The sequence below is a fragment of the Staurois parvus genome, unplaced genomic scaffold (assembly GCF_062004578.1).
Source record: "Staurois parvus isolate SC_StPar_1 unplaced genomic scaffold, SC_StPar_1.0 ptg000090l, whole genome shotgun sequence".
Lineage (NCBI taxonomy): Eukaryota > Metazoa > Chordata > Amphibia > Anura > Ranidae > Staurois > Staurois parvus.
The window spans coordinates 9,021,634-9,598,349 of NW_028317886.1; the positions used below are offsets into that span (position 1 = coordinate 9,021,634).

The window sequence follows — 576,716 nt, forward strand, 5'->3', positions numbered from 1 at the left end:
GCTTTTTTATCCATTTGTGATGCGTTTTGCATATAAAATCTGCCTAGCAACAAGAAAAATTAAAAAATAAAATGGCAAAAACGCAACGCAGAAACACATCAACCGCAACCTGCATCGGTGTGAACCTAGAGTTAAGCTTTTTGCAATCACAAATCTTTTACTGCTTCTAACCCTTTCAAGGATTTGTGCTTTTGAAGTGTACATATCTTTTACTGCTCTTCCCCAGTGGTTTAACCATTGTCTCCATTTCCCTATTGTCATGTTTCACATGACTGTCATATGCCTTTAAGAGTTTCTATATTTTGTTCCTGCTCCTCCCTTTCCTTTGGTTTAGTTAATGCTGTATACAGTCAGGTCCATAAATACTGGGACATTGACACAATTCTAACATTTTTGGCTGTATATACCACCACAATGGTTGTTGTCCGTGGTCTTCTGGGTCTTTTGGTGTTGTTGAGCTCGCCGGGGCGTTCCTTCTTTTTAAGGATGTTCCAAACAGTTGTTTTGGCCACGCCTAATGTTTTTGCTATCTCTCTGATGGGTTTGTTTTGTTTTTTCAGCCTAATGATGGCTTGCTTCACTGGTAGTGACAGCTCTTTGGATCTCACCTTGAGAGTTGACAGCAACAGATTCCAAATGCAAATAGCACACTTGAAATGAACTCTGGACCTTTTATCTGCTCATTGTAATTGGGATAATGAAGGAATAACACACACCTGGCCATGAAAGAGCTGAGAAGCCAATTGTCCCATTACTTTTGGTCCCTTAACAAGTGGGAGGCACATATGCAAACTGTTGTAATTCCTACACCGTTCACCTGATTTTGATGTAAATACCCTCAAATTAAAGCTGACAGTCTGCAGTTAAAGCACATCTTGTTCGTTTCATTTCAAATCCATTGTGGTGGTGTATAGAGCCAAAAATGTTAGAATTGTGTCGATGTCCCAATATTTATGGACCTGACTGTAGATAGCCCACTCCCTTCCCAGAAATGCATTGCAGCTCTAGCCTCATGTCCTGGAGCAGGAAACATGATCTTTTGAAACATGATCTGATGTTCATTGTTGTAAGATTCTCTCAGTTTATGGAATAAACTTCACAAGATGTCTTATCGATTTGAGTCACTGACTGTGGTATCCAACTGAGGTTGAAGTTATCGCTATCTCATCACAACTGTAAGTTACAGAGATCACACTATCAATGTTTAGATTGGAGAGACAGAACACCTATAGTTGTGTATCTGTGTTTAGATATTTACTATGGGTGTGGATCAGCACTACACAGACTTTCTATTTTCCTTAGTGCTATCCGTGCAGAGAATTTACTCAAAAGATTGAAAGACTGTGAATGGACATTTCTTTACAGGGGTGGAGTACATCATGTGGACGTGCAGGTGCAGAATTTTGAATAGTTTGAGGAAAAGCTATTGTTACCTCCTAGGCCCCATAGTGAAGATCTCACAGGAGTGAAGTTACAGGCTTGTACTATGACCAGCTGCTGGGAGAGGCACTTACCGATTTAGTCTGAATTCACATCTTTACACAGTATTAACGTGTTTTAAAGGCATTGTAATGGGATGTGCATTTCTTTCATTCTGAAGGGCCCCTCAGCACAAATATATAAAATAAGCACATATCTAAATATGGTGTGCTGAGCTGTCAACTAATAATTCAGCTGTGTTGATTCAAAATTAATGGGTTGCATGCAACAGTGTAAACGGGTCCATAATCTTCTGTAGTCTGAGACCTGGATGATGTGAATATCAAGGGTGCAGTCATGTCCACCAACATGAAATAAGTAGTCAGCTGAACACCCCTGTAATGTATGGGAATTTTGCAGATATACTGTAGTTTGCCAGAAAATGAGGAGAAACATCCTAAAATCCCTTGTCTTTACCTTTCAGTGCTATTTCCATGTAAAATATATGCAGGACCCCATGCCCTCTTCAAAAATTAAGCTGTTCCATGTGTTCCTTTACCTCACTGGATGCAGACTCCTAGTTACTATCTTACTACGTGTAACCAACTTAGGTGCTAGTAGTAAAAGATTCAAATGTAATGTTCAGTCCTCTCTATACTTTGTAACTAGCCTTCTTACTAACCAAATATTTCAGACATAAACAGACATGTTTGTACAGCTTGACAACACATTCACTTCAGAAGGAAACTGGCAATTAACCACATTATTGGTTTACCTGCAAGAGGTCTCTGCTCTTTCCAGAAAAACTATCAAACCTCTCACTGCAATACTTTGTAAAACCAAAAGAGATCTGTCTATCTGTTATTGGAGGATAAACACCGAGTACTGGGTTACAGGCTGGCCCAGCATACCGTTTGCAATGAATCATACCCAGTCTACCAACTGAAGTAATTATTCAGAAAGCAAGTTCCACAATGATCTTGGAAAGCATTTTAGTGATCCAGGTGGATTTTATAGAAACCTTCCTGATGACTTGGCAACTTTGGTTTGACCACCATGGTAATGTGAGTTTAGGAGCCTCCACCTTCTATATGATCATAAAGAACATCTGTGATAATTCCGTAGTTAATACAGCTTACACCACTGGTTATATTGGGGGACACTAAAAATGGATCACACAGAATCTGGTGCAGCTCTGCATAGTGACCAATCAGCTTCTAGGTTTTATTGTCAACGCTCAAGTTAGAAGCTGTTTTATTATTATGTAAAGGTGCACCAACTTCTTTGTGCCTCAGTTTTAGTAAATCTGACCCATTGTCTCCATCTTAGCCATACTGATGTCTTTCTGAAAAACCTTTGGAAAATTTGGAACTTATTACTTACCATCAGTGTTGCTTGCCCTGTTAATATATCTAGTAGTACACATAAGCCTGCCCATCAAAAATTGATTATTAAAGCAAGCAAAAACGTGATGTGCACAGTAACCTTTAGAAACACTATATTTTCCTGTTCATTAGTACAAGGATAAAGTATGTGTATTGTTTCTGCATATTGCACATTGTTGTTTGCCTTATTAAAGCATAACTCTAGCTGTAAAAATAAGAGACAGCTTTCACTGCAATACCCACCGTGTCCTGTCCTCTACCAGATGGATCTTCTCTGATGGCTGAATGACGGCTAGCATCATTCAACCTATTTCCTTTCCAATGATGCACCCTCAGGATCTGTTATGTTGACCTGGGCTCACAGTACTGAATCACAAAATGTTACTTGCATATCATAATGTGAACACAATTCAGTGCAAAAGTAAGGGATCTCCCACTGCTGCCACCAGCGACAGACCCATGGTGGTACCAGAGTGGCCAGAGGACCTGTGGAAAAGAGGTATGTACAGTCAGGTCCATAAATATTGGGACATCGACACAATTCTAACATTTTTGGCTCTATACACCACTGCAATGGATTTGAAAAGAAACGAACAAGATGTGCTTTAACTGCAGACTGTCAGCTTTAGTTTGAGGGTATTTACATCCAAATCAGGTGAATGGTGTAGGAATTACAACAGTTTGCATATGTGCCTCCCACTTAGTAAGGGACCAAAAGTAATGGGACAGAATAATAATCATAAATCAAACTTTCACTTTTTAATACTTGGTTGCAAATTCTTTGCAGTCAATTACAGCCTGAAGTCTGGAACGCATAGACATCACCAGACGCTGGGTTTCATCCCTGGTGATGCTCTGCCAGGCCTCTACTGCAACTGTCTTCAGTTCCTGCTTGTTCTTGGGGCATTTTCCCTTCAGTTTTGTCTTCAGCAAGTGAAATGCATGCTCAATCGGATTCAGGTCAGGTGATTGACTTGGCCATTGCATAACATTCCACTTCTTTCCCTTAAAAAAACTCTTTGGTTGCTTTTGCAGTATGTTTTGGGTCATTGTCCATCTGCACTGTGAGGCGGCGTCCAATGAGTTCTGAAGCATTTGGCTGAATATGAGCAGATAATATTGACCAAAACACTTTAGAATTCATCCTGCTGCTTTTGTCAGCAGTCACATCATCAATAAATACAAGAGAACCAGTTCCATTGGCAGCCATACATGCCCATGCCATGACGCTACCACCACCATACTTCACTGATGAGGTGGTATGATTAGGATCATGAGCAGTTCCTTTCCTTCTCCATACTCTTCTCTTCCCATCACTCTGGTACAAGTTGATCTTGGTCTCATCTGTCCATAGGATGTTGTTCCAGAACTGTGAAGGCTTTTTTAGATGTCGTTTGGCAACCTCTAATCTGGCCTTCCTGTTTTTGAGGCTCACCAATGGTTTACATCTTGTGGTGAACCCTCTGTGTTCACTCTGGTGAAGTCTTCTCTTGATTGTTGACTTTGACACACATACACCTACCTCCTGGAGAGTGTTCTTGATCTGGCCAACTGTTGTGAAGGGTGTTTTCTTCACCAGGGAAATAATTCTTCGGTCATCCACCACAGTTGTTTTCCGTGGTCTTCCGGGCCTTTTGGTGTTGCTGAGCTCACCGGTGCGTTCCTTCTTTTTAAGAATGTTCCAAACAGTTGTTTTGGCCACGCCTAATGTTTTTGCTATCTCTCTGATGGGTTTGTTTTGTTTTTTCAGCCTAATGATGGCTTGCTTCACTGATAGTGACAGCTCTTTGGATCTCATCTTGAGAGTTGACGGCAACAGATTCCAAATGCAAATAGCACACTTGAAATTAACTCTGGACCTTTTATCTGCTCATAGTAATTGGGATAATGAGGGAATAACACACACCTGGCCATGGAACAGCTGAGAAGGCAATTGTCCCATTACTTTTGGTCCCTTAACAAGTGGTAGGCACATATGCAAACTGTTGTAATTCCTACACCGTTCACCTGATTTGGATGTAAATACCCTCAAATTAAAGCTGACAGTCTGCAGTTAAAGCACATCTTGTTTGTTTCATTTCAAATCCATTGTGGTGGTGTCTAGAGCCAAAAATGTTAGAATTGTGTCGATGTCCCAATATTTATGGACCTGACTGTATATTCTATTAGGTGTATCTTGGGTAGAAAATCCCACATGATTTGCAATGTTCCCCAACTTGGAAAGCTTTCAAAATTCTACAATAATATTGGCAAATTGCACTTTTCAACAAGATGAAGATACCTTCAGCTATGTTATTGTTCATTAAATGGAACCCCTGTATCTCATAAACATATCTTTATGCAGTGTTTTCATGCATCTACACTATATTGCCAAATGTATTGGGACACCCCTCCAAATCATTAGATTTAGGTGTTCCAATCAACTCCATGGCCACAGGTGTATAAATTCAAGTACCTAGGCATGCAGACGGCTTCTACAAGCATTTGTTAAAGAATGGGTCACTCTCAGGAGCTCAGTGAATTCAAGCGTGGTACCATGATAGGTTGCCACCTGTGCACTAAGTTTATCCGTGAAATTTCTTTACTACTAAATATTCCACGGTCAGTAACTGGCAACAACAGCAACTCAGCCATGAAGTGGTAGGCCATGTAAAATGGCAGAGCCGGGTAAGCGCATGCTGAAGCGCACAGTGCGCAGAAGTCGACAACATTCTGCAGAGGCAATAGCTAAGGATCATCAAACTTCATGTGGCCTTCAGATTAGCTCAAAAACAGTGCATAGAGAGCTTCATGGAATGAGTTTCCATGGCCTAGCAGCTGCATCCAAACCTTACATCACCAAGTGCAATGTAAGGCATCAGATGCAGTGGTGTAAAGCACGCCGCCATCACATTTCTCTGGTAATCTGATGGTCGTGTCTGGGTTTGGCGGTTGCCAGGAGAATGGTACTTGCCTGAGTGCATTGTGCCAAGTGTAGTTTGGTGGAGGGGGCATTATGGTGTGGGGTTGTTTTTCAGGGGTTGGGCTTGGCCTCTTTGTTCCAGTGAAGGGAACTCTTAAGGCGTCAGCATACCAAGACTTTTTGGACAATTTCGAACTCCAAACTGTGGGACCAGATTGGGGATGGCCCCTTCCTGTTCCAACATGACTGTGCACAAAGCAAGGTCCATAAAGACATGGATGAGCGAGCTTGGGTTGGAGGAACTTGACTGGCCTGAGCTCAACCAGATAGAACACGCTGAGATGAATTAGAGCGGAGACTGCGAGCCAGGACTTCTTGTCTGACATCAGTGCCTGACCTCACAAATGCACTTCTGGAAGCATGGTCAAACATTTCCATAGACCTACTCCTAAACCTTGTGGACAGCCTTCCCTGAAGAGTTGAAGCTGTTATAGCTGTAAAGGGTGGGCCAACTCAATACTGAACCTTACGGACTAAGACTGAGATGCTATTAAAGTTCAGGTGCGTTTTACAGTCAGGTGTCCCAATACTTTTGGCAATTATAGTGTATGCTTTGATCTGTTATGTACAACCTTAATTTATAAAATAGTGTTTCCACAAAATAATGCCATTAACTAGATGCACACCGTTAACCAAGCAAAATGCATCTTTGATAGCTCTACTATTTAGTGGTGTGTGGGTTTTGTTTTTTGCCAGTGTGATGAAGGTCAAGTTGCTATTAGCAAGAAGGATAAATATTTTATAGTGACAAAAACAACATACACTGGTTTGAAGGAAACATTTTTGGTTCTTTTACTAGCTTTGTTCCTCTGTTGGGGAATTGAGTGCCTCCATTGTGGAAATACACACATTTCCTCGTACCTTTGCTGCAGCAATGAATTTTGAACTGAGTTTAACTCAGACAGAATAAACTCAAAAAGCAAGTATAATGGTTTTAAAACAAGTTTATTGTATTTTTGAATAAGTTACTGATTTTTTTTTTTGTTATTTTTTTACAATATGACATCTTTGGTTTACAAATATACATTTGTGACTAGAGTACATATTATGCACCCATGACACAGAATTTAGACTGTTACAGGTTTTCTAAAGATGGAGGATACAGAGGCGGATCATCCACAAGGTAGATTAGGTAGGAGGTGTGCATCTGGTTGATGCCTAGGGGGATAAGCTCCAAACTTCATTTGACTGCAGTAAACGAGGAGAACAGCACAAGAGTTGCAGCTATTGGTTTAAACTAAGGATACAAATACTCCAAATTAAAAATTCCATATTTATCTCATTGAAGAAAATGAAAACTTTTTTTTTTTCCACTTTTTATTTATTTTTGTCTTGACCTCAAATAAATAAAATATATGTAAACATCATTTTACATTCCCTTTTATACTGTATTTCTATGAAACATCCGGGGTGAATGGCACAAATGGCATAGATACAAGTTCTGTTTTATCTGTGCTGTTGATTAATAATGGAGCTGAAATAATTTTATAGTGTCACCAAGCTTTCCCTGCCATGACAAAATGTAGTATGAAAAATCAGAAAAGTTATGATATAATATATACAATATTAGAGAAGTGTGATCTAAAATACCATGGCCATTTTGCCCAACTTATTGTCAAGGATCTATAATGCCTGTTCATACAGTACCTCTTTATCCAGCTAATACTTTTAAATCAAACATCTTAAAGCAGACTGAGATATTCTAGACCTGCTGCTCATACTTATTGCTGTTTAAAAAGAGACCCTTCAAATAGCTGCCACATAGAGCATGGTCCCTGTGAATTAGACTGTTCACTGACTCACTGATACTTCTGCTGTGGCCAAGAGTGGATTTTGTATGAGGTACAGGCACTGGTTGGCTGCTGCAAGAGAAAGGTAAGCCTTTTTAGGGATATCAAGTTTTTTGGGGGTTTTTTTTATGGCAAGCAGTAGAAGTAAAGTCAATGTTTTTTAAATGGCGTAATTAGTGTCACAGAAACGCCTAGAATGCACTTGGGTCAGTTGGCTGTATTTTAAAGAAATGGGCTGAGGGGGGAGCTCCTACACCTTCCTTTACAGTTACACTTTCCTTACAATCAATTATGTAAAGCTGCCACTTTGATGAAAAGCAGGCACCCTAAGGTTTCTGCAATACCTTTCAAAGTCTTTTCAAGTGATTTAGGGCCCCCAAAAGCTTTGGCTTTGTAATATGCAAATCCTGACTGTGAAGCTGGCCTACCTCTTCCCATGCCTGACTACTGGATACTGAGTTCACCAATCACATTTATGGACTATTAGTACTGTAGATTGGGTAGGCTGGACCTTAACGCTACTTCCCAAAGTTGCTATTTGCATATCAGACAGGCTTTGAGGGTCCCACGGCACTTGAGAATACTTTTAAAAAGAATGCACAAAAGCACGATTTATGTGGTAGCTTCTGAAAGTTTTGTTCTTGTTCTTGTGTTAGACCGGGGTCAGACTGACCATTCGGGCACTGCCCGAGGGCCCGGGGTCAGTAGAGGGAAAATTGTCACCAGCACACCAAGGATCACCAATATGGGTCTAAAGGTTTTAATGAACGATCACATAGTTACAGCAAGGCAACGTTTCGGAGTCTCACAGGACCCCTTCATCAGGCATGTGACGATCACATTTTTCCTTGCTGATATTGTTCGGTTCCAGCCGACGGTCGCTGCAGCACCGATTTATACACACAGCCATTTTTAACGCAGGAACCTGTGCGTTTGGACTATACACTTGCATTGGGGTCAGTAGAGGGCCCCATGAGAGGCTCGGTCCATCCCCTGGATTTGCCGACAGCTTTTATGCAAAAAGAAGATTTAGGCAAGCCCCGAGGAGGCAGTAAGCTGTGGGCTGCATGTGCTGGTGCCTGCTGCTTCTCCCTCTGTCCGGAGTGTCAGGGCCTGAGCGGCTCTCTGTGTTCCCCAGCCTGTCACGCTTGAGTAGCACACAGCCAAGGGAAGTGTTCTAGTGTGCTTCAAGTCCGATAGGCGGATCCTGCACTGTGCTTGGATCGGTGCCTGCTGCACTGCTGTGGAGCTTCTGTAAACAGGTGAGAGAAGGTGGGGTGGGGGGTCATTTGTGCAGAGAGTTAGCTGTAGTGAGGTTGGGGGCTAGTGCAGAGGTGCGGGGGGGTTGGGTTGTTGGCTGTGAAGAGGAGGGGAGGGGGCGCTGAAGGGAAGGAGGGTGAATTTGTGAAGAGGTGAGAGCACTGGGGAGGGTGATTTGTGAAAAGGAGGGGGAGCACTGAAGGGGATGGTGGGGGGGCACTGAGCAGCGTGAAGAAGAGGGGGGGTTTGCAAAGAGGTGGGTGCACTGAATGGGAGGGGGATTTGTGAAGAGGTGAGAGCACTGATTTTATTCTGTGCCTTGTGTGATACAAACACCTCAGCACTGCACAGTGCGTACTCCTGAGTACAATGTGTTATGCAATACTGCGTGTGGTACTCTGTATCTCTTGTGCAATGTGTAGATTTTTTTTGGTGCTGCTCTAGATCTCTCCGTAAGTATCGCCAAGGTTGGGGGTAAGGAGTTGGCCAGGGAGGGTGAGTTTCTACACCTGAGAAAAAATGCCCTGGCTACAAGTAATAAACCTAGCTCCCCCTCACCTCCTGGCTGCAGAAAGGACCAATTAGAGAAACCAGTGGTAATGATGCACAGTAGCCTAGAGCAACCAATTAGTAAGCGGTAATGATGCACAGTCACTTATAGCAACCAATCAGTGAGCACAATGATATGCAGTAACCCCTAGCAACCAATCAGTGAGCCTTAACCAATCAGAGTATGGACAAGTTTTTTATGTTTACGGTATTAAAGTTTTTTTTTTTTTTAGATAAGTCTATGGGCATGTTTGTTTTTTTGGGATGTTGTAGTGGAGAACGGCAGAGGGGGGCCCAAGAAAATTTTTGCCCAGGGTCCAATCAATATTAAAGATGGCCCTGGATATGACGCAAGAGTGCACTCAGTGTTTAGATATTATTATTATATATAGGGAATAGCACGCAGTGTACGGACATCAGTGTTATACATAGGAACTAGCAGTCACATAAAATATATATATATATATATATATATATATATATATATATATATATATTTATCACTGAGTGCTTCTCAGTGTTCAGATAGCAGTGTTTTATATAGGGCGTAACATCGGGGCATTTCTTGCTATTTGGCACCGTGCTTTCTGTGGGTGTGGCTTGAGTGTGGGTGAGGACACGGGGCCCCATAATCTTCTATTGCCCGGGGGCCCCATGAGTTGTCAGTCCGCCCCTGTGTTAGACTGAACCATTCCTTGATTACAAGTTTAGGCTATTCCAATACCCATTTGCAAGCACTCAGGTAGTTTGAGCTAGTTCAGAGGACCTGAACCACTGCTACTAAGTCCTATGAAGACTGAGATTGAGGTCTGCAGTCACTTTTGTAGCAGTTGTTTTCTTATTCCGGGTCACAATCCTGTGCAATGTTCTTCTGTCTCTTTCAGTCAGTTGACCATGTCGACTACACTTATGCCTATCAGACAATGTTTTCCCAGAAACTGTATATACTGTACCTCACGACCCAGCAAATAAATTGACAACTTCAGTCAGAGGCACTAGCAAAGCGGGCACCAACATTATGCCCTCTTTGAAGCACAGTAAGCTCTCACGACTCCATATTTCTAGTAGCACATACAGCGAATTACAAAAGTGAGGCTTCCCGCCTGTTATCTAGGTGTCACACAGCGGAAGCAAAAGAATGTTGCATCACTTCAACGTGAAACATGTCATCACTTTCACACCAGCAAATCATGTAGTGTTTCCATTTTTTATCTAACTCCTGTAGAAATGCCACACCACAGCTAAAAGGTTCAGCTACAACCTTATTAAAAAAAAAAAAGTTGGGGTCAATCCAAAATGCATCTGTCGCAAACGTGCGCAATACACAATGAAGGATGCAAACTCCATTTTGTTAAGAGTATCCATTTTCTCCCCTCACTCCCTCCCCCTCCCTCTCTGAGAGGAGACATTTGGCCAGCGTGTGTGTGTGTGTGTGTGCGCTGGTTGTGAGTCACTGGCATCTCTGAGCTAGGTGCCTAGCTGTCTCGGAAAGCTGTACCATTTCACACCTCGGAAGAGATGAGGCAAGCTTTCTCAGGAATTGAGAGAGATTCCACCCTAATAAAACCTAACTCAGCGTAGGTTACAGAATCAGATAACCTCTGTTAAAACCATGTTTTCCCCTATGTCTCATATCTTGGAATATGAGAGACTTACATAAAAGCCGGACATATCATCAGATGGACGATGAGCAGGCGAACAGTTTGATGGGTCATTCGGACGCACAGGAAAGCAGAAAAATAGATCTCGCGAACCGTTTAGCATACACTTTCATAATTCACATCTAATCAATCCTCAGACTTGTCTGCATAATAATCTACCCGCGGGTGGGATGTCACTTGTGCATAGGAAAAGTTATAGGCCAAATATGAGTTATGGGAGATTTTTGCTCTAGTTGAGGTATCCACCATCTCTCCACACCCTAAGCGGAGACTGGTCCTTGACTGCAGAGCCACCCCCTGCTGGGGACTACAAAACCGGCTGTCAGGCCTAAGATTAGGAAGTTGAAGATGTCTCCCATTTTAACATCAATACCACCTGGGAAGACCCCTGCCTTTTTGCTCTGAAACTTGGATCTGCTAACCCAGGACTTTGGCAAGTACTGTAACCCTTTCACCTCTCTCTGATATCTCTTTGCTGTGCTATGGTTCTTTGTATTTTTATATATATATATATATATATATATCTCTTAGTTATATCTTTTTCTGTAAATATTTTTATTGCACCCATTTGACCTTTTTAGTAATAAATCTTTCTTTCTGAAAGTGTTGAACTGTTTCTATAGCTCTGTATTGCAATTATGAATCCCTGCCTCTAAAGAGAACGCTACTGTTTGTTTAACCCTCTGTATAACAGGCCTGTGTTATGACCGTGTTATGCAGTCGATTATTTCAATCATTATAGCTGATATTGCCGAGTTTCCTCTTTATCTGTAGAAAAAGGAGGTGGTGGCAGTGTGAAGGGTTAATTGCGTAATTAACCTGACCCAGTAACAATCGCCCAGGCTGCCGGTACATTGATTGTGGTCCGTTAGCTGGAAAATCGTTGTGCTGGGTGTGCCATTGTTACACACATCACATCGCGGTTTTAGATTGGCTAGTCCTTCGGTCACGAGTTTGGGTGAGAAGCTCTGGGGTCTGACACCACGATCGTGACAGCATCCACCATGTTTCCATTGTTCATAAATGCCCCCTTTGTCATGCTTGATTGAGAATAATTAAAACGACAAGAAGTGAATTGGACCTTTATTTCTGCCAGTGTGATTACAAACACAAGTCTTGTCAGCAGCTGGTTTGGCAGCCCGATGGCTGTTGAGTGTCCCTGGCAGACAAAAAGCAAGAAATAAAATAGTTCTAAGTTATGAACATTTATGTCTCCCTGGCCGCCCACTAGGTGGTTTATTGCCATTGGTGCATGCTGGGGAGGGCTATAAAATATTTGGGGAGACCTTGAAAAGTTATCTTTGCCTCCCAGGCCTGTGGTACTGCTCTCTTACCTCTCCAAGTTGGCTGCCTAGGAAAGAATGGTAGTGTGCTAAAGAGAAGCCTGAAGCTTCGGCCATCAAATGTTCTACTGTTGTGCTGTTAGTTGTAGTCAGGGGATGAGGTATAGAAAGGTACTTGTCAAGGAATGCGCATATCTATGCGCAGGCACAGAACCCGTAAGCCCTTCTCATGGCTAATTAGCGAATGCGCGATAGTGCACATAGGTGTGCGCAAGTGCGACGGCACATATGCGCCAGGCGGGCTATTTAAGCTGGGCTAGTGCCTTGCATTAGTGCCGTTTGGTCTAATATTTTGAGCACCTGTTACATGTGATTCTATTGCTGATCTGATCTGTTATTGACCCTGCTTGAACGCTGCCTGTACCTACCCCTGGCCTGCCCGTTGACTATTATTCTGCCTGCCATTTATGCTTACTTTGCCTGCTAGTTTCCGACCCGGACCGCCTGACCTTGTCTTACTCTGCTCCTGCACCTGAACCGGCTTATCCTTACCAGTATCCTGTTCCTGTACTTCTGCCTGTGTGCCACCTGCCAGTCTGCTCCTGCACCTCTGCCAGAGTGTCATCTGCCAAGCCGTTCCTACACTTCAGCCAACTGCTCCTGCATTCCTGATGCACATGAACATCCATCCACAGAAGTCCTACCAGGCATTCGTCCACCTCTGTGCTCCGGCGCTCCCTGTTACTCTACCAGGGCTCCTGAGTCAGAGCTGCAAGAGAGGCCTCCCTCCGCACTTCAGGTTCTACTAGCAAGGTACGTTATAATATTTCTGGTCTGGAGCACCAGGATAAGGACTGCTGATGTGCACCCTGGGAAGCTACTGTCATTGGGCCTTACAGGAATTTCAGGTGGCTCATCCAAGGGCTAAGTGTGTTACACTGAGGTTATTCTAAAACCTTTTTTCCATTCTGACTGCAAGTAGACTTGGAAGTCTACATTTTTATTATAGGTATATAAAGGCCCTAAATCCTTCCCCCTGAGTTTATTCTGCCTAATAAATACTGTGTAAATTGTTCACCAGTTGAGGACACAGTACATGCTACACACACCCAAAAAACATAAGGTACACAGTACATTTGTCATCCAGGCCATGCATCCAATGCGTTTCGCCCCACCCAGAGGTCTTAGTCATGGAGCCAAAGGCATTGAGTGGTGTGGCCTGGATGGAGCCAGACTGAATCTGCTTTTCATTCATTCGTTTGACACCTGGGCTCTTTTGGAGTATGGCAATTTGGATTACTTCTGCCTAAAAGCAGGTTGGTTGGTTGGTCTGATGTTATTTACATTTATAACATTCGTCATAGCTGGCAATAATTATTTTGAGTATGGCCATGTAAACAGCTTTTTTCATGCCTCATCATACCCCTTGAAAAATATAACATGCTATGCTAACACTTTTCAAGATTCAAATGACACACTGACTGAACTAGTTGCAGTCAGACTTTTTTCCCACATAATTTGCATGTGGACATTCAAGGTGACAAAGCTATAAATAGTGGGAGAGTAGATCATTACCAGTGAGACTTAAGGTATTAGTTTCATTGACAGTAAAATCAGTTGTGGCTCAACAATAAAAAAGAAAGTTGCCTGGGGTCAATGAAATATAAAGACTTTGCGTTTCATTTGCTAATATATTAGTTCTTAGAAAATACATTTCTCCCTGGATTCCTATATTCACAACTTAAATTATTTATTATAGCATATACTGAGATCTGAAGAAAAACTGAATTTTCCATAAAGTTGAATTTTGCAGTCTGCTAGATTCAGTCCGTCTCCCAGTTGACAATACTTGAAGATTGCAATTCGCTCTGGTGGGGAAAGTTTTAGTGTTACCACTGTTGCTAACTTGGGTGATTGTTGGTGGGCTCTATATATTTTTCAACTCTACTAGTGAAATATTTCAACTAAATAATTCACAGTTCTACCCAACAGCATTGATTTTCACAAACCAAATTGATGATATCACACTTACCCTATGGTCTCTCCCTACATGCTGTTTACATGTTTTCTCTGTGTTTGCATGGGTTTCCTCTGGGTACTCCAGTTTCCTCCCACACTCCGAAGACATGCGGTTAGGTTATTTGGCCCTAGTATGTGTATATATGAATGTGAGGTAGGGACCTTTATATTGTAAACTCCTTGAAGGCAGGAACTGATATGAATGTACAATATATATTTATACTGCTGCATAAATTAACAGTGCTATATAAATACCTGTAATAATATACAAAGTAATCAAATATTTGGGGCATCCAACTTTTGAAGGAGAAAAATAGCAATAATAATATAGCGTATACAATTGCAACAGAAGCCATATTGTAAATGAATGTTATTACTTTTCCTTTTCAAACTGCTGAGCTAAATTTTTTTCAGAAAAATGTAATGCAATATGGCAACCTGGAGGCCTTTTGTAAGCAGTTGCTGTATGGAACACCCCCAGAAATGTCATTTCCTGCTTGTGTGATTGGCTTACTGATTTTTCAAGAAGTCTGCACAGTCAGATTTTAGGCATCCCTGCAACAAAAATTTTCCTTTTTTGGTGAGATACTCCCAAACGATTCATCACTGCTAAAGGGATGCAGACTCAGCATCTTCCTCATTAGAACACTGAAGGTGCAACAGCTGATTAATAATGAAAAAGAAACTCCCATTCAAATTCATTTTGCAGACAACAAACCGTTTTTTCTTCATTGCAGAAACAGGTAGGACTCTGCAACAAAGTTGTTAAATCTATACACAATTTGCACAGATCATTACAGTAGCCCAGTCAGCAGCAGTCTGTTGCTGCATTAGCAGTCTTAAAAAAAAAATATGGCTTGCAATCCTGACGGCAGTTGTTTATATGGGTGAAGAGTGTTCCTGCACTGATGGGTCATAATCATCCATCTTACTGGAAGCCCCCTTGAAAAACACATTTGCCTGGATTGACTACAGTGTAAAAGTTGTTGCTTCAAAATGTATATTAATAAAGCGGTCCTTGCCAAATGTCACTTTGTTTCAAGTCTGTGTAACTGGCAAACATATGTACCATGCTATCATTGCTTAGTTTTTGCAAAATTTCATTTGATAAATGTACATGACCTAGATAACCTGCTCCTGGTATTCAGAGATAAGATACAGAGAATGGTCATGCTGTATTGGAACATGTAAGCCCTTGTATGCAGGTATTATGGTAATAAAAGTAGTGATTTAGATTACATTGGAAGCCTTGATGCTGTGTAATCATTCCTGTGATTCAACTTGATAGGGCTTTAACCATGGAGCAATGGTAACCATTTTTCATACCTAAAATCTCTTAGACATTTCTCTTAGCAACATGTTTTCTCCCAGTATAGTACAGAGAGATGCCTGCCCCAGCCATTGGACAGTGATCTTTATCAGATTATTGGTCTGACCAGCTACTACCCCTGACCTGAACAATCGGTCTTCTTTACCTTTGGATGGTTACAAATAATCAAGTGTTTGCTGTTATGCATAACTCAGTCTTGAAGCATGTGTAGCGACTGACACCTCTGAGTCCGTGTACAATCCTGGGCTCATTACCTCTGGGGAAATGTCTTGCAGTGGCAGCATTTCCACCCAGAAAAATGACGGCGTGTAAGCCTTTTGTCTGCTTTTGCTGCCAATAGAATGTTGTTGTTTGTAGTTGCTCCAGATCTGACAGATCATTTCTTTAAATGGCCTGGTTGTGATAGTGTACAGAATAGGGTTGAGAGCACTGTTAATTGGTAGTATGAAGATCACCACCCAAGAACTAATGGAACCTGAAAAAAAGACACAAAATATTAGAGCAAAGAGTCAAAGTCTGCAACGCAAAACTTTTTTTTTAAACACCTAATCACTGTGTTAATACTGGTAGAACTAATCCAGTAGGAGTCGCAGGAATACTGTCCAGGTCTTCCCCAATTACTTTGCCCCCCAGTCAGGCACATAGGCTCATTCACATGTTTCTCCAATACCCAGTCTAGGGGTGTTGTTTTTATTTTTGGAGAACATGGATAGGGATGAGGGAGATGAGTGTGAAATTCCAAAAATAGGAACTGGGTACACTTGAAGACTTTATCTAATATTCAGGGCAAGTCAGAGTCCATGTTTGAATAAAATAGTGGATGACAGCTTTAAGGCAGTAGTAAAAGTGGTACTAGTAGCAGTCACTTCTTTAGAGACCCAGAACAGTGTCCCTTTAAAGTGTTACTAAACCCACAATAGTAAAATCAGTCTGTATATACAGTAAAGCATGCTTGTTATACTCACTGTGGAACCTAAGGGGTTAATCCTCTGCATTGTGTAAAAATGCTGTTTGATCCTGACCTCTCTGATCCTCCCCTACTTCCAGTGCCCCCCCCCCCCCACACTCCTGATAAGACATATTGTGTGTAGTCACTCTGCACATGCTTTAGGTGTGTATTGCAAAAAGGTTTTTTTTTTCTCTTGGGAGACTGCATGTGATTAGCACAGGACCAATCAGCACTGTCCAGATAGAGGTCAGGGGTCCTGCATCCTCCAAGAGCAGAATTAAAACTCCTCCTGCAAGCTTTAACATGTGCTCGGCTGGACACTGATAGAAGTCACAAGACTGCTCTAACTGCTGATGAGAAAAAGTATTTAGCAGTTTTATATTTACTAAAATAATTGCACTTCCATGTTCTGCGTACTGTTGGAGATCAGATAGTGAATGCAGGGTCCTGGGTTTACTAACACTTTAAAGTAGGCAGGGCAGACAAATCTCTTTGGAACACCAGCCGGTGCAAGACCCCCAGTTGACTTTCTAGCACCAGAGGGGGCTAAACAGCACACAGTCTCTAAGATCCTTTAGGGATGTCTGTACTCATAAGAGTAGGAACTGGCTGCCTACTCTTGCTACATGAGGCCGGGCATTTGCGTGCACCAGGAGGACCCCAGGACCCACTGCACCAGTGTACGGTCTGACAAAGGGTCCAAGGATTTCATCTCGATGCCTAATGGCAGTCAGGGTGCCATTGTGTGGCCCAGCCTTTCTCAACCGGGGTGTCTTGGCACTCTGTGGTGCCATGTGGGGTCGTCAGGGATGCCGCGGCATCTTGCTTGAGAATGGCATTCAGGTCCAACTCAGCTCTCACAGAACTGCCAAAGTGTAGATCGACAAAACAAGCTCTTGATCAAGGCAGGCAGAAGGGGCAGCATCACCAATGGAATGGGTCCTGCATCAACCAGGAAGAGACTGAAGCCCACTGGCAGGGGGAAGTCCAGGAGACATCTGGCAGGGGGAAGTCCGTGTAGATGGGGATGCTGGACACAATGTGGGGGGGGGGGGGGAGTTCCTGGATGCCTGTACTGCGGGAAATCTGCTGAAGGCAGGGGAGATGCAGAGAGTGACGTTGAAAAGGTGATCAATGATAGCACCAGTACCAACACAGATGGCATCAGTGGTCTGCACCAGGTGAAGCTGATAAGACTGCACATCCCAGAGGTGACAGGCAGAGACAGTGCCCAAGACAGAATGCTCTGTACTTTGTTAGGTGGAGGCTGCTATTGCTGTGATAATGAAGTATAGGTGTCTCCAGGTCAGACAGGCAAGGTACTAGTATCCAAGTGTTGCTGGTGACATGGGGATGCCCAGGCTTGCATGACAACGGTGAAAGTCGCAGAGAAGGCATGTATTTGCTTACTGAAAGGGACAGATTTATACTTTTGCCCTCCTTCCTAAAACAACTGTTTTATGTCACTCTTCTAATTTCCTGCTCAGCAGTATACAGAATGTATTTATGTGAATGTACAGTATGTTTATATGCATGTATGTACATTACATTTCATTTTGACCCCTAATCATGTACAATCAGAATTGCTTTTCTAGCATTCATTCAAAATGACGGCAAGGACTGATGCTTCTCTAAAATGCGATCTTGATGGATCGCTTTTCAGAGGAATTTGACATTGCACATGGTTGCAGGGAAGTTGCAGTGTGATCCCCTTTACCTGGGGGTATAGTTCTTGCCACAGCCACAGCATGTATACGAACATAGCTGCTAAGGGGCAGCAGATGGGGGTAGTAAAAATGCTTTCCCGACACGCAGTAATGTGAACCAAGCGTTCGACTACGGTGTCTTGAGACCGAAAATACTTTTCAAGGGCACCCTGACTGGAAAAAGGTTGAGAAACACTGGTGTAGCCTGTAAAGTTCTGTGCGGCCCTCCGTGGATATGCCTCCCCAGACCATCACTGACCCACCACCAAATTGGTCATACTGAACAATGTTACAGGCAGCATAACATTCTCCACGGCTTCTCCAGACCCTTTCATGTCTGTCACATGTGCTCAGGGTCAACCTGCTCATCTGTGAAAACCACAGGGTGCCAGTTGCGAGCCTGCTAATTCTGGTATTCAATGGCAAATGCCAATCAAACTCTATGGTGCTGGGCAGTGAGCACAGGGCCCACTAGAGGACATTGGGCCCTCAGGCCACCCTCATGAAGTCTGTTTCTGATTGTTTGGTCAGAGACATTCACACCAGTGGCCTGCTGGAGGTCATTTTGTAGGACTCTGGCAGGGCTCACCCTGTTCCTCCTTGCACAAAGCAGAAACCGTATTTCAGGATTCACTCATACTATAGCTATAATTTATATGTGATTCATGATGGGCCTGTGGATTTAAGATTACACACAGCTGCTTACATTTAGGCTAAAAGGCACACAGATATTTAAGGAAATGACTTAAGCTGAAAATTTGAATTGGAAATTAGTACCTGATAACTTTAATTTCCACAGGGTACAAGGTGGCAATTCTAAAATTAATTCACTGGAATTGTAAATGAAATGCGTGCAGTCAGGAAGGCCCAAGCAAAATGGTACAATTAATTTTTTTCCTTAACATTCATGCCGTATGAACCCAGGCAGATTACCAGGAACTGTATGGTATACTGCATCTTAAAGCGCCCACTCCTTACATGACAAATGTAATGTGATGGGTGATAATTGGAGTTCTCTTATGTTGCTCCCCCTCTGTTTTACATTTTTTTGCACTTCTTCATTCTGTATTTATTTGCTGGACAATATTTTAAAAATCCATAGATTTCTTAATACTTAAGATCGGACAAATTTAATTCTAAACAGGCACAGAATGAAGAAGTGGTCAGGTATTGTCTCGCTTTCTATAGAAAATGAAAAATGTGTAGTCTTTGCTGACAATTTTGGGCTTAATTCACAAAACTTCAACATCAAGCAGTCAGCTCTTTTCACGTGACTGCAGTTTGAAAATTTAAATCTGTAAGCCCCGGTCACTTTTGCCTTCAAGAAGGAGCATACACTATACACACGCATACAGTTGTGTTCAAAATAATAGCAGTCAGACATCACTAACCTGATCAATCACTGTTTTTGGTAAAAATGATATTTCTACATGGAAAATAATTTACTAGCAGGTGTAGTAGAGTAATAGAAATTCAACAGACCCAACAGTCATGACATGCATGCTGCTGATTCTGTGTAATTGAATCACTAATTGAAAGGGGCATGTTCAAAATAATAGCAGTGTGGAGTTCTATTAGTGAGGTCATTCATTCTTTGAAAAACAGGTGGCAATTATTGCCCTTATTTAAGGAAGGAAGGCAGCAAATGTTGTACATGCTGGTTACAGTGCATTTCTCTCTGAAATTCTGAGGAAAATGGGTCGTTACAGACATTGTTCAGAAGAACAGCGTACCTTAATTAAAAAGTTGTTTGGAGAGGGGAAAACATATAAAGAAGTGCAGAAAATGATAGGCTGCTCAGCTAACATGATCGCAAATGCTTTAAAATGGCAACCAAAACCTGAAAGACGTGGAAGAAAGCGAAAAAACTACCATTCGAATGGATACAAGAATAGCCACAATGGCAAGGACTCAGCCAACAATCAGCTCCAGGAAGATCAAAGAAGGTGTAAAGTTACCTGTGAGTACTGTTACAATTAGAAGACGCCTATGTGAAGCCAAGCTATCTGCAAGAAGCCCCCGCAAAGTCCCACTGTTGAAAAAAAGACGTGCTGAAGAGGTTACAATTTGCCAAAGAGCACATAGACTGGCCTAAAGAGAAATGGCGCAACATTTTGTGGACTGATGAAAGTAAAATTGTTCTTTTTGGGTCTAGTGGCCGGAGACAGTTTGTCAGACAACCCCCAAACACTGAATTCAAGGCACAGTACACTGTGAAGACAGTGAAGCATGGTTGCGCAAGCATCATGATATGGGGATGTTTCTCATACTACGGTGTTGGGCCTATTTATTTTTTTTAGAGGAACAACACAAATTTGATATATTTTTCTTCATGTTTTGATTTGGAATAGAATGTGTAGTGTTCCCAATGCATTTGTGTGTATGGAAATAAAAGCTATTAGAAGGATTTTGAGCTTTATTCACTTTTTTCAACACACTGCTATTATTTTGAACACAACTGCCATGATTACCATCTATACCACATATTTACTGCCTGTACTCCCTTCCTCTTCTCTTTTTTTGTTTATAATACCCAGACCTGAAACAAAAATAAAATGGAAAAAAAAGAGAAAGGGAAAAAAAATTGCCCCAGGACATACCTGCTTGCACGGAAATATGCACTCTCCCCTTTACCCTGTGTCGCTCCATTGATATAATCACATCGTCCAATTCCTATTTAACACAGCTCTCTGAATACAGGGGTTAAACAGAAGGATCTCCACCCTAGACCATACAAATATTGCATTTCCTCAATCCATTCCTTTAAAGAGGGAGAATCTGATGACTTCCAATGTCTTGGAATAATCACTCTAAATGCCATCAGAAAAAAACCTAACAAGCCAGCCTTGACGTCTTTCAAAGAACCAGGAAGAATAGACAGAAACCCTACTTGGGGGGTTCTGGCCATTTTTAGCCCTGATAGATGATAATATATGCCAAATATTCTGTCCACAATGATGAAATCAAGACCACCACAAATGTAGTAGCATGCCCACATTGGACTGACATCACCAACATTTATCAGACTTCTGGGGAAATATTGTTTGCAGCCCAACAGTATATTGATACCATCTAGATAGCATCTTAAAATGCCTGTACTCCCTATATACTCTATATACCCCAATCCCATACTACCTATATACTGAATATACACCCATTTATCATCTACTGTATACGCATCTAATATCCCATATATACCCTATTTACTGCCTTTGCCCGTATACTGCATGTATCCCCCTATACACTTGTATACTGCCTATATCCTCCTATACCCCTTACATACTGCCTATACCCCTCTATACCAACTGAATATTGCCTATATGCCGCTATACCTTTTTATTCTGCCTATATCCCTCTTTACCACCTTTTATAATGCCTTTATTCTTCTATACCTAAACTATACCCCCTATATACTGCCTATATTCTTTTTGAATGGATTATACCACCAATATACTGCCAACCAACAACACTGAGATCCCTCCACACAGAAATCTCTAAACACAGAAACATAGAGATCCAACAACACATGATTAATTATTCCCAGAACAAGGAAATCTAATTGCCCACAGCCTCTGTCTATCCTCACCCTTACTCAACAGATGGATCAGATACCTCCTATAGTACACTCCGTGGTGCAGCAGAGCTCCCACTCCTGAGTCTATTTCTGGCTATCCTTAAAGATAAGCCTCTAGTATCCTTTCCTGGTTTGAGTTTTTCACTCAATTCTGCTGCAGCCTCATGCCTCCCCACTTGCCATTGAGGCTATTAATGGGAGACCTCTACAGCCTGCCCATGTGACCCATGAAACTGCTCCATTGATCATGGCTGTAGGGGCTCTTCACCATGAGATAATCCAATTCCAAGTCATTTCCTCCCCTCATTACCCAGTTGTCATTGGTTGTCCTTGGTTACAGAACCACAATCCTTAATTTGATTGGCATAGAGCCGAGGTTCTGCCACGGTCACCAGGATGCACTAATACTTGTTTTAAGAAAGTGAGTAAGGCCTTAAACACGCCTTCAGTCTCTTCTTTGCCAGAGGTGTACCAGGAATTATCTGATATCCTTAACAAAGGTCAGGCTGGTATTTTCCGCCACATCAGCCTTATGACTACACAATTGTTCTTCAACCTGGTGCCATTCCTTCTTGTGGCCGGGTTTACCCCCTGTCTGTCTCGGAGGATAAGGCTATGGAGGAGTATGTTGTGAATTTACTATCTCAGGGGTTCATCCACAAATCCTCTTCTCCTGCTGGTGTTGTTGGTTTTTTTTGTAAAAAAGAAGAGTGGTGAACTTAGACCGTGTAGCGATTATAGGGGTCTAAATCGCATTATTATTAAAAATGCTTATTTGATCCTATTGATAGCGGAATTATTTGACCACCTCAAGGGAGCAACGGTCTTCACTATACCCGATTTAAGAGGGGCATACAATCTTATGAGGATTAAAGAGGGCGACGAATGGAAACTGCATTTAATACTAGGTGTGGACACTATAATTACCCCATAATGCCTTTTGGTCTCTGCAACGCTCCTGCAGTTTTCAAAGAATTTATTAATGATATCCTTCAAGGTATGCTGCAGCAATGTGTGGTGGTTTACCTCGATGATATTCTCATATATTCAAAATCCCTAGAAAACCACCACACAAACATCTCTTGTGTGCTACAGAGGTTGAGAGATAACCTGTATTGCATGTTTGAAAAGTGTGAGTTTAATCGTGAACAGATTACATTTTTGGGTTAAGTCATATCTGCTGCCGGGTTTTCGATGGACCCAGAGAAACTGTCTGCATTCTTACAGTGACCTCGACCCATAGGTCTACGTCCTTTCTTGGCTTCACCAATTATTATTGGAAATGTATTCGTATTTCTCTTCTCTGGTCAAACCCATGACTGATATGACCAGAAATGAGGGTGAGGGGTGTGTCTGGCAGACTCAGCGGATAGCACTCAGCGCTAACAGCGGCTTCAGCATGACTTCAGTTCACACAAAATACCTGATCTCCAGCCTGTGACCTTCCCGCAAGAGTCCTACACCATGTCCAAATGAATGAAGCTGGCAAAACAACTGCAGAAGCTGACAGTTGTCTACTGCACAGCGGGTCCGACCCATAGACAAGATGGTGCCGGCAGCTCCTGAAGTAGCACCACAAGGTCCTCCTCCTCTGCAGACAGCCCTGGAAGTGAGCTCTGATCTGCAGTCTCCTTCCCTGCAGCTCCAAATGGTGACTCTCCCATTAGAGTTTGTACAATAGGACTCTGCCCCACGCCTGATCTGATCCTTAAATACAATTATGACTGCCCACTCTCTGCTGGATATGGCCTTCAAAATCTTGTCCATCAATGCTAGAGGCTTAAACAGCCCATACAAGAAGATAGTGCTTCAGAAAGCAAACATTACATAGAGATATAATTTGTGTACAAGAAACACACTTTGCTGCCCTCAAAACTCCACAACTGAAGTTTAAGCACTTTGATCAACTTTTCCTTGCAGCTGGAGATAAAAAAAAAATGGAGTCTCGATTGCAAATCAAGATGCCCTCCAATTCAACCTGCACAAGGAAGTGGTGGATCCCCAAGGGCGGTAACTTATCCTAGTTTGCGATATCAGTAAAACTACCTATACCTTGGTAAACCTTTATACAACTAATTGTAGGCAACTGCATTTTTGTAAACATTTGCTCCGTCAAGTATGAACCCTCCTTAAAGAACACCTGATCATAGGGGTAAATTTCAACATGGTTGAAGACCCCATCATAGATAATTCTACGGGTAAGTGTCCACCATACCAAGCCTTGAACTAGTTCCTGCACTGAAATGATTTTTGGCGATGAGTCCGAAAAGGACTACGCATACTACTCACCATCTGGAGCCAGTTGCTCCCACATAGATCTCTTCCTTTCTGACAAATGGACTCTCCATAATAACTCCTCGTCTGCCACAGGAGACAAACGTAGCTGCTGACTTTTAAAAAACGGCCACTTACCTGTCCCTCGGTCCCGCGGTGTGTCCCCCACAGCCCGTTTCACCGGCCGTCCTGTATTCCAGGAGGCCGGCGTCTTCAGTGTGGGCACCTGGCTGTGATAGCTTGCGGCTTCACAGCCGGGTACCCACTGCGCATGCGCAAGTAGTGCTGTGCTTCATGAATGGTCTTGCAGTCTTCTGGGACCTGTCACGTGTCCTAAAAGACTACAGGGAGGGAGGACACCTTCCGCTTAGCGATCGGACCGGAAGTGGGAGCGGATACCTGTCAAATTCGGGTATCCGCTCCCCCGCCCCCCAAAGGTGCCAATCCTTAATGGGGAGCGGGGTAGCAGTCCTTAAAGAAGAACTTCCCCTTTTGGGTGGAGCTCCGCTTTAAAATGGTTAGTTTATTTTAACTAGACAAGTTGTTAATTTTGCATGAACAGAAGTCACAAGTTTTTCTAGTTTTTCCTCAGTTGTTGTAAGGCCCTTTTTATATTTACGGTACCTACCCATTGGTTGCAAATGTTTGTACTGCTAGAAAGTCCCATTTGAACCAGGTATTATAATACTTATCTTTCCAGTGAATGGTGAGTAAAATCTTTGCTGCCTAGAAGAGCAACATGAGTTGCTGATGGAGTTGCTTCCAGGAGTGTCAGATATCTGGTTTCACACTGTGCATTGTGATTCCTCCCATCAGTATATCACTACTGTGTTCTCTGATCAGGGGCGGACTGACCATTTGGAAACTGCCTGAGGGCCCGAGGTCAGTAGAGGGCCCCATGAGATGCCCCTGGTATCTTTTTCATAGGCTTTTTTGAGTTTGGGCAAGGACAAAGGGGCCCCATGATCCCCTATTGCCCGGGGGCCCCATGAGTTGTCAGTCCGCCCCTGTCTGTGATTTACTTTCAGTGGGGGGAACTACACTACCCAGAGAGGGACAAAGCTTGTAGCTGTTTCGCTTACCACCTACCAGAAAACTGAGTGTTAAATTACACCTTTACAGGTTTCTACTGGTTTATTTTGTTTATTGTAAGAACAGAGCTACTTTAAAAGGTATTTTGCACTGAAAATGTAAAAAAGGCATCCTTCTATTAATATCTATACAGCTCTCAAATGCAGAAGATTCCGTTACTCTGCCTGGCTTGGCAGTGCCAGCCAAAGTTTTGATTAGAAATTGAGCAGGGCACCTCTGCGTTGGTGAACATGTACTATTTCTAGCTAATAGAAATGATTGAAGGACCATCTACCTACCCTAATACAGGTAGACATCCCTTATGGTAATTTCTAAGGAACAGATGCCACTAGAACAAAAGCGTCTGGCTCAATTCCCGAAACATTGGCAGAAGCTGCAGAGACCTGGCACAGTAAAATAATGGAATGCTTCAGAAATGTGTTATGGCTATTATTTTTTGATGGTGGGAGAGGCCTTTTCTGCATTTTTAGTGAAAAACCTAAAAAAAATAATTTATTACCTGTACTTTTATGCAGATTTTATAACAATGCCAATATGGGGTTACAGCAGGAAGTGATGTCAGTAAAGACAGACTGTATATTTGTCTATGTTCAAACAGGGCTGTATTTAAGATAATGTTCATTTTGCCAGTACCCACATTGGCAAGGTTAGAAGGGGCTGCAACCAGTCTAAAAAATTAGCAAATTGCAATGATTTTTCATATTTTATTTCCGTATTTTGGCCACCTCTGGACATTTCTAAATTCAACAAGAGAACTTTATAAGGAAATGGTAGCATTGGATGATGAAAGAGTGGATTGTAATGTGCTTGGGGTCCTTCAGTGCATGGGGAGGTTTGTGGAAAGGTCCCTAATGTTAACAAACTATTTATTAATATTTATTAAACATTTCTAACTTGAGTTTTCTTTTCAGTAACCATTAAATTGATGGGTTTATTTTGGATTCAAATAAAATTAAACTTTTAAGCCAAATTGCTTGTTGTGTGGTCTCCCAATCTGATAGCATGGATATTTGGGCTGTCCCAAAAATTGAGCTTTGAGGTTAATTGAAAGCAGGACATGTTCCATAGGGACAATGTTTTGTTAAAATAGGAAAATAATAATTTTTAATCTAGCTGTGAGCTCTTCTAACCCATTTCCACGATGACATTAACCAGATTAGTCTGAGATTGAGGGTACTTTGAAATCCAGTTTAGTCTAATCTAGTATATGTGGCAACAGTTTTCTAATAATTGTGTTATTATTAGAATGTAGTTTAGCTGAAGGACCATTAATAATTTATTTCACTGTCTGATAAAGTATTAACTGAGGATTTAACGTGTTACTAAACCCATGACCCTGCACTCACTATATCCGGTCTCCCATAGTACACAGCACATGGAAATGCAATTATTTTAGTAAATATAAACCGCTAAATACCTTTTCTCAACAGCAGTATATAGAAGTCTTATGACTTCTATCAGTCTCCAGATGACCACTGGTTAAAACTTGTAGGAGGAGTTTTAATTCTCCTCTTACAGTCCTATGAGGCTGCATGACTCCTGACCCTCTGTATGGACAGTGCTGATTGGCCCTGTGCTGATCAAATGCACCCTCCCACAAAAAAGAACAAAAAACTATCTAGCAATACACACCAAACAGAGCATGTGCAGTGTGCCTCCTAAGTCTCTGTACTATCAGCAGATGGATTGAGGACAGTAAGAGAAGGGGAAAATAACAGAAGACAGGATCAAACAGCCTTTTTACACAATGTGGAGGATTAACCCCTTAGGCTCCACAGTGAGTATAAAAGCATGCTTTACCACATATATAGACTGATGTTACTGTTGTGAGTCTAGTAACACTTTAAAGGAGTTGTCAGGAATTTTGCTTCAAAAAGCTATTGCTAGTTCCTCTATGATAAAGCCCCTTCAATTGAAATGTGCGGGGACAGGTGGATGACAGGAGGCATATCATGCTCTGAATGGTTAGTGTAAAAACTGTTTTTAAGCTCTGTGACATCATCTTTGTGCAACCTTTTCCTTCCTTTTTGACATGTTATTGATAGGTCATCATGTAATATTTTTGCCATATTGGGGGGGGGGGGACTACACAAGGGCCCCTCTTCTATCTGTGGTTGCTACTGTTGTCACTCATATATAGTAGAAAAGACTCAATAAGAGTTAAAGTGGCTGTAAAGGCTGAAGATTATTCATCTTCATGCATTCTATATATGAAGGTAAAAAACCTTCTGTGTGCAACACCCCTTCCCCAGACCCCTCTAATAATTACTTGACCCCAATCTTAATCCAGCAATGTGCATGGGAGAAGCAGCTCTCCTGGCTCGCTTCCTCCTCATTGGCTCAAAGACAATAGCAGGAACGATTGGCTTCTGCTGCTGTCAATCACAGCCGGTGAGGAGGGGGCGGGGCCAAGCCACTCTCTGTGTGACTTATGGACATACAGAGTAAGGCTTGGGAGCGAGCATACACAAGTAAGCCATTTTGCTATGGGGCACTCAGTAGGGGGAAAGAGCAAGGTGCTACGGGGGAGACCTCAGAAGAGGATGATCGGGGCTTCTCTGTGCAAGACCATTGCACAGAGCAGGTAAGTATGATGTGTTTGTTAATTTAAATTTTAAAAATGTGGCTATGGGCAGAATCTAAAATCACATATTACATTTCAAATTGTATTTCAATTATGTATACCCTACTAATAATCTGAACAATATCAAAGTTTGAACATGTATTTTGTGAAGATCCCACACATTTTCTTCATTGAATTCTGTGACATGTATTTTGTATGCCTTGTGAATTTGCCTGATGTGATACACATTTCACAGAGCCTGCCCTCTGAACTACAGAGGTCCTGAGTGGAGGAGTTTCAGGAGGTGGAGTCAGTATAGGAATCACTGCTTCAAGTCAGCAAGGTATCATGGGGCATGTAGTCCTCAGAAATTGAAAGTAAACGGCAGAGGGGAAGCTGCAAAGCATGCAGGAAATCCAGGAAATTGTGGAAAGAGATGCCCAGGAGAGTTCTAAAGTAAGCTTCTATTGGATTGTCAAAAATAATGATGATTTGTACTGTTATCACAATGCTGATGTTATAAAATGACAGTGTATCCTGTGGTTATAGATCCCTTTTAATAAGATGCAAAACTTACCTGGTATTTCAACCTGAAGCAGAGATAAAAGTTTAAGTATGAAAATGGGTATCCAGCAGAGGGCATCTGTGAAAACGATAAAAAAGAACCTCTTGGCCAATGTCATTTCTTTCTTAATGTGGTTGTGGATTTCAGTTGCCATTATTGCAGTTTGATGGATACTATAAAACATACTACTGTATGAAAACACAATGATGATGAAGGCTGCCAAATTCACACCTGTTGAAACAATATAAAACAGTACACAATTAGCAATTTCTAAGTATGATTTTAGTAAATTAACTTTTGATTTTAATCAGTCCAAAAGAGTACCAGAATTAATATGTAAATAAATTATTATTATAGAATATAGAATTGATACACTCAAACTGTATACATACTGTTAAATGATGCTATTTATAAATGTAAGATGATTTACACACCAGGGACCTATTTAATTACAGACATGGAAATGTGCTTGCCTGCACCTGTCCATGACTGTAAAATGTGATCTACATAAGCTGGCAGCACTAGCTGTTCTCTAGAAAAGTCACTTGCATTCACAGATTGCTGGTCTACGGGAATCAAAAGTGTATCAAAACCCAGTTACCAAAAATCAATATACAGTATGTTACCTTACCTAACAATGAATACAATTTTTAATTGCTTTTTCTGAAAAGACTTTTAACCACTTGCCCTCCAGAAGATTACCCCCTTTCATGAACAGGTAATTTTTTGCTATGTGGCACTGCGCTACTTTACCCGACAATTTAGCGGTCATGCAACATTGTACGCACTGTCACACAAGTAGAGCTTTCATTTGGTGGTATATGATCACTGTTTTTTAAAATATTTTATTATATAAACAAAAAAATGCCAATTTTTTTTTTAAAGATATGTTTTACTGTTTGGTATAAAGCATCCAATAAAAAACTTTTTAAAAAATCAAATTTCTCCATAAATTTAGGCCAAAATGTATTCTGTTACATGTCTTAGGTAAAAAATCCCAATAAGTGTATATTAATTGGTGTGCATGAAAGTTATAGCATCAACAAATGACAGTATATACTGTATACCGGGATTTTTTATATTTGTTTTTTTAATACTAGCAGTCAGAGCCTTACAGTGGGAATATGAAAGTGCGGCAGGCACTGACACTGAGCGGTTAGTAACTGACTAACTGCCACAGACATCACCAATGACAATAATACAGTCGTCAGTGCTTATAATATGCATGGACACTGTACTAATGACACTGGGCAGGAAGTTGTTAAGATCTGGGGAAATCAAAGGGATAACTGTGTGCCTACAAAGTGTTTATGTGTGTACTGACTGCTGATTTCACTAAGGGATCTTGTTTTTTCCCTGCTTAGCAGGGAATGTGAAAACAACAAGATTGCCTGTCACTATACTGTACAGAGCTGTTTACCATCACAGTGCTCTGTTTGTGAATCATTGAGCTGATTGTCTGATTGGCTTGTGCTGTGATGAATCACAGCACAGCTGGGTCGGTGCGCGGGTGTGCATGCGCCCTACCTGGACACACTGGGTACAAGGTACGTGATCCAGCACAGAAGAGCAGCTCTGCCGACGTATTAGGCCCCTTTCACACGGACATTCTGATCGGGTCCGCCTGATCAGAACCTCTATTCTCCTCTATGGAGCTGCAGGTGTAAACAGATATGTGTCCATTTACACGCACCGATATCCAATCCGATCCGATTCACCAAAAAGAGACAAATGGGGATCCATTCCCCTTCCATCCGTTGGATCGGATGAGATGGTAGTCAGATGGAAACGGACAGTGGTCCGTTTCCATCCTATCGTCCATAGAGCACAAGCTGTGTCTGTGTCTGCTCTGCAGCAGCAGAGTGGACACGGACCTGTCTTCCGCTTGCTCAGCGGGGATCAGCGGAGAGATCCCCTGTTGAGCAAGCGGATCCACTGACGGGTCCGCCCCGTGTGAAAGGGGCCTAAGTAATTTTGTGGTCGGCAAGTGGTTAATTCCACTTGTTGATCCTTATAGTGAGGCTTCTCCAGCCACTTCTTTTCTGGCAGTGACAACGCTGCTCCTGCTAGCAGACTCTGAAAAGCGGGGCTGTCAGCTGCATACTCTTGCTTTAGATGCAGGATGATGTGGTCACATAGAATGCTCTGGTACATCTTCCCATATGCTTCTGTCAATAACATGCAGGAGCGCCTTCAGCATTGGCCACCATCCTTTTCCAGCCTGCACTCCACATTTAGGGCCCATTCACCTTGGCTTGTTGCAGTAATGCATTGCTTGTGCTATGGTGCCATTTATTTTAAATGGTACTGTGATCTACCCACAATGTATGTTGTGGTGAGCTGCAAAAAAAATGCAGTTTTTTTTGTGCGTTGAGTTAATTACAACACATTTATTCTAATGCCCTAAAAGACTTGCGGTGCGGCATAGTGCAATAAGGTGTGAAATAGCCAATAGAACACAAAGAACAATAAGGACAGTAAGTTTCCAGACCAAGTACCAAGAAAACAAAAGGCAAAGCTGGACTACTAATAAAGGTTAAGGCAGTGAAACATTTTTCATTGGAGGGTTTAGTAATACTATAAAGGCCAAAAACTATACAACAATCAATGATATGTTTGTGCCAGTTACCAGTAATGCCATGATTTTGTGGAAATGGTAGTGCCAGCCTTTAGCTACTGTTTACATTTGTGCAGATAACGGCATGTACAGTGAATATGAAGACCAGTTTTAAAATGCGTTCTTTGCTATGATAGCCAATGCAGTTCCAGTAGTTATAATGGGACACATCTCTTATTTTAGGTACCATTTCACATGCATCTAACTGAACAAAAATATGAAGTATTAACAGAACCAGGTTCTGCTTAGTACTGCAATCATAAAGGGCAACGATTAAAAACTTGTACAACAAATCAGGCCAGTTGAATAACTAATTCATGCACATAAAAGACTAGTCTTACAATATAAATGTTCAAAGCAAATAAAAAAAAAATATCAAGTGATATTAACAATGTTGTGGTTCGTGAAATAGGCATCACCAGTGGAACTGCTGCTGTAGCAGCCCATGTGGCCGCTATGTATCCTTGTGTAGAGGGATAAACAGTTCTGGCCTGGTCCTTGCCTCCCCTGTTACTGCTGTGGTTGCCAGTACACCAGACAGTGATCCCAATGTAGCACCCTCCTAGGTAGCTAAGGGGAGCTAGACACCAATGGTTAGAGAGGGGCTGATTAGCAGCCCAGGTGTAATAGCCAGACTGGGGTCAAATTATGGTCAGGGCTTAGAGGCACTGCAAGCCAGCCCCTCTGGAATTCCTGCCTGCTCTAGAGCTTTGGAGGAAGGCTCTAGAGACTGTGGGTGGATCTGAGGAGTGGCTGGCTGCACTCCTGAGGGACCCCAGCCAATCCTCAATGGAAGGCTAGCCAAGGGGCTGAGACATCCTTAAAAGTGTTGGAGCCTGCACAGTAACCAGGGTGGGGAGGGCGGTGGCGGAGAGTTGGAGAAGTGCAGGTAGAAGATGGAGAAAGTGAGGCTGAGATGCAGGAGCCTGGGAGGGAGCACAGGCTGGAAGGGGCTTATCTCCAGGCAGAGGGACCCAGAAAGGAAGAACACTGTGGACTTCACTGGCCTCCTGAGAGAGGACCACCTGATGGCAGGGAAGGAGCGGTCCAGCTGATAGGCCTGGAAGCAGCCACCTACCCAACAACAGCACAGGATTAGGACTCAGTGAGTACTCCTACACCCCCTGGGCCAGAAAGGGGAAAGAGCAATTTGGTTGGGGAACCTGACTAGCTCTACACCCGGTACTGTTACATAAGTGGGGCAGTTTTGGAATCCCTTGCTCAAGGATTCCTCCAGACAGCTGGATAAAGAAGAGGATTTATCTGGGGTCTGGGGTGGTAAACCAGGAGAGGCTGGAGAGCTCTCCTAGAAGAGAAGTTCTGACTATGAGGCTTGTAATATAATGCAGGAGGTTTGTCCTCAGTTGCCATTCCCTTTGGCATCCCATACACCTCTTACGCCATCCAAGTTCTACATCCCTAAAAAAACTTCGAAACAAAGCTCAAGCACTGGTTTTCTGTCTCCTGATGCAAGTCTGAAAGGAAAATGTGTCATGCCTGGCTGTGCAGGACTATAGGGGGACCCAATTCTCTTGCAACTCCTGAGGGGGTAGTGCTACACCTATATGTACAGTACATTTACTGGACCCTGGCATTGGCAGATTGTCTACTACTGACGGCTGCCGTAGTGTTCCAGCACTGTCAAAGCTAATAGGCAATATGGACTGTTGGTACTGGCTTTCTCTTAGTCCAGTTTTCCTTCTGTTTCTGTACATTGGCAGCCCATCCTTAAAGAAATATTTCTTCTTTACATCACTTTTCAAAAAAAAAAAAAAAGATTAATTTTTTTTACATAGAATTATATTCCAGTTTCTCCAGTATATTAAAGATCATCCCTCGGATTTTAAAAAAGATGCTTAATATCCAAGGCATACCTATAGGCCATGCTAGACCTCTCCTCAGCCTGTCCACAAAACACCTAGAGGGGGTGACCCTCTCGGCTCTGCCATTTAGGACATACAGCCCCATCAGCACATAAATGAGAGCTCTGGTTTCTGCAAAACCTGTGCATTCTCAGTGGGCCCTCTCCCTCTGTGTCACACCAGCGGCTGAGCTCAGCTTTGTGCACCAAAGGAGGAGAGAGTGCACTATGCACGTGCAGGTTTTCAACAAGCACTTGTTCCTGCACTGATGGGGACATTCATCTAGTGGCTGGTGGGGGACAGGCTTCGGAAGGCACGCGCATAGCCCACGGGTATGTCTTGCAAATTAATCATCTTTTTTAAAACCTGAGGTCTGCGTTTTAAAATACTAGCGAAGCTGGCACACAAAAGTAATTTTTTTTGGAAAGGTGATGTAAATTTAAATTTAATAACTTGGTTGCCTTAAAGAGGTATTAAAGTGACAAGCACATTTTTTAATGAATTGTTCTAGTTTGTTAGGTTTTCCTCTTTTTTTTTTTTAATTATTTATACAGTATGCTGTATGTATGTTTATTTTGCAATACAAAACCAGATACAAGTTACATTGTGCCTACATTAACCTTGTTCACCACCCGTAAAGTATGACACTTTACCAATAAGGACATATTGAAATGTGAATTAGATGAGTCTGGATCCTTTGTATTGCTTTGTTTGTAAGGAAATAAATATCAATAAAAATTGTTTGGAAAGAGAAAATGGTATTCACTTAACCTGTCAGTGGTCATAAAGTTATGGCTGATCGGTATTTGAAAAGTTGTATTTAGAGAGAGCTGCAGTGAATACAATACGTGTTGGCTGTAATGGTATGCTTTGTTAGCTAGTCTGCATATCGCTGATAAAATAGCAGCTAATTTTCTTTTTTAAGCATGGTCTTTGTATAACATAAACTCATTTTGGTTATCTTGCATCCCCATATACACCCAGCTAAGACCTGGCAGTCAATGGGGAACATGTCTTGCACACAGTTAAGATAACCTTTCAAGATTCCAATCAATAAACTCCCTTTCAAGATACCCAAAAGATTATGGTTTTACCTTAGCTACAGAAGTGAGACTATTGAGCTTTTAAGCAGTCAGCAAGTCCATTGATGAAACACAGATCTGACCCCCTTACCGTTTTGGCATAGGCAGAGAGCTTTAGCTACAAATGTACAAACAGGATTGCAAAAGATCTACAGCAAAGTTCTTTCCAGCATCCATACAGCTGGCATTTCAAAGTGAATGTGTATTGAAATTCAGATTACAATGCTAATGAGTTGTTAGGTTGCATAGCAACTATTTATTAAGCTGAAGAAGATGTAACTCTTACGCATGAAATGTGTCACTAAGGTGTTTTTTATTTTGCACAGACCAACTACTTGTGTGCATGAAACAGTGGTATGTGTGATACATTGTTCATTTCCTAGGATGCCTTTGCTATTTCCTGCTCTAATTATAATCCTTTTCATATCCATCCTCCTCCACATATTCCTAAGTGGTCCCCCATGTATTGTTCGCTCCCTCAACTTCCTAGGAGCCAAGTAAGAATTATAACTGATTGAGCCCGTGGAGATCCATTCTAATAAATGTAGATATTTTCAATGAAATAACTAGGCATGATTTAACTATAGCCATGTACCAAGAGAATGTCATTCAATATTTCCTTCTGATTCGTGAGGTTGCTTTTTACTGTAGTAGTGCAATAATTGCTATACATTAGCTGTATTGTATAAAATACTACATAAAACTAGCAAATAGCATTTGATCATTCCTTTATGATAAAAACATGAAAGTGAATAAATTTAAAGTGAACCAAAGCTGAAAATTTTCAGATATTGTTAGCAAACTGTAAACATGATGTACTGTAAGTAAATAAAGGTGTTGGACTGCCTTTTGAAGTATTGGTCATGTAGTCTCTGTTGAAGGGCCCCAGGTGAACTGATAATCAGACAGACCTGGCCAGTTATTGGGCAAGAACAATGCTTTATCATTGGTCATGTGACCAGCCAATAAACTCATGTGGCTAGAGATGCTAGTATGGTTTTTTTTTTCCTGCATGACTGTGCCCCGTTTATAAAACCGGGTACATAAATGTATGGTTTCATGAGTTTGGTGTGGAGGCACTTAAGTTGGCCTATACAGAGTCCTGACTTCAACCCTACTGAATACCTTAGGGATGGGATGTACCCAGCTTCCAGTGGTTGAACAGCAATCTGCTCCTACTGCACTATCCTGCAGCCATCCTACAGGACCATTTGCATATTTCAATATTCTTAAACCCTTTTGCCTAACCCCCGAACTTAATTTTCTTCTGTGGAAATGGTCAAATAGGCCAAATATCACCCAAATCGCCCAGAGAATGTCTGGAAAATTTGCTGGTGGGGGAGAATAAGATGGCACCAAGGCCTCGACACATCATGATCCAGACCAACAAGGCCTTATACTGTACATACAGAGGTAAGTAGGGACTCTCCACCTAAGGCTCCAAGGTCCAAACAAGGCAAAAGCCACTCTAAACCTAAACAACATGCATTTATCCAGGCATAGGACCTTCAGGATGATCCTGAGCCTATGTTTGCACAATTGTTTTATGTAAATTGCAAATTTGATAATCAAATGCAAATTGATATCAGATCTATTTGACTAACCAAATGGACACTATTAGAATGGACCTCTCAACACCCAAACAGGATGTTCACAAAATTCACCAGTGTGTTCAAGGGCCTGAACAAAAGTTTCAGGAAGTGTATCTATGGTCAAAATATAAAATTACTGTATATACTTATTTCCATGTTGTATTTCAATTATTTATAGCCTTCTCCTATTACTCTGAATAACATTGAAGTTTGTAAATTCACTTTGTGAAGATTCCTGCACATTTACTTCTTTGTATTCTGTGACACATATTCTGTGTCACAGAATTCACAGAGCCTGTCTTCTGAACTACAGAGGTGCTGAAGAGAGGAACTTCAGGAGGCGGATGTAAAGAGTATTTGTTTTATTAAAATAATAAACATGTTATACTTACCTGTTTTGTGCAATTGCAGTGCACAGAGCAGCCAGGAACCATCTATTATGGAGACCTGGAACACCTGCTGGGGGCACTGTGGTTCCCTGGACAGAGGGCTGTAATTCCAGTGTCCACCAGCAGGTGTCTTCCAGCAGCCAGAAGACCCCAGTTTCCACCTGAAGGTGGCTGCTGGGAGGGTATTTAGTTCCTTACCTAAGGGCTTATGTACACGGGACGTTTGGAAAATTCTTCTGAACGATGGAAACTGACTGCTGGAAAACGTAGGTTAAAAAATGTCAGTTTAGCCGTGTTTGTATACTATGTTTATGCGCGTTTATGCACGTTTGCGTTCAGAAGCGTTTTTAAAAGATAGCCTCAGGAGACCCTCCCAAATTCCCAGAATGCACTGAAAAATAGTAAATAATTAACTATTTTAGACAATTTGAGAGAAATAGAGAGAGCAGAAGCAGAGAGAACAGTATATGTTGAGATTACCTGTCTTTTCTGGTCATATTCACTATGGATCCCATCATGAGCATATGCAGCACGTTCTACCATTTTTTCCTTCACGCAAAACCTGAAACTGACTGCGCTGGTGTACCAGGTCCATTTGAATACATGGAAAATGCTTTGCATGCATTTCTGATGATGAAAAAGTGCTCTGGACAGCATCTGGATATGGAACAGTTAAAAAATGCTTATAAACGCAAACGCTTATAAATGTGGTTAACCGCATTTACAAGTGTTTACACGCGTTTACAAACACAAGTTTGAAACACTGGTAAAATCTCCTGAATACAAGTTTGGTGCATTAAAAAAAACAACTGTAAACCCAACTATCTCTAAACGACTGTAAATGACTATGTGTACATGGACACATAGGAAAACATTAGGGAGAGTTCAGGGGCTGCTGAAAAAAGCGCTGAAAAGCTCCTGAACGTCAGTTTAGCAGCTGCAGTGTACATAAGCCCTAATAGTGTCATTTCCTCCAGTGTTTTACTTGCTACCAGATACTGCTAACCATTATTCTGTTCCTGCTCCTGCCCTGTTTGCTGCACCTTGTATCCTGCTGCATTGTACCTGCTCTCCCTTGTTCCTGATCATAATTTTTGTTCCCCCTTCCCATCTGCACCTCTAGTTTTCCTTGATTTTCTGTGTTCTCCATTTTCTATATATTGTATATGGTTGTTAGGTAGGCTTTCTGTTTGTTAGTTATTAGTCAGGTATCCTGTCACTGGGTTTTTGGTTCACTTATATTTTTATGTTTGCTGTTTGCTGATGTTCGGAAGGACTTTGTTTCACTGTATATAAATCTCACTTAAAGCATACACAGTCTGATCCCAGTTTCTTAATTGTAGCCACACAAATATGGTCATCCCTGGGGCGAATTCCTGACATCTATCCTCTATGTGTCTAGACAATAAAAAGAGATTACCTTTGTAGCACCCTCCTAGTCAGGTAGGGGGATCTAGACTCCAATTGTTAGCAAGGAGGGCTGAGTAGCAGCCTGGGTGTAATAGCTAGCAGTGGTCAAATTACAATCAGAGCTGTGAGGCTCTGCAGACCATCCCTCTGGAATTTCCCTCTGCTCTAGAACTTTGGAGAAAGGTCTAGAAGCAATGGGTGGCTCTATGGAGTGGCTAGTCTGTATTCTTGGAAGATCCTGGCCAATCTCCAACAGAAGGCTTGGCAAGGGACAAGAATAGCCTTTAAGAGTAAAGGAGCCTGCTCAGCTGCTGGAGAGTTTGGGTGGAAGATAGAGAGTATGTGAGGCTGAAGGCAGGAGCCTGTGAGGGGGCCCAGATGGAGAGGGGCTAACCTACAGGTAGTGGAGCTTGGAAGGAGGAAAACTCAGACCTTCACTGGCCCCCAGAGCGAGGACCACCTGTGTAGCAGGGAAGGAGCAGCCCAGCTAGAAGGCCTGGTAGCAGCTACCAACCCACACAGGAGAAGGACTGAGTGAGTAAACCTGCTCCCAGAAAGGGGAAAGAGGCACTCTAGTGGAAAGCTGGATTAGCTTGCCACCCAGGACTGTTTAACTAAATTTGTGGCAGACACTGGATCTCCTGGTCTGGGATTCCTCCAGACAGCTGGGTAAAGAAGAGAATTTATCTGGGTGGTACTACAGGAGATGCTGGCAGCACCATGGTGAGACTGCCCAGCCCCTGGAAATACTACTCAAAGGTTGACTCAGGATTCCAACCCAGTAGACTCCTAATATGTGTTGTTCTTCTTTGCGGACTAGGCCGGACTCTTACCCTTTTTGATTTTCCAGACATGCTGGCTGGGGAAAGATGCAAGTGTGGGCTGTTAAACAGGGCTATGTGTTTTTTTTTTTTTTCCTCTGCCTTTTTTTCTCTACTGTTCTGCAGGTACCCGAAGACATCTGTCTTTCCTGCTCCAGTACAAAGAAGACCCATTGGTCCTATAATGCCTGCCATTACTCGCACATGAACTTTAATGGCATCCCAGTCTTAGTCCGTAGGGTTCAATAGTGAGTTGGCCCACCTTTTGCAGCTATAACAGCTTCAACTCTTCTGAGAAGGCTGTCCACAAGGTTTAGGAGTGTGTCTATGGGAATGTTTGACTATTCTTTCAGAAGTGCATTTGTGAGGTCAGGCATTGATGACGGACGAGAATGCCTCTGCTCTAATTCATCCCAAAGGTGTTCTGTCGGGTTGAGGTCAGGACTCTCTGCAGGCCAATCATTTTTCTTCACCCCAAACTCACTCATCCATGTCTTTATGGACCTCACTTTGTGCACTGGTGTGCAGTCATGTTGGAACAGCAAGGGGCCATCCCCAAACTGTTCCCACAAAGTTAGGAGCATGAAATTGTCCAAAATGTCTTGGTATGCTGATGACTTAAGAATTCCCTGCACTTGAACTAAGGGGCAAAGCCCAACCCCTGAAAAACAACCCCACACCGTAATTCCCCCTCCACCAAACTTTACACTTGGCACAATGCAGTCAGGCAAGTACCGCTCTCCTGGCAACCACCAAACCCAGACACATTCATCAGATTGCCAGACAGAGAAGTGTGATTCATCACTCCAGAGAGGATGTCTCCACTGCTCTAGAGTCCAGTGACGGCATGCTTTACACAATTGCATCCGACACTTTGCATTGCACTTGGTGATGTAAGGCTTGGATGCAGCTGCTCAGCCATGGAAACCCATTCCATGAAGCTCTGTACACACTGCTGTTGTGCTAATCTGAAGGCCACATGAAGTTTGAAAGTCTTTAGCTATTGACTCTGCAGACAGTTGGCGACTTCTGTGCACTGTGCGCTTCAGCATGCGCTGACCCTGATCTGTCATTTTACATGGCCTACCACTATGTCGCTGAGTTGCTGTTGTTTTCAGTTGCTTCCACTTTATATTTATGGTTATAATACTACTAACAGTTGACCATGGAATATTTAGTAGCAATGACATTTCACGGATGGACTTATTACACAGGTGGCAACCTATCACAGTACCACGCTTGAATTCACTGAGCTCCTGAGAGTGACCCATTCTTTCACAAATGTTTGCAGAAGCATTCTGCATGCCTAGGTGCTTGATTGTATATGCCTGTGGCCATGGAGGTGATTGGAACACTGATTTGGAAGGGTGTCCCAATACTTTTGGCAATATAGTGTATGTTGATGGAAATTGTTTGTTTTCCTGCTATTTGACAGACAGCTATAGACAGGATTTAAATATGCTGCTACTGTAAATATTTACATTATGCATATTCTCTATTTTTTCTACAATATTTATTTGTACATATCCCCTTTCCAAGTTTGTACCTTTTTTCCCCCTTCCTTTTTTTACATGGGATGCTCCGCCAAAAGATTTGCGTTCTTGTTCCCCAAGTCAATGAGGAAATGGCTGTTTTTCAGCAAGGGGTGAATATAGCACCCTCCTAGTCAGCTAGGGGGATCTAGACTTCAATTCTTAACAAGGGGGGCTGGATAGCAGCCTGGGTGTGATAGCTAGTAGAGGTCAAATTATAGTCAGGGCTGAGAGGCTCTGCAGACCAGCCCTCTGGAATTTCCTCCTGCTCTAGAACTTTGGGGAAAGGTCTAGAAGCAGTGGGTGGATCTAAGGAGTGGCTAGTCTGTACTCTTGGGAGGATCCTGGCCAATCCACAACAGAAGGCTTGGCAAGGGGCCAGGATAGCCTTTAAGAGTAAGGGGGCCTGCTCAGCTGCAGGAGAGTTTGGGTGGAAGATAGAGAGTATGTGAGGCTGAAGGCAGGAGCCTGTGAGGGGGCCCAAATGGAGAGGGGCTCACCAAAAAGCAGTGGAGCTTGGAAGGAGGAAAGCTCAGGCCTTCACTGGCCCCCAGAGTGAGGATCACCTGTAATAGCAGGGAAGGAGCGGCCCAGCTAAAAAGCCTAGTAGCCACCAGCCGCACAGGAGAAGGACTGAGTAAGTAAACCCCCGGGCCAGCAAGAGGAAGGAGGCAGTCTAGTGGAAAGCTGGATTAGCCTGCCACCCAGGACTGTTTCACTAAATTTGTGGCAGACACCAGATCCTCTGCTCAGGTATTCCTCCACACAGCTGGGTAAAGAACAGGATTTATCTGGGGTCTGGGGTGGTACTACAAGAGATGCTGACTAGCTCTCTAAAAGAGACTGTTTTGCTGTAAAGACTTGTAAGTAGTTCCAGGAAGTTGTTCTTGGGTTCTCGATTCCATTGGGCATCCCATACACCTCCTACCCCACCCTGCAAGCACTCCGAAGAAGCAAGTGCACTGCTTTACATTCTGAAACACTGTTTAGAATATGTAAATACTTTAGTGTGCATTTCTGAACACAGGTTTACTTTAAGAGAAATACTGAAGAACTGAGTGTTGTCATGTTTTCAGAAAGCTATGTACAGCACCCTATTGGCCTCTCCACTAGCAATGATCGACCTGCACTGCAAAGAGAAGCACAGTGGAAGATGAGGATGTCAATGGTCTAAAATAAGGTATGTAACAAAAACAAAAAGGTTTTATTTAAAAATGTAATTAGCATGTTAATGGAGAGAAATTGACTTGAGTGAAGCTGCTTCCATGTTGTTTGCTTCCATGATTTGTGGTGGTGGCATTTTTTTTTTGGGGGGGGGGGCTTTTAACTTGCAGTGGGAATTTGGCCTTGGGGGCGAAAATGCAGATTTGTGCTGAATATGTTTTTGGGGGAGGGGTGATTTTTGCTGAGAGGTAAAGTGGGAGGGAAATATTGCTTGTAATCTCCCGACCCACTTATATTTTTTGGGTCTCTAAGGGAGAGTTCATAGGTCCACCCACCTGCTAACATCAATATGAGGGGTCTCACTCTCAAGCTGGCCATACATAGTCATTCAAATGTTGGTATGGAAAATCTTAAACATTCGTTTGTCAGAATGTTCTGACATACTGTACCATCAACCAATTTTGTTCTAAAGCCCTTACATTTTTGTCAAGACCTGCTATTTGAATTTAATTGAAACTGTTTTCATAACATTATTTATGACTTTTTATGAATGAAAATTACATTCACAATAAGAATTCTGTTGGTCAGTTTTAATTACTCCTGGATTATTCTGAGTAGCCATATATTTTGCCTTATGAATGCAGCAGGAAACGTGAGAGAATATAATGAAGGGGTCCTGGGAGAAGACACAGTGTAACCCATCACAACCCACTAATGCTGATATGTGGTAAGTACTGGTTTTGAGTCAGGCTTTTAAAGGAAAATATAAAGTATTCTTAATTCAAGCATAAGCTATAATAATGTCATGGTAGACATTAAATTGTGTAATAGGTACTACTCACCAAGAAATATAATGACAGAATATATCTGTGCTGCAGTACTCTCCGGTTGCTCCGAATGCAGTGGGAAGCAGACCCCATTTGTGCCATAGTAATTGTGGAAAATATGTTCATTGCTGAGAGGTATGAATGCAATAATGAACCCAACAATCCAAATGAGTATCAGGGTTATGATTGTACGACATTTTCCAGGCTTAAGACATCTGAACGGATACACTATACAGATGTATTTCTCCAAAGTCAAATAGGTAAGAAGTAAGACTGACACCTCTGTAGACAGAATGGCTAATGATCCAACCAATCGGCACTGAGTACTGTCCATCCAGGCTTGAGCATTCTTGTTGTATTCACCTCTATATTTCAGGTCAAAATATCCAATGACAAATAAATATATTCCCATTAGGCAATCAGCACCTGATGGACATAAAGCAGGTTTATTTTAAAATAGCAATTGCAATAGAGACATAGATAGATAGATAATTTACCTATATTTGGTAAGTAGAATACTTGTGTTTTCTTTAGTTATATACAGTATGTTACAGATTGGTTTAGAGTTGCATTTTGTTTAACATTCTAGGAAATGATCATAGCTGAACATATCGAAGATGTGTTTTTTCCTAAACCAATGTAATTTTTGTAGACACATATTCTTGCTTCCTTCCACTTCCCTGCAAGTAATTCGGCCTTACATGATTAACAAGAAATAAAAAAATAGATTTCACATTTATAGCGCAAACCTTCTGTGGTATGGTCTCATTGTGCGGGGTATTTTCAGCCAGTTTGCATTAAATCTCATTTAGTCCTTAGACAGTGATCAGGCAAATAGTGTCTTGTTTTTGTTTATTTGTTTGTTTTGAAGAACTGGGATAGGGATTGGGAAAAACTTTGGGATGCCCAGAACTAAACAACTTGGATGAGGACACTATCTTGAAACGGTTGACTGCAGTAAAACAAAGGTCTCTGTACAATAAGTAGTAATGACTCAGTGCAGAGGACTTCCACTATGGGCACAGCCTTGGCAGCAGGTCTGGAAGAGTCCCTCTAACAGAAAGGGGTGTACAGGCAACAGTCTCTCTCCTGAGAATTCTCTAAGGCCTACTCACTTTTATCCAGGAAATCTGAAAGGCCTTCTTCCAGCTCCATCTGACACTGGCACAAAAGTATCCCAGGAAGATCCTCTTTGGATGTTGGCCTGGTGTTGGGGTGGTCCTTCAGCTCCTTGGTGAGCTAGAATCATCCAGGACTTCCTAAAGCATCTTCTAAGCCTTAGAAGGTTTAACAGTACTTCCAGGCTGGGTCAATCTCCAGCAGGCAAAGGACCCTGCTACTCTCTGCTCCAGTCCCTATATACCTCTCTCACCCCCCTGCTGGTCACTTTCCTGACCAGGGATTTGCTGAGGCTGTATACAGGGCCAGCTCAGGCTCTACCTTCTCCACCCACTATGTTCCAGAGCTTTCTGGAAAGACAGGGGCAGACAAGCAAGCCTGCAGCTGCAGAATCCAGAGTAGAAAAAAACAATCCAAGCACTCACTTGGCTACGGTGGAACCCAAAATAACTAAATTTGCCTTTCTACTAGCACCCAACTAGTGCTACATATACAATCCATCACATAAAAAATGTCTGAAAGAAATGTGTTTTGCACTGCTGATCATGCTAACTTCCATTTTCTTTTCTAAAAGCAACTAGAATATTATTGGTTGCAGTGGCCAATCCTGACATACAGTACTTTATTCACATACTTCTGTGTCTGCATAGATATTTTCAGCTGCTTGATTCAACTGATATTGTTTCCTGCAATGCATGCAATTATCAGGGGAGTCATGGAGCATTTTAAAGCTGGCATTACATGGATTGTAAACCAACTTCAGAGTATCAAACTAAATATAAAGAGAAATAACTTACTACATCACTTAGGTTGGATTCACATTTACAAACGCATTAGTGTGCATGTTAACATGCACACCACAATATGCAATATAGATTGACATTTATTCTGAATGGTATCTCAATGTACATTGTATATACAGTATAAATAAACACACCTGCCCTTCAGTACACAACATAGGTATGAATGCTTTGTGCAGTGGCCAATAGAAGTGCAAATATTTTTTTTTGTGTTAAGCCATGATTAGGGCTGCTCTAAAGTAATGCATGCCACCATGCACAAAGTGCATGATAGGCGTAAATGGGCCCTGTGTTTAGTCAGTAGTGAAAAGACTATTAGCGATTAGTGATAATTAGAGATGAGCGAAGAAATGAAAAATTCGATTCGGCTGATTCGGCGAATTCCAGTGTGAAATTCGATTCGATGCGAATTTCTCCGCTACGAAGATGACTTATTTAAAGGGTTTCTAGGCTTCAGAGAGCCTTTAAATTAGTGCAGAACACTGTACCTTTAATTTAAATGCCCTTGGAGATGAGGAAGGAGAAGGAGAAGGAGAAGGATGAGAAGAAGGAGAAGGAGAAGGATGAGAAGAAGGAGAAGGAGAAGGGTGAGAAGAAGGAGAAGGATGAGAAGAAGGAGAAGGATGAGAAGAAGGAGAAGGAGAAGGATGAGAAGAAGGAGAAGGAGAAGGATGAGAAGAAGGAGAAGGATGAGAAGAAGGAGAAGGATGAGAAGAAGGAGAAGGATGAGAAGAAGGAGAATGATGAGAAGAAGGAGAAGGATGATAAGAAGAAGGCTGAGAATAAGGAGAAGGATGAGAAGAAGGAGAAGGAGAAGGATGAGAAGAAGGAGAAGGATGAGAAGAAGGAGAAGGAGAAGGATGAGAAGAAAGAGAAGGATGAGAAGGAGAAGGATGAGAAGAAGAAGGATGAGAAGAAGAAGGATGAGAAGAAGGAAAAGGATGAGAAGAAGAAGGATGAGAAGAAGGAGAAGGATGAGAAGAAGGAGAATGATGAGAAGAAGGAGAAGGATGATAAGAAGGACAAGGAAGAGAAGAAGGAGAAGGAGAAGGATGAGAAGAAGGAGAAGGATGAGAAGAAGGAGAAGGATGAGAAGAAGGAGAAGGATGAGAAGAAGGAGAAGGATGAGAAGAAGGAGAAGGAGAAGGATGAGAAGAAGGAGAAGGATGAGAAGAAGAAGGATGAGAAGAAGGATGAGAAGAAGGAGGAGAAGGATGAGAAGAAGAAGGATGAGAAGAAGGAGAAGGATGAGAAGAAGGAGAAGGAAGAGAAGAAGGAGAAGGAGAAGGATGAGAAGGAGAAGGATGAGAAGAAGGAGAAGGATGAGAAGAAGGAGAAGGAGAAGGATGAGAAGAAGGAGAAGGATGAGAAGAAGAAGGATGAGAAGAAGGATGAGAAGGATGAGAAGAAGGAGAAGGATGAGAAGAAGGAGAATGATGAGAAGAAGGAGAAGAAGGAGAAGGATGAGAAGAAGGAGAAGGATGAGAAGAAGGAGAAGGATGAGAAGAAGGAGAAGGATGAGAAGAAGGAGAAGGAGAAGGATGAGAAGAAAAAGGATGAGGAGAAGGAGAAGGATGAGAAGAAGGAGAAGGAGAAGGATGAGAAGAAGGAGAAGGATGAGAAGAAGGAGAAGGATGAGAAGAAGGAGAAGGAGAAGGATGAGAAGAAGGAGAAGGAGAAGGATGAGAAGAAGGAGAAGGAGAAGGATGAGAAGAAGGAGAAGGATGAGAAGAAGGAGAAGGATGAGAAGGAGAAGGATGAGAAGGAGAAGGATGAGAAGAAGAAGGCTGAGAATAAGGAGAAGGATGAGAAGAAGGAGAAGGATGAGAAGAAGGAGAAGGATGAGAAGAAGGAGAAGGAGAAGGATGAGAAGAAAGAGAAGGATGAGAAGGAGAAGGATGAGAAGAAGAAGGATGAGAAGAAGAAGGATGAGAAGAAGGAAAAGGATGAGAAGAAGGAGAAGGATGAGAAGAAGGAGAAGGATGAGAAGAAGGAGAAGGAGAAGGATGAGAAGAAGGAGAAGGATGAGAAGAAGGAGAAGGATGAGAAGAAGGAGAAGGATGAGAAGAAGGAGAAGGATGAGAAGAAGGAGAAGGAGAAGGATGAGAAGAAAAAGGATGAGGAGAAGGAGAAGGATGAGAAGAAGGAGAAGGAGAAGGATGAGAAGAAGGAGAAGGATGAGAAGAAGGAGAAGGATGAGAAGAAGGAGAAGGATGAGAAGAAGGAGAAGGAGAAGGATGAGAAGAAGGAGAAGGAGAAGGATGAGAAGAAGGAGAAGGAGAAGGATGAGAAGAAGGAGAAGGATGAGAAGAAGGAGAAGGATGAGAAGGAGAAGGATGAGAAGGAGAAGGATGAGAAGAAGAAGGCTGAGAATAAGGAGAAGGATGAGAAGAAGGAGAAGGAGAAGGATGAGAAGAAGGAGAAGGATGAGAAGAAGGAGAAGGAGAAGGATGAGAAGAAGGAGAAGGATGAGAAGAAGGAGAAGGAGAAGGATGAGAAGAAAGAGAAGGATGAGAAGGAGAAGGATGAGAAGAAGAAGGATGAGAAGAAGAAGGATGAGAAGAAGGAAAAGGATGAGAAGAAGAAGGATGAGAAGAAGGAGAAGGATGAGAAGAAGGAGAATGATGAGAAGAAGGAGAAGGATGATAAGAAGGAGAAGGAAGAGAAGAAGGAGAAGGAGAAGGATGAGAAGAAGGAGAAGGATGAGAAGAAGGAGAAGGATGAGAAGAAGGAGAAGGATGAGAAGAAGGAGAAGGATGAGAAGAAGGAGAAGGAGAAGGATGAGAAGAAGGAGAAGGATGAGAAGAAGAAGGATGAGAAGAAGGATGAGAAGAAGGAGGAGAAGGATGAGAAGAAGAAGGATGAGAAGAAGGAGAAGGATGAGAAGAAGGAGAAGGAAGAGAAGAAGGAGAAGGAGAAGGATGAGAAGGAGAAGGATGAGAAGAAGGAGAAGGATGAGAAGAAGGAGAAGGATGAGAAGAAGGAGAAGGAGAAGGATGAGAAGAAGGAGAAGGATGAGAAGAAGAAGGATGAGAAGAAGGATGAGAAGGATGAGAAGAAGAAGGATGAGAAGAAGGAGAAGGATGAGAAGAAGGAGAAGGAAGAGAAGAAGGAGAAGGAGAAGGATGAGAAGGAGAAGGATGAGAAGAAGGAGAAGGATGAGAAGAAGGAGAAGGATGAGAAGAAGGAGAAGGAGAAGGATGAGAAGAAGGAGAAGGATGAGAAGAAGAAGGATGAGAAGAAGGATGAGAAGGATGAGAAGAAGGAGAAGGATGAGAAGAAGGAGAATGATGAGAAGAAGGAGAAGAAGGAGAAGGATGAGAAGAAGGAGAAGGATGAGAAGAAGGAGAAGGATGAGAAGAAGGAGAAGGATGAGAAGAAGGAGAAGGAGAAGGATGAGAAGAAAAAGGATGAGGAGAAGGAGAAGGATGAGAAGAAGGAGAAGGATGAGAAGGAGAAGGAGAAGGATGAGAAGAAGGAGAAGGAGAAGGATGAGAAGAAGGAGAAGGATGAGAAGAAGGAGAAGGATGAGAAGGAGAAGGAGAAGGAGAAGGATGAGAAGGAGAAGGATGAGAAGAAGGAGAAGGAGAAGGATGAGAAGAAGGAGAAGGAGAAGGATGAGAAGAAGGAGAAGGATGAGAAGAAGGATGAGCAGAAGGAGAAGGATGAGAAGAAGGAGAAGGATGAGAAGAAGGAGAAGGATGAGAAGAAGGATGAGAAGAAGGATGAGAAGAAGGAGAAGGATGAGAAGAAGGACAGTTCTGTGACAGTTTCTGTCTATTTCTGACAGTTCTGGGACATTCACTCCATACAGCGGTTTCAACCGCTGTATGGAGGGAATGTCATAGAACTGTCAGAAATAGACTATTAATGACAGTTCTGGGACTGTCCTTCCATGCAGCGGTTGAAACATTGTATGTATTTGTTTCCATAAATGGATCCATTTATGGAAACAAATACATACAATGTTTCAACCGCTGCATGGAAGGACAGTCCCAGAACTGTCATTAATAGTCTATTTCTGACAGTTCCATGACATTCCCTCCATACAGCGGTTAAAACAGCTGTATGCAGTGAATGTCCCAGAACTGTCATAAATAGTCTATTTCTGATAGATCTGGGACATTCACTCCATACAGCTGTTTTAACCGCTGTATGGAGGGAATGTCATGGAACTGTCAGAAATAGACTATTAATGACAGTTCTGGGACTGTCCTTCCATGCAGCGGTTGAAACATTGTATGTATTTGTTTCCATAAATGGATCCATTTATGGAAACAAATACATACAATGTTTCAACCGCTGCATGGAAGGACAGTCCCAGAACTGTCATTAATAGTCTATTTCTGACAGTTCCATGACATTCCCTCCATACAGCGGTTAAAACAGCTGTATGCAGTGAATGTCCCAGAACTGTCATAAATAGTCTATTTCTGATAGATCTGGGACATTCACTCCATACAGCTGTTTTAACCGCTGTATGGAGGGAATGTCATGGAACTGTCAGAAATAGACTATTAATGACAGTTCTGGGACTGTCCTTCCATGCAGCGGTTGAAACATTGTATGTATTTGTTTCCATAAATGGATCCATTTATGGAAACAAATACATACAATGTTTCAACCGCTGCATTGAAGGACAGTCCCAGAACTGTCATTAATAGTCTATTTCTGACAGTTCCATGACATTCCCTCCATACAGCGGTTAAAACAGCTGTATGCAGTGAATGTCCCAGAACTGTCATAAATAGTCTATTTCTGATAGATCTGGGACATTCACTGCATACAGCTGTTTTAACCGCTGTATGGAGGGAATGTCATGGAACTGTCAGAAATAGACTATTAATGACAGTTCTGGGACTGTCCTTCCATGCAGCGGTTGAAACATTGTATGTATTTGTTTCCATAAATGGATCCATTTATGGAAACAAATACATACAATGTTTCAACCGCTGCATGGAAGGACAGTCCCAGAACTGTCATTAATAGTCTATTTCTGACAGTTCCATGACATTCCCTCCATACAGCGGTTAAAACAGCTGTATGCAGTGAATGTCCCAGAACTGTCATAAATAGTCTATTTCTGATAGATCTGGGACATTCACTCCATACAGCTGTTTTAACCGCTGTATGGAGGGAATGTCATGGAACTGTCAGAAATAGACTATTAATGACAGTTCTGGGACTGTCCTTCCATGCAGCGGTTGAAACATTGTATGTATTTGTTTCCATAAATGGATCCATTTATGGAAACAAATACATACAATGTTTCAACCGCTGCATTGAAGGACAGTCCCAGAACTGTCATTAATAGTCTATTTCTGACAGTTCCATGACATTCCCTCCATACAGCGGTTAAAACAGCTGTATGCAGTGAATGTCCCAGAACTGTCATAAATAGTCTATTTCTGATAGATCTGGGACATTCACTCCATACAGCTGTTTTAACCGCTGTATGGAGGGAATGTCATGGAACTGTCAGAAATAGACTATTAATGACAGTTGTGGGACTGTCCTTCCATACAGCGGTTGAAACATTGTATGTATTTGTTTCCATAAATGGATCCATTTATGGAAACAAATACATACAATGTTTCAACCGCTGCATGGAAGGACAGTCCCAGAACTGTCATTAATAGTCTATTTCTGACAGTTCCATGACATTCCCTCCATACAGCGGTTAAAACAGCTGTATGCAGTGAATGTCCCAGAACTGTCATAAATAGTCTATTTCTGATAGATCTGGGACATTCACTCCATACAGCTGTTTTAACCGCTGTATGGAGGGAATGTCATGGAACTGTCAGAAATAGACTATTAATGACAGTTCTGGGACTGTCCTTCCATGCAGCGGTTGAAACATTGTATGTATTTGTTTCCATAAATGGATCCATTTATGGAAACAAATACATACAATGTTTCAACCGCTGCATGGAAGGACAGTCCCAGAACTGTCATTAATAGTCTATTTCTGACAGTTCCATGACATTCCCTCCATACAGCGGTTAAAACAGCTGTATGCAGTGAATGTCCCAGAACTGTCATAAATAGTCTATTTCTGATAGATCTGGGACATTCACTCCATACAGCTGTTTTAACCGCTGTATGGAGGGAATGTCATGGAACTGTCAGAAATAGACTATTAATGACAGTTCTGGGACTGTCCTTCCATGCAGCGGTTGAAACATTGTATGTATTTGTTTCCATAAATGGATCCATTTATGGAAACAAATACATACAATGTTTCAACCGCTGCATTGAAGGACAGTCCCAGAACTGTCATTAATAGTCTATTTCTGACAGTTCCATGACATTCCCTCCATACAGCGGTTAAAACAGCTGTATGCAGTGAATGTCCCAGAACTGTCATAAATAGTCTATTTCTGACAGTTCTGGGACATTCACTCCATACAGCGGTTTCCGGCAAAAAGTGTATGTGCAGAGTTCCTCTATTCTGCAGATACACTTAGAGGAGCTCTGCAGATACACTTAGAGGAGCTCTGCACATACACTTTTTTCCGGTTTGGAATTATTCTTATTTTCATCCTACTTCTTCTTCTTCTTCTTCATCCTCATCCTCATCCTCTTCTTCTTCTGAGGATGAGGATGAAGAAGAAGAAGAAGAAGAAGAAGAAGTAGGATGAAAATAAGATTAATTCCAAGCCGGCAAAAAGTGTATGTGCAGAGCTCCTCTAAGTGTATCTGCAGAGCTCCTCTAAGTGTATCTGCAGAATAGAGGAACTCTGCACATACACTTTTTGCCGGCTTGGAATTATTCTTCTTTTCATCCTACTTCTTCTTCTTCTTCTTCTTCATCCTCATCCTCAGAAGAAGAGGATGAGGATGAGGATGAGGATGAGGAAGAAGAAGAAGAATGAAAAGAAGAATAATTCCAAGCCGGCAAAAAGTGTATGTGCAGAGTTCCTCTATTTCTGACAGTTCTCTCACAGCTTCTTCACATGTACAGCGGTTGAAATATCTGTATCCTAAATGGAAACTAATAGATACAAATTGTATCTATTAGTTTCCATTTAGGATACAGATGTTTCAACCGCTGTACATGTGAAGAAGCTGTGAGAGAACTGTCAGAAATAGAGGAACTCTGCACATACACTTTTTGCCGGCTTGGAATTATTCTTCTTTTCATCCTACTTCTTCTTCTTCTTCTTCTTCTTCTTCTTCTTCTTCTTCATCCTCATCCTCATCCTCTTCTTCTGAGGATGAAGAAGAAGAAGAAGTAGGATGAAAAGAAGAATAATTCCAAGCCGGCAAAAAGTGTATGTGCAGAGTTCCTCTATTTCTGACAGTTCTCTCACAACTTCTTCACATGTACAGTGGTTGAAACATCTGTATCCTAAATGTAAACTAATAGATACAATGTTTCAACCGCTAAACATGTGTTCCTTCTGTCAGAGAACTGTCAGAAATAGCGGAGCTCACTGCAGGGACACTTTTGCCGGCTGATCGGGAAATGTTCGATTCGCGCACCCGAAGTAGGCAAAATTTCGGTTTCGACACGAATCGAATATTTCCTGAAATTCGACTCGAATTCCGGTTCGCCTAGTTCGATTCGCTCATCTCTAGTGATAATGTTGTTGGCTGCATGTTACTGCATTTTACACATTGCTTTTTTATACTGTAATATATAATACTGTAATAAGCCTATGATTAATAGTATTAATAGTATAGTATTAATTAATTAATTAATTAATTAATAGTATTAATGATTGAAACCAAAGTGTCATAATAAGTATTACTTTATTACTTACAACAAAGGGAAATGATGCACATTGCATGTAGCTTGTTCTCAGACCTAATATACGGTCGTGTACAGATCACAAAGATGTTCCCAAAGCAGGTTGCCAGTGAAACCACCCACACAAACACTCGCTGAACGATACTTGCAAGCAGATTTTCCAGGGATGAAATACCATCTGTATTTGGCTTGCAGTTGCGCACATGGGGTGCAAATCCACAGTATTGGAACTTCTTAAAGTAACTGTGTGTGATAGAAAGGTAAATTAATAAAATACAGGTACATTGTACAAATCAAAACTTTTTAGCAATTTGTCCTACTCATCAGAGGGAAGTACGAATATTTCAGGAATAAAGTATGTGTGTTGGGGTATTACAATTGTAGTGATGGTTGACACATCTACAGCAGTAAATTGGGTCATACAGGTGGAAAACAATGAAGATACAAAATCCTCATTTACATGTGCAGAGGCAAAACAGGAAGTTGAGTTGTAGTTTTACTACACACCAAAAGGTAACCTGCTGATGCTATGGGCTGTAGACATGCCACAGCCAGCAATGCTTTGCTTCATGTTGATGGAAAATTATACCTGCTGTCCTATTTGGCAGTCAGTACCGCTGTCAGACATAACCTATTCAAGTTAATGGGGCTGCGCCACAACTGCAAACCAAATGCATGGCTCCTGGCTGCGGCATTGTATTTGCTTATAAAATGTCCATTCCCCTGTGAAAAAAAAAGTATCCCCTCCGAAACGCTTCCCAGCCACTGCTTTAAGGCCAGTTTTCAGAGGGGTCAAAAGGGCTGCAGCAGGTATGAATGAGCTATAACTGTGATCTTTGCTTGGTTATTTTGAATTTAATCCAACTCAAAGATATACTGCAGAGACAGACTTGGGTACTTGTATACCTGATGAAAAAGCTGTGGGCTAATCAACAGGCTCTGGAACTTTATCTGTTTGAGGATTTAAATATATATTTCATATCCAGACAACCCATACATGTGTTGTGTATTTTATAACAGTTGCTATATAGAAGTAAGTCATCTTAGAAAAGATTGCATACATGTGAGTAAGATTTTTGAGCGGCATGAACATTCTTCTTTGAATATTTGGGATCTCAATTCCCTCAAGACTCCTGTAGGAAACAAAGAAAAATCTATTAGTGACCATAGCTTTTCTAAACCTATGCATATACAGTTGGCTAAGATGCCATGTACTTTGCTTGTAAATTTATCACTGGTGTCCCTCTGTTACTCTTTCCAACATCTATTACTTCTGTTAATAAAAGTGCACTTGGAAGCCACCACTGTATATTTGAGGTCTGGAGATTAGAAAGCTAACTCATCTACCCCAGAATGAGAAACTAGATATTATTTTATTATTATTGTACAGGGTTTATATATAGCCCCAACAGTTTGTGCAGTGCTTTACCATGTAATGGGAGACAGTACAGTTACAATACCATTCAAAACAAGAAGGTTAGGAGGGCCCTGCTCATGAGAACTTACATCAATCTATGCACATAATTCTAAGTTATTTAACATCTGCAGTTATCAATTCTAGATCTGTTTTCTATAGTGCCAATTCTCTAGAATGGGGTTGGCCTTTAATTATTCCCAATAGGTCATGTTTTAGAGATTAATTCCAGGTATGGATATTTTCACATATTTACATTGGTTCAGCTTGGGGCAATGTAATTATGCTTATGCCATACCTGGCTGATGCCCCCAGAAGCTATAAATTGCTATAGTAGGAGCCGCTACTATTTGGATCTCCACTAGCTTCTGGGTCCTGTGGTTTATCAGACCCAGAAACTAGTGGATATCACTGCAGTATTGGCGCCTACTATAGTGATTTCATGCTTCCAAAAGGATCCCACTTGTATGGTATATGCATAGTTACATTGGACCAAGCTGTAAATGTACCTACTGTATGTAAAAATAGATAGAATGTACCTAAGTATTTTTCAGAGGCAACAGCTGATGTAATTATTAGTCAAGTGATACATAGTTAACCTTGGGAGGAAGGGAGCTATTGAATGAAACATACCTGTAGTTACATAAGTTGAAAAAAGACATATATCCAGTGAGATCACCATCAAAACAATGGAAAGCTAAATCAAAAACTTGAATGCACAACAACTTAAACTCGCAGTTTATCCAAAGGAAGGCAAAAATCCCTTATAAAGTGTGGTCCAATCTGCTCTAATAGGGAAAGGAGCAACTTTTTCTATTAGAAACACAGGACCTGATTTTCTAAAATAGTAGGCAAACAGATAAATACAGTACAACAGTACATGGGTGAAATTACATATGGGACCTTGTATATGCCTCCAAAAGTACATAGATTCAAATTAAAAGATATATCCAATATTTTCTACAAAATCACATTAAAAAATGATTTTACAAACACCTACGCTTTAAAAACAATGCATTAGTTACATAAGAGGTCATAAATCATATTTCATCATATCCATCACTAATATTAACAAAGGAAAAGTGGAGGAAAAAAACACATCATTTAAATTTTAAATGATTACCTTGCAGCACAATTCTTAAACAGAATGGCCTCCCCACACATCATCTAATTATTTTTTCTCTACTTCTGTCTTTCTACGTGTCAATAGCCTTTTCAAGTTATGTATTCATTTTGACATTTTGCTTACTTTCAGCTGTTGTTGTATTGGTATCATATGCAGATATATATGATGTCTATAAGGTCCTGAAGAAGAAGGGGCTCCCACGAAACACATTGACCCTACCACATTGACCATATTGATATTACAACTGCCATAGATGACTCATAAGTTGATGATGAAGTTATGACCTCTTATGTAAGTACTGCATTGTTTTTAAACACACAGTTGTATGTGAATCATGTTTTTAATGTGATTTTGAAGTTAAAAATTGGATATATCTTTTAATTTGAGTTTATGCACTTTTGGAGGCATATACAAAGTCTCATATGTAAATTCTTTTGTTGTGCATTACATCATGAGGGATAATGCCTCCTTTAGTAATGTATTACTGTATATGAAATTCCCACTTATTTATTGATCACACAAATATGGGAGCTGCAATTCTGTTAGTCCCGTCCTAAAATGAACTCGGCCCAGCCAGACAGCAAAACTATGTGTAATTAGGAATTGAAAGGCCACATTGTAATATTCCAATCCAAACACAAGTATAATTCAACTGTAAAATGTTTGCAACATCAACGCATTTCAGAGGCTGTATCTCTACTCCCTTAATCAGGACTAACGTGGAATATGAAAAGGTAAAAATAAAATTTATAACATATAGTTTATAGAGATAAAGAACAAAGAAATCAGAAATCAATAAGAATACAATGATTTCAAATATTTAAATCGGTTATGATAATGATATTAAAAATCAGTGGTACTACAAATAGGAATGTTTGTGAATCAATAATGGTCCACATTAGTCTTAATACAGAGATTAACCTCTTCACGCCAGCCGCACACAAATGTGTGGCCTCCCGGCGTCTAGGCCTAGATGCCGAGCGGCCGCACATTTGCGTGCAATTAACAAAAAACATATGTGCTGAGAGCACGCACCCTGCACGCTCCCAGTACACATGTCCAGTACTCACGGAAAGGTACCGGTCTGCTCTATCGATCGGGACCTTTCCTGATCATGTGACTGCCGTGATGACGTGTCATGTCACGGTGGTCACATGATCCCTAAACCCAGCCCGTCCCGACTCCTGGCTACTGAAACTCTTAAAGGGTCTGGAGGCTCCGGCGGGAAGGGGTTAATGTGGAATATCACATAATAACCATTAATACTATTAATAGCAGCACCAGTTTTAGTGCCATATAATATATGTAGTTATTAAGTGGACTATCATCACCACTGTATTATTTTAAAATTATATTCCTCCAGATTTCTGAAGTCATTGTTCTTCAGTTCTTTAAACTATGTGTTATAATTTTTATTTTTTATTTTTCTCGTAAGACCTGATGATAGTGGCAGAGACAAGCCCCTGAAACACAATGGGTTTGTGAGTATTTTACAATTGGAATACATTTGTGTTTGGACTTGAATATAAGGTGAGAAGCTGTTCTATCAGCAGATGGATTGGAGACAGTAGAAGAAGGGAAGCATCAGAGAAGACCGGATCAAACACCCTTTTTACACAGTGCAAAGGATTAACCCGTCAGTGAGTATAACAAGCATGCTTTAGTCTGTACACAGACTGATTTTGCTGTTGTGGGTTTAGTAACATTTATCCGCTTCCCAACCACCCTATAGCAGGTATACTGCTACAGGGTGTCACTGGTGTGCAATATCACATATATTACTGGGTAGGGGGCATGCGCCGGTGCCCAGTGATTGCCGAGCATTTCTGACAGGGAGGAGAACTGTATGTAAACAATACAGTTTTCCTCCCTGTCAGCTCGTTGCACAGCCATCCAAAGCAGTGTGATTACAGTGAAGCACAGACACACAGTTAACATTTTGATCGCCCTTCATGTTGACCCCTTCCTGCCCAGTGCCCTTAGTACAGTGTCAGTGCTTTTTTTTAGCACTGATCACTGTATTGGTGTCACTGGGGATGTCAGGGACACCAAGTCAGTTCCCACCCAGTGTCAGAATGCCTACCACAGTCCCGCAGTCCCACTATAAGTCACTGATCACCGCCACTATTAGTAAGAATAAAATAAAAAACAATTTTGAGTATCTATAGCGCCATTTGTAAATGCTAAAACTTTCCTGTAACCCATTTAAATTACAAGTGTTGGTTTTTTTTTATTTAGCAAAGACATGTAGCAGAATACATTTTGGCCTAAATTTATGATGAAATTTGATTTTTTTTAATTTTTTTTACTGGACATGTTTAATAGCAAAAAGTCAAAAATAGTTTTTATCTCAAAATTGTCTGGTTATTTTTTTCATAGCACAAAAAATAAAAAACGCACAGGCGATCAAATACCATTGAAAGAAAGCTCAATTCGTGGGAAAAAAGGATGTAAATTTCATTTTGGTGCAGCGTTGCATGACCGCGCAATTGTCAGATAAGGTAATACAGTGCCGTAACACAAAAAATGGCCTGGTCAGGAAGGGGGGGAAATTCTCAGGAGAGCAAGTGGTTAAAATAATCATCAGATCAGTTTTCTAAAGCACTATTTGAGGAAAAGTATCAAAGTTTAAAACACCTCACCCTAAATTATACTTACAGGGACTTTAATGTAAGAACATAATCAAATTGGTCTGCCTGTATCTTCTGCAAAGGGTTGTAGGAAATATTCCTGTACATATTAAAAAAATAAAAAAAACATTAAGTGATATTATTATACAGTTAAATAGTGCACAATGGTGACAAAGAACTATCATGATATACTTTAAATTTTCTTTCTTAAAGTGACACAAAATAAACATACAATTAGTCTACTTTGTTATTTTTTTGAGTAACTGTTGGGGTAACTATGTTATGCATAGAAGAAGCGATAGACTGAGGCTCGGTTCACATTAATGCAATTATGTAGTGTGACTTTGATACAACGTGATTGTGTTTTTGTTTATTCTATGGGAACAAGTTGCACTGTCAGTTGCACCAAGTAGCAGAGGAAACGTTTCTTAAATCATACCGTGTTGAGTCGCACTGATGTGAATGGGCACAGGGTGTCTTGGACAGCTGGAATTGCAGATTCCGGTAGCTCATTAAAAAGAAAGGATGGGTGAAATCCATAATTAGCAAAAAACGAAGATTGCTTAGCTGCTGAGTGAATAGCATTATTGCAAACTTGGCCAAGGACAATAAGGATAACCAATCCTCCTGAGAGAAATATGTGAAACAGCGGATATACTGTTCCAGGGTTTAATTTGTTCTCTATGTCTGCCCATTGGTTTGTGGGTGATATGCAGATGAGAATGAAAGTTCAATCTTTAGGGTTTCGCAGAGCGCCCTCCAGAATCTGGATGTGAACTGGACCCCTTGATCTGATACGATATTGGTAGGAGTACCATGTAGTCGCACTATCAAAAACCCTTGCTGTTTCCAATGCAGAGGGTGTACCCTTCATGAGCAGAAAATGGGCCATCTTGGAGAATCGGTCGACCACCACAAAAATAGTAGCATATCCTTTGTGAAAGTTCCACGATAATATCCATATCAATCATCTTCCATGGTCTATCAGGGATTGGAAGGGGCCTGAGCAAACCCCATGCCTTGTTTCTGCTGCTCTTGCTACAGGTACACTTGACACAGGAATTCACATATGACTTACAATCCTTGGCCAGGTCAGGCCACCAGAACAGGCATTGAATCAAATCAGTGGTCTTGTGGATTCAAAGTGCCCTACTAGGGGGTTGTCATGGCACAATTCTAGCACCGCTAAACGGAGTTCTTCAGGCACAAAGATTTTGTCCTCCCACCATAGCAATCCTTCCTTGGCTGACAGGGGAACTCCCGGGGGTGAGGAGGCTCCTACAGATGCCTGCTTAATCTGATTGAAGACGTCTGCCTGCAAAAATAATTTCCCAGCTGACAGGATGGTATCTGAGTAAGGTGACTGCTTAGGGTCGTCAAACATGCTTGACAACGCATCTGGTTTAGTGTTTTTAGCTACAGGTCTGTAGGTAATATGGAACACAAATCTGGAGAAAAACAGTGCCCACCTGGCCTGACAAGGTCTCAGTCTTTTGGCTGTCTTCAGGTATTCCAGGTTCTTATGATCAGTGTAGATCAGAAGGTACCGCCATTCTTCTAGAACAGACTTGATTGCCAGCAATTCACGGTCACCAACATCATAATTCTTCTCGGCAGTTGAGAGTTTATGTGAGAAGCATGCAATGGGATGTAGTAAAGTTTTTAACCCCTTGTGCTGTGACAGAACTGCCCAAAGTGATTTTTCAGAGGCATCGACCTCCAAGATATATGGTAGTGCTGGATCAGGGTGACTCAAAATGGGTGCGGGAGTAAATAGACCTTTCCACTTTTCAAAAGCAGCCTGTGCCTCTGGGGACCAGCAGAAACATGCACCTTGCTTGGTTAGCCATGTAATTGGGGCGATAATAGCGGAAATCCCCTTGATGAATTTCCGATAAAAGTTTGCAAAGCCGATGAAGCGCTGGATTCCTTTCTTATCTGTAGGAGCAGGCCAGTCCAGGATGGCAGACACTTTCTGGGGGTCCATTTTAATTCGTTGTGTGGAGATGATCAATCCCAGGAACTGGATGCTATGTTTCTCAAACTTGCATTTCTCTGGTTTGGCATATAATCCATGCTGTCAAAGCTGACTTAAAACCTTTTTTAACAGGAACACGGTGTAGTTCCAGAGAAACAGAAATGACCAGTAAATCATCAAGATAGACAATGACAAAATGTCCAAGAAGTCTTTAAAAATGTAATTGACAAAGTACTGACACGTTGCTGGTGCATCACTAGGTATTCAAAATGGCCGAACCGGGTGCAGAAACCGTTTTCCATTCATCCCCTTCCCTAATTAGTACAAGGTTATAAGCCCCTTGCAAGTCTAATTTGGTAAAGACTGCAGCAGCTCTGAGTCTCTGGAATAGCTCAGGGATTAGGGGAAGGGGGTATCAATTTTTTACCGTGATTTTATTTAATTTTTTATAATCCACACAGGGTCGAAGAGACTGATCTTTTTTCTCCACAAAGAAAATCCCTGCTCCAGCAGGTGAAGTAGATGGCTGGATAAATCTTTTGCTGAGGCTGTCATCCAGGTATTCTTTCAGGGCCTCTATTTCACTTTCAGACAGGGGAAAAATTGGACCAAAAGGAATTTCTGCCCCAGGTAACAGTTTGATGGGACATTCATAGGATCTGTGAGGTGGCAGAGTGTCAGCTCCTTTCTTGTTAAATACATCCAAGAATTCCTGGCATACTTCAGGAGCTATCAGGTGAAGTTCATTATCAGAGTCCATACATAGTAGTGTGGAAGTCTGAACTGTATCCCTTGTCAGGCAATGCTCCTGACAATAGGCAGATTGGAAGTCCACTTCCCGTTGCCCAGTTGAAATGAGGATTATGTGCCTGAAGCCATGGCATTCCCAAGATTACAGGTCGGGTCTGGCCAGTGGATCTCACAAGGTGTTGCTCTCTGAGCCTATGGTTGGTCTGAATTGACAGGTCAATTAGTCCTTCTAAAGAACTTGACACCCCCACCCTGGCTAGTTCATCTTTCAGGGGTTCCAAGAGTCCCAGGCAAAATTGGTAGCACAAGGCAGCATCATTCCAGCTTGTATCAGAGCTCCAGCATCTAAATTCAGTCACATAGTCCTCTACTGCCCTGCAACCTTGCTGAAGAGCATGAAGAGCCGCCTCTGCTGAAGCTGAACATTGAGGGTCATCATATAGTTGTGCAATTGTATCATTTCATTGAAGAAACTCTTTAAAGGTAGTCAGCTCGGCATCTTCCTTTTCCAAGAGATGATGAGCCCAGGTTTGAGGTTCCCCTTGTAATAGATAGATTACAAATCCCACTTTGCTAGCTTCTAGTGAAAAGGTGCTGGGCTGAAACGCAAAATATAACTGACATGCGTAGAAATGGCGGAAGCTGTAGTGGTCAAGGTTGCAGGTGCAAGCAGGGCTTGGAGGCGGCTCTTGAGCTGGGTATAACCTTCCTGAAGATTCTTGACAGCCTGAATCAGTGCAGTGATATGCTGGCAGATTTCATTAAGCAGGGAGACCCCTCTTTCAGGTTCTGACATGGCTGTTTGGTACTGTAACGTGCCTGGTGGTAGAACCTGAAGTGCAGAGGAAGGCCTCCCTTACAGCTCTGGCTCAGAGGCCATGGTAGAGTAAAAGGGAGTGCCGGAGCACAGAGGTGCACGTGTGCCTGGTAGGACTTCTACAGATGGATGTTGATGTGCGTCCGGAATGCAGGAGCAGCTGGTGGATGGCACACTGGTAATAATGCAGGAGCAGCTGGTAGATGGCACACTGGCAGAAGTGCAGGAGCAGCTGGCAGATGGCACACTGGCAGAAGTGCAGGAACGGCTTGACAAATGACACTCTGGCAAAGGTGCAGGAGCAGACTGGCAGATGGCACACAGGCAGAAGTGCAGGAGCCAGATACTGGTAAAGATAAGCCAGTTCAGGTGCAGGAGCGGATTAAGACAAGGTCAGGCAGTCCAGGTCAGCAACTAGCAGGCAGAGTAAGCATAAACCGCAGGTAGAAGAATAGTCAAAGGGCAGGCATGGGGTCGGTACAGGCAGCGTTCAAGCAGGGTCAAGAACAGATCAGATCAGCAACGGAATCACAGGTAACAGGATGCACGGGTGCTCAAAAGTAATAGACCAAACGGCACTACTGCAAGGCACTAGCCCAGCTTAAACAGCCCGCCTGGCACCCATTCACCGTTGCGCACTGGTGCACCCCTGTGTGCGCAATTGCGCACGCGCATTCGCTAATTGGCCATGAGCAGGGCTAACAGGGGTTCTGCGCCTGCGCATAGATATGCGCATTCCTTGACAGTGTGACTCAAGTTGCATCAGAAATTGCATTAGTGTGAAAGGAACTTAAGGGATACTGGAGCTTTAGGCAAGGTATCAGCTTTGGGGTTGATTTACTAAAACTGGAGAGTGCAAAATCTGGTGCAGCTGTGTATAGAAACCAATCAGCTTCCAGGTTTTAGTTGTCAAAGCTTAATTGAACAAGCGGAAGTTAGAAGCTGATTGGCTAGCATGCACAGCTGCACCAGATTTTGCACTCTCCAGTTTTAGTAAATCAACCCTCAACTGTCTTCAAGTGCATCTTCCTTTGTGAAGTGACAGGTAGGTGCACAGCTTTGACTAATTACACCACCACCCTGGTTTAATAAACAAGCATAATTGTTGTAGCTTAGCCCCCTTGGCCTCCACTGAGACCTAGGCTACTACATAGCCACAATTGTTTTTACTGGACAGGTATTATAAGATGTATTTTAATTTATAAATACAGTATATTATTTATTTTTTAATGATTATTTACCATAGTTATTATTTTATAAAAAAAACAATGGCAGCATGGAATCTGGAGATAAGACAGTTGGGGAAATTTGTTTCATCATCTATCCGTATGGTTCAATCCAGTTGTGCAGTAAGCATGTCTGTGATACAAAGTTAAAGTTTGATTGGAAACAGTGGCCATCTCCAATTGCTGCTCAACTACAGTTATCTGTTGATGCTCATGCTCCATCCCTCTGTATTGTTATGCGTCATCCATTTGTGGTAGATTCACAATATCAATGGTTCAGTATCCTCTGTATGAAAGAAACATGATCTAAGAATGAAGGATGGGCAGATGATTTAAAGGTCCCCCCTTCTCTATTTCTAGATCGTGTTTCATTTATAGAAGCTGTAGTAAGGCTTCTATTAATGAAGAAGCTGGGCAGAAATGGCAGGCATAGTCGGGCACTCTTGATGAGAGCCTGTGACAGCCCCTTAATTGTACTAACCCTCACCACACGAAAAGATTAAGCTGGGGGGAGAGGGGGGTCTTGACAGAATAGGATTTCTACTAACAAAAGAGTTGTCAGTACAAGGGACACTTCCTACTGAGTGAAACTTATGTCCCTTGTGCTGATTTTCTGGTTTATTATTTTAGCTATACTAAGGCTTTAAAGGAGCTTTCTTGAATGTACAATAGTTGTTAGAAACTTACAAAACAGAGTTTTTAATTTTGTCTGGAGAGATAGTTAATTGTGCAATTCCCATAGTAGTTACCAATTATTATGAATTGAAATTACCTACTTGAACAATCCATTAAATTTATATCCAATCAGAAGGTCCCTTACAAAACATAGTTGGTAAATGCAGTACATAGAGGGTCAAAGAAACAGATTGTAATGTGTGTGGCTATTTTAACAATATGGGAATCCTCAACTCTCATGGCATCTGTTGTTTGATTAATGAACCACCCTCCTCGCAAGGCAGAACAAACAGGCCAAAAACACAACACATAAAAAAAAACAGAACAAAAAACAAGGAAGAGCATAACTATCATAAGAGCATGATAATCAACAAATAATCCCTATCAAAAATTAGGATACATATACTGTGTCCACTGGGACCATATTGCTTCAAACTCGAACTGTAGCATTCCTAAGATAATAAGTATATTTTTCATAGGAAATGTATTTATTAAGCTCTGTTATCCATTATCCAAAGAGAAGGCGGCCAAGGGGAAGTCCACCTAAAGACAAATAATCTATGGGCTATAATTAATGCCCACAAGACAGTGAGCTGTACATTTTGATCATTTAAGGATATATCAACATGCCCAAATAAACAGGTAAGAGGGTAAACCAGCAAATTCACCCCTAAGAGTCCATTGAGAGTCCTTACCACCTTGGCCCAATACTGTCCTAATTTGGGGCAGCCTACATTTTCTGGGAGTATAATGTGAGTTGCAGAAGTTGCATACAACATTGGAAGGTTCCCTGCAAAATTCTGCAGGGAATGGGAGCTTCAATTAGCACAGTTAAAAGCAAAAACTGTGAATTTTCCAGCCCATATGATATAGTGTCTGAGAGTGCATTGCCATCAGGTACATGCTATGGCCAAAGGTTTGTGAACACCTGACCATCACACCTATAGGAGCTTTCTGGACATTCTTTTCTAAACCCATGGGCATAGAGACTCCTCTGTTGGCTACAGCAGCCTGAAATCTTCTGGGAATATTTTCCATAGTGTTTTGAAGTGTGTCTTTGGGGGTGTGTTCCCATTTTAGCTAAAAAAGCATTTATGAGGTTTGGTACTGAAGTTAGATGAGAATGCCTGGATCACAATTGGTATTCCAATTCGTCCAAAAGGTGTTTTGAAAGGGTTGAGATCAGGGCTCTGTATAGGTCACCCAAGTTCCGTTACACCAAACTCATCAAACCATATCCATATAGACATGGATTGGTGCATAGGAGTACAGTCATGCCGGCACAGAAAAGGACATTCCCCAAACCACTGGCACAAGGTTGAATGCACACAATTTTCTTAAATTTCTGTAGCATTAGCAGTACTATTCACTGGAAAGGTCAGAATATATAATAAAACAACAATAAATCACATTTTCTCAATACTGCATAGGGGTGATGGTAACTTTTGACAATATGATGTGCAACCATTAGTTAAGGGTTTAAAAAGAAAATTGCAAAAAAAAGCATAGCAAGAACCTATGTGCATTATATCCACATACACATTTCTGAGAGTTGCTCTTTAATATCATAGCTTTCAAATCAACCCAGTAAGAAAATTCAGTATCCTGTAATTAAATCAACAATATGATCCAACCGAGATGCCAAAGGATTTTCATTTTAGCTTTTACATAGCACTTAGCTTTTACATAGCACAGTAAGTATAAATACATATTTTGTTGTATCATGTAAACTGTTTGACTGCAGGTTACATAAGAGAAAATGATTACATAAAAACTCACAATTGTGACAGGTCTTTCAAGTCCTTCAGTAAAGATGGATCAAATGCTTCTATTTTGTTATGTGCCAAGTCACTGTAAAAAAAATACTCTCTCATTATGAACTAAGCCATGGCGCCCCATGTACTGTATATATAATATCATAAAATCACACTGCTGGTAAGACCAGAAAATCACAGTCTTCCTTTCATTAACTTATTAGAAAAATATCAGCTAGAAAGTCGATGCTTAGTTTATTATCCCAGATGCCTAGGGGTTTATTTACTAAAACTGGAGACTGCAAAATCTGGTACAGCTCTGCATAGAAACCAATCAGCTTCCAGGTTAAGGCCCCTTTCTCATGGACATTCTGATCAGGGCCACCTGTCCGTTTTTCAGGTGGACCTGATCAGAACCTCTATTTTCTTCTATGGAGTGGCGGGTATAAATGGACATGTTTCCTTTTACAACCCTCCAACATCCAATCTGATCCACCTAAAAGAGATGGGGATCCATTCCCCTTCTGTCCATCAAATCGGATCGGATGGCAGTCAGATGGAAACGGAGAGGCAGTCTGTTTCCATCCGACTACCCATAGAGGACAGCGGGCTGTTTCTGTGTCCGCTCTGCAGCAGTGGAGTGGACACAGACCTGTCATCCATTTGCTCGGTATGGATCAGGGGAGAGATTCCCCGCTGAGCAAGCGGATCCACTGACGGGTCCGCCCGTGTGAAAGGGGCCTTATTGTCAAAGCTTATTTGAACAAGCTGAAGTTAGAAGCTGATTGGTTACCATTTACAGCTTGCACTCTCCAGTTTTAGTAAATCAACCCCTTAGTGAAGAATATAGAAACAGACAATGTATTTTGAAAATGACACTGGGCAATTTTATCAAAAACCCTGTCAGAAAGCATTTTTGGTATAATGGTAGCTCCTGCGATTTAGCCTTGAATTAATAAAACAGGTGCAAACAGATAAAGCAGAACTCAAGGCATAAAACTTTTTCTTTAAATATACTCCTCAGTAGCCACAAAGTATATAAATCTGCTTTATGTGCACCAAATGTTTATTCAAACCCAGATATTACCTTGGAAAAGTACTGATAACATCATCACCATGCTGTGGTTAGCCTGTACTGAAAGCAGAGCTGAGGTGGGACCCGGCAGGTCCTCCCCCTGTAGGCTGTCTGCAGAGAACTATAGCAGGGTGGACAAGACCAGTCACCCTGCACAATCAGAAGTGCAGGAGTTGTTTCATGTTGTATTATTACATACAATTTGAAGAAATGCACAAAGGAGTCTAAGATTAAAGTAAGAATACATATGAATCTTGATTTAGACAATATTTATTTAGCTCAGTTCTGATCTTTAAGGAATGAGCCACATTAGATTGTATACGCTCTAAGGGGTTAAAGGCAATATTTCTGGAGACAGGTAAATATTAAAGACATCCTGTCACTAACCTAAGAGAGGCTTTAACAGGTAAGTAAAATGAATAAAACACAATAAATGCTTGGCATCTCAAAACAGCAGTTTAAACTTTTGATGACCATGAATGATACTATAGTGAGATCTTGGCCAACTCACTTTTGTTAAATAAAGTTAAAACGTGGCTCTTTTTTGCACTTTATTGGCACTTTATGCATTTTTATATACAGTGCTCAGCATAAATGAGTACACCCCAGCAGATCTGTCAGAAAACCTTTACTTCCCTTTCAGAATCAACATATTCTATGGAACACTATACAACAAAATACTCCCACAAATGCGGACCATTGATTGCAAACAAGATTTGTTAATTTGCACACACAAACAAGTATTTTTTCTAAAAAATTCATTCAAGACCATGTTTCAAAAATGAATACACCCCAATGAAAGTCTTAGAAGCAGGGCTACATTTTAGACAACAAAATCCTTATGCTGGCCATAGACGGGACGTTTATCGGCTGAATTGTCGTCCGATAAACGAAAAATTGGTCATTGCTGCCACCAATGCTTACGAAAAATGTCCGTTTTTCATAGATTTTCCAGCATGACCGATAAAAAGAAATGAAAAGAACCGCAAAAATCGCCCGACAACATTGCCCCACTAACGGTGTGCATATCGGCCGACAATTCGGCCGATAAACATCCCGTCTATGGCCTGCATAAGTAACAAGAATTCAACTAGAGGTGAGTTTAATTATTCATCAAACAGGTGTCCAGCAGACAGGTGATTATAAAAGAGCATTACCTAACTAAGAAAACCCCTTCCCATTTCATGCTTCAGCAATGACAGCACATGGAAGAGAAATGTCACAAGGCCTGAGAAGGAAAATAATTTCTTTACACAAGAAAGGTGAAGGCTACAAGAAAATCAGCAAAGCTTTACTTATCAGTCAGAATACTGTAGCAAAAGTGATACAAAAATAAAACAAAGATGGAACTGCAACCATCTCACAGAGACATTTGCTATGCACGTTTACTGCAGTTAGCTAAAGAAGTAAAAAGCCAAACTGTAGTGATTGTTTCCTGTGACACAATATGGTGCACACTGCAGAGGAATGGCATGCATGGGTGTCATCCATGAAGGAAGCCTCTTCTAAAGCCCATGCACAAAAATGCCTGCCTAGAATTTACCAGGGCCCATGCTGGAAAAAAAGAAGAACACTACCAGGACTCTGTACTCTGGAGTGATGAGACAAAGATAAATGTTTTTGGAACTGATGGCTTCAAAACTGTATGGCATTGCAAAGGTGAGGAGTACAAAGAAAAATGCATGGTGCCTACAGTGAAACATGGTGGTGGCAGTGTCCTTCTGTGGGGCTGCATGAGTGCTGCTGGTGTCAGGGAGCTGCATTTCATTGATGGTATAAATTCACAGATGTACTGCTATATATTGAAAGAGAAGATGCTACCATCACTCTGTGCCCTTGGTTGTTGTGCACCTTTCCAACATGACAATGATCCAAAACACACATCTAAGGCAACTCTTGCATTTCTAAAGAACAACATGGTGAAAGTGATTCAGTGGCCAAGTATGTCTCCTGATCTGACCCAATCAAACACCTTTGGGGAATTTTGAAGAGACAAGTTGAGCATCACTCTCCATCCAGCATCCAGGCTCTAAGGGCTCGTTCACACTAGGCTGTTTTGCCAACGCTTGCCAAACGCCCCTATAGCGTTTGGCAGGCGTTGGTCCGGCGTTTGCGGAGCATTTTTTAACGCTCGGCAAACGCTTCGCAAACGCCGCATGCGCGGTTTAGCGATGGTTGCTAGGTGGTTGCCGAGCGTTAATAACGCCCCACAAACGCCTATAATGCAGTTTGAGTGGTGTTATTGCCCCGCAACCGCGTCACAACCGCACCGCAAACGCCGGCCGGGCGTTTGCAGAGCGGCACCATAGACGAGAATAGGAGGCTTCAAAGCCTCCTGACTCGACCAGAGGTGTCCCTTTTGCCGCGACGCGACGCAAATGCTCCCGTTAGAACAGCACCATGTGCTGTAATGTGCAGAATTGGCAGAGGCGTTTGGGAAGCGGTAAAAACGCTTCCCAAACGCCTCTCTGCCACCTGCACACAAGGCTAGTGTGAACGTAGCCTAAAAGAGGTCGTTCTTGAAATATGGAAAAAAGATAGATGTTGCAATATGTCCATAACTTGTTCATTCCATGCCTAGAAGACTTGATGCTGTCCTTACAAATCATGGAGGTCATACAAAATTCTACATGTAGTAGTTTTTGTTGTGGGATGTAATAATTTTTGCATCAATTAATTTGAGTAGAACTGAAGATTTTATAATCTAAGTCATCCAAGAACACTTACTGTTATCTCACATATATATTCTTATTATTATAGCCAAATTTACCACCCTAACTCCTCCCACAGTTTTTACACTACATAGACAGTAATATACCGAACCGTGCGGATTGTTCCTGATTGGTGGGCTATTACTTTGTGGAACGTTTCGCCGAATGGTTCACGAAATATCGCCGTTTTTGTGGTGAAATTGGTCCCATAGGAATGAATGAAGGAATCCTGATAGTTTTCACAATATGACCATTTGTTTGCAACTCACGCCGCCCATTGACATTCATTGAAACTGCACTCTAGCCACCTCAAATTTAAAGGGCAATTTCTAAACTCCGACTGTGCCTTCATTTTTAATATTTACTCAAGACACTCCACCCAGTTACTCCGCCCACTCCAGTTGTAGACTACTGGTGGAGGCAACAACACTTCACACAATTTCCCCAGAAATTGTAGCTTTTCTAGTATTAAGTGTTCTTGCATGGCAAGACCACTTACTGTTATCTCACATACAGTATATATTCTTATTATTATAGCCAAATTTACCACCCTAACTCCTCCCACAGTTTTTACAGTACATAGACAGTAATATACCGAAACGTGCGGATTGTTCCCGATTGGTGTGCTATTACTTTGTGGAACATTTCGCCGAATGGTTCACGAAATATCGGCATTTTTTGTGGTGACATTGGTCCCATAGGAATGAATGGCGGAATGTTCAAAACTAGAGTGGGAGCTGTTACACAACAGTTACTCAAGCTACTCCACCCAGTTACTCTGCCCACTCCAGTTGTAGACTACTGGTGGAGGCAAGAACACTTCACACAATTTCCCCAGAAATTGTAGCTTTTCTAGTTAACCTTACTCTCATATAATGAGCTAGACACATGTTCTATAAAACTCGGTTTTGTAAAAATTTTTGTGTTCATTGAGATATTGAGTAAAATCTTACTTTTCAAAATGGGTGTACTCATTTATGCTGAGCACTGTGTGTGTATATGTGTGTATATATATATATATATATATCGTATTTTTCGCTCCATAAGACGCACTTTTTTCCCCATAAAAGGGGGGAAAATGTCAGTGCATCTTATGGAGCGAATATGGAGCGGCCGGTCTGGTATTTCCGCCCTCCACCATGTCAGAATACCGGGCCAGCCACTCAGCTCTTCTCTGCAGCAGGACCTTACCTGTTCCTCGGTCCAGCGCTTTACAGTCGCCGGCATCTTTAGTGTGGGCATCCGGCTGTGGCAGGCACCTGCTCCCCCTCCCTCCCCAAAGGTCCGCAGTCTCTTGGTCATCCCCTGTACTGTCTGCAGTCTCTGGTCATCCCCAGTACTGTCTGCAGTCTCTGGTCATCCCCAGTACTGTCTGCAGTCTATGGTCATCCCCAGTACTGTCTGCAGTCTCTGGTCATCCCCTGTACTGTCTGCAGTCTCTGGTCATCCCCAGTACTGTCTGCAGTCTCTGGTCATCCACTGTACTGTCTGCAGTCTCTGGTCATCCTCTGTACTGTCTGCAGTCTCTGGTCATCTGTACTATGTCCGCAGTCTCTGGTCATCTGTACTGTGTCTGCAGTCTCTGGTCATGCCCTGTACTATGTCCGCAGTCTCTGGTCATCCCCTGTACTATGTCCGCAGTCTCTGGTCATCCCCTGTACTATGTCTGCAGTCTCTGGTCATCTCCTGTACTATGTCCACAGTATCTGGTCATTTCCTGTACTATGTCCGCAGTCTCTAGTCAAGCCCTGTACTGTCTGCAGTCTCTGGCCATCTTATGGAGTGAATATGGAGCGGCCGGTCTGGTATTTCCACCGCCACCATGTCAGAATACCGGGCCGGCCACTCAGCTCTTCTCTGAAGCAGGACCTTACCTGTTCCTCGGTCCAGCGCTTTACAGTCGCCGGCATCTTTAGTGTGGGCATCCGGCTGTGGCAGGCACCCGCTCCCCCTCCCTCCACAAAGGTCCGCAGTCTCTTGGTCATCCCCTGTACTGTCTGCAGTCTCTGGTCATCCCCAGTACTGTCTGCAGTCTCTGGTCATCCCATGTACTGTCTGCAGTTTTTGGTCAGCCCCAGTACTGTCTGCAGTCTCTGGTCAGGTCATCTCCTGTACTGTCTGCAGTCTCTGGTCATCCTCTGTACTGTCTGCAGTCTCTGGTCATCCCCTGTACTGTCTGCAGTCTCTGCTCATCTGTACTATGTCCGCAGTCTCTGGTCATCTGTACTGTGTCTGCAGTCTCTGGTCATCCCCTGTACTTTGTGCGCAGTCTCTGGTCATCCCCTGTACTATGTCCGCAGTCTCTAGTCATGCCCTGTACTGTCTGCAGTCTCTGGCCATCTCCTGTACTGTGTCCGCAGTCTCTTGTCATCTCCTGTACTATGTCCGCAGTCTCTGGTCATCTTCTGTACTATGTCCGCAGTCTCTGGTCATCTTCTGTACCATGTTCGCAGTCTCTGGTCATCTCCTGTACTATTTCTGCAGTCTCTGGCCATCTCCTGTACTGTGTCTGCAGTCTCCGGTCATTTCCATTGGTTCAGAATATTTTTTTTCTGAACAGTCCATTGGTTCAGAATATTTTTTTTCTTGTTTTTCTCCTCTAAAACCTAGGCACGTCTTATGGTCAGGTGCATCTTATGGAGCGAAAAATATGGTATATATATATATACATATATATATATATATACATACATATATACTTTATTTTTATGATTTTTTTTTTACTTTAGGATTGATGTATTTATATTTATGTTTGTTTTTTGCACTTTATATACTGTAGCTATGTAACTAATAACTGCACTCTGTGAATAATTGTTGCATTCTGACTGCATGGCGCTGCAGGTGATTATCTTTATGGTTCCATAGGGTTTTTGTATTTCAACATTTCTGCTAGCAGCCTCCTTTATAACAGGGCGGGCCTTATACTAGATACAGTATTTGGATGAAATCCTGGCTTCACTGGACATTTTCTAATGAGAAACTAACAGTGAATCTTTTGGATACTATAGCTAAGTTCAAGAAAACCTTGGACTCGTGAGTCCCACACAACCTACCAACAGACGTCAACAGCCACCTGATAAATCTGTGACCTTTGACTATTCTAGTCTAAGGGACTGGAGCAGACCCACCTAGGATTCAAAGCTCTCACTTCACACCACACTCCTATGATTGCCCTCTGTTTTTCTTACCAACAAATAACTGCACCCAGTCGTGTGTATTTGGTCAGGATTTAAGCGCTAATACTGCTAGATCTTTTTGACCAAACATTGTAACCTCATTATCATAGTTTTTTTCGTCAAAGAAGTTCCATGCTATGTTATGCTCTTCCATTTTGTAGATTCAGAAATGTGACTGTTCACTTGTACATATTCTTTAACCTTCAGCAAAAATTATTGATCAAAAATGGGAAGATTTTTGTTGCAGGCGACATGGTCACTTTATTTGTCCAGGTCACAGATGTACAGTGGTGTTCAAAATAATAGCAGTGTGTTGAAAAAAGTGAATAAAGTTCAAAATCCTTTTAATAGCTTTTATTTCCATACACACAAATGCATTGGGAACACTACACATTCTATTCCAAATCAAAACATGAAGAAAAATATATCAAATTTGTGTTATTCCTCTAAATAAATTGAAGAAAAGTGAATATTAGACTGTTCAAAAAAATAGCAGTGTTTGTATTCTTCTTTACAAACTCAAACATTCACTATATAAACTGAAAAATGTTTGAAGATTTTGCTTTCCTTTGAATCACTTAATTAATATTTAGTTGTATAAACACTGTTTCTGAGAACTGCTGTACATCTGTGTTGCATGGAGTCAACCAAATTCTGGCACCTGTGAACAGGTATTCCAGCCCAGGATGATTGGACTACATTCCACAGTTCTTCTCTATTTCTTGGTTTTGCCTCAGAAACTGCATTTTTGATGTCACCCCACAAGTTTTCTATTGGATTAAGATCCGGGGATTGGGCTGGCCACTCCATAATGTCAATCTTGTTGGTCTGGAATCAAGATGTTGCATGTTTACTGGTGTGTTTGGGGTCGTTGTCTTGTTGGAACACCCATTTCAAGGGTATTTCCTCTTCAGCATAAGGCAGCATGACCTCTTCAAGTATTCTGATGTATTCAAACTGATTCATGATCTCTGGTATGTGATAAATAGGCCCAACACTGTAGTATGAGAAACATCCCCATATCATGATGCTTGCGCAACCATGCTTCACTGTCTTCACAGTGTACTGTGGCTTGAATTCAGTGTTTGGGGGTCGTCTGACAAACTGTCTCCGGCCACTAGACCCAAGAGAACAATCTTACTTTCATCAGTACAGAAAATGTTGCGCCATTTCTCTTTAGGCCAGTCAATGTGCTCTTTGGCAAATTGTAATCTCTTCAGCACATGTCTGTTTTTCAACAGTAGGACTTTGCAGGGGCTTCTTGCAGATAGCTTGGCTTCACATAGGAATCTTCTAATTGTAACAGTACTCACAGGTAACTTTAGACCTTCTTTGATCTTCCTGGAGCTGATTGTTGGCTGAGTCCTTGCCATTGTGGCTATTCTTCTATCCATTTGAATGGTAGTTTTTTCGCTTTATTCCACGTCTTTCAGGTTTTGGTTGCCATTTTAAAGCATTTGCGATAATTTTACCTGAGCAGCTTATCATTTTCTGCACTTCTTTATATGTTTTCCCCTCTCCAATCAACTTTTTAATCAAGGTACGCTGTTCTTCTGAACAATTTCTGGAACGACCCATTTTCCTCAGAATTTCAGAGAGAAATGCACTGTAACCAGCATGTTCAACATTTGCTGCCTTCCTTCCTTAAATAAGGGCAATAATTGCCACCTGTTTTTCAAAGAACGAATGACCTCACTAATAGAACTCCACACTGCTATTATTTTGAACATGCCCCTTTCAATTAGTGATTCAATTACACAGAATCAACAGCATGCATGTCATGACTGTTGGGTCTGTTGGATTTCTATTACTCTATTACACCTGCTAGTAAATGATTTGCCATGTAGAAATATCATTTCTACCAAAAACAGTGATTGATCAGGTTAGTGATGTCTGACTGCTATTATTTTGAACACAACTGTATGTGGCTGTCTCGTGCAACAGAAGTTGATCGCTTGGTTTACTTCTGTCAAAGGGACATGCTGGAAATTTTATCTCAATCAGCAGTTTCAGCCACTGATCTGTGCTGTGGGTGCAGCTATCATAATACGCTGTCAGGGGGTATCCTACATCTACTTTGTTTGAGTGGATGGGGGAATCTGTTAGTCTTTTGTCATTCAGCCAGCTTTAGGGTATGCTTTAGATGAGTGTTTTTTTTTAAAATAGGTCATAGGAAAAGATGTCTCTTCTCTCGCCTAGACAAAACAAGTTTTTAACCATTGCATTGCAAAGGATAATTTTAAAATCCCCCAGAGTTAGGCTTCAAGATTTCCTGTACTAAAGATTTTAGACTTTTGTAAAGTAGAGAGTAATTATTTTTGCTAAATACTATGGACTATTTTAGTAGTCATGGTAACAAAAAATTTTCAATGCTGTATTATACAAACACTGCCATGTAAAATGTAAAGTTGACACATACTGTACTTACAGCTCATCCAGCCTGGAGAGATATGAAAAGGTGTTGTCACTTATTGTACCGATTCTGTTCTTTCGTAGAACTCTGTAAAACAAATGTTATGGAGTCAGGAATGCTGGATCCCGTTCTATGCTTGAACAATAGAGACATTCATTTAAAATGAATATACTTTCCCTGAATTAAAGTGTTAAGTTCACATTTTCTTTTAGTTGTAGAGTACAGGAAGCTCAGCAACTGTTATGTTTTTATGTTTTCCTGTGTTCCTGTGACAAAGTTTTCCCATCCAGTTTTGGTGAGTTTATAACGGATTCCCACGCTATCCAAAATTAAAAAAGAATTTAGCTGTGTCCTCATAAACAATACATTATAAGTATTGGATGATGTCAAGTAAAATTGGATGCTCATAGAATAACTTAGCATATCACTTTTCATTTTATTGGAAATCTCTAGCTCTGACTCCAGGGACATCTCAGACCTCTGCAGATAAACCACTATTTTACACAAAAAAGCAAGTGTAGTGCTACCGCTGTGGGGGCTGCTAGTTGATGCTTGTCCCTGGTTGTTGCTCTGTGCTTGCAAGCTTCTCAATCCCTCTGACACTCTAGGTTCAGATATTTTAGTGCAGACAACACTCTAACAGACAGCGCTCAATAATGCAAATCCTCCTACTTAAGTTGGACTGGGACTGGCTAGGCTGCACTGGTGTGATGTCCGTTAGGTGCAGAACAGCAGCTCTGTTTGGAATCCCCGGACAAAGAGAGTGGGCCCATTGTTTTCAGTCAAATATATAGTCTCTGCCATCAGCCCATTCTGCGGTTCAGCCACATGGGAGGTGTAGTTCAAGAAGTGGTGTGGTAACCTATTGTCCAATGAAACTGGGACTACATGTCCCAAGATTCTCTGCTTTATCCAGGACAGTCATTCTTCACTTTGCTGACAGGAAATGAGGTAGACTTTGGTAAGACAGGCAATAGAGGGAAATGCTAGGTCAACTGTCCCCAAATGATATCTTACTCCATGATGGCATAGTCACCACCTGGCTACATCCTACCCCCACTTGAAAATTTTTGGTCCTCTCAAGATATACCTGGATGCCTAATCTAAGTCTCTGCTTAGATTAGGCATCCATTGAACATCTAAACAAAGTTGATTTTGACAGTACACATTTAGATAACTTTTTTTTCAACCGCAACACAATTTTGCAAACAACTTGCAAACATCGGAATCTATTTGTAAAAGCTTGTTTAGATCATCAAATGAGACAGAGCTTACTAAGGAATGTGCACCGAAGACATAAGTAACCCTCCTAGTAGTATCAGGGGATTAGTTAAGGCCAACCTCTACCTGATGAAGTGAGGTATAAAGTATGACTGCTACACTGAGTAGTGAGTATAAGCTCTTCTGAGCTCTTACCTAGAGTATCATACATGGATATCCTCTCTCAATCTTGAACTTATAGTGTCTCTGACTTCAGGTTCACAGTCTGATTCACAAGGATTCGGCTCAAACTCATGAGTTGCATTGGCAGTACTTGAGCCTGACTCAGCCTCCAAGGCCTTGGATTTAGTGCTGGAATTGAGGGCTCCCAGAGTTTGGATTCTAGGGTATCTGAGGTTTCCTGGCTGACAGGCCTTCATCATCAGGACCATCACGAACCTCAATGACTTTCCTTGTAGGGGAACTGACAGCTTTGGCAACTTTCCCAACAGAGTTATCTGATGGTAGTGGAATCACCTCTGCTGGCTTTGAGGTCATGTCTCTGATCTCCCCACTGGAAGGAGATATACTGCTATTGTCTGAAGAGGATGGCCACAGCCAATCAATAGCTAGCTCTTCATCATTACTTTCTTCCTTCTCCCTAGAAGGGTCATTGTTTAGATGCTGCCATTGAGACCCCAGCCTAAGGCTGGAGCTCACCACCATCCACAACCTCTTTGTTTCCCGCTCCCTCAACCTCCTAGCGATCATGGAAACCTGGATCCAAGCCACTGACTCTACCTCCCCTGCAGCACTCTCCTATGGAGGTCTCATCTGGACCCACTCACCCAGACCCAACGGTCGTAAAGGTGTTGGGGTTGGTCTGCTCATGTCACCACACAGCACCTTCCCCCCCTCTCTGTCCTTCTCCTCCTTCGAGGCCCACTGCATCCGACTATTCTCCCCAACCCCCTGAGGATTGCTGTAATCTACCGGCCTCCTGGACCCATATCCCGCTTCCTTGATGACTTTTCCGCCTGGCTACCCTTCTTTCTCTCCTCCGAGCTACCCGCCATCATCCTTGGGGATTTCAACATCCCTGTCAACATCGACAACGCGGCCACATCCCAACTCCTCCACTTAACTTCCTCTTTTGCACTCGCACAGTGCATACAATCCACCACCCACTCCGATGGGAATATCCTGGACCTTGTCTTCTCCCATCTCTGCGCTCCCCACAACCTCACAAACACCCCCTTCCCTCTCTCTGACCACAACCTTATTACCTTCTCTGTCTCCTTGTCCTCTAACGCCTACCCCTCCAAATGACATACTACTACCGGCCGTAACCTCCGCAACCTGAACCCTGCCCCCCTCCACTCTACAGCTGATCAACTTTACGACAGCATCCTTCCCCTGTCCAGCCCCGACCTGGCCATGACCGCCTATAACAACTCGCTGTCAACCGCCCTTGACTCACTAGCGCCTTTAACCACACGAAACATCAGACCCTGACTGCTCCAGCCCTGGCAGACTGATCACACCAAAACTCTCAAACGACGCAGTCATGCGCTGGAGCAACTATGGCACAAAACCAGATCCCAACTAGCATTCACCTGCTATAAATCTGCCTTCCACACCTACACATCCTCTCTCCACACTGCCAAACAAGCCTACTTCCTGACCCTCATTAAGACCCTCTCTTCCAATCCTCGCCGCCTCTTCTCCACCTTCAACTCTCTACTCTCTCTGCCCCCATCTCCACCCAGCACCTCACTCACCGCCCTTGAGATTGCCAATCACTTCAAAAACAAAATTGACGCAATTCGCAAGGACATCGCCGCTGCTCAAACTTTCTCCCCACCCATCCCCTCATCACCACTCTCCCTCGGCCTCACCACTATTCAGACCTCCACCTCACCTAACATTCCTCACACTGAAGCCCCCTCAACACTCCACTCCTTCGACCTTACTACCATTGAGGAGGTCACCAATGTCTTCTCTGAAGCCCATCCCACCACCTGCCCCCTCGACCCTGTCCCCTCAACTCCTACGCCCTCCCTCTTCCTCCATCCTACACTCCCTCACCACATCTTTAATCTCTCCCTCTCTTCCGGCACATTCCCCTCCCCTCAGAAGCATGTGCACATCACCCCCATACTTAAAAAGCCCTCCCTGGACCCAACTGACCCGAACAACCTTAGACCCATCTCCCTGCTGCCATTCACATCCAAACTCCTCGAGCGCTTAGTCTACAATCGCCTAAGCTCCCACCTCAACGACAACAACCTCCTCGATCCCCTACAGTCCGGCTTCCGTTCCCTTCACTCCATCGAAACCGCCTTACTCAAACTCTCCAACGACCTGCTAACCGCGAAAGCTAATGGCCACTATTCAGTGCTCCTACTCCTCGACCTCTCCGCGGCTTTTGACACAGTCGACCACCCCCTCCTACTCAAAAAACTACACTCCCTTGGCCTCAGAAATTCCGCTCTCTCCTGCCTCTCATCCTACCTATCACAATGCTCCTTCAGCGTTACCTATAACTCTACCACCTCCCCCTCACTCCCCCTCTCTGTTGGGGTCCCTCAAGGCTCTGTCCTCGGGCCCCTTCCCTTCTTCATCTACACATCCTCCCTTGGCCAACTCATACACTCTCATGGCTTCAAGTACCACCTCTATGCCGACGACACCCAAATCTCTCGACCCCTTTCCTCACCCCCTCAGTCTCCACCCGAATCACAAGCCTACTGAATGACATATCAGATTGGATGTCGCTCCACTTCTTTAAACTGAACCTCTCCAAAACTGAGCTCCTAGTCTTCCCCCCAGCCCGCACACCACCACCCAGTGACTTCTCCATCACGTCCAACAATGCCACCATCAGGCCCGCCCCGCAGGCCAGAGTACTTGGTGTCATTCTTGACTCCAATCTATCCTTCCAGCCCCAAGTCCTATCACTAACACTCATGCAGACTCCACCTCCGCAACATCGCCAAAATACACACGTTCCTAACCCCAGAAACCACTAAGCAGCTCATCCACTCCCTCATCATATCATGACTCGACTACTGCAACTCCCTCCTCACTGGCCTGCCTCGCCACAGGCTAACCCCACTTCAGTCGATCCTGAATACGGCAGCCAGATTCATCCACCTTACCAATCGCTCCATTTCCGCCACCCCCCTCTGCCAATCCCTCCACTGGCTTCCGATTGCCCAACGGATCAAATTCAAAATCCTAACACTGATGTACAAAGCTGTCTATCATACTGCCCCAATCTATATCACCGACCTAAAATCCAAGTACCACCCTACACGCACTCTCCGCTCCTCACAAGACCTCCTTCTCTCTAGTTCCCTAGTCTCCTCCTCCCATGCCCACCTCCAGGACTTCTCCAGGGCGTCACCCATACTCTGGAACTCCCTACCCCAATCCATCAGACTATCACCTACTCTCCTCTCCTTTAGGCGCACCCTGAAAAACCACCTCTTCAGGGAAGCCTACCCCACCCCCTGCTAATTCCCGACATCCTCCACTCTTCCTACCACTCCATCCCCCACAGCTATTTCCTTCTGTACCACTATCCCCTCCCTCCTAGATTGTAAGCTCCAAGGAGCAGGGCCCTCGAACCCCTCGTGTATCGCATTGTATTGTTATTGTACTGTCGCATGTTCTGTCTCCCATTTTAATGTACAGCGCTGAGCAAACTGTTGGCGCTTTATAAATACTGTATAATAATAATAATACAGTGGACTTTGAATTGGGTAACTGGGGCACTCGGATTGCTTTAGAGATGGGAAGCAGGTGGTTTCTTTACCACATTTTCAATGTGATAGACCTCCTGCACTCCTAACTAAAGCCTTATCAGCGTATCACAGAGGTAAAGCTGCCAACATTCAGTCATATACCTATAGACAAGTATGAAAAATAAAACAAAACAAAAAGTAATGTGGCCCTACTACCATATAAATCCTTCACATATTGACACACTGAATTTGCATAAATATAAGTGAAATAGTGCAAATGAGTGAACAAAGACCAAATCAACAATTAATAAACCGTGATGGACAACAGTGTAAAGTTATCTCACACAATAACACGTGTAACAAGTGCCAACCAACAGGTCCAATTAGGGACCAAGCTTAGGCTGATAGTGCCCCAAATGATCCAAATGGATCTAATAGTGATCAACAGACAACAAAAGTCCAAAAAGGGACTCGGCATAAATGCGTGCTGCAAAACCTCCCACCAGAACAAATAAATTGTTCCAACCACACAAAAAAAAATCATAAGTGCATTCCAAAAAACATATAATGAAGTCTAATCATGCAAAAAATTTACATATATAAATGCATAATACAACAGATAATATAGTAAAATATAGTAAAAAAGTCCTGTGAAGTGAAAAAACACTTATCAGCAATCAACAAAATAAAGTCCACATAAATTCTTTAAACACAAAGTGATGACAGGTGTGCAAAGATATCCAAAGTGGCTGAATTGCCCGCTCATGTCCCTCTTGCGACCCACACAGGGTCAAAGAGCCTTTAGGATCACTAATACTTGGATCCTTAATACTTGGGACTCCTCCACAGCTCTCCACAATGGTCTCCCCTCAAGTACAGGCTCAAATACAGGCTCACAGCACATCAGATCTCCTCTCCAGGCAATAAGATGGTAAATAGCCACTCAATCCCTCAGAAAATATAAGTAAATACTTGCATAGTGTAAAACCATTTATTCACTGATACAGCAGTAATACAATCTAATGTGCTCTCACATTTATATATCATCTTTCCCATCACATTTAATTCAAACCTAAGATCAGATGTAGTTGCATGGATGTCCAAGGTGTCTCAAGATGGTGTCTGACCGGAAGTGCATCACCGCCGACGCGTATCGTCACGCTTGTCACGTGACTTCATCAGGGCTCTATTTCACTTATATTTATGCAAATTCAGTGTGTCAATATGTGAAGGATTTATATGGTGGTAGTAATACATTTTCAGCAGCCCAGCATGCCCTTCTGGACTAATTGGAAATCCCTAGCTCTGACTCCAGGGACATGTCAGACCTCTGCAGATAAACCACTATTTTATACACAAAAAGCAAGTGTAGCACTACCGCTGTGGGAACTGCTAATTGATGCTTGTCCCTGGTTGTTGCTCTGTGCTTGCAAACTTCTCAACCCTTCTGACACTCTAGGTTCAGACATTTTAGTGTAGAAAACACTCTAACAGACAGCGCTCAGCAATGCGAATCCTCCTAGTTAAGTTGGACTGGGACTGGCTAGGCTGCACTGGAGTGGTCGTTCGATCGCTAGCTGCCACGTACTTCACTGGAGACTGAAATGACAAGGTTGGCCTCACTTGTGTCACTAGCCCTGACCCCACTGGAAGTGGAACAGATGGTGTCTAGGGACCAGGGGGACAAGAGTGCCAGCAGATTTTGTTTGCAGCACTTGCAGCTGGAGTCCTTAAAAGACTGATGGACCACCGATTCAGGAACAGTAGCGATATGCAGAGCTGGTATGGTAGATCACCAGGCGTGCACCAGAGCAAAGCAGGAAGCTGGGATGGAAGACAGGAGCAATGTCATAGGAATAGTCGGGGTCATCAACGGTCGGACAGCGAGGTACCAAATCACAAGCATGCCAAATTCGGGAGCAGAGCCGTGGTCAGGAACAAGTATCAAGCAGGAGAGTAATCAAAAGTCAGGTCAGGAACAAGCCTGATCAGCAACAAGGAAATCACACAGGAACGAGCAGGAAATGGGGAACAGCTGAAGACCAGTCAGCACTCAGCACAGGCAGAGGCAACTTTTAAATAGTCCGTCTGGCGCCAATCTTTGCTGTGTGCGTGAGTGTGCGCGATCGCGCATTTCTGTGCACATGCGCACGTCTATTCACCAGCCATCTCACGGGAATTCCCTTATACTAGCTCTTCATCATCACTTTCTTCCTTCTCCCCAAGAGGGTAATTGGCTAGATGCTGCCGTTGAGACCACAGCCTAAGGCTGGAGCTTACAGTGGACTTTGAATTGGGTAACTGGGGCACTCAGATTGCTTTAGAGATGGGAAGCAGGTGGTTTCTATACCACATTTTCAGCAGTCCAGTGTGCCCTTCTGGAAAATTTGGTAATCTGGATCTGTGTAGATGTGCCCCTGAGAAATGCCGCTTACTGGTTTTCCTCTCCTCACACGCTGTCAGCGTGAGGAGAGGACTACATGCTAGGGACAATTTAGACAGGATCCAATTAACCTACCAGCATATCTTTGTATTGTAGGAGGAAACCCACGCAGGCACAGGGAGAACATACAAACTCCAGGCAGGTGGTGCTGTGGCTAGGATTTGAACCAATGACCTTAGTACTTCCAAGCAGAATTGCTAACCATTTAGCCACTGTGCTGCCCGTATACAGAATTTCTAACATTAGGAGAAACTGAGATTATTTTCTTCTTCATGGATTTAAGAAAATATGTAATAATATTTAAGGGTCCTTTCACACAAAACGGGGTAATGCTCAAAATTTCCATTGTCATACATTTTGACTGGCACTCCAATGGGCTAAGGTAACACAATGCAAATATGTAGATGAGCCCTATACTATTGGTATTCGGGCTTTTGCAGATGCTCTCTGCTCTTGGTTTCTCATTCTCGGTTTTCTAGAGTACCTCTCATGAGGCAAGATTTTAATAACATTTACATAATGCTGATATGTTAATCTTATCTAGCAAAGCTTTGCATTAAGCATTGCAATTTCATGCATACAGTGGATATTTGCCTTCATTTAAGACAAAATAACATTTAGTGTTCATTTAATTTTGCTCTGTGCAGGAAAAATATTTCTTGAGATTTGAAAAATAGCTGGTGAAATAATCTGTATAATAGGATAGGATGATAAATAGATTTACTTTAGCTGCCAATGCCATGTTTAGTAATGAATACACTTATTCCCTAAATATGAAGCATAAGGGAAATGTTAATTTATGTTAATCCTTTACATCGTGTCAGATTACTTCACCCTAGTTCTTTGCAAATCCAAGGCTAAAAAATTTGCTCAGTGATCATTATGTAAAATAATACTTTTTCCAAAACACTGTGTGTTGGTCACATATTTTGTCTGGAAGAAGGGCTAAACCCTGCAATTGTTTTTGCAGAACAGTTAATTTTATGCTTATAGTTTTCGGTAAAGAGCAACTCTACCCAAACTGTATTTTTGCATTTTGGATGACATTGGGCACAATTTGATCCCCCTTTGCTGCTTCACTGTTGTCCAGGACCTCAGTTGAACCTTTTGCCAGTATCAACTTTTCAGATTAGCAATCATCCCTGGCCTGTGAATTCTCCATATACTATATCCTGTGGAAAATTCACTAGTAGACACTGCATTCTGCCCCGCTTTTAGATTCCTCATAGGCATATATGGAAACTACCTTGACAACAGTAGTCAAGGATGGGCAAGTCATATCAGGGGTGAGAAAAGATCTTTTTGCTGGACAGCAATGAAAACCAGATAGGGGTGGAATCTTGCATAGCTATACCCAACATGGAGAAGTACGCTTGGGTGGAATTGTTCCGTAGATGTAATTACATTTTTTAAGATCTTATTTCTTATGTTTAGGACTATGGGTTTAAAAGTATTAACAAGCATTCCTTGAATTAGGTAGTGGGATAGAGGACAAGCTGCTGAACCAGGTTAATTCGTTTCTCAGTCAGTTAAAATGATTGAGCACCGTCCATTTCCAAGTCTAAGATTTATTTTTTTAATTTTTGGCTAATTTTGTAAATACAGTTTTCTTACTGAATTACCTATATACAACATGACAACATGACAGAATATATTATGAGTACGTAGTGAGGTGTTAGCTAAGGTAATACTTACAAAACAGCCTTCATACTAAACTATGTACAATATGACAACTCATAATATTTTATAGGGGCTTACTGAAGAATTAGCAAAGGGAATACTTACAAAACAGTTAAAGTAACACAGGAGTTGAAAGTTGTGTTTCTTAAGGCTGGAATATTATTTCCTTCAAAGTCCCTGGAAAAAAGAACACTTTATAGAAATAAAATAAAAACTGTCTTTTTTCTTTGTAGTTCAAAGAAAACCTTTAGTAAAGTTGTTTGTAGTTATGAATGTCTATGTGATCAGCTTAAAGTAGTATTAAACCCCAAACAAGAATGTAATATATTGCAGCTTACCAATCATTAGAGGTGGTGGCTGCATTTGTTTTCTCTTTTTACCCTCTGTTTTCACCTGGTGATCTGGCCAGTAATACACCTCCTACACTCTGGATGAAGGAGCACAAGAGACATATTTTGACAGCAGCATTGATAATCTGGTGGAGGGGGGGGAGTGTTAGATGTATGTCAGATTTCTATACACTAGGTGAAACTAAACTCCAGCTTACCCTTTATAAGCAGTCACCGCAATTAGTTTTTTTCTTTTGAGATATGATTAATTTATTACAGGTATTTATATAACACCAATAGTTTACATACATACACAGTGTATATATTGTACATTCACATCAGTCCCTGTCCTAAGGTCCATAACATTCCTACATACTAGGGCTAATTTAGACAGGATCCCCTTAACCTACCTGTATATCTTTGGAGTGTGGGAAGAAACCAGAATACGTAGAGGAAACCCACACGTGCACAGGGAGAACATATGGGTAGTGCTGTGGTTGGGATTCAAACAGGCAACCCTAGTGCTGTGAGGCAGAAGTGCTAACCAGAAGCTGCTAAAGCTGACAGTTGTAAGCACCCCACTCCATGGTAAATTGTTTGTCTCATCCCTCTAATTACTACTGTTACAGAGTGCCCGTGCCTCCCCCACCCCCCTTGTGCCTGATGTCCCCTCCGTGTCACTTCACCCCCCCCTTCTCAGGTCCTCGCATCCTGCCACAGCCTTTGAAGACAGGCTACGCAGGATGGGAGGAAAGTGATCCCTATGGCAGCCATTTAGCCGGAAGAGGGGTGACTCCCCCACCAGGGGACTCCTGCGCAGTGCCGCTGACTTGTCTCCGGGTGCCCCTCCTGGTGCGTAGCATGGGCACAAGGCTTCCCGCGCTCTGCGCCCGCTGGAGACAAAGGCCGTGCTCCCTGAGTGCGGCCCGAGTGAGGGGGCGTGCCTCGTTGCCCCTGGGCAGGCATCCTGAGCCAGCTTAAGAAGGCTGGCGCGGGACCCAGTTTGTGTGTTCGTCCCCTGTTCGGGACAGGGTGCTGTGCGGGGTCTGAGCTGAGGCCAGACCCCACAGCCAAGACTCTGCCGAGTCCCTGCAAGCCTGCTGTGTCCCTGACAAGCTGACCGTTGTGTTGATCCCCTGCACGAGAGAGAGAGAGAACAGCTGTTGGGAGGTCTGAGCTGAGGTCAGACCCCACAGCCAAGACCCCACTGAGTCCCCGTGAGCCTGCTGTTGTCCCTGGAAAGCTGAACCCTGGCTGCTGACCGCTTTGTCCCTGGAAAGCTATGTGAGGTCTGAGCTGAGGTCAGACCCCACAGCCAAGACCACGCTGAGTCCCCGTAAGCCTGCTGTTGTCCCTGGAAAGCTGAGTCCCCGTGAGCCTGCTGTTGTCCCTGGAAAGCTGTGTGAGGTTTGACCTGAGGTCAGACCCTACAGCCAAGACCCCGCTGAGTTCCCATGAGCCTGCTGTTGTCCCTGGAAAGCTGTGTGAGGTCTGAGCTGAGGTCAGACCCCACAGCCAAGAACCTGCTGACTCCCCGTGAGCCTGCTGTTGTCCTTGGAAAGCTGCCCCCTGTCTGCTGATCGAGTATCCCTGGAAGCCACCTGCTGCTGAGTGTCTGCAAGCTGCCTACTGTGAGTGTCTGCAAGCCGCCTACCGTGAGTGTCCCTACAAGCTGCCTGCTGCTGAGCGTCTGCAAGCCGCCTACTGTGAGTGTCCCTACAAGCCGCCTGCTGCTGAGTGTCCGCAAGCCGCCTACCGTGAGTGCCCAGATTACCCTTGCCTGAACTGCCCCTATTGTGTGCACAGATTACCCTTGCCTGAACTGCCCCTATTGTGTGACGGGATTAATACTTGCTCGGACTGCCTATTGCGTGTCTGGAGTACCGTAGCTACCTGGACTGCCCCCACCCCCGAGTGCTCGGGCCATCGCTACCTAGATTGCCCTATCGTGAGCCGGATTACAATTATTTTGGGCTCCTTCCCTCTCTTCCCCTTTTTGGGTACCTGGACGCTACCTTCCTACCCTGATTGAGTGCCTTCCATAGTTCAATAAAGCTCTGTGTGTTTACCATCTTCTTTGTGTGTTCTGTCCTGCCTACACTTCCGTCACAACATTTGCAGAAGAGTTTGTTCTTTAGAAAAACAACAGACTTACTGGCAAAATCACCACATGCAAATAAAAGAGAGAAATCCTAAAAAGAATCTAAGAATTGGTAAGCTGCAATATAATAAATGTAATTTTGGGTTTATTTGTTTCTCACTACATATGCTGGCTGTACTTCCCGCTTAGTAGTGCTGCATATTGATTGTACAATACTGTTCTTCTCTCTTGGTGCAATTCTATCAGTCTAGATATAAGCCAGCAGATTTGCATTAGTCAGAACTTGTGTTGATTCAGAGTGGTCACTTCAAACATTAGCTTAGGTAAACCAACCAATCCACACTATGCTTAAGCTAGTTTTCTCAGTCAGATGGCAAAGTACTCCAAAAGACAACACATCAGTTCACTTTCCTAAGCAGAGTGGTAGCAGCACCTTCCTAAGCAGGGAACCCAAGCTCCAAGGGAGGCCACCTGCAACGTGACGTTTAATAAGAAATACTGTATAATAAAGTATAGCACTACCCCCACCACGGTCGCTGTGTAATTTTCGGGTTCCCTTTCTTTCTTGATCCCACTCTGGAAGCCCAACCCCAGCTGACACCACCTTAAACCTCTGGCCAGAAAAATGTTGTGGCTGCAACCATAAAAATAGAATCACACACAGTTTAGAATGAACTAATATTTAGAGTGTATTGAGATCAAATGTAGGCAAAGTAAAGCAACAGAACATATGTGCATGAGATAACGGCTGTCACTCTAGTAACTTCAAGTAAAGGTCACAACATAGCATAATCTTAAATTAATCTCAGTTCTAGAGGTCCTGCAATTCAGAATTCAACCAATAGCCTGAGTCCTGAGATGTTTCTTCCCTCAATGAGCAGAGAAACTACCAAACAGTGCGGCTAACTCACTTTGGGCTCTCAAAGGCTGATGTCAGGGTTCTCTCACCCAGTCCTTGGTCTCGATCAGGTGACAGAAAGTCTCTCTGTAGACAGGGGCTCCCATTTCCTTGTAGTTCCTCCTTCAGAGGTCACTCAGGATAGCAGCACTCCAGCTCGCCTGCTCTCAGGGCTTTTCGCCCGACTTGTCAGCGATGTCAGTGGTAAGCAATTCTCCCTCTCTCCTCCACTCTCCGTGGTTTGGCCCAGCTGGGACCTCTGGTGACCCGCACGATCCTCTCCTCACACCTCTCCCTCCACTTCCTGTACTCTTTTTCCCGGGTTCCTGTACTTATCTGCCCCCCACCCATTAGCTAGCTCTTCCAGGAAATGTAGTTTATTAGCTCCCTGTCAAACAGTGAAATTCTGCAATTCAGGCTACTAATCCCGCAAAGCTTTTCAAAAGGGTCTGTTGAACAACAATTCAAAATGTTCAAGTCACATTAATAATTACTTTCAAAATATATTCATGTGAAATATACAATATTCCTGTTTAATATAAACATATTACATGTGCTATGAAATACAGGGATCAAAGACGTACAGTAATCAAGCAAAAATATAAATCAGTCATTGAGGCAAATCTGTCCTAAATAATATTCAGTGAAAACTGTATGTTAAATCCAACAGTAAATCAAAAGATATAAATGTTAATCAAATGCCAACCTATCAAGGTCCTACCTTTCCTCAGGGCTTGTGCTGCTCCATGTGCTGGCATCCATCTTGGGTCTGCAAAGCATTGTGGGATCCTTTATGCTTTCAGCCCTCTGCGGCTCCTCCCAGGAGGTGGCGGCTTATCACATTTAAGTCTGCTGTTTGCAGCTGTCCATTGCATTTGTGTCCTGTCTGTTGCACAGCAGCAAGCTCCTGTTTAGTTAACTCTTTGCTCTCCTGGATACCGACTCGGCTTTGGCTAAGACTCCTCCTGGCTTCTGACCCCAGCTCTGGCGACCATTCTTCCTGGTTTCTGACCCCGGCTCTGGCGACCATTCTTCCTGGCTTCTGACCCCGGCTCTGGCGACCATTCTTCCTGGCTTCTGACCCCGGCTTTGGCTACGATTCCCGCTGGTTCTCGACTTGATTATCCTGGAAGACGACCTCGGCAGGAGAACTTCTGTCCTACCAAGTCATCCACTGTTGCTGTCGGACTTGCATAGACTGTTGCCTTGTTTCTGTGTAAATAAACCTATCTTTAATTGCACCTCCTTGTGTGTCTGGCTCCTCGCTCCCTGACACTACACGAATGCCAAGAATCCTGACAGTGCAGGTACGCCCTCGCTCCCTATGTTGGTTGCCAGACTTGATCAGCAGGATCTCTTGTTGGATCAGTTCGCTCAGGCGTTGCAGACGCTGCTTGCATGCACAGCGCACCTTGCTCCTGGTGCAATTAGGCCGGTTGTCTCTCCAGTGGTAGCTCCCGCTGCTGCTCCGGTTGTTGTGCCTACCTCTGCATCTGCTGCTGCACCTGCGGTGCCCAGAGGTATGACTGGTTCTGCCCCCCCTTCCACAGCGCTTTGGGGGTGAGCCGAGTCAGTGTCGGGGTTTCCTTAACCAAGTGGGCATATATTTTGAGTTGATACCCCACGCTTTTCCTACTGAGAGGTCAAAGGTGGGCTTCCTAATCTCGCTGCTCTCGGACAATGCCTTGGCCTGGGCAAATCCCTTATGGAAGAACAATAACCCTGTGATTCACGAGTTTGCCGGTTTTGTTGCCTCCTTTCGTAGGGTATTTGATGTGCCTGCTCGCTCCGCCTCTGCTGCCAAGCTGCTCATGTCCATGCATCAGGGTTCACGGACTGTTGCCGAGTACGCCATAGAATTTCGTACCCTGGTGGCAGAGGTGGGTTGGAACAATGAGGCTCTGGTGGCTGCTTTCTCTCATGGTCTCTCAGATGCGTTGAAGGACGAGATTGCAGCCAAAGAACTGCCTGTGGAGCTCGAAGCACTCATTTCCTTCCTAATCCTGATTGACACCAGGCTCAGGGAGAGGCCTTCACTTAAGGAGCGTCTGCGGAGACCTCCTAACCGATTGGTGCCTACGTTTTCTGTCCCACCCATTCCTCCCTCTCCTCCCACGCCTCCTGGGGATGGCTTGTCGGGCGGTGAGCCCATGCAGCTGGGGTTTGCTCGTCTTTCCGAGGGGGAGCGGGCCTCTCGGCGTCGGGAGGGTCGCTGCCTGTACTGTGGTCTCGGTGGGCATTTTTGGCAGTCCTGTCTGGTCCGTCCAGGAAACGCTCGCACCTGAGATCCTGTCGGGGGCAGATCTTGGGTAGAGTTTCCTCGTCCCCGGTGTCCCGCAAAGATAAACCGCTAATCACCGTTATCCTCTCTTGGGCGGAAGGCTCGGTGATGGCCCAGGTATTGGTAGACTCTGGTGCTGGCGGGTTGTTTATGGACAGTTCGTTTGCTGCTCAGTACTCCATTCCTCTGCAGGCTCGAGTTACTCCATTGGTTCTCGAGGCGATAGATGGCAGGCCCCTGCAACCGCCGCAGGTTACCCACGAGACCCTGCCGGTTGAAGTAGCTATTGGGGCTGTTCACAGGGAGTTGGCCTGTTTCCAGGTAATTTCTTCTCTGCACTACTCCGTGGTTTTGGGATATCCCTGGCTTAAGAAGCACAATCCGACCTTTAATTGGAGGTCGGCCGAGATTCTCTCGTGGTCTCCACAGTGTGGGGCCGGTTGCATCCATGGACCTGTTAAGGTGTTGTGTGCCTCCTCAGACTCTGTGTTGCCCACTGACTACGGGGAGTACTTGGACGTGTTTGACAAGGTGCGCGCCGGTGCTCTGCCTCCTCATCGTCCATACGATTGTGCCATAGTATGCAACCCGGTGCCACTCCTCCTCGTGGCAGGGTGTATCCTCTTTCGGTTGCGGAGAATCAGGCCATGGAGGAGTACGTTGTGGATGCGCTTTCCCGGGGGCACATTCGTAAGTCTACTTCCCCAGCAGTAGCTGGCTTTTTCTTTGTGAAAAAGAAGGGCGGTGAATTGAGGCCTTGCATTGATTATAGGGGTCTCAATCGATTCACAATTAAGAATGCTTACCCAATTCCGTTGTTTACCGAGTTGTTCGACCGCCTCAAGGGAGCAACGGTCTTTACTAAACTTGACCTTAGGGCTGCGTACAACCTCATACAGATCAGGAAGGGCGACCAGTGGAAGACCGTGTTCAACACCAGAACCAGCCACTATGAATCCCTGGTTATGCCCTTCGGGTTGTGTAACGCGCCCGCGGTCTTTCAGGAGTTCATTAATGATGTCTTTCGTGACTTGTTGCAGCAGTGCGTGGTGGTTTACTTGGACGACATCCTGGTTTACTCTGCATCTATGGAGTCTCATATCCAGGATGTCAAGCGGGTGCTGCAATGGTTACGTGAGAACGAGCTTTTCTGTAAGCTCGAGAAGTGTGAATTTCACCGATCCCAGGTTGCCTTTTTGGGCTACATCATTTCCGCTGTGGGATTCTCCATGGACCCTCAGAAGGTTTTGGTGGTTCTGCAGTGGTCTCTTCCCAGTGGTCTTCGGTCCATTCAGAGCTTTTTGGGATTCGCCAACTATTATCGGAAGTTTATCAGGAACTTCTCCACGCTGGCCAAGCCTCTCTCAGATCTGACCAAGAAGGGCAGTAATCCCCACGAGTGGTCATCCGAGGCCATCTTAGCTTTCGAAGCTCTGAAATCCGCCTTCGTTTCGGCTCCGATACTGTCTCATCCCAATCCTGGGTTGCCCTTTGTCCTCGAGGTTGATGCATCTGAAACGGGAGTAGGCGCCCTCCAGTCTCAGCGTCGGTCGCCCGCTGGACCCCTACTTCCCTGTGGGTTCTACCCCAGGAAGCTTTCCTCTACAGAATGCAACTACCAGATTGGAGACAGGGAGTTGTTGGCCATTATTCAGGCTCTCAAGGAATGGAGGCACTGCTCGAGGGTTCTGCGGTTCCGGTTCTCATTCTCACAGACCACAAGAACCTGACGTTTCTCTCAGAGGCTAAGAGGTTGACACCCCGTCAGGCCAGATGGGCTCTGTTCTTGTCGCATTTTAACTATGTGGGATCCAAGAATGTCAGGGCTGATGCCTTGTCGCGGCAATACTCTGAGCTGTCCAGGGAGGACTCTGAGCCGACCTCGGTCATACCTCCGGATTAGATCCTGGCTGCCATTCGTACCAGCCTGACTTCTCCCCTTGGGGAGCAGATTTTGGCGGCTCAAACTGATGCTCCCTCTGAGAGACCGGCTGGTAGATGTTTCGTACCTGAGAGATTCCACACGCGCCTGCTGTGTACCTACCATAATTCCAAGACTGCCGGTCATCCGGGGAGGAACCAGTTGTCCTGGGTCGTTTCTCGTCTATTCTGGTGGCCATCTCTCTGTTCCGACATCGCCTCATATGTAGTGGCATGTTCTGTCTGTGCCCAGAATAAATCTCCTCGGCATCTTCCATTTGGCCTTCTGCAACCCATTCCCAATGGGGAGCATCCCTGGTCACAGCTGGGCATGGATTTCATTGTGGACCTCCCTGCGTCTCAAGGCCATACGGTCATTCTTATGGTCATTGATCGTTTCTCCAAGATGTGCCATTGTGTTCCGTTTAAGAAATTGCCAACTGCGCAAGAACTGGCTACGGTTTTCGCCAGGGAGATCTTTCGCTTGCATGGGTTGCCTAAGGTGATTGTCTCAGACTGTGGGAGCTAGTTTGTGTCCAGGTTCTGGCGCGCCTTCTGCTCCCAGTTGGGTATCAAGCTCTCCTTCTCTTTGGCCTACCATCCGCAGTCCAATGGGGCTGTGGAGCGTTCCAACCGGGCCCTGGAACAATTCCTTCGCTGCTCTATCTCAGACCATCATGACAATTGGGTCGATCTCCTGCCATGGGCAGAGTTTGCGAGGAACTCGGCTGTCAACTCCTCCTCCGGGATGTCTCCCTTCATGGCCAACTATGGGTTCCAACCCGCTGTATTGCCTGAGTTGTTCTCGCCACAGGACATTCTGGCTGTGGAGAACCATCTTGCTGCCCTGCGTTCTTCATGGGGGCAGATCCAGAGGTCCTTGAAGGACTCAGCACAGCGCCAGAATCTCCAGGCTGATCGTAGACAGTTGCCCGCTCCTTCATACCAGGTCGGAGATCGGGTGTGGTTGTCCACTTGTAACCTCAATCTTCGGGTGCCCGCACCGAAACTGGCTCCCCGTTTTGTTGGTCCTTTCCGCATCCTCCGCAGGGTGAACTTGGTTGCCTATGCCCTTGCTCTTCCTCCTGGGATGCGTATCTCCAATGTCTTCCATGTATCCCTGTTGAAGCCTCTGGTCTGCAATCGCTTTACTGCCTCACTGCCTTGGCCTCATCCCATCCGGGTTGACAGTCATGAGGAGTATGAGGTGAGCCGCATCCTGGACTCTCGGTTGGTCCGCGGTCGGGTGCAGTTCCTGGTCCATTGGCGTGGTTATGGTCCCGAGGAACGTTCCTGGGTTCCTTCCGCGGATGTTCATGCTCCTGCCCTCCTCCGTGCTTTTCACGGTCGCTTTCCCCATGAGCCTTATGTTGAGCCGCGGAGGGGCCCTTGAGGAGGAGGTACTATCAAGGTCCTACCTTTCCTCAGGGCTTGTGCTGCTCCATGTGCTGGCATCCATCTTGGGTCTGCAAAGCATTGTGGGATCCTTTATGCTTTCAGCCCTCTGCTGCTCCTCCCAGGAGGTGGCGGCTTATCACATTTAAGTCTGCTGTTTGCAGCTGTCCATTGCAGTCGTGTTCTGTCTGTTGCACAGCAGCAAGCTCCTGTTTAGTTAACTCTTTGCTCTCCTGGATACCGACTCGGCTTTGACTAAGACTCCTCCTGGCTTCTGACCCCAGCTCTGGCGACCATTCTTCCTGGCTTCTGACCCCGGCTCTGGCGACCATTCTTCCTGGCTTCTGACCCCGGCTTTAGCTGCGATTCCCGCTGGTTCTCGACTTGATTATCCTGGAAGGCGACCTCGGCAGAAGAACTTCAGTCCTACCAAGTCATCCGCTGTTGCTGCCGGACTTGCATAGGCTCTTGCCTTGTTTCTGTGTAAATAAACCTACCTTTAATTGCACCTCCTTGTGTGTCTGGCTCCTCGCTCCCTGACACAACCTTTCTTGTAAATATTGAGTATGGCAACACCCCCAATAAATCCTGTGCCCCGCTATTGGTGATTTAACCTAATTCATGTGGTCATTGATCAGCAGGAAGAAATTGGTGGGTCTTACATGAATAGTTGAGATTTGTATATGAATTTCATCTGTCCGTATCTGTGGATCTGCTGATCATTTCGACATAAGGTTTTTTTACTGAAGGTAATCTCTATTTATGTATGTTTTTGTCCTATGCTCAGTTTGACATGCCAAGGTTTGTGATATGCTTATTTAAATCCCAAGGTAAAGCATTTTTTTTATTTTAGATGGCACAGAGAAGATTTAGGAATTCTGCCTGATTTTATTCTTTTCTGTGACCCCACTAGAGGGATTTCTCTTCTTATTTCTTACACCATAATAAGAAATTAGGATAATCGGCAAGCTGTGTTTGGAAGATTCACACATCAACAAAATGTTTGTTCTACAATCTGCGTAAATGTCAAAATTTAGTGCACCACTAATAAAAATATCACCAAGACATGCAAGCAACTTCCCATGTGCTCCTCACAGTGGAACTCCCACTATATTTTGGACATTTTATGTTATTGGAGGACATTGTCAATTTTTGTTTCCTTTTGGTGGGGGGCATAGTATATTATTTAGATGTCAGGGATATTTTTATTAGCGCACAATATTTACACCTGTATCATTTGTTAGAGGTGTGAATCATTTATCAATGCTAATTTTCTGTTTTTGGGTATAGGCATAATTGTGCATGTAGTAATTTTGGTAAATCTGCCATCTGTGTACAAAGCAGTTTTTGTCACCATGTCACAGGAACAGGAAATTAATTGAACCCTTCAAAACGAGAACGCAAACACCAAAACAAACCTTACAAAGGTTCCAGCCCTTTACCATTCTGTCCCTAGCTAAAAAATCATTTGGCTGGATTTGAAGTGAATATGTGCTTACTTATGCAGCCTATACTATCATTTCCTTTACTCACCCACTAGTCTATTGTTGGAAGCAAGGAGAAAAAGCCCTGTTTAAGCTCTGTGTACAAGGGTCAAATGCACCCTTGTAACATGGCAATAATTGGAACTACTGAAGAAAAACCAAAAGGTGCGTCTAAATCACTGCAGAGGCTAGGACTGTATTAGGTTCAAAACGCAGGCTCACTTTGAGCTGACCTTTTAATATGAGTTGTTAAATAAAATTCAAGGCTAAACCTAATTAGTCTTAAAAATACTGCCCCCCAACACTTATGCTGACTAATCTGTGTAAGAAAGAGGTATATATTTTTACCTATTTTTAGCCTGCTCCGGTCCAGTCACTTGATTCCCTATGTCACCCATCGGCGGCTGCAGAGGAGAGGTAGTGCGCTCCACTATGGCTAGGAATGCCTGGGAGTGGTGACATCACCCATAGACTCCAATGGTCCATCTGTCATTTCTCCTCTCCTCTGACAGTCCGGGTTCCCTGATGAAGTCATGTGATTAATGATGATACACATAGGGTGGAGCCGAGTGAAGTCAAATCCAGGAAGTAACTTTGACAATGCTGGATTGGTGTCCCACAATAAAGTAAATGCTGTTAGTTCCCTGTAATGCACCGGCAATATACACCAACAATGTGAGTGTATTTTGGTTGTTTTTAATTAATATTTTATTTAAGAGGATAACTCTACAATGGGAGCTGTTTTATTCTTTTGAGTACCTCGCCACCAGTTCCATTGAAGAAGGAAGCCCTGCCCCCTTTAATGGGGTATACACCTTGGTATCTGCATTAAAGATGCCATGTTGGAAAGGGAGAAAGCACATACCTATATCTCTCATAGCGCTCATAGGTCCATAACAGAAGTTGAAAGGCTGGATACACTGAGCTGGAGCACGTCAATTTATTATTTTCGGTGGAGCACTGGAGCAGTGTTGGGATACTTCATTGTAAAGCACAATAATTAGAGACTTTTATGCACATATACTGTATGTACATATTGTGGTATATTAGATGTTGTGATGTATAGTCATTAACTCACATATGGAGTTTTAATTTTGCGTTATATATGTAACTTAATTTGGGATTTGAGAGCAGTGCGGTACTATTTTATATTCATATGTCTTGAATGTGGGAACACATTAAGTGATCGCATGCAGCTCATAAGCAATATAAGCAATTTCAACACAGTAGGGCCGTGGGTAGGGGAATTTTTTCTATTCTTCACATATTAGTCAGTATAGGTGTTAGGAGGGGGGAGGGAGCATTTTTAAGACTAGTTAGGTTTAGCCTGGAATTCTACTTTAATGAATAATACTTTTTTATTATATACAGCATCTATACTCTTTCAAATGTGAAACAAATTCCGTTTTAACATTTTTGTGATCTGTTCAGTGTATATTACTGGTTTGCTCCAGAAACATACTTTGTACTTACAGCCAGTTTAGCTTAGGCATATATTGACAAAGCGGTTTGTCAGGCAGTCGGCCCAGGAAATTGTTCAACATTACTCTGTAAGAACAATAACACAATACATAAAGTGATTTAGGACTTTAGTACTATCACAGTATATGTTTGCTTTAACATATGTAGCCACACAAAAGAGAATTAAGAAAGTCCCTCAAAAATGCATTCAGAAAAAAACAACATGAAAAAGCACTAAAAATCAACAAAATGTACAAAGTAAAGTACAAACAGCAAAATAAATATTAAAAACAAATGGGTTTGATCTCTTCTTGAAAAACTATTTCTAGTCCCTTATTCCTCTATACAATAGTAAAAAAAAGTTTTAGGCTACGCTCTACTTAGCAAATATTTATATAACTATGCTGTGGTACAGTTTTTGTTCCTATTCACCTTTATAACTGTAATATATGAGATGGTATGGCCTTTTTTTTTTAATCAAAGGCAGCTTCAAACCTATCCAAATAGAAAAGAAAATAAGCTTCCTAGATCAGAGTACTTATGTGTAGATTCTAAATTCACAAAGGACACAGATGCATAAAAGAGTCATTGTGATTGTAGCTTCCTCTGTGATGTAGATTAAAGTAGGAGCGCTATTGGATCATTGCATAAAACTTCAAAGTATAAAAATTGGGTGCTTTTCTGTTCTTAATGAAGAACTTTGCTTTAATTAAAAAAAACTGTATATTGTTTTAAAAAGAGGAGCTGTTGACATGACTGAAAACAACTCATTAATAGTGGAGGGTGAATTTACCCAGGTTAGTTTCATGGAAGTTTCGGCAAATACTGTTTGAAGTTCAACGTACCTAAACTTAGCAGCAAATCCTATTGAAGTCTGAGGGGTGAATCATGTTATGAAATCTATCTAAACCCTAAAACAAAATTTTAATATATTGCAACTTATCAATCCATAGATGCTTTGGCTGCTTTGGTTTTCTGTTTTTAGGCCCCCCCCCCCCTTTATTTACTGCCTTAGGGTGTCTCCATTCTGGTTGGAGGACCAACTGAGACACCCTTAGACACCTCCACTCTCAGCTCACAACACTGGAAAAAAAGCCCTCACTTCCTTCTTCTAATATATGAAGAGCAACAAATATACTGTATACAGTCTATGACAGTTGCCCCGGTACCCAAGACTAAGACGCCAGAGTGTGAAATCCTTCACCACCCTTCCCTCCCAATGCTTTGATGAATAAAGTTTGCACATCTGCATATACTTTTTCCAGGTTAGTACAAGATGCACAAATAACAGCCACTGTCCACTGGCACTAGGGTTCCCATTATTTGGTCTGTGAAACACTGCAAGGAAAGGGTGATGTTGTGAGGTGGTTAAACCACTGTGATTTAGTCATAATGAGCATGGTAAAGTAGACCATGTTTACCTTAACATTATTGTTACTTTTTTTTTGTTTTTATATACAGAAACATAAGTAGTTTACAACATCAAATGTGCAGATTTTGTATTCTAAAATTTTTCTGTTTGCTTGTTTCTGGTACAAAGTATTTTAGTGCAGGGCAAATAAAGCAAACACATTGAAAAATTGGAAAATGTTGCGTACTAATGAAAACAATTATCAAATTAGTTGAGGGAAGAAGAGGATGATTATTATTTATTATTATTTGAGAAAAGAAAAAATAACATTGCATTGATGAAGAGTGAATTAATATAAAAAACTGCAAACCCAAACTGCAAAAAACAAACCTTACAGAGATTGTTTTAATTAATTTGTGAGCAGGGCAGAAATACTGCCTGTATAGACCATAAAGTATATCTAAAGTGGTTTGGCCCACTATAGATCAGCAGTGTTAAAGTTTTAAATTAAAAAAATCCTTTTCCATTATATATATATATATATATACACACACACAAACATTTTGCCTTGAATCTCTATTTTACCCTAGGCTACGGGATTGTGTGTTTTTACTGATGAAAATATTGTACTGAATCACAAGTCTAGTCCCTGCATGCAAAGATGACTTCATAGAGCACTGTAAGAGAACGGAGCCACCATGAAACAGGAATTGTAGGGCAGGGGCAGTGGTCATGCTACTAGCTTAAACAGGAGCATAGGCAAGGATTAAAAAATAAATATGCTGCATACTCAGCAAGTGATTACATCGACTGCTGAAAGTGCTTAAAAAACTAAGGGTTCAATATCACTTGAACTCCAGAATTTTAGTATTTCAGAGCTAAGTAGTTCTTCACAGCCACCAGTATGACTCAAACTGTTTTTGGCAGTTTAATCCTGGCTCAAGTGAACCTTCAGCTTCACTAAACACTCACACCTTATCCCAACCATTTAGCCATCCACAGAGTGCTTCATTATGAGTCCTATTGTCTTTTCCACATCCTGTCCAGCAGCATAGGCTAAGCATGCAGGCTTTATTTCCACCATATATTTAGTTGTTTAAATTGTATATTGAGATGTGTTTTACTTTGATAAAACTTACAGAAGTATAAGTGAATTCAGGCCTTGGAACACTTGAGGGGAGATCCGGTTTATTTTGTTGTTCTCAATGACTCTGTTGAAAAGGAGATAAATATTTATTAGAGGCAAATTTGTAAAATAAATTTAGCAACACCAAGTATATTTATTATTAAAGTCACCCATGTGTTCTTTTGTGCATTTGTGCAAGTTACATCTCAGAACAAGCACAAATCTTATCCAGAAACATATTAGGTTTGTAACAGGAGATGTGTGTTGTGAAGGATGTTTACTTTGCATTACATAGCATTGTGTAAAATGTTGGATAGTTTTATCATGTACAGTATAGGAAGTCAAATTTAATCCAAAGATTTGGGTGTACAGCTAAGTCTTCACAACACTGATAGATTTAGGTGAATGATTAAAATGTAGTTCAGTTGGCTTGTTTGGAATCTTTTTAGTGGGTTAAAATCCACAACTGAAATTAATTAATTCACTAATCCATTTTTAAAACTTCCATTTATTAATAAAACAGAACCCACCCAACCTCCAGGATACCATGCTGGCCCACCAGGCATACCAGCAGCTGGTCACTTGATGATGACTGGATAAGCCTTGAGAGCTTTTTTTTTTACTATGCTGATACTAGCCTGCATGCCCATCAACGCTGGGCTGATAAGATGGAGCCTCAAAACTATATGGTTCCACCACCCTCAAAATCCCATACAGATAAGATTTACAAGTAATCCAGCCAACCTACTGCCACTGAATTGTCATTTTCAAATTAACTTAGCTTTTATAAAGATCTATTAAATATCTCAAGTCTATACAGGTACTGTGGCCTTAGAAAATGTGTTGCTTTCTCTGCTTATTAAATGTCATACTTGTGCCTTGGATTGAAAATAACTAAATCAGGCCAATAACTAGAGAAAGTCTGCCAATTTTGCATTATCATTTCTATCTGGGTTTTAATTTTAAATATGATAAATAAGCAAAACAAATAAAAAGTCATCTGGAAAGAAGATTCCAATTTCACCAAGCAAATGTAAATGCTCAATCAATTCAGAAGTTTAAGTTTATTTGCATGCATACTGGGAATACAAGACTCGTTTTTCAATGCAAAGTAATCTCTCCAAAACAAATAAAGCCTGAGAGAATGAATTGACATTATTAAGTTTCTAAAACATTTTGTATGCCATGTTATCTCAAGGGGAACTGGGTTACAATTTGAGTTTTAACCTGACTTACTGCTGAGAAACTATAATACACTACTGAGCGGCACTACAATCATACAACAATATGGATAAAACAGATGGTAATGAGCCTGAAAACATTGACCCTCCATTTCATCTCAATGGCTGGACTTTAATGGTAATAATATTAATGGAGTAAGTAGATTAGCTAGGAGCAATGGTGGCAGTCATATCAGTCTACTATAAAAGCAGCATTTCTGAATGATCGTGATAAGTACTATCATATTGATCTGATATATATATATATTACAGGATATGTTTATTTTCTATTTCTATTTTGAAATTTCTTATATTCAAAAATAGGTTAGAGTTTATGTACAGTATGTTCAGTAGAAAATATTTTTTATTAGATGGAGTGGAAAAGCGGTTGAAACTCCTGTAAGGTTTTTAACTACTATCTGGAGCTCAGGAAGTAGTCCCAAAAAATGGAAGTGAAAAAAAACCTCTAACAGCAGCACAGACAGCATAACAAAAATTGTGGCTGGATATCCTTTTAACCTCTAAAATTATAACTAAAGGCAAAACTTTTTTTTTACATTTTGGATAGAGTAGAGATGGATTAGAATACTTGTCAGTGTCCCCGTTAGGGAGATTCCACCTCTCTATTTGTCCTGTTTACCAGTATCATTGAAAGTGAAAGTAAAAGAAAATTGTGGGATGTCCCCATAAAAGTAATAGAGGGGAAATCTTCCAACGGGGACACTTGTTCTGGTGACCTGAGAGTCCCCAAGTAATTCCCTTAATTTGCAGGGATTTTCTCTCACTTCCTGTTTGGCTATAGGACAGGAAGTGAAGGTAAATCTTCACAATGGGACAGAGATGGCGATAAAAAATCTGACAGCGGTTATAACCCTCCATTACTCTATCCAAAATGGGAAAAAAAAGTTTTGCCTACAGTTCTACTTTAACGTTGGCACCTCACAGCCTTTTAAAGGGTTTCAGATGCCGGGAGGTAGGTAGGGTTTTATGATCATGTGACCACTGTGAGTGGCTGTCACAGTGGTCACATGATCGGAAAGCTTTCCATTAGGCACCAGTAACTATTTCAGGAGTGCACAGGGTGCTTGCTCTCGGCATAGGTTTGTTTACATTTTGGTACGCATATATGCGGCCTCTCGCACCGCGAGGACGCATATATGCATACTTTTGCCGCAAGAAGTTAAGCTACTGATAGTATTTAATGATTGTCTCCTGAACCTGATGATTAAAGGATGAGATGACGATCCTGATGTCTATGTGTGATAACCTGAAGGATGAAAATCCTGACATTCTTTATGCTTGATGTGACAGGCTAAGCACACAACTGATTATATTCAATCATAACGCCTTACTTAAATACTGTTGTACTGTTACATGCAAAGTGCTTTAATAAAAAAATCATGGCCAGTTTCTGAGCATTGATTGATTTATGCATAATTCACTAAAATCATTGGAGCTCCTTATTAAGACACATAAAAACCGGCTCAAAATCTATGTTTATAATACTGGTTTGTTAAATACAAACACGAAAGTACTGAATAGGCAATCCACAGTATAGGTGTCCTGTGATTTGCTATTTAAATATTTAACTTTAAATATTTTAATGAAAGTCTGAATTTTCTAGATACACCGGCTATAAAGTTGTATCTTTATTAAATCCAAAATTTTTTGGCTTAGCACAAAAGGATCTGCTTTGTAAATAGTCGTTCACAGAAGTACTTCTAATGGCTTGTAAAAACGATGTTTCTGGACTTTATTCATTACTTATTGTATAATATCAACAAAATAATTTGTGCTTCTAAGTGTTGCCTTGACTTTATTGCCTATATTCATCACACAACGCCTAAAACCAAACTCCAGGATGGAAAAAAACATTGCAATGGGGCACTCAAGGGGCTTACAATCTAAAGTTCTTATCTCACATGCATACATAAATACACTAAGGGCCAATTAACCCATAAGCATGTCTTTTAGAGTATGGGAAGAATCTGGAGGAAACCCACACTAGCACAGGGATATTAAGGAAATTACATGCAGGTAATGTCCTGACCAATATTCAGACTGAGGACCCCAGTGCTGCAAGGTAACTGTTGAGTTTATTAGCCATATAATGGCTAACTGGTACGTCTCTGTTGAGTTTATTAGCCATACAATGGCAGTGGCTGTAACCTCAACATGAAATTCTAAAAGACATACAGTATATGATTGTTAAATCCTCTTTTTTATACTTGAATAATCATAATATAAAATGCAACTGAACATTTTGGTCTTTCATGTATACAGGCAAGTCTCATTCTTTCAAACTTTTAAGAAGAAAAAGATCTTTTAGTTCTCCTAGGCCTAATAAACAGAGAACAATCAAAAGCATCTTTACAGAGAGCTGGAAATTAGTCCCTTTCTTCTATTTTTTTCCAGACCTGATGGAACTTAGACATTTCTTTATGACTTTGGTATTCCAGTAATTACTAATTTCAAGATATAAACCTTACCAATCACATATTTTAATTGCCTTGTCTTCTTGTTTCTAAAATTGCAATTCTCATTTATCCAGATGCATTTGTTCAACCTCATTCATCTTCTAGAACTCTGCTTGTACCTTTCAACTAGGAATTCTGACCAATGATAATTCCTATTTCCAATATTCTTGTATGACAGGATTATCACCCTCCTCTCCCAATGGTAATCTCCATATAAAATATTTATCTTCTCATACATGGTGTAACTCTTTCGTTGGCTTAATAATATTATACCTTGATGGTACCCATTTACCAAAAAGTAATTGAACTAAAATCACTACTTAACAATCACAAAAAAACATGCAAAACACCTTAGACCTACAATAATAGAGATTACAGTGTATCTGAACCTTTGATTGACAACTATTGCAATAAATCTTTGTGATGGAACAGACATATGATTTATAACCAGGGAGATAGGTTGGGTAAACTTTTGGCTCAGAACTAGGCCTAATATTGCAGAAGTTACTAAATTAAAGCATAGTAAACCCAAAACAAGGAAATGAAAATGTAATATATTATTGCTTACCCATCATTAGATGTGGTGCCTGCCTTAGGTTTCTTTTTTTTAGCTTATTTCTCTCTGTTTTCACCTGGTGATCTGGCCAGTAACACACCTACTGTATTAGAGTGCACCCACTCTGGGTGAAGGAGCACAGGGGAAAATTTGGACAGCAGCTTTGTCAGTCTGGGGGGAGGGGAGTTTTAAATGTACTAGCAAATTGAAATACACTAACAAATTGAAGCCAAACTTCAGCTCACAATTTATAATCAGTTACAGCAAACTGTTTTTTTTTTCCTTTAGGATAAAGGTTTTACATGAATAAATAAAAGTTCTGGCAAGTGGTTAATGGTTTGTCTCAGTCCCTATATACTGATACATCTGGAAGAGAGCTTGTTCTTTTGAAACACAACAGACTTACTGGTCACCACATGAAAATAAAACAAAGAAAGCAAAAAAAAAAAAAAGAAAACTAACACAGCCATCACATCTAAGACTTGGTGAGCTGCAATATAATACAGTATATGTTTGATTTTGGGTTTCAACAATACTTTAAGTCTTTTCAGAACTTTAACATAAAATCCACCAACTATTACTGGAGAATTACAGACATTTTACTCATCAGCTCAAAACTAGACAATTTTTCACTAAATTATCAAAATGTTATCTTAATCTTATCTCATGAATCCATGGTTGATAGTCCATTTATGGTTGAAGAAATCAAATGAGCTATTAAACAGTTAAAACTTTCCAACCCCCCCCCCCCCAGACCCAATGAATTCTGTGGCACATAATATAAACATTTTGTGGATGTACTGTACTAGCTCCATGTTTTTGTGAGTATTTAAATAGCATTAGAAGAGGAAATTCTATTCATCCAACAGAAAATCTGGCTAATATACACATTCTCCCAAAGAAAAAAATGGATTTATTAAACTCCTCAAATTTCCATCCAATTTCCCTAGTCAAAAATATTATATTAGCTAATAGGATTAATATTTTTCTATACAATATATATTTCTAGGTAAGGTTAAATTTGTTCCTGGCTGGCAAGCACTAAATCAAACCAGGATGGCACTCAACCTGTTCAGTACAAGTGGAATAATTAAACCATTAGATGAGTAAGCTTTTATCCCTTGACCTCAAAAAGTATTTAATTCTAAATCATTGGACTACCATTTTTTCACTTAAGAACAATTTGGGTTTGGACCCAAATTTATCACAATTTTAAAATTCTTTTAAAATAATCCCGAGACCATTGAACCATTGGCTACAACCATATGTAAAAATATTAGCATAAAAGTATTTTCCCAGGAGGTTGAGAACATGAACGTGCATTTGCAGACGACATTTTGATGCTTCTCATTTCCTCTAGGATTTGAACCCAAATTTATTAAAATGATTACAAAAAAGATCTACTATTTCAGGATTCACACTAAATGAATAAATCACAAGCTATGAACCTGAACTTGGACATACAGATTGTGAAAACATTAATGTCCTCTTTTCCATTCAAATGGTCATCCTCTTCTCCTTTATGGGTATCCAATTGACACCAAGCTATAAAGTGTTACTAAACCCAGCACCCTGCATTCACTATATCTGGTCTCCCACAGTACACAGAACATCGAAGTGTAATTATTTTAGTAAATATAAACTGCTAATTATCTTTTCTCATCAGCAGTTACAGCAGTCTTGTGACTTCTATCAGTAACCAGCAGAACACATGTTACAGCTTGTAGGAGGAGTTTTCATTCTGCTGTAGGAGGATGCAGGACCCCTGACCTCTGTCTGGAGAGTGCTGATTGGCCCTATGCTGATCACATGCACTCTCCCAAGAAAAAAAAATCATCATAATCAGGAGATAAAAAGGGGGCACTGGAAAAAAAGAGGATCAGAGAAGTCAGTATCAAACAGCATTTTTACACAATGCAGAGGATTAACTCCTTAGGTTCCACAGTGAGTATAACAAGCATGCTTTGCTGCATATACAGACTGATTTTATTGTTGTGGGTTTAGTAACACTTTCATACACTTTTTCACCTAAACAACCCTTCCTTGTTCAAAAAATATCAGCGGACCTAGATAGGTTGTCATTTTCACTCCCTTCATGGTTTGGATGCCTTTATACCATAAAATTATTATTCTACCTCAAATTTATTTTTTACACTTCAAATAAACATAGTTAAAAAAGATTTAGAATCCTTTGAATCCAAACTATTTATGTTTTCTAAATTTTCTACCATCAAACTATCCTATATGATTAAAGTAGAACTAGAGTCAAAACTTATTTTCCATTTTTTTTGCGTTCTTTTATTTAAGAATTACGAAGTATTACGATGCAAGGGGCATTTACAGCAGTGCAACAGTATAATAATAATAATATTAAGAATAATTGGTCCAAATCTAGTATATAAAGTTAGAGGTAGTTAGGACATGGATGTATTCTTCAGAACAGAAGTCCTTCCAGTGGGACCATATATCATGAAATGTATTGGTTGTACTTTTGAGAAAACTGTAAAGTGTTTGCATATATTCTATATCGTGAGCTTGACAAAACCATTGCCGCATAGTGGGAAGTGAAGAGAATTTCCACAGAGCTGGAATGCAGGATCAGGCCACATTAACCAAATGAATAATGATTAAATTTTTGTATTTTTTTGAGAGGAATGTCATTATAATGTAGGAGGAAGAAACTTAGTTCTTTAGGAACTGACTGATCAGTGAACTTTTGAGTCCAAAAATCGTGAAGCTAGGGACAAGTCCAGAAAATATGTAGTAAGTCCACCTGTGGGGTGTTGCATCACCAACAGGAATCTAAAATAAGTGGATAAATTGAGTGTAACAATTTAGTGGTACGATACCAGTGAGAGAGCAATTTATATCAGATTCCTGGTATTGATTACTTTTAGAAGAGTGAGTTGATAGTGTTAACACTTTAGATCTAGCTTGAGGTGTAAATGTAATATTTAGATTTTGTTCCCAATTATTTACAAATCCTAGAACTGGTCATATTGTATCTGAAAGCAAGAGTTTACAGCAGAATGAAAGGGCTTGTGAGTCGGCAGAAGGAAAGGTGCGCAGAAATTTGGAGATATGATCGATTTGTAATGGCCCAATTGATGAGAAAGAAGGGTCAGATGTCAATTGATGGGTAGTCAACCATTCTGAAATTTTGTATAAATTGAAACACAAGATATTTATCTCTAGTGCATGAAAAGTTTTGAATACATTTTAGATGGTCTAGAATTGGTAGGACTTGAGAGGGGAAAGGGGAAATTCTACATTTATTAAAAGTGTGTTTACAGTGTTTCTACGTAGTCACTATTGTAAGATGGAGTCGTAGGGCCAAATTTGGAAGCATTGGGCTCCAGAGAAGAGCAGGGAGAGGTATGGGAGAAAGAGATTATTCTGTGGTGACCCATTGCTTAATATCTGAATGTCGACACCAATCTATAGCTCTTGAGAGATGAATGGCCAAATAATAAAGTTTATCAGACCCAGTCCACCTAGATTTTGTTGTGTCTGTAGAATAGTATGTTTAATCCTGACTGATTTGGAAGCCCAAACAAATTTGTTGAATATTAATTGCAGAACTGAACATAAATTGCAATGATCTTCAAAACATTACACCAGGATGACAATTCGGAACAAAATTTGGATAGCATAGAAGAGTAAATAGGTGTATATAATGTAGATAGGTCAGCAGGTAGTAAAATACCTAGATATTTAATACGGAATGAAGCCCATTTAAAATACAAATTTGACTGTATATTACCAAATGCATGTTTTGGGATAGTAAGATTCAATGCTTCAGATTTTTGGTAATCAACGTGGAAATTCGATAGGGTTCTATAAAGATTAAATTATCTGAGAAGAATTGGCAAAGTAATAATAGGTTTACTAAGAAAAAAAAAGAAGGTCATCTGCATATGCTGAAATCTTATGTTCTTGATTTCCACAAAACAATATCAGGATTTGCATGAATGGTTCTCAGAAAGGGTTCCAATGATAATATAAGGATGAGTGGAGATAGTGGACAACCCTGACAAGTCCCATTTGTTATTGGAAAAAAAGGAGGAGAGTACACCATTCACTCGTGCAGTTCCTAGATCTTGCTGTAAACCAATTTGTTGCAGCCAGTTTACAATTGCTAGGTCATGGTAGTCAACATCACTTATCTTTGAATCGCTCGTTTCAAAATTGAAAAGGATAGTGATTAATAATAATTTCTCAGGTATTTTAAATGATAAAATAGATGATTTCCTGAAAGGTTTGTATCCTTGCGTGAATTATATGTCTGCTCAAGTATTACATGGCTTATTTTTTAAACTTTTTATTTCATTGGATGGTACTCTGAAATGTGGTGGTAGTCCATACCGCCACCTCTGGCACTGCCCCTGGGCTCACCACTCATTGACTTGTCACTTGTAAACACAGAAGCTAGTAGGGGAAGTTCTCTGCACTGCTCACTTCCACTTCCAGCTTCAGTGTGCCTGTTCGAACAGCTCAGGTACAGAACCTTCCCCTACACCATCCACGTGACACAAAAGAGTAGAACAGCTGTACCAGCCTAACAGCAGTGGCTCCTCCTGCAGTCCTTGCCCCCATCCAGCACCGAGGGCTTCTCTGTTGTCAGAGTACTAGCTGCTTTCCCAGAGTGTGATACTATATACTGAGATGGGGTATTTGTGGGTGAGGCAGTTCTCTGTACTGAGGGAGAGGATATGCTCTGTACTGGAGGGAAGGTAAGTTTTCTTTTACTCTGGCTTGTGTGTTATCCACTACTGAGCCCTGCAATGTATATGCACTCCTGACCCTGCATGTTGTGCAATACACACCCCTGTCTACTGCGCAATATGCAATCCTGAGTCCTTTGCCCTGTGCTATATGCAGTTCTGAGCACTGGACAATATGCACTCCTGACCCCTACACTCTATGTGATACAACCTCCTGAGCCCTGTGCAATATGCACCTCTTAGCTCTGCGCCCTGTGCAAATGCACTTCTGACTTTGTGCCCTACATGATATGCACTCCTGAGTCTTTTACAGTATATAAATAGATAGCTCAGTTCACCTATCCCTCTTTATTCCACAACTGTTCCTCTTTTACAGTATGTCTATTGCACTGAGCTATATAAATACATGTACTATTTAAATAAAAGTTAAAGTAGTTACATAAAAGTTAAACCTGACTTCTTGACTGAACTCTACATGCTTAAATTGCCTATTTTTAAATTGCCAGTATGAAGGAAAAATTAGTGTGAAGGAAGTATCAGTGTGATTAAGTGAATTATAATTTTCCATATTCTTTCTTTGCTAATGTGGGCCATTGTAGACCATTGTTAAATGTGTCTTTGGCTCAAGATTTCTCCAGGGTTTGCATGACTGGAGAATGGCCTTTAATCAAATAAATTTGGCCTAAAGTTTGTCCCTTTTTCCCATCTGGGAATGCTGGGTGTTAGGCAGATATCCACAAAAGTAGCTGTAGTGCCTGTTATCATAGCCCAAAACGCTAGCAGAAATAGGTTTCACAAAATTCTGATGCTATAGCTGCTCAAGACACACCATGCTTAGCTTATCCATATACACTTATGAGCCACTTTATTAGATACACCTTGCTAGTACCAGGTTGGACCCCCTTTTGCCTTCAGAACTGCCTAAATTCTTCATGGCATAGATTCAACAAGGTGCTGGAAACAGTCCTCAGAGGTTTTAGTCCATATTGACATGATAGTATCACACAGTTGCTGCAGATTTTATGCTGTTTCCATGCTGTTTACGCTAAATTCTGACCCTACCTTTTGAATGTCGCAGCTGAAATCGAGACTCCAATTTTGGCCAGCCTGTGCAAATTGTAGCCTCTTTTTCTTGTTATTAGCTGATAGGAGTGGCACCCAGGGTGTTCTTCTGTTGCTGTAGCTCATCTGGTTCAAGGTTTAACGTGTCCAAGGTTTAAGCAGGCATTTCCATCCACACAACTGCCACTCACTGGATATTTTCTCTTTTTCTGACCATTTTCTGTTAACCCTAGAGATGGTTGTGTGTGAAAATCCCAGTAGATCAGCTACTTTTGAAATACTTAGAACAGTCCATCTGGCACCAACAACCATGCCACATTCAAAGTCACTTAAATCTAGGGGTAACCTTGGATTTTGAATGATTCTTTCAGGCCCACATCCAATCCCTGTCCAAATCATGCTACCTCAACCTCCACAACATTTCCAGAATATGCCCCTTTTTAACCAATGATACCACAAAGCTTCTAATTCACTCTCTGGTTATCTCTTGCCTCGACTACTGCAACTCCGTCCTCATCGGCTTACCTTTACATAGGACTATTCCCCCTCCAGTCCATCATGAATGCTGCTGCCAGGCTCATCCACCTTACCAACCACTCAGTGTCTGCTACCCCTCTCTGCCAATCTCTTCAAAATACTAACAACAACTTACAAAGCCATCCACAACTCTGCCCCCAGCTACATCACCAACCTGGTCTCAAAATATCAACCAAACCGCTCTCTTCGATCCTCCCAAGATCTACTCTCTAGTTCCCATGTCAACTCCTCCCATGCTCGCCTCCAGGACTTCACACGAGCTTCTCCCATGCTTATGGAACTTCCTACCCCAATCTGTCAGACTATCTCCAAATCTATCCACCTTTAGACAATCCCTGAAAACCATTCTCTTTAAAGAAGCATATCCTGCTTCTAACTAATAAACTGCTTTTTATTTCCTCCATCAGTTTATCCCACGCAGCAATTACCTTTTGTATCACTCAACCCTTAGATTGTAAGCACAAACGAGCAGGGCCCTCTGTTTCCTCTTGTACCAAATTGTATTGCAACTGTAATGTCTACCTTCAATTCGTAAAATCAATGCGTAAACTGTTGGTGCTATAGAAATCCTGTATAAAAATAATTAATAATAAGTTGTCTTTACGACTTCTAGATGCCTAAATGCATTGAGTTGCTGCCATGTGATTGGCTGGTTAGCAGTTTGTGCTACCAAGCAACTGAACAGGTGTACCTAATAAAGTGGCCAGTTAGTGCAGAAACAGCATTTACACATGTTGCTGTCCAATTCTGAAGGTCCTAATGATATTGCACTTTCTTCCTGAAGTGTGAGGCATGTGATAATCACCCTCACTGTAAGTATTACATGCCTAAACTGATGATTTATTTGCTAACAGCTTTGCTTGACAATATGCCAACTCTAGACAGCTAGTCATTAAAGGGAGCATGTTAAAGGGGACCCAAACTCAAAACGTAAAGATTTGCTATGTTATAGGGAATATTTAGAAATGCTAATTGTTCCTAAGCAGTAACCTTATAAACACACTTTTTGTCTTTAATTTCTCTTGCAAAATAGCAGTAGTGTACTTCCTAGTATGTGAAGGTGCCTAGGCACTCCTGTGCATACAGCCTCATATCTGTATATCTGCAGTGTGAGATTTAAGGCACAAGGCACTGCTGCTTCTGCCTGCTAAACTCATGAGATTTGGAATGAGGTTTGATCATGTGCTGAATCCAAGTGTACAATCAAAACGCACGCGTTCCTGCGTAAAAAATGGTTGTATGTGTAAGTGGGTGCTGCAGCGACCGTCGGCTGGAACCAAACAGAATCAGCAAGGGAGAATGTCACCAGCACACCAAGGATCACCAAAATGGGTTCAAAAGTTTTAATGAACGATCACATAGTTACAGCAAAGCAACGTTTCGGAATCTCACAGGACCCCTTCATCAGGCATGTGATGAACATTTCTATTTCAAAGTTGAAGTCACAGGACAGAATGACAGACCTTTAGACAAGAGACAGGACTCACCCTTTGTGATGTATCTGGATGATAGATTAACTAGCGGACTCCTCTGTCCATGCATTGGCGATTACTGCATGTTTGATATCCGTGACCAATTATTGCCCCTCCTGATTCTTTGCCGTCTCCGACCCTTTGAAAAAGGGGTGTGCTACTTTCAGTAACAAGGGCTATGGAGTGACCAGATGTGCCGACTTCGCTGTCTGTAGAAGGATTCTCAGTTAGACGCTCACTCTTAGATGAAATCTAGTGGCTTCCTTTTGTTGGCTTCTGGGGTAGAGGTCGAGTACATAATCTACTCCTGGGCCTAGAGGTCCCAGTTAACCATGGGTAAACTCTACCTTCTTGGTAATCCTGGTTTACCAGTTTGAATTTGTTCCTTTTAGACTGCTTCTGTCTTATGGTGTATGTGGCAATCTCGTTAACAATCTCCTGCAAAGCAGAGGTCTGATTTTCAGTATCCTGTGTCGGTAATTCCAACACTGCAATTTCACATTTCACTTGGCACAGCTGAACCTTGACCTCTTCAATAACTAGTAACATATGTTCAATGAGTTCTGGGTGGAAACCTCACACCATTTTTCACAGAAATCTCGTTTATGATGTCCAATGGTGGGCTGATTTCTAATCTGGAAATCCCTCAAAATTTTTCTTGCTCTGTAGTACTCAGACAGAGTCTGGCTGTGCAGCTCCAGATCAACCTGTCTTTTCTTCAAGCGTTTGAGTTTCCTTAATCAGTCAGTGACTGTATCTGTTCAAAATGCTTTTTTGGTGTCAGGTGGAAAGAGTATTGCATCAATCTCTTCCTGATTGTAAATGCATCCAAAATGACTTGATGATGCAATATCTTCAGAGGCCATTTAGTTATAGACAATCCTCATGATTGGATCAATCGGTGAATGTGATGCCCCAGTTTTCTGCAGGTACATCTGGTACATACCCTCATGGTGGGTAGCCAGCAGGGGTGCTGTATGGGAAACCAGTCCAGAATGCAAGTGCACAATCCAAACGCACACGTTCCTGCATTAAAAATGGCTGTGTGTATAAGTGGGTGTTGCAGCGACCATGGTTGGAACCAAACAGAATCAGCAAGGGAGAATATCACCAACACACCAAGGATTACCAATATGGGTCCAAACATTTTTTTATAGATGCTGGCTCTTTAGCAGGCCAGAGGTTTGCAACCTTGAGGTTAGGATAAAAGCAATACTCACCTTATCCCCATTTTCTATACCCCTTCTCTGATCCCCCCCCCAAACTAACCCCCTCTCCTCTTACATCCCCCCCCCCCACGGATCCTACATTCAAGGTTGTGCTCTCTGCAGTGCACTCCACAATACCTGGAATGTTGGAATTGTCTTACCCTTTCGACTACGTGCAAATATGAATAAAGTTTTGACAAAAAAAAAAAGAATAAAAGTGGTACATGTAAGGAACCCTAAATATAGGGAAAGAGTGGATAATTGTGGACGTTTTTTGACTGCACATGAGTGGACAGTAAGAGTTAGTATAACTAAAGAAGGGTGAATGAGATGTATGAACTTTATGCAATTGTTGTCTAGGTTTCTTGCTACAAAAATAGAACAGCTATTTATTGTAGTCATATTACTACTGTCAAAAAGTTAAAAACAGACTGCCACAGAAAAAATTAGATTGTACTTTAATATATAGATTTTCATCTATCTAAAACTGATACAGTTCAGTTTTAAGAACACACAGCAGAAAGACAAACAAGATATACATTACAACACTGGTGCAAGCAGGGGCAGACTGACCATTTGGAAACTCGGGCATTGCCCGAGGGCCCAGGGTCAATAGGGGGCCCCATGAGATGCCCCTGGTACCTTTTTTCATAGGCTTTTTTGAGTTTGGGCAAGGGCACAGGGGCCCCATGATCTCTTATTGCCCGGGGGCTCCATGAGTTGTCAGTCCACCCCTGGGTACAAGTACAAATTGCACATTGAAATAGGACTTACAACCATTCCAGCCTGTGAAGATCTCGAAACACTCCAGGTTTAAGGGTGCTTATTGCATTATAGCTCAAATAACTGAAAAACAGAAAAAAACAACAGTCTTATGGGCAAATTCCTTATACATTATCTATGTCTAATCTTATCACTTAAATAAAATAGATTTTGAAAGCCATCTTTGGGTTACAAGGTTAACAAAAATGACTTAAACAAATAAAAAAATGACAAAGTTATGTTAGATATCAGTTACTAAATGGAAAAGTGTAAACCTATAGTGAACATTTCTGTGCAGTGGTGTTTAGATTAAAGCGGTAGTAGAGTTATATACAAAAAAAAAAGTCTGATCCGCCTGCAAGGTAATATAATGTGCTAGTATGCATCTTGTACAAGCACACTATGAAAAATGTACCTTGAAATGGAGCCCTCCAGCAGTGCGCTGTCACTAATTGACTGGGATTCCAGCTTCACCCGGTCTTCCTTCCGATTCTGCGGGCTCCAGCCACTTGAATGACTGAGCCACGATGACGTTACAGTCATGGCACAGAGCTCCAAAGGAATGGCATGAGTATGCCGTTCCTTCAGAGCGCATGTGCTGGTGAAGTCACCGGCTGCCAGACTGCACGTTTAGGAGATATTACTTTTATCTACAAGTAAGCTTATCTGTATGTAAAAATCACAATGCTGAGTTTACTACCGCTTTAAAGTGTGACTTCATTTTTAGTGGCCAAACTCAGCCACTGCAACTAGAAAAGGAGAATGCACACTGCACATGCATGCAGCTTGAATGGCCCACTAGGAGGCACACACTTGTAGCATCCAGTCCATCCTTCAAACGGTAGGATGGAGAGGTATCGAGGGGCTAGTAGTTTCTGTAGAGAGGTCCTCAATGGATGCATATGAAAAGTAAAGCCACAGCAACATTTTAAAATTAGAACTGCTGGCATTTATTATTTATGGGATTTGGAATTGCATAGGGGGAATTTTGTAAACTTTAACTAAAGGTGAACTTATAGTTTAAAAAAGCTTCCTAGCTCCATACGCCAGGATGCTCAGTGTGCTTTGCTTCATTGTCCCATACCGGGCCTCTTGGCTCACCAGCAGAAGTTGGCTTCCTATTTGTTTTTGGCGGCCAATAGAACAATTGCTCAGGCCTGAAGAGCCCATTTGTCCCTCTTCGGGGGGTGCGGCACCATATGACCACTATGATGCTTAATGAACAGATGGAACTTCTTGAAAATCTGGGAGCCGTGGTTGCAATATGCCTTTCCCACACTACCCCCGGCTAGTCTGGGGTTGTGATGTTGCTTGGTATTGGCGTTCTTGGACCCCTGCTCTTTGTCTTGTTATCTTTTTCCTTTTGTACTCTTCTTTCCTTTTCTGTTTGTTTTTGGTGTTATACTAATGTTTTTGTCATTTATGTGCCATTGATAGCCCCTGTGTGGGCACACCTTTTGCTCTGTTGGTGTTAGAGCACTGTTTTTTAAAATTTTTTTTATTTGCAAATGATAGCCCCTGCGTGGGCGTGTTTTATTGCTCCTGCCTTAAACTGTTTATAAATTAATAAAAATATTGAAATACAAAAAAGCTTCCTAGAACCATACAATGTAAATTCTTTCAAATATTTGCTCAAAAGAATCTGCTGAAACTTCCAACTCCATTGCTGCCTACTGCCACGGTGGACTTCCCATCCTTAGTAACATGCCTCACAAGGCACAAGGAGAGAAGAGACAATAAACCTAGATAAAAAGAATATATAACAGAATGTCTTTTAACAGCAACATTGTGTACTGTCCCTGATAGCCTTGCTACCCAAGGTGACCTATGTTGGCTATGCAGAAATCCATCTCTGGATGCAAAGGTAGCTTGACTGACTAGGCAGTGCATCAAATCAAATTAACATCTCCCATCCTAAAACATTTCACATATAGCACAAGTACAGCTGCTACCAAATATTTAGTTTGTGTTTCAAGAAACTTCTTTGAGACAGAATGCAAGCAAGCCACTTGTGAGATGCAATGTACAAAGAAGCTTTAGTTTTTTTTGTGGTATCTAAAGACATCTTCCTGAAGGCTATGGCCTTACACTTAGGGGTTGATTCACTAAAGGCAAATAGGCTGTGCATTTTGCAAAGTGCGGTTGCACTCTGCAAGTGCAGTTGCTCCGGAGCTTAGTAAATGAAGTAAAGTTTCCTTTTTCCAAGAATACCCAATCACATGCAAGGTAAAAAAACCCCAGCATTTTTGCTTGCACATGATTGGATGATGGAAGTTAGCAGAGCTTCTGCTCATTTACTAAGCTCTGGAGTAACTGCACTTACAGAGTGCAATTGCACCTTGTAAAGTGCACAGTCTAATTTCCTTTAGTAAATCAACCCCACAGAATGACTCTGTCACCAAAGGCTCTCATTTAACTTAGGAAAACTTGTAAAACAAGAGTATCTGTACTTACCTTTCTGTCAGTTCGTATATTCAATCCTTGTTGCTTTGCTGCTCCTGACAGCTGTAGGTATTCAACACGTTTGGGTGTGTTGAATTCTTGCTTCCACAGCAACTCGCTGTAAATTCACCTACTACCTATATTTCTCCTAGAATTATTTAGGAACCATAAATAGGAGACACAGCATGCAGTAAGCCCTATAGTTTGTTCTATAGTTATTTATGAACCATAAAGAGGAGATACAACATGCAGTAGGAGGACAAGGTAGTGTCAAATACAGAGTGCAAACACATGTGCCATATAGATGTTTTTTCATAGAGTGTGTTTAAGGTATGATAGGTTCTTTTTAAATGGCTATAGGTATTTAGGGTGTGATACAGTTATTTTAAAGGGTTATAGACATTTAGCTATTTACATACTCTAAAAAAGCAGTAAGCCCTGATTTGAGTTATTTTATCCAAGGGGTGTGCTAATAAATATTAAATTGAAGGTGCCAATACTTTTGTCCAGTCCATTTTTGGGGTTTTGCGTGGAATGTGTCAGATTTGGCTTTGTGTTTCTCCACTTTTTTTGTGTCATACCAATACAAACAAAAGAAATAAACATGCCTAAACTTTTGTAATTGCCACAATTTTCTGGGTGAAGTGGTGCATTATCTGACAGGGGTGCCGATAATTTTGGTCATGACTGTAGGAATTTGTTTACTCTGCTATGTTTATCATAAACCATTGGTTATAGGTAAATATTACCAGGTAAATTCCCATGTAAAACAAGATGGTACTTACAGCTTTGTTAAGTTGTGGAGTCCTCTGAGTGCATTCACAGATACAGTCCTAATCTTATTATGTTGCAGATATCTAGAAGGATACAAAACACAAGACAACGCATGTTAGCAGACATAGGATGGATCAGGTTGCTACATCTGTGAACACTAGATGGAGCTGAAGAATACAAGAAATAAAGGCATAGCATTTCTGGCTAGTAATTTTAGTTTAGAATTCAAATTCTATGCAATATTATACGGGGCTGTTCTGTTTGCTATTTTAAAATCAAGCATTCTACTGCCACTCAGTGATGTAAACATCCTGTATCAGCTCTCTGGAGAACATGTTATCTGAGCGCCAATGAAATCCCCTTGTCCTTGAAACAGCATAGCATGCTAATACATTCTAGATTCATTACCTAAAGTCTTAAACTGGTAGAGGAGAAATGCACGCAAAGCAGACCAATTACAAATGGCATTATTTTGATACTCTAATATTTACTAAACAGTGAACAACAAATAGAATCGTTGATTACTTTTCAAATAAACTAAAAAAGTATTTTTAGTAAACCAATAAATAAGGTTTTCCTCCACCTGTTAAAGAGAAACTATGCGCATAATAACACTTATGAGGCAGTCTCTAACTAGCAGTTTTTGTGTTGTGGAGTTCCCCCGTGGCATAGATTTATGATTTGTTAATCCTGCCAGTAGATCTGTTATTTTTCTACTGCCCAAAGGGAGAGAACGCTGCTTGACATTGAAATTACATTGCAGCATTGTCACCCTGGGGATAGGGTAGTCTAAGATGGAAGCCTGTAGCTTTAAAAGGGCTGTAGACTAATAGTAAACAGAGAAGTGTTAATTGCTATAATTCATTCACATAAATCATATTTATCATGCCACTGTATTTTTTTCAAATCCTGATTAGTGCTGTGCTAGTCACATGATTAAAAATAAACAGTTTTAGAAGAGCAATAAAATTAAATTCTAAATATCAAAAACCTGTTTTACAGCTTCCTAGAAATCTTTATTGGACATCAAATGTGTATTTTTGTGCGTTAACATGGTGTAGGCAGAGTTAAAGATGATTGACACCATTTTGTTCAGACAGCATCTGCTTCCAAGGCTCTTTTTCACTTTACAGGGATAAGCAACTAAATTTGATTAAATGAAAACTGATTTATATGATAACTAAGCTTTTTTTTTGTGGGTTTCTTAGTGAATGTAATCAATCTGCATACTATATCCCACCCCCATAGTGTTTAGCAATAGGAGGACATGGAGGAGGAGGAAGGGAAGGGAGTGTCATTTACCACTGTGTACATGCCCACAGGTGTGACTCTATACTCACGTGGGCTGCACAGATAAAAAAAAGGAGGAAATTAAGAGTATAGAAGGGAACCAAATTGGGAGCATGCTCAGTAGAGGACACCAGCTGGTTTACACAATCTCAGCCTGCAATGGGGACACAGAGAAGATGAAAGGGAGAGCTGACAGCAGAATCAACCAGGCATATTTCACTCTACACAACACAATGCATTAGTGGCTTTGTGAGTATGCACAATCTGTTATATAGAATGTAATTAGAGTATTTCATAGCCTGGGTTTAATGACAATTTAGGTAAGAGACAAAAATTTAAAACCAGACTCCAGCAAACACTTTTAAGCAGTTGCAGTAACCTACTGTGGCTATCGTTTGGAAAACAGGTGTAGGCTATTTGAATAGTGGATTAGTGGTTAGCACTTCTGCCTTGCAAAACTGGCACCAGGGGCGGACTGACCATTTGGCAACTCGGGCACTGCCCGAGGGCCCGGGGTCAGTAGGTGGCCCCATGAGATGCCCCTGGTACCTTTTTCATAGGATTTTGAGCTTGGGCAAGGACACAGGGGCCCCATGATCCCCTATTGCCCGGAAGCCCCATGAGTTGTCAGTCCGCCCCTGACTGGCACCCTAACTTTGAATCCCTGCCAGGACACTATCTGGCTTGCATGGTTTTTCTCAGGGTACTCTGGTTTCCTCCTACCCTCCAAAGACATGTTAATAGGCTAATTGGCTCCAAAATTGACCCTGTGTATGAATGCATATGCAATAGGAACTCTACATTGTAGGCTAATGTAATGTAAAGTATATAAAATGCTGCATAAAAATATTGGTGCTATATAAATAAAAATATATTCCCGTATGATAAATAAAGTTAATTATTGCAAACACCCCAGCAGTATTATACAGTGTATTCCAACTCCTGTAACTGTCACCTTTGCAGGTTGATAGCTTGGTCTACATGTAAATGTGAAGAAAATCTAAATAAGTGCATGTAAAAAAAGAATTAACATACTAAATACTATCATTTCATGTACTAAGCACATACAATTACCAGGATACAATTTTTTTTACTGTGGGGTCTTGTAAGTGTGTTTAAAACAAGCTGATTAAATACAAGTAATTTTGCCACATTTGATAGGAAGGCATTAATGGCAGACATTTCTTTCTGAGCTAACATTAACAAAAAAGGAATCATTTGTGGTTCACATAGAACCTGATCTAATGTGAGTCAACATAGCATGGTTATACTTTGATGTTATCCTGAGTGTAACACTAAAAATGAGTTATAAAGGAAATAAGAAAATAATGGCCAACTTCAAGAATCTACAAATTTAATTTGGTTATTGGGAATTTGGAAACCTTAAAAGAAATGTTTAACAGTGAAAGTGTATATAAAATGGAAACATTTTCACAAACTACCTCAAAGCATTACACATCTTAGTGTAGAGACAGACTAAAGTAGAAAATACGATTAAGGTCAAAGAACTGAGATTGTTGCTGTTAAATAGAATCTGCCACATTTTCAAGTTCTTTCTTTCTTGAATGCTCAATTTAAGCTTTGAAATGTAATAAAATGACACAATGTTGGCACTGTACACAGAAAGCATGGTAAAAAGCCATGAAAAATGTTTCTTTTTTGCTAGTATCTTAAGTGTTTACCATTTTTCTAAGAACTGAAGAATTGAATATCGTTATGTTTAGCAAAGTTCACAAATGTAATACTTATTCACCATTGTTGACACATTTCATGCCTAGAAAAATAACTGTACCAACCACAAGATCCACAAACCAAAAACCAGCAATTGGCTTGGTGACTAATTTCTGCAGTTACAATAATGTATGTCCTTAGAATTTGAAGTTTATTTTTAGATTTGGCTATAGAGTAGAAGGGTTACAACCTCCCTATTTTTTCCAGCCTGTGTCCCATTGAGGAGATATCCCTTCATTTTATTTTCAAAAGACACAACAGTAAGTAAAATTAATTTTTTCTAAATAGTTGTCCTGCAATACAGACCAGAAACTAAAACTTGACTAGAGTATCTATAGTTAGAAAGGGTGAAATTAGTTCATTTGGAATGCTTTCAGTTTTTTCCATTGACTCTGATTTGTAAAATTTATCTCATTGCAATGACATTATAAGCAATTCATTTTTCGCATGACGAATGCACAGAAGCTCGTGCTTGCGAATTAGTGTCCTCTAAGTATACCCATGACAAGCAGATTTTGAGGTTGATTTCTCTCTTGGTTTCAGGTATTAAAGTGAGTATTGTTTCTTTTGCATTTTTTCTTAAAGAGTAACTCCACTTATGTTGAGAAAACATATTCCCCTCTGGGTGTTCACTGCAGGAATTTTAACAAACTTTGTTGCAGAATCCTACCTTTTGTCATTCTGGAGACAGAGTGAATCTAATGGGAGTGGTTTCATAATTATCAATCAGCTGCTGCACCTGCAGAGCTCTAATGAGGAAAATTGCAGGGTCTGCATCCCTTTAGATATGATTTCCTATTGGGAGAATCTCACCAAAAATTACATTTATGTTGCAGGAGATGACTGAAATCTGACTTGTATCTTAGTGCAGACTTCTGGGGAAATCAGTGAGCCAATCACACAAACAAAAATGATGTTTCTGGGGAGCATTCTGTACACATTTTGTATACAGAACACCTCCAGATAGCCATAGTAGCCATATTGCAATGCATTTTACAGTGTTGCAGATTGAAAAGAAAAGATCATTTTTAATAACATTCAATTACAATATGACATGTGTCACAATTGTATACACTATGTTTTTTTTATTTGCTATTTTTCCCCCACAAAAGTGGAGTTACCCTTTAAAGGTTTGTAGTACAATACAAGATAAGAAAATCACAGAAGAAAAGTAGAGAGCATTGACAAGTAATTACTCATGAGAATACAGGCCACATCACACACAGAAATAGCACAGATACAGTGATACAAGTCCTGAAGTCCTGATAAAAGGAAAAGTTCATTTGAGGGATCAGAATGCAATAGAAAAAGGAAAGCATATACAAAACTGTATAAAACAATCTTATCTTGTGGAATACAATAAATGAGAATAAACAGATGTTGGAGTTGTATGTGTCCGAGACTCATTCATACATACGTATGGCAAAATCTAGCCATGTGTTTATGCCAGAGAGGAGGTACAAATCCATATGTCTGAGGGATTATTAAGAAACAAACTGAAGAGGACACAGAAAGCACAGTCAAAAAAACAAAACTTGCAAAAGTGAAGAAAAGCCATGAGACAGCACACCCAGCTGGACAGCAACACAGCATACCGGTCCAGGAGGAAGAAGGGGGGTAGAAAGTGGTAGATGGGCCTAGAGGGTTGAAAACTCCCAGCCAGGATTTATCTGAACTCATAAGAGAAGGCAAATAAATTTTGATAAAACCACATTTTATGGCATTGTTCCTCGCTGTCATGTACAGTTGTGACCAAAATTATTCAACCCCCAATGCTGTAAAGGGGTTTAGGGACTATAGTGTACATTTGGAATTGTATTCAGAATCAAATCCTACAAGGACGTTGTAACTACCCAAATGCAACTAAAATGACATCAATTGTTTATGTAATACAGTAGTAAATGGTTCTTATGTGGTTTCTTCATTGCCACAATTATTCAACCCCTTAAAGACTACCACTCTGAAGAACAGAGGTTCATACAGGTGCTTTCCATCAGGTATTGAAAACACCTGTGGATGTCACCGAGCAGCAATCAAGCATAATAAGCACCAATTAGGCAGCTTTAAAATGACTGTGATACTCAGCTCCTTCTAGACATTTACTGGTGTGGTTACAAACATGGTGAAGGCAAGAGAATGGTCCAGGAAGACAAGAGAAGAGGTGATTTCTCTTCACAGGAAGGGCAATGGCTATAAGAAGATTGCAAAGATGTTAAACATACCAAGAGACACCTTAGGAAGCATCATTCGCAAATTCAAGGCAAAGGGCACTGTTGAAACGCTACCTGGTCGTGGCAGAAAGAAGATGCTGACTTCGACTGCTGTGCGCTACCTGAAGCGTAGAGTGGAGAGAAGTCCCCGTGTGACTGCTGAGGAACTGAGAAAAGATTTGTCAGATGTGGGTACAGAAGTTTCAGCCCAGACAATAAGACGCACACTGCGTAATGAAGGCCTCCGTGCCAGAACTCCCAGGCGTACCCCCTTGCTGTCTCCAAAGAATAAGAAGAGTCGACTGCAGTATGCCAAAAGCCATGTGGACAAACCACAAAAGTTGTGGGATAGTGTTCTGTGGACTGATGAAACAAAATTAGAACTGTTTGGGCCCATGGATCAACGCTATGTTTGGAGGAGGAAGAACAAGGCCTATGATGAAAAGAACACCTTGCCTACTGTGAAGCATGGTGGAGGGTCAATCATGCTTTGGGGCTGTTTTGCTTCTGCAGGTACAGGGAAGCTTCAGCGTGTGCAAGGTACCATGAATTCTCTTCAGTACCAGGAGATATTGGATGGAAACGTGATGCAGTCCGTCACACACCTGAGGCTTGGGAGACGTTGGACCTTTCAACAGGACAATGATCCCAAGCATACCTCCAAGTCCACTAGAGCATGGTTGCAGAGGAAAGGCTGGAACATTTTGGAGTGGCCATCGCAGTCACCAGACTTAAATCCGATTGAGAACCTCTGGTGGGACTTAAAGAAAGCAGTTGCAGTGCGCAAGCCTAAGAATGTGACTGAACTGGAGGCCTTTGCCCATGAAGAATGGGCGAAGATACCCGTAGATCGCTGCAAGACACTTGTGTCAAGCTATGCTTCACGTTTAAAAGCTGTTATAACTGTAAAAGGATGCTGTACTAAGTACTAAGATTGAATGTCACTTGGGGGTTGAATAAAACTGATAATGCTGTGAGCACAGAAAAGACATTTGTGGTTATTTCATTATAACTGTTATGTTATATTTGTCTGACCTACAAGTGCCTCTTTAATGTAAATGTAAGCAAGATGACTGAATGATCAAAAGCAATGTCAAACTGGCCAAAACACTCAATTTCAGTGGGGGTTGAATAATTTTGGTCACAACTGTAACTTACTAGTTAGTTCCTCCATATGTTGAATATCCACAATACAACAAAACCATTTCTGAATTAAAGGACGGGTTGCAGATCTCCAATGTGCAGGTATGCACTAACAGACAGCATTAAGTAAGGGTATTACAGATTTCTTGAAGGCCTTCAGGGGTTTGTCATTGTGATGTAGAAGGAAGTAGAATGAATCTGGAGCTACCCAGTCAGTACATTTTGTAAGTACATTGCACACCTGGAAAGGCTTAATAACCGGACATGACCAGAAAATAGGGAGATCACCTGGTGACTCACCACATCTCCAATACATTGCATGATGTCTTGCAGGAGTCTGATACCATCGTGTGACGAGTTTGTACCCTAGTTTGCAGTATTTTCTGCTAATAGATGGTTTGTAGGAGAGTAAGTGTATTTGGAAATGTTCTGCAGACATCAGCAACACTGTAGTTTGAGCATTCTACTGTAGGAACAATTGATAGGTCCCATTTAAAGTATGATGTCAAGGTCCAGAATTATGACATTTCTGTTCAAAAGGCATGAAATCTCTCATAAATAAACATGCCTTATTAACAGATTTGAAGAAACAGGACAATTGTAAAGTGTGTAAGGGACCCAACTTAGAGAATAGCGAATTGTGGGGCATGTGAGTGGGCAAAAGCCATTTACTACTCTAAATGCAGTAAATTGAACCATACCTCTGTTCATGACAGAGAGGCTCAAAAGACACCTCAGTCTGGCCAGGTGGGAAACTAGGATTTCCTGGAATTGGAAGAAAGGAGGGGGAGATGCCTAAGGGTTTCAAATGCATTAGTACAAGTTCACCAAGTAGCAGCAATAGTGGGGTGTTTGGCAAGAACTTGATAGGGAAGTGAGGAGTTCCAGGGAAATACAGAAAATGGGGTAGAGAAAAAAAAATTTACTCTGGAGAAACTTATTTTTCATATGAATGCAGTTCCAGCCAACGACTATTCTGAAGTTTGAGTTTACATTGTATAATCACACTTCCTGCTGAAAACAAGTGACATTTAGCTGCATGACAAAGTAGATGGAGCCAAGAATGTTTAAGAGTTTTGGTGATGATCACTCTGTCCTGAAAAGAGGTCCTGAAACAATGGTCTGTGCTGCCTGTTGCTTATTCCTATGATTTCATGGCAACGTCATGCGCTAATTCACTACAGCACCTTACATGAACTGTGGGTAAGCCTGTAAGGAGTGTGATGGATACAGTATAACCTCTCTTGGGATTCAGCACCTCTGGCAGAGAGCCCAGCCAAATCCTGGACCTCCTGCAGACTACAACTTAATTAAGCAATAAAGCCTGAATCAGGACCCACTCTGACCTGTGACTGGAGAAGGAGTCATCTCTCCTGTACACAAGCTCATAGGGATAGATTGATAAAACTGTGCAAAACCTTGGCTGAGTGGACTGAGCCTCCATCTCTTAGAGTGGGAGTTGCTGAGCAGAGGATTATAGATGGTTGATACTATGAATGATTTAGGTGCATTTACTTTTCCCATACAAAAATAAATCTGCCTGGAATTTAGCTTTAAGAACAGTACAATACTTATACTCAAATATCCCAAATACTAAAAATGTGTAGCCAAATGAAAAAAAAAAAGACGTTATGTTAAAGCGGAACAACACCCAAAAGGGGAAGTTCCACTTTAAACCTTTTCCCCTGCTCCCCATTAAGGATTTGGGGAGTGGGGAGCAGTACAAGTACCTGCTCCCACTTCCGCTGTGATCGCTTAAGGCGAGCGGAAGATGTCCTCCTGCTCCCTCCCCATAGTCTTCTGGGACACGTGACAGGTCCCAGAAGACTATGGGACCATTCACAAAGCGAAGAGCTACTGATGCATGCGCAGTGTGCACCCAGCTGTGAAGCCACAAGCTGTCACAGCTGGCTGCCCACAGTGAAGATGCCGGCACCAGGGAGAGAAGACAGCTGGTGAAACCAGCCATGGTGAGGAAACCGCTGGACTGAGGGACAGATAAGTGTCTATATTTTAAAAGTCAGCAGCTACAGTTTTTGTAGCTGCTGACTTTTATTTTTTTTTTATTCAACTGGAACTCCACTTTTACTGCTATAGTTACTTTAAGTCAGTGTTAGTGGCGTGGGTGGTGTTGGAAATGTGTCAGCTGGAATTAGTATAAAGAGACCTTATGAAGAGAGTGTATGAATTGGTTGTTATTAATTTATGTTGTCAAAATGGAGGCAAGATACAGTAAAATAGAGAGCCATGACAAAAAAAATGTATATATACAGTATATATATATATATATATATATATATATTATATAACTATTACAAAAATTATAAATTTACCCATGAATGATTTCGTAGCATGCTATGAAAGGGCGTTAAAACAGAATTAAAGAAAAAAAAATGAAAGTAAATATTAATAAACATTCTATACATTTGGCAGCAAAGGGATGTCATTTGGGGCTTAAGTCCTCATTGCCATTTACAGATGTTTTTCTAAGATATGCAGTGATTTTAGTTTATTACAGGTACTTATATAGCGGCATCAATTTACACATGCTTTACATATATATTGCACATTTACATCAGTCCCTAACCTGCATACAATCTAAACTCCCTAACATACATTCACATACTAGGGTCAATTTAGACAGGATCCAATTAACCTACCAACATGGCTTTGGAGTGGGGGGAAGAAACCCATGCAGGCACAGGGAGAACATACAAACTCCAGACAGGTGGTGCTGTGGGTGGGGATTCAAACCAACAACCCTAGTACTGCCAGGCAGAAGTGCTAACCATTTAGCCACTAATTTTGTTTGGAACCATTTCTTTGGGGTTCTTTTCTAGAACAATATCACACTAAGGGGTCCATTTGGAAAGGTGTGAAGATAATATATCATACCTTTAGTTTTAATATATCAAAATGCATTGCAATTTTCCCACTTCCTACTATTTCACCGTAATTTTAATGGACACTTTACAAGGCATTGCTTATGCTACATTTTCAAAGTGAAGTGTTTTACTATGCTTCTCTTATTTATAATGCTGCAAATACTTATGTTGTCATTTTCAAGTCAAAGTGCAAATGTCTTTCTCACATTAGGGCATCTTTATCACTTCTAAATAAATTTTCCATCCTGAATATTGCCCTGGGAGAGAGAGTGTTGGCAGGCCATGGCTTTAGCTTTCCCTGCAGTGCTATGATAGTGCCCATATGCATGTTGCTTCCATAGAAAGTAATGGTGCTCATACTCCTATCATGAAACTTATGATTTTGGGTACTATTGTATTGCTACAGGGAAAACTGGAGCTGTGTCCTGTAAACACTACCTAGCCCTTGGCAAGCTGACCAAATTAGAGATTTGTTTAGAGGTGACCAGGAGGACCTGAAAGGTATAGTGAGTGTTACAAGACATTGTGGTTGATTTACTAAAACTGAAAAGTGCTTAATCTGGTGTAGTTCTGCACAAAAACCAATCCACTTCCATTTTTTTTGCCAAAGCTTAATTGAACAAGCTGATGTTAGAAACTGATTGGCTACCATGCACAGCTGCACCAGATTTTGCACTCTCCAGTTTTAGTAAATCAGCTCCATTAACTTTTTAGCAAAATCTCCAAATTTGTATCACCATATCACCTTGATTCCTACATTTGGGTAGTTTAATAGTTGGCATAAGAAGAAATGAAAATGTATCCAAGCAATACACAGAACTGGTTACATTATGTGATCCAATTCTCATACAGTTTGGAGCTTGAAACTACTCGTGAAACCTATTGTATTTTCTGTAACTGCATAGCTAACCTTTGCATACAAAGTAATTAAATGTAATACTATACACTGCTTATTGAATGATAAGGTATAGAGCTATTGGGAAAAGAAGAATTCTGTTAAGCACTGTTTACATGTAAGCCTGCCTTAATTTCATCCAATTCCTGCTGCCATGAGAGGCCCTGTTGGTACTATACCCAGGTGCTGGCAAGGGAGACTGCTCCATCCATGCTGTTTAGCATTGATGGAGGAAATGTTTATTTTTCCTTTGTTCAAAGGAGAAAATGTTATACATGTATGGGTAGCCTTAGACTAACTGACGAAACAGCAATGCCAGAGCAAAATAAAAAAAAAAGATGAAACTGACCCTTTGGGACTTATTTACTAAAGGAGAGCAATTGTGAGGGTGCAGGTGGTGTGTCAGAATGTTGGAGGAAGAACATTGTACTCACACAAAGGGCAGCTTTCCTTATCTTAAATTTCTTGCCAAGAATCTGACTTTTAGCCTGGTGCTAAAGCACAAATAAATCAATAATAAATGTAAGACATTCAAAAAGTTGTTTTTGTGCATCTTCTGCATTTCTTGTTTTCTGTTTTATCATCTGCATCTGCACTTTAGAGAAGTAAGCAATACAAGTAGTTGACCCTACACACCATCTCCCGACCTCTGAGAGTGCATAACAATGTCGGACCTGTTCTTATAGGTGTCCACATTCCTATTAACTACAGGACTCTGTAATCTGCTACAATTATTTGCTTTCAGATGCTAAAAAACATTGGGGTTGATTTGCTAAAGAGTAGGGACTTTTCACTTATCAAAGTGAATATTTTTTGAGCTATGTAAAGGCTCACATTTTTTTATCTTCATATATTCTATGCATGAAGGTAAAAAACCTTCTGTGTGCAGCAATCCCCTAGCCTCACTAATACTTACCTGAGCCCCATCGCAATCCTGCAATGTGCACAAGAGCAGCGGCTCTCCTGGGACCTCCTCATTGGCTTAGACAGCAGCGGAAGCCAGTGAGCCAATGAGGAGAGAGTGGGGGCAGGACTAAGTCATGCTCTGTGTGTGAATGGACATGCAGAGCAGCGGCTCAGGAGCAAGCCTGCTTGGATGCCCCCATAGCAAGCTGCTCATTTTGGGGCCACTTGGCAGGAGGGAGGGGCCAGGAGTGCTGTCGGGGGGGACCCGAGAAGAGGAAGATTGGGGCAGGTAAGTGGGACATGTTTATTATTTTAAAAGAATGCCTTTAATATCACTTTAATAATCCAATCAGGTGATAGCAACATTATTTTGAACTTTCTCCTCTACTTGATTGGGTACCTAAAGTGAATGCAACTTCACCTTATTCAGTGAACAGCTTTTCCTCCTTTAGTACCACGACACCCATATGTGAGTTCAGCCAGCTGACAGGGCAGCATCTGTCTTAAGTGACCTTTAATTCCTTACACTCCAGCTGTGCAAGTGTAAGGGTCAGAGAAAACATTTGTGCCATAACATCATAACAGAGGAGTCACATATCCAGAGGAGAGATTCTTTCCCACGCTGTCTGTTTGGTCCATTTAAAGGGGGCTTCCTGCAGATTTTTGTTCAACATATTGCGCTTTAATTATGTGTATCTGGTGAGTGTGCATTTTTATCAATCTCCCTCATGGATAAAGCCACATGGAATAATTTGATACCACCTGTGCAATAGGATCTGTTTGCAACACTGTATGCTGACCCGATTGTGTCATGCCTTCACTACCTTCTGAACACTCTTTGCTTTAAGACTTTCACAGTTGCACTTACTTTATTGCGCCAATCATAGCGCTCCATCCACCTATATTTGCTATCACTTATATCAATTATTGATTTATTATTATCATCACCAATAATTATTCATTATTTAATATGTTTTTTCAGTTTTACACTGTGTAATTTTTTTGCGCTGCACTGGTTTCTGTTTGTATTATATGTAAGGCCCAGGTTTCTTTTTTTTGTGCAATTGCGGCTGATTTAATTGGATCCCTGAGCATTCGCTGTTTTCTTTGTCTGTTTTTACCATAACACCAACACTCCTAACCAGGGGCGGACTGACAACTTATGGGGCCCCCGGGCAATAGGGGATCATGGGGCCCCTGTGTCCTTGACCAAACTCAAAAAAGCCTATGAAAAAGGTACCAGGGGCATCTCATGGGGCCCCCTACTGACCCCGGGCCCTCGGGCAGTGCCCGAGTTTCCAACTGGTCATTCTGCCCCTACTCCTAAGACTGTAGCAGAGTGCCTATTTACTCATTATACTTAGATTCTGGCATGGACTCTTTAACTCCATTTCCCACATCTCTCTGGGTTCCTGGACACACCTATGGAAGAAAGGTTATTCTGCCTCCCTCTCTCAGCAACTCAGAGGCCACACTTGATGAAGCAGAAGTAGCTGGGAAAGTGATCTGCAGCCAGGTGAGAAGCCCTCCACTGTCAGAACCAGTGTGTGGGCATCCAGGTAAGAGACTAATACCATGCAGTCTCTCTGGAAGTCCTTTCCTGATTTCTAGCAGAGTACTACACTTCCAGTGGAGTAGATTTTTGTCCTTGGGTCTTGGATCCATCCAGTATTTCACCAGTGTTACCAGAGCTACCCTGGACTTCACTGAGAGGGATGTTGTTTATGAGGAGAAGCACAAGTAGCTGTGTTCTGCACTGTTTATTGAAGGTTTATTGAATGTTACTGAAGTAGTGATTCTCAGCTAGACTCCCTGTAGTTAAAGAGTCTCATAGAAGCTGTTCTATCTAGCCATATTTTACTTTGATTGAAACAAACTTTGCTGTGAAGACTCTGTAAAGTTTTCATAAGTTGGTGTAGTTCACTATTTTGCAGTGTACGCATGATTTATGCCATCCAAAATCATTTTTACAATATTGCTTCCTTGTTTCTGTTTACTAAACTGCTCTCTGTCTGATCATTTGCCTTGTTGGTTATTCTTTTAAAAGGCTATGAAGGAATGATAATTTAAAACGGAATATTAAAGTTCTTGCATAAGCCCAGTCATTACTGCTTCTCTTTAAAAGCACCCATGGGACTGCAGGCAGTATATAAAATAAACCAAACACAGACAATTTCTTGGACGATAACTTGGCTGCGGTCATTTTATTATTGGTTTTAACAAGAAATAATCTTAGTGGTTGTAAACCTAAAAACACAAATCAAACCAATCCTACAGTTGAATAGATTTTACCTTTACTAAGCATTTAAGCTTAGTTTGGTATCTTGAAGCAATCCCCTTCTCCAGAAATCCCCCCTGCTCTTCTGAACAGAATAAATCCGACACAAGCAGAAAAACGGTGTCACCACTCCCCTTCTGCTGTGAGTGACAGACTGTGCTGAAGACAAGACCAGAAAGAGCCTCCGTGTAATACACTGCAAAGGGGTGGGGGAGAGGGTGTCCTCTCCCTGCTGATCTCTGCCTTCACAAGATCGAGAACTCAGCAGCAGTGATTTATGACATAGATCGGCATCACTTCAGTAATGCTGTAGTTATCCGCTGACAGCTGATTATTGTCCTGTTCTATTCACAGCACCTAGCTTGTGAATTGCTGTTTACAGAGTTTTACATGAGGATGTTTCCTGATCCACATTGCCACTTTAGGATGCAGGATTCCTAGGAATTTTAACATCAACCCCTTCCTACCAGCTTTCTCCTGATTAGCACAGATCCTATGCTGTAAGCAGAGCTGACATAGTCACAGGCACCTATGTATTTCCCTGAATGCACTCAGGAGACATGCTAGCAGGCATAGAGATGTCAGATAGCTGTGCATGTTCTTAAAGTTCCACTCACGCTGTCAAAAAACAAAAGTCAGCAGCTACAAAAACTGTAGCTGCTGACTTTTAAAAAACAGCCACTTACCTGTCCCTCGGTCCCACGGTGGGTCTCCCGCAGCCCGTTTCACCGGCTGTCCTGTATACCAGGAGGCCGGCATCTTCAGTGTGTGGACACCCGGCTGTGATAGCTTGCGGCTACCCACTGCGCATGAGCGAGTAGCGCTGCGCTTCATGAATGGTCCTGTAGTCTTCTGGGACCCATCACGTCACCTGACCCGTCACAGGGAGGGAGGGAGGACACCTTGATCGGACTGGAAGTGGGAGCGGGTACCTGTCAAATTTAGGTACCCGCTCCCCCTGCCCCCCAAAGGCGCCATTCCTTAATGGGGAGCAGTCCTTGAAGTGGAACTTCATCTTTTGGGTGGAGCTCCACTTTAAGCCAAGGCTGGAGGGTGTGTTTAAGTGAGGGATTGTGTGACATCACATCTCCGCCTACTATTCTCTAGTCCTAAGCCATGCCCACAAACCAGCAGTTTTTGTGAGGCTGAGATAAGCTAAGGGAGCATTTTTCTGATGTACACTCACAGCTGTACGTATATTCACATTTAAATGGAATCATTTTTGTCAAAAAGTAAAATTTTTAATATTTGCATTTACAAACCACTTTAAGCAATAGACTCAAGCCATAACATTTTTTTAATACAAGCTTAGCAACCATCCCCTAAGCTTATCAAAACCACAGCTTAGTCATTAAAACTCAAGCTTAATAAATTTTAACAACAAAAAGTCCCCCTTTAACTATAAATGTGACCCTACTACATAATAATTAGCATTAAGATGAAAAAAGGGGCGGGATGTAGGAGGAGCACCACAGAGATGCCTCCTGAGGTGAGCTCTCGGGATCGGAGCCCTCTTTATATAGCCCCTCCAAGACCTTCCAGAAAATTCCAGGTGGTCATGTGACCCTCCAGAAATTTTCAGCTGACCTTCTACAAGGCTCCCTACGCACCCACAGATTTGAAACCTGCCTACCACAAGAATCTCCTGAGGATATGAGGGTGGCCTTGAAACCTATGACCCCCTCGCTCAATCAAAGGATCCTTCAAACTTCCTAAGTGCCGCAGTCCCATATAGAAGGGGGGCCTTAAAATTGGCATTTTCCCCCATTCTGTGTACACAGTGTTTCTTTATATTTTCAAGTTGAATTTTCATAGTATCCTCTAGAAACAATTGAGTACAGTCCGTGATACTTATTTTATATGCACTAACATACAATTTTGAGGACAAGCTTTTGGGGTATGTCCCCTTCTTCAAAGTCCAAGCAGTCCTGTACAAATCACAAAGTTTCAGCAGAATGTTAGAAAAGATGAAGAAAAAAAAAAAAGAAAAAGAAAAAAAGAGGCTAGAGATAAGATACAGCCAAAGCGAGGGGGGAAGGGGGGATACTACACTCACACAGAGGGAGTCAAGCTAGCTAATAGTCATAAAACTTTTGGATAATGAGTGAGGAATCCCATGTCCAAATTAAGGCCGTTATCTCTTGTGATTTTTTTTTTTTCTTCATCTCTTCTAACATTCTGCTGAAACTTTGTGATTTGTACAGTACTGCTTGGACTTTGAAGAAGGGGACATACCCCCGAAAGCTTGTCCTCAAAATTGTATGTTAGTGCAAATAAAAAAAAAGTACTCAATTGTTTCTGTCGCAAATGCACTAATACGGCTACAATCACCTGAAACATAGTATCCTCTGTAATCTTAAAGATGAATTCTAGGTAAGGATATTTTTACATATACCTTGGTCCAGCTTAGACTCTCTTGTGATGGCCTTTCATTCTTTCCTCTTCACCCCCATGTGTACTTGCAAGCCCTGTTCTTTTGGATATGCCATGTATCTCATACATCTCTTTGAGTAATCTCAGACCAGGCATGAAACTGCTAACAGTTTTTACTGACAATCAACAGTTTAATACAGCAGCATCGAGCAACAAGATAGTATTTTCCTGACTACACAGCTACCCAGTTCATACCTTAAAGTGTTACTAAACCCACAACAGTAAAATCCGTCTGTATATGCAGTAAAGCATGCTTGTTATACTCACTTTAGACACTATTATTATTATTATATTATTATACAGTATTTATATAGCGCTAAAAGGTTTGCTCAGCGCTGTACATTATAGTGGGGGACAGAACATGAGACAATACAGTAACAAGACAAAACACGAGGGGGTCAAGGGCCCTGCTCTTTCGAGCTTAAAATCTAGGAGTTAATAACGGGTTAATCCTCTGCATTGTGCAAAAAGACTGTTTGCTCCTGACTTCTCTGATCCTCCTCTTCTTCCAGTGTTCCCTCTTATCTCCTGATAAGACATATCGTGTGGAGACACTGTGCACATGCTCAGTTTGGTGTGTATTGCTAGAGGGGTGTTTTTTTTTTTCTTGGGAGAGTGCATGTGATTAACACAGGGCCAATCAGCACTGTCCAGACAGAGGCCAGGGGTTCTTCATCCTCCAAAAGCAGAAAGAAAACTCCTCCTACAAGCTTTAACCAGTGCTCTGCTGAACACCGATAGAAGTCACAGGACTGCTCTAATTGCTGATGAGAAAAGGTATTTAGCAGTTTATATTTACTAAAATAGTTCCATTTCCATGTTCTGTGTACTGTAGGAGACCAGATATAGTGAATTCAGGATCCTGGGTTTAGTAACTCTTTAAAGTATAACTAAAGGCAAAACATTTGTTTTAGTTTTGGATGGAGTAGCAAAGGATTAGAACACCTGTCAGTTTTTATTGCTGCCTGTGCCCCTGTTAGGGAGATTCACTCTCTCTATTTGTCCTGTTTACCATTATCTTTGAAAATGAAAATAGAAAGAAAATCCCACATTTTGGGTTGTCCCCGGAAAAGAGTAAAAGAGGGGAAATCTTCCAATGGAGACACTAGTTCTGGTGACCTAATTTTCAGGGATTTCCTCTCACTTCCTGTTTGGCTATGGGACAGGCAGTGAAGGGAAATCTCTACAATGGGACACATATGGTAAAAAAAGCCTATAGTTCTAGTTTAACAGGTAATGGTCCTTCAGAGTCTTGACCCCAGGGGCGGACTGACAACTCATGGGGCTCCTGGGTAATAGGGGATCATGGGCCCCTGTGTCCTTGCCCACACTCAAAGCACACCCCAAAAAGCCTATTGAGTAGGGGCATTTCATGGGGCCCGCTACTGACCCCGGGCCCTCGGGCAGTGCCCAAGTGCTCGAATGGTCAGTCTGCCCCTGCCTGAAGGGGTGCTCCATTGGTAGCTGTGGTCTACATTGTTCTTCTAGCTTTTTCCAGCAGTTCCCTTCCAAGCAACAACAAAAAGCCTCCTCCCTATTTATAATAGCTCAGGATAGAAGACAGAGGCAAAGGAAACCCTAAGAAAGAACTGAGCAGAGTTTAACACCTTCCGCACCTGAGCAGCCTAAAACTAGCTTACTTCAAAATTTGTGCTAAATCAGAAGCAACTCATAAACACCCGCTTTCAGGTAGTCACTTGGCCTAGAACCCAGGAGTTACTACCATAGTAACAATGCCTACTACATTGATTTCCAGCTTCCAGAGGGATCAGCCAGGTATGGTTTATACATAGTTATATTGGTTCAAGCTTCTAAGAAGTTTGCATGTAAATTGCAAACTAGGCTTTGCCATTTTAATCACTTTGCAATATTGCAGCATTCCAAAGTAGTACAGATGCAGACTTTCAAGACCAACTACTGTACAATGTACTGTATGTGTTAGGAGTTATTTGATATTTTTTGGGTTTTGTGATAATTAAAATAGCTTTAGGCATTTGAATTAATGAAAGAAAAGATGAATTGTTTAATTTTGCTTTCTTGGCTCATATTTAACATAGACTGATGGATTTTGTCATTCAGTACATTATTTTATTTTCTTTCACTGCCACTCTGAAGTGCCTGGACTTTGTGTCGCTGGCTATAATGTCTAGCAAAGGCAATTAAAAAGCATTTGAGTTACCAGTTGACAGGAACCATCACTAATCATTAAAAAAGCTGTGAACAGAGATTAATAAGCATGACAGAATTTCCAGACATTATGTATGCAGCAAAAAGTGAAAACCTTGAATAGTATCAGTAAAAGGATGTGATGACACAGCCATGAAAAATAGGATGAGCAATAAAACTCAATTTGTATTCTAATAGTTAGAGACATAGATATATGCCAAGGTGTAATAAATGAGGTAAAATGTAGACTTACAAGTTACGCAACTCTGGAAACAGAGAGAAAGCATCAGGACCAAGCTTTTTCAACAAATTATGCTGCAATGACCTGAAAATGATAGATGGGAAGTGTTTAAAGAACATTTAAAATCATTTTTATATTCGTGTCACAATTACCTCAATAACAAATAGCACTTAAAATAGGAATGATAGTAGTTGTTTATTATGCTCCCTGACATCCAGTTGCTTTGCTAGGTAGAACCTTGAAATGTTTCCAAGGATGTAACACAGAGCCAACTCCAAGCAAATTTTTATTTTTTTTTGTAGAATGAGGATTGGATAGATCTACTGTCAGATGTTGCTGTTGAGGAGATTTACCCCTACTTCCGGTTCTGTTTGACAGCTGTCTACTTCACAGGAAGAGACAGATTAGGGAATGGTCGTCACCAGGAACAAATCACAGATGGCGATAAAAATTGGACGGATGTTCTACCGTTACCCACTCTTCTGAAAAATGTCTCTCCCGGTTGTAAAGGTTTCCTATGGGTTATTGTCTCTGTGACATTGTATCACCAGGACAGAGAATGAAAGCAATTTAATGTATACCAATAGGAATGCAGACTGTAATAAAACCTGACACAGGTCCTTAGCCTTCTCCATACTATCCTAAACTAAAAAAAAGGGGTTGTTGATGGACCACGGTACTTTGCCCTAAACTCATCTAACTCACACCCACCCCTCCTGAACTACCTATGATAACCCCCCATCTCAGTTCCTTGCTTACTCTGTAGCAGAGTTGCGGCTTGTGCAATGTTTTCATCACCTTGGACTGAAATCCTAATCATCTCTGGCTGATCTAGTACCCAGGATGGCCTCATACAAGTTTATGAAGTCTTGGATCATATTTCTGATGAACACATTGCATGTGGTTCTGCTACAAGAGTAAATAAGAGGTTGGGGCAGGCACTTTTGGTACAGATTAGTTCAGGGTAGGCAGATGGTTGGAGACCACAGACCACAGTTGTTCTACAAAGAATGGTGGGAACGTTTCTCACTGCAACAAATTCAGGTCTCCCATTAGGTTGTTTGATCACATGCTGAGCATGGATGCATATTTTTAATCAGGGTTGTCCAATCTATGACTCCATTGCTGAGAAACAACCTTCATAAGTTTTTTCTTCTACCTTTTCTGTCAAATTTGGTAGATGTTTAAGGGAGTATAAATAAACATTTGAAAGCGCACTGCAACCGGATCATATGGTACTTCTGTACCATGCAATCCAGTACAGGTACATGCATTGCATTTGGGGTATCATTAACATATTATTGACACAAGCTGCAGATCGCAACTGCAATGCGTTTTGTATGCTTTGTAGGAAACACGCACGGAACGCGGGTTTTCTGCACAACATTCTGGTGTGAACCAGCCCTTAGACTTGCAGTTAGGGGGTGTTAACACATGGTTGAGCCACATTTTTAGCACCTCTCAACCATCCCACACCTTAAGCTGCAAGGGCAGTGGATTGGGTTTTTCACATGCTGAAGTTGTGTTGCTTTGCTCCTGTTGCAAAACTATTGCTCCTGATCTGTTTGCTGAATGGGAGTAGTACTGCAAATGCCCCAGAACCGCACGCAATGCATGCAGCTGTGGCATATTGGTGCATCATTTACGGGGTTAAAACAGTCGGTGAGAAGGCAATGTATTGTCTCCTTAAAAGCCATCAAACACCTCTGAAAAGGATTGAAGTTCATAGGTATAGCAAACTTGCCGCACAGCTAAATATAGCCTTAAATAATTATTTGTGGAATATGACTGGAATTGTTAAAACAAAGAACCATAAAAAGTGCAATAAATATTACCAAACAATCATTTATCCCAAGGTGGCCATACACTAGTCCTTCCAGAGGGATCAGCGAGGTATGGTTTATACATAGTTACATTGGCCCAAGCTTCCCAGAAGTTTGCATGTAATTTACAAACTAGGTTTTTCTCTTTTTAATTACTTTAAATCTATACTACAATGACATGCTGCAACATTGCAGATAGCGAAGCAAAAGGCCTTAAAAAGTGCCATAATTATTATCAAGTTTAGCGCCTCTCTAGTTAGCCAGGAGGAACTAGCTAGGTTTTTAGTAGAGGCTGGATAGCAGCCTGGGCAGGAGTCAGCATGGGTATGAGTCAACCAAGTCATTACAGGTCAGGGCTGAGGGCTCTGCAGATCAGTTCCCTGATACCACCCCTTGCTCTAGAAACTTGAAAAGGTTCTAGAAGGCAGTGGGTGAGGTTGAGGAGGGGCTGATCTGCACACCTAAGGGACTCTGGCCAATCCCCAAGCAGAATGCTTGGCATTGGGCCAGGGCAGCCTTGAAATGTGACTGTCTAGCAGCAGGGAGAGTTTTGGGAGGAAGATGAAGTGAAGGCTGGAGTGTAGAGCCTAGGAGGGGGCTAGGGAAGGGCCTACCTACAGGCAGAGTTGCTGGACAGGAGGATCTCTCAGCCTCACAAGGATCCCCTTGCCTAGGGATTCCCTCAGGCAGCTGGGTGAAGAGAAGAAGTCATTTGGGGTTTGAGGTGGTGCACCTGGAGAGCTGGAAAGCTCTTCCAACAGAGAGACGTTGTTGTCTATTGGACTTTTACATAGTTGCTAAGGAGTTTGTCCTCAGTTCACAGTTCCCTTGGGCATCCTATACACCCCTCAATCCCACCCAAGTTTAATACCCCCTAATAAAATTAATCAAACAAAAAAAAACTCAAGGACTGTTCATTGTCTCCTGTGTGCAAGGCCTGAAGAAAATGCATGTTGTGTGGCTGTGCAGGACCATAGGGGAACCCAAAACTCAGCAACTCCTAAGGGAGTAGTGCTACACAAGCAATCATCTATCCCTGAGCTGGCCATGCACTAGTACATTTTTGAATGAACGTTCATGAACATTTGTATGATTATTTGTATGAAAATCCTTAATACATTTGATTACTAGGTGAATGTTGTTTGAAAGTAGTTCAAAATGTTGCTTGCTTTGCTCACTCAATTTTTAGAACTAATGGACCTTCCTGAATGAAAACTACATTTTCCTTCCTACTCCTTCAAATGTTCTCATCACTACAATCGAAAATTAACATCAATTTGATAATTTCCCCCTGTAAAAAAAAAAAAGAAAAAGAGGATCGATATGACCTGGTGTGTAGTTGAGTTGCACTGTATGACCATCTATTGTGTCCCGTGGGTCCACGGATCCTTATCATATTCATACTTATTTGCTAACGTATGCAATGTCTTGCTTAGTGTATTTTATGCTGTGTACATGTGTTTTTGACTTTTGAAATTGCATGCTGATTCATTCAAAATAAAGAATTAAAAAAAAAAAGAAAATGAACATCAATTTGACCTCACAAATGATTCGAAAATGTTCCTAACATGAAAAATTACGCACAAAATTCTACTAGTGTATGGCCAGCTTAAATTGAACTGAACTATAATTGGCTGCTGTGAGTTACTGCATTTTGCAATTTCCACATACATACATCCTGGATGTATGTATAGCTATTTTTGGGTATTTTGAATAGAATAGAGAGAGATTAGAACTCTTGACATGGTTTTATTGCTGTCTGTGTCCTCACTGGGTAGGTTCACCCTCTCATTTTGACACAGTGATTATTATAACCAAGACAGAAAATGAAAAGTACAGCTGTGACCAGAGTGACAGCTGTCTAAAAAGAAAACCCCCATCACTTTTTGGATGTTTCCTTCACTTCCTGTTGCATCTCCAGCATGGGAAATGAAGTGAAATCTCCTAAATGGTGCACAGACAGCAAATAATCAACCAACAGGGTATTAAACCCATTTCTGTTCTATACAGAACTACGTTGTAGGAAAAAAACAATTTGGGGCTATACATACTTTTTAGTAATAACTTTGAATGTCTTCTTACACACACACACGGAAGGACTGCAACTTGATAAGCTGAAGGAGATATTCCTTTTTTACATAAACAGTCTGTCCTGCTTTACTCACATCATGGTGACATTGGAGGAGACAGAAGGGACAGTACGTAATTTGGCTCCATCACAGTCAAGTTCTAATCCTCGGCACAAACATTGAGTTGGCACGCCACCAAGCACTGGATAAAAGAAGAGAGGAACATTTGAGAAGGCCAGAGCTGCAATAAAAGGCCACCTAGTATAGTATTTTGTTATCTACAACTTCACTACTCTTAATTCTGTTTTAATTGATATTCATGCCAAGATTCTATTTTTATGTTGAATATGAGTGTTGAATAAACCCCTTTGTCATGTGTTTTCAATGAATAACATTTTTAGAGATGAAACAGAGATAACAATAGTTCTGACAATCCATTTTTTCTCATCTGTCAGATACAGGAGCCAATATAGAGAGGCAGGGAATAAATGATAGTGTCCCTTGTGAATAAATGATAGTGCTGCTTTATGCTATTTGCGAAATATGAGGATGAGTTCCAATGTATATGTTTTTTCACAGTACACCTATCAGCGCTTTAACACTTTAACCTGTCCCTCTTCTTCATTTAACACATAACCTACCCACTGAAAATGAACAGATAATATACTTTAGGACTTGACCCTTAAAGTAAATTTAAACACACAAAAAAAAGTAAAATATTACAGTTTACCAATCCTTGGTGGTGGCTGCATTAGCTTTTTTTCCTGGCTTGTCTTTCTTTATTTAACCTTTTGACCCTGATAGTAGCACATGTCCAGTCCTAGAGTGACAATGCTTACTCACTAAACTATATTTATGAAGTGGAAGCATTGTCACTTTAAACACTTCAAGTCTGAACACTTTCGCCCCCCAGTCCAGGCCAATTTTCAGGTTTCAGCACTATCACACTTTGAGTGAAAATTAATCAGTCATGCAACACTGTACCCATATGACATTTTTATCCTTTTTTGAGACAGATAGAGCTTTCTTTTTGGTGGTATTTGATCACCACTGTTTTTTTTTCTATATATAAATGAAAAAATACCGATAATTTAAAAAAAATAATAATTTTTTGCTTAGTTTTTGTTATACAACTTTGCAAATAAATATTTTTTCTTTGTAAATTCAGGCAGTAATGCATTCTGCTATATTTCTGGGGTAAATATAACCCAAAACAGTGTATACTATTTAGTCTGTTTGAAAGCTAGAGTCTAAAAACTATGGGATATATATTTGAAAATTGATCAGTTGAGACCCTAAAAGGTCGGACATTGGTATGACATATGGCAGTGATCAGAACGTTAGCAGGAGGTATGGCAGTGATAAGAATGCTGGTATGGGGCATGGCGGTGATCAGGATGGTGGTATGGCGGTGATGAAGATGCTGGTATGGGGTATGGCGGTGACCAGAGTATTGGCTTGGGGTATGGCAGTGATCAGGACTCTGGTATGGTGGTGATCAGGATATTGGTATGGTGTATAGGGGTATTTTTGTGTGCACTGGGACAGATGACAGGGGCTGGCTGCATTTTTTATTATTAATATACTGGGGCAGTGATCAGGGTCACAGGCGCACTAAACCAGGATACTGGGGTGGCTGGCACTGCAGTTTGTGAGTGTACTTGCAGCTTGAAAGGCTGCAGGATCATTTTTCTCTGCTCTCACAGAGGGCAGAGAGAAGAGATCTTTATTTTCACTTTTCAGTGTTTATAACATGAGTGCTGTTATTGGTCACAGCAGTCACATGGTAAAACACCATGTGATTGCCCGGACACAGTGGTAATGTGATCCGCTGTATCCGGGCGACATAGCGATCGCTGGGCTCCTGGGGTCAAGCTCTGTGAGCAGGTACATTAGCCCGCATGAGCAAAGCTTCCCATTTGCTATCTATAGGCAGTGGGTGGACAGGAGGAGGTTAAGACAGGAAATTTGGTAATACTATAGAACACCTCCCCCTCTCTTCATTTTCATAACAATGGAGGGAGGTGTTCTCTGGTTCACAGCAGAACTGAGCAGGGCAGATAAGACATTTTAAGTTGTTGGTGACTCCTTGACAGCCCATAGCAGCTCTCAAACAAAGCGAGGTTCTTAATTTTGTAAAAAATAAATACCAGTGAAAATTATACTTTCTACAAAAATGTGTACTGAGGGCCAGTTCACACCATGCCTGCATCTGAATTGCACAGGAATGCCCTGTGCAATTCAAACCGCACCACATTTGCAATCTTATTTTTTTTACCTTCATGATAATTATTAGTATTTATTTTTTTCTTGTAGACAGAATGGGCCTAATCTTATTATCTGGCAGGCCCATATCTTCTTTCCTTCTTTGTAACTGCTAATTGAAGGGTCTTCTGGGATTCATATGGTCATGACTTCTTGGTTACCTCATGAAAAATCAGATGCCATCGTCTGGTAAAATCTAAATATTTTGGTGATGGATGTTTTTGGTTTCCATATATGTTTACGTTTGTTTATGATTTTAGAACTGTGTGCTAAATCTCCCTGAGGAAGCAGGCTTTTGTTCTGTGAAACACGTTGGAGAAAATTTCTAAGACATTACATACAAGCTGTACATACACCCGTTGTATTGTGTATGGGAACCCTTTGGAATATTTTGTAACAAGCCTGATGTTTTGTATAGTCACAATATGTAATGGCTATATGTTTTCATACACTGAGCTATATCCATGCTCTAATTTTCTATTTCAATTGTGCTTTTAATGATGTCCAATAAAGCTTATACATCTTTTATAATTTGTGTATAGAGTTTTGTCGGTATGGTGCCTAATAAAGCTCCAGTGTTTTTTTCTGTTAGGGTTCTATTTTTTAGTGTCCTTTCATTAAGCGGTGTAGCACCAGTAAAATCCCTTATCAAGGGTAGAGACCATTGTATATATGTGTCTCTCTCTTCCTTTTTCTCTGTAATAGCATCTTAATTTAATCTGCTACATATATTGCACGCTGGTTAGCTAGCAAAAACCAGTACAGTGCTATGTTGATGTGCAAAGCTTAGTTACTCATTGGGGAGATTTACTAAAACTGGAGAGTGCAAAATCTGGTGCAGCTCTACCTAGAATCCAATCAGCTTCCAGGTTTTATTGTCAAAGCTTAACTGAACAAGCTGAAGTTAGAAGCTGGTTGACTGCACCAATTTTAGTAAATCTCCCCATAGTCACTGATCAAATTTCAGTTCACATTAAAGATGCATTCTGATGGTTGCCATAGAGATTCAAATTGTGTTTTGAATGAGGACAGTGCAGGTGATAAAGGGACCTGTGAATGAATGAGCAAGCTGTATTTCTTTTTTTTTTTTTTCTGCGGACAGTATACAACTTGGACCAATGTTTTTGAAGGGGATTCACATACAACCTGGTCTCACAAAAATGTTCTGAGCAATCAGTTTTCATGTGGAGAATGAAATTACCATCACTAGGACTAGTAATTGATCACCGACCAGCCATAGAACTTGAGATTGGGAAATGAAAAGTGAATTTTGGATGCATCCAGCTTACATTTGAGGTCAGTTTAAGATGCTTCTGAGAGCCTTCTGATCTGCTTCTAAACCTCACCACAACTTGACTGTCATGATTGCTAGTAAAACGCTGAAAAAGCAGCCATAGAGGTCACTCTCAGTTTCTAGAGATACCCCGTGAGAGAGACAATACAACAGGACAGCTGGACACTCTTCCCCAACTTCCACCGAGTACTCTTCAGTGAGCTCTCCAGACCATAAAACAATCCCGTACCAGACTTTGGGATTAAGCCCCCAGATTAGACAACAGCTGGGACTTCAATGACCTTCAAGCAGCACCCCCAGCAGTCTGCCCTACGGGGGAGATCACACAGCCATGGGGCTCCTCTTGCAAGACTGAACCCAGGACCGGGTTCCAAGCCTCTATTTATGGGCTCTCCAGCCACCTACTTGTCATACTTCCCCAGGAATTGGCTGGGCCCCCATAAATATTCAAGCTGTCTTTCCTCCCTATGTGGATCTAGAAGTCTCTAAAATGCAGGGAAAAATAATCAGATCAGCAGCCTGTGAAATATTTGCTAGACTAGAGTAATCAACTAACTAGGAGCATTCTACACCTATATTAATCCAAGCTAAATACCAGGTATAATTTGTATTGCATAGTTACTTTACACAGATGTACATATACATATTTCATACCTGTGGAAGCTGGAAATCACTGTAGAACTCACCACTAATACAGTGATCGCTAGATAGTGGTCTATCCCATGCTAAGAAACTGCTAACTCCTGCATAGTAACCTCAAGAGCACAGCCACCATTTAAAAAGCACCTTGTATTTTTTGCAATTAATGTGTTCTCTGATTGGATGAGGTGGAAATTGTGGCATCACTGTCCCGCCTCTCCATCACATCCAATCAGAGAAGTCTTTGTATTAATTTAGAAAAATACAAAGTGTTTTCTGAAAGGCAATTTACAAAATGTTCTTGTGCTGAATACTACAGTGATTTCCAGTTTCCACAAAGATCCCACAGGTATGGAATATGGTTCAAGCGGGACTCATTTAATTATGTAATACAAAACATACCTGGACTTCAGCTTAAAAAAAATTATAAAAAAGAAGAAAAAAACCCTAAAAACCATATGTATCTATGTGTAAAGTTTATAAAAATCAAAGTTTAGGTTAAATCTAAACTTTGTGGGTCGACTCGCTCGTCTCTAGTGCTGAGCAGTTTATGCTGAAAAATGTTCAGATATTGTAGCTTTAATTATTTGATATATTCAGCCAACTAGATACTGGGAATCTGTGATTTGTTTCTGCAAAATACAGAAACAAAAGGAGTACGTTTTCTCCTTTACAATAATAGTGGAGATTTGTGAAATATTATTTCCCCAAGCTGCCTCTGTAATTATACATCACAACATGACAGTATACCAGCTCTGGATATCAGCCTCGTTAACAAGCGGTAATCACAGAATTTGTACTAAGCTTGAACATTCTCCTTATTAACATCACTGCATGATGAACATTATTGTGCTGTTTTACAAATTTCCAGAACAATTATATTCCATTTGTAAATTTCATACTTCTTCCTGTGGGAAAAATGATGATCGGTTGTAAGTGCTATCAAGTCTTTTCTTTTTCAGTAAAGGGTACAGATCTGTAACAAATAATACCCATGGAGCTTTGCTCTGCATGCTGTTTCAGAAGTACTGTACTTAATTGCATTTCTGTCATTATTAATGGACGTTTACAGGAACATTCTGTTCATTGTGCTTTTTTAATAATGTTTCACATTGAGTCAGTACAAGAACAGCAACATTGCCACCTTTTCAGACATGTTAGGTCTAATTAATAAAGAATACCATGCATTTGATATGAATATATAGTATAAACTTATTTTAAATCTAAAGCAAAAGGGCATGCAAAGATTAATCAGCATTGTAGTAAACAGTAGGAATGATTGCTTAAAGTGTATATATGATCAAAATGTTAAATCATTGTATTCATTTCCACATTGTATTTCAGTTTCTAGCCCTCTCCTATAATTCTGAACAATCCAGAAGTTTCTAAACTTACTTCATGAACTCCCCACACATTTGCTTTTTTGAATTCAGTGACAACTATTCACTATACCCTGGAAGTAGGCACTGCCGTGTCACACATTTCACAGAGCCTGCCTTCTGAACTACAGAGGTGCTGAGAGAAGGAGTTTTTGGAGGCGGCATCAGTATAGGAATCACTGGAATCCAGGAAATTGTGGGAAGAGATGGCCAGAAGACAGGCAGCACTCATAACATTAAGCAACGTAGGACATACTTGTACATTCTTGGATGGGAGTGGTGATATCTAGTTGCAGCCATGATACAGATATGATTTTCTTCAGCTTCTCTACAATGTAAAAGTGATTGAGCAGCTATACAGCCACTAGATCACTTTTGCAGACGACAGAAGAGGGTCCCTCCTGCCTCCACCCGCCGTCCCAAGGGAGAACCTAGTACCGATGCAACCTGCTGCATCAGATGGCGTAGACCAGTGGTGGGCAACCTTTTTTTTCAACTGAGCCAAATCTCGCCAAAACCACGATTGAAATTTATTTTGAGAGCCACATTTTTAAAACTGAAAATACATAGGATGGTACACTGTTTTTAGTTTCAATAAGTTTTTATAGTAATTCATCCCCCATAGTAATTCATCCCCCATATAGTAATTCATCCCCCATATTAATTCATCCCCCATAGTAATTCATCCCCCATATAGTAATTCATCCCCCATAGTAATTGATCCCCCATATAGTAATTAATCCCCCATATAGTAATTCATTCCCCATATAGTAATTCATCCCCCATAGTAATTCATCCCCCATAGTAATTCATCCCCCATATAGTAATTCATCCCCCATAGTAATTCATCCCCCATATAGTAATTCATCCCCCATATAGTAATTCATCCCCCATAGTAATTAATCCCCCATAGTAATTCATCCCCCATATAGTAATTCATCCCCCATAGTAATTCATCCCCCATATAGTAATTAATCCCCCATAGTAATTCATCCCCCATATAGTAATTAATCCCCCATAGTAATTCATCCCCCATAGTAATTCATCCCCCATATAGTAATTCATCCCCCCTATAGTAATTCATCCCCCCTATAGTAATTCATCCCCCATATTAATTCATCCCTCATATAGTAGTAGTAAGTAAGTAGCAAGTAGTAAGCCAAGTCCCCCTTGTGTCAATTCACTTACCTTTGCTCTGCGCGTTCCTCTCGCCGTGTTCCCGCGCTGTTCCGGTCTTCAGGGCGGACTGTGAAAGGAGCCTAGGCATCTCCCTCACGGTGGGTCCTCACAGACTCTTTACTCAGGTCCAGGGGTCCCCTTAAGGTCAGCCAGGCGTTCCTTGTAAAAGAACCTCCTCTCAGGATGGCAAGAGTGTTTTCTCTGTGGGAATGATAGCTCCAAGCAGGAGCCCCAGAACACAAATGCCAAAGATAGTGTAGTATGTCCAAAAGTAGGTATTTATTCATAAAAAATATATAGCAGGGCAGTATGCATATCAAACATCATATGAACAGTATGCAGCAGTACTGACCCTTAGTAATGATGGCCGCCGGGCCTCCTCGTGGCTCCGGCGGTGGAATGACGTCACGCTCTGCGCAGCTCCTCCTTAGGCCTTTCATGCTAGAGGCACATCATCAGAGGGGAGGCTGCACAGGAGCGTGACCGACGCCAGTGCTAAAAGTAGGGAAATCGGCACATGCGCAGTTAGCCGCGGCCATTTTCCTGAAGAAAGCGAGTACTGCGCATGCGCGAACACGGCAGCGCCATTTTGCCGTCGATCCGCGATCAGACACAAGACAGGGAAGAGACAGAGAAGTCTCATGACACAGATTCCCAGTACCGTTTGCTGACTATGCCACAGACCCCAGGGGATTGATTGCAAACACTATTTCCCTAAATAAAGTGATGGTGCAAATTACTTAGCAACAACTGTGCGCATAATATATGGGGTACAAAGATCCCCTCAGTGACTGGCATATAATAGTAATAACGGACCACGGCAAGATGAAGAATACCCAATCGTAAGCAACACAAAGTTAAGTTATAAAAAGACTTGAATAAAAACACACAAAAATTAAAAATATAAAACATAAGATCTTGGCAGTGAGTAACATATCTAGTATTATGCTACCAGATCATACAAAGGTGGATATAAATAGAGATATATATCCCAAATATACATAATAAGTAAATTCAGAACAAAGAGGATAAAAAGAGGTAAAAAACTCTAGAACTAATTCATTAAAAACCGTCATGATCCTTCCTCTACCCGACTCCTATATTGGGAGGTAAAAACGGGGCAGAAGGAAACTTTAAATAATACTAGGACTGGTGAGTAATATTCAGTCAGGATGGATAAATATTCGAATAAAAAACCAAAAAATGTCATACACATAAAGAAAAACACACTAAAAATGCAACCTTATGCAGGATGCAAAAATACTCAATAATACATATCAGATAAAAACAAGCTCAAAATTCATAAAATGGCAATGGGAAAGAGACATGAACCCATCAACTGTTAGCAATGAAGCAGTTAACGTCTACCTCAATATTATGGCCTAAAGGGTGTAAGGTGTGAAGCTCAAACACCCATTTTGTTTCGGCTTGGGAAACTGCCCTAGTTTTGTTGATACCCCTCCAATGGTTACCGTTCATATCAATACCAATGAACTTTAATGAAGATGGATCGTTATTATGGTGAAGGCGGTAATGATTTGATAATGAGTGCTCCCTAAACCCCTTCTTAATATTTGAAACGTGTTCACGTAGTCGATCTCGTAGACGTCTTGTTGTCCTGCCAATATACTGTTTACGACAAGGACACTGTAGCAAGTACACTACAAATTTACTGTTACAAGAAATAAAATGTTTGATGTTATAAGTTCTGCCAGTGATAGATGACTGGAATGTGTCGACTCTCCTTTTTCTTGTATTATCGCACTTACAAATGATGCACCTATTACAGGGGTGAAACCCTTTCAGATCGTTGAACAGAGATATGTTTTTAGGAGGATCAATGACATTTGGTGCAATCATATGCCTAACGGCAGTTGCCTTCCGAAATACAATTTCTGGTTTATCTGGTAGAATTGTAGTTAAAATTGGGTCTATTTTTAAAATGCCCCAATTATCATTCATTATTTTGTTAATCTTCTTATATTGAGTCGAGAAGGATGTGATGAAGGGGCATATTTTCCTTTGATTATTCCTTGGTTTATCCATCAGCATGGTATTCCTATCCATCTGTGCTACTGTCCGAATAGTGTGTTCAAGGGTTGTCTCATTGTATCCCTTCTCTAAAAACCTATGTTTTAAAATGTTGGCCTGAATATGAAAAGTCTCATCCTCCGTACAATTACGCCTGATTCTCATCATCTGTCCTTTTGGAATATTGTACAGCCATTTGGGATGATGACAACTCCCAAGAGGGATGAAACTATTACGATCTGTTGATTTGAAGAATGATTTGGTGATGATCCTACCCACGTGGTTAACAAGTGTCAAGTCTAAAAAGTTTATTTCTTCACGGCTATAAACATATGAAAGCTTTATATTGAGACTATTTAATGAATTAAAATTTTTTTTAAGAGACTCCTCCTCCCCATTCCATAAAAGCAAGATGTCATCGATATATCTTTTATAAAACAACAATTCAGGCCAATCTCTGGCAAAAATAAGGTCCTCCTCCCCCTCCCAACTTGTTTATGGCCCGTTGGGAGGAGGACCTTATTTTTGCCAGAGATGACACTTGTTAACCACATGGGTAGGATCATGGACCCAATTTTAACTGGACCCAATTTTAACTACAATTCTACCAGATAAACCAGAAATTGTATTTCGGAAGGCAACTGCCGTTAGGCATATGATTGCACCAAATGTCGTTGATCCTCCTAAAAACATATCTCTGTTCAACGATCTGAAAGGGTTTCACCCCTGTAATAGGTGCATCATTTGTAAGTGCGATAATACAAGAAAAAGGAGAGTCGACACATTCCAGTCATCTATCACTGGCAGAACTTACAACATCAAACATTTTATTTCTTGTAACAGTAAATTTGTAGTGTACTTGCTACAGTGTCCTTGTCGTAAACAGTATATTGGCAGGACAACAAGACGTCTACGAGATCGACTACGTGAACACGTTTCAAATATTAAGAAGGGGTTTAGGGAGCACTCATTATCAAATCATTACCGCCTTCACCATAATAACGATCCATCTTCATTAAAGTTCATTGGTATTGATATGAACGGTAACCATTGGAGGGGTATCAACAAAACTAGGGCAGTTTCCCAAGCCGAAACAAAATGGGTGTTTGAGCTTCACACCTTACACCCTTTAGGCCATAATATTGAGGTAGACGTTAACTGCTTCATTGCTAACAGTTGATGGGTTGATGTCTCTTTCCCATTGCCATTTTATGAATTTTGAGCTCGTTTTTATCTGATATGTATTATTGAGTATTTTTGCATCCTGCATAAGGTTGCATTTTTAGTGTGTTTTTCTTTATGTGTATGACATTTTTTGGTTTTTTATTCGAATATTTATCCATCCTGACTGAATATTACTCACCAGTCCTAGTATTATTTAAAGTTTCCTTCTGCCCCGTTTTTACCTCCCAATATAGGAGTCGGGTAGAGGAAGGATCATGACGGTTTTTAATGAATTCGTTCTAGAGTTTTTTACCTCTTTTTATCCTCTTTGTTCTGAATTTACTTATTATGTATATTTGGGATATATATCTCTATTTATATCCACCTTTGTATGATCTGGTAGCATAATACTAGATATGTTACTCACTGCCAAGATCTTATGTTTTATATTTTTAATTTTTGTGTGTTTTTATTCAAGTCTTTTTATGACTTAACTTTGTGTTGCTTACGATTGGGTATTCTTCATCTTGCCGTGGTCCGTTATTACTATTATATGCCAGTCACTGAGGGGATCTTTGTACCCCATATATTATGCGCACAGTTGTTGCTAAGTAATTTGCACCATCACTTTATTTAGGGAAATAGTGTTTGCAATCAATCCCCTGGGGTCTGTGGCATAGTCAGCAAACGGTACTGGGAATCTGTGTCATGAGACTTCTCTGTCTCTTCCCTGTCTTGTGTCTGATCGCGGATCGACGGCAAAATGGCGCTGCCGTGTTCGCGCATGCGCAGTACTCGCTTTCTTCAGGAAAATGGCCGCGGCTAACTGCGCATGTGCCGATTTCCCTACTTTTAGCACTGGCGTCGGTCACGCTCCTGTGCAGCCTCCCCTCTGATGATGTGCCTCTAGCACGAAAGGCCTAAGGAGGAGCTGCGCAGAGCGTGACATCATTCCACCGCCGGAGCCACGAGGAGGCCCGGCGGCCATCATTACTAAGGGTCAGTACTGCTGCATACTGTTCATATGATGTTTGATATGCATACTGCCCTGCTATATATTTTTTATGAATAAATACCTACTTTTGGACATACTACACTATCTTTGGCATTTGTGTTCTGGGGCTCCTGCTTGGAGCTATCATTCCCACAGAGAAAACACTCTTGCCATCCTGAGAGGAGGTTCTTTTACAAGGAACGCCTGGCTGACCTTAAGGGGACCCCTGGACCTGAGTAAAGAGTCTGTGAGGACCCACCGTGAGGGAGATGCCTGGCTGCCTGACCTCTGATGTACCCATTGCCTGTGATGCATGATCACACATGCGCATAACCCATGCGTTTCCGGTGAGACAGAGTGGAGGCCGTGGGAATTCGCATTTGTACAGTGAACTACTGTGGACACTTATTTAGTGACTTTTTTACTTTGCTAAGCGCTGCACTCTGTTGTTTTAAGTTTATTGATATATTTTTGAGGCATTGTGGTTGCCTAAAGTGTTCTAGCTGCTGACATCTAAGAGAGCGCTCACTATCCTTTTTACTTGTTCTCTTTACCTGGTGATCCTGCTGCTAGTCCCCCTGCTTTCCTACTGTAGTTCAAGCTGGCCATACATGGAAGCTCATCATCTTTGCATTCTACTTGGGAACACAGCCTGTCTGTAATGCAATAGTCAGACTTGTGCTGACACCCCCCCCCTTGCATAGCGAATCATTGGGAAGATCAATGTACTGCTGTTTTGCTGTCTGCCTCCTATATATCCCCCTGTATTTCTATTGCTGCATTTTACACTGGACTGTGTCTGTGCCCCATTCAAGCTTCTGTTGCCATCCCCCACCCCATCATCACAAAGATTTTCCATCCCCACCTCTTTAAGCCCATTATGAAGGAGGTAATGGGGGTCATGTGATTACTTATATAAAGTAAAAAAAAACCCAGGTATTTATAATGTAAGGGTTCACGTGATTTTATGTGATGTAATTCCTGGGTTTTGAAGTATGAAGATCCTGATGCATTCCCCTCCACTCACCCCAGTGCTTCCAAAAAAGTTGGCACTGAGAGTACTAAAGTAAAGGAATGATCCTCTGTATAGCTTTACCTGACAGAAAGGGTAAAAGGTTTAATTCTTACATACATGTGTAGTACTACCCCCTTAGGAGTCGCTGAATTATTTTTAAGCTCTCTATCCCTCTCTTGACCCCACTCTGAAAGACCAACCCCTGCTGACACCACCGTGCACTTCTGACTAAGGCGAACATTCTGTTCATTACCAGAAAATAGAATCACACACAAGTTAGAGTGAACTGATATTTGTTTATCTTGCAGTTGAATGTGAGCACAATAAGGCTGCATAAAGTAGTAAGTGTGCAAATAATAACAGTTATCACTCTTAGTAGCTTTAAGCAAAAATCAACACACACAGCTAACAAAATCTCAGTCAGTTTTGGACGTCCTGCAATTCAAAATTTAACCAAAAGCCACAGCTATGAGATGTTCCTGTCCCCAATAAGCGAAGGAAAGCTACAAAAGAGTAAGGCTAGCTCAGTTTGGGTCCTCAGAAGCTGATGACAAGGTTCAAGTCTGAGGCAAAGCAAGAGCTCTTTAATCAGTGAAGCTAATGTCCCCAGTGAAAAGAAAAATCTTCTGTGTGCTCATTGGGGCCCAAGTTGATGCACTACAAGAATTCAAATGTCCTTGGGTGCAATAGGTGGAAGTCCCACAAAGGATTAATGCAAGAACAGGCACTACCCCTTTAAGCAGTATTCAACTTGGGCAGAACCCCCCAAGATGAAATGCAGGTTTTAAACAAGAGGTTTAAGGGGTGAACAGAAGCCTTGTTGGTTAGGGCTAATTCCTATGTAGGCCTCAGTAGCAATAGGCAATAATGACTGGTGTCCTATGATAAATGTGGACCAGTTGCAAGAGAAGCAGTGGTGTGGCTTGGCCTGCAGAGGGCAGGCACTGCAGCAGGGTCTGATGACTAGATTATGCTGAAGATGTGTTTGGTATTAGGCCGGGTGAACTGGGCCTCAACATGTGTAACTGGAGAACAATATTAGTAACTAGATAGAGAATGGCTGGTTTGAGAAAGCATCAGTGTTAACTTAATTGGTTGAAGAATGGGACTCTCTCACCTGATCTGTTGTGCCATTCAGGTCCTAGGTGGTCTCTCTGTTGATGGGGCCCCCAGTGGTCCTCCGGGCTTTTCTGCAGAGTCTATTCCCAACAACAGCACTCCACATCACCAGCCGACAGGGTAGTACACTAGGCTTGTCGATGGTGGCAGGGGTTAGCTATTTCTCCCTTTCTCTACACTCTCACACTCTGCGGCCTGGTCCGGTCCTCCGGCGTTCCGCACAGTCTTCTCCTCCCACACACCAGCTTCTCTGGGAAATGTAGTCTCTTAATTCGCTGTCTTCCAGCAGGGTCCTGTGGTTCAGCCTACAAAATCCCAAAGCTTTTTACCAGTGTCTGTGTGCCACTGAGTTGCAGGAGACTGCCTCCTTGTGTCTCTTTTAACATCTTGCAATTTGAATTATAGCAGGGTGTTACACATGGGTAAAGTTCTGTTCAAAATAACAGTTTTGCTTTTATAAGCTGACCCATACAGACTGAGTCTCCTATGCCTGGGTTAGTAGGCTTTCACTTGAACAAAGCATTCCAAGGGGGTGATAATCAATACGGTTTCCAGTGCTTCGTACTGTATAAGTGTTCAGTCAGCTGATAGATGACTGCTCTCAATACCTTGTCTCACCTCATTATACCTGGGATGTTCATTTGTATGAAATCTGACAAATAATTATGCTGAGGCATTGAGCTAGGTTAATTTCCTATTTGCTGAACCATTTTTGGCAGTCAATTTTTGTGGTACAATCTTGCTGCTGGAAAAATGAATATGCTCTTGCCACGAATGAGTACCTCTGACTGTTTTTTAAACAGTAAGAGGCTTGACATATAGCGCTTGCCATTACACAGCACCAACAGCTTGCAGTGAAATGATATCATATCATTTAAACCATGCTACCGTCCCTTTGAAACTGCACAAACCATTATCTATCAATTGGCCTAGAGTTCTAGTGCTTTTATTTCTTAGTCGTTAATACAATTGCTTGTTAATTAACGAAAGAGGTTAAATTATCTATATTCTATGGCCAGGACCCAAGAGTAAGTACCATGTAAGTGGAAGAATTTACATATATGTAGCCAATCAAAACCTGTCCTTTTTGGCAGATTTTAAAGTGTATATGCAGTCAAACTTTTTTTTTTTGCTTTGGTAAAGTGGGGAAGGGATAAAACACAGAAGTTTTTGCTTCTGTGACCCACTGGAGAGATTTTTTTTAACTTCCAGTTCTGGAGCCTCAAAAGGAAGTGTGTGCAGTTATTTTAAAACACAGTTATCAACAGAAAAGATGACCCCGCTGAAAGATTTAGCTTCAAATCTTGTTCTAGTGACAACTTTAAAATTTTGGATTTACCATCTGTAAAAATGTGCTCTGTTTGTGGTGCATTGATTCTAATGAATGATCACTAGATCTAAAATCAAGAGTTGGATTTACGTACAAGTAGGGATGTATTGTACATATGGTACATTATAATAGAAATAATAAAGTGCAGCGCTGAAAAAATGGATGAATTAAAATAAAAACTAGTGTCACCACACAGAATAAATATCAAACATGCAAAATGCCAATGTACAACTGATGTACAATAATATTAGTCCCCAAATAGGGAAAAAAGTAATAGTCCCAAATTGTGATGTGATCAAACTTTTTTGGACTTTTACTTTTTCCCTATTTGGGGACTAATATTATTGTATATCACTTGTACATTGGCATTTTGCATGTTTGATATTTATTCTGTGTGGTAACACTGGTTTTTATTTTAATTTATCCATTTTCTTCAGTGCTGCACTTTATTATTTCTATTGTATTTTTAGTGGAGACGGAGGGTTTGCCACGTTGTGCTAGCTGCTTCCTATATTTGTTCCTTGCGCTCACTATTTCCTTTTTCACTATATGGTACATTATAGTTACAAACAGGGAAATAAGGTAACAGAGAGATGGAGGTTGATTGACAGGGAAGAAGGGGTCCTCTCTGGGCTAACACAAAACCATTCTCACTGAATATTTTTCCACCAGGCTTCTAATCCAGTGTTGAGACACAACCTCAGTTTGGTCCCAGCAAATCATATCCTTGATCCACAATTGAAGATATTTTGCAGCAGAGGTCACAAAAGTTTATTCCTGTCCCAGGCTCAGAGTTGAGTATTAGAGTAGATGATTACACAGGATGTCCATATGAACCTTTCCCTTGGAACTGGTCCTACTAATCAAATGCTAATGGTCTCATGCATTCATCTAGTCCTCTTTGTTGCTGGCTAGTTGTTTAATCTTCATCTGCCTCAATACAAAATCCTTTGCAATCTTCAGGTGAAGACATATATTAGTTTATGTCAAAGTTGCATTGATATCAATTTTTATCAGATATAACACCATCACTTTTTAACAATGGTCATCAGGACACAAAGAAAGGTTAAATCTCCTGAGCGGAAGACAGCAAAAGAAGTTTGACAGGAGTTCCAATCCTTTGCCACTCCATCCAAAGCTAAAAGAAAAAAAGGTTTTGGCTACACATACCCTTTAGGCTGCTAGTTGGCAGGTGAGTTTATAAGAACATTATGCATATGCACTTGCAAAGAATTTATCTCAGTTTTGCTAACTATAACTGAATTAATCTTTGCTAATTTTGGGCTCTGAGGAGCAATGTACAACAGAGAGATTACAGATCAAGTACTAGACATGTTGCTAAACAGCTGGTATTCGTTCATATGAAAACAAAGTTGTACAGCTTGTGCTACTCTAACAGTCACATCTACAGATGGAAATAACACATAGTATGTAGCCACCCTGCCTTAAGCAGGAGTGATTCTTTCAATGTAGTTTTGCTGGGCTGTAATCAGTTTAAGCTAAGCCCAGTTGTATGTTTCTGCCTGCTATTATGGAGTGTCCAGTAATTCTGGGTTATAACTATTTATGTCATTTTAGCCAACCACCAAGAGGTTTATTACTAATTGTACAGGTTGGGAAGGTTATAAATGTTTGTTGAGCTTTGCGAGCTACGATCTTGCCTCCTAGGCTTTGCCTAGGGCAGTGGTGGGCAACCTTTTTTTTTCAACTGAGCCAAATCTCGCCAAAACCACGATTGAAATTTATTTTGAGAGCCACATTTTTAAAACTGAAAATACATAGGATGGTACACTGTTTTTAGTTTCAATAAGTTTTTATAGTAATTCATCCCCCATAGTAATTCATCCCCCATATAGTAATTCATCCCCCTATAGTAATTCATCCCCCATAGTAATTCATCCCCCATAGTAATTCATCCCCATAGTAATTCATCCCCCATATAGTAATTCATCCCCCATAGTAATTCATCCCCCATAGTAATTCATCCCCCATATAGTAATTCATCCCCCATAGTAATTCATCCCCCATATAGTAATTAATCCCCCATAGTAATTCATCCCCAATATAGTAATTAATCCCCCATAGTAATTCATCCCCCATATAGTAATTCATCCCCCATATAGTAATTCATCCCCCCTATAGTAATTCATCTCCCCTATAGTAATTCATCCCCCCTATAGTAATTCATCCCCATTATAGTAATTCATCCTCCATAGTAATTCATCCCCCCTATAGTAATTCATCCCCCATATTAATTCATCCCTCATATAGTAGTAGTAAGTAAGTAGCAAGTAGTAAGCCAAGTCCCCCCTGTGTCAATTCACTTACCTTTGCTCCGCGCGTTCCTCTCGCCGTGTTCCCGCGCCGTTCCGGTCTTCAGGGCGGACTGTGAGAGGAGCCTAGCTCCTTTCACGTTCGTCACGCTGCCCCGCCTACACACATCCTGACAGCAAATCACTGGCTATCAGGATGTGAGTGGCAGCGAGACTGGCCAATCATTGCATTTGAGCGCGCTGCCCTGGCTGTTTTTTTTTTGGATCACGCTGCAGAGTCCCTGCCGCCCGAGAGGAGGGAGGGAAGCGGGCGCCCGGCACACAAGAGCCGCATTAAAGCGTGTAAAGAGCCGCATGTGGCTCGCGAGCCGCGGCTTGCCGACCACTGGCCTAGGGGAAAAATATGTGCTGTGTGACTTCTTCGAGTCTTCATGCATACGGGGAAGGGCATGTGTGCTGTCAGAAGAAGGGTATAAGTGTGGGGCCCAAAGAACCTGCACTGCCTCTTTGCAGGGTACATCCATGAGGAGTGAGGCTGAAGCCTGAATGGGAGCAATGGGGGAGATACTTCAACTGCTGAATATTATCTGAAAGAACTGAGTACAAGCTTCGACATTGCAGGATGTCTGGTGGCTCATTCACAAAGTGCATTTGTTGCATTTGAACACTGTTCTACAGTCTGGAATATCAATAAAATGCTAGTTCTGGCTTAAAGACCCTCATCAGTATAGACTGTAAGTAAGTGTGGAGTCTATAACTAGTTCTCATTTGGGGTATCCAAATAAATTACCTCCTATTGTTGTATCACCTCCCCCTTCCTTTAGATTGTAAGCTCCACAAGCAGGGCCCTCCTATTCCTTCTGTACTGAAATGTATTGTAATTGTACTGTCTCCCTTATATTGTAAAGCGCTGCGCAAACTGTTGGTGCTAAATAAATCCTGTATAATATTAATAATAATAATAATTACCTTTGGAGATGGAGGTCAGTTAATTAGTCACCATATTAGTATTGGTGAGTGCTGTGGTGCAGTTGAACTCTCTGCAGGCTAGGAGGGCCAGTTAAACTCAGTGGTTCCTCAGATGAGCACTACCATAGGAAATTTAAGTATAACTCCCATGTAATTCCAAGTCTTACTTGTAAGGAAAACTGAGCAAATGAATAAATACCTACAGTAGAAAAAAAAGGTCTACACACCCCTGTTAAAATGTCAGTTTCTGTGATGTAAAAAAATGAGACAAAGATAAATAATTTCAGAACATTTTCAACCTTTAATGTGACCTATAAACTGTACAACTCAATTGAAAAATAAACCGAAATCTTTTTTTTTTTTTGTGGGGGGGCGGAGTAAACATAAATAACTAAAATAATGTGGTTGCATAAATGTGCACACCCTCTTACAACTGGGGATGTAGCTGTGTTCAGAATTAAGCAATCACATTCAAAATCATTAAACAGGAATCAGTACACACCTACCATCATTTAAAGTGCCTCTGATTAACCCCAAATAAAGTTCAGTTGTGCTGGTAGGTCTTTCCTGACATTTTCTTAGTCGCATCCTGCAGCAAAAGCCATGGTCCGCAGAGAGCTTCCAAAGCATCAGAGGGATCTCATTGTTAAAAGGTGTCAGGAATGGACTCAGCACTGGTGGTGGGACTCACCTGCCGCGTGGGCTGCAGTACCAGGGCTGACCAGCGGGTGCTCTCAGCAGCCAGAAGCTTACTCCTGCAGTCAGCCAACACCTGGGGCTGATTGCAGGAGGTGTATTTAAGGAATGACCAGGTCTGTGATCAGTGCCTTGGTGTATGTTTCCCATGAGCCCCTGTACCTGGTATCCTGTGTTCCTGCCTAGTTGCTGATCCTGCTTTGATCCTGACCTCTGCTGACCGTCTCCTGTTGAACCCCTGGCTTGCCTGACCATCCTTCTGCCTGATCCTCTGTACCGTGCTGCCCGTGAGTTACTGAACCCAGCTTGTGACCCTGACTATTCTCTGCCTGCTCCTCCGGTACCTCACTGCCCGCACGTTGCTGACCTGGCCTGCCTGACTACGCCTGACGCTACCCAGACGATCCATCCATCCCGCACGAATCCAGTCACTACTGTCCAAACCTGCCAGCCCCTTCACATCAGGCTTTCCCCCGGTACATACCCTCGGCGGACCCCTCTACCACAGTTGGGTGCACTCAGGGGCCGCGACCTGGTCTCAGTCCTGCGCCAAGTCCATCCCCACCATCAGGGGCTCTGGTGAAAAGGCAGACTGGGGCTTAGACTCCGCGCCCTGGGGAATCCTGTTCTGTGGGTCACTAGAGATCCCGCCGGGCGGTGCCTGACAGTACCTTACGGCCTGCCTGACCATCCACCTCTCCAGCCTGACTACGCCTGTGTTCCTGAAGCCTGCTACTTCCCTGTGTCAGTCCACACATTTCTGGTCATACCCGGATCCCTAACAGAACACCAAGGCCAATCCTGACCAGAAGTGGCCACACAGGGAAGCCATCTTGGCTTGTTGTTTGTGGAGGATGCATCCTAAGGAGGTTGAGTACTTGTCTCTGCTAGTCTTGGAAGACAGAGTATACGGCTATCAGATTCTGAAGAAGTATGCCAGGGATCAGCTGCTAGAGTGCATGCGGGTTGCTCATTCACTAGTGGATCAGGGCATGGGGTTTTCTGAGGTACAATCATTGATCCAGGTTTGTGCTGAGTTGGCTCTGTCCAGTACTCCTGAAAGCAGGGATGACTTTTTTCCCCCATCCTGAAAGCAGGGATGACTTTTTTCCCCCATTTAGTGCAGATCAAGTGGAATCACTGGTATGGTTGTTGGAGGATGATCCTGATTGCTTCCATGAGCATTATGCAGCTTGTCCATCACATTTGCTTGTGGATTGCATAAACGCAGTGCAGTCTTTGGTCAGACAGGCTATGTGTAAGCTGAGTTTTGTTCAACCGGTATTACAGATATGGTCAGATTTGTTACCCCCAGCCTCAGTCAGCTTGCACCAACCCACTCCTGCTTCTAATCTATTTCTGCAAAGCTCTATTCCTGCATTCCCGACAGCACCCCCAGTGACAGCCCAGTATACCCTGCTATCAACCACATGTCAGAACTGTGTTCCCACTCGCTGCACCTATCCTGCGTTTAATCCTGTAAAGAAGCCCTCTGTAGCAACTGCTCCCTCCTCTGTTCCATCCTCCAGCTCTTCTCTGTCTTCAGCTGCTCCATCTGTTTACAGACCTGCATTTACTTACAGTGCTCCAGTAACTAAAACCAGGAAGAAGCGAAAATTCTTTCCAATCAGTACCATCCTGCCAGTATCCAAACCAGTCAGCCTGCGGTCTGAGAACCCGCCTTCTGTTTAGCCTGATGCCCGGATGCCTGATGACCCAGTGTACGCTACCCAGCTGGATGATCCTACCCGGCCTGATGACCCGATCCAGCCAGATGACTCGTTGCCCGCTGTCGTGCCAGATGACTTGGTGCCCGCTGTCGTGTCAGATGACTCGTTGCCCGCTGCCGTGCCAGATGACTCGTTGCCCGCTGTCCTGCCAGATGACTTGTTGCCCGCTGTTCTGCCAGATGACTCGTTGCCCGCTGTTCTGCCAGATGACTCGTTGCCCGCTTTTCTGCCAGATGACTCGTTGCCCGCTGTTGAGCTTGGTGACCCGGTGCCCGCTGTTCTGCCAGATGACTCATTGCCTGCTGTTCTGCCAGATGACTTGTTGCCCGCTGTTCTGCCAGATGACTCGTTGCCCGCTGTTGAGCTTGGTGACCCGGTGCCTGCTGTTCTGCCAGATGACTCGGTGCCCGCTGTTCTGCCAGATGACTCGGTGCCCGCTGTTGAGCTTGGTGACCCGGTGCACGCTGTTCAGCTTGGTGTCCCGGTGCCCGCTGTTCAGCTTGGTGACCCGGTGCCCGCTGTCGTGCCAGATGACTCGATGCCCGCTGTCATGCCAGATGGCTTGGTGCCTGCTGACTTGCCCGGTGACTCGGTGCCCGCTGACTTGCCCGGTGACTCGGTGCCCGCTGTCGTGCCAGATGACTTGGTGCCCGCTGTCGAGCTTGGTAACCCGGTGCCCGTGGTTCTGCTAGATGACTTGCTGCCCGCTGTCATGCCAGATGACTCGGTGCCCGCTGTCGAGCTTGGTGACCCGGTGCCCGCGGTTCTGCTAGATGGCTCGGTGCCCACTGACGTGCTCGATGACTCGGTGCCCGCTGACTTGCCCGGTGACTCGGTGACCATGGTCGTGCCAGATGACTCGGTGCCCGATGACTCCTTGCCCGCTGACTTGCCCGGTGACTCGGTGCCCGATGACTCGGTGCCCGGTGTCATGCCAGATGACTCGGTGCCCGCTGTTGAGCTTGGTGACCCGGTGCCCGTGGTTCTGCTAGATGGCTCGGTGCCCGCTGACGTGCCCGATGACTCCGTGCCCACTGTCGTGCCAGATGACTTGGTGCCCGCTGTCGTGCCAAATGACTCTGTGCCCGCTGTCGAGCTTGGTGACCCAGTGCCCGCGGTTCTGCTAGATGACTCGGTGCCCGCTGTCAAGCTTGGTGACTCGGTGCCCGCTGTCGTGCCAGATGACTCGGTGCCCGCTGTCGTGCCAGATGACTCGGCGCCCGCTGTCGTGCCTCTGCCTGCTGCCCAGCCTGATGTGCCTCTGCCTGCTGCCCAGCCGGACGTGCCTCTGCCCTCTGCCCAGCCGGACATGCTGCTGCCCGCTGCCCAGCTGGATGTGCCTCTGCCCGCTGCCCAGCCTGACATGCCTCTGCCCGCTGCCCAGCCTGACGTGCCTCTGCCTGCTGCGCAGCCCGATGTGCCTCTGTCTGCTGCGCAGCCTGATGTGCCAGCCCCTGATGTCCAGCTGAACTGGCCAATAACTGATTCCCAGCCTGCTCCTGGAAATCCTGTGTCCAGCGACCTGCCTTCCTGGGTTCCCCTACATAAAGAGAAGTCTGCCAGCAGGAAACCCAGCCTGCCGGTTGACTCCGGCAGTAAGATATCCAGCCAGTTACCTGACCCGGGCGGTGGAACATTTTGCCCACTAAGGACTGTTTGGAGCATCCTGAGGCCGCTCCTTGAGGGGGGTACTGTCAGGAATAGACTCAGCACTGGTGGTGGGACTCACCTGCCGTGTGGGCTGCAGTACCAGGGCTGACCAGCGGGTGCTCTCAGCAGCCAGAAGCTCACACCTGCAGTCAGCCAACACCTGGGGCTGATTTCAGGAGGTGTATTTAAGGAATGACCAGGCCTGTGATCAGTGCCTTGGTGTATGTTTCCCATGAGTCCCTGTACCTGGTATCCTGTGTTCCTGCCTAGTTGCTGACCCTGCTTTGATCCTGACCTCTGGTGCCCCTTCACATCAGGCTTTCCCCTGGTACATACCCTCGGCGGACCCCTCTACCACAGTTGGGTGCACTCAGGGGCCGCGACCTGGTCTCAGTCCTGCGCCAAGTCCATCCCCACCATCAGGGGCTCTGGTGAAAATGCAGACTGGGGCTTAGACTCCGCACCCTGGGGAATCCTGTTCTGTGGGTCACTAGAGATCCCGCCGGGCGGTGCCTGACAGTACCTTACGGCCTGCCTGACCATTCCACCTCTCCAGCCTGACTACGCCTGTGTTCCTGAAGCCTGCTACTTCCCTGTGTCAGTCCACACATTTCTGGTCATACCCGGATCCCTAACAAAAGGTATCAGTCAGGAGAAGGGTAAAAAAGAATTTCCAAGGCATTAGATATACCATGCAACTCTGGTGAACAAAAGCAAAACAGGATGCACTCTCTTCGTGCATTAACGTATTAAACCAAGAATTTATTATGAAGCATAAAAATGCATACTCACAAACCAAAAGGGGGATAAAAAAAGACAAGAAGAGTCCATAATGACAGTCCAAATTGATGGTAGACCCTTAGTGAGGTACTAGCGCGTTTCAGGAGACAAACTCCCTTCATCAGAGCTCATCATCATGGTGGTGGCAGCATCATGCTTTGAGGCTGTTTTTCTGCAGCTGGAACTGGGGCCTTTATCAAGGTAGATGGAATTATGAACAGTTCTAAATACCAGTCAATATTGCCACAAAACCTTCAGCCTTCTGCTAAAAAAACTGAACATGAAGAGGAACTTCATCTTTCTGCATGGCAATGACCCAAAGCATACATCTAAATCAACAAAGGAATGGCTTCACCAGAAGAAGATGAAAGTTTTGGAATGGCCCAGCCAGAGCCCAGACCTGAATCAGATTGAAAATCTGTGCAGTGATCTGAAGAGGGTTGTGCGCAGGAAATGCCCTCACAATCTGACATATTTGGAGTGTTTTTGCAAGGAAAAGTGGACAAATATTGCCAAGTCAAGATGTGCCATGCTGACTCATACCCGAAAAGACTGAGTGCTGTAATCAAATCAAAAGGTGCTTCAACAAAGTATTATTTTAAGGGTGTGCACACTTATGCAGCCATATTATTTTAGTTTTTTATTTTTATTTCCCTAACAGATTTTAGTTTGTTTTTCAATTGAGTTGTATAGTTTATAGGTCACATTAAAGGTGGAAAAAGTTCTGAAATTATTTATCTTTGTCTGATTTTTTTTACATCACAGAAACCTGACATTTTAACAGGGGCGTGTAGATTTTTTATATCCATTGTAGGTATATAGTATTTGATTACTTCTGGAGGGATATGTGCTGCTCTGAATCAAATTTATTGTCATCTGAGTAGACGGTTTTAAAAAGATTTCTCCACTGGAAAGCAGAGCTCTTCTAATATGTGTCTTCCCCAGATGTACTAGAGAAATGATCAATCAGCTAGGTAAATAAATGTTGATGTTCTGTCATGCTGACTGCTAAGCTTTGCCCTGCTGTGAGTGCATGATGAACTAAAAGCTACCCATGTACGGGATGTTCTTTCTCTTCTATGATATATTATTTCACATTTAGGGACACATTTATGAGGGATTATGAGTTCACTATCATGCAATATCATTATATAGAATGCATCAGACAAACTACAGTATTGATCTCATGCCTAAAGGATTAATCAATAAAGACCTCTTATCATAAGAACTTATTGAAATAAAAACATTAGACTATGTGGCATGGATTTCATTGACCACAGCAGCCATAGTTGTTGAATACAAAATAAAGGTAAATAAGGAATTCAACATTGAAAAAATGATTATTATTATCATACAAGATTTATAGTTTGTGCAGAAATAACCACTAAGGAACGATATTTGGTCCTAAACTGCTAAAGAATATATTGTACAAGTTGTTCCCAGCCTCGATTTTAACCCCCCTGGCGGTATTCCCGAGTGTAGCTCGGGGTAAAGTTTCAGCACCACAAGCGGTAACCCCGAGCTACACTCAGGAATATCCTGCAGCGCTGCGCCGGGATCCCTTCTGCACTTACCTTGTCCTTCGCTCCCGTGATGTCCCTCCTGCAGTGTCCCCGGCAATGTCCTCCGGCCGATGCCGGCATCTGTCTTCTGGGTTCCGTTCCCTGTGACGTCAGGACGTATGGGGACAGAACGGCGGGAAATTTAAAAATGTGAAAAAGTGACATTCACTAAATACACTAAAATAACATAGTAAAACATTACTGTATCAAAGCATTTCACATACATTTTGTCCCTAGTGCTTTGTCCTGTGCCCTGCCTGCATTTTTACTGTTCTTTCTGCCTGGAAACTGAGAAATGTCCATGGCGTCCAAAAAGCGTCCCTTTGGTCAAAAGCGGTTTTAGACCAGCTAGAGAACAGCGATAGTAAATTAGAACTACTTGCAGAATTGAGTGATAATGATTCGTGAGGGAATTCGTCATCAGACACTGAAAACAATTTTATGACTTTCCTCAGTGATGTGCGAACTTGGCGCTATATTTCAAATTTCAGTGTTTTTTGGTTTGATTATATTATTGAATTAAATTTATTATTATTATAATATTATTATTTTTTATGATTATTTATTAAATTATAATTTATGATTTCGTGTTTCAAATTTTATCATACCCGGGATGTTTACTAGACTCTTGTTCGGACAGATTTCAGTGAATTATTCCTAAAAATTACAGGCCTACAATAAAAAAAATACATATTTCAATGCAAAAAAATGTACCGCTTTGAGCACAGAAATACTGACATAAATCAGACCGCTAGGGAGGTTAAGCTTTGCCTTACTGGCTCAAGGATTTCTTTTTAACACCAAAATCTCCTGGAAACTGGGCCACAAGAGCATCACGTCAGCCACCAAACACCAGAGGTTTCTATACCAACAGATGACCCCCCCCCCTTTATTAAAAACCTTCTTCTGGAGAAATTTCGGCAAACTCCTTGTGGATAGGAACAATTGCAAAAATAGTCATATGAACCTTCAAAATGGCCTATTGCTACTCCCACAGATCCTTCTGAAACAGCAGTGACTTTGGAGCAGCAGGATACTAGAACACTGGAACCACAAGAAACTCGAAGAACTGGAACACTCCTGAAACAGTAGACTACGTAAACAACAGAATACTGGAACAGCAGGCAGTAACAGTAGTCACAGGGTCCTCGGTTCTCAGGAGTAGCAGATAATAACAGCAACCATGTGGTCTCAGTAGCATGTGGGTCTCTCTTTGCAGCAGACAGTCTCTGCAGATCTCTTTTCTCCTGTGCACAGCCCTGCACTGCAGCATGCGGCTTTGGGTGTCCAGAAGCAGACTCCCAGCCCTTAGTCCTGGGACCTTGCTCCACAGCAGTCTCCCAGTCAGCTCAAGGGCACACTTCCCTGGCTCTCCTGCACTGTCCCCAGTCCCATTCCCCCCAGGCACACAAGGTGAGAATTTCCTCAGCTCCCGGACAAACCTGCTCCCCCTAAGAGCTATTATTTTGACCACACCTTTTTTTGCCTTCACTAACTTTGCACATCCAATGTAATTCGAGGTGAAAGAATTATGGTGGGTATCGCTGACAACTTGAGCAAGGTACCCATCTTATTTAATATCATATAAAATGTTATAAATTCTGTATATAGCTCTACAGAACAAACTGCACAATCCACATGGTTTTATCTGCTTCACTTCCACATGGAAGAAAAATATATTTTAAAAACATTCTTCCTAAGTAAATTAACATATATTTGAAATACTACAATTTTGGCCGTATTCTATATATGTGTATATATACACACTGTATGTTGAATGCTTATACAGGACCCCGAGGTAGAAAGAAGGTTGAGGGAGGAAATAGAGCAATTTTTTTCTGTTAAACAGAACTGAAGAAGTTTTGGTAGTCACTATTTGGGAGGCACATAAGGCGTATATTATGGGAATTTTGATCGCTACAGGGGCCAAAAAAAAGAAAGAACAGGAGAGAAAAATAACAGAGGTGACAGAGGAGTTACAGTATATGATTTAGAGCAGGCACATAAAAAGAAACAGGATATGGAGATATACTCGAAGATTATGCTTAAAAGAGAAGAGCTAAAAGACCTATTGGAACAGGAAACAAGGAAGATATTTAACAGGGTTTCAAAGGTAAAATACCGGTGGGGAAATAAGCCAGAAAAATACCTGATGAAAAGACTTAAAGAAAAGAAATCAAAGAATTATATTGAAAAGATTAAAGATGAAAAAGAACTGGTTTATTCCACCACCGACATTGCTAATGTGTTATATACTGTATGTTGAAATGCGGTTTTTATATATTACAAAATATATGAAAAATATTTTTAAAAATACATTTTCAGATATACTGTATGTCTTTAAAAATACATTTAATCTACATTTTTGGAGTGCATTTACAAATATATGTATAAATATATGTTAAAATTAATTTTTTATATTTTTCATATATTTTGTAATATTTAAAAAAGCATTTCAACATACAGTGTATATACAGTGAGGAACAGAAGTATTTGAACACCCTACGATTTTACAAGTTCTCCCACTTAGAAATCATGGAGAGGTCTGAAATTCACATTGTAGGTGCATTCCCACTCTGAGAGACAGAATTTAAAAAAAAATTCAGGAAATCACATTGTATGATTTTTAAAGAATTTATTTGTCTTTATTCAGTGCAAAGACATAGAGTTTATCGTAGATGCAACTACAAGTTATAAACACTGCCTTCTACCAGTTGAAGAATATATCTCTACTGAATACTGATGTAGTTGTTACACAAAAATACATGAACACTGTATTCCAACACCCCCCCCCCACTCAACAATTATTCATTTTTGGTCCCATTTCAGATCTTCGTTCTATAAATCTCTTTTTTGTAAGCAGTTTTGTCGGTTTGTCAAAGCATCAGCAATTATGTTATTAGTTTCACATTTTGTTTCTCATGGGTTGGAAGTCTTTGCACCTCATCCCATGAATCTGGCTCTGGTTTTCATGCTACAGGAGTAACCTAGGACAGACATTTTGGCTGGGATGCTGTTATTGCTGCTGGTGGATTCCTGATTGAAGCCTTTTGTGGCCCAGTTTCTTCTTTTACGGTATTTGGATTGTCTATATTAATTTCTATTTCTGTGCCACTTTGTTGCTTATCTTCATGTGACACTGATGTGGAATTTCACTCAGTTTGAAGCGTTTATGTAAGGCTGGCCATACATTATACAATTATCTGCAGATTTTCTGCCCAATTTCCTTTAGATTTACCTTCAACTATGTAGTGCAAGGGCCTGCCTAATTGGATACAACTGAAAGTGTTGTTTAGGTTTGTCCTCCTATTATATGGTTTTTGGTAAATCTAAACCAAAAATCTGCAGATAATTGTATAATGTATGGCCAGCCTTAGTTCATGAAATTTTGAACACACTGAAGTTTCATAGACAATTATACTTCTACTGATGGTTACCTTGTTTGTGTATTGGTATAGAATTCTGTATCCCTTTTGAGATGCACTGTACCCCACTACTGTACATTCCTTTGTGCAAGCATTTTTATCTTTAGCCACTTGCCCTTTAGAGGATTTACCCCCCCCTTCCTGACCAGGCCATTTTTTGCGATATGTCACTGCATTACTTTAACTGACAATTGCACAGTCATGTAATGCTGCACCCAAATTAAATTTATGTCCTTTTTTTCTCACAGATGGAGCTTTCTTTCGGTGGTATTTGAATGCGTTTTTTATTTTTTGCGCTATAAACAGAAAAAGACTGACAATTTTGAAAAGAAAAACAATATTTTTGACTTTTTGCTATTAAGCATGTCCAGTAAAAATCTAATTTCATCATAAATGTAGGCCAAAATATATTCTGTTACATGTCTTTGCTAAAAAAAAATCCTAATACGTGTAAACGAATTGATTTACATGAAAGTTATAGCGTCTACAAATGGCGGTATATATACTGGAATTAAAATTTTTTTTTCTTTATACTAGTAATGGTGGCGATTAGTGACTTATAGTGGGACTGTGGGACTGCGGTGGGAATTCTGACATTGGGGGGAACTGACTAACTGTCACTGATATCCCCAGTGACATTAATACAGTGATCGGGGCTAATAAAAAGCACTGACACTGTACTAATGACACTGGGCAGAAAGGGGTTAACATCTGGGGCGATCAAAGGGTTAACTGTGTGTGTGTTTTACTGTGTGCTGTGTTTTACTAGGGAGGCCTGCTGTTTTGTATTGCTTTGCTATGCAGAGCAATACAAAGCAGCATACTGGAGCTGACTGGGGAGAGATCTGTATTGTTTACATATAAACCTCTCCCCCCCCCGTCAGTGATACTCAGCGATTGATGGGTGCCGGCGGGGAATCTCTGGCCGGGACTTGGTGAATGACAGCTGTAGCTGCCAACGGCAGCGTGGGTAGGGCGCGTGCACGCCCCCTACCCGGAAATACAAAATCACACACATATATATATATATATATATATATATATACACACACACAGGTGAAACTCGAAAAATTAGAATATCGTGCAAAAGTTAATTTATTTCAGTAATGCAACTTAAAAGGTGAAACTAATATATGAGATAGACTCATTACATGCAAAGCAAGATAGTTCAAGCCGTGATTTGTCATAATTGTGATGATTATGGCTTACAGCTCATGAAAACCCCAAATCCACAATCTCAGAAAATTGTGCAAATTGTGAAAAGGTGCAATATTCTAGGCTCAAACTGTCCCACTCTAATCAGTTAATTAAGCCATAACACCTGCAAAGGGTTCCTGTGCCTTTAAATGGTCTCTCAGTCTGGTTCAGTAGGAATCACAATCATGGGAAAGACTGCTGACCTGACAGTTGTGCAGAAAACCATCATTGACACGCTCCATAAGGAGGGAAAGCCTCAAAGGGTAATTGCAAAAGAAGTTGGATGTTCCCAAAGTGCTGTATCAAATCACATTAATAGAAAGTTATGTGGAAGGGAAAAGTGTGGAAGAAAAAGGTGCACAAGCAGCAGGGATGACCGCAGCCTGGAGAGGATTGTCAGGAAAAGGCCATTCAAAGGTGTTGGGGACTTTCACAAGGAGTTGACAGAGGCTGGAGTCAGTGCATCAAAAGCCACCACACACAGACGGATCCTGGACATGAGCTTCAATGTCGTATTCCTCTTGTCAAGCCACTCCTGAACAACAAACAACGTCAGAAGCGTCTTACCTGGGCTAAAGAAAAACAGACCTGGTCTGTTGCTCAGTGGTCCAAAGTCCTCTTTTCTGATGAGAGCAACGTTTGCATCTCATTTGGAAACCAAGGAGCCAGAGTATGGAGGAAGAATGGAGAGGCACACACTGCAAGATGCTTGAAGTCCAGTGTTAAGTTTCCACAGTCTGTGTTGATTTGGGGAGCCATGTCATCTGCTGGTGTTGGTCCACTGTGCTTCATTAAGTCCAGGATCAACGCAGCCGTCTACCAGGAGATTTTGGAGCACTTCATGCTTCCTTACACAGATGAGCTTTATGGAGATGCTGACTTTATTTTCCAGCAGGACTTGGCACCTGCCCACACTGCCAAAAGCACCAAAACCTGGTTCAATGACCGTGGGATTACGGTGCTTGATTGGCCAGCAAACTCGCCTGACCTGAACCCCATAGAGAATTTATGGGGCATTGCCAAGTGAAGATGAAAGACATGAGACCGAACAATGAAGAAGAGCTGAAGGCCGCTATTGAAGCATCCTGGTCTTCCAAAGCACCTCAGCAGTGCCACAGGCTGATAGCTTCCATGCCACGCCGCACTGAGGCAGTAATTGCTGCAAAAGGGGCCCAAACCAAGTACTGAGTACATGCTTATACTTTTCAGAGGTCCGATATTGTTCTATGTACAATCCTTGTTTTATTGATTGCATGTAATATTCTAATTTTCTGAGATTGTGGATTTGGGGTTTTCATGAGCTGTATGCCATAATCATCACAATTATGACAAATCACGGCTTGAACTATCTTGCTTTGCTTGTAATGAGTCTATCTCATATATTAGTTTCACCTTTTAAATGGCATTACTGAAATAAATGAACTTTTGCACAATATTCAAATTTTTCGAGTTTCACCTGTATATATCATCTCACGCCTGGACTACTGCAACTCCCTTCTCACTGGCCTACCCAAACAAACGCTATCCCCACTCCAGTCGATCCTGAACTCTGCGGTGAGACTCATCCACCTCACCAACCGCTCCACATCTGCCACCCCCCTCTGCCAATCCCTTCACTGGCTCCCGATTGCCCAGCGCATCAAATTTAAACTGCTAATTCTGACCTACAAAGCCATTCACAACGCCGCCCCAAACTACCTAACCGACCTGATACCCAAATACCACCCTACCCGTGCCCTTCGCTCCTCACATGACCTCCTACTCTCTAGCTCCCTGGTCTCCTCCTCCCACACCCGATTGCAGGACTTCTCCAGGACTTCCCCCATCCTCTGGAACTCCCTACCACAATCCATCAGACTGTCACCTACCCTCCCCACCTTCAGGCGCACCCTGAAAACCCATCTCTTCAGGGAAGCCTACCCCACCCTCACCTAACAACTGATCTGCTCCACTTCTCCCACCACTCCATCCCCCACAGCCACTTCCTCCTGTACCACTTTCCCCTCCCTCCTAGATTGTAAGCTCGAAAGAGCAGGGCCCTCGAACCCCTCGTGTATTGTATTGTTACCGACTTGTCTCATGTTCTGTCCCCCTTGCTACTGTACAGCGCTGAGCAAACCCTTTGGCGCTATATAAATACTGTATAATAATAATAATATATATACAGTATATATATACAGTCAGGTCCATAAATATTGGGACATCGGCACAATTCTAAAATTTTTGGCTCTATACACCACCACAATGGATTTGAAATGAAACAAACAAGATGTGCTTTAACTGCAGACTGTCAGATTTAATTTGAGGGTATTTACATCCAAATCAGGTGAACGGTGTAGGAATTACAACAGTTTACATATGTGCCTCCCACTTGTTAAGGGACCAAAAGTAATGGGACAATTGGCTTCTCAGCTGTTCCATGGCCAGGTATGTGTTATTCCCTCATTATCCCAATTACAATGAGCAGATAAAAGGTCCAGAGTTCATTTCAAGTGTGCTATTTGCATTTGGAATCTGTTGCTGTCAACTCTCAAGATGAGATCCAAAGAGCTGTCACTATCAGTGAAGCAAGCCATCATTAGGCTGAAAAAACAAAACAAACCCATCAGAGAGACAGCAAAAACATTAGGCGTGGCCAAAACAACTGTTTGGAACATTCTTAAAAAGAAGAAACGCACCGGTGAGCTCAGCAACACCAAAAGACCCGGAAGACCACGGAAAACAACTGTGGTGGATGACCGAAGAATTCTTTCCCTGGTGAAGAAAACACCCTTCACAACAGTTGGCCACATCGAGAACACTCTCCAGGAGGTAGGTGTATGTGTGTCAAAGTCAACAATCAAGAGAAGACTTCAACAGAGTGAATACAGAGGGTTCACCACAAGATGTAAATCATTGGTGAGCCTCATAAACAGGAAGTCCAGATTAGAGTTTGCCAAACGACATCTAAAAAAGCCTTCACAGTTCTGGAACAACATCCTATGGACAGATGAGACCAAGATCAACTTGTACCAGAGTGATGGGAAGAGAAGAGTATGGAGAAGGAAAGGAACTACTCATGATCCTAAGCATACCACCTCATCAGTGAAGCATGGTGGTGGTAGTGTCATGGCGTGGGCATGTATGGCTGCCAATGGAACTGGTTCTCTTGTATTTTTTGATGTTGTGACTGCTGACAAAAGCAGCAGGATGAATTCTGAAGTGTTTCGGGCAATATTATCTGCTCATATTCAGCCAAATGCTTCAGAACTCATTGGACGCCGCTTTACAGTGCAGATGGACAATGACCCAAAGCATACTGCAAAAGCAACCAAAGAGTTTTCGAAGGGAAAGAAGTGGAATGTTATGCAATGGCCAACTCAATCACCTGACCTGAATCCGGTTGAGCATGCATTTCACTTACTGAAGACAAAACTGAAGGGAAAATGCCCCAAGAACAAGCAGGAACTGAAGACAGTTGCAGTAGAGGCCTGGCAGAGCATCACCAGGGATGAAACCCAACGTCTGGTGATGTCTATGTGTTCCAGACTTCAGGCTGTAATTGACTGCAAAGGATTTGCAACCAAGTATTAAAAAGTGAAAGTTTGATTTATGATTATTATTCTGTCCCATTACTTTTGGTCCCTTAACAAGTGGTAGGCACATATGCAAACTGTTGTAATTCCTACACCGTTCACCTGATTTGGATGTAAATACCCTCAAATTAAAGCTGACAGTCTGCAGTTAAAGCACATCTTGTTCCTTTCATTTCAAATCCATTGTGGTGGTGTATAGAGCCAAAAATGTTAGAATTGTGTCGATGTCCCAATATTTATGGACCTGACTGTATATGTGTAATTTTGCGTAGCCCTGCCGTCTTGTAGTAGTAGTTCTGTTATAGGGCGGTTATGAAGCGATTAGAGATGTGCACATAGGCTTTGCTTCCAAAATTTTTTAGATGGTCCAAATATTGGGCCTTTCCATTCCACAGTTCATATGAATTTTTCTCAGTTGATTTACCTGGTAGTCAATTTAGGAGATAGCATACGGTCATAATTTCCTCTCGCCAGTATGTGGTTGGCATACTGGCATGGTTCTTTCACTCTCACCTAGAATACAGTTAATTCTTTCTGTAACTCTGTTTTGTTCTGGGTTGTATGGTACAGTAGTTTAAAATATTATGCCATGCTTTCTGGGAATCGCCTGTGTGTTATCACCTATATATTCAGTTTCATTGTCTGTGCGCAATACACTCAGCCTTTTTTGCCAAAGTTGGTACTTACTTGAGCCAAATACTGTTCAAGTTTCTCTGGTACTTCACTTTTGTTGTGTAACATATATAGTGTAGTATACCTATAAAAATACATCTTTTTCTTGGAGTCAATTTTTCCTTTGGACCACAAAGATCTGAATTAATTAAGTCCAGAGGTTTTTTTTTATCTTTGCTGTTACTCTGCTTTGGAAATACTTTTCTTGTCATTTTTCTTTTATACAGCTGGTGCATTTCATTGTTTGATCACATGGACTATTTTTTATTCCACTTACTTGGTCATTCTTGGTTAATTTCTTTATTATGTCAGGATTTTTGTGGCCAAATCCTCTGTGCCATGCAGTTTAAATATTTTTTCCTCCTTGGCAGTATTAACCAACTCATTGCAGTTCAGTTTATACAGTTCATCTTTAATTTTAGCCTTTGCAAGTATGATATCTCTTTTGCGATAGCACAACTGTCACCTTCGAAGGTCACTACATTGCCTTGTTTTGTGAGCTTCTTTACTGACAAAAGATTAGTTTCAAGAGCAGTGACATAAGGGACATTTTTCACAGGTATACTTCTGGTGACACTTTGGGAAATAGGACAGTAATGAAAACCATCTCCTATTCCTTCTGATTCCATTATTTGTCCATTAGCTGTGTTGATTTTTTTTTTAGTTTTACTCATGTCAAAGTGAATAAAGAAATTTCTGTCATTTGTCATGTGACTCATAGCTCCTGAATTAACACACCATGCCTGCAAAGATGAGATGCAACTTTTGGAGTGAAAAACATATTCTTTATCTGAAGAAAAATCAGTTTCCTCCTTCACTTTTTTGGCATTTTGTAGTTTAGTTTGTTTTTGCATTCTAGCTTTCCAGAGTCTGTGAACTGCTTTTAAAGGGCCTTGTATCTTGCCCACAATAAATTCATATGTTTCTTGTTGCATGTTACTGTTTGTATTCCTATTTTTTCATCTTTAAAGCAGATTCTGACAGTGGCACAGTTACTAATAATGCTTTCTGCACATGCTACCTGCGACAATGCCAGGTATTGGTGACAGTGCCAATTTTTCTTCGATTAGTCCCTTGACAGTATGATTTGATCATCTTCTATGCTAAGAGAGATCTTTCTCTATCCATTCATCTGAAGAGTGTTCTGGCCTGATTTCATTTATACATTTCCACGTACCTTCTCTTATTAGCAGCATTTTCATCTTCAATTTCCAAGACTGGTAGTTCTGGTTTGTCGGATTTGCAATTGAAAGCTTTGTTGCAGCTGTGTTACTGGCCATTTTCTTTTATTCTGTTGCTGTATCTTGTACTTATTTGCTGTAGCTGGCTATGACTGGGCCCAGGCCCATAACCTGATAGAAACTCTGTATGTAGCCCTACAGAACAGACAGTGCACAGTCCATGTGTTTATCTGCTTCACTGAAATTTTATTCAGTGAAAAGACATCATAGATGCATCTATACTGTCATCTGCTGGTTGAAGAATATATCTCTACTGAAAACTGATGTAGATGTTGCACAAAAAATGCATGAACACTGTATTCCAACAATAAAGGATTTTGTTTTACCTTCTTCCTTCCTTTGTTCTGTTATAGATAATTGTGGGTTAAAACGGCTTCAATCTTTATTTAGTTTTTAATAATGATTATTATTAAAGTTTGCCCTGTGCTTTTTCAATCTTTTTTTTCTAAATCCTTCTTTCTCACACCTATAGATATGAGCAGATTTCACCACACAACAGAGTGTTTGGTTAACTAGGACACTTTCAACTGATTGATTTTCTTGAGCTGAATGAGAACCAGTTTTATTTTCCAGTCCAATTATCTGTACACATAAAGAATGTATGTGAGATATCTAACACGTACACAGAAAAGTGATATCAATTAACAATAAAAGTTTTCTCACCAGTGTTCTGCTCCAACAATACCCTATATATGTAATTGTGCTGACTTTGAAGACAGCGAAAAATCCTCACTGATCTTTTCTTTCCAACAAAGTGCTGTTGCCTTATTAGTCAACACAGTTTTTTTCTCAGTTTGGTGGCAGATGCTTTTGTATTCCTTTGATTCCTTGTATAGTGAATCTATCAGACATTCATATTTATACTATTTGCAATTTAGAAGGTTCAGCGTGTTTGAGTTAAAAAATTGCTCACAAGAGCAGAGTCCTTTCACAAGGAATTAGATAGACTAATGTCTTCAGGACACCAGCTGATGTCCCCTTTAAACAAACACACAGCTGACTCTCTAGCACATGGGAGGTGGCAGCAGCCCAAAAGTACTCTAAGATCTCTCACAGTAGTCTGTGCTCAAATGTCCAGGGAAAGCTGGTTGCCTCCTTCTACATCCATGCAACACCTTCTGTGATACCAACCTGGATTTCCAGATGACAGTCACTCAGTCAGCTCCCTGTAGCTTCAGTATCCAGACCCTCAGGTCACTCTACTGAGGCCTCACAAACAGCAAGAACATGGCAGTGCTGCCTAGAGGGCAGCAACCCCCCCAGGCTGGACTTCCCTTCTGAGGTAAAGATCCAGAAGCTCTGTGTCCCAGGGAATTTATACAAACTCCCAGCAGCCTTCAGGGCCACCCTCTCGGGGATTGGCTAGGGCTGTATAAATATTCATACTGCCATCTGCATAGCTCCACACCTATGTTCCTGAGGATTCTTTTCCTCTCTGGAAAGCAGAGGAAACAGGCAAACTAGCAGCAGCTGTAACCAACAGCAAACCCAACTAATCACATACAGTTGCACTAATTACAGTAAGCACAGCTAAATGTACCTAACACATCAATTACAGCAACACTGGCTACAGTGAGGCAAGCTAAATTTACCTTATTCTACCACCTGTCTAGGAGGGTGCTACATTTGGAAAGATTGCTAAATGTTGAAATAGAGGACCCAGCTAAGCATGGAATCACAAAAAAACTTTGGAGCCAAAGTAACAAATTACTGGCATGGAGAACTTTGAATAGCTCATTTACCTATATACAATAAATGACTGTTGTTAAGGCATCATTCTAGCTTTAAAATTGCCTTTTTTGACTGGAAAAGAATAAAATAAATTCAACACTGAGTTCCGTACTAATTTTTAAGGGCCAGTTCACACCAAAGAAATGCAGTCCAGATACATTCTGGGTGCCTTTCCCCATACACATTTTTGACGCATTCTGGTGCGTTTTTGATGCATTCCAGTGTGTTTTTGATGCTTTCTGCTTAATTTTTTCCCCTATCTTTTTCTTCAATTGAAATAGGAACATGTGCTTTCCAGTGCGTTTGTGAAGCATTCCAGTATAGTTCTGTGCAGGAAAAATGTAGCCTTTTTTTCTGCAACCAAAATGCACTGGAACTGTAAGCACTGATGTGAACTATGACATCGAAAACCATATATCCTACTTTTTGTGCATTTTGGATGCAGAAAAAAGCACACTGAAATGCATGCAGTGTGAACTGGCCCTAAAAGCAGTAACCATAACAACAAATCAGAATTCACTTTGCTAAAATAAAACCAGTCCTAGGTCAGTTCTTATTAGTTGCTGTGTGTAGCTGAATTTAAGAATTAGCACTCTATTGAATAAAGTTAAAGTGCTATTAACCACTTCAATACTGGGCACTTTTACCCCCTTCCTGTCCAGGCCAATTTTCATCTTTCTGCGTTATCACAGTTTGAAGTATTGACCATGTGGGAAAAAAATATTTTTTTTTCAATTAGATTTTTATTACATTTTCTTTTAACACTGTGACCAGAGTAATATAACATTACCATAGTAACATTGTACTACTCTGGGGATTTTGTTTTTTTTCACACATTATGATTGCCTATAATTTCACTGCTATAAGCAAGCATTTGATTCATTCAATGTTTTTTTGTTGTGATTAGCTGTGATTGGCACAGTCTGTACATGTGATCACTGTGACCAATCACAGCTAACAACACAATTGTATACAATGGATGGCATGAAAGGAAGCCATCTTTTGCTTAAAATTGTCATGTGACCTGCTGTGATTGGATCAACGAAAGGTCCGAACATCATTTTGTCATAGGTCGGACAGGAACTGGTTAAACCCAAAAACAAAAAATGTAATATTTTGCAGCCTAGCAATTTGTAGATTTGGTGGCTGCATTAGTTTTCTTTTTGTAGGCTTTTTCCTTCATTTGCACATGGTGATTCGAACAGTAAATCTGTAATTTTTCAACTTCCTTTAACAAGCTGCCCAGCAAAAGTGGCAGTTAGAGGATTGGGACAAACTATTGAATCATGACGGGGTGCTTACAATGGTCAACTTTTATTCATTTAAAGTGATGTTAAAGGCATACATTTTTTTTTTAATATCAAACATGTCATACTTACCTGCTCTATGTAATGGTTTTGCACAGAGCAGCCCCAGTCTTCTTATTGGGTCCCTCGCTGGTGCTTCTGGCACCTCCCCCCTGCTGAGTGCCCCCATAGCAAGCCTCTTTTTATGAGGGCACTCATGTGTTCTTGCTCCCGAGCCCTGCTCTGTGTGTCCATTGATATTGACTGTGTGTCACTTGCTGTGATTGACAACAGAAGGAGTCAATGACTCCTGCTGCTGTCTCTGAGCCAATGAGGAGGGAGAGTTGCTGCTCTTGTGCACATTGCTGGATCAAGATCAGGTTCAGGTAAGTATATGGGGGGAGGAGGGGGCTGGTGAAGCTGCACACTGAAGGGTTTTTCTTTACCTTCATGCATAAAATGCATGAAGGTAAATCACTTTCTGTCTTTATAACTACTTTAAGTAGATTTTTTCTTCTAAAAAGAATACAACTCATTGCTGTAACTGTTGATAAAGTGTTAGCTGGAGTTCAGCTTTGATGTATTAGTCAGATTGTCAATGCTATTACCACCTAAGACACCCTAAAACAGGAAGGGTGTTACTAGATAGGTCACCAGGTGAAAACAGATGGAAGAAAACCTTAAAAAATAAACCTAATGCATCTACCACCAATGACTGGTAAGCTGCAACATTACATTTTTTGGGGTTTGATACTGATTTAAATATAAAAAAAAGTTCCAAGTGAGTCTTTCAGCTCAATGTTTGGTAGGCAGTACAGTGAGTTAATAGAAGCAAGTACCTAAGCTAAGTCTGATATGTCATATTCATACATGCAAATGTAGCTTTTTAAAATTCTTAATGATTACAATTGCAGAATCTTGTCGTCAACCAAGGTTGTAAAATTACAAGGCCAGTGGGTGTAACATTCTTTTCTAATAGATTCTGTGGGTGTATTATATGTAGCTTTTTTTATTAGGTACAGTCAGCTTGTCACGTAATGTACTTTAATAGGACTACCATCTCCCAGACAACTAAGCGTGAATTAGAGGATGAAAAAAAAAGAAGCTTTTACTCGTTAGCTGCCAGTGTAAATTTTCCCGTTTTCCACACACACTTACTTAAAACTCCCAAAGCATTGTATTTTTTCTGAAATCAGAGACCCTGTAGAATAAATTGGTGGCCGTTTCAATTTTAAATGTCACACAATATCCGAGCAACTGTTTATCGAACTGATACTTTCAGTAAAAAGTACACGGAAATGAATCATAGTACAAAAGTAGGTTGTGTCAAGTAAATAGATATTAAGACATGGCAAGCCTCAAAATTGAACAGGCTCGTGAAACGGCAAGAAAAGAGAGTATTGTGTCCATAGACGACATTTTAAAAGTGCTCATCAGTTCAGAGTTAAGGTGGTTGTAAATGCTGAATGTTTTTTTTTTACCTTCATACATTCTATGCATGAAGATGAAAACCCTTCACTGTGCAGCTGCCCCCTCAGCTAATATTAGCCTGAGCCCCATTCTGATCCAGTGATGTGCACAAGAGCAGCGTCTCCCCTGGGGCTCTCCCTCCTCATTGGCACAGCAGCAGAAGCCATGGGCTCACGCTGCTGTCAATTACAGCCAGTAAGGAGGGAGAGGAGAGCGGGGCCAAGCCACACTGTGTGTCTTATGAATACACAGAGATGGCTCGGGAGAGCATGCACGAGTGCCCCCAGAGCAAGCCACTTGCTCTGGGGGCACTCAGTGGGGGGGATGAACCAGGAGCACCAGTGGCAGACCCAAGAAAAGGAGGATTGGGGCTGCTCTGTGCAAAACCATTGCACAGAGCAGGTAAGTATGTTTGTTATTTTTTTTTAAGCTGAACCTGTATTATCACTTTAAAGTAGAGTTCCAACATAAACCAATCTAGTCTTAAAATGTCCCCACCTAACTCCTGTGCTGACTAACCAATGTAAAAAAGATGCATATACTTACCTATTTTCAGCCCCCTGGTTCAGTTGCATAATCCCCTGTGTCGGCCAGCAGCAGTGGAAAGGATAGAGTGCTTGACAATGGTTGGTAAACCCTGGAGCAGTGATGTCATCCATAGGCTCCTATGGCTCCTTAGTTGCCAGTGCTCCCTCCTCTCCCCCACAGCTGATACAGGTAAGACAAGTCACGTGACTGGACCAGAATGGGCTGAAAATAGGTAAGTACATTCATCTTTTTTTACACAGCCAGCATAGGTTTTAGAAGGGGGAAGGGAAATTTTTAAGACTAGTTAGTTTTGTGCTAGAAATTCTACCTTAACAATGAATGATGGCCCTCAAATTATTGCTATTACTCTGGTGTGCACAGTGATACCTAATATACATGGTACAATTGTTTTTGTAAGAGAGGGCACTCAAGCTAATTGTATTCATATGCTCTTGTACGTGGGGGCATTTAGAATTTGGGTGTTTTTATGTTATTTTATTTTTTAACCAATTCATTAGTAACATGTAATACCCCTTCCAGTCCTGGTCATTTTTTCAGTTTTTAGCAGGGGCGGACTGACAACTCATGGGGCCCCTGGGCAATAGGGGATCATGGGGCCCCTGTGTCCTAGCCCAAACTCAAAAAAGCCTATGAAAAAAAGTACCAAAGGCATCTCATGGGGCCCCCTACTGACCCCGGGCCCTCGGGCAGTGCCCGAGTTTCCAAATGGTCAGTCCGCCCCTGGTTTTTAGTATTGTAATAGTTTTACTGACAATTACTTCATCAGGCAACACTCTACCCAAATTAATTTTGTAACATTTTTTGAGACAGATACAGCTCTCTTTTTGTGTTAATTAATAACTTTGTTTTTTTTTTATTTTTGACAAAAATGATTCAAGCTCAAACAGGAGAGCAAGCAGTGGTTAAAAAGATCTGTGGAGCAACCAGGACAGCCTAAATCCTCCAAAAGCAGCACAAAGTCAATCACTATAAACAATTCCTGCAGCACTTAGGCACATTCACATCTAGCAATGGCAGAATGTTATGGTTTAAGAGTGTTTTTAAATGTGTTTTTGTATTTGGAGCAGCACCATTCATTTGAATGGGCTGCTCTCGGCTCCAAAAAATGCACCAAAGTAACTCTGGTAAGTTTTTTTGGAGCCTACTTTGGCACATTTTTGGAAAGCACATTTTTGAGCATTTTGTGCACATTTTGCCACCCGACGAAACACCCATTTCTTTTGTGTATTTGGGGTTCCATTATTTTTAATGTTTTCAGTGTGGTTTGCGGTAATTTTACCGTTCCAGAATTATGGGCAGAATTGCTCGATTCTGTCATTGATTCTAGAATGCCCAGATGTGAAGGAGGCATTACAAAGAAATCCTTAGTGTAAAGATAAATATAAGAAGAATAAATAACATTTCTAACAATAAATAAATAAGATATTCATTCTATAATGCCAGTTGCATGTTGCTTCTGAGCTGTAACTGTGTTGCTCCATTGTTGTGCAGGCAGGCATGTGTGTGCCTGATGCAGAGCAAGGGAGAGGAGCATTAATCAACTTAACCCTAGGTTCACACCTATGCAGGTTGCGTTTGATGCGTTTCTGCATTGCGTTTTGCATTGTGTTTTACGTTTTTGTACTTGCGTTTTTGCCACATTTTTGATGCGTTTTTTTTTTCATTTTTTTAAATTTTTCTTGTTGCTAGCCAGATTTAAAACACAAAACACATCAAAAATGAGGCAAAACCACAGCAAAAATGCAATACATGCTTTTCTGCAGCATTCCCATTGACGATTATAGAACCAAAAACGCAATGTTTTGCGTTCAAAAAAGTCCCTGACCCTTCCCAAAAAACGCACGGGGTAAAAACATGGAGATGTGAACCTGTCCCATAGAAAATCATGTTAAATGGACTGTACTGTGTTTCTGCAAAATGCCGCAAAAAAAGCTTAGGTGTGAACCTAGGGTGACAAAAACAGGCTGGGTCCCGGCTGCTGACACCAAGCCTGTATGTGGGAAGGTGCACCGTGGTGCGGGCAGTAAATACACAGAGTCTGGTTGTAGCAAAACTTGAAACTTACATTCAGCAGAATGCCAACATTACAAACACCTTAGCGGGAGAGCGCTACTTAGGGACATAACTCCCAGTTCAATGTAGTCACAGTTGCAGCTGAAGAGAGGTGCCGACAGTGTCTGTTTACAGGGTGAACTGTGGCCTGGCTGATCCAGTCCCAAGATGGGAGGCTTCTGTCAGGTTAAAGCATCCCTAGCCTTTCCCTCCTTATCAGGAACCTGTGCCTACCACTAGTTACTGTCCTTGACAGTCAGGGTCTCTCTCCCTACATTAGCCACTTGTAAAAACCGCTCCAAAACCCAGAGGCAGGGACTTAAATAGACCCTACTGACCCAATATTGCCGCCAAAGGTCACATGGCCCCAGCATAGCCAAGAAGAATGCTGCTCTATTGACCCAGGAAACCATAGAGAAAACATGTTTCCCTTGGATTTCCTCTCCAGGGTCTGGTACGACTCATCTCGAGCGCCACCTACAGTGGAGAAAACAGACTGCATCTGCCTACATGTATGTGAGAGTAAAAATAATCTGATGGTAAAAAAACCACTGAGTCACTAAACATATGGCAGTGCACACTCTACCGCAATGCCCTTGTACTTGTGATGTCATCTCCTGCCTATACCAACATGTTTCAATTGGATACCACCAATCAGAAAAGTCATCTGTTTAGTGACGCAGGCTTGGTGTCAGTGGCTGGGACTCAGCCTGTTTGTGTTAAGAGGGTTAGTGCCCCTCTCCCTTTCTTAGCTTGTATTAAACCTGTCAGACACGCACATGCTTTCACTGCATTAGCAACATTGAAGCAACACAGCTGCAGCTCAGAAGCAACATGCAACTAGCGTTATGGAGTGAGTAGCTTGTCTTATTGTTACAAATGTTATTTATTCCTCTTATGTTTACAGTATATATATATACTGTATATATTTTTAATTTTTTTGCACTGTTTTTTGGAAATGAAGAACACTTCTTGTCATAAATTGTACAATAACCGTGCTGCGCTTCTCTCAAAAATAATGCTATAAAAAAAAATATATTAGCATTAAAATTATTCCAATATGAAGTGGATAATGAAAAACAATATGCACAATAACTATGAACTAATATAGTCCATCTCCACAGTGTGATCCTTTCATCTCAAAAGACTTATGCCATACAAATCTTCCTTTTTTCATATATAGTGTATCTTCACCAACACTGGCACCAGTTGTGCTCTCACCTGAAATTTTTGACCTCACAATTATGTTTGGTCAAAAATGGCTTACTTCCATTATGTGGACACATACAGAAGATACATAAGCAAACCAACAGTGCTTTATCGTTTAAAAACTGACAGTTTATTACTCTCTCCGGAGCGGGTAAGCTGACCATGAGTGTCGTGAATCACATCCCCCTGAGGAAGCCACGTGTCCCTGTGGCGTAATGTGGAGGGGAAGCTTGGTGGAGTCACGACACACGTGGTCAGCTGATCCACTTTGGAATGAGTTCACGGAGAGGAGTCCAGAGAAAGCTTGTACGGCCAGAGGATGTCAGCTATGTTTTATATATCTTCTTATGTGTGCTATATTGGGTGCAATGGAGCAACTGTATCATGTGGGTGGCTCTTGCAGATTTTAATAAAATGTCAGTTTTTAAACAATAAAGCACTCTTGGTTTGTCTATGTATTTTCTACATGTGTGCTGAGCGGAGGAGAAGGAAGAAGCTGAATCCACAGTGAAGGAGAACCTTGGTAGAAGTCATACCATCAATATATGTCCACCTAAACATTTTTAAAGTACATTTGACATGGTGGGATTTTTAAGGCACAGTACAACCATATTCATAAAATATATGTTTTATTGGTGCAACCACAGTCCAACAATTTTTTACATCAAATTGTATATCTAAAATCACAGTTGCCTTGAAAGCTACAGCTCAAGATACATTACAAATTGCAAATTCAAGTTCTCTGAAAGCTCAATATATGTCCACCTAAAAGACGCAAGCCATTTTGATCAAACTTAATTGTGAGGTCAAAAATTTCAGGTGAGAGCACAACTGGTGTCGGAGTGTTGGTGAAGATACACTATATAGGAAAAAAGGAAGATTTGTACGGCATAAGTCTTTTGAGATGAAAGGATCATGCTGTGGAGATGGACTATATTAGTTCATAGTTATTGTGCATATTGTTTTTCATTATCCACTTCACATTGGAATTATTTTCATGCTAATGTTTTTTATTTATTTTTATATCATTATTTTTGAGAGAAGCACAGTACGGTTATTGTACGATTTATGTCATTTAGCACATTCATTTGAGTATGTGTAGGTGTGGGCGGCTTTTCACTTTTTAATAGTTTTTTTTAGGTAATTTATGATTGCTCACGTGTTTCCATTTATATCTTTGCAAACTGTATATAATAACAATTCTTGTATTTAGGGGGTTCAATTCAGAGATTGGTAATAGTGTTCTAGATACATATTGTAAATGTACAGGTCATACACCAAGGGAGGATGGAGATGATGGGGCTAATGTCCAAATGTGCAGCATAAGCTAAGTGAAGGTGCTAATATGTAGTGGCTGTAGAGACAGGATGGGGATGACATATACAGGGTAGGAGGGGGAGGTGCTTATCATAAACTAATGAATGAATAACTCATTCATTCATTAGGCTTTGTCACACATCTTTGTATTTTTTCTGTTATTGTATTGAACTGTAATAGGTTGCTATTGTTCATTTGTATTTTGACATCTAGTGGCAGTTTAGGGTCACTACAACTTGTTTACTTATGTGATTTGGTATTCCTCTCTGTCCCCCCTCCCCCCTGTTTATTGCTAGTTAGTTCAGTCCTAGCTAGACCCTGCCTGTTTCTTTCATGTTCCCTAGTCGGTATTAATCCTTCACAAAGGCAGAGCTTAGGAAGTCATTGTCTTCTTTCTTACACTTCATAATATTGGAAAACATTTTCTGTACTGCACTTAATTGAAGTTAAATTGCTTTGGATTCAACTTTTGTGTCTTATTGAAGAGTTAAGCTCCCTGTAGATGGTGCTGATGAGTTTGGCTCTGAGAAAGGGGGTACTACCCTTGAAATGCATAAGCCACATGCAGTGGATCGAGTGAGTTTGATGCTGATGCTCACTCTTATGGGTTATTAATAAATGTGTTATTAGAATAATGGGCTAGGCTGGTGAGCCCTCCCTTCTTTGTGTTTTCTGCATGGCATTGGATGTAAGAATGTTGAGGGGCAGTCCACCACTGGAGGAAGTAGAGAGGAAGGCCATTTGTGTGGGGAGCAGGGATTAGGTAAGAAAAGCGAACTGCTTTTTCCGTTACGTTAGACTTAAATGAGCATTTAAACCTTTGTAGATGTAGTCCTACTACATGGGAGGATTTTCCTTTCTCTAGGAATAGGCTTTAAATAACCAAAGACATAGCCAATACTCATTTTTGATTTTACTGCTTTTGGTGTTGAAAGGCAGGGGCCTCCAGTGTGGCACACCACTCTTGGGCCTGTGGTCACTTCTTTCAATATTTCTTGGTTTCCCTGCCATCTAGCTGTCCTATCCACAGTAAATGCTTTATTAAAGCAGTGTTGACTTATTTTCTTCTTCTTTTACCTCTATATATAGCAATACCTTCCCCTCTAGTACTGGGACAAATGTATGGTCTGCGCTGCCTTTTGATGTCATTCAGAAGTCAGGCTCTGCACAGAGCACAAGTGGGCAAAGCTACTATTTGTTTTCCTGCAGGAAAGAGAGGAGAAACTACCTGTCCAACTGACATTTACTAATAAAGCATTTATCCTAAAGATAGAGCAGGTAGTGAGAATTATCTGAGTGTTGGAAAGCTTGTGCGGATATGACTCTTACTGATAGAGATGATGCTGGACAAATGGCTGAGCCTTTCTTGTTTTATTCAAAAACAGGGACAAGGAGAGACAGAAAATTACATCATAACCATACAGTTCCTCTACAAAGAACATTATATTAGGTAATCATTAAACGATACCACCTAGTCGAAGAACTACTTATCAAAGTATAAGGCTTCATTCACATAAGGCTTCATTCAAAATTGTACTGATGTTATTACGCGTGTTTTCTACGAGAAAGATTCCTTTATAATGATCAGTAAAATTTTGGTGTCTAGCTGAGTTTACACCCAAAGACAAGTAAAGATGCATATGTGTACATAATGATCATTTATTTTTCCTCTTTGTTTAGACTTAATTTATGTTCTTACAAGCGCGTATACATGCACTTATACATGTTGGCACGTAAAGCACATATTCTTAGACGTAGATTTTTGGATTCTGTATTACAGATCTGAACACAATGCATGTTCATGGACTTGAGTGAATGGATCCATTGAAAACAATGTATCTGTGTTCAGATCTGTAATAAAAAAAAAAACACACTCGTTAATGCTTTTTTATGGACGTGTGAATGAAAGTGTAGGAGAATGGTTGCTGCACTGAAATGTTTCTGAAAGCACTTATGCTATTGCACACATTATAAGGTATGAATAGTAGACTAGATATGGAGAAGTAAGCACTAACAGGTGCCGTAGATCAGAGTGTTGGGGCAGAAGCGGGATGCTTAAGAGACGGGCCCTTGATATATTCAAAATCTAGTAAGAAACCAGGAAGTGGTAGATGACATGGGGGGGGGGGATTTACTGAAACTGACGCAGCACACGGAATTTGGTGCAGCTACGCAAAGTAACCAATCAACTTCTAACTTCAGCTTTTTCAGTTAGGCTTTGACAATCAAACGTAGAAGCTGATTGGTTACTATGCACTGTTGCACCAGATTCTGTGTGCACCAGTTTTAGTAAATCCCCCCAAGGACGTTTAATAGCCATAGGCACTGAATAGTGGAGTTACCTTCAAGTGGGGCTAAATGTATCACAAGAAACGCTGAATTAAAGTACAAATATTTGGCTGAAAAAAACAGTACAAATACAATAATTTTGATGGCACATTCAGCTGCGTGGCTGGAGTTTTGCTTTAACAGTATTCTGAAAACATTAGCTTTCTTTTAAGTCTGTTTGTTCCTTCTATGTATTGTATATGTAACATATACAGTATGATAATTATTATTATTTTACAGGATTTATGTAGCGCCAACAGTTTGCTCAGCGCTTTACAATAGAATGGGAGACAATATAGCAACAATACAGTTCAATACAAGAGGGAAAGGAGGGCCCTGCTCCTTGGAGCTTACAATCTAGGATAAGCACACTAATACAAAAAAATGAAAGGTTTGCATGAATCCAAGCAATATATTTGTGTCTTAGATGTTCCAACCTAGAAAGAACACTTAATGAAAATTTATTTGACTTTATTACTAAGTTCAAGAACTTTCAGGGGTTTTAAAGACTTTAGTGGAATAAACACTGACTACTTACTGCAATCTGCCTCTTTCATCTCTGAGTCGTAGCTGTTAATGCCGAACATCTCATAGTGTTTCTCAAAATGTTTATCAAGTTGTTGAGACCACCCATTGTTGTCTCCTGAAAGTGATGAAGAAAACTGACATTACAGTCCTTGTCTGTACAAATCTAGGCAAAAAAAGGACCAAATCATAAAATGTCTAACTATTTTAAATTTTAACCAAATTGTGAGGTAAATAATAATACATCTAGGTGGATAATGACAAACCTCCAGTTAGATTGTTCTTACATACATTACCCTGTTCCTATTGACCAGTGAGGCCATCCATTACATTTAGCATAGAATGGATGGGGAGGCCAACCACCAGCCATAGATGTTGTGGTAGGTATTTACAGGATAGAGCATATGGGGTAAATTCTGGAGCACTCAGAATCTGGTGCAGCTGTGCATGGTGGCCAATCAGCTTCTAACTTCAGCTTGTTCAATTAAGCTTTGGCAATACAACCTGGAAGCTGATTGGTTTCTATGCACAAGATTTTGCACTCTAGTTTTAGTAAATAACCCTTTAATCTTGGAGATACTAAGGTGCTCTGTACAAAAAATGTAAGCATGCCCTGGCATGTACTGTTGACAGGTGTATCGCTTAACCTACTTTGTCGTTTACGTAATTCATGCACTTGTAACTTCCTATTTTTTCTTATCTTCTTTGTTATGTTAATATACTTTTATGTATTGTACTTTTCAAAAGTGCCTTGTTTTTGCTGACAATATCACTTTTAAAGTGTGCTGTTGTTTTACTGTCTACTCATGTACAATAAAATCGTTTGTAAACAAAAAAAAAAAATGTAAGCATGCCACCAGCTATGAGAGATTTTTCCTGCCTTTTGAATCTGGGGTGACTTTAATAGCTTCGATGTGCCCACCAGTTGAAATGAAATATCTTTTTAATGTTGTAAACATCTAGTTTCAGTCTACAAATCAATCTAGTATTTAATTTTCTACTTCCTCATTTCCTGACATTTATTACATTTACTAATGGTTAATTAATAAACAAAAAAACACCAACAAAATATAAATAGCCAACATAAGCATTCTAAACATCAAATGGCATGTGACAAGAACTTGTGGACATGTAACAAAGCCAGATGTTAGGAAGTGATGGAACCAATAAAATAACTTTTTTTTCTTTTCATCTATCATATACTGTATATCAGGCTTCACTAAATTGTGGACCACGGTCCAAATACGGACCGAGTGACAGTCTTGTCCAGACCACGGCCACACCACTTAACAGCCAGAGAGGACTCCTCTCCTCCAACTGCTGCAGCTGTTAGTAATTGGGAGTAATAGCAGGGTGGACTCCTGTTCTGCATGTATTCTTCTGCCATGGCCATCGTCACCTCTGCTGTTGAATTCCAGCAGGGAAGAGAGCAGGAGGAATGCAAGGAAGGGCTCCTCATCTGAATGTACTGGCTTGTCACGGCTGAACTCAGAGCAGGGAGGAGGGCAGGAAACACTGCAGATCTACAGGTGAGTGGGAAATGGAACCAACCTTACATGCAGGTCCCTCGCTTTTTACCAGGAAGAGTTGGGCAGCTCCCACCCTCAGTGGAAGCCTTCTATGCCTCCCGTCCACTTCCCTGCTCTGAGTTCAGTGGTGGCAACCCAGTATATTCAGGAGAGGAGTCCTTCCTTCCATTCTTCCTGCCCTCTTCCCTGATGTGACTTCAACAGCAGTGGCAATAACGGCGGCAGCAGATGAGTACATACAGAACAGAAATCCACCCCGCCATTCCTCCCGCCCTCCACAACGCGTTAAGGTAAGGGGGAAGATTATGTGGTAGAGGGGGCTGTGCTATCACAGGGGGATCTGTGATATGGGGGGCTGTGAGATTGAGGAACTGTGATATGGGGGAGCTGTGATATAGGGGGCTGTGAAGTGAGATGGGGGGGCTGTGATGAGGGGAGGCTGTGAAGTGAGGGGGGGAACTGTGATATGGGGGACTGAGAAGTGAGAGGGGGAGCTGTGAAATGGGGGGGCTGTGTGAGGGGGGGATCTGTGATATGGGGGCTGTGATGTGAGGGAGTTATGATGTGAGAGGGGGAGCTGTAATACTGGGGGGATTTGATGTGAGAAGGAGACCCGTGATATGAGGGGCTGTGATGTGAGAAAAGCTGTGATATGGGGGAACTGTGATGTTAGAGGGGGAGCTGTGATATAGGGGGCTATAATGTGAGAGGAGGGAGCTGTGATATGAAGGGTCTGTGATGTCAGGAGAGGGGGAGCTGTGATGTGGGGGGTTGTGATTGCAAGGGGAACTGTGATGTAAAGGAAAGACTGATGTGAAGGGGGGCTGTGATGTAAGCGGGGCTATAATGTCGTGGGCTCTGATGTGAAAGGGAGTTGTTATGTACGGGGGGCTGTGATGGGAAAGGGAGGACAGAGGACATTAATGCAAAGGGGGCTGTGATGTGAAAGAGCTGAGTAATAGAAGAAAAATGAGTTTCGGATCTCTGCAGAAAGAAAATGTTACCAACCGGACCTCCGTGAATTTATTCAGTACCCTTGCTGTATATATTTCTAAATGTCTTTATTTAACAAAAGTTTACCAATGAATGCTAGCTTTCCCATGATTAGTAGAAATATATGATGATGTAATTTACTGTATTTCTGTAAGAACTGAATAATTAAATTTTTTTCATAAGAAAGTTGTTCTACTTGTTATTATATTGTATGCTTGGAGAGCAACTCTCTTTTCTTTCAAAACAGCTCTTAGTTTATGGAAAATCCTGGTCAGTAGAGATTTACCCTTATATAAACTGTCTTATTTGGCATATGACTGTCAATCTACCATTATACATATTCAGGGTAGTTCAATTGCTTTTTCATGTACCATGGAGGACTTTGCTAATATATCATTTTATTTATTTTTTGTTTATAAATGCAGCTATAGTTGTCCTTCCGTCCTTTTTCATTTTTATTCTTAAAAATAATTTCATTAAAAAAAACAATCAAGAAAAAGGTAACACAACAGAAACATGCACATTGCACAACGCCTCTATTGTATAGGGTTGATTTATATTTGTGAAGGTCAGTTAAACTGTTATTTGTTTTATTTTTAGAATTTAGTTTTGAATTGGGTTTGGGCTGTTCCAGTTATAATCTCTCCAGATTAAAGTTAATTATGATTTTAAAATAAATATTTCAATTTCTCTGCAGATTTTTTCTAAAGGAAATATTGTGTTTGAAACAAGAGCACAGATATAGGCTGAATTCATCTGATTCCAGGGAGCGTAACTTTACTGTAAGCTATCGTACCCAGAGTACCTAATATTGGTCCCCAATTCTGGTGAACTCATGGAACTTGCCCTGTTGCTCTATCATTACAGCTCATCTCAGAGGTGTAAAAACAGGTCATTGGTCCCCATAGCAAAATATTGATGGGGCTCCAGCCAGTAAGAGGTAGTGGGGGTGTCAGCAGCTGAAAGGATGCAGGAGGGAGCTACCATCTTGTGTGGTGGTACGAGGGGAAAAAAGTTGTCCTCCACTATTCTCCATCTGCTTTAAAGTGTGTTAAACACCGCATTACCTATGCCTTCATCCTAGGATTATCCTTTTTATGGGACAAGTCCTGTAATATATATGGCTGCCTTTTTCACCCAATCTGCCCAAGGTTCCTGAGGCTATGGGGGTCCCTTGAGTATCCCTACTGGTATGTGGAGTGCTTTAGTCTTTGATAAGCATTAGAGTGACATTACTGATTTTTTTTTTACTGCATTCCTGATGAAGCAATATGCAAAACATATAAATCTAATACTCAGCGCCTGAGGATCTATAAAAGAATTCCCAGCAGCTGGAAAACAACTGCCCCCCTGGGCAGACCGAATCAACAATGCACAAAAAACAGCGCTCCTTATTAGGTCCACAGTCTCTTTAAAAGTTCATATAAAAAAAAACGTCCATATAAGGGTTATTATGTTCTCATTCTCCCTCCAGACAACAAAGAAGTAAAGCTCAATCATTTATTTCTTCTCTTGAGTGTCAGTATTCAGTGTGATCCAACTATGCTCCTCCCCCACCATGTAAAGAAAACATACATTGCATACATTGCATATAGTGTAGTAGGTTAAAATATGTTACTTAGTAAATAAACTAAATTGGCATATTCACATGAAAAATAAAAAATATGTGCCAAACATTATATCTCCACCATATGTGAAAATCTTACCATCCACTGTATCTAACCTTACCCTCAAGGCTGCAAGAATCTTTTGAATTGAGGTTAAGGGTAGATACGGTGGATGGCAAAGTTTTCTCACGTGGTGGAGATATAATGTTTGGCACATATTTCTTATTTTTCATGTGAGCATGCCAATTTAGATTATTTACTAGTTCACATATCTTAACCTACTACATTATACGCAATTTATGTTTTTTAACATGGTGGGAGAGGAGCATAGTGGGATCACATTGAATACTGACAATCAAGAGAAGACACAAGTGCAATGACTGAAAGGCTTTATTACTTTGTTGTCTGCTGAGAGCATGAAAAGAACATAGTTGATTCACACATGTGCGGTGTGGACTGAAGCTCAAGTTTCACAGCTATTTGACACAGCAGTTGTTCAGCGGTTCATGTCAGATTTACATCAGGTTCAGGACAGGTTCAGCTGAGGATTTTATCCTGTTCACATATGGTTTAGAAATGGTTCCCAAAGAAGTCAATAGCTTTTAATCCACACCTGAACTTGAAGGCACTGCTCAGAAATTGGACAGGATTCTTTTTCAAACTGCGCTGAATCTGCTCCACCAGTGCATTGGACATACAGTGGGGATCGAACGTTTGGGCACCCCAGCTAAAAATTTGTAATAATGTGCATAAAGAAGCCAAGGAAAGATGGAAAAATCTCCAAAAGGCTTCAAATTACAGATTAGACATTCTTATAATATGTCAACAAAAGTTAGATTTTATTTCCATCATTTACACTTTCAAAATAACAGAAAACAAAAAAATGGCGTCTGCAAAAGTTTGGGCACCCTGCAGAATTTATAGCATGCGCTGCCCCCTTTGCAAAGCTGAGACCTGCCAGTGTCATGGATTGTTCTCAATCATGGTCTGGGAAGACCAGGTGATGTCAATCTCAAAGGTTTTAAATGCCCAGACTCATCTGACCTTGCCCCAACAATCAGCACCATGGGTTCTTCTAAGCAGTTGTCTAGAAAACTGAAACTGAAAATAGTTGACGCTCACAAAGCTGGAGAAGGCTATAAGAAGATAGCAAAGCGTTTTCAGATGTCAATATCCTCTGTTCGGAATGTAATTAAGAAATGGCAGTCATCAGGAACAGTGGAAGTTAAAGCAAGATCTGGAAGACCAAGAAAAATATCAGACAGAACAGCTCGCAGGATTGTGAGAAAAACAATTCAAAACCCACGTTTGACTGCACGATCCCTCCAGAAAGATCTGGCAGATACTGGAGTTGTGGTACACTATTCCACTATAAAGAGATACTTGTACAAATATGGTCTTCATGGAAGAGTCATCAGAAGAAAACCTCTTCTACGTCCTCACCACAAAAATCATCGTTTGAACTTTGCAAATGAACATATAGACAAGCCTGATGCATTTTGGAAACAAGTTCTGTGAACTGATGAGGTTAAAATTGAACTTTTTGGCCGGAATGAGCAAAGGTACGTTTGGAGAAGAAGGGGCACAGAATTTAATGAAAAGAACCTCTGTCCAACTGTTAAGCATGGGGTTGGATCAATCATGCTTTGGGGTTGTGTTACAGCCAGTGGCACAGGGAACATCTCACGAGTAGAAGGAAAAATGGATTCAATAAAATTTCAACAAATTTTGGATGGTAACTTGATGCCATCTGTGAAAAAGCTGAAGTTAAAGAGAGGATGGCTTCTACAAATGGATAATGATCCTAAACACACCTCGAAATCCACGGGGGATTACATCAAGAGGCGTAAACTGAAGGTTTTGCCATGGCCTTCACAATCTCCTGACCTCAACATAATTGAAAATCTATGGATAGACCTTAAAAGAGCAGTGCGTGACAGACAGCCCAGAAATCTCAAAGAACTGGAAGACTTTTGTAAGGAAGAATGGGCAAAGATACCTCAAACAAGAATTGAAAGACTCTTGGCTGGCTACAAAAAGCGATTACAAGCTGTGATACTTGCCAAAGGGGGCAGTACAAGATATTAAATCTTCAGGGTGCCCAAACTTTTGCAGACGCCATTTTGTTTTTTTCTGTTATTTTGAAAGTGTAAATGATGGAAATAAAATCTAACTTTTATTGACATATTATAAGAATGTCTAATCTGTAATTTGATGCCTTTTGGAGATTTTTCCATCTTTCTTTGGCTTCTTTATGCACATTAATACAAATTTTTAGCTGGGGTGCCCAAACTTTCGATCCCCACTGTATGTGAAGAGGCACCATAGGAAACAATGTTATTTCACATGTCATGCGGATTGGATACGGCTCATTCCGCGTATATGAACTGGCACTAATGGAATTTTGTTTTTTATATGAACTTTTAAAGAGACTGGACTTTATAAGAAGCACTGTTTTTTGTGCACTGTTAATATGCAAAACATGTGAAATGAGGCCATACTAAATATCTTCTGATCAATAGTCATTTTCCATTAGTCCTGGGTATCAAGACTTGAGGTGTTACATGTAATAACATTAAATGTATCAGTATTAGATCACTGATTTTAATAACAAATCTATTTTAATCTATTTCATTGTGTGGTTTGTTGAGAGGGTACACTTAAAAGTCCAGCTATATATTTTAGTTTGTCTGATATGTTTATTTTGCAATGTGGTGTAGTTCTTCATTCTCTTTGAGACCGCCTGTTTTCCTTACATCATATATTGTGGCACAGCAGTAATTTATGAAAACTGACTTATAAAGTAACTTACAAGTCTGCTTTAAAATTGCAGTCCCTGGAGTGGACACACATTTTCAGACTTTCTGGCTTCCAATGTTTCCCTTTGCCAGATCTCCCCACCTCCATCTACTCATCTTGCCTTCACTACAGCCACTTTGTCATATTCTAAATGCCAGTAGCATGATAAACCTGTATGACAATTGCCACAGAAAAGAAGTTCCTACCAACATAGATCTCAATCTGAACAGCTTTAGTTGGCCACTTTAAATGTTATGATGTAAATTAAAGTTTGAGTAACTTACTGAGTACTGCGTGGCTGATGTTTCTGTAAGCCTTATTATGATGAATAGGTAAAGCCGGTTATGGCTGATTATTTATAGTACATAATGCAATTTTATTCACTGGAGAAATTCCATATCCATTTCATCAGCTTTCCTGGTAAGGAAGAAAAGCTATTCTTTGAGCTATTCTCCTGAACGTGACCCTACCAGCATTACTTTTACTTACAGTCATATTTCATCAATCATGCATGGCAGGCGAATGACAAGACTCATTTTATACTCACCTGTTTCTAGGACTACTCACAAAACAATGAAATCATTACACTAACCTGTGATCCCCTGTCAGTGATATCCAAGCCTGACTACAGTCCTCCTGTTTCAGTTTCATAGAGAACAATGAAATTCAAGTACAAATAGAGTAATATATGTATATTCAAACATGGCACACCAGGTTCTACAAAGATAGCAGTCTTTGTTTTTTTCACATCACATAAAAGATAAGATTGTGTTGGCAATATGCTACATACTTCATCATAATTGTATTGAAATATACCGACTTTTCTTTTAGTACAGGGTAGTGTATGGAATAATAAAACGCCTGTCAATTGTTTTTGCTGTCGTCTGTATCCCATTGGGAGATTTCCCTTTACATCCTGTGCCATGTGTAGCACTACCACCTTAGGAGTCACTAGAAGATTTGGGTCCACCTATAGTACTGCACAGCCAGGCAACACACATCTTCACACAGGCTTGGATCCAGTCAGAGATCAGTCCTTGAGCTTTGGTTTAGTTGTTTTATTTGGGGATTTGAACTTGGATAAGGTTAGGGGTGTACAGGATGCCCAAGGACAACTTTCTGGAACTATTTAAAAGCCTTCACTGCAACACAGTCCTTGTTGGAGAGATAGCCAGCATCTCCTTGATGTACCACCCCAGACTCTAAATGAACTCCTCTTCTTCACCCAGCAATCTGGAGTTATCCCTGAACAGGGTATCTGGTGTCTGTTACCTTAAAAATGGACAGTCCCAACTAGGCAGCAAATCTGGTTTCCCACCAGAGTACTCCTTTCCCTATCTGCCCAGGGGTACAGGGGTACTCATTCAGATTCTCCCCTATACCGCTGGTGGGTTGATGGCTGCTTCCAGATCTTTTTACATGCGCCGCTCCTCCACTGCCATACAGGTGCTCCTTGCTCTGAGGGCCAGTGAAAGTCTGAGCTTCTCCCTTTCACGCTCCAGGCCTGCAGGTTGGCCTCATCCTATTGGGCCTCACGCTGCCTCCTGCTTCACATCTTCCTCACTGTCTTCCCCCCGAACTCTCCCTGCCACTGAGCAGGCTCCAACATTTTTAAGGGTGTCCTGCCCCCTGCCAAGCCTTCTGGTTGTATTGGCTAGAATCCCTCAAGAGTGCAAGCCAGCCACTCCTTAGATCCACCCACTGACTCTAGGGCCTTCTTCCAAGCCCTAGAGCAGGGAAAAATTCCAGAGGGGTCAGCCTGCAAAGCCTCCCAGTTCCTGACCACAATTTGACCTTCTGGCTATTACACCAAGACTCAGGCTACTTAGCCTTCCTTACTTTTAGTCAGGACTCTAGCTCCCCCTAGCTAAACTAGGAGGGTGCTACACAGCTAAACAACAAAAAGTGGAAGGAAATCTCTCAGTAGTAAAGGGAATTCTTCTTTTAAACTGTTGTCACCAGATAAGGGTCCCTTTGGAAAATGTACCTAAAATATGAACCATGTTGTACTGAATTGCTTGATGCAGAAATCTGTAAACTTTTGACCATTTTAGTTTCTTAAAGCAGAATCAACCATGGTACCTGCATACTTTGTGATGGCAGAGAAGCAGCGCTCAAACAGGAAACACACCTGATTCAGCAGTGGGACCCAGGGCAGGGCTCAGGCTCCAAAGTGTCTGTATCACTAATAAAGCTTTCACAAGGATTTTGGAGTTGCCAGCTCTTCCTGTTTTTTGTACCTGCTTCCTCTTCTCCTTCATCTGCCCATCCTTCTCCATTCCCATTAGCATGTTTTATTATATACAATCTGCACTGCTATGTTGGATATTGTCTGTTAGTTCTGCTCAGAGGTTTCACTAATTGCTGTGGATCACAGTCAATGTGTACATATAGAGCTGTTCAAACTCAGCCTCATTCTTACATCACATGTTTTCATTACAGTCTGTCAATAATTTTTTTGCCAAGTTGCTCATCAGTCTCACAGTTTTGCCACAAATGCTTATTGGCAATGTTCATCACAAATTATCACATATTATTCTCATTTGGGCATAATTATTAACACTTCCATGCAGTGGTGTATTTTTGTCCTTGGCAACACAAAAATCAGACCCCCCAAAAAAGGGAGAAAGCAGCCAACCTCTCTGGAATGAAAACAGCCAGCCATCCCCACAACTCAGCCTCTACCTACACCCTCCAGAAGCCCGCTGCTCTCAGATCCCATGGCAGAGCACAGGCAGTATCTCACCTGGTCCCCATCTTCTGTCAACTGCCATGTGAGTCCCTTCTTCCGGGGCGGGGGCGGCTCCACCTCCCTGAAAAATGCCGCCCAAGGCAAATGCCTTGTTTGCATCGTGGTACATACACCCCTGTTGCCATGGACACAAACACAGACTAGCAGGCATTAGGAAAGCATGTTTTGTGTAGGGTCTGAGGGCTGGAGTTAGGGAGTAAAACAGACTCAATATATTGCTTGAGATGAAGGTCTGGGTGCATTTCTAAAAATATAACTATTATTGGTTACTTTTAATGTGTGTGTATATATATATATATATATATATATATATATATATATATACACACACACAGTAAAGTTCTTAAAGCATAAAAAACAAAACAAACACGTATAGTCCAATGTAAGAGTCCCATACACCAACCAATCTTTGTGCAATCTTCAGTTGATATATTAATTCTTGTCAAAACAATATGACTTACTTCAGCATGGACAGACACCACCGTGCCCTACATCACACCTCATGGGTATCTCCTCACCTTATATCATGGACCCCACTGCCACAATCTTCAGCATTCAGCTGGTCATTACCGATCTCCCAGGAATAGATATATTAAATGGAAGTAAAGAAAGCTCCAAGAGTGCAGATTGCTAGTTTATTTCCACAAGAAAGTAAAAATTTCACTCACGTGTTAAAAATTTCATAGAGGTATGTCACAGGCTATTAGCATACTTGACTTTCCAAAATGGCATCTTAGCTTCCCTCGGCGTGATGAGGTCACTGCCCGTATGACATGTTGCACCTCATTCGGCTTTCTCTAAGGCTCAGGCTAGTCAACTACACCACGATCTTATATATCTATTGCATCCTGATCGACATAGCAGCTTTTTACCACACCCCTGCCGCCATCTTTGTGGAGACCACATGCTGCTCATACCCTAACATCTAACCAGAGATAATCACTAGGCAAGAAATGATGGCGGTTCTAATCAGAATGTCAGAGACATTCCCTAGTTTTTATCGCAAATGAACACAGGTGAAATGTCATCTGATTAAAAGCTGAATAAGCAATGCACTAATAGCTTACAATGCCATCAAAGACAGCATATGGAAAAACGGTGTGTGTGTGTATATATATATATATATATATATATATATCTCACAGTGAGTAATTAAGTAGTATAAAATAAGACATAAAAGATATTACTAAAAAAAAACAATCATGCATATATGGCGTATGCTCTTCCATTACCTAAATCATACACACGTTTTTGTTTTGTTTTATTATGCTTTAACCACTAGGAGACCACCAACAGTACATATACTGCTACAAGGCGGCCCCTGTGTGCAAGATCACGTATATAAACGTGATCCTGCATTTCAGGGTAGGGGGCACGCCCTACCTGCGGCACCGAGTGCGGGAGTCAATCACCAGGTCCCGGCCGGTGATTACCCGCTGGAGCCTGGCGATTGCCGGCAAACACTAACAGGGAGGAAGGCTGCATTGTTTTCAATGAAGCTCTCCTCCCTGTCAGTTTTCAGCACACTGTTCTGGGATCGCTGAGCTCAGCCTTCCGGAACAGTGTGTAACAGAGAAGTACACACTCCCCGCTCCCTAGTAAAACACTCCCCTCACACAGTTAACCCTTTCATTGCCTTCAAATGTTAACCCCTTCATCCCCAGTGCCATTACTACAGTGTCAGTGTTTGCTTTTTGCACTGATCACTGTATTGGTGTCACTGGGGATGTCAGTGACCCCAAGTCAGTTCCCCCCAGTGTCAGAATGTCCGCCGCAGTCCCGCCATAAGTTGCTGATTGCCGCCATAAGTCGCTGATCGCCACTATTATTAGTATACAAAATAAAATCCAGTATCTATACCGCCATTTGTAAATGCTATAACCTTTACGTAAACCAATTAATTTACACGTATTGGGATTTTTTTTTAGCAAAGACATATCACAGAATACATTTTGGCCTAAATTTATGACGAAATTTGATTTTTAAATTTTTTAACTGGACATGTTTTATAGCAAAAAGTCCAAAATATTGTTTTTTTTCTCAAAATTGTCATCTTTTTTTTTATGACATAAAAAACGCACAGGCGATCAAATACCACCGAAAGAAAGCAAAATTCATGGGGAAAAAAGAATGTAAATATCATTTTGGTGCAGCGTTGCATGACCGCACAATTGTCAATTAAAGTGATGCAGTGCCATAACACAAACTGCTTCTGTAACCGCTTCTTGACTGCCCTATATCAGAAATACTGCTACAGGGCGGCATGGGTGCGCAAAATCACATATATATGCGTGAACTTAACAAATTGGAACGAGCGCAACTAGATATGACAACTTAATACTTGCCAAACGAAAATTAGTAGAAAAAGCTGCTAGCATAAAAAGGTATACCACGGCACCTCAGTAATGAAAATAAAAGTCTTAGTAATGCAGCGCTTGAAATTAATGTTGTGGCAATAACCATATAGAACAAAACTTAAGATATGTTCATAGAGAGTGTTCATATGAGGTGCACTTAAGTCCGCACAACAGAAGGTATTCCAATACGGTAGAAATCACATGGTGCAAAAAAGTCCTGGATGCTCCGTGAAGAGATAGTACAATGATGCACTTACCAGAAGTACATACAAGCTGAGCGTTGTATGTAACAAATCCGTGAGGTCATCAAGGTCTGGTCACTGGTATGGAGTCATCTAGGGCTGCAGTGGATTCCCAGGAATGGTGTCACTCACGCTTGGGGGCCACATCAAACTCACCAGAGGGTCCAACGCCGTCCAGACTCCTGCAACTGCTCCACCTTAGATGGCTCGAGATATAACGAGCCCAGGAGGCAAAATAGTGCTAATAGTGTAGTAACGTTTATTAAGGATCCAAAAGACATCAATATACTGCAGGACACTCACATGTAGCACAGCATTGGCTTAAGGTATATCCCCATGGAAAGCAATAGATCATAAAGTTGGCGTCAAATTGAGGGATTCCCCTGACATGTTTCGTGAGAATTGCACATTATCAATTTGATATTACCATTATCATTTGATAATGTGCAATTCTCACGAAACATGTCAGGGGAATCCCTCAATTAGACGCCAACTTTATGATCTATTGCTTTCCATGGGGATATACCTTAAGCCAATGCTGTGCTACATGTGAGTGTCCTGCAGTATATTGATGTCTTTTGGATCCTTAATAAACGTTACTACACTATTAGCACTATTTTGCCTCCTGGGCTCGTTATATCTCGAGCCATCTAAGGTGGAGCAGTTGCAGGAGTCTGGACGGCGTTGGACCCTCTGGTGAGTTTGATGTGGCCCCCACATTGCACACAAAACCACAGTGTTGGCAGAATCAGGCCTGATCTCTGTTAGCATGTGCCTGTAAATTTTGATGACTCTCATATGCAGCAGAGTGCCAGTACTAGTGCCACGCTACATTTTGGTGAACTGGCGAGCACCGGCGGCCTAGTACATCTTGGTCTTTCACATACCTCTTAGATTGTAAGCTCCAAGGAACAGGGCCCTCCTAACCCTCTTCTATTAAACTGTATTGTTCTGTACTGTCTCCCGTTATATTGTAAAGTGTTGAGCAAACTATTTGGGCTATATAAATCCTGTATAATAATAATAATACCAGAACTGCAGTATGATTTGGCGACGTGGCGAGTCCCATAAGTGCAGTACAAGCTGGTGCAGTGGCGAGCACAAGTATTGTCCCGCAACCACCAAGAATTCGCACACAGGCCAGTAGAGCCCCTAGTATCCTTCCAGACGTGCTTACAAATCCCGATTGGCAACCCACAAATTATGCAGCACCCATTCTTCCCCCATTCACTGCCCAACCCGGAATTCAGGTGGAAACAGCAAATTTAACTACTCCCTTTGATTTTTTGGAGCTGTTTTTCACGGAAGATCTGTATGCATTGATTGTGGATCAAAGCAATTTATATGCACAACAATTTATTGCCGCCAACCCAAATTCAAACCTTGCCAGACCATTCGCATGGAAACTCATTACGGTTTCCAAATTTACATTTTTTTTGGACCTAACCCTCAACGTGTGCATTACTAAAAAAATGAATTGTGGTTGTATTGGTCCACAGACATGATTCCTTATAGCCCGTGTTCTCTGCTGCCATGGCCAGGCATAGATATGAGAGTATTATGCATTTCAACGACAATACACTGTCATCCTTGGGGTGACCCTGAATTTGAGCGGCTCCACAAAATTCAGCCCCTCAAAAATCACCTTAACCAAAATTTGCATATGTCTATACTCCCCAGCAAAAAAATCTGCATTCATGAGCCCCTCATTCATTTTTCTGGCCGCCTTGCATTCAAACAATTTCTCCCCAGCAAGCATGCCAGATATGGGGTCAAGATGTAGAAGACCTGTGAGAGGATAACAAGCTATACTTATAAGTTTAGGATTTATGAGGGAAAAGATAGTCACGTAGAGCCCCCCAGATGCCCAGACTACATGGGGAGTAGTGGCAAGATAGTTTGGGACTTGGTGTCATCCTTTTTCCATATGGGTCACCACTTATACATGGACAATTTTTATTCAAGCGTGTCACTATTTAGATATTTGTACCATCTTGGAACTGGCGCATGTGGCAATGTGTGACCTAATATGTGCCCACCATTAGAAGTGGGTGGATGCAGGGCAGTATATTTTAATGGTGGGCATACCACACACTTTTTATGGCAGAGATTTCTTTTTTTTTCATTCAGTCCACAGGCTGCATACAAAAAAAAAAGAGAACATAGCATATATACCAAACAAGGACCAGCGATATACTGGTACATCACTGGACTTTGATTGATGATACCAGGATGATGCCTACAGCTGCAGGCATCATCCTGATATAATTTTTTTCAGATGGCGATTGGCTTTCATGTAAAAAATCCTAGTGGCTAATTAGCTGCAGGATTGCTTTTACAGATGATGATGCCCCCCCCTCCCCCGCTGCCTTCCACAGCCTTCTCGGGCAGTCCTGTGCCATCAGGGGAACCTGAGAATGCAGCCGGCGTTTCTGCCATCTGACAACAGAGCTGATTGGAGACCAGAATGGTGCCAATCATCTCTATAGCCTAAGAAATTGGAAGCTACAAGCATTTTATCACTTGGAAAAGCATCTGATCACACTCATCTTGGTTTTATTAGATAATGTAAGGGCAATGGAGATATCTAGAGTCTGACAGATCCCAGATTTCTCAAAAAAGAATATATGACAATGCCCATTGCAGTTATAGGGGATATTTGTATTCCCTGTGATAGCATTAAAAGTGATTAAAAAAATGAAAAGGACAGTGTAAAAATAATAAAAATCAAAGTAATTTAAAAGAAAAAGTACCCTCGCCCCCCTGCACATGCGCGCACCTGCGTTCGTGAGCGTTGACCCTGTGCCAGTATGGAAACAGCAGTTGCACCATGCATGTGAGGTATCACCACAAATGTCAGATCAAGGGCAGTAATTCTAACACTAGACTTCCTCTATAAATCTAAAATGGTAGCTTGTAAAGGCTTTTAAAACGTTGCCTATGGATTAATAAAAACGTATATACAGTTTGTCGCCATTGCACGGGCATGCACAGTTTTAAAGCATGTCATGTTTGGTATCTATTTACTCGGCATACCATCATCTTTTATATGTACCAAATAATTGGCCAATATATTGTGTTTTTGTACATTAAAAGTAAAAAAGTAGAAGAATTTATTTTTTACCACAAGTTTTTGGAAAATGACAAACAAAAATGTTTTCTTTTTTTACACAAACTTGTCACTTAAATGATTTATTGCTCACACATGCCATGGGTATATGTGGAATTACTCCCCAAAATACATTCTGCTACTTATACCTATTATGGGGGTACCACATATGAGAGAGGTTTTGGCAGTCTAGCCAAGCACAGGACCCCAAAATCCAATAAGCACCTTCAGGCTTTTAAAGGGCTTGATTTCCTCATTAAACTTCCTGACTACCTATCACAGTTTTGGAGGCCCTGAAATGCCAGGATAGCACCAAACCCCCCCAAATTACCACTTTTTGGAAAGTAGACTCCCCAAGGAATTTGATAAGAAGCATGGTGAGTATTTTGCAGATCTTGTTTGTTGCCACAAGTTTTTGGAAAATGAAGAAAAAAAACCAAAAACATTGTTTTTTCTTTTCTTTTTTTATATTTCAAAACCTTGTGAGACAAAATGAGATCTGCAAAATACTCAAATACTCATCATGCCTCTTTTTAAATTGCTTTGGGTGTCTACTTTCGAAAAAGGGGTAATTTGGTGGGGGGGGGGGGGGGGGTTTGGTGTTATCCTGGCATTTCAGGACCTTCGAATCTGTGGTAGGAAGTGAAATGAGGAAGTTACGCACCTTCAGGCTTTCAAAGTGGTTATTGGATTACAGGCTCCTGTATGTGGCTAGGCTCCCAAGAAGTCTCACACATGTGGTATCCCCATACTTGGTAGAAGTAGCAGAATGTATTTTGGGGTGCAATTCCACATATACCCATGGTTTGTGCGAGAAATATATCATTTAAATGACAACTTTGTGTAAAAAAAAAAAGTTTTTGTAAATTTCCAGAAACTTGTGGAAAAAAATAAATCTTCCATGGACTCAATATGCCTCTCAGCAGATAGCTTAGGGTATCTACTTTCCGAAAAGGGGTCATTTGGGGGTGTTTGTACTATCCTGGTATTTTAGCACCTCAAGAAATGTGATGGGCAGTCAGAAAGTAAAAGCTGTGTAAATTCCATTATCTACACCATAGTTTGTAGACACTATAACTTTCACAAAAAGCAATCAATATACACTTATTGGGATTTTTTTAAACCAAAAACATGTAACAAAATACATTTTTGCCTAATTTTATGATGCAATTTTAGTTTTTTTGGATATTTTTTATGACAGAAAGTAGAAAATATTGTTTTTGTTTATAGCGCCAAAAATAAAAAGCACACAGGTGATCAAATACCACCAAATGAAAGCTCTATTTGTGTGAAAAAAGTACATACATTTCATTTATGTGCCATATTGCATGACCGCGCAATTGTCAGTTAAACTAGTGCAGCTCTGTATAGCAAAAAAAAATGGCGTAAATTGAAGTATCTATACCATAGTTTGTAGACGCTATAACGTTCACACAAAGCAATCAATATAAACTTATTGGGATTTTGTTTACCAAAAACATGTAGCAGAATACATTTTGGCCTAAATTTATAACTAAGTTTGAGTTTACTATATATTTTTTTATAGCTGAAAGTAAAAAATATTGTTTTTCTTCAAAATTTTTGGTCTTTTTTTTGTTTATAGGGCGAAAAATAAAAAGCGCACAGGTGATCAAATACCACCGAAAGAAAGCTCTATTTGTGTGAAAAAAATTTTGTTTAAGTACAACATTGCATGACCGCGCAATTATCAGTTGAATTAGTGCAGCGCCGAGCAGCAAAAAGAGGCCTGGTCATTAAAGGGGGTAAATCCTCTAGAGGGCAAGTGGTTAAAAGCTATACTGTGGTGTCCTTTTATGAAAAAGAGATCAGCAGCGATCTTGAGTTGGGCTTTAAGTTGTTTCATGCCAATTTTACATTCCCTTTGATTTACAGTATATGGGGAGAAAACAGAAGTTGTGATGTGAACAAAAACACTTTGACATAGGCCCTTACTGTGTTTGACATAAACAGTCCATAACTAGCACATGCCATTGCTGGTATTGTAATTAACTTTGAATGATGCCATAATATGCATTGGCTTCCGCACAAGAAAGAGGTCTTATAGAAAACCTTTCCAATTTATCTATAGCACTGTGTGAATAGTGTTAAATTAGGAATGTGAGTGACTTTTTGGAAATACTGCAGGTTCAAATGTAAAAACTGCAATATATATTTTATTTATTTCAGTTACTTATATAGCGCTGTCAATTTATGTAGTGCTTTACATATATATTGTACATCCACATCAGTCCCTAACCCTCAAGGGGTGTACAATCTAAGGTCCCTAACTTGCATTCATACACATACTAGGGCCAATTTAGACAGGAGCCAATTAACCTACCAGCATGTCTTTGGAGTGTGGGGGGGAGGTTGGAGTGCCTGGAGATGGCCCTCCGTGAGCACAAGGAGAGCATGCAGCTCCAGGCAGGAGGTGCTGTAGCTGGAATTCGAACCAACAACCCTAGTACTGCCAGGTGGAGCTGCTAACCATTTAGCCACTGTGCTGCCCAATATATATACAGTGGGGCAAAAAAGTATTTAGTCAGCCACCAATTGTGCAAGTTCTCCCACTTAAAAAGATGAGAGAGGCCTGTAATTGGCATCATAGGTAGACCTCAACTATGAGAGACAAAATGAGAAAAAAAATCCAGACAATCACATTGGCTGATTTGGAAAGAATTTATTTGCAAATTATGGTGGAAAATAAGTATTTGGTCAATATCAAAAGTTCATCTCAATACTTTGTTATATATCCTTTGTTGGCAATGACAGAGGTCAAACATTTCCTGTAAGTCTTCACAAGGTTGGCACACACTGTTGCTGGTATGTTAGCCCATTCGTCCATGCAGATCTCCTCTAGAGCAGTGATGTTTTGGGGCTGTCGCTGGGCAACTTTCAACTCCCTCCAAAGGTTTTCTATGGGGTTGAGATCTGGAGACTGGCTAGGCCACTCCAGGACCTTGAAATGCTTCTTACGAAGCCACTCCTTCGTTGCCCAGGCGGTATGTTTGGGATCATTGTCATGTTGGAAGACCCAGCCACGTTTCATCTTCAATGCCCTTGCTGATGGAAGGAGGTTTGCACTCAAATTCTTACGATACATGGCCCCATTCATTCTGTCCTGTACATGGATCAGTCGTCCTGGTCCCTTTGCGGAGAAACAGCCCCAAAGCATGATGTTGCCACCCCCATGCTTCACAGTAGGTATGGTGTTCTTTGGATGCAACTCAACATTCTCTCTCCTCCAAACACGACGAGTTGTGTTTCTACCAAACAGTTCTATTTTGGTTTCATCTGATCATATGACATTCTCCCAATCCTCTTCTGGATCATCCAAATGCTCTCTAGCAAACTTCAGATGGGCCCGGACATGTACTGGCTTAAGCAGGGGGACACGTCTGGCACTTGCGGATCTGAGTCCCTGGCGGCGTAGTGTGTTACTGATGGTAGCCTTTGTTACGTTGGTCCCAGCTCTCTGCAGGTTATTCACTAGGTCCCCCCATGTGGTCCTGGGATTTTTGCTTACCGTTCTTGTGATCATTTTGACCCCACGGGGTGAGATCTTGCGTGGAGCCCCAGATCGAGGGAGATTATCAGTGGTCTTGTATGCCTTCCATTTTCGAATTATTGCTCCCACAGTTGATTTGTTCACACCAAGCTGCTTGCCTATTGCAGATTCAGTCTTCCCAGCCTGGTGCAGGTCTACAATTTTGTTTCTGGTGTCCTTTGACAGCTCTTTGGTCTTCACCATAGTGGAGTTTGGCGTGTGACTGTTTGAGGTTGTGGACAGGTGTCTTTTATACTGATAACAAGTTCAAACAGGTGCCATTGATACAGGTAATGAGCGCAGGACAGAGGAGCCTCTTAAAGAAGAAGGTACAGGTCTGTGAGAGCCAGAAATCTTGCTTGTTTGTAGGTGACCAAATACTTATTTTCCACCATAATTTGCAAATACATTCTTTCCAAATCAGCCAATGTAATTGTCTGGATTTTTTTCTCATTTTGTCTCTCATAGTTGAGGTCTACCCATGATGCCAATTACAGGCCTCTCTCATCTTTTTAAGTGGGAGAACTTGCACAATTGGTGGCTGACTAAATACTTTTTTGCCCCACACTATATACATAGTTTTATTATGCAAAATTGCAATATATGTACTGAAAAAAAAGAGTATTAAGGACAGCACAATTGTTCAATAGGTACTTCTCTTTAAGAACTTTTGGCAAAACACAATATTGTTTTCAAACAAAAATTTTTTATAAAGATCCACAAAGTTGTACAGTATATATCATTGAAAGCATATGATGATATCAGAAAATTAACCCTGCTATAATCCAGACAAGCAGACTATGATGACATAGGTTTCATATTGTCACTTATCTTAGAAAGAACATGGTGTTCTGTAGATAAACACCCTAAACCAACACAAAGCCTGCCTTAAGGCTTCACAACTAATAACAGCTTCTTATATCAACCTTTATTTGTTGACAGTCCATTGAGACCAGGGGCCAAACAGCCAAATGAAATTTTGAGTTCAACTAAATATACTTCAGTTGGTAATCCTCCACAATTGTTTTTTTAATTTTCATTAGTTATTGTTAGCATGCTGTTTATTCAGCTATAGGTACAACAAACATTCTCATATATTATTCTGTAATTAGTAGTTGTGCCACTAGATGGTAGTGTTATGTTTAAAGCTGTCTTAAATCCAAAAGCAAAATGAATTAAATTGCAGCTTACCAATTCTTGGTAAAAAAAATAGACTACATTAGTTTTCTTTTTAGACTTTTTTTCTTTATTTTCACCTGGTGATCCAGCCATTAAGTCTGCTATTTTTCATCTTCCTTTAACAGACCAAGCTGTCCAGAAAAAGTAGCAGTTATAAGGTTGAGACAAACCGTTTAATACTTTCGAGGTACTTACAAAGGTCAGCTTTTATTTAGTTATGTAAAACCTTTATCCTAACATAAAAAAAACAGCTGTAACTGCTTATAAAGTATTAGCTGGAGTTCAGCTTCACTTTGCACTCAAGTCCATATAAATCTACTAGTCTAACACCACCCTCTCCCCAGACTGACAATTCTGCTAGCCTAAATGTGTCTGCTTTATTTCTTCATCCAGACACCCTAAAACAAGTGTATTACTGACCAGATCACCAGGTCAAATAAAGGAAAAAAGCCTTAAAAAAGAAAATTAATGAAGCCACCACATCTAAGGACTGGTAAGATGCAATATGTCACATTTTTCTTTTTGGGTTTATTACCACTGTAACCACTTGCCCTCCAGAGGATTTACCCCCCTTCCTGACCAGGCCATTTTTGTTATACGGTGCTGCATTACTTTGACAATTGCACGGTCATGCAATGCTGTACATAAATGAAATTTAGGTCCTTTTTTCCCCACAAATAGATTTTTTTTCAGTGGTATTTGATCACCTGTGCGTTTTTCATTTTTTGCACTATAAACAAAAAAAGACCAACAATAAAAAAAAGACAATATTTTCGACATTTTACTATGAAACATATCCAGTAAAAAAATGTAAAGTAATCAAATTTCTTAATAAATTTAGGCCACAATGTATTCTGCTACGTCTTTGCTAAAAAAAATCCCAATACATGTAAATTACTTGGTTTACATGAAAGTTATATCGTCTACAAATGGCGATATATATATTAGAATTTTTCTTTTTTTTATACTAGTTATGGCAGCGATCAGTGACTTATAGCGGGACTGCGGCGAGCATTCTGACACTGAGGGGGGGAGGGAACTGACTAACTGCCACTGACATCCCAATAACACTAATACAGTGATCAGTGCTAATAAAAAGCACTGACACTGTACTAATGACATTGGGCAGGAAGGGGTTAACATCTGGGGTGATTAAAGGGTTAACTGTGTGCTGTTTTACATAATGTGTGTGTTTTACTAGGGAAACATGCTGCTGTGTATTTCTCTGCTGTGCAGAGAAATACACAGCAGCATGTCCTTGCTGGCAGGAGAGAGACCTGTGTTGTTTACACACAGGTCTCTCCCCTGCCAGTTTTACTCGGCGATCGCCGCGTGCCAGTGGGAAATCTCCGGCCGGGACCCAGTGATTGACATCTGTAGCTGCCAATGGCGGCGTGGGTAAGGCCTACCTGGAAATGCATATACCGTATTTTTCGCTCCATAAGACGCACTTTTTTCCCCCCAAAAAAGGGGGGAAAATGTCAGTGCGTCTTATGGAGCGAATATAAAGCGGCCGGTCCGGTATTTCTGCCGCCACCATGTCAGAATACCGGGCCGGCCGCTCAGCTGTTCTCTCCTGCAGGGCCTTACCTGTTCCTCGCTCCAGCGCTGCACAGTCTTCCCGCGCTGGTTTCTGTGACAGCCGGGTGCCCACTGCGCATGTGCTGCGCTTTGTGAATGATCTGGTGTCTTCTGGGACACATGACAGGTCCCAGAAGGCGCCGGGCCATTCACAAAGCGCAGCGCTTCTCGCGCATGCGCAGTGGGCACCGGCTGTCACAGAAGCCGGCCCGGGAAGAAGAGGGAAGGACAACTCCGCGGAAGTGGGAGCGGGTACCTGTCAAATTCAGGTACCCGCTCCCCCTCCCTGCCCAAAGGTCTGCAGTCTCTGGTCATTCCCTGCACTGTCTGCAGTCTCTGGTCATTCCCTGCACTGTCTGCAGTCTCTGGTCATCCCCTGCACTGTCTGCAGTCTCTGGTCATCTCCTGTACTGTGTCCCCAGTCTCTAGTCATCTCCTGTACTGTGTCCGCAGTCTCTGGTCATCTCTTGTACTGTGTCCGCAGTCTCTGGTCATTCCCTGCACTGTCTGCAGTCTCTGGTCATCTCCTGTACTATGTCCGCAGTCTCTGGTCATCTCTTGTACTGTGTCCGCAGTCTCTGGTCATTCCCTGCACTGTCTGCAGTCTCTGGTCATCTCCTGTACTATGTCCGCAGTCTCTGGTCATCTCCTGTACTGTGTCCGCAGTCTCTGGTCATCTCCTGTACTGTGTCCGCAGTTTCTGGTCATCTCCTGTACTGTGTCCGCAGTCTCTGGTCATCTCCTGTACTGTGTCCGCAGTCTCTGGTCATCTCCTGTACTGTGTCCGCAGTCTCTGGTCATTCCCTGCACTGTCTGCAGTCTCTGGTCATCTCCTGTACTATGTCCGCAGTCTCTGGTCATCTCCTGTGCTGTGTCCGCAGTCTCTGGTCATCTCCTGTACTGTGTCCGCAGTCTCTGGTCATCTCCTGTACTGTGTCCGCAGTCTCTGGTCATCTCCTGTACTGTGTCTGCAGTCTCTGGTCATCTCCTGTACTGTGTCCGCAGTCTCTGGTCATTCCCTGCACTGTCTGCAGTCTCTGGTCATCTCCTGTACTGTGTCCGCAGTCTCTGGTCATCTCCTGTGCTGTGTCCGCAGTCTCTGGTCATCTCCTGTACTGTGTCCGCAGTCTCTGGTCATCCCCTGTACTGTGTCCGCAGTCCATTGGTTCAGAATATTTTTTTTCTTGTTTTTCCCCTCTAAAACCTAGGTGCGTCTTATGGTCAGGTGCGTCTTATGGAGCGAAAAATACGGTATATATATGTGTGATTTTGTGCAGCCCGGCCGCCATGTAGCAGTAGTTCTACTATAGGGCTGTGGGCAAGCATTTAATGTAATTATGAGGTACTGTTCTCTTTAATGGAACTGCATGGTTATAATATAATTACCTCTCTATGTCCCTGTTGTTTCTAATGAACCAAGAAGGACTCAGCCAAATGTCCAGCCCCATCTTAAATGGCAAGGGACATATCTGCTGCAGCTTTCACAGTTATGTCATCCAAAATAAACACGTTTTAATTTTTTTTTTGTGGAGAGTAATTCACATTTGTTAAAAAAAAAAATTCTATTTTAGAAAAAACTAAAAGTTATGGTAAAACAAACATACACACATAGGTATATAAACAAAAGGTGCAGTGCTGATATATAAAAAAAATTCAATAATTAATTATATGCTACCAGACAATATTATAGTATAACAAAATGATGAAAATTGACCAATAGTAAACGTCCAACATATGGATGGCAAGAAAGTGAACGTAATTCACTCTAAAATATCCCCAACAAACTTGACCAAATAATAGTCCAAAGAGTGATGTGAACCAGTTGTGACCAGTAATAACCATGACTTCTGTGATACTCCTCCACCACTATGCACTCACCAGAAGTAAAAAGCAAGCCAGCATTGAATGGAAATGACGAACCGGTGCCATTTTGCCGAAGGCACACGGACGAGCAGGCACCGTTTTCTTGTGGACCAAAAAGTCATAACAGCCTTGCTCTGGAGCCAGAAATGATCATTCTATATACAAACCTCAGGCAACTAACTATTGCCCTCTAAATTATCACAAATTACAAGATCCGTACCAACATGTAAAAAGGGGGCTCAAAATCACTAGGTGAGGAATATTTGATCAAACTCACCTAGAGAAAACATAAGCTATAGTTGGAGCGCAATCAACCATTTCCCAGGGGTTATGATTGCAATATTCATGATAATTATCAGGGTATGTGAGTTACAAATCAATGTAAGTATAACTATAATGACTGAAAGCCATCAAATCACTATTAATTATCACCCGGCAAGGCTGTGATGAAAGTAAATTATTGCATATAATTATTACACAAAAAATCACATAAAATGAAAATAAAAATTACATCAACATTAAATTGAATCTCTTGACAATTATCAGAGGCATTTTCTCAAACAGATAGCTAATCCTAAAGACACAAAGATTATATAGTTATTCATAATTTTCCCAAAGGAATATAGTGCCAACCTGATGCATTGATAATCCCAATCAAGTCAGGAAAAACATGCAAGCTAACTACTATCGATAAAGCAGTTGACATATCAATATTATGCCCCAAAGGGGCCAAAGTACACATTTTGTAAATCCACTTAGTTTCAAGCTTGGATACTGCCCTGCGTTTATTAATTCCCCTCCAGTGGGGACCTACAAGATCTATGCCCATGAATTTCAAACAGGAGGGGTCTTTATGGTGATAATCCCTATAATGCTTGGAAAGAGAGTTGTTATGTACCGCCCGGTGGTATCTCTAGTGAACCGCAGAACGGGATTCCCCAGGGTGCGGAGTCTAAGCCCCAGTCTGCTTATTCACCAGAGCCCCTGATGGTGGGGATGGACTTGGAGTAGAACTGAAACCAGGTCGCGGCCCCTGGGTATGCCCAACTGAGGTAGAGAGGACCACCGGAGGTATGTACAGGAGGAGAGCCTGATGTGAAGAGGCTGGCAGGCCCTGGACAGTGGCAACTGGATCCAAGCGGGATGGATGGATGACAGTATAGAGTATAGCGGAGTCAGACAGGCCAGGTCGATAACAGCAAAGGCAGACGGTACAAGGCAGTAGGCAGAGAGTAACGAGCAAAAGGTCACAAGCAAAAGGTTCAGCAACAGGAGATCAAATAATTCAGGAGCAGGCAAAAGAGTAGTAAGGGATGAGCCAGGGATCAGAGCAGGAGACGGTCAACGGATCAGGGTCAGGCAGGGTCAGCAACTAGTAATCACTCAGGACTCAGGAACAGCAGGAAGGACCATACGGCAGTTTGAGTATTGCCAAAGCCTGGTTAAATAGCGCGTCCTGTGCACTCATAGGTTCCAGGCACGGCGTCCGTGAGCGCGAGTGCGCATGCGCGGCTGATGTTGCTGCCGCAGTCGCCCAGGTCCTAGTGCCCGCACGCTAGTGCGCCTAGACGGACCACGCATGTGCAGACTTGCGCGCCGAGTGCTCTTTGAAACCTCACCTGATATTATAAAAATGTTCCCTCAGACGATCCCTCAGCCTCCTAGTGGTTCTACCTATATACATTTTTTTTTTACAAGAGCATTCCAAAAGATACACTACATATCTGCTGTTATATGTAATTAAGGAGTTAGTTTCGTACTCCTTACCTGTAGAGTGAGCCAAAAAGGAATGCAATGTTTTTTTGGGGTTTTTTTTTTTTAACATTATTGGCTATACAATCATACATTTATTGCAAGGAAAAAAAATATTAGGGGCTATCCTATGTCTCAAGGGAGGTGCTCGTCGAAAGATCACCTTCGGCCTATCAGGTAAAAAACCAGCCAACACTGGATCCTCTTTGAGGATTCTCCAGTTTCTTTTGAGAATTATTTTTATTTCTCTATGTTGGACTGAGAAACTGGTGATAAAAGGGCAGGCTTTCTCAGGCCTCTCCACCTTCTTACCAATCAACAAAGAGAACCAGTCCATGTTAACTTCCTCCTGAATAATAATGGATTGTATCCCCTTTTTAGGAATCTATCTTTCAAAATCTTTACTTGAGAATGAAAATCCTCTAGGCTGTCACAATTTCTTCATATCCTCAAAAACTGGCCTTTAGGAACATTCCGAAGCCAGAGGGGATGGTGACAACTGTCTATAGGAATATAGCTGTTTCTGTCCGTGGGTTTGAAGAAAGATCTGGTGGTGATCCTAGTACCGTTATTAATGAGGGTGAGGTCAAGAAAATTAATTGACTCCCGATCATATTCGTATGAGAGTTTGATGTTAAGACTGTTAGGACTGTTATTTAAAGTAATAAAGAAATTTTGCAGCGCCTCTTCACTCCATTGCCATAAGAGGAAGACATCATCAATATATCTCCAATAAAAGCACAGTTCAGGCCATTCTCTAGAATAAATTATGTCTTCCTCCCATCTTGCCATGAACAGGTTAGCCAAGCTTGGGACAAATTTAGCCCCCATGGCAACACCTCTATCCAAAAGTGGTGATAATCAACAAGCTGGCATTGTGCTAAAACTAATTCACTGAAACATCTGTTTGTTGTGTTAGATGCTATCTGCAGTTTGCTATGATGACAGCACTGTGTATGACTGTATTCACTTTTTCTTCTGAAGCAGAAGTGTTTCTAGAAAGCAGATACAAGGGCACATTTTAGGTACTAGCAATACTGGGTATGTAACACATAGGCTAAATGATGTCTATTTGTTGGAGTAAAGGAAACCAACTGAATATTACTTGTACCTTTTTAGGAAAAACTTGTTATTCATCCTAAATAAAATTGTCACCTTAGCTATTCTTTACACTATTCCTTTATGGTACTCCACTCTAAAACCAAACAAAAAGATGTTCTTTACATTTAAAGCAGCTGAAAACACATACCATCTACCAAATATACAGTATGGACACTAGGGTTTTCTTTACTTAAAACAGTTGTAAAGGTTATTTTTTTATTAATATAATAAACATGTTATGCTTACCTGCTCTATACAATGGTATTGCACAGAACGGTCCTGAATCTCTTCTTCTGGGGTCCTCCTCCAACCCTCTTGGCTCCTCCTCTTCTGCATGTGCCACCATAGCAAGCTTGCTTGTTTAATAGACACATACAGTGTGGCTCAGACCCACCCCCCACTCCCTCATTACAGGATTTGATTGACAGAAGCAGGAGCCAGAAGTTCCCGCTGCTGCCTCTGTGCCCTGTGAAAAGAGGAACACAGACCAGTGCTGCTGCAGATGGTAACAGCACTGGATTGAGATAGGATTTAGGTAAGTATTTAGGGAGGTGAGGGGGATATACAAGTACTGGCACATTTTGGAATGTTTTGGATTTCTTACCACTTTAAGGTGATCTTTACATTTTCACTAAGCATTAATTTCCATTTCTGGCAAGCTGAATATTTAAGTATTTAAAGTGATTCTAAACATACATTTTTTTTCTTTAAAATAACAAACAGGTCATACTTACCTGCTCTGTGCAATAGTTTTGCACAGAGCAGTCACAATTCTCAGGTCTCCACTGCCACTACTGGCTCCTCCCCTCCCACCAAGGAGAGAGAGAGAGAGCAGAGAGAGTCTCTGCCCTCATGCACATCGCTGGATTGAGATTGGGCTCAGGTAAGTTTAAGCGGGGGGGGGAACTGCATGCAAAAGCGGGGGGGAACTGCATGCAAAAGGTTTTTTACTTTAATGCATAGAATGCATTAAGGCAAAAAAACCCTTCTGGCTTTATAACCACTTTAAAAATGTTTACATTTGCAACAGTTCACATATGGCATATTTGTAATTCTAGTTTCGATCATTGTTGATGAAAACATTTTAAGCAAGACATTGTTAGGACATTATATATCAGTTTATCTATGTCAAAAGGCTTAAAGAACACGCAGGAAACTTAGGGGACTTTTCACCCAATCATCGGATATGCTTCGCCTGCCTCATGAGACTTATAAATGTTACTGTTATTTCCTCAATAAAGTAGAAATTAGGAAGTTGGCAAACTGCATTCTGTGCCAGTGTCTTACTTCCACGTGCACGTATTCTCACATTAATTAGGCTCACTGGTAGATCACAACAGCTGTGGTCGGTAAGTGATCACATCCAAAACACCGCGTGATTATTATATGTATCACAGCCGCTAGCGATGATCACATGTAAAATCTGGCAGGCTGGTTGTACCCAAGTTGATCGATCGATCAACTTGGGTACATTTAGCCTGCCCATATATGGTTCGAATCTTGGCCGGTCCCTGCATAATTGGCTGAAATTCTAATCGTCTATGGCCTGCTTAATTTGTTATTGCATTCAATTCAAACAACTGCTGATTCTAAAATTAGGATCCTCATCTTGATGTATTAACTTTGCGAATTGATCCTAGAGTCTTTTATAGTATAAAAACTCCTTGCAAAATAAATGAATTAGAAGATGCTGGAACACCATACCTTCCCCTGTAAGAAGAGGATGATTTATCTCAAATTAATCATTTTAATCCCGTGCTATCCCCTTAAGTGTTCAAACCACAGTGCTCTAGAAGCAGCTCAACATATAAAATTAAACTACATATATATATATATATATATATATATATATATATATATATATATATATATATATATATATATTATAGAGTCCTTTGTCTGATACCTGATGTGGACTGTAGTTCGCTGTTTATATACATGAATTTTTGGTTTTGTGTGGGTGCATTTGCAAAAACTTTATGTAATAAATAGTTGGTAAAGCAGTATGGAGTCTCTCTGTGTTTCCTTAACATCTTATGGGACCTGGAGTGTTCTTCTGAAGCAGACTGAGACTGGTGAGTTGACTGGAGGAGATTGAGATATATAACTGCTTATGACCTCTTTTGTAAGATCAAGATCCATCTAAGGAGGTAAGAGCACATCTTGTTGCACACCTGGCTGGAAGTTACTGGCACATTGGAAAATCGCTGATTCAAGGCATTGGAGGATTTGGAGGCTTTATTGCACTTTTTTACATCTGTAATTTGCACACTGGGACTTTTTTTGGACTTTGTATATATATATATATATATATATATATATATACATACTTTGTATATAGGCTGTCTTGGCCTCAGAGACTCTGCTCTCTCCTGGTTCTCCTCCTACCTATCGCAGTGCTCCTTCTGCATTACCTATAACACTGACTCCTCCTCTTCACTTCCTCTTTCTGTAGGGGTCCCTCAAGGTTCTGTCCTTGGACCCCTTCTCTTCTCCATCTACACCTTCTCCCTTGGTCACTTGATAAACTCCCATGGCTTTATGTACCATCTCTATGCTGATGACACACAAATCTATCTTTCTACCCCTCACCTCACCCCTTCAGTCTCCTCTCGAATTACTATCCTACTAAGTGACATATCGGCATGGATGTCACTCCACTTCCTCAAACTCAATCTTTCCAAAACTGAGCTCTTAGTATTCCCCCCAGCCCGTGCCCCCCTCCCCTGACTTCTCCATCAGGATCAATAACACAATCATCAGTCCCTCCCCTCATGCCAGGGTACTAGGTGTAATCCTAGACTCCCATCTGTCCTTTCAGTCCCAAATCCATTCACTGTCCAAATCTTGTAGACTTCACCTCCACAACATCTCCAAGATACGCCCATTCCTAACCTCAGAAAACACTAAGCAATTTATTCACTCCCTTGTTATATCTCGCCTTGACTATTGTAACTCCCTCCTCATTGGCCTACCTAATTGCAGGCTATCCCCTCTTCAGTCTATCATGAATGCTGCTGCCAGACTCATCCACCTTACTAACTGTTCTGTATCTGCCACCCCTCTCTGCCAATCCCTCCACTGGCTTCCCATTGCCCAACGGATAAAATTCAAAACATTAACAATAACGTATAAAGCCATTTATAACTCTGCCCCAAATTACATCACTAATCTTGTCTCTAAATATCATCCAAACCGTACTCTCCGCTCCTCGCAAGACTTCCTACTCTCTAGCTCCCTTGTCTCCTCCTCCCATGCTCGTCTCCAGGACTTCTCTGGAGCTTCCCCCATCCTCTGGAACTCTCTACCCCAATTTATCAGACTATCGCCTACTCTGCTCACTTTTAGGCGATCTCTAAAAACCTATCTCTTCAGGGAAGCCTATCCTGCCCTCAGCTAATAATGGAATCTTCTACTCTTCCAACCAGTCCATCCCCCACATTTACTACCTTTTGTACCACTAGCCCCTCCCTCCTAGATTGTAAGCTCCAAGGAGCAGGGCCCTCCTATCCCACTTGCATTGAAATGTATTGTTGCTGTATTGTCTCCCGTTATATTGTAAAGCGCTGAGCAAACTGTTGGCGCTATATAAATCCTGTATAATAATAATAATATATATATATATTTATTTGCTGGATGAGCCCTCTAACTCATAGTTTAAATTTATAGATAAGAAAGCTCACTAGATAATTAAAATGGCAGTGATACATTGATATACAGTGCTAGTAAACACCTTTTCTTAAATATACTAACCTTTTGTACTGTGAGATAAAATGCACTGACGACCCAAATGTTATTCTTGCTTAGTTCCTGTAATGTGGATTTACCACTCATAGTCCAGCATACCAACCTGGCAGGTAGAAGAGTTGTTCAGCATCTTGTCTGTACTGTAGCGACTTTCTCAGCTTTGCAGCTCTTGTCACAGTGAAGCTCTTAATCTTGGAAGATGAGTCTTTGAGATGTAATGTCATCAAAGTCTCATTTGCAAGACTAAGAGCTGCATTGTAATTAGCTGAAATGATGATTGTCCCAACCCCTGAGGTGTCTTGAATCTCGAAGCCACTGTCATCATCCATACTAGTGGGAAGTATGTGCACATGCTTGGAAGGAACATGGAAGGTGAAAGCTTGAATAAAGTTCCTCCAAAATTAAAAAAAGAAGGCATGCATAGTGAGCCACAAGCTGTGAGTATAAAAGTGTTTCCAAACATAATAATCAGACACATGTAAGAGCCACTTTTAGTTTCAAAGCACAAAATATTCTTCACAAAGTTCGATCGAATCCTTGGTTGTAAATCAAAATAATTGTACCTAACTTTGCCTTAAGTGCTTGAAAATATTTGAAGAGACTTTATACAGTTAAAGTGGTTGTAAACCTCAGACATGACATATGAATAAAGCATACTCTGTAGTGTGTACTTGTCTCAGATAAGAAAACTAAGTGTCATTTTTTTTCTGCTGCTTCGTTCCTCTGCAATCATCATGAAACAATTCTGACATGTTTTCCTGACGCAAAGAGAAAAATGATGACAGAGTAGGGACCTCCAGCAGATTGGCAGCCTCAGCTCTGTTCTTGTGAACTGTGTGGAGGGAGGTGTGTCTCTTCCCTCCAATCAGCTATCAGAGTTCTCCTCACTAAGCTTTGCAGAGTGTAACTTCATCTCTCTGCCTCCTTTTTTCTGAAACACAACCAAGCTGTATAAATTTTGGACTTTGAACAGCTGTAAAGAAGGAAAGACTGCAGATAGACAGGTGCAGCTTAAGTAGGAGGATTTGTTTCATATGTATCACCTGAGACCAGTCAAATCACCGAGTATGTGTATGGGTTTACAGCCACTTTAAATTTACCTTAAATGCTGCCTTAAAACATCCTCACATATAATCAAGTCAGCCCAGTCTACAACATGTGACAACCTGTGTTCTGTTCACAAATCCAATTAGACAAAATAAAATGGTGTTCTATTTCCATTTTAATGGGTAATGAGGTATTAGTTAGGTTTTCCATAGTGGCTCCATTGTTCCCTTCTAGGTTTACTAAGATTATAGAGGGCTATCTGAGGCAGCTGAACCTATACAAGAGACAAGCTAGAGTAGTGCATCGAAGTAGGGTTGGTAACTTGGCGTAAGCATTGGGCTGCCACGTAGAATTCTGTGGAGTCCTCCCTATCTGCCATGAGATAGTATTTATTTAACCTAAAGGAAGGTGTTTCAGCTCAGTTTTCAAATCTTTCACTTCCATCATTTATGAAATGTGTTTTCCTTTTACAAAATGTTTATTGAGTTTTCAATGTACAGACAGAAAGTAAAAAAGTGACAATGTGTAATAAATACGCTTAACATTTCGTAGTATATCAGAGGGAGAGAAACTCCCAACAACAACAAACAGAAAAAGTGTGAATACAAGAAATGACCAGGCATGAAATGTGATTTGTATTGTTTAGGTGGCTGGGACTGGTGCATAAGAAGCACAGTTCAAGTAACTTTGTCACCAAAATGTCCAGGCCATACAATGGACCTGATTTACCAAAGTGTGAAATTTTGCCTGTATCTTTGAAAGAGAAGACATGCTTGTCCCAGTTTCACATTACAGTTATAGGTGCCTCAGTGGCCTCTCATCAAACACTGTAACGTGTGGGCTTTATGTACCTAATTTACCAAAGTGTGAAATTTTGCCTGTGTCTCTGAAATGTATTGAAAGAGAAGACATGCTTGTCCCAGTTTCACATTACAGTTATAGGTGCCTCGGTGACTTCTCATCAAACACTGTAACGTGTGGGCTTGATATACCTAAATCCATGCCAGTAGTGACTTTCAGAAATCTTCAAAATTTTCGAAATTTTAAGGTTCTTGGTGGTGGTGTCAGGAGGATGAGCATGAAGGTCATCAAAGTGGGACATGGCACCTTGTGGTACAGTCATGGCCAAAAATATTGGCATCCCTGCATTTCTGTCAGATAATGCACTACTTTACCCAGAAAATTGTTGCAATTACAAATGTTTAGGCATTCTCATGTAAAGAAAAGAATACAGTCCCTACAGTCAAACAGGGTGGAGGTTCTGTTTTGGGGTTGCTTTGCTGCTTCAGGCACTGGATGTCTTGACTGTGTGCATGGCATTATGAAATCTGAAGACTACCAAAGAATTATGGGGTGCAATACAGGGCCCAGTGTCAGAAAGTCGGGTGTCCATCAGAGGTCATGGGTCTTACAGAAGGACAATGACCCAAAGCACATGTCAAAAAGCACCCAGAAATGGTTTAAGACAAAGCACTGGAGAGTACTGAACTGGCCAGATCTCAATCTCATAGAGCACCTGTGGATAGATCTCAAAACAGCAGTTAGGAAAAGGAACCCTTCCAATCTGAGAGACCTGGAGTAGTTGGAGAAAGACGAATGGTCCAAAATTCCAGTAGAGAGGTGTAAGGAACTCATTGATGATTACAGGAAGCCATTGATTTCAGTTATTATTTCCAAATATTACCAAATATTAATTTGAGGGTGCCAATGAATTTGTCCAGTCCATTTTTGGGTTTTTTCATGGAATGTGTCGGATTTGGCTTTTTGTTTTTCCACTTTTTTGTGTCATACCAATACAAACAAAAGGGATAAACATGAGAATGCCTATACATTTGTAATTGTAACAATTTTCTGGGCGAAGTGGTGCATTATCTGACAGAAATGCAAGGGTGAAAATATTTTTGCCCATGACTGTACCTACTAAGCAGATAATATCTTAGTTTAATTCATGTTCTCCACTGTAGGTTCACTTTAAGGGAAATTCAATTTTTCCATAAAAAGATCTTTGCATATACTTTAAGCACACATCACCCCAGTTTACAACTAGGATGCATTTACTTTGAAGAGCTTAATCTTGCTTTTCCATGCACAGGAGAGTTACATATAGATGGATACACAAACACAGTATTGTATTAACTCACCAATGCAGAACATCAAATCAGTAAGCCTGGCAGCAGCACATAGACATTGATGAACATGTCTAAGACTGCTGTTAAAATTTGCAAAACAAAAGAGCCTTGACAGTATTATAAAAAATAGCACAGTCAAATTTGTAAAGCTTTCATGAATGGAATTACATTCTTAAACTAAACATAAATCAGAATATTCCAAAAAGTAGGGCACCTCAATTTGATGTCCTATATTGTGAATTGAGCTGAAGTGATCTTGTTCTCACTTCAAAAAATCAATTATTTGCAGGAGCATTTGGAAACAAAATATATTTTTAACTATATATGATTGTTTGTTTGACTACCCAGAACTATTTTCACCTTAGTAAATATGGCTGGATCACTTAACTGGAGGTGTGAAATAAACAGTAAATTATACAATATTTATGTACAGTATCTTTTTATTATATTTAGGGCTACAAAATATCATTTGTGAAACTATTTTCTTACTTTTTATGAGGTTGATGTGAAATATTGCATATGAATAGTTCAAATGTATGATTTCAAGCCAACAGGTGGAGCCCTAGGTTCCTATTTACCAGACTGTCAGGCTGATCTTAACTGCTTTGCTGAAAACAGCCTTTGTATATAGAGCTCAAGAGCTCAAACGTAACTTACACATGCAGCTGAATGAGTCCAAGGGCTGACTGACCCCTTCTTTTTTCTGCTCCGTATAGAATTTTAACTACTTGCCCTCCAGAGGATTTACCCCCTTCCTTACCAGGCCATTTTTTGTGTTACGGTGTTGCGTTACTTTATCTGATAATTCAGTCATGCAACTCTACACCCAAATGAAATTTACATTCTTTTTCCCCACAAATAGAGATTTTGTTTCGGTGGTATTTGATTGCCTGTGAGTTTTTACTTTTTTGTGCTACAAAAAGAAAAAGACTGACAATTTTGAGGAAAAAAAACAATATTTTTGACTTTTTGCTATTAATCAAGTCCAATAAAAAAAATTCTGCGACATGTCTTTGCTAAAAAAATCCCAATGCGTGTAAATTAATTGGCTTACGTGAAAGTTATAGTGTTTACAAATGGCTGTATATATACTGGAATTTTTTTTATGACAGTAATGGCAGCGATCAGCGACTTATAGCAGGACTGTGGGTCTGCAGTAGGAATTCTGACACACTAGGGTAACTGACTTGGTGTCATTGAGTGATCACTGCTAATAAAAGGCACTGACACTTTACCAATGGCACTGGGCAAAAAGGGGTTAACATGTGGGGCGATCAAAGGGTTAACTGTGTGCTGTTTTACAGTGTGCTGTGTATTTGTGCTTCATTGTAAGCACACTGCTTTGTACTATGCACAGCCATGCAAAGTAGTGTGCAGGAGCTGACAGGGGAGAGATCTGTATTGTTTACAAACAGTTCTCCCCCCTGTTGGAGATGCTCAGCAATCACCGGGCGCTGGCAAGTAATCACCAGCCAGGACCCGGTGATTGACAGCCGAAGCCACGAATGGCCGCGTGGGTAGGGCAGACACGTGCCTCACGGCGCCCCCTTCCCGGAACTGCAAAATCATATATACATGATTTTGTGCACCCGTGCCACCCTGTAGCAGCACTTCTGCTATATGGCGGACGGGAAGCAGTTAATGCCTGGAGAGCCACCAATGTCATGGATAAACTTTGTATTAAATGTTTCTTTTAACCACTTCAGGAACTGGCATATTACACCTTCCTTACCCAGGCCATTTTTCAGTTTTCAGTGCTGTGATGATTTTATTGACAATGATTCAGTAATGATCGCTTTACCCAAATTCATTTATATCACTTTTGAGACAGATAGAGCTTTCTTTTGGTGATATTTAGTAAACACTGGGTTTTTTACTATGCATAAAAAAGTCTAAACATTTTAAAAAAAAAAGGTTCTCTTACTTTCTGGTACCAAACATGTCAAATAAAAATGCCAAGGAAGTACGAACACCTCCAAAGAAACCTTTTTGGAAAGTGGACATCCCATGGTGATCTCATTTCTTGCCACAATTTTTTGGGAGTGAAAATAAGGCTGGTTTATGATGCGGTTAAACAATGTGGAGTTAACCTTTAAAAGTAACCCACTAAGGCCAAGTGCAAATCTTCCGTTATTAGTTAAAAGGTTGAAATTGCATTGTGTGCTATGTCTAGATGGATAAACCCAAAATACTGTAACTCCCTCCAAAACAATTACTAGTGGTCAGTTAGGTTTTAATCCCACCCATCACTGGTGGGTAGTGATGGCACTTTAAAACCCTCCCCCCAAAACAATTCCACAATCATTGGTGGTCAGTAGGGTTTTAAAACATCCCATCCCCTCATTGGTGATTGCTGGCACTTTAAATTCCCACCCAAATAACCCCACAACATTGTTAGATAGTGACCATTTAAACCCTCACCTCTTCTATCTTCTCTAGCCCTCCTCCACAGCAATCATAGGATTTGATGAATGGATTTATTCATTAATCCTCAGCAATGTAAACAGCACTACAATGTTAAACTTAAAAAAATATATATAAATTGACTCTAAACCATTTTAGTTTCCCTTTACAGATTCTTTCTATTATATAATATTTGAAGAAACAAGAAAATTCCCACTTTTATTTTAAAATTGGCGTTTGTAGAATTATGGTATTCTACAGTTTAGGAATTATTCTCTTTTCTATTGCCCTGCAAACCTTTAGCAATTCCAAGGAGTAAGGCTAGATTCATACCTATGCAGTTTGCATTTGAGCCGTTTCTGCATTTCATTTTGCGTTGCATTTTGCATTTTTGCCCTGTTTTTGACGTGTTTTTTTATTTTTTAAAATTTTTTCTTCATTGAAGTCTATAGCATCAAAAATGCAACTTTTTGCATCCAAAAAAGTCCCTGACCCTTTCCATAAAACGTAACGGGTGAAAACGTGGAGATGTGAATGTGTCCCATAGGAAATCATGTTTAATGGACTGTACTGCGTTTCTGCAAAACGCAAAATTCTACAGAAAACTAGTGTGAAATTATTGTAAGCCCTGACCAACTCCACCCAAAATAGCTCTTTAGAGTCAAGCTGTTTAATTAGTTAGATTGGGTATTCAATATGAAGCAAACCTATCAGCCATTTTAAACGTTTTAACAGTTATAAGAGTCCATTGCTGTGTAAACACTGCAAAATAGGTGCTGTTTCCATTTCTAGCCAGAAACTTCACTTCTGTGTGCCTCTCTGAAGTTGTTTTTATTTTGTTTGCCCCACAGCTTGATGTATCAGAAATGACTGTGAGTGACAATGAGTAATAATCACTGTACCCAAATGATACCCAAATTTATATCATTTTTTGAGACATAACTTTCTTCTGCTGGTATTTAACAACCACTGGGTTGTTTACTATATACAGAGAAGAAGGCCAAACATTTTTAAAACATTCTGACCAGTGTTCTTAGTCCTGATTCACATCTGTGCGGCCGTGCAGGCTGCGATTTGCGCAGACACGAGAGCCCATTCATTTGAATGGACTCCCGTGCCCCGGGACACACCCCGGGAAGGAGTCCCTGCACTACTTGGGAAATTGCAGTCAGCACGGGAAGCGAGGTTTCCAGTACGGTTGCGATTTCCAGTGCGGGCGGCATGCCATTAGAATTAATGGCACTCACCTGCGGGGCCTGCATTCCTGTTGGTGGTGCAGCTGCAGGTATTTGTGTGAGTCCCGCACAAATGTGAACCAAGGGTTACTGACTGCTGGGGCATTTTCAGTGGATAGAGGGTTAACAGTTGGTGGGGATTAGCTCTGAAGTCAGTCCCATAGGAAGTGAAGCTATTTTCAGAAAGGCAAAGAGGAGGGTTTTCATAATTAAAGTGGTTTTAAAGGCAGAAGAATTTTACCTTAATGCATTCTCTGCATTTAAAGACAAAACCTGTGTGCATCTCCCCCCAGCCCTCCCCCCTATATTTACCTGAGCATGATCTCAATCCAGCACTGTGGTGCTCCCTAGCCTGGTGCTCTAGTGAGTGCTGGAGGGTCAGGGAGCAATGACTGACTCTCACCACTCTCTGCTCACTGAAGATAGAGAACTGAGCTAACAGTGGTCATGTGATTGCTGGGTTCTCAATCTTTTAGCTGGTGGGGGGGACAGCACCAGCATCGGACTGATGCTGCAGCCACATAGGGAAGTATAAATGTTTGGTTTTTTTTGTAATCACACACTTCTCCTTTAACCCTTTCTATACTGTGCTGGCAGATCTCATTGTATCTCATTAAATTAGATTTGCATACTGGCTGTCCTGACGGCTGGTTAAAGATATCAAGGCTTGGGTGGTACATTGTATGCTAATGCTTAACAAAAAACTGTTCCTGTTTGTCCCTCTTATGCAGGCCATAGACGGCTCGCAAATCGGCCAATTTAAAAAAAAAACGAAAAATCGTTCGCTCGAGTGGCCGACGTTACCACCAGTGTTAAAAAAATCGCACCTTTTCAGAATAGCTTGCAAGCTCCCATTAGAGTCCTATGTATAAACATGCTTCAGAAAAACAACTAGATAACAACTAGGTTATAAATTGTTTCAATAATTATTTTCATGTACAGTTGTGACCAAAATTATTCAACCCCCAATGCTGTAAAGGGGTTTAGGGACTATAGTGTACATTTGGAATTGTATTCAGAATCAAATCCTACAAGGACGTTGTAACTACCCAAATGCAACTAAAATGACATCAATTGTTTATGTAATACAGTAGTAAATGGTTCTTATGTGGTTTCTTCATTGCCACAATTATTCAACCCCTTAAAGACTACCACTCTGAAGAACAGAGGTTCATACAGGTGCTTTCCATCAGGTATTGAAAACACCTGTGGATGTCACCGAGCAGCAATCAAGCATAATAAGCACCAATTAGGCAGCTTTAAAATGACTGTGATACTCAGCTCCTTCTAGACATTTACTGGTGTGGTTACAAACATGGTGAAGGCAAGAGAATGGTCCAGGAAGACAAGAGAAGAGGTGATTTCTCTTCACAGGAAGGGCAATGGCTATAAGAAGATTGCAAAGATGTTAAACATACCAAGAGACACCTCAGGAAGCATCATTCGCAAATTCAAGGCAAAGGGCACTGTTGAAACGCTACCTGGTCGTGGCAGAAAGAAGATGCTGACTTCGACTGCTGTGCGCTACCTGAAGCGTAGAGTGGAGAGAAGTCCCCGTGTGACTGCTGAGGAACTGAGAAAAGATTTGTCAGATGTGGGTACAGAAGTTTCAGCCCAGACAATAAGACGCACACTGCGTAATGAAGGCCTCCGTGCCAGAACTCCCAGGCGTACCCCCTTGCTGTCTCCAAAGAATAAGAAGAGTCGACTGCAGTATGCCAAAAGCCATGTGGACAAACCACAAAAGTTGTGGGATAGTGTTCTGTGGACTGATGAAACAAAATTAGAACTGTTTGGGCCCATGGATCAACGCTATGTTTGGAGGAGGAAGAACAAGGCCTATGATGAAAAGAACACCTTGCCTACTGTGAAGCATGGTGGAGGGTCAATCATGCTTTGGGGCTGTTTTGCTTCTGCAGGTACAGGGAAGCTTCAGCGTGTGCAAGGTACCATGAATTCTCTTCAGTACCAGGAGATATTGGATGGAAACGTGATGCAGTCCGTCACACACCTGAGGCTTGGGAGACGTTGGACCTTTCAACAGGACAATGATCCCAAGCATACCTCCAAGTCCACTAGAGCATGGTTGCAGAGGAAAGGCTGGAACATTTTGGAGTGGCCATCGCAGTCACCAGACTTAAATCCGATTGAGAACCTCTGGTGGGACTTAAAGAAAGCAGTTGCAGTGCGCAAGCCTAAGAATGTGACTGAACTGGAGGCCTTTGCCCATGAAGAATGGGCGAAGATACCCGTAGATCGCTGCAAGACACTTGTGTCAAGCTATGCTTCACGTTTAAAAGCTGTTATAACTGTAAAAGGATGCTGTACTAAGTACTAAGATTGAATGTCACTTGGGGGTTGAATAAAACTGATAATGCTGTGAGCACAGAAAAGACATTTGTGGTTATTTCATTATAACTGTTATGTTATATTTGTCTGACCTACAAGTGCCTCTTTAATGTAAATGTAAGCAAGATGACTGAATGATCAAAAGCAATGTCAAACTGGCCAAAACACTCAATTTCAGTGGGGGTTGAATAATTTTGGTCACAACTGTATGTTGTGTGTATGGGAACACATAAAAACCTATAGTTGGGGTTTCTTAATTTTGACTGCAAAAGTACATATTAACTTCTTAGAGTGTTTTTTTTTTTTTAATGTTCCACTGAAAGAAGATTATATTTGCTAAACAATTTCAACACCAGTTTCAGAATAAAGGACGTTTCTTCTATCACAGGATAACCAGGGGCATTGATTAGAGTATTCCATGAAAACATTAAAGCATGAGATGTTATTTTACACATTAATACAATTAGAGAAGGACAAAGAGTGGCTTCTAGAACACATTCTACATCTCCTAAGAATTGTCTGTTCTTTCTGCTTTGTATCAATGCTTCCATCTACCACATGAATTCCACCATGGCATAAACTAGGAAAGCCATCAGATGTTCTTTATTGTTTTAAATCCATTTACTTATCCTGCAGATTTTTCTAATCTTAAAAACAGCATAATTTAACTAAAATTACTGTGTAAATTGCTAACCACATCACGATCTACATACTCCTCTCTGCTCCTTCTTTGGTAGAGGAAACATCCTCATCAGTGCCTAGTGGAGTAATGCCTGTGGGTAATTATCACAAGTAGCTGTTAGGACAAAGCACAACATCTATGGCCATTATAATAAATAATTATCTAAACACAATGCAAACCTCCAATGCACTGTGCAATATATTTTCACATCTGATATTAAAACATAACAAAACAACCCATCCCGTTTAATATAGAAATAAAGGCAAACACTTGTGTATACATATAAAAAACATTATAAATACCTTTTCCCCCTTCTTTATAAGTGATCACATACCCTCTGTTCTCAGCTGCATAAGGGGTTTAGAGAGCGGGGGGAGGAGAAACAGCATTACACTGGTCTTTCCAGTGAATGACTGTGCAGGGGAGCATGTTAGCACAAATCTGATCATTGGAGGAAAGCAGGCTGATTTCTCAGCAGAGCTAGAAAACTGACCATGCTGTGCTCTCATGCCTAGTGTATTCAGTTTTTAATAGGAAAACAGAGGGACTGTCAGGAACACCAGGGATTTCACATAAAGAAAGCAATACAAAAAGAACAGGATACTTCTTTTTACAAGTACATAGCACAGCAGGCTGCATTTAAGAAATGTTTTAAAGTGCATTTAGCATCAGACCTGTTTTTGTTAAGTGTAAGCATCCTAAATAAGGTTTTACAGATATTTATTGTCTTTCACATGGATCACAGTACTCCTCCTGACAATTTTTTCATATACTTTTGTCTCTAGAAGGGATTAACTAGGGTCAGTATGACACTGGGGGGAAGAGACAGAAGAAATGCTTTTTACTGCCCGAAGGAGACTGATGAGTTCATCAGCCTAGACTAGTGGTCTCCAAATTAAGAACTGCGGGCCATATGTGGCCCTTTGCTTGCCTTTATCCAGCCCTTAGGGCACTATTCCTCCCACTGATACCATAGATGGAGAACTATTCATCCCACTGACACCATAGACGAGACACTATTCCTGTCACTGACACCAATTATGGTAATTTTGGTAATTATTCTTTCCACGAATATCAATGATGGGGGCACTATTCCTCCCACTAATACCAAAGAAGGCATACCACTCATCCCACTAATACCAGCAATGGGGCACTATTCCTCCCACTAATACCAGCAATGGGGCACTATTCCTCCCACTAATACCAGCAATGGGGCACTAGTCCTCCCACTAATACCAATGATGGGGCACTGTTCCTCCCACTAATACCAATAATGTGGCACTATTCCTCCCACTAATACCAATAATGGAGCACTATTTCTCCTATTGATATTAATGATGGAGCACTATTCTTCCCATTGATACCAATGACGACTCACTATTCCACCCACTAAAACCAGTGATGGGGTACTATAACTCCGACTGATACCAAAGGAGGAGCACTATTGCTCCCACTGATACCAATGATGGGGCACTATTCCTCCCACTAGGGACGATCTATATGTTTGAGTCGAGCATTGGATGTTAGTGTGTTCATTGAACACACGAACATCTGTGGCGTTCAGTGGGCCATTCGCCCACAGACCCCAGAATGCAATGTGCTCTGACGGCACATTCTAATTGGCCAAAGCATTACACCTGACCACAGGTCAGGTGCAATGGTTTGGCCAATCACAGCTGAGTTCACAATCAGACTTTGGCCAATCATGGCTCACGGCAATTGGGCAGAGCTAGCGGGGACGTCACTGCTCTGCCCAATTGTTAATAACCGTTATGACAGTTGCCGGTCAGACGTACACAATTGGCAGGAGTTAGCAGTGACATCACCACTAGCTTCTCCCAATTGTTTACATCTGACTTGCAAATGTCAGATTGCGGTGAGTGCTTGGCAGGGCACTATTCCTCCCATTGATAACAATGGTGGCTCGCTATTCCTCCGACTAATACCAGCGATGGGGCACAATTCCTCCCACTAATACCAATGGTGGAGCACTATTCCTCCCACTCATACCAATGATGGGGCACAATTCCTTCCACTGACACCAACAATGGAGGTTGTGTTTCCCATTAATACCAATACTTCATACTGCCCACATGCATTATATAATTATTTTACCCCTACTGACCACCAGGTCTTAGGCATTTTCTATTCCTGCTGGCCACAGTCTGGCTCTCCTATAGTCTGAAGGACAATAAACCAGTCCTTTGCTTAGAAAGTTTGGAGGCCCCTGGCCTAGACACAGTTAAAGGAATAGCAATAAATAATGCTTTTTATTGCTAAAAATATATATTTTGGAAAATGATATTGCTGTTGTAAAGTTATTGAAACGTGCACTTTATCTAAGAACTCTAGTGAGCACTAGTGTCTATAATGGCTGCAAATATAACCCCGTTGTAAATTAAAAAGAAAACTGCAGAAATCTTTATCTTGTTTTCACGTTATAATAATTCAGTAGGTGCTTGTTTTTTTTGAGGAAAGCAATATCCACAGCAAATAAACCAGAATCTGAACATTTCAGCACAACCATTTTCAGCCCTGTTTCAATTTCCAAGTTTCCTTATGTTTCAAAAATCAATTGTCAAAAACGACTTGCTGGGGAATTTTAAACATTGCTTTAGTCAGGCTACAGGTCTGGTGGTTATGGTTTTGCTCCCCTCAGCTTCTCCAACATTGAGATTTGATAAACCGGAATGTGTAGACATGTGAAAGGTAAATTTGTTGGGACAAGCAAACTCTGGCAGACCATTGGTTATCTTGCTCCAAGTGAGCTTGTTATGACTAAATAACAAGAAATTCTAGAAATTCAGTTTTGGATGTCTAGAGGGTTACAAAAGTGAGTTGGTCTGGAATTAATGAAGTGAATGTCATATTTTATTCAGCTTGTTTGCATAAATGGTCAAAATAGTATAAATATTTCCTTAAATTGTAACATTTCTAGCACAGCGTGCCATGTGTATGTGTTTAATAGATGTAGTGCTACTCCAAAGGAGTCACTAGTTAACCGCTTCAGCACTATAGGACTTACCTGTACATTCTCTTGTATGACAATGTATCTTTGTATTTCTTCCTTTGTGTTGAATCCCTGGTGTTCCTGACAGTCTCTCTGCATTCCTATTAACCACTTGCCATCCAGAGGATTTACCCCCCTTTATGACCAGGCCATTTTTTGTGTTACGGCGCTGCATTATTTTAACTAACAATTTTGCGGTCATGCAACGCTGCACCCAAATTAAATTTGCGTCCTTTTTTTCCCATGAATTGAGCTTTCTTTTGGTGGTATTTGATCGCCTGTGCGTTTTTTATTTTTTGCACTATAAGTAAAAACAAACCAACAATTTTGAGAAAAAAACTATATTTTGCTATTAAACATACCCAGTAAAACAAGGTAAAAAATCTAATTTGATCATAAATTTAGGCCAAAATGTATTCTGCAACGTCTTTGCTAAAAAAAATCACAATACATGTAAATTAATTGGTTTGCATGAAAGTTATAGCGTTTATAAATGGCGGTATAGATAATGGGATTTTTTTTCCCTACTAGTAATGGCAGTGATCAGCGAATTTTAGTGGAACTGCGGTGGACATTCTGAAACTGGGAGGAACTAACTTGGTGTCACTGACACCCCAGTGACACCAATACAGTGATCAGTGCTAAAAAAAAGCACTGACACTGTACTAATGGCACTGGGCAGGACGGGGTTAATGTGAGGGGCAATCAAAGGGTTAACTGTGTGCTGGGAGTGTTTTACTAGGGGGTCAGGGGGTGTTCTTCACTGTAAGCACACTGATCGGGATGGTTGTACTGTGCACAGCCATCCCGAGCAGTGTGCTCGACCTGTCAGGAAGGAAGATTGTTTGTAGACACAAAACAATCTTCCTCCCAGTTGGTGATCGCCGGTAATCACCTGCCAGGACCCAGTGATTGACATCTATGGCCGCGAATGGTGGCGCGGGTAGGGCCCCTACCCGGAAATGCAAAATGACATATGTCTGTGGTTCTGCGCACAGGTGCTGCCCTGTAGAAATATATCTGCTATAGAGTAGTCCTTTAAAGCGGAGCTCCACCCTAAAGGGAAAGTTCCGCTTTAAGCCTTTGTCGCAGCTCACCATTAAGGATTGGCACCTTTGGGGAGCGGGGGATAGGGGGTACCCGAATTAGACAGGTACCTGCTCCCTCTTCCGCTGTGATTGCCTAGGCGATTGGAAGCGGAAGTTGTCCTCCCCCTTCCCTCCCCATAGTCTTCTGGGACATGTGACAGGTCCAAGAAGACTACGTGGCCATTCACAATGTGCAGCAGTTCTCGCGCATGCGCAGTGGGCACCCGGCTGTGAAGTCGCAAGCTGTCACTGCCAGGTGCCCACACTGAAGATACCGGTGCCATGGAGAGAAGACGGCAGGTGAAACCAACGGTGATGAGGACACTGCTAGACCGAGGGACAGGTAAGTGGCTGTATTTAATGAGTCAGCAGCTACAGTTTTAGTAGCTGCTGACTTTTATTATTTTTTTTTTTAGGTGGAACTCTGCTTAAGTGGTTAAATACTGACCATACTGGCTGTGCTGGGAGTTGATCCAATGATCAGGCTTGTGCTGACATGCCCCCCACCCTGCACAACCATTCACTGGGAAGATCACTGTGTGCCTGATTATTTTCCCCTGTTCCTTTGAGCTCCTTATGCAGCTGAGAACAGAGATTATGTGATCATTTGAAAAAAAAATATCTATACACAAATGCTTTACCTTTCATTTCTATTTTAAACTGAATGGGTTGTTTTACGAGGTGAGGGTTCACATATACTGTACTTTAAATGTGTAGAAATGAAAACAAAATGGCATAAAGCATATACCTCAGAGCTTGTTTAAAATAACAGTATGAAATATAATGATGTGAAGCAATGTACAGAAAAGAGCAGAAATCAACTTTCTTTAGGCAACCTATTCTAAGCTATAAAAAACGGAATACATTTTGGAAGTGAATCGCTTACTGTACACCACTGCTCTTTTAGGGCCAATTCACACCAGTGCATTGTGCTGTAAAACGCAGATCAACAGAAGGACATCTGAAAAGCAATCATTTCTAATGCGTCCTATTCATCCCATAATGCTGTGTTGACCTGCGTTTAGTGCAACACAGTCGATGTGAGCGGATGTAAGTGGATGTGAACAGATGTAAACGAAATGCACAGGATATCCTGTGAAAATGTACTACGCTTTAACGTGCGTGTTAAAATGCATGTCAACTAATGATAAAATGTACGTCAGCACGCGACTAAAATGGATGGAAATGTACATCCATTTTCCATCCATTTTAGCGCAAGTCAGTGTGAATTGCCCTTATTGATGCTATTAAGAAGCTGATCCACCAAGAACTGATATTTCAGTTTAGTTGATTTGCCATTCAAGTTCTTTTTCCTAGTATATATTTTTGCCTAACAGAGGTTTAGAAACAAATCTAAATTAAATAATTTAGCAAAAACTAAGCAACAAAATAAATGTTCCTCTTTGGGTCTGAGGGATAATATGATTCTTAACTGATCATGTCCAGAAACAGAAATAAAATACTAGGAATGAAAGCTTACACCATGGGGTAAATTTACTAAAACTGGAGCACTCAGAATCTGGTGCAGCTGTGCCAATGGTAGCCAATCAGCTTCTAACTTCAGCTTCCTCAATTAAGCTTTGGCAATAAAACCTGGAAGCTGATTGGTTTATATGCAGAGTTGCACCAAATTTTGCACTCTCCATCTTAAGTAAATAACCCCCAATATTTCATAGCAAATCTCCCAGTGCCTGTGCCTGTGTGGGCTTCCTACGGGTACTCCAGTTTCCCCCCACACTCCAAAGACAAGCTGGTAGGTTAATTGGTTCCTGTCTAAAACATTTGCCCTAGTATGTATGAATGAGGTACCTGTTAGGTACCTTATGTATGTTAGGTACCTTAGATCGTATGCTCCTTGAGGGTTAGGGACTGATGTGAATGTACAATATATATAATTTTTTATTATTATTATACAGGATTTATATAGCACCAACAGTTTGCTCAGCGCTTTACAATATAAAGGGAGACAATACAGCAACAATACAGTTCAATACAAGATGGTTAGGAGGACCCTTATCCTTGGAGTTTACAATCTAAGAGTATATATATTTTATTTTATTTATTTCAGGTACTTATATAGCACCGTCAATTTACGCAGCACTTTACACATATATATTGTACATTCACATCAGTCCCTAACCCTCAAGGGGTGTACAATCTAAAGTCCCTAACTTACATTCATACATATATTAGGGCCAATTTAGACAGGATCCAATTAACCTACCAGCATGTCTTTGGAGTGTGGGAGGAAACCGGAGTACCCGGAGGAAAACCACGCAGGCACAGGGAGAACATGCAAACTCCAGGCAGGTGATACTGTCCGGCGTAAGTGCTAACCATTTAGCTACTGTGCTGCCTATATATATATATATATATATATATATATATATATATATATATATATATACACCTTTAATAAATAAATTAAATAGAATAAACAGAAATCTCCAACACAGCTATGAAGTTAAACGTCCTAATTTAATCATGTCTAGCCCTTTATGTGAGTGATAAGCTCAGATACATTTTATATTAGGCTACAAGGATTCTTCACCTATGAAAAACAGCTAAACAATCTAACAGGATAAAATTATGAGAACTGCCACTGCTGACTCATTTTCGTAGGAGAAAACTCCAGGGCTATGTTCCTTTTCCTTGCTTAGTCACTAATAGGGAACAAGCATGTTCATATCAAATGCAAATGCAACTCCAGACAAAACATTATTTGTTTGGGGTAGAGAAGGAAAGACTAGAGGAAGACTCACAACAGAAAATGGTGGAAAATATCTTCAATGGGGACCCAGACAAAAACAAACACTTTTTAGTTGGGTCACAGACAGAAATCTAAAACTTGACAGAAATGTTTTCCCCTCTCTGTACAAAACTAAAAAACTGGCTTGTGTCAGGCTTTATATTGGCAGTCTACATGCATGTTCCAGGTCAATGGTGCGTCAAGTAAAAAAAATTTATAAAAATGATAGCAATGGAGCATGTTGTTTAAAAAACAAGTCAGCAAGTGGGCAGATATCTATTCTGATAGGTTTCTTTAAGCCCCCATTCACACTGCATGCAAATTAGAAATTGTGTGACATCACTTGAATGTCAATGCGACTTCGGGTGCAACTTGCAAACATCTGTGCATCTGCATGCACAGATGCCTATGCATGTTGCACCCAAGATTGGCAAAAGTAGTGCAGGAAATGTACTAGCAGCTTTGGGAATACCAGGTAAAACTCCGGACATGAACGTGAGGAAAACAAACTTTTATTTTACCAGCTGGGACTTAGTCAGACTCGTGTCTGAAAGCTAAGTGGCTTGTAAAAGCATCTTACATGTGTATATACCAATGATTACGTCACAATGCATACATTTCCTCTTTGTCCTCATTAAGACATGTGCTAAACAGTACAACATATAACATTTAGCAATTGGCGGTTAAACAGTTTCATTTCACTAACTGCCGATATTTCCACAGGATGTGTGGGAGAGGGAGTGAGCTAAGAGTTAGTTCTTTTCTTTTGCAAACTAAAAATGTTAAGACCTAAAGGGGAACCTTGTAATATTTGGGAGCTGCCACAGAACTACTTTTCAAATTGGTTCCTCTGCCGGTCATTAGAGGAGATTTGTCATGCAATTTGAATGGTCAAATTGCATGACAAGTCGCATTAGTGTAAACTAGGGCTTAAAGTGAAACTCAAGGTACGACATGCAGTACATATATGTAAACTATTTTACGTCCAAAAAATTGGTACTTCCGTTCAAACAGTCACACACCATGCCAGAACTGCATAGCAACTTAAGTGATCATGATATTCTGATACAGATTTACTGTACATCTTCAGATGTCACTGCTGAACAATGAATCAACCTCCCCGATGAACATGAAAGTGATGCAGAATTATGAAAATATTAATCAGGAAATTGTAAATGTCCTGGCCATGCAGTGTGGCAGTGTATGTATGTAGGTATGTAAACTATGCATTCCAAATGTGGATGTAGCTGTTTACATAGCGTTCCACTTTAACAATAAACACATCAATTATATGGTTGTTTACTTAGTAAACTATTTTACACTGGCTTCGAACATCTGGGTAAATGGCTTATATTTACATTTCTTTAATTAAACAGATTAACACTGCTCATTAGGCTCAGAAACATAAGATAAGATAATTAAATGTTTTTTATTGTATTACCATTGTTTATTAGCATGTTGCAGTACTGCTCAGCACTGGGTTAGGCGAGTCTGTCTTTCACTTTTTATCCTGTATACTAAAATCCACCACGTGTAAAAGGAAAGGGCCCCAAGACTGGCAGGACTGAGTGATATTTAAATTCTCTACTGGAGAATGACTAGTCAGGTACTGAGACTTAGAGATAGATTGTAAGGTATTTGAGATTTTTGCCATTTATATTGTTAGCTGATGTTGCCTGTGCCAGTAGTTGAAAGCATTCTACCATTGCCAAATTTGCCATTTTCTTTGTGTTGCTTTGTAGGTCGGTATTGTTCCTTTACGCCGGCTTAGTATGTTATGCAACAGTTTTTTCATTGGTGGCTGAGGGAAGGAACTGAGTTACCTTAGAAATTGGTGTCACTTTTCAAACTGTATTTACTTTACTATTTAACCCATCCTTTATTTTCCAAGCTTTTGATGCTAATATAGCCCATTCATAGTATGTCTAGGTGTCACTTTGATGCAGGTACACGGTGGGTCAGCGCAGGTGCAAGGCACTTGTGGAAGTGCTAAAAGTGGGGGATCATCCAGCATTCCTCTGACCCACTTCAGTAAATGAGAATGCTGAGTCCATACGAAATCATTTATTGCACATATAAAAATAAACTCAGATCTCCAATCAAAAATAAATTTCTGCCCAGTGAAGGTTAAAATAATGACAATGTTGTCATCCAATCCTTCAACACACATACAGACAATCCCACCTATTCCAAGTTAAGGAGGAGGCGAAGAATGAAACTTTCACACCACTGCTGGGCTTGCTCAAGAAAAGAGAAAAATTCTGGCCTGCTTAAGAGGGAGAGATGTTTACAGAAGAAAGCAAATTTGAGTTTAGATTGAACACTGAACCATCAGCGGAGATTGATCATCAGGTTCAACCAGCCCAGAGATGCAAAATTCACTAGCCCAGATAGTGTAGGTACCAGGGGAGGACTGACAACTCATGGGGCCCCCGGGCAATAGGGGATCATGGGGCCCCTGTGTCCTTGCCCAAACTCAAAAAAGCCTATGAAAAAGGTACCAGGGGCATCTCATAGGGCCCCCTACTGACCCCGGGCCCTCGGGCAGTGCCCGAGTTTCCAAATGGTCAGTCCGCCCCTGGTAGTTACAGTATATTCAGAAGGCTGTGGTTGCTTTAGCCTGAAAAGAGATGGCTTCAGGAGAAGTTGAAGCAGATAACACCAAGTCAGCTTGCTGTGGATATGGCTGTAGAGAAGCTGAGCATTTCAAGGAGCAATGTCCAAGAAAAAATACCAATTCCAGATACTGGTAAAAGAAATCATAGAGGTTTGTGAGAATGGGAAAGTGAGACATAATCCTAATGCCTGCTATTATGATTTGCCATGTGTTTTTGCTATACGGGTTCTTTTGTGTCCTTTGGAAAATGTTAACAATTAGTTAAAGTGGAGCTAAAATGTATCTGAGCACCACAAATGGAAAATGCTATTTAATTAATTTTTAATATTTAAAGCATAACTCACCCATGTCCTAATGCTTTATTATGTTGAAAAATCATCTCGGAAACCCCCCCCCCCCTAGCATTTCTAACTGTGGCCATCTTGAGCAAAAGGCTTAAGATTCTTGTAGCATTTAATTCCTGGAATCCATCTGCCTTTAGCTGAGGCATGCAAGCAGTAAAGTGTGCTTAGCTGAGGAAGCCCTTGCTCCCCTCCTTCAGATGAAAGGAAAAAATGGTCATGAAGACTCATGTGATGTGTGATTTATTGGCCTAGGCCAGAAACCAAGAAGCAACTGAAGAAAAGTAAATAAAAAGTTAAAACAAGAAAATATAATATACGTTCCTCCCCTATTTACTAATGCCAGCATAAGGATTAAAAATAGTTCCTGTTGATTGAGAGAGTTTAGTTCTGCTTTAAACACTTGCCCTCCAGAGGATTTAGGGCTCGTTCACACTTGACTTCATTTCTAACTCTTGCCAAACGCCCCTATAGCGTTTGAGAGGCGTTAGACAGGCGTTTGTAAAGCGTCTTTACCGCTCCCCAAACGCCCTATGTGCAGTTTTGAGGCTGTTGATAGGCGTTTGCCAAGCGTTAAAACCGCACTACAAACTTCTATAATGAAGTTAAATGGTATTAACGTTCCGCAAACACCTCACAACCGCGTCACAACCTCACCCCAAACGCCGGTTTTCAGAGTGGAACCATAGACTTGAATGGGAGGCTTTAACTCCTCTTGACTCGAGCAGAGGCGTCAGTTTTGCCGCAACGTGACGCTAACGCTTCCGTGTGAACAGCACTGTGTGCTGCCATGTGCATAATTTTCATAGGTGTTTGAGAAGTGTTAAAAACGCTTGCCAAAGGCCTGTATTACGCCTGCTGACAAAGCTAGTGTGAATGTAGCCTTACTCCCCTTCCTGACCGGGCCATTTTTAAAAAACGGTGCTGCGTTATTTTAACTGACAATTGCGCGGTCATGCAAAAAAAAAAAAAATTTCCGCATAAATTTAGGCCAGAATGTATTCTGCTACATATCTTTGCTAAAAAAAAGTCCCAATAAGTGTATGTTAATTGCTTTATGTGAAAGCTATAGCAGCTACAATTGGCGGTATATACTGAAATTTTTAGTTATTTTTTTTCATACTAGTAATGGCTTATCAACGGCTTATAGCGGGACTGCGGCAGGCATTCTGACACTGGGTGGGAACTGACTAACTGACATCTCCAGTGACACTAATACAGTGATCAGTGCTAATAAAAAGCACTGACACTGTACTAATGACACTGGCAGGAAGGGGTTAACACCTGGGGCAATCAAAGGGTTAACTCTGTGTTAGGGAGTGATATTATTGTGTCTAGTGTGCTGTTTTACAAAGCAGTTTGTGTGCATTTGATTTACATTATTCCTTCATGCTGAAAAAAACCCTCAAGTTTCTTTTGCGGTTTGTTAGCGACCTGACTGCAAGGGGGGGGGGGGTGCTTTCTGTTATTTATGACCTGCAGATTTCTGGGGTTAGGCCCCTCTGTATTATCCTGAGGTTAGACCTTGTAATTTGCTCCTTCAGTTAGTACCCCATGTTTTTTTTTATTTTTAATCTCTGTTGTAGTTAGTACAATTTCTTAAGGGGGAAGTGAAAGGTGCTGTGCAGAAAGCCGCCTTAAAACTTCTGTTGAAAAAAAAAAAAGTACTCTACATTTGTTTAAAAAAGTTGTCTTGAGAAACGAAATAACTTATACTGAGTACAAAATAACCAAAGAAAACCAGTTATTGTGACTATTTTTTTTCCTCTGAAATAGATTTGTGGTCATATGCATTAATATGGGCAAAAACAGAATAGAATATAAAGAATAGAACTGAATATTTTATTTATTTATTTTAGGTACTTATATAGCGCCATCAACAGGGGAGGACTGACAACTCATGGGGCCCCCGGGCTATAGGGGATCATGGGGCTCCTGTGCCCTTGCTCAAACTCAAAAAAGCCTATGAAAAAGGTACCAGGGGCATCTCATGGGGCCCCCTACTGACCCCGGGCCCTCAGGCAGTGTCCGAGTTTCCAAATGGTCAGTCCGCCCCTGCCCATTAATTTACGCAGCGCTGTACATATATATGTTGTACATTCACATCAGTCCCTAACCCTCAAGGGGTGTACAATCTAAGGTCCCTAACTTACATTCATATACTAGGGCCAATTTATACAGGACCCAATTAACCTACCAGCATGTCTTTTGGATTGAGGGAGGAAATCAGAGTATCCAGAGGAAACCCATGCAGGCACAGGGAGAACATACAAACTCCAGGCAGGTGGTGCCATGGTTGGGATGAATAGAATAGAAAATAAAGGAATAGAATATAATAAAATAGACTAGAAAAGAACAGAATAGAAAAGAATACAACAAAATAGAATGGAATAATAAAAAAAAGAATAGAATAGAGTAAAATAAAGTAGACTAGAATAAAACAAAATAGATTAAAATAAAATATAAAGGAATAGAATATAATAGGATACAAAAGAATAGACTAGAACATAGTAGACTAGTAGAATACATAAGAATATAATAGAAAAGGATTGAATAGAATATAACAAAAGAGAATAGAATATAACAAATATAGTCATCTTCTGAAATTTCTGAATTTCTAATAGATTTGAAAATAAATATATGAAAGGAATCCGAATATACGAAATGAATTCCGAAAGCAAATCATTCTAACATAACGAATATGAAAAACTAAATTATTAACTTAATGAATAAATCTGAAACAAAACACATTTTTCCATCATGCAGATCTCTAATTTACACTGATTGTGTATGTTTGACATCTCTTCTTGATCCCTTTTCAGATATATGCAGCCGTGCGGGCTGCGTTTTGAACGGGCACAAGAGCTCATGCATTTGAATGGACTCCTGTGCCCCGTGACACGCAGGGAAGAAGTCCCTGCACTTCTTTTGAAAATGCAGCCTGCACGGGACCCGTCCACGGGTCCGCATTTCTCTGTGCGAGTGGTGCGGCTGCATGGATTTTTATGTGGTTCCGCAGCCGCACCACCTGCACAGATGTGAACCTAGGGTAACCACCTGCCCTCCTGAGGATTTACCCCCCTTCCTGACCAGGCCATTTTTTGGGTTGTGGCTCTGCGTTACTTTAACTGACAATTGAGCGGTCAAGCAAAGCTGCACCCAAATGAAATGACGTCCTTTTTTCCCATGAATTGAACTTTCTTTCAGTGGTATTTGATCGCCTGCCTGTTTTTTATTTTTTGCACTATAAAAAAAAAAAAGACCGACAATTTTGAGAAAAAAAACAGTATTTTTAACTTTTTGCTATTGAACATATCCAGTAAAAAAATAAAAAAAAATAAAAAATAAAAATTCGTCATAAATTTAGGTCAAAATGTATTCTGCTACACGTATTTGCTAAAAAAAATCCCAATATGTGTAAATATGTGAAATTTATAGTGTTTACAAATCGCAGTATAGATACGGAATTTTTTTTATAATAATGGCGACGATCAGCGACTTATAGTGGGACTGCGGCGGGCATTCTAACACTGGGGGGAACAAACTTGGTTTCACTGACATCCCCAGTGACACCAATACAGTGATCAGTGCTAAAAAAAAAGTACTGACACTGTACAAATGGCACTGAGCAGGAAGGGGTTAACATGAGCGGTGATCAAAGGGTTAACTGTGTGCTGGGAGTGTTTTACTGGGGGGCGGTGTGTTGGTGCTTCACTGTAAGGTCACTGCTGAGCACAGCCATGCAGAGTGCAGAGCAGTGTGCCTGAGCCGACAGGGAGGAGGACTGTTAGTAAACAAAGCAGCCCTCCTCCCCGTCGGAGATCCTCGGTAATCACCGGGCACCGGCGGGTAATCACTGGCTGGGACCCGGTGACTGACAGCTGTGGCATCTAATGGTGGCGCGGATAGGGCACGTGCGCGGATGTGCGGGCCCCTACCCGGAAATTCAAAATCACGTATATATATGTGATTTTGTGCACCCCTGCCGCCCTGTAGCTGTATATCTGCTATAGGGTGGTGGGAATGTGGTTAACTGCCTATATAACTATGGGATTTGGAAAACTACATAAAACAGCATTTGACCAGTGTTACATGGGATGGTGCACCCGTGATGCTAGGACATATGAGTGAAGTTGAGAAATGATTAAAAGAGAAATGTCCTCAAATTATTCTGTGGCACTGTGCTAACCACAGATTAGAATTGTCAGAGATACAGTCAAACAATTTTCAGGGATTAATAGATTTAAGGCCTTTATGGATGAGCTGTATGTACTTTATCGAGCATCTCCAAAAAACCGCAGGGAACTGCAAGTCTGTGCTACCTCCCTAGAGCTACAGCTTTTTAAAAAAAGCAGGAAAAGTTCTTAATACAAGGTGGGTGGCATTTACTTTTCGATCTGTCTCAGCAGTGTGGGAAAGCTACGTTAGTTTCTCAGTTTGAAGAAGCACAGCGCAATACCACTCGGGACATGAATGTGTATGAAAGACTACTGAGAAAGATAACCAACACAAACTTCATACCGTATACGGGACTTCCCTTCAAGAGTTGTGCAAATTAGGCTTGGAGTTGCAAGAATGTAGCATAAATATATACAAGGCAAATGAAAAATAAAAACTGTCCCTTCTAAAGAACATATCAGGACTACTGTTTATCAGAGTTGATGGTCCTTTTTTCTATATCCAATGTTTTTATAGGCTTTCTTAACCACTTGCCCTCCAGAAGATTTACCCCCCTTCCTGACCAGGCCATTTTTTGCGTTGCTGCGCTGCATTACTTTAACTGGCAATTGCACCGTCATGCAACGCTGCACCTAAATGAAATTTACGTCCATGTTTTTCCCATGAATTGTGCTTTCTTTCGGTGGTATTTGATTGTCTGTGCGTTTTTATTATTTGCTCTATAAAAAAAAAAGACCGACAATTTTGAGAAAAAAACTATATTTTTTACTTTTTGCTATTAAACATGTCCAGTAAAAAAAAAAATAAATCTAATTTTGTCATAAATTTAGGCCAGAATGTATTCTGCTACACATCTTTGGTAAAAAAAATCCCAATACACAAATGGCGGTATACATACTGGGATTTTTAAAAAATTCTTACTAGTAATGGTGGCGATCAGTGACTTATAGCAGGACTGCGGCAGACATTCTGACACTGGGAGGAACTGACTTGGTGTCACTGACATCCCCAGTGACACCAATACAGTGATCATTGCTAAAAAAAAGTACTGACACTGTACTAATGGCACTGGGCAGGAAGGGTTAACATGCAGGGCAATCAAAGGATTAACTGTGTGCTGGATGTGTTTTACTATGGGGCGGTGCTTGTGTGCTTCACTGTAAGCCATCCAAAGCAGTGTGCCTGAGCTGACAGGGAGGAGAACTGTTAGTAAACAAAACAGTTCTCCTCCCCATTGGAGATCCTCAGTAATCACCGGGCGGGACCCGGTGATTGACAGCCGCGGCCGCGAATGGTGGTGCGTGTAGGGTGTGCGCCCCCTACCCGGAAATGCAAAATCACGCATATATACATGATTTTGCACACCCATGATGCTCTGTAGCAGTTTTTCTGCTATAGGGCGGTTGGGAAGTGGTTAAGGTAAATTTAACCAGTTCCCGTCTGCCGTACACATACATGCGGTTTTTCAGCGGGTGCGCTTTAATGCTGAGAGGTCACATATATTCGTCCTTATGTAAAAATTTCCTGTGCTGAGGGGGCATGTCCTGCATTCTCCTAGCACAGTTACCATTGGTACCCGAAAGATCCTGATGTATACTTTCCAATCGTGACCACTGTGACTGCCAATCAGCGGTCACATTATTGGAATTCCTGCTTCTGCATTCTGGCAATTAGAACCTCTTAAAAGGCCAGAAGATGGTGGCGGGAATGGGTTAACAATTTACAGAGATTTAGGGCTCGTTCACACTTGACTTATTTTAAACTCTTGCCAAACACCCCTATAGCATTTGACAGGCGGTAGACAGGCGTTTGGGAAGCATTTTTAACGCTCCCCAAATGCTCTATGCATGGTTTTGAGGTGTTTTATAGGCGTTTGCCAAGCTTTAAAACTGCACCACAAATGCCTATAATGAAGTTAAATAGTATTAACGCTCCACAAACGCCTCGCAAACGCCTGCCAGGCATTTGAGGAGCAGCACCTTAGCTTTGAATGGGAGGCTTCAACTCCTCCTGACTCAATATGAGGAATCAGTTTTGCCGCAACGCGACGCTAATGCTTCAGTGTGAACAGCACTGTGTGCTGACATGTGCAGAATTTTCATAGGTGTTTAAGAAGCGTTAAAAATGCTTCCCAAACGCCTGTCTGACGCCTGCTGACAAAGCTAGTGTGAACGTAGCCTTAAAGGTACAAAGCTTTGAAAGATTTTGTAGCTACGTTGTTGTACACGGCAGCAAACATAGAAAAGGAAGGCAACAGTTACCATGGCGTAAATAAAGGCAGTAACAGTAAATATTAATTATCTTGATAGAACATATATTGAAAGGAGGAGCAGGGATATAACTAGTACTGGGACAGGGATTCCAGTATAGCTATGAGGAACAGAGTCTCTGTACATAAATAAGGAGGAAATAACAAGAATCCAGGGAAAGGGCATGAGAAGGAGGGTGAAGTTTGGGGTGGGAGAGAGAGAGGGAAGAAGGGGGGACTCTGGGATAGAAAAAAGAATCAGGAGAGGGGATGAGGGGGCCTTCATGCCCTGAATATAATGTATTCAAGGTCTTTTATATGTACCTCTAACTGCAAGAGATGTACATGCATTTTGTTGCTGCTAATTGTTTTTATGATATTCTCTTTTTTTTATGTTTTCAATAAAGTGTTTGATATTTTTATACTTAACTTCTTGCCGACCAGCCACTATAGAAATACGGTGGCAGGTCGGCACAGCTGGGCAAAACCACGTTTTAAAACTTGCGTTTGCAAAACAGGTAGGGGGCGCGCGAGGCCCGTGCCCGCCCTACTCGTCCCGCCGTTCGCGACTGCGGGTGTCAGTCGCCGGGTCACGGCCGGTCATTACCTACCATGTCCCGTCAATTAGTGGAAATCACTGACAGAGAGGACGGCTGCAGTGTTTACACTGCAGCCGTGCTTTCTGTCAGTCCCCTGTCAGCTCCTGACATGCTGATCTGGAAAGAAGAGTTTATCTCTCCAGATCAGCCTTGTTCCCATGCAGTACACACCCCCGCCCCCTAGTAAACTTCCCTCACACAGTTAACCCTTTCAGTAAATAAAAAAGTTAACCCCTTCCTCCCCAGTGCCATTAGTACAGTGTCAGTGTTTTTTTTTTGCACTGATCACTGTATTGGTGTCACTGGGGATGTCAGTAATCCCAAGTCAGTTCCCCCCCAGTGTCAGAATGTCCGCCGCAGTCCCACAGTCCTGCCATAAGTCGCTGATCGCCGCCATATGTCACTGATCACCACCATTATTAGTATAAAAAAAATGTAAAATCACAGTATCTTTCCTGCCATTTGTAAACGCTATAACTTTCACATAAACCAATTAATTTACATGTATTGGGTTTTTTTTTTAGCAAAGAAATGTCGCAGAATACATTTTGGTAGAAATTTATGACTAAATTTGATTTTTACATTTTTTTTTACTGGACATGTTTTATAGCAAAAAGTCCAAAATATTGTTTTCTTTCCTCAAATATGTCAGCCTTTTTTTATATAGCGCAAAAAAAACGCACAGGCGATCAAATACCACCGAAAGAAAGCTCAATTTGTGGGAATTTAATTTGGGTGCAGCATTGCATGACCGCGCAATTATCAGTTGAATTAGTGCAGCGCCGAGTAGCAAAGAGGCCTGGTCATTAAGGGGGTAAATCCTCAGGAGGGCAAGTGGTTAAAGTTATTCTAAAGGTTTATTTTTTTTAAAGAAAAAATAACAAACATGTTATACTTACCTACTGTGTGCAGTGGTTTTGCATAGAGCAACCTGGATCCTCCTCTTTTCGGGTCCCCTGCAGGCTCTCCTGGCCCCTCCCTCTGTCGGGTGCCCCCACAACAAGCAACTTGCTATGGGGGCACCCGCTGCTCCATGTGTCCATTCACACATGGAACTGCGTCTCGGCCCCACCTCCTATGTCTTCTCATTGGCTCACTGGCTGTGACAGCAGTGGGAGCCAGTGGATCCCGCTTCTTCTGTCTCAGCCAATGAGAAGAGGGAGTCCGGGGATATTCTTTCTGACTATATAGTGTGGGGCTGATGGCAGCTCCATAGCACTTTACCCACTCCTTGTGGATGTGAGTGCAGGACAGGGTCGAGAAAATTAAGTCCTGTGGACACCCCCATCCCCTAAAGTACAAGGAGGTCTTGGTTGAAGCCACTAGGAAGAAATTCTGAGCTCCAAGGTTGCTAGATGATCAGAAATTTGTTCAAGGGTTCTTTATGTTGTTTTGACCTCTGTACAAATGTTGATTACTGGGTACTTCATGGTTGTTACGCTGCTACTGCTTCTGATGTAAACAGCAGGGAGAGAAACATGCTAGGTACATATGACAGCAATGTAGAAATACTTTCCAGGTAAGTGATTTTGGAGATAGCAGTCTGTCATAATTGCCTCCTCCTATGTTGTCAGCATATCTGCATCAAACAGCATGATTCTGTCACTTTCACACGTGTGGTTTATTGTCTCTACAACACCATTTTGTTCTGGTATAGAACTATGGCATAGTAGTTGGAACATCATTCCATGGCCCTCAAAGTAGCTTTTGCTTTTCCACTTGTATACTCTGTGCCATGATCCATACTGAATATTTGATGCATTTTGACAATTCTGTTGCTCACTTGGCTTGTGCAAGTGAATGCAGTCCAAGGGCTGTTGGGCTTTGCTGTTGCTACTTTGGGAAAATATGAATGTTGCTGCTAGACTTATCCATCTTACTAATTGATCTGTGGCTGAATCCCCCCCCCCTTCCCCCCCACATCCCTTCTGCCAATCCCTCTATTATCTTCAGCTAGCCCAGCATATAAAATTAAAAATACTAACATACAAAGCCATCCACAACATTGCCTCCAGCTACATCATCGACCCCATCTTGACATATTGCCTAAATTGTCCACTCTGCTCCTCCCAAAACCTCGTACACCTCCAGCTCCTTTATCTCCCCTGTCACCTCCTCCCATGCTCGAATTCAGGACTTCTCCAGAACCTCTCTGATCTTCTGAAACGCCCTACCTCAAATTGTCTGGTTATCTTCTGCACTGCATTTTGGCAATCCCTGAAAACTCATCTATACAGGAAAGCCACCCCTGAAAACTGTACTTAATCCATCTCCTTCAGCCTATCCCTGGCAACTATTACCTTCTGTATCACTTCCCCCTACATTTTATATTGTGCTATGCTAAGTGCTATGTGCAGGGCCCTCCAATTCCTTGTATTGAGCTGTATTTTACCTGTAAAGCTCTGCACAAACTGTTAGAGCTATATAAATCCTGAATAGTATAATAATTATTTGACTGCATGGGTCACTTTGTATGCCACTGGTGTGCTGATTTTTGGTTAGTTTCTGTATAATCTTCTAGATTGTAAGCTCGAAAGAGCAGGGCCCTCGATCCCCTCATGTTTTGCATTGTATTGGTATTGTTCTGTCACATGTTCTGTCCCCCTTTGTAATGTACAGCGCTGAGCGAACTATTGGCGCTTTATAAATACTGTATAATAATAATAATAATAATAATTTCAGGATTCCTGTGTCCAAGACGACAATACAAGTACTGTATGAATTTTAATGTTTTTCCTCTTTGACAATAAAAAACACTTCATTGCAATTCAGCTGATTCAGTCCATCTGTGTATGTGGCTTCCTCTTCATAAACACTTTTGACCTTTTGTTTCATTTCTCAGACAAGCAATGCTTCCCCATTTGGGTGGAACTCTGCTTTTCCAGGACTGGTAGTTCTGGTTTGTCAGATTATCAGCTGAAATCTTTGATGATACACTGTTAGTAGCCATCATTTATGTTTTTTGACCATCTTTTTCATAGACTCTATTTCTTTAACTCTGAGCAGTCTCTGTACATGCAGCAGTATTTAGTTCTTTGGCAGTAGCTAGACCCAAAACCTGCTAGAAACCTGCTGCTGCAGACATGACTCTTACAAGCCAAAATGTTGCTGGACACATGTTTGAGTTCCTCGTGTTTTATTAGAAAACAACATGAACACTACCTAATAGTGGCAGAAATACTAATCACAGTATAATATACGAGATGTCAGCATGCTAACGTTAGTAAAGTTTTAAAACTAGAGGCAGCCACACACTACCAATTGTCAAATGGAAAATATTAGTGGCAGTCTACATTTTCTGCATTTTATACCTTTACTTACTTACCAAAGGTTCTACAAGTATATACCTAGCTGTATCGCAGTTCATTTGGCCATGTGTCTTCCGGTGGTGTTTTGTCCATGTCAGCACATGTACCATGTTCTACTGGGCCCTCCTGTCCACTTGTTTCTCCATTATTGCCTATCCTGCAGGAATTCTTGGATAGTCCTTTTTACTTGCTTCTGTTACTCTCATTATTCCTTTCCTATGAACTCCTACTGTTGCACTCCAGGCACATCCTCCTTTGCTCTAGTTACCACTCTGTTTATCCACTCAGACCAGCTAAAGAGTCTGGTTTGTGCTTGTTGTAATGTTTATTAGCTCATCCATAATTTTTTCTTGCTGTTAAAGTGTAAGTTACCCCAACATTTCATATTCCTGATATGTGTCTGTGATACCATGTTCTAAAAAGTATACTATTCTCTTTGCTTTTCTTCCTTTGTGTGAAATACCTGGTGATCCTGCCAGCCCCCCCCGCTTTCCTATTTCAAACTGACCACAATAGGTATGAGAACATATCCATCTCAGTGTGGTCAGTTTTCTGGCTTTGGTGGGAGAATAGCCTACCTGTTCTACTATTCACTAGGAAAATGGGTCTACCGCTGTTCCTGTGCCCCCTGCTGACATACCCCCTGCATTCTTCATCCCCAGCTCTCTAATCTCCATATGCAGCTGAGAACAGAGGTTATGTGATCACTTAAAAAAGAAAAAAAGGTATTTCTACTGTTTTTAACCACTTGCCCTCCTGAGGATTTACCCCCTTCCTGACCTGGCCATTTTTTGCATTACGGCACTGCATTACTTTATCTGACAATTGCGCGGTTATGCAATGCTTCACCCAAATTAAATTTGTGTCTTTTTTCCCACAAATTGAGCTTTCTTTCGGTGGTATTTGATCGCCTGTGCGATTTTTATTTTTTGCGCTATAAAAAAAAAGACCAACAATTTTGAGAAAAAAAACTATATTTTTTACTTTTTGCTATTAAACATATCCAGTAATAAAATTTTTTTGTCATAATGTAGGGCAAAATGTATTCTACTACATGTCTTTGCCGGAAAAAAAAATGCCAATACATGTAAATTAATTGGTTTACGTGAAAGTTATAGTGTTTACAAATGGCGGTATAGATACAGGATTTTCTTTTTTTTAACTAGTAATGGCATCAATCAGCAACTTGTAGCGGGACTGGTGGGCATTCTGACACTGGGGGGAACTGACTCTGTGTTACTGACATCCCCAGTGACACCAATACAGTGATCAGTGCTTAGAAAAAGCACTGACACTGTACTAATGGCACTGGGCAGGAAGGGGTTAACATGAGAGGCATCAAAGGGTTAACTGTGTGCTGGGAGTGTTCTACTGGGGGGGCGGTGTGTTGGTGCATCACTGTAAGCACACTGCTATGGATGGCTGTGCTGTGCATTGTTGGGTTTCTGAGTTTCTCTATATATTCTTGGTTCTTGGGGGGCATCTAAGAAACAGACCATGCATATAAAGTGTTCCAGAAATGTAGCTGCTATAGCTAAATGGTATTGCGGGGGTGCTGATAGAATCTGAGCTAGTGTCTGCACCTTACATACAGTATGTGTGCAAATTGAAAATAATGCAAATGAGGGCTTTTTTAGATTTGTTCTGACATTGCAATGTGTGCTTCGTGTCCTGACATACAGTACACTCAAAGACTTGTTCACATCTCAGTGCTTTTATGTTGAACAGATTGGCACTGCTGAGGAGTAAGCAGTGCACCTATGCTCTCTGCTGTTACATTATTACAAACTTGAAAAGGCTAATTCACAGCAGCTGCAGTTAAATTATTGTGCTTGAATTAAACTGTTGAACCTCGTTGATGCAGCCTTTAACATTTTTAAAAAGGGAAAATTGCTTTCTCTTAGAAACAGAAATGAGCGAATTGATTTTTACAAACAAGGATTCAACCTGGATCATGTCTTCTTGCTTGATATTGATATTTGTAATCATTGGTGGCTTGTTTAAAAAAAAAAAAAAGGTTAGTGCTATTTCTGCTCTTGATGTCTTTTAGACAGGCTTCTCCATGCCTGGATATCCTGCCAGCCCCCCCTGCTTGCCTCCCTTTTAAAAAGCCCATTACAAAAGCGCAACAGTCATGTCATTAGGAATGCAGGTGTGCAATAATCCCTATCTTCTAAATACACTGGTGCTGGACAATTTCTTTCAGAGCTGCCTGTGCTGTCATCACAAAATATCAGAGTACTGAGAAAAATATGGCCCTAGCACAGTAATGATGGTCAGTCTAGTTGCTTATGTCATCTTCAATTAATTCATCCTCCTTATGATTTTTACACAGATGTCCCCAAGACAAATATGTGTGTGGTACTTGTGACGGTCGTGGCGTCAGACCCCTAGCCCTTCTCACCAACTTGTGACCGAAGGACTAGCCAATCTAAAACCGCACTGTCACGTGCGTAACAATGCCATGCTCAGCTGCACCCTGCACAAAGATTTTCCAGCTAATGGACCACAATCTATGTACCTGCAGCCTGAGAGCGATTGTTACTGTGTCAGGTTAATTACGCAATTAACCCTTCACACTGCCACCAGTGTAGAGAAAAGGAGGAAACTCGCCAATATTCGCAATAACACTATGATGTTTGAATAATCGTCTGTATACACACTGTCACCGCAGGCAGAGATATACAGAGGGTTAAAAACACACAGTAGCGCTCTTCAGAGACAGGGATTCTTAGTTTGCATTAAAGAGCTTAAGAAACAGTTCAACACTTTTCAAAAAATAAGATTTATTACTAAAAAGGTCAAAATGGTGTAATAAACGTATTTACAGAAAAAGATGTAGCCAATATATATATATATATATATATATATATAAATACAGAGAGAAATAACACAGCAAAGAGATAACACTTGCCAAAAGTCCTGGGTTAAGCAGATCAAGTTTCAGAGCAAAAGGGTACCGTCTCCCAAGTTGGTAACGATGTTAAATGGGAGAATTCTTCAACTTATTTCTCCAAACCTGACAGCCCTTTTCTAGGAACTCAGCAGGGTGTCTCCTTACAGCAGAGAACCAACCGCCTCATTTGGGGAGGGGTGTTTTAGGCGGGGGACTCAGGCTAGAACCAAAATCCCTCCCAAGTTATACCAGGGTCAATAACCTTCCCTAGATACATGTAACATTCTATCCACGGGTAGGATGATCTGCAGAATGATATTCTGAATGACCAGACATCAAATATGGCATAGTTCACTATTCCAACTAGAACTATATGGCTTTCTGCTCTCCTGTATACGTAATCCAGGGGTGTAAGATATCAGACGACTCGCATTAAGCTGAGCTATCTGAATATGTGCTTTATTTTTATGTAATTATTTCCTACCTGAAGATATGAAATTATAGGGAAAAGGGGGTTTTAAATGTGAGGCCTGTTTTACGGCTACCTAGGAATGCGTTTGAAGCCCAGTGAAGGACTGGTTTATGGCTTTACGATTATCTCATATTGAGAAGCTAACAGACACCCGGGCACCAGCTAATTTGGGATTTATAACCATGAAGCTGTCCCGCTGTGCCTGATTGCCTGTGCACTTCTGAACCCAGCACACAGGGACCACGTGTCACTCAACAGAGAGGGAGGGGAGAAGCTGATTTGGAGTAGAAATGATACAAAAAGGAGGGCCTTCGGCAAAATGGAGGTTCGCATCCATCTCTGTACGTACAATTGCTACACCTCCCCCCTCAGGTGGTTGCATGGGAGGGAACTGAAATTTCCCTCCTGACACAACCGACTCCTGCTGCTGGTTTGGCTGATCAGGGCACAGATCCATTATGCCCAGAGGTGCACCTTGGGGTGATCTGGTACAACTGCACTGCGGGAGACCCAGGTTCCTTCTGAGAAGGGTACTGTTCTCCCCAGCATCACTGTTGTGCCAACCAAGTGAGTTGTCAGGGGTGAGCCCCAGTCTGCTGTGATACTTCTCTTCAGGGGTGTCATATGCTAAAATATTGAGATGTAGCTTTTTGTCGAGGTAGAGAATGAGATTTCCCTCTCCAATCTCCTTCCTCTGGCCCAGGACTACATCTGACCAGAAGGTAGTGGCGCCTGTGTGCACCGGAACCGGACAGGCGAATTCTGGAACTCGCCTTCTAGATGTGTCTACAGGTACCTTTGTCCAAGATGAACAGTCCTCTTTACCTGCTAGCATCCAGGACACCATTTTCATCAGTTTCCTGTCTGCTAGGACAGTCACAGGTTCAGCTGAGCCATGATAGTTGCACCCAGGCGTCTTACCGTAGCCAGCTGTACCCAAGACTGACGTAACCTGCTTTTTGGCCTGGGGAGTAGGCCAGGCCATAACTACCTTGATCTCCCCATTTTCAGACCTCTGGGGGTCTCTTCCTACCAGTGGTTCCCAGTGCTGAACCACTGACATGCCCCTCTGACAGTTACCATGTTTGACTGTCAAGCTAGGCACGGGCAGTTTGTTCCTGACTAGTGACAGTGGTCCAAGTTGCTCTTCCCAGACAGGGCCAAACACTGCAAGGCCCCTAAAGTGGGAGACTGCACCCAGTCCCACTCCACATTGTAGGTCATTCCTGACCCCTGGGGAGGTGGTTGGTGTGTTCTCAACCCCAACTAGCTTTCCCGTGAATTCAGGCAAGCCACATGGGGTGGTGAAGGCTGACTCATCCTGAGGCTCCTGGGTTCGAGATGGTGGCCCATACCCTCTGTTCAAGTCCATGATGGTTAGACAGCGGGTACCTGCCGGATGCTTCATTACCTTATGGCTCCTGGGCATGGGGTAGGCCACAACCACAGGGCTGGCGCTCAGTTTTCCAAGGTCCTCACAAAGCCTGGTCATCTGATCCTGTTTGGGGACCGAGACTACCGGTGATGCCCAGACTCTGCGGGACCTCTGGATCCCTGACTGTGATATTTCCTCTGTCTCTTTGGCCCATTCAGTCTGCACCTCCTGTGAGATGAGGTGGGCCAAAGGCATGAGGGAAGGATACACCCTGCCGTCCAACTCATGAACAGCGCGGTGAGCTCTCACCGTGTTTCCCTGAACCCAGACACCATCTACCATAGGCCTTGCCAGCAGCTTCTGTACCTGAATGGAAAGGAAAGGTGATTGGAGCTGAAGGCCACAGCTCCCTCTCTCGGGACCGGCTATCAACTTCAATGGGGCCCCTCGCACTTCCAATCCTGGTGTGCTGTCACTGCCTATGACATACAGTACGTGGGTCTGCCTGGTGTTTGGGGAGTGAATCTAAGCCAGAAATAGTTGGAGGGGGCTTCCTCCCTGGCTTCAGATTTTCCCCATACACTTTTACAGGCTAGATCAGGTGACACTCTTTCAGTCCCCAAGCCCCCTGCTGGTAGACCATTCATTTCACTGTCCCAATCAAGCCATTGTTTATCTTTCTCAGCAGGGAAGCTCACAGCTAGCCTGCTGATGAATGCAACATTTTGGTCATTCCCCATTGCTGCCTTGGCAGTGGGACTACAAGTCCCAACCAGCTGTCCAGTACCATACAAAGACAACTGCTGGGAGGTTATCAAGGTAGGAGCCTCTGAGCCGGAGCAAGAAAAAGGACTATCCAGACCATTCCTTTGCTCAGCACCCAGAGATTGTACCTCTGCCCACTTCACAGCACTGTGAGTGACCCCCAACAATGAAAATGCATCATTATTATCATCATCATTATCGTTAACATTATCAATATCAACATCATCGTCATCATTATCATCATCATTATCAATATCAGTATCATCATCAACAGCTACATTTATAATATCAATGACACATGAGTTCATTACCTCCCCATGCAAGGGGATTTCCTCTCCTTCTCCAGCAAATGGAGAATCCTGTAACCCCACTCTATTCCCAGCCCCCTCCCTCTGTCCATCCACAGGTTGCCCAGACATTACCCCAACATCTGCACACAGTACCTTGGCATGTCCAGAGAGTTCCAGGAGGGCCTTCAAGGGGCATAGTAGGACACAAGAGTACCCAAATCGGCACCCAACAAAACAGGTGTGGGAATTTCATCCGAGACCCCCACCTCCCTCATCCCCCTTCCCGCACCCCAATCGATGAATACCTTTGCACAGGGTATGCGTGAATGGGTCCCCCCAACTCCCTTGGGGGTAAGGAACTTTCCTGGGATGAGGTTCCTTTGCTCAATCACGTCTGCTCGGATCAAGGTGACTTCTGCCCCGGTGTCACGGAAACCAGCTACAGACCGGTTGCCCACAGTGACTGGCTGCAAGTTGGCGGGGGTTACCCACGTCTTCCAGCGGACAAACAGCACTGAAGAAGAGTTGCTGGCTGGCTGGCCAGGTGATGTCATCTGCTTCTGCTCAGGACACTGCGTCCTGAGATGTCCGGGTTTTCCACAGGTGTAACATCTGCAGATGTCAGGCAGGGGTGGCTTGGCCCCATGTACTGCAGGTGTTGGGTGAGGGGAAGCTTGACTCACTGGCGTAGGAGGGGTTGCTATGGGTGATTTCCCTCCTTTCCAGCCATTGTGATGGTCCGACACCCATGTGTGGACATAGGTGTCGGCCAGATCGGCGGCAGCTTTAGCAGATGCTGGTTCTCTCTCCAAGACAAACTGTCTGACGTCTGCCGGGCAGAGATGCAGTAGCTGATCTCGTATCATGAGATCCTCCAGAGACTCGTAGGAGTCAGCTTTCAGTCCTTTGGTCCACTGCCGGAATGTGGTGCGTAAGCGACTTACCACATCCATGTAAGAGTCCCCAGGTCCCTTTTGCAAGGACCTAAACAGCTTGCGGTACACGTCCGGGGTCAGCTGGTTCTTACAGAAGATGGCTTCTTTTAGAGCTTCATAATTGTTGTCCTGCCCCTCTGGCAATTCGACAAATGCATCCAGGGCCTTGCCTCATAGCCCTGGTGTCAGATACCGAGCCCATTGTGCTTGGAGCAGATGGTACTGACGGCAAGTTTTTTCAAATGACAGTAAATACATGTCAATGTCACCATCTTTTTCCATCACTGGAAACTTGGCTGCTGTGCCAATGGCCGGAGAGGAGTCCCTGTGCTCTAGAGACCCAAGGTTCTGAACCTGTCGCTGCTGCTGGAGCCTCACCATCTCCAGTTTGTGCCGACGATCGGCTTCCCTCTACGTCAGCCTGGCGTTCCTCTCTGTCAGCCGCTGCTTGGCATTCCGCAGCCTCTCTGTCAGTCTGGCGTTCAAGGAACCGCAGGTATGCCATAGGATCCACCTTCTTGATGCGTTCCATGGCTTTCTGCATCTGAGGAGAGTCCCTGCTGGTTACAGGCACTCTGGTGCTGGCCTGCTCAGGCTGTGGTGTGAAGATAACAGTCGGTGATACTACAGTGTCAGTCTCTGTATGCCCATCCTGCGAGGCCGTCTCTGAGCCACTGGGATCAGAGGTGGTGGGAATCCCTTCATCTTCACATTCCCCCGAGTTCTGGTCTGCTCGGGTATCATGTTCCTGTAGGTCACAAATCAAATCTTCACGAGTTTTGCTACCGACGTCATGCTGAAGGAAACTCACTCAAAAGCAACACCATTCTTTTCTAAATTGAAGGAGGAATTAAACACCTCCCCCAAGGAACTGGACTGCAACAACTATGAGATCCTCTCATTGTGGTATTGCTGACTTACAGTCTTACATAAATTAAATAGCTTTCTTCCAAACACATGTTGGAGATTCCAATCTCCTATAAACATTTTCTAGTTTTTGAGCCATTTTCTAGTTTTAGGCCACATTATCATTTCTAGACACTGGCACAAAATAAGTATTCCTCCATTAGTGGAATAGGCATGTGTGATGGATTCCACCTACCACAAAAAAGCTTGCTCTTCTAGGAAAGAGGAAACTTAGATTCTTTTACAACTACATGATCTCCATGGGTTCACTTTAGACACTCCTCAGACTTTACCTTATATTAACCATACATATCACGTATTGTTTGGGGTTTTAGCAATGATCTTTGATGTCATAATATCTTCCCTCCTTTTTTTTACTTTCCTCTCCCTAGCACCTCTCTTTCCCCTTGAAAATAATTTACCCCCTACCCTCTCTTGACAAAGTACATGTTTCCCCCTGATGGTGTTTACTCATCAAGCTCATGATAGATTGCCATTGCATACCTGTAATGATATAAAATATAAATAATAGTATTCCCAAAAAGAGATAAATGGTCTCTGTGGAAAAGGTGTTTCTCTTATGTTCACTGACAGACACAGCTCTTCTTAATCTTGACCATGGAGCTATCAGGCCACCTACAGGAGTAATACACTAGGCAGAAAAGAACACTGCTCCGCCTGAGGGCAGTCCTAGTTGGTATAAAACCCCCTCTCTGCTATAGGCAATCCAATTTTACTAAGTTGATGTATTTGCGTCTTTGTATGATCACTTTCGCAGCAAGGTTTTGCTGGCTACTGTTACACGCTCCTTGTTTTCCCCTTTAGGGGTTTTTTGGGTGGGTGGCATGTTTGCATGGTTGCCACTTCTTGTTTTTGCCCACTCCTCTTTGAGGCACTGCTTTGGGACATTCCTATGGTCAAGATTAAGAAGTGTCCATCAATGAACGCAAGAGAAAATTGGATTTTTGTTACTGACCGTAAAATCCCTTTCTCTGAGTTCAATGACAGACACAGCACCCACCCCTCTTATACTCTAATGCAGAAGTTTGTACTTCTGACACTGCTTTATTAAAAATTGGATTGCCTATAGCAGAGAGGGGGTTTTATACCCACTAGGACTGCCCATAGGCAGTGCTTTAGATTTCCTGTCTAGTGTCCTACTCCTGTAGGTGGTAATATAACCCTATGATCAAAATTAAGAAGAGCTGTGTCCGTAAATGAACTTAGAGAAAGTGATTTTATGGTGAGTAACAATTTACGCAGCACTCTACACACACACATATATATATATACACACAGTATACATATATATATATATATATTATATACACTATATTTCCAAAAGTATTGGGACGCCTGTCTTTACACGCACATGAACTTTAATGGCATCCCAGTCTTGGTCCATAGGGTTCAATATTGAGTTGGCCGACCCTTTGCAGATATAACACCTTCAACTCTTCTGGGAAGTCTGTCCACAATGTTTAGGATTGTGTTTATGGGAATGTTTGACCATTCTTCCAGAAGTGCATTTGTGAGATCAGGCACTGATGTCGGACAAGAAGTCCTGGCTGGCAGTCTCCGCTCTAATTCACCCCAAAGGTATTCTATCGAGTTGAGGTCCTGTGGCCATGGAGGTGATTGGAACACCTGAATCCAATGATTTGGAGGAGTGCCCCAATACTTTTGGAAATATAGTGTATATTATACATTCAATATCTGATGTAGTCCTATGTGGGAGATGACAGTATAAATGTACTATATCCACGGGCTTGTAACATAAGATATATTTTAATGTATCTACTCTTGAGATGGAAATGTATGCACATGTAGTGCTCATCCCCTTAGGGGCCGCTGAATTTGATGGGCCCCCTAAGCTCTGCACAGCCAGGCAACATGCATTTACCACATCTTCACATACAGAGTTAGTAAAACAGTCCTTGAGCTGTTGTTTTTATTGAGGGGTTAACAAATTGTATGGGGTCTATGGGTATATGGTGTACCCAAGCAACTGAAAACATGAGAACAAACTTCTTATCAAACTGTACACTGTACAAAAATGTGAATCAACAAAAACAGCACTGGGCAAGGGATTGTAAGGTCTGCCACTTAAGTAGTCCTAGATGAGAACTAGTTGGGACTTGCACCTGACCGCCCTCTCCCTTTATCTGGCCTAGGGGGCATAGAAGTACTCACACTGTCCTGTCCTGTTAGCTTGGTTGGTTGAAGCTGCTTTCAGGCCTTACGCTGGGCTGGCTCCTTCCCTGCTGTCAGGATTGTCCTCTCTAGGAGACCTGGCACAGTGGAGATCCTTCTGTCCAGCAACCAACCTATAGGTAGGCTCCCCTCCCTGGGGCCCCTTCCCTGGCTCCACTCTCCAGCACCTGCCTTCAGTCCATCTTCCACCTGACTCACCTGCTTCACAAGCTCTGTCATATTTAAGGGTTGCTCTTAGCCACCATGCCCCGCTTCCTGCCTGTGGATTGGCCAAATTCCCCATACCATGCAAATCTGGGCCTCCTCTCATCCTCTGTCTCTCTTCCAGAAAGTGCCAGAGGTTTCTGGAAGGGTCGAAGGACTCCTGAAGCCCTGACCTGTAGAGCCTCCCAGCCTGTACTGAGGTGACCTCTCTACCTCTCTCCCAGACTGACTCATTCAAGGCTTTTAATAAGCCTCTAACTAAAAAACAACAAATGCTACCTAGCACTGCACTGCACTACACTACACTACACTACAGCACTACACACAGATAAATGTGATTATGAAACTACAGCCAAACCTTTGTAATGTCATATTTTTGAGTTTTGTTACTTCAAACATTTAAGCAAATGAATGAATACATGAAATAAATATAAGTAAACACATAAACATTTATATAGTACATAAAGTATCATAACTTTTTATTTATTAACGGCTTCCCACCCGGCCATTGTACATAACTGGCTGGGTGGGACAAGTGCCATTCTGACAGGATGTACTCGTGTGCTCGTGTGCGGATTCAGGGTCACAAAGTGGTGCTATTCTGTGATGGCTGTGTCCCTTCGACACAGTGCATCACAGACAGGGACATGGGTGCTATGATTGGCCCTCCTGATCATGAGATGGCAGTGCCCAATCACAGCCATCGCACAATGTAAACAGAGGTACATCCCTCTGCATTGCCTGTCCTCACTGACAGCTCAGTGAGAGCTCAGTGAGGAGGGGGAGAGCCTGTCAGTGATCTGTGTATAGCTGCTGATTTTACTGTACAGCTACACACAGATCACACTGAGTGCAGCCATCGCACACCAGTGCACCAAGCACCATCTGACCCTGTCAAAGTGTACATCAACATCTGTACCAGTGTCCCATCAACATCTGTCAGTGTACCAGTGCACAAAAACATCTGTAACAGTGTACCAGTGCATATCAACATCTGCAATAGTGTTCCATTGCAACATCAACATCTATCAGTGTCCAATTGTAACATCAGCATCTGTCAGTGTCCCATTGTAACAGCAACATCTGTCATGTCCCCAGTGGACTTTCAACATCTGTGCACAAAAACAAAGTGCACAAAAACATCTGTCAGTGTACCAGAGTCCCATCAACATCTGTACCAGTGTACCATTGCACAAAAATATCTTTCACAGTGTACCAGTGTCTCATCACCGTCTGTCATAGTGTACCAGTGCACAAAAATATGTGTCACAGCGTACCAGTGTTCCATCAACATCTGTCATGGTAAACCAGTACACAAAAACATCTGTCACAATGTACCACTGCACACCAACATCTGTCACAGTGTACCAGTGCGCATCAACATCCGCAATAGTATTTCATTGCAACATCAACCTATGTCAGTGTCACACTGCAACATCAATATCTGTTTGTGTTCCTATTGGACCACGAACATCTGTCGGTGTCCCTAGTGGACCGACAACATCTGTTGGTGTCCCCAGTGGTCCATCAACATGTGTACCAGTGTCCCATCAACATCTGTCACAGTGTACCAGTGCCCCATCAACATCTGTCACAGTATACTAGTGCACAAAAACAGCTGTCTGCAGACTGTTCTACAGGAATGCTTTAGATTGGACCCGAAAAGACAGGGCATCTCACTCAAAAGTCCAACAAAATCCATACATTCAACAATGCATTTTTTTTGTGCAGATAGACAACCCCTTCCTCATTTGATTGACGTATTGATGGCGATCAAGGATGAACTCTCCTCTTCTCTCTTTTTTGAAAGAATATAGTGTACCACTCATGTTCTCATTTTTTTATATTAATTTTGACACTCCCTTTATGTCTGACTATTTGGTTTTATTTATGACCCCATGGAGGGGATATTGTATTGACATCAGATTGATATGGAAATCTTCTTATGTTCTTTCTGGTTCTGATGAAAGGAGCGCTTGGACAACCAAAATGTGTTGGCTACTTTTTGAATTGGACCCCTGACTTTTAAAGGAATAAAGTTGTATCTGAACCTTTTAGCAGTGAGTTTGTAATTTGATAATGCTAATGCACATACTCCTCAGTTGGTTATTGTTTAAGTCCTCTTAATGTGCCTATGTTCCTGTGGACACCTGGGAACCAGTGCATAAAGCATTCTCAACAGTAGGCTGCTATACAAAAAGTGTGCCTCAGCAGTGGTCATTTGTTCTTAACAGAGATGCAAACCTCACACTTATATAAAAGCTGCTTTATTTTCCTGTACAGCCATTTTTTTAGAAGAAGAAAATTACAAACCATTTTGTAGACTTCTAGTAGTAATTAGTTGTGCTTGAAATATAGTCACCCCCACCTTCTCAGAAATAAGATGTTTGAGTAAATATCTTTCTAATATGATTTATTTTTCTTATCCACTATTTTCATGACCTAGTCTTATATGTCTTAAAATCAAAATAGAAGAAAAGCTGGTTTGGGATGATAAGAGAGGCTACAAAACATTGTGGATTGATGTCAGTATCATATCATTTTAACTGCCACTTGAAAGCTTCTAATGTCACCAGGTTTTATAAAATGCAGCTGTTTCTAGGAAAGTAAACAGTAAATTGTTCTTTTGCCTGCAGGAATGGCACATTCCTCATGAATGACACTAAGGGTTTTGTCTAGCCACTCAATTCACACTTGAAAACAATGTTTTGTCATTGTTTTGTCCAAAAATGCTCTATATGAGTGTTTTTTTCTGCCAAGAGAACTGGCATTATTTAAGTCCAGTGTGCATGAACCCTAACTGTTTAGATAGTCCTGATTTTATGCTGGTGGTATGCAGTATGAAGAGCTCAATAAAGAATGCAGACCAAGAAACAACATAGGGCAATGCACAGCATAATGGAGAATGGCACTTGTCAAAAAAAGGATAGCTGTTAATGACAAGGAACTGTATTTTAGCAGTTATTCTTTCTTGGCCATAGATAAGCTCAAGCTCAAGCCTATTAAGGCCTGTAACCTGTATTGTAGTTAATAACTGCTGAAGTATTTCTTACTTTGTTACTGCTGTATTATCCTTCTGTTGTGTTGGCAGGGTTAAATTGAATATTCAGTAATGCAGAAGTGCATCAGCCATCTTTAAGGAGACCACTTTGCTATGCTCCTCTATATATTGTCTCCAGTGCAGGGGCAGCCATCTTGACCGGGTCTTATTCAATCCTGGAAGTGATTGGCTGATGCAACAAAGCAAGGAGAAGTGGGTCTGCAGGCTGGTGACAAAAGAGGAGAGGACTGCCTTGAATCAAAAGACCATGTGGGAAAAAGACTGAGCTGCTGCTGGCTGAACAGAACTCTGACTACAATTAGGAGAGAGGCCTCAGAGAAGACATCGCATGGGACCTTGCCTCAGAGACCAGGAACTTTCTCCCTGGGAGGGAGGATCTCCACTGCTTGTAAGGAACAAAAACAGGGACTGCCTCAGCAGGATTGAAAGAGAGACATAACAGCAACTCCTATCTCTATCTGATGACTTGGACTGAAACAGAGCATGTGTCCAGGAACCCAGAAGAGGGTGCCCAAAGTCTGGTAAGAGACTAACACTGCACAAGTTAATGTGTTGTCTGCTGAGTACTATTGTGCTTTCTTCAAGAACCCCAACTTTATATACTTTTACTAGGTTAATGAATTTCAGTTCTGTTAATACTACTAGTCAGAACAGTACAGGTGTTTAACCATATTTGTCAGTAATGTTGTTGTCTTATTGACTGTTGCTAAGCCTCTGTTCTTTTAGGCTATGCTTGGCACAAAAAAAATATTCAAAATACCTCAAAGTGTGTTGGTAAGTGCTTTGTAAGAATGGTATGTCATCTTCAGGTGTAAAGAGAAATCAGAAAACAATTGACTTCTCTTTGGGCCAAGCTGCAGGCCATTAGTACAGTAGTTTAGAATTTTGGTTGGACTATTAAGGGATCTGGCATCTGACAGTATAATGTGGCTTACATAAAGAGGGAAATATAACTTAATTGGTCTTTTTAAATGAGGTATGGAGTCTGCATAAACTATTGTAGGGTAGTAAACATAGCTTGATTTTGGTTTTGTCTCCCCCAATCATCCTCAAAGAGACTAGAGTTCTACAATCAGCCATTGCTAAGTTTGTGTAGATGGGTGTATGATGTAAGTCCATAGCATGAAGTATAATAGATAGCAGTAGGGGGAGTTAGAGATCAAAGGCATGTTAAAAAAAACACCAGATGAGCAACTGAATATAGGTTCCAGCAGCTCTGCAGACCAGTGGCCACAGATCTGGAGGTCTCTGTAGATGCAGTGATAATGATGGAAACAAGTAGAACCTGAAGTAAAGAAAACAGTAAGTCAGAAGACACAGTTAAAAAGAAGAGACAAGAAACCAGAACTCCATGCAGGAACATCAACTGGCAGAAATAGCTGTAGTTTAACATCAATGTGTGCAACAGAACAACAGTCACCAGGTGTCATAAGAACTGTATCAGGTGCAGTCCAGTTGGGTAAGAGGAACCCCCAAGCTTGTCAAAGTCTGTGAATTCAATAAATGTATGCACTGACATCAAAAAGAATGTTTAGTTTGTGGCTTCATTTCTAAGATATTCTGTGGCTGCAGATGGGGTGTCAAAGAAGTGGATGTTACTTTGATCCACCTTGTTGGGTATATCATCATGTAGAGGATGTTGTACTTACGATGGCATTCTTAGAGTATTCAGAGTATTTTGCACATTGACACATCTAGGCTGGAAATATGGATTATTTGGAACCTTCTATTTCTGAATCTTTATGCTTTCTGGCTTTTTTGCAATATCCCTGTCTTTAAAATGTGGCATTTTCAGGAGATATGGTCTAGGAAAGGCAGGTAGCACTGGTCTGGAGGGGACCTTCTGAGCCTTTTCTACTGAGAATAAGGATGTGAAGCTTTCAGCCCCAAACGTTTCTCCAGCTATCCCTCAGTGAACATTATGGATGGTTTTCCTTTTATTTCCACTTCTAGTTGGCCAATGATACAAACATTGTTTCTTTTGAGTCTATTTTCCATGTTTTTAAGCCTGTAATTATATTTAAAGAGTTTCTGTGAGGTTATCCTGTTGTCTTGTTGCATAGGGCTCAGCATATTCTCCACAGAGCCCACCCTGACCCCTTACACTGTTGTGCAGTTCCTTTGCATTTCAATATCCTGCCAAATAAGCAGTCCTTCTTAATGCTATAAGGAAGGCAAACAGGGATGTTATACAAGTATTCACTTGTGAGATAAATGTGGTAAGTGTCCAATCAGGTCTAATAGGATAGTCAGTATGAGGTTGATGCATAGATGTAAAATTGCTTGTAGCACTCATTGTGGCCCCCACTGTAGCAGTGGGGGTCAGGATGTACACATCTTTCATGATGGAATTCTCTACCCTGCTCCAGAGAAGTCCAGGTGTGTATGCTCCTCTTTGTTGTCCTTGGTTATGGTGGATAAACAAAATAATCAGTACACAAAATGAGGGAAGCAGTCTGGAGGGCCCCTGGGGTAGAATGACAGTAAAAACAGTTGTACTGGGGTATAGAGGACATCGAGTGGAAGACCCAGCACACTCATCCACAAGCATTCAATTCCAAGCCATATTCCTAATATATGTTACATTAATTCACAGGCAGATAAAGCTAGACATGTAAAATTTTTGGAATATTTGAAGCCATGATAAAAAAACATTTTACATAAAGTCTAAGAAATCTTTTATCGAGGTCATGTTATATAGTTTGAATACCATGTCATAAATATATTATTTATCACTGTAAAAATCTCTACTCCTTTTTTTCAAAATTTTCCTGGAAAAAAACCCCTAAAAACAGCTTTGAAAAAAAAATGAAAAAAATGGAAAAAAACAGTTTATTTCCCAATTTTCAGTTTTGTTTCCCCAGCCCTTCACAACTATAGATAAGGCAAATTAGATTTATATGGGATAATCATGATGAACCTTTGACCAGCTGATGTCAAGTTAAAGCGGAAATTCACCCTAAATGGGAAGTTCCACTTTAAATATCCCCCCCCCCTCCTCTAAAATCATTGGTAGGTTTTTTGTTTTTTGGGGGGGAAACTGGTACCTCTTTCTGGCAGGTATCGGCTCCCACTTCAACTGGAATCATCTAGGCAATTCCACTGGAAGTTCTCCTCCCCCACCTGCAAATTCCTTGGACATGTCACAGGTTCTAGGAGACTGTGGGTCTATTTACAAAGTGCAGCAGTGCAACTTACACATGTGCAGTGGGTAGCTGGCTGTGAAGCTATATGGAATTACAGCCAGCATCCCACAGTTAACATGCTGACACCAGGGACCCGAAGACTGGCAAAGAACCAGCATGGGTGAGGATGGTGTTGGATCCCTTGTCAGGTAAGTGTCCTTTTATTAAAAGTCAGCAGCTACAGTATTTTTTCAGTGATTAAGATCCTCTTTAAAGGGTGATTAGTTGTAATATTTTATTGCAGGCATTATATTTTAATGGCTCATGATGGATGTATTTGATTGCTTTACCTCTCCTGCTTTTATGTGCACAAACCTGCATGTTTGAAAAATCCAAACGTGTATGTGCCTGTTTATGTTACAGTCTGTAAAAAAAAAAAAGATTCACCCCCCCATGTCTGTCAGTAGCATTGAAACATAACGTTTATTGCCTGATCATGTCAGTAGGTCTGTTATTTTATCACTTTCTGTTATACAGTGACATTGCTGCTCATTCTGCAGTGAAACCACACAGCAGTGTTGTCACCCTATGGACAGGGAAGCCTTGGATGGACTTGTAAAAAACAAAGATAGCACATTCTATTGCCACACAAGCCATACTCTAATCAGAGAGATGGTACTGGGAGGAGGGTAGGGGGTGGAACCAAGGAATGGTTTTTATAGCTGGGTAGAGGCGGAAACAAGGGGTGACTCGGAAAGGGGGAGTTCCTGTGCCTATTGTCTGAGAAAAAAAGCCCTGTCTGTGGATAAAGGTGTGATTCCATTTTATGCATCAGACGTTTTCAATATTGCGTGCATATAGCTGATTCTCCATTGTCTGAAGGGGTGAAGGCCAGTTCATGTCTGTAGAAGAATGGGATGAGTCTTAGATGTCCCTGCTCAGAGTACCCACAGAATAGTGCTAGGTGTAGATTGGGCATACTGGCTGAGTGTGTGACTCTTAACGCCCATAGTGTTATGAGAGTAATCTATGCTGTTTGCGATGTTACCCCTTTCGTTTACATATAACCCTTTGGGATTGATGTTGAAGGTCTTCCACTGTCAACAAGGTCATATAGCTGAAACATGTATCTTTTTACTAATAGCAAAAAAGTCTTAGCAAGAAATCATGACATCATTTAATAATTTGTGAATGGGTGACTACCTGGCAAAGTGAGTGTTTATTTTCTGTGCTACTTTGGTTCTATTTTGTTAGTACACCAGCAAATAAACAAACTTGTGACTTACCACAGTTATCTTCATCTGCTTGGTTTCCACACTCATCAACTCCATTACAGTGCATAAACTGAGGAAGACACTTTGTGATATTGCCACAAGGGAAGTATCCAAGAGGGCAGGAGACTTCGGAATGCACACTTTCTGCTGATGCAACTAGTGAAAAAGGAAAAGGTTGTGGGTTACTTTTACTTGTACTGAGTATTTGTTATAAAATAAATAAGATAACTGATGGTGCAGTTACAGTAATATCTTCACTCATCACCATACTGCTAAAATGTATTTGTTGTTCAGATACTCACATTATTACTATGTAGAATGCATAACATTTTATTCAAATGATCATGTTGATTGCATTCATATATGATCCACTATCTACAAAGCTTCATATCATATTATATTTAGATTCTGTTTTTTACATCAACCAAACAATTCAGTATTATTAGGACTGTAACTTATGCTCATTGCATGGTATTGCTGTATCTTAGATATACTTTAAACCTTGCTGAGAAAGTTGAGAAAAATATTTAATTGTTGCATCTTATAGTTATAAATTGATCAGAGCGGGGGCGTGGTCTGCCGCGGCTGGAAGATGGCCGCATAGAGAGGGAGCTCCCACCGGCCGGATCCCTCTGCATCGCCGTACAATGGAGCGGGGTGAGAGAGAGCTGCCACATCATGGGGAAGACTGACCGGACCTCATCCGGTGCCCGATCGCGCTCCCCACGGAGCCAGGGTGTGCAGGGGAGACACATACAGGAGCTCTTCCGCTCCCAGCAGCAAAGGGAAGGGCCGCAGCCATCTCCTTCTCCTGCTGCATCCCCCCCCTCTCTACGGCTGCTGACACACTTAACCCTCCCTGCTCTGACATGCAGGCAGCTCCAGACACAGTGCCTCAGCATGATGTCCCCTCTGCCTCACAATCTCTGTCCCTAAGGGATCTTCAGGCTGTGGCCGCTGACATTAAGGCCACCCTGACAGCCACACTCACTGCAGCATTGGGGGATCTGCATAATGATTTAAGGGCCATGGGTTCGCGATTGGAACATGTGGAATCCGCATCCAGGCAAACTGGATCCGCCATTCTTGATTTACAACATCAGTCAACGATACACGCTTCAACTATCAGAGAACTCCACAGGCATATTGAGGATTTAGATAACCATGGCCGCAGGCGTAATATCAGAATCCGCGGTCTCCCAGAATCAGTAGAAAATACCGATATTCCCAAAGCAGCAATGGCCATATTCAATAACCTCCTTGGTCGCCCGCCAGCAACCCTGATTGACATCGAACGTGTGCACAGAGCAATCCGCCCCAGAAGGGGAGATGCAGACCCACCCAGGGATATCGTTTGCTGCCTAGTAAGTTTTCCGCTCAAAGAAGATGTCCTCCGATGTGCTAGAGACAGAGGGCGCCTTCTATATGAGGGGACAGAAATACAACTGTTTCAGGACTTATCCAGCACCACCCTGCGCCAACGGCGTGCTTTATGCCCTCTTCTGGATACGCTCCGTTCGCGTAACATTCCGTGCAGATGGAGGTTCCCCTTCTGTCTCTCTGTACAAGTTAGTGGTCGTTCTTACAACCTGCGAACCCCTGAAGAACTGCCCTCTTTCTGTGCCTCCATAGACATCCCACTGATTGACCTGCCTGATTGGTTCAGCTCCATGAGACTACCGCTATCCCAGGATTTGGTAGCCGAGGATAGTGCTATGGATTGGCGCGGTCAGTCTTATCGTAGAGGGCGGATGGCCCCATCGACCCTCCGAGACCCCTCATAGGGGACGCCACGACTACCTTCAGCCCGACGGCCTCTCTGGCGCACAGGAGGCCACGACGCGAAACCTAATGGTCCCTGTTCTTCCCTCAACACTGCTTCTTCGATGCATACCCTGCTGAGTGTTTACGTTCTACTGCTACTGCACACCTTTTTTCGTCCACTCGCCCCAAATGTTCCAGTTGCGCACTTGCGCTCTCTGATCAATGCTCGTCGGACTCCTACTTTACTGCCTTTACTACTTATCCGTCAAGATTACAGCCTGCGATCCATGGGACTCTGTCACTGCCCTATACGAAAAATTTTGGGCCTCCACAGTTCCTTCCTGCCTTCCAAGGGGTCGGGCGTTGGCCTCGTTCTAGTTGACTCGTCCTCTTACAAGAGGGAACAGTTTCTGGGCTCTGCCTTGCTAATCGTCACCTAGTTCCCCGCATCCCACAGCGAGTCCTCCGCCTCCAGTTGGATATCGATTTGTGCCTTCTCCCAGCCTTCTATCTCCAATTACCATCCGGATGCATCCTGGGCGATGAAAGTCCTCCAGCTTCGTCTTCCTGGCAAGCTCTGAACTTCGCCCTCACGTCTTTGGGGATGTCCTGCTGCTCGCTTGGGGCTGTTCGGTGATGATTTGTTCGCCCCCCCCACCCTCTCCGTGGACATTGGAACGCCTGGCCTTCCCGATCCTTCGGAAGTGATCCCTGCTCAATTTGTAACGTATATTTTCTGTGTGAATATGTTAGTGTCTCTAAAATTCCACCGGGGGGTGGTTTGAGGGGAGGTGGTTATTGTAGGCGGGGACGGGTAACTGCTTTTTTTTAGGGGAGTGTAACTGTTCGTACAGTCAGTGGAATCTGATTGTGTGGACGAGCACCACCTCTCCCCGCTACCGGTTAGACATTCCAAAATGGAGCCATGTCATTCTCTCCTGCCCGGCTTTCACTTGGCCGAAATGGCATACCTGAGGGCCTGTTTGCCTTTGCTCACCCCCATGCTCACTTCCCTCCGCCTCCTCCTCCCCACTCCTACGCCATTCCAAGAGAGGTGATGCTCGTCCCCTTTGCTTCCCTGGGGGCGCCAGCTACTATATTTGTGTGTGGGGGAAGGGGGAGGGGGGTTTCCTGTGTCTTATTTAGTCCCCTTGATACTTATATATTTGTGGGATTGATGACGGGCCTTGATCTTAGGGGGCTTCATTGGTAACTGCTGAACAGGGGCTTATTGATGTTTTATCTGTTTTTGTCATGCTCATTCATGTTTTGATATTGTTGACTTGTTATGTTTTTGCCTTGTGATGCAGTTTGCCTGTAATATGTGCAGGGGTCTTTCGCTATTCTCCGTTCAGCGAGGTGCCCCTTTACTGTCTCGCGCTCACCTTGGCTTAGGCTGTCCTTCCCAATGCGTTCACTCTGTATGTGCCTTTACACTTCTTTAATACTAAGTGTAGCTAGACCCCTCGCTCGGCAACATTTCACTTGAGATACACCTAATAAATTTGCCCATGTCTTCTTCTTCTGCATGTTACATAACACTTCATCCCCCACGGAAGACCAATACCCAAACCTTCTATGTGCTCCACCCCTGCGGACTCCTGACACCACTTACCTCTCTCGAACCCCGCCCCCTTGTGCTTGCCTTTTTTTTTATAATTTCTCATAGGGGGCTACCGGCCAGCGGATGCGCACTTCCTGGTTTTACGCCGACCTCGTTCCCCACACAGTGAGCTCGGCGAGCTTCCACTGATCCTTTTCTTTCGGCTTCTATCTTTATCTTTTTTCTGAGCTTCTCTTTTATCTTTGTGCTCCTCTTCCTTTTCCCCATCCTTTTCCCCTCTTCCTGTTTCTCTTTCTCTCACGTGGAACAGCGGGTCTGTTCCTCAAGCCGTATACTATCTATAATCTTCTTTTTCACCCCCCCCCCTTTTTTTTTTTTTTCTTTCCCCTCCCCCCTTCTTTTTCCCATCCCCCGGATCCTCGGCATACCGAAGCTTCGGACTCAGGCTTCGCCTTCCAGCAGTCATGCTTTCTTCCGCCTCACAGCCGGGACAATTGTCTCTGAAACTCCTTTCACTAAATATCAAAGGTCTGAACATACCCGAAAAGCGCTCCATGCTCCTCTCTTACTTACACAAACAGAAAGCGGATGTGGTCTTTTTACAAGAAACGCATTTTCGCCAAGACTCCATTCCAAAGCTTTACAATTTCTGCTTCCCCACGGTCCTCCACGCCACCAACCCCCTGGCTAAGTCTATGGGGGTTGCAATACTGTTTGCCAGACACCTCCAGTTTCATATAACAGATTCCATGGTGGATCCTGAGGGTAGATACCTGTTTATAAAGGGAGTATTCGCTAACAGAACTATCACATTCGCCAATGTCTATGCTCCCAATGTTCAACAGGTCTCCTTCCTGCGCTCAATCATCTCTGCCCTAGCCGCTTTCCAGGAAGGGTTACTGGTACTTGGAGGCGATCTGAATGTCCCTTTGAGCCCTCTGCTAGACTCCTCCTCGGGTAGTTCTTTCTTACCCTACAAGGCTCTCAGGCAAATACATATACAATTACAGCTTCTACAATTACATGACACCTGGCGTACACTTTACCCCACTGTTAAAGATTATACTTTTTTTTCCCCACCACACAATAAGTATTCTAGGATAGACTATTTTTTTTTGTCGCAACCAGATCTCCCTCTCCTCCATGCTGCTACCATAGAACCGATGGTCCTTTCCGATCATCATCCCATCACCATGACGCTACGGTTCCCCATCTCGCACCTGCGCTCCAAATACTGGCGTTTGGATGCTTCCCTTCTTGCAGATGCCGCTATTGTTCAAGAGCTCCGCTCTAATATGGCTGAATATTTTTCCTTGAATAGCTCGTCAGACACCTCACCCATCACACGATGGGAGGCCCACAAGTGTGTCATTCGGGGCAGCCTCATAGCCATTGCGACGAGACGTAAGAAAGCCAAACAGGAGCGTCTGAAGCTCCTCTCAGATAGGATCCGCTCTTTGGAAAGAGTACACAAACAGACTCTGGCTGCGTCGACCCTTTCGGGAACTCACGCATACACGCACACAGCTTCTCACGGAACTGGGTAAGGTGGTTAGAAAAAGATACATTCTTTCACATAAGCTGTATTACGAGTTCGCAAATAAGAGCGGGAAATTTCTAGCCAGAGCTCTTCGTGAGAAACGGGCTAGTATGACGGTACATAAAATCAGAGGCTCTGATGGCATTGAGGCTACATCCAACCCCGATATTGCCGCCCATTTTGAACGCTATTATAAATCTTTGTACAACCTCCCTCCGGAACGTCCCCCTATACATTCGGACAAATCTAGAACTGCCTTGATCTCTGAATTTCTCCATCTCTACGGTTCACCCGCCCTCTCCGAGGATCTGGTGCACGCTTTGGAAAATGATCTCACCTTACTTGAACTGCAATCCTCAGTAAAACAGATGAAACCGGGGAAGAGCCTGGGCCCTGATGGTTTTTCAGTAGCTCCAGTATTAAAAATCTTTTTTAGATATACTGGGTATTCCATTTCTTGCTGCTTTTAACACTCTTGCTCAACCTCCAGGGCCGCCTAACCACCTGTTGGAGGCTCACATTACAGTTATCCCCAAAGACGGGAAGGACAACACCCAGGTCTCCAATTATAGACCCATTTCCTTGCTGAACGTGGACGTCAAACTATTCGCGAAGATCATTGCTAATCGTCTTCTTCCCTTGCTTCCCTCCCTGGTCGATTTGGACCAAGTAGGATTTATCCCTGGTAGAGAAGCAAGGGACAACACTATCAAGGCCCTTAATCTCCACCACTGGCTTCGCAGGTCTAACACTCCGGGTTTTTTCCTCTCCTTGGATGCAGAAAAGGCCTTTGACAGGATTGCCTGGGATTACTTGAACGCGTCTTTAGTGGCACTGGGTCTGGGTGAGAAGATGCTTAACTTTATAATGGCCCTCTACTCTGCCCCTACGGCCCGGGTCCGGGTGAACGGCCATCTGTCAAACTCCTTTCATCTACGGAACGGTACACCTCAGGGATGCCCCCTCTCCCCGCTTTTGTTTGTCCTATCCCTTGAGCCCCTGTTGCGGAAAATTCGTTTAAACCCTGATGTTAAAGGAATCACGGTGGCAGACAAGGAATATAAGCTTGCAGCTTATGCGGATGATATTCTCTTGTTCCTGGCGGACCCTCACATCACCCTTCCGAACCTACTGAAAGACTTTTCCCTTTTCAGATATTTGTCGAATTTTAAAATTAATTTTTCCAAATCTGCCGCCCTTAACATTACCTTGTCAGCTGAGCTAGTCTCTGCTTGTGAGGCCCAATTCCCATTTCACTGGGAAAGGGACTCCCTAACTTATCTCGGTATCCAGCTCACCAGTAACCTTGATGACCTTTATGTGAAAAACTATCTTACCGCTCTTCGCTCTATGCAAGAAGACCTCAATAAATGGCATCGTCCCTGTTTCTTGTGGTTTGGAAGGGCAGCGATCATTAAAATGAATGTACTTCCCCGTCTCCTGTATCTCTTCCAAACATTACCAATTCACTTACCTCTTGCTTTCTTTGCTTCTTGCAAAAGACTGTGTTCACTGTTCCTTTGGAGCCACAAACGTCCGCGTATTGCCTATTCCCAATTAACCCTCTCTAAACTTAAAGGGGGTATAGGATTTCCTGATCTTTACCGCTACTATTGGGCTTGTCATCTTTCCCGGATAGTTGATTGGCACGTTCACACTGCCTCTAAAGACTGGATATCTATAGAGAATGCTTGCTCGCCCTTCCCCCTGGCATCGATTCCTTGGCTTTCGCCGAAACACACGCCACAAGCTCTTCTCACCCATCCTTTGGTGGGACCTACGTTAAAAATTTTCCGTTCGGCTTGTAGATCTGCAGCCATTTCTGACACACCCAACCCCCTGACCCCCATACGCCTCAACTCTGATTCCCCTCTGGAATGCATAAAGACTTTTTAATGAATCACTGGCCACACGAACAGATCTTAGTGAAACATTTTCTCCACAAGGGCAAGGTGAAAACACTCCGAGAATTGCAGGAAAGCCTGGGTATTCGCGAATTCCCTTTCTGGGTATATTTCCAGATCAGACATTATCTGCTCTCTCATAAACCCCCTCATAACTGGCATCGCTCTCTTACCCCATTTGAATCTGCATGCGCGAAGACTGAACCGCGGAAATATCTGATCTCGGAGATCTACCCACTTCTAGTGGAGAGCCGGTCTTATGACTCCCTCCCCGCATGTCGGGCTTGGAAGAGAGAACTTCATGCTGAGCTGTCGGACTCAGACTGGGACCTGGTCTTCCAATACTCTCATAAATGTTCCCTCAATGTCTCGACACAAGAAAACAGCTACAAATTAGCCTCTAGATGGTATCGAACTCCCTCAAGAATTCATAATTTTAACCCAGCCTTCCCCAACAGCTGCTGGAGATGCGGGACCCCAGATGGGTCCTTTCTTCACATATGGTGGTCTTGCCCAATTCTTCAACCATTTTGGCAGGAGGTTCATAGGTTAGTAGTGTCTATAACTACCTTACCCTTAGCTCTCTCTCCTGCTCAATTCCTCCTCCATCACTCTTCCCTTCCCAGGGCTCAGTACTTTAAATCATTAGCCATGCACATGATCAACGCAGCCAGACTCTGTATTCCGGTTCTGTGGGGCTCCACACGCTCTCCCTCTATACGTGAATGGCTCACCCGAGTGGGTAAAACGGCGGACATGGAAGAACTGGTTGCGACTGCCCTCGACACTCCTACGAAATTCTCTCATGTATGGGCTTGCTGGACCCATTTTCTGACTACCCCGGAGTATCGATCCCTCATGGACCAATCTGTCTAAACCTAATTTGGACTTCCTGATAGTGTTATTAGTGGTATTTGACCTGAGGGTGCCATCATACTCCCCCCTGTGTTACACACGCATTCTTTTGACGCCGATGATAGCTTAGGTTCCACCCACTCCCGCTACTGTTTGTATTGAGGATAAGATATTTTTGACGGTTGTCCCCTCTCTTATTTTACCCTCCCCATTTGCTTCCCTTCCCCCCCCCTTTTTTTTTTTTTTTTCTTCTCTCTCTCCTCCTCTTCCTCTTTCTTTCCCTTTTTTCTCGCCTTCTCTTTTCTTTTCTTTTAATATGCTTACACACGTTTCGGACAATTTTTCCAATAGAACACTGAGTATGCTGTCAGCATCACCTCCCGCAATTCGTTAGCGGTTCCCACGACAATTACTCCTACATTCGCACAATTCCACCATCGTATTCTGTAGTATTGACTCTCACCTAGGCATCGTATTTGCTCTTCTCCCCCCTACAGATTTTTACCGCAAGACATTATGGTGGGAGGCCAGACGTCTCTTTATTTTTAGCACTTGACAAGCATACCTAAATATTACAGGCACAACCCTGTCGTGGCCTAGTTCATCCACACTGTTTGGTCTTGCGTTGGACCTCATTTGCCTTTGTATGATATATGCTTTGCTGTATGTCCTATGTGCACTTCATCTGTACATTTTCGTGTGATAATTTGTATCTTGTTTTCAATAAACTTTGTCTTTTGGAATAATAAATTGATCAGAGCAGTTTTCATTTTTGATCTGCTTGTTGGATTCAGTGCAGATACACACTGGAGGTTTTCGGCTCTTATTCTGCTGATCTTCTGGGGTCTCTGTGCAACTTTAAGAAGGAATGGGCATATACCGTATTTGCAAATGTAGGCACTCTTTTTAGTGCTATTTGTCCAAGCACTGTAGAATTTGTTTAATTTGCTGGCAAGCTGGTAAGCGTATTGAGGAACTTTTTGTATTGTATTGTTAAGCTATATATAACCCAGAGAACAAGATGCAATAAGGGAATACCTATTTAACCTATTGCTATTTGTTATCCCCTGAGGAAGCACATGCAAATGCATGAAGAACAAACTAATTTTATTATTAGATCCAAAAAAACCTAGAAGTTGAAGGTAACAGTACTAACCACGTAACCGATTGGAACGAAATCTGTGGTCTCTGCAATATGACTGTTCATGTACAAATGTATAAAGATATTAAACACAAACCAAGCATTTTATAACATATCTATAGTAATGTACAAAAAAAGAAGAATTTATTAAAATTCCTGAGCAGTTCCCATTACCTTGATTAATGTTCTAAAATGTCTTCTTGCATTAAACATTCAGCAGCACTTTCTGTCTTAAATACCTCTATGACTCAGAAACTGTTGAAGTAGTATGTGGGATTGAAAATTAAATGTAGTTTATCTTGACATTTTTTCAGCGAAGATGTTAATGCCAGGTTATATAACAAGAGTGATAAAATGCCTCAAATCTTTTAGTCTTAAGAAATACTGTGTGCTTTATATAAACTACATAAAAATGATGATTACATAAAGCAGTATCGTAAAGCACTATAGATTATGTGCTTAAATTCAGTAGGACTACATAATTATTGCAGAAGTATTTGGTGGGTATAAATATGCATTATTAGGATTGTAAGATCAAGTGGTTCTGTGAATTTTATAATGCTTAATAAATGCTTTGGCCATGTACATTTATATGTTTGTTTAACATGTTGGTGTATCATTGTAATTTACAAAATTGTGATACATTATTAATGTTGTCAAAAACCATGGAATTTCCAAAATTTCAAGATTACTGTAATATTTTTGAAACATGTTTTTGGCAGTGAACACACAAGTAAGGAAAATGTATTTTTCTAATTCTGTCATATTAATTTTGCTGCTAACAAAACTGCTTGATTAGATGTAGTTATTATTACTACTTTGTCTAGCTTCATCTGGAATTAAAAACATGTCACTTTTTTGAGTTATGCAGGTGGTTCTTCTGCATTCTGTCACATTAATTTTGCTGCTAACAAAACTGCTTGATTAGATGTATTTATTTTTACTACTTTGTCTAGCTTCATCTGGAATTAAAAACTTGTCACTTTTGTCAAATTATGCAGGTGGTTCTTCGAAGTGCTGTGATACCACAAACATTCCGTGCCCAACATGGTGAATGGAGTTTTGATGACAATCGTCTTCTTCATTGTCAGGATAGCTGTCATACCAACCAACTATGGGCATGTCTTTTCCACTTTTAGCACAGAGGCATTTCATAGATTAGAAAGTACTCACGGGTGCAAAAGATGATGCACACTATGGAATTCTACATTTAATTTAGCAGGTGTTATGGTCTTGTCTGTCATCAACCTCCATAAGGCACCAAACATGTACAGTGGTCTCTAGACTTCTATTCTTGATAGCAATTGACTCTAGGCCCAACTACTGTTGACCCACTTACAGTTTTATTAGTAAATAGTCTATTCTAAACAGACAGTAATACAATTAATTATACAGTGGCACCTTAGGTTAGATACAGTTTTAAAGGCAAATGGATAGGAAACTATCCCGCCAAATACCAAAAAGAAAAATTACAGTATATCTTTCCATCAAGTAGGAAGTCACAACTTAGGAGTAATATCGGATTTTAGCAGGTAATATCCTTCCTCTAATAAAGCAGAGCTGTTCTTTTGAAAAATTACAATTCTGTATTAAGTTTGATGGGACCCCATAGCAAAACCATTATGGGATCCCCTTTATTTTTAATGCTAAATGCATTCAAAGAATAATTTGATCCAAGTGTATTTGACAGATTTTCAAGAGGCACTGGTATTGGCTGTAAGCAAGCACTGTTGCGAATATATTTAGGCATTGGTACTGTTTGTAATCAGACATTGGTATTGGCTGTAATCAAGCACTGGTACCGGCCATAGTCAGGCACTGCTACTGTCTGTAATCAGGCACTGACTGTAACCATACTGGCTGTAATTGGGCACCGATAATAACTGTGATTGTACTGTCTGCAGGCATACACTGGCATTATTGGTAATTAGTCTCTGGTACTGGCTGTAATCAGGCATGGGTTCGAAAAGTGTAGAATCAGGCACTGGTACCAATTATAATCAAGCACTGGTATCAGCAGTAATCAGGCACTGCTACCAGCTGTAAATCAATCACTGGTGCAAACTATAATGAGACATTGGAACTGGCTGTAATTTAGGCACTGAAAACTGGCTGTAATCAGGCACTGGTACTGGTTGTATTCAGTCACTGTCACACTCAACCACTGGCTGTGGTCAGCATCTATCACTCTCCTTCTTCACACAATAACTCTATGTTTGTGAGAGGAAAGGGCAAGCTGCCTGCTAATCACAACCATTGTTTACACTTATGTTCTCTCTGGTTGGTCTGAGTGGGTTTTCAATGTCCAATCACAGTGTGATTACTGATACTTTGAGTGTTTGCATGCAAGATCAAAAAGACATTGAAAGATGGCTACTATGAACAGGATGTCTGTTTCCCAGCTATTTACTTACAACAGTCAGTCCTGTAGTGGTTAAAGTGATATTAAACCAGTTTTTACATACTATCATCAGCTCATTTAATAACTTACTGAGTATCCAACTTCTTTATCCACTTGAACACCAAGAATTTTCTGGGACATTCTAATTAAAATCCTTATTTATTACGAGAAAATTACTTTTAACCCCCAAACATTATATATTTGTTTTTAGCAAAGACCCTAGAGAATGGAATGGCAAGTGTTGCAATTTTTTTATTTCACATGGTATTTGCACAGCGGTTTTTCAAACGCAAACATTTTTGGAAAAAATACTCTTTAGCGATTTAAAAAAAAAAAATAAAACACAATATATAACCAAAGAGTAAATCTGCACTAGGACCTTAATCACATAAACAAGGAGCCGCTATAAACCGTGATACCAGTTACATAAAACCAATGATGTGAAAAATGTAAACATTAAATTCATATATACCTCAAATAAATCATTAAAAATATAAGTTAAAAATCACAAAAAGTGTCCATATAAGAACTGTCCAAAGAAAGATATCTCTCAGCTGGAACTCCCCAAAAGAGATTAAATCCACGGGTGTAAGTGCCAAATAAAACTTCTGTCGCTTTAGTGCCAAACAATATGCCAAGACTAGAAAAGATTCCACCACCTCCACCACAATGCGAAAGGGCCTATTACTAGACCAGATGGACCATTACATTGTAAATGATCATAGTGCGCTTAGCATATATTATATAGACCCTGCTCCACCACAGCATATTGATGAACCCAATAACAGATGTCATCAGTGGGTAATGATTTAATTGTGGTATGTACAGTTGTGACCAAAATTATTCAACCCCCACTGAAATTGAGTGTTTTGGCCAGTTTGACATTGCTTTTGATCATTCAGTCATCTTGCTTACATTTACATTAAAGAGGCACTTGTAGGTCAGACAAATATAACATAACAGTTATAATGAAATAACCACAAATGTCTTTTCTGTGCTCACAGCATTATCAGTTTTATTCAACCCCCAAGTGACATTCAATCTTAGTACTTAGTACAGCATCCTTTTACAGTTATAACAGCTTTTAAACGTGAAGCATAGCTTGACACAAGTGTCTTGCAGCGATCTACGGGTATCTTCGCCCATTCTTCATGGGCAAAGGCCTCCAGTTCAGTCACATTCTTAGGCTTGCGCACTGCAACTGCTTTCTTTAAGTCCCACCAGAGGTTCTCAATTGGATTTAAGTCTGGTGACTGCGATGGCCACTCCAAAATGTTCCAGCCTTTCCTCTGCAACCATGCTCTAGTGGACTTGGAGGTATGCTTGGGATCATTGTCCTGTTGAAAGGTCCAACGTCTCCCAAGCCTCAGGTGTGTGACGGACTGCATCACGTTTCCATCCAATATCTCCTGGTACTGAAGAGAATTCATGGTACCTTGCACACGCTGAAGCTTCCCTGTACCTGCAGAAGCAAAACAGCCCCAAAGCATGATTGACCCTCCACCATGCTTCACAGTAGGCAAGGTGTTCTTTTCATCATAGGCCTTGTTCTTCCTCCTCCAAACATAGCGTTGATCCATGGGCCCAAACAGTTCTAATTTTGTTTCATCAGTCCACAGAACACTATCCCACAACTTTTGTGGTTTGTCCACATGGCTTTTGGCATACTGCAGTCGACTCTTCTTATTCTTTGGAGACAGCAAGGGGGTACGCCTGGGAGTTCTGGCACGGAGGCCTTCATTACGCAGTGTGCGTCTTATTGTCTGGGCTGAAACTTCTGTACCCACATCTGACAAATCTTTTCTCAGTTCCTCAGCAGTCACACGGGGACTTCTCTCCACTCTACGCTTCAGGTAGCGCACAGCAGTCGAAGTCAGCATCTTCTTTCTGCCACGACCAGGTAGCGTTTCAACAGTGCCCTTTGCCTTGAATTTGCGAATGATGCTTCCTAAGGTGTCTCTTGGTATGTTTAACATCTTTGCAATCTTCTTATAGCCATTGCCCTTCCTGTGAAGAGAAATCACCTCTTCTCTTGTCTTCCTGGACCATTCTCTTGCCTTCACCATGTTTGTAACCACACCAGTAAATGTCTAGAAGGAGCTGAGTATCACAGTCATTTTAAAGCTGCCTAATTGGTGCTTATTATGCTTGATTGCTGCTCGGTGACATCCACAGGTGTTTTCAATACCTGATGGAAAGCACCTGTATGAACCTCTGTTCTTCAGAGTGGTAGTCTTTAAGGGGTTGAATAATTGTGGCAATGAAGAAACCACATAAGAACCATTTACTACTGTATTACATAAACAATTGATGTCATTTTAGTTGCATTTGGGTAGTTACAACGTCCTTGTAGGATTTGATTCTGAATACAATTCCAAATGTACACTATAGTCCCTAAACCCCTTTACAGCATTGGGGGTTGAATAATTTTGGTCACAACTGTATATGAATTTAAATGGTTACATTTTTCACATAATTGCTTTGTGTTGATCACTTATTATTTTAATGCTGCTTTCTGTTTCCTATTTTTTAAAACACAATATATACCCCATTTTTTTGTAAAATATGAAAAAGGATGTTATGGCAAGTAGATTTTTTTACAGGGTTTTACAGGTTACCTGGTTAGAGTTATAGACGATGTCTAGCAATTGAATTTTTTATCTTACTCTAACATTCGTGGCGATACCTCACATGTGTGCTTTGAACACTGTTTACAAATTTACTTATGTGTTCAGTTCTGTGCACGAGCTTGGAGAGATGGGGGCACTTTAAAAAAATGTTTTTCTTTTTTTTTAATTTTAATACTGTCCCCTTATTCATTTATTTTTTTTAATCACTTTTATTCCTATTACAAGGAATGTAAACATTCATTGTAATAGAAATATGCATGACAGGTCCTCTTTAAGGAGAGATCTGGGGTCAAAAAGACCCCCATTGTTTGATCGTTTTTCGAGTGCGCCGCTTTTAATGGTAAGCCAGAGAAACACCAGAGAAAGGTGGTAGAGGGGGGAAGTCCCCTTCCACCACTATGGAAAGCAATCTAGTAGCAGAAGAGCCGCTAGGACCACTTTCAATAGAAAGCTGGCCATCAGCTTAAAAAATAAATACTGGGGTTATGGCTGATTTCTTCAGACAAAACCCCAGTAAACCACTTGAAAGCTGCAATGTTTATATATGTATTGCGGTCTTCAAGTGGACTTGCCTATGTTCACGTTTAAGCTGGTGCCATGATCACTGCCCCTGGTTTCCTATTTCCTATTTCCTTTCTATTGCAGCTTACAGTGGAGCCACCCTTGCCTGAAGGGACTAGAGTTGCGTCTCCCTACACTTTGTTTATAAACTCATAGCCTGTAGCCTATGATGGCAAGGCACTCACCTGCTCCTCCTGCCTCCCTTCTCCAAGATAACAAACCATTTCCTGTGAAGACTGGACGTTCAGGGAAGCAGGAGACAACAGCATTGACAGATGTAACTGCAAGTGCTGGGGTAAGAATTTGTAACAAATATTTTACTGGGGAATGTCTATTTTATTGTGCTCAGTGTTAAAAGTGGGTTTAATACTACTTTAAAGGATAAGTTCATCTTTTAACAAAAAAATAAATAAATGCACATTTTTTGGAGGTAAAAAAATGTCCATTTACTATTTTTTGTTTCAGGAGCCTGGAAAGCATAGCATTAGCAATCAGCAAATCATTGGTGCCATGTAGGTCTCCTGCAGACTGTCAGTGTAATCTGTCTGCTCGTACAGGCAAGCAGATACTTGCTGACAGGAGAATCATTGAGCTACCACAGTGCTCAACAGTACCATGGGAGTTCATTGAGAACTACAAGTTGATAGTCGCAAAAGCTGTAAGGACTTGTAGTTTCCCATGCACAGAACTGTGTGAATGAATGAATGATTTTTTATTCAAATTGTGACAGCTAGCAGGGTAGAGGAAATCCCCTGATAACTGTTACAATTGGGGATTGGGGGATGTGGGGGTCAGTACAATTGTAACATGTTACACCCTGAATATGAATGTAACATGTTACAAAAGGTGAACTTATCCTTTAGTATAATGAACTGTTGTGGCCTAGGTTGTGCATTGAGCTCTTTTCAGTAATTTGTCTTATTACATTACTGGAACCATCTGCATGACATAGGGTATTCACTAGGGTAGCTTGCATGCGGTTTTTAGGTGACACATTTTTTCCTAAATATCGCATGTGATGCTCAGAAAGTCAATTCACTATCACATTGTGCAGCAGTTACCTCAAAAATCCAGAAATGCTCAGTAAATACCGCATGAAACCACATTAAAGTCAGGTCTTTAAATGAAATAAATAAATGCATGAGTTAAATAAGTAGTGGTCCAGGTATACAGTATTTAAGGTATGTAAAAATATAATAGCCAATGTGGAGTAGTCTCTGCCTTTTTGGGTCAGTTCTCTCAATAGTAATGCATAGAAACCTAAATATGGGAAAACAGAATTATTGGGTTTGATTTGCTGAAAGTATATTTAAAGGCAAAAGTTTTTTTTTCACTGTTGGACAGAGTGAAGATGGATTAGAACCGCTGTCAGGTTTTTATTGTTGTCTGTATCCCCATTAGGGAGATTCACCCTCTCTTTTTGTCCTGTTTACCATTTTCATTGAAAGTGAAAGTAGAAGAAAATCCCAACTTTTAGGTTGTCCCCAGAAAAGTTATAGAGGGGAAATCTTCTAATGGGGACACTGGTTCTGGTAGTTTGTAGAGATTTCATTTCACTTCCTGTTTTGGCTATGGGACAGAAAGTGAAGGGAAATCTCCCAAATGGGACACAAGGCAAAACAAAAAATACAGGAGCTATAACCCACCTTTATTTTATCCAAAATGAAAAAAAAGTTGTGCCTATAGTTCTATTTTAAGGCTAATAGACTGTGCACTTTGCAGGTTGCTCCAGAGCTTATTAAATGAGGTCAAGCTTCACTTTACAAAGGATACCCAATCACATGCAAGGAAAATTAAAAAAAATTGCATTTTAGCTTGCACATGATTGGATGATGGAAGTCTCATTGCCAAAACAGGAAGTGAGAGGAAATCCCTGCAAATTAAGGGAATCCCCTGGGCCTCCCACAGGTCACCAGAACTAGTGTCTGCATTAGAAGATTAATATATTATAAATATAAATATATACTGGAAATAGTAGATAATAAAGTGCAAAACGTGTATTCCCACCGGGAATTTTAAAGTGTTTAAAGTGATGACAATAAATAATAAAATCACAGCAAATATACTCAAAATAGATCCATATGAAACTTAGTGTCCAAACAAGTAAACCAAAAACTCTCAATCTTCATGCATGTGATCCCAAGTGTCCACACTGTGCAAATCCAAACAATGGCTACAGTGGCCCCTCACCTCCTTGCATAGACCCCACAGGGTCAACTTGCCTTAAGAAAAAACCCTCTGATGAATCACCGGTTCTTTCAGCAGCCGGTGGGAATACACGTGTTGCACTTTATTATCTACTATTTCTAATATATATTTATAATATATTGAATATTTTGAGTTTATTATTATTGGATTGTATATTGCACCAATATATATTTTGCACATATTTTTAGCACTTTTATATATTCATTATTATATATGGGATTGTAGGTTTAGCGCTGCACTTTATATCATTTATTGTTATTCACTCATTTTGGTAGGAGGTTTAGTGTCAGCGGCTTGCAAGATAGGGCCCCATTCCTAGCGCAGGAGGTTCATCCTTTCTGCATTAGAAGATTTCCCTCTATTACTTTTCTGGGGACAACCCAAAATTTGGGGTTTCTTTTACTTTCACTTTCAAGAGAGGGTCAATGTCCCTAATGGGGACAGCGATAAAAACCTAATAGATGTTCTAATACCTATTCACCCTATCCAAAACTAAAAAAACTGTTTTTCCTTTAGTTATATTTTAACTATATTTTATATTTAGTTATATTTTAACTAAACACAAAATATCTTTATAAATATCAAATATTGAGTGAAAATAGTATCAAAAACCGCACACATTGTATATTTATATTGATGAAAGAAGGGTATTTATTTTTGTGTCAAGTTTTCATACTATTTTCATTCAATATTTGACATTTAGAAAGATATTTATTTACTTTTTTTAGCTTTGTTCTTGATACACCATGTGTGTGGTGTGAAAACAGTTTCCCTTTGACTGGTATTCCAGTCACCATTTTTCTTTTGTATTAACCTCTTGCCCGCCGCCCTATAGTAGAGCTACTGCTACAGGGCAGCAGAGCTGCGAAAAATCACACACACACACACACACACACACATATATATTTTATTGATTTATTTCAGGTACTTATATAGCACCGTCAATTTACGCAGTGCTTTACATATATATTGTACATTCACATCAGTCCCAAACCCTCAAGGGGTGTACAATCTAAGGTCCCTAACTTACATTCATACATACACATACTAGGGACAATTTAGACAGGATCCAATGAACCTACCAGCATGTCTTTGGAGTGTGGAAGGAAACCGGAGTACCCAGAGGAAACCCACACAGGGGAGAACATGCAAACTCCGGGCAGATGGAGCCGTGGCTGGGAACCAGAGACCCTAGTGCTGCCAGGCAGAAGTGCTAATCATTTAGCCACTGTGCCACCAATATATATATATATATATATATATATATATATATATATATATGATTTGCATTCCTGGGTACAGGGCGTGCGTGCATGTGGCCCTACTCGCGCCGCCATTGGCGGCTATGGAAGTCAATCACCTGGTCCTGGATGGAGATTCCATGCTGGCACCTGGAAATCGCCGAGTAACACTGACAAGGGAGAGACTTGTGTATAAACATACAGGTCTCTCTCCTGCCAGCAAGAACATGCTGCTGTGTATTTCTCTGTACAGCAGAGAAATACACAGCAGCATGTTTACCTAGTAAAACACACACAGCACATTATGTAAACAGCACAAAGCACACTATCAACCCTTTGATCGCCCCATATGTTAACCTTTTCCTGCCCACTATCATTAGTACAGTGTCAGTAATTTTTATTAGCACTGATCACTGTATTAGTGTCATTGGGATGTCAGTGACAGTTAGTCAGTTCCCACCCAGTGTCAGAATGCCCACTGCAATCCCACAGTCCAGCTATAAATTGCTGATCACCGCCATTACTAGTATTAAAGAAATAAAAATTCCAGTATATGTACCGCCTACTTTCATGTAAACCAATTAGTTTACATGTATTGGGATTTTTTTTTGGCAAAGACATGTAGCAGAATACATTTTGGCCTAAATTAACAAAGAAATTAGATTTTTAAAACATTTTTTACTGGATATGTTTTATAGCAAAAAGTCAAATATGTTTTTTTTTTCAAAATTGTCAGATTTTTTTGTTTATAGCGCAAAAAATAAAAACCGCACAGGTGATCAAATACCACCGAAAGAAAGCTATGTTTGTGGGGTAAAAAGACATAAATGTAATTTATGCACAGTATTGCATGACCACACAATTGTCAGTTAAAGTAACACAGCACCGTATCGCAAAAAATGGCCTGGTCATGAAGGGGGGTTCTAATCCTCCACTGTGTCCATCCCACTGGATACCACATCATGAGATAAAATACCAAATGGTTTCATTAGGTAAATACAGCAAATTTATGTGAAATACAGCATGCCTTATTTTAGTAGCATTTTTTCATGAATTGCAAAAATTTTGTTTAAAAATGCTATGAGCTATCTTTCTGCAAATCTTAAAAAATTGTGACAAATAAAATTAGAACTTCAAAAAACTCACCATGCCTCTTACTAAATACCTTGGACTGTCTATTTTCCAAAAAGGGGTCATTTGGAGAAATTTGTACTGTCCCGACATTTTTGGGCATCAAGAAATGAGATGAGGCTGTCAGTAAATCAGGATTTATTGATTTTCAGAGATTTAGATATATACACCAGAGCTTGTGGACTCTATAACTGTACTACAGACTAAATAATAAATACTGATGTGGGTTATTTTCACCACAAAATGTAGCAGGATACAGTTTGGCCTACATTTATGAAGAAAGAGTATTTATTTGCAAAATTCTATAACAGAAACTAAGAAAATAATTTTTTTTTTCAAAATATTTGCTCTTTTTTCATTTATTTAGCAAAAATAAAAAATCCATTGGTGATTAAATACCACCAAAAGAAAGCTCTATTTGTCTAAAAAAAAAAAATCATAAAAAGTTAATGTGGGTACAGTATTGTATGACTGTGCAATTGAAAGCTGAAAATTGGCCTGGGCAGGAAGAGAATGAAAGTGCTTGGTATTGAAACAGCACAAATGCATTAAACTTCTTCTAATATTGCCACAAGAGAACCCACTGTTTCAAACTTTGTATGAAATGCTTTCTGATAATAAGTTATGTATCACACTATGTGACACTGCATAAACCAGATGATTTTTTGCATTTAAATACATAGTAAAATAGTATTCACAGGATATCAGACATATCACGTAAACTCGAGGCAAATCAGACAAGGCAAAGAGGGATATTTATAACAATGAGCCAATATTGATATCTGCTCTCTGCTATACTCTGCAAGGATACTACACACATACTGCTATTCATAAAATCCAAGCCATGGCATGGATCCTGACCAGGCCATTTTGTTTGCGATACGGCACTGTGTTACTTTAACTGACAATTGCACGGTCATGCAACACTGTACGTAAATTAAATTAATTTTTTTTTTTTACCACAAATAGAGCTTTCTTTTGGTGGTATTTGATCACTTCTGTGTTTTTTTATTTTTTGCACTATAAGCAAAAATGACTGACAATTTTGAAAAAAAAACAAACAATATTTTCACTTTTTGCTATAAAACATATCCAATAAAAAACATTTCTTCATAAATTTAGGCCAAATGTATTCTGCTACATGTTTATACTAAAAAATCCAAATAATTATATAGTAATTGCTTACGTTAGCGTTATAGCGGTGGGCATTCTGACACTTAGGGGAAATGACTAACTGCCACTGACATCCCCAGTGACACTAATATAATGATCAGTGCTAATAAAAAGCACTGACACTGTACTAATGACACTGGGCAGGAAGGAATTAATATCTGGGATGATCAAAGGGTTAATAGTGTGCTGTGTGTGTTTTACATTGTGTGTTGTGTGTGTTTTACTTGGGAGACATGTTGCTTTGTATCTCTTTGCTGTGCAGAGAGATACAAAGCAGCATGTCCATGCTGAAAGGAAAGAAACTTGTGTTGTTTACACACAGGTCTTTCCCTTGTCAGCTTTTCTGATGATCACTGAGTCCCAGCCGGGAATCGCTGGCTGCGATCCAGTGATTGACAGGCCGAGGAGCCAATAGTGGTGCGAGCGCCACCTACCCAGAAATACAAATTGCATATATTTACGTGATTTTGCGCAGCCATGCCGCCCTGCTATTGGGCGGAGGGCAAGTGGTTAAAGGAGTGCATACATGGAAGCCAAAACTGCATTTTATTGGCAATGATGTATACTGATTTTATTCTGTGAAACATACATTAAGGGAAATTGTTACATATTTCCAGTAAGTACACGTTTACATATTATAATGTGTTTAAATATACAGTATATGTGGCTTTGAATATTTCCTCTCTAATGTGTACCTGTATATCATAGACTGTGATTATCTTGTGGTTTGAAAAGAGAGAGGGGCACTAGTGTATACTTGTTGTGCAGCACTGAATAGAAGGAAGAAGGGCATGCACTTGAATAAGCAACTTTGTTATCCAGTCACATATGTAAAAAAAAGAATATGTTTTTGTCTTTAATAAAAAATATACAGCCCCACTGAAGGCAAAATCTATAATCATTAGTCTGTCAAGCACATATATACCTTGCAATAATGTCAGCTCCAATTACCTTTTAGAAGCAACATTTTTATATCTTCCAAATAAGTCCACCCTCATAGCCTCTGTATTTGATATTTTCTTTTTCTGTCTAGCCTGATCAGCATTTTTGCTGACCTCATCACATCTGTTTGGAAAGGGAAATACAATTCTAATAGAACTGAAACTTCATGCCTATCTATACTAATCTCTGCCCAGTCCTGCCCACCCCTTTGCATCATCTGAAGTTGTGTACACATTTGTAGACCAAAAATTGCCCAAAAATGGTCAGTTCGGCAGGAACCAGCCAACTTTCAGCCCATGTTTTTCAGCTTCTGTCAAATGAGCATGCTGGAAAACCAGCATCTGATCAGCACTGGCAGCTAATGGCTGTTATTGCTGACCATTGTATTCTGGCGGGGGGCGGGGATAGCACTAACATTGCTTAGTTAGAACAGTGACCTCTCAATTTTTTTTTGTTTAGCCCCCTGGGTTGAATGAAAAGAAAAAAACCTCTGCCTGTGTACACAGCATAACCCTATTCGGTTTTGCTGACCTCATCACGTAATTGTGGAAGTGAACAGAGAGTGCAACTCTTCTAACAGAGAAGGGTCTTCTGCCTGTCTCTGTTAACCTTCATGAAGCTCTGCCTTTGTATCATCTAGTCCACTCTGGACCTGTCCAATAACTACTCACAAGTTTCACTACCATCCCAATGTATGATGGGAAATGTAGAGGAAATGATGTGGGGTGCTAAAGAGTGACACATGACCATACAAGAATTTTAAATGCTGATTGATATGTCATAGGTACTGTCATATTTTGTTTTTTACTGCAATTTCAGTTTTAAAGATAAAAAAAAATTAATTATAGTTAATATGAAGAGAATTAGAAGAATGGTTGGCGGGTTTGTGGTTGTTATTCTGGATATCAGCTTCAAAGTAGGTGCAACCTCTAGCTGATTACAGTTATCATGAAGAGAATTAGCAAAATGTGAGGGAGTTTTGTTGTTATCGTGGAGATCAGCTTTAGGGCTCATGAACACTGCAGCTCCTAAACTGACGTTCAGGAGCTGTTCAGCATTTTTTTCAGCAGCCCCTGAACTCTCCCTAATGTTTTCCTATGTGTCCATGTACACATAGTCGTTTACAGGCAGTTGAGTTTACAGTCATTTTTTTGAATGCACCAAACTTGTGTTCAGGAGTAGATTTTTCCAGCGTTTCAAAGCCAAACGCTTGTAAACACGGTTAACTGCGTTTATAAGTGTTTGCATTTAGAAGCATTTTTTAACTATTCTATGTCCAGATGCTGTCCAGAGCCTTTTTTCATCATCAGAAATGCATGCAAAGCATTTTCCATGTATTCAAATGGACCTAGTACACCAGCGCAGTCAATTCCAGGTTTCGCGTGAAGGAAAAAATGGTGCTGCATTATGCTCATGATGGGATCCATAGTGAATACAACCAGAAAAGAAAGGTAATATTAACACATACTGCTCTCTCTGCTTCTGCTCTCTCTATTCCTCTCAAAATGTCTGAAATTGTTAATTTATTACTATTTTTCAGTGCATTCTGGGCATTTGGGAGGGTCTATTGAGGTTATCTTTTAAAAACACTTCTAAACACAAACGCACATAAACACGGTATGCAAACGTGGATAAACTGACGTTTTTTAACCTACGTTTTCCAGCAGTCAGGTTCCATCGTTCAGACGAGTTTCCAAACGCCCCGTGTACATGAGCCCTTAAAGTAGATGTAACCTCTAACTCTGCATTTCGCAATCTATGTAACATGGAGAAACCTTTGAAATAGCTTCCATATCTCAGGGAGTCCCTGCTAATAATAACTGTACCTACAGCTCAGGGGACATTGGTGAGAAAAGTAAGTTGGTATCAGGGGCGGACTGACAACTCATGGGGCCCCCGGACAATAGGGGATCATGGGGCCCCTGTGTCCTTGCCCAAATTCAAAAAAGCCTATGAAAAAGGTACCAGGAGCATCTCATGGGGCCCCCTACTGACCCGGGCCCTCAGGCAGTGCCCGATTTTCTAAATGGTCAGTCTGCCCCTGGTTGGTATATAAAAATAAATTAAACTTACATTGGTGGTCAGTGAATAACCCGCTTTACAGGTGATTAGAGCAGAGCTTCCTTAGATTGATAGTCATTGGAGACACTGGTCACAGCCTGGGTCATCTTCTGATTAGTCTGTTGCTCAGCCATTCAAGTTACTTGTAACTGTGCTGTCATATAAAGTTGAAGGACAAATGTTTTACTGGGAGGATGCTATTGAAATATTAGAACCACCAGTCCACTCTCAGTGGACAGCTGCTTTTACAAAGGGCCACTATCAGTTTGCTGTTGCATGAAGGCCTGGGATATTTAGCTGGTTTTGGGTATCCTTTGCCTTAAACCTCTTTCCACAAGTTACTGAGCAAATAAATCTTTAAACCCTAGAGAGCCTGAAGCCAGACTGTCATTAGTAATAGGTTAGTGTTGTTGGGGGCAGCTACAGGGTGGGATACCATCAGGAAGGCTACAAAGGCCTGTAAAATCCATCCACTCCTGCGGAGGTGAGTTCTAAACATTAAGCTGTTCACACTCAGAAAACGTAAAAGATTTCTTTAAAGTTATATAATGTAATGTCTTAGGTTTACAGTGTACATCCCTCCTAGATTGTAAGCTCGAAAGAGCAGGGTCCTCGAACCCCTCGTGTATTGTATTGTTACTGTCTTGTCTCATGTTCTGTCCCCCTTGCTACTGTACAGCGCTGAGCATACCCTTTGGCGCTATATAAATACTGTATAATAATAATAATAATAATAATAATTGCAATAAACATGAATTTGAGTCATTTTTAGCGATTTTTGTTTCTACCTTTTCATTTAAAAATAAGTATCCACTGATATACAGTTTTCCTCTCTTGTAATTCCTGTTTTCTGATTCTTGAACAAAATAATCAATGTTTTAAACTGAGCACTCTTCTGTCTTTTGTTTAATACAGTAGGAGTTATTTAGAAACTATCAAATATGTGGAAAGAACAAAGATAGAATAGTACTGAATATATCATCCTGTTTACAAATATCTGCTGCTGCTTAGATATTGGTGTTCCAGAATTGCTATACCCTTATCCTCCTGCTGAGTTAAGAGTGTGGATATTCTGGTTATTAAGAATCTGTCAGGAAACTAATACTCAACTAATGCTTGTGCACCTGTGCCAGCACGCAGATGGCACATACATCTGTGTGCATTGGTGCATGCCCAATCCTGGGAATGGCGCCAAGATGCCTATCTAAATGAGACCCTGATGTATGTGTAACGCCCTCCAGTGTACGTAGATAGGTTTTTTAGTGTATAGTTAGAGGCTTTCTAGAAGCCTGGGTATGATTCAGCCTGGGAGTAAGTCAGCAAGATTATTTGAGGACCCTGATGTATGTGTAATGCCCTCCAGTGTAACTAGGGTTTTCTTGTGTATAGTTAGAGGCTTGCTAGAAGGCTGGGTAAAATTCAGCCTGGGAGTGAGTCAGCGAAGTTATTTGAGGTTAGGCTGAGGGGCTCTACAGGTCATTTCTCTGATACCTCCCCCTGCTCTAGAAACTTGTAGAAGTTTCTAGAAGCCAGTAGGCGGGAGTGAGGAGGGGCTGATCTACATACTTAGGGGAATCTGGCCAATCCCAGGCAGGTGGCCTGGCATGGTGGCTAGGCCAACCCCTAAATATGAGAGAGTCTGGTCAGCAGGGGAGTTGGGTGGAAGATGGAGTGTGGATGTGCAGCTGTTGTGGGGCCTGGGAGAGGGAGATCTGCCCACAGGCTGGATGCTGGAAAGAAGGACCTTCACTGTCCCACAGTCTATTGGGGAAAGACAGCCTGTCAGCAGGGAAGTAGCCAGACCAGTGTAAGGCCTGAAAGCAGCTTGAACCTTTAAAACTACAGGAAAAGGACAGTGTGAGTACTTCTACACCCAATCAAATGCCAACAAATGTGGGTGATGATGTTTGGCATGCAATTAAATAAGCAGTGACACAGAGCATATGTAGGAGTGCTCACACATTCACAGAGATAAAATAAACTGTTAAAATAAGTCCTGAAGGTTAACTAGACAAGTATGAGCAGTAAACGTCTCTGGCTAACAATGCCAGTGGAGCCAAGGCTTCCTCCTGAAGCAGGCTGAGAACCCAGACACTGGAAAAGAGAAAAGGATGGGAGGAAGAGGGGCCAAGCAACCGATAGTGTAGCACAATTTTTATTCAGAAAGTTGTAATTATGCAATAAAATTCACTCACAAAATGTCCAAAGGAACTGTCATATACAGCTCAGTGTGAAGCAACCAAGTCAAATTCCATCTGTGTAAGAGCTGCTCAGATGTCAAACTGCTGCAGGGAAGCATGCAGGGAGTCAGGAAGGTCAAACTGTTAGAGAGCTATTAGACCTGTGGACGTAGTGGCCAATCAGGAACGCATTTCGGAGGCTAAGCCATGCTTCCTTCACCAGCCTGATAGTCAAGGTGAACCTTGGGGAGCTAAACACTGGCTGCAGTTAACCCACCGAAGCACAGAAGAAAACTAAGGGATGTGGAGAGAGCTTCAGCCGAAGAATACAAATTGATACAAAGTTGTCTCTATAAATAAAAAAACAGTGCCAGACACTAAACTGAACCAATTGTCAAAGTACAAGAATAAACATGAACTCTATATTTATATATCAGTTTTTCTAATTTTTAATGAGATGATTGTAGCTCTATTAGTACATTTGCGACAGACCTTGAAGAAGGGGACATACCCCGAAAGCTTGTCCTCAAAATTGTATGTTAGTGCAAATAAAAAAAGTATCACTGACAGTACTCAATTGTTTCTAATTTTTAAAAAATATTTAGAAAAATATATATATTTTTTTAAAATAGGAATTTCATACTTTCATCTCTACATGGGCACGCTGGAAGCCATTTTGTTCTTTTTAATTTATTTTCATGCTTTCTGAACAAACGTTCTAACAGCAGACATTAACAGTTTCTTACTGCATACTTTCTCAGGTTATAAATTTTGGGGGTTATGGAGGTGCCGGACAGCTACAAGATAAAGACTAGACATGATACCAAGTTGCAAGATTAATGAATAAGTCCATCTCTGGATATAACAAAAGACAAAAATCTACTCACCATGATTTTTTTTTTCCATGAATGTGTGGAAAAGAGTTCATATTAAACTTTACAATGCATATGGTGTTTAGTATTAGTTAACAGGAGTATTTTAACCAAAAATGTCAATTGTATTATTATTATTATTGCATGAAGGTAATGCTTACTTAAGTGATTTTGGTTTTATATTACATTATTCAAATTCCATATACACATATAATTTATCTATATTAATTAGTTTTAACAATTAATACACATTGGTGTATATTATGGATATTATGTTTTCAACATTATACATATTTAGTTTGAGTTCATAATATTATAACGTCTGTATGGAGGCACTGCCAAGATAATAAGGTAATACATCAGGTAATACATTATTTTCAGTGACATTGGTACCAGTTAGTCTGAACAAGCCCTGTCAGAATAGCAGTTATCTCCTCATATTTAGAGTTTTCTTACTAGTTAAAGGTCATCCTTTGACATGACACAGATGGTGGTAGATGGAATGTAGAAAAAATCCTAAATCATTCCTAATGGTATACTGTCCCCTTCAGGTAATTAGGAAAGAAAATAACACCTAGTGTGAACTCATAATTAGGCGAGATAAGCTTTGCCTGCCTAGGGTTTTTGGGGGATAAAACTTAGGAGACGGCGGTAGACGGGCACAACACATCACAAGACAAGACAGGAGACAAGGGAGAACAGACGGACATACATACACTGCAGTGAGCTGACTGAATGCTGAAATTATTGACAATATAGAGTCCATATTGGCAACTATAACTTTCATTTTTCTTTCTCTAACTTGTACTCTCCCTTATATCTCCAGCTAAACTGTGTAGTTTGATGTGAAATAATTTTAACTTCAGTATAAATTTATTTAATTTCAATTCTCTGGGGGAAAGATTTTATTTTAAATATCCCCAAAGCTAATTTTAACTTCTAGTCAACATTCTAACCACTTGCCTTCCAGAGGATTTACTCCTTCCAACAGGCCATTTTTTGTGATAAGGTTACTTTAACTGACAATTGCGCGATCATGCAACGCTGTACATAAATTATATTTATGTCCTTTTTTCCCCCACAAATAGAGTTTTTTTTGGTGGTATTTGATCACCTGTGCATTTTAAATTTTTTGGCTATAAACAAAAAAAGACCGACAATTTTGAAAAAAAAAAACACAATATTTTTTACTTTTTTACTTTTTGCTATAAAACATATCCAGTAAAAAAAAAATAAAAAAAATTAAATTTTGTCATAAATTTAGGCCAAAATGTATTCTGCTACATGTCTTTGCTAAAACAAAATCCCAATACATGTAAATTAATCGGTTTATGTGAACGATATAGTGTCTACAAATGGTGGTATATATACTAGAATTTTATTTTTTTATACTAGTAATGGTGCTGATCGGCGACTTATAGCGGGACTGCGGGACTGTGATGGGCATTCTGACACTGGGTGGTAACTGACTAACTGCCACTGACATCCCAATTACACTAATACAGTGATCAGTGCTAATAAAAAGCACTGATACTGTACTAATGACACTGGGCAGGAAGAGGTAAACATCTAGGGTGAACAAAGGGTTAACAGTGTGCTGTTTTACATAATGTGCTGTGTGTGTTTTACTAGGGAAACATACTGCTGTGTATTTCTCTGCTGTGCAGAGAAATACACAGCAGCATGTTCTTGCTGGCAGGAGAGAGACTTGTGTTGTTTATACACAGGTCTCTCCCCTATCAGTGTTACTCGGCGATGGCCGGGTGCCAGCAGGGAATCTCCAGCTGGGACCCAGTGATTGACATCTGTAGAGGGTAGGGCAGCGTGCGTGCGTGCATGCAGCTCCCCCTACCCAGAAATGAAAATCACATATATATATATGTGATTTTTTGCAGCCCTGTCTTCAAATTAGCGCAAATAAAGAATTCCTTAATTCTATATCCCCGCCTGTTTTCAGAAATTATATACTGATTATTTTCTCAGAACTAAAGTTCTGACACTCCATCAGTGCTTACAACAGTCTGGAGACAACTGCTACCTGCTATTTGACTACTGGCTACTGGCACCCATGCTACTTTGTCCTCTTTTCTCCTGTCTCCACTCTCAATTCTCAGGTACTAAAAATGTACCATAGAGAGTATCATTTTTCCATTGGCTTTGGTGGAATTAGATGAAGCCTAGCTAGAGCTGAAATGTATAGACAAGAAATGGTCTGAGATTGCATTGAATGTAACTTTCGTTGGCCCAGGGAATCAGGTTTTATAACCTCTTGGTTTGTTATCTTAAAACATGCCTATTAATTGTACATGGGGATTAGTAGCTGTAGCACAAAATTTTAATTTGTGTTTATTATAATAACTTATTTCTTATAATTACCTCTCCCTGAAGCAGATATTCAGGTCTGAGTAATAATTACTATGGGGGAGGGAATCATGCTAATTTACAGGGAAGTGGGGATAAGGCAAATGTTTAAAATTTGCCTCTTTGTATAAAATCTGGAGAGAACGCATTTTGAAAGATGATTAAAATTGAGAGTCTTCACTTCCCTGAAATTTCAGGAAAAATTGTCAGATTTCAGTAAAGTGTCACAATTTCGACTAAATGCATTGGAGTGATAGGGAAGACAAAACAGTTACGGTAGTCAAAACTTGCAGCTTTAAAGATGGCTTTAAGGAGGTAAAGCATTTTAAATGGTGCCTGAGAGTTATGGAACCTCTCAGTATCTATCCTGGACTTGTTCTCCCCTCATTGGTCCAATTGTTTACATTTTTTTCACACAAAGAAAAACTACACAGATTGAAAAGAAATTGAAACATTTAAAGTGACCATGCACAAATATTGTCCAAATACACAAAAAAGAATAATAAAACACAGATGCAAAATGCACCTAATAAATTATATAAAACTCCCCCTCCCAAAAAAAACCCCACACCTGCTAAATAAGGAAAGAAAAACAGAATAATATCATATATTAAAATAGAGTGCAGGCAGAGTAATACTTCTATGTCTTGACTTTCGACAATTAAATTATTTAATATTTTAGGAGTCCACTCTTTATTGGCGTTACCACATATTATAATAGTGTATGACAAATAGTAAAAAAAAAGAATAAGCCAAACATTCTAATGACTTATAACAGATATAAGAAGCAATATAGTAAAAAATGTATAACTAATTATCAACTAACAATACACCTTTAAATGAACGTAACAGTACACAGGGCTAAACAAAATACTTTTACAGCTTAAGATGATGTTTTGGGTTTAATGACATTTTAACAATCATCAACAACCATATCAAATTCCCCTTTATTAATCATTGGTCAAAGAAAAGTTTATATCTGTTTCCAAATTGATTCTCTGTGGCTGTAATGTATCCAATATATAAATCAATGATGTTTCAATATTGGAAATGTCCCTTTTCAAATTAGCCCCCCTCCATTTTATAAAACTTCTATTTATACAATAACATTTTAAACCACTTGGGACCTGTTATGAAAATCTCTAAAAAGTTCTAAAACACTATGATTTTTATAAGCCTTTGTAATATTATTTACGTGTTCTCTAATGCTTTGGTGCAATCTCTTTTTTTGAACATATCACATACTGAAACCCACAAGGGCACTTCAGGACATAGATAGCATGGATAGTATTACAGGCAATAAACTCTTTAATACTTTTCTCTTTCCTGTTGTTCTAGAAACAAATTGTGATTTTTTTTTCTTAACACTAGAAGTTCTGAATGGCGTAAACTTTTTACAAGGGTAAAAGCCAAAGCCATCAAACAAAGTCATTTTGTTTTCTGCTTGGGACTGGGAATCATTATATTGGGAACCAATTTCTTCCCACGTTATTGGGCATTTCTACAAATAGCAATATGAAAATGTGCCAAAATTACATAAATAAATACTTATACAATTCACCCCATAAAGCAACTATATATCAATATTCCAAAGAAAATTAAAAAAGTAAAAAAAGTCCAAAAAAAAAGTCCAAGCAAAATTAATATAAATCCAAAAAATTCCAAAAAAATATAAAATAAAACTGAGAAATCCTTCCAATCCTGCCTTTCTCACGATAAACCTCAAACAAAAAGAAAAATATCACATAGTGTATTATCTTTATAATATAATGAAATATTCATGACAACACTCTGGTGATTATCCAAATGAAAATATAATTTATTTTTTAGGTAATTAGTGTAAAAAGTGAATCAACATAATTAATTAAAAAATATATAATAAATTAGTGCAAAACACTGTGTACTGTGAATCACTCTTCCAGTGCTCCAAAAACAAATCCACACTGTGCCACTTCTATTATAGTAAGGAATATATACCCTTACCAACACTCCTCAATAAACCTGCTTTCAATATTTATCCTATGGATGGGATCCTCCTAAAGTGCTCCCCCAGATTCCACTGTATTCAGGGCACTATTCCAGCAGGATTTTCCATATCTCCATATCATTGGCACCATATAGATAGAAAGCATATGAGGGACAAATAGTGTAATACCGCCAAAGTAATGTACAGAGAAACTTTATTAAAACTGCTCACATTTAAAATGATTCAAAACCGCTTTTAAATACCGTGAAAACCGCCAAGCTACCATCCAGGGAACATCCAGGGACCAACACACAGTCTTTATCCTCTTTTTCCCTTTTGCAAAATGGCCACCGGTCGACTTCCGGTTCCTGTATGCGTCTTGACGTCACAGCCCTTGACGCGTTTCGTCATCGACTGATCCCTTATGATTAAGTCGATGACGAAACGCGTCAAGGGCTGTGACGCCAACTGTGAGTGTTGTCATGAATATTTCATTATATTATAAAGATAATACACTATGTGATATTTTTCTTTTTGTTTGAGGTTTATCGTGAGAAAGGAAGGATTGGAAGGATTTCTCAGTTTTATTTTATATTTTTTTGGAATTTTTTGGATTTATATTAATTTTGCTTGGACTTTTTTTTGGACTTTTTTTACTTTTTTAATTTTCTTTGGAATATTGATATATAGTTGCTTTATGGGGTGAATTGTATAAGTATTTATTTATGTAATTTTGGCACATTTTCATATTGCTATTTCATATCTTCAAGGGTGAAGGTTTTATTTGTGCTATGGGGAATTAAGTTTTGTTGTATATTGGTTTTTCTAATTTGTCACTTATTATATTTGAGGAAGTGGTAGTTATAGATACATTTCTACAAATAATCTGTGTTTTTGTGGGAGCATAGGTCCAGTCACCTTATCTCTTGGAATGCTAGGACAATTTTTTTAAAAATGTTCTCAGTTTCTTTGTACTGTATACTAATATTAGTAATAAAAAAGAGTGAAAATCATCTTTAATATTCTCTCCTCCCCTTAGTATATCTTCCTTACCATCCCCTATCCTGTTCAGCAATTTCCTAAATCTTTTTTGTAAACCCCTTATCTTCACATTTCCTAATTATATATTTTTTTTCACATAATTATATATTTCTGTACATGCTGAAATACTTTTAGCCTGGCAAATGAAAACTAATGCAGTCACCACATCTAACACTGACCATACACTTATAGATTTCTTTAGTTTAGCCTGTGGATTAAAAGAAATCTAACAGATTCCTCAATCCATGCTAAACAATGTGAATGGAAAAACCTCCTGCTGTGGTCATTGTATTTTGACAGCCAGTGCAGACATCTGTCAAAATACCTGTAGAGTGGCAGCATCTGGTTGGATGCAGGTGCTTTTGGCTGCCAATAATCCATCTGGATCCTTCAATTTTTCAACCAAAGGATGTTTACTGGAGTGGTGCCAAAGGGCCACCCATGGAGCGAATTTTGACCAGGAACCTATAAGCTACAGTATATGAAATTTATATTTTTGGCTATCCAGGAATTAGGATGTCTGCAACTATAGGGATTAATATCTTGTAGTGTTTTTTTTTCCCTGACTATTTAGGTATAAAATGAGGCCAGCACATGATCTACGTTTCTTTGGTCAATTTAAATGTTTGACTGAAGTACACTTTTAACGTTTCAACAATGAGTTTGTAACATTTGCATTTACAATACTCAGTGACTAATGTGTCCTATAATATGAGTTGAGAAGTGAATCATATTATTAGCAATTCCAGAGGCTGCCTGATTATCAAAGAGATTTATCAAGCTGCATTAAATCACAATATGTTCATGTATCTTCACTGGTAGCAGCACCAATATTTCTTCAAATCTGAAAAGCTATGAGATGAAAATCCATGGGAAATTATTAAAAAAATATGTTCTCAGAGATGACTAGGTATGATAGCTTAAAGCCGCATTATTCTGCTTGACACTCACAAAATAAAATATATGCATTATATAAGCAGTTTTTTTCAATCTTTTGCTGTTTTCACCACCAAATGTCCTTATTTTATATGCATTTGCACAAAACAATATATTGATCACAAACAGAACTATACTGGTGCCTGCTTTGCATAGTGTCCCCAAAATGTAATATTAGCAGAATCAGCCCCATTCGCTGCTAGCACCAGCTTTTAGGCCCTCCGCTGTTTTTCATGGAAGATTTGTATCAATTGATTATGGGCCAAAGCAATTTATATGCAAAACAATATCGCCGCCCACCCAAATTCAGCTCTTGCCAGACAATTCGCATGGAAACCTATCACGGTTTCTGAATTTAAAACTTTTTTGGGCCTAACCCTCAACATGGACATTACAAAAAAGAATGAATTGCAGTCATATTGGTCCACAGACCCGATTCATCATATGCCTGTGTTCTCTACTGTTATATATGCCCAACATGGACCAGCAACGTAATAGTACACCACTGGACTTTGAGTGGTTATACTGGGATTATTATTATTATACAGTATTTATATAGCGCCAATAGTTTGCTCAGCGCTGTACATTATAGTGGGAGACAGTACAGTAACAATACAATGCGATACACAAGGGGTTTGAGGGCCCTGCTCCTTGGAGCTTACAATCTAGGAGGGAGGGCAGCTACAGATCCTGGTATCGTTTTTTTCAGCTGGTGGTCGGCTTTTATGTAAAAGCAATCATAATGGCTAATTAGCTGTTGGGTCATTTTTACAAGCAGCAGGAAGGGGCATCCCCCCCTTCTGCCACCACAGTTTTCTTGGGCTCTCCCGTCCCACAGGGGAATGCAGCCAACAGTTCCGCTGGCTAACCATAAAGCTGCCTGGAGACCAAAATGGCTCCAATCATCTTTATGGTCTAAGAAACCGGAAGCTATGAGCATTCCATCATTTCCGCTTTGCCAGATATTAATAGCGCCATTTTAAATTGGGAAAGCATCTGATCACACTGATCTTGGTGTGATCAGATGCTTTAAGGGCAGAGGAAAGATCTAGTGTCTAATAGACCCCAGATTTCTCAGAAAAGAGTACCTTTCATTGCCTATTGCTATCACAGGAGATATTTACATTCCCTGTGATAACAATAAAAGTGATCAAAAAAAAGAAAGGGACAGTGTAAAAAATTAAAAATTTGAAAAAAATCACTCTTTCTTACCGTGCTTGTGTGCAAAGGCGAACGCAAGCATCAGTCCCGTGTCAGTATGTAAACACAGATTGCATCATGCATGCGAGGTATCACCGTGGACGTCAGCTTGAGGGCAGTAATTCTAGCACTAGACCCCCCATGTAAATTCAAAGGGGTGATCTGTAAAGGCTTTTAAAGCATCGCCTAATTTACGTAGCTTTTCACCATTGCATGGGTGTGCGCAATTTTAAATCATGTCATGTTTAGTACCTATTTACTCAGTGTAACATCATCTTTAAAATTTTAGCAAACAATTCATCAATATATTGTACTTTTGTGCAATAAAATTCAAAAAAGTTTATTTTTTCTAAAAACATAGCATTTGAAAAATCGCAAATACTGTGTGACATAAAAAAAATGCAACACCCACCATTTTGTTCTCTAAGGCCATTGCTTTAAAAAACATATAGTGTTTGGAAGTAATTTTCAAGCAAAAAAAAAATGTTTTTTCATGTAAACAAAAAGTGTCAGAAAAGGCTTGTTCTTCAAAGGATTAGAAGAGTGGGTGATGTGTGGCATAAGCGACTAATGTTGGCCCTGAAATGCCAGAATAGTAGAATCCCCCCCCAAGTGACCCCTTTTTTGGAAAGTAGACACTCAAAGATATTTGGTAAGGAGCATGGTGAGTATTTTGCAGATCTCATTTGTTGCCACAAGTTTTTGGAAAATGAAGAAAGGAAACAAAAATTATTTTTTTTTCAAAACCCTGTAGCAAAAATGATATCTGAAAAATGCCTCTTATCAAATTCTTTGGGGTGTCTACTTTCCAAAAAGGGGTAATTTTGGTTGTGTTTTTACTATCCTGGCATTTAGGGCCTCCAAAACTGTGATAGGTAGTGTGGAAGTGATTTGCGGAAATATGCCCTTTGAAAGTCTGAAGGTGGTCATTGGATTTTGGGGGCCTGTATGTGGCTAGGCTGCCAAAAAATCTCTCACATGTGGTATCCCCATATTCAGAAGTAGTAGAATGTGTTTTGGGGTGTTATTCCATATATAGCCATGGTATACATGAGCAATATATCATTAAGTTGACAGCTTTATGTAAATAAAAAACAAATTGTCATTTTCCAAAAAATTGTGGTAAAAAAAATAAAATCCTCCATGAACTCAACATGCCTCTCAGCAAATTCCTTGGGTGTCTACTTTCCAAAAAGGGGTCATTTTGGTGTTTTTGTACTACCCTGGCTTTTTAGCACCTCAATAAATGTGATAGGAAGTCAGAAAGTAAAAGCTGTGTAAATTCCAATGTCATAGTTTGTAGATGCTATAACTTTCACATAAATTAATAAATATACATGTATTGTGTTGTTTTTATTGACGTAGCAGAATATATCTTGGCCTAAATTTATGACTAACTTTGAGTTTATTGAATATTTTTTATAATCAAAAGTAGAAAATATCTTTTTTTTTTCAAAATCTCCAGTTTTTTTTCGTTTACATCACAAAAAATAAAAAGCCCATTGGTGATCAAATACAACCAAAAGAAATCTCTATTTGTGTAAAAAAAAGGGTTTGCATGACTGCGCAATTATCCATTGAAATAGCGAAGTGCTAAATAGCAAAAAATGGACTGGTCAGGAAGGGGGTAAATCTTCCGGAGGGCAACTGGTTAAACAGAATAGGTCAGGGTACAAACTACCTGTCTCATAGGCCTCAAATGATACAACTTCTAGTGCAGGGACATTGAATGTATTCATCCTCTTTTAAAGCAGTGTTAATTGTTATTTTGTAAGGCTGTCAGGAAAGGCCTGCCCATAGTGCAGGTGAAGTTCCACAGAGCACAAATATGCGCATGCGCGGAGTCCTTACAAGCCGAAGAGATGTGCAGGCACTTGGACATAGGAGCGCACACGTCTACATATGGGCACGCGCCTGTCACTAATGCTGGTGCCAAAAGGACTATTTAAACTGGCTGCAGTAGTTGTCCCATTGCCGTATGGTCTTTTCCCTGCTCGTGTTCCCTGATTCCTGTGATTGTCTCCTGATACCGAACCAGCTTGTTCCTGACCTCCGCTTGATCGCTACCTGCCCTGACCTCTGGCTTGTCTTGGATTATTCTTCTGTCTCCGCTCCTGATTGATCTTCTGTTGCTGACCTGGCCTGTGACCAGACTACTCTTCCTCCTGCCGCTTAAGCCTGATCTGCCTGACCAATACTGAACCCGGCTTGTCTGACCCTGCATCCTCAGTAAGCAGCTCTCGAGTATCCATCCATCCAGCACGGCTACATCAGAGTCCTGCTCCCTGCCTACAACTCATCAGCTATTACCGGACTGATCAAAGGCACTCATACTCCACCATGCCCCTGCGACCACTGTCCCACCATCAGCGGTCCTTGAGCTGGAGTTGTACGGGAGGCCTGCCTCTTCACGTCAGGCTCACTATCCAGGTACGTGACAAAGGCTCTTTGTCCTTTACCTGACCTTCACCTGGTGATCTTGTCAGTAACACATTTCTGTCTTAGGGTTCACACATAGTATATGGTGTGGAAACGCAGTAATCCCTGCACATTTCCCACACCGCATTCAAATCACACTGTGTTTGTGATCCACTACAAGTGTCAATTCAAAAATACCGACACCCCAAAAGGATTGCAAACGTAGTACGGTTTGCCTGCACCAGACCACAAGGTACAAAACGGCCATGCACTGCGGTTGTGGTGTGGCTCTAAAAAAGGTGCCTTGCACTTTTTTGGAGTGTTGTGGTGCAATCTGAGCCCATTCATAATGAATTGCACAGGAATGTGGTGTAGTTCCGGTGCGATTCACATGCAAATAATAGTGTGAACCGGAGCTTAGGGAGTCTCCACTTCTCTAGAGGAGTTGTAAATAGTTGTTAACAGCATTGTCAGTCTGCGGAAAGGGTAGTCTCACAGTAGCAGACTTACTGTAGGTGGACTTGATAACCAAAATTAATGTTGAACTCCAGCTAACACTTTTTAAGCAATTGCAGCATCATTTTTTTCATGCTAAGATAAAGATTTTACACATATGAATAGACACTGACCATTGTGAGCACCCTTGTCATTGTTAAATGGTTTGTCTTAACCAACTGCCAACTTTTGATGAACAGCTTGGTCTGCTGAAGGACATATAACATACAGTTGCAAGAAAAAGTATGTGAACCCCTTGGGATTACGTGGAGTTTTGCATGAATTGGGCATAAAATGTGCTCTGAACGTCATCTAAGTCACAACAATAGAAGAACACAGTCTGCTGAACATAATACTACACAAACATTAGATGTTGCCATGGTTTAATTGCACATAACATGTAAACATTCACAGTGCAGGGAGGAAAAAGTATGTGAGGCCCTAGCTTAATGACTTCTCCCAGAGCTAATTGGAGCCAGGAGTGAGCCAACCTTGACTCCAATCAGTGTGATGATATTGGATGTGTTGCTGACAGCTGTCCTGCCCTTAAAAAACACACACCTGTTTTGGGTTTACTGGTTTCAAGAAGCACTGTCTGATGTGAACCATGCCTCGCAGAAAAGAGCTCTCAGAAGACCTACAATCAAGAATTGTTGACTTGCATGAAGCTGGAAAGGGTTACAAAAGTATCTCCAAAAGCCTTGATGTTCATGTGTCCACGGTAAGACAGACTGTCTACAAATGGAGAAAGTTTAGCACTGTTGCTACTCTCCCTAGGCGTGTTCGTCCTGTAAAAATGACTGCAAGAGCACAGCGCAGAATGCTGCATGAGGTAAAGAAGAATCCCAGAGTGTCAGCTAAAGACCTACAGAAATCTCTGGCACATGCTAACATTTTTGTTGACACATCTACAATAAGGAAAACATTAAGCAAGAATGGAGTACATGGGAGGACACCACGGAGGAAGCCATTGCTGTCCAAAAAGAATATTACAGCACATTTGAAGTTTGCAAAAGAGCACCTGGATGTTCCACAGCACTACTGGCAAAATATACTGTGGATCGATGAAACCAAGATTGAGTTGTTTGGGAAGAACACACAACACTATGTGTGGAGAAAAAAAGGCACAGCACACCAACATCAAAACCTCATCCCCACTGTAAAACATGGCGGAGGGAGCATCATGGTTTGGGGCTGCTTTGCTGCCTCAGGGCCTGGACGGATTGTTGTCATTGATGGGAAAATGAATTCCAGAGTTTATCAAGACATTTTGCAGGAAAACGTACGACAATCTGTCCGCCAACTGAAGCTCCGCAGAGGATGGGTGATGCAACAGGACAATGACCCAAAGCATACAAGTAATTCAACAAAACAATGGCTGCAACAGCACAGAATACACCTTCTGGAGTGGCCCAGTGAGAGTCCTGACCTCAACCCAATTGAAATGCTGTGGCATGACCTTAAGAGAGCGATTCACACCAGACATCCCAAGAATATTGCTACACTGAAACAGTTTTGTGAAGAGGAGTGGTCCAAAATTACTCCAGATCGTTGTGCAGGTCTGATCTGCAACTACAGGAAACGTTTGGTTGAGGTTATTGCTGCCAAAGGAGGGTCAACCAGTTATTAAGTCCAAAGGTTCACATACTTTTTCCTCCCTGCACTGTGAATGTTTACATGTTATGTGCAATTAAACCATGGCAACATCTAATGTTTGTGTAGTATTATGTTCAGCAGACTTTGTTCTTCTATTGTTGTGACTTAGATGACGTTCAGATTACATTTTATGCCCAATTCATGCAAAACTCCATGTAATCCCAAGGGGTTCACATAATTTTTCTTGCAACTGTATTTACTGGTAGGATCACACAGTATTTTGCTTACAAAATAAAGAAAAAAATATAAAAAAGGAAATGAAGATAGTCATTACATCTATGAATTAGTAAGCCTCAAGAAGTTACTTTTTTGTTTTTGTGTTTATTACTGCCACTTGCCCTCTGGAGGATTTCCCCCCCTTCCTGACCTGGCCATTTTGCGGTAATTTAACTGTCAATTGCACAGTCATGCAACGCTGCACCCAAATGAAATTTAAGTCCTTTTTTTCCCACAAATAGAGCTTTCTTTTGGTGGTATTTGATCGCCTGTGTGTTTTTTGTTTATACGCTATAAACAAAAAAGACCAACAATTTTGAAAAAAAACTACATTTTTGACTTTTTGCTATTAAGCATGTCCAACAAAAAAATTTAAAAAATCAAATCTTGTCATAAATTTAGGGCAAAATGAATTCTGCTACATGTCTTTGCTTAAAAAAAATCCCAATTCGTGTAACTTAATTGGTTTACGTGAAAGTTATAACATTTACAAATGGGCAGTATATATACTGGTTTTTTTTTTTACTTGTAATGGTGGCGATCAGCAACTTATAGCGGGACTGCGGTGGGCATTCTGACACTGAGGGGAACTAACTTGGTCTCACTGACATCCCCAGTGACACCAATACAGTGATCAGTGCTAATAAAAAGCACTGACACTGTACTAATGGCACTGGGCAGGAAGGAGTTGACATGTGGTGCGATTAAAGGGTTAACTATGTGCTGTTTCACAGTATGCTGTGTGTGTTCTTTACACTGTAAGCACAAGGCTTTGTATGGCTCTGCTATGCAGAGCCATACAAAGCAGTGTGCAGGAGCTGACAGGGAAGAGAATTGTATTTTTACATACAGTTCTCTCCCCTGTCTGTAAAACTTGCCAATCACCGGGTGCTGGTGAGTAATCAACTTCCGGGACCCGTTGATTGACAGCTGAGGCTGTGAATGGCGGCACTAATAGGGAGCGCACGCGGCTCGTGCACACCTCCTACCCAGAACTGCAAAATCACATATATATATATATATATATATATGTTATTTTGCACACCTGTGCCTCCCTGTAGCAGTATTTCTGCTATACGGTCCAGTGCGCCCGAGTCCAGCAAACTCTCAGAATAAGGCTACTTCTAGAAAGAGGGCTCAGAGGGCCAAGTGCTAGCAGAACTATAGCTTGCATTAATGGACATTCCTTGTATACTAGGAAACATTTGTTTGGAAACTACTTGTTGAATTATTGTGAATGAATGCAAGCATTTTGGACCTGTATTCAGTCCTATGTCAACTCAGACACAGTTCCTTTTTTCATAAGCGATGTCTTGTTCTATCACTTTGCATTTTCATATTTCAGATATACCAGTGCAAGTCAAACCAAAACCTTTTTCTTTAGTATCAAGTAGTGTTGAGAAGGATTACAATCCCTCTCTAGTTTTTATGGCTCCGTTAGAGAAATCCCTTCACATACTGGCATGGTGGCTATAGTTTCACTGAAAAGGAAATGAGGAAAAAAAATCTAAAACAGGGACACAGACAGCAATAAAAATCTGAAAGGAGATCTAGCCTTCTGAAACTGTGCAGAAAAATATTTTTTTTCTGTGTTGCTTTTGAAGATTTTCCCACTGCTTGTTTGCTGAAACTTTTGTTACTGGGACAGAGGGGGAAAATCTCTCCAACAGATATCAGTAAACAATAAAATAGATTCTAATCCTTTCCAAGGCATAATCCTACAAGAAGCTCAAAGGTCAATAATGTAGATAGGTACATGAATCTGGAGCATGCACCGTGTGTCGAGGTACAGTGAGGCCGGAGTGTCCATATGGATACTTCATCCTCAGTGCAACTGCACTTCCTCCTGTCATCGCAGCTATCACGCAGACAGTGGAGAGGCTGGGGAATTTTGAAGCTTGCCAGGCAGAGTGTGTCAGCTTCCCAATCAGGTTTCGTCTACCTAACGTCACTGGTTGTAAGGAGGTTGTCAGCTGTGAAGCCAACAGCATTCTTAACTAATGTAAAAAAACAAAAAAAACAAAAACAAAATACAGGTGAAACTCAAAAAATTAGAATATCGTGCAAAAGTTAATTTATTTCAGTAATGCAACTTAAAAGGTGAAACTAATGGGTGAAACTATGAGAGAGACTCATTACATGCAAAGCAAGATAGTTCAAGCCGTGATTTGTCATAATTGTGATAAATATGGCTTACAGCTCATGAAAACCCCAGATCCACAATCTCAGAAAATTACAATAGTACATGCAATCAATAAAACAAGGATTGTACATAGAACAATATTGGACCTCTGAAAAGTATAAGCATGCATATGTACTCAGTACTTGGCTTGGGCCCCTTTTGCAGCAATTACTGCCTCAATGCAGCGTGGCATGGAAGCTATCAGCCTGTGGCACTGCTGAGGTGTTATGGAAGACCAGGATGCTTCAATAGCGGCCTTCAGCTCTTCTGCATTGTTCAGTCTTATATCTCTCATCTTTCTCTTGGCAATGCCCCATAGATTCTCTATGGGGTTCAGGTCAGGCGAGTTTGCTAGCCAATCAAGCACAGTAATCCCATGGTCACTGAACCAGGTTTTGGTGCTTTTGGCAGTGTGGGCAGGTGCCAAGTTCTGCTGGAAAATGAAGTCAGCATCCCCATTAAATTCATCTGCGGAAGGAAGCATGAAGTGCTCCAAAATCTCCTGGTAGATGGCTGCGTTGACCCTGGACTTAATGAAGCACAGTGGACCAACACCAGCAGATGACATGGCTCCCCAAATCAACACAGACTGTGGAAACTTCACACTGGACTTCAAGCATCTTGCAGTGTGTACCTCTCCATTCTTCCTCCATACTATGGGTCCTTGGTTTCCAAAGTTGCTCTCATCAGAAAAGAGGACTTTGGACCACTGAGCAACAGACCAGGTCTGTTTTTCTTTAGCCCAGGTAAGACGCTACTGACGTTGTTTGTTGTTCAGGAGTGGCTTGACAAGAGGAATATGACAATTGAAGCCCATGTCTAGGATCCGTCTGTGTGAGATGGCTCTTGATGTACTGACTCCAGCCCCAGTCCACTCCTTGTGAAAGTCCCCAACACTTTTGAATGGCCTTTTCCTGACAATCCTCTCCAGGCTGCAGTCATCCCTGCTGCTTGTGCACCTTTTTATTCCACACTTTTCCCTTTCACATAACTTTCTAATAATGTGCTTTGATACAGCAACTTCTTTTGCAATTACCTTTTGAGGCTCCTTATGGAGGGTGTCGATGGTTTTCTGCACAACTGTCAGGTCAGCAGTCTTTTCCATGATTGTGATTCCTACTGAACCAGACTGAGAGACCATTTAAAGGCTCAGGAACCCTTTGCAGGTGTTATGGCTTAATTAGCTGATTAGAGTGGGACACTTTGAGCCTAGAATATTGCACCTTTTCACAATATTCTAATTTTCTGAGATTGTGGATTTGGGGTTTTCATGAGCTGTAAGCCATAATCATCACAATTATGACAAATCACGGCTTGAACTATCTTGCTTTGCATGTAATGAGTCTATCTCATATATTAGTTTTACCTTTTAATTTGCATTACTGAAATAAATTAACTTTTGCACGCTATTCTAATTTTTTGAGTTTCACCTGTAAATCTGTGCTAGGCATTAATAACTAAAATAAAATCTTACAAAGTCATACAGATACAGCACTTAGTGATTGTCCATATACAAAACAAAAGAATAATTTACAGTATATACATAAAACTTGTTTTGTTTCCCCATTAAATATATATGAACAAACAAATTGCAATAAACAACCAAAATATACCATAACTTAATATCCTATAAAGTCTTAATAAATGTATATTGGTGAACAAATTAGTGAGTAAAAACACATTCATATAAAATAATGTCCCACAATTGCAAACAAATATATTAAAGGAGAAATAGGGCCAAATCTATTTAGCTGGGAATCACAGGAGTGCACTTAGTTCTGCACTCCTGTGAACCATAATCAGCTTTAGCTGTTGTCTGGCATTACTCACCCTGTCCAGACTCTGGAGACATCCCTATTTTAATGTCGGGATCCACCCAGATGTCAGACTAGCAGCTGGCTCAGCCTCTCAGCACACAGCTCAGAGGCTGAGCCAGCTGCTCCCTCCCCTTCCACAGCCCAAGCTCTGTACAGGTAGAGCAGAGAGCTGGTGACTGCGAGTCAGTGATCTTTTATTGCTCAGTTCTTGGAGTAGAGGCGGTGGGGGATATATGCAACATTGGACTAATGCTGCATCCACCTATGTGAGTATGTATGTTTGTTTTCTTCTCTTTTAACTGCTTGCCATCCGCCCTATAGCAGAAATACTGCTACAGGGTGTCATGGGTGTGCAAAATCACAAATATATATTGTGGGGGTAGGTCAGGTGGAGGATCACCTTCCCTGGGAAAAAGGTAGTCCAGACAGCAGGGCTTTCGTAAAATCTGACTTGTCAGTTTTATTTACAAGGTTGCAAGCATCATAAACAAACAAAACAGAAAATAAATCCTCGCCATCCAGGCACTAACTAAACATAGGAGATTTCTCTCTCAACGGTGAAGGGCTTCTCCCAGTCACCAACAAAATCAAGAGTATGCAAACCTTTTCCTTTCTTGTACAACCCAAACTTTCATCCACAGCTCACTCAGATATGGCTCTCTGAGTCCCAGGCCAAGAGCAACTTCTTGGTCCAGTCCTGCCTGATTTATACCACCTGCTGGTGGTCATCAGTGGACCACAAAATCCAATCCGGAACCACCTCTGCCATAGTGGCCTGGAAAACCTGGAGTGGACTCTACCTTAATCTCCCAGATATGATCGCATGTGAGGTGACACTTAGCGTCCACCGATCACCTCACCTTTCATACTGTCACAATATATATATATGTGATTTTGCAGTTCCGGGTAGGGGGCACGCACGAGCTATGCGCACGCACTACCCGTGCTGCCATTCATGGCCTCGGCTGTCAATCACAGGGACCTAGCCAGTGATTAATCACCTTTACCCGGTGATCACCGAGTAATGCCGACGAGGGGAGAGAACTGTATGTAAACAGTATACAGTTCTCTCCCCTGTCAGCTCCTGCTTTATGCCATACAAAGCAGTGTGCTTACAGTGAAGCACACACACAGCACATAATGTGAAACAGCACACAGCACACAGTTAACCTTTTGATCGCCCCAGATGTTAACCCCTTCCTGCCCAGTGCCATTAGTACAGTGCCAGTGCTTTTTATTAGCACTGATCACTATATTGGCACATCCTGGCTTTACTTCCTGACCCTATAGACAGAGTTTTCTGCTGGACGGCTGGATGTCTCACCTGGATCTTATTACACCACACAATGAGTCTTTTTAACTATTTATCTTGTAAGTGCAATTTATCTATTGTTCACTAATAAATTGTCAATACTGCACTTACAGGCGCGATCCTCTCTTTTTCATGTTTACTGCATTAGAGCCTTGCTTCCACTCTAAGAAGAGCTGCCTCAGTGTTACTGCTCCCATCCATCCCTGATATCCATCTGGCACCTTTATTCTACAGCTACACAGTTTGGGCGTGCCCTATATAATATACATTTTAATTTTGTAGAGGTAGCAAATATGCCGCTCTGCTACACAGCATACAGTGACAGGCATTCTGCCTATCTCTGTACACCAACTTAGAGTTGGTCTTAATTACCTCCAGTTTCATTATCTATGAAATGGAGGTAATTATTTTTTAATTTGGTGCATTAATAGCACCACTGACACATGTGTGGGTAAAGTTACGTAAATGGATGGCAGATATTTTTAATCTGACGTAGGCCATTTTAAAGGTTCATAGTGCCAGAAAAGTGTCGTTAGGCATTTAATGAATTCCCTAATTGTGCTTAAAGTAACTCTGAGTAACTTTTGAGTCATATTCCCAGAACAAGCAAGCTATAAGTGAGTGTCAGAAAAGCGTCAGAATTCCCTATTTCTATATTTGTTCTCTGTCAGTTACTCAGACAACAGTGAGGACAATGCACTCTCCAGTTTACTAAAACTGGAGTGTGCAAAATCTGGTGCAGCCCTGCACTAAAACCAATTCTGATTCAGATTCCATTTTTGTCTGGTTTTATTGTCAAAGCTTAATTGAACAAGCTGAAGATAAAAGCTGATTGATTACCATGAACAGCTTCCCAAGATTCTGAGTGCTCCAGGTTTATTAAATCTCCCATAGCACAATTTCAGTCAGGGAACAAATTTTCTGGCAACAATGGCTGTCCACATTGTAACTCTAAGGCTAACATACCTGCTTAAACATAACTTTCTGTAGGCTAAATCGATAGATAATAACCCAAATCTGATTCCACAATCTTTCCTCTTTTTCTATCCTTTAAGCCAGGTATGTCAGACCCAAATAAAACCAAGAGTTGAAATGCATAGGATAACTTTCAAGGCGCTGCATCAGATCTACAAAGAAATACCAAAGTACTTTGCTTGTTGATTAACATTAACTATTAACAAAAGTGGTTAGAGTGTTTATTACAATATTTTATTCATGATAAAACTGTTAAAATGTATTCTAATGTATTAACTGCAGGATGATGTAGGTGAGCTTAAGCTTTATAAGCTATTGAACAGTCTGGAGCCTTATTTAATTAAACCTTAAATGGCCAAGGGCTGCAAAACACTAGCAAGAGGGCTACAGGCAACCCAAAACACCAGCATGACATGATTGCTTTAAGCTTTGATTTAATTGATCTTTATAGGAACTTAGCAGCTTGGTAGATAAATTTAAGTACTAATGCCCCTGTATGGGAACTCTTCAAACAACAGATTTGCTTGTTTGTTTTATGTGAATCCTTTAGTTAAGAAGTTTAAGGCTCCATGTACATGAGGCATTTCTGAATGATGGAAACCGACTGCTGGAAAACGTAGGTTAAAAAACGTCTGGTTAGCTGCGTTTGCATGCCGTGTTTATTCGCATTTATGAGCGTTTGCGTATAGAAGAATTTTTAAAGATAACCTCAGGAGAGCTTCCAAAATGCCCAGAATGCACTGAAAAACTTTAAAAAGTAACTATTTCAGACATTTTGAGAGAAATAGAGAGAACAGAAGCAGAGAGAGCAGTGTTTTTTTGTGTTGTTTGGATGTGTTCCAGATCATTTCTGTGCAGGACTTATTGCAGCAGTGTCTAACATATTTTCTTTCATGCAAAACCTCAAAGTATGGTGTACCAGGTCCATTTGAGTACCGGGAAAACACTTTGCATGTATTTTTCATGATGAAAAAAGGCTCTGGGCAGCATCTGGAAATGTAAGAGTTAAAAAACTTTTCCAAACGCATACGTTTACAAGTGTTTGGCGTTTGAAACGCTGATAAAATCTACTCCTGAACGCAAGTTTGGTGAGTTAAAAAAAACGACTGTAAACTCAACTGCCTGTAAATGACTGTAAATGACATAGTGTACATAGACACATAGGAAAACATTAGGGAGAGTTCAAGGGCTGCTGAAAAAAAGGCAGAAAAGCTCATAAACATGAGTTTATTAACTGCAGTGTACATGGAGCCTAAGTACTACCAAATACAATTTTCCAACATGAATGGTATACATCAAATGTAACACCAAAGGTAGGCAAAAAAAATAATTGAACAAAAGTGTACATTAAAGAATAGAGAAAACAGAAAATGTAAAGGCCCCTTTCACACTGCTTCAGTCCAGTTTCTCATAGAGCGGGTACAGCACAGTCTACCCATGGTTTTAGTGTGGGTTACCCTCGTTTTCCCATAGACCTCTATTAAATTGGGCATTTTTTTGTGCATTTTCTGAAAGTGCACCAAAAATGCAGAATGCAAAACATTCAGTGCGCTTTCAGAAAATGCACCAAAAATGCCTGATCTAATAAAAGTCTATGGGAACAAGCAGCTAACCCATACAAAAACCAGGGATACACTGTGCTGCACCCACACATTGGAGCAGTGTGAAAGCTCCTAGTCATCTCAAAGATAATTACTTTAAGCTATTAATTTAAAGCTGTATGTAAATTAAGAAAAAAATCTATTCCAGCAATATAGGTTAATGCCTATAGCACTGTTTAGTAAGTAAAGTATCATAACTAACCAATTAAAAATCTATCCACAGTAGGTTTTTTTAAGCTTCTTTCAGTTTCATGATCATGCTTCTGCAACTGATCTTCTAAAATTCCCCCATAGTCATAGTACATGTCTGCTCTCTTTCAGATTCTACAGTAGGATACATTCACATATGTGTCAACAGTGTCTGAATCTTACCAGATTTTTCCCTTCATCTTGGTAAAAGCCTCTTTCCTCCTACTCCTGCCATGTACACCATTACCCACTTTTTGCCATTACCATGGTCATTGTAACAAAACCCACCCAAAGGTGAAAACTAACCCAGCAAAGAATGATGGCAAATACAATTTTCTAATTCCATATACAATGTTCCTTCTGGAACACAGCATGAAACAAAAGATATCCACGCTCACTGCACCTTTTAGACTGGAGGCAAGGTTAGATTGTATTTTTAAGAAAAATATGAATGTAAGGAACATTTTAAGCTGTGTCATATATTACCTTCATTATAGAAGGATGGACCTCAGTTGTACTTTAACGATAGGCTTTGTGACCAATAAGTACTGTATACAGTCTGGTATTTTCCCTCACAGTTTCATAAAGTGGGTTTTATTATTTTTACAAATCATACAGAATAGTAGACACAATAAAATACAACTTACTAAATGATTAATCAATAATTACAACCTTCTAGTGGGTGGAATGTTAAACAGTTCACACATAGACCAACTGTCTGACTGATTGGGTTGTATTAACTAACTAGAATTTTAAGGTGCGTAAAATTTTAGTCTCATGCAAATATGAATACACTTCTACTAATTAGGCCTGAGAGCAAACCCACAGGCAACCAGTAAAACTTTAGTGCCTTTTTTCAGCATAGTTATTTTGGGTAAAAAGGCCCATCTCCATCAAAGTGTATCTCTCCTAAACCTTAGAATATTTAGTTAAGAGGAAGCTAAAACTACCACCCTCTTCTTCAGCTCTCAAACTTTTGCCTCTTAGGGGAAAAACATCCTTCTTAACCCCATTAAGAAATCAGATCAGTTTCGTATATTTTTTGAGATTCTGATTAGACTAATTTTGCACCTCAGATAGCTGAGCTCATATTACAGACTTCAACATTTCTAAAAAAAACCCAAATCATATAATTTCTGAAAAACAGTCTATAGAATTAAAGGACACAGAAAAAACAGATTTGTATACATTTAAAAGCACATTTTTTTGTGAAACTGATGCACCAAAAATGATTTTAAAGTGATATTAAACCCAAAAATTTAATATCTATCTTAAAGGATGAGTTCACCTTTGGGAACATGTTACATGTTCCACCCAAAGCTGCAGCCGCTGTCTGGTTCCCCTCACCAGTGGCAGCAGTACGAGGAGAAATTTCCCATACAAGCTGTCATTTTTTAAAGTGACTCCGCCCACCCGGCCACGTCATTCATTCATTCACAGAGCTCTGTGTATGAATGAACTACAAGTACTGACTCCTTTGCAGATGTCAGCTTGTAGATTTCTATTAATTCTGACAGGAAGAAGCAATGAACTACCACAGTGAGTGGTAGTTCATTGATTCCTTCTGTCAGAGTGTATTTGCTTGTTCGTATGGGATGTACCAGCAAGCAGATATACTGAAAGGTCTGCAGGAGACATGCATGGGACTAGCAATCTGCTGGTTTCTGGTACAATGCTTTACAGGCTCCTACAACAAAAAATAGTAAATGCACATTTTTTTACTTGCAAAAAACTGTGGATTTTATTATTTTTTGTCAAAAGGTAGATGTAGAAGTATGATATGTCTTTGTTGTTTATTTTATTTAAAAAATCGTGTTGTGGTTGTTATTGTCTGGCCATCCTCCCAGTTTCCTACTTTGCACATGCTCCATGTGGGAGGAAGCCTAGTACAGTTTGGGGCATGGGGGCCACAGACCCCATCATGTATCAGGTGTAGTCAGCAATTGGAGGCCCTGGACAGGGCTGCAGGGTATAGCGAGGTAGGCCTGCACCCAGAAGAGCCAGTTGAAGACTTTCTGACTCTTATGGTGGTAGAGGCTATGGCAGGTTGCAAAAGGCCTTGTAGGCTAGGCCAAGTGTTCGCTGGAGTGAGGCTATCCCCCAGGAGGGCCTGGGAGAGGTGTACCAAGCTAGAGGTGTCTGCAGTGACATTATCTCAGAGGGATTATCTGCAATGACCCAAAGTGGGTCATTCTGGGCTACACTGGGTACCTAGGAGGACTCACATTGGGTACTTTTACTTTGTGCCATGCTCACCATTGCCCTGGGACAAGGCAGGGGTTGCTTTCAGGGATAAATCAACCCTAAGGTGAAACCCAACTTTAAAGATGATCATACACTATGAACAGTAAAAAATAAACTGCACTCCAGTTAACTCTCTCATCCTCATGCCCTTGTACACCGTACTGTCTCTGTTGCATTTAGGAGGGACATGGTGTGCCTATGCCTACTCCACCTGTCCAGCATATCTGCTATATCACTACCAGCAAAGGAATGGGGTCCCACCAAGCACCCAGTGAGGACTCCATACATACTCTGCCTTAACTCTTTCTCGTCTGTACCCATGCACAGGTCAGATACCTCTGCAGTGCTGATCTGCTCCTGTTGGTATGGAAGATGGATAACTCATGGAGAGAGTGCCGACCACATCTCCTTCATTGCAAGAGGCTGTCAAACCTGTCCCTGGCATGGAGAGGGCACAAAATGACAGAGGGTTAAAGCCTCATGGTAGGTGGGTTGTTGTTCTGGAAGGGAACAAGAGGGGCAGGGGCTTATGTTTGTTTCACAAGTCCCCTTACAAGCCTTCAAATTCACCAAAATATTGATCTTGAATTTAATGATTGCATACACTACATACAAATAAAGCATATACATATGGATTTAATAATGCTTTATTGCTCTGACATATCCAGGGATATCTACCTTGTACTATGTGTAGCGCAATAGGGTTCTTAGACATATACAGTATGTGTGCATGAATGTATGTATATACAAACCAATGACAACCAACAGCAATTCCCTTGTACACTTTCCAGCTAGTGAGCACAAAGTTTGTTGCTGGGCTTTTTGTGTCTTGCTGTACTTTTAGGAGGAAAGGACTACCTCCAAGGCATATCTGCTCACAATGTACACTCACCGGCCACTTTATTACATTGCTTGGTAACATGAATTGCTAATCACATGGCAGCAACTCAATGCATTTATGCATTTAGACACGGTGAAGACAACTTTTTGAAGCCTAAATCGAGCATCAGAATGGGGAAGAAAGGGGATTTAAGTGACTTGAACATGGCATGGTTGTTGGTGCCAAACGGGCTGGTCTGAGTATATCAAAAACTGCTGATCTACTGGAATTTTCATGCATAACCAATTCTAGGGTTTACAGAAAATGGCCGGAAAAGAAAAATCCAGTGAGCAGTTGTGTGGACGAAAATGTCTTGTTGATGTCAGAGAAGAATAGGCAGACTGGTTGCTGCAACATTCAGATGGTAGGATCAGAATTTGGCATAAACAACATGAAATCATGGATCCATCCTGCCTTGTATCAACGGTTCAGATTGGTGGTGGTGTAATGGTGTGGGGGATATTTTTTTGGCACTAGCAAGGTGTACTTAAAAAAGTGGCTGGTGAGTGTATGTATTGCTATATACTTCACAAGTTGGGAGCCCAAGTTGTTTTTAATTAGGGACAAAACTTTGCAGAAGAGCCATGATTCAGCAGTGTGGCTTTGCTTGGACAATATATGTAAATCATTTTATTACATTTACATTTTTATTATTTTTGCATCTTACTATGCAAATACACTACCTTCACAACCAGACTGGCAAACTACATAGTTACATAGTTAATCTAGTTAAAACATTACACAAGTCCATCCAGTTCAACCAACAGAAACATTATACTATGTCTGACTGTAAACTGTTGTAAGGCTCATTTTTCTGTAAAATATGTATAGACTGATCTCTTATTAGGCAAAAAATATTTTTTTTCAGTCAAAGGTATAGTTGCAAGTAAAATAATGCATTTGTTTAACTGAGTATATACATATTAATTAGTAAAATCAATCAAAGCAGTAAGCATAATTAGTCCCTATAATAACATTTACTGATCACCCTCTATGTTTTCATCACATGTTAATTAGAAGTTATTATGACATTTTTTTTACATTTCAAGCTTTAGACTTACACATATGCGCAAATGTCAATAAGTAATAAAGTTAATTATGTATTATTTGTACAATAAAGTTAATTATGATTATAAATTGTATCATGAAGTTCATTTTAAATGTATAATAAAGTTAATTAAAGCTCTAGTTTTTAGGTAATGGCAAGATAAACTTCCCTGAAGAGATTAGTTTTCAGGAATCGCCTAAAGGCAGATAGAGTAACAAACAGACTTACAGGTTTATGTAGAGGTATAGGTAGAGGAGAGAGGCTCTGGAGAAGTCTTGGACACAGGCATATGAATGGTTCATTAGGGAGGTAGTAAACAAGAGGACTTGGACGGAGTGAAAAAGACAGTTTGGGTGATATTTTGAGATGAGGTTGGTGGGGGCAGTGTTGTGGATGGCTTTGTATGTTGCTGTTAATAATTGGAATTTTATATGTTAGATGATCGGAAGTCAATGGAGGGACTGGCAGACAGGCTGATAAGGTCGATGAGTTGCAGCACCATTACACTGTGTATGAGGACGGAACTGCAATAGTCGAGGCAACTTTAAAATTGTTGAACTATTAGCTTTTTGGTGTCATTGGTTAAGAAGGCACAATTTTGGAAATGTTACAGGGGTAAAGGTGGAAACATTTGTACAATGATTGGATGGGGACTGAAAAGGAGAGGTCAGAGTCCAGCATTACACCTAACACTTTGGGCACAGAATTCCTTTGTTGTGTTTCTCCATCTAGCTATACTGCTTCTGTGTGAATGTAGGTTACCCCATGAAAGGGTTAATAGTTAACTAACTTTTGCTTTGTGCCTACTAACTGGTTTATTTTACATACAAGATGTTCCCATGGGATTTGAATGCTGTTATCCATGCATACTGTACATTTCTTGTTTTGAGAAGTTGCAGAAGTTACTACCCTGTTGCATTTTTGTTATGAGTCGCCATGGAGTGGTTTACCGAAATCTTTCTGTATTGCAGTGACGATGGGTAACTCCCAAGGTAAGGGGAAGTACCCAGATCCTCCTAAGCCACCGCGTAAAGTGTTAAGAGAAAGAAAGGTGTTAAAAAAATTAACTAAGGAAAATGGATCAGCTCTAGAAAAACCCCAACCACCAGCTAATGAGACATGTAAAGAATATGTTGCCCGAGTGTAACCTTGGGATTATTATTATGGTGTCCCGTGGGTTGACAGCCTGGAGTTTGATCATGGGTAGTGCCAGTCCTTTTCCCAGAGATGGGGACAATGATGATTTTCACATGGATATGATAAAGGGGCTATTTTTAGGGGGCAAAACTGCCTCTCTCTATTTTGGTCCAGATCCCGAGTGGGATATGAAATATATGAGAGGGGGAGCATTGAATTGGTTGAAGTATGCCCCAGGATATAAGCGCCTGACATCAATCCCTTCTGCCCCAGTAACTAAACAGAGTAATAATCCTTTTTGTGACACTTCTTTGACACCAGCCACTGCGATTCCTGATTATACTCAACTGTATCCTCTGCTCCCTAAGGATGAGGATTATTTGTTGTCACGTAATCGGAGGAGACATTCATTACACTCTGTCCCAGCCCAAGAGCCCACGCCATCTCCTGCTGATTAAGGAGGCCATTTGGCATTGATTGGTGGTGATAAGGAGGATTCTTCGGAAGAAGAGTTAGGTTCAAGTTTATCAAAATGTGAAATGAATAGAATGGAAATAAAATAAAGTTATATTGGGAAAGACATTAGATGCAGATGCAGCAAACTATGGCTATTCTGATGCCCAGGACCAAGAAGAAAAAAAGTAAAAGAGGCAACGTAGTAAACAAGGCAATGAAATCAGGTGGACAGACATCAATATTAAAAAAGCAGACAGTACCGGAGAGGGATGCAGCAAGTGAGGTGTCAGAAGATTTAACAAGGGATGGGGAGGTGAGTCGGCAGGAGCAGGATAATTCAGAAGAATTCAATAGGTATCATTTGAGGTCCAGAAAAGACAGAGGAGATTATGAGGGAGTCACCCAAGCTTTCCCTTACATCATTGTGGGAAATGATGTGGTGATAAAGCTAATGGAATTGACTGAAGTTAATGGCATTATAAAGGATTGTCCTGATCCTCAAAAAAACCCCACTGCTGCCATTAACTACTTGAAAAGAGCAACTCAGGGGCAACAATGTTCACAACAGGATATGAGGATAATCATCGATGGAATTTTGGGATATGATATGGAATCAGGTTGGGATTGGACTAATGTGCCTACCATGCATGAGCTTCATGAGCCGATGTATCTCTTTCTTTTCTGCTTCTCTCACAGGAACCAACACATCCATTCAAACCTGGAGACCACGTGGTTGTTAAAGCTGTACATAAGCACAAGGTCCTGGACCCACCTGGGCCCACAGTGATAACAGCCGTGACACATACAGCAGTTCTGACCACGGATTCTCAGTCCTGGATCCATGTGTCAAGGGAAAAGAAAGTCCCAGATTCTCCTCCGCCTGAGGTGTTGACTACAGACAAAGAGGGTTAGGCATGCGTCAAACACCCTGAAGCAGACATTTTAGAAAGAGAAGCAGGTGATACAGTTCCACTGGAAGGTAGACAAACTGAGACTAATCAAGATGTTGATATTTTTGCATCCATAAACCTCTTGGAAAATCTTCCTTTTAATAGGTTGTCTAACAGTGATAGTGGTTCTGCCAATTTGGGTGATTAGTACATGTTATTATCACTTGCAGGACTTGATGTACATTTGCCCGCAGGCCCAAAAAACTGACCCCTTGCCCCAGCACAGGCATCTACGTGAACTGTTAAAGCAACCTGAAAATGTCTGGGTTTATATGGCAAGGAGAGTGATGAATGTTTCCAATTTCTGTCTGTCAGATATGCTTAATCCTACTGATCTTTTAACTACATGTTTGATAGCCATTCCCACTCCAACCTCGGTTTTGTTGGACATTTTCAGAGTAATGGCTAATGATATTTATGCATGAATGGATGATGTACCATCTATTTTATTGTATGAGTACTGTCGGAACTGTCCAGATTCATGTAAACGCTGGGAAAATAAGACTGGCATAAAAACGTTGAATGTTACCCAAGGAGATGTGTGTTACAATATGACATGCAATTTTGAAGAGATTCCCCAGTGTTGGTATCTAAGATTTTCATATGGCCCACATCAAACAACCCTATCTCCTCATGATAGGATTTTATGTAAGTCTAATAGAACATGTACTTCAGTAATAACCTTATGACTTGTAATTATGTTTTATCACAGCCCAGCCACATTAAGCATGTCAAATTACCTTAAGGATGATTGTTTTCTTGTGGAAATAGCACATATTCATATTCCAAGCAATATTACTGGAGAACCTTGTACTTTAAGCCATTTGAGTATGATATTGCCTGAGCATCCTAAAGCTATTGAGAAGGATCTAAGATCAAGAAAGAGCATGGAGATTGTATCAGAAGATTGTATATCAGCTATTACACTGTTTTCCAAAGCTGAATACACTAGCTTAGCTGCATCTATTGTAAGAGTACCAGCACTGGTATTATATAACGCAATAACTGTTAATGCTTTAGCATGTAGTATGGCAAAAAGTCTTAATCATACTTCTATGGCTTTGCAGGAATTGTTGCTAGACCTCCAAGGAACCCGTAAAGTTGTGCTTCAGAATCAAGTGAGATTAGATTATTTACTGCTTAAAACTAATTATGGTTGCGAACATTTTGAAGAAATGTGCTGTTTTCATTTAAGTGGCCTTACCACCTCTTTACAATCACACATAAAGGCTTTACATGAGATGGTCTCAGGAATTAAACAAGATGTTACTGATAATTGGTGGGACTGGTTATTTGGATGGATACCTGGCCTAGAAAGTTTAAGGCAAATAATTGGTGGTTTTATAATAGCATGTTGTGGCCTAATTGGAGTGTGCTGTTGTATACAGTTTATTCCCAGTTTGGTTACAATGGCATGTTCAGTAAATCAATATTGATAAAAGGTATGAAGGGTGAATACAGCAGTTGTCACTTTGTGACAAAAGGGAGCTTGTGAAAGGGTTAATAATTAACTAATTTTTGCTTTGTGCCTACTACTTATTTTACATACAAAATGTTCCCGTGGGATTTGAATGCTGTTATCCATGCACACATTTCTTGTTTTGAGAAATTGCAGAAGTTACTTCCTGTTGCATTTTTGTTATGATGCGCCATAGAGTGGTTTACTGAAATCTTTTTTTGAAATCTGTATTCTGATTGGTGCTTTATGGAAACCACCTGAAATATGCAGTGTTATCATTTATTACTTAAAGCTTGATCAATAATAAAGAAGTTGAATTTTGCATCACACATCTAGGTGTCTGAATCGCATTATTCTTAAAGTACTTGACGTTTGTATGGAGGAGGCCGGCATAAATTGGTATTCCTAATACCCCACTGTAGCCGCCATGGGGTTTTTACTAAAGGCAAATATGCTGTTCATTTTGCAAGGGAAGTTGCACATTGCAAAAGAATTTTCCCCAGAGCTTAGTGAATGAGGCGAATAAAAATGTTTTTTTATTTTCCTTTCATGTGATTGGGTATTCTTTACAAAGTGAAATTTCACCACATTTACTAAACTCTGGTGCACCTTCACTTGCAAAATAAACAGCCTATTTGCCTATAGTAAGTCAGCCCAATAGATGTAATTTTTAGAAGCAGACACAAAATAAGAAGTGAGGGTAGAATGATTCTGGAGGTTCTTCATTGCACTAGGTCAATAAATAAAGCTTTCTTATCCTCAAAAGGAAAAAGGCTTGGTGATTTGAACCTTTGATGGGCCTTGTTGCCCATTTTGTGAATGACAAATACACAAACAGAAAAAAAATCATAATATTTTGATTGATAAGAAGAACATTTGAGCTTTCGCAATAACAATTCATAAACAACAGTCCAATGTAGCTCTAGTAATACAGGCAAACAGCTGGAGGGACCCCAGGCCTGAGGACACAGAACCACCCCAATGGAATCACAAGAGTAGGGTCTTCTGGAAAAGTTGTGTGCTATGTGCTATTAGGCTGTGTCCTGACTGCCCCAGAACACTGGTTCTGACAGTCGAAGGCCTATCATTCTGCTGTAGCTCACTTGCACAGCTACTTTTGCTTCATGAGGTGTGGCCTTTCTGAGCTGTTGTGGAAGGGGAGGAGAGAAACATATCTTCCCTGAGTGTGTCCAGAATCCCATGGAGCCTGGTGGATAAATGGGTACTATGCTACACTGGTATGTCACCTCCAAATTGCAATCCTGAATCCTTGGAAAATCTGCTATACTACTGCTAACAGCCATATCATTGTTTTAGATTACCGTATTTACCGGCGTATAAGGCGACTGGGTGTATAAGACGACCCCCTAATTTTCCAGTTAAAACGTAGGTTTTGGGCTATTGTCCAATCTGTCTGATTAATCTGTCATAGGGACATTTGTTTTGAGCCAGCTTGGCTCAGCACGGTATACTGTATGTACAGTATTACCACACATCCAGCCAGCTTGACCCAAACAAACTCAAGGTTCACATTTTATACCCCGCGTATAAGACGACGCCCAATTTTTGGGGTATATTTTTAAGTATAAAAAGTAGTCTTATACGCCAGAAAATACTGTACTTTAACCACAAATAGTGAAGTAGTTGTTAGCAAATCCTTAAATCATCCAATGTGATCAAGGAGACGGCTTGCTGAAAAAAGCTGAGATCAAATGCATTAAATTCTAACGTGATGTAGGATGTAGAGGTCAAACCATTCTGACCAGCAGTAAGGTGATCTAAAGAACAGGCTCCAAAACTGTAACCTTGGTTTGTTGCATTGCTTGAAGGGAGCAGATCAGTTCATTTTCCTTGCAAATTCCTAATTACTGCATCTGAAAAGGACTGCTGCTTTTGTAGGAGAACAGGCCCACCCACAGCATCCAACACACCTAGGAGGGCTGCGTAGAACTTTCATCATAAAATTCTTGAATCTCCTTGACTGAGAAGCCATTCTGGAATTCACCTGGGATCAATACAACATTCTCTTATATAATACTAAGACTGTAGTACTTGCAGTACTAGCAGATTTCTCTTTGAATGTTTACGGAAGCCAAATGGCATTAAACAATAGCTTACTGGAATATGCACAATGTAGCTCAATCCTAACTTTTTTTTTCTTTTGTATAAGCCATAGTTAGATCAAATATTTGGTAAATTGAAAAGCTGGCATATCTTTCAAATATGCTCTTTGGGCTATTGCCCTGGTTTTCCTTATGATAATCCATGACCACTTAGCCCTCAAATGTCAAAAATACTGTGTACTGTAAATGTGCAAAAAAAAAACAAGCATCTGTAGTAGTTTAAATATGTCAAGCAAAAAAGAAGTATGTAAGATAGCACTGACTAAACTTGGCTGTCTAAGGCAGAAAATGCATTCATATGTTACCATATGACTTCATATTTTTCTTAGTCAATTTTCAAATGTAATTTCCATTTAAAATAAAAATACAGTATATAGACTAATTTGACAAAAGACATGAAAGCCATGGACATTAAGTTTGTTAGTTTTTTTTATTGCACTAAGTTACAACGATGTCGGAATTTTTACGTTTAGTATGTCATTATGGGGAACATCTGTTTTCTTATCTTGAAGCCAATTTCTGTAGTCTTACAGAATTCTAATTGCTTTATTGTAAATGAATATATTTTTCTAAGCTATGTATACAGATTCATTTCTTTGGAATGTGTTTGTCAAATGCTGTTGCTAGCATTGATCACTGCGACCTGTATGGTCTTCTATGGCTATAGGTAAACCCTTACAGTATATGTAATATGCCTAATGAATTGTTTATATGCTATTGTCAAGTTCATTCTGTATCAATAGAATAAACCGAATCAGTCAAAAAAAAAATAGAGCCCAAGGTCATAAAATTGATTGTTTAACCACTTGCCTACAGGGCACTTATACCCCCTTCCTGCCCAGGCTAGTTTTCAGCTTTCAGTGCTGTCGCGCTTTGAATGACAATTGCCCGGTCATGCAACACTGTACCCATATGAAATTTTTATCATTTTTTTTAGACAGATAGAGCTTAATTTTGGTGGTATTTAATCACCTCTGGGTTTTTTATTTTTTTGCTAAACAAACCAAAAACAACTGGAGATTCTGAAAAAAAAAAAAGTTTTATCTTAGTTTTTGTTATAAAATTTTGTAATAAGTGATTTTTCTCCTTCACTGATGTGCGCTAATGAGGCTGCACTGATGGGCACTGATAGGCTGCACTGATGGGTACTGATAGGTGGCACTGATGGGCACTGATGAGGAGGCACTAGTGGGTGGCACTGATGGGCATTGACAGGCATCACTGATGGGCAATGAAAGGCAGCACTCATATATGGCACTGATAGGCGGCACTTAATGGATGGCACTGACTGTTAATAATAGGCGGCACTGACTGACACCGTTAGGCGGCACTGATAGGCAGAACTGATGGGCACTGATAGGCGGCACTGACTGGCACAGATAGGTGGCACTGACTGGCACTGATAGGCAGCACTGACTGACACTGATAGGTGGCACTGATTGGCAGCACTGATATGTGGCACTGACTGGCACTGATAGGTGGCACTGACTGGCACTGATAGGTGACACTGAAAGGCAACTCAGATGGGCACTGACATGGGGCATTGATGTGCACTGGTAGGCACTGATATGTGGCATTGATGATCATATGACGTCCTCCCAGAACGAGAGAACCGCCTTGCACCCCTCATTACCTTATATCGCGGGCGGGAGGCAGTTAAAGAATTATTTGCTAAGCCACTAAAATGGCTCAACTCGAAAAAATTAAATGATGAAAGATTATTCCTGCCTACATAAAAAAAACTGTGATGTTATTATGGTGCTTTGTGATTATTTTGTGAAAGAGGAAAACTAAAGCTTACTCTGAATGGCCATTAAGGTAGAGCTTTATTGTTGGCATTACATTCCAGCTGAAGCCTAAGGGAACAGCAGAACTTTCCAGGGTCCAATTACAAAATGTTAGCAAGGGACCCATTATATGTCCTCATTACTAGTATCTACCATAAAATAAAGTGCAAAAAATTGCAAATAACATATAAAGGCCTCTTCTTGCTAATATACATACCGTACTCTAATGGTTTAAATAACCTAATGAAAGGCAATCAGGGTCATAGATGATCCCTATGAGCTTTAGGTCAGGTTACTATCCATGCGTGTTTATATGCCCATTTCAGCACCTGTGAGAAGAACTATACCTTGTAGCTTCCTATCTCTGTTTGGGACTAATTTAATTTACTTTCAGAGATTTGCTTATCATTTACAGAATCCGCCATGGGCTAAATTTTCATGCTTTTGTAAGTTAAAAGGAGCTTTGTTGTAACAAATTCTTTTGATATACATGAGCAATAACACTGAACTGAAAGAAGAAAATAACCAGCTTTGTTGTACAACAAAACAGTCATTTTATTGCACTTGTTGTCTGGTAAACTTAAATAAACAGAACAGTGCTCACATGACAGTAGTACTGTAATAGGTAAGGGTAAATGAGGTATAGAATACAACACAGACCCTAGTGCAGCAGTTCTCAACCTGTGGGTCGCGACCCCTTTGGGGGTCGAACGACTCTTTCACAGGGGTCGCCTAAGACCATCGGAAAACACATATTTCCGATGGTCTTAGGAACCGAGACACCGCTGCTCTATCCGTCTCCAGGTGTGGGCGGGATGACATGCCGCCCCTGTCATCTGGACACACCCTCGGGATCAATCCTCGCCGGTGATTGGCCGCCGGAACTGTAGCTCAGGAGAGGCACACAGGCGGCCAATCACCGGCGAGGAGGTGGAGCTTGGAGAGGAGGAGCCGAGCGGCAACGCGAAGATCGAGCGAGTGAAGAGGAGCAGAGCGGCCGGAGAAGGAAGACAGCTGACCGGTAAATGTCTGTACCATGGGAGAGGGAGGGAGCGAGCGAGCCCAGGCTGGAACAGGGGTCAGCAAGGTAAGTATCATTGGTGTCAGTGGGAGGAATAGTGCCCCATCATTGGTGTCAAAAATACCAATGATGGGGCACTATTCCTCCCACTGACACCAACGATGGGGCACTATTCCTCCCCCCACTGACACCAATGATGAGGCACGATTCCTCCCCCCACTGACACCAACGATGAGGCACGATTCCTCCCCCCACTGACACCAACGATGGGGCACTATTCCTCCCCCAAATGACACCAACGATGGGGCACTATTCCTCCCCCACTGACACCAACGATGGGGCACTATTCCTCCCCCCACTGACACCAACGATGGGGCACTATTCCTCCCCCCACTGACACCAACGATGGGGCACTATTCCTCCCCCCACTGACACCAACGATGGGGCACTATTCCTCCCCCCACTGACACCAACGATGGGGCACTATTCCTCCCCCCACTGACACCAACGATGGGCCACTATTCCTCTCCCCACTGACACCAACGATGGGGCACTATTCCTCCCCACACTGACACCAACGATGGGGCACTATTCCTCCCCCCACTGACACCAACGATGGGGCACTATTCCTCCCCCCACTGACACCAACAATGGGGCACTATTCCTCCCCCCACTGACACCAACGATGGGGCACTATTCCTCCCCCCACTGACACCAACGATGGGGCACTATTCCTCCCCCCACTGACACCAACGATGGGGCACTATTCCTCCTCCCACTGACACCAACGATGGGGCACTATTCCTCCCCCACTGACACCAACGATGAGGCACTATTCCTCCCCCACTGACACCAACGATGGGGCACTATTCCTCCCACTGATACCAATGATGGGGCACTATTCCTCCCACTGATACCAACGATGGGGCACTATTCCTCCCACTGACACCAACGTTGGGGTACTATTCCTCCCCCTGATACCAACGATGGGGCACTATTCCTCCCACTGACACCAGTGATGGGGGCGCTATTCCTCCCACTGATACCAACGATGGGGCACTATTCCTCCCACTGGGGCACTATTCCTCCCACTGACACCAACGTTGGGGCACTATTCCTCCCCCTGATACCAACGATGGGGCACTGTTCCTCCCACTGACACCAGTGATGGGGGTGCTATTCCTCCCACTGATACCAATGTTGGGGCACTTTTCCTCCCACTGACATCAGTGATGGGACACTTTTCCTCCCACTGACATCATTGATGGGACACTATTCCTCCCACTGACAACAGTGATGGGGCACTATTCCTCCCACTGACACCAATAATGGGGCACTATTCCCCCCACTGACACCTATGATGGGGCCTTATTCCCCCCACTGACACCTATGATGGGGCACTATTCCCCCCACTTACACCTATGGTGGGGCACTATTCCCCCCACTGACACCAATGATGGGGCACTATTCCCCCCACTGACACCTATGATGGGGCACTATTCCTCCCACTGACACCAATGATGGGGCACTATTCCTCCCACTGACACCAATGATGGGCACTATTCCCCCCACTGACACCTATGATGAGGCACTATTCCCCCCACTGACACCTATAATGGGGCACTATTCCCCCCACTGACACCTATGATGGGGCACTATTCCTCCCACTGACACCAATGATGGGGCACTATTCCTACCACTGACATCAGTGATGGGACACTATTCCTCCCATTGACATCAGTGATGGGAGACTATTCCTCCCACTGCAAAATTACAGTTATGAAGTAGCAACGAAAATAATTTTATGGTTGGGGGTCACCACAACATGAGGAACTGTATTAAGGGGTCGCGGCATTAGGAAGGTTGAGAACCACTGCCCTAGTGGGAAGGGGGATCGGGGCTTGATGGGCCATTTTCTGCTAGTGCCTGTCAAAGATTCATGCCTGTCAAACATTCATTTGACAACTGATGAAATTATCAATATAGATATTGTGAACTACATGGCTCCCTAAATCTGTGTAGCCAGGTGCTGGCTATATCATTTTGACATTCAGGGACATTTACATGAGACTATGGTTAACCCTTTTTCCCCCTGGTGCCCAGTACTGCGACTGCTACATCACTTTTTGTTAGCAAAGTGGATCGAGTTCTTCTGACAGCAAAGGATCATGAGACCTGTAGTCATAGAGCCAATACATACTGTATTTCTGAGTGTTGTTTGAACTAGCTCACTCTCTTGGCGCAGTATTTAGAACTGAATATGGGGGACTGCTGTTCTCCAAATATAATTCTGAATTCTTACAGTACATGGAAAGATCACTTCATGTGACCATGTGCATGTATCATGTGGGCAATATGACAAATATTAGAATGCTTCTGCTGTCATTAGGGAACACGTGTCACTATAGCTACTTTATTTTTACGGGATAAAAACTTTTAAAAACAGCTTCCATTTGAGTCAGATACATGCAGTCAACATAACCACATCAACCCATATGTGCATGTACTCTAAGGGCCTGTGCTATGTTTTTCTGAAGTTGTGAACAGATGACACAGTAATTTAGTTTGATGTTTCTTTGGTGGCTTTTGCCTATAAAACCAGGGGTCTCCAAACTTTCTAAACAAAGGGCGGTTTACTGTCCTTCAGATTTTAACCGTTTCAATACCGTACAATTTTACACCTTCCTGCCCATTTTTCAGGTTTCAGCGCTCTCACACTTTGAATGACAATTGCGCGGTCATACAACATTGTATCCAAACTAAAATTTTATCATTTTCTTCACACAACTAGAGCTTTCTTTTGGTGGTATTTAATCACCGCTGGGATTTTTATTTTTTGCTAAATTAACAAAAAAAGACCAAAAATTTTGAAAAAAAAACCACATTTTTCTTTGTTTCTGTTATAAAAGTTTACAAATAAATAATTGTTCTTCATAAATTTAGGCCGAGATGTATTCTGCTACATGTCTTTGGTGAAAATAACCCAAATTAGGATGTATTTTTTAGTTTGTAGGAAGGGTATAGAGTTCACAAGCTATGGTATAGATCTGAATATTGATCAATCCTGAAGTACTGACAGCCAATCTAATATCTTGAGGTCCAAGAATGTCAGAATAGTACAGATATCCCCAAATGACCCCTTTTTGCAGAGTAGACAGTCCGACGTACTTCATAAGAGGCATGGCGAGTTTTTTGAAGTTGTATTTTTATGTCATAATTTTTCGGAAAATGAAAAAATTAAAAAAATTATTTTCACTATTTTTTTTTTTACATACTGTCACCAGTGCAGTACAGCGTCATCATATAACTGGCATGGCGGTTAACAGGGACACTGACTGGTGACAGTATGAAAAAAAAATATATATTTATTTTTTTTTATTTTTTTATTATATTTAATTTTTTATTACATTTTTTTTTTATTTTTTTTAAGATTTTTTTTCATATTTTACTATGACCAAAGTAGTACAATGTTACCATAGTAACACTGTACTACTTTGGGGAAGTGATCAGTATTTTTTTTTTTTTTTTACACAATTTGCTTATAGCAAAGAATTACTTTGCTATAAGCAAGCATTTACCTGAATGAAATCGATTCATTCAGCTTTTTTTTTTTTTTTTTGTGCTTAGCTGTGATTTGGTCACAGCTAATCACATGACATGTGCATGTGATTAGCTGTGACCATTCACAGCTAGGCACTAGTATACAATGGATGGCATCATGAATGAAGCCATCCATTGTATACAACTGTCATGTGACCTGCTGTGATTGGTCACAGCAGGTCACATGGTACCAGCAACGGGAGTCAGTACTCGGATCTATCATCGGCCGTGTCCGAGGTGCACGGCCCGTGACAGATCCCGCTGCTGCGCCGCTCTGCATTACCGCAAACGGCGCATGTGCGGGAGCACGCCAAGTGGCGTGCACCCGGAATGAAGAGGCACATCTGAAGCCGCCAAACGGCCATTGGCCGGGAGCGGCTAATGGTTAAAGGGCCAGTGGGAGTAGACAATGTCTGGAAGTAAGTGTAAGTAAAAAAAATAGCCAGTAGGAGGAGGGACAGTGTTCCATCCTTAGTATTAGTGGGAGGAATAGTGCCCCATCATTGGAATTAGTGGGAGGAATAGTGCCCCATAATTGGTATTAGTGGTAGGAATAGTGCCCCATCCTTGGATTAGTGGGAGGAATAGTGCCCCATCATTGGTATTAGTGGGAGGAATAGTGCCCCATCCTTGGATTAGTGGGAGGAATAGTGCCCCATCATTGGATTAGTGGAAGGAATAGTGCCCCATCCTTGGATTAGTGGGAGGAATAGTGCTCCATCCTTGGATTAGGGGGAGGAATAGTGCCCCATCCTTGGATTAGTGGGAGGAATAGTGCCCCATCATTGGATTAGTGGAAGGAATAGTGCCCCACCATTTCTATTAGTGGGACGAATAGTGCCCCATCATTTGTATTAGTGGGAGGAATAGCTCTCAATCATATCAGTGGGAGGAATAGTGCCCTATCGGTGTCAGTAGAAGGAATAATGCCCTATCATTGATGTCATTGGAAGGAATAGTGCCCCACTGTTGGTGTCTGTGGAAAGAATTATGCCTCATCAACGGTGTCAGTGGGAGAAATAATGCATCATATTAGTGGAAGGAACAGTGCCCCAACAGCTGGATAAAATATGGTAAAGGCCATGTTCAGCTCGGGGGCCACAATTTGAAGACCACTGTGTAAGAACAATGCATTAAGCAGCACCATATTTGCACTCAACATACAAATTTACAATATTCTTTACCAATCTAGTTTCTTTTAAGTTTTCCAAATGATGGATCTTGGTGGTAGCTCACAGTGTATAAGGCAAAAAAAAACAACAAACACATTCACTCCCTTTAACGATTTACCATTGCCTAACAGGTGCATGATAAAGACAAACTGTTAAAACTAGTCTATTTAATCATTTGACAGGGCTCTGACATTGGTTTCAATCTTTGAAGAGTTCTGGGTTTAACTGTATGAAAGATGCATGTGAAACAATACTTTGCTGCCCTGACACCAGTACAAAACTTCAGACAGATTATTTTATTATAGAAAATATTATATTTCACAACTTTGTGAAAAACAATGCAATTTTTTTTCAACTAGAACAAATACCAAATTGTGAATGTTATTTTGGTTTTTATGTAAAATCTGTCACGTTCAATACCTAAAAGTTGAATAGTTTTGCTTTTAGATGCATTGGTTTTCTAAATTAATTTACACACTATACAGCACAGAATAATTTGGTTCAGAAAATCAACAATAACAGGAGCTCATATACAGCATTGTCACGTAGCTCTAAAAAAACACATTGATGTAAATGCCTTCATAAACCTCAAGAGTTATCATGGGTAGTCAAGAGTTCATATTAAAACTCACCATAGATGACTCCATTTTTTATCTGATTCATGCTGAATGAGCTACAATTCAAGCTGTAAATGTCAATAAAGTCAATTTAGAAATCAACTGAGCTCTGAGGAAAATTTTTGGCCAATTTGCATCCTATCAGGGATAGTCACTGTTTAGGTATTCAATAGAAAGCAATGGATATTCCTTCATTCATGCTGATAACATGGATAGGGGAATTGATTGATGTTTTCTACTTCAGTCTGCTGACTGAATGAAAGAAAATCGAACCATCTATAGCCAGCTCTTAAAAGAATACCGAAAAGACAATTTTAAGACCAATGCTCTCCTGCTGCTCTGGTAGCCTTGCATGCAGTGCCTGAATATAAAACCACAATAACATGTGGAGCAGTTAAGCCAAAAAGTCCAATATCTGGAAACCTTACAAAATGATTTTGACATTTACGTATGTAAACATACATAAATGGCTAATAGTTGTTTGGAAACTCTGATGCAAATGTTTTAGAAGAATGAAGGCTTCTGAAAGCTGTTAGGTGATAGGAGAGCACTACTAAAATTGCTAGTGATTAATCTCCAGTCATAGCAATCGATTACTACATACTGTAAATGGGATAAATGGATCCCTATGGAGTGAGATACACAAGTAGCATTAAGTAGCAATTATTCGCTAATAATTGTACAATGCCCCAAATGTGTACTTATCCTCTACTACAAGCTACTACATGCTGCTTGTTTACTTTGCTTCATAGGAACACGTCTCTTAAATGTGTAGCGTTTTGATATTACTAGCGAGCTTTCTTTCTGTGGTATTTGATCGCCTGTGCGTTTTTGAAATTTTTGAACCACTTTGTCTCCTGAGGATTTACCTCCCTTCCTGACCAGGCCATTTTTTGCATTACGGCTCTGCGTTACTTTAACTAACAATTGTGCGGTTATGCAACGCTGCACCCAAATGAAATGTATGTCTTTTTTTCCCACGAATTGAGCTTTCTTTCTGTGGTATTTGATTGTCTGTGCGGTTTTTATTTTTTGCGCTATAAAAAAAAAGACTCAGAATTTTGAGAAAAAAACAATATTTTTAAATTTTTGCTATTAAACATGTCCAGTAAAAAAATTTAAAAAATCAAATGTTGTCATAAATTTAGGCCAAAATGTATTGTGATGCAAAAAAACCCCAATACATGTAAATTAATTGGTTTACGTGAAAGTTATAGCGTTTACAAATGGCAGTATAGATACTGCGGTGGGCATTCTGACACTGGGGGCAACTGACTTGGTGCCACTGGCATCCCCAGTGACACCAATACAGTGATCAGTGCTAAATAAAAAGCACTGACATTGTACTAATGGCACTGGGCAGGAAGGGGTTAATATGAGGGGCGATCAAAAGGTTAACTGTGTGCTGGGAGTGTTTTACTGGGGGGGTGGTGTGTTGGTGCTTCACTGTAAGGACACTGCTCTGGATGGCTGTGCACAGACATCCAGATTAGTGTGCCTGAGCCAACAGGGAGGAAGACTGTTAGTAAATAAAGGAACCCTCCTCCTCCAGATAATTACCGGCCAGGACCCGTGATTGACAGCTGCGGCCATGAATGGCGCGTGCCCCCTACCCGGAAATGCAAACTGACGTATATATACACGTGATTTTGCGCACCCCTGCTGCCCTGTAGCAGTATATTTGCTATAGGGTGGCGGGGATGTGGTTAAGTAGAATTTCTGTCAAAACATAACTACTTGGCTACATATCTCTTTATTTCCCCTGGACCATAGTTTAAGCCTAGAAGACTCAGCGCGTAGCCTTCCAGGAAGTGAAGACACGTATGACCTCAGTGATGCTTCATGAACAAATGTCTAGTGTTTTGAATGATTCACATGAAAAAGTTTTCAAGGTCTGGGAACTATGGATCTTATGCGAGTTCCCATTACTCCAATTGACCTGTTTGGGCCTTGTCTGACTGCTCCCCTTAGGGCCTCTTTCTCTTCCCTCCCCCTTTTATCTTGCCTATGACTCCCTTTCCTATTCCCTAATTTTCTTTCTAGTTCTTCTCTGTTCTTGCTCACGCAGCCCATGGTGTTGGTTGCAGAAAAACAGCCCCTCCTCCAGCGACTGCGAGTAGACTTTGGAGACATATTTTATTTTTTCGCCTGCTTGGGAGATTTATGTGCTTGCTTTTTATTCCTTATGTTCTTTCTCAAAATTAACAAACATATTGAAACAGAAAACATAACTACTCTTAAACCTGTCCCCTCCCCCCTCCTAACAATTGTGTTGACTAACCTGGGTAAGAAAGAATTGTATACTTACCTATTTTAAAGATGCTCTGGTCTGGTCACATGATCCTGCTCCCCTGTGTCAGCTAGCTGAGGCTGCAGGGGAGAGGAAAGAGCACCAACAAAGGACATTACCAGTCATTGTTCAGTCCCCTGTCCCTGTAGCTCGCAATGGAGGGACAAGTAAGTATACAGATCTTTCCTACACAGGTTATTCAGAATAGGTGTTAGGAAGGGAGAGGTGACATTTTTAAGAGTAGATAGTGTAGCACCCTCTTAGTGCAGCTAGGGGGAGCTAGACCCTAATTGTTAGTCAGGAGCTGGTTAGCAGCTCAGGTGTGATAGCCAGATGGGGTCAAATTGTGGCCAGGGTTGAGAGACTCTGCAGGATAGCCCCTCTGGAATATCCTCCTGCTGAGGCTTTCGGAGGAGGGCTTTGGAGGCAGTGTGTGGATCTGAGGAGTGGCTGGCTGCACTCTTGAGGAACCTTAGCCAATCCCCAACAGATGGCTTGACAAGGGACTGGGACTCCCTTAAAAGTGGAAGAGCCTGCTCAGTAGCAGGAGCGTGGAGATGGGAGAAGAGTGTGCAGTTTGAAAATGTGAGATTGGAGGTGGAAGGCTGCCAGGAGGCCTGGTGAGATGGGGCCTGCCTGTGAGCCTGGAGCTGGAAAGGAGGAAAACTTGGGACTCACTGGCCTCCTGAAAGAGGACCACCTGTGTGGCAAGGAAGGAGCAACCCATCTGATAGGACAGGTAGCAGCAGTCATCCTGCAAGCAGTACAGGAGAGGATCTGAGTGAGTACACCTGCACCCCCTGGGCAGATAGAGGAAGAAGCACTGTGGTGGGAAACCAGTCTAGCCCCTGCTAGTGACTGTGCACCTTATTTAAATAACATGAACCATATGCTTTGCTCAGGAAGAAAGTCTCCAGATTGCTGAGTGAAGAGGAGTTCATCTAGGGTCTGGGGTGGTACAACTAGGAGCTGCTGGCTAGCATTCCACCAGAGACTGTGGTGTTGAAGAAGAGAAGCTTGTGAATAGTTCAGAAAGTTGCCCTCAGATATCCTATAACCCCCTTATCCTATCAAAGTTCTAATCCCCTCAATAAATACCAAAACCAAAGCTCAAGGACTGGTTTCTGTCTCCAGATTAAAGTTTGTGTGGGAAGCGCTAAATGACTGGACTCAAATTCATTAGCAATCCCTATGGGGGTAGTGCTACATTAGGTTTTGACCATAATTCTACTTTAAACTTAATTGTTAGGGATTCATTTTAGGTGTTGAATGAAAGGTTAGGCATCAGAGGGAGGGTACTTTTCAGTTTGGCAGTTAGATTTAGTTAGAAGGGTTGGATAGGGCTTAGGATGGAGTTGAATAATTAAGGCTATGCCAATGCTGGGGAATGTGGTAGACATGGGGGACCTCAAGTATTGCCTTGGCATCACCATAGGGCAACACAATAGCATCTGTAATTACTTGTAAAATGGCATTTTAAATAAATATTAAAAGCAGATACATTAAGAAACAAAGATGCTCATATTCTTGATATCTTTTAAGATAGCATTTATATTATCATGGTTATCTGCACAGTTGTTCTCTTGTGGACAATACACTCAGACAGTATAACAAAACATATTAAAACAGTAAAGTTGAAATAAATCATCCTAAATACAGTAAAAATGCTAATTGCAGTAAGACTTATGACAAGTACATTTCCTGTCCAGTTTTTTAAACCTAATGCAAGCACAGCCTAGCTCTACAGACATTTCATTGGTACGTCTGCTTCTTTCCTGATTTTTTCTGTATGTCATTACAGGGATGGCATGCTCACATACTCAATTCATGCAGAGCCATTGATAGCATTTGTGTTGCAAAACGGAAGGAGAACCAGACCAGGAAGGATTTGCCAGATGTATGAAATATTTCCTCATTAGGTGAATGATATCATCAAAAAAAAGTTACAGTTGGTATGTCAGTAAACTCATTTAGAGTGTCAATTTAGCCAGCGAATAAAACTTTTTTCAAAGTGAACTTGGAGCTCTGGAATTGCAGTGATGTATTTTGAGGGATCAAACTTCTCTTGACAGACATCGGAGGTTTTGTTATGGATATCTTTAAGGTACAGCAAATGTGTGATATCATAAAATCAGCTGATTATTCCTAAAGTTCAGCATAACCATGAATTATTTATAATGTATTTTGCATTTTCCTTGTAGGAATACATTGAGCTTGTTCAGGCGACAGGTATCATAAGCTAAAATTCCTAAATTTAACAGCCACTCTTCATCCTTACAGGCTGTGTATTAAAGCCCCATGTTAACTAGAAACATGCAGTCAGTAGAGGATCTATTTGGAGCACATTCCATTACTTAGTCAACATTTCTATATTTGTAAAACATGATCCTTATGTTTAAAATCAACCTTTAAATGTTCTTTAAACTTTTGGTGATGTAGTGGACATCCTGAAATAAAATAAACAATATAAACCACATTTTGCACGATGCCTTCAATTTGAACTGACCAGCAAGCATCCTCGAAAACAATGCAATGTATGCCCCCCCCCAAAAAAAAGTAAGCTTCAACTCTGAGTAGCACTGTAATTCTATGGGTTGGTCTAGCCATAAAAAGACATTGCCCTTTGGTAGCTGACATAATCATACACAGCAGTAAGAAATGAGTGGTAGAAGAATCAAGGACTGCTTTTAAAAAGTCCACCCTACCTCCACATCAATATTTGGTTCATTTTAAGGATTTGCAATATCAGTTACTTATACAACAAAAACATCTCCCAATATCTTTTGAAGTATTAAATCAGGAAATTAACATTCCATTTGCTGATGCTCACTAAGTACAGTAGCTTAGTGGTTGGCACTTGCAGCACTAAGATCGCCGGACCAAATCCCAGTTAGGATACAATTTGAATTGACTTTGCATGTTCTCATTGTGCTTCTTGGTACTCCAGTTTTCCTCCCATACTCCAAAGACATGTTAGTAGATTAATTGGATACTTTTCAAAATGGCCCTAGTATGTGTATGCATGCATGTGAGATAGGGTCCTTAGATTTTAAGCTCCTTAAAGGCAGGGACTGATGTGAACATTATGTAAAGTCCTGCATAATTATTCTCTGATATGTCACCCACTGAACAAAACTCTCTGCAACAGCGTATATACCATAAATTACAACATGTACAGATATTTGGTGGATACCATTGAGCATTGCAAGGGTATCTCTTTAACCAAGCTCCCCATGATTAAGCCATTTTTTGGTGAAACTCATTGGAGCAGGAGAAGGACAGGCAAGGTCATATGCTGTGAACTTTTTTTTTGCTGGTTTAAAGTTTGTTCTAACATCGGTGATGTCATCAGTGTGTGGTCTGTTTTTTTTTCATTCTGACAGCAGGTTTTCAGGGCGAGGACAGATATGCCATATGCCAACTGACTGTATCCTTGTTAAACTACAGAAGTAAGAAGTTCAGGAGATTCAGGAAGAAGAAGTTCAGGAGATTTTTGCTCTTTTATATGTTGTGTGAAAACCCATCTAAATCAGTGGGGCAGAAAGACAAACTTTGCAATTCAAAATAAAACATGTTGAAAACCCTTTGCTAGATCTGTTAGGGTCTGGATCTGAACCTGTGACCTTGACAGTGTCTGCCCATGGCCCTTCTTGTTGTGCCACCTGAGATGCAGGACACTGTCCTCTCTGATCCCTTGCACATCCTTGCCTTGTACCTTGTTTCTGATGACTAGAGATGAGCGAATTATTCAAAAATTCGATTCGGCCGATTCGCCGAATTTCAGAAAGAAATTCGATTCGATGCGAATTTATTCGCTACGAAGTTAACTTATAAAAAGGGTTTCTAGGCTTCAGAGAGCCTTTAAATTAGTGCAGAACACTGTACCTTTAATTTAAATGCCCTTGGAGATGAGAAAGGAGAAGGAGAAGGATGAGAAGAAGGAGAAGGATGAGAAGAAGGAGAAGGAGAAGGATGAGAAGAAGGAGAAGGAGAAGGATGAGAAGAAGGAGAAGGATGAGAAGAAGGAGAAGGAGAAGGATGAGAAGAAGGAGAAGGATGAGAAGAAGGAGAAGGAGAAGGAGAAGGATGAGAAGAAGGAGAAGGATGAGAAGATGGAGAAGGAGAAGGATGAGAAGAAGGAGAAGGAGAAGGATGAGAAGAAGGAGAAGGATGAGAAGAAGGAGAAGGATGAGAAGAAGGATGAGAAGAAGGATGAGAAGAAGGAGAAGGATGAGAAGAAGGAGAAGGATGAGAAGAAGGAGAAGGATGAGAAGAAGGATGAGAAGAAGGAGAAGGATGAGAAGAAGGAGAAGGATGAGAAGAAGGAGAAGGATGAGAAGAAGGAGAAAGAGAAGGATGAGAAGAAGGAGAAGGATGAGAAGAAGGAGAAGGATGAGAAGAAGGAGAAGGAGAAGGATGAGAAGAAGGAGAAGGATGAGAAGAAGGATGAGAAGAAGGATGAGAAGAAGGAGAAGGATGAGAAGAAGGAGAAGGATGAGAAGAAGGATGAGAAGAAGGATGAGAAGAAGGAGAAGGATAAGAAGAAGGATGAGAAGAAGGATGAGAAGAAGGAGAAGGATGAGAAGAAGGAGAAGGAGAAGGATGAGAAGAAGGAGAAGGATGAGAAGAAGGAGAAGGAGAAGGATGAGAAGAAGGAGAAGGATGAGAAGAAGGAGAAGGATGAGAACAAGGAGAAGGAGAAGAATGAGAAGAAGGAGAAGGATGAGAAGAAGGATGAGAAGAAGGATGAGAAGGATGAGAAGAAGGAGAAGGATGAGAAGAAGGATGAGAAGAAGGAGAAGGATGAGAAGAAGAAGGATGAGAAGAAGGAGAAGGATGAGAAGAAGAAGAAGGATGAGAAGAAGGAGAAGGATGAGAAGAAGGAGAAGGATGAGAAGAAGAAGAAGGATGAGAAGAAGAAGAAGGATGAGAAGAAGAAGAAAGATGAGAAGAAGGAGAATTCCAAGCCGGCAAACAGTGTATCTGCAGAGCTCCGCTATTTCTTAGCGGAGCTCTGCAGATACACTTAGCGGAGCTCTGCAGATACACTTTTTGCCGGCTTGGAATTCTTCTTATTTTCATCCTACTTCTTCATCCTCATCCTCATCCTCTTCTTCTTCTGAGGATGAGGATGAGGATGAAGAAGAAGAAGAAGTAGGATGAAAATAAGAAGAATTCCAAGCCGGCAAAAAGTGTATCTGCAGAGCTCCGCTAAGTGTATCTGCAGAGCTCCGCTATTTCTGACAGTTCTGTGACATTCCCTCCATACAGCGGTTGAAACATTGTATCTATTTGTTTCCATAAATGGTTCCATTTATGGAAACAAATAGATACAATGTTTCAACCGCTGTATGGAGTGAATGTCACAGAACTGTCAGAAATAGCCTATTTCTGACAGTTCTGTGACATTCCCTCCATACAGCAGTTTCAACCGCTGTATGGAGGGAATGTCACAGAACTGTCAGAAATAGCCTATTTCTGACAGTTCTGTGACATTCCCTCCATACAGCGGTTGAAACATTGTATCTATTTGTTTCCATAAATGGTTCCATTTATGGAAACAAATAGATACAATGTTTCAACCGCTGTATGGAGTGAATGTCACAGAACTGTCAGAAATAGCCTATTTCTGACAGTTCTGTGACATTCCCTCCATACAGCGGTTGAAACATTGTATCTATTTGTTTCCATAAATGGTTCCATTTATGGAAACAAATAGATACAATGTTTCAACCGCTGTATGGAGTGAATGTCACAGAACTGTCAGAAATAGCCTATTTCTGACAGTTCTGTGACATTCACTCCATACAGCGGTTTCAACAACATTCACTCCATACAGCGGTTGAAACATTGTATCTATTTGTTTCCATAAATGGAAACAAATAGATACAATGTTTCAACCGCTGTATGGAGTGAATGTCACAGAACTGTCAGAAATAGCGGAGCTCTGCAGATACACTTAGTGGAGCTCTGCAGATACACTTTTTGCCGGCTTGGAATTATTCTTATTTTCATCCTACTTCTTCTTCTTCTTCTTCTTCATCCTCATCCTTATCCTCTTCTTCTTCTTCTGAGGATGAGGATGAAGAAGAAGAAGAAGAAGAAGAAGTAGGATGAAAATAAGAATAATTCCAAGCCGGCAAAAAGTGTATCTGCAGAGCTCCTCTAAGTGTATCTGCAGAATAGAGGAGCTCTGCAGATACACTTTTTGCCGGCTTGGAATTATTCTTATTTTCATCCTACTTCTTCTTCTTCTTCTTCATCCTCATCCTCAGAAGAAGAAGAGGATGAGGATGAGGATGAAGAGGAAGAAGAAGAAGAAGAAGTAGGATGAAAATAAGAATAATTCCAAGCCGGCAAAAAGTGTATCTGCAGAGCTCCTCTATTCTGCAGATACACTTAGAGGAGCTCTGCAGATACACTTTTTGCCGGTTTGGAATTATTCTTATTTTCATCCTACTTCTTCTTCTTCTTCATCCTCATCCTCATCCTCTTCTTCTTCTTCTGAGGATGAGGATGAGGATGAAGAAGAAGAAGAAGAAGGATGAAAATAAGAATAATTCCAAGCCGGCAAAAAGTGTATCTGCAGAGCTCCTCTAAGTGTATCTGCAGAATAGAGGAGCTCTGCAGATACACTTTTTGCCGGCTTGGAATTATTCTTATTTTCATCCTACTTCTTCTTCTTCTTCATCCTCATCCTCAGAAGAAGAAGAAGAGGATGAGGATGAAGAAGAAGAAGAAGAAGAAGAAGTAGGATGAAAATAAGAATAATTCCAAGCCGGCAAAAAGTGTATCTGCAGAGCTCCTCTATTCTGCAGATACACTTAGAGGAGCTCTGCAGATACACTTTTTGCCGGTTTGGAATTATTCTTATTTTCATCCTACTTCTTCTTCTTCTTCATCCTCATCCTCATCCTCTTCTTCTTCTTCTGAGGATGAGGATGAGGATGAAGAAGAAGAAGAAGAAGGATGAAAATAAGAATAATTCCAAGCCGGCAAAAAGTGTATCTGCAGAGCTCCTCTAAGTGTATCTGCAGAATAGAGGAGCTCTGCAGATACACTTTTTGCCGGATTGGAATTATTCTTATTTTCATCCTACTTCTTCTTCTTCTTCTTCTTCATCCTCATCCTCTTCTTCTTCTGAGGATGAGGATGAGGATGAAGAAGAAGAAGAAGTAGGATGAAAATAAGAATAATTCCAAGCCGGCAAAAAGTGTATCTGCAGAGCTCCTATAAGTGTATCTGCAGAATAGAGGAGCTCTGCAGATACACTTTTTGCCGGCTTGGAATTATTCTTATTTTCATCCTACTTCTTCTTCTTCTTCTTCATCCTCATCCTCAGAAGAAGAAGAAGAGGATGAGGATGAGGATGAAGAGGAAGAAAACCCGAAGTAGGCAAATATTCGGATTCGACGCGAGTCAAATTTTTCCTGAAATTCGTATCGAATTCCACTTCGCCTGGTTCGATTCGCTCATCTCTACGGATGACCCTTGAACTCTTTTCTTCTCTCATGAACTTCCTGATTTAGGCCATATGTCTTCACTTCCTGTTTGCCAGATTATTGTGCCCTTCTCCATTATCTTGCTCCTTTTACTCCTGCTGCCATCTGTATCTTCACCACCACTGATTACCCACCGTTGGCTTATTACTCAGCTACACTTCTGCGTGATCCCAACCTGCAAGCATTTGTTATCTACCTTTGACCTGTTCCTTGACTATGCTTCTGCTTAATCCCAAACTTCAACCACTTGTTACCAACCTTTGTTTTTTTACTTACTACATTTCTGTTTGATGCCTACCAGACCCTGGCTTGCTGACCTCCTGGTGGGACAATTCTAATGGCCATGACCTGGGAAAATTATGCCGCAAATCCCATCTCCATCATCAGGAGCTCTGGTGAGCACCGATTAGTGTTTAGACACTGCACCTTGAGTGAGCCTGTGTCATCTGTCATGGTGACCTGCTCATGTACTTATCCTACTGGTTGGTGGGACCCTCTCTACTGCTATAACTACAGGTATATGAGCCTGACCCCTGACCATAACAAAATCAGAAGCAGTTTGATTTGTTTTAAATGTGCACCTGAAAACACAATGGAGCAGGATTTTGAAACTACATAACTTTGCTATTATTTATTTGGCTGGTATTGCTTAGGAATTAAAATAAAAATGCTCTGCTTTTTTTTGACAACCAAGACAGTTCTTTCTAGAATGCTGCTTGGAGGCATTCTCTATATCATCTTTTTCTCAAAGCCCTGAGGCTTTGAATAAGAAAGCAAATGCCTATATCAGCACAAGATTGGCACACCAGTTGCAGTAAGTAAGTTCATTGTAAAAAATTAGGTGGCTGCTATTATTTGATTCAAAGAGCCATTCATAGATAAAATAATAGAAATGATTAAAAAAATGGATTTGTATGCACAAGTTAAATACCTGCAGTGTATAACAGAAAAAAATGACAAAATAACTAAAAATGGCAGTACAATGCCATGATACATTACCATTGTGTAATAAATGCAGTATATTAGGGCTGAAGGAAAAGTATTGCATACAATGTAGGGAGTGACACTGGAAAAATACTGCATTGGAAACTCTTATATTACACTAAAGTTTATATGGAGATACAGAAAAAGCTGTTACAGTTTTGGAGCAGTTGATTAACATGACTAGGTTGCTATCATGGTCTACACTTCACAGTACAGTCTAAATAACTAAAGTACAGTGTACTGGTTAAAACAAAAACCTATACTACTTGTAATATTTGCAGTGCGCTGTCAAATAAACCCTCTCCAAAGTGCTTACACCTTGTCTGTGAGCAAAATAGGACAGACTGTGTAACCAGCACTTCCTACTTTGGTTTTCACATAGAAAACTACCCCACACCTTAATTCCTCCCATTATATGACTGATTGGGTAGCCCAAGGGTTGCCAAACAAGTAAAGAGCAGTTTAGAGTAGGTACCACATTTAGCACTGTGAGCAAGGTTGGCGAACCATCCGTAAATTTGCAAACAGCTAATAAATTTCAACCGTTTTGTAGGCTGTTTGTAAAATATGTCCATCCGTAAAATATGGCTGTGGGCCGAACGGGCTGGGGAGGGAGGGGGAGGGCAAGCATGCACAGAGATTTTGGCACCATTTACATTTGACTGAGGGGGGGGGGCGTGTCTGTCAGCAGGGATGTCAGGATTGAACTGTCAGAAATCCAGAGGTATTTTGTTGGTCCTTTTCTGTGATCCTGCTGGCACAGCATGCCCAATTGACTCCCTGCTACCACCTGCACCATCCTGAGGTCATCCCCCCTTACCTGCCATGGTGAAAATTGGTCACACCATGCCCAAACCAGCAGGAGATCGGTCCCCTCAAGGATCTTCAGGACTCCAGCTTGAAGACACTAAAGATCATGACGGTGGAACGGTGACTCTATGTGAAGACAACAGAGGGATAAGTCCACCTTTCTCTACTAAGCCCAAGCCTCCTACTGGTACCATCAAGGAGCACTTTGCTGGTCCCCACTCTCCCTATACTCAGCAGCTATTGCTACTGCCTGCTGCCATGGATGCCAGGATGCAATACAGCATCCCATCTTGCAGTCTCTGACCATCTCCTGTATCCATCTTTCCTCAGTCTCTTACCATCTCCTGTACCATGTCCGTATTCTCTGACCCTCTCCTGTATCCTGTCTGCAGTCTCTGACATCTCTTGTATCATGTCTACAGTTTGACCATCTGTTGTATCCTATCTGCAGGCTCTGACCTTCCCCTGTGTCATTTCTGAAGTCTCTGACCAGCTCCTGTATCCTGTCCACAGTCTCTGACTTTCTATTGTATCATGTCTGCAATCTCTGACCACCTCTAGTTTTGTATCATATCTGCAGTCTCTGAGGGTGAGCCTGGACAGGAGTTTGGACAGGGATCACAGGAGGAGTCAGACGTGTGTGGACTGTGGAGAGGAGAATATAGGATGAAACCACATTGCCAATAGCACTGGCTATATGTTTGTAGCTTAAATATTGATATTTGCACTGTTTTGCACCTAAATGGCTATTTTTTGTACTTTTTTGAAGTGTTTTAAAAAAAAGTTGGCTCTGTCAGTAAACTGAATGTTTTTTGTCAGTAAAAATTTGGTGCAGTTTGTAAAGTTTGGGGCATCCTGTCAGTAAGTTTTACCTCAAGGGGTTGGCAACACTGACTGCGGGTGGCCACATGCAGCCCTAGTGTATGAGCTGGACATCAATTGGGTTAGGGTTAGGTTAGAGATCAGGGAGATTTTGCATGGTTTTATTTTCACTTAGTTTTGGTGATGAAAAGCCCCAGCAGAATCAATCAATGTATTTGACAAATGGAATCCTATTTAGAGTCAGTCATATTAGAGATGGAAGAAGGAAGTACTTTGGAAAATATATTGTGTACTGTCGATGATACTTTTTTGAAAGTGCACTTATACAGCTACAATCAACTACCTTAAGCTATATATTGTAAATATGACCTTTGAAAAAACACCCCATAAATGGGTTAATTGACATCTATCCTATTCCCATTCCCTTTTCAGTTACAGTGGTAGTAAAGTCCCTAACCTAACTTGTACCTACAGGTAAGCTTACAATCAGGCTTACCTGTAGGTACAATGAATATCCACTATATGTAAACCATTAAGGAGATATGTTCATTGGCAATAGCCAATGACGTCATCTGCACATGCACAGTGATGCCCTACATTCAGGGCACACAGTATGCCATGGAATGCAGAGTGATGTGCCATGGCCGGGGGTCTTATGTGAATGCATGGAAATGACACCCTCATGACCCTGACCGTTCAAATGGCCAGAGCCCTAGAACCTGGAAGGAAGACCAGGTCAAGATGGAAACACTGGGGGAGCCTTGACTCTGAGAGGCATGGCTCTGTTGGCAGGTAAGTCTGTCATAATGTCTATAAGTCTGTCATAATTAGAGATGAGCGAAGAAATGAAAAATTCGATTCGACTGATTCGGCGAATTCGTGGACAATATTCGATTCGAGTCGAATAAATTCGCTGTGAATTTAACTTAAAAAAGGGTGTTTCTAGGCTTCAGAGAGACTTAATATTAGTGCAGAACACTGTACCTTTAATTTAAATGCCCTTGGAGTCTGCTGGGGAAGAGAAATAATACTGTCTGTCAGTATGACATGCAGATGAGTGCCGTCGATCTTAGAATCACTGCACACTTCACTCCTTTGGCCAGTCACGGGGCCAAAACCAGTGTTTGGAGCCACAGTGTGGCGGTGGAGGCAGCAGCAATGGGAGGCCATACAGCAACCTATGACAAAATGGAAACCAGCAGGAGCGTGAGGAGACCTGAAAGTGGCACATGGCAGAGTGGGAGCAATGGGAGGCGGTACAGGGACCCAGGTCACACTGTGGGCCCAGCAGCAGCGTGACCAGGCGGTACGGGGGCCCATGGCCGATATGGGGCTTGGTGGCACCTATGGAAGGCCTGTAATCTGCCAGCAACCTATGACAAAATGGACAACCGCAGGAGTGTGAGGAGATTTCAAAGTGGCACATGGCAGAGTGGAAGCAATGGGAGGCCGTACAGGGACCCAGGTCACACTGTGGGCTCAGCAGCAGCGTGACCAGGAGGTACGGGGGCCCATGGTCGATATGGGGCCTGGCGGCACCTATGGAAGGCCGCTAATCTGCCAGCAACCTATGACAAAATGGACAACCGCAGGAGTGTGAGGAGATTTCAAAGAGGTACATGGCAGAGTGGAAGCAATGGGAGGCCGTACAGGGACCCAGGTCACACTGTGGGACCAGCATCAGCGTGAACAGGCGGTACGGGGGCCCATGGCCGATTTGACCTCATTCATCCCATAGTCCTGCCGACTCACGAATAGCGTGGCCTCCTCAAAGGGCCTGAGCAAGCGCAGGTGTCACACATGAGCTGACAATGGCTGACATCTAAGTTACACAGGGAGTACCTTTATCCGCTTTTAACATCAGGAAATCTGTGATGGCCTTTAGCTGTTCGTAAAGGCGGTCTAACATATGTAGGGTTGAATTACACCTTGTTGCAACGTCACAGCATGAGGAGTCGGTACGGGGGCCCATGGCAGATTACATGTCTGGCAGCAGCAATGGGAGGCCCGTAATCTGCCAGCACCCTATGTCAAAAAATTTAACACACCAGCAGTGTGAAGAGACCTGAAAGTGGCACATGGCAGCAGAGTGTGGCGATGGAGACAGCAGCAATGGGAGGCCGTACAGGGACCCATGAGAGACTCTAGACTTGGCAGCAGCATGAGGAGGCGGTATATAGGGGCCCATGGCAGATTAGGGGCCTGGCAGCAGCTATGTGAGGCCCGTAATCTGCCTGCACCCTATGTCAAAAAATTTAACACACCAGCAGTGTGAAGAGACCTGAAAGTGGCACATGGCAGCAGAGTGTGGCGATGGAGACAGCAGCAATGGGAGGCCGTACAGGGACCCATGAGAGACTCTAGACTTGGCAGCAGCATGAGGAGGCGGTTTATAGGGGCCCATGGCAGATTAGGGGCCTGGCAGCAGCTATGTGAGGCCCGTAATCTGCCTGCACCCTATGTCAAAAAATTTAACACACCAGCAGTGTGAAGGAGACCTGAAAGTGGCACATGGCAGCAGAGTGTGGCGATGGAGACAGCAGCAATGGGAGGCCGTACAGGGACCCATGAGAGACTCTGGACTTGGCAGCAGCATGAGGAGGCGGTATATAGGGGCCCATGGCAGATTAGGGGGCTGGCAGCAGCTATGTGAGGCCCGTAATCTGCCTGCACCCTATGTCAAAAAATTTAACACACCAGCAGTGTGAAGAGACCTGAAAGTGGCACATGGCAGCAGAGTGTGGCGATGGAGACAGCAGCAATGGGAGGCCGTACAGGGACCCATGAGAGACTCTGGACTTGGCAGCAGCATGAGGAGGCGGTATATAGGGGCCCATGGCAGATTAGGGGCCTGGCAGCAGCTATGTGAGGCCCGTAATCTGCCTGCACCCTATGTCAAAAAATTAAACACACCAGCAGTGTGAAGAGACCTGAAAGTGGCACATGGCAGAGTGTGGCGATGGAGACAGCAGCAATGGGAGGCCGTACAGGGACCCATGACAGACTCTAGACTTGGCAGCAGCATGAGGAGGCGGTATATAGGGGCCCATGGCAGATTAGGGGCCTGGCAGCAGCTATGTGAGGCCCGTAATCTGCCTGCACCCTATGTCAAAAAATTTAACACACCAGCAGTGTGAAGAGACCTGAAAGTGGCACATGGCAGCAGAGTGTGGCGATGGAGACAGCAGCAATGGGAGGCCGTACAGGGACCCATGAGAGACTCTGGACTTGGCAGCAGCATGAGGAGGTGGTATATAGGGGCCCATGGCAGATTAGGGGCCTGGCAGCAGCTATGTGAGGCCCGTTATCTTGCAGCACCCTATGTCAAAAAATTAAACACACCAGCACTGTGAAGAGACCTGAAAGTGGCACATGGCAGCAGAGTGTGGCGATGGAGACAGCAGCAATGGGAGGCCGTACAGGGACCCATGAGAGACTCTAGACTTGGCAGCAGCATGAGGAGGCGGTTTATAGGGGCCCATGGCAGATTAGGGGCCTGGCAGCAGCTATGTGAGGCCCGTAATCTGCCTGCACCCTATGTCAAAAAATTTAACACACCAGCAGTGTGAAGAGACCTGAAAGTGGCACATGGCAGCAGAGTGTGGCGATGGAGACAGCAGCAATGGGAGGCCGTACAGGGACCCATGAGAGACTCTAGACTTGGCAGCAGCATGAGGAGGCGGTATATAGGGGCCCATGGCAGATTAGGGGCCTGGCAGCAGCTATGTGAGGCCCGTAATCTGCCTGCACCCTATGTCAAAAAATTTAACACACCAGCAGTGTGAAGGAGACCTGAAAGTGGCACATGGCAGCAGAGTGTGGCGATGGAGACAGCAGCAATGGGAGGCCGTACAGGGACCCATGAGAGACTCTGGACTTGGCAGCAGCATGAGGAGGCGGTATATAGGGGCCCATGGCAGATTAGGGGCCTGGCAGCAGCTATGTGAGGCCCGTTATCTTGCAGCACCCTATGTCAAAAAATTAAACACACCAGCAGTGTGAAGAGACCTGAAAGTGGCACATAGCAGCAGAGTGTGGCGATGGAGACAGCAGCAATGGGAGGCCGTACAGGGACCCATGAGAGACTCTAGACTTGGCAGCAGCATGAGGAGGCGGTTTATAGGGGCCCATGGCAGATTAGGGGCCTGGCAGCAGCTATGTGAGGCCCGTAATCTGCCTGCACCCTATGTCAAAAAATTTAACACACCAGCAGTGTGAAGAGACCTGAAAGTGGCACATGGCAGCAGAGTGTGGCGATGGAGACAGCAGCAATGGGAGGCCGTACAGGGACCCATGAGAGACTCTAGACTTGGCAGCAGCATGAGGAGGCGGTATATAGGGGCCCATGGCAGATTAGGGGCCTGGCAGCAGCTATGTGAGGCCCGTAATCTGCCTGCACCCTATGTCAAAAAATTTAACACACCAGCAGTGTGAAGAGACCTGAAAGTGGCACATGGCAGCAGAGTGTGGCGATGGAGACAGCAGCAATGGGAGGCCGTACAGGGACCCATGAGAGACTCTAGACTTGGCAGCAGCATGAGGAGGCGGTATATAGGGGCCCATGGCAGATTAGGGGCCTGGCAGCAGCTATGTGAGGCCCGTAATCTGCCTGCACCCTATGTCAAAAAATTTAACACACCAGCAGTGTGAAGAGACCTGAAAGTGGCACATGGCAGCAGAGTGTGGCGATGGAGACAGCAGCAATGGGAGGCCGTACAGGGACCCATGAGAGACTCTGGACTTGGCAGCAGCATGAGGAGGCGGTATATAGGGGCCCATGGCAGATTAGGGGCCTGGCAGCAGCTATGTGAGGCCCGTTATCTTGCAGCACCCTATGTCAAAAAATTAAACACACCAGCAGTGTGAAGAGACCTGAAAGTGGCACATGGCAGCAGAGTGTGGCGATGGAGACAGCAGCAATGGGAGGCCGTACAGGGACCCATGAGAGACTCTAGACTTGGCAGCAGCATGAGGAGGCGGTATATAGGGGCCCATGGCAGATTAGGGGCCTGGCAGCAGCTATGTGAGGCCCGTAATCTGCCTGCACCCTATGTCAAAAAATTAAACACACCAGCAGTGTGAAGAGACCTGAAAGTGGCACATGGCAGCAGAGTGTGGCGATGGAGACAGCAGCAATGGGAGGCCGTACAGGGACCCATGAGAGACTCTAGACTTGGCAGCAGCATGAGGAGGCGGTTTATAGGGGCCCATGGCAGATTAGGGGCCTGGCAGCAGCTATGTGAGGCCCGTAATCTGCCTGCACCCTATGTCAAAAAATTTAACACACCAGCAGTGTGAAGAGACCTGAAAGTGGCACATGGCAGCAGAGTGTGGCGATGGAGACAGCAGCAATGGGAGGCCGTACAGGGACCCATGAGAGACTCTAGACTTGGCAGCAGCATGAGGAGGCGGTATATAGGGGCCCATGGCAGATTAGGGGCCTGGCAGCAGCTATGTGAGGCCCGTAATCTGCCTGCACCCTATGTCAAAAAATTTAACACACCAGCAGTGTGAAGAGACCTGAAAGTGGCACATGGCAGCAGAGTGTGGCGATGGAGACAGCAGCAATGGGAGGCCGTACAGGGACCCATGAGAGACTCTAGACTTGGCAGCAGCATGAGGAGGCGGTATATAGGGGCCCATGGCAGATTAGGGGCCTGGCAGCAGCTATGTGAGGCCCGTAATCTGCCTGCACCCTATGTCAAAAAATTTAACACACCAGCAGTGTGAAGAGACCTGAAAGTGGCACATGGCAGCAGAGTGTGGCGATGGAGACAGCAGCAATGGGAGGCCGTACAGGGACCCATGAGAGACTCTGGACTTGGCAGCAGCATGAGGAGGCGGTATATAGGGGCCCATGGCAGATTAGGGGCCTGGCAGCAGCTATGTGAGGCCCGTTATCTTGCAGCACCCTATGTCAAAAAATTAAACACACCAGCAGTGTGAAGAGACCTGAAAGTGGCACATGGCAGCAGAGTGTGGCGATGGAGACAGCAGCAATGGGAGGCCGTACAGGGACCCATGAGAGACTCTAGACTTGGCAGCAGCATGAGGAGGCGGTATATAGGGGCCCATGGCAGATTAGGGGCCTGGCAGCAGCTATGTGAGGCCCGTAATCTGCCTGCACCCTATGTCAAAAAATTTAACACACCAGCAGTGTGAAGAGACCTGAAAGTGGCACATGGCAGCAGAGTGTGGCGATGGAGACAGCAGCAATGGGAGGCCGTACAGGGACCCATGAGAGACTCTGGACTTGGCAGCAGCATGAGGAGGCGGTATATAGGGGCCCATGGCAGATTAGGGGCCTGGCAGCAGCTATGTGAGGCCCGTTATCTTGCAGCACCCTATGTCAAAAAATTAAACACACCAGCAGTGTGAAGAGACCTGAAAGTGGCACATGGCAGCAGAGTGTGGCGATGGAGACAGCAGCAATGGGAGGCCGTACAGGGACCCATGAGAGACTCTGGACTTGGCAGCAGCATGAGGAGGCGGTATATAGGGGCCCATGGCAGATTAGGGGCCTGGCAGCAGCTATGTGAGGCCCGTTATCTTGCAGCACCCTATGTCAAAAAATTAAACACACCAGCAGTGTGAAGAGACCTGAAAGTGGCACATGGCAGCAGAGTGTGGCGATGGAGACAGCAGCAATGGGAGGCCGTACAGGGACCCATGAGAGACTCTAGACTTGGCAGCAGCATGAGGAGGCGGTTTATAGGGGCCCATGGCAGATTAGGGGCCTGGCAGCAGCTATGTGAGGCCCGTAATCTGCCTGCACCCTATGTCAAAAAATTAAACACACCAGCAGTGTGAAGAGACCTGAAAGTGGCACATGGCAGCAGAGTGTGGCGATGGAGACAGCAGCAATGGGAGGCCGTACAGGGACCCATGAGAGACTCTAGACTTGGCAGCAGCATGAGGAGGCGGTATATAGGGGCCCATGGCAGATTAGGGGCCTGGCAGCAGCTATGTGAGGCCCGTAATCTGCCTGCACCCTATGTCAAAAAATTTAACACACCAGCAGTGTGAAGAGACCTGAAAGTGGCACATGGCAGCAGAGTGTGGCGATGGAGACAGCAGCAATGGGAGGCCGTACAGGGACCCATGAGAGACTCTGGACTTGGCAGCAGCATGAGGAGGCGGTATATAGGGGCCCATGGCAGATTAGGGGCCTGGCAGCAGCTATGTGAGGCCCGTTATCTTGCAGCACCCTATGTCAAAAAATTAAACACACCAGCAGTGTGAAGAGACCTGAAAGTGGCACATGGCAGCAGAGTGTGGCGATGGAGACAGCAGCAATGGGAGGCCGTACAGGGACCCATGAGAGACTCTGGACTTGGCAGCAGCATGAGGAGGCGGTATATAGGGGCCCATGGCAGATTAGGGGCCTGGCAGCAGCTATGTGAGGCCCGTTATCTTGCAGCACCCTATGTCAAAAAATTAAACACACCAGCAGTGTGAAGAGACCTGAAAGTGGCACATGGCAGCAGAGTGTGGCGATGGAGACAGCAGCAATGGGAGGCCGTACAGGGACCCATGAGAGACTCTAGACTTGGCAGCAGCATGAGGAGGCGGTTTATAGGGGCCCATGGCAGATTAGGGGCCTGGCAGCAGCTATGTGAGGCCCGTAATCTGCCTGCACCCTATGTCAAAAAATTAAACACACCAGCAGTGTGAAGAGACCTGAAAGTGGCACATGGCAGCAGAGTGTGGCGATGGAGACAGCAGCAATGGGAGGCCGTACAGGGACCCATGAGAGACTCTGGACTTGGCAGCAGCATGAGGAGGCGGTATATAGGGGCCCATGGCAGATTAGGGGCCTGGCAGCAGCTATGTGAGGCCCGTAATCTGCCTGCACCCTATGTCAAAAAATTTAACACACCAGCAGTGTGAAGAGACCTGAAAGTGGCACATGGCAGCAGAGTGTGGCGATGGAGACAGCAGCAATGGGAGGCCGTACAGGGACCCATGAGAGACTCTGGACTTGGCAGCAGCATGAGGAGGCGGTATATAGGGGCCCATGGCAGATTAGGGGCCTGGCAGCAGCTATGTGAGGCCCGTTATCTTGCAGCACCCTATGTCAAAAAATTAAACACACCAGCAGTGTGAAGAGACCTGAAAGTGGCACATGGCAGCAGAGTGTGGCGATGGAGACAGCAGCAATGGGAGGCCGTACAGGGACCCATGAGAGACTCTGGACTTGGCAGCAGCATGAGGAGGCGGTATATAGGGGCCCATGGCAGATTAGGGGCCTGGCAGCAGCTATGTGAGGCCCGTTATCTTGCAGCACCCTATGTCAAAAAATTAAACACACCAGCAGTGTGAAGAGACCTGAAAGTGGCACATGGCAGCAGAGTGTGGCGATGGAGACAGCAGCAATGGGAGGCCGTACAGGGACCCATGAGAGACTCTAGACTTGGCAGCAGCATGAGGAGGCGGTTTATAGGGGCCCATGGCAGATTAGGGGCCTGGCAGCAGCTATGTGAGGCCCGTAATCTGCCTGCACCCTATGTCAAAAAATTAAACACACCAGCAGTGTGAAGAGACCTGAAAGTGGCACATGGCAGCAGAGTGTGGCGATGGAGACAGCAGCAATGGGAGGCCGTACAGGGACCCATGAGAGACTCTGGACTTGGCAGCAGCATGAGGAGGCGGTATATAGGGGCCCATGGCAGATTAGGGGCCTGGCAGCAGCTATGTGAGGCCCGTAATCTGCCTGCACCCTATGTCAAAAAATTTAACACACCAGCAGTGTGAAGAGACCTGAAAGTGGCACATGGCAGCAGAGTGTGGCGATGGAGACAGCAGCAATGGGAGGCCGTACAGGGACCCATGAGAGACTCTAGACTTGGCAGCAGCATGAGGAGGCGGTATATAGGGGCCCATGGCAGATTAGGGGCCTGGCAGCAGCTATGTGAGGCCCGTAATCTGCCTGCACCCTATGTCAAAAAATTTAACACACCAGCAGTGTGAAGAGACCTGAAAGTGGCACATGGCAGCAGAGTGTGGCGATGGAGACAGCAGCAATGGGAGGCCGTACAGGGACCCATGAGAGACTCTAGACTTGGCAGCAGCATGAGGAGGCGGTTTATAGGGGCCCATGGCAGATTAGGGGCCTGGCAGCAGCTATGTGAGGCCCGTAATCTGCCTGCACCCTATGTCAAAAAATTTAACACACCAGCAGTGTGAAGAGACCTGAAAGTGGCACATGGCAGCAGAGTGTGGCGATGGAGACAGCAGCAATGGGAGGCCGTACAGGGACCCATGAGAGACTCTAGACTTGGCAGCAGCATGAGGAGGCGGTTTATAGGGGCCCATGGCAGATTAGGGGCCTGGCAGCAGCTATGTGAGGCCCGTAATCTGCCTGCACCCTATGTCAAAAAATTTAACACACCAGCAGTGTGAAGAGACCTGAAAGTGGCACATGGCAGCAGAGTGTGGCGATGGAGACAGCAGCAATGGGAGGCCGTACAGGGACCCATGAGAGACTCTAGACTTGGCAGCAGCATGAGGAGGCGGTATATAGGGGCCCATGGCAGATTAGGGGCCTGGCAGCAGCTATGTGAGGCCCGTAATCTGCCTGCACCCTATGTCAAAAAATTAAACACACCAGCAGTGTGAAGAGACCTGAAAGTGGCACATGGCAGCAGAGTGTGGCGATGGAGACAGCAGCAATGGGAGGCCGTACAGGGACCCATGAGAGACTCTGGACTTGGCAGCAGCATGAGGAGGCGGTATATAGGGGCCCATGGCAGATTAGGGGCCTGGCAGCAGCTATGTGAGGCCCGTAATCTGCCTGCACCCTATGTCAAAAAATTTAACACACCAGCAGTGTGAAGAGACCTGAAAGTGGCACATGGCAGCAGAGTGTGGCGATGGAGACAGCAGCAATGGGAGGCCGTACAGGGACCCATGAGAGACTCTAGACTTGGCAGCAGCATGAGGAGGCGGTTTATAGGGGCCCATGGCAGATTAGGGGCCTGGCAGCAGCTATGTGAGGCCCGTAATCTGCCTGCACCCTATGTCAAAAAATTTAGCACACCAGCAGTGTGAAGAGACCTGAAAGTGGCACATGGCAGCAGAGTGTGGCGATGGAGACAGCAGCAATGGGAGGCCGTACAGGGACCCATGAGAGACTCTGGACCTAGCAGCAGCATGAGGAGGCGGTATATAGGGGCCTATGGCAGATTAGGGGCCTGGCAGCAGCTATAGGAGGCCCGTAATCTGCCAGCACCCTATGTCAAAAAATTAAACACACCAGCAGTGTGAGGAGACCTGAAAGTGGCACATGTTTGAGGCATGATTCATGGCGGATTTAGTCAGTTGTGTCAGGAACTGGTGGTTTGAAATCCAGACTAATCCACGCCTGATTCATTTTCACAAACGTGAGTCTCTCCACACTTTGGGTGGACAGTCGTGTCCTCCGCGGAGTTACAATACCTCCTGCCGCACTAAACACGCGCTCCGATGCCACGCTACTGGCCGGGCATGACAGCCTTTCAAGGGCAAATTCAGCTAGTTGGGGCCAAAGGTCAAGTTTCGTTGCCCAGTAGTCAAGGGGATTGTCTACCTCGGTTGGCAGGGTGCTGTCCAAGTAGGCCCAAGCCTGTTGTTTGAGCTCCTGCTCCAGGTCCACCTGATGCTGCTGCTGCTGCTGCGGCTGGTTAGTAGTTTCCTCACTGCGCTGGTGAAGAAAGCTACTCATCATCGACTGCAGACTGAGGCAGCCACTGCTGGTGGAGCTGCCACTGCTCCTACCACCCCACCCCTCCCCTGCTGCCATGCCAGCGGAACGCGAGCGCACAGGGCCCACAGTGTCTGAGGATGGACGTTGGCGCACAAAGGCAGAGACCAACTGACTACATAGGTGGTTTTTATAGTACGTAATTTTGGCCTCCCTCTCAGCAGGTGTGAAAAAGGCCACCATTTTGGACCGGTAGCGAGGGTCCAACAAGGTGGACAGCCAAAAGTCATCCCTCTGTCTGATGGTTATTATTCGGCTGTCGCTACGCAAGCAACCGAGCATGCTATGGGCCATTTGTGCCAAGGAATGCGAGGGACTCCCTGCCTCCATCTCCACAGCATACTGCCACGGTGCGTCTGGGTCCTCTGTCTCCTCCTCCTCCTCCTCTACCAGATGCTCCTGCTCCTCCACTCCTGTCCGCTGAGTGGAAAAACCACCCATTTCACTCAATAATTCCTGAGCACAAATGTCCTCCTCTACCTCCTCCTCTTCTTCCTGTCCTGCCCCCACAGGGGTCATGTGGCGTTGAGATCTGTGCGCCACGTCTACCGCACCCTGACCAGCCATTGTTAACAGCATTTGTTCCAGGACGTGCAACAGAGGAATGACGTCGTTCATCCCATAGTCCTGCCGACTCACGAATAGCGTGGCCTCCTCAAAGGGCCTGAGCAAGCGGCAGGTGTCACGCATGAGCTGCCAATGGCTGACATCTAAGTTACACAGGGGAGTACCTTTATCCGCTTGTAACATCAGGAAATCGGTGATGGCCTTTCGCTGCTCGTAAAGGCGGTCTAACATGTGTAGGGTTGAATTCCACCTTGTTGCAACGTCGCAGATCAGGCGATGCTGTGGAATTCCGTTCTGCCGCTGCAGCTCAATGAGGGTGTTCTTTGCGGTGTAGGAATGGCTGAAATGCATGCACAGTTTACGTGACATTTTAAGGATGTCTTGCAGTGGGATGGTGGATTTTAGGAACCGCTTGACAACCAGATTGAACACGTGAGCCATGCATGGCGCATGGCACAACCTTCCTTGACGCAGAGCAGACACCATGTTCTTTCCGTTGTCAGTCAACATGGTTCCGATTTTTAGTTTGCGCGGAGACAGCCATCTGTCGATTTCTCTGTTCATTACACTCAGCAGTTCCTCCCCTGTGTGACTACGTTCGCCAAGGCATACCAGGTGCAGCACAGCGTGACACCGTTGCGCCCTGCACATGTGATATGCCGGTCGGGTAATGGGACTTGGCACGGGGGTGGCGGCTGAGGACACGGCGGAAAAAGAGGTGGTAGAGGCGGACATGCTTGCTGGACCAAGGACGTGCAAACGTGGAGGCAAAAGCGTCGTGACCTGTCCAAGTTGCTGGTGCGGCTGTGCCGGCACCACGTTCACCCAGTGGGCCGTAAATGACATGTACTGTCCCTGACCGTAGTTACAGCTCCACACGTCGGCGCTGCCGTGCACTTTGGCAGAGACCGACATGCTCAAAGACTGGCCCACCATCTCTTCTACATGTGAATGCAGGGCTGGCACTGCCTTTTGGGCAAAGAAATGACGGCTTGGCACTCTCCACCGCGGCGCGGCACAAGCCATCATTTCTCGGAAAGGTGCTGAGTCCACCAGTTGGAAAGGGAGGGACTGCAGCACCAGCAACTTGGACAGGAGGACGTTCAGCTTTTGCACCGTCGGGTGCGTGCTCGCAAACTGTTGTCTCTTGGATACGGATTCCAAGAAAGACTGTTGACGGAATCCGAGAAGAGGAGTAGCAGGAGAAGGAGCATCTGAACGAGCGGAAGATGCCAACGAGCGACAACTCCCCTCAGCAGAGGTGTTGGAGCCTTGACTGGCTGATAGAGGGCGATTGACGACGTCGGGTGACGGAGCAAGTAACGGAGCGGGTGATGGAGCGGGGGCTGGGGCAGGCAGAACCGCCGTATGTTTATCACGGTTTTCCCAGGCCACCGAATGGTGACGCTGCATATGCTGACGCAACGCTGTAGTCCCAACATGGGCCCCCTGGCCACGCTTGCATTTCTGGCCACATAGTCGACATACGGCTACGTTTACTTCCTCGGGCGGCTTGAGGAAAAATTGCCACACCACCGAGTAGGAAACTTTGCCCCCGCTACTCTTCACTGGCTGACTGCTACTTCCTCCGTGCGCACCGGCACCACTACTGGCCGTGGTGGTAGGCTGCAGTGGAGCTGGTGCTCTACTCCGTGGACGTTTGGCTCCACTGACACTGATGCGACCCTGCTGCTGTCTCCTGGGCAACCCACCGACTGTTTTGCTCGCTGCCAAGCTGCCACCCTCTTCTCCTGATGATGCGGAAGAAATTGCCTGATGACGACGAGGCTGCCAAGTGCGATCAACCTCCTCATCATCAAGTAGGGTCTCCGCCTCACTACTAGCCCCCTCGGCTGCGTCTGGGTCAGGAGACAGACCTGTCTCTAGACCGGCTACCGAGCCACTCTCCTCGCCAGTACTTGTTCGCTTGGCTGCTGAAAAGGCCGATGTCTCCCCCCGTTCCTGACCGCCCTCTGTTAGCTCTTCCTCACTGTACAGTGGGGCTGAGCCCACAGCATGCGATACTTCGCTTGGTGAGGGAACAGCAAAGGACAGGGGCAGGTAGAGGACACGTGATTTCAGTGGGCTTGCTCCCGGGCCATGCCAACTAACGGTTGTGTCTGACGTACCCACCGACCGTTGGCTGTAGGTGTCAGAGGTGACCTGGGAAGAGGAAGACGACCGAGCCAACCAATCAATGACGGCAGGGTTGTCGGTGGAGACACGACCGCTGGATGACACCGGGAGCACTGGCCTCTGGCTGCGAATACTGCTGCCTCGACCCCTTCCTCTGCTGCCACGTCTGCTCGCTCCTAAAACATTGCCTCCTCTGCCACTCCTCTGCATGTTGTCTGACATACTATTTAATTCAACGATTAGGTGTCCCTGAGTAACAATTCTCTGGCACTCAGTAACAATTCTGTCTGTCCCTGAGTATGAATTCTGTGGCCCTGAGTAACAATTCTGTGTCTGTGCGAGTAACAATTCTGTGTCTGTGCGAGTAACAATTCTGTGTCTGTGCAAGTAACAATTTTGTGTCTGTGCGAGTAACAATTCTCTGGCACTCAGTAACAATTCTGTCTGTCCCTGAGTAACAATTCTCTGGCACTCAGTAACAATTCTGTCTGTCCCTGAGTAACAATTCTCTGGCACTCAGTAACAATTCTGTCTGTCCCTGAGTATGAATTCTGTGGCCCTGAGTAACAATTCTGTGTCTGTGCGAGTAACAATTCTGTGTCTGTGCAAGTAACAATTTTGTGTCTGTGCGAGTAACAATTCTCTGGCACTCAGTAACAATTCTGTCTGTCCCTGAGTAACAATTCTCTGGCACTCAGTAACAATTCTGTCTGTCCCTGAGTAACAATTCTCTGGCACTCAGTAACAATTCTGTCTGTCCCTGAGTAACAATTCTCTGGCACTCAGTAACAATTCTGTGTCTGTGCGAGTAACAATTCTGTGTCTGTGCAAGTAACAATTTTGTGTCTGTGCGAGTAACAATTCTCTGGCACTCAGTAACAATTCTGTCTGTCCCTGAGTAACAATTCTCTGGCACTCAGTAACAATTCTGTCTGTCCCTGAGTAACAATTCTCTGGCACTCAGTAACAATTCTGTCTGTCCCTGAGTATGAATTCTGTGGCCCTGAGTAACAATTCTGTGTCTGTGCGAGTAACAATTCTGTGTCTGTGCAAGTAACAATTTTGTGTCTGTGCGAGTAACAATTCTCTGGCACTCAGTAACAATTCTGTCTGTCCCTGAGTAACAATTCTCTGGCACTCAGTAACAATTCTGTCTGTCCCTGAGTAACAATTCTCTGGCACTCAGTAACAATTCTGTCTGTCCCTGAGTAACAATTCTCTGGCACTCAGTAACAATTCTGTCTGTCCCTGAGTAACAATTCTCTGGCACTCAGTAACAATTCTGTGTCTGTGCGAGTAACAATTCTGTGTCTGTGCAAGTAACAATTTTGTGTCTGTGCGAGTAACAATTCTCTGGCACTCAGTAACAATTCTGTCTGTCCCTGAGTATGAATTCTGTGGCCCTGAGTAACAATTCTGTGTCTGTGCGAGTAACAATTCTGTGTCTGTGCAAGTAACAATTTTGTGTCTGTGCGAGTAACAATTCTCTGGCACTCAGTAACAATTCTGTCTGTCCCTGAGTAACAATTCTCTGGCACTCAGTAACAATTCTGTCTGTCCCTGAGTAACAATTCTCTGGCACTCAGTAACAATTCTGTCTGTCCCTGAGTATGAATTCTGTGGCCCTGAGTAACAATTCTGTGTCTGTGCGAGTAACAATTCTGTGTCTGTGCAAGTAACAATTTTGTGTCTGTGCGAGTAACAATTCTCTGGCACTCAGTAACAATTCTGTCTGTCCCTGAGTAACAATTCTCTGGCACTCAGTAACAATTCTGTCTGTCCCTGAGTAACAATTCTCTGGCACTCAGTAACAATTCTGTCTGTCCCTGAGTATGAATTCTGTGGCCCTGAGTAACAATTCTGTGTCTGTGCGAGTAACAATTCTGTGTCTGTGCAAGTAACAATTTTGTGTCTGTGCGAGTAACAATTCTCTGGCACTCAGTAACAATTCTGTCTGTCCCTGAGTAACAATTCTCTGGCACTCAGTAACAATTCTGTCTGTCCCTGAGTAACAATTCTCTGGCACTCAGTAACAATTCTGTCTGTCCCTGAGTATGAATTCTGTGGCCCTGAGTAACAATTCTGTGTCTGTGCGAGTAACAATTCTGTGTCTGTGCAAGTAACAATTTTGTGTCTGTGCGAGTAACAATTCTCTGGCACTCAGTAACAATTCTGTCTGTCCCTGAGTAACAATTCTCTGGCACTCAGTAACAATTCTGTCTGTCCCTGAGTAACAATTCTCTGGCACTCAGTAACAATTCTGTCTGTCCCTGAGTAACAATTCTCTGGCACTCAGTAACAATTCTGTGTCTGTGCGAGTAACAATTCTGTGTCTGTGCAAGTAACAATTTTGTGTCTGTGCGAGTAACAATTCTCTGGCACTCAGTAACAATTCTGTCTGTCCCTGAGTAACAATTCTCTGGCACTCAGTAACAATTCTGTCTGTCCCTGAGTAACAATTCTCTGGCACTCAGTAACAATTCTGTCTGTCCCTGAGTATGAATTCTGTGGCCCTGAGTAACAATTCTGTGTCTGTGCGAGTAACAATTCTGTGTCTGTGCAAGTAACAATTTTGTGTCTGTGCGAGTAACAATTCTCTGGCACTCAGTAACAATTCTGTCTGTCCCTGAGTAACAATTCTCTGGCACTCAGTAACAATTCTGTCTGTCCCTGAGTAACAATTCTCTGGCACTCAGTAACAATTCTGTCTGTCCCTGAGTAACAATTCTCTGGCACTCAGTAACAATTCTGTCTGTCCCTGAGTAACAATTCTCTGGCACTCAGTAACAATTCTGTGTCTGTGCGAGTAACAATTCTGTGTCTGTGCAAGTAACAATTTTGTGTCTGTGCGAGTAACAATTCTCTGGCACTCAGTAACAATTCTGTCTGTCCCTGAGTAACAATTCTCTGGCACTCAGTAACAATTCTGTCTGTCCCTGAGTAACAATTCTCTGGCACTCAGTAACAATTCTGTCTGTCCCTGAGTAACAATTCTGTCTGTCCCTGAGAATGAATTCTGTGGCCCTGAGTAAGAATTCTCTGGCACTCAGTAACAATTCTGTCTGTCCCTGAGTAACAATTCTCTGGCACTCAGTAACAATTCTGTCTGTCCCTGAGTAAAAATTCTGTGGCCCTAATAACGTTTCTGTGGCCCTAAGTAACAATTCTCTGGCACTGAGTGAAAATTCTGTCTGTCCCTGAGTATGAATTCTGTGGCCCTAACTAGCGTTTCTTTGTCCCTAAATAACGATTCTGTGGCCCTCATTAACAAGTCTGTGTCCCTGAGTAATGGTTCTCTGTCCCTAAGTAACTTCTCTCTGTCCCCAATTCTCGTTTCTGTGGCCCTAACTCTGTCCCTGTCCCTAGTACAGAGCGGTCTGCCTCTGTTCAATGACTGCAGGCAAATGAAGATTTCCAAAATGGCCGCTATATATACCTCGACCATTACACAGTGCTGGCTGGCTGGCTGCTGATTGGCTGATGCGATCACATGTCGTTGAGGAATGCATTATGGGGCAGCGCGCCTTGTCTGCGCGCCTTCCCCGACATCCCCGCTCCGTCGCCGCACATGTCAGCCGCCATTTTCGGAAAAATTTCGATTCGCGCGTCCGAATTAGGCTGTTTTTCGGATTCGGCACGAATCGAAATTTTTCCGATATTCGACTCGAATTCCACTTCGGATACTTCGATTCGCTCATCTCTAGTCATAATGTGCTAGAATGTGGTGCATACTAGCACATTATGAGATAAACATACAGGGGGCCCATTTTTTTCAGAGGTTTACTAACACTTTAACCTAAGTAGGTTGTATTAGTACAGGTATTAAACACAACTTTTTAACTAGACCAATCCTTCTAACACTGAAGTCACATCTTTGGTTTGGCCACACTGAAATAAATTATTTTCTTTTTTTCTTTGCTTGAATTCTTGGCTCTGCCCCTTTCCTCACTACAGAGTCTTATTATTATTATTATAATTATAATATTTCTGATTCAATCTAATGTATGTAATGTAAATTATTATTAATTCCAGTGTAAAGAAAGTAAAGCCCTTTTCTTTTTTCATCATGAATATGTATATGAACTGAGCACAGTTTTTCTAGTCTGAATAAGTACTATTAGTTTAACTGATAAAAATGGCTGTACGGTATTATTATGTACAGTATGTGAATTACTGATTTTATGGCATTTTTATCTCCTGAAAAAGGAAGTAGCAGAACAGCTTTGCTTCCACAAGTATTGATATATCCATTTAATAAATGGAGCAGATGAGATTGAAAAAACAGCATGGATACATCAATTTATCAATTAAATTGTAAATTTACCATGCATAGGCTAAGCATAGTTGCTTAGTTACTTGTTTCATTTTGAAATCCCTGCTGTGCATACAGATACTTTATGCTTTTAAGGACTGACCTAACATTTTTCCTGTTCTTAGGTGAATACTTACATCTAAACCCTAGGATTTCTTCCCTGTATTAGCATTAAGTGCAAAGGAAACTGCATTTATGTAAATGGCAACAATTCATAGTTGTGCATAGTAATTATTTTTCTATGCTATTGTGATTCTAAGTTGTCTTGGAATATATTGACCACAATAAATCATGTAGAGAAATGAAAAGAGCATATGTGTATGACACATGAAATACAGGGGTTCACTTAGTAATGCTCTATAAATGTGGAAATATTTTACTACATTTTTATTATTCTAGAACAAAATCCACACTCAGTACTTAAAGAATTCACAACCTCCTTCACCCTCCATTGCTTTAACACAATAAATCTTGTATTTACAAGTGATTATGTACTATGCTAAAGTAGCAGCTACCTTGCTATCTACCAAACAGATTGCATAGCTGAATAGTAGAAGTTACAGTATGTCACCATTTTTTATATTTACTTCATACAAAATAAAAATGGCAATACTTTCTGAAAAAAAAACATTGTAAATATGTACACTTTAATTACTAGTTTGTATTTGAAATACATAAAAAGACTAAAAAAATATAATCCAACTCCTGAAAAACTAATATTTTTTGTAAAAAATATACTCATATTTATATTGTTTTGATATTTCTGGCTAATACAAGAACAGATTTGGAATCCGAGCTCTTGTTGGCTGCAGCCTCTGATGGAGAAATGTTTTCTAGCATGTCCCTTCCATATAAGTCAAATAAATGGTCATCTGAGCTCTATTCTGGTCATTAGGAAACAAGAATTTATGTGCAAAAACTGTAATGCTTAAATATGGCCACAGATTGATTGAAATTCAGCCTGTTTAGCAGGGACCAGCTGCATTTAGTTAATTGTAAGGCCATCCCTGCTCAAGATAAGTTGTTGAGCAGGGATGGCCTTACAATGAACTAAATGCGGCTAGTCCCTGCTAAACAGGCTGAATTTCGATCAATCTGTGGCCATCTTTAGGCATTAGAGTTTTTGAACACAAATTCTTGTTTCCTAATGACCAGAATAGAGCTCAGATGGCCTTTGACTGCCATAGGAAGAGTCTATGGAGGCAATTTACTAATGGCAAATGGACTGTCCATTTTACAAAGGAATTTTTCCCCCTAATTTAATGAATATGATGGAAACTTTGTAAAAAATACACAATCACTTGCAAGAATAATACATAAAACAGCATCTTTGCCAGCACATGAATGAATGATGGAAGTCAGACAAGCTTAATCTGATTCACATTCAAGCTAAGGGAAATTCCCTTACAAAGTAAAAGGCCTATGTGCCTTTAGTAAATCAACTTCTATGTGTTATGAATTTCCACAATTTTGCAAAGTGTTGGTGCAGTGGCGGTAACAGGAGTGGTGGTGAAGGGTTGCCCTACAAGTAGCTGTCAGCAGAAACTCCAGGTGTGGTCCTCCTGGCCAGCAGCAGAGGTCAGGTGGGAATGGGGGGGGTGAGCTGGAGGTTGGAAATTGATGAGGCCAGAAATTAGAATGCCATGTCCTAGGTGCTATTGTACATGTGTCAGGTATTGTTGCCATTTTGGGTTATCCCAAAACTCTACACAACCCTTAGAGTAGACAGTGACAATGCAGCTGATCTTCTGTAATTTGCAGTGATCTTTGTAGATATTGGCAATCAACACAGTAGGTTCCCCACCACTAATAACTAAATTATTACTTCTACTTCTAATATGAGCCACAGACAAGAACAGAAAATGCATTATTATCAGTGGGAGACTTCCTGGCCCCTTAGAACTCTATGGGTTTCTACTATATGTGCACAGGTAGCAGGAAGTAGAAGACACATTGGCCACAGGAGCTAAAACTGTGTGAGTATACAGTAGAGGAGGGGGAAGCGTAGGTTAAATCAGCACAATGGGGGAGGGGGAGATGGGGGAGGATATGCTGAGAAAATGACTGTTTGAAAGTGTATTTATCCTTTGGGTTAAAAGTAGGAATTTATATATGTGTTTTTCAATATATTGTATGACAATTCTTAGCAATGAAAGCATCAAACATATTAAACTTTGAAATGCTCTCAAACATGTAATATAGCAGCTCACATTTAAAAAGCTGGACGTTTCATAAAACATATGGAAAGAACATACTGCCTGTAATTTTGGGAAACCCCTTTCTAAGTCCTCGCAGTCCACAAATTACATGGTCAGCTGTGCAGATCAAAATATGAAGGCCCCATTTACATTCCACTGTTCCATTGCTGCAGGGCCGGCACCAGCTTAAGGCATCTTAGGTAGCCACCTTACGGCACCAAGATGGGGGGGGGGGAAGTAAAATCCAAATCCCCAGCCACTTGCTGGGGATTTGGATTTTTAACCAGCTGCAGACATGTGTTTTTTACACACTCCCTACCACCCATACTGGCCAGGAGACTGTGTACCTTAGTAAAGATGACTGACGGCTTTCATGTGGAAGTGATACAAGCGACTGTGAAGCAACCTATCACTTCCATAACCACCGCTGCAATGTGCTGTCCCCCACGCGATCCCCCTGCTATGTTTACTGGGCTCCACTGTCCCACCTGCAGGCCCAGTTCTGTCATGGTGGGTGTTGCTGGGAAGGTCATTGTGAGCTCAGTGAACCTCCATCTACTCAACCTCCCTACTGTACACAGACCCAGAAGTGACATGTATGATATTACTTTCTGGACCAGAGCTGTCATTTTCTGAAATCAGTGCTGGGGGAAGCAGCTGATGGAACGGGGTCTGTGTTCCAACAGCTGCAGTGGAGTTGAAAGGAGACTTCCAGGGTCTAATAGAGCCCGTGTATCTCCATAAAGAGAACCTGTCACCTATATGCTCTTATATAGGGGGGATTGGTCCCTTATATGATTGCAATAAAAGTTATGTAAAATAAATAAATAAACAAACAAACAAACAGAAAGTTTTAAGCATATAAAAAGAATTATAAAAAAAAATTTTAGATCCCCCCCACACACACACCTGCATAAACCCTCGCACTGGGGCACCTATGTACGAAAATGGCGATTGCCATACAGATGTTATGCATCAGCGCAGATGAAGGAGGGAGAACAATCATTTTAACACCAGAGCTCCTGCGTAACTCTAAGCTGATGGCCTGTAAGCAAATTGCACCTTTACTTTTGTAGACATAAATCCTTGCAGTGGCCCTGTATTGCTGTGTCCTTCAGCATACAGGTTAATGGGTTCATCAAAAATGGATCATAAAGGGGTTTTCAACACCCATGAATGCATAAAACCTAGACCTGCTTCTGTTAATGCAGAGCACCAAAGGAGTCTGTTGCCACCACAATGAATGGCACCACAATGTACAGCACAGGATGCCTTATGGTAAAATGCACATGAATGCAATGCAGAGGTCTAAGGGAAGCCTAAAGGCTAACTAGACTTTGAAATAACTTACTGAAGATCTATCATTATATTTTTGTTAAATTTCTGTCCCTTATGAGACAAAGTACGTGTAATACTTTTTCCCATGTTCCTAATTGCTTTCTAACCTGATTTATGAGGTCTGGCCTGACCCCCTCTGCCTCCTGCCATGGATGATCTGACAACGGCTTTGAAAAAGATGACTGATTCAAAAGTCCACTCTTTTAGGGACATGCAAAGAGGAGGAGAGGTGGAGCCTGGAGTTTCTGGGTTCATTGCTGGCCTCTCCAGTGCAACCTGTAGGTGCCAGTCAGTCCTCTGACCTCTGGAGGCGCTGCACACATTGTGTATGTACCCAGAGGAACAAGGAGGAGGTTCACTCTTCCAGGCTAAAGAGTAGAGGAAATCTAAATACTGCAACAGCCCACAACTCCCATTTCTACAGTACTCTTCCAATGTGGTAGCTTTCTAGTCCAACATCCAAATTCATTTGTTATTTCTTTTATTTTTACTTTTAAGATAAGCATTTTGTTTGAAATACAACATGATTATTTATCACTCCTTTCTCCTAAACTTTAAAGTCTACTAAATGATTTTTTTAACTATGCAATTTCTATATCAATTTGAAAATAACAAGTAACTTCAGAACTCCATGTTACTTTCTGTATTCTTCAATTACAATAAGGATAGTATAGGATGTAATGGCAAATGAAGGTAAGATTGTGTAGGGATCTGCTGAATTTGTAATCTGATTTTGTAAATGGATGTACATATATTATGCCCTTCCTGCCCCTGGGTTGCTGGCTTTGGAACCCCAGAAAAGACAATTATGCAAGTATTCCTATGATGTAATAGTTAAACTGTAGCTGCTGAGTGTGACAGACAGAGAACTGTATATCTATCCTGCTGATATTATTTCACATGCACATTGCCAGATAGCTAGATCTGTGCTACTGTATGTACTGTATGTAGTGGACACCTTGCTGCATATTAGTAGTAAACCTGTTTATTGCAATAGAGTTTATATACAGCATTTGTTATTTTTTTGTTAACACTGTCCCTTCTGGTCTGAGATTACAGTTGTGGCCAAAATTATTCAACCCCCAATGCTGTAAAGGGGTTTAGGGACTATAGTGTACATTTGGAATTGTATTCAGAATCAAATCCTACAAGGACGTTGTAACTACCCAAATGCAACTAAAATGACATCAATTGTTTATGTAATACAGTAGTAAATGGTTCTTATGTGGTTTCTTCATTGCCACAATTATTCAACCCCTTAAAGACTACCACTCTGAAGAACAGAGGTTCATACAGGTGCTTTCCATCAGGTATTGAAAACACCTGTGGATGTCACCGAGCAGCAATCAAGCATAATAAGCACCAATTAGGCAGCTTTAAAATGACTGTGATACTCAGCTCCTTCTAGACATTTACTGGTGTGGTTACAAACATGGTGAAGGCAAGAGAATGGTCCAGGAAGACAAGAGAAGAGGTGATTTCTCTTCACAGGAAGGGCAATGGCTATAAGAAGATTGCAAAGATGTTAAACATACCAAGAGACACCTTAGGAAGCATCATTCGCAAATTCAAGGCAAAGGGCACTGTTGAAACGCTACCTGGTCGTGGCAGAAAGAAGATGCTGACTTCGACTGCTGTGCGCTACCTGAAGCGTAGAGTGGAGAGAAGTCCCCGTGTGACTGCTGAGGAACTGAGAAAAGATTTGTCAGATGTGGGTACAGAAGTTTCAGCCCAGACAATAAGACGCACACTGCGTAATGAAGGCCTCCGTGCCAGAACTCCCAGGCGTACCCCCTTGCTGTCTCCAAAGAATAAGAAGAGTCGACTGCAGTATGCCAAAAGCCATGTGGACAAACCACAAAAGTTGTGGGATAGTGTTCTGTGGACTGATGAAACAAAATTAGAACTGTTTGGGCCCATGGATCAACGCTATGTTTGGAGGAGGAAGAACAAGGCCTATGATGAAAAGAACACCTTGCCTACTGTGAAGCATGGTGGAGGGTCAATCATGCTTTGGGGCTGTTTTGCTTCTGCAGGTACAGGGAAGCTTCAGCGTGTGCAAGGTACCATGAATTCTCTTCAGTACCAGGAGATATTGGATGGAAACGTGATGCAGTCCGTCACACACCTGAGGCTTGGGAGACGTTGGACCTTTCAACAGGACAATGATCCCAAGCATACCTCCAAGTCCACTAGAGCATGGTTGCAGAGGAAAGGCTGGAACATTTTGGAGTGGCCATCGCAGTCACCAGACTTAAATCCGATTGAGAACCTCTGGTGGGACTTAAAGAAAGCAGTTGCAGTGCGCAAGCCTAAGAATGTGACTGAACTGGAGGCCTTTGCCCATGAAGAATGGGCGAAGATACCCGTAGATCGCTGCAAGACACTTGTGTCAAGCTATGCTTCACGTTTAAAAGCTGTTATAACTGTAAAAGGATGCTGTACTAAGTACTAAGATTGAATGTCACTTGGGGGTTGAATAAAACTGATAATGCTGTGAGCACAGAAAAGACATTTGTGGTTATTTCATTATAACTGTTATGTTATATTTGTCTGACCTACAAGTGCCTCTTTAATGTAAATGTAAGCAAGATGACTGAATGATCAAAAGCAATGTCAAACTGGCCAAAACACTCAATTTCAGTGGGGGTTGAATAATTTTGGCCACAACTGTATATAGCTAGTTTTAGCTTAGGGCTCAGTACCAGCATTGGCTACAGCCAGGTTAGGCATCCAATGGCCAATTCCAATAGTCAGAGGTGCATGTCAAATTAGAAACTACTAGGGAGGGACTAATGTGCAGAAAGATAGGTTGATTCCAAGTTCCAGTGCCAAACCTCAGTTCCACTGTGTGAGAACCTGCCTTGCAAACTGGTTGGACATTGGAGGATTCCCCCTCATCATCGCTGGTCAGGAAGGAGGGTAAATCCTCTGGAGGGCAAGTGGTTAAAAAGTCCATACAAATCTTCCACATCTAGTATAAATAAAGAAATAGGCGTGTTTGAATTTTGCGGGAAAGATAATAAGATATTCCAATCCGTGAACAATCACCACAAGTGTTAAAGGATAAGTTCACGTTTTGTAACATGTTACATGTTACACCCATATTCAGGGTGTAACATGTAAAATGTTACGATCTGACCAGCCCCCCGATGCCTGCTATGACAGCTAGTGGGGGATCTTCCCCCTCTCTAGCTGTCACAAATTTAATAAAACGTGGCTGTGCCTGCCTAGCCACGTCATTCATTCATAGTATTCTGTGAATGGGAAAATTACAAGTCCCGGCAGCCTTAGCGGCTGTTGGCTTGTAGTTCTCAATGAGCTACCACAGCGCTCCACAGTGCCATGGTAGTTCATTGAGCCTTACTGTCAGTAGTATCTGCTTGCTCGTGCGGGATGTATGACCAAGCAGATATACTTACAGGTCAGGGGAGACTTGCATGGCACCAGTGATCTGCTGATTGCTGGTGCAATGCTTTAGAGGCTCCATAAACAAATTAATAAATGCACATTTTTATACCTGCAAAAAAGTGCATTTATAATTTTTTTGTTAAAAAGTGAACTTATCCCTTAACTCTATGTGAGTCTCACTCACCAAAAGATTCTACATCACATATATATGCTCTGTATAACTCACTAAGAATGCACCACTTCCTCTGAAGAGTCTTCTCATACAACAGTATGAATAAGAATCCAGTGGTTCCTCTGATGTTGAGCAAAAAAGGGAACTCGTATAATGTTTTACCATAAAAGGTTACAATTTATTAAACATCCAATAACTACTCACAAACAAAAGGAAGTCAAAGGCATATCATATATCCCAGCTGAACACTTAGCAGCACAGTTGGTTGTCCCACAAGTCCCCTATTTAAAGGGCTGAAAGTATTTATGTGTTTATAAAGGAGGCAGCAGGAGTGTTTTCAAAGATACAGATTAATTGTTTAATTATTTATACACCATTAATTCAGTTATTCATTATTTTATCTTTTTAGCACTGTGTTGTTAGACGTTTATCCTTCAGATTTTATTTCTATCTGGCTCCCTGTTAGAGCTTTTCTTGCTTTATGTTCTGGAGACCACTATCTCTGGAATAGGAAGTAAAGGGAAAATTACCTTACAGGGACACAGCAATAAGAACCTAACAAAGGCTTTAATCATCCCCATATGCCACATATATTGGGGAATTCATTTGAAATGGTGATATGTTCTCTTTTGTACCAGTGAAGCAGGTCTTAGTAAGTTATGGACAAACCAATAAAAATTTGCTCCATCTCCCCACCATTTGTCCTCCCAGGACTTGTTTCTGGGACATTGAAGCTGTAATGTGGCCTTGGTCACATGACTGCATTGTGAATATGCATAAAGATTCAAAAGTATTATACTCATCGCCTGTTTAGACATATGTTCACCTATTGGTTTGAAACCCCTGCACGAGTGAACAGTTGTTTTGTATTGATATGCGTTTCAATAAAAATATTGACACAGAAAAATGTGTTCCATCTCAAACAGATCACCTCTAAAACCTGCTTTGCTGGTAAAAAGCCATTCCTCAAATCATTAAGCCTGGGTCCAAACAGTGAATCATATATGAATCGCACAGGAAACGCACCTCATTCCTATGCAATTCACATATGAATCAGTGTGGTGTGATTTGAGGCCATTCATTTTGAATGGGCTCAAACTGCACTGCATCTCACCAAAGTATTGCATGTACCAGTTTTAGAAACACACTGCAACTTGTTTGCATGGTCATTTTGTACCATGGGAGCCAGTGCAGACAAATATATTGCATTTGCGACCTGTGTTTGGGATATCATTAAGATTACACTGACACCCTCTGCAGGTCACAAGGGCAGCATGATTTGAATGTGGTGCCGGAAATGTACACAGAACAAGGGATTCCTGCACCACCTTCCAGTGTGAACTGGGGCTAAATCAGAGAGTTTTAGGCTTCATGCACATGGGAGAGTACAACATAAAGACATTGCATATTCCTATGGATTTCACATGCTGTGTACAGCCATCTATAAAGATGAACAGGTTAGGGAGGCTGGACACAGCTATGCATCGCTCTTTGCATAAAGTAGCGTAGGAGCACAGTCATAATGCAACACAAGCAAATTTGTGCATGCCATGGTTCTTATGGTAATGCTTGTCATTTTTCTAAATGTGAGATTTACTTTTAAATCATATAATTTTCTCATGTTTGCTTTAAATATGATGATGTGGTGTTTAAATAGATTGCAATTAATCAACCAAATGGCATAATATAATAAGAAATAACTGCACAAAAATTAATATACAGTAATCTCCTAGCACCAATAGCTTACCTGTAAGGTAACTGGCCAAATGATCAGACAGTGTAACTGTAACTTCCAGTTTGCCTAAATGGTTTAAAGTTAGAAACAATAATGCAAAAGAGGTTCTGGCCTGAAAACAGCATGCATACACTAAACAATAATACAAAAGAGATTATGAAAGCTGCACAAACATGGACTTTTCACATCAACGACTCATGATAACATGTGGCTGCGCAGCATAGTCTCTATATAAGTCTACATAACAACAGCCAGCCTAGCTTTAGTAAAACAGTAACCCGAATTGGCTGGGATCCCCATTGGAAGGGATCCCCACAATATCTGGGTCTTTCAGAGATGCTGTGTGCTTGTGTTATTAGGCATCATTCACATGGGCACTGTGGCCCATTCAATGTAAATCAGCACCTCTTTTATGTGACTGCAGTCTCCAGCTACTTATGTTTCTCTATGGGCATGAAGTACCTTTACAGACACAGCTGCTCCTCCTATTGTTACAGGCTTGTAGGGGCAAGTGAGCAGCCCTGAATGCAAATGGTCCACTCTGAGCTGCTGAGGGAGGCAAGCAAAGAAACCTGGCTTCCAGGTTTCCAGAAGGTCAGGGACCTGTGGGGAAAGGAGATAAAGGGGGCTTGAATCTACAGTTGGGCATGGTGAGTAAATGGGCTCTCACCTAGCCTAGTTACTAAACCATATAAAGTATGAATTGCATTATTTTAGCAGTAGATGTGATTATAAAACAACCTTTCTTCAGGTGTAGGATAACAATATACGCAATATAACCTCCCTGTATTCATATATATGAAGAGCTAATTTACCACATGAAATTCATGAGTAATGTGGAAGCACCTAAACTAATGACCAGTTTAAAAAGAAGAAACAAAAAACTTCTTAAAATGCCAAATATGTAAGCAGTATGTTAGAGGCCTTGTATTATTTATTTCACCTATGTAATTAGTAAAATGTACGACAATATCATGCCATGTGTTCCGGTACATTAAAGATGGCATATATCTAGTGAAATATGTAAGATAGTACTAAGTTTCAAAGTGTGGTTGAAAAGACTATCTTGCCTTTTTCTGTAAAGATTGCAAGAAGTCATATTTACTGCAAAAAGTATTGTGCATTCAACCATCCCATCCTTGCACCCATTCACAGAATAGTATTTAGTCCAAGAAACAATCATTTTTTTCATTTTAATTAGGGAATTTACGGAATTCCAGAGCTCATGTAGACTTTTCCTTAGAGTTTACTCCTAACTTGTCCTTTCCAGGTGACTTTAGATTTCTACAGGAACATTTTCCAGCCAGCTATCTATGTGAAAGCAATAAAGTTAAGTGAAAAAAAGTATAAAAAATTAAACTTACATCCAATTGCTTAAAACTTCTCCTCCAAAATTAACCATTTCCCTCCCGGCCTATGGCCGAATGGCCGGCAAAAACCCTCACCTTTCCGGGTAGATGCCATATGACTTCCTTTCGGGCATGCGCAGTTTGCGTGCCTGCAGAGCCGCGCAGCAGCACGATCTGTCACCGGCCGTGTACCTGTGTCATGTGATTAGCCCTGGCCAAATCACAGCTAAGCACATGAAAAAAAACTAAAACACTGAATGAATCGATTTCATGCAGGTAAATGCTTGCTTATAGCAATTCTTTGCTATAAGCAAATTGTGTAAAAAAAAAATACTGAGCACTTCCCCGAAGTAGTACAATGTTACTATGCTAACATTGTACTACTTTGGTCATAGTGAAATATGAAAAAAAATCTTTAAAAAAAAAATAAAAATGTCATAAAAACCTAAAAATAATAAAAAAAAATAAAAAATAAAAAATACAAAATTATATATATATTTTTTTATACTGTCACCAATCAGTGTCCCTGATCACCACCATTCCAGTTATATGATGATGCTGTACTGCACTGGTGACAATATGTAAAAAAATAATAGTAAAAATATATTTTTTTATTTTTTCATTTTCCAAAAAATGATGACAAAAAAAATACAACTTTAAAAAACTCGCCATGCCTCTTATGAAGTACTTTGGATTATCTACTTTGCAAAAAGGGGTCATTTGGGGGATATCTGTACTGTTCTGACATTCTTGGACCTCAAGAAATTAGATTGTCTGTCAGTACTTCAGGATTGATCAATATTCAGATATATCCCATAGTTTGTGAACTCTATAACTTTCCTACAAACTAAATAATACATCCCAATTTGGGTTATTTTCACCAAAGACATGTAGCAGAATACATCTTGGCCTAAATTTATGAAGAACAATTATTTATTTGCAAACTTTTATAACAGAAACAAAGAAAAATGTGTTTTTTTTCCAAACTTTTTGGTCTCTTTTTGTTAATTTAGCAAAAAATAAAAACCCCAGCGGTGATTAAATACCACCAAAAGAAAGCTCTAGTTGTGTGAAGAAAATGATAAAATTTTAGTTTGGGTACAATGTTGTATGACCGCGCAATTGTCATTCAAAGTGTGAGAGCGCTGAAACCTGAAAAATGGCCTGGGCAGGAAGGCGGTAAAAGTGCTCCGTATTGAAGAGGTTAAAGGCTGCCTCCTCATGTACACATTCATAAAAGCAAATGTTGATTGTACTACAAGTCATGCACTCTGCATTGAGGGAATAGGGCACAGACCGTGCAAAAAGGTCTTAGTGAAGTCAGTGCATCCACAGCTGCTGACCGAGCATTGGATAACCTTGACATGAACCTCTGCAGTTTGCCATCTTGAGAAAATATAAACAGGTCTACTTTTGGGCAATCTTTAACCAGGTAAATACATCCAGCCTCAAGGTCCACTCATTATTGTAGACAAGCATTCCACTTATTTACTCTGTCAATGAAATGTACTGTATGCTGCTATGGTATGTAAAGTAAAAGTACATCTCCACCAGCCTCATGAGACTTTGCATTCCACCCTGCTTCCTCACATAGGTACTGCTGTTTGTGCATGGTGTGTGGCCCATAACTTTTTTTTTTTTCAAAAACAATTTTACTGGAGAAGTTAAAGCAGGTCAATGTACATACAAATATGGATTACAGTCCAAACATAGACACAATATGCAGCCTCCCATTTCGCAGACGGGCTATGGGTTTGAATTGTCAAGGTGAGGTATATCTTTATATCAAAGGTGTATAGCAGACCAGCAGATACAAAGAGTGTAATAGATAAATCGTTCTAGGTATATTAATTATTTACCTATCTCCTTGTAAGCCCTTATGTTGAGGGAATGTGAAGTGCTGGGAAAATATAGCACATGATGATTTGTGCATTATGATTTGTGTGCCCATATCGGGAGCATGTGATCCACGTGAAATTAGTCACACCTGTATGAGAGATTAAAAGCTATATTTTGTTGGGGATATATGAGTGATGAAAGCGTACAAAAGGTGTGAGATAAAGAGAAGTAAGAGAGTTGAATAGATAGAAGAAGGGATGTAAAGTGAGGTAGTAGGGGGAAATATGAGGTAAAAAAAAAGGGGGGGTGAAGGGTGGGGGAGGGGGAGAATGGGTAAGGAGTAGAGGGGATGTTAGAATGGGTAGATGCAGATAAAATAAGTCACATAATTTTATACGAGCCAGAAAGATAGCTATATAGCTTAGGATTTAATATGTGCGGGATCATTTAATGGGGCAATATGTGGGTCAAGAACCTGAAAGGTAGGTTATGATGTTGAGTCTCAATCCATCTAAATGTGCAATAAATGCGTCACTGGTGGATAGGATGTCTTTTGAGATAATATTGTGTCCAATTATTTAATCAGGGGGTGTAGGCTGTTCATGCAATAATAGGTGATAGATAGTGGTGGTTTTGAAATGACTCCAACAGGCCCATGTCTTCCTGAATCTCTCGGGATGGTCTTTTGGCCCATAACTTAAGGACATTGGAGACCATGTCTGAGGTGTTGAAGTCCCAAACCCCTTTGCTAGATGGATGCCAACATAGAGTCCCCTCCAAACAAGACTGGTATTAGGATAATTGTCCAACTGATGGGCCTGATGGAATGGCAATATATCAGATTCATTCTGTTCATCCACCATCATAAACTGCATTTTATTTGATGTAAAACCACTATTCTTTGATGAAGAGGCCCCAATGACCACTGGCAAAGGAAGGCTCACTGAAATTTGTGGAGATGCCACCATGCATACTTCACCATTGGCATAGTGGACATTGGCATCCCAACAATATTGAGGCACAGGTCCAACGCAGATGAAAAACTGACAGAACTAAAGCAATTCGCTCTCTGACAACAGGAATTTTCCTTTTTGGCAAGGAAATGCAGGCCTGAATGAAATCGACGCCTGCCGTAAGTAAGCTAAGCTCTGCACTGGTTCCAGCTGACTTTTGCTATGATCGATAATCCAAGTAAACTTCTCTCTACTACTGAGATCTCTCTACTGAGATCACCACTAAAAGGCCTAATCCATATCTGTAACTGAATACAGCATGGCATGAGATGAGTCAGAGATGACATCAATTGCTGCTTTGCTTATATAACCTGAAGCCTCAATTCTTCTAGCAAAGCTATTAAATTGGAACAATTGACATATAAAATTGGCATGTAAAGATAAAGCATTTTACCTCTAATGTGTAACTTTGTAGTTATTACAAACATAAAGTGTGGCCATTGAAAACCATGTTAATTCCTGAATATAGGGCATAACTGCTATAAAAAGAAGAATGGGAAGAAGACTGTACATGACAAACAATGGAAATTTCCAAAATGACAACCATGTTGTGTCGTCATGACGTCACATCGTTGTCATATCATCACACGACATCATCATGTGCAGGGAACACCATTTTTTTTGTGCCACTTGTAGGTATACAGTACAGTATAACAGTACAGCCATGTTACATCTAGTGGCTGTTCTGGCAAACAAGGCAATGGGTAAACAACATCTGTGCCCCTAAGACGAGGACCACACCAAGTTAAAACTGACTGTTTTTAACTTTTGGGATCAACAATCTATTCTTTTCAACCCACTGAAGATATATACAAACTTTCTTTGTATTTTGTTAGAATTTTGTTTTTGTTTGAACAATGATTCTTACTATAAGTGTTGGTTTGCCTCCCAATATACAGTTTAATAATGAGTGGGGGATAAGAGATGGATGCTAATTTGGGGAGTGGGGGTGTAGTTTGTAAAAAACTTTCCTTCCCAAATAATAAGCTGAGTAACCAGACTACCTATGAGGGTGGCAACCTTTCAATTAATTAAAAAATGTTTCTACCTTATGATTTGTATATAAATCCTACTAGGTTGTATATTTCCTTTATATTTTTGGATCCCTTAGGTTGAAAAATAAAGAAGACTGAATTTATATATAGACTTTCATATTAATGTAGTTTTCTATATGATATATTTATAATTCTTCCAATTTTTGAAGGGATATATATTATCTGTCTCCCTTTTAAACCTATACATCATAAAAGGTGTTTTTGGCATCCTTACCAGATGATGGTTGTGGTTTTTGCTCCTTTTGCTCAGGCGGTTTGCGATTCAGCATTCATGACAATTAACATTATCTATATTATCCTCTTGATATGTGTATGACTATGTGAACATATTTAACTGTTTATGGATGTACTTTGTGGATGTCGATTTTGTATTTCTTTTGATTCTGTACTTTGCTCACAATTTATAGAACCCTGTATTAGTGCTCCCTAAGGATGCAGGAGTTGTCCCTGCAAAACACGTTGAAGCATGGATATGATTATCAGGGTTATGCCCATTTGCAAAGTATCAACTACATTCACTGCAGCGTCTTGTGTGACACCTACGCTGTTGTAATGTGATGTTTTTTAAATATATTTTTTTAAAGTTTTGTACAATAAACATGTATATGTTTTATATATAATTTCTAGTGTGGTACCTTTAAAGTCCTAGTAGTTCTAGTTGGTAGGGTCTTTTCTGGTTTGCTATAGAGCATATCTGGTCTGGTCAGTAATTTACATTAAATGTGCATCAGCTGGTGCTACCTCCAGTTCATGTAACAGTCTGAACATGACCTGCAAACATTTTTTAGGATAGCCCTGTTGGTGGTGGAGGTGGTGGTATGCCTGTTGTCATCAAAACCACAGAGATTTCCTGTAAAGTGTCGGGGGTAATCTGCACTATGAGAGCTATTACCTGCCTTTTGTCTGCAACCATTTCTCTGGCTGCTTCCAGCAGGCAATTTATGTACAGGGATTTGCCTGATATAGCCTGTCTAGGACATACCCAGTATTTGTCACTCACTGGAGTACGGACCTGGGTAACAGCAACTGGCCATTGGGGTCGTAACGCTGAAGATATTCATATCTCTCTTGAAGAGAGCTTGATAATTTTTTTTACCATTTCTCTCATGAACTTTCTGTTGAGGAATACTTGGATTTGGGACCAGACCTAGAAGAACTAGTACAGAGAAAGAAAACACACTGTCAGGAGCACCAGCTCCTGGAAGGAAACTTAACTACCTCTCTGAAGGTTTTTACCTTCCCTGCTTATGGTGATCTCTAGAAAGTGACTGCTGCATACTGGTAACAGCAGGTAGTGGTGATTGACACCCCAATAATACAAGAAATGAAAGTAATCAACATGACATCCAATGAGTGTGTTGAAGTGCTGCCATACTCTCCATTTAGAAAACTCTAGAGAGGAAACCACTACGTGTTCAAGGCCAATCAGTATAATAGCCATGCATTAGCAGAGCATCTGTATTTGAAGATCACCAAGGAGATTTCATGCATAGACTCTCATTATTGTCATCCTGTAGGACATTGCAGACAATTATTTTTTTCTCGTGGTCAGCCATATCTTTACTACAGCTAGGTAAGGAGATGCCTCAACCATGATCTACAGAAGAGCAAAGAAGAGGAACACTGTTTTTGGGGAGATTGTACAAATTATTGTTCTATGGTTTTATGAGAGAGGGAGGGTTAACCAGTTAGTATGATGCCAGGGACAAGTCAGGAAAGTCACTTGCATGCATTGCCACGTCAACAAAATCTTTCCTAGGATTTAAGGTATAAATATCAGACTACACCTGCTTCCCATCATGAGCTGCCCTGCATATCTTTAAGAAACCATATTTTCTATATCAGATTCAGCTACCGCTTCTTGCATTACAACACATGCTGCACAAGAAGAAATGTGATAACAATTTGCTAATCAGACAATTGTGTAAAATAAGTATATAATTTAAAGTGCAAAATAGAACGTGCCTGCAAGGCAGAAGAAATTCCTTTTTTAATACTAAGAAATGTATTGTGTATATATTTTTTCCATGAATTAGAAAGCTTTATTTGGAACAGTTGGCTGGACACATGCAATAGATTCCAAAGTGAAGAAAAACTACTAAAGGGAGTTTCAGCAAAATGTTAAAACAGATTCTAGGGAAGACAAACTTTACCTAAACAGCTCATGCTTCTCTTTGAAATGCTAAAAACTACTATCATGTTGCAGAATTTTCATTAGTACATAATACCAGCTGTTTGGCAGGTAAATGTTTGTAAAACTATCAAGCACATCAGTAGAATCAGTAGAATATGATTCAGTGCATCCATAAAAAATTTTTACTAAACCCGTTTGTCATTTACATGTATTTTTGTGATATAATATGACTTCAACCATGATAAACAGCAAACAGTTTTTAACTGCAACACAAAAATTAAAATCAAACATTATACTATACATTTGTCCAGGTTTGGTTAGAAACATTCACTGTATACAGTTTGTTGATTTTGGCATTGACATACATATGTGAACAGCTGATCTAGTATAGTTAGACGATGTAAAAAGGCAAAAACTGAAATAATAACAGACACAAAACATCTGTAAAACACAATAAAGCAACCTACAAACAGCAGTTGGCAGTCAAATGTACAGGCAACCACAGAAAAAAATCTTTCCATAAACATGCACAGTAGTATGTTCAGATCAGGTGCCTCAGCGGGTGGGAGCAATATTAGATTTTAATGGCATTGGCTTTTCTTGAGAGATAATAGTAGCGACTGTCCAAGAAAATCAAACCTATTTTCTATATTGTTCCCTAATTGAAGAATTGCAAGGGAGAGTCTGGAGTCAAGTAGTCTACAGAAATGCGTGATCATTGCATAATCTGAATAACATGATTGGATGAGGATAAAGCTGTAGGTAGCTTACAAATAATGCAACATTATGTGTTAGCCCATTGTCACATGCTAATAACCGATTATACGTGCTTCATTTCTCACATCCTCAGTATCCTCACTCACATCAGTCCTTGCGAAATGAACATTGCTAATAGAACCACGGCTATGCTCCCACTACCCCCAATGATCAGTAACAGGAGCTAATTCTACAACCCTCCCTCTCATCATGGACCTTATGCTATCCACCTTGGGGATCAACGATATATATTATTCTTTTATGTACCTGTGTATAGTTACTTTATGCACAGCCCTTATGTCTGCTAGAGATCAGGGCCATCTTTAAGGAGGGACAAAAGGGGCAGCTGCCCTGGGCCCAGTCATTGTTGTGGGGCCCAAAGCAGCTGCCGCATACTTGTCCACTGTCCCAGTTTACATTCTCTTGTCCCTTGAAGTCTTAGTCCCGCACTGTGTCCTGGTATCTCAGTGTGAAGCGCTGTTACTTATGCTGTCCAGCTGTGCCCTATTGCCATGACTCACATGCAGACCATGTCAGCATTCACATGTAAATAACCAGCATTCATATGTAAACAGAAGCAGGCAGTGGCATTGATATGTAAATAGCAGGGGCATTCATATATAAATAATGCCCCCCCCCCCCGAGGTTCCAGCCACCATGACTTCTGTTGAATACTGCCCACTGGGGAGGTAAACAGGGGCATGCTTGAAAGTCCTGCCTGCAACTATGGTCACTGAGCCTTCCATCAGCCTGTTCTACAAAGGTAAGCAAAGTAATTACAGTTTAAGGTGTACAGGTGAGCAAGGAAGGGATGTACAGAGGTAAAGAAGATGTGTGTAAAGATTAGCAAAGGAGGCATGTGGAGTTAAGGTGGGGGGGAGGTTGGAGTGAAGAGGATAGGGGAGGTTTGGGGTGCAAAGGTTAGCAGTAAAATTTAGGATGCAAAAGTGTACTGATGGGGTGGATAAAGATGTACATCACATGTAGGGCAGCCATTCATTTCAATGGGCTGTTCTATGCACTAGAAATGCATAAATAAAGTCACCTAACATTTTTCCAAATCAAACTGAGCCACAGCACCATTAGTTTTGGGTGTTTGTCTAAATGTGCATGTTGCAGATGCACGAGGGTGTCATTAAAAATTAATAGGACTGCTGCGTATCTGCTAAAGGGCGGCACATTTCTTTGGTGTCAGGAAAGAGATTTTGCTTGCGTTTCCAAAATGCACAAATGTGAACATAGGCTAAATGTCTCAATTACATTGGTGGTCAGTGTATATATTCTCATTACATTGGGGCATGGTGTAGAATCCTTTAATTCACATTATTATTGTTATTATACAGGATTTATATAGCGCCAACGGTTTGCTCAGCGCTTTACATTATAGTGGGAAAACGATACAGTAACAATACAGTTCAATACAAGAGAGATTTGAGGGCCCTGCTCCTTGGATCTTACAATCTAGGAGGGAGGGGTTAATGGTACAATAGGTAATAACTGTGGGGGATGGAGTGGTTGGAAGAGTAGAGGATTCCAGTATTAGCAGAGGGCGGGATAGACTTCCCTGAAGAGATAGGTTTTCAGTGATCGCCTAAAGGTAAGTAGAGTAGGCGATAGTCTGAAAGATTGGGGTAGGGAGTTCCAGAGGATGGGGCACGCCCTGGAGAAGTCCTGGTGTGAGCATGGGAGGAGGAGATAAGGGAGCTAGAGAGTAGGAGGTCTTGCGAGGAGCGGAGAGTACGGTTTGGGTGATATTTAGAGACAAGATCGGTTATGTTGGGGCAGTGTTGTGGACGGCTTTATATGTCATTGTTAGTGTTTTGAATTTTATCCGTTGGGCAACTGGGAGGCAATGGAGGGATTGGCAGAGAGGGGTGGCAGATACAGAACGGTTAGTAAGGTGGATGAGTCTGGCAGCAGCATTCATGATAGACTGAAGAGGGGATAGCCTGCGATTAGGTAGGCCATTGAGGAGGGAGTTACAATAGTCGAGGCATGATATGACAAGGGAGTGAATAAGTTGCTTAGTGGTTTCTGGGGTTAGGAATGGTCGTATCTTGGAGATGTTGCGGAGGTGAAGTCTACATGATGTTGTCAGCAATTGGATCTGGGGCTGGAAGGACAGATGGGAGTCTAGGATTACATCTAGTACCCTGGCATGAGGGGATGGACTGATGGTTGTGTTATCGATATTTATGGTGAAGTCAGTGGAGGTGGCACAGGCTGGGGGGAATACTAAGAGCTCAGTTTTGGAAAGATTGAGTTTGAGGAAGTGGAGTGACATCCAAGCCGATATGTCACTTAGTACGCTAGTGATGCGAGAGGAGACTGAAGGGGTGAGGTGAGGGGTAGACAGATAGATTTGCGTGTCATCAGCATAGAGATGGTAATTGAAGCCGTGGGAGTTTATCAAGTGACCAAGGGAGGAGGTGTAGATGGAGAAGAGAAGGGGTCCAAGGACAGAACCTTGAGGGACCCCTACAGAGAGAGGGAGTGAAGAGGAGGTGGCAGCGTTATAGGTAACACTGAAGGAGCGCTGCGATAGATTGGAGGAGAACCAGGAGAGAGCGGAGTCTCTGAGGCCAAGAGAGTGTAGTTTTTTTTTGAGGAGGGGATGGTCAACCGTATCAAAAGCCGCGGAGAGGTCAAGTAGTAGGAGTATTGAATAGTGGCCGTTGGTTTTAGCAGTTAGTAGATCATTAGAGCGTTTCAGTAGGGCAGTTTCAGTGGAGTATAGAGAGCAAAAGCCAGACTGTAAAGGGTCGAGAAGGTTGTTGTCGGTGAGGTGGGAGCTCAGACGATTGTAGACTAAGCGTTCTAGGAGTTTAGAGGTAAATGGCAGCAGGGAGATGGGTCTTAGGTTGTTCAGGTTGGTGGGGTCCAGGGAGGGTTTTTTAAGTATGGGAGTGATGTGCGCATGCTTTAGAGGGGAGGGGAAGGCACCTGTAGAGAGGGAAAGATTAAAGATGTGAGTGAGGGAGCATAGGATGGAAGAGGAGGGTGACTGAAGGAGTTGTGAGGGGACAGGGTCCAGGGGGCAGGTGGTGAGGTGGGCTTCTGAGAAAACCTTAGTGACCTCTTCGGTAGTAGCGAGGTCAAAAGAGGAAAGTGTTGAGGGAGGTTTAGTATGAGGAATGCTAGGTGGGGTGGATGTCTGTGTAGTGGCGAAGTCCCTACGAATTGCGTTAATCTTGTTTTTGAAGTGGTTTGCAATCTTGTGGGCAGTGAGTGAGGTGCTAGGTGGCGGTGGAGGCGGATAAAGTAGAAAGTTAAAAATAGAGAAGAGCCAACGAGGACTGGAAGAGAAGGTATTCATGAGAGTGACAAAGTAGGCTTGTTTAGCAGCGTGAAGGGAGGAAGTGTATGTTAAGAAGGCAGATTTATATCGGGTGAACGATTGCTGGGATTTGGTTTTACGTGATAATTGCTCCAGCGCGCGACTGTGTCATTTGAGATTTCTGGTGTGGTCAGTCTGCCAAAGTTGTAGTGGTCGGGGCCTGATGCTTCGTGTTGTTAGGGGAGCAAGCGAGTCTTAAGCGGATGAAAGCGAGTTGTTGTAGACAGCAGTGGCCAGGTCAGGTCAGGACAGGGGATTGATACTGTCATAGAGTTGGTCAGTTGCAGAGTGGAAGGGAGCCGGGTTCAAGTTTCAGAGATTTCTGCTGGTATTTTTTGCTGTTTGGTGGGATAGGTGTTATAGAACAAGAGGACTGTAACGGTGATGAGATTGTGATCAGAGTGGGGAAAGGGGGTGTTTGTGAGGTTATAGGGAGTACAATGGTGAGAGAAGACAAGGTCTAAGGTATTCCCGTCGGAGTGAGTGGAGGACTGTATACACTGTGCTAGTTCAAAAGACCTTCGTGGTCAGTGTGAATGTACCCCGTACATTGGTGGTCAGTGTAAATCCCTCCTCACATTGGTGGTCACTGTGAATGGTCCTATTACATTAGTGGTAAGTGCAAATCCCCTTTACATTGGTGGCCAGTGTAGAAATACCTTTTTATATTGGTAGTCAGTAAAAAATCCGAACTTGTATTTGTGGTCAGTATTAAATCCTCCTTTACATTGGTGGTCCATGTAGAAGCTCCCCCTTAAATTGGTAGTCAATGTAAATTCCTCCTTACATTGGTGGCCATTGTAGAAATGTGTTGGTTGTTGGTGTAAAATCCTCCATTACATTGGTGGTCAGTGTAAATTTTTCATTACGTTGGTCATCAGTGCAAATTCCTCATTACATTGGTGGTCATTGCAAATTCCCCATTACATTGGTGGTAAATGTAAATTTCCCTTTACAGTGGTGGCAAGTGCAGAATTGTTCTTACACTGGTGGTTAGTGTAAATCCCCCTTACTTTGGTGGTTGATGCAGAAATGTCACCTCCCATCCCCATCCAGCACTGCCAATGATCCTTCCACCCCAAGCACTGCCACTGATCCCATCCCCCCCAAGTACTGCCACTGATCCTATCCCCCCGCTAGCACTGTCACTCATCCCATCCCCCTAGCACTGCAAACTATCCCATCCCCCCCACCACTGCCATTGATCCCATCCCCCCACCACTACCACTGATCTCATCAACCTCCCCAAGCACTGCCACTAATCACACCCTCCCCCCAGCACTGCCACTGATTCCAGGAGTCCTAGAATCCTTAGGTGTTTTCTGTCTTAGTGGGTCCCCTCACCTTCCCATTCCATGGTGTGCAGGCAGTGAGGAGATGATGTGCTGTAACCTTCAGCAACCAATCAGTGAGCTGCAATGATGTGCTGTAACTTCTAGCAATCAATAAGTAAGTGGTAATAATGCACAGTAACCAATAGTAACCAATCAGTGAGCAGTAATAATGTGCAGTAACCTTTAGCAACCAGTGAGCAGTAATTATGTGCAGTAACCTCTAGCAACCAATCAGTGAACAGTAGTGATCTGCTGTAATATCTAGCAACCAATCAGTGAGCAGTAATGATGTGCAATAACCTCTATCAACCAATCAATGAGTGGTAAGGATGTGCAGTAGACTCTATCAACAAATAGGTGACCAATAATGATGTGCAGTAACCTCTAGCAACCAATAAGAAAGCAGAAATCATGTGCTGTAACCTGTAGCAACTAATCAGTGGGCCGTAATGTGTGCTGTAACGTCTACTAACCAGTTAGCGAGCTGTAATAATATGCTGTAACCTTCAGCAACCATCTACAATTGCTGCCTGGTCTGCTAAATAAACTGATTTTGAGTCAATCAATATTAATAATAATATTATTGTCTGCTTGGAACTTGTGTGCTTTCTTTAAGCGCCTCAACTTTGCCATTTTTGCACATCATTCACTGGCCAGTGTGACAAAATGTGAACAGTTATAGCAAACTAGAACTGTCTTTATTTTCTGTTGCTAGGTAAATCCAGTTCAATTCTGGTAAAATGTTACTAAACCCAGAACCCTGCATTGGCTACATCTGATCTCCCACAGTACACACGACATGGAAATGTAATTATTTTAGTAAATATAAACTGCTAAATACCTTTTTTCATCAGCAGTTAGAGCAGTCTTGTGACTTCAGCAGAGCACTAGTTAAAGTTTGTAGGAGGAGTTTTCTTTCTGCTCTAGGAGGATGTGAAACCCTTGACCCTCTGTTTGGACAGTGCTGATTGGCCCTTTGCTGATCACATGCACTCTCGCAAGAAAAAAAAAACTCTCTAGCAATACACACCAAACTGAGCATGTGCATGTGACTACAGATTCAGTCTGTATCAGATGGACATTTCAACAAGAGGAGGGGCCGAAAGAAAGGATCAAATAGCCTTTTTACCCAATGCAGATGATTAACCCCTTAGGTTCCACAGTGAGTATAACAAGCATGCTTTACTGAATATACAGTCTGATTTTACTGTTGTGGGTTTAATAACACTTTAATTACTGTTAGTCAGAATACTGCAGGTGTTTAAATATCTCAGAGTAATCTTCAGCCTGTACCCCCATATGTGCTGTCAATTTGAAAGCTCAGGGCTTGTAAATGAGCTACAAGGGTGCTCATCAGCGCCCTTGCAGTTCATTCCGAACTACAAGTCCATCTGCCGCGGTGGCTGATGGTACCTGAAGTTTATCAATTCACAGAAAACTGATTTATGTGAAATGTCACCAGTTTGGCAAAATGTATTACAGTCAATAGGAAAAGTGAAAGACAGCCTAAATGAAATAGGAAAACAAAGTAACAGTATATGAGTAATAATAACATACATAAAAAAGAAAACAAAGTACAAAGAATGCTGAAGTCATAAACAAACCATTGTAACTATATCCACAGAATGTCCACCCTTGGTGCACACCATGATGAATGATCCAGCAATGCATTTTCTGACTATTAGGTACTTCCTAAAGCTACACTTAAACTAAAAACTAAATCCATCTTAAGGTCAAAAGATGGATCTTCCTTTTGGTTTAGACAGGTTGTGCATCACTGAATATGATTCCAGTATGTGCTTTCCTGTTGCAATTTGCCCTTTTTGTACACCATTTAGTCATCAGATTTATTTTATATAACAATATTTGTTTTTCTTTTTAGCGAACACCATTCGTTTTACAGTGCTGACAGCGACCACATGTATTAGTAATGAAAATAGTTCCTTTTGTCCAGCTTGAACCAAATGAACTACTTCAAGTAATAGCAAAGCTGGAGTGAGGCTTTAATCTAACTCTGTAAATTCAGTTCACAAACCTTTAATATAAATAAATTGATCTTCATTTTAGCAGTGTGACTGTAATGTTCAAATCTCACTGAATTCTTTTGATCATTTGAGGTTCTAACTAAAGGTCACCTCTACATTTCTTCATCATACCATATATGCTTGCTTTAGTTTATGTTAATTAAAAAACTGAACAATCTTTATGTTATGTATGTTTAAAATTTAACTTGTAATGAATGCATAAAAATGTTGCTTAAGAGCGGTGATAGTTTCCAAATCTTTCTACTGAACATTAGCAAAGTGTATCCATTTTACGCCTTATTATAAACTTCTAATGTATATATATTCATCCATTTTCTAAGCTTTGGATTGAGTGAGAAAGGGTACGAACGTTTGTCGGGTTTTCACTGCTTATTTTGCTATGTTGGGGAGTTTTCACTTATTTAAGTAATGTGTGTTAAAACGTGTTACTGCAAATATGCCTCCTATTGCAATGTGTTTCAGTATCGTCATTGTGAATGGCTCCCCTATGCAATAAACAGAAGAGTACAACACACCAGCACAACAGTGAATCACAGCCAAGCGTTGTACTTTACTGTGCTGGCAAAAAAAGTTTGGCTTTTGGTGTGTTTTGATGCATTGGCAACCAATTAAAATTGAATAGGTTGGCTTATGGCACATGTCATGTTTCACATGACTGTCATATGCCTTTAAGTGTTCTTTGTATTTTGTCTCTGCTCCTATCTTTCCTTTGGTTTAGTTCATGCTGTATAGATAGCTCCACCCTTTTGTTCATTTTCCCAGTAATGCACCTCCGCTTCAAGCCTCATGTCTCATGAAGTAGATCACATTATGATCTTTTGACCTATCTGATGTTTTATGTTGTAAAATTCTCTCAGTTTATGGAATAAACTTCACAAGATCTACAAGGTGTCATCTGGATCGAATCACTGCCTGTTTTATTCAACTAAGATTGGAGTTATCGCTATCTCATCACAACTGTAAGTTACAGAGATCACACTTTCAATGCATAGATTGGAGAGACAGAACAGCACACATTAATGCACATGTAGCAATACACCCTTAGGTGTAAATCCAGATAATTTTTTTATATTTGGCAATTCTGCATGTAGAAGTGTTGCATCCCTATATGCACAGCAGCTACATTGTACTTGTGCTGCTCAGCTAAAGTTATCTAATTCAGAGACTACTTATAGTATTTTAGTGGATGGCCACACAATGCTTTTAGTCATGCTTGCATACATCATATACACAGGTAGGCAGGCAAAAATATATTTCAATGCCTTAAACTATATTATTTCCATAAATTTAGATTTCTACTGAATATTAGGAAATCAATATGTACTAAGTGTTTTGTCTGCAATCACGATACATTAAAAAAAAACATTCATGCTGTCTCTGGGCTTTAATGCCGGAGGTGGTTCAGCTTTGCTATCACATGCCATGTGATTGGCTCCCACAGTGATTACATGGTCAGGAGCCCATCCGGCTGGCTTCCACTCAGAAGCCATGATCTGCCAGAGTGCTGGGAGTTTACAGTGAACAGCACAGACTTCAAGCGGCTATAGACATATACAGTTAGGTCCATATATATTTGGACACAGGCACAATTTTCATACTTTTGGCTCTGTATACAACCAGAATAGATTAAAATGAAACAATCCAAATGAATTTGAAGTGCAGACTTTCAGCTTTAATTCAAGGGGTTGAACATAAATATCAAGTACAAATTTTAGAAACTGCAAACATTTTTATACCCAGTCCCTTCATTTTCAGGGGCTCAAATTTAATTGGACAAATCATAAATAAAATGTTCACTTTTAATATTTTGTTGAGAATCTTTTACTGGCAATGACTGCCTGAAGTCTGGAACCCATGGACATTACCAAAGTCTGGGTTTGCTCCTTTCTGATGCTTTGCCAGGCTCTAACAGCAGCTGTCTTCAGTTGTTCTTTGTTTGTGGGTCTTTCTGCCTTTAGTTTTGCCTTCAGCAAGTGAAATGCATGCTCAATTGGATTAAGATCAGGTGACTGATTCGGCCATTGCAGAATATTCCAATTCGTTTCCTTCAAAAGCTCCTGGGTTGCTTTTGCAGTGTGTTTTGGATCACTGTCCATCTTTACTGTGAAGCGCCGTCCAATCAGTTTTGCTGCACTTGGCTGAATCTGGGCTGACAGTATATCTCTAAACACTGCAGAATTCAAACGGCTGCTTCTGTCATCTGTCACATCATCAATAAACACAAATGACCCAGTGCCACTGGAGGCCATGCATGCCCATGCCATCACACTGCCTCCACCATGTTTTACAGATGACGTTGTGTGCTTCGGATCATGAGCTGTTCCAAGCCTTCTCCACACTTTTTTCCTGTCATTCTGGTACAGATTATTCTTAGTTTCATCTGTCCAAAGAATGCTTTTCCAGAACTGGTCTGGCTTTTTTGGATGTTTTTTGGCAAAGTCCAATCTGGCTTTTCTATTCTTCAGGCTTATGAATGGTTTGCACCTTGTGGTGAACCCTCTGTATTTGCTCTCATGAAGTCTTCTCTTGATTGTAGACTTTGACAATGATACACCCACCTCCTGGAGAGTGTCCTTCACTTGTCTGGATGTTGTGAATGGGTTTTTCTTTACCATAGAGAGGATCCTGCGATCACCCACCACTATTGTCTTCCATGGACGTTCATACCGTTTTATGTTGCAGAGCTCACCAGTGCATTATTTTTTCCTCAGAATGTACCAAACTGTTGCTTTGGCCACTCCTAATGTTGCTGCTATCTCTCTGAAGTATTTGTTTCGTTTTTGAAGACTTACAATGGCCTGTTTCACTTGAATGGACAGTTCCTTTGAACGCATGATGTAGGTTCACAGTAATAGATTCAAAATGCAAATATCACAGTTAGAATCCACTCCAGACCTTTTACCTGCCTAATTGATGAAGAAATAACAAAGGAGCAGCCCACAACTGGCCATGAAACAGTTTTTGATTCAATTGTCCAATTACTTTTGGCCCCTTGAAAAAGGAGTGATGGCTATTCTTAAGAGCTGTAATTCCTAAACCCTTCCTCCAATTTGGATGTACAGTACCCTCAAATTAAACCTGAGAGTGTGCACTTTCAGCCCATATCCATTATATAACTTTAGCTTGAATATGTTTTGGTAAATACCTGAAAAAAACTAAAATTGTGTCTGTGTTCAAATATATATGGACCTAACTGTATGTGCTGCAACTGGGCAATAAAGCCCACTTTTCCTGCAGCTGCATATATACATTATGTGTTCGGCAGGAGGTTAATATACTACAAGCTCTCTATTTACAAATCAGTAAAAAATCTGATTCACAGCTTGCTTTGCTAGTTCTCTGACAGGCAACCACTCCTCAGAGTAAAAAAAAAAAAAATGAATCACTGTACTGTGATAACCCACTCATCTTGAGCCAAGGTACATATTGTCTTGTGGCACTTTTTCATGTATTTATAAATCAACATTTACCCGGCCATAAAATGAGCAAACTGGATATATGACTGTAGAACAGAACTGCAGATTTTTCTGACAGTTTCAAAATATATTGGTAAACTTTATTGTATTAAGTGATAAATAGTAAAAAAAGATGATGGAATTCTAAAATGAGGAAGTAATAAGTGAAAAAGGCAAACGTGACCTTTACAAAAGCTTTTTTAAACAGATAAAATTAAAAATGGAAATAAATAGTAGACTACCATTTATACATGGTATTCTAAACATCTGTTATTTTCCATTTTTGGTTTGCTCCGGACATCTAGCCAGTGCATTAGTTCCTACATTTTAAATTCCACTGAATGTGACTGGGTGTTTAACATACACAAAAGGCATATGCAAAAGTGAAAAATAATTTGTAAAGAAGTAGTGTGTGCCAAAAGTGAAATAAAAATGCACCCCTATGTTAAAAAAACCCTCAATCTCTTTCAGCATTGGGACAGAGGGTATCAAAGGGTGAAAACAATTGAATTTACTAATTCTCTGAAACATGACTTTTAGACATATAGTTTAAACAGAAGAATAATCTTTCTACAGCCTGGAGTTAATTGCCTCAATAATACCAATCAACAGAATGGATTAATATAAATAATGCATCTGACAACTGAAATCTACTTCCGGGCAAGGTTCAGTTCAGAAAATGTAAAGATGAATGCTAGGCAGATATAAAAGACACAATTGAATGCAGCCTTGCATTCATTATTAGTCATTAAAGTGGTTGTAAAGGCTCAAGGTTTTTCATCTTTGTGTATTCAATGTATGAATGTAAAAAACCTTCTTTGTGCAACAGCCCCCTGCCCCCCCTAATACTTATCTGAGCCCCTTTGGGATTCTGCAATGTGCATGAGAGCCTCGGCTTGACTTCCCCTGCTGTCAATCACAGCCAGTGGGCCAATGAGGACAGAAAAGGGCTCTGTGTTTGAATGGACATGTAGAGTCACAGCTTGGGAGCAAGCCTGCACTCGGCAGGTAGGAAGAACCAGGAGTGCTGGTGGTGGACCCAAGAATAGGAGGATGAGAAGAGGGCTGCTCTGTGCAAAACCACTGCACAGAGCAGGTAAGTATAACATGTTTGTTTGTTTTTTTTTTATTGAATAAATATCACTTTAATGCATCTCTATTTTTTTGACATATCAGCAGTTTAAATACCTGAATCTGACTTCGTATTAGTCTCTTGCAGCCTCTGCACAGCAGAGCTCAGACTGGGAGAGAGAGAAGCAGCACAAAGCACCAATCAGTTGTGCTGCAGTGAAAAGAGCATGCTGATTGAAGAAGAAAGTAAGGTGACAGAGAGATTATCTGCTGCTTCTTCTTTCATTGTCCAGTCACAGACAGGAATGGGGAGGCACAACCTGCAAATGTTACTGAATTGCAGCAGAGAAAAATCCGGTTTCTTTCTTTGCCGGACAGGGCTGTGCTGTGTGGTAGAGCTGTGTAAACCTCAGAACAGGGACAGAAATACTTTTTTTTTATATATATATTTAGCTATTGCCCTGGAGTTAGGTGTCACAAGTTAGCCTGCAGTTTCTTGTTTGTGTATTCTTACTTTCTTGCTGCAGTGCTGTTCCTGATCCCCTCACATGTGTCCTTTGTCTGTGCTCACCTATGGGTGTCATCTGCTGTTCTCTGGGTTTTATTTCCTTCCCTTCCATCACTTCCTGGCCCGCCTCCTTGTCTACCTATATAAGACATGCTCAGTCTAGGCCACTTTGTCTGAGCAACGTCCTAGTTGTCTGAGCTCCTGTGTGTTGCTATCTTCTGTATCCTGCATTTGACTTTCGTGTACTTACCTTGCTTGTCTTCCACCCGTCCTGACCTTGGCTAGTCTATCAGATTCTGTTTGTCTCCTCCCATTGTACTCTGCTCCCGCGAGCAGACTTCACATCCTCAGCTGGGCGTACCTGGGGGCCGTGATCTGGTCCCAGCTTGCTGCAAGTCCACCCCCCCCCCATCAGGGGCTCTGGTGAAGAAGCAGGATGGGGCTTAGACTCTGCACCCTGGGGAACCCCAAGTTGACTATCTACAAGAGCTCACTACCACAGGTGCTGACATTAGGCTTTTGATTTCCACTCTTCTATATTTTGGAATACATGTAGAATAATATTAATATTTTTCCAAAATTATTTTTATTTTGCTATGCAGGAATATTTGTAAAGTGATTACATTAACCTTGCTGCTACAGGATTATATACTTGCAATTTAGTTGAAACAAAGCAAAGTGTATAATCTAAAAAAAAATCAATGGGTGAAGAAAGTAAAACCTAAAGAAAAGATAAGCTTGACTGAAGGCATCCTAGAAGGCTCTGACAATGAGAATAAACATTAAATGACTGTAAACAACTGGTTAGGAAACTTATAACAGTTTGTTCTGTTGCAGCACTAAACAAAATTGATGGACGATACTGTAAATTGCTTTATCCTAAAGATTGATCATTTTTCTAGGAGAGACCTGACGCTGTGTTGCTGGTAATTTGAACATCGCTACTGCTCCTACATATACAGTATGTGTATATTTTATTCTTGTAAGATTCTTTAGTCATGCCTTAGCATGTCTCAATATGCAGAGCTCACTAGCCCATAGCAATCACTGGCAGAATCTTAAGTTAATGTCTTTTATAATTTGATAAAGGTTTTGCACTGCATTATTAAATACATTTATCTGCATATGGTAAAAGGTCCACAAACAACATTACCAAGCTATTTCCAGTTTCTGTAGATAATTTACTTCAATGTACATACATGCCTCTGATGGACTTTATACAAGGAAACAAACAAATTGTTTTGGATGAGTGTACATTGGTCAACCCTGGCCAGACCCCTCTCTATTCTTATTGACTTGTATCCCTTACTTCTTTGAACTTTCTAGTTTCTGCTCTCACTTGACACATACATTTGACACATTACATTAGCTTGACATTAGTGCAAATTCCCCTCTGCTACAACAACCAGACAACACGTGGAAAAGCAATAAAAACACAAACTCCACTGCATGAGGAAATGTGGGCTCCAGTGTACCAATAACCAAATATTGCCAACTAACTGGTTCCACCAACTAACCCCCATCACTTTGAAGGAAACTATATTCCTTGGGGATCAGAACATCCTAATTAAAGAGTAATGAGTTTGTTTTTGTATAGCTCTAGACATTAATGTGCAGGATTTCACATTGTGAAATGAGGTAGTAAGGTGTAAACAGGTAGAATGGCCAGTAATGATATTCAAAGGGGGGATTAGAAACACAACCAACAAGCCTTTTATTAATACACAGTTACATAGTTAGTCTGACTCAAAAAAGACAAAAGTCCATCCAGTTCAACCATAAAAAAAGTTATAATCCTATACCCACAGTTGATCCAGAAGAAAGCAAAAAAAAAAAAGCAAAGCATGATCCAATTTGATCCTGCAGGGGGAACAAATCCTTCCTGATCCCCCGAGAGGCAATTGGATCAACTTTACCTATAAATGTTAGTATCCAGTTATATTATGTTATGAAGGAATCCAGGCCTTTTTTAAAGTAATCCACTGAGCTGGCCAGAACCAACTGTTGAGGGCGTTTATCCCACATTTTTACAGATCTTACTCTGAAGAAACCTTTCCGTATTTGGAGATTAAATCTCTTTTCTTCCAGATGTAGAGTGCCCCCTTGTCCTCTGTGATGACCTCAGGGTGAATAACTCTAACCGAGTTCACTATATGAACCACTGATGTATTTATACATGTTGATCATATCCCCCCTTAATCTCCAGTTTACAAGAGAGAATAAATTCAGTTCCTCTAACTTTTCCTTATAGCTGAGCTCCTCCATGCCTCTTATCAGTTCGGTTGCCCTTCTCTGCACTTTCAGCAGTTCTGTTTTTTTGTGAATTGGTGCCCAAAACTGAACTGCATATTCCAGATGAGGTATTACTAATGATTTGTACAGGGGTAAAATGATATCTCTCTCACTAGAGTCTATACTCTTTTAATACAAGAGAGAATTTTACTCGCTTTAGAAACCACAGCTTGGCATTGCATGTCATTATTAAGCTTGTGATCTACCAGAACTCCCAGATCCTTCTCCACCATTGATTCCCCCAGTTGTAATCCCCTTGTATGTATGATGCATGCATATTCTTAGCCCCCAAGTGCATAACTTTACATTTATCAACATTAAACATCATTTGCCACATAGTTGCCCAATTAAACAGTGCATTGAGGTCAGATTGTAAGACACTGAATGGTTTTTTTTAACTCCAGACCCTATATCGTTTATAAATATAATAAAAGGTAAGTGTCCCAACACTGAACCTTGGGGTACACCACTGACAACCCTAGACCATTCAGAGTATGAATCATTAACCACTACTCTCTGAATACGAGCTTTTAGGCAGTTTACATACAGCCCATAGACTTTACCTTACATATTAGCCATGTGTGGGGAACTGTGTCAAGCGCTTTTGCAAAATCCAAGTATAGCACATCCACCGCCACCCCTCTGTCCAAGATTTTGCTCACCTCCTCATAAAAAGAAATCAGATTTGTTTGACAACTTGTGTCTTTCATGAATGCATGCTGTCTGTTGCTTAAATTATTTTTTTCCAGCAAGAACTCATCTATGTGGTAGGGACAGATTTCTGTGCAAAGTGTGCCATGGAGCATCAGTGGTCAGTGGGCATGGTGAAAGCTGGGTATTCTTAAAGTGTTAGTTTACCTTCAGGAAGAGTTTTGTATGCTCTGAATAGTACATACCATTGCTCCTCCTGTTTTAAATGGTGCACATCCTCATATTACGCAGGCAGAAGTTGGGGAGGCCTGTCCACAAAAAACACTTGCTCGTTTTCAGGACAGGCTGGACATTACAACTGTGCACCCCCTAGTGGCTGCCTCAGGTTGTTCAAACTGCATGCACAGTGCTCTCTCCCTGCTCTAACTGAGCTCATTAGCAGCCGTTCCAGGCCGTTGCATAGGGAGATTGTAGGAAAACCTTGCTCAAAGCATCAGCTTCCTTTGCAGCTCCTAGCATTCAGTCATAAGCAGGGCCTTTTTCTCAGAGAACAGGTGCAGGAACTTTCCCTTTTGAGTCACCCCTTGTCTCCACCCCCTACCCACCTCCAAACACCTTCCCTGGGTTCCACCCCCTATCCACCTTCCAGTACTGCCCCTTTTAGAAAATACTGGACCAAGTATAATTTTGGGGTGCTAAGTAATTTGTTAATAGATATAATGATAATAGATTCCCTGCAGCCAACAACAGTTGATCCTCTTTTAACAATAGCAACAAAATACCCCCACAGCAACAATAGACCGCCCCCCAGCAACAAGAGACTCCTGTCAGCAACAACAGCTACCAGCATCAATAGACGCTTCAGCAGTCAACAAAGGTAGAGCTCTTCCTCGACATTAGATCCCTCACAGAAACAATTGACTCCCTCTCAGCAACAATAGATCCTCCAGCACACCTCAGCACTCCTGTGTTCCCCCACGTTCCCGCTGAAAAAAAAAGACCTGATCATAAGACGTTTCAGAGTTGCAAAGGAAATTGGTGCTGAAAGGCTTTCCTTTGCCAAAAACTGTGAATGTAGTTCTGAACAGGTAGCAGATAGCTATACAATGCCCACTATCTTTCACTAGCTGAGGTTCCCACTCTGATCAAGGGTTGATTTATCTTATTAGGACTGGCCCAAGCATAAATGACTCCTTGCTCTTCAGCCCAATCCTCTCCTGATGTAAGATATGAAAGGAAGGGAGATGTACCTGAACCGTGAACTGGGTGAATCAACACATGCAACACTTTTTCTGAACGTTGTCAAATTGTAACAGCTAACTGTACAGTGCCATGCACACTCTATACCAGGCCTTGAAATTTTTACTCGTCAGCTCGCATTGGCAAGTGGAAATTATGGTGGGGGTGAGTGTGTCCCCAGGGCCATCTTGCTGAACAGGCTCGGAACTCAGGGCCGGATCTGTCACTCGCACTGGGAGCTGTCAGATTGCTCAATAGTTGAGCAAAGTGAAAGTAAAGGAAGGAGTGTGTGCTGTGCTCTCTGCCTTCCCATAGAGTGCAGTACCTGGCTCTGTGAGTGAATGTAACGAAGCACTGCAACTTTTTATGGGGCTGTGTGTGTGTGTGTGTTTGTGTGTTTGCATGTGTGTGTGTGTGTGTACATGTGTGTGTGTGTATTTGTATGTGTGTGTATTTGTGATGGGTTCTCTGTTCTTTGCCACCACTCTGAGAACTGCTTCAGAACCCCTGACTCACCTGAATAGGCAATGGGATGCTGCAAACCCCTATAAAATCAGTACTACCCACAACGGTCTTAGAAAATAGTGAATAGGCACCAGGCTATTTATTAGTAAATGAAATAAGTATATTATTGCCAAACAAATAAATGGCAATGCAAAGAAACAATGAACAAATAAAGGAGTCTGTTTAAATGCTATAAACTAGCTGATGAGGATACCAAGTTAAATTTAGTCTACATTTCAGTAATACTAAAATAAATTAATTCGGTATATGCAGCATTTAAACAGCTTAAATAGTGAGAAGTACAAATGGTAATGAAAAGTCTCATAGTACAAATGTTAAAAAATGTCCCAGAGTGCACTCTATGTATATGCCCCTAAGTGTAGGTATACATATGCCTGCGTATGGGAATGTGGTACCCCTGGGAGGTGGCTGTATAGCACTTGGTGCCTGACTTGAAATTTTCAGCCAACTAGTGGTGGCGCCCGATCTGTGTGGTGGTGCACTTCTTACTCTCCTTTTAATACTGCCCGCAGTGAATTGCTTTTGGAACTGCTAGGAAAATAGACAGTCTTCTGTTATGCTGAACTGCTAACAGTGGTGAAGAAAGTTCAGCTGGATCCACTCACCAGTCCTGGCACACAGTGAACCTTGCCCTGGATGCTTGACGGTCTGCTCTCCTCAGGAATCTGGCCCCCGGTAAATCAGTACTCACAATCAGATCCTCTCAGACTCAGTCTCTCAGCACCCTGATCCTCAGTGACATGATTCTAACACTCTGATCGTGCAACGTACAGGTCCCAGCCCTCTGGACCTCACAGACTCCGTCTCACTGATGTAGACACAGCGGTACAAGCAGCAGATCTGTACCTCTCCAAGTCCCTGCACACACAACCCAGTTCCCTTGCTCAAAGCCCAGAAAAACTCTGCTCTCTCCTTCTCCTGCTGCAGGGTATGCTGTTCCTGGTAGTTTGTAACCCCATCCACATTAAAGTAGAATTATAGGAAAAACTGTTTTTTTTTTCATTTTGGATAGAGCAAGGAAGTATTATAACCCTGTCAGATTTATTAAACACCATCTTTGTCCCATTTTGGAAATTTCCTTTCACTTCCTGTCCCACAGCCAAAAAGGAAGTGAGAGGAAGTCCCTGCAAATTAACGGGAATTCCTTGAGGACCCAAGGGGCACCAGAACAATGTTCCCATTGGAAGATTTCCCCTCTATTACTTTTCTGAAGACAACCCAAAATTTGGGATTTTTTTAGTTTCACTCTCAATGATAATGGTAAACAGGACAAATAGAGAGGATGACCATGCCTAACAGGAACACAGACAGCTATAAAAACTGACAGTTGTTCTAATCCATCTTCCCTCTATCCAAAACTAAAAAAAGCTTTGCCTTTAGTTATACTTTAACAGTGCAATGCTTCCACAGAACTAGTGTATCCAATGTGCCAGAATTGGGACCCATTTCCCATTTGGACTTTTTGGATGTTTACCCCACCGTTAGATCCAATAAGGATCTATTTGGGCACACTTAATACACTAGTCCCATTTAGACTATTTTGGTTATTTTACACCACCATTAGATCCAATTAGGATCAATTCACACACACATTTGTGTGAGTATTGAGTACACTTTCTTCTTCACGTATTTGTTTTTTCACATTATCCTTTTTCACTTATTTTTGATCCCTGAGAGATCACGCTTTATATTCAGCCTCACAGTATATAGGCAGAGCATATGAGATATAGTCACGTTATACACTTTGTCATATGTCACAGATTTTCATTTATATTTATTTTATTTTATTTATGTTCATATAAGTTGCTTATATTTATCTTTCACTTATATATGTGTGTTTCACATACGCAAGTTTTGTATTAGCGCTATATCATTTATTGGGTTATTTGCTCATAGATCATTAGGTATATGATTGGATGTTGGCAGCTTCATTGGTTTTAGTGATTTAGGTAGAAGCGCAGGAGGTTCTCACTTACATTAGTCTCTTCCACAGAACTACATGTCCATGTAGCCTGAACGGATGCATCATCATCAGGTGAGAAGTGGGGAGTGGAGGGTTCCTCAAATAGCCATTCTGTCCTCAGTGCAGCAGCTGGGACAGGGGGGAAAAGCAGGCTGGAACACACAAGTGCAGAGCCACATCTCCCAGTCCTGTGTCGGGTACCCTCTTGTGTTCTTACCTTATAGTTAGACCTAATTGATATTAGGCCATAAGCACAATCCCTTTTAAGTGGGGGTCTCATATACCACAGATGTACTCCTTGCTCAGGTACCCATGTACTCCTTAATCCTCCTCAGCAAACCTAGAGCAATTAAAAAAATTTAAAACTCTCCCTGGCTCCACTTGTTTAGCTGCAGGGGGGACCGCTGCAGAAAGCGGGCTATTTTTTCATTTTCGGGTGCAGAAGAGTAATCTTCATGCAGCGCCTCCAAATAGAAAAACTAATCTCCTAGCCTCTTCTACATATATTTGCTGAAGCAATCCGGCGGATTGATATTAAAGAGGCAGGGACTTTAGTTTATGTATTGGGGACCGCTGCATGGAGATTACTCCTCCACACCCGAAAATAGAAAAATAGTCTGCTGTCTGCAGGGGTCCCCCCCCCCTGCAGCTAAACAAAAGGAGCCAGGGAAAGTTTTTAATTTTTTTAATTGCTCTAGGTTTGCTGAGTAGTAGAGGGTCCTATCTGCAGCTGTTCCCACCCTCAGCCCTAATCCCAGATTTCGGGACACAGGCCGGGACTGAGCAATAGCGGGACAGAATCCAAAAAATCGGAACTGTCCTGGGCAATCTGAGACAGCTGGCAAGTATGGAATTATCTAACACAAAGCTCTTTTCTAAATGTGACAACCTGCTCCCAATATTTGAAGAGTTTAAGAAAATGATTGTTTTTGTAGTGTCACTTTTCTCAGGCTTAAGTGATGTGTGTGTATTATGAACAAACACTTCTTAGATCCTCAGAGCATTGCAGCTAAGTAAAACAAACAGCAGATGATTTGGAATAAATGTCATTATTCCGATGAAAATTGTTTTGGCAGAAATTCAAATCCTGGATGAAGTTTTCTATTTCCAGTGTAATGAGGAGGAAACATATAATTTTGTATTAATTAAAAGCTATAAAATTAGATGGACATACCCTATCAACACCTGTGCATTAAAGTAACTTTACAGACCTGACGCAGATTTGGCGCCCTTACAGCCTTATCATTATTGTTAATTTGACACTAAAAAGTGTGTTTCATCCTACTTTATGCCTACTAGAAGCCAATTTACCCTAGTTAGAGCTGCTTTACTCTACTGTGGAAACATAGACTTGGTGCACATCTTTACATTTATAGCAATATAATATACACCTGTGAACCTTCTCAATGCAAAAAGGCTAACAAACCACTACTTGATAATAAAGAAGTGCAATCCGCCATATGAAAAGTGAAATCAGCCATAAAAAAAGTGAAAAAGTGCTCAGTCCAGCATATATTCTCCGAGATTCAATCAAATCTTATAAGGTGATGAGCAAACGTGATTCCTCCACCAAATAAATGATCAGCTTCTTACAATGAATATTGATCTCGCTTTCCAGAGATCAATACACACTTGTGTGCTTGTACTCAGCACTCATATAGATTTTTACTCTACTGTGCCTTGATGCAGAGATGACACTGTGTGGGGGCTCATTCACACGGATGTGGAGCTCCAACACACTTGCATATATTGCTTTCAAACCAGTTAATGCACCTTTTTTTGTATATTCTTTATTTTGTACAATGCACAGTAGCAGCTGGGGGTGTGTGTAAAGAGAGGGGGAGTGCCCACATTGAAGAAAAATATATTTGAAATATATTTAAAACATATTTTTCCCAAATATATTGCCATATATTTGAAATGCTACAAGTTTGGCCATATTCAATATATTTCAAAATATATTTCAGTACACACATATATACAGTTGTGTCCAAAATTATTCAACCCCCAATGCTGTAAAGGGGTTTAGGGACTATAGTGTACATTTGGAATTGTATTCAGAATCAAATCCTACAAGGACGTTGTAACTACCCAAATGCAACTAAAATGACATCAATTGTTTATGTAATACAGTAGTAAATGGTTCTTATGTGGTTTCTTCATTGCCACAATTATTCAACCCCTTAAAGACTACCACTCTGAAGAACAGAGGTTCATACAGGTGCTTTCCATCAGGTATTGAAAACACCTGTGGATGTCACCGAGCAGCAATCAAGCATAATAAGCACCAATTAGGCAGCTTTAAAATGACTGTGATACTCAGCTCCTTCTAGACATTTACTGGTGTGGTTACAAACATGGTGAAGGCAAGAGAATGGTCCAGGAAGACAAGAGAAGAGGTGATTTCTCTTCACAGGAAGGGCAATGGCTATAAGAAGATTGCAAAGATGTTAAACATACCAAGAGACACCTTAGGAAGCATCATTCGCAAATTCAAGGCAAAGGGCACTGTTGAAACGCTACCTGGTCGTGGCAGAAAGAAGATGCTGACTTCGACTGCTGTGCGCTACCTGAAGCGTAGAGTGGAGAGAAGTCCCCGTGTGACTGCTGAGGAACTGAGAAAAGATTTGTCAGATGTGGGTACAGAAGTTTCAGCCCAGACAATAAGACGCACACTGCGTAATGAAGGCCTCCGTGCCAGAACTCCCAGGCGTACCCCCTTGCTGTCTCCAAAGAATAAGAAGAGTCGACTGCAGTATGCCAAAAGCCATGTGGACAAACCACAAAAGTTGTGGGATAGTGTTCTGTGGACTGATGAAACAAAATTAGAACTGTTTGGGCCCATGGATCAACGCTATGTTTGGAGGAGGAAGAACAAGGCCTATGATGAAAAGAACACCTTGCCTACTGTGAAGCATGGTGGAGGGTCAATCATGCTTTGGGGCTGTTTTGCTTCTGCAGGTACAGGGAAGCTTCAGCGTGTGCAAGGTACCATGAATTCTCTTCAGTACCAGGAGATATTGGATGGAAACGTGATGCAGTCCGTCACACACCTGAGGCTTGGGAGACGTTGGACCTTTCAACAGGACAATGATCCCAAGCATACCTCCAAGTCCACTAGAGCATGGTTGCAGAGGAAAGGCTGGAACATTTTGGAGTGGCCATCGCAGTCACCAGACTTAAATCCGATTGAGAACCTCTGGTGGGACTTAAAGAAAGCAGTTGCAGTGCGCAAGCCTAAGAATGTGACTGAACTGGAGGCCTTTGCCCATGAAGAATGGGCGAAGATACCCGTAGATCGCTGCAAGACACTTGTGTCAAGCTATGCTTCACGTTTAAAAGCTGTTATAACTGTAAAAGGATGCTGTACTAAGTACTAAGATTGAATGTCACTTGGGGGTTGAATAAAACTGATAATGCTGTGAGCACAGAAAAGACATTTGTGGTTATTTCATTATAACTGTTATGTTATATTTGTCTGACCTACAAGTGCCTCTTTAATGTAAATGTAAGCAAGATGACTGAATGATCAAAAGCAATGTCAAACTGGCCAAAACACTCAATTTCAGTGGGGGTTGAATAATTTTGGACACAACTGTATATATACTGCATCTTGAAATGCATTTTTATTGCAAAATATATGAAAAATATTTTTAAAAATACATTTCAAATATACTGTATGTCTTTAAAAATACAAATCTACATTTTTGGAATGCATTCACAAATATATGTAAAAATATATGTTAAAATTACTTTCTTATATGTTAAAAAAAATCTGAAGAATATATTTTAAAAAAATATTTAAAATATATATTTTTTAATATATTCTTTAGATTTATTTTTAACAATTAAAAAATAATTTTAACATATTTTTTTACATATATTTGTAAATGCATTCCAAAAATGTAGATTTTATATTTTTAAAGACATACAGTATATTTGAAATGCATTTTTAAAATATTTTTCATATATTTTGTAATAAAAACGCATTTCAACATGCAGTGTATATATATACACACACACACACACACATATATATATATATATATATGTGTGTGTGTATATATATAGATATATATGTGTGTATATATATATATATAGATATATGTATATTTATTTATTTGTTGAAATATATTGAATATGGCCAAAATTGTAGCATTTCAAATATATGGCAATATATTTGGGAAGAATATTTTTAAAATAGATTTCAAATCTATTTTTCTTCCATATGGGTGTATTCACTTCTTTCCCCCTCCCCAGCTACACAGGGTTAGCAGTGCCAACTCCACAGACCTCTTGAAGGCAACCTAACAGAGCAGGGTCGCGTATTCCCCAGAGTAGAGAAATTCATGCCAGTAGTACCATTTTTTTAGACATTTTTCACGTAGGCATCTCTCCGTGGTGATCAGGTTTTCTGTCGCATTGATGTCTGTGACTTTTCTCAGCCAGACAGATGGACGAGGGATGCGTCTGTTTACAAAAAAGAGGAATGCAGCTCTTTGCTGCAGTGATCAATAATGGTAGAATGCAGCATCTGTAGCACCTACCAGGATAGTCGTGGTGGTGCAGTAGGTAAAACGCAGGGTCCTATGGAAGTTAATGCACCTTTGTGTGTGAAAAAACACATCTGCACTATTTTTGGCAACACAGCAATCACATTTATGCTTTGTGCTGCATTTTTCTTTGAAATATAAATACATTGGGGTGTCATTTAGAAAGAATGGCATTGTATGGTAATGTACATGTGTGCTACCCCTACAGGGGCCGCTTGATAATGCTTGTCCCCAGTGGTTACCCAGACCTTGCAAGCATCTCGACACCTCTGACACTCTGGGTCCAGACATATTTCATAATGAGACACAGAATGCAAGAGACACAGTCCTTTAGTAACACCTCTATATTAAACATGTTCAAAACAGTAGGCAGCATAAATAATGGGTTTAGGATGTACAACTTCAGTTAACACATAAATGCAGAACACATAGAAATAATCAATTAGCATCGTTTATCAGGTTATACAGTCATGAGTAAAAGCTTCAACCATTTAATTGCAACACCAGCTGCAAAAGGGAGAAGAAAAGGCTTGTTGACTTATCAGCTCCCTCCAGACCACTGGTGTCGCAATGGGGAATGCAGAGAATTATAAAAATGTATACTCCTCTATGAATAGATAGAAGTTCTACAATTTGAATAACAATGACCCTAGAAGAGAAGAGGTCCCTTTAACTAGAGATTGTAACTTGAGTCCTGTGATGTTTATAATGCCTGATATGGTGCTATCCACTGTCTTCTGCTAGAAAAGGTGGGGTCCCATTAACATTAGTGAATACTAGTAAATCAATTAAATAAAATAGATAAGCTGTGGCAATGCTCAAAGCAAAGATCTCCTGGTACTGAGGTGTAAAGATATCTGCATGCAGTTTCTCTACAGTGATGACAAAAAGAGGTTGGGCATCTGCCCGCTCAATAGTCCTATGAACATCAAGGCCTCCTAGGAAAAGAAGTCCTGCCCAGGCTCTTGACTTGTTGCAGGGATGTGTAGAGTTACCACCTGATGGTCTGTCAGCGTGGCGAGCTGAGATGTCTGTGTGAAGACCGGACAATAAAAGTCCCAATGGAGAGACAAGGATGCAATCCTGGTATGGCAATTGGTGTCACCACTGTGCTGAACTGATGTGCAGCATCCTGCAGCAGTAGGCCAGCAATTTATCTCTGGTGGAGAACGGTAGACCATCTGTGTTCAGCTCTGAATCCTCTGCCAAGAGAGAGAGCAAGTCCCTGCTATAGAATATATCTGGTTTCCCAGCATCCTTCTCGTTCACCAGCTCTCTGGTAGTTGTAGTTCGATCAGCACTCAGGAATACAGGATGGATTGGATGGATTGGCTATAGGACTACAGGTCCCAAGATCCTCTGATATCAGAAAAACTGAATCCGCTCTGCTAACAGGAAGTGATGTAGCAGTCCCAGTACTGGAAACTAGGGGGAAAAGGATTAACCATAATCTCATCTGCAAATGTCCCAGAATAGTATAATGATATAGCCGCCACCTGGCTCTACACATATATGGTACCTGTGTATTATGGCAACTCTGAATGTTGCCAGCTAACTGGTGTAACACTTCACACTTACATTGGTGGTGTGAACAAGCCCATTGACAAAATCTTGGTTAAGCATTCTATTATGCCTTACATGCTATGTATCTTTATGTTTTATGGGTTTAAAGAAAATATTTAACAACCCAAAATACATGAAATGTTCAACTTCATGACCATGATCCTTTCATGTGGCCTCAGAGTCAGAGATGAAGGTTTGCAAGTACTGCAAACTGTTTTTCTACTATAATATGCCTCCTTGAATCTCATTAGGTGCTCCTACTATTAGAGTAATTTTGTAGACAAGCAATTTTTTGCTGTCTGTCACTTCAGGCTATGATTTGACTGAAATTTATATTATATGATAGGATGTTTACTATGTAGAGGAAATATTTAATAAAGCTTTGTATCAAACATTTAAGTTTGACCAGCGCCTGATTTTAGGATGTATGTAAAAAAATTGCCCAAAAATATTTTTATTCATTTTTCCCTATGTACATTTCCATTGCATTTCGCTATAAATAGATGCGTTATTTGTTTTGAACGCTAGCCTAAAGCTTTTCATTTGTCTTAACATACCTGCATTGTTAAATAAACATCTTCAAAAATATGCTAACACTATTGTCACCTTACCTCTACAACACATAGTTCAGTAACTGACATTTGTTGTTCTGGATTTCACAAAGCTGATCAAAATGAAATAAAAATTCATTGATGTCAGAGGTCACGCTTTCAATTCCAGGCTCCTGTTAATGGATATTGAATATATCTTAGACCTGCAGCTGTATAAAGAATATTAGAACAAACTACCTACTGGCCAGTTATACTAGGGTTGTTCTGAGGAGGTGTTGAGAATATTTACTAAGAAGATTAGATGGATGCACACACCATAACTTGACAAGTAACACATGAAAAGAACTGCGTTGCTGATAGATAAACTGTTCTGAACAGCCGTGATGGTGTAGGCTTACTATGATCACAAATACAGGTATGACTAGTTAGAACAAGGTATTGTAATGTGACAAAAATGTTCTTACAAACAACTGTCTTCTGAGTACATCATTCTTTGGTAGCTGACTGTCCATGGATGTATGCCAGCAGTTCTCATAACTTGATACATAAATTGACCCTCTACTACATTTAATTTTTTTTTTTAAGTCCTTCCTAAAAGCAGACACCAAAAGATTCTAGCTATTTCTTACTTTATGGTTGAACTCCACTAACTTACATTCCACTGTCCAGTGGGAGTGCCCTTACTGACCAAAGACGAACTCCCATTGGAGAATGAAATGACAATTGGCAGGACTTTGCCATGAGGTCTTATTTAAGAATAGAGAAAAAGAATGGTATGTGCCTGCATCCATCATCAGGTTATTTTGATTTGATAGGGCACATCTCAAGGATAAGTTAGATGTGTAGAAATACTCTCTTGTAATGGCTATATAGTGTATAAGTAAATTCCTAAATGATTAAACAGTTTTTATTTTTAAATAAAATACGTACAGAGAGAATTATGGAAACTGCTGAACTCCCAGTTAACATGCTAATTGTCTGGCTGTCTCTGGCTTTCTTTCTGGCGTGGAGGAAGTATGTAACTAAAGAAGCCAGAGAAAAGTCTGAACTCCAGATCTTCATAATTCTGGGTCGGTGACTCTGGAGGCACTGGTAACAGAAAGATGACTTCAGCATATACACTCACCGGCCACTTTATTAGGTACACCTTGCTAGTGCCAATAAAATATCCCCCACAACAATACACCAGCACCACCAGCCTGAACCGTTGATACAAGGCAGGATGCATCCATGCTTTAATGTTGTTTTGCCAAATTCTGACCTTACCATCTGAATGTCGCAGCGAGTCTGCTCATTCTCCTCTGACCTCTGACATCAACCAGGCATTTCCGTCCACATAACTGCCGCTCACTGGATATTTTCTCTTTTTCAGACCATTTTCTGTAAACCCTATAGATCGTTGTGCATGAAAATCCCAGTAGATCAGCAGATTTTGAAATACTCAGACAAGCCCATCTGGCACAACAACCATGCCATGTTCAAAGTCACTTAAATCCACTTTTTTCCCCATTCTGATGCCCATTTTGAACTTCAACAAGTTGTCTTCACCATGTCTAGATGCCTAAATGCATTGTTGCTGCCATGTGATTGGCTGATTAACAATTAGTGTTACCAAGCAATTGAACAGGTATACTTAATAAAGTGGCCGGTGAGTGTATATCTGCTTAGTACAGATTTTCTTTAAAGGTCCTTCCAGCTTCACACATTAATATCACTACAAAGAGCCATTGCAGGTATAAAGCATCTCTAAAGCAAAGTTTATGTGTATATTAAAGAAAAACTAGTTAGGTCACTTAAATACATATTGGCCAGATGGAGTAGGCTCCCTACAAGTCCAATTGGTCCCTGTCTTCACTGTCATCTACTTGTTTATTGCAGTTTTGTCTGAGGATTGACTGCTCAGGCACAGGAAGCCAATGAGAGCCCCACCACAGAGAAATGCGAAAGAGCACTTGGCTACTAACCAAGGATTTCAAAATCCAGAAAAATGCATAGCATTGCTACTAGAATAACACTTCTATAGGTGAACTAGAGCGTCTAACATTCTCCCTTCAGTAACACCCTGAAGGAGCACCCTTCTTACATCCCACACTATTGACAACCTTTACCAGTCTACTGGCTTAGTACTTGCTGGCTACCCTTGCCACATGGACTTCTAATAGAGTACTAGTGCAAGGAATGGAGGCAGACTTTAACTCTCCTGGAACCCCAGGAGAATGTTAACAATACCATACCACTTTAATTTCATCTCACTTGCTCCTTATCACCTATCTTAAATGCTTTTTCTCTCTCCCAGGATATCCCCCCCCCCATCCCTTGTCCCTCAAGTACTACAACAAAGGGGCAGCAGGTCACAATCCACACTCTAATTTCAAGATCACACTTTTTTCTCTGCTTCTCATTTCTCCCTCTCTCTCTGTAAAGCCTCCAGACATATGTAGGTATGCTCTTGGCCCACTTTAACTCTCAGGAAGGTGGCTTTTCAAAGGGACGGTCTTGCATTGCTATTATAAGCTAGTCATACCAAGTAGACAGGGAGCTGCTCTGGCTGTCCCAAGCAACAAGCTGCTGTCAGAGGGGGAATGAGAAATTAGACATTATATAAAATCCATTCTGATTGCTAGTATTCCTTATCAGCAAAAGCCAGCCCCACTGCTTCCAGCTACCCTCCCCTGTCCATATATTGTACATGTAAGGGGGTGCTCATTGATTCTAGAAAATGATGGAAATGGTGAAAAAACCTACTTTATTCCTAGCTTTGCCAGGCTACCTCCCTGATGCCACTTATATTTATTGCTTGACTGTGGTGATGCTGCATTGTACATAGGGACACTGAGAGTCTATCCACATTCTGGGAGTGTCGGAGAGCAGAGAAGAGCAGCCTCTGCCAGAGGAGCCAAGAATAAGGCATGTATTTCACCTTATTCATCACCCTCTAGAGGAAACAAGCATTTAATCCATGCAATGTGGAAAAGGACCGCACCGAAAGGTGAATTTCTAGGATAACTAGTGTTCAGATTTAAGAAACACTCTGCAGACAGCTTGACCTAAGGGGCGATCAGTTTGTGCCAGCTCAAGGTTATAGAATACTAAACTTACTGCATACTTCTTTAACTGCTTGTTTATCTGATACTACATAAGTGAAGGTGACCCATGATATTCAAGAAGCAGTCATGTTAGCACCTGACAAATCCTCACAATCTGTTTAACAAATCAGATTCACTGCTGTTCCCGCAATCAGTTTACTTTATGACTATTTTCATTTTGCTACCGCGTAAGCGAAAATAAATTTATATAACATAGACTGAGGCTTATTAATCAAAGGCAAATATGAAACAATAAGTAATCTTTTATTCTTTGTGAACATGAAAAAAAGAATTTGATTGGTTGCTTAGGAAAAAGCCTATATTTTTATATCTTTGGTTTTCAGAAATTATCTCTATTGCATTGTATTCTCAAAAACAACATAATGATTTGTTAATGTACAGTAAACCATAGCAAACTACAAAGCAGTGATTACATTTCATTGGCATAAAGTAGTAAGAATAATGAAGGAGGTCTTCTTCTTGGTTGCTGTGGGGTACTAGAATGTGACTGGATCTAAGCTTTAAGAAATAAAGCCTAATAAGTGTTTCTTCCAAGACTGAATTTTAGCTGAAACACATAACCTTGATCAAACCTTTAATAACATAATTAACAGAATTTTAGGAATATATTTACAATGTTTTTCGCTTCGTAAGACGCACCTGATCATAAGACACGCCTAGGTTTTAGAGGTGAAAAAAACAAAAAAATATTCTGAACCAAGACTACAGACGTAGTACAGAAAATGACCAGAGACTGCAGACACAGTACAGGAGATGAACAGAGACTGCAGACCTACTACAGGAGATGACCAGAGACTGCGGATATAGTACAGGAGATGATCAGAGACTGCGGACATAGTACAGGAGATGACCAGAGACTGCGGACATAGTACAGGAGATGATCAGAGACTGCGGACATAGTACAGGAGATGACCAGAGACTGCAGACACAGTACAGGAGATGACCAGAGACTGCGGACACAGTACAGGAGATGACCAGAGACTGCGGATACAGTACAGGAGATGGTCAGAGACTGTGGACATAGTACAGGAGATGACCAGAGACTGTGGATACAGTACAGAAGATGACTAGAGACTGCGGACACAGTACAGGAGATGACCAGAGACTGCGGACACAGTACAAGAGATGACCAGAGACTGCGGACACAGTACAGGGAATGACCAGAGACTGCAGACACAGTACAGGAGATGACCAGAGACTGCAGACCTTTGGGAGGGGGGCAGGTACCCACTCCCAGTTTTGCAGAGTTGTCCTCCCTTTAGTGTGGCCATCCGGCTGACAGCCGTGTGCCCACTGTGCATGCCTGAGAAGCGCTGCGCTTTGTGAATGGCGCAGCGTCTTCTGGGACCTGTCATGTGTCCCAGAAGATGCTGGGCCATTCACAAAGCGCAGCGCTTCTCGCAAATGCGCAGTGGGCATCCGGCTGTCACAGCCGGGTGCCCACACTAAAGATGCCGGCGCGGGAAGACTGTACAGGGCTGGACCAAGGACCAGGTAAGGTTCTGCTGCAGCGAAGAGCTGAGCAGCCGGCCCAGTATTCTGACACGGTGGCGGCGGTGGAAATACCGGACCGGCCACTCTATATTCGCTCCATAAGACGCACTGACACTTTCCCCCCTTTTTTGGGGGGAAAAAAGTGTGTCTTATGGAGTGAAAAATACGGTAATCATGCTATTGTTCTTATGGTGGCTATTTGATAAATGAGTAAAAACGTATTAAGCCCTAAACCAAAAATGTAATATATTGCAGTTTACCAATCATTAGATGTGGTGGCTGCATTAGCTTTATTTTCTTAGACTTTTTTTTTACTTCTGTTTTCACATGGCGATCTAGCCAGTAACACACTTCCTGTATTGTAGTGCCCCACTCTGGATGAAGGAGCATCAAGGGGGCAAATTTAAACAGAGGCATTGTTATTCTGGGGGGAGGAGTGTGCTAGATGGACTAGCAGGTTTAGCTACACTAAATACATTGAAGCCGAGCTCCAGTTTACACTTAATAAGCAGATACATGCATTGTTTTTTTCCTTTTGGGGTAAAGGTTTCATATAAATAAAACTTGATCATTGCAAACAACCCTGTCAGTGGTAAATGGTTTGTCTCAACCATGTAACTGCTACATCTGCAAGAGCTTGTTCTTTTGAAAAAAAAATAGACTTACTGGCTGGATCCCCAGGTAAAAATAAGGGAAAGAAAGCCTAAAAAACAAAATTAATGCAGCCATCTCATCTAAGAATTGGTAAGCTGCAATATAAAAAAATGTTTGCTTTTAGGTTTACTACCACTTTAATTTTTTCCCAATCATCCCCTTTCAATAGGAATAATTGATTTATAGTCCACTTGATCGATATGTCACATGGGGAAGTGGAATTTGATTGATGTTTAAAAAGTGATGTTAACTTACGATAATAGATTGTATCTCTGATTCCACCATGTCATCTCATAATCAAATTGATTACAATATGATTGTATTTATAAATAAAGTATCTCAGCGCTGCTGATTGATTCATCCTGATCCAATCCAACTGAAATTGAGTCTAAATCTAAAAGGAAGCTATGGCTATTCAGTTTATTTGCACATTGCACATCTAATAACAAAATCAATATGTACATGGTCACTATTATTTGGATAGTTCTATGTATTATGTTAATCTGTATCACTATAGACAGCAAATTAAAAAAAATGTGTGTAAATCTTTCTGAACCCAGTAAAAAATGTCAAGTATTCATCATTTAATAATATAAGCATGTTGAACACAGCATATGCAAATGCAGATTGTTTAATCACTGGAATGACAGCTTGTAGTAAAATTTAAAATAGATATGCCTATTTCCCATGGCTCAAGTGTTAAACCATTAGATCTTAAACAATACTAGCAAATGCTAATATAAATTGGCAGCTGGGAGTTGTAAATACCAACAAGGCAAATGAATTCTGCTGTGATTGAATGTTTTACAGTGTTACTTTTATTACAGCATGCTAATGACAAAGGAGAATATTTCCTGCAAAGTTTCCACAGTTTCTACCCCTTAATATATCATGAAGCCATGGGGTTGCGAGCTTAGCTGACACATCCATTAAAATGAACTACTGCAGTTCAGCATGCGTGGTAAAATGAATGTAAATTGTGTTATTGTCTTCCTACGTCTGTCTCCTTGCATCATTTTACTAGTATTCTAGTGTCATCCACTGAAAGCTGGTTTGCAGTGCAAAAAGTATGAAATTTAGGATGGATTTACCCAAATATATGTCATAAATAACTTACTGATGTAAGCGCCCCCTTTCCCTGCATAAAAGATATAAAATATATTCTCATACTTGTTGAATTGTAATATAATTCTTGTAAAACATAAGAAACACTAAGCAGATGTCTGTTTTTGCAAATCCCTGCCAACTGAATTATCTCCTACTACAGGGCTATTGAAATAAAATTCAAGGAGCTACAGTCGCTAAAATTTTCTGAAGTCAGACTCCAGGGAGCTTTTTGCCTTCCAGCTCCAGGTCATGGCTCTCCAGGAAAAAGCTATTGACACAGAGAAACTCCCTTTGCCTCCCAATCCTGGAACAAAGCTTCCACCTCCTGGGGTCTCCCAGGGAATTCTACTGGACATAGTGTTCTTGCTATAACCAGTCTAAGGTTTCCTGTTATGGGTATAGGCCGCTATCTGCTCCCCCCCCTTCCATAATCCTTTTTGTGGTGGGGACAGGTACAGGCAGAGAACACACAACAATACGACAGGGGTTTTGGTTTAATGGTTGTGTTGTGTTATGGTGTTGGCTCGGTCTTGTCTTCATGCCCATTGGATGTCTCCATCCCCAGAAACAGTTACCCTGCTTTTAATGGTACCCTTTTCCCGCTGTGGCTCCATATGACTACGGGTTGTTTACTGTCCTTTCTTCGAATGTCTAAGGCCTTAATTTCACATTTAATAGGGCTTTACTCTTTCATTGTGTCAAACTACCCACCCCTCAAATTGTATTACTGCAAGAAATGCATCCTATGGGCAACAAAATGACGGCACGGAAAACATGGGTTCAAAACATTTTTTAAACTATTTATTCTACCTTTGCTGGGGGGGGAGGGTCTCCGTGTTTATTAGTAAATCTTTTCCTTGCGAGGTGGAAACTGTACATACTGACCCTCACGGCAAATATGTTATTGCAGTGTTAACCTTGTGACATCAACATTGTGTGATAACTGCTATTTATGTTCCTGCTCCTTTTTCTTCTGCCTTGCTATATGCTGTTCTGGAGAGGATTACCCCCTATTGTCCCGCCAAATTGCCTTGATTGGCGATTTCAATTGCACCCTGTCTCATGATTTGGACAGACTCACATCTCCTAAAAATTTTCTAGAGATCTTTCCTTTTGGGCCCAAGCAACTGGTGTCACTGAGCATACAATACCAGGTCCTACTCCTGTTTTGCCACCTCTCATAAGACCTCCTTGCATATTGACGTGGCTTTCCCTAATCCCTCATTATTGGCTGATGTTATGGATGCATATTACCTCCCTAGCGGAATGTCTGATCACTGCTCCTGGACCTAGTCCTCCATGCTAGTTCTATTCGTAATGCATTTCTATGGGCCTGGGGCCCAACTGAGTTTCCTACCCTGTTGTTGCTGAAAAAACTTTCTCTCCAGATGTTGTATGGGATGCCTTTAAGAAGTACACCCAGGGACTGTGCATCTCCTCCATAGACACAGTTAAGACCAATCAGTCTGCTGCTACCCAATCTCTCCAGAGGTCAGTTGAGGCTCAGACTGACAGGCATAACTCTGACTCCTGAATGTAAAAATGTAACCTGTTAATGGCTAATAAAAAAGAACTGCATCCCCACCTAGCTAAGGTCACAAGGCTAGATCTCTAAGATGTAAGCAGAAATTCTTTGAACAGGGGGATTAAAATGGTAGACTCTTAGCAATTATGGTTCTGCATGACTTACCCCTTACTCTGATCCAAGAGCATTGGACTCTCACGGATGAGGTCATTACTTCCCTATACGGTATCCTGTAAACTTTCTGCCATTACTATAAAACCTTTATACCTGGACTCTTCCTTCGGATTTTTATCCGGGGTTTGTCCTCCCTCCTGATCCAAGTTGCCCTTGGCTGGCAGTAGGACACTGAGCAGTCTGTCCTAGTGCACCGAATCTCCACAGAAGAAGACCTTGCAGCCATCCAGTCCTTCCCTTAAAGGAAGACCCCAGGCCTCCCCGTTGACTTTTATAAGGCTCATGGTGAACTCTGGCCTGATTTTGCCTTAATTGTATACGCAGTGCTTAGCTGAGGGAGTACTCCCTTCCTCCATGAGCCATGCTCATATACTGCAGTCCTGAATTATAAACTGCCCAAGGACCCTACATTATGTGCCTCCTATAGACCTCTTGCACTATTTAATAATGATTTAAAAATTTAGACCAAACTTCTCTCTCAGACTTAACCGAACGTTACCTGTGATGATTGAGTCAAACTAAATGGGGTTCATGGCCCATACATCTACCAATATTAATCTGTGCAGCTTATATACCAGTATGCATGTCCAACATTCCAATGCGGGCTCCAGGGTGGTTGTCTCTCTTGATATTGAGAAGGCATTCGATGTGGTTGGGTGGCCTCACCTGTGGGAAGTTCTACAGAGCATGGGGTTTCCACTAGTTTTCATTAGTTGGCTAAAAACTATTTATTGTTACTCTATGGCTGTCATGAGATTGGGAGGTAGTTTCCTTTAGGCTACATAGGGGTACCTGGCAGAGCTTCCCTCTCTCTCCAGCCCATTTTGCCATAGCCATAGAGCTGGAGGCTGAAGCTCTCCAAGTCTTTTAAGATATCAAAGATCTTCAGTTTGGCTGGAGGAGAGGGTGGCCTTGTATGCAAATGATCCCCTCCCATTGCTTATTGATGCAGGCCCTTCACTGCAGGGGGCCCTTCAGGTGCTGCACTTCTACTCCTTAGTCACAGGGCTTAAGGTAAACTGGACCAAATCTCAGTGTTTTTTCCTATCGACCCTGATGCATGTTGCATGGTTCATTCAACAAACAGTTGAAATGGGTGGAGGAGTTTAAATATTTGGGAGTTATTGCTTCTCAAAATGCATCTGATTTTATCTCCCTAGTGTTTCAGACAGTAAAGACAAAACTGAAAGCATGGGAGAACCTGCCACTGTCCCTACTAGGATGTAATAATTTAATACAAATGAAAATTCTCCCTAAGTTTACTTACCTGTTCTGCAACTCTCTGTAGTGGATCCCAAAGTCCATTTCGGAACACCTGCATCAATTTCTTCTCCTTTTTGTGGGACCCTCAATCCCACAGTAGAAACTGACTACCTTAATGTGCCCTACATCTCAAGACTCCCTGGCCCTTCCAAACTGCCACAAATCAACTGGTCACAACTGCCTATTGGCTAGTGCACTCCTTAGAAGCCCTCCAGTTTCTCTTATTTAGAGGCCCAAAAGCCCCCTATCTCTTAACTTTCTCTATACTAACTATGCTTTTGGCCTGGCATGTAAGGGCTATCCGAACTTGGTGGTATCCCCAAATGCCCCTCTATGACTTAATCAAACCTTACCCCACCTGCTCTCTGTGTCTTCACTGGAATTGGCTGGGCTTAGACGCTGGTGGTTGCAGGACATCCCAGACCTGATAATGAGGATTGGGAGGACATGTGGATGATGACTGGTTTCCCTAGTGCTAGCATTGCTTTTTCATTTTGATGAATGTTCATTTAGCTTTGAAAATAAATGAAAGCTTTGTTCAAAGCCTGCTTTTTTTCCCCCACAGATTGTTAAGTATTTAAAAAAGCACAACTTCAATTATTCACTAAACTATGTGAATATTCAGAAAGCATTCTTAACACCTTTAGTACATCAGATCCTATTAGTTGGTGTTAGAAGTTAGACCTTAAATGCTTATGATTATGTCCATATTTGTGTGCTCAAAGTGGTACATTTTTTTGCATGGAAATATGTATTTTTTTTATTGTAGGCCTGTAATCTTTAGGAATAACTCACTGAAATCTGTTCGAGCAAGTGTCTAGTAAACATCCCGGGCATGTTACAATCTGAAACACGAAATCATAAATTATAATTTAATAAATAATCATAAAAAATAATAATATAATAATACATTTAATTCAATAATATAATCAAACCAAAAACACTGAAATTTGAAATTGAGCGCAAAGTTCGCACATCACTGAGCAAAGTCGCAAAATCGTTTTCAGTGTCTGATGACGAATTTCCCCACGAATCATTATCACTCAATTCTGCAAGTGGTTCTGATTTACTATCCCTGTTCTCTAGCTGGTCTAAAACCGTTTTTGACCTAAAGGGATAATTTTTGGATGCCATGGACATTTCTCAGTTTCCAGGCAGAAAGAACGGTAAAAATGCAGGCAGGGCACAGGACAAAGCACTAGGGACAAAATGTATGTGAAATGCTTTGATACAGTAATGTTTTACTATGTGATTTTAGTGTATTTAGTGAATGTCACTTTTTGGCATTTTCAAATTTCCCGCCGTTCCGTTCCCCGTACGTCCCGACGCTCGCAGGGGATGGAACCCCGATGACAGATGCCGGCATCCGCCGGCATCTGCCGGAGGACATTGCTGGGGACACTGCAGGAGGGACATCATGGGAGCGAAGGACAAGGTAAGTGATCGAGAGATCCCGGAGCAGCGCCGCATGGTAAGCCCGAGTGTAGCTCGGGGTTACCGCTTGTGGTACTGAAACCTTACCCCGAGCTACACTCGGGAATACCGCAAGGGAGGTTAAAATGATTTTAAAGGTTTAATTTAAATTTTCTAAAAATAACAAATATGTTATACTTACCTGCTCTGTACAATGGAAAGCACAGTGGCTAAATGGTTAGCACTTCTGCCTGGCAGTACTAGGATTGTCGGTTCAAATAACAACCATGGCACCGCCTACATGGAGTTTGCATGTTCTCCCTGTGCCTGTGTGTTTTTTCTCTGGGTGCTCCGGTTTATTCCCACACTCAAAAGACATGCTAGTAGATTGACTGACTCCTGTCTAAATTGGCCCTAGTATGTGTATGTATGAATGTAAGTTAGGGACCTTAGATTGTACACCCCTTGCGGGTTAGGGACTGATGTGAATGTATAATATATATATGTAAAGCACTGCATAAATTGATGGCGCTATATAAGTACATGTGATGAATAAATAATGGTTTTGCACAGAGCAGCCCCGATCTTCTTCTTCTTAGGTAATTCATCCCCCATATAGTAATTCATCCCCCATATAGTAATTCATCCCCCCTATAGTAATTCATCCCCCATATAGTAATTCATCCCCCCTATAGTAATTCATCCCCCATATAGTAATTCATCACCCATAGTAATTAATCCCCCATAGTAATTCATCCCCCATATAGTAATTCATCCCCCATAGTAATTCATCCCCCATATAGTAATTCATCCCCCATATAGTAATTCATTCCCCATATTGTGTCAATTCACTTACCTTTGCTCCGCGCGTTCTTCTAGTAGTAATTCATCCCTCCTATAGTAATTCATCCCCCCTATAGTAATTCATCCCCCATATAGTAATTCATCCCCCATAGTAATTCATCCCCCATATAGTAATTCATCCCCCATATAGTAATTCTTCCCCCCTATAGTAATTCATCCCCCATATAGTAATTCACCCCCCCTATAGTAATTCATCCCCCATATAGTAATTCATCCCCCATAGTAATTAATCCCCTATAGTAATTCATCCCCCATATAGTAATTCATCCCCCATAGTAATTCATCCCCCATATAGTAATTCATCCCCCATATAGTAATTCATACCCCCTATAGTAATTCATCCCCCATATAGTAATTCATCCCCCCTATAGTAATCCATCCCCCATATAGTAATTCATCCCCCCTATAGTAATTCATCCCCCTATAGTAATTCATCCCCCATAGTAATTCATCCCCCCTATAGTAATTCATCCCCCCTATAGTAATTCATCCCCCATATAGTAATTCATCCCCCCTATAGTAATTCATCCCCCCTATAGTAATTCATCCCCCATAGTAATACATCCCCCATATAGTAATTCATCCCCCATAGTAATTCATCCCCCATATAGTAATTCATCCCCCCTATAGTAATTCATTCCCCATATTGTGTCAATTCACTTACCTTTGCTCCGTGCGTTCTTCTTGCCGTGTTCCCGCGCCGTTCTGGTCTTCAGGGCGGACTGTGAGAGGAGAGTTCGTCACGCTGCCCCGCCTACATCCTGGCTACCCCGCCTACATCCTGACAGCTGCAGAGTTCTGACTTTTGGGGCGGCCGCCCGAGAGGAGGGAGGGGAGCGGGCGCACGGCACACAGAAGAGCCGCATTTAAGTTTGTAAAGAGCCGCATGTGGCTCGCGAGCCGCGGCTTGCCGTCCACTGCCCTAGCAACTTAAATCACATCCAAGAGATTTAAACAGCAGTAAATGTTATTATATTAACCACTTGCCCTCCACAGGACTTACCCCCTTCCTGACCAGGCCATTTATTGCGATACGGCGCTGCATTACTTTAACTCACAATTGCGCGGTCATGCAATGCTGCACCCAAATTAAATTTACTTCCTTTTTTCCCACAAATAGAGCTTTCTTTTGGTGGTATTTGATCGCCTGTGCGTTTTTAATTTTTTGCGCCATAAACAAAAAAAGACTGACAATTTTGAAAAAAAAAACTATATTTTTAACTATTTGCTATTAAATATGTCCAGTAAAAAAATGTCATAAATTAGGCCAAAATGTATTCTGCTACATGTTTTTGCTAAAAACAATCCCACTATGTGGTAATTAATTGGTTTACGTGAAAGTTATAGCGTTTACAAATGGCGGTATATATACTGGAATGTTTTTTTACTAGTAATGTTGGCGATCAGTGACTTATAGTGGGACTAAGATGGGCATTCTGACACTGGGGGGAACTGACTTGGTGTTACTGACATCCTCAGTGACACCAGTGCTAATAAAAAAGCACTGATACTGTACTAATGGCACTGGGCAGGAAAGGGTTAACATGAGGGGCGATCAAAAGGTTAACTGTGTGCTGTGTTTTCTTGGGGGGGTGGTGTGTTGGTGCTTCACTGTAAGGACACTGCTCTGGATGGCTGTGCACAGCCATTCAGAGTAGTGTGCCTGAGCTAACAGGAAGGAGGACTGCTAGTAAACAAAGCAGCCCTCCTCCCCGTTGGAGATCCTCAGAATTCACCGAGTACCGACAGATAATTACCAGCCAAAACCCGTGATTGACAGCTGCGGCCGCGAATGGCGCACGCCCCCTACCCAGAAATGCAAAATCATGTATGTATAGTGATTTTGCGCACCTCTGCTGCCCTGTAGCAGTATATCTGCTATAGGGAGGTGGGGATGTGGTTAAGTAGAATTTCTACTACATATATGACTACATATACATAATATATAGGGTTAACTGTGTGCTGTTTTACTATGAGACTGTGTGTGTGCTTCACTGAAAGCACACTGCTTTGTATGGCCATACAAAGCAGTGTGTGGGAGCTGACAGGGGAGAGATCTTTATTGTTTACATACAGGTCTTTCCTCCATCGGAAATCCTCGGAGATCGTCGGGTGCCATCGGGGAATCACAGGCTGGGACCTGGTGATTGACAGCCAGGCAGCGAATGGCAGCACAGATAGGGCGCGTGCGCTACCCGAAACTGCAAAATCACATATATATACATGATTTTGCGCACCTGTGCTGCCCTGTAGCAGTATTTCTGCTATAGGGAGGCGCAGAAGCAGTTAATCTATATTGGATACAAATATCCTAATCACAGTTGCCATAACCAGAGTCAGTATCATTGTGTGTAAAATCCATCTTCTACAATGTTGCAGCATAACCCTGGGGAATTGTATAGCTTAAACCTAAGAGGCTTTGAAGTGTTAAACTGTCAAACAACCATCTCAGCCTTTTCCAGTATAGATTAAACATATATTGCACTAGCACTATGGGAATACTATGTGTTCTCCAATAATAACTGGACAGACTGTGTATTCATCATAGGTTCCTGTTCTCAAACAGTAGAGCGTTTGCTTGTTTATGGCAGTCATTGTGGAGCATAATCCTCACACTGTGCTAAAGCTATCATTGTTTGATATATAGTCGATTGAAGAACACAAAGAAACACTTTGTAGCCTGTTAATTGAGCTAAAGGAGATGCTTTCTTCTTCTATATGTTGCCTCTTTCCATTATTATGTTCAGTACAAACATGTCAGTGATAAATGTAAGAAACCACAAGTTGATCAGCACAACCAAAGTGTAATACAAAATCTTTCTGGTAATCTGTTTAAAAACAATTCAAAGCAGGTACAAAAGATACGCTCCTTCAGAGGAATATTTGTACCTGACTTGTATTATTTATAACTCGATTGCAATAAAGGAGCTTGATTAATATTTCTGCTGTGCTGATCAAATTGTGGTTTTAAACTTGGCAACATGGAGGAACACATGGATCGTGTATCCTGGATATATCTCCAATGAAAGGTGAGCTAGTTTGGGCATTTAATTTACAGTTATACGAGGAAACCTTGGGACTCATAATAACTAGATGCCAGATGGAACATATTACAAAACAGAAGGTCTTTGGGTGTTTCTTCAAAAAATCCAATCAAAACAAATAAATCATGAATATCCACATCACCTCCCCTAAGATATACAAAAACTGGAAGTGTGGTGGATTTATACCCTTAAATCATATACGCCCCATGGTTTAACATCGAATGGGATGTTAACGCGTTCTTTAATAATAGTTAAGCTGTTTCTCATTATCTTTATTTTTTATATTAGCGTCCAGAATTGATTGAGTTCAGGTATCTGTGTTATTTATATTTTATTTATAATTTTTTTGTAATTTTCTGTATTATTTTGACATTTTGAATTAAAATTTAACTGACATCTGTAATATGCTTTATGTACACAAGATGGCGCCACGATCAGTATTGCTATGTCTATGCTTGTTTTTGGTTAGGCTTTTTTAGGGTATTAAGGATTCACTTGCTGTTTTTTAATTAATTAATCTCCATTTTTGTTGCCAAGGACCTGTTTTTATTTGATCAGTTGATTAAGTACTATTGGCATTATATGTCCAGTATCTTCCAGTCTTTGGGCCAGAGAATTCCCCTTTCCGTTCCGGTGCATGCCTTGACTAGAATAGGGGAGGAATTGGTCTCCCTATATAAAGGCACTACGTCCTGACGCTGGCCATGCCCCTTACAACGTCACCGATGACGAAGCACGTAGGGAGGAGCCAGAGCATGTGGCGTCAGGTTTGAAACTTATCATCCATCTTTTTGGTGACATACTGTTTTATCAATTACTTTGATTATGCTTTGGGGCAATAAATCTTTCTTAGTTTACTACAGTAGGAGGATTTGCTTGTTTCTGGGACCAATTTCACCACAAAAACGCCGATATTTCGTGAACCATTTGGCAAAACATTCCACAAATTAATAGCACACCAATTGGAAACAATCTTTACGTTTCGGTATATTACTCTCTATGTAGTGTAAAAACTGAGGGAGGAGTTAGGGTGGTAAATTTGGCTATAATAATAAGAATATATATGTGAGATAACAGTAAGTGGTCTTGCCATGCAAGAACACTTAATAACTGGGGGGGGATGAACTGATAGGAGAAATAGATAGTTTTTGTTATATTAAGTTGATTTGGATATTCTTTTTTTATGTTTAGACTGAAGTTTTTGGAGAAAAACCCATGGCTCTTTTCTCTTGCAGTGTTGATTTTGGAGTTAGGGTGTATTTCTCCTGTTTTGCATTATTTATATATATTTTTTTAAGGTTTGCCTCTCTGTAGACAGATTCATTATAACTAGTCAGTAACTCCAAGCTACCCATCAGTCATTGCTTTTACTAGCACAGTCCGAGTTTTCTAATACCTATCAACGTTTTGGAAATCCTCTTTGTTTTTGAAAGATGTGTAATGGAATTTAACATGAAGTTAAAGGTTCAAAGAAATAAACACCCATATTTCAATTTTTGAATTGGTGGTGTGATGTTAAAAAACCCCCAAAACACTGGCATCAATGACTTTGTATATAGGTTTCAGAAAGGAGAAATCTATGTATCTAATTATACTGCTCCTCTCACCTTTCATGGCAAGTACAAAGAGTTTGGAGTTTGAATCTTTCATTACATATAATGCAGGTAGACTGAGACTCATTGCTACAAAATGAGGAATTAGGCTTCAAGACTGTAAGTACACCATTCAGCACACTATCATAGTTAACATGTCAGTATTGGGTGAACCAGCTGGTTAACTGTTTCAATAGATATATTTGGAGCCAGCAGACAGAACAGGCAACCATTGGCACACAGCTGGAATGATTGAGAATTGCCACAAAGGGAAAATTCCCTAGCACTGTGTCAGTCAATGCAAGTGGGATGAACGCTGCTCAACCGACCCCAGGAGTACAATGTTGAGTAGTCCAATGTTGAAGAATGGCCTCAGTCATCATTCTGGCCATGCCTTCTGATGCATTTCACCCCACCCACCGGGCCTTGGTCACAAAGGTGACCAAGCCCTGGTGGGCGAGGTGAAATGCATCAGAGGACATGGCCAGAATGGTGGCTGAGGTCATCCCTCAACTATTGACTGACACTGGAGTCGCTCAGACTCAAGCCCCCCTCTTTTCACTTGCTGGTGGGGCGATCCATTTCCTTCCATCCATAGCTTGGAGCGGCACCATAAGGTATACTTTTCCCTTGCACAGTGAACAGCCTATTTACCTTTGGTAAATCAATCCCATTGCTACATTTGTATTTACTAAAGGCAGGTACGCTAGACACTTTGAAAGGGAAGTTGCACTTTGCAAGAGAATTTGTCCCAGAGCATAATGAATATGGTGAAGTTTCACTTTGACTGCATGACTTCATTTTCACTTTGATACATGACTGCATGATGGAAGTTACGCTCATAAAGCCTGGGGAAAAGTGCAACTTGCCTTGCAAAGTGAACAGTCTATTAGCCGTTAGTAAATCAACTCCAAAGTGTGGTTAACCAGTTTTGTGTCTGGGGTAATTCCTTACTTTTTGCACACTTATGTTAAAATCAACATTTTTTCTTGAACAATTACTTAGGCACTCCAAACAATTATATATTTTCTGAAAGCAGAGAGAAAAAATACATTAAGATGAGTTTTATTGCACACAACCACATAATAATACCCAATATTTTGGCTAAGTTCAGAACATAGAGTTGCATAAATTAAACAGATACCAAACATATTAAGACTCAAAATGCGCACATGAAATGGCAAAACACTACAGTACCTAATATTTTTCATAGGTGACAATTTAAGACCCTTTACAGGTTTGTAATTTAGAGTTAACCATGAATTATGGCCCTAGAATTTTTGCTTTCACTTGGATGTTTGTAGTGATCCCTCACATGTGTGGCGTAATCATTGTTTACATACACATGCAGGGCCTGTACACATATGCATTAGTGTACATGCGTAGGGGTAAAGTTGAAGGTGTGTTTACATTTTTTTAATTATTTTCATTTATTGTACTACAATTTAAAGCAGAGTTTTGCCCAAAAGTGAAAGCTCCACTTATCTGCCTCCTCCTCCCCTCCACTGCCACGTTTGGCACCTTTTGGAGCGGACCGGGTACCTGGTTTTCACAGGTACCCACTCCCACTTCTGGCTCAGTTCATCTCCCCTCCTTCCCCCTTCAGCCCTCTGGAGCATTTCACAGGTCCCAGAGGACTGTGGCCCATTCACAAAGCACATCACAATTCGCGCATGAGCAGTAGGAAACCAGTTGGGAAACCGCAAGACTTCACTTTCAGTTTCCCTTAGTAAAGATGGCGGTGCCAGCACCCGACAGCCTATTGAAGAATTGGCTCTAGGTGAGGACACTGCTGGATCCCTGGACAAATAAGTGTCCTAATATTAAAATTCAGCAGCTACAGTACAACTACAACTCCTCTTTAATTTTATTTTTACACTTTTTTTTTCATTTAAATTTATTGCTAGCAGTGCTAACAAGAGCCATATGTGATAGCATGGGTAGGCGACAAGGAAACATCAGGAATCTATTAGACTCACAACATCTCCCTCCCCTGCCCTCCACTGCAGCTAATCAAGCACAGGTTTTGCTTGATTAGTTGTTTGTTGTCTACAGTAGCCAAGGAAGGTCAGCTCAGAAACCAAAAGTAATAAAATGCTAATCACTTCTGGCTTTATAACTCACAGAGGAGATCAGGGAAGGGATGTTCCTTGATTCTCTCCTGTTCTGGGTAGTTTATCAGAGCACCAGGCTCCCTGGAGGAAAGGGAGAGCCCGGGAACTATGGTAAGTGGAAGTGTGTTGCTCCGGGTGAGGTAGAATGTCACCAGCACACCGAGGATCACAAATATGGGTCCAAAAGTTTTAATAAATGATTACATAGTTATAGCAAGGCAACGTTTCGGAGTCTCGCAGGACCCCTTCATCAGGCATGGGACCGGGTGAGATCACTTGTTTTACCCACTTGAAAACCAGGATATTTTAAAAAAGCCTAAGGACAGCAAGCGGTTAAAGAGAAACCTATTTGACTTAGAATGTTTCCCAGATTACAATAATGCTGAATTGCAGAAAGTTTTTGGTGATTACAAATACCTCTATTAGTGTTTAGATCATTTCTTTTATTCTATGGTGCCTTTTTCCTTTTTCAGCTTTGTACAAATCAAGATTATAGCAAACCAATCACCAATTAAATATAATAGCAGTGCATTCCTAAGTCTCAGGAGATAATTTTCTTTTTTACTCACTTTTTTTCTCCTAATCAGAATCTGATAATTAGGTCAACCTATCACCTGCTGAAGCCCATAGTTGTCACCTACAGAACCTTTATGTAACAAAAGTGTTGTCAGGTTTACATGAAAGAAAATGACAGGTTTTGTAAATTGACCTACCCTCCTCTTTTACCTCAGCTCTAAACTTGGGCAGGCAACAGGTCAGCCCAAATTGGTGCCTACAGCTTGATACTGAGCTCTGGCAGGAAGAGAAACTAAACAGCAGTATGTATATAAATATATATTAGGGAAAATTGTATTCCATACTTACCGTAATTTTATTTTCCTGGATCCTCCCTATGTCAGCCTACCACGGGTCAGCTCCGCCCTCTCTGACCCCTCCAGGACAACCTCTTTCCTAGCCTATAAGATTGGCTGTCTCTCCTCACTCAGCGTTCAACATATCGCCCCTTGTGACTGGGTGGGAATCCTCGGCTGACATGGGGAGAATCCAGGAAAGGAAAATTACGGTAAGTATGGAATAACATTTTCCCTATTCCTGGACCTCCCCATGTCAGCCTACCACAGGAAGTACAAAGCATTGCTAAAAGGAACAAAGGGAGGGGAAAAAACAAGACACAAACAAACTGAATGCTGCATATAAACCCCTATTACTGACAGCCGCTGCAATGACTGTAGATCAAAGAAAGACTGCAATGATGGAAAATCCATACTTATTCTCTGGTGGCAAATAAATGCATTTGCTATGCTCCAGCTTGCTGCCCTGCAAACCGCCTTTGCTGGCACTTTAGCGTATGCTGCTCATGAAATTGAAATGCTTCTCGTTGAATTAGCTCTCACTTCCAAAGGTGGCGGCAAGCCTAGGATTTTGTAGGCAATCTGAATGGTTTTGACAATCCACGAAGACATGACCTTGGGTAGTAATGTGAAGCCCTTCCTTGGACCTTGATGTAAGGTATAAAGACTTTTTCATTCACGGGTGTCCTCTGTGCATTTCAGATATACTGAGAATTAATTAACCAGATCTAACGTCTTCCACTCATCCTCTGACCCATCTTCCAGAAAAGGTGAAAGTACAGACTCTCAACTTATATGGGATGAAGTTGAAATTTTTTGGAAGCAATTTGGGACCTGTCTCAGAATTACCCTGTCTTGGAGGATCCAGCAGTATGGCTCTCTAGCTAAAAAGGCATACATGTCAGATACTCTCCTTGTGGTAGCAATTGTCATCAAGAAATATGTCCTCACAGCCACATGGAATAAGGAACACAAAGTTATCGGGTAAAATGGTGGTGCCAGCAAGGCATTCAAACCAATTGACAAATTCCCACTAGTAATCTAATCTTCACTGCTGCCTTCAGAAAATGAATGACCAAAGGGTTAAAGGCCTATCTTTTACTTGCCATGGCCAAGAGGACTGAAACTTGAATTTGCAACTAATTATAAGCCAGGCCGCTGTTAAACTGTTTTGCAGGAATTTAAGAACAGATACCAAGAGAATTGAAGCATTCCAATTTTTGTCAGAAAGAGTCCCAAAAGAAAGGCTTTCCATACCCGATGGAAGGTTGACATAGTTGACTTTTTCCTAGCTTGCAACAAGGTGTCAACTACGTCCTTCGATAAAATGTAAAAATGGTATGCAGCGCTAGATAATGTATCCACCATCAATGAAAATGGATATAACAGTAAATCTTCAGTCACAGTATAAATAATTCCACATAAGTGAAGATGTAATTGTACATATATATAGAATAAATGAAATCCAATTAGGCTTCTGGGCGAATCTGGTAAATGATTGCGCTTACCACAAAGACATACAAACAAGGCGTTGTATGTAAAGATGGGCATCCGGGCCTGATCAGCAAAACGGACAGCATCCAGTTACCAAACGAAACTTTCAGGGATGGTGGAACCCCCCAAGATCGTCGCCGATTTTGTCAGCAGGTCCAACGCAGTCCTCTCCAAATGACGTTTATCCAGACCGCTCCACCTTGATGGGGCTCGTAAATAACGAGCCAAAGTAGAAAATGGCAATGATAGTGAAGTATGTCTGTTTATTGGGTAAATAGCAGCAACAAATGTACAAAACTCACAAAATGGGAAAGCACAGCCCAGGTCAAACGATGAGGTTCCCTGGTGATCAGTGGTTCCCTGATATTCAAATGGCGTCTATTGGGTGGATCCCCTAACATGTTTCGAGCCACGCTCGTTGTCAAAGGGGTGAATCCTAACCCAAGGACGCCAGCATTTAAAACCACCGCGGTAGCGCCTGCGCAGTACGCACCTCGCGCCGCTCGAATCAACAGCGCATGCGCGGGTGACGTCACCCGTCAGACTCCACCGGACCACATCGCGCATGCGTGGGCGCATGCGCAATCGCATTATGAGTCTCCCATATAAACGCTTCCGCCCACAAGTATGTGGGCTAAGCTGTAAAAGGGAAACCACACTGCGCATGCGCAGGCGCATGCGCAAATGCCAAAAAAGGACGGGAACTTGAATTCCCAAATCCCTCCACCTTAATGGGCGGGCAAAAACGAAAAAAAGGGATAAACAAAGAAGAGAGCCCAGTTACCTAGTGACTGCAGCACCCCAATATTATCCTAAGAACTTAATGTATATGAGGAAACATATATAATAAAAATTATGCTTAAGGGGACTGCAAATAAATCCTCAATCATCATATCGTAGTCCAAAGACAGCCCATCAGACAAAAAGCATAATGGGGTGCCCAATAAATACAGAACCCCCCAACAGGAGCCTATAGACAAATAAATATAGCATCATAATATAATCCATATCAATGTATCATAATACAAAAAATATTAAAAACAATAACAAATGTCCATATTCATCATATAATCAAATTAAATGAACAAGATAGTTAAATCGGCATAGCAACCAATCGAATGACCTACAACCCCGTGTGTTCTCAATCAATGGAAATATACCGTAAACAATAGATAAAAACTGATGTATAAAACTATCCTATGCTATTCATAAATAAGCACATAAAAATGATAAAATATGATAAAATGAAATCAAATAAGATAAAAACTTAGATATCCCCCTTACTCACATTGGCAGGGCACAGATGATATACAAAAATGGAAAAATTGGCATCACATCAATTCAGAGTGTAAATAGGCAGAGGAAAATTAGCGAGAAATCAACTATTATCAATAAACGAATTGATATCCAAATCAACATTCAGACCTTGAGGTTGTAAAGATTTGAGCTCCACTATCCACTTCGTCTCGAGCTGGGATACTGCTCTCCTTTTGTGACCCCCCCTCCACTGCTGAGTAATCACATCAATAGCAGTGAATCTTAATGATGAAGGGTCCCTGGCATGATGATCCCTAAAATGTTTAGATAGTGAGTGAAATTTAAAACCTTTTTTTATATTATTAAAATGCTCCCTCAAGCGATCTCTGAGACGTCTTGTAGTCCTACCTACATACTGAAGATTACAAGAACACTGAAGAAGGTACACTACGTGAGTAGTATTACAAGTAATTACAGGATTGATGACATAGCATTTACCCGTAACATTAGATACAAAGTCCCCCACCTTAGTTTTATGCATGCCATTATATCTACAGGCAATGCACCTGTTACATGGGTAAAACCCTTTAAGCCCAAAAACTGATGACAACCTCTTTGGTGGGTCCACCACATTAGGGGCCACTGTAAGTCTAAGGGGGGGTGCCCTTCTGAAGGTAATTTCAGGATGATCAGGTAATGCCTCACCCAAAATAGGATCACCTTTAAGAATGGCCCAATTCCTCTTAATTATCCTGGTGACCTCCTTATATTGCACAGAGAAGTTTGTAATGAAAGGGCAGAATTTATTTGGTCTATTTTTCTTTTCTCCAGTAAGTAGTACTGTTCTATCAGAGGAGGCAACTTCCTGAATGGTTTGATCCAAAATACCAGGATCATACCCTTTTTCTGTAAATCTTTTTCTGAGTATCAATGATTGATGATGATAATCGTCTAAACTCGTACAGTTCCTCCTCAGCCTGAGAAATTGCCCCTTCGGGATATTCTTTAACCATACTGGATGATGGCAACTATCTGTGGGTATATATCCATTTTTATCTGTATTCTTAAAATGGGTTTTAGTTAAAATCCTACTGCCATCATTAATCAAAACCAAATCTAAAAAGTTGATTTCTTTAAAATCATAAACATAAGACAGTTCAATATTCAAACTATTGTTATTGAGGGAAATGAAAAAGTTTTTAAGTGAAGACTCATCCCCCTGCCATAAAAGAAACACATCATCAATATAACGCCTATAGAAAATCAAGGGCGGCCAGTCTCGGGAGTATATTAAGTCCTCCTCCCACCTGGCCATAAATAAATTGGCCAGGCTGGGGGCAAACTTTGCCCCCATAGCAACACCCATAATTTGCAAATAAAAAACATGGTTAAACCAAAAGAAATTCCTATGCATGGCAAAATCCAGAAGCTCCAAAATGAACTCCTTTTGTTGTTGAGGGATATCCGATACAGTGTTAAGATAGAATTGAGCTGCCTCCATACCATCACAGTGCCTAATGTTGCTATAGAGAGCAGATACATCCGCCGTAACCAAATAGGTTTTCTCATTGACACTAAAATCGGTTAAATCAACTAGTACCTGCTTCGTATCCCGTAAATAGGCAGGAGTTGTCTTAACCAAGGGCTGCAAAAAATAATCCACATATTCCCCTATACGGGAATTCAGTGATCCTATGCCACTAATAATCGGCCTCCCGGGGGGGCACACCGGGTTTTTATGGATTTTAGGAAGACAATATAAAACTGACAGCCGGGGGGCAGCTGGGCATAAATAAATTTTCTCTTTTTTGGTTAATATACCATTATTGAAGCCTTTATTAATAATATTCTTCAATTCCTTCTTATAGGAAAGCAAAGGATTTTTGGAAAGAGGTTGATAAGTTTCCCTGTCATCAAGTAAGAGAAACACTTGGGCCATGTAATCTTTCTTATCCATGATAACTACCCCTCCTCCCTTATCAGCGGGCCTAATAACCAGATCTTTATTAGCCAGCAATGATTTTATCCCCTGATTAATCTTATGTTGATCACGTATGTTTTTAACTTTAATTCCATCCAAATCTTTTAAGACCATGTTTTTAAAAGTATTGATATGCGATTGTGAAGGGGGATTAAAAAGTGAGGCATTACTTAAATTAGACGGTTTAAAAACATTAATAGGAGGATTGGACAGGGGTTGTGTGGTTAGGAAATATCTTTTTAAGGATAGTCTCCTAGTAAACCTATGAATGTCCACATATGTACCAAATTTATCCAATTTTTTCTTTGGTGCATATTTTAAGCCTTTATTCAATAAATTAAGTTCATCACCTGTAAGTTCTACTTTACTTAGATTAAAAATACCCTCAGCTTTCACATTTTTCTCTTTTTGTGGTCTATTGACTCGCTTTCCTCCTCGCTTTCCTCTGCGCGGGTACTTCTCTTGCGAGTCTGTCCCCCCCCTAAAAAATGATTGGGTTTGGGGTTTTGAGGGCCTGGTGTCTTATTAGACTGAAAGCTGGGTTTTCTAGGTCCTTGATTATTCCTGGAGTTATATGAAGAGCCTTGTGAATTATAATCCACATAATGATTATCCCTTCTATCATTTTGATAAAAATTATTTTGTTTATATGGGCCATTATGGCCCCTATATTGTGGAGGTTTCCAGTATGATTGATCATTACCCCCATTATAAATTCCATTAGAATAGTAATAACTATCCTCCTGTGGATCCCTCCAAGACACTCTACGCTGTCTTGGTGATTGAACCCAACCTCTGGGATGGGGATAATATTGAGGTCCTTCATTATGATATTGATCCAAAGGATGTGATCTAATATCCCTATTCCCTACATTCCTATCCTCATAATCATAAAGGTCATCATACCTATTATAAGTCGGGACATTATATTTAACTTTAGGTTGACCCTGTTTAGAGGATTTTGGTAAAGCAGACGGGGGTCTGGGACTAGTGGGGATTTTATTATGTAAAGAAGAATGCTTCAGCTCGGCAATTCTATTATTACCTTGATTAGGATCAGGTGGACTATCATCATCATTACTGGTGGAACCTTGCCATTTAAATACTCGGTTATTCTTAAAATCTGTTACATCCCTATTATACTTTTTCTTCTTCTTACTTTTTTGTTCCTTTTCGGTCTTATCCAAAAGGTTTTTAACTCTATCCGATTCCACTTTATAGTCCTCCCTACCCATATAAGGTAACAGTTTTTCCCGTGTTTTATTGATCTCATTATCAAGAAAGGCTAATTTCTTCTTTTTCCGAATCACTAGAAACTTTAATAGATCCAAACCCATATTGTTAAAAAAGGTGAACCATTCAGTTTCACAGTTGATGTCACCATTCTCAGGGGGTACCTCCCACCTCAAGGATCTGGGTACCATTCCTTCTTTAATATATTTTTCAAGAAGGGTGATATCCCATATAGTTCTAATCTCTGCCGTAGCATGATTAGCCAAATGGAGAAAGATGCCATGTAGGTCATCATCAGGAGTATCCTGGATAAATACATCGTCAGTAATAACTGACCTCCTGGATCTAATCTCAAAAACATCCATAATAACTGCTGCTCAACTGAATACAAAGGCAAAATCTAACAAACAAAAACAAGGTAAGTGAGCGCAAATATCTGAACAGCAGCTAGCACACAAGGCAAACCTCAACACCAAAAAGACAAAATGTAAAAATGGTATGCAGCGCTAGATAATGTATCCACCATCAATGAAAATGGATATAACAGTAAATCTTCAGTCACAGTATAAATAATTCCACATAAGTGAAGATGTAATTGTACATATATATAGAATAAATGAAATCCAATTAGGCTTCTGGGCGAATCTGGTAAATGATTGCGCTTACCACAAAGACATACAAACAAGGCGTTGTATGTAAAGATGGGCATCCGGGCCTGATCAGCAAAACGGACAGCATCCAGTTACCAAACGAAACTTTCAGGGATGGTGGAACCCCCCAAGATCGTCGCCGATTTTGTCAGCAGGTCCAACGCAGTCCTCTCCAAATGACGTTTATCCAGACCGCTCCACCTTGATGGGGCTCGTAAATAACGAGCCAAAGTAGAAAATGGCAATGATAGTGAAGTATGTCTGTTTATTGGGTAAATAGCAGCAACAAATGTACAAAACTCACAAAATGGGAAAGCACAGCCCAGGTCAAACGATGAGGTTCCCTGGTGATCAGTGGTTCCCTGATATTCAAATGGCGTCTATTGGGTGGATCCCCTAACATGTTTCGAGCCACGCTCGTTGTCAAAGGGGTGAATCCTAACCCAAGGACGCCAGCATTTAAAACCACCGCGGTAGCGCCTGCGCAGTACGCACCTCGCGCCGCTCGAATCAACAGCGCATGCGCGGGTGACGTCACCCGTCAGACTCCACCGGACCACATCGCGCATGCGTGGGCGCATGCGCAATCGCATTATGAGTCTCCCATATAAACGCTTCCGCCCACAAGTATGTGGGCTAAGCTGTAAAAGGGAAACCACACTGCGCATGCGCAGGCGCATGCGCAAATGCCAAAAAAGGACGGGAACTTGAATTCCCAAATCCCTCCACCTTAATGGGCGGGCAAAAACGAAAAAAAGGGATAAACAAAGAAGAGAGCCCAGTTACCTAGTGACTGCAGCACCCCAATATTATCCTAAGAACTTAATGTATATGAGGAAACATATATAATAAAAATTATGCTTAAGGGGACTGCAAATAAATCCTCAATCATCATATCGTAGTCCAAAGACAGCCCATCAGACAAAAAGCATAATGGGGTGCCCAATAAATACAGAACCCCCCAACAGGAGCCTATAGACAAATAAATATAGCATCATAATATAATCCATATCAATGTATCATAATACAAAAAATATTAAAAACAATAACAAATGTCCATATTCATCATATAATCAAATTAAATGAACAAGATAGTTAAATCGGCATAGCAACCAATCGAATGACCTACAACCCCGTGTGTTCTCAATCAATGGAAATATACCGTAAACAATAGATAAAAACTGATGTATAAAACTATCCTATGCTATTCATAAATAAGCACATAAAAATGATAAAATATGATAAAATGAAATCAAATAAGATAAAAACTTAGATATCCCCCTTACTCACATTGGCAGGGCACAGATGATATACAAAAATGGAAAAATTGGCATCACATCAATTCAGAGTGTAAATAGGCAGAGGAAAATTAGCGAGAAATCAACTATTATCAATAAACGAATTGATATCCAAATCAACATTCAGACCTTGAGGTTGTAAAGATTTGAGCTCCACTATCCACTTCGTCTCGAGCTGGGATACTGCTCTCCTTTTGTGACCCCCCCTCCACTGCTGAGTAATCACATCAATAGCAGTGAATCTTAATGATGAAGGGTCCCTGGCATGATGATCCCTAAAATGTTTAGATAGTGAGTGAAATTTAAAACCTTTTTTTATATTATTAAAATGCTCCCTCAAGCGATCTCTGAGACGTCTTGTAGTCCTACCTACATACTGAAGATTACAAGAACACTGAAGAAGGTACACTACGTGAGTAGTATTACAAGTAATTACAGGATTGATGACATAGCATTTACCCGTAACATTAGATACAAAGTCCCCCACCTTAGTTTTATGCATGCCATTATATCTACAGGCAATGCACCTGTTACATGGGTAAAACCCTTTAAGCCCAAAAACTGATGACAACCTCTTTGGTGGGTCCACCACATTAGGGGCCACTGTAAGTCTAAGGGGGGGTGCCCTTCTGAAGGTAATTTCAGGATGATCAGGTAATGCCTCACCCAAAATAGGATCACCTTTAAGAATGGCCCAATTCCTCTTAATTATCCTGGTGACCTCCTTATATTGCACAGAGAAGTTTGTAATGAAAGGGCAGAATTTATTTGGTCTATTTTTCTTTTCTCCAGTAAGTAGTACTGTTCTATCAGAGGAGGCAACTTCCTGAATGGTTTGATCCAAAATACCAGGATCATACCCTTTTTCTGTAAATCTTTTTCTGAGTATCAATGATTGATGATGATAATCGTCTAAACTCGTACAGTTCCTCCTCAGCCTGAGAAATTGCCCCTTCGGGATATTCTTTAACCATACTGGATGATGGCAACTATCTGTGGGTATATATCCATTTTTATCTGTATTCTTAAAATGGGTTTTAGTTAAAATCCTACTGCCATCATTAATCAAAACCAAATCTAAAAAGTTGATTTCTTTAAAATCATAAACATAAGACAGTTCAATATTCAAACTATTGTTATTGAGGGAAATGAAAAAGTTTTTAAGTGAAGACTTAAAACTTATCAACCTCTTTCCAAAAATCCTTTGCTTTCCTATAAGAAGGAATTGAAGAATATTATTAATAAAGGCTTCAATAATGGTATATTAACCAAAAAAGAGAAAATTTATTTATGCCCAGCTGCCCCCCGGCTGTCAGTTTTATATTGTCTTCCTAAAATCCATAAAAACCCGGTGTGCCCCCCCGGGAGGCCGATTATTAGTGGCATAGGATCACTGAATTCCCGTATAGGGGAATATGTGGATTATTTTTTGCAGCCCTTGGTTAAGACAACTCCTGCCTATTTACGGGATACGAAGCAGGTACTAGTTGATTTAACCGATTTTAGTGTCAATGAGAAAACCTATTTGGTTACGGCGGATGTATCTGCTCTCTATAGCAACATTAGGCACTGTGATGGTATGGAGGCAGCTCAATTCTATCTTAACACTGTATCGGATATCCCTCAACAACAAAAGGAGTTCATTTTGGAGCTTCTGGATTTTGCCATGCATAGGAATTTCTTTTGGTTTAACCATGTTTTTTATTTGCAAATTATGGGTGTTGCTATGGGGGCAAAGTTTGCCCCCAGCCTGGCCAATTTATTTATGGCCAGGTGGGAGGAGGACTTAATATACTCCCGAGACTGGCCGCCCTTGATTTTCTATAGGCGTTATATTGATGATGTGTTTCTTTTATGGCAGGGGGATGAGTCTTCACTTAAAAACTTTTTCATTTCCCTCAATAACAATAGTTTGAATATTGAACTGTCTTATGTTTATGATTTTAAAGAAATCAACTTTTTAGATTTGGTTTTGATTAATGATGGCAGTAGGATTTTAACTAAAACCCATTTTAAGAATACAGATAAAAATGGATATATACCCACAGATAGTTGCCATCATCCAGTATGGTTAAAGAATATCCCGAAGGGGCAATTTCTCAGGCTGAGGAGGAACTGTACGAGTTTAGACGATTATCATCATCAATCATTGATACTCAGAAAAAGATTTACAGAAAAAGGGTATGATCCTGGTATTTTGGATCAAACCATTCAGGAAGTTGCCTCCTCTGATAGAACAGTACTACTTACTGGAGAAAAGAAAAATAGACCAAATAAATTCTGCCCTTTCATTACAAACTTCTCTGTGCAATATAAGGAGGTCACCAGGATAATTAAGAGGAATTGGGCCATTCTTAAAGGTGATCCTATTTTGGGTGAGGCATTACCTGATCATCCTGAAATTACCTTCAGAAGGGCACCCCCCCTTAGACTTACAGTGGCCCCTAATGTGGTGGACCCACCAAAGAGGTTGTCATCAGTTTTTGGGCTTAAAGGGTTTTACCCATGTAACAGGTGCATTGCCTGTAGATATAATGGCATGCATAAAACTAAGGTGGGGGACTTTGTATCTAATGTTACGGGTAAATGCTATGTCATCAATCCTGTAATTACTTGTAATACTACTCACGTAGTGTACCTTCTTCAGTGTTCTTGTAATCTTCAGTATGTAGGTAGGACTACAAGACGTCTCAGAGATCGCTTGAGGGAGCATTTTAATAATATAAAAAAAGGTTTTAAATTTCACTCACTATCTAAACATTTTAGGGATCATCATGCCAGGGACCCTTCATCATTAAGATTCACTGCTATTGATGTGATTACTCAGCAGTGGAGGGGGGGTCACAAAAGGAGAGCAGTATCCCAGCTCGAGACGAAGTGGATAGTGGAGCTCAAATCTTTACAACCTCAAGGTCTGAATGTTGATTTGGATATCAATTCGTTTATTGATAATAGTTGATTTCTCGCTAATTTTCCTCTGCCTATTTACACTCTGAATTGATGTGATGCCAATTTTTCCATTTTTGTATATCATCTGTGCCCTGCCAATGTGAGTAAGGGGGATATCTAAGTTTTTATCTTATTTGATTTCATTTTATCATATTTTATCATTTTTATGTGCTTATTTATGAATAGCATAGGATAGTTTTATACATCAGTTTTTATCTATTGTTTACGGTATATTTCCATTGATTGAGAACACACGGGGTTGTAGGTCATTCGATTGGTTGCTATGCCGATTTAACTATCTTGTTCATTTAATTTGATTATATGATGAATATGGACATTTGTTATTGTTTTTAATATTTTTTGTATTATGATACATTGATATGGATTATATTATGATGCTATATTTATTTGTCTATAGGCTCCTGTTGGGGGGTTCTGTATTTATTGGGCACCCCATTATGCTTTTTGTCTGATGGGCTGTCTTTGGACTACGATATGATGATTGAGGATTTATTTGCAGTCCCCTTAAGCATAATTTTTATTATATATGTTTCCTCATATACATTAAGTTCTTAGGATAATATTGGGGTGCTGCAGTCACTAGGTAACTGGGCTCTCTTCTTTGTTTATCCCTTTTTTTCGTTTTTGCCCGCCCATTAAGGTGGAGGGATTTGGGAATTCAAGTTCCCGTCCTTTTTTGGCATTTGCGCATGCGCCTGCGCATGCGCAGTGTGGTTTCCCTTTTACAGCTTAGCCCACATACTTGTGGGCGGAAGCGTTTATATGGGAGACTCATAATGCGATTGCGCATGCGCCCACGCATGCGCGATGTGGTCCGGTGGAGTCTGACGGGTGACGTCACCCGCGCATGCGCTGTTGATTCGAGCGGCGCGAGGTGCGTACTGCGCAGGCGCTACCGCGGTGGTTTTAAATGCTGGCGTCCTTGGGTTAGGATTCACCCCTTTGACAACGAGCGTGGCTCGAAACATGTTAGGGGATCCACCCAATAGACGCCATTTGAATATCAGGGAACCACTGATCACCAGGGAACCTCATCGTTTGACCTGGGCTGTGCTTTCCCATTTTGTGAGTTTTGTACATTTGTTGCTGCTATTTACCCAATAAACAGACATACTTCACTATCATTGCCATTTTCTACTTTGGCTCGTTATTTACGAGCCCCATCAAGGTGGAGCGGTCTGGATAAACGTCATTTGGAGAGGACTGCGTTGGACCTGCTGACAAAATCGGCGACGATCTTGGGGGGTTCCACCATCCCTGAAAGTTTCGTTTGGTAACTGGATGCTGTCCGTTTTGCTGATCAGGCCCGGATGCCCATCTTTACATACAACGCCTTGTTTGTATGTCTTTGTGGTAAGCGCAATCATTTACCAGATTCGCCCAGAAGCCTAATTGGATTTCATTTATTCTATATATATGTACAATTACATCTTCACTTATGTGGAATTATTTATACTGTGACTGAAGATTTACTGTTATATCCATTTTCATTGATGGTGGATACATTATCTAGCGCTGCATACCATTTTTACATTTTGTCTTTTTGGTGTTGAGGTTTGCCTTGTGTGCTAGCTGCTGTTCAGATATTTGCGCTCACTTACCTTGTTTTTGTTTACTACGTCCTTCGATAGCTCCAGATGTCTTAGAGACCACCTCTCAACTTCCAAGCCATTAATTTCTGACTTGTGGGGTTCAGATGGAACACACCGTTCAGAATCAGGATATCCAAAACAAACTGGGAGAAGAATTGGTTGTTCTAGCCTTATCCTCTATACAAGGGGAAACCAAGCCAGGCTCGGCCAAAGAGCAGGGCTATTATTGCCCCCACTTCGCAATGTATCTTCAGGAGAACCCTTAGAATTAGAGGGATTGGAGGAAAGATGTGCACTAGGTGAAACGTCCATGGCCTGGAAAGGATATCTTGGCTGAAGGTTTGCGGGTCCCGAATTAGGAGAAGTAGAGGGAAACTGGAAGTTTATTGCTGACACCATCAGATTCACATCTGGTGTTGCCCGGGCTTTTTCTGCAACAATTTTTAATTGAGGCCCCATACGCCGTGATCTACAAACTCTTACTCTGCTCCGCCTTAATGTTTGCTGTTCCTTGGTAGGTATGAAGAAAGGGTAAATTCCTTTCTGCTCAAAGGAAGATTTGACAGGCTATTTTCTGGAGAGGCAAGCTCCTGGTGCCCACTTGACAGGACAAGCAAGTCACTATAGTCCGATTTTCTGGAAGCACCTGCACCACTTTTCCACTTAAAAGATACCGAAACGCTAGCAGAGTGAATCAGGAAGTTACTAACTCTTGGCTGATTGGAAATCTGCATAGTGTGCCTAGTCTAATGACCTTGAACCTGGTGACCAAAGCTGTAGGCTCCTCCAACCCTCCAGCCTGGTTCTGGAGGCTCTAGAGGGAAACTGCCCTTCGGATTGCGCAAAACCGTCCATCAGGTTAATAACAGGGCTATCAGACCTGGTATGAGGATCTTCCGAATCAATACATGATGATCCCACTAGGGAAGGAAACTGAATTGAAACTTCCTTCCTCAGCATCTGGCAAAGGAACAACTGGGATGGTGGATAACAGAAGGCACAGGTACTACATGCACTCTCTTGCCAATAAGCAAGGCATGCTCATTACTTCCCTCATCCGAGTCTGGATCTTTTGGACTTTCTTCAGGGGGAGAAAGATATAGCAGAAACTGCGTTGATTGCAGTTGACTCTTTTGATGGCTGATTATCCACCCAAAGCATTTGAGCGTGTAAGCCATAATCATCACAATTATGACAAATCACAGCTTGAACTATCTTGCTTTGCATGTAATGAGTCTATCCTATATATTAGTTTCACCTTTTAAGTTACATTACTGAAATAAATTAACTTTTGCACGATATTATAATTTTTCGAGTTTCACCTGTGTATATATTTATATATATATATATATATATATATATATATATATATATATGTATAATACATATCCCTAAGAGGTAAAAACACATTGAAATATCAACTTTATTGGAGAAAATCAAATTGAAAATAAAATGCCAATTGGCAACTTTCTTTTTAAGCCTTGTTCAATTTTGGTGCTACATCCCACTCCCATCAATAACTTGTGACAAGCTACACCTTTAGTAAACTGAGAGGTATGTAATCATTTTAACAAGAGCAAAAGTTGATACACCCCCATGTACAACCTGAGCCTAAAATCCAAGGGGATTCCACAGAGGAGCATATATTATTTTTTTTAAATTAAGTACTAAAATATTTCAGCACTGCTGTTACCATTTATATTTTAGGTGAGGTTAGGTGCACTATAATGTGTAGATTTCCTTAACAAATGGCAGACCCCTAAATATGACCCACAACATATAATACAAAATTGTCAATTAAACTTTGCTACAAATCTAATTACTTGCCAGGTTATTTGATTTTTCTCAATTAACTCTTTAAGGCTCGGTTCACACTGCCGCGCCTTGGGATCTGACTTGTGAGACCCCAAGTTGCATGACATGTGAAATCCCATGTTAGTCAATGAGAGCTGTCTTAATTAGCACTACTGAAGTCGCTCCGACTTTAGAAAAGGTTCCTGCACTACTTCAAGGCAACTTCTATCTGACTTGTGTCCATATACTTTAATAGAAGTCACCTCCAAGTCGAATCTTCATCTATATTTATGTGATTTGGATCTGACATTACAGGAAGATTACCCATGCATTCTCTGAAAGTTGCTTCAAAGTTGCTTCAGAGTTGCTTCAAAGTAGTACTCAAGTTGCCTACAAAAGTCGCACTGCAAGTCACGCAACTTTCATGTAGCGGTAATGTGAACTGAGACTTAGAGTTTGCTTATTTGCCAGGCTTTCTATCTAAGAATAGTTAAGAGAAGCCCAGGAATAGAGTGGATGCAGGAGTTTTAGGGAGAAGGAAATTATGCTTTACACGTTTAATGGAGAGTGTACATTGTGTCAAGGTGTATAATAAACCAATAACTGGTTTAATTCTCCAACAACTACCAAAAAAGATGTCCATTTGGATGAATTGGTCCTTTCAATTTAATTGAGAAAATTAGTGACACATCTGATAAACGAGCTTAAGTTCCTTAAAAAATCTAAGGGAAATCATTACCATGACCCTGAATTAATTTGTTGTTTAAGAACACATTTACTGTAATTAAACTCAACAGTACAATCTGGAATCAATTTTTTCTTTTTGTACTTGGTATCACATTTGCAATCACTGTTATAAGTGCAAAAACCCAAAGCCATATTACTATGACCAATAGGGCTTTATTTTAGAAAAAAAAGCATAACTAGCTGATACGCTTGACAAACCTTATCTTTTTTGGCAAATTGTAAATTTTCAGTTCACTTGAATATATGCATGCAGATTTGTGTGATGTGTAAAGCATTCTTCTTAATTTCTGGATCAGAGAATTCAGGCAAGAGCTGTACTCTTTGACAAAGTGTGGCCACCCACTGTCATGTTAGACAGCTGATAAAAGAACTTGTCAGTCCTTTGTTGTAATTAATTAAGAAATGTTTTAGCTGAGGATCCTTGGCTGTCAAATTTTCTTCCAAGCTAAAAAAATCAGCCATATGCCAAAAATATTAAATTGTCAGATCTCCCAATCAGTAATAAGTACCCAAGAATTTCCAAACCTTAATGCTATTAATAACATTACTAAGGATAAGCAAAATAGATACTTTTACCATAAATTTCATTGCAAATAGGAAGATCTTGGGGTAATTTTGCCATTTTGACTAAATGCATTAGATTCAAAGAAGTGAAATAATTTTGGTGTTTTAGTCAGGTTGCAGTGTGCTTTAAATGGCTTCTAAGGCTTATAGAAGCTACTTTCAACTTTTTTTTAATCACCCTCATTATTGTATGTCTATTCACAGAGTGAAAATGTAAACAGTGAAAAAATAATAAAAAAAATTACACAGTACATAAACAATGATCAATTATACCAACATAAATAAATAAATAACCTACCATTAATAAAACCCTCCCCATCTACATATAAGGAAAAAAAACATATTTTTTCAAGCAATTTTCACCTCGTTTAGTGAGCGAAATGAAGAATTCTCATTTCTGCTTTGCAAAAAATCACTTCCTAAACATGATGTTTTGCACATCATCAAAAACTGTCTAAGATCATGGTGTTCTTTTTTAGATGGCATGAATTTTATTTTTCTAATGCTGCATCTTTGCTCAGACCATTTTGTTGTAAAGAAAATAAAGGGTTACTTTAGTCTCAGCAATATATAAAACACAAACTATTTCCAGCTTAGCGCTCCCTCTTCCCATAATATGATCGTTGATCTGATATAGTAAAGTGTGCTCTTCATATAGTGGGAAATTACTGCTCATAAAAGAGAAACACACAGCTGGCTTCCAATTCTTCCCATGGCAAATAAAAAAGATAAAGTGCTGTAATGAAAAGTACTACCCTTATAAAGCACAATATAATATGTCAACTGAAACAGCACAAGACGTGTCCGCTCAGATTGGTAATAATATTTAATCTAATATCATTAGGTGAAAAACCAAGTAGAAGCGTATATTTTGCATCTATGAACAAAAACCACAATAAAAAAAAAATAAAATTCTGCATTATAAGTATTGAGACATTGCTGCTGATCAAAGTGGCACAGACACATGTATTACTACTATCAAATCTCCTCTACTGACAATGCCATTTAAATGATATTGTTCTCCATGACAGGTGTATGAATGAAAGGGTTTACGTTTAAAGACAGAGGATCTCCAGTGCAGCAAGTCTTGTTTGGTTCAAAATAAATAGCTGGATTCAGTTGCCTTGACATACTAATCTGCCTTTAGTGCCCAACTAATCAAACACACATTCAGATCAGTGCTCTAGACAGATCAAAGCCATGTATTCATTGACAGGTTATATAAAGTTAAAGTGTGCTTACTTACAGTGCATTTCAATAATCCAGGAGAGATAAATGAAGAATCCAGGTAGCATATCTGTAAAACAGTAGTTACTGAGCAGGAGGAAGGCAGCTTGCCTTGAACTGAAGGCAGATCATTCAGTGGATGTGTTGGAGTATTTCTGTCTGCAGAGCTCACACATCAAGTCTCTTCCCTCCCTCTCACCAGCTTCCTCTCTTTCTGACTGCCCAGCTACCTTTGCAATCTTTTCTTTTGTCCCTAATCTATTCTGTGACTTTCTGGGATGCATACACACAGTAAAGTGAGGGAATCAAGGGGTGGAGATAAGAAGGAAGGCACAGTAGCCAAAAGGAATTTTTAAATGTATGTACTGTGTTGTAAAAAGTTACAGAATGAGTACAGACTGTCACTCCTCTTGGTGGGATCATGCTATGCTTCTCAAATGTGTGAGGACAAAAGTCAGCAGTACTAAAGCCTTGTTATACATCAGTATTAATGACATTTTCATAGCAAGGTCATAAATTCCATTCTGCTTAAACTATGTAAGAGTACATTTCTACATCATCTGCATCCTCCACTATCCTGTGTACCTCGACCTCGAACTACCAGTTGGGGAGCACACACTCGTAAAATAGGTGCCTTTCATAATATAGCATTTTTCATGATCATAGTGCACAAGTGCTCCAGCTCAGAAAAGTATTGTTGATGTAAGGATAATGCCGTCACCCATGCTTCCAGTAGCCCTCCTTTAGAGTGGCCACATAAGGGTGGCTCCATGAAAGTTGAAAGGAGAAGGAGCCACCCTAGAATCAGAGAATGAGACCAGCATAATCTGGATGGAAAGATAACTATAATACCGTACAAGAAGATGCAACATACATTGTGAGTCTCTGCATTCGCATTAGTCATTTAAAAAGAAATAGGCTTTAAAGCAGAACGCAGGGCAAAAACTTCTTTACATGTCCTTGTTGCTGATTTCCAATCTTTAATGAATATGGCATCCATCTTCTGGTTCACTCAGTAGTTAATCTGAAATAGCCTATTCACTTTCAAATCAAACTGTTAATTCTCTTAGGTTTCCTGTTTGTAAGACCGGAGGCTGCTATGCCTCCTAGTCCCCCAGCCACTGATCTTGGCACATCCCTTCTGTAGTTCTTTCTCCAGGAGGCAGTGATGTAATTCAGCCCTACTTGTAGTGGTGGGCGGACCGAGACTCTCAGACACATTCAACATGTACAGGGCTAGTGTACCCACTCACATTCCCTGTGGTTCATGGGAACTGTAGTTTCCTTTTACTGCAGAGAGAGAGTAGAGGATTTGATGTCATCCATGCACTTGCACCTCCTCCTTGACAGAGCAGAGGCTGTTGTTGATATTTTGAATTACAGAGAAGACTTCCTTAGAATTCAGTTAGACTTTTCTCTTCAATGATAAAGAATTTCATAAATGTATTAACTGTTTAGTGTTTTGTGTAGGGTGGTGTACTAATGGGTGATTTTATTTTTTTTGCCTATCATAGAGTTCTTCTTTAACCACTTGCCTACTGGGCACTTATACCCCCTTCTTTACCAGGCCAATTTTCAGCTTTCAGCGCTGTCACACTTTGATTGACAATTGCGCGGTCATGCAAGATTGTACCCATATGACATTTTTATCATTTTTTTCTCACAAATAGAGCTTTCTTTTGGTGATATTTAATTGCTGCTGGGCACTTTACTTTTTGCGCTATAAACAAAAAAAAATGCAAAAAATACTGTTACTGTTTTTTTCTGTCCTAAATGTACATACCAGCAAGTGATGAAGCTTACTAAGAAATACAGCAAGGGCTAAGGTAAGAAAGCTTTTATTTCTTTTCAACAGAGGTACATTAATTGTATGTTGGTACATAGGGGAGCTGGGTTTTAGAAAAAAAGATGAACTTTAGAATGGAGTACCATGATGTTAAAGTGATTGTAAAGGTTCTGACTGTTTTTACAAAATAACAAAACATGTCATGGTTTTGCACAGAGCAGCCCTTATTCTCCTCTTCTTGGCACTCCTGGCCCCTCCCCACTCGTGTGTGCCCATTCCCAAGCCACCTCTGTGTATCTTTGAGCGTGGCTCGGTCCATCTCCCTCCTCCTGCTGCTGTGTCTCAGCCAATGAGGAGGCAGAGACCCAGGAGAGCTCTGCTCTTGCTGGATCAGTCTCATGTGAGTATAAAGGGGGGTTAAGGATGAATGCATGAAGGTGAAAAACCTTCAGGCTTTAGAACCACTTTAAACTGTCAACCTAAAGTGGATCTTGTAACAAAAATCATTTTCTCTTGCACATAAATTCCTGTTGTTTTCCTTCAATGTCATTAAAGGGAAAGGCCACCTATTAAAAAAATAATAAATGCACTTTTTTTAAAGGTAAAAAAATGTTCATTTATTATTTTTTTTTCTGTAGCCTAGAGCACTGCACCTGGTATCAGCAGATCAAGGGTGCAGTGTCAGGCTCCTGCAGACACTCAGCAAAGCTGTCTAGCCATACCTCCCATACAGACAATCAGTGCGTTCCTCGCAGTTCATTGAGAACTACAAGCCATTTCCCTCAATGGAAGATGGCAGTTGTAGTTCATCCATTCACAGAACTCTGTGAATGAATGACAGGAATGCATGGACGAAGCCCAGCTCGGCGATGCTCTTTTTAATTTGTGACAGTGGGGAGAAGATCATCGTCTACTGTCACAGGGCAGGGTTGGGGGGTAATGCAGACAGGTGCTCTTTGGTATTATGTTACAAATTACACATGTATGTTTTCTAGGTGAACACAGCTTTACTTTACTAACATTTAGGCAAATTAAATATACACTATACTAGTTGAAAAGCTTCTATTAATAAAATGGAACTCCCGTTTAATACCCACCTCTTGCCCTCCTCCACTTCCCCATCCCCACCACTTGAAGCCCATTCCAATCTTTCAAAAAAAAAAACCTCTATACTGACCTTCTTGTTTCCTTTAATCTTCAGTTCTGTTCACGGACTTCCAGGTTTACTTCCTTTCCCACTGCAGTGGCAGTGAAAGGTCCCTTCATGGAGTACTGTAAGTCTGGCTGCGTAATGATGCACCTCCAGGAGGTGTGCCCATGACAGCTTGGGCTCAAAAGAAGTGGGTTGGATGGTGCTGGCCATCATTTAACAAGAATGAGGAGTCTTGGACATCTGGTTGTAAGTCTCTAGTGGATTGTGCCAGAGAAAATTACAAGAAAAGTAAATTTTTTCCCTTAAATGGTGCAAGGAACCACAATAAAAAAAAAGTTCCACTTTAAGTAAATTAACGACATTATATCAAATGGCGATGAGGATTCACTACTTGATGTTAGCAGCCGGGTCAGATGCCAGAGATGAATATATCAAGTACCATAAATTAAGTTAGATCAGGACACATTTTGCCACAAGCAACTTGTACTGCGTAGGCTGCAGCAACACTTTACCCATAAAATTAAAAATATACATATATGTTTTTATAAGTGCTACCTTATTTAGATTTTATTTAGGATTGCTAGTTTATCACTATGGAAAATATAAATTCAGCACTTGCTGAACTCAAACAGATACTAAAAGATCCTCATTTAATCCATTTATGTATTCATTAAACTTTTTCCTTACTAAATATAAGTTAAAACACTTGAATATATCTTTATCTTAGCTGTCTGTAATCCACTGCACAGTTAATTGGAAGGCCCTGCTGCATCACATAGGTCTCTCAATTTAACACTGGGAGGTTGCTGGCAAGAGTTTTCCTTCAGTAAGCAGACTGAATGTGGGCCAGAAACCAAGATGTAATGCTTTACAGCAATGTAGAAAAGTGAGGTCAGCAACCTGGTTGTACTATCTGGCAGGGGAGCCCAGACTGCAAGACTAGCTAAACAGAATGATATATATTTTGCAGGTAAAACAGTTCACATACTGTACATGCACATATCTGCATTTAGCTGTTTATCTGGAGTTCAACTTTATCAGGAGTTCTGTTTGTACATGATATGCTTTTTGTCCAAGTGGTATATTATTATTATTTGGGATTTTTATAGCACCAGCAGTTTGCTCAGCACTTTAAAAATGAAAGGAGAAAGGACCATTACAATATATTTCAATACAAGAGGGTTAGGGGGCTCTGCTTGTGATACAAAAGGTAATAACTGTGAGGGATGAGCTGATGTAGAAAGTAAAAGTTCAGTTTAAGGGCTCACCTGCTTCAAAATGTGGAATTGGACGCACTTTTTTTAAAGCACTCTGAATGTCAATCAAAGCTCTTATCACTAAATAAAATGTTAAGCTCACAATCCTGTTCACACGTTGCATTTGCTTTGCTTTGCTCTTCAAAGCATCTCCAAAGCCTATATAAACGTCTATGACAAAGCTTGCTAACAGCGACGTAGTTTTTGAGGGGCTTTTACTTAGAGTTAGCTTCACTTTGTTTTGGAGGTATTGCCGGTATGAGATATACCAGGATGCACTAGGAAACCAACAGGAGAAACTAGCAATGTCACACGTGGTGTGCAGCATGGGAGCAATGTAGTGGAAAGTGAGCCAGAGAGAGAGGAGGATCAGCAAACCAGAGGATCGGCAGAGCTGAGGGTTATTACTGAGCGAGGGTCAGCAGAGATGGGGGTTACTACAGAGCAGGGGATCAGCAAAGATGGGTTTTTTTACTGAGCAAGAAATCAGCAAAGCTGGGGGTTACTACTGAGTGGTGCATTAGCAGATATGGGGGTACCACTGAGCATGGGATCTGCTGAACAAGGGTAATAATAAGCTGGGGATCTGCTGAACAAGGGTACTAATGAGTTGCAGATCTGCTGAACAGGGGTACTAATGAGCTGGTGATCTGCTGAGTAGGGGTACTATTGAGCTGGGTTCCTACTTGGCCCTTTTAATATAAATAAAAAATCAACATACACACCGGGCATTTGCCAAACTTCATTAAATCTTCAAAAAAGCATCACCGAAGCATCACAGAAGCATAAAAAAACACATTAAAAACAGCATGTTGAAGCAGTAGGTACTTTAATGTGTGTTAAAGGTGAAGCAAGTGTAAATGAGCCCTTTTAGGTGGAAGTGGGATAGGCCTCCCTGAAGCTGAGATAGCTAGACATATTGGGGTTGGGAGTTCCACAGGATGGGAGAGGCTCAGGAGACATAATGGGAGCTTGGGAGGTGACAATGAGGGAGCAAGAGAGCAGGAGGAGCTGGGAATAGCAAGGAGGACATGTTCTGAGGAATGAAATGAAGCTGGTGATGTAGCTTGGGGGCAGAGACGTGGATGGCTTTGTTTGTTGCTGTTAGTATTTTGATATTTATTTCTTGGGAAAGTGGAAGCCAATAGAGGGATTGTGAAAAATGAGTAGTTGGTAAAATGGATGAGTCTAGCAACAGAATTCATGATAAACTGAAGGGGGGATAGCTTGTGTAGAGGTGTAACTATGAGGAGGGAGTTGCAATAGTGAGGGGAGACATGACAAGAGAGTAAATTAGCAGTTTTGTTGAGTTGTTGATTAAGAAGGGGTGTGTTGAAGGTGTCAAAGTTTGGACAGTGATTGGATGTGGGGCTGAAAGCACAAGTCAGAGTCCAGAATTAAATCTAACACTCTGGCATGAGGGGAGGAGGTAATAGTTGTGTTATTGATGTGTAGCATAAAAGCAAAACATATACCATATAAGTAGATGTACAATTACCCTGTAAAGCAGCACTCTATGCTTTCCGTAATTTGTTGTGATTTTATTAAATCTAGACTACGTGACAGACACAGAATATTGCTTTAACATGCTCCTTTATTACCTTTACGTGTTGCTCCTATATGAGCAGCATGCTAGGTTTCATAGATTAAATTTAATATCTGTAAATTATGTGTCATCCACAACTGTCTAGACACTTTTTGTGACAAGGTTATTTCACAGGTCATTTTGTTTCCTTTGAGAAATACGTGTTTTGAAGGAAAAAAATAACAAATATTCCATTTTTAAAGCAATAAACAATAGTCTTATCTGAGTTAAGTGTACGCTCAACGATTATGCAACAACCGGTAGTGTACAAGTAGTGTACAAAACCAGAAAATATATACACTGTAGTATGTAGCTAAAAAAACTACATGAAAGAAATCTTGTATAAACTCCTAAGAACCTTTTCAGCACAGACCTGTAGATTGGCTAGATCTGTAAATATATACTAATTTTTCTTGGTTTCCAAAGCTGGGAGAGCTGCTGTTAATATGCAGGCGAGCTGATCCCTTTAATGTGCCCTTCTTTATCTTCTGTGCCCCCTCTTCCTGACCAGGCCATTTTTTGCGTTACGGTGCTGTTACTTTAACTGACAATTTCACGGTCATACAACGTTGCACTGAAATGAAATCTACTTCCTTTTTTTCCCCACGAATAGAGCTTTCTTTCAGTAGTATTGGATTGCCTGTGCATTTTTTATTTTGTTCGCTATAAAAAAAAAGATCAACAATTTTGAGAAAAAAAATATTTTGACTTTTTGGGGCGGCAAGCCAAGGGTAGGGCGCACGTGCTGGATGAGGCATATAGAGATGAGGGAGTCTCTACTCTTATCATTGTTTGCATGTTTGCATTTCAGCTAGAACCACTGAGATCTATGATATCAGGCAACAAAAGAGCAAATAGAGATACCGGAAAAAAGGGAAAATGAACCTAAATCTCCACCTGCTGGCTTGATAGAAGAATGCATAATATTCCTAAAATATGTTTCATATTTATTTATATTTCTTTCTCTCCTTGGCACTTTATTTTTTAATCAGGAAAGAGTTTATTGAACAAAGAACACAATGCACACAAACATTGCCAACAACATTCCTGAAACATTGTTTTTTTCCTCCTCCTCTCTCTTTTTATCAGGGTCTGGCTCTGCTTTCCTTTTTTTCTCTACTCTGGGTACTGTATTCCTGTATGTATTTCTGAACATCAGCTCTTATACGTTTTAGGTGTAGCTCATTGCACCTATATGCATGCATGTTTTTTTACTGTGATTCAACAATGGAGTGTACATGTTTGTTGTATTATGCTTGATGCTAGATGACAAACTTGGTTAGTTGACCCAGCAGGGTGATTGTATGTACTGTACAGTGGCTTGAAAAAGTATTCATACCCCTTGAAATTTTCCACATTTTGTCATGTTACAACCAAAAATGGAAATGTATTTTATTGGGATTTTATGTGATAGACTGTAATGCATAGGAAATGTGCTGGCCTTGGGCCCTTTGTTTCCTCTGGGATTTTTATAGTAAAGCATCGCTGCCCATAAGCCAGAAGCACGAGGAATGATGTAACTTCCTTCTCTAGGCTAAGGGAAACTTGCAGAGTCACAAGATATAGCCACTATTATTAGATAAGACTTGTTTACATCAGTTAGACTTGTTTGTGAAAAGTGTACATCTTGAACTTAGATGGCAGTATGTAAATAAAAGTTTGATCATGTGTTTATTAGGCCTGCTAGATGGCATGATAGTGATAAATGACTGGGTGTGACTCTGTTACCTCACAAAACCTCTCAGTGTTATCTGAAACAGCATCTCGGAGTGGGTGAGGCGCCGCCCAGTCTGGAATTGTGGCCAGAAGCACTGAGCGGGGGTAATTATGAAGAGGCCTGGAGACAATGCGATCAGAAGCCATCCCATGCGTGTGGGGGACACTCTGATGCTGGGACTTTTGCCGAAGCTGCATGGCCTCATTGGCCGATCGTGCTCCGGACTTCTCCATGGTCTCCTGTGCACTGTGGATTCGATGAGGTCTCTTTCTTCCCATAGCTTTGGTAATTTATTAATTCTATGCTGTGACGCTGTCAAAAGATGTGCTTGTTTCATACTGTAATACTCACATTACTATTGGTGTGTGTTATTATGCAGATTGTGATGACCATAAGATATATCATCCTGTGTGTTGTGTGATAATAAAAGTAGAGGTTTTGACAGTGCAAGAACACTGCAGTTGGATTCTGTTATTTCTTGGGGTGCTGATTGAATGCTGCATGATGTGCCAGGGCAGCTTTTTTCCCCCCAAAAAATAAAGTTTATTGAACAGAGGAAATAAATGGGGGATATAGATAATAGGGGGGGGATGCATAAAATCTGAACAAAGGAGCATGCTCTTAAATGTCAAACAACAATTAATAACAATAATAGCAAAGTATACCATATGGTGTTTGAGTCCCAAATACGTGGAAGTGGAAAAATAAGAAGAAAAAAAGGGGGGATTGTCCCCAACAATCAAAATCTTTCCAGAGTCTTTATCTGCATGATGGTTGTATATCACCTGTAGTTCTTAAAATATGGTTGGAGGCATAAAAGCAAATCTACCTACATAACAGTAGGTGCAAGTTTTCAAACCTAAGGTTGTCTACAAAATATATATTTTTTGTCAGAGTTTGGGCAGGTATTGTATCTCCATGTGACAGGGTTGCTACAAATGTCAAAAGGGTTGTCTACTAGGACTTGTATGCGGCCTGCCACAACAAGTCTCTGAAGTGCGAGCAGAAAAAGAGGAAAAAAAAGGGGGGGGGGGTGGGTTAATGAATTTACCACCATTGGCTGACTGACTCGCCATTGTTCCATTATTTCTTCATGTAACAATGTATATATGGCTGTGCGGAAGTTATGGGTGCAAGTAGTGTTGTACAGTGTATAATCAAAGTGTGTGGACTATGTTGTCCAATCTTTTAGCGTAGAACCTCCAATAGAAGGAAGTAGTCTCCGAGAGGCCTAGGGAGTAATGTGTAAGTTTCTGGTTACTAATCTAGTGCCATGTTCTCATTTCCCAGAGATAGTCCTCAGAAGTTTGAAAGTGGAGCCAGCACTCCCAAGTTGAAGTAAATTCAGATGACTCGTCTTTTGATACAGATTAATGCCTCCATTTCTGCTGTTTTGGTTATCCGTTTGTACCAATTGGAGATGGACAGGGTTTTAGAAGTTCCCCAAAGTGTCGCTATGCACATTTTGGCTGCATTTATCTTCATCATAGCAAGAGATGAGTAAGGGGATGAGGGGGAAGAGGTGTAGTGAAGAAGGTATTGTGCTGGGGTGCTTTTCTAGTGGGTGGGCGGTTATCTGAGTCATTCATTTATGTACTTCGCTCCAAAAAGGTTGAATGAGTGGGCAGTCTTACCAAATGTGTAAGAGAGTTCTTTTTTTCTTGGTGGCATCTCCAGCACAGATAGTCGCTTCAAATTTGTGCAGAAGTGAAGGTGTGCGATACCACCGTTATAAAATGTTATAGTTATTTTCCTGAATAGAGACATTGATGGATCCTTTGTGAACGTGACAGTGTATTCGTTCCCAGTTTTCTTTGGTCAAGTCTAGATGTATATCATGAGCCCAGGTTTTGCATGTTCTCCCTGTGTCAGCAGATTTGTGCATCCATAATAGATTATGTATGTTGGGGATGACATGTTGTAGGGGTTTGCTGGAAGAACAGTTTGTCATCGGGCCTGGTACTTTTGAGATTCCAAATGTGGAGCAGGTTTTTTTGAAGCATTGTAGGGTTGGGCATATCAGTGGGTGATCTTTCAAATCTGTAGTGATGTGGCGATGGTGTAGCCAAGGAATAGAGCTTATGGGTGTCGCGGAGAAGGAGTTTTCTAAATTAACCCAGTCTTTAGTCTGATGATGGACATTCAAATCTATTATACGGGCTAGATGGGATGCCCAGTAGTAGAACTGGATGTTTTTGGAGACCTATTTCTCCTTTAGTTTTGGGTGTGGTAAGTTGGTTATAGCTAATTCTTGGGTGGCGTTTTCTCCATAGGAAACTAGAACAGGCTCGTTTGTATGATAGAAAGAAAGATGTTGGTAGTTTACTCGGTATAGTTTGGAGGAGATATAAGAGTTGGTGTAAGACTTTCATTTTAATAATCTCAGCATGCCCAAACGATGAAAAAAGAGGCTTGAACCAGCGCTTTAGGTCTTCTGTTATCGTGTGAAGGATTTGTGTGTAATTCTTTGAGTAGAGATCTGTTAGTTTGGTGGGCAACTGGATTCCCTGATAGATGATTGCTTCAGATTGCCAGGTAAAGGGGACATTTTTCTGGTAATGTGTGACCTGTGTCATTGATAATGTTATATTCAGGGCGTGGAACTTGGAGAAATTAATTTTAAAGTGGGCTATATATTGGAATAATTGGAAATCTTGCAGCAGATTCGGAGGAGATATGTGGGGTTTTGTTTGGAAAAGTAGAATATCATCTGCAAAGGCAGCGAGTTTATATTGTCTGCCATTGATTGTTATACCCTGTATATCATTATTTGCGTGTAGGTGACTTAAAAAGGGCTCAAGTATTAGGATAAACAGAATAGGAGAATAGGGGCAGCCTTGGCATGTGCCATTATGGATAGGGAAGGCTTTGAATAGTAGGCCATTGACCTGTACTTTTGTGAAGGGTTTAGTGTAGAGAGACATAATGCAGTGGATCAGATGGGTGCCAAGTCCTAAGGTGTATAAAACAGCTTCAAGGTAGTCCCATGCTAACCTGTCAAATGCCTTTTCTGCATCTAAAGATAAGAAGAAATCTTGTTGGTTAGATTTGGTAAGCCAGTGGTGTATGTTTAGCACTTTTAGGGTATTGTCCCGGGCTTCTCGACCTGGTACAAATCCTATTTGGTCCTTTGCTATGCGGTTTATGAGTATGGGGAGTAGTCTCTTTGTGAGTATCTTAGTGAATATTTTAATATCAACGATCAGCAATGATATTGGTCTATAGTTTGACGCTATGGCCGTATCTTTACTGGGTTTGGGGAATGACCGATATATGTGCCTCAAGTAGGTTATGTTGTGGAGGAATTGGTTTGGACAAGAGGTTGAAGGCTCGCAGAAATAGAGGTGCCAGCAGGTCCGAGAAAGTTTTCTAATAAGCGACAGAAAAGCCGTCCGGGCCTGGGCTTTTCCCTACTTTTGTTTGTTTAAGTGCTAGTATGAATTCTTCAGGCTTTAGTGGCGCATCCATCTTACAAGCCAGTTGACTGGAGATCTGTTTGGGGCCATAGACTTGGAGGAATTCCTCAATCCTGTTGTCATCAGAGAGCAGTTTCTCAGCAGGTAGGTTATATAACTCAGCATAGAATTGTGCAAAGTTGTTTGCAATCTCTTTGTTAGATGTGAGCATTTGCCAATGTGATGTGCGTATTTGTCTGATCGTGGTGTTGGCTTTTCTAGCTTGTAGTGCCATTGCTAAAAGTTTCCCACTTTTATTGCCATATTCGTAGAAGAGTTTGTGTGATAGCGTGTAATTGCATTGGATTTTGTGTCCTAGTTCTTCAGCTAAGAGAGAGCAGGCGTCTGTAAGGTCTGTGAGGGTTTGTTGTGCAAGTGTCAGCTTTGGGTTTTTTCTAGGGTCTGTATTTTTTGTAAGGGAGTATTGATAGATTCTTGTAAGATTTGTTTGCGCATTGCTGCCATAGCTAGAAGGGATCCTCGTCTAATGCATTTGTGGGCTTCCCATGGAGTAAGAAGGTGTCACGTACCTAATGGGAGACTGAATTGACGAGGTCGGCCTCACTTGTGTCACTAGCCCTGACCCCGCTGAGGTTGTAACAGAGGGAGTCTAGGGACCAGGGGGACAAGAGCGCCAGTGGTTGTTGCTTGCGGCTCTTGCAGGTGGTGACCTTGGTAGGCAGCGTATCCTCTGATTTGAGCACCGTAATAGCAGACAGAGCAGGTTCTGTGTAGTGCCCGATGTGCAGCAGAGAAGGGTAGGTAGCCAGGACAGAGGACAGGAGCAGGGTCATAGGATAGCTGGGGTCATCAACAGTCAGGCAGAGTGGTACAGAATCAGAAGGAAAATCCAAAGTCAGGAGCAGAACCGAAGTCAGGAACCAGGAGCGGGAGAGTAATCAGAGTCCGGTCAGGAGCAAGCCGGGTCAGCAACAAAGGAATCGTACAGAAGCAAGCAGGACACAGGGGGGAGCTGAAGACCAGTCAGCACTGAACTTGAGCAGAGGCCCTCCTTAAATAGCCCACCTGGCGCCAATCTTCGCCGTGCATGTGCATGTGCGCGATCGCGCATTCCTGCGTGCCTGCGCACAACTGGCAATTCTTCTGTGGGATCTCTTTCGCAATTTTTCTTGCCGGAAATCCCTTACAGAGGGCTAGTAGTACTCAGCAGAGTAGTGTCCAATCTCAACGTTTTATTGTAAGACAGATGTTCCAGGAATTGAATAGTCCTGGTAATAAGATGATGATCCGATATGAACATTGGTTCAATGGTACTAGTTTGTAAGAACTGGAGGTCATTTTCCGTGACCCATATGTAGTTTACCGGCTGAAACCTCCGCAACCTGAACCCTGCCCCTCTCCACTCTGCAGCTGATCAACTCTACGACAACAACAAGAAGGGGCCCGAGGCTCTGTCCTCGGGCCCCTTCTCTTCTCCATCTATACCTCCTCCCTTGGCCAACTCATACACTCTCACGGCTTCAACTACCACCTCTATGCCGACAACACGCAAATCTATCTCTCGACCCCTCACCTCACCCCCTCAGTCTCCGCGCGAATCGCAAGCCTACCGAACGACATATCAGACTGGATGTCGCTCCACTTCCTTAAACTGAACCTCTCCAAAACTGAGCTCCTAGTCTTCCCCCCAGCCCGCACACGACCCCCCATTGACTTCTCCATCACGTCCAACAATGCCACCATCAAGCCCGCCCCACAGGCCAGAGTACTTGGTGTCATACTAAACTCCAATCTATCCTTCCAGCCCCAAGTCCAATCACTCACAAACTCATGCAGACTCCACCACCGCAACATCGCCAAAATCTGCACATTCCTAACCCCAGAAACCACTAAGCAGCTCATCCACTCCCTCATTATATCACGACTCGATTACTGCAACTCCCTCCTCACTGGCCTGCCCCACCACAGGCTATCCCCACTTCAGTCGGTCCTGAATACGGCAGCCAGACTCATCCACCTTACCAACCTCTCCATTTCCGCCCCCCCCCCTGTCAATCCCTCCACTGGCTTCCGATTGCCCAACAGATCAAATTCAAAATCCTAACACTGACGTACAAAGCTGTCCATCATACTGCCCCAAACTACATCACTGACCTAATATCCAAGTACCACCCAACACGCACTCTCCGCTCCTCACAAGACCTCCTTCTCTCTAGTTCCCTGGTCTCCTCTTCCCATGTCCGCCTCCAGGACTTCTCCAGGGCGTCACCCATCCTCTGGAATTCCCTACCCCAATCCATCAGACTATCACCTACTCTCCTTTAGGCGCACCTTGAAAACCCACCTCTTCAGGGAAGCCTACCCCACCCCTTGCTAATTGCCGCCCTCCTCCACTCTCCCTACCACTCCATCCCCCACAGTCATTTCCTCCTGTACCACTATCCCCTCCCTCCTAGATTGTAAGCTCCAAGGAGCAGGGCCCTCGAACCCCTCGTATATCGCATTGTATTCTTATTGTATTGTCTCATGTATTGTCTCCCATTGTAATGTACAGCGCTGAGCAAACTGTTGGCGCTTTATAAATACTGTATTATAATAATAATAGTTGATTCATGAGTAGCGATTATGTGGGGGGGGAAGAAAGTGAAGTCTCTGCCTCTAGGGTTGAGAGTGCACCAGAAAACGTGGAGTAATAACTCCTGTAGTTGTAATTTGATCTGTCAGAGAGCACGATCCTGCAAAGATGAGGTACCAGAAGAGGTATCCTCAAGTGGGTGTAGTGCTACATTGAAGTCTCCACTGAGGATAAGGATACCAGATTGAAATGACTCCAAAAGTGTAGTTATGTTACAAAAAAGCTTACTTGGGCCGAGTTAAGGCTGTATATATTGGCTAAAGTAATCGGTCTCCCCCAAAGTGTTCCTTTAATGAATATGTATCGACCTTCTTTGTTCAATAACAAGTCTGTAATTTTTATCGGTATACGCTTGGAAATGACGATAGCAACGCCCTTTGTTTTCGCCAATGGGTTGGTAGCATGATTTACTGTGGGAAAGTCTCTGTTAGTTAATTTATGGATATTGTCTGTTCTGAAGTGAGTTTCCTGTAGGAAGATTATGTCTGTTTTTAATTTTTTCATGTGTATGCAAATTTGTGAGCGTTTTTCTGGTATATTGAGACCCTTAGTGTTTAGCGATACTATTCTAAGAGAAGCAGATGTTGATGTGAATTGCTGTTGGTCCATCTTAGAATATCTTTGTTTTAGTGTAATTTCCGTAGCCTTAAAATACTAAGCTGAAGGGTGTGATAGGAATAGAAGGCATTTTATTCAGGGTCAAAGTGGGTAGTTTGGTGTCATGAAACATATGGGAAATGGGACGAGAGGGAAGAAAAAAAAGGCGGGGGGGGATTTAGGGGGTAGAAAGAGGAAAGTAGTATATTACCAGGCAGTTAGAGGGAGCCTATTATTGCACTAGTTCAATTGTTAGATAGAAGTGCCTATAAGGCTGGATAAATGAATCTGACAGCTGGGTTAGGCCAGCTAACCTGCTCTTTGATTTGGGGGAGGTGGGTGTCAGAGGGTTTCAGCTCGAGTTTGTGAACTCTGTTGTGGTGGGAGGTGGGAGGTTGTCAATAGATGATAGTCACAGCAAAAAGAAAGGGTTTTAGAAGTGTAAAGTCGTGTCGACACAATTTGGGTCCTGGGATTGAACAGGGTACAAGGTTTTAACTTGTAAGAAGAGGGTTATAGGCTAAATGTGAGTGCGTGTGGAAAATCTGGCAATGCAGATGTAGTGGATAAGGATCGGAGCCTAGTGAGTCGTGGTGGCTCCTTCTCTCATCTTGTCTGTGACTCTTGTGGATGGGGGTAATATAACATAATAAGCCCATCACTAGTCATGGAGTTTATTCTACCCATAACCTAAGGATAGAATAGAAGTGATAGTGTCTGTGGGACCTGTTTAATAGATCGTGTATGGTAGGCAATCTAATATTCTGAATTAAACCAAAACTTTTGTGATTCTTACCCATTAGAGGGTTATTTCCATATATGTAGCAAGAGTATAGGTTGACATAAGTCATAATTAACAACGAACAAACTTGAGGTCATAGGTAGTATGTATCAAACTACTGTGCTTTACCACCCCGTTATAAGCAAGGAACATCCCAACAAAATTAGGTCATACGTTCATTACAGATAAAGTAAGAGGTGTCAAAGGGGTGAAGCACTGGTTAGGTAGGTCCACAGTATAGGTGGGTTTTGGTTCTGATTCGAGGAAGGAGGGCATAATATTATCGTCTCGCGAAGGAAGGATCCCCTTCATGCAAGATGTGGGAGACCAATAATACTGCGGGAATAGTCGGCCAAATCCGAAACAAGTACTACATAAACAGTGCAATACACATGGGTGTAAACATAAGAAATGCAGCTCAAATGCAAGATAAACTGTCCTGTCATTAATGATTAGGCATACCAAACAAAGGTTCACGTAGAAGGGATAGCAGGATAGAAAACAGGAAAACAGTCTTGTTTCACCTTGCTTCTTCTCAGAGACTGAGAAAAAATGGTTGATCCAGTTCTGCAGTCCTACTACAAGCGGAGGGAGGTGATATTTTGTAGATATAGAAGAAAAGATCCTCTATAAATAATCAGGTCTTGGAGCACAGAATTGCAGTTATGTGCCTGTTAGAGCCACAAGAATGTGCAGCCATGAGGAGAGAGTCATCTTGCATCATGCGCTCAGATGAGATAAAGAGCTGTAGGTTGTAATGTACGTCTTTGGGGGATTAAGTTCCCCAGTTATTGTCACACCAAGTTGTGGGCTATGAGGAGTAGATAAACCTCCCAAGTTGGATGCTTGTTATATTCACTGTGGAACCTAAGGGATAATCCTCTGCATTGTGTAAAAAGACTGTTTGATCCTTTCTCCTCTGTTCTTCCCTTTTTCAAGCGACCACCTCTTATTTCCTGGTAAGACAGACTAGGCATTTTGCACATGCTGAGTTTGGCGTGTACTGCTAGAGAGGTTTTTTTTTCTCTTGGGAGAGTGCATGTGACCAGCACAGGGCCAATCAGCACTGGTCAGATAGAAATAGGGGGGTTTTGCATCCTCCTAGAGCAGAAAGAAAACTCTCCCTACAAGATTTAGCTAGTGCTTGGCTGAACATTGATAGAAGCCAGTAGACTGCTTTAACTTCTGATGAGAAAAGGTATTTAGTAGTTTAAATTTACTAAAATAATCACATTTCTATGTTCTGTGTACTGTGGGAGACCAGATATAGTGGATATAGGGTCCTAGGTTTAGGAACACTTTATTCTAAACCATTCCATTGTAGCTCTGGCTTTAGGTTTAGGGTCGTTGTCCTGCTGGAAGGTGAACCTCCGCCTCAGTCTCAAGTCTTTTGCAGACTCTAACAGGTTTTCTTCTAAGATTGCCCTGTACTTGGCTTTATCCATCTTCCCATCAACTCTGACCAGCTTCGCTGTCCCTGCTGAAGAAAAGCATCCCCACAACATGATGCTGCCACCACCACCACCATTTTTCATGTGGGGATGGTGTGTTCAGGGTGGTGTGCAGTGTTAGTTTTCCGCCACACTTGGGGGGTGATTTACTAAAACTGGTGCATTCAGAATCTGGTGCAGCGGTGCATGGTAGCCAATCAGCTTCTAAATTCAGCTTGTTCAATTAAGCTTTGACAATAAAACCTGGAATCTGATTGGTTTCTATACAGAGCTGCACCATATTTTGCACTCTCCGGTTTTAGTAAATAACCCCCATAGCGTTTTGCTTTTAGGCCAAAAGGTTACATTTTGCTCTCATCTGACCAGAGCACCTTCTTCCACATGTTTGCTGTGTCCCCCACATGGCTTCTAGCAAACTGCAAATGGGACCTCTTATGGCTTTCTTTCAACAAAGGCTTATTTCTTGCCACTCTTCCATAAAGGACAGATTTGTGGAGTGCACGACTAATGGTTGTCCTGTGGACAGATTCTCCCACCTGAGCTATGGATCTCTGCAGCTCCTTCAGAGTTAGCATGGGCCTCTTGGCTGCTTCACTGATTAATGCTCTCCTTGCCCAGCCTGTCAGTTTAGGTGGACGGCCATGCCTTGGTAGGTTTGCAGTTGTGTCACACTCTTTCCATTTTTGGATGATGGTTTGAACAGGGCTCCGTGAGATGTTCAAAGCTTATGATATTTTATTATAACCCAACTCTGCTTTAAACTTCTCCACAACTTTATCATTGACCTGTCTGATGTGTTCCTTGGCCTTCAAGATGCTGTTTGTTCACTAATGTTCTCTAACAAATCCTTGAGGGCTTCACAGAGTAGCTGTATTTATACTTAGAATAAATTACACATAGGTGGACTCTACTAATTAGGTGACTTCTGAAGGCAATTGGTTCCATTAGATTTTAGTTAAAGATATCAGAGTAAAGGGGGCTGAATACAAATGCATATCACGCTTTTCAGATATTTATTAGTAAAAAAGTTTGAAAAACATTTATCATTTTCTTTCCACTTCACAATTAAGTGCCACTTTGTGTTGGTCTATCACATAAAATCCCAATAAAATTAATTTACGTTTCTGGTTGTAACATGACAAAATGTGGAAAATTTCAAGGGTTATGAATACTTTTTTAAGGCACTGTATATGCCTAGTACAAACTTATTGCTAGAGTAATGCGGTGTGCTTACTCTATACTTAAAAACTATTGCATTAACAGATTGATATGCTGAGGGTTTAAGCACTCTAAATAATAATATATTGCTGGTTGCCAAATGATGTAGTTAATAGGGGTGTGCAGACCTTTAATGCTAATTTCATAATCATCCAGGGTGATGGTGTATAATGGACACAGAGAAGATGCTAGAGAGAATAAAACTGTGAAAGCCTTTGTATAGTATTTAGAAAGCTGGACAACACCGACTCTAATACACTATCCAGTTGTTCTTCCTCAAAATTGCCAACATCAAGATGTTGCTTGCTATAGTGTATGAACTGTGACATGAAACTGTCTTTCACAACCTCACCTTAGCAGCAGAGTTAGACTGTTCATTACCCAGTTTTAAGCCTTCCATACAGCTATTTCTGTTTCAGTGAATGGCTGTGTTTCAACCTATATATGAAATTGATTATTATTAGCACTTGCTTGGTTTAATTGGTTAATCATACACCTGACTCTAAGCCTACAAATTCCCTGACTTTGTGCAAGTGTACTAAGTGTGCAAGTGTATTAATTGATGCTGGTACTGAAAACACTTTATCAGCAAGACAGCCAAGTAATTAGCTTTTTCAGAAGAAAAATTAGTTATGAAAGCCTTTATATGCACCCAGTACAGAATTCCTTTCCATTACAATCTTTTTCTCTTGTTTGGTAATACAAAAATTATTATTTTTCACCTAAACCGCTTTCCAGTATGTAGGTATATGATTTCACAATATCATCTGTGTTTATGTTCTCCTCTTCTAACAATAAAGTCAATTCTTTATATTCTGTATGTACTGTATGTATACCTAATCTTACTTGTATTTTCCTACAAACATAAGTACTTGTTAATTATTGTATGTGAATTTATTTCATATCCCTTTGATACTTGATGAGATTAAGGAAGGTCATCTATTTCCTATTATATTTGCAGAGATCATGATTCAAAAGGTCCAAGACATCTGTTTTTCTTCTGTGCTAATAAGATTTCTTCTCCAAGAAACACTTTATTGTATAAGTCTCTCAACGCCCTGTGTGAATAGATGAGGATATTCAGAAACACTGGCTAAGAAGACTAATTTTAGAACACCAGCTGAGGTTTCTTTAGCATTGTTGGTAAGTATACATACTAGAAAGTCTTTTAAAAAGAAAGTAATCTATCATGTGTCTAATTCTCTCTAGTTGGCCAATCTTCTAGTCTCACCTTTGCTCGCTCCACAATTATCACACATGGGCACTTAGAGATTTTAAAAAGAATTGGCTTATTAAGATTTTCTGCTGTTCTTTACACTTTCTGATCATAGATATTATTACCTTTTACCAAACTGCAGGAAATGTCTTCTCTTGACACTCAGCACCGTCCTGTCTAAAGCACTTAACAGTCTACCCTCTGTCTATTTTTTCTTCAAATTGCACAGCTTTTTCCTGACAAATTCATGCCCTATCAGAGTTTATTTGGTTCTTTCCATTTGGTTCTTTCTAAAATGCAAACTTACTTAGTGTACTGTGGGCAATATCTGTTTAGTTCAAAGACATACTGAGGCAGAATAGGGCTCTTGGCAATGGTATTCGCTTTGGCACTACAGTGCATTTGATTGACAGTAATAAGGACTACATTTGGCACAAAGAAGCACCCCATTTTTACTTTCTGTACTGGCATGAGCTACCTGATTAAACACCAAGGGGTTTATTTACTAAAGCTGGAGAGTCCAAAATCAGACTCCCTTCTGCATAGAAACCAATCAGCTTCTAACCTCAGCTTGTTCAATGAAGCTTTGGCAATGAAACCTGGAAGCTGATTGGTTTCTATGCAGAAGGGAGTCTGATTTTGGACTCTCCAGCTTTAGTAAATAAACCCCCAAATGTCTACAAGTGCATCCTCTCTAATGGAATGACAGGCAAAAGCTCACGTTTGACCAATTTGCTATCTTGACCCCCTGTCATCTCCAATTTACTTCCAGAACATGAAGGTCAGAGCTGGGCCTCCTGGAAATCCACCAAATCCTAAGTTGAATTTTGGATCATCTGACTCTGGTTTGATTGTGCTTTTTCTGTAGGGGAAAATTGAGCTGCTTGGTGAGAAAATAACAATTCTATTGCTAGCAATAGTTTGCCAGTGACAGAAGAGTTAAGATTCAACCTTCTTTTTTGCTATAAAGTCACATCCTAAAGCATAGACACTCCACTATTTAGCAATAAAGAGTTTTAGCCAGCCAAGGATAGTTTCCAAAAGGCAAATGGCAGTTCACCTAGCTAATTCTGATGTTGGTATGACACACTAACTGAGTTACTAGTGTGACATGACACTTGTTCCCCATACCCAATTGCACCAAATAGTTCTCCAGGCTTAAGAGGAAGAAGAGAGAAAACATGTAAGGATAGACTATGAAGTGTTAGGAAGTCACAAAGCAGAATTATTATTATTATTATACAGGTTTTATATAGTGCCAACAGTTTGCGCAGCGCTTTACAAAATGAAGGTAGACATTACAGTTACAATATAATTTGGTACAAGAGGAAACAGAGGGCCCTGCTCGTTAGAGCTAACAATCTAAGAGGAGGGGTTGAGTGATACAAAAGGTATTAGCTGTGGCGGGAATGAGCTGATGGAGGAAATAAATGGTGGTTTACTAGGTAGAAGCAAGATAGACTTCTTTAAAGAGAAAGGTTTTCAGGGAGGTGGATAGATTAGGAGAGAGACGGACAGATTGTAGTAGAAAATTCCATAGGATGGGAGAAGCTCTGGAGAAGTCCTGGAGGCGAGCATGGGAGGAGGTGACACGGGAACTAGAGAGCAGAAGGTCTTGGGAGGATTGAAGAGAGCAGTTTGGTTGATATTTTGACCAGGTTGGTGATGTAACTGGGGGCAGAGTTGTGGATGGCTTTGTAAATTGTTGTTAGTATTTTGAATTTTATTCGTTTATATATATGAGATATATTTTATATATATATATATATATATATATATATATATATATATATATACAGTGGGGCAAAAAAGTATTTAGTCAGCCACCAATTGTGCAAGTTCTCCCACTTAAAAAGATGAGAGAGGCCTGTAATTGGCATCATAGGTAGACCTTAACTATGAGAGACAAAATGAGAAAAAAAATCCAGACAATCACATTGGCTGATTTGGAAAGAATTTATTTGCAAATTATGGTGGAAAATAAGTATTTGGTCAATATCAAAAGTTCATCTCAATACTTTGTTATATATATCGTTTGTTGGCAATGACAGAGGTCAAACGTTTCCTGTAAGTCTTCACAAGGTTGGCACACACTGTTGCTGGTATGTTGGCCCATTCCTCCATGCAGATTTCCTCTACAGCAATATTGTTTTGGGGCTGTCACTGGGCAACACGGACTTTCAACTCCCTCCAAAGGTTTTCTATGGGGTTGAGATCTGGAGACTGGCTAGGCCACTCCAGGACCTTGAAATGCTTCTTACGAAGCCACTCCTTCGTTGCCCGGGCGGTATGTTTGGGATCATTGTCATGTTGGAAGACCCAGCCACGTTTCATCTTCAATGCCCTTGCTGATGGAAGGAGGTTTGCACTCAAAATCTCACGATACATGGCCTTATTCATTCTGTCCTGTACATGGATCAGTCATCCTGGTCCCTTTGTGGAGAAACAGCCCCAAAGCATGATGTTGCCACCCACATGCTTCACAGTAGGTATGGTGTTCTTTGGATGCAACTCTCTCCTCCAAACACGTTGTGTTTCTACCAAACAGTTCTATTTTGGTTTCATCTGACAATATGACATTCTCCCAATCCTCTTCTGGATCATCCAAATGCTCTCTAGCAAACTTCAGACGGGCCCAGACATGTACTGGCTTAAGCAGGGGGACACGTCTGGCACTGCAGGATCTGAGTCCCTGGCGGCGTAGTGTGTTACTGATGGTAGCCTTTGTTACGTTGGTCCCAGCTCTCTGCAGGTCATTCACTAGGTCCCCCCGTGTGGTCCTGGGATTTTTGCTCACCGTTCTTGTGATCATTTTGACCCCACAGGTTGAGATCTTGCGTGGAGCCCCAGATCGAGGGAGATTATCAGTGGTCTTGTATGTCTTCCATTTTCTAATTATTGCTCCCACAGTTGATTTGTTCACACCAAGCTGCTTGCCTATTGCAGATTCAGTCTTCCCAGCCTGGTGCAGGTCTACAATTTTGTTTCTGGTGTCCTTCAACAGCTCTGTGGTCTTCACCATAGTGGAGTTTGGAGTGTGACTGTTTGAGGTTGTGGACAGGTGTCTTTTATACTGATAACAAGTTCAAACAAGTGCCATTGATACAGGTAATGAGTGCAGGATAGAGGAGCCTCTTAAAGAAGAAGGTACAGGTCTGTGAGAGCCAGAAATCTTGCTTGTTTGTAGGTGACCAAATACTTATTTTCCACCATAATTTGCAAATAAATTCTTTCCAAATCAACCAATATGATTATGTGGATTTTTTTTCTCATTTTGTCTCTCATAGTTGAGGTCTACCTATGATGCCAATTACAGGCCTCTCTAATCTTTTTAAGTGGGAGAACTTGCACAATTGGTGGCTTACTAAATACTTTTTGCCCCACTGTATATATATACTGTGTTCTTCACTGTTTCTGGGCTAAAGAAAACCTGCATAAACATAACTTTATATCAGGACTGCACTTTTTAATCCTGGGCCACCTGCCATTTAAATCGTATGCTTCTTCTCCTACTGATATGGCTTTTCCTGTACAACCTAACTGTTAATTAGACTTAGTAAATTGTATTTTAAGGTGCAATTATGCCCAAGCTATTATCATACAAACATTTACATATTCTTAATGCCTAAGTATAGTTACAAAAAAAAAAAAAAAGCACACGGACATTACTTACCATCAATGTAACGTGGGCCTTATGCTGCTGTCTCCTGGTTTGGGTGAAATTTTCCTTTTCCAATGCCTCCCACCACCCCTGCTGTCATTATTCTTCTGGTGAAGCAGAGGTTAATTGAGTTGGCAGAGCAGTGAGAGACATTCATCAAGCGTGTTCTGCTATACCTGCTCTTTCCGCCCAGATCATTCATTCATAGAAGCCATTATTACAGCATCTGTGAATGAAACATGATCTATGAATGGAAGAGGTTGACCTTTTAATCATCTGCCCATCCTTCATTCATAGAACCTGTTTCAGTCTTAGAAGCTGTGTGAGGCTTCTAAAAAATGGAGAAGCTGGGCAGAAAGGGGACATAGTGGGGCATTCTTGATGAGATGAGATGAGCCTTGTGTGTTCTATTTTACCAAGTCAGAATTATTTGTTTTAATATTTTATTTCACCATATACTGAATTTGCTAGTTCCTTCTTTTTTATTCCTGATTCTAGTTGTAGCTTGAAGGAAATGTGGATTCCTAAAGATTGTATTATTACCAAAATTTTTTCAGAAGCATTTGCAGAATATATTTACTAGCATTTGGTGTAAATGATCACCTGCTGGTGATGTGGAACTAAATTGAAAAATGCACAAGAAATGTACATGAACCATTAATACAACTACAATATCAATTTATTTTTTTCATCTTAACAGTAACGGAAAGGTAAACAATGGATAATTAGAAAGTATATTATAATGAATTTAGTAATAGCCTCATAGTCATTACACAGTCATACGTACTTTTGTATTATTTAATATCATTTATAGACTTCTTTCAGATATGCTTGCATTTATCTACCTACAGTATACACCCATCTTTTTCCATGCTGTTTATTGGCTAATTAGTCACACCTATTAGCTATTTATTCAGTATCGTAGTAATTGCGAACACTTTAGCATTATTTGCTGCCCTGCCTTAGGCTGGCCATACATTATACAATTTTCTTGAGAATTTTGCTTTAGATTTACCCAAACCATATAATATGAGGTCAAACCTAAACAACACTTTCAATTGTATCCAATTAGGCAGGTCCTTGCACTACATAGTTGAAGGTAAATCTAAAGGAAATTGGGTAGAAATTGGACAGAAAATTGTATAGTATATGGCCAGCCTTATCCAGAGTTTTGTAAAAAATGCTGAAAACTCTGACCGAATCAGGTAAATTGATTCTTTACAGAGTTAAGAAGCACCCATATTTCTTATAAGACAGAAATCAGTTTATTTTTACAAGCAAGAGAAGGGAGTGAATATTGCTCACCAATTTGTAAAAGGTAGATGGCTTTCTAAATATGCAGCCCTTTTTTAAAAGACATATTTACCAAACAGGTTCTGGTGTGTGCTATCATATCTTAAAATGACTTTAAATCAACAGAAAAAGCATTTGCAGATGGCGTCCACAAATACCGGCAGCAGTTTTAATTGTTTAATGTATGTTTAATTGGTTGTATGTTCTGTACTTACAAAGTTTCAGCACTTTCTTGTGACTGAAGTTGCCTGCCCTTTCCATGCATACCTGTGAGTGACATAGACCATCATAGCTTTGCCTATTTAGAAGGCTTTGAATTCAGCATGCCAAATGCATTAAAACTGCTGAAGGTATGTGCAACGTTCCTGCACTTTATACCTGCCAGCAGCGCCATTTCTTTAAAGTGTCAGAGTTAATTTGAACACCTCTTGTCATATGACCATTGCAGAGTAGAAGAGTGCCCATTTATCACCATGCTCAGATTCAGGACCCAATAACTAAACCTCACACAACTCCCTGGGTCCTGGACATGCCTAGGGAAGATAAGTTCCTATGCTTCCCTACTTTAGCAGCTCAGGGAAGCCGCACTTGATGAGGTATAAGTATCTGAGCAAGCGATTTATATCCAGGCCCTCCACTGTCAGAATCAGCATGCAGGCAGCTAGGCCAGAGCTTAGCAGCACGCAGATTCTTTGGAAGACCCAACTGTTCCCCTGTGATACCAGAGCTACCTTGGACTTCACTGATAAGAATGCTGTTCATGAGGATAAAAAAAAATAACTGTTTGTGTTCTGATCTGTTTTTATATGAAATCAGCTAAATATATTCCATGTGTAACAAAACAAAAGATTTTCAAAGCCTTACAATTATTTTCCTTGAAAAATCTGCCACAGTACAAGTGAGAAAGCCTATCCCCTGTCAGCATCCCATGGAAAAGGGCCCTGGCTCCCAGCATGGAAGCATTGTTCTCTTTGCAGAGGTTCTACACACTATCTGCTGTTTCAGATCTATAGTTTTACCATTAGCAAATCCTATGTGCCCTACTGATCGAAGAGCAAAGAGACCACTGTGCCTGTCAGGACATGGATCACCTGCTGGTGGCACTGTGCTTACCAGAGCGAAAGGTTGTAGTTCTGGGGTTCACCAGTGGGTGTCTTCCAGCAGCCACAATTTCTGTTAATCAGTCTCCACTTGATCCTGGCTGCTGGGAGAGTATTTAGTCTTTCCTCTGCTATTACATTGCTCATCAGTGTTTTGTTTTGCTAGTCAGATGGTGCTTGTCATTTATACTGCTCCTGATCTTGCTCTTGCCCTGCATTCTGCACCCTGCTGTCTTATATCTGCTCCCCTTGTTCCTTAACCCAGTTCTGGTTCCCATGCTTCATGCTGCATTACTGATGAGGTCCAGTCCGCTTCAATGTTACCTGCCGATGGGGTGCCAAGCCTGCCTTTGATGATCCACTATTTGCTATGCTGATTCCCTGGCCGCTGCCCAGCCACAGTACGCTGATTCCTGGGCTGCTGCCTAGCTGGACTATACTGATTCTTGGGTTGATGTCCAGATGAACTATGCTGATTCCCTTGCCAATGCCCAACCAGACTTTGCTGATTCTTGAGCCAGTGCCCAGCTGGACTCTGTTGACTGGGTTACGCTCCTACCTGCTGATGGGTCTGAAGCTTCCAAGTTTCTATTGTCAGGTGGCTGGCATGGGTTACCTGTTTGGTTTAGGATCCCTATTGTTGCCTGTCCCAAATTATTTTTGAAACTGTTTGCTCCTGAGTGGCTGTTAAAATGCACAGTAGTCTCTAGCAATCTAGATGGAGAAGGTCCAGTGTGATCCCAGTACTGGGACATATGCTTCTTTAAGGAATTGTAAGCTCCAAGTGTTGAGCCTCCTCAAGGATCTGACCAGCAGGGAGCCCAGTCAGCTTTCAGACCCTGGCAGTGGGGTACTTAGTCAGCTTCCAAACCCTGCTGCACGGTGGAGCATCCGGAGGCTGATCCTTAAGGTGGGTGAACTGTCAGGACCCGGATCAGCTGCTGCTGTCACAATGCTTACTCACCAGCGGGTGTCTCCCAGCAGCCAGTGGTTTCCAGTAATCAGTTCCTACCTGAGCTTGACTGCTACTAGTCCTCCTCTGCTATTAAACTTCTCGCCAGTGTGTTCCTTTGCTAGTCAGATGCTGCTTGCCATTTATCCTGCTCCTGATCTTGCTCTTGCCTTGCATCTTGTACCTTGCACCCTGCTGCCTTATATCCCTTTGTTCCTGAATCCAGTCCTGGCTCCCCCTTCCGACATTCTCTGTGAACTGTGTTCCTCATTTTTTTATATATTGTATTACAGTTAGGTGGTTAGGATTTTTGTCACTCTTTTTAAACTCACACTTATTGTTCACTCATATCTTCATGTTTGCTGTGTTTTCCTGTTTTCTGGTGTTTGGAAGGATTTTGGTTTCTCTGTAAATGAATTTCAGTTAAAGCATACGCAGTCTGGTCTCAGTTTCCTATGTGCAGCTATGCAAATCTGGCCATCCTTACTGCTGATTCCTGACAGTGTCCATGCAGAAAGCAAGCGTTCTTCTCTGCAGCATGCTGGCAGAAGACATTTTTGAATGAATTTAAACTAAAGGTTCAGTTAAGCTTTAAGATTTCTTTCTTGTTTTTATAAATGTAAGAATACTTGGTAATATCACCTGAGCCTCTTAGAAGTACCCCTTGATGTTCATGATCTGTAACAAGATCAATCAAAATGTCCTTAAAGCGGTAGTAAATCACGGCAGTTAAAATGCATTGCATACTAGCACATTATGAAATATCTTAGAACAAAGCCCTCCAGTGGTGCACTGACACCGCTGACTGGTCTTACTTCTGAGTTCACAGGCTCCAGCAGCTTGAATGGCTGAGCCGTGATGACGTCACTTCTGCACATGTGTGCGGGAGCTGCGATGTAGCTCTTTGAAGGAATGCCGTTCCTTCAGAGAGCATGCACCAATGACGTAACCGGCTGCCAAAAGAGTGAATATCTCCTATATGGTGCACATTTAGGAGATATTCATTTTACCTCATTTTACCTACAGTAAGCTTTATTATAGGCTTACCTGTAGGTAAAAATTACAAAGCGGACTTTACTACCGCTTTAAGTAAAGTCAGTAATTATTAATTTAGCATCTGTTCTATTTATGAGTTCCCACAGATTGTTTTGGGGTTACTGACTGGACCCCACGATAAGCTAAATATGGGGTTTTATGACCCTCAAGGTTCAATGATAAGTAATTCCATCACTATAGCTGCTTCCTTCACAAAGCAATAACAAATAACTTCTCTTTTTATAGAAATTATAAAACATCTTTTTTTTGACTGCACAAGAAAGTGCATTGTGAATCCCAAGGTCACTAAATGATAGCCTGTGTCATATAAATGTATTGACAGCTTTATTTTCATGTGAAATTTTCATTATATTCTTAAACTTCCTTCCTTTGTTTTCTGCCCTGCAGAGTGTGACATTTAGGTGATTGATTACACACACTTAAAAACACACGTTTCTATGAAAAGCATGGGAAGAGTAATTTTAAGAGTATCCATTGAATCACACATGGTTACAATAGATCAATGTATTGTCCTGTAAAAGTACAATACACAATTATATTTACATAATCCATTTTAATAACATTAGAAAGTATGGCAGAATTAATCAAAATATAATCTAAAATATGTTACAAACAGAAGTGACCTTATGTCAAAAGTCTCTGAAAGCTCTTAATGTAGGTTAAAAAATGAAAAAAAATCTCTTTGGTTTATTGGTTATATGCCATTTTAAACCAAACAATGTCAAATGATGACTTGAAATATTGTTATAATTTTTGCAATGGATAAAAAAAAAATGTAAGTCAGAGCATAAAATTTCACTAATACGTTAATGGCTTTACATAAGTATCTATAAGCTTATTAAATGAACTGAATGATCTGGTTTAGTAATGACTTAAGAAAATCCCCAAGAAGATGAAGGAACACATTTCAAGGAACACACTATGCAAGGGTGAGTATTTATATGTTGGAGACATTTAAATGCTTTACTAAAAACTCTACAGTTTGAAACCTTGGTATCAGAGAAAAAAAAATGATGCTCAGGTAAAGAGAAATCGGCAAATTTCAGCAATTGTGTGTAAGTAACAGAAATCAGATATCTCTGATAAAATTTTGGTAAACTAAAATTTTATTGGTTGCAATACATCACAACATGTACATTACACTCTTTTACAGACTTAGCATACGAGCTTAACTCAAATTAAGACACTCCAAATAACAACAGTACTGGTTTGGATAGCATTGTAATTTCATTAAAATGACATACATGTATGCAGGCAACTCATGGGGCCCCCGGGCAATAGAGGATCATGGGGCCCCTGTGTCCTTGCCCAAACACAAAAAAGCCTATGAAAAAGGTACCAGGGGCATTTCATGGGGCCCCCTACTGACCGCTCGGGCCCTTAGACAGTGCCCGAGTTTCCAAATGGTCAGTCCGCCCCTGAATGTATGGTTTTCTTTTTTCATACACTTATCCTTTTCAAAGTCTTCCGGCTGGCCCATTGACATGCAGATTGTTTTTCTGATGTCCTCATGGTGTACAGCAGCATTGGATGATATAGAGAAGAGTGCCATGGTAATGCCTAGAGATGAGCGAATCGAAGTAGGCGAAGTGGAATTCGAGTCGAATATTGGAAAATTTTCGATTTGCGCCGAATCCGAAAAATAGCCTACTTCGGACGCGCGAATCAAAATTTTTCCTAAAATGGCGGCGGACATGTGCGGCGACGGAGCGGGGATGTCTGGGAAGGCGCGCAGACAAGGCGCGCTGACCCATAATGCATTCCTTAATGACATGTGATCGCATTAGCCAATCAGCAGCCAGGCAGCCAGCACTGTGTAATGGTCGAGCTATAAATAGCGGCCATTTTAGAATTCTTCATTTGCCTCCAGTCATTCAAGAGAGGCAGACCGCTCTGTATTAGGGACAGAGTTAGGGCCACAGAAACGTTACTTGGGGACAGAGAAACGTTACTTAGGGACAGAGAAGCATTACTCAGGGACACAGAATTGTTAATGAGGGCCACAGAATCGTTACTTAGGGCCAAAGAAACGCTAGTTAGGGCCACAGAATTGTTACTCAGGGACAGACAGAATTGTTACTGAGTGCCAGAGAATTGTTACTTAGGGCCACAGAAACGTTAGTTAGGGCCACAGAATTGTTACTCAGGGACAGACACAGAATTGTTACTGAGGGCCACAGAACTGTTACTTAGGGCCACAGAAACGTTATTAGGGCCACAGAATTGTTACTCAGGGACAGACAGAATTGTTACTGAGTGCCAGAGAATTGTTACTTAGGGCCACAGAAACGTTAGTTAGGGCCACAGAATTGTTACTCAGGGACAGACACAGAATTGTTACTGAGGGCCACAGAACTGTTACTGAGGGCCACAGAAACGTTAGTTAGGGCCACAGAATTGTTACTCAGGGACAGACACAGAATTGTTACTGAGGGCCACAGAACTGTTACTTAGGGCCACAGAAACGTTAGTTAGGGCCACAGAATTGTTACTCAGGGACAGACACAGAATTGTTACTGAGGGCCACAGAATTGTTACTTAGGGCCACAGAATTGTTACTCAGGGACAGACAGAATTGTTACTGAGTGCCAGAGAATTGTTACTTAGGTCCACAGAAACGTTACTCAGGGACACAGAATTGTTACTGAGGGCCACAGAACTGTTACTTAGGGCCACAGAAACGTTAGTTAGGGCCACAGAATTGTTACTCAGGGACAGACACAGAATTGTTACTGAGGGCCACAGAATTGTTACTTAGGGCCACAGAAACGTTACTCAGGGACACAGAATTGTTACTGAGGGCCACAGAACCGTTACTTAGGGCCACAGAATTGTTACTCAGGGACAGACACAGAATTGTTACTCAGGGACACAGAATTGTTACTGAGGGCCACAGAACCGTTACTTAGGGCCACAGAAACGTTACTCAGGGACACAGAATTGTTACTGAGGGCCACATAACCGTTACTTAGGGCCACATAATTGTTACTCAGGGACAGACACAGAATTGTTACTGAGGGACACAGAATTGTTACTGAGGGCCACAACCGTTACTTAGGGCCACAGAATTGTTACTGAGGGACACAGAATTGTTACTGAGGGCCACAGAACCGTTACTTAGGGCCACAGAATTGTTACTCAGGGACACAGAATTGTTACTGAGGGCCACAGAACCGTTACTTCGGGCCACAGAATTGTTACTCAGGGACAGACACAGAATTGTTACTGAGGGACACAGAATTGTTACTGAGGGCCACAGAAACGTTAATCAGGGACACAGAATTGTTACTGAGTGCCAGAGAATTGTTACTTAGGTCCACAGAAACGTTACTCAGGGACACAGAATTGTTACTGAGGGCCACAGAACTGTTACTTAGGGCCACAGAAACGTTAGTTAGGGCCACAGAATTGTTACTCAGGGACAGACACAGAATTGTTACTGAGGGCCACAGAATTGTTACTTAGGGCCACAGAAACGTTACTCAGGGACACAGAATTGTTACTGAGGGCCACAGAACCGTTACTTAGGGCCACAGAATTGTTACTCAGGGACAGACACAGAATTGTTACTCAGGGACACAGAATTGTTACTGAGGGCCACAGAACCGTTACTTAGGGCCACAGAAACATTACTCAGGGACACAGAATTGTTACTGAGGGCCACATAACCGTTACTTAGGGCCACATAATTGTTACTCAGGGACAGACACAGAATTGTTACTGAGGGACACAGAATTGTTACTGAGGGCCACAACCGTTACTTAGGGCCACAGAATTGTTACTCAGGGACACAGAATTGTTACTGAGGGCCACAGAACCGTTACTTAGGGCCACAGAATTGTTACTCAGGGACACAGAATTGTTACTGAGGGCCACAGAACCGTTACTTAGGGCCACAGAATTGTTACTCAGGGACAGACACAGAATTGTTACTGAGGGACACAGAATTGTTACTGAGGGCCACAGAAACGTTAATCAGGGACACAGAATTGTTACTGAGGGCCACAGAACCGTTACTTAGGGCCACAGAATTGTTACTCAGGGACAGACACAGAATTGTTACTGAGGGACACAGAATTGTTACTGAGGGCCACAGAAACGTTAATCAGGGACACAGAATTGTTACTGAGGGCCACAGAACCGTTACTTAGGGCCACATAAAAGTTAATCAGGGACACAGAATTGTTACTGAGGGCCACAGAACCGTTACTTCGGGCCACAGAATTGTTACTCAGGGACAGACACAGAATTGTTACTGAGGGACACAGAATTGTTACTGAGGGCCACAGAACTGTTACTTAGGGCCACAGAAACGTTAATCAGGGACACAGAATTGTTACTGAGGGCCACAGAACCGTTACTTAGGGCCACATAAACGTTAATCAGGGACACAGAATTGTTACTGAGGGCCACAGAACCGTTACTTAGGGCCACAGAATTGTTACTCACGAACAGACACAGAATTGTTTCTTGAGGGACACAGAATTGTTACTGAGGGCCACAGAACCGTTACTTAGGGCCACAGAAGCGTTAATCATGGACACAGAATTGTTACTGAGGGCCACAGAACCGTTACTTAGGGCCACGTAAACGTTAATCAGGGACAGACACAGAATTGTTACTGAGGGACACAGAATTGTTACTGAGGGACACAGAATTGTTACTGAGGGCCACAGAACCGTTACTTAGGGCCACAGAATTGTTACTTAGGGACACAGAATTGTTACTGAGGGCCACAGAACCGTTACTTAGGGCCACAGAATTGTTACTTAGGGACACAGAATTGTTACTGAGGGCCACAGAACCGTTACTTAGGGCCACAGATTTGTTACTTAGGGACACAGAATTGTTACTGAGGGCCACAGAACTGTTACTTAGGGCCACAGAATTGTTACTCGGACAGACACAGAATTGTTACTCAGGGATACAGAATTGTTACTGAGGGCCACAGAACCGTTACTTAGGGCCACAGAATTGTTACTCAGGGACACAGAATTGTTACTGAGGGCCACAGAACTGTTACTTAGGGCCACGGAATTGTTACTCAGGGACACAGAATTGTTACTGAGGGCCACAGAACTGTTACTTAGGGCCACAGAAAGGTTACTCAGGGACACAGAATTGTTACTGAGGGCCACAGAACTGTTACTTAGGGCCACAGAATTGTTACTCGGACAGACACATAATTGTTACTCAGGGACACAGAATTGTTACTGAGGGCCACAGAACCGTTACTTAGGGCCACATAAACGTTAATCAGGGCCACAGAATTGTTACTGAGGGCCACAGAACCGTTACTTAGGGCCACGTAAACGTTAATCAGGGACAGACAGAATTGTTACTGAGGGACACAGAATTGTTACTGAGGGACACAGAATTGTTACTGAGGGCCACAGAACCGTTACTTAGGGCCACAGAATTGTTACTTAGGGACACAGAATTGTTACTGAGGGCCACAGAACCGTTACTTAGGGCCACAGAATTGTTACTTAGGGACACAGAATTGTTACTGAGGGCCACAGAACCGTTACTTAGGGCCACAGATTTGTTACTTAGGGACACAGAATTGTTACTGAGGGCCACAGAACTGTTACTTAGGGCCACAGAATTGTTACTCGGACAGACACAGAATTGTTACTCAGGGATACAGAATTGTTACTGAGGGCCACAGAACCGTTACTTAGGGCCACAGAATTGTTACTCAGGGACACAGAATTGTTACTGAGGGCCACAGAACTGTTACTTAGGGCCACAGAATTGTTACTCAGGGACACAGAATTGTTACTGAGGGCCACAGAACTGTTACTTAGGACCACAGAAAGGTTACTCAGGGACACAGAATTGTTACTGAGGGCTACAGAACTGTTACTTAGGGCCACAGAATTGTTACTCGGACAGACACAGAATTGTTACTCAGGGACACAGAATTGTTACTGAGGGCCACAGAACCGTTACTTAGGGCCACATAAACGTTAATCAGGGACACAGAATTGTTACTGAGGGCCACAGAACCGATACTTAGGGCCACATAATTGTTACTCAGGGACAGACACAGAATTGTTACTGAGGGACACAGAATTGTTACTGAGGGCCACAGAACCGTTACTTAGGGCCACAGAATTGTTACTCAGGGACAGACACAGAATTGTTACTCAGGGACACAGAATTGTTACTCAGGGACACAGAATCGTTGAATTAAAGAGTATGTCAGACAACATGCAGAGGAGTGGCAGAGGAGGCAATGTTTTAGGAGCGAGCAGACGTGGCAGCAGAGGAAGGGGTCGAGGCAGCACTATTCGCAGCCAGAGGCCAGTGCTCCCGGTGTCATCCAGCGGTCGTGTCTCCACCGACAACCCTGCCGTCGTCGATTGGTTGGCTCGGTCGTCTTCCTCTTCCCAGGTCACCTCTGACACCTACAGCCAACGGTCGGTGGGTACGTCAGACACAACCGTTAGTTGGCATGGCCCGGGACCAAGCCCACTGAAATCACGTGTCCTCTACCTGCCCCTGTCCTTTGGTGTTCCCTCACCAAGCGAAGTATCGCATGCTGTGGGCTCAGCCCCACTGTACAGTGAGGAAGAGCTAACAGAGGGCGGTCAGGAATGGGGGGAGACATCCGCCTTTTCAGCAGCCAGGCGAAGAAGTAGTGGCGAGGAGAGTGGCTCGGTAGCCGGTCTAGAGACAGGTCTGTCTCCTGACCCAGACGCAGCCGAGGGGGCTAGTAGTGAGGCGGAGACCCTACTTGATGATGAGGAGGTTGATCGCACTTGGCAGCCTCGTCGTCATCAGGCAATTTCTTCCGCATCATCAGGAGAAGAGGGTGGCAGCTTGGCAGCGAGCAAAACAGTCGGTGGGTTGCCCAGGAGACAGCAGCAGGGTCGCAGCAGTGTCAGTGGAGCCAAACGGCCATGGAGTAGAGCACCAGCTCCACTGCAGCCTACCACCACGGCCAGTAGTGGTGCCGGTGTGCACGGAGGAAGCAGCAGTCAGCCAGTGAGGAGTATCGGGGGCAAAGTTTCCTACTCGGCGGTGTGGCAATTTTTTGTCAAGCCGCCCGAGGAAGTAAACGTAGCCGTATGTCGACTATGTGGCCAGAAAGTCAAGCGTGGCCAGGGGGCCCATGTTGGGACTACAGCGTTGCGGCAGCATATGCAGCGTCGCCATTTGGTGGCCTGGGAAAACCGTGATAAAGATACGGCGGTTCTGCCCGCCCCAGCCCCCGCTCCATCACCCGCTCCGTTACTTGCTCCGTCACCTGACGTCAATCGCCCTCCATCAGCCAGTCAAGGCTCCAACACCTCTGCTGAGGGGAGTTGTCGCTCGTTGGCATCTTCCGCTCGTTCAGATGCTCCTTCTCCTGCTACTCCTCTTCACGGATTCCGTCAGCAGTCTTTCTTGGAATCCGTTTCCAAGAGACAACAGTTTGCGAGCACGCACCCGACGGTGCAAAAGCTGAACGTCCTCCTGTCCAAGTTGCTGGTGCTGCAGTCCCTCCCTTTCCAAGTGGTGGACTCAGCACCTTTCCGAGAAATGATGGCTTGTGCCGCGCCGCGGTGGAGAGTGCCAAGCCGTCATTTCTTCGCCAAAAAGGCAGTGCCAGCCCTGCATTCACATGTAGAAGAGATGGTGGGCCAGTCTTTGAGCATGTCGGTCTCTGCCAAAGTGCACGGCAGCGCCGACGTGTGGAGCTGTAACTACGGTCAGGGACAGTACATGTCATTTACGGCCCACTGGGTGAACGTGGTGCCGTCACAGCCGCACCAGCAACTTGGACAGGTCACGCCGCTTTTGCCTCCACGTTTGCACGTCCTTGGTCCGGCAAAGATGTCCGCCTCTACCACCTCTTCTTCCGCCGTGTCCTCAGCCGCCACCCCCGTGCCAAGTCCCATTACCCGACCGGCATATCACATGTGCAGGGCGCAACGGTGTCACGCTGTGCTGCACCTGGTATGCCTTGGCGAATGTAGTCACACAGGGGAGGAACTTCTCAGTGTAATGAACAGAGAAATCGACAGATGGCTGTCTCCGCGCAAACTCAAAACCATGTTGACCGACAACGGAAAGAACATGTTGTCTGCTCTGCGTCAAGGAAGGTTGTGCCATGCGCCATGCATGGCTCACGTGTTCAATCTGGTTGTCAAGTGGTTCCTAAAATCCACCATCCCACTGCAAGACATCCTTAAAATGTCACGTAAACTTTGCATGCATTTCAGCCATTCCTACACCGCAAAGCACACCCTCCTTAAGCTGCAGCGGCAGAACGGAATTGCACAGCATCGCCTGATCTGCGACGTTGCAACAAGGTGGAATTCAACCCTACACATGTTAGACCGCCTTTACGAACAGCGAAAGGCCATCACCGATTTCCTGATGTTACAAGCGGATAAAGGTACTCCCCTGTGTAACTTAGATGTCAGCCATTGGCAGCTCATGCGTGACACCTGCCGCTTGCTCAGGCCCTTTGAGGAGGCCACGCTATTCGTGAGTCGGCAGGACTATGGGATGAACGACGTCATTCCTCTGTTGCACGTCCTGGAACAAATGCTGTTAACAATGGCTGGTCAGGGTGCGGTAGACGTGGCGCACAGATCTCAACGCCACATGACCCCTGTGGGGGCAGGACAGGAAGAAGAGGAGGAGGTAGAGGAGGACATTTGTGCTCAGGAATTATTGAGTGAAATGGGTGGTTTTTCCACTCAGCGGACAGGAGTGGAGGAGCAGGAGCATCTGGTAGAGGAGGAGGAGGAGGAGACAGAGGACCCAGACGCACCGTGGCAGTATGCTGTGGAGATGGAGGCAGGGAGTCCCTCGCATTCCTTGGCACAAATGGCCCATAGCATGCTCGGTTGCTTGCGTAGCGACAGCCGAATAATAACCATCAGGCAGAGGGATGACTTTTGGCTGTCCACCTTGTTGGACCCTCGCTACCATTCAAAAATGGTGGCCTTTTTCACACCTGCTGAGAGGGAGGCCAAAATAACGTACTATAAAAACCACCTATGTAGTCAGTTGGTCTCTGCCTTTGTGCGCCAACGTCCATCCTAAGACACTGTGGGCCCTGTGCGCTCGCGTTCCGCTGCCATGGCAGCAGGGGAGGGGTGGGGTGGTAGGAGCAGTGGCAGCTCCACCAGCAGCGGCTGCCTCAGTCTGCAGTCGATGATGAGTAGCTTTCTTCACCAGCGCAGTGAGGAAACTACTAACCAGCCGCAGCAGCAGCAGCAGCAGCAGCAGCAGCATCAGGTGGACCTGGAGCAGGACCTCAAACAACAGGCTTGGGCCTACTTGGACAGCACCCTGCCAACCGAGGTAGACAATCCCCTTTACTACTGGGCAACGAAACTTGACCTTTGGCCCCAACTAGCTGAATTTGCCCTTGAAAGGCTGTCATGCCCGGCCAGTAGCGTGGCATCGGAGCGCGTGTATAGTGCGGCAGGAGGTATTGTAACTCCGCGGAGGACACGACTGTCCACCCAAAGTGTGGAGAGACTCACGTTTGTGAAAATGAATCAGGCGTGGATTAGTCTGGATTTCAAACCACCAGTTCCTGACACAACTGACTAAATCCGCCATGAATCATGCCTCAAACATGTGCCACTTTCAGGTCTCCTCACACACTGCTGGTGTGTTCCATTTTTTGTCATAGGGTGCTGGCAGATTACGGGCCTCCCATAGCTGCTGCCAGGCCCCTAATCTGCCATGGGCCCCTATATACCGCCTCCTCATGCTGCTGCCAAGTCCAGAGTCTGTCATGGGTCCCTGTACGGCCTCCCATTGCTGCTGTCTCCATCGCCACACTCTGCCATGTGCCACTTTCAGGTCTCCTCACACACTGCTGGTGTGTTGAATTTTTTGACATAGGGTGCTGGCAGATTACGGGCCTCCTATAGCTGCTGCCAGGCCCCTAATCTGCCATAGGCCCCTATATACCGCCTCCTCATGCTGCTGCCAGGTCCAGAGTCTCTCATGGGTCCCTGTACGGCCTCCCATTGCTGCTGTCTCCATCGCCACACTCTGCCATGTGCCACTTTCAGGTCTCCTCACACTGCTGGTGTGTTGAATTTTTTGACATAGGGTGCTGGCAGATTACGGGCCTCCTATAGCTTCTGCCAGGCCCCTAATCTGCCATAGGCCCCTATATACCGCCTCCTCATGCTGCTGCCAGGTCCAGAGTCTCTCATGGGTCCCTGTACGGCCTCCCATTGCTGCTGTCTCCATCGCCACACTCTGCCATGTGCCACTTTCAGGTCTCCTCACACACTGCTGGTGTGTTGAATTTTTTGACATAGGGTGCTGGCAGATTACGGGCCTCCTATAGCTGCTGCCAGGCCCCTAATCTGCCATAGGCCCCTATATACCGCCTCCTCATGCTGCTGCCAGGTCCAGAGTCTCTCATGGGTCCCTGTACGGCCTCCCATTGCTGCTGTCTCCATCGCCACACTCTGCCATGTGCCACTTTCAGGTCTCCTCACACACTGCTGGTGTGTTGAATTTTTTGACATAGGGTGCTGGCAGATTACGGGCCTCCTATAGCTGCTGCCAGGCCCCTAATCTGCCATAGGCCCCTATATACCGCCTCCTCATGCTGCTGCCAGGTCCAGAGTCTCTCATGGGTCCCTGTACGGCCTCCCATTGCTGCTGTCTCCATCGCCACACTCTGCCATGTGCCACTTTCAGGTCTCCTCACACTGCTGGTGTGTTGAATTTTTTGACATAGGGTGCTGGCAGATTACGGGCCTCCTATAGCTGCTGCCAGGCCCCTAATCTGCCATAGGCCCCTATATACCGCCTCCTCATGCTGCTGCCAGGTCCAGAGTCTCTCATGGGTCCCTGTACGGCCTCCCATTGCTGCTGTCTCCATCGCCACACTCTGCCATGTGCCACTTTCAGGTCTCCTCACACACTGCTGGTGTGTTGAATTTTTTGACATAGGGTGCTGCCAGATTACGGGCCTCCTATAGCTGCTGCCAGGCCCCTAATCTGCCATAGGCCCCTATATACCGCCTCCTCATGCTGCTGCCAAGTCCAGAGTCTCTCATGGGTCCCTGTACGGCCTCCCATTGCTGCTGTCTCCATCGCCACACTCTGCCATGTGCCACTTTCAGGTCTCCTCACACTGCTGGTGTGTTGAATTTTTTGACATAGGGTGCTGGCAGATTACGGGCCTCCTATAGCTGCTGCCAGGCCCCTAATCTGCCATAGGCCCCTATATACCGCCTCCTCATGCTGCTGCCAGGTCCAGAGTCTCTCATGGGTCCCTGTACGGCCTCCCATTGCTGCTGTCTCCATCGCCACACTCTGCCATGTGCCACTTTCAGGTCTCCTCACACTGCTGGTGTGTTGAATTATTTGACATAGGGTGCTGGCAGATTACGGGCCTCCCATAGCTGCTGCCAGGCCCCTAATCTGCCATAGGCCACTATATACCGCCTCCTCATGCTGCTGCCAGGTCCAGAGTCTCTCATGGGTCCCTGTACGGCCTCCCATTGCTGCTGTCTCCATCGCCACACTCTGCCATGTGCCACTTTCAGGTCTCCTCACACACTGCTGGTGTGTTGAATTTTTTGACATAGGGTGCTGGCAGATTATGGGCCTCCCATAGCTGCTGCCAGGCCCCTAATCTGCCATGGGCCCCTATATACCGCCTCCTCATGCTGCTGCCAAGTCCATAGTCTGTCATGGGTCCCTGTACGGCCTCCCATTGCTGCTGTCTCCATCGCCACACTCTGCCATGTGCCACTTTCAGGTCTCCTCACACTGCTGGTGTGTTGAATTTTTTGACATAGGGTGCTGGCAGATTACGGGCCTCCTATAGCTGCTGCCAGGCCCCTAATCTGCCATAGGCCCCTATATACCGCCTCCTCATGCTGCTGCCAGGTCCAGAGTCTCTCATGGGTCCCTGTACGGCCTCCCATTGCTGCTGTCTCCATCGCCACACTCTGCCATGTGCCACTTTCAGGTCTCCTCACACACTGCTGGTGTGTTGAATTTTTTGACATAGGGTGCTGGCAGATTACGGGCCTCCTATAGCTGCTGCCAGGCCCCTAATCTGCCATAGGCCCCTATATACCGCCTCCTCATGCTGCTGCCAAGTCCAGAGTCTGTCATGGGTCCCTGTACGGCCTCCCATTGCTGCTGTCTCCATCGCCACACTCTGCCATGTGCCACTTTCAGGTCTCCTCACACTGCTGGTGTGTTGAATTTTTTGACATAGGGTGCTGGCAGATTACGGGCCTCCTATAGCTGCTGCCAGGCCCCTAATCTGCCATAGGCCCCTATATACCGCCTCCTCATGCTGCTGCCAGGTCCAGAGTCTCTCATGGGTCCCTGTACGGCCTCCCATTGCTGCTGTCTCCATCGCCACACTCTGCCATGTGCCACTTTCAGGTCTCCTCACACTGCTGGTGTGTTGAATTATTTGACATAGGGTGCTGGCAGATTACGGGCCTCCCATAGCTGCTGCCAGGCCCCTAATCTGCCATAGGCCCCTATATACCGCCTCCTCATGCTGCTGCCAGGTCCAGAGTCTCTCATGGGTCCCTGTACGGCCTCCCATTGCTGCTGTCTCCATCGCCACACTCTGCCATGTGCCACTTTCAGGTCTCCTCACACACTGCTGGTGTGTTGAATTTTTTGATATAGGGTGCTGGCAGATTATGGGCCTCCCATAGCTGCTGCCAGGCCCCTAATCTGCCATGGGCCCCTATATACCGCCTCCTCATGCTGCTGCCAAGTCCATAGTCTGTCATGGGTCCCTGTACGGCCTCCCATTGCTGCTGTCTCCATCGCCACACTCTGCCATGTGCCACTTTCAGGTCTCCTCACACTGCTGGTGTGTTGAATTTTTTGACATAGGGTGCTGGCAGATTACGGGCCTCCTATAGCTGCTGCCAGGCCCCTAATCTGCCATAGGCCCCTATATACCGCCTCCTCATGCTGCTGCCAGGTCCAGAGTCTCTCATGGGTCCCTGTACGGCCTCCCATTGCTGCTGTCTCCATCGCCACACTCTGCCATGTGCCACTTTCAGGTCTCCTCACACACTGCTGGTGTGTTGAATTTTTTGACATAGGGTGCTGGCAGATTACGGGCCTCCCATAGCTGCTGCCAGGCCCCTAATCTGCCATGGGCCCCTATATACCGCCTCCTCATGCTGCTGCCAAGTCCAGAGTCTGTCATGGGTCCCTGTACGTCCTCCCATTGCTGCTGTCTCCATCGCCACACTCTGCCATGTGCCACTTTCAGGTCTCCTCACACACTGCTGGTGTGTTGAATTTTTTGACATAGGGTGCTGGCAGATTACGGGCCTCCCATAGCTGCTGCCAGGCCCCTAATCTGCCATGGGCCCCTATATACCGCCTCCTCATGCTGCTGCCAAGTCCAGAGTCTCTCATGGGTCCCTGTACGGCCTCCCATTGCTGCTGTCTCCATCGCCACACTCTGCCATGTGCCACTTTCAGGTCTCCTCACACACTGCTGGTGTATTGAATTTTTTGACATAGGGTGCTGGCAGATTATGGGCCTCCTATAGCTGCTGCCAGGCCCCTAATCTGCCATAGGCCCCTATATACCGCCTCCTCATGCTGCTGCCAGGTCCAGAGTCTCTCATGGGTCCCTGTACGGCCTCCCATTGCTGCTGTCTCCATCGCCACACTCTGCCATGTGCCACTTTCAGGTCTCCTCACACACTGCTGGTGTGTTGAATTTTTTGACATAGGGTGCTGGCAGATTACGGGCCTCCTATAGCTGCTGCCAGGCCCCTAATCTGCCATAGGCCCCTATATACCGCCTCCTCATGCTGCTGCCAGGTCCAGAGTCTCTCATGGGTCCCTGTACGGCCTCCCATTGCTGCTGTCTCCATCGCCACACTCTGCCATGTGCCACTTTCAGGTCTCCTCACACTGCTGGTGTGTTGAATTTTTTGACATAGGGTGCTGGCAGATTACGGGCCTCCTATAGCTTCTGCCAGGCCCCTAATCTGCCATAGGCCCCTATATACCGCCTCCTCATGCTGCTGCCAGGTCCAGAGTCTCTCATGGGTCCCTGTACGGCCTCCCATTGCTGCTGTCTCCATCGCCACACTCTGCCATGTGCCACTTTCAGGTCTCCTCACACACTGCTGGTGTGTTGAATTTTTTGACATAGGGTGCTGGCAGATTACGGGCCTCCTATAGCTGCTGCCAGGCCCCTAATCTGCCATAGGCCCCTATATACCGCCTCCTCATGCTGCTGCCAGGTCCAGAGTCTCTCATGGGTCCCTGTACGGCCTCCCATTGCTGCTGTCTCCATCGCCACACTCTGCCATGTGCCACTTTCAGGTCTCCTCACACACTGCTGGTGTGTTGAATTTTTTGACATAGGGTGCTGGCAGATTACGGGCCTCCTATAGCTGCTGCCAGGCCCCTAATCTGCCATAGGCCCCTATATACCGCCTCCTCATGCTGCTGCCAGGTCCAGAGTCTCTCATGGGTCCCTGTACGGCCTCCCATTGCTGCTGTCTCCATCGCCACACTCTGCCATGTGCCACTTTCAGGTCTCCTCACACTGCTGGTGTGTTGAATTTTTTGACATAGGGTGCTGGCAGATTACGGGCCTCCTATAGCTGCTGCCAGGCCCCTAATCTGCCATAGGCCCCTATATACCGCCTCCTCATGCTGCTGCCAGGTCCAGAGTCTCTCATGGGTCCCTGTACGGCCTCCCATTGCTGCTGTCTCCATCGCCACACTCTGCCATGTGCCACTTTCAGGTCTCCTCACACACTGCTGGTGTGTTGAATTTTTTGACATAGGGTGCTGCCAGATTACGGGCCTCCTATAGCTGCTGCCAGGCCCCTAATCTGCCATAGGCCCCTATATACCGCCTCCTCATGCTGCTGCCAAGTCCAGAGTCTCTCATGGGTCCCTGTACGGCCTCCCATTGCTGCTGTCTCCATCGCCACACTCTGCCATGTGCCACTTTCAGGTCTCCTCACACTGCTGGTGTGTTGAATTTTTTGACATAGGGTGCTGGCAGATTACGGGCCTCCTATAGCTGCTGCCAGGCCCCTAATCTGCCATAGGCCCCTATATACCGCCTCCTCATGCTGCTGCCAGGTCCAGAGTCTCTCATGGGTCCCTGTACGGCCTCCCATTGCTGCTGTCTCCATCGCCACACTCTGCCATGTGCCACTTTCAGGTCTCCTCACACTGCTGGTGTGTTGAATTATTTGACATAGGGTGCTGGCAGATTACGGGCCTCCCATAGCTGCTGCAGGCCCCTAATCTGCCATAGGCCCCTATATACCGCCTCCTCATGCTGCTGCCAGGTCCAGAGTCTCTCATGGGTCCCTGTACGGCCTCCCATTGCTGCTGTCTCCATCGCCACACTCTGCCATGTGCCACTTTCAGGTCTCCTCACACACTGCTGGTGTGTTGAATTTTTTGACATAGGGTGCTGGCAGATTATGGGCCTCCCATAGCTGCTGCCAGGCCCCTAATCTGCCATGGGCCCCTATATACCGCCTCCTCATGCTGCTGCCAAGTCCATAGTCTGTCATGGGTCCCTGTACGGCCTCCCATTGCTGCTGTCTCCATCGCCACACTCTGCCATGTGCCACTTTCAGGTCTCCTCACACTGCTGGTGTGTTGAATTTTTTGACATAGGGTGCTGGCAGATTACGGGCCTCCTATAGCTGCTGCCAGGCCCCTAATCTGCCATAGGCCCCTATATACCGCCTCCTCATGCTGCTGCCAGGTCCAGAGTCTCTCATGGGTCCCTGTACGGCCTCCCATTGCTGCTGTCTCCATCGCCACACTCTGCCATGTGCCACTTTCAGGTCTCCTCACACACTGCTGGTGTGTTGAATTTTTTGACATAGGGTGCTGGCAGATTACGGGCCTCCTATAGCTGCTGCCAGGCCCCTAATCTGCCATAGGCCCCTATATACCGCCTCCTCATGCTGCTGCCAAGTCCAGAGTCTGTCATGGGTCCCTGTACGGCCTCCCATTGCTGCTGTCTCCATCGCCACACTCTGCCATGTGCCACTTTCAGGTCTCCTCACACACTGCTGGTGTGTTGAATTTTTTGACATAGGGTGCTGGCAGATTACGGGCCTCCTATAGCTGCTGCCAGGCCCCTAATCTGCCATAGGCCCCTATATACCGCCTCCTCATGCTGCTGCCAGGTCCAGAGTCTCTCATGGGTCCCTGTACGGCCTCCCATTGCTGCTGTCTCCATCGCCACACTCTGCCATGTGCCACTTTCAGGTCTCCTCACACTGCTGGTGTGTTGAAATATTTGACATAGGGTGCTGGCAGATTACGGGCCTCCCATAGCTGCTGCCAGGCCCCTAATCTGCCATAGGCCCCTATATACCGCCTCCTCATGCTGCTGCCAGGTCCAGAGTCTCTCATGGGTCCCTGTACGGCCTCCCATTGCTGCTGTCTCCATCGCCACACTCTGCCATGTGCCACTTTCAGGTCTCCTCACACACTGCTGGTGTGTTGAATTTTTTGATATAGGGTGCTGGCAGATTATGGGCCTCCCATAGCTGCTGCCAGGCCCCTAATCTGCCATGGGCCCCTATATACCGCCTCCTCATGCTGCTGCCAAGTCCATAGTCTGTCATGGGTCCCTGTACGGCCTCCCATTGCTGCTGTCTCCATCGCCACACTCTGCCATGTGCCACTTTCAGGTCTCCTCACACTGCTGGTGTGTTGAATTTTTTGACATAGGGTGCTGGCAGATTACGGGCCTCCTATAGCTGCTGCCAGGCCCCTAATCTGCCATAGGCCCCTGTATACCGCCTCCTCATGCTGCTGCCAGGTCCAGAGTCTCTCATGGGTCCCTGTACGGCCTCCCATTGCTGCTGTCTCCATCGCCACACTCTGCCATGTGCCACTTTCAGGTCTCCTCACACACTGCTGGTGTGTTGAATTTTTTGACATAGGGTGCTGGCAGATTACGGGCCTCCCATAGCTGCTGCCAGGCCCCTAATCTGCCATGGGCCCCTATATACCGCCTCCTCATGCTGCTGCCAAGTCCAGAGTCTGTCATGGGTCCCTGTACGGCCTCCCATTGCTGCTGTCTCCATCGCCACACTCTGCCATGTGCCACTTTCAGGTCTCCTCACACACTGCTGGTGTGTTGAATTTTTTGACATAGGGTGCTGGCAGATTACGGGCCTCCCATAGCTGCTGCCAGGCCCCTAATCTGCCATGGGCCCCTATATACCGCCTCCTCATGCTGCTGCCAAGTCCAGAGTCTCTCATGGGTCCCTGTACGGCCTCCCATTGCTGCTGTCTCCATCGCCACACTCTGCCATGTGCCACTTTCAGGTCTCCTCACACACTGCTGGTGTGTTGAATTTTTTGACATAGGGTGCTGGCAGATTACGGGCCTCCTATAGCTGCTGCCAGGCCCCTAATCTGCCATAGGCCCCTATATACCGCCTCCTCATGCTGCTGCCAGGTCCAGAGTCTCTCATGGGTCCCTGTACGGCCTCCCATTGCTGCTGTCTCCATCGCCACACTCTGCCATGTGCCACTTTCAGGTCTCCTCACACACTGCTGGTGTGTTGAATTTTTTGACATAGGGTGCTGGCAGATTACGGGCCTCCTATAGCTGCTGCCAGGCCCCTAATCTGCCATAGGCCCCTATATACCGCCTCCTCATGCTGCTGCCAGGTCCAGAGTCTCTCATGGGTCCCTGTACGGCCTCCCATTGCTGCTGTCTCCATCGCCACACTCTGCCATGTGCCACTTTCAGGTCTCCTCACACTGCTGGTGTGTTGAATTTTTTGACATAGGGTGCTGGCAGATTACGGGCCTCCCATAGCTGCTGCCAGGCCCCTAATCTGCCATGGGCCCCTATATACCGCCTCCTCATGCTGCTGCCAAGTCCAGAGTCTGTCATGGGTCCCTATACGGCCTCCCATTGCTGCTGTCTCCATCGCCACACTCTGCCATGTGCCACTTTCAGGTCTCCTCACACTGCTGGTGTGTTGAATTATTTGACATAGGGTGCTGGCAGATTACGAGCCTCCCATAGCTGCTGCCAGGCCCCTAATCTGCCATAGGCCCCTATATACCGCCTCCTCATGCTGCTGCCAGGTCCAGAGTCTCTCATGGGTCCCTGTACGGCCTCCCATTGCTGCTGTCTCCATCGCCACACTCTGCCATGTGCCACTTTCAGGTCTCCTCACACACTGCTGGTGTGTTGAATTTTTTGACATAGGGTGCTGGCAGATTATGGGCCTCCCATAGCTGCTGCCAGGCCCCTAATCTGCCATGGGCCCCTATATACCGCCTCCTCATGCTGCTGCCAAGTCCATAGTCTGTCATGGGTCCCTGTACGGCCTCCCATTGCTGCTGTCTCCATCGCCACACTCTGCCATGTGCCACTTTCAGGTCTCCTCACACTGCTGGTGTGTTGAATTTTTTGACATAGGGTGCTGGCAGATTACGGGCCTCCTATAGCTGCTGCCAGGCCCCTAATCTGCCATAGGCCCCTATATACCGCCTCCTCATGCTGCTGCCAGGTCCAGAGTCTCTCATGGGTCCCTGTACGGCCTCCCATTGCTGCTGTCTCCATCGCCACACTCTGCCATGTGCCACTTTCAGGTCTCCTCACACACTGCTGGTGTGTTGAATTTTTTGACATAGGGTGCTGGCAGATTACGGGCCTCCTATAGCTGCTGCCAGGCCCCTAATCTGCCATAGGCCCCTATATACCGCCTCCTCATGCTGCTGCCAAGTCCAGAGTCTGTCATGGGTCCCTGTACGGCCTCCCATTGCTGCTGTCTCCATCGCCACACTCTGCCATGTGCCACTTTCAGGTCTCCTCACACTGCTGGTGTGTTGAATTTTTTGACATAGGGTGCTGGCAGATTACGGGCCTCCTATAGCTGCTGCCAGGCCCCTAATCTGCCATAGGCCCCTATATACCGCCTCCTCATGCTGCTGCCAGGTCCAGAGTCTCTCATGGGTCCCTGTACGGCCTCCCATTGCTGCTGTCTCCATCGCCACACTCTGCCATGTGCCACTTTCAGGTCTCCTCACACTGCTGGTGTGTTGAAATATTTGACATAGGGTGCTGGCAGATTACGGGCCTCCCATAGCTGCTGCCAGGCCCCTAATCTGCCATAGGCCCCTATATACCGCCTCCTCATGCTGCTGCCAGGTCCAGAGTCTCTCATGGGTCCCTGTACGGCCTCCCATTGCTGCTGTCTCCATCGCCACACTCTGCCATGTGCCACTTTCAGGTCTCCTCACACACTGCTGGTGTGTTGAATTTTTTGATATAGGGTGCTGGCAGATTATGGGCCTCCCATAGCTGCTGCCAGGCCCCTAATCTGCCATGGGCCCCTATATACCGCCTCCTCATGCTGCTGCCAAGTCCATAGTCTGTCATGGGTCCCTGTACGGCCTCCCATTGCTGCTGTCTCCATCGCCACACTCTGCCATGTGCCACTTTCAGGTCTCCTCACACTGCTGGTGTGTTGAATTTTTTGACATAGGGTGCTGGCAGATTACGGGCCTCCTATAGCTGCTGCCAGGCCCCTAATCTGCCATAGGCCCCTGTATACCGCCTCCTCATGCTGCTGCCAGGTCCAGAGTCTCTCATGGGTCCCTGTACGGCCTCCCATTGCTGCTGTCTCCATCGCCACACTCTGCCATGTGCCACTTTCAGGTCTCCTCACACACTGCTGGTGTGTTGAATTTTTTGACATAGGGTGCTGGCAGATTACGGGCCTCCCATAGCTGCTGCCAGGCCCCTAATCTGCCATGGGCCCCTATATACCGCCTCCTCATGCTGCTGCCAAGTCCAGAGTCTGTCATGGGTCCCTGTACGGCCTCCCATTGCTGCTGTCTCCATCGCCACACTCTGCCATGTGCCACTTTCAGGTCTCCTCACACACTGCTGGTGTGTTGAATTTTTTGACATAGGGTGCTGGCAGATTACGGGCCTCCCATAGCTGCTGCCAGGCCCCTAATCTGCCATGGGCCCCTATATACCGCCTCCTCATGCTGCTGCCAAGTCCAGAGTCTCTCATGGGTCCCTGTACGGCCTCCCATTGCTGCTGTCTCCATCGCCACACTCTGCCATGTGCCACTTTCAGGTCTCCTCACACACTGCTGGTGTGTTGAATTTTTTGACATAGGGTGCTGGCAGATTACGGGCCTCCTATAGCTGCTGCCAGGCCCCTAATCTGCCATAGGCCCCTATATACCGCCTCCTCATGCTGCTGCCAGGTCCAGAGTCTCTCATGGGTCCCTGTACGGCCTCCCATTGCTGCTGTCTCCATCGCCACACTCTGCCATGTGCCACTTTCAGGTCTCCTCACACACTGCTGGTGTGTTGAATTTTTTGACATAGGGTGCTGGCAGATTACGGGCCTCCTATAGCTGCTGCCAGGCCCCTAATCTGCCATAGGCCCCTATATACCGCCTCCTCATGCTGCTGCCAGGTCCAGAGTCTCTCATGGGTCCCTGTACGGCCTCCCATTGCTGCTGTCTCCATCGCCACACTCTGCCATGTGCCACTTTCAGGTCTCCTCACACTGCTGGTGTGTTGAATTTTTTGACATAGGGTGCTGGCAGATTACGGGCCTCCCATAGCTGCTGCCAGGCCCCTAATCTGCCATGGGCCCCTATATACCGCCTCCTCATGCTGCTGCCAAGTCCAGAGTCTGTCATGGGTCCCTGTACGGCCTCCCATTGCTGCTGTCTCCATCGCCACACTCTGCCATGTGCCACTTTCAGGTCTCCTCACACTGCTGGTGTGTTGAATTTTTTGACATAGGGTGCTGGCAGATTATGGGCCTCCCATAGCTGCTGCCAGGCCCCTAATCTGCCATGGGCCCCTATATACCGCCTCCTCATGCTGCTGCCAGGTCCAGAGTCTGTCATGGGTCCCTGTACGGCCTCCCATTGCTGCTGTCTCCATCGCCACACTCTGCCATGTGCCACTTTCAGGTCTCCTCACACACTGCTGGTGTGTTGAATTTTTTGACATAGGGTGCTGGCAGATTACGGGCCTCCCATAGCTGCTGCCAGGCCCCTAATCTGCCATGGGCCCCTATATACCGCCTCCTCATGCTGCTGCCAAGTCCAGAGTCTCTCATGGGTCCCTGTACGGCCTCCCATTGCTGCTGTCTCCATCGCCACACTCTGCCATGTGCCACTTTCAGGTCTCCTCACACACTGCTGGTGTGTTGAATTTTTTGACATTGGGTGCTGGCAGATTACGGGCCTCCTATAGCTGCTGCCAGGCCCCTAATCTGCCATAGGCCCCTATATACCGCCTCCTCATGCTGCTGCCAGGTCCAGAGTCTCTCATGGGTCCCTGTACGGCCTCCCATTGCTGCTGTCTCCATCGCCACACTCTGCCATGTGCCACTTTCAGGTCTCCTCACACACTGCTGGTGTGTTGAATTTTTTGACATAGGGTGCTGGCAGATTACAGGCCTCCTATAGCTGCTGCCAGGCCCCTAATCTGCCATAGGCCCCTATATACCGCCTCCTCATGCTGCTGCCAAGTCCAGAGTCTGTCATGGGTCCCTGTACGGCCTCCCATTGCTGCTGTCTCCATCGCCACACTCTGCCATGTGCCACTTTCAGGTCTCCTCACACTGCTGGTGTGTTGAATTTTTTGACATAGGGTGCTGGCAGATTACGGGCCTCCTATAGCTGCTGCCAGGCCCCTAATCTGCCATAGGCCCCTATATACCGCCTCCTCATGCTGCTGCCAGGTCCAGAGTCTCTCATGGGTCCCTGTACGGCCTCCCATTGCTGCTGTCTCCATCGCCACACTCTGCCATGTGCCACTTTCAGGTCTCCTCACACTGCTGGTGTGTTGAAATATTTGACATAGGGTGCTGGCAGATTACGGGCCTCCCATAGCTGCTGCCAGGCCCCTAATCTGCCATAGGCCCCTATATACCGCCTCCTCATGCTGCTGCCAGGTCCAGAGTCTCTCATGGGTCCCTGTACGGCCTCCCATTGCTGCTGTCTCCATCGCCACACTCTGCCATGTGCCACTTTCAGGTCTCCTCACACACTGCTGGTGTGTTGAATTTTTTGATATAGGGTGCTGGCAGATTATGGGCCTCCCATAGCTGCTGCCAGGCCCCTAATCTGCCATGGGCCCCTATATACCGCCTCCTCATGCTGCTGCCAAGTCCATAGTCTGTCATGGGTCCCTGTACGGCCTCCCATTGCTGCTGTCTCCATCGCCACACTCTGCCATGTGCCACTTTCAGGTCTCCTCACACTGCTGGTGTGTTGAATTTTTTGACATAGGGTGCTGGCAGATTACGGGCCTCCTATAGCTGCTGCCAGGCCCCTAATCTGCCATAGGCCCCTGTATACCGCCTCCTCATGCTGCTGCCAGGTCCAGAGTCTCTCATGGGTCCCTGTACGGCCTCCCATTGCTGCTGTCTCCATCGCCACACTCTGCCATGTGCCACTTTCAGGTCTCCTCACACACTGCTGGTGTGTTGAATTTTTTGACATAGGGTGCTGGCAGATTACGGGCCTCCCATAGCTGCTGCCAGGCCCCTAATCTGCCATGGGCCCCTATATACCGCCTCCTCATGCTGCTGCCAAGTCCAGAGTCTGTCATGGGTCCCTGTACGGCCTCCCATTGCTGCTGTCTCCATCGCCACACTCTGCCATGTGCCACTTTCAGGTCTCCTCACACACTGCTGGTGTGTTGAATTTTTTGACATAGGGTGCTGGCAGATTACGGGCCTCCCATAGCTGCTGCCAGGCCCCTAATCTGCCATGGGCCCCTATATACCGCCTCCTCATGCTGCTGCCAAGTCCAGAGTCTCTCATGGGTCCCTGTACGGCCTCCCATTGCTGCTGTCTCCATCGCCACACTCTGCCATGTGCCACTTTCAGGTCTCCTCACACACTGCTGGTGTGTTGAATTTTTTGACATAGGGTGCTGGCAGATTACGGGCCTCCTATAGCTGCTGCCAGGCCCCTAATCTGCCATAGGCCCCTATATACCGCCTCCTCATGCTGCTGCCAGGTCCAGAGTCTCTCATGGGTCCCTGTACGGCCTCCCATTGCTGCTGTCTCCATCGCCACACTCTGCCATGTGCCACTTTCAGGTCTCCTCACACACTGCTGGTGTGTTGAATTTTTTGACATAGGGTGCTGGCAGATTACGGGCCTCCTATAGCTGCTGCCAGGCCCCTAATCTGCCATAGGCCCCTATATACCGCCTCCTCATGCTGCTGCCAGGTCCAGAGTCTCTCATGGGTCCCTGTACGGCCTCCCATTGCTGCTGTCTCCATCGCCACACTCTGCCATGTGCCACTTTCAGGTCTCCTCACACTGCTGGTGTGTTGAATTTTTTGACATAGGGTGCTGGCAGATTACGGGCCTCCCATAGCTGCTGCCAGGCCCCTAATCTGCCATGGGCCCCTATATACCGCCTCCTCATGCTGCTGCCAAGTCCAGAGTCTGTCATGGGTCCCTGTACGGCCTCCCATTGCTGCTGTCTCCATCGCCACACTCTGCCATGTGCCACTTTCAGGTCTCCTCACACTGCTGGTGTGTTGAATTATTTGACATAGGGTGCTGGCAGATTACGGGCCTCCCATAGCTGCTGCCAGGCCCCTAATCTGCCATAGGCCCCTATATACCGCCTCCTCATGCTGCTGCCAGGTCCAGAGTCTCTCATGGGTCCCTGTACGGCCTCCCATTGCTGCTGTCTCCATCGCCACACTCTGCCATGTGCCACTTTCAGGTCTCCTCACACACTGCTGGTGTGTTGAATTTTTTGACATAGGGTGCTGGCAGATTATGGGCCTCCCATAGCTGCTGCCAGGCCCCTAATCTGCCATGGGCCCCTATATACCGCCTCCTCATGCTGCTGCCAAGTCCATAGTGTGTCATGGGTCCCTGTACGGCCTCCCATTGCTGCTGTCTCCATCGCCACACTCTGCCATGTGCCACTTTCAGGTCTCCTCACACTGCTGGTGTGTTGAATTTTTTGACATAGGGTGCTGGCAGATTACGGGCCTCCTATAGCTGCTGCCAGGCCCCTAATCTGCCATAGGCCCCTATATACCGCCTCCTCATGCTGCTGCCAGGTCCAGAGTCTCTCATGGGTCCCTGTACGGCCTCCCATTGCTGCTGTCTCCATCGCCACACTCTGCCATGTGCCACTTTCAGGTCTCCTCACACACTGCTGGTGTGTTGAATTTTTTGACATAGGGTGCTGGCAGATTACGGGCCTCCTATAGCTGCTGCCAGGCCCCTAATCTGCCATAGGCCCCTATATACCGCCTCCTCATGCTGCTGCCAAGTCCAGAGTCTGTCATGGGTCCCTGTACGGCCTCCCATTGCTGCTGTCTCCATCGCCACACTCTGCCATGTGCCACTTTCAGGTCTCCTCACACTGCTGGTGTGTTGAATTTTTTGACATAGGGTGCTGGCAGATTACGGGCCTCCTATAGCTGCTGCCAGGCCCCTAATCTGCCATAGGCCCCTATATACCGCCTCCTCATGCTGCTGCCAGGTCCAGAGTCTCTCATGGGTCCCTGTACGGCCTCCCATTGCTGCTGTCTCCATCGCCACACTCTGCCATGTGCCACTTTCAGGTCTCCTCACACTGCTGGTGTGTTGAAATATTTGACATAGGGTGCTGGCAGATTACGGGCCTCCCATAGCTGCTGCCAGGCCCCTAATCTGCCATAGGCCCCTATATACCGCCTCCTCATGCTGCTGCCAGGTCCAGAGTCTCTCATGGGTCCCTGTACGGCCTCCCATTGCTGCTGTCTCCATCGCCACACTCTGCCATGTGCCACTTTCAGGTCTCCTCACACACTGCTGGTGTGTTGAATTTTTTGATATAGGGTGCTGGCAGATTATGGGCCTCCCATAGCTGCTGCCAGGCCCCTAATCTGCCATGGGCCCCTATATACCGCCTCCTCATGCTGCTGCCAAGTCCATAGTCTGTCATGGGTCCCTGTACGGCCTCCCATTGCTGCTGTCTCCATCGCCACACTCTGCCATGTGCCACTTTCAGGTCTCCTCACACTGCTGGTGTGTTGAATTTTTTGACATAGGGTGCTGGCAGATTACGGGCCTCCTATAGCTGCTGCCAGGCCCCTAATCTGCCATAGGCCCCTGTATACCGCCTCCTCATGCTGCTGCCAGGTCCAGAGTCTCTCATGGGTCCCTGTACGGCCTCCCATTGCTGCTGTCTCCATCGCCACACTCTGCCATGTGCCACTTTCAGGTCTCCTCACACACTGCTGGTGTGTTGAATTTTTTGACATAGGGTGCTGGCAGATTACGGGCCTCCCATAGCTGCTGCCAGGCCCCTAATCTGCCATGGGCCCCTATATACCGCCTCCTCATGCTGCTGCCAAGTCCAGAGTCTGTCATGGGTCCCTGTACGGCCTCCCATTGCTGCTGTCTCCATCGCCACACTCTGCCATGTGCCACTTTCAGGTCTCCTCACACACTGCTGGTGTGTTGAATTTTTTGACATAGGGTGCTGGCAGATTACGGGCCTCCCATAGCTGCTGCCAGGCCCCTAATCTGCCATGGGCCCCTATATACCGCCTCCTCATGCTGCTGCCAAGTCCAGAGTCTCTCATGGGTCCCTGTACGGCCTCCCATTGCTGCTGTCTCCATCGCCACACTCTGCCATGTGCCACTTTCAGGTCTCCTCACACACTGCTGGTGTGTTGAATTTTTTGACATAGGGTGCTGGCAGATTACGGGCCTCCTATAGCTGCTGCCAGGCCCCTAATCTGCCATAGGCCCCTATATACCGCCTCCTCATGCTGCTGCCAGGTCCAGAGTCTCTCATGGGTCCCTGTACGGCCTCCCATTGCTGCTGTCTCCATCGCTACACTCTGCCATGTGCCACTTTCAGGTCTCCTCACACACTGCTGGTGTGTTGAATTTTTTGACATTGGGTGCTGGCAGATTACGGGCCTCCTATAGCTGCTGCCAGGCCCCTAATCTGCCATAGGCCCCTATATACCGCCTCCTCATGCTGCTGCCAGGTCCAGAGTCTCTCATGGGTCCCTGTACGGCCTCCCATTGCTGCTGTCTCCATCGCCACACTCTGCCATGTGCCACTTTCAGGTCTCCTCACACTGCTGGTGTGTTGAATTTTTTGACATAGGGTGCTGGCAGATTACGGGCCTCCCATAGCTGCTGCCAGGCCCCTAATCTGCCATGGGCCCCTATATACCGCCTCCTCATGCTGCTGCCAAGTCCAGAGTCTGTCATGGGTCCCTGTACGGCCTCCCATTGCTGCTGTCTCCATCGCCACACTCTGCCATGTGCCACTTTCAGGTCTCCTCACACTGCTGGTGTGTTGAATTTTTTGACATAGGGTGCTGGCAGATTATGGGCCTCCCATAGCTGCTGCCAGGCCCCTAATCTGCCATGGGCCCCTATATACCGCCTCCTCATGCTGCTGCCAAGTCCAGAGTCTGTCATGGGTCCCTGTACGGCCTCCCATTGCTGCTGTCTCCATCGCCACACTCTGCCATGTGCCACTTTCAGGTCTCCTCACACACTGCTGGTGTGTTGAATTTTTTGACATAGGGTGCTGGCAGATTACGGGCCTCCCATAGCTGCTGCCAGGCCCCTAATCTGCCATGGGCCCCTATATACCGCCTCCTCATGCTGCTGCCAAGTCCAGAGTCTCTCATGGGTCCCTGTACGGCCTCCCATTGCTGCTGTCTCCATCGCCACACTCTGCCATGTGCCACTTTCAGGTCTCCTCACACACTGCTGGTGTGTTGAATTTTTTGACATAGGGTGCTGGCAGATTACGGGCCTCCTATAGCTGCTGCCAGGCCCCTAATCTGCCATAGGCCCCTATATACCGCCTCCTCATGCTGCTGCCAGGTCCAGAGTCTCTCATGGGTCCCTGTACGGCCTCCCATTGCTGCTGTCTCCATCGCCACACTCTGCCATGTGCCACTTTCAGGTCTCCTCACACACTGCTGGTGTGTTGAATTTTTTGACATAGGGTGCTGGCAGATTACGGGCCTCCCATAGCTGCTGCCAGGCCCCTAATCTGCCATGGGCCCCTATATACCGCCTCCTCATGCTGCTGCCAAGTCCAGAGTCTGTCATGGGTCCCTGTACGGCCTCCCATTGCTGCTGTCTCCATCGCCACACTCTGCCATGTGCCACTTTCAGGTCTCCTCACACTGCTGGTGTGTTGAATTTTTTGACATAGGGTGCTGGCAGATTACGGGCCTCCTATAGCTGCTGCCAGGCCCCTAATCTGCCATAGGCCCCTATATACCGCCTCCTCATGCTGCTGCCAGGTCCAGAGTCTCTCATGGGTCCCTGTACGGCCTCCCATTGCTGCTGTCTCCATCGCCACACTCTGCCATGTGCCACTTTCAGGTCTCCTCACACTGCTGGTGTGTTGAATTTTTTGACATAGGGTGCTGGCAGATTACAGGCCTCCCATAGCTGCTGCCAGGCCCCTAATCTGCCATAGACCCCTATATACCGCCTCCTCATGCTGCTGCCAGGTCCAGAGTCTCTCATGGGTCCCTGTACGGCCTCCCATTGCTGCTGTCTCCATCGCCACACTCTGACATGTGCCACTTTCAGGTCTCCTCACACTGCTGGTGTGTTGAATTTTTTGACATAGGGTGCTGGCAGATTACGGGCCTCCCATAGCTGCTGCCAGGCCCCTAATCTGCCATGGACCCCTATACCGACTCCTCATGCTGTGACGTTACAACAAGGTGGAATTCAATCCTACATATGTTAGACCGCCTTTACGAACAGCAAAAGGCCATCACAGATTTCCTGATGTTAAAAGCGGATAAAGGTACTCCCTGTGTAACTTAGATGTCAGCCATTGGCAGCTCATGCGTGACACCTGCGCTTGCTCAGGCCCTTTGAGGAGGCCACGCTATTCGTGAGTCGGCAGGACTATGGGATGAACGACGTCATTCCTCTGTTGCACGTCCTGGAACAAATGCTGTTAACAATGGCTGGTCAGGGTGCGGTAGACGTGGCGCACAGATCTCAACGCCACATGACCCCTGTGGGGGCAGGACAGGAAGAAGAGGAGGAGGTAGAGGAGGACATTGGTGCTCAGGAATTATTGAGTGAAATGGGTGGTTTTTCCACTCAGCGGACAGGAGTGGAGGAGCAGGAGCATCTGGTAGAGGAGGAGGAAGAGGAGACAGAGGACCCAGACGCACCGTGGCAGTATGCTGTGGAGATGGAGGCAGGGAGTCCCTCGCATTCCTTGGCACAAATGGCCCATAACATGCTCGCTTGCTTGCGTAGCGACAGCCGAATAATAACCATCAGACAGAGGGATGACTTTTGGCTGTCCACCTTGTTGGACCCTCGCTACCGTTCAAAAATGGTGGCCTTTTTCACACCTGCTGAGAGGGAGGCCAAAATAACGTACTATAAAAACCACCTATGTAGTCAGCTGGTCTCTGCCTGTCTGCACCAACGTCCATCCTCAGACACTGTGGGCCCTGTGCGCTCGCGTTCCGCTGCCATGGCAGCAGGGGAGGGGTGGGGTGGTAGGAGCAGTGGCAGCTCCACCAGCAGCTGCTGCCTCAGTCTGCAGTCGATGATGAGTAGCTTTCTTCACCAGCGCAGTGAGGAAACTACTAACCAGCCACGGCAGCAGCAGCAGCATCAGGTGGACCTGGAGCAGGACCTCAAACAACAGGCTTAGGCCTACTTGGACAGCACCCTGCCAACCGAGGTAGACAATCCCCTTGACTACTGGGCAACGAAACTTGACCTTTGGCCCCAACTAGCTGAATTTGCCCTTGAAAGGCTGTCATGCCCGGCCAGTAGCGTGGCATCGGAGCGCGTGTTTAGTGCGGCAGGAGGTATTGCAACTCCGCGGAGGACACGACTGTCCACCCAAAGTGTGGAGAGACTCACGTTTGTGAAAATGAATCAGGCGTGGATTAGTCTGGATTTCAAACCACCAGTTCCTGACACAACTGACTAAATCCGCCATGAATCATGCCCCAAACATGTGCCACTTTCAGGTCTCCTCACACTGCTGGTGTGTTCCATTTTTTGTCATAGGGTGCTGGCAGATTACGGGCCTCCCATAGCTGCTGCCAGGCCCCTAATCTGCCATGGGCCCCTATACCGCCTCCTCATGCTGCTGCCAGGTCCAGAGTCTCTCATGGGTCCCTGTACGGCCTCCCATTGCTGCTGTCTCCATCGCCACACTCTGCCATGTGCCACTTTCAGGTCTCCCCACACTGCTGGTGTGCTCCATTTTTTGTCATAGGGTGCTGGCAGATTACGGGCCTCCCATAGCTGCTGCCAGGCCCCTAATCTGCCATGGGCCCCTATACCGCCTCCTCATGCTGCTGCCAGGTCCAGAGTCTCTCATGGGTCCCTGTACGGCCTCCCATTGCTGCTGTCTCCATCGCCACACTCTGCCATGTGCCAGTTTCAGGTCTCCTCACACTGCTGGTGTGTTCCATTTTTTGTCATAGGGTGCTGGCAGATTACGGGCCTCCCATAGCTGCTGCCAGGCCCCTAATCTGCCATGGGCCCCCGTACCGACTCCTCATGCTGCTGCCAGGCCCGTAATCTGTCATGGGCCCCTGTTGTCGCTTGTTGGCATATTCCGCTCGTTCAGATGCTCCTTCTCCTCCTACTCCTCTTCACGGATTCCGTCAGCAGTCTTTCTTGGAATCCGTTTCCAAGAGACAACAGTTTGCGAGCACGCACCCGACAGTGCAGAAGCTGAACGTCCTCCTGTCCAAGTTGCTGCTGCCAGGCTCGTAATCTGTCATGCGCCCCTGTACCGCCTCCTCATGCTGCTGCCAGGTCCAGAGTGTGTCATGGGCCCCCGTACCGACTCCTCATGCTGCTGCCAGGCCCGTAATCTGTCATGGGCCCCTGTACCGCCTCCCCATGCTGCTGCCAGGTCCAGAGTGTGTCATGGGTCCCTGTACGGCCTCCCATTGCTGCTGCCAGGCCCGTAATCTGCCATGGGCCCCCGTACCGACTCCTCATGCTGCTGCCAGGCCCGTAATCTGTCATGGGCCCCTGTACCGCCTCCTCATGCTGCTGCCAGGTCCAGAGTGTGTCATGGGTCCCTGTACGGCCTCCCATTGCTGCTGTCTCTATCGCCACACTCTGCCATGTGCCACTTTCAGGTCTCCTCACACTGCTGGTGGTTTCCATTTTTGTCATAGGGTGCTGTATGGCCTCCCATTGCTGCTGCCTCCACCGCCACACTGTGGCTCCACACTCTGGTTTTGGCCCCGTGACTGCCCAAATGAGTGAAGTGTGCGGTGATTCTAAGATCGACGGCACTCATCTGCATGTCATACTGACTGACAGTATTATTTCTCTTCCCCAGCAGACTCCAAGGGCATTTAAATTAAAGGTACAGTGTTCTGCACTAATATTAAGTCTCTCTGAAGCCTAGAAACACCCTTTTTTAAGTTAAATTCACAGCGAATATATTCGACTCGAATCGAAATTTTTCCACGAATTCGCCGAATCAGTCGAATCGAATTTTTGAATACTTCGCTCATCTCTAGTAATGCCCCTACAGGGTCCATGATGCCCATGATGCCATGATGCCCTGCACTTACAGTATATCCTCAGTTGACACTATGCCATTCAATCCAGAAGACTTAGGGCATCTGGTGGCAAGAATACAAATGGAAACTGCAGGGGACAGTTCCAGGTTGATTTAGAGCCTTGCAGCCTGAGCTGCTTTTATTTTAAACACATGCTGCTCTATACTAAATGCAAAAAAAAAAATTTGCCTGGAGTTGGTCTCTTAAATATAAAAATCTAAGGAACTCAGGTATGAAGATGTACCCCCATGTAGTTCAAATGTTGATTTCCTTTGATTGGTGATCTCATGGCAATCAGTGTTTCAGAAGGATACCACAAAATCAAAAGGGAATATATTGTATATTATTTAGACAGAAATTAGAAACAAGACCAGGTAAGAGAGGGTAAATTTTTAAGCAATTGACCTTCACTAATGAGATTTAGGAGGGTAGGCCCACCACATGCATCACACAGAATGCTATCCTTTATTCTGTATGGTTTAAATAATAGAGTAATATACATTATATTGCCAAAAGTATTGGGACACCTCCAAATCATCATTGGATTCAGTTGTTCCAATCACCTCCATTGCCACAGGTGTATAAACTCAAGCACCTAGGCATGCAGACTGCTTCTACAAACATTTGTGAAAGAAGGGGTCACTCTCAGGAGTTTAGTGAATTCAAGCGTGGTACCGTGATAGGTTGCCACCTGTGCAATAAGTCCATCGGTGAAATTTCCTTGCTACTAAATATTTCACGGTCAACTGTTAGTGGTACTATAACAAAGTGGAAGCAACTGGGAACAACAGCAACTCAGCCACAAAGTGGTAGGCCACGTAAAATGACAGAACGGGGTCAACACATGCTGAAGCGCACAGTGCGCAGTCACCAACTGTCTGCAGAGTCATTAGCTAAAGACCTCCAAACTTCATGTGGCCTTCAGATTAGCACAACAACAGTGCATAGAGAGCTTTATGGAATAGGTTTCCATGGCCGAGCAACTGCATCCAAGCCTAACAACACCAAGTGCAATGCAAAGCGTCGGATGCAGTGGTGTAAAGCACGCCACCACTGGGCTCTAGAGCAGTGGAAACGTGTTCTCTGGAGTGACGAATCACACTTCTCTGTCTGGCGATCTGATGGAAGTGACTGGGTTTGGCGGTTGCCAGAAGAATCGTACTTGCCCGACTGCATTGTGCCAAGTGTAAAGTTTGGTGGAGGGAGGATTATGGTGTGGGGTTGTTTTTCAGGGGTTGGGCTTGGCCCAGTGAAGGAAACTCCTAAGGCATCAGCATACCAAGAAATTTTGGACAATGTCATGCCCCCAATTTTGTGGGAACAGTTTGGGGATTGCCACTTTCTGTTCCAACATGACTGCACACCAGTGCACAAAGCAAGGTCCATAGAGATATGGATGAGAGAGTTTGGGGTGGAGGAACTTGACTGGCCAGCACAGAGTCCTGACCTCAACCCGATAGAACACCTTTGGGATGAATTAGAGCAGAGACTCCAAGCCAGGCCTTCTTGTCCAACATCAGTGCCTGACCTCACAAATGTGCTTCTGGAAGAATGGTCAAACATTCCCATAGACACACTCCTAAACCTTGTGGACAGCCTTCCCAGAAGAGTTGAAGCTATTACAGCTGCAAAGGGTGGGCCAACTCAATATTGAACCCTATGGACTAAGACTGGGATGCCATTAAAGTTCATGTGCTTGTAAAGGCAGGCGTCCCAAAACTTTTGGCAATGTAGAGTATTTTCATGAATGTGTGTTAATTCACTCTAGGGCAGTATTGATCCCATATGACATGAAAACAAGATTCTTTGTTTGTTTTGCGAGAACTGTAAACTATGCAGGATCAGCAGCTGGCTGTGAGTGTTTGAACTTGATGGACTGTTGTGCTTTAAATTCTTAATAAATTTGCTAGGAGGTAAACTAAGCCTCTTACAGTCAAATAATATAAATAGTTTAATGCACACAGCATCACTTAGGTACTTCACTGCACATTGCTATAATGTACACCTAAACTAAGCATGAGACTGTTATAGCTGTTGCTATCTGATTGTGGACCTCTGTTTTCCTCTATGAAGAATGGAAATTCCAGCACTACATGTTGGGGGTCAGCACAGATATTCACATTGGTGAATCACAATGCAACCATAAACTCTGATAAGTGGACCAGCACTGTTACGAGCCATGTCCTGCAGTATACAAACATAGAGATAAACACTATTGGCACTGATAGCTGCTAAAGTCTGTTGAGTAGTATGCAAATAAATACCACAGAAATTCAAGCTTCTCAAAGTGAACCCCAAAACAGCGGGTGATGCTGTTCAATAAGTGTTGGCAATATCCCACAGTAAAATGCCTCACTTTAAAGAAAACTTGCCATAAGAAAAATATGCATTTGTAACATTCTTCTGAGAAGAGAAAGTGAAAAAAAAACAACTAAAAGAAATAAAACATTTGCCACTGTCCCAAAACTCCCATGTGGGAACCCCTCACACATAGAACATACTGTATGACCTGCAATAAGCAGGGACATAAAGGAGGACAAAGGAACAAACGTTATGCATTACTTTAAGGTATCCCGCTAACCCCCATTTCTCTGCTCATTAATACTTGCTCTGTTAGGCCTCATGCACAATGGACGTTTTTACAGCAGCTCCTAGCAACATCTGGCATTTTTTTTTCCTGCTTCTAAACTCCCCTGAATGTTAACCTATGTGTCCATTCACACATAAACTTTTAGAGACGTTTAGTGGCAGAGGAGTTTAGAGGCAAGAAGAAACAACTCACTGCCAGTGCATCCAGGAACCGCAGAGTTTTGACAGAAAAAGAACGCTTGATAAGTTAAGCGCGGCTAAATGCATGTTAATGCTAGGCGCTTTAGTGCTTGAGTGTTAATTTAATTCAATGGCCAGAATAAATTTAATATATGGTCAATGAAATGAATTAACTCCCAAATGCTTGCTGCGGGTAAATGCGGCTAAACGAGTTACACACTTTCACAAATGTCAGGTGTTTTCTTGTCCAGAATGCTGCTGCCAGGAGGAGGCTTCCAAGAGAGTTAGAAAAATGTCCAGTGTGCATGAGGCCTTGGGCTCCTTTCACACAAGTGGACAGATGGGGTCCGCCTGTCCGTTTTTCAGATGGACCCAATGGGGTTTATTTACTAAAGCTGGAGAGTCCAAAATCAGACTCCCTTCTGCATAGAAACCAATCAGCTTCTAACCTCAGCTTGTTCAATGAAGCTTTGGCAATGAAACCTGGAAGCTGATTGGTTTCAATGCAGAAGGGAGTCTGATTTTGGACTCTCCAGCTTTAGTAAATAAACCCCAATCAGTCCATCTACAGACTTCTATGGACCGGTGGGTGTCAGCAGACAATAGTCTGCTGACACCCGCCAGCATCCAATCTGATCCTGCATGCCAAAAAAAGACAGATGGGGATCATTCCCCATCTGTTCAGTGGATCGGATGACAATCGGGTGGAAACGGACAGGCGATCCGTTTCCATCCGACCATCCCATTGAAATAAGTGAGCAGTGTCTGTGTCCTCTCTGCAGCAGCACAGCAGACAGGGACCTATCATCCGCCTACAGTGGGGATCGAAAATTTGGGCACCCCAGCTAAAAATTTGTATTAATGTGCATAAAGAAGCCAAGGAAAGATGGAAAAATCTCCAAAAGGCATCAAATTACAGATTAGACATTCTTATAATATGTCAACAAAAGTTAGTTTTTTTTCCATCATTTACACTTTCAAAATAACAGAAAACAAAAAAATGGCGTCTGCAAAAGTTTGGGCACCCTGCAGAGTTAATATCTTGTACAGCCCCCTTTGGCAAGTATCATAGCTTGTAAACGCTTTTTGTAGCCAGCCAAGAGTCTTTCAATTCTTGTTTGAGGTATCTTTGCCCATTCTTCCTTACAAAAGTCTTCCAGTTCTTTCAGATTTCTGGGCTGTCTGTCACGCACTGCTCTTTTAAGGTCTATCCATAGATTTTCAATTATGTTGAGGTCAGGAGATTGTGAAGGCCATGGCAAAACCTTCTACAAACATTTGTGAAAGTGGATTTCAAGGTGTGTTTAGGATCATTATCCATTTGTAGAAGCCATCCTCTCTTTAACTTCAGCTTTTTCACAGATGGCATCAAGTTACCATCCAAAATTTGCTGAAATTTTATTGAATCCATTTTTCCTTCTACTCGTGAGATGTTCCCTGTGCCACTGGCTGCAACACAACCTCAAAGCATGATTGATCCAACCCCATGCTTAACAGTTGGACAGAGGTTCTTTTCATTAAATTCTGTGCCCCTTCTTCTCCAAACGTACCTTTGCTCATTCCGGCCAAAAAGTTCAATTTTAACCTCATCGTTCCACAGAACTTGTTTTCAAAATGCATCAGGCTTGTCTATATGTTCATTTGCAAAGTTCAAACGATGATTTTTGTGGTGAGGACATAGAAGAGGTTTTCTTCTGATGACTCTTCCATGAAGACCATATTTGTACAAGTATCTCTTTATAGTGGAATAGTGTACCACAACTCCAGTGTCTGCCAGATCTTTCTGGAGGGATCGTGCAGTCAAACGTGGGTTTTGAATTGTTTTTCTCACAATCCTGCGAGTTCTTCTGTCTGATATTTTTCTTGGTCTTCCAGATCTTTCTTTAACTTCCACTGTTCCTGATGACTGCCATTTCTTAATTACATTCCGAACAGAGGATATTGACATCTGAAAACGCTTTCCTATCTTCTTATAGCCTTCTCCAGCTTTGTGAGCGTCAACTATTTTCAGTTTCAGTTTTCTAGACAACTGCTTAGAAGAACCCATGGTGCTGATTGTTGGGGCAAGGTCAGATGAGTCTGGGCATTTAAAACCTTTGAGATTGACATAACCTGGTCTTCCCAGACGATGATTGAGAACAATCCATGACACTGGCAGGTCTCAGCTTTGTAAAGGCTTCAGTGCATGCTATAAATTCTGCAGGGTGCCCAAACTTTTGCAGACGCCATTTTTTTGTTTTCTGTTATTTTGAAAGTGTAAGTGATGGAAATAAAATCTAACTTTTGTTGACATATTATAAGAATGTCTAATCTGTAATTTGATGCCTTTTGGAGATTTTTCCATCTTTCCTTGGCTTCTTTATGCACATTAATACAAATTTTTAGCTGGGGTGCCCAAACTTTCGATCCCCACTGTATTCAGCAAAGATCAACGGAGAGATTCCCCTCTGAGCAGGCAGATCATGCTGATGGATCTCAAAGGAGCCTTAGTCTTGCTACTGATATTTCCTTAATGCCATGTCATGGCTTCAGTACTATGCGTCATTGGCCTGCAACAAGTATAGAGTTTAGGAATTCATTCACTACATTCCTGTTCTGGGTCTGTGAGTCAGTAGTGCCCATACTTCTACAAAATACAAAACTTCAGAAGTGCCCATACTTCTACAAAATACAAATGTAAAGCAGGAAAAACAGAACAAGTCTTAATGAGCAGAGAAATGGGGGGTGTGGGGTAAAGGGACACCCTAAAGTAATGCATAACTTTTTGTTCCTTTGCTCCCCTTTATGTTCCTGCTTATTGCATACCATATGTTCTATTTCTGAGGGGCACCCACTGTGGCTAATGGGAGTACACAATGCCGCATCATTAATGGAAGGAATTGTTAGTATAAGTAGGAAGAATAATGCCCCAGCATTGGCATCAGTTGGAGGAAAAGGGCAGGAAAAAGGCAAGCAAAGGGCCACATCTGGCTCCCGGGCCACAGTTTGGAGACCAGTGCCATAGACAGTGCGTGCGCCAATCTGGAGACATGTTGGTGGTCTGCACTGTACATTTGTTTTTTATTTGAAATATTTCTTAGTATGCAATTTTTTTGAGTGCAAAATTGACATTGTTTTAGGCAGGAGTATATCATTATGACATCATAATGGATATTTGGATTTGTATATTCACTTATGTATATTTACATAATTTATTGCCTTGCGTGTTGTCACTATGTCGCCTTGAGGAACGGACCATGCGTGCCCCCAAAATGTTGGCTTACTGGACTGATGCGACATCACACTAATAAAAGAGTGTATATATTTGTAAAGGAGTGCTGGTGATGCATCATTGTTTCACTGTGGTTTGCACAGCACCATCCGCGACAGTCACTATAGGCACCCATCTATTATCAAGTGTGGTCCTCATCTTTTATTTTACTATAGTACTGTATTACTTCCAGGAAGGAGCTTTCACCTTCTTCAGTTACAAATGCATTGTTCTTTCATAACACATGGCATTTTATGTAATTAAAAATGCCATTGTAACCCGCCTTTGCCTGCTGTTCACAGTAATGAATTATTTATTCTTAGAATGATGTAACTCATTTATTGCATAGGTGAGTGTGTGTAGATTAACTTAAATTTGTGTGAGCTAAACCTAGGTGCAGGAGTCTGAATATTGTTCAAAAAAAACATTACACAAGTGTAAGGTCTTGTCTGCTCTTATTATTGCAATAAACAGAAAATACATATTTGCACTGACTCGGTGTCTTTGTATTTGTATGCATTAAATGACAGGCCTGTGAAAGTTCATTGCACAAACAAAAACCCACATCCCATAGTACAGCTTGACACCTCTTGCTGTGTAGAATTACCATTTTTACATAAACATACAGAATATTATTTACTGAGTTCAAATGACACAATTATTACAAAACTTCATATACTTTTGCTTGGATAAAATGTATTAAATAAAATATTTCATTGTTCTATAGGAGCTACATTAACAATTTGCTATTGGCAATGGAATTATAAGCTGAGACTGTATTTCCTTATTAGTGATGGACAAATGTGAATCGTAAATTTCCGAAACTTTATTCCAAATCCAACTGAAGTCAATGGGGGACAATCTTGAAAATCAGTTTTTAGGGTTAATAGGCAAGGGATTGTCAAACAAAGGGCATAGAGAGCTAGGAACTGCCATGTTGAACATGTAACAATGCCAAAATAAAGTTTTTAAAGTAGTTTTCAACAGGAAGAGGGTCCAATTTTGTATGTGACTTCAAGGGCAACATTTGGAAAACACTAATCATTTCAATTATGTGCTTGGAAGATGCTTTTAATCTGTATGTGGTGTTTTGGCACAGTACAGTTGTCACAGACAGAGTGAGCACCCCTCTATGCTGCCATCACGTAATTTGCACATTTAATTTTTTTTTCTGTTATGCCATTGCTTGCCTTTAATATAGCATCACCAGCACCCACACCCCTGATTCCTTTAACCAGCCTGTAACAGGCATCAATGGGTAACGGTGAAAATCTACTTTACAGTGTCAATTCTTTTCCAATATGGTAGTGAGTACTTTGTCAATATTCAAAAGTCCCAATTTGAAATGGACCCCCAGCAATTTTAAATCTAGAAGACAACATCAGAGTGTTATTTATTTCCACAAGAAAACACCCCAAATAATGTATAATGTACTGTAAGTGCAATGTCAGATGTGATTTATTTGTGCTCAATCCCCAATTTGAAAAGGGCCACCAACAGCCTTTTTTCTACATGTAGAAAACAACATGACATAAAAAATACCCCAAATATTATACTGAGTAAATTCCTGGACGTATTCAAGCCCAAATAGTACTACTAACAGCCATTTGTAAATCTGGTGTAGTCCTTTTTTTTTGGGGGGGGGGTTATGAGAAATGGCCCTCCCCAAACAGGACATTACATTAAACTTGTAAGTAAATAAGAGAACCAGAACCTTCAGTAACTGAAAGATCACGTTTGATAATAAAGTTGGCAGGCAGGGGATTCCCTTCCTGGGAAATTAACCAGTATTCTAATCAAAGTAATAGGGAGCAGAGGAACTATTGCAATCAACATATAACATTAATCAGAAGCATCAAAATGCACACCACTATGGAGATAATATAAACTTTATATAAGGAAAGATTAATAATAGTACATACGTCCAATGAATAAACAGGTATTATCAGCAAAGGGCCCAACAAGAGTCCTGGTGGAATTTTGCATATATACCCAGGTATACATAGTTATTAACAGAGATACTTATAGATTAATGTTGCAGAAAAGTTCAGTTGCAGGGACCCCTTGAAGATGATCGCAATGCAGTGTCTGTCGTTGTGTTGGAGACCTGAAGGCAAGATCAGTGGTGATGGGAAGATCCTCCAACTGTTGTCCAGCCAGCCTGGCACACAACTTCTCACACACTGAAACTGTGGTGTGGCACTGGAACTCAGAGTCAGCCTATCTAATCTGTGCTTTAGTTCCTACCTAGTAATTTCTAATCTGACATGCAACCAGACCTCTTAATACCAAAAATGGACAGCAGACGCCTTACCTGGCTCTAGCATATGCTGGTTATGGAACCCTAAGCTAAAAATAACTATAGAATCCCAGACCAGAAAGATCAGAGTTAACTAAAATAATGGAAGCTGCATATAACAAAATAACAGGTTCATTTACTAATATACTAGAAGGTGACAACTACATATATACAATTGCACAGACCTAGCTATCTGGCACCGTGGATGTGAGATAATAACAGTAGGACAGACACTTTTATGTCACTACGATTCAGATCAAAATGTTATGAGCAGCTAGGGCTTGAACACAGAACATTGAACAATTTCCTAATATACCCAAATACCTAATCTCTGCTTCTTGTCTGGACAATATACAGTATTACAATAATGCATTGCCTGTATGTGGACATGTGGTGTCATATCGCCTCTCTCTCTCTCTCTCTCTCTCTCTCTGTCTGTCTCTGTCTCTCTCTCTCTCTCTCTCTCTCTCTCTCTCTCTCTTTCTCTCTCGCTTCACTTCTTCCTTTTGGGGTTTTCAAGCCAGCCTAGCAGGGACAGGAAGTGCCACGCACAATTAGTTCTGTGATAAGCTTCAATTTCAAATACAGACAGAAGAGGGCGGCAGATCTCTACACTAGAAATTAACATTCCTTTTTTTTTTCACAGAAACAACTTCCTGAAGATTGTACTGAGTGCATTGCCAGAATTTGTGCTTTGCACCTAAGACCCATTTTGAATGGGAAACCCAACACCCATTTGTAACTGTAGAAATAAACATTACTGTATAATTTTATTTCAGTGAAAAGAAGAAAAAACAATATTGAGTTTATTCCAAGTGGTTATTTATTTGCACTCAAGACCCAATTTGAATAGGCCCCCAACAACCATTTGTAACTGTGGAAATCAACATTACAGCATAATTTATAGTGACTTTGCAGGTGCTCCCTTGCTTCCTTGGTTGCTGCCAGTAGAAATGGTTAAGTCTTTGAGGTCAGTGCCTCCCAGGTCAGCTCCAAGCACTAGTGGAAAATATTATCATTGGGAAAATCCATACCAGCCAATGGACTTTTTCAACCACTATATATTGACCAGGAGCATGATGGCAAAGGGCCCACAGATTAGGTTACAAGCATTATTTTTATATGGGAACCTTGCGACATGTGATTTTCCAAATACAGGGGTAATATGATCCTTTTTCTTTTATACACAATGGTTTTATAATGTAAGATAGTCTCAGAAAATCACCCAATCTGGCAATATTAGAGGTTGTTGTGTTTAAAAAATGCGGAGTGCAAAAGGAAGAGTATTGCTTAAAGAGGACTTTTGCTGTCAAAGCTGTGCCCAAAAAAGACAGAGGCGAAGGACCCCAGTATTGTCTGTAGGCCCCCTTCATCACATGGTTCCCCCACTACTGACTTACCATGCCTTGTTCTGCGCTGCCCCAAGATGTCTGGTGATCAGTTCACTGGTGGGCAAATATATAGGAAGCAGCAGGAGGGCTGGAGAAAGCACAAATGCATAGAATGAATGACACAGAAACAGGGATATCCATGTAGTCCAGGTCTAATGGTACAGCTTCTGCTCCTGCAAAGTGAACAGTGAGCACAGCAGATACATCACTAAATATCACTCCAAATCTTGTGAGATTAGCAGTCAGACAGCTGTACACATGGTCTGAAAGTCATCCGATTCCTTCCAAACTGACCATTTTTGGATGATTTTTGGCCCATTTATACCCAACTTTTGAATCAAAGCACAGAAATACCTAGGCACAGAAGTACACTGCTATTTGTTAGGAGGAATTCCATGTTAAAGGTACATTTTTTACGGTACTATCTCGGCACAATTAATTTGTAGATATTCCCTATATGAAAGCACATTTTTACTTTTCATTGGAGGTGCACAGAAAATAGCAAAACTAAGAAAAACATAACTTTGGATATAATCAATCTGCTGCCCAGCATGTGACTCACTCCCCTTCTTCACATGGCACATGGCAGCCCTATGTAAGCTCCAAGCGGTGATTTCCTCTCTTCATTCCCAGCAGCCAAAATCCTGTTAACTTTAAAAAGGGTTTTAAAGCCTTATGTCCATTTCTAAATCACTTAGGTTTATGTATATGTAACATTGGTTTTCTTTTTTTTTCTTCTGTGTGGCATACACGTTTTTCTAACCAGGCATTTACAATATATTTTCTACTGTTATGCAAGTTATGCAGAATTATTCTGGCTACCTAACGCTATTCTAAAATTACTTTATGTTTAAAAGGTTACTTACATTTCTAAAATTCGCTGTTATTTCTTATGCTTCAGTCGTAATTGTCTGAAATCTATGTTTATGCTACAAAAAAGCTTTACTGTAGACATCTCACCCTAACACATTGCCAACACAATTAAATACAACCAGGGATCACAACTGTGTATCTCCCTAAACAAATCATTAAGTTACGGAAATTACTGTGTACCAGGTGTTTTATACACACATATGCATGCCGCAATTAAATGCATTATTACTGTGTCAAATTACTTTTAAGTCTTTTTGGGTTAAAGTATAGTATATGTAAACCCTCATCTTGTGAAACAACCCATTCAGTTTAAAATAGAAATTAAAGGTAAAACATTTGTGTATAGAGATTAAAAAAACATTATCAATGCCTTTTCCTGCTCAGTGTAGTAAGATTTTAGTAGGAAAGCAGAGGCACTGGCAGGAACACCAGGGATTTCACACAAATGAAGCAAGAGAACAGGATACTGTACGTGGTACAGCAGGCACATATCGGGAATATGAATGGTTGGGTTTTACATACTCTTTAAAGGAGAAGTAGGGCTAAACTGTCAAGTTCCTACCTTTTCCCAGAGGTTATGTTACTCCATGTGCTGGCATCCATCTTGGATTTCTGCTGAGCATGGTGGGAATCTTTTATGCCTTCAGGTCTCTGAGGTCCATCCCCCAGAGGGGTGTGGCTGAGTACATATAAGCCTGTGATCTGCACATGCTCTTTGCACTTGTGTCTTGTGTCTTTGTCTTGCTACAGCTCTGTGTATACTCTTGTGACTTCTGGTATCTGACTCGGCTTGTGACTAAGACCATTCTCTGTGTTTTCCTTCGATCTGACCTTCCGTTGCTGAACCTGGCCCGTGACCTGTGATTCTCTGTCTACTGTTCTGTACCGTTTTGCCCCGTTGTTGTCGACCCGGCCTGCCTGACTACGCTATTGTCATTCTTACCAGCTACACGCCATTGGCGGCGGCCATTACCGCAGCCGGGGTGTCTCGGGGGTCGCAACCTGGTTCCTGGCTGTGTCAAGTCCATCCCCACCATCAGGGGCCCTGGTGAAGGGCAGCCTGGGACTTAGACTCCGCGCCCTGAGGGACTTCGGTCTGTTGGTGGTGGTTGTCGTCAGCCAGTGCATTACCCTGCCACTAGGTCTACCTGTCCGTTCCACAGCCCTGCCCTGACATAAACCTCTTTTGGTCCTACTTGTCCTGTGGGTCACAGGAGTGCACTTCATTCTGCACTCCTGTGACCGGTTCTCAGCCGGCAGTAGGTTAAAGTCTGCTGTCCACTGACAACACTCAGCCAGTCCAGGCTCCAGATCGATCCTGACTTAAAACTTGGGATCCACCCAGATGCCTGGACTAGCAGCGGGCTCAGGCTCTCAGCAAGACACTGAGAGCCTAAATCACTGGCTCTATGCTTGCTCACTGAAGACTGAGAACTAAGCAATCAGTGGTCTTAGAGGCGGCAGGGGACAGATGCAGCATCGGACCGATGCTGCATCCACTTATGAGTGTTTGTATTTGTTGTATTTTTATATTTCCAAACTTTTTTTAATGTTTTTATTTTAGGCTCATAGAAGCTGTTATTAGCATTTTTTTCTGCTTCTAGAAGCTAAATAGTGTTATCCTTTGTGTTTATGCACACTACTTTAGGCTATTAGTGTTTTTTGAGCTAATAGCCTAGCATCTAGGAGCAGAAAAAAGAAAATTACTTTTGTTCAGTTTTTTGGAGCATTTTTCTAGCAGAAAAAAAACACTAAGCCTGGGTTCACATATATGCGGTGCAGTATATCGCATGTGATTTGCACAAGAACAGCTCCGCTTTCCTGTGCAGATCACATGTGATTTTTGTGCCGTGCGATTGGAGCCATACATTTTGTATGGCTCTAATCACACCGCACCAAAAAATGTGCAAGACCCTTTTTTTGGTCCACACTAGAATCGGATCGCATGGGTATTCACACCTATTCGATCCGATTCTGCACATTGCACCGCGTTTTGTGAACCGCTTTTGGGGTGTTGTTAACTTTACATACACATCCACAGCGGTTCATATTAACGGCGTGCGATTTTAATGTGGTGCAGAATTCGCACAGAAAACCCTGCGAATTCCGTACTGCATCAGTGTGAACCAGGGCTAAATGTTCCTAAACGCTCCTAAATGCTGCTAAATGCTATTAAAACTCTCCTAACGGCTTTTCTCTAGCATTTTTTTTACATGTACTGTAAAAACGCTAACGCTTCTAAATGCTTGTAAACTACTAAAATGCTACTAAAAACTGCTATTACCAGTGTTTTTATCCAGCGCTTTTTTCCAGCTTTCTTGAGCATAAAAAAAAAGCTAGTGTGCATGGAGCCTTAGCTAGATAAATTCAATTTTTTTTTTAACAATTCTCATGCTTGGGAGTGTCTGTATGATGATGTTACAGGGAGTAATAAGTTACAGTAACAAAGGAAAACAAATCATTAATGCCAGGACATGTTTGTGAGACAGAGTGGGAGGTTTGTGGGCAAATTTGGGTCATGCCTGAACAAATCCTCGAATAATCCAATGAATACTGTTTTATTCTAGTAACCATAATGAATATATAAATAATGTACTGTGCTAATCATATCCTATCCTAATCATGTCATACAAGTACAAAATATGTGAATTGTGATATAACAACACACAATATATAAATTACAGTCCAATTAACCAGTGATTCAGTCCACACCATGAGTATATCAACAAACATAAGTGTCAAGGAAAATCCTGGATGTGAATCCCATGCCAAAAATATCTCCACCACCAAAATGCCACAACTGAAGGTTTAACAAAGATATGTGACTTTCATATTATAGAAAAGTTATATAAAACAAGTATTAATTGCGACCAACAAGGGGCAAGGCTCAGGCTCTCATCAGCAGGATCAGTGGCCAAACGGAAGTATTGGTACCAGCAATCATCCCAAATCAGCCTTAATCATGTCCATACATGTTTAAGAGAGACAAAAAGATCAAGAGCTAATCATGGTGTAAAATCAAAATAAACAGTTTTATTGTTAAGATAAAATGCTTTTACAAATACAGGAAGAGTAACTGTGCAGTAAATAACACACTCTGGACTGGCTAAACCTCACTTCCCTGTCAACTCCAAGGAATGTATTGATGTCACAGCATGTTACTCCACCCGAGGCGTTTCGTCAAAAATGACGTCTTCTGGGGTCCAGTAGCACAGGACATTTTATACATACTGTATTTATTATGGTTACAATGACAAATATCTTATAGTGTGACTGCAACTTTTCAATAACGTTTAATTCACATCCCCCCCCCCCCCCCCCATCTTTCACACTGTTTTATTCTAGCCAATGCTTTTTTTGTCCAGATGTAGCTCTTTTTACCAAGCAGATATTTAAAGGATCAGCTAATTCAGTTATATATTCCTTAAAATAAAGGTATTGTGTTTTAGATGAAACTAGTTGTACTTGTAATCCTAATTGTAAGCTCCTGTGACCCTCTTTTCAGAAAGGCTCAGCTGTGAGAGAGAGGGCCATAACTGAGAGCCAATTGAGCCATGCACCAATGAACATATGCTCTCAGTCAATGTGCTAATAGGAGAGGACTGCACCAATTATATATGTTAGCAGCTGGTTGTGTTGCTGAATCAATAATTTTACATAGCGGGTGTCCAACAGTAAGAATGCAGATCATCTGTCTGTACATAAAACCATATGATTTGAAATTTCTCAAATTAGAAAGAATTTCCTGTTGTGTACATATGATGTTCTTTAAACATAATAGACAGCAGACTGTTCTTTATATGTCTAGAGCAAGTTATCTGATGCATTAAGTAAGTGAGCTGTCAAAACAATTTTTGGCTTTTTGAAAATGTCAAACCACACATTGGCGTCTTCGTTTTCTCATGATCTTCAGAGTTCAGAGGTTTTCCCACCTGTCAAGACCCATTAAAGGAGGGGTCTAACCCTCCTTGTTGGATTTCTTACGTTTACTGCATTGTGGATATTCCCTGAGAAACATATATAGCCATTTATAATTCACCCCACTAAAAGTGAGCTAATGCTATAAAGGAAATACGGTTGGTGAATGTTTATTACAGATTGAAGCTCTGAAGGATACAGTTGTTATCCTTACCTCTCCACTTAGTAATTCACTGATCAAAACAAGTGTGCGTGTCCAGACTATACAGGCTGCATACTTATTTGGTGGTAGTGATACACAAAGTAGTGACGCAAAGCCTAAGTTGACAGCCTAAGGTTGATGAAACTTTAAAAATAACTTTGCAAGTGCAACTCATTTTTATCCTGACAGATGGCCTTTAATAAAGTTTGTATGCACAGAGTGAGGACATCAAACAGATATTAGAACAAACTGTAGCCAGAAAGAATACACCGACATTGCTGCACATAGCTTTGTTTGTTTGCATTGTCCCGTGCCATTTATTCTTCTTATTTAAAATGAATGCAAACAGCTTCAAGAGTAGGAATGAATCATAAATGTGAATGCAACACCAGCACATTTACAAAAAATGTACATGCCTTATTAATTTATCTTATTCATGTATAAAGTTTTTTTCAGGATGCATTGAAAAGCTTATAATAACTGGTACTTAAAGTGGAGTTCCACTCATGCTGTCAAAAAATAAAAGTCAGCAGCTGCAAAAACTGTAGCTGCTGACTTTTAAAAAACACACACTCACCTGTCCCTCGGTCCTGCGGTGTGTCCCCCGCAGCCCGTTTCACCGGCCGTCTTCTCTCCCTGCCACTGACATCTTCAGTGTGGGCACCTGGCTGTGACAGCTTGCGGCTTCACAGCCAGGTGCCCACTGCACATGTGCGAGTAGCGTTGCACTTTCTGAATGGATCTGTAGTCTTCTGGGACCTGTCACGTGTCCCAAAAGACTACAGGGAGGGAGGAAGGGAGGACACCTTCACCTTCGGAGCAGAAGTGGGAGCGAGAACCTGTCAAATTCAGGTACCTGCTCCCCCCCACCCCCCAAAGATTCCAATCCTTAATGGGGAGCGGGGGACCAGTCTTTGAAGCGGAACTTCCCCTTTTTGGTGGAGCTCCACTTTAAAGTCCGACTCAGTCATATTTATAATAATGTCTAATATACAGTGTACTTGCACTAAAGAAAAGTTCTTTGAATGCCTGCGTTGTAGCTAAAGAAACTGAGAGGTCATTCTGATGAATTTGGTTAGATTGTGGCCACCTTACTATAAACAATAAATGCATTGCATCCAAAGGGACATGTATAATGTATGGCACCTTACTGCAAAAGGTGCTTCAAATCAGGCTGCTGTATCAATTCTTTCTGAAACAGCAAATTTTGACTTACTACGTGCAGGGCCTCCGATACTCGTAAAAAAAAAATAATTTCAATTTTAAAAAGTTACCGTATTTAAAAAAAATAGGGGGTAATTCACACAGGTTCTCTGGCCCATGCAGTGTGAATAAGCAGTTTGTTTGTGTAGCTGGAGCAGTCTGTTACTCAATGAGGACGCAGAGGCTGTTTGAACACAGCCACAGGTCCTAATTTGATAAGTGTGGCCCCAAATACACACTATAAGTGTTTTAAGGCCATACACCTGCATTCACATGCCTGTCCTAGCCACTTAAAAAAAAAAATGATTCACACTGTACAGTCCACCGCATGTGGATGAGCCCCAATATTTCCTTAAACACTGAACTTTATTTATTAACTCACTACAGTTTTATCTTTTATATTTAGCAGGAATTTAGTTAGTTTAGGAAGTTATGTTATATTATAATAATTTTAGTGTATTTTAGTGCAAATATTGTTTTGACATTTTCTGGGGGGGGTCCTTGTCAGGCAGCTTGTATAGGACCCCGTGATTTCTAACAGCAACCCCGGCTACTGTACTTAGAGAGGCTTTTAGGGATGACTACTTCCCCAGGACTGTACTGGAATGAATAGGGGGTCACCAAAGACCTCCCAGCCATTGTAACAATGCCATGAAATTCCATATATTCACATGGTAAGTTTAATGGCATGGCCTAAACAAGTATAGATTGTCACAATGTAACAGCTGCAGTGAATCTTTTTAGAGCTACGCGATGGCAGAACATCCACCATAGCAGTCCAAATGGCTGCTTTGGACAGTGCTAAATTTTCTTTTTATCTATCTCCCCTTCCTGAATGCTGTTTTTTTAGCTGGAAGTATTGTAAGTGGTTTGATGTCAGGCTTATACTGTATTTTATGCACCAGTTTTCCAGGTGATTTGATAAGCCCACTCCCGGCCAACATAGTTCCTACAGCTAGGTAAGTGTGGCTGAACCACACTGAAACTAATGCCACCGGAGTATAAATTGCTTTTAATAAGAAGAACGTTCCACTTACTATCATTGTAAAGGGGCTTTTATCATGGGGCCCTATCTTCACATTGACTACCAATCAAAAAGGGGCAGTCCATTGACAGCCAATAAATGGTGGGTATAAAAGTTAGTGCTGTAGAAATTGTTGGCCACCAGGGGTAAAGAGGCTGTAATTAGGAATGACAATACCGCACACCAGGGTTCTTAGCATGAAGCTATTGTTTTTGCAAATACTGCTGAAAACAAGCATTAATTTAAAGACAAACGTAATATACAGATAATAGAGTGCTCACCTTGTATACTATTAGTCAAAGAAGTCATTTTCCACTTTTGTCTTTTAATGCTAGTGCCGTCTTAGCCTTCTCTGGATTCTGGTTACCAAAACCCCATCAAGCCCAGCGATAATGCATGCAGTGTAATTGCACATGCACAGGTATTTTAGAAGAAAAAGCCTGACCTGTACAAGCACACAAGCTATCACTTTATTAAAGAGTTACTAAACTCACAACAGTAAAATCAGTCTGTGTATACAGTAAAGCATGCTTGTTATATTCACTGTGGAACCTAAGGGGTTGTGTAAAAATGCTGTTTGATCCTGACTTCTTTGATCCTCCCCTTCTTCCAGTGCCCCCCTCTTATGTCCTAATAAGACATATCATGTGGAGACACTCTGCATATGCTCAGTTTGGTGTGTATTGCTAGAGAGGATTTTTTTTTTCTTGGGAGAGTGTATGTGACCAGCACAGGGCCAATCAGTACTCTCCAGACAGAGCTCAGGGGTTTTGCATCCTCCTAGAGCAGTGGTCTCCAAACTATGGCCATGGGACCAGATGCGGCCCTTTGCTTGCCTTTATCCGGCCCTTGAGGCATTATTCTTGCCACTGATACCAATAATGGGGCATAATTCCTGCCATAGACACCAACAATAGGGCACTATTCCTTCCACTGACACCAATGATGGGGCATAATTCCTTCCACTGACAACAAAAATGGGGCACTATTCCTCCCACTGAAACCAACTATTTCTACGCCTATTACCAAAGATCGGGCATTGTTTATTCCCATTAAGCACAGTACAGACCCACCTAATGTGTAAAGGACACTAAACTGGCTCTTTCTTTAGAAAGTTTGGAGACCCTTGTCCTAGAGCATAAAGAAAACTCCTGCTACAAGCTTTAAACAGTGCTCTGCTGAACACTGATAGAAGTCACATGACTGCTCTAACTGCTGATAAGAAAAGTTATTTAGCAGTTTATATTTATTAAAATAATTGCATTTCCATGTAGTTTGTACTATGGGAGATCAGAAAGTGAACGCGAGGTCCTGGGTTTAGTAACACTTTAAGCCTGAATGCTGGAGAAATTACAAACCATGTCTGCACAGCATTTTAGAACAGTGAGATACAGCATTTTCAGGATGCCAATAAAGAAAGCTTTGAGAACATGTACATGGAAAAGGAGAATATAGGAAAAAAGTAATTATCAAGACACCACTGCTCCATTTATTACAAAACCAATTTAAAGCTGTAATTTAATCTGATTATATTTACCTTCTTTGGTCCCTTCCCCGATAGATATTCTTATAAATGTTTAAAACCTTCATTACCCATCTAATTGTTTACCCAATGATGTCATCAATCTCTGTGTTTCTCTATGCAATGCAGTCAGATCATTGTTGATGGGAGGGGTTAGCACGGTGCTGTACATAACCTTCTAAAACTGTTCTCCTTTTAAAATCATTCAGCTCTGATGCGAAAAGTGGGCTGGCATTTAGGAGAGGTTATGCAAATATCAAAATATCTTGATGGGTGGTGTCAATCTACAAGAGGGTGTACCTAGACAGACTATATTTGCACAAAGAATGCTCTTCAATTTCAGTCCAGGAGTGGAGCCACTACCACTGTTCAAGACTGAGAGTAAGACTGGAGTTCAGTTTTAGGCCTGTAGATCTGCTGTAATCTCAATCCATTATAGAGAAGCTGATATTGTTTACAATATAAATGAGTTTGGCTTGCCTGTTGCTCTGTATACCTCAAGTATGTAACACTATCCCCTTGAGAACCACTTGTTTTGAGTCCCACTTACTTCCTGCACAGCCAGCCAACATGCATTTTCCAACTTGTATCCAGACTAAAAAAACAGTCAATGGGCTTGTTTTTTTTGTATTTATTTGTGATTTCACCTTGAATAGCGAAAAAGGATTATGGGATGCCTAACTTGATTGAAGAATAACAAAAATGAGGACAGTTTCCTTCTCTAGCATACTGCAAAAATGACAGATATTTGACTGCATTCCAGTCAGAACCACAACAGTCTGGCAAATTTAGCACTTCCTCCTTAGAAGTCGCTGAGTTGTGGGTCTCCCTATAGTCCTGTACAACCAGACCACACGCATCTTCATCTCCCACACTTGCACACTGAGACAGTAACCAGTCCTTAGGCTTGTTTTTGTGATTTTATTAAGGGGTATTGAACTTGGATGGGGTTTAGAGATGCATGGGATGCCCAAGGAACTGTGAACTAGGAGGACAAACTCCTTATCAACTCTGTACAACTATGTACAAGTCAATGGACAAGAGGCAAAAACCTGTCTCTTCTCTGAGAGCACTCCAGCTCTCCAGTGTACCTCCTCAGACCCCAGATGAATCCACCTCTTCACCCAGGAGTACTAAGGTTATTCCCTGGGCAATGGAATCCAGAAGCTGCCAAAGATTAACTAGTCCCAGCTGAGGAGCTAGTTGGGTTCTCCACCTGACTGCCCTCTCCCCTTATCCAGCCCAGAGGGTGTAAGGTTACTCACATTGTCCTTCCTGACAGCTTAATGCTTTGTTGCTGCCTTCAGGCCTTCTGGGCTGCTCATGCTGTCCCTCCTTGTAGACGGTGGTACAGTAGAGATCTCCTTTTCCAGCAATTAGCCTGTAGGTAGGCCCCTTCCCTAGGCCTCCTCCCAGGCTCCACACTCCAGCCTCTTACTCTGACTTCCACCTGACACACACTGACTACTTCCTGCTGATCAGGCTTAATCATATCTGAGGGCTGTCCTGACCCCATGCCAAGCTTCCTGCTTGAGGATTGGTCAAGATTCCTCAGACATGCAGATCAGCCCCTCCTCACCCCTGCCCTCTACCTTCTGGAAACCTCTCAAGCTTCTAAAATGGGGAAGAATCAGGGAACTGACTTGCAGAGCCCTCAGCTCTGACCTACATTAAACCTGGCTGACTCACACCCAGGCAGACTCATTCCAGGCTCCTATCTGGCCTCTAACTAAAAAACTTAGCTAGCTCCCCCTGGCTAACTAGAGGGATGCTACACAAAGTAATCCCCTATTATTATTATACAGTATTTATATAGCGCCAGAAAGGTTTGCTCAGCCCTGTACATTATAGTGGGGGACAGAACATGAGACAATACAGTAACAATACAATACACGAGGGGTTCGAGGGCCCTGCTCTTTCGAGCTTACACTCTAGGAATTTGGAGTCCCCTGAGTGGATTTTCAGCTAACTGACAACTTATAGGAGCTTTCGGTCCTCTTTGTGAACAAAATACCAGCCCACTTGGCTGGTATCTGATCCCAGGACAAAGGATTGGGTAGGCAATAAGCTGTCCCTTGAAGACTTGTCAAGAACTTGCATCTAGCAGACTCCTCAGTTATAGATCCTGGGGGTGTAAAGGTACTCACACTGTACTTGTCCTGCAGCTGTGAATAGAACTGCTTTCAGACCTACCTTCCATTGAGCTGGTTCTTTTCCATGCTATGCAGGTTGTCCTTTCCCGGTGGACTGCAGGGCAGTGGAGCTCCCTCTTTCAGCTCTCTTCCTCTTCCAGCCTGGAGGCAAAACCCCCCTTCTCTGGGGTCCCTTCCCAGGCTACATAGCAGCACTTCAATCCTGTATCTTCCACCCAACTCCCCTTGCTGGCCAGGCTCTGTCATATTTATGGACCAGTCTGCCACACTGCCAGGCCTCCTGTCTGGGATTGTCACACTCCCATAAATATGTAGATAAGTCTCTCATCATCTCTGCCTACTGACATCTAGAAGCTTCTCCAAGCTTCTAGAGCAGGGGGAGGTATGAGTGGACTGACCTGTAGAACCCTGCAGACTAATCCAAAATAACCCTCTGTCTAAACCCAGGTTTCCAGCAAGCCTCTAACTACACTAAATAACTATCTACACTAGAGGGTGCTACCAGTATACCAAAAAATGTCATTTTAATGTACATTACCATCATTGTGATGGCCATACACCAATGCATGAAGGCAACCTACCAGAAAACAGCTTTGATTGTTAAGTACAAGTTTCCAAAAAATGTCCTATCCAGCATTAGTCTGCTGCTGTCTCAGAGATCTTTGATACTATAATGCTGGCCATAGACAGGCAAACGTCTCCCTGAGAATAACAGATATGGATGCATCTGATTGTCCTTAAACATTCCACCATTGAACCTTGGTGAGCAGCTATTATCACATTTCTGTAAGCCAATATTAGTGCTACCAAAAGTCCTAAGCACTAAGGGTAGTTCGAAGCAGCCCAATCTTCACCCAAAAATTACATAGCAGTTGTGAATACACAATACAATACAGAGTGTATGGTGGTGAGTAGTATGTGCAGGGAGAGGAGTGCGGAGTGTATATTGGTGGGTGGTATGTGCAAGGAGAGGGGTATGGAGTGTATGCGGTGGGTAGTATGTGCAGGGAAAGGAGTGTGGAATGTACGGAGGTGGGTAGTATGTACAGGAGAGGCTACAGAGTGTATGGTGATGGGTAATATGCGCAGGAAGAGGAGTGTGGAGTGTACAGCAGTGGGTAGTATGTGCAGGGGAGGGGTATGGAGTATTTGGTCGGTGCGTAGCATGTGCAGGGAGAGAAGTGGAGAGTATGTGGCAGTGGGTAGTATGTACAGGAGAAGGGGATGGAGCATATTGCGATGGGTAGTATGTGCAGGAGAGGGGTACGGAATGTATGGCAGTGGGTAGTATGTGCAAGAGAGGAGTCTGGAGTGAAAATATTACTGGTATCTATACAATGAGTGCTATTCCCTATATACTATATAAAACTGATTTATAGTACTGTATATACGATGAGTGCTATTCCCTATATACTATATAACATTGATTTACAGTATATACACTGAGTGCAATTACCTATATATAACACTGAAATACAGGTAATAGCACTCAGTGTATAGAGAGTAGTGTTATATATAGATTATAGTACCTAATGCATGAGCAGTTACTGTCACACTGAACCAGTTATAGAAAAAAAGCACACATTAAGCTGCTAGCGATCATTGACCTGCACACGAGGCAGGCTATTGCTCCATACACTCTGCCACTCTCTCTGCCACTCTCTTCTTGGCACTGATTTGCTGTCCCCCACAGGCAGGGATGTGGATTGTGGCCTTGCCCCTCCACTGACCACAGAGGGGATGGATAGGCATGGTGGGTCCATGTGTAGAACCCTTGAGGAGGAGAAGTGGCCAGAACAGCTGCCCTCATTTGCATGACTCCGTCATTACTCTCATCCCAGCCAGCACGAGTCCTTCCTTCTCTCTCAGAGCCACTGCATCAACTCGACAGAAACCTCTCATGGGGCCCCGCACTGATCACTCAACATTCAGTCCGCCCCTGGGCGCTGTATGCAGTTAATGGCAGGTGCCGCTGTAGTTCCTAACATGTAACATCCGTGGGTGCAGTGTCAGTCGGAGCACAGTGGGCCCCCCCTTGAGGCCCATGTGCAGTGCACATGTTTTACCCAAGGAGGATACGTCACTGTTGGCTAGATAGTATGTAAGCATCTTGGTAAGGTTGCAGTGTAAGAGGTGGAGATGAGTCAGGTTGCATTCTAAAATAAACATTACGGTGTAATATTTAAGAAACGATAGCCACAAATGTTGTACAGTGGCTAGACAGTATGTGAACAGATTGATAAGGCCACAATGTAAGAAGGTTAGACGAGCTAGGTTTAGCTTGAGATAAACATTAGAATGTATTATGTGAAAGTCAATAGCCACAAATATTGTTCAGCTCCTGGACAGTATGTAAGCAGCTTCCCTAAGCCAGAATTTAGGAGAAAGAGACAATTAAAGTTTTATCTTGAAATAACCCATTCGTATATTTATGAGACAATAGCAACAAATATTGTAAAATGGCTGGACAGTATGTAAGCAAATCAGGCTCTAATAAAGGAAAGAAAAAAAAGACAGGTTTTATCTTAAAATAGAAATTAGAGTGTATTATTTGAAAGACAGTATACACACATATTTCTCTCCCTGGCTCACTGCAGCATATACACTGCCTCTACCCTTTAAACCTTACATATACACATGTATAGATAGCAATGGCGTTTCAGACAAACACAGAGAACCAAGTTATTGTACTTGTAATGAAAAATAGGTTTGTTGTAATTTTAGCCTGAAAATTAAGTCCTGATAGATCACTCCAGGCTGGCCCCTTATACAAGTATAGCTATGCAAAACATTAAAAATGATTGCCTATACTGTTTAAAGTCCAGTAAAGCACTATCTCATCATGCTCTGCACACACACTGTGCTAAAAAGCAGAGCCTTTAGAGGCCAATCAGCTGACAACTTTACAGCTGCTAAAGGGGAAGAAAGCAACAGGAAGTACAGTGACAGGATAAACTCTGCTGTCAGGAAGACACAAAAGAGTTAAACTTACAAGGATAATACCTTATCTTATCTTCTTGATATTCTCTTCTTTCACTCCCATCAACAGAACTGTGAAGTTCAGCACTGTAAAGCTTCTGTCAGCCGTCTTAGGGTCCTTTCGCACCAGCGTTCCAGTTGTTTCATCAGTTCAGTCTAATTTTTTTGAAGAAAAAACGGATCAATTCACATCCGTTTTTCATCAGTTTACAACAGTTTTTTCATCAGTTTACATCCGTTTTTCATCTCTTTACATCCATTTACATCCATTTTGTGTCTATTCCGTTTTTTTTTACGGAAGAAAAATAGGGTTTTCTTCCATTCAATAAAAAGGATGTTAAGGATACGGACCTTAATGGATGTAAACGGATGATCATCATTACATACGCTGGTCCATAGACATACATGGGTGTCTATTTTCATCCGTAAACAGACGGATGAAAAACGGACATACGGAACGCCTGTATGAAAGAGGCCTTAGTCAATAAAGGCTGGAACATATTTAAAATAAGAAATATAGTTTTTGAGACTAAATCCTCATGCACACTGGACATTTTTACATCTTTTGGCATTTTTTTCTATAGCCAATAAACGCCCCAGCATGTTATCCTATGTGTCCATGCACACATAGATTTTAATCAGCGTTTTTTGGCTGAAAAAACCCCCCAGAACTAGTGGGTTTCTAGAGGAGTTTTTTAGCAGTAAAAATACTGTAATGCTAAAAAAAATGCGGCAAAACATGGTAACCGGGGTTTTTGGACTTTTTTTGAGCAAAATAATTTTTTGTGTGTAAAAAAACACTAAAAACCGCAAATGTGAAAAATGCGGCTAAACGCTAATGCAAAAATGCTAATAAACACTGAAAAACTTGCACGACTTTACACAGCTAACGCTACCAGCGTTATTAAAATGCCAGTGCGCATGGAGCCTTAATAGAGAGGGAGAATTTCCAAGTGAAGTGACTGCTCTGGGCTTCAACAAAATGGTGACCTCCAACAAAAAAAATAAAATAAAAAGGAGCATTGCTGGATGAAATTTACAACACACACAATACCATAATTTTGGTAGCATAGATTTTAATGTGGAGGGTATGTTCTTTTGTTAAAGAACATTAATTGTTATAAAACTGTTATGGGTGAAGTTCTGCTTTAAGTACATCAGTTGATGAGCATTTAGATATTTTTGTAGCCTTTATTAGAGCACTAAGTCTTTTTGGGTATGAGTCTAACAGCATGGCACTTGACAATATGTACCCACTCTTCCTTGCAAAAACTCTCCAAATCTGTCAGATTGTGAGGACATCTCCTGTGCACAGCCCTCTTCAGATCAACCCACAGGTTTTCTATCTGATTCAGGTCTGGGCTCTTGCTGGGCCATTCAAAAATTTTAATCTTCTTCTAGTGAAGCCATTCCTTTGTTGATTTGGATGTATGCTTTGGGTCGTTGTCATGCTGAAAGATAAAGTTCCTCTTCGTGTTTTTTCTAGCAAAAGCCTAAAGGTTTTGTGCCAATATTGACTGGTATTTGGAACTGTTCATATTTCCACCTTGACTAAGGCCCCAGTTCCAGCTGAAGAAAAACAGCTCCAAAGCATGATGCTGCCACCACCATGCTTCACTGTGGGTATGGTGTTCTTTTGGTGATGTGTAGTGTTGTTTTTGCGCCAAACATATCTTTTGGAATTATGGCCAAAAAGTTCAACCTTGGTTTCATCAGACCATAACACATTTTCTCACATGCTTTTGGGAGACTTCAGATGTATATTTGCAAAATTTATTTAATTAATTTTCGTTAAGAAAAGGCTTCCATCTTGCCACTCTACCCCATATCTCAGACATATGAAGAATACAGGAGATTATTGTCACATGTACCACACAGCCAGTACTTGCCAGATATTCTTGCAGCTCCTTTAATGTTGCTGTAGGCCTCTTGGCAGTCTCCCAGACCAGTTTTCTACTTGTCTTTTCATCAATTTTGGAGGGACGTCCAGTTCTTGGTAATGCCCCTGTTGCGCTACATTTTCACCACCTGATGGTGGCTGTCTTCACTGTGTTCCATGGTATATCTAATCCCTTGGAAATTCTTTTGTACCCTTCTCCTGACTGATACCTTTTAACAATGAGATCCCTCTGATACTTTGAAAGCTCTCTGCAGACCATTTGCTGTAGGATGCGACTAAGAAAATGTCAGGAAAGACCTACTAGAACAGCTGAACTTTATTTGGGGTTAATCAGAGGCACTTATATGATGGCAGGTGTGTACTGACTCCTATTTAACATGATTTAGAATGTGATGGCTTAATTCTGAACACAGCTACATCCCCAGTTATAAGAGGGTGTGCACACTTATGCAACCACTATTATTCACATTATTTAGTTTTTTAATGCTTACTCCCTCCCCCCCTAAAATATTTCAGTTTGTTGTTCAATTGAGTTCAGTTTATAGGTCACGTTAAAGGTGGAAAAAGCTCTGAATTGATTTACCTTTGTCTCATTCTTTTACATCACAGAAACCTGACATTTTAACAGTGCTGTGCAGATGTGTAGACTCTTTATATCCACTATATATATATATATATATATATATATATATATATATATATATATATATACGGTATATATATATTGTCTACACCAGTATTTAATCACTAGTTACTGTTAGGTAGTGAAATCAGAATTCTAAATATTCAAAACATTTCCTGATGTATACATTGCTATTCACATTTTATGCCTCCAGTTGTCCACTTAATTGGCTAAATTTGTAATTTATTACCATGTGTATATACATACAAAGATTAGAATAAAACACCATAAGATTTGGCTGATGTTCATGCATAAACTGTCTGAAAACATTCTGGAAACATTAAGCTGTAACTTAAATCTCAATATATCTTGTTTAACTCAAATTAAATATTTTAAATACATATATTTATCAACATTAAACAGATACATACAGATATTTCAGTATTTAATATGAATCTAGCATTTTCAAAAGTCACTAAAGTTCTGTACACGTTCTGTAAATAACAAGCAATCATTTTCTTTTTCTTTTCTTTATCGTATTGCATATTTTTTGTTAGCTACTGATTAAATCTCTTTACAAGTAATCAAGAACCTGCTGCCACCATTAGATCTGGCTCATTTCCAATTTTGGAAAGTTGCCGACAACCCAGACTTCCCCACTTAAAGTGTTACTAAAACCACAACCGTAAAATCAGTCTGTATATGCAGTAAAGCATGTTTGTTATACTCACTATGGAACCCAAGGAGTTAATCGTCTGCACTGAGTAAAAAACTGTTTGATCCTGTCTTCTCTAATACTCCTTTTCTTCCAGTGCACCCCTCTTATCTCCTGATAAGACATATCATGCAGAGACACTGCACATGCTCAGTTTGGTGTGTATTACTAAAGTGGTTTGTTTTTTCTTGGGAGTGTGCATGTGATCAGCACAGGGCCAATCAGAACTGCCCAGACAGAGGTCAGGAGTTCTGCATCATCCTAGAGAAAACTCCTCCTACAAGCTTTAACATATGCTCTACTGGACACTGATAGAAGTCACAAAAATAACTACTGATAAGAAAAGGTATTTATCAGTTTATATTTACTAAAATAATTACGTTTACATGTTCTGTGTACTGTGGGAGACCAGATATAGTGAATACAGGGTCCTGGGTTTAGTAGCACTTTAAGTTCAACTGTTTCCTAATCACCAAATGGCACATAAAAAAAAACCCCTAAATCAACCCTCTTTATTTATTACTATCATTCAGTCAGGATGCATATACAGCATTACTAACCTACTAAGTGACATATCAGCATGAATCTCACTCCACTTCCTCAAACTAAATCTTTCTAAAACTGAGCTCTTAGTATTCCCCCCAGCCCGTGCCCCCTCCCCTGACTTCTCCATCAAGATCAATAACACAATCATCAGTCCCTCCCCTCATGCCAGGGTATTAGGTGTAATCCTAGACTCCCATCTGTCCTTTCAGCCCCAAATCCAATCACTGTCCTAATCTTGTAGACTTCACCCCCACAACATCTCCAAGATATGGCCATTCCTAACCTCGGAAACCACTAAGCAACTTATTCACTCCCTTGTTATATTTCGCCTTGATTATTGTAACTCCCTCCTCATTGGCCTACCTCATCGCAGGCTATCCCCACTTCAGTCTATCATGAACGCAGCTGCCAGACTCATCCACCTTACTAACCGTTCTGTATCTGCCACCCCTCTCTGCAAATCCCTCCACTGGCTTCCCATTGCCCAATGGATAAAATTCAAAACATTAACAATAACATATAAAGCCATTTATAACTCTGCCCCAAATTACATCACCAATCTGGTCTCCAAATATCAACCAAACCGTACTCTCCACTCCTCCCACGACCTCCTGCTCTCTAGCTCCCTTGTCTCCTCCTCCCATGCTCATCTCCAAGACTTCTCCAGAGCCTCCTCCATCCCCTGGAACTCTCTACCCCAACTCTCTATTCGTCTATTGCCTACTCTGCCCACTTTTAAGAGATCTCTGAAAACCTATCTCTTCAGGGAAGCCTTGCTCGCCTTAAGCTAATAACCAAATCTTCTACCTCTCCTATCAGTTCATCCCCCACAGTTATTACCTTTTGTACCACTAGCCCCTCCCTCTTAGATTGTAAGCTCCAAGGAACAGGGCCCTCCTAACCCTCATGTATTGAACTGTATTGTTGCTGCATTGTCTCCCTTTATGGATCGGAGTCCGATCCATTATGCTCCCTAATCCGCAGATCCAATCCATCCTGTGGGGATCGTTGGCATGCAACCTATACGGGGTGACACCAGACCCGCTCCACGAAAAGGTAAGTTGTAAAGAAAGCCGACAATCCCCGCAGAATGGATCAGATCCATCCTACGGGGATCTTCGGCTTGCTTTACAACTTACCTTTTTATGGAGCGCGTACGGTGTCATCCCGTGTGGTAGGTGTCACCCGGTGCGACGCGTACCCCCCGCACCTACCTCGGGACGCCACTGCTGGTAGACAAGTGGTTAAAAACCCTGTGCCAGTGCATAGGAGAGTTGGATCATTGATCTGTTGCACAAAATAGCAGACTGGCTCTCCAGTGGTCAAATGTGCCCCCAAAACCTTGCTCTAATCAACAATGCTCTTGCTCTGTGAGCAGCACTGTTGATTGGACCCATGTTTGGAGGGGGTTGGGAGGAACTAGTCATACTGCTGGAAAGTCAGGCTGCTGCTGTGTATGCAAAATATGAGAACACAATCTGACTCCTATGTGCTAGAAGGAAGCACAGGCTATTTTATCCCTTGCTGCAGAATAGAAAGTTTAACTGGACTCCGCTTTTGTTGAGAAAAAAACATTCCCCTCTATGTGATCTATGCACATTGCAGGGATTTTAACAAACTGTGTTGCAGATTTCTACCTTTTGTTTATCTGAAGAAATAGATATTTATTTGTCTGTGTCCATGTGCAGAGTGAATCTCTATGGGAGTGGTTTTATAATTATCAATCAGCTGCTGCACCTGCAGTGGCAGGGTCTGCATCGCCTCCGGTTAGCCATATTGCATTGTATTTTACAGAAATATTATAGGGCTGCAGATTGAAAGGAAAGGTCATTTTTAATAACATTCAATTACAATATGACTGTATGAGTCGCAATTGTGTACACTATATTAATTATTTTTTGTTTGCTATTTTTTTTCTTATGAAAGTGGAGTTACTCTTTAAGAAAATGTGACACACACATTAACAACAGTGTCAGAATGTCTTGCTGCTTTCCATGATGGAGCACTTAGGTTGGCCATACACTATACAGTTTTCTGTCAAATTCTGCCCAATTTCCTTTAGATTTACCTTCAACTATGTAGTGCAAGAGCCTGCCTAATAGGATACAATTGAAAGTGTTTTTTAGGTTTGCCCTCATATTATATGGTTTTTGGTAAATCTAAACCAAAAATCTGAAGAAAATTGTATAATGTATGGCCAGCCTTAGACTGTCCATACATTATACAATTTTCTTGAGAATTTTGCTTTAGATTTACCAAAAACCATATAATATGAGGTCAGACCTAAACAACACTTTCAATTGTATCCAATTAGGTAAGCCCTTACACTTCAAAGTTGAAGGTAAATCTAAAGGAGATTGGGCAGAAAATTGTATAGTGTATGGCCAGCCTAAGTCATAAAGCTGTCAGTGTGTTCTCTTTTCATCTGTTAGAGATATTTCCCAATACTTCCTGTCCTGACAGGAATTGAGGGAAAATCTCCCAACTGGACACAAAGGTAGAACTAAAAACTTGACTAAGATTCTAACCCTTCCATGCATAAAAGATTTTGGCTGATATTGGGGTTTATTATTCAGGAGGTCCTGAGGCAGCTTTTTTAACCACTTCCCATCCGCTCTATAGCAGATATACTGCTACAGGGCAGCAGGGTGCGCAAAATCATGAATATGTACGTGATTTTGCATTTCCAGGTAGGGGGTGTGCACACACATGGTAAGCATGTTTCATCCCAATATGTGGTTAGCATAGGAATACCACAAGGTTGTATATTGAGTCCTCTTCTTTACTCTCTATACACTTGTGATTGTACTCCCTACTTTACTACAAATAGTATCATCAAATTTGCAGATGACACCAGCATAGTAGGTTGCATCACAAGAGGGGATGAGAAGCATTACAGGTGTAGCACTATCTCTTTCATGATTGCTGTTGATTTGGGTCCCGCTATAGTCCTGCACAGCCAGGCAATCGGCATTCTCCACACAAGCTTGCATTCATAGTCAGAAATCAGTCCTTGAGATTTTGTTTTGTTGTTTATTAAGGGGATTAGAACTGGGATAGGGTAAGGGGGTATAGGATGCCGAAGGGAACCGATAACTGAGGACAAATGTCCTAGAACTATTCACAAGCTTCTCTTCTGCAACACAGGATCTGGCTCTTGTACCTTTGAATAGCTGAACAGTCACTAGTAGGTGGCTAATGTGGTTTCCCACCAGAGCGCTCCTTCCCCTATCTGCCCAGGGGGTGCAGGTGTACTCACTCAGATCCTCTCCTGTACCGCCAGTGGGTTGGCTGCTACTACCAGGTCTGGGCTGCTCCTTTTTTGCAATACAGTTGGTCCTCGTTCAGGGGCCAGTGAGTCCTGAGTTTTCCTCCTTTCCAGCTCCAGGCTCACAGGCAGGCCCCATCCCACTAGGACTTCTGGCAGCTTTCCTTCTCCAGCCTCACATCTTCCTCACTCCTTTCACCCGACTCTCCTCTAACTCCCCCTGCCACTGAGCAGACTCCTACACGTTTCAGAGAGTCCCAGCCCCTTGCCAAGCCTTCATTTGGGGATTGGCTGAGGTCCCTCACGAGTGCAGACAGCCACTCCTCAGATCCATCCACTGCCTCCAAGGCCCTCCTCCGAAAGCCTCAGAGCAGGGCTGACCTGCAGAGCCTCTCAGCCCTGACCACAATTTGACCCCACTGGCTATTACCCCATTCTGCTAACAGCTCCTGTCTAACCATTAGGATCTAGTTCGCCCTATCTAAACTAGAAGGGTGCTACACAGGGAAGAGGTAGCCAATCTAGTAGAGTGGTGTGAGGTAAACAATTTGTCCCTAAACACTGGGAAGACCAAGGAATTATTAATTGATTTTAGGAAGAGCATGAATGACATGGCTTCAGTCTAAATCAGAGGAGAATTAGTAGAGCAGGTATCTGCTTTTACGTTTTTAGGTTAATATTTATTATTATTAATATTAATAACATTAATATTTCAGAAAATGTATCCTGGTCATTGAACGTGACAGCTGTTACCAAGAAGTGTCAGCAATGTTTATATTTCCTCAGACTTGTCAGGAAATTTGGCCTAAAGAAAAACATCTTAGAGTCCTTCTATTGCTCCTCCATTGAGAGTGTGCTGACATACTGTATTTTAGCCTGGTATTCCAAATGCACACTGGCAGAGAAGACTGCCCTTCAAAAATAATAAAACGTGCGCAGAAGGTTGTGGGATCTAGGTTAGTTGCTTTAAACGAAATTTACAAGACCCCTTGTGTCAGCAGGGCAGGTAAAATAGTAAGTGACCCGTCCCACCCTGGAAACTATCTTTTTGAACTACTGCCATCTGGCAGGAGGTTCAGAAATATAAACGTGGGAACAAACTGATGTAAGTAAAGTTTCTTTCAAACAGCTATCAAGGCTCTATATGGTAATTTTGAAAAATATTATCTAGCTCCAAGTGACTTGGCTTGTTGTTGTGGTAGGGGTTCTTTTTATTTTTTTATATTTTCACATGTGTGTATGTTGAGGCTGTTATACAGTATGTTCACATATGCGTAGATTTTTTAAATAGAATTTCACTGTAATTTGTGTTGCTTGGACAATAAAGTATTTATCTTATCTTATCCGAGCTTAGATTACCTTATTTTACCTTATTGTTTTGTTATATTCCACTCTGTTATAAGATAGTTACATAGTTAGTCTGGCTGAAAAAAGACAAAAGTCCATCCACTTCAACCATTTAAAAAAAAAGTTATAATTCTACACCCACTGTTGATCCAGAGGAAGGCAAGAAAAACCCCAGCAAAGCATGATCCAATTTGCTCCTGCAGGGGAAAAAAATTCCTTCCACATCCCCTGAGAGGCAATCGGATATTCCCTGGATCAACTTTACCAATAAATGTTAGTATCCAGTTATATTCTGTGTATCTAAGAAAGAATCCAGGCCTTTTTTAAAGCAATCCACTGAGCTGACCAGAACCAACTCTTGAGGGAGTCTATTCCACATTTTCACAGCTCTCACTGTGAAAAAAACCTTTCCGTGTTTGGAGATTAAATTCCTTTTCCTCTAGACGTAAAGAGTGCCCCTTGTCCTCTGTGATGACCTCAGGGTGAATAGCTGTACACTGAGTTCACTATATGAACCACTGATGTATTTATACATGTTGATCATATCCTCCTTAATCTCCTCTTCTCAAGAGAGAATAAATTCAGTTCCTCTAATCTTTCCTCATAGCTGAGCTCCTCCATGCCTCGTATCAGTTTGGTTGCCCTTCTCTGTACTTTCTCCAGTTCCCCAATGTTCTTTTTGTGCCCAAAACTGAACTGCATATTCCAGATGAGGTGTTACTAATGATTTGTACAGGAATAAAATGATATCTCTCACTCTGGAGTCTATACCTCTTTTAATACAAGGGAGGATTTTGCTCGCTTTAGAAACTGCAGCTTGGCATTGCATGTCATTATTAAGGTTGTGATCTACCAGAACTCCCAGATCCTTCTCCACCATTGATTCCCCCAGTTGTACTCCTCCTAGTATGTACGATGTATGCTTATTCTATTTTTGGATCATATCAATTGTGAGCCAATGTGGATTATCTGGAGCTGTGCCAATACCATGCCCATTATGGACAAGAGCTTCCCCATGCTCCTTTGTATACACAGAGCTGAAGAAGGTATTTCACAAATTTGCCTTCTCTTTTTCCCCAGTCACCCACTCTAGATTATTTTGTAAAAGGGTCTACATGCTCGGACTGAACCCTTTTACTATTAATATATTGGAAGAATTTTTGGGGGTTGGTCCTGCTATCTTTTGCAATCTGTCGTTCATTTTCAATTTTTGCAGCCTTTATTTCCTTTTTTGCATAGTCTGTTATATTCTTTGTAATGTTTCAACGGTAATAGTGCTCCTTCATTTTTATATTTAATAAAAGCTCTTTTCTTATTATCTATAGCTTTTTTAACTTTGGCCATAAGCCAAATAGGTTTTATTTTTAGCCTTTTAAACTTGTTGCCCATGGGAATATATTTTGTAGTGTGGTCACATACAGTCTTTTTGAAGAACTCCCATTTCTGTGTTGTGTTCATTTATGCCAATATTCCCTCCCAGTCTAAGTCTTGGAGAGCAGCTCTCAGCCTTGGAAAATTAGCTCTCTTAAAATTGAGCTTTTTATTTTTCCCATATGTACTTGCTGTTTACAGCTAACAATAAATTCAATCATGTTATGGTCACTGCTACCCAGATGTTCTTTTATATGGACATTCACAATAAGCTCTGCATGGTTTGAGACTACCAGGTCCAGCAGAGCATCTTTCCTAGTTGGGGCCTCTATGAACTGTACCATAAAATTGTCCTGTAGTAGGATTAAAATGTTTGCCCTTTAACTGTTCCTGCAGTACCATTACTCCAGGCAATTTACAAGTAGTTAAAATCCCCCATTATTATCACTGTCCCAGCCCTTGCAGCCCTTTCGATCTGTGCAAGGAGCTGAGTCTCCACCTCCACCTCCACCTCCTCATTAACACTAGGAGGCCTATAACAAACTCCAATGATTACCTTTGTAGTACGCACCCCCATGTGCAGCTCCACCCATAATGCTTCAGCCTCATCACACTCTCCATCAACTAGGTCCTCTTTCACACTTGCTCTGAGATCACTTCTCACATAGAGACAGACACCACCACCTTTCCTATTTACCCTGTCTCTCTGAAAGAGAACATAGCCCAGAATATTAATGGCCCAATCATGTGAAGAATGAACCCAAGATTCAGAAATACCAATTAAACCATAGTTCTGTTCATGCACCAAAGCTTCCAACTCATCTATTTTGCTTGGCAAACGTCTGGCAATATCACTTTGGAGGTCCTTCCCTTCAACTTGCAGCCTAGTTCCTTAAACTGATTCTTAAGGAGCCTCCACCTTCCATGTATTCTGTCATTGGTTCAAACATGGACCAAGACAGCTGGGTCATGCCCAGCCCCTCCCAGTAATTTATCAACCCGGTCCACCACATGCCAAAACTTGGCACCAGGGAGAAAGCAAACCATTCAGCTGAGGCGATCCTGGCATCAGATTATTCTATCAGTGCTTCTGATTATAGAATCCCCTACTACCACCAGCTGTCTAGGCCTTCCTGCACTACCCTCACCACCCCTCCCAGGTGGTCTGCCCTCCCGGCTGTTAGGTATAGCAGTGACATCCAAGGCTGCCACCCCTGAGCTTGCCACCCCCACATCTTCACCCAACTTGGCAAATCTGTTTGGGTACACAAACCCAAGGCCAGCCTTTTCTGTGAGTCCCTAACACTCCCTCTCATTACAGTAACCCATCTTCCTACCTGATAATCCTGATTAGCCCCTCCGCCCTCCACATCAGTCCCATTAGCTACCTGCTCAGAGAGCAGAAGACCCCTTTCAAGATTGTTGGTTCTGCCCAGTGTTGCAACTTGCTCCTCCAGATCTCTAACACGAGTTTCCAGAAGGGCAACCTGCTGATGGTGTTTTAATTTTAAATATATAGAGTAAGCACGCCACATATCAAAAATGCTTTAGCAATAAATTTGTATTAGGCATATACAGTCATGGCCAAACATTTTGGCACCCCTGCATTTCTGTCAGATAATGCATCACTTTCACCAGAAAATTACATAGTTAGTCTGGCTGAAAAAAAGACAAACGTCCATCCAGTTGAACCATAAAAATAAAACAAAGTTATAAACAAACAACAAGTTCACTATATGATCCACTGATGTATTTATACATGTTGATCATATCCCCCCTTAATCTCCAATTTTCAAGAGAGAATAAATTCAGTTCCTCTAATCTTTCCTCATAGCTGAGCTCCTCCATACCTCTTATCAGTTTGGTTGCCCTTCTCTTCTCTTCCTCCAGTTTCCTAATGTTCTTTTTGTAAACTGGTACCCAAAACTGAACTGATTATTTCAGATGAGGTCTTACTAATGATTTGTACAGGGGTAAAATGATCTCTCTATCTCTGGAGTCTATACCTTTCTTAATACAAGAAAGGATTTTTCTCGCTTTAGAAACCACAGCTTGGCATTGCATGCCATTATTAAACTTGTGATCTACCAGAACTCCCAGATCCTTCACCACTGATTCCCCCAGTTGTTGCAATTACAAATGTTTAGGCATTCTCATGTTTATTTCTTTTGTTTGTATTGGTATGACACAAAAAAGTGGAGAAACAAAAAGCCAAATATGACACATTCCACCCAAAACCCCAACAATGTACTGGACAATTATTGGCACCTTCTCAAAATTGTAAGCAATAATTGCATTCCAAGTTTCTGATGCTCCTGTAATTTGTAATTAAACTCATCTATATCAATTAACAGGAGCTGACGATATAGGAATGTGATGTGATGTAGCACCCTCTAGTGTACATAGGTAAATTTAGTTTGGCTCACAAAGTAGCTAAAGTGAGTATGGCTGTGGGGTTTAAACTCAGATCAGGCTGGAGGGCTCTGCAAGGCAGTCCTCTGTCACGTTCCCTGTCACTGGTTCCGGAAGTGTCCAGAAACTTCTAGAAGCTAGTGGACGAGGGTACAGAGGCGGGGATCTGAATATTCATGAGAGTTTGACCAATCCCCAGGTAGGAGGCCTGGCATGGTGTTAAGGTCTGTCTATAAATATTGAAGAGCCTGGCCAGCAAGGGTTTGTGGCTGGTTGGAGTATGGAGTGCCGAGTTGAGGTTCGTGACCTGGGTTCGTGGGACCTGGGTTTGTGGGCTCTGCCTCCAGGCAGGAGCTGAGGAAGGAAGGAAAGGAGCAGTTTGATCAGAGGGATCTTCACCATCCATCAGTCTCATCCAGAAGATACCCTGTATTGCAAAGGAGGACATATACTGAAGAGCAGGAGGCCTGAACAGCAGTCTTTGCCGAGCAGCAGGATTGTGAAGGACAGTGTAAGTACCTCTACTTTCACCACCCAAAGCCTATAGGGGAGAGCCAGCCAGGTGCAGAAGGGACAGCTTATGCCACCCTTCACCCCTGCTTGGGATAATCTTTTGCTAATGTGCCAGTGTTGGGATGTATTGGAAGTGCTTTGCCAGTCTGTTGAATGTAATTTGCCCTGGAAACACAGTGTGGAGTTTGTGCTAAGAACAAAGTGTAGCCACAATGGTCCTCAACGTTTCTACACTTTTCCCCCCCAAAGCCTACAAGGGAGATTGCAGCCGAGTGTAATATTCAGCTAGCTTTCAGAGGAAGAGCACACTGTTATCCTTCACCCTTGCTTGGGGAATTCTGAGTTCAAACCAGATGTGCTGGTATATTCTACTAAGGGAACATAGAGCTCCTGCATATAATTGGGACTTTGCTATTTCTACTAAGGGGACACAGAGCAACTAAAAGCAAGTTTATTATTTGCTACTGATCCATTAAGGACTGATATTATTCCAAAGGGAGTACAGTCTATTATCCACTTTTGCTGTAAGTTGTACATAGAGAGGTTGTCCTCTAAGTCGTTGTTGAATTCACTTTGGGCATCCCGCAACTGCTTATCCCTACCCAAGTTATATTTCCCCAATGAAACCTAAAAAACAAGCCCAAGGACTGTTTTTCTAACTATGCGTGCCTGCTGAAAATGCGTGTTGCCTGGCTGTGAGGACAAAGGGGGACCTTAAACCCAGCACTACATGTGCTTATCTATATATATAAATTATTGTACTAACAAATTGATACACTATGGGGAGGTTTATGCACCCTAAAAAATAATCTATAATCTATTGTTGGTTTTTGAATAGTGTAGTTAATAGTGGTGTGCAAACCTTTATTGCTAATTACCTAAGATGGTGTTTTACCCATTACCCATACAATTTTACACACATAATAGATATGTTTTTCTTCAGGCTATTGACAGCGCAGCATGCTTTTCTCTGAAAAGCTAATACATTTTTTTTCCTGTATATCTGTTCTGACAAACAAGGGAAACATTAACTGAAAGCTTAGTTGGCTTATTGCTGTACCTGCTAGTCTGTTTATCCTATTACACAGCACGATATGGTGCAGAGCTATGGCTTCTGGCAGAATGCTGGCAGAATCTTCTGTTTCTGATACCTCCAGGTATTGGATGCCTGTTTTCCTCCACCAACCTCTAACTCACAACTGTGTCCCTGAGACAAAGTTTCTTCAAGAGCATTTATGCATGACAGAAATGTCACAAATTAAGGAATAGAACACAAAGACTGAAAAGGAAATTAGAATTACAATAGCTAATCAATAAAGCATTGTCATAAGCTTCATACGCCATGTTTAAGTCAAGGCCAGTTTGCTGGTTGACAGCCTCACAGCAAAACAATTCAATCAAGGACTGGGAACAGTTTGAAACTCTTTAGAAGTTAATCACTTCTACATTCTAAAGCAAAGCTGACTCATACAATTTTACACAAGATAGAAGCTGCTGTTGCAGTCATGAGCTTGTTGTAATCCTCTGATTGCCACAAAGTATGGATAAAGTCCTTGGCAGTTGAAGGGTTAAATTATACCTCTTGACACTGCTTCTTATTCTGATTTCTGTTTAAATATATACTGGAGCCTCTACAAAACTTCCACCTACTTTACTATCAATCAGAAGTGCTCCTACCAACAACAGCCATTTGTGGTCACATAGTAATGATGCAAATACCACTGGACTGTGAAAAGTTTCATAAAATAGAATAATTACATTCAAATAAGTCTTCAAAGCACTTCATGAAAGAGCATATTCAGATAGACATTTAAGGATGTTTAAGAAACAAATGGAAACTAAATCCTCACATTGAATGAGAATGGAATCACACTATAGCGTTGAGGGAAATCACAGGTGATTCAGACAGGAATCGCACTGCATTCCTATTCATATCACATGCGATTCTTTGCAATACGTTTTGAGCCCATTCATTTTGTATGGGCTCAATTTGCACACGATAAAGGTGCTGCACCAGAATCGGATCACATGATCCATGCGATCCAATTCTTGCAATTGCAATCTGTTTTGGGGTGTCAATAATTTAACATTGACACCGGTGGCAAATTGCATGAATGGAGTGCAATTTCAATGCAGTGCAGGAAACTCTCAAGATTTCCTCTTGTACCAAATTGTATTGTAACTGTAATGTCTACCTTCATTTTGTAAAGAGCTGTGCAAACTGTTGGCACTATATAAATACTGTATAATAATAAAAAAATAATAATAATTTCCTGCATTTATGATGATCATGACTAAATGAGTACAAACACAGAAAAACAGATACAGGAAAAAGGCTGTAGAGATCTTGGATACCTGTCAGTAAATGTTGCTATTAAAAAAAAATCTGAACTCTTGGTAGAGCCGACGCATGTTAAATCCTTAGCAACCAGTGACTCACCTGTCTACTTTGAGAAAGGTCAGCAACTTGATGATCGTTGCTCATAAAAACTTCTTTCTTGCATATCCATTAGGAGTAAAAAGGATCCAATACACAGAAGATAGCATAGAAAGTATCTTCTGTGTATTGGATCTTTTTTACTCCTAAAGAATATGCATTAAAGAAATTTTTACAAGCAATGAACACTGGGTTGCCGACCTTTCTCAAAGTGGATGGTTGTTTTGACAGCTTGTGTGGCTGTGGATCAGGCACAGGTGGGATTGCTTTCCATTTTATTTGGAGTCCTAGGGTATTAGCATCATATCCTTGTTTTAGTGAACCTGTCACCTGGCCCTATTCATTTTTTGGCCAGGAGTCCCCAGGCATGTAAACAAAGTGGTTGTAAAGGCTGAAGGTTTTTTATCTTCATGCATTCTATGCAGCACCCCCAGCCCCCTCAATACTTACCTGAGCCTCATTGCGATCCAGCGAAGTGAATGAGAGCTTTGGCTGTCCTGGGTCTCTGCCTACTCATTGGCTGAGACAGCAAGTGGGAGCCAATGGCTCCCACTGTTGTCAATCACAACCAGTCAGCTAATGAAGAGAGAGAGGGAGCGGAGCAAAGCCGCGGCTGCATGTGTGAATGGACACATGAAGCAGCGGGTGCTCCCATAGCAAGCTGCTTGCTGTGGGGGCACCCAACAGACAGGACGGGCCAGGAGAGTCTGCAGGGGACCCAAGGAGAGGAGGATCCAGACTGCTGTGTGCAAAACCACTGCACATAGCAGGTACGTTTAGACATGTTTGTTATTTTACATAAAAAAAATGAACCTTTAGAATCAATTTAAGTGAAAAGATGTGATACAAGTCAATTATATTAATAAGTAAAAAGTTGATTTTGAGGGTGGCTACAAACAATAAAGTGTTACCACAATAGAAATAATAATTCAAACAATGTGTAATGCTGAAATTGCACAAACAGTGCCTTACAGAAAAAAAAACATCACATCAGACATTAAATTAATTCCCAACAATAAATAAACTTTCCCCTAACATCAATAGCCAAATATATAATGTCCACAGATTGAATGCTTATTCTTCAACAGAATGCGCTGCTTTCTTATCTTCCGTGATAACCATATAATATAGTGAACCCCTCCTATAATATTGTGAGCATGCAATCTCCCAAGCATGTTTTTTTTAAGGAGTTTAGCATGTTTAATGTAACCTTAAAGCATTATTAAAATTGTTGCTTTCTGCCATAAAGAATTTAAAAGACAAAGTTTGCTTTGGTACATGACCCCAGAGCAGTGCTCAGCACCCCATGCCATTTGCTTTACAAGCTCTGTCTATTAGCCTAGAAAATGGCTATTGTTCATCTCCCACTTACTTCAGTGGGGTTTGGATTCAGCACCTGAACTTTAGTCATGTTCTGCGAACCTGCCTCGAGCCAAACCCAGATACATTTGGCTTACCTCTACTGGCCACAAAGGTTCTGTTGCTGGTCTTTGCTGGTCTTGGGATATAGGAAGATGTCAGAGAATAAAAGTCTTAAAGAAGGTACTTTTCGGCACAGCTGCTATTACCAAAATCGAGTCGTGCAATATAAATTCAATTAAGGACTAACATCATTGTAACATTTCAGCATGGAAAAATTATATTGGGCATGCCCTGGTACTTTGTTCAAATTTGATAACTGATTTGGTGATACTATGTTTGGCATAAAATGTAGCAAACTGTTCAGCATTCAAGTACTGTGCTGGGAGTATTTAATAACATGCTACAATTTGCCATAATAACCCATAAAAGTAGAGCAGATGGCACATCAGATTTTACAACACATTGCAGGTGCAATGGGTCATTATTCAGTGTGAATTGCAATTCAGATATCCAAATTGCTCCACTCCACAGTCAATGACTACTCAAATTACCCCATCACTTGCATTTTGAGTTAAAACGTTCAGCATGAAGCTGCTTTTCCATTCTTTTAGTTCAGAAACTGTACATAAAGCAGTAGCCCGATAAAACATACACTGCCTTCAGTTACATTATTTATGCATTATTGCCTCCTAAGAAGTCACAAGGCCATTTTTAGTGCACTGCCATTATACATTTTGGTTTAAGGGAGACAGATGATGGCAATGTAATTAATGATGACAAATGGCATGTTTCTCTTGATTAAAGCTGGACTCCAGGCAAACAGCTAAATATACAGATGCAGTACTTAAAGAAGAACTGTCAAAAGGATTTGTAATGCTGTTATTTCAGTTTATAGATTTGCACAGCCTATCTTTCTCTGCTGCCGTATACCTGACAGTGAAGCCTGAGATGACAAGGGTGGACTCTTGTGCAAATCTCATCCAAGCGGCCCTGGCAGTGGCGACAGAGATTGCTAGGGTAGTGCCAGGAAGCTGGAGCAGTGAACTTAGAAACACAGGAGTCCTTGTGACAGTATGGAGTCGAGTCAGGTCACAAGCTATGTTCAACAGCAGCCAGGCAAACAGGTGCAGGGTCAGAATCAAGTTCAAGGTCAGGAGCTGGCAGGAGTCGGCAATGTGTTGGTGACGAGGTAGTCAGGATGCAGAATCGTGGTCAGAAGTCCAAGCCGTGGTGATCATAAAAAGTCCCAATTGTGGTGACCTAGGGTAACAATGCACACTAACCAGAAATGCACATAAATAGTGCAGTGTAGGAAGAATGGAGTTCATAAAGTAGTCATCAGCATGGGGAGGGTAGATGTATTCCCTTAATCAATGAAGGTCCACACGATGATACAGAGCTAGGCAGAAGAAATCCACTAGATGGCAGAAAATGATCACGGCTCCACCAAAGAAAACACTGCTCCTCCACTGTACACCAACGATATCTGAGAGAAAAGATGCTCCCCACAAGGGATCAAGAAAAAATGCCCATAGTGAAGTATAGTTAAAAGGTATTTATTAGTAGGCAGGATGCATCCAGTAAAATGGCAATAATAGCAAACGAAAAAACAGAGAGGACTAACCATCCTGTCAGATGTAGTGGCCGCCGGAGCTCCATGATGCTCCGACGGCGTGACGTCAAGGCGTGCGTAGGCTCCTCCTTACGCGTTACATGCCGAGCACATCTTCAGAGAAAGAACCAGTCTTCTCTTTCTTTCTCTGGTTCTTTCTCTGAAGATGTGCTCGGCACGAAACGCGTATGCAGGAGCCTACGCACGCCTTGACGTCATGCCGTCGGAGCATCGTGCAGCTCCGGCGGCCACTACATCTGACAGGACGGTTAGTCCTGTCTGTTTTTTCGTTTGCTATTATTGCCATTTTACTGGATGCATCCTGCCTACTAATAAATACCTTTTAACTATACTTCACTATGGGCATTTTTTCTTGATCCCTTGTGGGGAGCATCTTTTCTCTCAGATATCGTTGGTGTACAGTGGAGGAGCAGTGTTTTCTTTGGTGGAGCCGTGATCATTTTCTGCCATCTAGTGGATTTCTTTTGCCTAGCTCTGTATCATCGTGTGGACCTTCATTGATTAAGGGAATACATCTACCCTCCCCATGCTGATGACTATTTTATGAACTCCATTCTTCCTACACTGCACTATTTATGTGCATTTCTGGTTAGTGTGCATTGTTACCCTAGGTCACCACAATTGGGACTTTTTATGATCACTTTTTATTGTGTCACATTTAATTTATAGCGCTGCACTTTTATTTTAGAGACACCAGTATAAGTGCATTCTCAGTTCGGGCTGTAGGCATCCATTGAAACACTTGGCCCCGACAAGTTATGTCCCTCCTTACTCTTTTCAGCTCCTGACAGATAACTGCAGGAGCCAATTGCTCACTTTATCCCTACATCCAGGATGTTTAGGAGAACAGCACAAATTGGGCAACGATTTCAAAGCATACTATGGTTTATAGATGTGTTGTTCAAGCTCTTTTAAAGAAGTAAACTAAAAAAAAAAAACAATTGGGGAATGTTGAGGACTGTAGACACAGTGGTCAGCCAAGGAAATTTAATGCAGCAGATAAAAGAAACATCATGCTTACTTCCTTTCAACATGAGTGCAGAATCGGCAGAATATTCTGGGAATCAGGTACACCTATCTACTGTCCGGAGAAGTTTGGCTAGAAGTGGTCTTCGTGGAAAAATTGCCTTCACAATGGAAACAAGGCTAAGCGACTCAACTATGCACAAAAACAAAGAAACTGGGGTGCAAACAAATTACAGCAGGTGCTCTGAACTGATGAGTCAAAATTTTAAATATGTGGATATAGTAGGAGGCAGTTTGTTTGCCAAAGGGCTGGAGAGTGGTACAATAATGAGTGTCTGCAGGCAACAGTGAAGCATGGTGCAGGTTCCTGGCAAGTCTAGGGCTGCATTTCTGCAAATGGAGTTGGAGATTTGGTTAGGATCAATGGTGTTCACAATGCTGAGAAATATAGGCAGATCCTTATCCATCATGCCATACCATCAGGAAGGCATGTGATTGGCCCTAAATGTATTCTAGAGTTTCATGGCAGTATGTAAACAGCCTCTTCTCTTCACATTTTAAAATGGAGAGAAGAGGCAGATTTTATTTTGAAATAAACATTAGATTATATTTTCTGAGAGATGATAGCCAAAGTTATTATAGATCTGCAGGAAGGTCTGTAAACACTTGCAGCCACAGCTGAGATGCAGAAATATTGTGCAGTATCTATAGAGTACCAGAGCATCACAGTAGGCAGCAGACTTTGAAACACAAACCAGGATTTATCCTGCAGCAAGCACTATAAATGTTGCAGTTGAGCTGTGAAACATTGTGTGGCACCTTTTACAGTACCAAAACCCTGGAATAAGCCACAGAGTTGAGAAACTAAAGCAAACATTTTAAAGTGAAATGCTCCTATTTTTTTACCTAACATAAAAAATGAGGTTTATACTTACCTGTTCGGGGCAAGGACATTAACTCCTCTCCTGGAGTGCTCAGCAGGCACAGTCTGCTCCTCCTTTTCTGCATGTGCTATGAGCACACACATACAGGCATGCTCCCAGACTGGGTTGTGTGCATCCATAGACACAGACAGTGTGGCTTGGCCACATCCCCTGGTTCCTCTTCACTAGCTCCTACTGCTCTGAATGTGTCCTACGAGAGCAGGGAGAGAGACCAGGTCTTCTGTGTTTAAAAAACAAAATAGTACAAGATTACAGGATGAATTGTATAATGCAAAGTAGAAAACAGCTTAAAAATGTAATTATTTTTGTCTGTGAGTTAATTTGAATGCATTTATAGTGATCTTCGTGTGTACCAGTTAAAAGCATGCTGTGGAAACCTTTCTCTGCAAAAAGTGCAGCTACATTCCCTCTCACCTTCTTAATCTGATGTAGGCAGAGTTGGCTCTACAGTAAAACAATTTACTAAAAGTGGAGCACTCTGAATCTGGAGCAGCTGTGCATGGCAAGTCAGGAATCAGCAGCAGAAATGGCTAAATCTACTTAGCTACACTCAGGAAACTGGGGCCAGACTATATATATTTAAAGTAATATTTATTTAAAGTGAAACCAAAATCCATCCAAACACCAGCACACAGCAAACATAAAGATATAATTGAACTAAAAACCCAGTGACAGAATACCTAACAACTGACAAAGAGAAAGCCTAACAACTAACTATATATAATACATTCAAAATGGAAAACACAAAAAAAGTAAGGAAAACTGGAGGTGCAGGGAGCAAATGGGAAGAGGGACTCAAAATTGGGATCAGGAACAAGGGCGAGCAAGGCAGCAAGGTAGGAGAAAGATCAGGATCAATGTTAAACAAAATCTGGCAGCAGCGAAACACTGGAGCAAGAGGCACTAGTAAGGGAGGAACTAAATACCCTCCCAGCAGCCAGCATCAAATAGAAACTGATTACTGGGATTTGCCAGCTGCACTCTGGGAAGGTCCACATGTCCATGCAAATTATGATTGTCAATGAGTAGATATTAGCTATTGGATTAAAGAAGGCTTCCAACAGCCACCCAATAGTAGCCCCTCTCTTTGATATAATAAAGGACCACAAATTTCTTGTTGCAGAGAACCCTAAGTCCTCAGTGTCACTGCAGACAACACTGTACTCAAAAGTCATCTTGAAGTCTGCATCATCCCCTCTTATCCATGCCTTCCAGCACCCTACACACCTCATCCTCATTGTATTCCTCCTCTGCCTCATAAAGATAGGGTTAATGTGCAAATGTTCCTGTTGGTCCTGGGGTGCAGCAAGTCCTTCTTTTCCTCCTGCTGTTGTGTTTCTATTGCCTCATCTTTTACACCATGCAATCTGTGATCCAGAAGGATTGTGTTTCTAATCCCTGCTCTTTCACACTTCACCATTTTAGTCTAAATGCTGCACTCATCCTAAATGATTATGCAATAATCACAGAAGTACTCATATACGGCACATTTCTGTTGTTGCAGCCTCTGGACAAGAGTGCCAGAATGGAGGATTGTCACAAATTAGATGGTTGGCAGGTGGCAGATGTTGGTGTTGCATTTCTGTCAGGTGAGCAAAAGTTGAGTATGACCACTTAAAGTGCCCACAAACCCTCCTAGGTTGATGAAGGGCCTCTGGAAGACAGGCTATTTTGTGGTTGTGACGACCGCACGTCAGACCCCTGACCTTCTCACCAAACTCGTGACCAAAGGACTAGCCAATCTGAAACCGCTATGTCACGTGCGTAACAATGCCACGCCCAGCTGCACCCTGCACAACGATTTTCCAGCTAATGGACCACAAATCGATGTACCGGCAGCCTGAATGCGATTTTTACTAGGTCAGGTTAATTATGCAATTAACCCTTTACACTGCCACCACCTCCTTTTTGGAGAGAGAAAGCGGAAACTCGGCAATATCAGCAATAACATCATGATGGTTGAGATAATCATCTGTATAGCACTGTCACTGCAGAGAGGTTATACAGAGGGTTACGCAAACACAGTAGCGCTCTTTTAGAGACAGGAATTCGTAAGTTGCATTAACGAGCTATAGAAACAGTTCAACACTTTCAGAAAGAAAGATTTATTACTAAAAGGTCAAAAGGGTGCAATAAAAATATTTACAGAAAAAAGATGTAACCAATATATATATATATATATATATATATATAAATATTTACAGAGAACAACAGCACAGCAAAGAAGTAACATAAAGGAGGTTAAAGTACTTGCCAATCAGCCTTGGGTTAAGCATATCAAGTTTCAGAGCAAAAGGGCACGTCTCCCAAGTTGGTTCTGATGTTAAACAGGAGAATTCTTCAACTTACCACTCTTAGGCCTGACAGCCTATTTTGTTGTCCCCCAGCAGGGGGTGTCTCTGAAGCCAAGGACCAATGCCTCATTTGGGGAGAGATTGTCTGGGCGGAGAGCCAAACCGGAACGAAAATCTCTCGTAGCTCATATTTTGGCTCATATCTTTTCCTAGGCACAAGTACCATTCCACCCGCAGGTAGATTAATATGCAGACGCATCCGAGGAACGGTTAGATATGAAATATAAAATACAGACTTGAATGGTTCCAGAGATGTAATTTTCTGCTTTCCTAGGTATTCTAGTCAGGGAGTGTGACCTATCAAATGATTTGTCTGATCGTGAGCAATCTAAAGATAGGCCTGGTTTTTATGTAAGTCTCTCATATTCCAAGATATGACACATAGGGGAAAAAAGGATTTAAAAGTGTTATCTAGTTCCTTACTCCTCTGGAATGTCTTTGAACTCAGGTGAAGGCTTGGGTTATCTTTTTACGAGGTGCCAGACTGCTCAGCTTCCCAGCCAGCCCGGCACCCAGTTCAGAGATGGTTTATAGCTCGGAGCTTCCTGTTGTGCCTTGGCCTGCCTATGACACTTCTCACACACACACACACCAAATGTCACTGTGACTCTCAGAGAGGGAGGGGGAGAATGAGGGGAGATATGTTTGTACAAGATGGATGATCCTTTGCCAAGATGGAGGTTGGAGCCAAAATGGTTGAATCGCGTCCATCTCTGTGGGCATGATTGCTACAGTGGTGAACAGGTGAATGGCATCCAATAGGTTAGTAATGTTGTCACACTCAGCCTTGCCTGGCTAAAGACAGCTTGCTGTCAGCCACCTTTCAGGCCTGGGCCTGCAGAGCTGCCAGCAGCTTTGGACCAGTGTGGCTTCTATTCTCCAGGCATCTGAGCTGAAACACAACATAGCAGCATTTAGCTTAGGACATTGAATATGCTTGAAGATGCTTTGAAGAGACTGCTGGTTCTGATGAGTCAGAGAACAACATCCATCCCTTTGGCAGTAAGCTCCAGCTGCTGGAACATCACTGCCTCTTGCTGTACCCTTCCTGATATCTCCTTATTGATGTGTCCCTCCTCCTCATCCTCATTATCTAAAAGGAGAACTGATTTTCCTCAACCTAGATCTTGCTCCTGCAGGAAATGGTTGCGTGATCAAATAATTCCTCATAGCAAGTTTATGGGGCTATGGAAGGATTAGCAGATGGTGAAGGAGGAAGAAAACCTATTAGCAGCTCTTGCAGACACCTGGCTGTTCTACACTTGGGAAAAGTAAGAAGAAGGTCGCTCAATTACCTCCTGCATGAGCTGTAGCTGTATAACACAGCTTATTTTGGAGGCAAGACCTGCCTTGCCTGTAGATCAGGCATTGAAATTTCCACTCACCTGCTTGAGAATGCCGAGTAGAAATTATGGTGGGGGCGAGTTTGTCACCAGGGCCGTCTTGCTGAGCAGGCTCAGAACTCAGGGCTGGATCTGTCACTCGCACTGGAACTGCTCAATAGTTGAGCAAAGTAAAAGCAAAGGAAGGAGTGTGTGCTGTGCTCTCTGCCTCCCCATAGAGTGCAGTACACGGCTCTGTGAGTGAAGGTAACGAAGTACTGCAACTTTTTATAGGGCTGTGTGTGTGTGTGTTTGTATGTTTGTGTGTGTATTTGTATGTGTGTATTTTTATGTGTGTGTATTTGTATGTGTGTCTGTGTATGCATGTACATGTGTCTGTGTATGTACATGTGTGTATATGTACATGTGTCTGCATGTATGTACATGTATGTGTGTGTGTGTGTGTGTGTGTGTGTGTGTGTGTACATGTGTCTGTGTGTGTGTACATGTGTCTGTGTGCGTGTACATGTGTGTTTGTGTTTATGTGAATGTATGTACATATGTCTGTGTGTATGTACATGTGTATTTCTGTGTATGTACATGTATGTGTGTCTGTACATGTGTCTGTCTGTGTATACATGTGTCTGTATGTGTGTGTGTGTGTACATGTTTCTGTGTGTGTGTTTATGTACATGTCTACAGGTGTCTCTGTTTGTGTGTGTGTATGTACATGTGTCTTTATGTAACCCTACATGCATGGGTGGTTTGGTCAGGTTCAGGATGATGTGGTTATTATAGGTTGTAGAGTATGGGACATTTGAGGCACTGCTGGGTTGGATAGTAGGTAGGATATGCTTGGTAGAGTTATGGTTTTGTGAGTGAAAGATTATGGGGGGTTATGGTTGTATGCCGTGCATGGTCTAAGTATGATGGAGTGTTTAGGGGGACATTGGAGGCCCTGATGTAATGTGGGGGGACTCTGGGGACCCTGATGTAATGTGGGTAACATTTAACAGTGTAATTTCATGAAATAATTTTACGAGGGCATGTTTAAAGGTGGAATTAGGGGTGTAGCAGGGTAGGGGTTGGGTGGGGCAACTGGTGGTGAGTAACTCTTAAGGCCTGGCTAGTAGCTCAGGACTTGAAATTTTAAGCCCTGCTCTAGATGATGCAGCCTTACCATGAATTTGTCCTGCAGAACCTGCACGCTCTTTATGCCAACCCTATACCTTTCACTTTAAGCCTACTTGTTATTTTTTATTTTATTAAAGGGAATTTTCTAAATCTAAATGGTAACTATGACCATACATATGTGATCCTTTAGTGCAGACTACTTTACCACACAAGTATGTGGTGATGTGCTATACAAAGGGCAGCTTTGCCTGTGTCAGCAAAAATGCCTGTGTGTCAAAATAAAAAAAGGCCCTAGCAACGGAAAATAAAAAAAAAATATACATCCCCAAAATATAAAAACCATAAGAACTAAACCACAACACAGTTGAAAAGACAGGCAGGGCATGATGTGCTCTTTAAAATTCGTATTGGCCAATTTTACCATAAATGCACTGGTACTGTGAACCTTAAACTCTCAGGATTCACGGTGAACCTACGAAATAGCAAACCCAAACCTCCTCTTAGTGTAGAGAAGTGGAGCTTACATGTGAAAAGGCAGTCATAGACATTATTCTGTAGATGGTATATATGCATTGAACAGACAGCTGTATGAAATCAGTAACAAGGACATAGTTCTGCTACTTAGAGGATGCTACTTACATATATGGAGTGTTAACAAACAGAGACAAGGACATTGCACTAGTGAGCAAGAGATATCATGCACACACACACAAAAATGGTGAACACCTACTAGAATTTTATACAAAAAATGAGAAATGCCATAAAAGAGCATTAGCTATAGCATAAATATAATGAAATGGCAAAAACTTGTATTTACACTGTATGTGCAATAAACTGTAGTATCAGAAATTATTTCAATAGTTTACCCCAGTGTAAACTGTTAAAAATTAATTCTGATTGGCTGCCACAAGTTACTGTATAAAACTACTTTTAGTTAAAGGCAATGTATTGTGGCTACATACTTCTTTATTTCGGTCAGGTTCATACTCTTTATATTTTCTTCTGTTTATTAAGTTCATTTGCTGTGAACAGTCTATTATACAAGCTAATAAAGTGTACCTTATTTTTTTTCTTATCAGGTTTCAAAGAGAGGATATTGTGGTTTTGTGATGTTCAAGCCTCTTTTTTCACATGTAACATTGTATACTTGCTTATATAACACTGGAGGAAGCACATTGTTTACAGAAATGAATAGGGGTCAGTTTAAGTGAGCAGAACATATTTGCTTTGCAATGTGAATTTACACTTAGCTTAGTGAGCGAGGTAAATCTGTGTTGACTTCAAAGTTACAATTTCATGCAAGCAAAAATAGTTTTTTTCCTTGATTAGGTATTTTTCACAAAGTGAATTTTCAGTCAGCTTCACATCATTGCACTTTGCAAAGTGAAAATGCTCCACACCTTAGTAAATCAATCCCAATGAGTCAATGTAGTTGATTTAAGAGACTAGAGACTGTTCACTAAACAAAATTAATTTTCATTTAGTTTAGTAAATAAGAGAAACCTGTGTTCACTGCAATCTTCAAATGAAGTGAAACCTATACCTAGCTGTGAACTCCATTGAAGACTATGTGCAAGGTGGGAAAATCTTAATATTAAATGAAACTATACAATTATATTTGGCCAATCTCTATAGTAAAGTTGATAGCTTTACTTTTATTTTGTTTGGGGAAACTTTCCTATAGCTTTTAGATCTGTCGTAGATGCTACTTCCACTAATCAATTCAGACCTATTATTGCTATAATCTACTTATCAGCCAACACTGTCCAAAATGTATTTATTATTAATTTATGCATCTCTCTATTACAGGTACTTATACAACATTGTCAATTTACACAGCACTTTATATATATATTGTACATTCACAATAGTTCCTGCCCTGAAGTAGCTTATAATCTAAGGGCCCTAACTCACATTCATATATACACAGACTAGGGACAATTTAGACAAGAGTAAATTAACCTAGCAGCATGTCTTTGTAGAAAATGTGATTTAAAGTCAAAAGTAATCAGATAGGCGGTACTGCTGTACTTACGTAGAGCTAATTGTAAAAGTTCAAAAATCAATTTAAAATATGTGATGCCAGAATACAGTGTCACTGAGGCATGTAACTTAAAGGATTTTTGCTTTTTATGAGCTTTTTTTGTAGTACCACATTGCATTGTCTTATAAAGTTAATAAAGTATCAAAGCAGAGTGTACACAATCATTTTAAAATAAAAATCCCACATTCCACAACCCCACACTCATTCCTGTATTCCCACTTATTCCAAAAATCTCCAAAATATAGACTTCAAGCATGTGTTTGGTAGAAACTGGGTAGTGCCAGGACAGTATATGAGCATTTGAATAAGCAACTAGCAAAGAGACAAGGCAGCCATCTGCAGTTTCAGCTGGAGAGACAACCTGCCATTTGTAGCTTAAAAAAATAGCTACACTATAACCACCTCCAAGTTTAGTGGTCAGAACCCTACTTCTTTCAAGCTCTTTGCACTGTAACCCCTCCAATATAATCTACTGGAAATTTCCTATCCTGTGTTGCCCCAGAGTGGCAAATTCCGTGATGCCATTTTTTAAAGGTTTTTAATTTTTATTTGTTTCTGTAATTTGTGGCACTAATGCAGTGAAGGGGCTACACACAGAAGGGGCCAGCAGCCAATTGTATTTTTATGACAAGGACAGATAGGAAATGGCAATTAGTGTGCAGTTATGCTGGGATAAAGAGGATTTGCTGTCACCACAGTACTTATCCTTCAATGCTGAGGGGATCCAGAGTGTTTGTTTTGAGTGGAGAAAACTAGGTTGGTAGTTTTGTCCAGATTTGGTGAAGCCTGGTCTGGGTCCAGGAGTATAGAATCTTTGCAGAGTATTGGGTGGGATGAAGCTTTCAAACATGGGTACTCATGTTGGTGGTGACCAGTATTCGCTGATTGTGTAGCTGGGTACAACCTTTATGGTTTGGGTGCTGACCAGTGTTTAGAGCTTCACCCTCCCCAAGCAGATCACTACCTCTTGAAGGTAGCAGGGCTTGCTAATGTGAGCTCTTCCTCATCTTCTCTGTCCAGTACTCCTCTTTCCCTTCCTCCTTCGCCTCTTCCTCCTGTCAAGAACCATAAACAAGGCGGAAACAGAAAGCGTCAAAGACAGAAGCCAGGGTTTGGATGCCAGAGTGGGTTAACAGACGAGCCGGGGTGAGGAAACCATAAGTCAGCATGGTCAGAAGCAAAAATCAGGAACAGGAATCAGAAGAGAAGTCAGCCAAACCAAGTTGTACACAGGAACACAGGCAGGAACACAGTGGAGATCATAGACCATGCAACGGCAAGAAAGAAATAAGCTAAACTGCAAAAATAGCAAAAAGGGCTGGCTGTAGGCTGGACTAATGAGGCAGATAATGGAATCCAGGTGAGTCATTGTGGAGAAAACGAGTGGCTGGTAATTAACCGACAGCTGAGCAGCTTCTGACCACTGAAAGAAAACAGCTGCTTATTAAGTAGCAGGAGCCCAGCCCTGACAGTATCCCCTCCTAATGACCCCTCCCCCTCGGGGGGCACCAGGCTTGATGTTATAATAAGGAAAAGGGTTTTAATAAGGAAACATGGAATACGTTGGAAATATGCACATTGGAAGGAAGATTTAATGTGTATGCCATCAGGTTAACCCTAAGGAGTATGTAGAAAGGCCCAATATACTGAGGCGCCAGTTTTAGTGAGGAAACATGGAGTCGGAGGTTATGGTAAGACAGCCAGACCCTCTCTCCAACTTGGTAGGAGGGCGCAGGTAGGCGTTGGCGCTCAGCATAGTTACATAGTTAGTCTGGCTGAAAAAAGACAAAAGTCCATCCAGTTCAACCATAGAAAAAAAAAAAGTTATAATCCTTTACCCACAGTTGATCCAGAGGAAGGCAATAAAAACCCAGCAAAGCATGATCCAATTTGCTCCTGCTGGGAAAAAAATTCCTTCCTGATCCCCCGAGAGGCAATTGGATATTCCCTGGATCAACTTTACCTATAAATGTTAGTATCCAGTTATATTCTGTGTATCTAAGAAACAATCCAGTATGGAGTTTGTACCTCTCTTTGGATTCTTGGATCTGCACCCAAGCGGAACTGAGTTCCTGAAGATGTTCCTCTAACGCAGGGATTCCCTGTGGAACAAATGTATCAGGCAACATGGATGGCTCGAACCCATAGTTCACCATAAATGGAGATAATCGGGAGGAGGCATTAATGGCGTTATTGTGAGCTAACTCCGCTCAAGGTAACAAGTCCCACCAGTTGTTATGGTGGTCTCAAATATAGAAACATAGGAACTGTTTTAGGAACTGTTCTGCAGCCCCATTGGACTGCAGGAGATATGCCAAGAAGAAGGAAAGCTGAATTCCCAACTGTGCACAAAAAACTTGACAAAACCTGGATAAAAACTGGCTACCCCTGTCCGAGATGATAACTTTAGGTAATACCTGTAACTGAAAGACCTCCAGAGCTAATATTGATGCCAGTTCTTTGGACGTAGGCATGTTATTTGGCGGAATGTAATGTGACATTTTCGAAAATCAGTCATCCACCATAAGATTAACTGTATTACCCTGGGAGTTCAGTAAATCCACAATAAAATCAATAGACAAGTGGGTCCAAGGCCTCTCTCTACTGGGTATGGATTGTAGAAGGCCTACTGGAAGGTGTTGGGGTGTTTTATTCTGAGACAAGTGGCTACAAAGGCAGTCACATCAGCGCAGAGACTAGGCCACCAGAATTGTTGAGATATATACCATATGAGTTGATTTTTCTCTGTCTCAAAGGTGAAACATCAGGGGTGTGTTTAGACTGCTGATATTTCATCCAAGCCCCTAACATACCATATTTGCCAGCGTATAAGACGACTGGGTGTATAAGACGACCCCCAACATTTCCACTCAAAATATAGAGTTTGTTATATACTCGCCGTATAAGACTACCCCCTCTTTCTTTTTGCTGGTGCCATGATAGGGTTGATAGGGGTTTGACTGCTGGACATTTTCTATGCTGTATTATACTGTACAATGGTGCAGTACTGTGGTTGGCTGTATACAAAGCCTGATTGGATTGGTCCCTGCTCCCTGTCTGCCCTCCCTGTCTCCCTGTCTCCATATCACTACCATGTCCCTGCATCTCCCTGTAATTGGCACTAGTGCACAAGTCCGCATGTGCGAGCTCTGCGTAGACAAGGGGTGGGCCGGAGCGCCGCTGCTTCCCGCCAAGCAGAACGGGACGGTCACGCCGCAAAAGGCTGGCACCCCTGTATCGCTGCTGATGCTCGCCGCAGCCACGCTGATGACCCGCCGCGGCCGCACTGGATACCGCGCGATACTGAATGGTATGTAGAATGAGGTGGGCGGGCATTGGGAGGCCACTATGGGCACCGGGCGAGTATCGGAAGGCCACTATGGCAGCTATGTCTATCCCAACTGAAGTGCACCCGGCGTATAAGACGACCCCCCCACTTGGAGGCATGTTTTTCAGGGCAAAAAGTCGTCTTATACGCCGGCAAATACGGTAGATGTAAAAACAAAATTTGTAAAAAATAATTAAAAAAATAACAACTTATAAAAAATAATTTTAAAAAAGTTGTCAAAAAATCATTTAAAAAAATTGTAAAAATAGATTTAAAAAATGTTTACAAAATATTTAAAACATTAAGGACTCATTCACACAGGTTCTTTGGCCCATACAGTGTTAATGAGCAGTTTGTACAGCTGGAGCCTCCTGTCACTTTATGAGGATGCAGCGCCTGCATGAATACAGCCACAGTTCCTAATTTGATAAGTGTGCAGGTGTTGGTGAGCGGCCCTGAATACACCTTCTCTGTGTTTGGGGCCGTACACCTCCACCCATATGCCTGTCAAATTAGGACCTGCAGCTGTGTTCATAAAGTGAATGAGCCCCAATATCTAATATACGCACAGAACTTTATTAACTCAATTTTATCAGTTTTATTTAGATTTAGCAGGAATTTTGTAAGTTATGTTGTGTTTGTATCCGCTAACAATAATTTTAGTGTACTTTTAGGCCGTACGGGGCCCCATGATTTTTAACAGCAGCCTTGGTGTATGGGTCCAATGCGCAGCATTGGAGTAAGAATCCTTCATAATAATGCAATGGCAAAAACTCAATGGTCAGCATAGCCAAGTGACTGTGCTGAACAATAAAAAGCACATCTGAGGCTATTTTTACTGATAATGTGTCCCAGAAAAAACAAGTATTTTCCATTGGCTATGTCGTTGCTCAGACCAATGCGCATGCTGTTGCAAGCATTATGATGGATACTCACTCCAGGGCTGGCATTGCAGTATATGGACCGATACATCGGCAGTATGGGGCATCATGGCCGCTATGTGCAGCAGGGTCTAGAGGGGTGCCCATTATATTTGTATATACAGTGCTCAGCATAAATGAGTACAACTATATTGAAAAGTAAGATTTTAATTAATATCTCAATGAACGCAAGAACAATTTCCAAAACTTTGACAAAACTGAGTTGTATAGAACATTTGTTTAGCTCATTACATGAAAGTAAGGTTAATAGTATAACTAGATTACAAAATATTCAATTTTACTCAAATTAGTTGATGCAAAAATGAATATACTCCACAACAAAAACTATTACATCTAGTATTTTGTATGACCTCCATGGTTTGTAAGGACAGCATAAAGTCTCCTAGGCATGGAATAACCAAGTTGGCGACATATTACAACATCTATCTTCCATTCTTCAAGACCGACCTCTTTTAGAGCCTGGATGCTGGATGGAGAATGATGCTCAACTTGTCTCTTCGGAATTCCCCATAGGTGTTCGATCGGGTTCAGCCCAGGAATCATATTTGGCCACTTTCACCCTGTTCTTCTTTAGAAATTCGATAGTGGCCTAAGATGTGTGTTTTGGGTCATTATCATGTTGGAAAAGGTAGCACTTTTTAGGGGGGCGGTGCCGTGGCGCCGTTGCCTCCCCCCTTTCCTTTGAAGTTACACAGGACAGGGGCTGTTATGTGTCTTACCTGTGTCCCACTTCGATCCGGTCCACGAAGGTGCTGCTGGAGGAGGGGTAGAGAGGGTGTCCAGTGTCTTTATTTCCCGGGTGAATGATCATGGATCAGATGTCGGCGCGATTTGGAATTTTCCTTCCAAGTGACATGCCTCCCATATCATGTGGCTACACCCTTGGGATCAGTGGGCAGCCTATGGCAGCCTGTCCCTCTCTCTGCAAGCTCCGCCTCCTCACTGGTGATTGGCCACCGGATCTGTAGCTCAGGAAAAGGACACAGGCAGAGAGGAGGAGCCAAGCTGCAGCACAGGAATCAAGGCAGCTGATCGGAGTGAGGGAGTGGCTGGAGCCAGTGAAGAGGAGGAGAGCGTCCAGAGAAGGAAGACAACTGATTGGTAAGGTAAGTGTCTGTGCCGTGCGACCGGGATCTGGGCAGAACAGATGGTGTTGCTTCAGCCAGGTATATTGGCTGTGGATGGTAGAGGGAGGAAGCCTTGGCTGGAGCAGAGGGCAGCAATGTAAGCATCATTGGTGTCAGTGGGATTAATATTGCCCCATCATTAGTGTCAGTGTGGGAGGAATAGTACCCCATCATTAGTGTCACTGACTATTCCTTCCACTGACACTAATGATGGGGCACTATTCCTCTCACACTGACCCTAATGATGGGGCACTATTCCTCCCACTGACATCATTGATGGGGCACTATTCCTCCCACGGACAGCAATGATGGGGCACTATTCCTCCCACTGACACCAATGATGGGGCAAAATTCCTCCCACACTGACACTAATGATGGGGCACTATTCCTCCCACTGACACTAATGATGGGGCATTATTCCTCCCAATGGTACCAATGATGGAGCACTATTCCTACCACACTGACACTAATGATGGGGTACTATTCCTCCCACTGACATTAAGGATGGAGCATTATTCCTCCCACTGACACCAATGATGGGGTACTATTCCTCCCACTGACACCAATGATGGGGCACAATTCCTCCCACACTGACACTAAAGATGGGGCACTATTCCTCTCACACTGACCCTAATGATGGGGCACTATTCCTCCCACTGACATCATTGATGGGGCACTATTCCTCCCACGGACAGCAATGATGGGGCACTATTCCTCCCACTGACACCAATGATGGGTCAAAATTCTTCCCACACTGACACTAATGATGGGGCACTATTCCTCCCACTGACACTAATGATGGGGCATTATTCTTCCCAATGGTACCAATGATGGGGCACTATTCCTTCCACTGACACTAATGATGGGGCACTATTCCTCCCACTGACACTAATGATGGAGCACTATTCCTACCACACTGACACTAATGATGGGGTACTATTCCTCCCACTGACACTAATGATGGGGCATTATTCCTCCCAATGGTACCAATGATGGGGCACTATTCCTCCCACTGACACTAATGATGGAGCACTATTCCTACCACACTGACACTAATGATGGGGTACTATTCCTCCCACTGACACTAAGGATGGAGCATTATTCCTCCCACTGACACCAATGATGGGGTACTATTCCTCCCACTGACACCAATGATGGGGCACAATTCCTCCCACACTGACACTAATGATGGGGTACTATTCCTCCCACTGACACTAATGATGGGGTACTATTCCTCCCACTGGCACCAATGATGGGGCACTATTCCTCCCACTGGCACCAACGATGGGGCACTATTCCTCCCACTGACACCAATGATGGGGTACTATTCCTCCCACTGGCACCAATGATGGGGCACTATTCCTCCCACACTGACACTAATGATGGGGCATTATTCCTCCCACTGACACTAATAATGGGGTACTATTCCTCCCACTGGCACCAATGATGGGGTACTATTCCTCCTACTTACACCAATGATGGGGTACTATTCCTCCCACTGACACCAATGATGGGGCACAATTCCCCCCCACACTGACATTAATGATGGGGCACTATTCCTCCCACACTGACACTAATGATGGGGTACTATTCCTCCCACTGACACTAATGATGGGACACTATTCCTTCCACTGGCACCAACGATGGGGCACTATTCCTCCCATTGACACCAATGATGGGGCACTATTCCTCCCACTGACACCAATGATGGGGTACTATTCCTCCCACTGACACCAATGATGGGGTACTATTCCTCCCACTGGCACCAATGATGGGGCACTATTCCTCCCACTGGCACCAACGATGGGGCACTATTCCTCCCACTGACACCAATGATGGGGCACTATTCCTCCCACTGGCACCAACGATGGGGCACTATTCCTCCCACTGACAGCAATTTCCAGAGCACTATGGGTTATATAAATGATGGCCTTTATATAACCCATAGTGCTCTGGAAATCCTCTGTAATGCGTTCAATGCTTTTTTTTAAAACACAGATTTTATACATATAACAAAAACACAGATGAAAAACAAGTGTTTAATGTGTTATCTTTAACAAAACTAAAGTTACTAAAATAGAGTTAATCCAAAATCATTTCCCTTTAAGCGATGTTGCTTACCCAGCATAACAACAGTCCACAGCTTGCAAGTGTTTTTTTTTTTTTCTATAATACTGCATTTCAATTTTTTCTCCCTTTTAATAATTATGGCTATTAATCAAAACTTAGAAACAAAATCCCACACAATATTTTCCACAAAATGCTTGTTGACATGAATAAACTGTGAAAGAATTTAACTATTTGTCTTAATTTATTTTGCAGTTTTCAAAAGCGTATTTTGCTAAACATTTATGCTTTGATGTGTACTACTCACTATAAAGGTTTTTGGTATATAAACAATTTGCAGTAATTTTGATCGTATGTGTTATTGATATTTATTGTATTTATGTAAAGTATTTACATAGTCATCTGTGTTATGCTTGGGCTCTTGAAACAAAGAATGTGTACATAGTGTCATGTGTCATAGTGATAGTAAACATAACAGAAAACCCATTTCCATGACAGCGTAAACTAAAATGCATGATGCAATAATCACTGATTACACAGCCAAGTCTTCATATTAGTGAAGTGCGTTGTACTTGTACCATAAAATATGGCATCCATTGCATAATATTTTATTTGTACATCATGAAATGTACCATCAGTATAAATTTCAGATGATATTACTAATGCAGGCCATACATGGGTTGAATTCCAAATGAATTTTCTTTAGAAAATGGGAAATTTTGTGCGTTTTATAATCCAATGGTGCCACCATTGATTTTGAAATTCAACCAACCAAGTCTTCAATTTCACCTCATGTTCCACCTGGCAGTACTTGGGTTGCTGGTTCGAATCCCAACCACGGCACCACCTGCCTGGAGTTTGCATGTTCTCCCTGTGCCTGCGTGGGTTTCCTCCTGGAACTCCGGTTTCCTCCCACACTCCAGAGACATGCTGGTAGGTTAATTGGAACCTGTCTAAATTGGCCCCAGTATGTGTATGTAAGAATGGGAGTTAGGGACCTTAGATTGTATGCCCATTTGAGGGTTAGGGACTGATGTGAATGTACAATATATACATGTAAAGCGCTGCGTAAATTGACGGCGCTATATAAGTACCTGAAATAAATAAATAATAAATAAATACATGTTGCTACAGAAAAGAATTTTCGTGGCCAAGAATTTTCTTTTCTTTCCAGGTCACAGCTCATGCTCATTTTTTTTCATTTATATTTCCCGCACGATTCTCCCATCATTGATTCAAAATTAGTTCGTTTTTCAAAAAATTTCCAACATGGCCGATCACTCAAATTCAGGGTGGAGAGCTAATCTGTATGTTTATGGGAGCCCAGCCAATCCCAGGTTTGGAGGCCCTGGTAGAGTGGTGGACTGGCCCATAAATATGGGAGCTTCAGGCTGACAGGGGAGTCGGGTAGAAGATGGAGTGCTGAGGAGACTGTTTGTGCCTGGGAGGGGTCCTCTAGGTCTATGGGGGGCGGTGTCTAGGCTGGGCTCGGGCTGGCTCAGGATGATACAGTCAGCAGTGTAGCCTGAATGGGATCGCGACTTGGAGCAGCAGGGAACAAAGAGAGTGAGTACAGCAGCACTCTCTGGGATCTACAAGGGGAAAGACTGCCACATGTAACAAGCTTTCTAAGGACAGCACTGGGCTCAATCCTTCATCCTTCTTCCGAGCAGCCAGGAAGGCTGGTGGTGTTTGCAGGTTGTGGAGCTGGGAGCAGATCTACAAGGGGGAGAAGAAATATCTCTGCATGTAGTTATGAGAAGTTAAGCAGATTTTTGAGGGGATGCTAGTTCCTCGCACATAAAGGGATGTTGCTACTGATCCGTAGTTACTGATGGCTCTCAAGCAAAGAACAGTCCAGGATTTGCATTTGTACATAGGAAGGAAGTGTCTCCCTTCATTGATTCAAGACAACAGGGCATCCCATAATCCCTATTTCCCTATCCAAGTTATTTCCCTTAATAAAATACCAAAAACAAGCCAACAGACTAGTTACTGTCTTTTGGAATAAGTCTGTGTGAGAAATGCCCGTTGCCTGGCTGTGCAGAGACAGCTTAGGGGTACCGACAACACAGCGCCTCTCATGAGGGTAGCACAACATTTATTTTAAAGGGTATGCATCACAACAGACAAGCATATGAAGATTCCCTGCCATGGGGAATCCATAGTCATCATAAACAGTGTCATCCAAGATTCACAGTCATAGCAGGATAAGTTGTTGAAAAACTTGCACTATTTTATGACATTTCTATAATCATTATGCATTTAAATGTTAAAAAAGCAAACTTTTGTTCAGAAAGTTAAATAAAAAGTATTAAGGTATACAGAGTATTAAAAATCAGTTTGCATTTTCAGAGAATGTCTATTTAAATTTGAACCATTACCGGGTTCATTCCTATTATGGGGCTGATTCATTAAAACTGACAACAATAATAGCAACCAATCTGTTTTCACTCTCAATTTCATCAGTTAATTAGATAAGCATTCAACTTCAGCCTTATGTTTATTTTCTTTTCCCCAGTTTTCATCAACCAGCCTTTATGTGTCTAAGGTGGACATGTTTGTAGACCTTGTTTTGGTGCTCCAAGCTGTCTTTAGTTAAGAACTGCCAGATGTGGCCAGTTTTTTTCATAAGTGATAAGTATTCCTGTAGGCTCTATTATATATTGTTGTGTTTAATTTCTAAAAGTATAAGCATATTACTATATAGGAGCATATGATTTTCCAGATAAAACTAAAAAATGGCATTTTGAGTAATTTCCATGGCTAATATATTTTGAAATTTAATTTTACTGTTTGTTTTTCTTGCTTCGAAAGCAATGCAAATTACAATTTTTTATGTGAAAATGCAATTCTCACAAATTTTGGATATGGCTATATCCTCTATCATATCTTCCCTAGAAGTCTAGTGGGAAGTCCTCTGCCTACCTTTGCCTGGCTGTTAGCTATGTTAAGATAGCTTTTTAATGTTTCTGCTTGCTTTAAACAGTAGGACTGCTTGTTGTCAGTGGCCTTACGTTTTTATATACTGTATATTTGGGACTATTCTGGGTATAGGATGAATGAACCATTGACTAACTGAGCATAGACCAGAGGATATTACATAGCACTACAATGTTCTGTGTTAATCTTTTTAGCATAAAGTGTCAGTCACTCTGCGCAAGTCACCAAATCTTGATTCAACAAAAGAACCTCAGAACATCATGTTTTCTGCTTCATATTTGAAAGTTGGGGTCACACTAAGGAACCATTCTAATCAATGTCAATCATCCTATGAGTAGGGCCCTCTTAATCCTCTTGTTTTGAATGTATTGGTGCTGTACTGTCTCCCTTTAAAGCACTGCTCAAACTGTTGGCGCTATATGTCCTGTATTATAATAATAATAATAATAATGATGACCCGATAAACAAAAAATCTGAATAACTGACTAAAAAAATATTTTAGCCTTCAGTAGTCTGCTGGCAGTAATTCCTGCCTCAGACAAACGTCTTGTTATTTTGGTATTATAGCAATAACTTTATTAGTGCAATTACTCTTTATTACTTTCTTTGATACTTTTGTTAACTCTCACAAAATTGTCTGTGGATTTTGTTGTTGTTTTGGGTCTGTCAGACTTATTTCCTCCCATTTCAAGTGTCTATTTACGGTGCAGGCTACTCTTTTCACTGGCATTGGTTATCCTAGCATTTTTTCCCAACAACCTACACCTTTAAGGGTTATAATGTTTATCTGAATATCTGTATCAATTTCTTTTTTTCCCACCATTATGGGAGCAACATACTACCCCGTAATATTGGTCAATCTATGCTTTATAGGTTTTAGCAACAAAGTTTGTTTCAAGCTGCTTTTTTATGCATGGAGAGTTTGTCAGTAATTGGAAAAATTGGAAATACTTTTAGGAATGGTTTGCATCAACATATTTTATTCCATTACTACAGAAAAGCTGTATAAACATCATTTGTTGCCTGAAAAAAAGCTATTTCGTATAATTCGGAAAATTGATTTCATTTTTGGTAACATAAACCTTTTTTTTAAACCTTCCTTTTGCATTTCATCTCTTACCTTTCTACCATTTGAGGTTATTCACTGGGCATAAACAGATTAGATTTCATTCAAACTGAAAAAATTGTGAATATTCTAAATCTTATTACCTGTTGGGTATATTCCCATGTAAAATACATTAGGAGGTGCAGGCACATCAAAAAGAATGTTAGATAGGAAAGGTTTGAGAAAGTATGGTGCCCCGGATGCAATCTCCCACTTAGGTCCAAAATGGAGAGAGTGAATGGAGGTCTTCAGTCAAGTGAGGAGTCAGCTTTTTTTTCTCTTTTCTTCCTTCTATTTTTTTTTCTTTTACTTTTTCTTTTACTTGCTGTTTAATACATGCTCTCATTAATTTTTTTTAATGAATGTTTAAAGTTTGACACAATATAAACAATAAAACAAAAACAAGTGAGGGAAATGCCCTCTTAGACAGCTGTCACTAATACAACTGTTCTGGAGACAACTCAAAACTTTGGATTTTAAGTCCTGGTGACAATGGCCAATACGGTCTTTAAAGCCTAAAAAATGTAGTGGGTGGTCCAATATTTGCAATACCCTAATCAAGCACAATGGCTTACAGTCATGAATCTTCAGAGCCACTTATTTTTTGTTGCTCAATTTAAGATGTTACTCACTGACATAGTACTCAATGACTGATATAAAGTAAATGTGGTGGTTATATCTTCAGGATATCCACCACAAGATATTATTGTAGACTTCTATTGCAGAACTATAATTTTGGTGCTTTAGCGTCTGCTGTCTGAGTCCTGACTTGACTAGGTATAGAAATAAGGAATTCCCACACTCATTTACAGCTTGATTTTTATAGACACCTGAAAATGTGACTGTGACTGAAATCTACTGAAGTCAGACACAGGCATCTAGCACTTTCAGAAGGAGATCTGCAATTGCAGCCCCCATGCATCTCAAAAGCGCACTATAAAAAGGGACCAGGGTCTTCAGTAACTGTAAATGTTAAAATGTAACTGCTATTGTAAAAAAAGAATTGAAGATACTGTAAGTGGTAAGTGGGCCACATGAAAATAATTCCAGAAAACATAACATAATTTATATACCAGGCTTAGGTAAATGGTAGCATGCCTTGTTTTCTTGTGGTTAGTTCAAAGGTTGAAAGATGTTCTTAATATCTTCTTACCAAAAAACACACAGGAGAATTATTCCAAAAATGGTATTTGAAGTACAGTAGTTATCTAAAATGTCACAAAAAAGTTGGGGCTATTTATATAGAAGTGATGAGATTGCAAGTAACGTTAACAGAAGGTATAATGAAACGACAAAGTATGTTTTTTTTTTTAATACAGGTCATAGATATGTTAGTTACTCATTATAGTTTAACTATTTACTTTAACCATTGTACACATACTTGTATTTTCTTAATTTCTTTTTTCTTTTTTTATGTTAACTTTTTTTAAAAAATACACATACAAAAATTGAAAAGTCACCACATTGCATATCTAGTGCCAATTTTTGAAAGTCTGCATTGTTTTTTTCCAGTGGCAATATCACTACCTAAAAACCTGTGGATAGAGTTTAAGAAAGAAGGCTTAGTAATGTCTTATGTGTGACCTTCCTAGCCCATAGCTTTCCAACATAGATTTGCATGATTCAGTCATTTTAGAGTGATAAGTTTGGGTCTCCTGGGCTGGAATCCAACTGTTCTATCCGGCATGACAAGTCTACCCTTCTTTTGTTAATTTCTGTAAGGTCTTTACAGTAAATAGCATGTGTTTACAGTATTAGCTAAACAGGCAGCCAATATATAAACTTGAAAATATGTAACTATTTTAAAACAGATGACTACTTTATCAGGCATGGTACTGAAAATAGGCCCACATACATTTTTTTTTACAGCTAATAATATTTTACATATTTTGAACATATAGTTAAAGCACTTATTCACCTCTGTAGCGATATGCATTGTGGATAAATTAGTCTTGTCTTCAAAATTCACAAAAGAGGTACTGAAATCACAACTCTTTTCCTGCTATCATAAATAGAGAAGGGAATCTTGGCACTCTGCTTTCTAATGTAAACACCAGGGGTGGACTGACAACTCATGGGCCCCCGGGCAATAGGGGATCATGGGGCCCCTGTGTCCTCACCCACACCGAAAAAAGCCTATGAAAAAGCCAATGAAAGATAACAGGGGCATCTCATGGGCCCCCTACTGGCCCCGAGTGCTCAAATGGTCAGTCTGTCCCTGATAAACACACAGTAATACATACATACAATTATTTGCAGCGCTAAAAATAACCACAAATAAGAAGTATTAAATAATAAACAACAACACCGTGACAAGTGTAAAATCAATGAAGAAGAATGTAAACAGTCCACAAAATTAAATTATTTAAGAAAAATCTTTTCTTCCTTATAATCACATCTTCAAATGTATTCCACATATGGTGACTTGAATTGTGCTGAACCTACACCCTAAATAAAAGTGCACACTCACCAGACTCAGTTGCTGTCCAAATAAATAGAACAGCAGGAAATGCTTTGTTAGAAAATGAAGCTCCTCTCCAAGAAATGGTGCTCCAAAGGAATCAATCTCTCTCCACCACTCTCTTAGCCTGTTGAGACCACTAAAGATCATCAACAATGAAAAAGGCCTTGTAGTGTAGTAATTTTATTAAAAATGGATATCCAAAACCAATAACTTTATAAATATTTATTAAAAAATCTGTCCAAAAGGTATTACTTACGTGTTTAGCCGCCAATCTTAGGTGAGAGTGGCAGCAGGACCTCTGGTGTATCAATAAAACCTCTATACAGCTATTTCGCACGAGCGCGCATCAGCAAGAGCCTACCTTACCATACTTCCTTGTGAAGGTTTTTTGGCCATGATGAATAAAAGGACAGGCCTTACAATTTTTAAACGTACATTTATAGGATCCTATTAAGTTAAAAAATGTGGGAATGTCTTGTACTGAGCCCCGCTTATCTCTAACATGGCTAGAGGCAGTAATGCTTTTTACGCTGTTGGCTCTCCTGAAAACTACTCTAGGGGCACTAGGAAGTACTTTATTTAGAACGGGGTTCTGCTTTAGAATTTTAGAATTTTTATTAGAATTTTTCCTTAACCAATTTTTCAAAATACTGTATTTTCACATTCCTAAAGTCCATAAAGACCCCCTATGTCCATTTCAGAGGCCAATAGTAGTGAGTATGGATAGTATTACTATCAGGCTGTCCCAGTATGTGGACATATTTCTTCAGCCTATAGTTACTGCCCTGCCTGCATATATTAGGGATTCTGCTCATGTTTTGGAGAATCTGCAACAGTATAGTTGGGAATCCAACTACCTTTGGTTATCATTGGATGTTTGTTAACTTTATACTTCCATAACCCATGTGGGGGGCCTAAGAGCCCTAGAACATTTTCTGCACTAGATTTCCTCTGGAAATAAATTATTTCCAGTTTAATGGCTCATTTTGTAGACAGTTATCTGGCACAGCTATGGGTGCTCATGTTTCATCCTGCTATGCCAACCTGTTTATGGGGTTCTGGGAGAAGTTTAACATCTGGTCCCAGAACCATTTTGTCAGGCATCTAGTCTACTATGGGCACTATATTGATGATGTCCTGATCATCTGGGACGGTCCCCCAGAGTCTGTTATTGACTTTGTATCATATTGTAATGCCAACACATATGGCATCACATTTGCACATGTAGCTGATGACAAGTCTTTGGTATTTTTAGATTTGGAGCTATTTTGGGAGACAGGAGGTAAGATTACATCCAAAACTAATTTCAAAGAGACTTCAGGTAACTCATATTTACACCACAACAGTTGCCACCATCCCAAGTGGCAAGAGAATATTCCATATAGCCAATTTCAATGGTTACGTAGAAACTGTTCCAACACCTATGATAGAGAACACATCTTGAAAGCTATGGATAGGTATAAAGATGATTTGAGTAAAAATAATAATACAGACGCTGATAAATTTTATAAGACTGCTGAAACTCTTTTCATCGCCAAGTTCAAAGACCAACACTATGCTATTAAAAGGGCCATAAAGAAGCATTGGCCAATACTAAAGCAGGACCCCGTTCTAGATAAAGTACTTCCCAGTGCCCCTAGAGTAGTTTTCAGGAGAGCCAACAACATAAAAGCATTGTTGCCCCTAGCCATATTAGAGATAAGCGGGGTTCAGTACAGGACATTCCCACAATTGTTAACTTAATAGGATCCTATAAATGTAAGTCTAAAAAGTGTAAGGTCTGTCTTTTTATTCATCATGGCCAAAAAGCCGTCACAAGGAAGGATGTAAGGTATTCCCAATTAAACAGTTTATTAGCTGTGGAACACAATTTTTTGTATGTGGTCTTAGGTACCCTTGTGGGCTTTACTATGTTGAAAGGACAGTGTGCACTATACACAAAAGATTTAGTGAACACCAGCGATTTATAACAGAAAGGGGATGAGCATAGTGTTCCCTACCATTTTTGCACTTTACATGGTGGGAGTACCCAGGGCTTAGAACTCTTTGGAAGAGAAGCTATCCCTATGTCAGTACCTGAGGGTGAGAGATTTTCCAGACTCTGTCCACATGAGACATTTAGGATTTTCACACTGAATACCATGTCCCCTGAAGGGTTAAATGAGGAACTTGAAATCAATACCTTGATTTAATATTCACTAGCCAGGGTGTTAATGCAGCAAGGTCTATCAGCCATGGCCATTGGCCACATATTATGAGGTTATGAAATGGGTTGTACCAGAACATTCTGTTTGTATGTATTATAATATAATACTCCTTAGTAATTTTTTATATTTTTAATATATTTCTCAATATCTCCTAATGAAATGATGACCCCTGCACAATTTTTGGATAGAGAGAGAGACATTTATGTACATATGCCTATAAGTGTAGGTTTTAGATGTATGCAGGGTCTGTTGCTAATTTTATTATAACTTAATTGTATTGCAAATGTTCTTGCTATTTTATTTGTCGATTTAGGATCTCTAGTAGGATGTATTGGTACCATATATAAGACTTTGGGTGTTGCAGCTGGGTGTGACTCAAATCTTCCTCTTCCACCCTGTGGAGACACTGGAGAGCTGCAATACCTATCCCTGTACTCCTTGCATCACAAGTCCTAACCAGCCTAAGGGTTTGATAGAAGATCAGCACAATAGTGACTTTAACTGTTTGTTTACTTTGTGTTTCATAAATACTCATATCATAAATATGTCTTGTGCATATTTTCTTATTTGATGCTCTGCACATGGAATAAAAAACGACTAACAAACTTTGCTTTGCCTATTGTTACCCTATTCATCAGTAACTACATAATTATTAGGATTGAATATAGTCCTTAGCTCAAGAAACACATAAAGTTTGCTCCAAGGATATCAGAGGTATTATCTGTTCCCAATATAGTCTATACTCCCATTGGTTCCTATTCTATTACCCATCTCCATGCTACACTTGAGCTTCCCTTACGGACATATATAGATGCTCCTGGTTGCCATTCTACACATTTTTCTATTCTTCCTTGGCTCCCTCCACAACAACGTCCATGGATGCTTAACCCAATGATGTACTTCACGCTTAAACTTTGAAACTCAATACATTTTCTTCTGGTCTCGCTTCCTCTACTGAATGTAAAACACTGTACACAATTTCAATGGTAGTCTGAGCATGGTTTTCAGGACAAATACTCTCTTTTTACTCAGTCAGGTACTATGTCAATTCAACAGTTAAGTACAGACTATGATATACCGTTACAAGAACATTTCCGGTATATACAACCCAGACAGTTCATCCATTCGATTCTATGCCACTACTTCCTTCCATTTCTGTTTGAAAGTAAATGCCACTCTGAACCTTTTTCCTAAGGTTTCATTTCTATGGTCTGTTCTTCCATAGTTTTTCCAAATGGACACCCACAAAATTATATCAAACTCAGTGGGAGGCAGAATGGAATTTAACGCTAGATATGGAGGATTGGCAGGCAATATGGCAAGAAGTAACTAACAGTTCTAGAAATGTGCTAATTTTGGAATACTCTTTCTATATACAGTAGGTGGTTAGCCCAATTTCTTCTTAGCTATCCTTTTACGTGCTCGAGACTATGATCCATATATTGCGGGATATGTCAAGCGGTGAACAGACTTTGGATACAAGTCTACAATTTATTAAACTCCCTGATACACACAAATATTCATACAAATCCTTATGAAACATTATTGAACAAATCAGTTTTAGATACATTTCCTTTGGAGCAAGTGTTAATCATTTATATATGAAACAAATCCCCACTAGCCTTTTTAGGGGTGTACTCTGTAATATATGCCTTCACATATATTACAAAAATTTATACTGTATATCTATGTGCATGTGCATTTGTAACTAATGCAGAATCGAAAAAGTGTCGAAATTTTGCATTTGCTTATAATAGATTGGTAAAAGAACACAGTTTTGAGCTTATAATGCACACAGGCAACCATTTTCAGTCATGGTAAACCATTCCCTAGACCAGTGACACAATGATGCTTTTATTAGGGCTCTGATTTTTCTAGAGTCTACCACTCTATTTAAAAGATATCAAAAGCCAAACAATTTGCTTGTTTTGGATAAAACAGTGAAATGTTAAATGCAGATTTATGCTGGCTATGTCCCTACTGTGGAGATTTACTGTGTGTCCTGGTAATGATGGTCATTATATGACTGAAATAAGGGGAAAGGTTCCATTGGATTGCTCTGTCTTGAGTCCAAACTGAAGAAATATAGCTTATTTCTCTTTATGCTATCTGTAGTTACTAAAACCTATTACAATGTGTCCTTCCTCAATTATTTATTTATTTCAGGTACTTATATAGTGCTGTCAATTTACGCAGCGCTTTACATATATATTGTACATTCACATCAGTCCCTAACCCTCAAGGGGCGTACAATCTAAGATCCCTAACTCACATTCATACATACACATACTAGGGACAATTTAGACAGGACCCAATTCACCTACCAGCATGTCTTTGGAGTGTTGGAGGAAACCGGAGTACCCGGAGGAAACCCACGCAGGCACAGGGAGAACATGCAAACTCCAGGCAGGTGGTGCCATGGTTGGGATTCGAACCAACGACCCTAGTACTGCCAGGCGGAAGTGCTAACCATTTCGCCACTGTGCTGCCCAATTATTAATTTCTAACTATCGTATCACCTAAAAAAATCTTTAGGTATTTAAAATATATGTGTAGAAATACTGTAAAACTATATATACATATATATATATATATATATATATATATATATATATATATATATATCTCAATCAAAAAAATTAAAGGAACATTTTTTAATCAGAGTATTGCATCAAGTCCATTAAACTCCTCGGATGTTGATCTGGTCAGTTAAGTAGCAGAGGGGGTTGTCAATCAGTTTCAGCTGCTTTGGTGTTAATGAAATTAACAAGTGCACTAGATGGGCAACAATGAGACAACCCCCAAAACAGGAATGATTTTACAGGTGGAGGACACTGACATTGTTTTCTTTACTCACCTTTTCTGACTGTTTATCACTAGTTTTGCATTTGGCTAGGGTCAGTGTCACTACTGGTAGCATGAGGCAATACCTGCATCCTACAGAGGTTGCACAGGCAGTCCAACTCCTCCAGGATGGCACATCAATATGTGCCATTTCCAGAAGGTTTGCTGTGTCTCCCAGCACAGTCTGAAGAGCATGGAGGAGATTCCAGGAGACAGGCAGTTACTCTAGGAGAGCTGGATAGGGCTGTAGAAGGTCCTTAACCCATTAGCAGGACCGGTATCTGCTCCTTTGTGCAAGGAAGAACAGGGTGAGCACTACCAGAGCCCTACAAAATTACCTCCAGCAGGCCACTGGTGTGAATGTCTCTAGCCAAACAATCAGAAACAGACTTCATGAGGGTGGGCTAAGGGTCCTATGTCCTCTAATGGGTCCTGTGCTCACTGCCCGGCACAAAAGAGCTTGAGTGGCATTTGCCATTGAACACCAGAATTGGCAGGTCTGCCACTGGTGCCTTGTGCTTTTCACAGATGAGAGCAGGTTTGCCCTGAGCACGTGACAGACGTGAAAGGGTCTAGAGAAGCCATGCAGAATGTTATGCTGCATGTAGCATTGTTCAGCATGACCGTTTTGGTGGTGGGTCAGTGATGGTCTGGGGAGGCATATCTACGGAGGGAGGCACAGACCTCTACAAGCTAGACAATGGCACCCTGACTGCCATTAGGTATCGGGATGAAATCCTTGGACCCATTGTCAGACCCTATGCTGGTGCAGTGGCTCCTGGGTTCCTCCTGGTGCACGACAATGCCCAGCTTCATGTGGTGAGAGTATGCAGGCAGTTCCTAGAGAATGAAGGAATTGATACCATTGAATGGCCCCCATGCTCGCCTGACCTAAATCCAATAGAACACCTCTGGGACATCATGTTTCGCTCCATCCAAAGATGCCAGGCTGCACCTCAGACTGTCCAGGAGCTCAGTGATGCTCTGGTCCAGATCTGGGAGGAAATACCCCAGGACACCATCCGTCATCTCATTAGGAGCATGCCCAGACATTTTCAGGCATGCATACAAGCATTTAGGGACCATATCATTTTGAGTTGCTGCAATGAATTTTCAGCAAAATGGACTAGCCTGCTGCATAATTTTTTCACTTTGATTTTCGGGGTGTCTTTGAATTCAGTCCTCTGTTGGTTGATAATTTTCATTTCCATCAAACTATGGGGCATCCTTATATTCCTAACACATTACCCAGTCCATATCAATATAAATATCCAGCATGATCAGTGTGTGTATATTTTGAGCAGTGTGTGTATATATATATATATATATATATAATTTTAATTCTTTTTTTTTTTTTCTTTTAAATAATGTTTTATGGAGCAAAGAAAAACAGCTGTAATTTCAATTACATTGTCTGATTATCATTTTTTTTTAAGATTGAATGAACAAATTAAACATTATGAAATAGTACAGTAATGGAAAGAGTTTGGTTTGATGAAAATGTATTCACTTATAGTTGTACTGATTTAGTGTTAATTAGAATGTGGTAACATGGAAATGCTAATGCCAGACTCTTCTCTATGGAAATCTTTTCTGACTGCATAATTGTCAAATCTTTAGATCTGTTAATAGGTAGCTGATTGAAAGTCCTCAGTCAACAACCAATGAGTCAAATCACCAATTCAGGTATCAGTCATGAAATTCCAGCACTTGGCCAATAATAATAAAAGTTTATTACTCTGGGTGGATTTTTACAGACGATCACCATTTTCTCTCTGGGATATGGTCAGAACTATGGATTTTCATTCTTTATATATTAGTACTAATTGTCAAGCTGAAGGTTTGGCAAAATAATTATTTCCTCTTAAAATACTGACAATTGTGACATTACTAAAAACTAGTAATTTTGGAACAAAAGTTAATTAGGCTGGTATAACCAGCACGGCATAGAACCATGAAGTTTGGTTACTTAATTACATAATCATTATGAACCATCTCCCTTCAAAACTGACGGACTAATAAAACAGTCTTGAAATGTTAACATTTATGTAAAAAGTTCCACAAAAATAGTATTCTATTATTAATAGAGATGAGCGAATCGAACCAGGCGAACCGGAATTCGATACGAATTTCAGGAAAAATTCGATTCGCGTCGAATCCGAATATTTGCCTACTTCGGGTGCGCGAATCGGATTTTTCCCGATCAGCCGGCAAAAGTGTCCCTGCAGAGAGCTCCGCTATTTCTGACAGTTCTCTGACAGAAGGAACACATGTACAGCGGTTGAAACATTGTATCTATTTGTTTCCATTTAGGATACAGATGTTTTTATTCGGAAACAGATGTTTCAACCGCTGTACATGTGAAGGAGCTGTCAGAGAACTGTCAGAAATAGAGGAACTCTGCAGATACACTTTTCGCCGGTTTGGAATTCTTATTTTCATCCTACTTCTTCTTCTTCATCCTCATCCTCATCCTCAGAAGAAGAAGAAGAGGATGAGGATGAAGAAGAAGAAGAAGTAGGATGAAAATAAGAATAATTCCAAGCCGGCAAAAAGTGTATCTGCAGAGCTCCTCTAAGTGTATCTGCAGAATAGAGGAGCTCTGCAGATACACTTTTTGCCGGCTTGGAATTATTCTTATTTTCATCCTACTTCTTCTTCTTCTTCTTCCTCTTCATCCTCATCCTCATCCTCTTCTTCTTCTTCTGAGGATGAGGATGAAGAAGAAGCAGAAGAAGAAGTAGGATGAAAATAAGAATAATTTCAAGCCGGCAAAAAGTGTATCTGCAGAGCTCCTCTATTCTGCAGATACACTTAGAGGAGCTCTGCAGATACACTTTTTGCCGGCTTGGAATTATTCTTATTTTCATCCTACTTCTTCTTCATCCTCATCCTCAGAAGAAGAAGAGGATGAGGATGAAGAAGAAGAAGAAGAAGAAGTAGGATGAAAATAAGAATAATTCCAAGCCGGCAAAAAGTGTATCTGCAGAGCTCCTCTAAGTGTATCTGCAGAATAGAGGAGCTCTGCAGATACACTTTTTGCCGGCTTGGAATTATTCTTATTTTCATCCTACTTCTTCTTCTTCTTCCTCTTCATCCTCATCCTCATCCTCTTCTTCTTCTTCTGAGGATGAGGATGAAGAAGAAGAAGAAGAAGTAGGATGAAAATAAGAATAATTCCAAGCCGGCAAAAAGTGTATCTGCGGAGCTCCTCTATTCTGCATTCTATTCTTTCAACCGCTGTATGGAGTGAATGTCACAGAACTGTCAGAAATAGCCTATTTCTGACAGTTCTGGGACATTCCCTCCATACAGCGGTTGAAACATTGTATCTATTTGTTTCCATAAATGGATCCATTTATGGAATCAAATAGATACAATGTTTCAACCGCTGTATGGAGTGAATGTCACAGAACTGTCAGAAATAGGCTATTTCTGACAGTTCTGGGACATTCCCTCCATACAGCGGTTGAAACCGCTGTATGGAGTGAATGTCCCAGAACTGTCAGAAATAGGCTATTTCTGACAGTTCTGTGACATTCCCTCCATACAGCGGTTGAAACCGCTGTATGGAGTGAATGTCACAGAACTGTCAGAAATAGCCTATTTCTGACAGTTCTGGGACATTCACTCCATACAGCGGTTGAAACATTGTATCTATTTGTTTCCATAAATGGATCCATTTATGGAAACAAATAGATACAATGTTTCAACCGCTGTATGGAGTGAATGTCACAGAACTGTCAGAAATAGGCTATTTCTGACAGTTCTGGGACATTCCCTCCATACAGCGGTTGAAATGTCACAGAGTGAATGTCACAGAACTGTCAGAAATAGCTTAAGAAATAGCGGAGCTCTGCAGATACACTTTTTGCCGGCTTGGAATTCTCCTTCTTCTCATCCTTCTTCTTCTTCTCATCCTTCTTCTTCTTCTCATCCTTCTCCTTCTTCTCATCCTTCTCCTTCTTCTCATCCTTCTTCTTCTTCTCATCCTTCTCCTTCTTCTCATCCTTCTTCTTCTCATCCTTCTCCTTCTTCTCATCCTTCTTCTCATCCTTCTCCTTCTTCTCATCCTTCTTCTCATCCTTCTTCTCATCCTTCTCCTTCTTCTCATCCTTCTCCTTCTTCTCATCCTTCTCCTTCTCCTTCTTCTCATCCTTCTCCTTCTCCTTCTTCTCATCCTTCTCCTTCTCCTTCTTCTCATCCTTCTCCTTCTCCTTCTTCTCATCCTTCTCCTTCTTCTCATCCTTCTCCTTCTCCTTCTTCTCATCCTTCTCCTTCTCCTTCTTCTCATCCTTCTCCTTCTTCTCATCCTTCTCCTTCTCCATCTTCTCATCCTTCTCCTTCTCCTTCTTCTCATCCTTCTCCTTCTTCTCATCCTTCTCCTTCTCCTTCTTCTCATCCTTCTCCTTCTTCTCATCCTTCTCCTTCTCCTTCTTCTCATCCTTCTCCTTCTCCATCTTCTCATCCTTCTCCTTCTTCTCATCCTTCTCCTTCTCCTTCTCCTTCTCCTTCTCCTTCTCCTCCTTCTCCTTCTCCTTCTCCTTCTTCTCATCCTTCTCCTTCTTCTCATCCTTCTCCTTCTTCTCATCCTTCTCCTTCCTCTTCTTCTCATCCTTCTCCTTCTCCTTCTTCTCATCCTTCTCCTTCTTCTCATCCTTCTCCTTCCTCATCTCCAAGGGCATTTAAATTAAAGGTACAGTGTTCTGCACTAATTTAAAGGCTCTCTGAAGCCTAGAAACCCTTTTTATAAGTTAACTTCGTAGCGAATAAATTCGCATCGAATCAAATTTCTTCCTGAAATTCGGCGAATCAGCCGAATCGAATTTTTGAATAATTCGCTCATCTCTAATTATTAACATCACTAAAAGGTAAGTATCATAAAATAAGAATGGGCCTTCATTTGGGCTTCTGAAAAATAAGTTGAAAGTGGAATGCCAACTTTTTTGTTTTGGGTAGAGAAGTCAATGATAAGAAACCTGTCAGGTTTTTGATTGCTGTTTTTCCACCATTAAGGATATATCCCACATCTTCCTGTGACACAACAGAAAAATAACAACTATCCTATCACAACCCCCTGATGAAGCCATGTGACTTATGGCGTAACGCGTAGGGGTGGGGCTATGACGTCACTCAGAAGGAGAGAGAGCAAAACGGCAGACGGCAAGTACATGCCTCGGCGGCTGGCACAGGCTTTCATGACACTGAGCGCTTTTTTATACATTTTAAATGTGAGTGTGATATACTTGGATTGTGGGAATAAAATATATGTTTTAAGGATAAAGCACTATGTCTCCACTTTCTCTTTGTATGCTGAGGAACGAATAAAGAGGAGTAGCAGGTGATTTATAACAGCTGAAGGAGGGATCAATCCCTGCAGGGATAAGCAGCTCATAAAGGATAACTGCATTAATCCATAAGGAAGGACCTTACATTTATCTCATATAGAAATAATTCTGGCAGGTTCCAAGGTTGGTGAACCACAAGTGTGTATAGCCTAATTTTAGGCATTAAAGGAGGTGAGCATACATCTTTATCAGTTAGAGGATTCACGGAAAGTCACAAATTGATGATTAATGATCACCTTATCACTAATATTGGACTATTTATTGATTGATGGGACTATTATTTAAAATTTCAAATTGTTTTGTGTCACATTAATAATTTTGATTATATAACACTGTCACTTTTTATAATTGATTTTTTAGTGTAAATATATGGTGTGTGATATCACAGAAAGGATATTATATATATATAAATTTATTATTGTGGTATTAAGGAGCGCTACATTTATAGGTATATTAATTAATTTGCACAGTTGAAGTTATGTGTTTAATTTTGGCGATCCATTGAAGTAATTTAGTAGGTTTTGGCTCGCAAGTCACACATAAATATTTTTTCACAGAAAAATAAGTATGTTTCCACAAGAGGCCCACAATTGGCAACAAATAAAACCTTCCAGAGGTTCTTGCAGCACTCCCTAGCAAAGGAACTCACATTTAGTGTCACAACAGTGTCATGGGATGGGCATACCAAATTCTTTTAATTTTGTTATAATGCAGTTTAAAGTGTTTGCTAATTAGATGCTCTTTTATATGATGTTTTTGTTAATCTCTAGAAAGTCCATAGCATGGCTCCCTTCTTGAACTTCAATTCCCACATTCCATTGTGGCCAGCACTGAGGTTTCTTTACTTCTTTAGGCTTGTCTGCTCCCTCAATTTGCTGGAGGCAGACAATGTTGCTAGGTCCAGTATGAACAGTCTAGGAAATGTATAGAGAGCAGCTGCAGCCAGTGTTTCTGTCAAGAAAAGCTTTTAGGCTTTTTAAGTAGCAAACTGGCAAATTATAACAACAAATCAGCACAGTTAGACTAATCAGAGTCCCCATGATTATTTGTATTTCAACACACTGGAAAATGAAAAAGACAAAAAATTATTTGTAAAGAATATGTCTCTGCCATTTTGATAACATTATCAGACTTTTAAAGGTAAATATGTGTTTTTAATACAGCAACATGTTAGGGTCCACAGAAACAAAATACCATGAACGGTTAATCTCTTCTACATCTAAAAATGTCTCAAAGGTCGACACTGTGGCATTGTAATTCCACATGCACTTTCTTCAGGTGTGGCTCTTTGTTCCCACTTTTTGTATAATCATTCAGCATACTAGCCAGTACGCCTTGTTCCAATGAAACATTACAAAGCAGTCTCTGCTAATTCACCTTCACACAAGGAATGTGTGTTTTGTCAAATAATACAGAACAGAGTAATATTTACACTGCAATAAAACAAACACATTTTGTAAAGGGTTTAATATGACACACATGCTATTGTTCCTCTGAAAGAATTTATCCATTTGTGCACCAGTTTTGGGAAGTAAGTAAATGCAATATGATGGAAGTCAATAATTTAAAAACATTTAAAATCTCTATTCACCAGTTTCCACGTTAAAAGATTTTACCATTATAGTGCATCTTACCCATGCAAATTATGATTTTCATTTAAAAAACCCACCTACGTAAATCCTGGGGAGCAAAGCTCCTTCACATTATCATTTGCTCCAACCAGCTGCAGAATGAATAAACTTTATTCATTATACAGCTACACAGAGAGATCCATTATAGTAATAGAACATAGGATTCTAGGTAAATCCCATATCCCAGCTCCCCTACTTTGAATAGGTAATCCATCAATGCACAGGAAAAATTATAACAATGTGCCTAATTGCTAAAGGAATAAGGATACCACAATACAAACAATAGGAAGGGTGTTTAGATACAAATCATACTTACTTTTATTGCTCTTTCATCATTAGTTCAAATGTAAAAAAGGAATTTGATGAAGGGGTCCTTATAGTATACATACCATATATTGATTTTTTTAAATGTCTTTTTTTTAATCTTTTAGCTAGTCATGTGATGCAGGGTCTTCTTCCTCCTCTTTTTACTACAAATGATGGGCAGGTACTCAAGGCTGCAGAAACACTCCCAGCTTAATATTGTTGTGGTTTTCTCTACAGCATACTCCCATGAATCCAGGGCAGCTTAGCCACTTTCCTACTGGGCACTTTCACCCCCTTCCTACCCTGGCCAATTTTCAGCTTTCAGTGCTGTTGCACTTTGAATGACTATTGTGTGGTCATGTAACACTGTACCCATATGAAATTGTATCTTTTTTTATACAGATAAAGCTTTCTTTTGGTGGTATTTGATCACCACTGGATACTTTACTTTTTGCTAAATAAATTAAGAAAGACAAAAAAATTTCAACAAAAATGTTTTTCTTAGTTTCTGTTATAAAATTAGCAAATAAGTAATTGTTCTCCTTCACTGAGGTGCACTGATGAGGCTGAACTGATGGGCACTGATAGGCTGCACTGATGGGCACTGATTAGGCTGCACTAATGGGCATTGATGAGGCGGCACTGATGAGGAAGCAATGATGAAGAAGCACTGATATGTTGCACTGATAGTCATCGATAGGCAGGACTGATGGAAACTGATAGGCAGCACTGATGGACACTGATAAGCACTAATAAGTGGCACTGATGGGCACAAATAAGTGGAACTGATGAGGAGGCACTGATAGATAGCACTGATAGGCAACATTGATAGGCACTGATAGGCGGCACTGATAGGTAACACTGATGGACACTGATAGGCGGAACTCATGAGGAGGCACTGATAGGTGACACTGATAGACACTGATAGGCGGAACTCATGAGGAGGAACTGATAGGTGGCACTGATGGGTGCTGATAGGCAGCATTGATAGCACTTACAGGCAGCACTAATGGGCACTGATAGGCACTTATGGGGCTGCACTGATAATTAGGGAACTGATGATCAGTGCCCTGATTATCAGCGTAGATGTTCTGTAAGAATTGGCAGTTACCAGCTCTCTTCACCTCACGCTTTCACATCGCATGAGGAGAAGACTGCTGATAACAAGCAAATCTATTTACACTGTGAACAGCTGTGATTGGACACAGTTGATCACATGGTAAACGGCCGCTGTCATTGGCCCTTTACCTCTCTCTGTGATCAGCTGTGTCTGAAGGACACAGCGATCAAAGAGCATTCCCAATGCACGCCCTGTGGGTGCGCAGGGGGGTGGGGTTCTGGGAGGAAATCAATGGATGCCCTTGCAGAATCAGCCAACTGCGCTGTACCTCTCTTTCAGCTATAGCCTGGTCACAAATTTGTTAATAATATGCTCCAGGGGGGAAAGTCCTTTTCACCCTGGGCTCACATGAAGTGCATTGGATGACATTGGGTAATAAAATCTGCAGTATGGCTTTGCCACTCAGTATGGTGTTCCCTAATTGGAGAGATGTCACCCCTTACTGCGCCTAGCATTTTGGCTAGCTAGGAAGTCATTTCCATTAAGTAAAGAAGTAGAATCACATAATTTGCCAACGGCAGAATTTACAATGTGAAATAGGCCTTACTTTAATGAATACTGGAGAATTGTAACTAGTATCCAACTGTCTTAACTAGTATCCATTCTTTTAGTCCTTTTAACTTATTAACTTAAAGCGTTACGAAACCCAGGACCATGCATTCACTATATCTGGTCTCCCACAGTACGCAGAATATGGAAATGCACTTATTTTAGTAAATATAAACTGATAAATACCTTTTCTCATCAACAGTTAGTCTTGTGACTTCTATCAGTGTCCAGCCCAGCACTAGCTAAAGTTTGTAGGAGGAGTTTTCTTTCTGCTCTAGGATACAAATCCCCTTCCCTCTGTCTGGACAGTGTTGATTGACCCTGTGCTGATCACATGCACTCTCCCAAGAAAAAAAAAACCTCTCTAGCAATACACACAAAACTGAGCATGTGCATGCCTACGGTTCAGTCTGTAGATAAGTTGTGGTCGCTTGAAAAACGGGAGGAACAGAGAAGAAAAGATCAAACATCCTTTTTACACAATGCAGAGGATTAACCCCTTAGGTTCCACAGTGAGTATAACAAGCATGCTTTACTGCATATACAGGCTGATTTTACTGTTGTGGGTTTAGTAACACTTTAAATGTATATTAGAGGTTCAGCTTTTTATTTTTTAAATAACAAACATGTCATACTTACCTGCTCTGTGCAGTGGTTTTGCACAGAGCAGCACCAATCCTCTTCTCCTCTGTTCCCCGATGCTCCTGGCTCCTTCCCTCTTGACCAGTGCCCCCAAATAGCAAGCCACTTGCTATGGGGGCACTGGTACGTGCTCATTCCCGAGTTCAGCTCTATGCATCCATAAGACACATAGAGCTGAGGCTCAGCATTGCCAATGATGAGAGGGAGTTCCAGGACAGCCAAGGGTCTTGTGCACACCGCTGTATTGAGAGGGTGCTCAGACAAGTATTAGGCGAGACTGAGCGGGGCAGCACACAGACATTTTTTTACCTTCAGCTTTTACAGGTTAAGATGGGGCAGTCATTTATTAAAAAAAAAGTATGGGAAGACTTGGCATGCTAGATTGCTAAGAGAATCCAGATCATTGCTATATCACAAAATTACTTAGTGACAGCCACACACTAACACAAGAATAAAACACAGCTCTGAAAGATGAAAACGGAATTAATTCATTAAAATACAAAAAGATATTATACTTACCTGCTCTGTGCCATGATATTGCACAGAGCGGACCCTTACCTCTTTTTGGTGGTCCTGTGTTGGCACTGTCCATTCTTCCTCCTCACTGAGCACCTCCATAGCAAGTTGTGTGCTATGGGGGAACCCGTGTAAGCTTCTGAGCTGCACTGTGTGTGTTCATAGACACACACAGTGCATCTTGGCTATACTCCCTCCTCAAGGATTTGACTAACAGCAGAAGGAGCCTATGGCTCCCACTGTTCTCGGTATAGCCTGTGAGAGCAGGGAGAGGGGAGAGAGAAGCTGCAGCCAGGCACAGGCTGTGTGTGGGGGCTAGGACAGGTACAGGAATTTTTTTTTACCTTGATGCATTAAAGTGGTTGTAATGCCTTCTTTTTCATTTTTTTTAAAATAACAAATATGTCATACTTACCTGCTCTGTGCAATGGTTTTGCACAGAGCAGCCCTGATCTGCCTCTTCTGGGGTCCCCTGCCAGAGCTTCTGTCTTCTCCCGTCTTCTGAGTGTCCCCATAGGAAGCCACCCCCTGAGCCTGAGCCGGGCTGTTTGCGTTTATTCAGACTCACAGCTGCAGCTCAGCCCCGCCCCCCAATCTCTGCCCACAGCTTTTGACTGACAGCAGCAGGAGCCAATGGCTCCCACTGCTCTCAGCCAAGTCTATGAGGCATGGGAGAGGGGTAAGAGCTGAATTCGGATCACACTCAGGTATGTATTTGGGGAGGGCTGGGGGATGTGCTACTATTAAAAGGTTTTTTACCTTAATGCAGAGAATGCAATAAGGTAAAACACATCTTACCTTTACAACCACTTTAAGGTAAAAAATGCTAAAGGTTTAGAACCACTTTAAATAAATGAAACATTGAAAAAACCTCAGTGCACACTGGCACAGTGTAGTATATGAGTATATGAGTTTAGTGAGCCGCAAACGCTGGGGGATTGAATATATTACAAATGAGCCTAGGTCTGCTTTAAATGCTGGAATTACATTTGATGGAAATCCCACATCTCCCATACAATAAGTTTATGCAAAATAGTAAATAATGTGTATTGAGTGGTTCTGTAATTCTTTTAACAATTATGTTTCTAATCTGGAATAATATGGCATTTACTGTGCCATTTGGAATTCACTGCAATTAAAACAGATTGAGCAATTTCATCATAGTCATTAATCAATGTACAAGTCAATGAATGCCTTTCTCAAGAACAGGGTTTCATATAGTTGCAACTAATTTATTTTGTTTTGTTTTGAAAAGTTGGGTTGAAAAACTCTCATGTCCATTGGGGAGTTTTCTATTTCTCCTTATTCTAGCAACAGATATAAAATAAAAAACTTTGTCATAATAAAGTGGGAAGGGGTTAGGATCATTTCTCAGGTTTATTGCATCCTTGTCTGGAGACCCTTGCCTCCCTCATTTCTGGTCCTTGTCTCATAAAACTAAAGAGACAAGACACCTCCCCATTGGGAGTCATGCAATAAAAACCTGACAGGAATTTTAATCTTTTCCTGTTCTATTCCAAACCAACAAAATGTTACAGCTGTAGCCAGGGGCAGACTGACCATTTGAGCACTCGGGCACTGCCTGAGGGCCCAGGGTCAGTAGGGGGCCCCATGAGATGTCCCTGATACCTTTCCTAGGCTTTTTTGGGTGTGGTTTGAGTGTTGGCGAGGACACAGGGGCCCCATGATTTCCTATTGCCCAGGGGCCCCATGAGTTTTCAGTCCGCCCCTGGCTGTAGCTGGATCAGGGGCGGACTGACCATTTGGAAACTCGGGCACTGCCCGAGGGCCCGGGGTCAGTGGGGGACCCCATGAGATGCCCCTGGTACCTTTTTCATAGGCTTTTTTGAGTTTGGGCAAGGACACAGGGGCCTCATGATTCCCTATTGCCCGGGGGGCCCCATGAGTTGTCAGTCCGCCCCTGAGCTGGATTTTAGGTTCACTTCAAACCTGTGTTGTTCCACAATGTGCATTAAAACATGCATTTAACAAGCATTATGTTGCATTTAATATGTGTTGCATTTGGGCAGCCCACTAGTTTAAATGGGCTGCCATCGCACCACAATGGACCAAAATCCACACATGTAATACTTTTCCAATGCAGTGTACTACAACACACAGACCATTGACGGTGCATTGGTTTAGTGTGTTTCGGTGCCATTCAAAGTTAAGGGAACTGCAACACATGGCACCACACTGTAATATGTGTGCTGCAATGCATATATGAGATGAGCCACTCATTAGGTACCTACATTTCAGCTTAAGCTAATAAACTCTGTAAACTATTCGTTTTTGGGTTTTTTTTACAACAGGTTTTTTTTACATTTTTGATCATAGCAAACAATGGCAATATGCACAAAACCGCTATAAGATTTCTTTAAAGCAGAACTAAACATTCTAATTATTTACAGCCAAGGAAGCTGCAATTGTAGGAATTGCCATGGTGCTGCACACATAATCAATTATGACACCAGTCAATTGATGGCCTAAAAGTTCAGTTGAGAGCACAAGCAAATGTGAGAGTTATCATTCACAGCACGCCTTGAATGTAGCTGTTTTGAGAAATGGTTAAATTGAGTTCTGCTTTTAAAGGATAAGTTCGCCTTTTGGACAAAAATAATAAATGCACAATTTTTTGCAGGTAAAAAAATGTGCATTCATTATTTTTGTCCAAAGGAGCCTGGAAAGCATTGCTCCAGCGATCAGTAGATCGCTGATGCCATGCAGGTCTCCTGCAGACCTGTCAGACTATCTGCTTGCTGTATGGGATGTACGGTCAAGCAGATATACTGACAGGAAACTTCAATGAACTACCATGGCGCTCCACAGCGCCATGGTAGTTCATAGTAAACTACAAGCCCAGCCGCTAAAGCTGTCGGGACTTGCAATCCATTCATTCACGGAAGTCCGTGAATGAATGACACATCCGTGTGGGCAGAGCCTTGCACGGCCACACTGTTTTCAAATTTGACAGATAGTATGGGGAGAAATTTCCCAGTACTATGTGTCCGAGGTGGGGGGGGGGCAGCGGCTGCAGCTATGAGACCATGTTATATGTTCCACCCTATAAACGGGTGGAAAATGTAACATGTTCCAAAGGTCAGCTTGATGACTTAACAGTTTGTGGCTCTATCGCCTCCTCCTGACTCTGGAGGACCATAGAACCTTCCAGAAGGAAGTAAGCAGGAAAGGGTGGAGACCTAATCTGCATGTTTGTGGAAGTCTGGCCAATCTCAGGTTTGGAGGCCCTGGTAGAGTGGTGGACTGGGAGAATGCCTGGGAGGGGTTCCCTAAGTCTGGGAGGGGGGCAACCTCCAGGCTGGGCTCTGGCTAGCTCAGGAGGATACATTCAGCAGTACAGTGTGAATGGGATCGAGACCTGGAACAGTGGGAGCAAAGGACTGAGTGAGTACATAAGCACTCCCTGGGATCCACAAGGGGAAAGACTGCCACATGTAGCAAGCTTTTTAAAGGACAGCGCTGGGCTCAGTCCTTTTCTCGTTGTCCCAGGAGATCTTCTGAGCAGCCAGGAAGGCTGGTGGTGTTTGTAGACTGTGGAGCTGAGAGCAGATCTCTCAGCTCCACAGGCTCCCACTGCTCTCAGCCAAGTCTATTTGATATCCTTTATTATAGTGCTCTCTTTCCAATAATTCTACTTCTATTGATAAGTTGTAAATTTTTCTTCCAGAAACAAAGATGAAAGTATGTCAGAATAACATTTTAGTCCCTAGTTAAATTAGTCATGACTTGCATCTTCTATTTAATACGTGCTATTATTAATATTCCTGCCAGTACTCTTTGTAAGATGCTCCTGATCAATGTTTTCATTTGATTCTCCTTTTTCCTATCTATATAAAACCTTCTGTTGCACTACTTTCTTCAAAAGTTTAAAAAATTTCCAATTTTGCACTGAAAAATGTATGGGTTTGTAAAAATGCAATTAAGGATAATGTGCAAAGTAAAGTAAAATATATCAAACCAATCAGATTTCAGTATTCATTGGCTCTTAGTAGTTAAAGCACTTTGCACATTGCTCTTTGCCTTATTGAATATGTTTGGCTGTCTACAAGAAGCCTACATCTCACAAAGAACTACTATTGTTTCTTAGGAATTTGCCTGGTCTTTGTGTGTCCCCGGTAGTTGGAGTAAGGAGTTAATTGTACTCTATGCGGTCACTACCGGCCACTTCTGTTTTTGTTTGATAAATATACATGTAGATTGATTAGTTATTTGTCTTTTGTTTTTCAGCATTCTAATCTGGTATTGGTTTTATATGCTCCTGGCTCCCCAGTGGTGTAGTATTTACCACCTTTCCTGGTATATTTGGAGACATTGGAGGTCACCGGGTTGCCATGGTAGTGGTGTTACTATTTATGAGATGGGTGACAGCATGACGCCACTCAAACTGACGACGTCCCGTAGGACATAACGCGTACAGGAGGAGGGGCCATGCCTCTAACCCATGTCAGAGGAGGGGCCATGCCTCTAACCCTTTCTTCAGATCGGCTGTATGCCGCTGTAACCACTGTCATGTTTCACATGACTGTCATATGCCTTTAAGTGTTCTCTATATTTTGTCTCTGCTCCTGCCTTTCTTTTGGTTTAGTTAATGCTGTATAGATAGCCCACCCCCTTTCCAGTAATGCATTGCAGCTTCTAGCCTCATGTCATGAAGCAGGTCACATTATGATCTTTTGACCTATCAGATGTTCAATGTTGTAAGATTCTCTAAGTTTATGGAATAAACTTCAGAAGATCTGCAAGATATCATCTTGATTGAGTCCAGGTGCACTACAAGGATTAGAGGAGGGAACCAGTGACCAGACCCCACTACAGTTTACCCGTTCCAGGGCGTTTAGGAGGGATATCTCTATTACCCATATTTGCAGAGGAGAGGATCCTGCTCCAGGCTGTACCGTCAAAGGAACCCCTGCTCCTGGTTTATCTGATCTTTGCGCAATACGATTGCGCTTCCGGTGAGTGGGCAATCTTTCAATATCTACTTTGATCGCACATCACCGGATTTCCAGATTTATGCACACGGGGAGTTATATAGAATCGATCCATCGTTTACCAGTGGGAATAACTACCACCATCTGATTGGCTATATTCTGGACACTATATTGCATATTGAATTTTGAATTTTATAGTCACTTATGTATTATATTGGCAATTATTCGTTCAGCACTGCACTACGTTTTTGATTTGTTCGATTGAGTCACTGACTGTGGTATCCAACTGAGATTGGAGTTATCGCTTTTTTATCACAACTGTAAGTTACAGAGATCACACTTTCAATGCTTAGATTGGAGAGACAGAAAAACCACGCACACCATTTTTATGCACTGGCTTAGTGCTGCTTTGTGTAAGTGCAATTTTATCTTATCTTTTAATAAATTTTGGCAAGCAGAGAGCACTGTGTCTGTTTTGCTTTTATGATTACATATTCTGATTGATATATCGCTAATATTCTGAGGAGGCTGAAGATCTCACATTGGATTTGATTCCCAACAGAAAAAGTGTGATATAACCTTTCTGTTTATGTCAAACGGAGATAAGTCCAAGGTGAAAGTGTGATCGAGATCTCAAATGATCTTCTGACGTCCAATGACACAATTTGTGGATGAGGTGAGAGAATTTAGGATATAGATTGCGCACTCACCAGATACGCAACCTTTATGCGCATTTGTGTAATATAACAAGGACATCAGGGTCGAGCTACAGCTGTGTGACGCCTATACCGCCGGCACCACGAGAGGTCCCGGCGGCAACTTTGAATCTGGTCAGTACTCTTTTTTGTTATGTTCACTTGCCTATATTTGGAAATAAACATTCTTGACATATTGCACTACTGGCCTCCTCTGTTTTGTTGAGCTCCTGAGGGAGCTGACTACATCCACAGAGTGGTCATCTTTAAATGGAAACGCTGAGTGCAAACCGTGAGGCAGTGAGGGATGCTTGACCAGATCTGACCAGACCTGTGTGAAGATTTCTGATGTCCTTGTTATTTTACACAAATGTGCATAAAGGTTGCGTATCTGGTGAGTGCGCAATCTATATCCTAAATTCTCTCACCTCATCCACAAATTGTGTCATTGGACGTCAGAAGATCATTTGAGATCTCGATCACACTTTCACCTTGGACTTATCTCCGTTTGACATAGTGCTTTTTTCTATTAGCCACATATTCTAGTGGCATATATATATTATTGCACAGTGTCACTTTATTATATTTTTTCATTTATATAT

The 576,716-nt window shown here is 42.1% G+C and overlaps 1 protein-coding gene across 1 annotated transcript; it reads right to left on the reverse strand.

Moving 5' to 3' along the window:
• Nucleotides 1–12,092: 12,092 nt before the first annotated feature.
• Nucleotides 12,093–433,627, reverse strand: RXFP1 (relaxin family peptide receptor 1). The gene is made up of 18 exons (XM_089670400.1): nt 433,431–433,627; nt 260,137–260,280; nt 182,479–182,583; nt 135,916–136,021; nt 131,940–132,011; nt 113,761–113,832; nt 110,546–110,617; nt 96,529–96,600; nt 94,051–94,125; nt 82,275–82,346; nt 73,113–73,184; nt 63,748–63,819; nt 56,551–56,622; nt 52,414–52,485; nt 51,366–51,595; nt 41,693–42,103; nt 28,394–28,612; nt 12,093–16,133 (listed from the first exon to the last, which is right to left on the reverse strand). The coding sequence occupies exons 1-18, from the start codon at nt 433,477–433,479 to the stop codon at nt 15,838–15,840; spliced, it is 2,283 nt and encodes a 760-aa protein (XP_089526526.1). The 5' UTR covers nt 433,480–433,627; the 3' UTR covers nt 12,093–15,837.
• Nucleotides 433,628–576,716: the final 143,089 nt, after the last annotated feature.

Bases quoted from the DNA above. Each gene is read 5' to 3' on its own strand.
- RXFP1 (XM_089670400.1), bottom strand. From the start codon at position 433,479: ATGCTACCTGGATTCTTCATTTATCTCTCCTGGATTATTGAAATGCAC. The intron at 94,126-96,528 runs GTAAGTTTTATC...TTGTTCTTACAG, and splicing joins CTGAATTCACTTATACTTCT to AGTAATGTTGAACAATTTCC. The intron at 52,486-56,550 runs GTAAGTATAATT...TGTTTCCTACAG, and splicing joins GTTCTTACATTAAAGTCCCT to GAGTCTTGAGGGAATTGAGA.